This window comes from Crocodylus siamensis, chromosome 6 (genome assembly GCF_052110815.1).
Source record: "Crocodylus siamensis isolate JL-2025a chromosome 6, ASM5211081v1, whole genome shotgun sequence".
Classification (NCBI taxonomy): Eukaryota; Metazoa; Chordata; order Crocodylia; family Crocodylidae; genus Crocodylus; species Crocodylus siamensis.
The window spans coordinates 76,953,032-77,489,735 of record NC_143400.1 but is presented as its reverse complement, the minus strand read 5'-3'; the positions used below and the strand labels follow the sequence as shown (position 1 = coordinate 77,489,735).

Genomic DNA, 536,704 nt, shown 5'->3' with positions numbered 1-536,704 from the left:
GGGGTAACAAGAAATAACGACCACAAGTTGGTAGAGAGTAGGTTTAGACTAGACATCCGAAGGCACTACTTTACAGTCCTAGGATCTGGAACCAACTTCCAAGGGAAGTGGTGATGGCTCCAACCCTGGGGGTCTTTAAGAAGAGGCTTGACTTCTACCTGGCTATGGTCATTTGAGCCCGGTTTTCCCTCCTGCCCAGGGGATCGGACTAGAAGATCTACTAGGTCCCTTCCGACCCTACATCTATGAAAGGGAGTGGGGCAGGGAAGGAGGAATCTTCTGGCTGCTGGCTTCTTGCAGCAGGGGCAGGAGAGGTCTGGAGCTCACCCTTTATCCAGATCAGCAAGGAAAGCAATGGAAATTATTAATTATTTGAAAAATTATAATTTTCCATGTCTATCTAACAACTAATTATTGGCAGGTTGTCTTAAATTTAAAGTAGTCTTAGATTTGGGTAAATGCACTGCTTACATCACTTACAGTTTTCTTCTTAGGACTGTCATCTATATAAACCACATTCCTGCAAAAACCTATGTATGGAGCCACCTTCAATTCCTGAGAAAAACTATGACTCATTAACCCAATGTTTTAGACTCATTTAATCTTTGATGAGCCAAGAGAGGGGAGAATGTTTGAAAAATGAAATGGCCAAAACATGTCTTAAAAATATTCAAAAGCTGTTCAAGGCCTGTAACTCTTAATAAATTATTGCAAAGAAGAGGCAGTAAACACCAGCAAGTAACTTGTATTTCAGTAGTGTAGACAATGTTATATACAAAACAAGGAGGGGGCAAGAGGATAGGAAACAAACTAGATGTATGGACTAATACATTGTTTTATCCTATTTCTAAAATAACAGCACAACCCCCTCTTATGAATTGCTTTCTCTAAGATTAATTGAATAGGTACCAATAAACTGTAAACCAATTAAATCAGATTATAGAGTTATGGGCCTACCTACATGTTTTGTCATAGCGTAACCCACCCACAGTAGGCTAAATACGTAAAGGAGTGGCTCTTTTGTACAAAGATTATACAAAGCAATCTCTGTGCATATAGCTCTAGCATGCTAAATTAGCTAATGACATCAACAGCAATACTCCTAATCCTGCAAGAGCAGTTTTGCAAGTTGTGGGTTGGGGGCAACGCTGGTCCTCTCTACAGTAGACACACTTGTGTCAGAATTTTGCAAGCCTCTTAGAAAAAGCAACTACACACGTGTTTCATGGACATGTATTCAAGATGCAGTGAAAGGAGGTTTTTCATGTGTATTCAAATATTTCCTTGCAGTATTTCTAACAGAGTACCAGTGCAAGAAAGAAAATGAAGTGGACTAGTCCTCCCTCCTAATCCAAGATGCTGAAATACACATAGATTATCTGTATAAAAGCAAGTCAGAAGAGAATTTGTTTTTTCAGCTTGTGACCTAGATATTTTTTCTGCAATCCTAGTTATACAAAAAGACATTCTTGGGGCCCTACAAAGTTCACCAACAAAGATAAGGTTGCAGAATTAGAATTCTAAGGAAATATTAGTAATACTGTTCAGGAGTGTTTAAAATAATACCCTTAATCTAACACTGTCTCCAGAAGCATCGATGCTTGTTCTTTACCATACTGATTTAAAAATAGATTAGTGGAGAACAAAACACCATCATCAAGTAACAAGAAGCAGTGGCTTTTCCTCATGAAAGAAACATCAGCCAACATGAGAGTTTCAAGACTGTATAAGACTCCCACTGCTGTCCGTGGGAGCTCTAAGTTGAATTTAATTCTCCTGATACCAAATCCCCACTGTAAAGTGTCAGTAATGACAAGAAATGAAAACTAGGGATTAATTTCACAACATAGGTAATTAAATGTTTAAAAGGTCATAGCAGATATGATTTTCTCAGCATCCCACATCAAGGGGAAAAAAAACCCTAAAAAATTAATATGGGATTGTGGAGCTTGTGTGAATTTGATTGATTTTTCCAGAAGTCCTGCTGTCTTGGATGCCTGCAATTGTCAGCCAAGACATTAACTTAGCTGATTGTTTACAAAGTATTTTGGACATCAGCTTTATGTTATAAGAATTATTAACAGGGGAGAGAATTTATAACTAATGCCTCCACAAACGCGCAGCAGTAAATCAAGAATGCTACAGAGACGTTTATTAGGATTTCATCCCAGTATTAGTAGTCTAAAAAGTAGATAAAAGTGTTGTTTTTCAGTCTTTTGTTTCCCCTCCCATTATTCCTCCATGTCCCCCTCAAAAAAACCCAAGTTGCAAAAATTATTTGTTTTGTCCATTCAGCAGTTCAGTCCCATGGTCTTTATACAGAGAGGTCTGCCTTCAAATTGAGGAGTTTTGTTTATGTAGAGAAGGCAGGATCGGGCCCCAAACCACTCCTGTGCTACACAGGTAGTTTTCATTTACAGTTCTAATTTTTAGATAAAAAAACCCCGAAGTACTGTAACTTGAAGGAACTAGTCTCTAAATGCATGAATGTGAGAATATATGTCCCTCCATTTTAAAGAGTTAGATTTCATAGATTTCATAGACATTAGGGCTGGAAGGGATCTCGGGAGATCATCGAGTCCAGCCCCCTGCCCAAAGGGCAGGAAGTCAGCTGGGGTCATAGGATCCCAGCAAGATAAGCATCCAATTTACTCTTGAAGGTGTTCAATGTAGGTGCTTGAACCACCTCCGCTGGCAGACTGTTCCAGACCTTGGGGGCTCGGACAGTAAAGAAATTCTTCCTTATGTCCAGCCTGAAACGGTCTTGCAGGAGTTTGTGACCGTTCGACCTCGTCATCCCTTGGGGCGCTCTGGTGAACAAACGTTCCCCCAGATCCTGGTGGTCACCCCTGATAAACTTATAGGTGGCCATCAGATCACCCCTGAGCCTACGCTTTTCCAGGCTAAAGAGTCCCATGGCTCTCAGCCTGTCATCGTAAGATCTGTTTTCCTGACCTCTGATCATGCGCGTGGCTCTCCTCTGGACTCTCTCAAGCTTCTCCACATCCTTTTTGAATTGTGGAGCCCAAAACTGGATGCACTACTCCAGCTGCGGCCTCACTAAGGCCGAGTACAAGGGGAGAATGACGTCCCGGGATTTGCTCGAGAAGCATCTATGGATGCACGCCAGTATTTTGGTCGCTTTACTAGCCGCAGCATCGCATTGGAGGCTCATGTTCATCTTGTGGTCAATGATGACCCCCAAGTCTTTTTCTTCTGTAGTGCTAACCAACGTAGCACTGCCGAGCCTATAAGGGTGCTGCAGGTTTTTCCTCCCAAGGTGGAGAACCTTGCATTTTTCGGTGTTAAACACCATCAGGTTCTCGTCTGCCCATTTGCTGAGCTTGTCCAGGTCAGCCTGGATCACCCGCCTATCTTCTGGCGTGGATGCTTTGCCCCAAAGTTTGGTGTCATCGGTGAACTTGGCCAGTCCACTCCTGACTCCAATGTCCACATCGTTAATGAATATGTTGAACAGTATGGGTCCCAGGACAGAGCCTTGAGGAACCCCACTGGTCACAGGGCACCACAATGAGTGACTGCCATCGATTACAACCCTCTGGGTCCGACCACGAAGCCAATTTCCCAGCCAGCGGATCGTGGTGGAGCCAAAGCCACAACTGGGCAGTTTGGCCAAGAGGTGATCATGGGATACCAGATCAAAAGCTTTTTTGAAGTCAAGATATATGACATCAATCTCTTCTTCCTTGTCCAGGTGATAGGTCACCTGGTCATAGAAGGAAATGAGATTGGTCAAACAAGACCTACCTGCAACAAACCCATGATGGCTGTCCCTTAGGATGTTAGCCTGGGCCAGTCCCTCAAGGATGGCCTCCTTAATAAACTTTTCTAAGATCTTCCCCAGGATAGAAGTCAGGCTAATGGGCCTGTAGTTAGCCGGATCCACCCTCCTCCCTTTCTCGATGGTAGAGATTCTCTGTTTTGGATAATTTAGTTAAAATGTCATTGTTGTCATAGCAAACCCAAATTATTATATAAAAATACTGGAAGAAAAATCCACTGAAAGACTAGCTTGAAAGTGTTTTCTGGGCTCCTCCCAACACTTATTCCTTGTCTACCTTATATAGTTCTGCTGGCAGAGCCGAGTTGGCTAGGAGTGTGAAAAGATCATGCCCCACAGCTAATGTCATTCTACCAGGAAAACTGCCAGTGTGGACACAGTGCTGCTGCTGGGGAGAGCTGGAATAGTGCAGGTGTCTGAAAAGGCCCTGCCAACACAGCTGCCACAGCAAGAAGCCAAGCTGCTGTGACACTGTGGCCATAGTTAAAACCTACAGCACCCGTGTTAGGTAGCCATAAGCATCAGGAATACAGGAAGTTGCACACAAATCCATTGCGTTTCCTCTCCACATTTAAAAAACAAATCTAGAGTTGAAGTTTGACAGGAAGAAGAGGAATATATGGCAGAGATCTGAAAGAAAGTGTCATAAAGGGCCCATCTATACAGCAAGTGAGTTGAGACCCCTGATTGCCAACACAGACACAAGACTAGCCTTCCAACTGTATCCACCAGACGCTACCCTCATCTCGCACACAGTTTGCACAGCCATTTCTTTCTAATGACAGTTCTTCACATCCTCTAAGAACTGAGCCTGGGCTCATGCAGTGCTGATGGAGGACGTGAAGTGTTGTTTGCTGAACAGCTCACAGTGCTGACAACTAAATTAAAAGACCAGAAAGTTCCTCCAAGTTCTTTCCTCAAAGAAAGAAGAAAAAAGCATGATTCTCTAAAACCAGGAGGCATCAGGAGGTGCTACTTCACTGTCAGGGCAGCTAGGGTCTGGAACCAACTTCCAAGAGAAGTGGTGCAGGCTCCTACCCTGGGGGGTTTTAAGCGGAGGCTGGATGAACACCTTGCCAGAGTCATTGACCCCAGCACTCTTTCCTGCCATGGCGGGGGGTCGGACTTGATGATCTGCTCAGGTCCCTTTCCACCCTACCAACTATAGAGAGAGAACAATCCCTGCTGGGACATAAAAGCAGAACTTTAGGAAGAGAGAGGAGCGAAAGAATCAGGAACTCAAGAACAAGGAGCCCCGCTCGAGAAGAGCACAGCTGTGAAGGGATCACGGTGCTGCCAGCAGCCCATGAAGAATTCAGGAGAGAAATTCAAGCCAACCACAACTCCAGTGAACTGCAGGTGAACAGAAGCCTTCCAGTCAGACCCACTGAAAAATGAAGTCAACAGTTAGTCCCTAACATAAAACATAAAATAAAAATGCCAACTTGAAAGTAGAGAGCCAATGGCCACACAGTTTCAGCACTGGACTGGGGGTCTGCCTCTATTTCCATTTTTATGTCTTGCTCAGACTCCCTACATGACCTTACAAGTCTCTTAGGCAGGGGTGGGCAAAATGCAGCCCAGGGACCAGATACGGCCTGCCAGGCCATTCTATCCAGCCCACGGGGCCCCTAAAAAATTTAGAAAATTAATATTTATCTGCCCCTGCCTGCCTATCATGCGGCCCTCGATGGCTTGCCAAAATTCCGTAAGCGGCCCTCTGCCCAAAATAATTGCCTGCCCCTGCTCTTAGGTCTGGGAGCTCACAGGTTTTTACACATCTAACCCCCACTGAGATGGGACATAATCTGAGCCTGAGGACTAGATTTTCAGGACAACCCACACCTACTTTGGGGGCCAGAATCCTAAAAGGAGCCCAGCTCCTAACTAGGCACCCAAATACCACTAAGTGGCCAGGTTTTCTGAAGAGCTCAGCACTCCCAGCCTTAACGACTGTAACAGGATACCACAGTTGGAGCTGAGCTCTTTTGAAAACCTGTCTCCACATCTCTGTGCCTCAATCTCTTCATTTGTAGACAGAAGAGGATAATACTTCCTTTCACTCACCCCTTGGTTGCCTTGTCATCTTTTAGTCCTCATGCTCTCTACACATCAGGAATTGTGTTTTATAAAATGCATTGCACAATGGGGCTTCAAGTTCAACAGGGATCTTTAACTTGGCATTTGAAAATCATATCTATCCTAGAAAGTTTTACCAGTAAACATTTCTAGCATACATGAAGCAATGTAGCACTTCCTTTAGAGCATGCTTATATTTGGCTGTCTGGGCCTGCATCCTACCACTTCACAGCAACAGGTTCTGCCAACAACACTTGTTCCATCCTTACGTGCCCAGCGACTTCTAGACGGTATCTTCGATGCACTCTGGGATACTAGCACCCTTCTCAGAGAACTGCGGGAGTTTGCAGGCAAGTTCTCACAATTCCCTCTGTTCATCCCATGATCCGTTCTCCCTCATGCTAGTTTTCAACTCTGTCCATTGTGTTGCAGTCAGAAGACTGGATGTGTACCTGGCTGGTCAGGCTTGAAGGCTGAGGAAATTATTCTACATTTGCAGAGCTGCAACAGCACCATGAGAGCTATGCATGCAGTGCTGAAAACGAGAAAACAGAGGAGATGTGGATGATGATAATGAATGACAGTTGCAAGCCCCTGCAGGTATTCATTGACCAGCTGCAATGACTGAGCAGCAGCTTTGCTTTCAGGAAGCAAGCACCAAGCAATGGGATCAAATCTGGGACAATCAGGAGCAGATACTGAAAGCTGCATCCCTGGAACTGTGCGCTGAGCACATCAAACCAAAAGCTGCCTTGACACTGAAAGAATGGGTAGACATCACATTCTCAAAGCTTGCAATGCAGGCCTGTTACCCGGTGGATAATCAGATTGGAACTGAAATATATCTACAAGATATGCAATATCAGCCACTTGTGCAAGGCTGGCAACCACCTTACTGCATAGGACCAGGGCTCCAAAAACCAAGCAGAAGATAAAGGGGATTAAATTAAATGGATTTCCCTAACTGTGATAGAGCCCATACACCAGTACAGCTTCTTCCCACCCTTACTCCAAGTACATGAACAGGCAGGGCTTTTTTTCCATGCTGATACAAACAATGGAGATGGTTTGACACCAGCAAAGCAGAGAAGGTACATGATGCTCCCATCTTTAGAGCACAAGCTATTTGGAGAAGCTCCAGGCACTTTTTTCCCAGATTGCAATATTCACAATTGGGGGCCAGGAAGAGGGGAAGGTAGCTATAACGTGAATTGTGATTCCTGGACTTGGCCTCCTGTTTCCCTGACTCGAAGCTATACAAAAGATTTAATTCCCACCACAGCCTATTCAAAATGACTGTAGAGTTGCTTTGGCATGTTAAAGGAACGATGGAAAGGTATGAGGAGGATGGTGCTCAGTGAGTCCAGTGCTACTGTTATTGCTGCATGTTGTGTTTGTATAATATGTTGAGGGCAAGCACATATGTTACCAGTGGGAGAGATGTAGAAAGACTGCCTGCTGCAATTACCAGAGCACTTTGAGGCACCATCTGGCTGAAGGCGGCTTTAAGAGCAGTTTGCCATAACCAGCTAGCCTGCTGCTTTATTTTCTGAGTGCACAATACCCAGTTAACTTATGAATGGTTGCGAAATTTTGTGACTTAATGAGGCATTGTTAATTTGGCAAGTTTACATCTCTGCATGGTAAGACAAAGAAAATAAATCATTGTTTGCGCAAACTAGAAGCTGATGGTGTAACAAAAACCACTCTTTTATGAGCAAGTGGAAAGTACTTCTTGCTTTGAGCTGCATAATAAATCAGCTGCAGGTACTCACTGCAGTTTTCCCCTTTGTCTCCTGAGGTTGAGTGGAAGGGATATTGCAGGGCATGCTGACACACTGCCAAGTTTGGGAAAAAATTATCCCCATAATGTAATGGGAAATTGGGTACAGGCATTTGGAGGTTTTCCTCCATACGACTTCGAAATGTATATCCAGGTTTACTGTTAGAGGAACTGCATAAGGTCTTCAAGAGCTTCTTGATGTTAGGAGCCATGAAGAAAGTCTTAAAAATGCATTATGAAGTCAGTAAACTAAACTACAACTACCTGAGTTCTCATTCCTATCCCCAATGGATTCTTTCTCTGAGCTTTCCCAGGATCAGAGCCCTCCACATCTTCCACAGAGAACTTGTGGATACTGTGCAGTTCTTTCTCTGAAAGTTGTGAGACGTTCCCTGACACGGGCATTGTGGAGTGATGGCAAAGCAGGTTGTAGTGGTGGCAACACCTGGTGCTTATTGGCCTCCTTGGTCTTGCAGCAGGGCTGCTGCAGATTTTTGCCCCTTGTTCAGCTTGAGAACTAGCCCTCACCACACCCCAGCTTCTATATCCCCTTAACAGTTTCCAGACAAAGATGATTGATCTTCTAGGACATGGTGGGCAAAATGTGGCCCATGAGCCGGATGTGGCCCACCAGGCCATTCTGTCTAGCCCGCAGGGCTCCCAAAAATATTAGAAAATTAATATTTATCTGCTCCTGGCTGCCTGGCATATGGCCCTTGATGGCTTGCCAAAACTCAGTAAGCAGCCCTCCGCCCAACATAATTGCCCACCCCGTTCTAGAAGAACTCTACAGCTGGGCCTGGTCCTCACAGGCTGAGGAAATCTAGGACTTATTTTCTGGAACAGGCAGCAGCAAAAGGTTTAGCTGTAGCTTTGCATGGGACCAGGGGGCTACCAAGAAGGGCGTCACTTCCAAAAGACAGTGAGGGTTTTAAAGGAGAGGGATGGGCTTCCAATCTCAGTGGGCATCATTACACATGCACTGGAGCAGGGAATGGGGCAGTTTAATTAGAGAAGCTCTCAGGAGGCACTCTAATTAAAGTGCCCACAGCATCTCCTGTATTCAGTGTCCTGCGCACCACCATTTTGAAGCACGGAGATACTGGATATATGTAGGACCCAGGCTGCTGGAGCATGCTAATTGGCATGTGTTGGAGCAAGCACCAGGCACATGTATAGGGTGCCCCATGTTCCCTGATGTCACAGGGCACTAGGATGGGCCTGCTCCTTTAAAAGAACAAGCAGCCTGAGAGGCTGCTTACAGGTGTCAGGGGGAGCTAAGGAGGGACTCACTCGAGGGAAGAGGGCTCAGGCTGGAGCTGTTTGAGCCCAGAGCCTGCATGGGTCAAATACTCTCTCTCCAGCAACCAGGAAGCAAGGTGCTCCTGGTACGAGGGCTCCTGAAGGGGCCTGGACCTAGCTAAACAATGCTACAGGGCAGGAACAGCAGCAGGTTCCCTGGGTGGAGAAACACTGTCTTACAGGCAAGTGGCCTGCGATTTATGTTAACCCCTAGAGGGTTACCAGGGGCCCATGTGCACAGGGAAGGGGTAAGCTGGGACCAGAAGATCTGAGAACCCAGAGGAGGGGCTGCGTATGGGACTAGAGAGTTTGAGAGCCCAGAAGAGAGTCTGTGCACAGGACCAGAGGGTCCAAGGGGGCTGAGGGTATAAGCTAGGGCATGGGTTTTCAAACTTTTTTAACAGGTGTACCCCATTCTGTCTCAAAGGTTCAGCTCATGTACCCTTTTATATCTTTTTTTCTTGTTTTTTAAGGGGCAATAGCAGGGGGCAGATCGAGGCAGGAGGGAGGGAGTGGGGCTGGGGCAGGTGCTGCAAGCCAGGGAGTATGGGAAGGGGCAGCTCCCACTGCTGCACGCACCCCAGGAGGGCATGAGGGATGTGTGCCCCAGATTTTCATGTGAGGCAGGACAGGGATGGCTGCTGCTGTGGGCTGGGGCTGGGGCTGGGCCAGGCTGTGCTTGGGTTCAGTGGCGGTGCTGGGCAGGGAGCTATGGGAGAAGCTGCAGCCACTCCAGAATTCGCCACAGCCCCTCCAAACCCTCCTCCCAGCACCGCTGCTGCTTGCCCTGGCTGCAGCCTGGCCCTAGGCCCCCGCCAGGAACAACTTGATGCTGCCCCAGCCGGCCCTCACCCTGTGCATAGATCTGGGGGCACATACCCCCCCCCATGCCATCCCGGGGGTATGCGCAGTGGTGGGAGCTGCTACTCCCTCCTCCCCCCTGCATGCAGCTCAGTCCTGCGTCCTGCCCTGGCTGGGTAGCCCCTGCGCCAGCCCCACTCCCTCCCTCACCATGGGGACCTTGATCTGCCCCCATGCCCCTTCCTTGCCCCCTCACTCCTTCCCCCACAACAGACTTACCAGCTGGAACCAGTTGCTCTCCACACTGCCAGGCTGCACTCCTGGCCACCTGCATGTTGCACTGTTATCGGCCACATCAGTTCTGCATAACCCCTACAACTTTTTTAAGTACCCCCAGGGGTATGCATACCCCTGGTTGACCACCACTGGGCTAGGGTATAGCCCAAGGCTGGAAGGTATAGCCGTGGGGAGACAGGGAAAATTTGCCCCCTTAAATGGGCAGAGGGCTGCTTCTGCTGTTTGTATTTTTGTTATAGCCTAGGGGCTTATGGTTTAAGTTACTGTTTATATTGGTGGCTTAGGTTGAGACTATAAGGGGCAATTATGGATGTCTCATTAATGCCTGTGAGGCATGCAACTGCCTTGGGCTGTGCCGGGGCAAGCTCAAGGCCTAAGGTCTGTTGAGCCCAGAGAGGGACAGGGTGAAAATGAAATATAAGCCTGGTGCAACAGGGGCACAGCCACACAGTGGGAAGGAGGAGCCAGGGGCCTGATGCCAGAGTGGCACAGCCACAGTGTGGGGTGGGGGTAGGGGCCTGGCGATTGAATGCGATAGATTGAAGCTTGTGTCTCAAAGCCAGGTCCAATGCGCTGGGCCTAGGTTAGAAGGGCTAACAAAATTAAAGGGAAGGCGGCTGAGGTCTCAATAGGGGGAATGATGTTACTGTAAACACCTGCGAGGGTTGGATTGTGGTGTGCGGGAGGAATGGAGCCACACAATTTGCCCTTCAGGCTATAGGTTTCCTGCAGTGGCACTGCCAGGCTGTGAGGGCCTATTTAGCTGCTTGAGACTAGCGGGGTCCAGGAGGGACCCATGGATGAGCTGAGTGGACTCAGGTTCTCTCTAAGGCCCGCAGGCAGCCTCCCTTACTTAACTTCAGTAACAACAAGGCTTGGCAGGTGAGCAGTTACGGGAGGGCCACATTAGAGACAGCCTGGCTGGAGTCACACAGCCACCAAGCGGCTTCACAGCTGCCCCTGGGGCTCAACTCCACCACACCTGATTTCAGATATGACCAGTGTATTCAACAGCTGCACGGTTTCTGAAGAATGATTTCTACTAGTCAAGGTAATGCAGAGTGGAAGAGTGCCAGCACCGGACTTAGCTTGCAGGTGGTTCAACATACTTACAGGCTTAGCAGTGCTACACTCACTAGCACCTCAACCGAATGAGACTTGGAGGTCTTGCTTGACCACAAGATGAATATGAGCTACCAATGCAATGTTGGGGCTGGCAAAGCAAATCAAACTCTGACGTGCATCCACCAGTGCATCTCAAGCAAAACCAAGGATGTCATCCTCCCATTTTACTTGGTCCTGGTGAGACCGCAGCTGGAGTAGTGCATCCAGTTTTGGGCCCCCTACTTCAGGAGGGATGTGGAAAAGCTTGAGAGAGTCCAGGAGAGCCACTCATATGATCCAAGGCCTGGAGGGCAGGCTGTATGCAGAGAGGCTGAGGGACTTGAGACTGCTGTTCACCAGAGCTCCCCAAGGGATGACAAGGTCTAACAGCCATAACCTCCAGGAAGGCTGATTTGGACTACACATAAAAAAAAATGCCCTTTATGGTGCGAATGTCCATGGTCTGGAACAGACTCCCCCCAGAGGTGGCAAGCACCTACTCTGGACTCTTTCAAAAAAACATGTGGATGTCTTTCTCGCTGGGGTCACTTGAGCCCAGCTGACGTCCTGGCTCAATGATCTCACAAGGTCCCTTCCAGCCCCTAATGTCTACGAAATCTATTAAACTTGACCAGCAGAAGTTTATGGTTGGCAGGATTCAAAGTTAAGTTGTGGAACAAACAAGGCTCTACCGACAGAAGGCAGGCTTTACTGGTAAAACTTTACAGTCGTGCAGACTCTGTACAAATAATAGAGAAGCTCCTAGACCTCTTAGGGAAGATTCAATGTCCTCAATACACTATTGCTAAATATCCTCTATGTTATTTTTAGGAACCCTTAACACATTCCCCTATTAGGTTGGTTTAGTCCAGGCTCTTTTTTGACAGAGAAAGATGGCAAATAATTATACTTACTAGATGATAAAGTGATCCAGGACACAATGAACACTGAGTGCTCATTTCTCTCCAAAAGTAAATGACCCATATTCTTTAATCGTAGATGTTTACCAAAAAAAAAAAAATCTACTCTCTTTCTAGATAAACAGGCACAAATTACCTGGAAACGATGTGTAAGTTTTTTGCTTCTCCTTGTTTTCCTGAATGACATTAATCATGATCTACAGAGCCTGTTTGATGCATCCTTTACAAGATGTCAGCCCATGATTACTATATTTTACGGTACAGTGTAACAAGACATTTAAAAAAACACAACAAAAGAAACCTTCATGTTATCTTTTTGAAGAGTCTAAACTGTGCTAATTTTTTCAAGTAGTGTTCCACTTCTTATTTATAGATCCAAGAAAATAGGATAAAAAGCTTGACTTAAGAAGAAATCTACTGCCCCCTGCTGCAATCAAACGAAACACAATTATTTTTTTGAGTTTTTATTTAAGAGAGGTTTCAGTTTTTATTTAAGAGAGGGGAAAATCTGAGGGGAAAATTTTATCTCTGTGCGTGGGTTTTTCCCCCATTATTACAGAATATACTCTGAAAGAGGAAACAGAATTGGACTTAACTCATTTTAGGTCCACTCTGTCTTACATGAAATATAAGGAAAGTTAGAAACAAGGATGGGAAAAATATGACAAACAAATGAGTCTATAAAAATCAGTTCAATACAAAATGAACTTATGAATACTCAAATGCCTTTAATCATAATCTCATTGTTAATTGCATAACATCAATACAAGACTGTGGTAAGCCTGCTTGCGTATTTTAGCATTTTAGCCATCTATTGCTTTATCTTGACATTTAAAAAAAAGTCACATGTTAATTTGTCTCTGAATGTCCACAGCCCATAATTCTTGGGTTTGGGACAATTGCAGTATCTCTGCATGCACTTTATCCTGGAAAAAAATCTCCATTTTAGCTTAGGAAGTTCCTTTTTAGATAAGTAAACTAAGTGCCCTGACCTACTTTGATGCACTCCAGCTGTACAACTGTACTACAGACACCATTTCTGCTTATAGTGAAGTAAATGAAAGACTAAAAGAAAGGAAACTACCTTCTTATAATAAAGTTCCAATATAATGACTTTGTAAATACCTACTTTCGTTTAGTATCACGTTCAGGAAGGTCTAGACACCCCAGAATGCTTACTATACTGTTCACTACAGACAATATTACAAGAATCTATCAGATGCAAAATGGTCAGCCTAATTAAGCACATACTTCTGTTTGTATTGCTTTCTGTCTGGTGACAATAAGTATTTCAGCAAGAAATTAAAACAAGTCTAAATATATTTTAAATTTCTACTTCTTAAATGGGAAAGCATGTATATGGGTTGGGCATACACTCTGGACATGCTGCTTTTCATATTAAAGCAGACTCTAATTTTCCAGTTAATTACTTTGGCAAAAGGATAAGTTGCAAATTTTCATAAATAAAATGTACCTATTCAGCTACACTGCTGCTTTTCATGGTATTCCTCTATCCTCATAAGAACTACCATATATTGTGTCAGACCATCTAGCCCAACCTAGAGTCTCACACAGTGACGGTAGATGCAAAGTGGGGAGAGTAAAGGCTTGTTCAAAATTTTCCATACCCTGCTTTTCTTCCACTACAGCTTCCAGCATTCAGTCTCTTAGGGTGCAGCCTCTAAATAAAAACTTCTTATCTTCCATGTTCACTACCTACTAATAGACCTTTCCCTCCTTGAATTTGTCCAATCCTCTTTTGAACTAGGTTAAACTATCAGCCTCCATGTCATCTTGCACCAATGAGCTCCACATGCTAAGTGAAAAAGAACTTCCTTGTATTAATTTTAAATCTACTATCTAATAGTATTACATCATTTAATACTTTATAAAACTCTTCACGTCTCCTCTCAAATATCTCTTTTCTAAGCTGAAACATCCTAGCCTGTTTAGTCTCTAGTTGTCTGCTATACAGAAAAGTTTCTGGTAAACTATCTTGCTTTTGCATCTGCCTGGGAGCTACTGTTGAAGGATGCTGTTAGACATCATTGCACAGGAGACTCAGGATGTTAAATTTCACTCTGAGAGCTGAAAATACTAGATTTATCCTAGCCACCTCCACTGCAAAGCTTAAAAACAAATATAAAATAATATAGATGTAATAAATTAGATTAAGCAGGGGTGACCAGCTGACAGCATTAAAAATCCTGACCACTTTACTCAAAACTGTTGGAAGTCAATGAAGTTTTGACTGAGCAAAAGCAAAATTCAGAAGAAAGAAGCAGGACAAACGGAGGAAGTCATGGTGAAACGGCAGCTACCAAAACCATTTCTCTGCTATTTAATTAGACAACAGATGCACTTGCACAAGGGCCTCACAAGATATGACTGCAGGAATCCTTAAATGAGATGTCATTTGCAATTTAATCCCATATCACACCTAGCAGGACCCCTACTGGGTGGTATGAAAATCCTCCCTTCTACAAGTAGGAAGAGATGAGTAGGGGGGACAAATAGGATGATTCAGGGATGGGTGACAAAGTAAATTTCAATCTATATTATCACAGGATACCAAGTAACATGCAAGTCCTAATATCGGTAATTTGCACCCAGCAGTGATACTTAGCAAGTAAAAGATATTAATTCCCAGCCAGCCAACCAACCAGTCAAGACAAAACCTAGGGGGAAGAGGAAACAACAGGTTTCCTGCTCTTGTTCTGCAGAAAGAGGAGTAACAGGAAGGAATATTTTCTAACAGGCTTCAACCTCAGGATAGGCTGCCACCACTGTCTTTCCCAGACTGCCTTCATGGAAACTTGAAAGGATGTCTATATGCTTCATGCCTGAGGTAATTTTATATAGAAAAAAATGTTATGCCAAGCTGGGGTAGAGCTAATTCTGGACACTGAAAGCACCTACAGAGAAAGAAAGAGCAGCTTAGGGGTAAGGCCCTCACACACAGTGATCATTATTAGACTACATGCTTATTAACATGCTGCAACACTGATAACATTAATAAAATCATTGATACACAAAAGTCCCTTTCAGTATATCATCTGGAAGAAGGCAGGGCAGTGTCAGCTTATTTACAAAGGTATACATTTCTGTAGACTACAGCCTACTTTGTCAGATTATCAATTTGTGCTAAGAAGAAATGTTTTTCAAACTTAAAAAATAACTGTATGTATCAAATAATGACTACGTCTCTCTCAAATACTACATAGTGTATTTTTACTTTTGAACAGTGCTAATCAGTTTAAGAAGTGATGTTACAGCATTTGTTAACAGACTTGCTCAACCTCATAAGCTCACTCTTTCTTGCAATGGTAACATCTGATTTAATCTTCTCTGCGTGGCCATTTCAATTCATAAGATACCTTCCCTTAAAAAAATTAGGATCAAAGTTTCTCTTACCCTTTTCTTTGCCCCCAACCCTCCCCAAGGCCACCTTGTGTTTTGGCTACTAGTCATCCATCCCAAGCTGCTGTGTTTTTTATTGATTGGCTGCACATATTTTCTAGGCATCTATCAAACTTTGGTATTAAATATTTTAATGCACATTTTCAAAAAGGGGGTCAGGGGACGGGGACTAGTATTTTCCCTTTCAAATCAAAGAACGTGCACATATTAAGCCCATGCCCTCCATGAGGACTGAGATTTCAAGACTTCCTGCACCCCCCTGCTCCCCCTACATACCCCCCCACCCCAGCTAAATAATGAATTAGGGCCACTAGCAGAAGCTGGATGTGTTCAATATTTTTTGGAAATATAAGGGTTAGAAACCTTTTAAAGGACTGACAAAGTTCTCATGCAATCACAAACAGTAAGCTTTGGAGGTTTAAGAAAAATGCCAGATCTCATGAGACGTGTTAGAATTAGTGACGCTGACCACCTCTGCATGCCTCCCTCATGCAAGATGCAGATCTTGAGCTTAAAACACATCCCCTAACATACCACTATGTTGCCAATGAATTACACTCACCAGCAGGCTCAGGAGGAATGTGTTTCCTGGGACTGGCAGCTGTGTGATCCTCTACCACTTTGGTTGAGAGGTAGGGAAAAAAGAGGCAGAAGTAGGCAACTAAACAAATGCTTGTTGCCTCTTTACTCCCTATCTGGTGTGAAATGAACATCACCTGTAAGTCATGAAGGTCATCAGTCCTGCAGCTGAGACTTTTTCTGCTGCCTTGTGTTTCCAGGGGACACCAGGGAATGTGCTTGCCTTAGGAGAAGCTGCTATGGCGCTATAGCTCTCCCTCTATAGAAGTTACCACAAGTCCTTCTCAAAGACAAAGTCATACATTTCCACTGTCAAAATAACCACCAAGTCCTAAAGGGCATTTCCCAAGCTTCTTCGGCTATCCATTGATATGAGCATGATGTCTGGTGGAAAGGGGATAATTGGTATGTTTTAAGGTGATTGAGAAGTCTAATCTGTGCTCTGCAAGTTTTTTACACAGATCTGACAGGTGGTGCCTTGGAGGGGTGAGGAGGCACGGCTGTTGGCCAGGATGTTGTGTGCCTGCCTTCCTCCTCTGCCGTTTCTTGGCTTCCTGAGCAAAAAGGTTCTCTTCAAAGTGGGCTGTAGCTTGATGTATGGTGCAGTGCTATTGAGACCAGCCAGTGCTTCCCCGCTTGTAAGGTTGATGCCACCCTGCTTAAGGTGTACTTTCTGAGCACCCTTGTAGTGCTTCCTCTGTCCTCCACAGGTCCTCTTACTATCCCTGAGTTGAGAGAAGACGGCTTGCTTCAGAAGATGAGTGTCAGCCACCTGTATGCAATGGCCAGCCCAGCAGAGTTGATATTTCATGATTTTTTGCCTCAATGCTGGTTTTGTTAGCTGCAGAAAGGATGCCGGCATTGGTCTTCTTATCTAATGCAAAGGATCTTTCTGAGGCAACACTGACAGAGCCAATCCTGGCACTTGAGATGGATTCAGTATGTCACCTGCACTTCACACCTGTAAAGGAGGGTGAGGATAACCACTGCATTGTAGACCAGGATCTTAGTTTCCATCTGCCCATCTCAGCTGGCAATGACACAACGAAGCACCTTGCTGAAGGCAAGCTAAGTGCCGCCTTTTTGTCCTACAGCTCCCTGTCAGGATCTTTGACTGGTAGCAAAAACTGTCACAGATGGGGCAGGATTCGCGCCCTTCATTTTTCCATCCAGCCAAGCTAACATCACTCCTTACGTGCCCTATTCCCCAATCTTCCTGCTATAAACCTTGAATCACATTTGACTTAATTACAAGAGAGCCAGAGGTAGTTACAGCCACAGCGAAGAGTCAGAAGTGCTGTTTCTAGGGATGGCAGAATCTGCCGTGGCCCGTCTCTTGGCCCGCCCACGTGCGCTGGCGGTGTGAGAGCAGGTGCTGCCCGGCCCAGGGCGCTGAGCGCTGCCCAGCACCTCCTCCCCTGCCCACCACGTGGCTGGTACCACCATTTGGGTCTCGCTCAGGGAGGGGGGCTCTGAGGGGAGTGCAGGAGCTGCATGTCCCTTCATCCACAGGCTGGGAAGAGTTGCTTTCTCCAACAGGGCTCCTCACACTTGGCCACCTGCCAGGCTGGGCCCTGGCGCTGCCCACCCTGCCTCAGGCCAGGACCCACAGAGCCCCCTGCCAGGCCTGGCACAGTGCATCCCCCCATGGGTGGCGCTTTGGCAGTGCAGCACGAGCGCTGTGCACCCCACCGTGGTGCCATCTTTTCCTTGCCCCTGAGCTGAGGGCTCTGCCCCACTCCCAGGCCATGACTCAGAGAGGAGACCAAAGCTGGTTCCTCCTTCCCAATTCCCACTTCCCTTTTTTCTTCAGCCTTACGGACTTGGAGCCTCTTTCTGTGCCAGGTCCCTATGGGCAGGGCACTGCAGGCAGAGGAGTCCCTGTTAAACTTCAACATGTCCCTCTGCCCCCACTGGAAGAGGTGCTGTCTGCTAGCACCTGGATCTCCACTTGGCTGAGACCCGTGGGCCTGAGGCTGCTGGACGCCTTCCCCCCGTGCCACTACTGAGTGCTCAGCCTGGGCAGTAACAGCACACTTTTCTTCAGGATACCCTGCCAGTGCCTCTGTCCCCACTGGAGTGCCCAGTTGGAAGGGGCAAATGGCTTCCTTACAGGCATCTCTTAGCCTCTGGGCTGCCCACATCCAGTTCCTGTGCAGTTTTGCAGAGGTTGGAGAGCTCTGGGGAGTGATTCAGCATTGGGTAAAGCCAAGTAGATGTTCACCATGTGGGAAGTAAGGATGTTTAAAGCACCCTTCTCCCTGTTGTATCCAACCCAGTGACACTTGGGTACAACATCACAGGTTGGGATGCTGCTATGATAATTGGTTGTGATGTAAATACCCTGACAGGTGCAGGAGGAGTTGGAGCCTTTGAGGTCCTCTCAGATAGAGACTAATAAATTAGGAATCAAACGAAGCCATGCAATGGAACTGCATTTGCTAAAATTCAGGCTTTCAAAAAAAAAGCAACCGCTACTGAATTCCCCTTACAAGGGATATATTTTAAAGAAATGAATCATTTGCTGCTCTCTCTATTTTCTTCAGTTCACAAGCCTATCCTGGGCCACTTACCTGCAGGAATGGTGTTGCCCATGCAATTCCAAACTGCTCAACAGTTGCAAATCCTTATATTCCCAGGCTGCTAGTTGAAGTCTAGTTCAGCTGTCACTTTTTTGTTGTCTTCTTGTACTAAGAATTGAACAAACCACAGAGAGCAGCTGTCCCTGCAAGTCATTTCCAACAAATTAGTAGGACAGTAGGGGGAAATTTATTTTGCTGTATTTCCTAAGTAGACAAACAAGGTCCAATTTTGATCTTGCAGCATTGTTATAAGTTATAACTCCATGTACTTTTTTTTTGTTTAATTCTAATTTAGGTAGTCTTCTGGCAAACTCGGAATATCTACTATTGGAGACGGATGTAGCTCGCATAAGTCACAAAATCAGGATCTGAACTTCCCCCAGGTCTGATGCAGATCACAGGTTCAGTTGCACTTCAATACTACTCTGTAATGCAAGGCTTTCAAAAAAGCAGAAATTCTGCTACAGGAATAAATTAATTCTTTTGTAAAAATCAGATGCTGCTTAGTGAGCGATATAAGATGGTACTCTGGTGCCATAAAGCAACAGCTGAGGCTAAACATATTGGATATTACGGTGGTGAACCTTCAGAACAGAAAACTGTAAGGTTATCTTTCAATCCACAGCACTACCCAAGGCTAGAGAGCATCCATCTGTTCAGTCACAGCTTGCACAGTAGGCAAGTTTTGCTCTTTAACAAAACAACAGTATTTCTAAAGACCTGGCTTGCTGTTTTGCGGGGAATTTTGTTTCTTTGTGCTGTTTTAATCAGACAGTTTCCCTCCCTCCCATCCTTCAGTAAATTCCTTTATACTATTTGTAAAGAAATGATAAACACATTTTTCCCTCACGTCTTACAGCATAGCCCCCCTAAAAAATGTTGTACAGTATACTGCACAAGGACCCAAGTTGTGGGCAATACTATCAAAAGTTACCATGTAACATTCCACTTGCTCTCATGCTAAACCTGAACTTCTTTTCACTATATCCCTTCCTATATTTTATCCTGATGACAAGTCAAAATTAAGGGCCTGGGAGCTCTCTGACCATACAGATTATAGTGACTGCTACAGAATAGAGGCTTCTGTTCCATAGACAACTATTGATCCTTTGGATCATAGTGTACACCTAAGAGGTCTAGTCAGATGCCTGATGAATCTGTTTGTGGCTGACAAGCCCAATGTGAGAGCAACACAGATTGTTACAAGTTACACAGTTCCATATGTTGTCTGAGCTGGAGTCCAAGCTTACAGCCTGCTGCTTTCTTCTTTCTCACTTTGCTTCCATCCTCTGGATGAAAGCCACTTCATGCTACAAAATAACCACTTACTAGACATTTAAGACACAGGATGCATCCACACATAGTATTAATGTGACACAATGAACTCTGGCACAGTTCATGCTGGAGTTTACTGCTCCTGGCTGCTGCGTGTGCACATGCACCTGAGACCACAGCACTGCCAGCCTGGAGCTGCTCCCCCGCCAGTTCAACATGTTGCAGAAGGGCTGGCTGGGACGCAAGGGTAATGCAGTCCAGGGGCAAGCCAGCAGGCAGCCCCTGCACTGTAGCACCCTCATGCACCAGCCAGGCCCAATCACCATCTACATATGTCGTGGTGGAGCAAATAACTCCACCATAGGATAGTACTTGTGTCAGACAGTACTATCCTATGGCACAGTTACTTAGTTTACTTGGGCCTTATAGGGGCAAATGTGTAGACAGTAATACTTTACTGTGGACCTAATTAGTCAATTCCGCAGTAAAGCATCTTGTGCAGATGCACCCAGAATGACTGCAGTCTATAAAGATGATTGATGCTGATTCCATTAAGTATGAATCTTGACCACTGCCTCTGCTTGCACCTGCGATGTTTCTGTCCAGGCAGGACCTCTCACCATCGAGGCTTCCACCCAGGTCTGGGTTTGGCGCCGTGGGGGCTGCAGCTTGCAGGTTCCTTCCAGTGACAGCCAGGTCACGAAGTGCCTGTGGTGTGAGTGGTGCCTCCTGGTGATGTCTCTTAGGGAACATGCAAGAGAACTACATGAGGATGGGGCAAGACTCCAAAGCATCCTCCACCATGAGGCATTCATCAATTTGATGCTGGGGGAGACCTCCAGGACTGCAAAGGAAGAAATGCCAGATGCAGTGCTAGAGAAGAGAGAGGACATGGACATGCAAGAGGGTGGAAGCTGGAGGCTTGGGACTTCTGACAGCAAGCAGAGATTTCACTTCCACCTGCAGGGGGGTCTGGAGAACAGATACGCAGCTCTAGCAGCAAAGAGGGAGGAGCATGTTTCATTGGTGGAGCAAGACAGGCCAAGCCTCACCAAGATGGGAAGGATAGAGACAACCACCACCAAGAAGTGATGGGTGGCGGTGGTTGGAGACTCCCTTCTGCAGGGGACAGAGGGAGCCATCTGCCAGCATGATCTGTTGTCTGAGGAGGGCTGCTGTTTGCCTGGAGCCCAGATCTGAGATGTCATGGAGGCACTACCAAGGCTCATCTGGTCCTCTGACTATACCCCATGCTGCTCATCCATGTGGGCACCAATGATACTGCCAGGGGAGACCCTGACCATATCAAAAGTGACTGCAGGGCTCTGGGTGCAAGGGTGAGGAAATCTGGAGCTCAGGTTGTTCTTGTTGATCCTTCCAATCAAGGGAAAAGGCCTGGGCAGGAGCAAGTGCATCCTGCAGATCAAAACCTGGCTGTGCTGGTGGTGTTTCCAGCAGAGCTCTGGCTTCCTCAACTGTGGGATGTTCTTCCAAGAAGGATTGCTGGGAAGAGATGGGATCCACCTGATGAAAAGAGGGAAGAGCATCTTCGCAGATATGCTTGGTAACCTAGTGAGGAGGGCTTTAAACTAGGTTCACTGGGGGATGGAGACCAAAGCCCTGAGGTAAGCAGGGAAGAGGGGGACCTGGAGAAAAAGCAAGCAGGAGGGGGCAACAGGGGAGGTGTTCTCATACACTGAGAAATCAGGACAATCAACTAGTAACCTCAGGTGCCTGTACACAAATGCATGGAGCCTGGGAAACAAGCAGGAAGAATGGGAAGTAATTGCACAATCATGGAAAAATGACATGATTCAAATAAAAGAGACTTGGTGGGAGAGCTCACATGACTGGAGCACTGTCATGGATACGTAAACTGTTCAGGAAGGACAGGCAGAGGAGAAGAGGAGGAGGAGTTGTACTTTATGTAAAAGAGCTGTATGATTGCCCAGAGCTCCAGTATGAAGCTGGAGATAGGCCTGTTGAGAGTCTCTGGGTCAGGGTCAGAGGGGACAGCAACAAGGGTGATATCATGATGAGTGTCTGCCATAGACCACCAGAGCAGGAGGAAGTGGTGGATGAGGCTTTCTTCAAGCAGCCAGTGGAAGTTTCCTGATCACAAGCCCTGTTTCTCATGGGGGACTTGAATCAACTTGACATCTGCTGGTAGGGCAATACAGCAGTGCACAGGCAATACAGGAAGTTTTTTGAGAGTGTTGGGGAAAACTTCTTGGTGCAAGTGCTGGAGTGGCCAACTAGGTGCTGTGCTCTTCTTGACCTGCTGCTCACAAACAAGGAAGCATTGGTGGAGAATGTAGTAGTGGATGCCAGCTTGGGCAGCAGTGATGACAAGACGATTTGAGCTCAGGATCCTGAGAAAAGGCAGGCTAGAGAGCAGCAGAATAAGGACCCTGGACTTCAGAAAAACAGATTTCAACTCACTCAGGGAACTCATAGGCAGGATCCCTGGGAAGCCAGACTGAGGGGCAGAGGAGTCCAGGAGATCTGGGTGTACTTTAAAGAAGCCTTATTGAGAGTGCAGGGACAAACCATCTGAATATACAGGAAGACTAGCAAGTATGACAGAAGACTGGCATGGTTTAGCAGGGAACGCTTTAGTAAACTAAATCACAAAAAGGAAGCTTATAAGAGGCAGAAACTTGGACAAATAACTAGGGAAGAATATAACAGCATTGTTTGGGCATGCAGGGATGAAGTCAGGAAGGCCAAAGCACAATTGGTGTTGCAGCTACCAAAAGATGTGAAGGGTAATGAAGGATTTCTACAAGTATGTTGGTAGCAAGAGGAGGATCAGGGAAAGCGTGGGTCCCTTACTGAATGGTGGAGTCAACCTTGTGATGGAGGATGCAGAAAAGGCTGACATGCTCAATGCCTTTTTTGCCTCTGTCTTCACAGGCAAGATCAGCTTCCAGACAACTGCACTGGGGAGCATAGTTTGGGGTGGAGGTGAGCAGCCAACAGCAGTGAAAGGTTAGGGACTACCTAGAAAAGCTGGACATATACGAATCCATGGGGCTGGATGGGATGCACCTCAAGGTGTTGAGGGAGTTGGCTGATGTGATTGCAGAGCCATTGGCCACCATCTATGAAAACTCATAGGGATTCGGAAAGGTCCCATACGATTGGAAAGGGGCAAACATAGTGGCCATATTTAAGAAAGGGAAAAAAGAGGATCCAGGGAGCTACAGACCAGTCAGCCTCACAGTCCCTGGAAAAATCATGAAACACATCTTCAAGGAATCCATTTCTAAGCACTTGGAGGAGAAAAAGGTGATTGGGATCAGTCACCACGGATGGACTCACCAGGGACAACTCATGCCTAATCTACCCGACTGCCTTCTATGATGAGATGACTGGCTCTGTGGATGTGGGGTGACCAGTGGATGTGATGTACCTTGATTTTAGCAAGGCTTTTTATATGGTCTCCCACAATATTCTTGCAGGCAAGCTAAGGAAGTATGGGCTAGATGAATGGACCAAAAGGTGGATAGAAAACTGGCTGGAGCATTGGGATCAGAGAGTAGTAATCAATGGCTTGATGTCTAGTTGGCAGCCAGTAGCAAGTGGAGTGCCCCAGGGGTCAGTCCCGGGGCTGGTTCTGTTCAATGTCTTCATCAATTACCTGGAAGATGGCATAGAGTACACCCTCAGAAAGTTTGCAGATGACACCAAGCTGGAGGGAGTAGTAGATATACTGGCGGGTAGGGCTAGGATTCAGAGCGACCTCGACAAATTGGAAGATTGGGTCCAAAGGAATCTCATGAGTTCAACAAGGACAAGTGCAAAGTCCTGCACTTAGAACAATCCCATAGACCAGTACAAGCTGGGGGCTGACTGGCTGGGCAGCAGCTCTGCAGAAAAGGACCTGGGGGTTATGGTGGACAATGAGCTGAATATGAGCCAGCAGTGTGTCTTTGTTGCCAAGAAGGTTAATGACATACTGGGCTGCATTGGTAGGTGCGTTGCCAGTAAATCAGGGAAAGTGATTATTCCCCTCAATTCAGCACTGGTGAGGCCACATCTGGAGTCCTGTGTTCAGTTTTGGGCCTCCCACTACAGAAAGGATGTGGACAAATTGGAGAGAGCCCAGCAAAGGGCAACAAAAATGGTGAGAGGTCTGGGGGACATGATTTATGAGGAAAGATGGAGGGAACTGAGCTTATTTAGTCTAGAGAAGAGAAGAGAAGACTGAGAGGGGACCTAATAGTAGCCTTCAGCTACCTGAAGTGGGTTTCGAAAGAGGATGGAGCTAGACTGTTCTCAGTGATGGCAGATGACAGAACAAGGAAACATGGTCTTAAGTTGCAGCAAGGGAAGTTTAGGTTAGATATTAGGAATTATACTAGCAGGGTAGTATAACAGTGGGACAGGTTCCTCAGAGAGGTGGTAGAAGCTCCAACCTTGGAGGTTTTCAAAACTGGGCTGGACAAAGCTTTGGCTGGGATGATCTAGTTGGGGATGGTCCTGCATTGAGGACTAGATGACCTCTTGAGGTCCCTTCCAACTCTAACTTTCTATGATTCTGTTACCTAATTCTATAGACTTCTTTGACAAAGCTCTCATTGACATTAAAGGAAAGTGGACTGAGCCCCCAAACTCACAGAAAGGTGCCAAGTGTTTCCTTGAGTGAGCTGAGCATCCATTGACAATTTTGAAAACTGAGCATAAAAAATTAGGCCCCAAACTAGCAGACTGCAAAACTGAGCCTACTGTCTTTTATACTAGCAAAACTTAAAGGTTCTTTTCCCCCATGATTTAACAAGCAAAATCTCAAACAGTAATGCCAGGCTTGTTTTATGCTATCAGTTATATTCTATAGCACCTTTTGTCAAAAATATTTTTATTAAAGTTTATTTTACAAGATACCAAACCTCAGAAACCTGCAATATGGGAAAACTTTCCTCGTTCCCCACTTTTAGATATGTCCTGGTGCAGCTGACCCTCTTCGCTAGTTGAAACAGACTCTGCCTTTTGCCCCACATGTTGGGTCCCTGCCACTCCCGGAAGTGGCCAGGGCCCAATCCAGTGTGGCAATGCTCAGGGCACCCCTCTTCACATGGAAGAACCTCTCATTTCCCTGCTAGCAGAGGAGTTCTTAAGGAATCCAAAGGTGCTTCTTTGCTGGTGGAAGACCCAAGGTTTCCCCATCTGTACAGGTGGGTAACCAGGGAATCCCAGGCAGGTGCTTCCAGGGCTGCAGAACGAGAATTCCTCAAGGCATGCAGGAAAAGGCCCCTGAAGTCTCAGAAGTACGTGTCCAGGGAAGCTGGAGAGTCTGGGCTGCCCACACTCTCCTGCCATAAAGCAAACAGATGTCTGCCACAAAATAATGGCACAAATTCATACCACCTATGTTGTAGACACAAATTTTGGGCAGTTACAGTACAACAAGAGGCTTGGATGTCTGTTTGCTTGGACTTCGTGCTGCCATAAAAAATTTTATGGCAGCACAAAGGTGATGTCTGCTTACACCCTCAGTTACTTGACTATAGTCAAAAGAAGTCTGTGGCAAGAGTTGGGAACAGATCCAAATCCCCTGAGGTCTACAGCCTGTTTTGACTTCCCTTCTTAACACTACAGAGACAATACAACCATGGAAGAGTGACTGGGAACTTGTTCTGGCTTGTGCAATATCAGACATGTTAATTGACACCCTGCTACAAAAGTATTTTTAATTGCTGTTCATGTATCCCAGAAAGAACAGGTAGATTTTCAGATCCTAAACTGAGTTTACAGTCTGAAAATAAAAATAGTTGGATTCCCCACTTTCCTCCACCCCATCTTAGAAAATTAAACATGAAGACGATAAATATGGACCCCAGTGTGCACACAAGTCCTTTTTTCAGTAATTAAAAAAAATGTCTTAGTCTAAACAGTCTGCTGCTTTGAAAGGGCAACGTGTTACAACTTGGACAGTTCTTGCTGCTAACAACTGCATAAACACAAAATTCTATGTTCCTTCTTTAGCAAAATTACCAATTTTACAGCCAGATTATACTAATAGATACCAAACCACAAATACCTTCTCTCTAAATAGTTACCATTGCATGTTTAAAAAAAATGTAAGAACCTGTTTAAAAATCTCCTGAAAGAAAAATCTAATGCAGCCCAGTTCCTCAAGCAGCTGCTACCACTGATTAGTTCCATTGGCTTCCTTTGCTTTCAGGCACACTGCATGAGTAGATGCTACTATTGATAGTAACCACTCTTCTCTTTTGAAAGACTAGGACAAAGTTATCTTTATTACAATAGTTTTTCCAATAACAAAATGCAGTGGCTTCTGGAAAGAACACTGGAGGTCCTTTACCAAATATTAATGCTGAAAGGTAATTAAGAGTACAGACTGTATGTTATTTAAATGAAAGAAATGGTAATCCAAACTGCTAGCATATGTGGGTACTTACATTGTTTTAAGGGTAGCACCAACTTTAAAAAGAACAGCGAGAGGTAATGAAAGGAGCACCGAGGAAGATCAGAGTCAGTCAAAAAGAAATATTACCACTAGAAATAGTTTAGTGGCCATTCAACTCCACTAATAATTCTGAACAACTCGGAAAATCATACTGTTTACAAACTGTTAGAATCTCCCTGTCTCCCCTGCCATTCTTCTTTTACTTAGAATATTGATGCAAAACAGTAATCTTTATTAGAAGTCATCTATGCCTTCCTTTTACGCTCTACCTAAAAGAAGTGCTTTCGCTTGCAACATCACAGTTTGTTGCTGGTGAAAATATCTTATAAAAATCTCAGAAAATTACGATTTCAGGCACAAGTGCACCTTATCAATGGCCACATCATAAAGTGTGCATGCAGTCTCCAAGATGTATTGCACAATTGGATATACATATAACAAATTTCCTTTTTGTGACATAATTTCCTCAGCGATCAATGCTGTCACAATCAAAAAAGAGAACTGCACATAAAGAAGAAGTAGGAAGAGCAGATGACTCTGAAGCAAAGATAACTATGATTTAGGCTGCAGCACTGTCTCTAAAGATAGTTCTGTTATGGTTTGACTCCGTCTAACTAGCTAGATAACTATATTAGAAACTAGTTCAGCTAAAAGTGTTGTAAAAGGAGACAGTTTATGGGCCAGCACAGCTTGAACTGAAATGGTCTGTATAGTACCTCCCTTATGACGACTAGTAGGACATGTATAGCATTGTTCTGACTTTTCAGAGCTGCCAGGTACCTGCAGGAGCCACTACTGCTATTCCTGAATAAGCCAGGTCTCCGTACAGCTAGCTCAAGCAGGGCAGGAGCAGCTCTGGATATCCCCCCACCTCTGGATCAGCCTGAGACAACTTAGACAGTGGTAGGAGAGTGGGGACTGGAAGGAGAATTGCACTGAGCAAGGAAGGGGGTGCTGAGATCAAGAGCCAGGGCAATATTCTTACCTTATTTGGGGACTTTAAAAGAAATCCCTGGCTTTGGCTTCCACAGCATTGGCTGCCTACCCCACTGGTGAATGGGGACTGTGGGAATGGGAATGCAGCCACCCCAAAAGTGCTGCACCCCCTTTTACAAAATCCTGGATTTGCCCATGCCTGCATCTTCTGTTAGCACCTATGATGCTCATATGCTCAGCACATAAAACTACCAAGCCATTGAGCTATACAAACTTCAGCTAGTGAACCAATACATTTGTTGCATTTACAGCCTTCAACTGTCTGGGGTTAGCACTTATGCTGTCTTACTCTAGGCCAGTGGTTTTCAACTTTTTTCATTTGTGGACTCCTAAACATTTCAAATGGAGGTGCAGACCCCTTTGAATTGTAAGTGTGGGTATTCACATACTTTTGATTAATCATAGCCATCTTTTGTGGACCCCTTAGATATAGTCTGCAGACTAGGGTGGCCATCATAGACAGCAGTCTGGTTGTCCTCTGTCCTCTATTGATACAAAACTGGACGCCTTTATGTCCTCTATTTTTCTTTTGAAGAGAAAACGGATGCCTCAAACAGAAAAATAGAGGACATAAAGGTGTCAGGTTTTGTATCAATAGAGGATGGAGTAGCAGAAAAATGGAATGTCCTCTGTGATGGCCATCCTACTGCAGACCCCCAGGGGTCCACAGACCACAGGTTGAAAACTATTGCTCTAGGCCAATGGGACACTTGGCATAAGAAGGATTTGCAAGCTCAGGCACTTCCATAACTAACAGTCAATACAACTCTCCCCTGCACCTCAGATCAGTAAATCAAGATTATCCAGGTTAACTTAAAAAAAAAGGCACAGCAGGATGGTTAAGTGAATTGCCCATGGCCATGCAGGTGAATCAGTGGCAGGGCTGGGATTAGACCTCCTGAACTAATAGTTTCCATGCCCAATATGTTGTCACAAAAGCTCTGATGGTTCAGTGTTCAGAGGAGTATATCATGTTAGTTTATGAAAAGCTTATAAACCCACAGAGCAGGATCTTCATGTAAGTTTGATATTGCCATTGTTCACTGTGTTCAAACACAGTAACCTTTAGGCTTTGTGACCAATCAATATTATTCACCTCTACACCACCCATAGGCTAGGCATGGAACATTACACGCTCATAAAATACTGTTTGCTTATTATCACATTGATAAGGATTCTATAAAAAACACACAAGCTCTCATTCTCTTTTCATAGCACCAACTGTATTCTACTTTCTTCTCCTTTTTTGGTCTTCAGTTTCAGCTCATGGAGAACAAAAGACAAGCTTTCTGACAAACCTATCTTGGAAGATAGAAAAATAACATCATCTGAAGACGTACAGAATACTACACGGAGAATGGGCCTATTGAACACCAAACACTCCAGAGTAAAACAAGCTCAGATATTAATGCTGGGGCTTGATTCATCAGGGAAATCAACACTATTGTACAAGTTAAAATTGAATGATGCCTTCCTAACAATCCCAACAATTGGTTTTAATGTTGAGATGCTTGAAACTGGGAAAGATTTTGTTTTAACAGTCTGGGATATTGGAGGGCAACAGAAAATGAGGACACTTTGGTGCGATTACTTGGAGAATGCAGATGGCCTGGTGTATGTTGTAGACAGCACTGATAAACAACGCCTGGAAGAATCTAAGAGAGAATTCGAACTCATCTTAAAAAATGAATGTATAAAGAATGTGCCTGTGGTTTTGCTAGCAAACAAACAGGATCTTCCTGGAGCTTTGAATGCTGAAGAAATAACCAGGAAATTCCATGTCAAGCAGCACTGCAGTGACAGGAACTGGTATGTACAGCCCTGTTGTGCCATCACTGGTGAAGGCTTGGCAGAAGCACTCCAAAAAGTAGCAGGTTTTGCAAAACACTTCAGGAAGTCAAAAGAAGCTTTTACTCTTTTTAAGCAAGATGAAAAGCTGTGAGTGCTGATCATCTAAACCTGAGGAAAGTTAATACAAACGTTTGCTTGTTTTTTGCAGCGCTAACCCTGAAAACTTGATTCATTTTGTAGAGTATTATGGAGCATGTTTAAATAACCGTGCTGTATTTGCGTAATTCAGAGCTCATATTTGGCAGTGTTTTAACTAACAATATATTTGGGCTGTCTGTCAGATGTGTGTCTGTATTTAAACTAAGTAACAGTAAAGGGGTGCATTTTTATGCTCCTTAATTTAAGCAAGCAGAAATATAATCTTGTGTAGAATGCATAAAATGCTTAGTTTAAGTAGTTTTCATAAAATGTAAAGGAGCCAAGTTCAATGAATCATTGAACAAGCAAATTAAGGAGAAAAAATTCTTGTGGACGTGCTTTTAACATGATAATTATAAGGATATGCAAAGTAAATTTCATTAAAGAAGAATGAAGTAACTGACTACTACTTTGTAAAAATGATTAAATTACATAGAGATTTGAGAGTTATTTGTAGTAATATTCATGTATGTGTTCTCAGGATTTCCTTAATGTGGATACATTTTTGTTCTAATATTGTATGTCAATCCTGCACAGAGCTGAACCTTCAAAATTCTGGTCTTTTTTATTATTTTTTTAAAGAAACTCCAAGAGGTCCCAATCCTGCTATTATTGAAGGCACCTGAAATATTGTCATTGACTTTGGATATGATTGTGGGCCTAGGACTGGTGGAAAAATTTCCAACTGGAGATGTTGCTAAGCAAAATGTTTAGCAGGAACATTTTCAACAGAAATGACTCAAAATTAAAATGGAATACTTATTTTAAAATTTCTAATTTAATTTAGTATTTAACTTCTTGTTTAATTCAGACTTTCTTGTTTTGTTTTGACTTAAATTATATTAAATTATTTTGATGAGGTTCTTTCCAAACTGTATTGATTAAAAAATATTAAATATTTTGTTCCATAAAATATTTAATGTCTTTATTTAGGCCTAATTTGGGTCAGAAAAAAAAAATCAAGATTTTTTGCGGCGCTGAAATTTCATTTCCCTCCCAACTTTGTGCATTTCTAATACCCAGCTCAGGGAAGGTGCTAAATAGCCATAGATTTAGTCCCTAACAACAGAAGTAGAAATGCAGCTAACCTGAGACATCTGAATCAAGATCTAAACTTTCAAAAAAAGAAGTTTAGACTTTAAAAACCCTAATTATTTAAAAAAATAATTTCACATGAAATGTTTAAATGCATTTTTTATTCATTTTGTTTCTGTGGTTGACATTTAGTTCCTGCTATGTTCCAATAGAATATATACAACAACATTAAGAAAACACTGAAATAGTTACTATTGTGCTTTCCAGTAAGGAAACTTTACTGCTTCATGACTGAAAATTAAGCCCAAGTCATTGTATCAATTATCAAACCAGTTAAAATGAAAGATGCTGAATTAAAATGATCTTTCCCCATATTGAAAATTTAAGTACATAATTCTAAATCTAATAAGTTAATGTAACCTGTGACAAATTTGATGTAACCTGTTGAGGTAATCTGTTTCATCAGCAGGGAAAAGAGGGTTAATGCCATTGTCCTGGCTATCCAGTTCACCAGCTCCAAGGCTTCCTCAGGGAGAGGTGCTCCCAGAGAGGTTCTTTTTAGTTTAATTAGACTGCATCAATGTCTCTAGTTAGAAGAAATAACACTGAAATTGATTTGAAAAAAAAATTTAATTTCAAGCTTTAATGTTAAAAAAGTGCTACTCTGTCAAATAATGAGAAATCCTTTATGTGATCTTTCTACATTGTATAACAACATACTGATGGGCAGGTTGGAAAATGTTAAATGAGAGAGCTTAGGGAACACCTTATTTATAAAGGTCTACAATCCACTAGAGACAGAGTGAACTGTCCAACCCCTTATCCTCATGCTGCATCATGTAATTTGGGGTTTGAATGTGTCCTACTAAAACAGCCATTGATTCTGTAGGACAGTAGCACTCAATCTCTATAAAATATAAGAATCTGTCATAGACCTTTTCCCCCTTCCTCTCCCTCAATAGGACACTTCCAACAAACAAGCCTTTAACTTTCTCTATTGGCACCCACACCTGCTCTTCTTGCAATGGATATTTTTTTCCCTTTGGGACCTGAACAACCTCCTTCATTTTGGTCAGAAGGTGTTTAAGCAACCAGATGTTCCAGTGCTACAAGAAGCCCAGGACTTCCTTGAAGTGGCTCTAGCCACAGAAGCAGGAAAGTACTTAATTTATTCAATCTCTCCTGACGAAATAACCTTGTGAGTTTGTTGACTGAAGGATTTTGAAATACTCATTCAGTTTAACAAAGTGTTAATTATAGTCAAGCATAAGACCTGAATATAATGCACGTCGCATTAATCTACTTCTGTGAAGTAGAGATTACAGAACAGCTAATAACAAAAAGAAACAATTTTATTCTTTATTATAAGCAAAACACACTTTTTAGGAAGGTAATTCAGAATAACTATAACAGAAATTCACCTTTAAAGTAGTATGATCCTGCTTCTGCATTTCATGCACACACAAAAAATCCCTTAGCTTTCCTGGACCTAATCCTGCATCTCATTAAAACAGAAGGAGTTTTGTTATTAGGTCAGTGAAAGCAAGATCAGTCTCTATGTGAAAGGAAAGCCTTAAGCCAGTATTTCTAAAAGTGGTCCCTAATTTTAGAACCTCTGATCTCTTCTCCTGTTATAATCATTGCTTATAGTAAAGTTATGCCTGGTTTATATTTGTGCAAATTAGAGGAGACTCTTTAAGGCAGTTTAGGTGTCAAACTGAGGCAGCTGAAGTAGTGGGTCACTTTTGAAAGTCTTGGCTCAGATTGATTAATCAACCCTGCAAGTGGTCGTGGTGCCCTTACAAGTATGTTTTGTTTCATTCTCATGCGCCAGTCAGCAACTCCACAGCATGTTGAACTAGCTAAATGCATTACATGCATCTGACTGGTAAAGCCTACAGTTAGTTAACTTTTAATGGGCTGAATTGCTAGTTCATACTAAAAGTTTGTTATAGAGGAACCTGTATACAGCTGCTTGAAAAATGTTACAAATTTCATAACATTGGAAATGTCAAAGTTGTTTCTGCTTGGCAGGGATCAAAATGGATTGTTAAAATATTAAAAAGATCTTGATGCTTTTAATCAATATTTGTGAAAATGGTGGTTAAGGAAATGTTATTGTAATGGTTATGAACAATTATTTCAATAAGATGTTATATTTTTATTAGAAATGAGACCAAATTAATGACATTTTAAATATGTCAAAAAGGCAAGTGTTTCTACAAAATAACCTTTTCATGGACACTAGCTTTTTTTTTTTTAAATCATAGTGATTTATACAAAGGAGAAGTTACTAAGCTAACCTTATAAGCTAAAAGATAACCTTTCATACAGAGTCCTATAACCCAACAAACTGAGCAAACTCTCAGTGGGGTGAAAGTAGGTAATATAGCACATAAAAATTTAATGTAAAAGAAACGCTCTTGCTCATCTGCAGTCTGATTGCCCCTGAATTCTAAGGCTGGTGTGGGAGTGAGAAGAAATTAGTCCCAGTTAAACTGGAGGCCTTATTCAGCAAACAGTTGTAAAAGTGTGTGAAGATCTCAGTTGAATTGTTGAAATGAGTGACTTGAGTCAACCAGTCATTAAGATTACATATGAAGGGCTTCTGTCTTTTAAGTGAGCTTTACTTTCTTTACTAAGTACCAGTCGGGTACTTAGTAACTATCCTTGGAACTGTCAAAAGGTCAAATGTTAAGACTAAGCTGGTAATAAATATTATTTTCCACAAAATGTAGATCCTTCCTGTGAGTTGACTGGACTGCCACATAGAGTTAAGTCTACTGCAAAATGCGCTATTAAGCCCCTGATTGGAGCTTGGGAATTGTTTGAAGTCAGGTCCCATCTTGAGTAATATTTTACAGCTTAATCTTGTTGTGGAGGGTCTCAGATCTCTTGACTGCTTGGCTGAAAAATATTATCAACAGAATCCTCTCTAATGTTTCCAAACATGACAGAATGGAAATAGCATTGATTACACTTTTCAGTACAAAGTAATCTTAGGTATAATTGTACTCCTAGGCTATTTTGATATGTTTCAGGGTTTTTTGTTGCATCTAGTGGTAACTGGTGAAAGTCACAACTATGGTATAAGAACACACATACTAACTATACTCTAGTAGAACCAGCTTTGTATGATTTGTGAGGGGCACAAGATGCTAGGAGGGATTAAGTCTGAGTTTTGCTGCTCTTTCTGGTCCCATTGGGATATAGGGGAGGGCAGAGGGGATATCAAGTTGTTTCTTCACCCTCAAGTCCTGATGTCAGGGAAATGGATGGGTTAGCTGATGAATGGGACAGATCTTGAGTGGGATAAAAGATTTTCAAAAACTCTAGGCACAAAAACACCCAAAACTGTTCATAGTGCTTTCCAGGCTGACATCAGAAAAAAAGATCAGCCTTCTGCTACCACTGCTGTGAATCACAGCTTTATTACAAGCCCACAGTTTCGTATTTCTTGTATTTCCTGTCCTTACATATTGGTAAGCTCATACAACAGTGGTGAAAGCTGTAGAAATACCTATAAATATAATTTTGCTAGGTTGCTTGGTTCTGCAGTCACTGACTTGCTCATTTTTCTTTTCTTCACACAAGCTTTGATATATCTCTCCTATTCTGTTAACTCAAAGGAACTAAATAAGATTGTAGAAAAGAGAAAAAGAAGGATTGGCGATTTCTGTGAAATACCGTATCCTGTCTCCTCCTAGACTTCCCCACACAGGTGCATTCTAGGACTTTACAGTTGAGAAGAAGGCAGGATTAAAAAACTGCTTCCCAAAGCATGACCCTCTTCAAACTACAGGGTTATTGCAGTAGATCATGATGAGCTTTTAGGGTGCATGGGAAGCTGAAATCATCTCAAAATTCTTGAGAGCAGACATGAAGAATAGTTTGAAAACCACTGAAACTGCCATAGGGGAAGGATGTGGTGTACCGAAAGGTTGACTCCTTTGGTTGGCCCCAAGTAACAGGCTCCATGGCCCACCTGTTGGATTTTTCAAATAAATATTTTTATATTGCCTTTTTCAGCACTCTCCTTTGCCATGATGCCTACAAAAGCCTTGTGCCTATCATGCTGATCAATATTCTCTTAGTGTTTCCTTGCAGAACCCCCATCCATCTGCTTTTATTTATTTATTTTTGTATTGTACTTGGATTACAAACTCTGACAGAGGTCATTTTTTATATTTTGTTTTGCTTAGTGCCTGGTAGAGTAGAGTGCTGGTTGGGATTCCTAGGCACTACGATACTTCTGCTACCTACAGTAGCTGGGGTTGTGGCCCTATTTGGGCTTGCACCAAAGTATCCCGTGCCCACCTGAAAGCAGCAGGGGGCACAGCTCTGCACTACTGTCGCTGCTGCTACCAGGCAGGCAGAGGGCACCTCGCCATGGTGTCATGGCCAGCATGGCGAACCCTGCAGAACCCAGCAGTGGTTTCCCCACCCTCCCACACTGGGTCCCGTGCTCTGTGCCGTGAAGGCTCCAGGGAGAAGGCAACAGAGCAGGGAGCCCTGAGCCTGCAGTGGGCAGCCTGTAGCCTCCCCACCACAGACTCTGCTCCAGCCTGCCACCCGCAGAGGCGGGGAGCCGGGCTCTGGGCGGGCCAGGGGCCTGTGGGTGGGGAGTGAGGGGCACGTGGGGATGGGGCATGCTGAGGAAAAGTTTGGGAAGCACCGATCTAAAGTGAATCCATATAACAAGGGGCACCTGTTAAACACCCAGAACTTGCAATTTTAGATGCATAAATGTAACATACATGTTTGAAAGCAGATGTTTTGTGTGTGTGTTGTATTTGACAGGGTAAGTAACTTACCGTCTGTTTACTGCCTGTTTATTGGTTAGAGATGGACCACTAACTTGATTGTTACAGGAATTGTTAAACTAGGATTGGTGAATACTTGGAAAACTTCTTGGATCAATAGAGTCTGTACTATGAAAAAATAAGATAAACTCCCAATGACTAACTATGACTGAAAAGTAGGTGAGCTACGTGACAAAGCTGATGATGTACCTAGTTTATATTAATCTGGACCTGCTTTCGCTATTATTTGTTTGGATTCAGCTGGAATTAACTCTATAGAAGCCCATAGTGTGAACCTAGTAGGAGTCCTTGTCTAAACAAGAAAACTGTATCTATTGAACTCAAACTGCTTTTTTAAAGCAAGATAGGTAAATAACTTAAAATCCTTATGTGAATTCTTAGTTTCCAGTTGCTTTAGGCTAAATTCAAAAACCATTCTTAAACCAAAATAAATGTGGAGACGGGTTACACTGTTTTAACTAAATCCAGAGCCATCCCTGGGGGGGCAAATCGAGGTGACTGCCCCAGGCTCTGTGATTTGGGGGGCCCCGCAGAGCCAGGCCGAGTGGTGGCAGCGACTCCGTGCTGCCGCCAGCTTCATATCTGACGGCATCTACTTCTCCCCCACCGCCAAATCTGCTGCCGGCTTCCTGGTGCCCAGGGGCAGGGCCCCGCATGGGCTGATTTGTCCTGGGCCCTGCACCCTGCTCGGGTCATCTCTGACTAAATCAATTCTAAAGTCATGCAGTAGGTTAAATCAGTGTGTGCTCTCATATAGGCAGACTCTGTGTAAAGAACCCTTTATTCTGATTTTAAAAACTGAATACTAATGATTTTATTATTCCCCCTTTATACTTTCTCTGAATTCCCTGGGTCTGGCTCTATTCTTACGCAGTGCAAACAGGAAGTAACTCTATTGCCCTCATTGGGATTACAGGAATATAAAACTGGTACACTTAAGATCAGAATCATATTGCCTATTCTGTTCTTTTGCTATACCGTGTCTGGGTCTACCCAAGACAGTTGCCTAATTAGCTCCTCAGTAAAGTCTCAGCATCTATTCCTGCTACTGTATTAGGCCAAAGTAAAATAATGAATGCCACTGTAGGATAGTACTTGTCAACACCAGTACTACCCTGTGTCAGTGTTGTTTACTTCACTGGAACTAGTGCTGTAGCAATGAAGTTTGGCACCCGAGGCAAAGCCCGCAGCGGCAGCCTGCCCTCACCTTACACACAGATCTGGGGCGCGCATGCCCTGCCATGCTTGCCTGGGAGTGCACGCAGCAGCAGGAGCCTCCCTTCCCCCATCCCTGCAGCCCCCACAGACAAGCCGCTCACGGCTCTGTTCTACGCCCCATCCTGGCTAGGCAGCGCCTGTTGGCACCCCTTTGTTTCAGCACCCGGGGCAGTCTCCCTGCTTGCCCCCCCTTGGTGTGGCACTGACTGGAACACACATGTAGATGTTGACAGGGTTGGCTGGGACATAAGGGTAAACTCTGGTGTGAACTGTGAATGAATAGACATGTAGATGTGCCCAGTTAGACTTAGCTGCGGTGACTTTTACTTTGGAATATTACCTTGTATCAAGTAAATTTTTCCACAGTTTTGATTCTTGTATCTATAGTGAAATATTTGTTCTCCCAGTGCATCAGTAAGAAATTAGCCAGAAAACAAAATACACTAAGACAGTCCACTCTCAGAGAAATAAATGAAGAGAAGAACGAAAACTGTTCTTACTCCAACAAATACGGCTTGTCAGTTCATTTCATTTACCATTTAAATGCTTCAAGTTTGTACTTACAGTTGGGGTTTAATTTTTCCCCATCCTATCCCTGTCTTATTCTGTTATGAGGAAGAGTTGATGATAAAAGAATCACTGCACATTACTACATGTTCATCAGCATCTAATGTAAGTAAACAGTGCTTTGAAAGCTTGTTTTGGACACCTGTGATTTGAACACTGGACAGCTGAATGATCTGTAAGTAATCTCATAGCATTCTCAGTCCAATATAGAACCAGAAGCTGGAAGTCATGACAGCAGAGAAAGGGGCCTAGAAGAAAAAGTAACAACTATCAAAATGTGAAAGGAGTGAGAAGTAAGGCTGGTATTGCTGGAAGGAGAGAAACAGGAAGGACAGGGATCTGAATTGTTGCAGACAGAAAGCACAAGGAAGTTGTGGTTGTTGGATAAGGAAAAGCAAGAAAACAAGGAAGAACATAAGGAATGTGAACTAGCGTAGGTGGTTAAGGTATAGAAGAAGTGGAAAGAGAAGGTAACCCATGAAAGCAAAAAAACAAATGCCTTTCTTGCTGTATATTTCACTGTATATTAACACAAAAGACAAAAAATGTAACAAACTACATACACGCTTCTCAAGTTAATAATTTACAACCACACCTTTCCTAAACTTAAAACATTTACTTTTGTGTACAGGGTGGCCACTCAAGACATAGGTCAATTATTACACACTGAACAGACAAGTAATATTGGTTTATAAAAATCCATTTCGCTTCAGGCCTTATTTTATCTTATCCCCTATTTTACATTCACAGATAAGGAAGAAAATAGGAACAGTATACTAATGAACAAAATATGAGACAAGTAAAAGAAAACAAGAACAATAGGGAAGGAATAGGCGCAAGAGGAAAAGAGAGTGAGGGGGAAGAGAGGTAAAAAGTGTGGGGATTGCAAGGGATGGACCAGCCTTTATGAAACTCATGCAAAGACCTCCAGTAAAGCATCTCATATATCTGAAAACTTATCTGTAGTCAATTTTTAGGTACTTTTCAGATTTTCACTCCTGTAATATTAATCTCTTAGCAAACTTCCTTGACAGTACACCTCATCCTTTAACAGTAACAGTCTGTTTCTGCAACAGCAATTCGCGCAGGTATCTTTACATGATTATTCCCATTGAACACAATAAGGTTGCACATAAAAGGAAAGATACTTGTGCCTTTTTCCAGGATTGGGTCATAAAACAGCAACATTAGGAAGGCATATGCTGTACAAAAGAATAGCAACTAATACATTCTTCCAATAACTTCTAATAATTTTATTTCTAAATGTTCATATTAATTTAGGAATGTAGCAAGTTCTAGGCTAAATATTACTGAAAGAAAATGCAATGCTATAAAAATAATGGAATTTATAGATACACAACAAATTATATTTCTAAGTCTTTTTTTTCACCTAGCATAAGAGAAACCATGAATATAATGAAAATAAGTCTATTTGAAATGGTGAAAATCCCAGTGTAACTTTAATAATTTCATAAGAAACAACTACAGAAAGTACAGGACTGAGACATCTGGTGGCTTCTGAAAGATATTGCAGTTAATCAAAAAGAACATAGAGGCAGTAAGTTCAGAAAGGCCAAAACAACACCAGATAATTTTTATAAAAGCTGAGAGAGGTTTTAGCTATGAATACCTCACTAATTCACATGGCTTAAATTTTGCATGGCACTGGGACTGTCAAGTATAAGACATTAAAATAAACAATATTAGTTTTTCAGTCCTTTAGAGGAAGGCTAGTTTTAGATATGAAATATTTGTAAATTTGGCAGATGAGCTTTCCTAAATTCAGGACTTCTGCCTTGAAGTAAGTTCTAACATTTCCACACTTCTTTTATACCAAAATAGGAGGAACTAACTAACCCCAAATGACTCGAAGCAATTCAGTGTTAAGCAGCTCATAGTGGATAGATCACTGGACTCCAACTTGGGAAAGCTGGTTTCCTTTCTCAGTGGCTGTCTACATGAGACACTGACTGCACAGTAGCTCATTACTACTGTATAATAGCTCGTTACTACTGAGCAGTAGCATCACATGGCATGAAGCGTGACACAACACTACTGCGCAGTAGTAACGAGCTACTGTGTAGTCAGCATCACCAAAAAGCCTTTCAGGGACCCTACAGTGCAGCAACTCTGGTTACTATGCAGTCATATCGTATTTGTATATGCAAGTACTAAATGACTGTGCAGTAACAACAGCACAGTCAGCATCTCATGTAGATGTGGCCAGTGTGGCCTCTAGCCAGCTGTGGGAAAAATCATTGCCTCACTCTGTGCCTCAGTTTCTTTTTCTGTAAAATGGGGCTAGTGATAATAATAGCAATTTATTTGTTAAGCACTTTGAGATATGCTGATGAAAAACACTACATACAAGGCAAGTATTATCATTTGCACACAGTGGCACAGTGTGTTATGGAAATTTATAGTTTGCACCCCTGTTGCCTCTTTTAGGCCAGTCTCCTTCACTGAACTATATTTCCTTAATAAACCCAAACTCACATAACTGTTGAGAGATGTAGTCCTTCAAGAAGTTCAGCCATAGGAGAAAATGAGAGCCTAAATTAATATTCCCTTGATGTACTGTCACAATAGGGAAATGTAATTTAATGTTTTGTTAGCCATAATTCAAAACAATGTGTTTTGAGTTTGTTCAAAAATGTAAATATTGCAATTTAGGTTATATCAATTAAAGACCAAATATTTTATCTCCATTTTTCCAGACAAAAAAACTGCCTATGAGGGTTGGGGGGGGGGGGGCAGGAGCAGGGAATTAATTGACAGAAACTTCATTTTCCATTAGAATTATTTCAGACCAGCTCTATCTGCCTGTACTCATTTTTTATCATAAAAGATGGTGGGGAAGGATTTTTTTCCCACTGAGCTAAAGATTAAGAGTTCTAGGTTGTACTCCTAGTTCTATGAATGTTTTCTTTTATAACTTTGGTCAAGGCATATATGTCTAAATTTTCAAAAGTGTCCTTGTGACTTTTGCTTAACTTGGGACAATATAGCCAATGTTTTCATGCTAGCCATTATTTTTTCTGTCTAACCACTTTACACATAGACTGGTGACTGAAGTGCATTGGGGGGATCACAGGATAACGATAATGTGACACAGGTATAGAAATGTGACACAGGTACTGAAAAGAGAAATGTAACACTAAAATATTTTTGGTAACGTATTTCCTGTACAGCAGTGATTATCAACCAGGGTGCCATGGCAGTCTAGGGTGCCTTGAGATCCTTCAAGGGTGCTGTGGAAACCCACCCAATGTTAGCACTGCTGGGTGTGTAAGCTGATTGACACGATAAAACCAAAGATTTCAAATAGAAATCCATAGCTGTGGTCTTCCTGAGTTCCTTGCAGCAGAAACCTTCTCTATCACTTTTTCAACAGTCAAAAAAGAGTAAAAACATAGAGCATTTTCCAAAGGGTGCCCTGACTATAAAAAGTTCGAAAACAAGTGCTGTAGAAATATGGGAGCACGAATGCCACTATGAGATTTCTTCTGGAAGTGTGTTTAGTTCTGATTACTCATGTTCAAGAAAGACTGGAAGAGGTGCACAAAGGAGCTATTAGGATCACTGAAAACATTTGTCTCTTTAGCCCAGAAAAAGGAGGGCTGCAGGAGAGAAGATTGTTCTGTATAAATGCCGGGTGTGGTAAGCACCCAGAAGGGATAAAAGCTTTTGAAGTCATAGGACAAGATTTTGTTCAAAAAACTCATTATTTTCAAAATCAGGTTTCTAACTATCAGAGGAGTAGGATTGTAGAACAGCCATTCAGTAGGACCAGAGACCAACAAACAGTTTTAAGGTGGGGTCTGGTATGTTTGTGACCAAATGTTACAACATGATTGCCTCAGATGGTAAGAAACTGGACTCTAACTCTGCAGGCCCTCTCAGTTACTAATGTGTGGACACGCTTCTGGTGTAAGTTATCTCATTTTAATGGAGTTACAACATTTGAGGAGCTCTAGAATGAGTTCCACCTCTGTTTCAGGTAGGTCTACTACTTCAAACATCTGCAGCTAAGTAATTCTCTTTCTAAACATACAAATGCCATATTTGGATCTGATAAATGAGCACCTTTGAGAGTATCATTGCCACCAACAGCATGAAAGTCCAGACTTATTACTTCTAATTTAAAAAAATACAGAAAAAACCTTTTGGAAGAAAAAACAGCAATTTGTCTTCTCTGTTCAGCACAAAGCTGCAACAAAGAGCACTTGGTTTTGTTTTTTGCTTTTTCATCTTTAATCTACAACTGTCTACTCAGGTTTTGACAAACATTCTGCTTGCACCAAGATCACTCCAAGGAAAATAAAAAGTAGAAGCTGATTTTTTAAGCTCTGCATTTTCTTGTATTAGCCATTTAATGCTGCATTTTGAATGGGCACCTTGGGTACCATGGGATCTTTTGAAGGGCGCTGCACAATATTAGCACTGCTAAGTGTGGAAACCCCTACCCAATTCACAAGATTAAACTCTGAATTGTCAAATCCATGGTGTCAAAAACATTCTGACTTGTTGTGGTCTTCACAGTTCTTTGCAATAGTAGATTTGAGCCATTATTTTCTGTAGTCAAGAAATCAGTGAAAATTACGAGCTGGCATTTTTCAAAGGGTGCCTTGGGTCTAAAAAGTTTGATGCCCACTGGCCTCAGTAAAAATCACAGGCAGGAACATTTTGCCTGTATCAAAATACCCATGTAGGGGCCAGGGAAATCCGAATATTTTCTCATAGGAAGGAAGAAACAAGAATTCCAGCATAGCTGTATATCATGGCCCAGCTTAAATGTAAAAGGTAGGGGGACATAGCTAACCTTAAACTATCTTAGTGTCATGGCTCTAATTTTATCACAACAGCACCGTGCAGGCTATTGAAGCATACTGGAATTACTACATTGCAATTTGTTCTTAACACCGACCACTTTCTGTCTCCAACCTGCCCAGGCACCATGATCTCTTTTCTGCAACATTAACTTGCCCCAACAATAGCCGTGGTATTCCTCCTCCTGCTCAGAGCTGTGACAGGATGACAGAAGGTTGTTTTGCTAATCCTGTGCCAACTGGCAATCTTTCTGTTCTGGCAAAATTCCCGTAGGACTGGTTTTGCTGTCTCTAGAACCTGCATATGACAGCAAAGCAGAAGAACTTGGAAGCAGGTCTTGCTGATGTGTGTGTAGCTTATTACACAATCTACACACACACATATTGTAAAGTATCTTTAAAGCGCACATGCATTAGTTATATGACATGACAAATGGCATACTGTAATTCCTAAATCAGCAAGATTGGACTGTAATGATAAAGACAGAAGACAGTACTGTAGTTACTTTACGTTTTATCAAATTGTTTCCAAACATGGGCTTAACTCAGGGTTCTCCAAATGCTGAGTAATTGAGGGCTGCAGGAGACTTCCCCACTCCAGACTCTATGTTGCAGGGCCCCTCAACCTTCAGCTGCACTAATCAGCACCCCCATGCCACACTGTATCCTGCTCCCCACCTCCCCTCTGTTATCCCCAAGTCCCCCAGCTGTGGGTTTCCTCAGTCCTGTGGGCCATGTTGCACTGTCCCACCCCACGGGGGAAACTGGAGGCGGGGAGAGGGGACTCTGGAGACTCCAGCAGTAGCAGCAAAACAACAGCCAGGGGAATGGCCCTCAGGAGCTGAATATGGTCTGTGAGCCACCAGTTGGACAGCCCTAGCCTAACTCTTTAAAAAAGCTCTTCCACACAAAGATTAATTCAAAAGGAGAACATTTATGAAAAGTAGAAACAATTTTTCAGTAGTTTTGTTTGTTTCTCTGAAATTATTTGTGCCCAGTATTTCATAGATTTCATAGACATCAGGGCTGGAAGGGACCTCGGGAGATCATCAAGTCCAGCCCCCTGCCCAAAGGGCAGGAAGTCAGCTGGGGTCATAGGATCCCAGCAAGATAAGCATCCAATTTACTCTTGAAGGTGTTCAATGTAGGTGCTTGAACCACCTCCGCTGGCAGACTGTTCCAGACCTTGGGGGCTCGGACAGTAAAGAAATTCTTCCTTATGTCCAGCCTGAAACGGTCTTGCAGGAGTTTGTGACTGTTCGACCTCGTCATCCCATGGGGCGCTCTGGTGAACAGATGTTCCCCCAGATCCTGGTGGTCACCCCTGATAAACTTATAGGTGGCCATCAGATCACCCCTGAGCCTACGCTTTTCCAGGCTAAAGAGTCCCACGTCTCTCAGCCTATCATCGTAAGATCTGTTTTCCTGACCTCTGATCATGAGCGTGGCTCTCCTCTGGACTCTCTCAAGCTTCTCCACATCCTTTTTGAATTGTGGAGCCCAAAACTGGATGCAGTACTCCAGCTGCGGCCTCACCAAGGCCGAGTACAAGGGGAGAATGACGTCCCGGGATTTGCTCGAGAAGCATCTATGGATGCACGCCAGCATTTTGGTCGCTTTACTAGCCGCAGCATCGCATTGCAGGCTCATGTTCATCTTGTGGTCAATGGTGACCCCCAAGTCTCTTTCTTCTGTAGTGCTATCCAACGTAGCACTGCCGAGCCTATAAGGATGCTGCAGGTTTTTCCTCCCAAGGTGGAGAACCTTGCATTTTTCAGTGTTAAACACCATCAGGTTCTCATCTGCCCATTTGCTGAGCTTGTCCAGGTCAGCCTGGATCACCCGCCTATCTTCTGGCGTGGATGCTTTGCCCCAAAGTTTGGTGTCATCGGTGAACTTGGCCAGTCCACTCCTGACTCCAATGTCCACATCATTAATGAAGATGTTGAACAGTATGGGTCCAAGGACAGAGCCTTGAGGGACCCCACTGGTCACAGGGCACCACAATGAGTGACTGCCATCAATTACAACCCTCTGGGTCCGACCACGGAGCCAATTTCCCAGCCAGCGGATCGTGGTGGAGCCAAGGCCACAACTGGGCAGTTTGGCCAAGAGGTGATCATGGGATACCAGATCAAAAGCTTTTTTGAAGTCAAGATATATGACATCAATCCCTTCTCCCTGGTCCAGGTGATAGGTCACCTGGTCATAGAAGGAAATGAGATTGGTCAAACATGACCTACCCGCAACAAACCCATGCTGACTATCCCTTAAGATGTTAGCCTGGGCCAGTCCATCAAGGATGGCCTCCTTAATAAACTTTTCTAAGATCTTCCCCAGGATAGAAGTCAGGCTAATGGGCCTGTAGTTAGCTGGATCCACTCTCCTCCCTTTCTTGAAGATCGGCACCACATTGGCCTTCTTCCAGTCTTTGGGCACTACACCAGAGCGCCAGGAGTTTTCAAAGATCCGTGCCAGGGGCTGGGCTATGACGCTTACCAGCTCCTTGAGTACCCCGGGGTGCAGATTTTCAGGTCCGGCTGACTTGAAGGTATCCAGCTTCTCAAGGTGTTCCTTCACGAGGTCAGCATTTATGGAGGGTAGGGGATCCCCATCACCCGGCTCTCCCTGTCCCATAGCAGGCATGGGCGTCCCGTGTGACTGACAAAAGACTGACGCAAAGTACCTATTTAATAGGTTGGCTTTTTCCTGGGCGTCAGTTGTCAGTTGCCCCATCTGGTTTAGCAGGGGTCCAACATTGCCCTTGCTTTTCCTCCGGCTCCCCACATATCTGAAAAAGGACTTTTTGTTGTCCTTGATGCTTGAAGCTAGTTGGAGTTCAGTTGCAGCCTTGGCTTTCCTGGTTTGCTCCCTGCAGGACTGGACCAGTGCAGAATAATCCTCCTTGGAGGTGAATCCTGTCCTCCATCCTTTGTAGGCTTTCCTTTTTAGCTGCAGGAGGTCCGCTAGGTCCCTGGAGAGCCAGCGGGGCTGCTGTGCCTTCTTGCTGCCTTTCCTCCATGTTGGAATAGATTTAGCTTGTGCATTGAGGATTGCTTCCTTGAGAAGCAACCACTCTTCTCGAACTCCCATCTCCCTGGGGTCATGGTCCCTAAGGGCCTGACCGACAAGCCTCTTGAGCTTGTCAAAGTCGGCTTTTCTGAAGTCAAGGACTTCTGTGTTGCTGACTGACTTGCCAGCTTTACGGTGGATGGTGAAGGTGATCAGCTCGTGGTCACTGTCACCCAGCTTCCCATCGATCACTAGGTCGCCAATTAGGTCATCCCCCATAGCCAGTACCAGGTCGAGCAGCGCTTTGCCTCTCGTTGGCCCATAGACTTCTTGAGTCAGGTAGAGGTCATCCACGCACGAGAGAAAGCTTTGCGACCGCTCGGATTTTGCTGAGTGATCTTCCCACGAGATGTCCGGGTCATTGAAGTCACCCATGACAACCAAGGTCCTGGAGCAAGTGGCCTCAGTCAGTTCCCAGGCGAACTCCTGGTCAAGCTCAGGACTTTGAGTGGGAAGTCTGTAGTAGACTCCCACCATTGTGTCCCCTGTGCCGTATTCCCTACAAATTTTTACCCAGAGGGTCTCTAGCTGTCCATGCTGGTCGCCAACATCAGCTTGCAGGGACATGTAGCTTTCCTTCACATAGCGAGCTACACCCCCGCCCCTTTTGTCAACACGATCCCTCCTGTACAGGGTATAGCCCTCTATACCCGTGGTCCAGTCATGGGTGGAGTCCCACCAGGTCTCCGTTATCCCAATCATAATTCTTTGCACTGAGCAGGAGGACGAGCTCCTCCTGCTTGTTGCCCAGGCTCCTGGCATTAGTGTACAGGCAGACAAGTGTCCCCTTGGGGGCTCTTGCCTTGCCCACAGATTGTGCCAGGGCTGGGGCAGGGGTGGGCTCCCTTAAGTGCCTTGGTCTGCTGGCTTTGCAAGGGTTGTTCAGCGGGCCAGCAGTGGCAGTAGTCCCCCCATCCCCCAGCGGGCTTAGTTTAAAGCCCGGTGGAGCAGGTCAGCCAGCCTGGCTGAGAAGACCCTCCTCCCCAGCGGGGAGAGGTGGAGGCCATCTCTTCCCAGCAGCTCGCTGCCTCTCTCGCCGAAGAGCGGGCTGTGGTCATGGAAGCCAAAGCCTTCCCGATGACACCAGCTCCGCAGTCTTTGGTTCACTGCGTGGATCCTCCTCTCCCTTCTCAGCCCATAGCCCGAGACTGGGAGGATCGACAAAAATACCACCTGAGGTCCCAGACCCCTAAGCCCCGCTCCCAAATCCCTGTAGCACCTCATGACCTGGCTGGGGGTGCTCCAAGCCATGTCATTGGTGCCCACGTGAATAAGGAGCATGGGATAGTGGTCTGTGGGCCTGAGGAGCTCTGGGATCCTCTCCGCAATGTCTCGGATGCGGGCCCCCGGGAAGCAGCAGACTTCCCGGGCTAAGGGGTCGGCAGATTGCCCCCTCAGTGCCCCGCAGGATGGAGTCTCCCACAACAACCACCTTTCGTTTTGTCTTGGGGAGAGCGGGGGCAGTAGCTGTGGTTGTGCCTGGGTTGCCTGCGGGAGCTGGCAACTGAGCAGGCTCTGCTGGGGCTGCAAGAGGTGCGAACCTTTTCTCCCTACTACCTTTTTATGCCTCAGCTTGATCCAGCGGTGAAATCATAAGCTGATGTGCATGACACCAGCCTGTTGCCAAAGAAATACCAATAACTGCTGCACTGTGTGGCACATTCAGTACTCTTGTTTCAGTGCAGAATCAAAAGCAAGTAAATGATGTCTGGAAAAGTGCTTATTGCCTTCAGTTCCTTTTAAAACAGTGAGAGTTGAGGGTACTCAGGCTGTTAGGGTCAAGCCAAAAATTTAGAGTCAAATCCATATCTAAATCTGAACATACAGGTATTTGCCAGTGGTCAGTTGTTTCAGAATCATCTTTAATAATTAACAAAACTGGCAACTTATTTTGAAAAACCCTAAAAAAAAAAAAGTATTTTTCCAACTGTACTCTATGTTAATGTAGTTATATCCCCATTGCAGGTTAATATCTGAATTTTACTTACTGTGGACTAAAGATTTCTTTTCTAGGTAAGTTCTGCTTAGTAAAAATATTATGATAGTGTTCAAATGATGTTGTAGCCATGATGATCAAAAACGTATACAAGAAGCAAGGATTTCTTATACTAATCACCTTTACTGGACCACCTGTGTAGTTAGTATAAAATTATGAACTCTTCAATGCAAGACATTTGAAAACGACTTGATGAAAACTGTCTTCTATTTAAGTTTGTCTAACTCTATCCCAAATACGCAGTTGATTCTATAAAACATATCACTCTAAGAAATCCTTGCTTCTCATATAAAAATATTAAACATTTGAGCACTCACTTTTATAAAATATAGGGTCCTTAAGATCCTACCTCTTTTTCCTGCTCATAATAGTGTGACAAAGCACAGTTAGCATGTTTCAAAATTCTTATTCTTTCAGCCTTTTGCAACACCATTAAACGCTATATTTTAGCTCCTTTAACAAAATGTAGACTGTAACCTGAAAGTTGCAAAGTCATTGATCTGCATCAGGACATTTACATTTTTGCTGCACAGTAAATTATGAATCTTGAATGTGATGCTCTTTTATGTGCCAAACTCTTTTAATGGCCAGACAAGCCTAAATTGTAGACATTTCTGTAAGTGAATCAAATTGTGTGATCCTACATGGTTTTCTCTATATTCCTTAAAAGTAATCATAACTAATACTTATGGGAGGCTTTCATTATTTAATCATTTAATAAACAGCAATTCTGAGGACATCATCACTGTTTCATTCTAACAAAGGCAGAAGGTAAGTGACTTCACTAACAAAGATAATGATATCCAAAAAGAGGAATACAATCCAGCTCCCTGGACAGTGGTATGACCATTTAGCTTGACTGCTCAGAGAAATTAATATGAAACTCTTCTAAGACAAAGCTATGACCTATCATTCATTTTATTTGTAACCTAAGTGCTTTGGATTCAGAATACATGTTCAACATTGGTAAAATTCCACTATCTTCAGTGGAGTTACAACTATGGTGAATTTGTCCCAGGAGTTTCTTTGTGACTCTTTGTTGTGAAGATATTTAATGTGTTTCTTCAACTTCCATAGAACTCTGAAATGTGCCCATAACTGTATTCCTATTCCACCAGTTTTCAACCCCATCTAAAATAAAGTTACCTTCTACTCAATAAAGGAATTTTTCTTGGTGCTAGAACAGAGGCTACTAGTATAGGGAATATGAAAGGTGGTTGTGGCTCACCCTTATGCCCTGTTGATATCTGATTGCCAAAGGTGCCTTTTGGGGCTGTTTGCCACTGAGTATAACTTAAGGCATCACAGTTGCATCTACACAAGTCACTTACTGTGCAGTAGCTCATTACTACTGTGTTGTAGAGTCATGGGGTACAAACCATGATGTGATGCTACTGTGCAGTAATAACGAGCTACTTTGTAGCAGTAATAAGTTACTGCACAGTCAGTGTCACTTGGAAGCTGTGTGAGGACACTACTGCATGGTAATGCTGATTGCTGCATGGTCATTTAGTACTTTGTTATGCAAGTACTAAATGACTGTACAGTAACAACTGCACAGTCAGCATCTCATGTAGACGTGGCCCCTAAACTCTAATACAAGAAGAACCTGGTACAGAGTGAGCTTGGGGAAAAATAAAATTTTCCCCTTGAACCCCTTCCTCCTAATCTGTAGGCTATGCTAATTTGCACCATTTGGGCTAGGGACAGACATTACACATAAATTGGCTTAAGTGATCAGAAACTGGTTTAAACCTGTAACAGAACAGATGCTCAGTACACATAAACCAGTTTGAAAATGGCTGAAACTGGTTTGAGATAAACCTACATGTCTGGGATGTCTGTGCTGTTACAAACAGGTTCAGCCTAGCTAGGTTAGACTAACCTGCAAAGATTGAATCAATTCAGGCTCAGGCTTTTTGAATGTCTGTGCCTAGCCTTGGGGATCTGGCATGCAGCCTTATACTCCTGTGGAAAGGACCCATGAATATGGCAAAGGGCCTGTTTAGCTCCAAAAGCAGTGAAGGAAGAGAGCACACTGCATGACTATGCCAATATGGATTGGCGCTGACAGACTGAAAAAGGAAACCTACCTAGTGCTATTTTTCTTGAAGAGCGTTGGGCACAACCCGATCCCTTAAATTTAGGCATGCAAAGTGTAGGGGCATTCTCAGCCAAAATCCTTAGGGCCTCATTAAGAAAATAAGAGAAAGCCTGGTAACAAGAGTATATGAAATAAGTGATATCAATAAAACTGAGCTGGCATAGTGACATCAACAGATCTTTGACTTTATCAGCATCCTAGGTATGCGTTGAAACTATGTTCAAGAACATCTCTCAGTGTCTTGTCAAACATGCCTACAGAACTATAAATGGAAAGGTGATGAATCCCATGAGGTGGTGGATATTTTAAGATCAGTTTATCAGATATATATTTCTTTGATTTTATATAGTTAATTTCTTTGTGCAGGAAAGCTGCTGGAAAGTGATTTAGTGATTTGGGAGCACCATTCTGACTAAAGTAAAGACTGTCTTACTGACAGGGAGGCAGGGCATGTAACAAAGGTCCCTACAATGACCTAGCAGCAATAGAAGCAACAAGAGACGTGCAAACCTTTAAGGTGAAGTCAGAAATATAACTACATATATGGTTCAAGATCTGGAATCAATACAAGGAGAAATCAACAAGATGCTGCCAGTCACTGTTAGTATAACCCACATTTAGGATGAAACCCTATAGACCATGGAAAGCTAATAATACAATATAACCACAGTGGGAACTGGAGGGAAGCTGAGATGGGAGGAACTGGACACTGGAATGCTGCAGTTTTCACATAATACAGTAGTTCACTACCTAGAGCATGAAGAAGGAGATGGATGGGTGTAGTGAGGGGGTTCCTAAGCTGCAGCTGTTCTTTGGGGAGATTCCATGAATATTTATTTCTAATAATCAATGGTTAGCTGCTGGTGACTATTCAAGACATTCATTTACTAAAATTTACTTCAGTGTATGCCAGCTCCTGCCTGGTACCCCCCACAGTGCAGCAAAGTGTGCTGTGAGCAGACAGAAACAGGCATGTGATGAAGAAAGAGACTTGGCAAATGTAATTTTATTTACATATTGAAACTGGTTTTATTTAGTAGTAGAGAGCACTGGTCAAACACATTCTGGTTGTTATTCCATTGATTTCAGTTAAATTACACAAAGGATTAATTTGATCCCTTATTTTAAGGTAAGAACTTGGTACGCATAATGTTCAAAAGAAATTTGATAAATGTTAACTGTGTTTTGTCACATTATGAGTAGGAAAAATAGGATCTTAAAAAGATATAATAAAATTCTAAAATAAATATTAACATTGTTATACTTAGTTTTAAATCTCCATTTAGTATCATGTAAGAGCTGATTCATTTAAGGAATTAAAACATTTTAAAATCCATTTCTGTACATCAGATGTTTCCTCAATGCTTATCCCATTATGCTGCTGCTTTTACCAACATACAGACAATACCAGGGTGGGTGAGGTTCTGTCAAAGCTAGCAGAAGCTCAAGCAGATCATCTCTTGCTGTGGTTGTAGCTGATGCTAAATATACAGTTTTCTTATTTGCAGAATGGCTGACAACTAGCAAAAAAAAATTGAGCCACTGATTTGATTTGGCCAATGGGACAACTTCAACAATTTCCCATGAAAAATTATTGCCAGCTTTGGGTAAACAGTTTCTTAACAAAAGAGAAAAGGCTGACAAGGGTTGTCGGAAAGCAAACACCCTCTTGGTGATGAAATCCTGGAGTTTGAACCATGATCCAAGACACACATGGGAAGCTGTGCAGGTGCAAATCAAATGCAACGAGTTTTAATGAGTAGAAATTAGGGTTCCTCCTCCCATATTTAATCTAAATTTTGATCATAAATGCAAATCCAGATGAATTCCTCTGAATCCAGCTGTCAGCCTCAGGAAGAATCTTATATGTTAGGGTGACTTTTGCTGTTCATGATCTATTACTTCATTATACAGTATCTGAACGATATCATGCTGAGTTTTGCACTGACTAGCCTTGGGAATCATCATGCTTTCACTAACTCATCAGCTCAGTCCCTCTGTTTAACAGAACACCTTCATGCACTCCACTACTAACTCTTTTTGAAACAGACCATTCACACTTCCAAACCTACCAAGATATCGTGGCAGAGCAGTGTGTGTGGGGGCAAGCAGAAAAGAAAAAGTTGGACAATGAATCTTGTCCCTCTGCGACAGAACTGAAACAAATTATGTTGTTTTGCAGAGGGCCCCAAGTTTGCTTGCATTAGCTCTATCTGGCATCATCAGCAGTGCTTTAGGGTTGGGGAGTTTCTGGTAATCACACTGTCCAATTAGGGGGGGAAAAACTATTGATCTTGAAGATTTTTTTAAAGTATTATACCTTTGTTCTATCACATGCATAACTTACTGGCCAATGCCAACTTCAGCTTATGTATTACTTGACATACCAGGTTCTGTGTCCAACAAGAGTAGCTGGATTTCAAGACTTGGAAATAATATTCTAGCAGGATAAATGGACTTTAAATGGGCTGAAACTGCCTTAGCAGGCTGTTTTCTGGATAAGGTGAAGTTTCTAGCTGCTGCAGAAACTGGTATAAGGGTTTGATATTGGCCCTATTGTCTCTACATGGCCCAGAATACATGGAAGGAAATTTTGTTCTGTGTCTCTTGAGAAGCACAGCGTACAAGATACAACTTAGAGGGAGAGGGCAAGATGATGTAAAGCCACCTTTCCTCCAGCCCTTATTTTGGGTTTTTGCAGAGGTTCAAATGACAACCAGTATAAGTTAGAATTGTCTCCCCATAGCTGTCTGCAGGCTGCACCACAGCCCAAGAACTATGGACATGCTCTTTCTTTTGCTGGGCCACTTTAAGCTACTTACACATTTACTGTAAACTTAGATTCTGGAGAAAATTCTCTCCAGCCCAATTGCAACCCCTTTCTGACTCCTACACATCGTTAGAACAGCTCATTTCCTGGCACAAAGTTGCCTGGGGCTTTTTAACTTGTGTTGGCTGTAACAGCTCCTCAGCAAGAGACCTTGGATTGTCTTAGCACTCCTATAAGGAATAGGCTACAGCTATTTTAAAGGTTCCTTAAGAAACCTCTTTATTCCCTTTCTGCTGCATGAGCAATGCAAAGGGGATGGAACATAGACCAAGATCTGACTCTGTGCCTAACTTAATTTGCATTTAACACTCCAATGGGTAAGATATGCAAAAAGTGCATATCTTCATGCTACTTTATATTGCTTACACATCACCTGAAGCTAGAAGATACCATACCTGGTACAGTATATTTGTATAAAGTATGTAATTTATGTCACTGTACATTCTTCCAAAGAAAGCTAGATTAATTTTCCTTATTTGTTTTTGTTTTCTGCAAAATGATTGAAAGATCTACCACTCCTGTGATACTTTACAAAGGATTGTGGAAAAGATGTCATGAGAAGACCCAGTGGGAAGGTTTTGAGTGCTGGTAGGTTGGAGTGGAAAGACTGAGTGTAATGCTGGTTGAGAGGTAAGTACGTACCTAGAGGCAGAATACTGCAGGATTAAGGGATAGTTTTGTGGTTGATGGAGGGGCTAGATTGTGTTGTGTCCCCTTGCTTCTCAAACACCTATTACTCAGTTCTCAGGTAGCCCTAAGCTGTTACGGTCATGGAAAGATGGAACAAAGGAAGTGATCCCTAATGTGGGCAGATTAAAAATTAGAGGGGCAGAGCAGTACAAGAGAGGAGTGCGGACTAAGCACAATATATTGTTCTTTTCTGCAGACTTCTCCTAAATTTTAGAAACTTCAGAGTTCTTCTTCTTCTGCCCTCCTAACCAAAGGCCTGACTATTTGTGATTATTAATGATCACAGCCTGCAATATGCAGTTTACCATACCAGGACCCCAGCCCAATTTCAGTGCAGATTAAGGGGTTCACTTGTGCCTTTAGGACACTACACTAGGGATATATTGTAACCACACAACTCCAGAGCCGGGAGAAGGCCAGGCAAAAGGCCCCTAAGGTCATTCATATTACTGTTAAACAACAAAATTACCATTAGTTCTGTAATTTATGTGCTTTCTCTGTGAGTTATGAGACCAAACCCTTTATGACAGGTTACAGTGGTGACTTCATGCTTTATAGTGTTTTTAACAATGGATATTATTGTTAAAGTTGTAAAGCTACTCTAATTACAAACCACTCATTTCGTGTGCTGAAATTCTTTGATCTCAATCTTTTAAATACATTTATAACTCAGAAGCAGTTGAACTTCAAAAATGTGCTAACGAGGCAGAATAACTAGTTCATGGCAGTGTCCTGAGTGGTTTGTGTTGTTTTTGGTCTCTTGCTATATAGATCTTTGTTGTTTTCTGTGTTTGCATTCCCGGTACACGAGTAATAAAAAGCTGAAGCGTGCAGTAAAAAGTACCTGAATGCACTAGCCACTGCAGTTTTCCTTCTATCATGTCAGGGCGTCTGACTAATAACAGACGTGTTAAGCAAGCACCATTTGCAATAGAAAGATTAAAATACTCTGGTATTTTAAGGAGTTTCTGTTAAACTCACAACTTAATTCTTAATCATAAAAGAAAGCCTTTAAAATCCACTTGAACATGAAAACAAATGAGGGAGTTTCCTTTCAGTTACCTGACAGAACAGTTCTTTTATAGACACTATGAATCACATTAGATACTCATAAAAGTAGAAGCCACAATTAAATAAACAAATCAGGAGCTTTCCAGATTGGCAAAATTGGTAATGTTCAGCTTATAATCACCCTCAGGAAAATAAAGTGACTACATCATGGCTTTAGGAAGAGATAAATAGGTAAACACACTTTCTTTCTTTGCTAAAGTAAATTAAAATTAAAACCACTGAGAGTATCTCTTGCTTTTCAGACTAAAAATCTTTTTCATTTTTACCACATTTAAATAGAATTTTTTCTGATGTTTCTTTAAAAAAAAAAAGATCTTTTATTTAAAAGTTACACCATCTTACCATTGGTTGTTTCAGTAATGAATCAGAGTGCTCCAAGAGCATTAAGGACAGACAGATGGACTAACCCCTTTATTATACTGGAACTAGCAAATTGCCTGTAAAGAATGATGTGGGGGGGAGAGCGGAGGGGGACAGAACCTCATGTCCAGCCTTGTACCCCCCCCCCCCAGTTCTGGCCCTGCTCCAACCCCTCTCCCCACCACTCTGGGTCTGTCCCCACTCACCACTGCCACTCCAGGTCCAGCCCCTCTCCACCACCCCCCTCTCAGGCTGCTCTGGGTCCAGCCCTGCTCTACCCCCACTGCTCCTGGTCCGCCTGGCCCACATCTGCCTCCCTTCCTTCTCACTCACCGCCTCCCCCTCCCTGCTGGCTGTTCTGAGGGGTGTTGGAGCTGGGCAGCAGAAGTGTGCCACCACGGTGATTCCCCCCCTTCACCCTCAGGCAGGAAAGTATGGGGAAACTCCGCAGCTCAAGTGGCTGCAGTGTGTTCACTACTGCCACAAACTTTCCCAGCAGCAGCAGCTCAAACTTGGGGCCGCATAGCCAATTGCCACCCACCCTCTTGGTGGCACATGCGCAGTTGCCCAAAATCGTTACAGACAGACAGGCAGACAGACAGACAGACTAAGCCTTTTATTATTATTTTTATATGTGTGTGTGTGTGTGTGTGTGTGTGTGTGTGTGTGTACACACACACTCTTAGATATTATATTTTTTCACATACAGTGTGCCCCAAAATAAAATATACACCTTGTTTTTGAAAGGCAGAATGAAAAAGAAGTCTGTTTTTGTTTAGAGTTATGGCTGCACAGACCAGGGGCAGAGCTTCACTTTCAGCTGTCTCACTGTCCCTTTTCTGCTTAATTAAAAGCTAAAATGCCTAGCTGCTGCTGAAGGCTTATCTCTATGGGGCAGGCTATCATTTTCAAACAAGCTAAAGAGTCTCCATGGCTGTGAAGCTAGAGGAGAGAGACCAGGAGCTGCTAGAAGACAGCAAAATAGCATGTAGTATGTGAGCAAAAGGGGTGTATAGTATGTGAATAAATATGATGATTATTACCTACTTTTAAAAGTTGTTTTGTTTTATCTTAAGCCACCCTGAGTCTTTTTTGGGGAAAGACAGCATATAATCTCCTAATACATAAATAAAAAATGTTTACCAACTGTTAGACATTGGTTAACAAGAGATGTTACTGAGAACACATCCTTCCAGTCCTGTGTCCTCTGTGCTGTTTCTCACATGAACACAGAATCAAATTGTGTCTCTGTCCTCATTTTCAAAGGCCTCTCCCTCCCTGACAGATACATTTCAGTGAAACAATAAAACTGATAACTAAATAGAAGGCTTATGGTGCCCATGACTTTACACAAAACAAACTGAGACTTAATTATGCAAGAGAGAAATGTGGATGCTAATGCTAGCCCTGAATGATCGTCAGAACTTGCTGACTTATTTTCTTCCTTAAAGCTCTTCACACTCTCACAGAGCTACTCCTGTGACACATATTAAAACTATACATACAAATGAAGCTTTCTTCTAATGGATGGGAAAAAAGATAGATTGCCAATGTTTAATTTACATAACCAGCGAGAAGGGGGAAAGAGTACCCTGATATAAACTCTCATATACTCACATCCCCATAGCACATTCTCTTTCCTTAATAGTATAAAGAAGAAACCAAGGCAGAGCAATAGAATGAAGCATTGCACTGAAGTAGTTTGAGAAATATTCCTGTTTTCCATACTCCAGTATTTTGTTGTTCATTGTTAAAGGAAAATTATTCTTTGCCAAGTCAATATGATATTGGAAGTTGACTCATATTGAGCTACAGTAAGTTGAAGTTCCTACCTCTATAAAATTGTAGGATGATAATCTCAAGCAAGTCTGTAAGAAGTAGCAGCAGCAATTCACCAAAATCTAAAACAGCCTGAAGCTTAACACAAAACAACTGCAAAACACAAGGCAGCTGATTAATTGATATCATGAGAAAAAAAGCTGGAAATATTTTAATGTTATTTGCCTCTTTGGAGGAAGTGAACAAGGATAACTGCAACATCATAAAAAAGTGAACAAAACTGTACAGAGGCCTAAAGAAGGCATACAAATTTGTGACTAAGTCCTGTGGTAATAATAATAACAACGATGAAATCTGGTGTAAGAAAGGAAGAATGTGTCTGATTTTTTTTTTTTTTTTGTAGCTGAGATTTTAAACAATGATGCATTATTTATAATTTATCTGGAACATTTACAAAGAAGCAATTCCTATCTTGAGCAGTTTTTTCTCAAAAAGCATCAGAAGTGATAGAGTAACCTCTATCCAGCATATAAAAGGATGAAATAATTCCAGTCTTATACAATGAATGGAAAGATTAAATATAAAAAATTTCATATGCATAACCTAGCCAAATAAACCATGTAAAATGATGCTACTAGATTTTTGTGAATGAATACATTTTTGCAGCTACTGATTTTTATTTATTTATTTATTTTATATGTAGAAACTCTCCTTATAATCACAGGAAAACATGTCATACAAAACCTAAGAAGGATTATATCTCTTTTTGATTTTCTGGAAAAGTTAGTTGCTATAATTTATAAGCTCTGGGTTCTATGGAAAAACAGTATAGGATAGGCTGGGGTCTGCCTGAACAACAGATATGCTGTTGGGATCCACATTATTTATGGAAACTGAGAACGAAGTACCTGCTTGTCCATATTCAAACAGCTCAGGCCTCTGGAATTCCTATGGCACTGTGTGTAGCCAGAGTGGAGTTAGGTACTTAGGATGCTGATACGTGAGTGCAGAGGCTGCTCCAATGCACTGGAATTCAAATTACTGCACGCAATTACCACGCTCTAGCAGCCTCCTGCGTCTCGTGCATCAGTGTCCCCATGTTTAAAAATGGTGGCGGGGGCACTTGAACTATAAAGCATGTTGAATAAGCTTTAGTTCAAGTACCCCACCACCACTTTTAAGTGCAGGGATGCTGATACTGGAGACGCAGTGTCACTTTAATTGGAACGGCTCCGAGAGACACTCCAATTAGAGCGCTACCCCAATTCCCCTCCTCCCCCCACTCCTGGAGCACATGTAAAAATCCCCTTAAGTCAGGGGTGGTTAAATGTGGCCTGGGGGCTGGATGCGGTCTGCCAGGCCATTCCATCTAGTCTGCAGGGCCCCTAATATTAATTTTCTAAATTTTTTATCTGCCCCAGCTGCCTATCATGCAGCCCTCCATGGCTTGCCAAAACTCAGTAAGCGGCCCTCAGCCCAAAATAATTGCCCACCCCTGCCTTAAGTCCTGGAGAGAGGTCAGTTTTAAGATGCAACCCTGCCTTCACCATTTCCTGCTGGCTCCTTTAGGCAATTTCCCACTCAACATATTGGTTACCATTTTGCTATTAGAATGGGAGATTTATTAACAACTGTTAAGTTACTGTACAAAGTTTAGAAAGAAGAAATCTGATAATAATATAAAAGCATATTTCATTTATTTAAAAAATGTCATCTCCATCCCTTGGTGAATCTAGTTTAAAACCCTCCACACTAGGTTAGCAAGCCTGTATGCAAAGATACTCTTCCCTCTCTTTGTCAGCTGGACTCCATCTCTTCCAGCAGTCCATCTTCATGAAACACCACCCCGTGATAGAAGAAGCCAAAGCCCTGCTGGCAACGCCATTTACACAGCCATGTTTTGATCTCCAGGATGCATTTATTCCTAGCTAGGCCTTTTCCCTTGACTGGAAGAACTGATTATCATCACTTGGGCCCTTGTTGCCTTCACTGTTGTGCCCAGACCCATGTAGCCCCTAAGCCACCTTTGTGCCCAGAGCCACTTTTGATCTGCTCAAGCTGGCCCCTGACAGTATCATTATCAGTGCCTACATAAATGAGTAGACAAGAATAGTCAGAGGGCTGAATGACTAACTTCAAACTTTCTGTGCCATCTAAGATGCACACTCCTGGCAGACAGAAGACCTACCAAGTCAACAGGTCAGGCCAGCAGCTGGATGCTCTGTGCCATGTATGAGGCAGTTGCCAATCACCATGACCTATCGCTTCCTTTTGGCAGCAGTGGTCATGATCTACCCGCTCTAACAATGCATGGCTTTGGCCTCTCCTGTCAGTGGAGCAGGCTCCTTCTCAGCCTGTACCAAGACTTCATACCTGATCTCCAGCTGAACAGCTACAGGTTTAGAAAAGGAGTGCTGTCTGGTGCAGATGTGACAAGCTACCAGTTTGAATCATGCAGAGTACCTACGTCTTCTGTGTCTTTCAGAGTGGTCCCTCTTCCACAATTAGGGACGCACTTAAATTGTGGCAGAAGCTTGGAGAGTAGCAGCACCTTTACTCTCACTCTTTTTGCTGCACGCCCACTCCCCAGCCACTAAGTGGCTGAGAGGCAAAAACTGTGGCATTAATTGCCTCTTGGCCACTCTGGCTGGGGTGTGGGGGATGCTCGGCAAAAAGAGCAAGATTAAAGGCATTGCTGCGCCATGAACTTCCACTGTAATTTAGGTAGGTCCCTCTCCATAATGCTGGAGATCTCTGTACATTAAGCTGATGAAAACATCAAGCTCCTGTTTGCTGCTGAGCCTATCCACTTCCTCCTGCAGCTCTCTTAGCTGATTCCTTAGAGAACGCACCAGGAAGCACTTCTCGCACCACAAGCACTGCCTCACCTGACTGTCACTGATGACATGAAGGCCGTAGTCCCTGTGAAGTCAGAACAGAACCTGAGTAGGAGCCTCAGTGGTCAGCAGCCATGCCTGGGCAGAGCCTACACAGATATGCCGCCTGTGTCAACCCTATTTGTCAGGACCTACCAAATTCAAGGCGGACATAGAGTGCACATTCACCTTACCCCTTGCCCCTCCCACCCCCGCTTTGCTGCTGATTTGTGGAGGACCTTGCCATTCCCTCCTGATCAACAGGGAAGCTTAAATTGCAGTTTTAAACATGGTGCCGTTATTTGCCTCCCTCCCAGTCAGTAGCAGGGTTGCCTGGAGCCCCTCGGCCAACCAGTGGCAGGAGGCAAAAATGGCATCATGTTTAAAACCACATTTTTTGCCTCCCCACCAGGATCAAGCTACACATGGGGGCTTCATGCAGCGAATCCTGCAAAATTAAAGGAGCCACAGTACAACCCACTTCTGGCAGGAATTTGGTAGGTCCCTACCTAATTGGAAAACCCATCTGCTGAGTCAGCAATTACTTGGGGGACATTCTCTGTCTTCACCTGCACCAACACCAGACTTAGTTGGTACAAGATACCAGCAAGCTATAAATAAACAAAACCAGGGGCATCTATCTAGCTTCCAGACAGAAAGAGTACCTTACTTCTGCACTGGTGTAACTCCTTGCATTCTGAAGCCATCATGCTGACAGGTTGAGAAAGTTCCTCAAAATATGAGAAGCCAAACACAGGTTTCTGTATGTGATGTGATTCCTTCTCTGTCTGCATGATAACACAGTGCCGCCACTGTGCGCATGGGTTTGGTCCACAACTCCCAGTGAGCAGCTGCCTGAATTCATCTGTTAATACAAAATGTCTCAATTGTCTCCACACTTCCACTGTGGCCTGCAGGTGGTGTTTTCCCCTTGTTCCAACCTGTCTGAAACCCTTCTGTATTATTGAGTTGACTGTGGCGAGGTCATTGTTGGGTATTGTGGCACTCAGTTGTATCTTAGTACTGACTGGAACAAAGCCAGAAAACAGAAAGCTGCAACTTGTACTTGAATGAATTGTTCAGTTTGTGCTATTTCCACCCAATTTCCCCAAAGGGGCAAGCTTTTCTGATACACTGTGAAAACATGAACAATGTGGTGCAATTGGCCCAAGTCCTCCGAGTGATCACACGAGTGCCGCAGGGACGTCAAAGGCAACCCCCCCAGGCTTTGCCCCTCGTTGCAGAGCACAGCCTCTCTACGCCAATAATGAAGTTCCTTGAAGATCAGTCATGTGAGGTAGAGGGGCTATGGGCCTGTCCTCAGGGAGCAGCACTCGGGCAGCATGCACAGCAGCTGGGAGGCTGGCAGCAGCGTAACCACAGCAGCCTGGCGCTCGGGCAACTGAACTGGCCCAGACTCGTCCCGATTCCTGCAAGGAGAAGGCTGCAGCCTGTTGCAGCCATGCAGTTTCCAGAGCTGGGGCTACCTGGCCCCCAGCGAGCTGCAGCCCTGGCAGAGGAAATTCCCTGAGCAAGATAATGCCATTAAAATGGCACTTTGCAGTGGAGGTTTGCACCCTCGTTTGCTTGCAGACAGGACCCCCTATGAGAGCACACTTTGCTTTCCACTGGCCAGCTTCCAGATCTCGGCTACACGCAATTTTATGGAAACAGGAGACCTCTCCCTAACCTGCTCCTGCAGCCACACTGCTGAGGGCAGGCCAAACCTGGGGGCATCCTACCCCCAAGCCTCTGGGCTCAGGCCTGTATGTAGGTTGCCAGCCAAAGGATTTACAAGCAGCGCCAGGCAGGGGTGGAGGATGCTTGCAGGCAGCAGGGCCACATATGGTTCTCGCCCGACTCGTGGACTTGGAACTGATTTGGCCGATTTGACTTAGGACACGAAAAATTTCCTTAAAAAATAAATAAATAAATAAAAATCTAACAATAATTTTATTATTAATAAACGCTGCCGAGAGCTCTCCTACCGGGGCAAGAGCGGGCTGAGGCACTCGGGTCGCCCCGCTGCTCCCGAGCAGTCCGCTGGCGCGGCGGGACAGACCCCAGAGGAGCACGCTGCGCTACGAGAGGCTCAGCGGCCCCGGGGTCCTAGAGCCGCGGACTCCCGCCGGGAGAGCAAGCGGGGCCAGGAAACACCCCAGGCCGCGCAGCCCCTCCCCCCGCAAGGGCGTCGGCGACGCGTTCCCGCCCTCTATCTCGTCCCCTGCCATTGGCCCGCGGCCGGCGGCTCACGCAGCCAGTCAGAGTCGGTGGGCGTGACCTCGGCTGCCTGTCCCAGATCGAGGCTTCCCCTCCCTCCCCCCTCCTTGTAGCGCCGTTTCCCCTCCCCTCCCCCGCTCCGGCCCTTCGCTACCGGCACGTTGCGCCGCCTGAGCGGCCCGAGCGCGAGCGCGAGGGCAGCCGGAAGGAAGGAAGGAAGCAGCCCAGGGCGGCGGCAGCGGCAGCGGGTCGGGGGCGCAGGCGGAGAGCGCGAGCCCCGAGCGGGAGCCGACAGCGGCGCGGGGCAGGGGGCCCCGGCGGGTGCGGCGGCAGGAGGCGGAGGAGGCCGCGCGCCCCCCGCGCCGTCCCGCCATGGCCGACAGCGAGAAGCTGGACAACCAACGGCTCAAGAACTTCAAGAACAAAGGCCGCGACCTGGAGGTAACCGACCGCTGAGTCGGGCGGGGCCGGGCCGGGCTGGGCCTCGCGCGCTGTGGCGTCTTCCCTAATCCGCGCTCGGGGGAGGGGCGCGGGGCCGGGCCGAGGCCTGCGCTCCTAGCCGGGCCGCGATGGGAGTGTCCGCCGCGGCCTGCGCCGCTTCCTGCGCGGGAGGGTGGTGGCGGTGCGGGCCGCCCCCAGGGCCCTGCGGGCAGGACAGCGCAGCGCGGAGACGCCACGCCGCGCCCCGCCCCGGGGTCCCCGCCTCCGCTTCTTGTTTCTTAATTTATTAATTTTTTTTCTTTTTCTTTCGGCTGTCGCGTCCCGGCCGAGCGCAGGTTTTTGTCGCCGCGCCGGTGCTGGGGCGGCCCTCATTGTGTACGGGGCAGGGCGGGGCGCTTCGCACCGGGCCGGCCAGCCGCGGAGGAGGCCGCGTGCGCCCTGACTCAGTCACCGTCAGACAGCGGCTGTCTAGGCCCTCACGGCCCCTGCGGAGCTGCTGTTTCGGGGATTCTCGACCCTTCTGCCCTGGGGTTTCTCAGTGTGGGGGGTGGTTTTGCTTCATTGGCCTTGCTTAGGTTTGGGGGCTGCTACATCTATTGTCTTGCAGGGAACCGAGGCCCACACAACTGAGGTTTGGCACAGAAAATGTTTTATATTCTAAGCCAAGGCCTTGAACTACCAGACGCTGAAGTATTGGCACCATGTGCTGACTGGGTAGAGCTGTTTAAGAACTGGGTATCTGTGTGTTGTGTTCCTTTTAGCTTCTTGGAAGCCTCAATAGGTGGCCCCATGTGAAGTGTATTACCATAGTTTATTCACCATGTGATATGATATATGGATAATTGTACAGATCTGCTTATGGAAGTAATGGATGTGCTTGCCTTGCTATCACTGATGGAAATGAAGCCTCTCCGTCTCCTAAGAGTAACTCAGTATTCAGCAGTCTCTAGATTTGGGGGCCCCTTAGGTCAGTATGTCATTCACTTTCGCTTACCTGAAATTTTGGATTTATTGAGAGTGATTTGAGTGTAAGGTATGTATCATAGATTCACCCCAAAGCTGAGTTGCCTTTTCACTGTGTGGTGACCAGAAATTTCTAGAGGCTTCTGGTGACTGGTAAGTGCTGGGTGGAAGTGATTTAGGAAGCTTGTTCGGGAATATGCTTTGTTTCCTCAGGCCTGGGGAGAGTCCAGGGCTCCTAGTGCTTGTGGAATCAGCAGGCAGCCTGATCTCTACAAACACTGGCAGGACTCTTGGGAGAGCTAGGATGTAGTCAGTTAAAAGGATAAGAGTTTTTCTTGCCATCTTATTTTTGTTTCCAAACATATGGTCAGTTTTGCTTGTATAATTTTTTTCTCCTGTATAATAAATCCTTTTGCTGTTTTGGCTCCTCCCTGAGTGCTTGTGGAAAGAGTGATTTCTGAGTAAGTGATATGCTGGGTTAGCTCTTTTTATGGAAAGGGGGAACCTATAATGTTTTCCATGTCCCAATGGGGAGGCTACCTGGGGCTGGCTGAGATTCTCTTACTGCTGCTGTGGAGTCTAATACAATGTTAGTGGACTGTACTGGGGTAAGGAATTATCCTCGGGCAAACTCTGTCTGTTCTTTGGGGCAAGGGGCAGCACAGTGGGGAGAAATACAGAGCTGTGGGGGTTGGGGGGTAATCCCCTGCAGATAGGTTTGTGACAGTGGCTTGAGGGCCATTTATCTTGGATGTCTTTTCTATAGAGGAGTTGATTTTCCCCCCTTACAGGCAGACAGTGCTTTGGGTATGTGCTAGGTGCCTCACGTGATTGTCTTCCAGTTACATCATGAAATTACAAAAGCGCATTCATATCAAAATACTGATGCATACAGATACGAAGATGACAAAACTGAACTCAGCTTCCCGCTAACTACAAATAGAGACTAAATACCACAGGAGTAAATCTAATTTGGAAAAGTATCCATGCATGGCACATGGTGAACCCCAAGAGCAACTTGGTTTCAGGGTAAATCCATACAATGTTCAATTAATAAATGTCAATTTTAACGTTAAACACAAACAAATGGATTTCTGTTTTGTTTAGAAATCACTGAAAGTATTTACTGGGTCCAAACAGTAAGAGTTTTGTTTATTTTTACACTATTTTGATGACAATTTATTTGTACAGTTATTAGTCTTTAAAAACAATAACAATTAACAAAAAATTAAATGAAGAAAATATAAGCTAGAGTTTCTTGTATCATTACTTTTTCTGATGCCTACAGATGACATATTTTGTAGGTCTTCTGAAGCTGTATTGAGTATATGTTAATCCTGAGGTCTTTCTCTTAATTTTTTTATGGCCATTATAATTTGGATAATTAAAAAACCCAATAATGTGCTGGCACCTCATATTTCAGTTCAGTTGCTGAAACATACTTTATCTATTGAAGGGAGATGTGCCAGTTTAAGGAGCATATATTTATTGGGGAAAAAATGTTGCAAGTAGCCCCTAACATTTGATGCGCCTGAAACTTTGTAGGAAAATACTTTATTTACCTTGTTTACTTTGAACTTCATGCAGTCTTTCACTATTTTCCCTGTTTGAGGAAGTGAGGGGATATTTTAAAATAGAAAAATGTGATTGTAAAACCACTAAAATTTGAAGGGGCCTTAGTGATGCATGTAAAAACTTTCTTCTTAAAAATGATTACATTTCAGGAAGTTTGTGTTCTGTTAAGTATGGTACATTTTCCTATCTGGTATTATCTAAATAGCCTTGTACAAAATGAAAAACATTGTTTAGCTGTGAAGTCTTGTTAAAATTTAGAGACTGACATCTCTCCAGCAAATCTTGGAACATTATGCTCAGTACCTAAAATAACTACTGTGGCTGATTTTATTTTTCATACAATGGCTCAGGCTTGTGACTATTATTTTTATTTATTAACTGCTTATGCATCACACTTTTTCATTAGATCATGAGATGTTAGTGATGACTGCATTTAGTTAAGTATTACATTAGTAACTGTTGATTGTGTGTAAGCTGATTCTTAATGCAGTTGTAACATTTTGTTCTTAGAAGAAATCTATTAATCAATCCATGTAAGAATCCAGGATTAATTAGTTAGCTCTTTTTAAATGGTACCCTTTTAATAAAGTTAGGGTATGGGCACCTAGATTACCACAAGATAAAAAGGACTAGGCATGTATATTATCTGTCATATGGTCCACAACAACTGCTTGTGTGTGCACACTCTTTCTTTGTGGGAAGTGCTGGTCACTAGAATCTTAGTTTCATTTACTGCAGGGTAAGAGTGCACACAGGCAGTTAACTATAGAGGGTTTGACACAAATCTCATGAGAAATCTCTGCACTTCTTTATCTTGTGGTAGCTTCTCTGTGTCCGCGCCCTCCATTTTACCTTAATTTCTTTCCATTTACACACTTCTGTTTCTCTCTCCTCTTCCCCAATGTCTTGTATCACACTAAAATATATCATGCTCTCTGGTGGTCTCATGCTAATTGTGATATTACCTTTTACAATAGTTTCTCACAGGTAGAGAGACTACTTAAAATTAGTGTTTATGATACAGCAGCAGAAAGAATAGAGAATATAGGTTATTTGTGAAGCAGCTGTATAATGTTGCTGTTTATATTGCAGTTATGCACTGATACAGTTGTCAGTCATCACTCAGTTTGGATTGTACTGAAAAGAAAACATATGAATCTGCTCTATTTCTATTCTTTATTAGTGCTTTTCTTTTTAGAAAGGCAAGAAAGAAGGTACTTCTGTGTTTACAGCTTTTAATGTGCTGTGCTAGATAATGAAACTCTTAAACTTCTAATTCACATGCTCACTTAAGCAGATGCTGGGCTGCACATATCATACCAGTGTTTCTTGACGTATTACATAAAAATAGTTGGCATTTCTTCTCATTTTATGAAGTTTTACAAGTCTTTCATGCACCCAAGTATTGGACAGCGTATGTGTATGGACTTGTTCAAAACCTTACCATTTGCTTCTTGTACTGAAGTACTGATGAATATGCAAAAAGTAGTTTATGACAATGTTATTCAGGAAGAGCCTAAAATGATCCTTTTGCCTTTTTTGCCTTTCTGTGTTCTGTTCTACCGTCAGCCTCATCTCTCTCCAGAATCACTACACCGCCAATATGTCTGTCATCAAAATAACTACCCTAGAAAAGTTTACGGCATGTCAGAGCTATTATGTGGACACCACCTCAGATTTAACCACATGTAGCATTAATTGAGTGCTATACATAATACATTGATCTAAAGTTGACACATCTTACTGATAGTTCAGTTGGAGCTGTTCAGATTTATTTAAGTTACTATGGCTTAAACAAAACCAGACTCCACAGAGTAGCTAGCTTTGTTGTATGCTTTCTCCATGTACATGCTAACAGAAATACATGTTGGTGTTTATGAAATGTAATGGGAATGTAAATTGCAGGCAGTAAGAGCATTGGGCAAATGGGTGTGTTTGGGTATAGGAGGATGAGTTGCTCGTCCATCTACTATGGGTATGGATATAAGCCTGTTTCCTTTATATGCATATTCATGAGTCTTGAATCCAAATATTTGGGATGTATAACCCTGCTGTAAAGAACCAAACTGGTATTAAAACAGAGATGAATAAAAATAGTTCAGTGTCCTTGCTTAGGTAATTACTGGTCCGATGCCATTTTTTCCCTCTGTGAACTTGCACTTTCCAGTAGATTCTAGGAAAATTTGAAAAGCTATTGGGTTGCAAGGAGAATAGTAAGGTACATAACAGAAAGGGGTTTTTTTGACATACAGTGAAACTTGTGAGTTAATCAATGCCACATTGATTCTATAACATTCTAGTTGCTTAGTTGGTATGCAAATAGAGGAATAGTATTCAGAGGCATAAGTAGGAGTCTACTTAAATTGCAGGGATATTTACCAATTTTGTAGGTTCATGATGGCAGAAAGTTTTAATTTCATGGTCATTTTGCAGCAGCCCCGCCCCTTGGTTCTGATTGGTGAGGAGGACCAGGCAGGGAGAAGAGGGACGAGGGGGCCGCTGTGATCTTGTCTGCTGCCCTTCATGCTAGCCTGCCAGCTGGTATCTTCCCTTCCTGGCAGCAAGGACTGCTGGGAGCCAACATTTTATTTTTATTAAGATTAGTTGTTGTTTTTGTTGATTTTTATGGACAGTCCCAGATTTTATGGTTTTTGTGAAACCACAAATGAAGTAGGTCTTGAAGCATAAGTTTTCGCAAGCAGTAGCTTACTTCACTATGTGTTATGAATGGACCTGCAGGGAGAAGATGCTATGAATGAATGCTCTTTGCCAGTCCGTTCATAATATCTGACAAAGTAAGTTATTGCTTATGAAAGTTTATGCCCCTCTGAATTAGTTTATAAGGTGTCACTCTGCCCTGCCATCTGCCTGACTTCAGAGTAACATGGCTAACTGTCTCTCTCTGCTCTTAAATTTTCATGTTGCTATTCAATTCCAGGCAAGGATGGTTGCAATACAACATTGTTCTATGTACTCTGCTTTGCTTAGTTTGTATGAACTAAATTAATTATTGTGAATTTGTAGGGATTTTTACTGTTAACACTACTAATTAGGGCTGTGTATTTGACTGGTCAAACAGCACTTAGTCAATTGATCATTCAGCTGTTGTTAGATAATGTTCAAATATTTTAAACTTGAATTTCTTGAAACATTGAGGAGAGAGACTTTTACCTTTAGTAGGTCACACACTTACACTAATTACAAAAGAAATTATTTTCACTTGCGAAACAAAATAAAATTCTGACATGGTAATGAATTCTCATAATAAATGTTAAGTAAGTGTAAATTGTGAATGATATTCAAGATTGAACAATTCTTCTTTTCTAAATGGAAATAAAGTAGAGATGCATCAGTACATCAGTCCGATATTGGATGGGCACAGATATAAAGAAAATTGACTGTATTGGAAATTGGCCTGACGTGGCCAATAATTTGGCCAATAAGTGGCGCATGCATGTGTGCAGCTGCAGCACAGTACGTAGGCAGTGAAGAGCACAGCCCGGCAGCTTGGAGCGCTGCATGCAGCTGGTAATTCTGTTGTGATGGAGAGGAAGGGAAGAGGTGTTGGGGGGCAGATCAAGGCCCCTGCAGTGAGGGAGGGAGTGGGGCTGGGGCAGCAGCTGGGGCAGGTACTACCTGGATGGGTTTGAGGTGGAGCCACGAGTGGCTCATCCAGGGGTCACAGGGATGGTGGGGTGGCTCCCACTGCTGCATGCACCCTGGATCTGGATGAGGTGGGGTGTGCTGGGGCTGCGAGGGGATCTTCCCAGCAGAGAGGGCTGGGTCAGGGTGCACTCAGGGCGGGGTGGGTAGCACTGGAAGAGTGAGCCTATGATGAGTTTTTGGGTGGCTGCAGCCTTCCTGCTCCTTCCCAGTGCCACCCCAAGCTCAGTGTGGCCTGGCCCCAGCCCACAGCAGCAGCAGCTTCCCTGCCCTGCACAGTCCCAAAAATCTCTGTTGGTGCACCCCTAAAACGAAGTGCACAACTGTAAAAGACAGCAGTTATTTTTAAAACGCAGCTATGCTAAGTGGTCAAGAGAAAGGAGGTTGGGAGAGCTCAGAGAGGAACAGGTGAGGAGAATGCCTGCCTGTAAGTGTAATGTGAGTCTGTGCATGTCCTGACTCCTGCAGGACTAAAGCACAAGGAGCCCCCACTCCTGTCATTGCTAGCAGACACTATGGCCCCATCTACATGTGCAGGTAAAGGCACCATACAATGTAAAGCATGATCCACCCAATCATGCCTGCCATGCCACGTGCATGGCAGGAGGCATGATTGTGGGATCTAGCATAACATCCTATCATGCCTTTTTATGGCCAGTACATGGGGAGCCTGGGCAAATAGGGGACTCACAGTTCTGGCTATGCTTATATGCAACCAGGGCTGTGAGTCCCATGTACTGGGGGACTCGCAGTGTTGGCTGCATGTGGGCCTCAGCTGGCATGGCAAGTTGCCTATTTGCTGAGGCTTCCCCTGCACTGGCAATAAGGTGTGATGGGGTCTTGCACATGCTGGGCACAGATGGGCTGTAAGTCCCGTCAGCTCTGGGGAGCATGGTAGGCACTCAGTGGCTGGGAGCTGCTTACACATGCAACTTAAAGTTGGGTAACTATGAGCTATAAAGTTAGTATGTAGCTTTCATGTCTAACTTTGTAGCTGGTTGGACCTTTTTATGATGCGATAAGGTATTTTGCATGTATAGCTGGTCTCAGTTTAGCTGCAGAATTAACCTATTGATTGTAAAATAGCTGTAATGTGTGGAGGGGTCTATAATGCAATAAAAATGTAGGCTACCACCTACACAAGGGCTTTCTTGGCTTCATGGAAAATCTGACAATTTTTGATCATGGTCAAATAATAGGCAGTCAGTTGATCAGCTTATCAACCCTACTACTAATAAGATTACAGTAAGACTTTTTGTTCTGGTGCTTCCCTTCCTTTTTGATGGGCATACCACAGATTAGCCCTGCACCCTCCCTGAGTGCCCTCTGATCCCCTTCACTTACCTGATCATCTCTACTTTCTACTTCCTGTCCTGACTGCTGCTGCTGTTCCTTCCCCAGTTTGCTACATGCCAGTACATGGGCTGCCTGTACCGCTTGTGGTATGCATGCTACAAGTTGGCTACCCCAGTCTAGAATAAGGCTTGATATTTCCCTCATTTCTGGATTTGTGTGACCAAATGAATGTGGTTGTCTGCTTACAGGCAGTTCATTTTGCAGACTGGGAGCTGGATATCCCATCCAGTAGGCCAATACCATCATTCTTGGGTTCTTTGAAGGAGAACCTCTTAATTTGTTCAGCACCAGTGCCTGGATCATGTATATGCTAGCTGAATACAAGTAATGTGGTTTTGTGTTGCTCATATTTTCTGCCTTGGGAGATATCAGTGCAAGTACTAATTGTGATTTTCTTTGTTTACTCATAGATAAATGATTTGCCTTCCGAATACTGGTGTTCAGGGCCCAAGAGGACAGTAAAGCATTGTTTGAATGGTGTGTTTCTGGAGGACTGTGATGCCAACTTAAGAGTGCATGCAAGCTGAAAAGAGTGTAGGCAGAGGTGTGCTAGATGCCAGGGGTGGCTAGGCAGGTGAACAGTGGATCTGGAACAGTGTGTTAAGAATCATGAGGCAAATTAGTGCCTCTTGACATGTTTAACAGTTGCTTACTAAGAAGCTAGACTATACAGAATACCTCTGGAAATAAATTACATTTTTGCTTCCAAATGAAGACCAACCTTTCAGGCTCTGATCCTTTGGTGCAGCCAAGGAGCAGACAGATTGGTAGGGAATGTAAGGGATGGCTTTTATATTCTTTTGGTGTTTGGAAGCTGGTATTTTCTGAAGTTAGATTCTTTTGTGCTAAATTCTGGCAAAGATCTCTGGCTTATCTTGGCTCTTCAACAGAAGTAATATAGACAGAGAAAAAGACTGTGATATTAGGTGCATGAGTGCAGCTGCAAGCAAGAAAGGATTTGGTTGGTAGGTATTGGAGTGGTGAGCTAGGTGTGTTCAAAAGCCATAGCTTGAAAAGTGCTAAAGCAGAAGACTGTCATCTGGTAGCTTGTTAGTATCACAATTTAACAATACAGGCTAAAATGGGTCGACACCCCCTGACATGTGTGCCGAGTGTGGCACACAAGGCCATTTTGCTTGGCACAACATGGCCAGCTCCAGCTGTGGGTAGCTGCTGCCAGCAGCGGAATCCGGGCTGTTCCCAGCAGGGCTTGCAGCATCCCAGCCACCTGCTGGGAGGAGCCCGGGATTCCGGCTGGCAGCAGCTCCCCAGAGCCAGGGCCGGCTGCAGCTAGGAGGCTTCAAACAGCTGTGCCAGGCTCCAGCATCAGCTCCACGCCGGCACATGCAGGTGCACCCCTGGGCAGGCGGTGGAGAAGGGGCCTGAGGCAGCGCAGCCCCAGTCTCTCCCCTGCTCCCAGCACAGAGGTGATGAGCCGGTGCAGCTGTTTGTAGCCAGTCCGGGCTCTGGGCAGCTGCAGCAAGCAGTGGGTACAGTGCAAACAGCTGCGCTGGGCTGTACAGCTCTGGCATCGGCTCTGTGCTGGCAGCGACTGCCTGGGCCCCTCAGGGCAGACAGTGGGGTTTGCTATCCTAGCAGCCCTCAACAGTTCACCAAAACTTGGTAAGCAGCCCTCAAGCTGAAATAATTGTCCACCCCTGGGCTAGAGAAGGTCACAGTAGTGGCAGTATTATTGCTCAATGTCTAGGGGATTCCATGCAAAACTCTGTAAATGTATAGGCTGTCTAAACAGATATCACATTTATTTTGATTCATAACTGTTGAGCCTGTTCTGTTAAACTTATAACTGATTAGTTGTAATTTCAGTATTTTAACATGTTTGTGATGATCTGCACCAGTCACACGTGGATGAAAAACATATATAACTCAGTGATCAGTCAAGTTCTTATCTTTTTCTCAAATCAAATTGGTTTCAGCTGTTGTTTCTATACATTTATTTACCAGTCATTTTTGTCCTATAAAATTATAGTCTCAGATGCTCTGAATTTACAGACTTGCCACTTTGCTCTTGTTTTATTTCCCATAGGTGCTAGGCAGTTGTGATTTCCCCTCACCACCACAATTTGAATTGCATGAAAAAGAAAACGTTTTTATTTCATAGTGCTACTGAGCTTAGTTATACATGGAGATGGCTTATTTCAATTATATGTGCCTATTTACAAAATTCTAAATGTTTTTGTGACTGTTGGCCTCTTAAATTGTGCATTGCTTTAAAAAAAAATTAACCCTGAGGAATGCCATGTGTATAAGTTAGATTTTATACTACTAGATTTTCAGTTACTTTATTAACTTAAGTATAAATCCTGACATTGTTTTTAATATTTTGTTTAAAGCTTTCTAAATGTGTGTCTTATTTGCTGTTCCTGTGACTGGTACTTTTTATTGTAGGACTTAATGTACTAATGGATTGTGCCTCTAGTCCAGCTGTCCTGGGTGCTGCAGCTGTGTTACATAGGATCTTATGTTGTGGCCTTTGGTATGTTAGGAAGCTGTTACAGTTTTTTAATTTTGCTTGTGGTGACCTGTGTCCTTTACTCTGTTTTGTGTCTTGTCCCCAGGCATAAAATAGCTTTTTGTTGTTCTTCCAGCTTTTAATAAAATTACTTTCATTCTCCTGCCCCAACTAAAACATCATTTAATCCAAACATGGTTTGTTCAATAGAGTAAAATGAATGTTTGAAATGCATCAGGTATGATCTTGCTTGTTTTATTATGAGCCTTGTGTTAGGGATATAAATATTGTTTTTAAAATATTTGTTTAACCTCCTCTAATTATAGGTTAAACGATTAACCTACAACACTGCAACTGCTGGGAGCTACTCCTAGAGCCCTTTGACTGGGGGAAGGGGTGGAGGAGGCAAGCCCAGCCAGACAACACAATCTAAGTGAAGCCTGTAAAGGAGCAGTTACGCATTTAATTGATGAGTAATTAGCAAGGATCCTGGTTTTCTTTGATTTTAAATAAAATCGCAATTTCTTTAATAACCCAAGCCCAAAATCCATGATTAAAATAAAAAGCCACTATGCCTGCCTGCCTGTAAGTTGAATACAATGTTTTATTGATACATTTACAATTTTAAAGCAGTTTGGAAGCCTATCAGTGCCTCAATCACTATAATAAATTCTAAATACCTGTAAATCTTGGTATTTGGTTGTGGGATTTTATCATGGAAGATCAGAGCTCCCCCTGCCCCCTTCATTCACAGAATGCATGTCCAGGGCTCTCAGCCCTTTTACCCCAGCTGCCAGGGTTACAAGGCCAAGGACCTGGGTCTGAGCCCTTGGCCCCCTGCAATAGCACCTGAGCCCTGGCTGCTGCCCATGGGAGGTGGTGGCTGCTGCTGCAGAGTAGCAGATTCTGGCACCCAGCATGGCAGGGCAGAGTGGGGCCGGGCAGGGAAGTTTCTTGCTACTGTGAGCTCTGTGCTGCCCTAGTGAGGTGTCCCCTGCCTACCCAGCAGCCATGAGGGGCACAACCCCATGCCACTGCTGCTGCAGTTCTTGCAGTCGCAGCAAGGAGCTTCCCTGCGTGGTCCCACTCTGTCCTTTTGCGCTAGGTTCTGCCTACTGGGCTGTGGAGGCCCCAGGGGAGGGCAGCAGGGCAGGGAGACCGATCCTGCAGTGGGCAGCACGCACATAGATCTGGGGGCACTCGGGAGTGTGTGCAACAGCGGGGAGCTGGGCCCCAATCCCCTCCCTGGACAAGCTGCCTGTGGCCCTGTCCTGTTCCCCACTGGAGCCTTATGGCTGCACATTCTGGCCCTGGGACCCAGGTGCTGCCCGAGTGGACAGCAGCCCCAGCCCTGCCTAACTCCCTCCCTCCCTGTGTCAGCCTCAAACCCCCGCCCCTGCCAGACTTACCTGAGGGAGCTGCTCTCCAGGCTGCCTGGCAGCTATGTGCATGTACGTGCACGTGGTGCCTCTGGCCTGACTGCCCTTCTCCGGTTCCCCCCAACCTCTTGCAGGCTGGAACTCTGCCAGCCTGCAGATTGATCATTTTAAGGGAGAAACATGCAGATTTTTCAGGTTTTGCAACAAGCAGTCTGCCCCTTTTCTTGCGTAAAGGGGGAAATTCACTTTTTTTCCGTTTTTCCATGGGAAATGGAAAACCTGGATCCCAGGTCATTAAGCTGCTAGCCGTTTTCCTCTTAAGCTATGGGTACTAGTCTCCCTTGTCCCTCCTACATCCCTCTCCCCACCATCTGGTTCTTCCTTCCCCGCCCTCCCTTCTGCCTGTCCTGGTGCCTTCTGAGTCCTGCTGGGGCACCCACCCCAAGCTGAAGGATAAACTGTAAACTAACCTGTTATCACTGAGCATACCAGTTAAAGGATTAATCATTTAACCTTTCACATCCCTACCTTGTGTTAAGCTGGAAGGATTTCCCTTTCTAGAGGACAAAGGGGGTGGGGCGGCACTTTTATTTGCATGTTGGCAGTTAGAGGAACATTCCCTATTAAATTGTCTTTGAATGAGAAGGAGATTAGTGATACCTCTTTTCCCTCTTTCCCCCGCCCCTCCCCTTATCTCACACTTCACTTTGTCAAAGGAAGCTTGTTCTATAACAGTTGAGAGCACTTTCCATATTATGTGTCTTGTTTAAGTCTTCCAGGAAAAATTAGGTTCTTGTAAAACAAATATTCCTCTTCAGGAATACAGATTAAAATTTAATTTTGTCAAATTCAAATTTCAAGTCCTAGTCTTTAAGCTTCTTCCTGGTTATATTGCTGGTTTGCAGAAGTCTTTCTTTTAGCAATTCCTTCCCTCTGAGCTTTCTTTTATCTTTCTTGAAATTGTCAGCTTACTCTACACAAGTCTACCACCATTTCTTCATTCAAACCTCTTATTAAAATTGTGTTTTCTTTAATTTTCTCATTCTAATTTAATATTAAAACAAGATTCTTTTAACAAATTAAAATCTCATTACAGAAAAAATTGCTCTTACTGTCTTGCAGATGGAATGTATAGTGGTTGCTTTCTGAACTTGAAGTCAAGTCAGGCATCAGAGTTGAGTATTTTTAGCATCTGTAGCGGCTTCAAATTTGTCTCAACTGCTATAACTTTATAGTCATATTATTCTATTTAAGTACATTTCTGCTGTATGAAAGATACCCAAATTACTATCAAAATTACAAAGCTGGCTTCTTACATAATTCCTGTACCGTAACTGCTACAACACTCCAGTTGTAGCACAACACTCGAGACATATTTCAGATATATGAAATATGCTTTTATTTTGTTGCTTGTTAGGTTTCTTCTGTCTAAACTTTGTGCAGTAATTTAACCACAGTTATTAATATATCTGCCATTCTAATAGCAATACTAGGTTACAGCAGAACTGACTGAGAAACCTGCCACAGTAGGTAGCTTTTATATTGAATGATAGAACTTGTACAAGTGCTTCTGTGTACAAAAGCATGTATTTAGACCAGGGCATCTGAAGGATGTGCTTCAGCTGAGTGTGTTTCATTCAGGAGAGAACATTTCTAGCTGTATCTAATTAGTAGAATTAGATTATGAAGTGGGTTTGTTTGTAGAAAATCTTTTTTCATAATGACTTTATTGGTGCTTAAGCATTAAGATTATAGAGTGAAGCACTTAAATAAGAAATAGTTTTAAAGTTGCATGCACAAACTGCATGGATTCTGGCATCTGTTACATTGCCTTATTGGGACTCTTCGTCTTGGAGAAGTGAAGGCTCAGGGGTGACTTGGTGGCACTCTGTAAGTGTATACGGGGTGTGCATCAGGAACTGGGAGAACATCTATTCACCTGTGCTCCCCAAGGGAAGACCAGGTCTACTGGTCACAAACTTCTAGAAGACTGTTTTAGACTGGACATAAGGAAAAACTTCTTTACAGTCCTAGTCTCTAGAGTCTGGAATAGACTTCCCCCAGAAATGGTGCAAACACCTACTCTAGATACCTTTTAAGAAATTCTTGGATGCTTATTTTGCTGGGGTGATCTGACCCTAGCTGACATTCTGTTCCTTGGGCAGGGGGCTGGACCCAATGATCTCGCAAGGTGCCTTCCAGCCCTAATGTCTATGAAATCTATGAAACTGAATGCAGATTGGAGACTAGTGGGGAAAGCTGCATACTTATTCCTTTGAATTTGGATTGAATACTATTTTCACAATCTAGATGAGGAATAGATTCTTTAAGACGATAGTTTGATATTCTGGAGCTTGATTTGGTGTGTGCAAAGGATTATGTGACAGTTGTCTAAGATAGCAGGATCACACTGACCTAGAAGATCTCTTTTCATTTTGAGTTCTTCTGATGTGAAGTGGCAAGTGAAGAAATCTTAAGTGTTTTGCACAGTTTGTGCAGTGAGCGGAGATTCATAGAAAAGATTAAATATTACCTTACTGCCTCATTCATTGTGAAGCAGTGTGCAATAAATCAAAGTATTGGTGAGTTTTACTGTGTGATAACAAGCTGCATCGTAATCCATACACATGGGGGAAGCACTAACACTGAAATCTTAAGGTTGAGAATCAAAAAACTAAGCATACCAGTCATGAATTCAAGTGAGTTTAAGAGCAATTATCAGATGCTCTAATTATGGTTCATACAAGGAAGTTAAACTTCATTGGTGCATGTACCCATGTAGTTAATACGAAGCAGTAAACTGTGGACCAATTCAAGCTGGACTAAACTGTTCCCAGGTGCAGCATCTATATGTGTACCCGGGATAACAGTTTGAGCCAGGGCAGCAGAGTAGGCCCCTAGCTGGCCGGGCTGACCAGATGTAATTTACATCTGCGGTCAGCCTCTGTACATCCATTTCAGCGTGGTAAATGACTCTGTACTGTCCCCAACAATATTATCTTATGGCAGAGTTTTAGTTTACTAATATCAACCCACATGTAGACAGTGATGCTTTACTGTGGAGCTAATTAGTCAGCTCTGCAGTAAAGCATATGTTTAGATGTGCCTTATATGATTTGAATGCAAGCAGAGTAACTTTACTTCCATTGCATTAGTCTGCTGCAATAGTTTGTTCAGCTTTAAGGGCAAGATCCACAAGAGGCCTTCTGGTTTGTGACACTGAGTCCTGGGCACCAGGGCAAAATAAGTAGGCTGTTGATTCAGTTATATACCCTTTAAAATGCCTGGGGGGAATTAGATGCCTTTAGAATGGGTTTCAATAACCAGTATTGGTAAGCTGCCCAAGGGCTCCAGTAGGGGACAGGGGCTCAAGATCTTAAGATTGATCTTACTTACCCCCTTTATTTTAGAAACCAAACAAGGCTCCTATTTTTCTGTCAGAACGTGGCTAGAAGAGATGGTGACAATGTCACTGTTTTTCTAGGATAGCCTTGTGGTTAGAGCTTGCAAGTGGAATATAGGTGGCCAGGGTTTAATTTCTTATTCTTCAGGGGATTCAGTGTATTTCCCTCCCCCAACCCCCATCTTCCTCTACCCCAGGTGAGTGACCTGATCTGCAGACCAAGCTGTTTTGTGAAAGTGGTAGAGCTTTGCAGATCATTAGATTAATTGGGCCAGAGAGCAAGTGTGTTTGGTCTGGCAAATAATGCAGTTGAAACAATATCTGCGAAATGACTGCTCCTCACTAGTTTGTAATAATATTTGGAATAGTTTTTTTATTGTTGCCATGTTATGTGATATAAAACAACTTGCTTGTTCCCATGGTCCTGTGTTAAGTATATCATTGATTTATTTCTGTGTTGTGCCCTCCCCATTTGATTTCCCCCCCCTTTATTTTACATTGTAGACATCTGTTAGCATGTTCTTAAATAGTAGAATAAAGAGTTAATTATTTGAAGTGTTCAGTTACCCAAACTCAGGACATGTTGCCAATTTGTGTCGTGAGTGTTATGAATGAGAGCAGAGACAACAAAATAATTGTTAAATATTATTAACAATTAAAGGGAGGCCAACAATTAAAGGCAGGTTAACCTTTTCAATGATTAAAATAAGGAAAGGACCTGTACTTGGATACATGTTCATTTAATAAGCATTTCATTGACCAAAACTGGTTTATAGTAAAGGAATTAGTTCCTAATTAGTTTCCTAACTGACTTTATTTTTTTTATATAAAAAAATCCGATTTTGATGGCCTCAGTTGAAAGAAAAATGGTTTAATTAAAGTCTTAAATATAGGAAAAACCATAATGGTCACTAGGTCCAGATTTGGAACATTATTTAATTGTTCTGTCTTCAACTTTTCAGACAATGAGAAGACAACGAAATGAAGTTGTTGTGGAGTTAAGAAAGGTGAGATCAGTTAACATTGCTCCTTTGAAAAATAATTTGATGTCTCAGAATTTTGAGTTACCAATATCTGTATGATCACAGTGCATATTCTTTTGTAGATCTTTGTGAAAGATGCTGCCAATCCTTCTTTTTATAAAATTTGTGCAGACATTTGGACTCTTTCAGTGCAAAGGAAGCTTTTGAAAGGTAGATGTTACCAAGTCAGAATCTAAGAACTTCACCTAAGTTGTATTCCTGTAAACTAGTTGAAGAAGTTTTATTTCAACTAGTTATGCAAACTTCTGTGATCCAAATAATTGTCTCATTGATAATCAGCCCATATATTATTATTTTATTTGTTGCTTGGCTCAGATTAGCTTAATGAACACGTACCAATTGCCCCATCCGGTTATCTGATGTCTAAGAAATCCTTCAGCATGTGTGGTGTTGAAAAACTACTCTCTGTATTAGAGATGTCAGACATCCCATGGACTGGCTCCGACCCGAAGGGCTGCTCACAGGCTGGACCACTTGCTCTCAAAGGCTGGATTCAGCCTATGGGGTTTATTGCTGTGGTTGCCAGAGTCCCTGTGGCAGTGAAGTTAATCCCTACTGTTTGGCCTGGCTTTGAAACCTGGGGAGTTAATGTTTCTCACCTCTCCTCCCTTTTTCTGCTGCTGCTTAAATTGGTATCTTCAGTTGCTGCTGGTGACGGATATCAGTGGCAAGGGAAAAGGAGGGAGGGGGCAAGTAGCAGCAACATTAACTTTTTGGGTTCCAAATTAAAGCCAAAGCAGCACCCATATGGCCCATGAAAAACCCCAGGGTCAGGATTCAGTCTGTAGGGCCCAGTGAATTTGACCCTTGCTCTATATCCTGGACTTTGCTTAGGTTTTATGTAAACTTTGCTTCTAATAATGAAGCGATATTACCATGAGCTATCCTCAGTAAAATACAAATAATAACTGTTTTCCTTACTATGTGCAAATAAATTGGGTCAAGGCTACTAATTCTGACACTAATTCAACAATCAGTCATAGTCCAAAGCATACTGAGAGGCAAGGCTTAATTGCCATAAACCTTAACTTATCTTAGCCAGTTGAGCAGAACAAAGCCACCATGCAAAGCAGGGTTGGGTGACCTTTATAGTGACAAAAATTGTGTGTTGCCTTATCTTTTCACCTGCCAACTGCTAGAGGAGGGATCAGTGGACTAAACTGGCAGGCTTCGAACTCATTACAGGAGATTGTCAAGCACACCCAGAAGTTAGCCCTGTGGGGGAGAGAAGAATGGCAATAATTGCTAGAGTGAGCTGAGCAATCATTCTTAAAATAATTAAAATTAGTATAGGCAAGTCTAGAGCAATTGGTGTGTGATGGGAAAAAAATTGCAAAGGGTTTTTTTAATACTTCCTATGAATTTTGAAAGGAGGGACTTGACATCACAAAAAATACTTTTTATTAGTTTTTTGAAGATACAGAAACTATGGCAATAGGGTAATAGATATTTTTTTTTTTTTTTTTTTTAGTAAAGCACATTTGCTTTTATCTGGACATGTTTTATCAGATACACATTATTTCTATGTTTACTATTCTGTAAGAGATCTTTTAATTTGCCAACCTGTTATCTTCAGCACTTGCATCATAATCTTCAGGCCCTTAAGCTTCATGAGATTCTGTAGTTCCGTCATAACATATTTTGGGATACCTGGCTGAGGTCAGAGGAAGTTCCATAAAGATTTTGGTGATGGGGAGAGAAGTCTTCAATTTGTCTCACTTGAGACTTTTTACATGGTCTCACTTGCACAGTTTGGGCCAAAACAAGAAATCTTCCAGTATAACTATCCAAAGTGAGATGCATATAGAAATGAAACTGCTGAAAATGTCTGCCTTCAAAACTTTAGAGTCTTTCAGATTTAAAAAAAAATTGTCAGTGGTTACTGCTGAGACGAGCAGGAAAATTTAGAAAGTTTAGCAGCCTGAGTAAAGGAATATAGGTATCGGTATCTGTGGGTCATCATTGCGCCACTACAGTACATTCTTCATTGCTACTGGTGTGTATCAATAGATGACTATACTGTTCTTCAGAAAGGTAAAGGTAAATGTCTGTACTACTAAAATACATTCCTGTATGCTGAGTTATTAACATCCATGACTCTTACCAATGCTTTAAAAATCTTCTTAGCCATTGCAAAAATGCCGAGCTTCTAAACATAGCAAATACATTTTTTCTTTAAAGAACAAAAGAGATGAGCACTTGTTAAAGAGAAGAAATGTACCCCATGAAGATATCTGTGAAGATTCTGATATAGATGGTGATTTCAGAGTGGTAAGAATTAATCATTTGTGTTCTTTCGTGTATATAAACATATAAAAGTTAATTAGTAAAAAGCCTTTCTAACTTTTCTGTCTGTTTCTTTTTTTAAGCAAAACACATCCTTGGAGGCGATAGTACAGGTAAAAAAACCAAACAAACAACCCGAACCCTTTTTCCCTCTCCTGGTTTCCCCCCCCCCTTTTTTTTAATCTGAGCCTTTTTGATCTAGTGACAAATGTAAGATGCACAAGTTCTAAATTTACTTATTTTACTACAGAATGCTTCAAGTGACAACCAAGATGTACAGCTAAGTGCAGTGCAGGCTGCAAGGTAAGAGCACAGTTTACTCAGACCTACAATTCATGTAATGATATTCAACCAAGAAAATGAGTTTTAGCTAAAGTGCATTGGATATGTCAAATAATGATCAAGTTAACTAAATTAAGTTCCTTTCAGAAATACCTTCAAATCGTGATAGTCATAGCTAGAATTTTTTTTTATGTAAAAGCAAACAGATCTAACTTGAGACTTCAGTAAAGTTGAATTTTGTTTATATTCTTGTGAGTTTTAGGATTTCTATTAAACAAGTCCTCATTTCAGAGCAAGTTGAGTGAAGTTGGGCTATCAGTTGTGTTTGTGTATAGCTAGTGGACATAATTTAAATTCTGAAAATGGGTATAAACTTGAACTTTCCTTTTTAATGTGTCAAGTATGAAAATTCATTTACAGACTTTTTGCCCTCATTTATGTAATCAAAACTCTACCAGTATGTTCACTGACAGTAGCAGTGTTGAAAGCACTGGGCATTTCATTGTTTGTTGGACACTTAAAAATCTTTAATCACTGTGTTTTACACTAATTGAATAATAAACGTCCGCTTTTCAATAGATTTGTGGACATGCATAACTTTTGTGCTTAAGTGTTTTGAGGTAGTGAGCAACCATCATTCTGGAGAGGCTTTAAACATTACTGAAAACTATCCTTGATGAGTAACAAACAAATTTCAGCTATGTAAAACAGACTTGTCCCTGAGCAGTCTTCTTCTCGGTAACAGAATGTGCCCACTTTTGCCCAATGACAAGCTAAAGCTAAACCCTTAATTTCACACTCAGTACAGCGGAGCAAAATTACCATGTCTTGCTTGCATTAATCATGTTAGCTTTTCTTCTTTAAACTGAATTGGTTAAAAAACAATTGTTAAACCAATGTAATGTATTTGTGTTGACACAGCCTCAAAGCAGAGTTACTATTATTAAACTAAGGTGTGAAAGGTAACCAGCTTTTCTTGCCTGCTGTTCTGCCACTCTAAACATTGAACTTAGGGGTAGGTGGAGAAGTAGAGATGAAACTTGTCTCTAGTTTCCCAAAATGCATAACTAGATATGTGGCAAGGGCAGAAAATTGAATAGCGGTAGCAGAAAATAAACTGAAGTTGTCTGATTCTTGGAGCGAGAGTCTTGAGCTGTCGGTGGAAATAAGACTTGTTATAGTTCTTCAGTAAACGTAAACTGTTCTGTTCTGCTCTTGAACAGCAATGAATGCTGAAGGTTTTTTGCAGGAACTAGGGTATATTTTTAAACATATTGGGTGTCCATTTGCAACTCTCCTGAAAAGGAAGCGTTTTTGCTCACTTGGTAATCTAAATATCATCTTCTGCACTTATGTTAGAGTGGATATCCTACAGTTACTGATTTTTCCACTCTTCATAATGCTTAACTGGCCATTATTAAACTGTTGAAAGGAGATTTCATTTTGCACTGTCTCAGGCAGGGGCCCATAAAGCAATTCAGTACTTATAGCAGCAGTGGAAAACAAATCTTTAGAGGATGTGTTTGACAAACCAGTAGCTCTCTCCCTCACAAGAAAGTTTGGAGTGGGGTAGAAAATGAGGAAAGGAATCTGCTTCTAAATCTCTCCGTACTCTTTTTTCGTCACCAGTGGTTCTCTTAAAGTAGTGTCACTTAAACTGAGCCCCAATCCTCTACACACTATGTGCATAGTGAATAAGATGAACAAAAACATGACTGAAAATCCTTGTCTCCTCATGTCCCTGTGCTGCTCCATGTGAGAGGAAGATGCTTTGAAAATGGATCATTGACTTCCTTGACATTGTCATGATTCTAGCATTAGTTATAACCCTTATTCCCCTTACCAGTGATATTTTAGGTTAAATGAAGAGGTGGCTGAAGTAGTGTAACTAAGTTGCTAGCTGTGTTAATTTTCTAAAAATAAATCATATTTTGGTCTCTGGGATTCTGCTTGCAAGCTTCGTTTTTATTTTTTGTTCCTAAACAGAAAGCTTCTTTCCAGTGACCGCAATCCACCAATTGATGACTTAATAAAATCAGGAATATTACCTATTTTGGTGCACTGTCTTGAAAGAGATGACAAGTGAGTACATATTTTCTTTCAAAAATGAAAACGTTAGCTGTAAAACTAGTTTGGAAAGGCTAATCCTTTGCTAAATTATTGCTGTAAGAATTCACAAGTGTCTGCTATGATGCCGTGTTACATGCTGATGGAAAATGCATGGTTCAGTAAAACAAACTCCTTTTTTTTTTTTTTTGTAGTCCCTCTTTACAGTTTGAAGCTGCATGGGCTTTGACAAACATTGCATCTGGAACCTCAGAACAAACACAAGCCGTAGTTCAATCCAGTAAGTTAATTTGTCTTTGATAATCAGTAATGCATTTCACTTGCACACTGAGATCTACAAAAATATGAAGATCAAATAATACTTTAAAGAGCATCCGCACCCCTGTTTCTCTCAAGCATGTTCGCCAATCCACATTATAGGGTTGGTCCTTTCATGCGATAGCCAGGATGGTTGAAACTGAATTGTCAATCACAGGCACGTCGCTGAAGGACCTGCCCATGAAGTCTCCTGCCAGAAGTTCTACCTCTTCTCTGGCAAGCAGCATCAATTGAAGCGCACACCTGCTTTTGTTCTACATTTTCTCAGATTTTAAATTCAGTTGGGTTTGCAGATGGTGAGTAATCTCTTGTGGGAACTCACGCTGTTTTAGCAGAGTTAATATCTGCTGGTTTCCAGTCTTCAAACACTTTTTTTTTTTTTAACTTTCCCTTGAAGGGATTACCTACATGTGAGGGAGAAAAAGGTGCAGACTAAGTCCAGAGGATATCACCTTTTAGAATTCAATAGAAGGACCACATTTGAAGACCAGATGTGTCCTTCATGTGTTTAGGAATCTAAAGTTAGGAATGAATTGAACTTCCCCTAAGTCACTGAATAAAAGGGGAGAGTTATGCAAGTCTATACCCTAAATATTTCTTAGGTCAAAATGCTACTGGAACATCAGTTTTTGAGTAAAGCTCAATAGAACTTTTTCTAGTATTGAACTTAGTAAGGTGCTTCTGTATTTTGAGGTCTGAACCTAGGAGTACTAAAATAGTCAAGCAAGTTTTGTAACTGAATTGAACTCGAGAGTCCTATATTCTCTTCCTATTTTCTCCTACTCAACTATTTATAAAAAAAACTTCTTTTCTTTATTTAAAAATTCAGAAAAGTATACAGGTAAAACAGAATGGAATGTCATAATACTGTTACAGTAAAAGCTGTGTCATCCAGTATCCCCCGTTCCCACAAAATATGCCGGTTAGTTGAGCAGCCGTGGCTGCTGCTTCTCACGCTGCATCTGGGTCATCCATCTGCCCCTCACGGGGCCCTGTGGGACAGGAAGCCAGGTCCTGCACAGCCCCATGCAGCTTGTTATGCCCTTGGGCTGTGGGGGCTTGGCAGAGCACGCTGCTTTGACCCGAGCAGTGGGGGCTTGGAGAAACTAGAAGTGCCATGGTGGGTACTTTCTGGTTTCACTTTCTTACAAGCCAGCATGCCGGTTAGTGGAACATGCTGGCTTGTAAGATGCCAGTTAACAGAACTTTTACTGTACTAGCCAGAAGCAGTATGATCAAATTTTAAATGTGCTAAGTACAAATATAAACTGGCAACTTTTGATACGATCTAATTTCAAGAACTTAAAGGAATCTTTGAAAACTCTACATTGGAAGCTGAATTCTTAAGTGGCTGTTCGAAACAGAGTTGACTTGGGTGACAATACTGTGCCTAAAATTTAGCAATCTGGTTTGAGTGACACATTTGACTAATTTGACACAAGCATGAGTAATTTAAATTCACTATTTTGATTGGCTTATCCTGTGATAACAAGGAAAAAATGTTTCTTTTTATTGTAGTAAGTTTGCAGTCATTTGACAACAGCATCTATTTATTGCTGGATTTGGTTTTAAAAAGGATTTTTAAGTCTTACAATTTTTGAAATAACCTTTTGAGGTCCACTGTGATCTGACAAAAGAGATGCTGGGTGGGAATGGAAAGCTATTTGCATAGAAGTAGTAGATTCATTCTAAGTATCAAATGACAAAACTGAAAGGGAAAATATTGCCAGGTCAATTAAAATCATAAATCTTTAAATATTTGTATTTTTGTTACATTAAGGGTGCATTTACATGTGACGAGCAACTGTGTCGCCATAGCTATGTGCTCTCCCAGCATAGTGTGCCGCTACCACGAAGGAGCTGCTAAAAATAACCATGCGCCATGCGTATTACCAAAAGAAAGTACTAAATCACGGTGCAGTAACAACGTCACCATACCGACACATCTAGATGTGCCCTTAAAATAATATACAACTTATTTGTTAACAAAGAAAAAAAATGTGTGCTTTGCAATGGTAGTGGATTACAAAATTCACTAAGCTTTGTTCTTGTAGTTCTGACAAAGCCCAATGAAGTCAATGGAATATACATCCTGTTAACTTCAATGGAGTTGGATTGCTCTTTTAAAGAACAAGTAGCTTTTATTAGTATTTTTAACATCCCCTTCCAAACAGAGGTATAGAAATGGTATCTGCTCTGCATTAAGATATTTTTAAGCATCCTATTTTTCCCATATTAAAGCTAACTTTTCAGTGGACCAAAAACAAATATTGAATTGACGATTGTGGTATCTTCTAATGGTCTTATTAGAAACAGTGTATACAGAGATTTAACTTCATTAGAAGTTTCCCTGATTAAGCATTATGGAAATATTTATTCTTTGATAATGGCTTATAGCTATGAAAACCTTGTCTGCTTTGCTTGGTATTCATTGGAAACGCCTGGGATATTTTCCTCTGGTTACAAAGTGAGATTGTAATTCCTTTTGCTTAACATTGAATAAAACTTGCTTAGTCATAGTATACTAAAGAAATGTAACATGGGATTGGTGTTGAGAAAAATATTTAACTGTGAAACAAAGTTTTGTTAAAATTACACCTGCTTACCACACAAGCAAGTAGCTTTGAGATAAGGATTTGACATGTAGTCTTGTTTCAAATAGTTAATATGTTTTAAAGATTGGTTTACTTAAACCAGTAACTACTTGGGAGCCGGCTCCTGCCCCTAATTTTCCCCATATGGGGTAGAAGTGCAAGTGCCTTGTTCTTAATAACGACTATTTAAAGCTGCTACTTTAGGCAGTCCTTGGGTAGTCATTTATTGATGATATTTGAAACTTCAAAATCTCTTGTAATGGTAAATTTGGCCTTCCCTTTAGTTTAGGGAAATTTCAATTTCACACTGAAAGAATAGGGAAGACAAGATATAGGAAATAGCTTATGTTGCTTTGTATATCTTGAATAGTTTTTAGAGATCTTCATCAAAGATTCTGAATAAAACTTCCATTGATAACAGATGGAAAAGAATATCAAAAATATTCTTGATGATTAGTAACCTAATTTGCTTTGTGTGTGGACTTTGTCTCGGACATTTTTTGCAGAAGGTTTCTGATGGATACAGTTAAATGAATAACAAACCTCACTGCAAATTTAGAACGAAGCTACTGGAATCTTTTACAGACCTGTCTGTGAAAGAACATAAAAGAAAAGGTGTCTTAGGATGCATTGTTTATACTTTGGCATATTTTGGAAACAGGGTCAAGCCTCATTAACCAGAGAAGGTATTACCCATGGGATAAAGGAAAGCCAGTGTTTCACTTTAGAGCTAACTATATGAATGAACTCGTCTTTTTCAGAGCTAAGACTTAATAATGGAATGCTTTATTTTTCAGATGCTGTGCCACTTTTTCTGAGACTGCTGCATTCGCCCCATCAAAATGTTTGTGAGCAAGCAGTATGGGCTTTAGGCAATATCATAGGTTTGTGTCACTTAGTATAACAATTCAAAGCTGCTTTGCAAATCAAATTCTTAAACTGGTTAGGATGCTATTTATTAAGAATTGGAAGTATAATCAACCAGAAGTTGAATAGAGTGATTATTCAAATGGGGCTGGCTCACATACAGAGGGGTTTTTTTTCTCCAAAAAGTGTCTTGTATTTAATTCTTGCTTTCTCAAATTCAGTTCGTCTAGCACTCTCATCTTTCATTCCCAACAAAGTAATGTTAGACAAAAAAGATTCAAATTATGTAAACTGCACTAACTGTCTTTCGTTTTGAAGGCTGGGAAACTTTGGAGTTTCATCTGGCCAAGCCATTTTGACTTCTTTAAATCTTCCACTTTCTGTTCTTTATTTTAAGTGATACTCACATTTTATAGTGGTGTAGTCTAAATTTATGCCTGTACTGCTGGAAGATGGATCATTCTTTTAGTGCCAATATGCCTTAGAATGCATATTTTGGCATTGATTAGTTCATATCAAACTAATCTTAAAACTTCTCTAGTTTTGCTAAAATGGATTCTTACAAAATTGTGTATGGGATGACGCTATTTTCTGTCCTGTCAGGAATACAAGTTGAATACTGCAGTGAGGATAACTCTGGGTGCTTAGTTGTGTGGATGAGGGGGTAGAAAGCACCCTGTTCAAGTTTGCTGATGACACTAAGATGTGGGGGTATGTGGGTGCACTAGAAGGGTGCAATAGGCTACAAGCTGACCTTGACAGGTTGCAACGGTGGGCGGATGAGAATAGGATGGGGTTTAACACTGATAAGTGCAAGGTGTTGCACATGGGGAGGAAGAACCGGCACCACACTTACAGGTTGGGGAACTCCCCTCTTGCCAGCATGGAGACGGAAAAGGATCTTGGAGTCGTCATTGACTCCACGATGAACATGGGCCAGCAGTGTGGGGAGGCAGTCAAGAAGGCCAACCGTACCCTGTCATGCATCCACAGATGCATCTCGAGCAGGTCCAGGGAGGTGATCCTCCCCCTCTATGCGGCACTGGTCAGGCCGCGGCTGGAGTACTGCGTCCAGTTCTGGGCGCCACACTTCAAGAGGGACGTGGACGATATGGAAAGAGTCCAGAGGAGGGCCACTCGTATGATCAGGGGTCAGCAGGGCAGGCCTTATGAGGAGAGGCTACGGGACCTGAACCTGTTTAGCCTCCACAAGAGAAGGTTAAGGGGGGACCTTGTGGCCTGCTACAAACTGGTCAGGGGGGATCAGCAGGTATTGGGGGAGTCCCTGTTCCCCCGTGTGCTGCCAGGAGTGACCAGGAATAACGGTCACAAGCTGGCGGAGGGTAGGTTTAGATTAGATATTAGGAGGCGCTACTTCACAGTCAGGGCGGGTAGGGCCTGGAACCGGCTTCCAGGGGAAGTGGTGCAGGCTCCTAGCCTGGGGATTTTTAAAAGGAAGTTAGATGAGCACCTTGCCGGGGTCATCTGACCCCGGTGCTCTTTCCTGCCAAGGCAGGGGGTCGGACTAGATGATCTACCTAGGTCCCTTCCGACTCTAGCTACTATGAAACTACATAGTCATAGAGGAGTAGAGTTGGAAGGGACCTCCAGAGGTCATCTAGTCCCATCCCCCTGCCTGAGGCGCAGTCATCCCTATCCAAACAATCTCAAACAACTATCATTTAAATTCTACATAAGACTAACCCTAACCTGCCACAGGTAAAGTAAGGGAACCACAGCAACCAGTGTCTTGCTTCTATAAAATGTCAATACATGTTTGAGAGGTCTTGGGTAGGAGGCCACAGCCCCCACTACAGAGGAAGGGAAAAACCCCACAGTCCATAGCAGTCTGACGATGGGTTAAAATTCCTTCCTGACACCAAGTATGGTGACCAGTCTAACTTTGAGCTGAGGGGAGAGACCTTCTTGCCAGGCTTTGGTCCCAGCAGGAAAATTGGCACACCTCAGTCAAAGTCCCTAGCCTTAGCTGTAGACAACACCCAGAGCCTCTGAGGAAGCTTGAAAACATCCTGACAAGTTGCAGAAGAAGCCAGGGGGAGGAGGGCAGGGAGCAACCAGCAAAGCCCAGAGGTATGGGAAATACCCATGGTAGAAAATAGGCACACCTACACCTATGTCATCCCTAACCAGTGGCTATCCAGCTTATTCTTGAACATCTCCAGTGATGGAAAGTCTACAGCTTCCCTAGAGAGTCTGTTTCAGTGTTCTTGCAGTGAAGATTTTTTTATGGATATCTAATCTAAGTTTACTTTGCTGTAACTTCAAGCTATTGGTCTGTGTCCTCTCTACAACAAGAGAGAAAAAAGTGACTTCCTTCTTATGGTAGTCTTTCAAGTATTTCAAGACTGCTGTCATGACCCTTAAGCATCTTTTCTGCAAACTGAATCTTCCTAGCTCCTTCAGACTATCCTCATATGACTTGCCTGCTAAGGCCTTGATTATCCTTGTTGCTGACCTTTGGACCCTCTCTAACTTCTCCACATCCTTTTAAAAATGTGGAGCCCAAAACTGCACATGGACTCCAAATGAGGCCTAACCAATACCAAGTAGAGAGGCACTGTCACCTCCTGTCTTGCACGTAATTTTTCTATTGATTTGGCCCAAAACCATATTTACCTTTCGTGTGGCTGCATCACATGGCAGACTCATGGCAATTCTGGTATCTACCAAGACTCTCGAGTCCTTTTCCGTAGTGCTGCCATTCGGCCAGGTGTCGCCCATTTTTATTTGCTTTGGATTATTCCTTTCGAGGCTTAGCACCTTTCATGTATCTGCGTTGAACTTAATCCTGTTAGTCTAGCCCAACTTTCCAATCTGTCAGGATCCTTCTCAGTTGTGCTCACATCCTCTAATGTGTTCATAGTCCTTCCCAGTTTCATGTTCTCTGCAAACTTGCTCAAGAAGCTTTCTATTCCAGCATTGAAATTGTTGGTAAACACATTAAATAGCACTGGGCTGAGGACAGATCTCTGTGGGACTCCACTAGAAACTTCCTGCTATTCAGACATGGATCCGTTAATAATTACCCTTTGTTTGTGGCTTTTGAGCCCAGCAGCTATGTATCTAACTTGTAGAAGTTTTATCTAACCCACATTTCTCCAGTTTGTTTGAGAGAGTCATGTGGGGACATTGTCAAATGCTTGCTGAAGTCCAGGTATATTATATCTTCAGTATTTTCTTCATCCACCCAAGTAGTAACTTGGTCAAAGAAGGAGATCAGGTTTGACATGATTTGTTTTTCATAAATCTGTACTGGCTGAAGCTGGTTCTCTTCCTCCTCCAGATGCCTCCCTTAGGATATGCTCCAGTAGCTTCCCAGGTATTGAGGTGAAGCCGAACTGGTCTGTAGTTCCCTGAGTCCCCCTCCTTGCTTTTTTTTTTTTTTTTAAGGGAGGGCGGGGTGTGCATTATATAGGCCTTTTCCCAGTCCTGTGGAACCTGGCTCATCTCCCATGACTGTATGAAGAGCATTGACAAGGGCTCTGAGATCTCCTCTGCCAGTTCCTTCAGGATCTTGGGATGAAGCTCATCCGGCCTTGCTGACTTGAATACATCTAGGGACAGAGAGGAAAAAAAGAATGTTTTGTTGTGTTTAAGTAACAAACCTTTCACAGGTCACTTTTACATAAATCTCTGATCTGTACCTTTGGGGTTCCATTAATCTGTGTTGCAGTATCCCTGCCTTCCCCCCCTTTGTTATCAATTGCCACTTTTCTGTGTTTGTATTGTAGATAGCCAGTCTTTCTAGAATTCAAGTACTTACTGGGAGAGGGAATCAAAATAGAGTTATTTACTGCATCTTGAACAAGCCCCTTGACTTTCATTAGTGCTGTCCTTGTGGATGGATCCAGTGCCATGGACAGTGAACCCTCATTTTCTGAGAGGTTTACATTCACAAGACTCATAAAAAGCTGCCTGCTTTCCCAAAATACTGAACACTGGATGGGTCATTTTATACTGCTTACATTCCTTTAGCAGTGAAAAGATGTTTATGGGGGGTTTCTGTTTTGTTTTTGGTTCTTTTGAGCTATTAGTATTTTGGTTAGTAATGCTGATCAGTAGGTACTGGGAAATAATGTATTCTGACATCGTCTCTTGCTAAAGGTTACAGCAGTGTATCCAGTGGTTCAACCCCTGGAGCCACATTTACAGCACAGGTTGTACTTGTGAATAGAGAGAATAGCTCCTAGGTTGCTTTGAAAATTCAGCCCTGAATTGTTTACTTTTAACCTCAGAAAATGGTTCTGTAGAAGCCATTTTTGTAAAATAGTTTTTACCTCATAAAATCACTTGCTGTTTATACAGGTGATGGACCTCAATGTAGAGATTATGTTATTAGTCTTGGAGTTGTGAAGCCCCTGTTGTCCTTCATCAGCCCATCTATTCCTATAACATTCTTAAGAAATGTTACATGGGTCATGGTCAACTTGTGCCGTCACAAAGATCCACCTCCACCGATGGAAACCATTCAGGAGGTGAATTAAATTTATGTTTATAAATTTAAATGTATTATACTGGAACTGGTGAATGTCTTGAACATTATTTAACATTAAATGTTTTCTATCTGCCTCCCTTCCTCAGATCCTTCCAGCCCTCTGTGTTTTAATTCACCACACAGATGTAAATGTAAGTAATAAAATTTCCCATAAAGTGCTTCTTAATCAAGTATATCATTCTGGCACTTCTGGTGATTATAGCCTAAGGTCATTTTAGAAGCAGCTGATCATGGCGAGGTACCTTTTAAGAAAAGAAATGTTAAGCCTCTCGTCTTCCTTTTGCTTCCTAAGGACTTCTTTTGAGAGCATGCATTTCAAATGCCTTATGCATATATGGAAGGAAATGTTTATAATGTTATGAATACATACTGAATGTACTTTTCTTTACATAAGAAAAGCAGCTGTTTATGCAGTCCACTTATCCTTTTAATAAACGCTGTACTTGCTCAAATACAAGACAACCCTGAATATAAGAGAACCCCTCAATAATTAGATTCTATATATGGAAAGTGTATAAATTCATAGTAATTTCCAGGTATATAATCTAATTATTGGAGCTTTGCCTTGAATTTGTCCCTCCCCAAATACCGCAGCAAAAAATTTAATTCGGGTGGGGTCAAGTGACCTGTTTGCCCTTTGTTCCCACAACTTCTTCTGCAGTGCAGCTCTCTGCCTGTGCTACCCTTTGAACCTGCTGTCCCTGAGTACGTAGAAGTGAGGGGCAAATTTGAAAATGTTAACTTTGAAATAAAATGCCTGCAGTCATTTAATTCATCCAAAAAACTGGTATAAGTCTTAGTACAGGTACTCAATAAGTGCACTTTTAAGCAACACTAATACATAGCACAAACAATGCATGATATTAATCGAAATCCAAGAGGCTCACTTTTTTTCCATGGAGTTTATTGGGCTAGGCCCCAGCAGAGTCAAGTGTTTCAAGGTACACCTCCTCCTTCCCCACCCTGTGTCTGTCTGCCCCCCGCCCCAACACACAGACACAGGATCTGTGTGTTAATTAGCCCTCACTTGTGATGACTGGAACCAGGTGCTTATGTCATGAGCAGGGCACCTGGTTTTTCCCAAGAAAAAAGGCAAAATTCATGATTAAAGGCCCCCCACAGCCCTTGCTGGTACCCCACACTCCCCCAGCCCTGTTGGAGGGGGCCCCCAGCTGCCAGGGTTATGGGGCCAGGGACCCAGGTCCACAGCTCCCTGCCTGCAACAGAAGGCAGCTGCAGCAGAAGGAGCACGAAGCTGGCTCCCCTACTGCTGCCTGCTGCCAGTTTGGGCAGGGGCGGAGCCGGCTCCAGGGGGCCACATGCACTCCCAAGGAGCAAGGGAATAATAAAGTCTAAAATGCAATTGCTTTTTCAAGTGAAATATATCATGCTTCAGAGTGGTAGGAAAGCTTGTTTTGGTTACTGTTTTGTTGCTTGGATTACATCAATAAAGGACATAATTTGGGTTGGAAAAAAACTTATTCTGAGATGTGCATTAAACATTTAAGTAGTCTCTGGGCTTTTGTTTTCATTTACCAGTTTCTAAAAATAGTTTTCATGTCTGACTTGGCATGTGTTGTTTAGAGCTTCCTCTTTTGTATTGGTTTAATTCTATTTTTTTATGTTAGATATTGGTGGATACAGTCTGGGCTCTTTCCTACCTAACGGATGCTGGTAATGAACAGATCCAGATGGTGATAGATTCTGGAATAGTCCCTCATTTGGTTCCTCTTCTCAGTCACCAAGAAGTTAAAGTGCAAGTAAGTTCAGATTGTACATTCTGAAACAAAGGCTTAGTGACTTTGTGTAACTTTTGGTTTGATTATTGTTTAAATATTTAGCAACATGTCTCTGCAGGTGCTTCAGTTTCTGAAACTCTGCAAATGTCTTTTTTTTTCCCCCCCCCTACTTTTGGATAAAATATTTTTTGCTTTAAGTGTTTTCATACTTTAACTTAGAATCAGCTTTCTAGAAATATCATTGAAAATTGTTCTCCCAACTGTTTCAGATGTTCCACAGTCTTTAAATAGTGTTCTGTTTCAGACTGCTGCGCTGAGAGCCGTAGGAAACATTGTTACAGGGACTGATGAACAAACGCAAGTAGTTCTGAATTGTGAAGCACTTTCACATTTCCCAGCCCTTCTGACACATCCCAAAGAAAAAATTAATAAGGTATGTAAATACATATAGAAGCCAAACTGTTCCCTGAGTCATTTATGTTGTAAATATTTTGTCCACTTATTCTCTGATGCTTTGCATTCCACAAATTATAACCTAAACTAGTGAGTACTTATAATTCATATTTGTTATACCAAGTTCTAACCTAAAAGGCTTGATACTATCATACTTTCCTTGACTTGCTGAAATTATTTTATTAGGATTTGTATAAAAATTCAGCTTTTATCTTGTGTTGCAGGCTGTCAGTCTAACTTTTACAGACCAAAATTTCTGAGGGGTCTGCCATATTTGTATAACATGCTTTAATGATTTGTTATGTGGAGTACTTACTTTATTCTATTAAGATTGGAATACAGCTGATTTAAACTGACTCTTGGAAATGATGAAAAAGAGGTATTTGGATGTCTGTCTGAATGGCTTGTGTGATTGGGGAAACTATTCTAATTAAATTCTTAATTTATACTTTTAGTAGTGCTCTATTTGGGAGGGAGGAGTGTATGTGTGTGTAAGTGTACAAAAGCTTCAAAATGGGGGCACTGATGGATAAAGTGCTGATTTTGGAGTGCATCTGAGGCATGTTGTATTACAACATTGCCAATGATTAAAGACCAAGATAAGCTCACCAGATTAGTCTAGACATCCTAAAAATCTCTAACAGGTTCACTGATGTAAGTGATCCTGTGATCTGATCCAAGAGGTTTAGTCAAGATTATTTGACTTGATAAATTAGAATCAGGGAGTTATCTATCTTGTATTCCCAATTTGAATAAGCAGCATCAAATAAGCTGTTATACTGAGACAAATTGAAAACATTTGGTTTATATAAAGCAGCCCTAAGGGTGGATTGTAAGGTAACTAAATTATCTGGTTAAGTGTGGTGATTATGGAAGCTCTTATTTTAATGTCTTTTATGTACAGTACTGATTGTTCTGGGTGAATAATTTATCTTGTATAATCTTAGTGAGAAACACGATGGCTTTTTTTCTTTTTATTGGACCAGCTGTACAGTTGAGACCATGCTGCACAATCTTTTGGACCAAAGTGCCCTTTTCAGGTTGGGGGCTAAAATCTTAAATTTAGATGATATTTCTAAAAGCTTAATTCCTGAAACTGTCCATGCAGTTATGAAAGCTTTGTATTTTGATACTGAGAATGTTACACAAAACCTTCCATAACAAAAACCTCTACCTGGCCCAGATTTACTTTCCAGAGTGAATGAATACAATGTCCAACATAACTGCAGTGTTGGGCACTCGTCTATCTTCCTGACCCCTACTTCACTTGTCTTGAGCATTATATTCTGGAAGAATGGCACTTTTCTTACATCTATATGTTGCCTGTTCTTCTCTTGGATAAACTGTTGATGTCAGTGGAACTAGGAGTACAATAATTTCTTTTGTTCATATTTATGAATAAATATATTTTTGGAATACTTGAGAACAGAGATAAAGAGGAAACAGATTTTTCATGAGATAAAGAGCAGTGAGTATCATCTTTGAGTGCCTGCCAAAAGCAATGTAGATCTAACTTCCTTTAGAGCTCTCTCAGCCTTCAGTTGGAAATAGTGGTGGCATTAGAACATAAGGATGGCTGAATAAACTGTTGAGGTCAAATCTAAAATGACACATTGGTCACTTTAGAAATCATGCCAGTTAATCTTCAGGTTTAGTGTAATCCTCTTGTCTCTTCTAGTTTACAATAATAATTTTGTTACCCCTACTTTGTCAGTTTTCTGCTGTGTCTGGATTGTTATGATTTTCAATGCAGTTTAATAACAAAAAAACCCATTTTCAGTTGTGGATGCTAGTATGTCTTTGATTTTTAAATTGTAAGTTTAAGTCTCAAGTTAGAAATTGTTATTCAAATACTCCTCCACACTATTTAATGTCTGTACTTTTTACTTTGCAGGAAGCAGTATGGTTCCTATCTAACATCACTGCAGGAAATCAGCAGCAAGTTCAGGCAGTGATAGATGCAAACCTTGTTCCCATGATAATACATCTTCTAGATAAGGTTAGATAACACGTTCCTTTTGTACTGTTGGCCACAAGAAAAAGGAGGCATATTTTTGAAATTCCTACAGATTTTAAGTCTTTGTTTTTGTTGGTTTCCCTAGGGACGAAGTATAATAGTATATTTCCATAAATTGCTAGTTGCCACATAATCTTTTTGTTTAACGAGCGTCTAAATGTCTCTTATTGAAACTTCAAAAGGTGCCATTGATCAGGCTTTTTTTTTTCCAACTGTTTAAGTTGGTCTAATAAAAGATCAGATTCACCCAAATAACCTTGTCTGCCTATGTCCTTAGACGAACACGGCTACAACCTACACCCTTGCTTCATGCAAAACAATGGTTGTTATTGGTAAGATGTGGTAAAAAGCTCTTTGCTTCCTTGTAAAATGAAGACATGGAGGTAAGCCAGTTTTTTTAAATGTCTGAGGATCTTAACAGCCAAGAATTGGTGTAATTTGTGGTGTCAACCATTGTGTATAATCCTGGGGGTGATACCCTTCATGTGAATATAGAGCCCTTTGCTTCCCCCTCCCTCCAGCCCAGTAACCAAAAGAGATGTTTGCTGATACCATTTGCAAACTTAATTTTGTCTCCCATGTATCCACTCCCTGCAGAAGGGTCCCAAATTATTTTTTCTTTTATTGGCAGGCTACAGAATCAGTGGGTATGTCCCTTTTTAAAATCTTTACCCCTGGATCTTATGCAGAAGTAGAAAGCTATATGAGAAAGTAACAATAATTGTAGTAGTTCTGTGCCAGTAACTGCCTTTTGCTGTTAGTATGAAACTCTTCATGTGTGTCCTCACATTCCTGAGATTAGGCAGAAAAGCTAGCAGAGCAGTCCCTCTTGCCTTGTATCACCACATCCAGCTTTTTGTGGTGGAGGGAAGAGGCTTACTGCTATGGTACTGTATTTTTAATGTACTGATTTGAAATTCCTGATTGAGCATGTGTGGAGTACACTGTCAGTTTCTGTTCTGGGTTGTATTTCTCTTTAAAATATTTCTCATTTTAATACTTGCCTTCCTTCCACTGAGATGAGAGGAGGGAATAACGTCAAAGTGAATGGAGTGGGGGAAGAGCATGGGAAGTCTTGGGTCCTAGCAGAGGAGGGTGAGGAAATAGGATGCAAAATAATAATAAAACATAGTTTGAAAGTAGCTATTTTTTTCTCATGACATTTCACTAGTAGTGTATAGAAATTTTAGCACAGATTTGTTTTTTATAGTTGCTGCTGAAACCATTTTGCATCCTGAAGATGAAAGGATGCTGAGTCTATGGTATAAAGTGCTTTTGTTGGAATTTTATAAATGCTATATATACTTGAAATTTTGAAGTTCCAGTACAGTGCTCATCATTATGAGATGTTGCAGGCTGCTGATGAAGAGATAGTGGTACAGTTGGGTGGTTTGTTTGGTTTTTTTTTCTCTCTTCACATTCTTGTTCCAGAGGAGAGGAAAAACTTTTTCCTCCTCTGCAGCTGAAGACTTTCCAGGCAGGATAGTGCTCAGTGGGGGTCCTCCAGGCTGCGTAGGCAATAGAAGATGGAGCATGGGGAAGAACAAACTTTCATCCTCCTACTTTCTAGCATTTACAAGATACTTACTTTCTTTCTGCCCTTCTCCCCCATCTCCCCAGGTTTAAACTGAGTTTACTATGAAAGTGGGTTACTCATTTCCTCATTTTAAGTCCTCCTATAACAAAACAATTACTAAAATATTATATTTAAATATTATATTTAAGCAGGAGGAATATTTTAAATATGAATAAAATAATCTACAATTGATCATTATTGTCTTTTAGGGTGATTTTGGTACTCAAAAAGAAGCTGCTTGGGCTATAAGCAACTTAACAATCAGTGGAAGAAAAGATCAAGTGAGTAAATGTTTCCCTAAAACTAATGCACTTTTTCCCTTTTGGTGCTTCTGAAATTGTTCAAACACCACTTCCTTGAAATAATTTTTTTGGTGAATTAGTGAAATGATATTTATGTGGAAACTTTTTAGTTTCCATGTTGGGAGTGACCTAGACGAGTCCTGGGCAAAGGTTTTTTGTCTGAAGTGCTCCAACATGTGCATGGCTGAAGTGCTTCAGAAACAATCCTCAGAAGTAAGGAACATCTTTGAAGCACTTCTTAAGCCATCTACACTCCAGCCATGTGTGATGAGGTTGCTCAAGCTTACAGCATTTCACAGATGGAGTTCTGTTCCTGGCCGCCCTTCATCATGGATGTTGGTGGGGAATGGAGAGCAATTACCTGTTGCAGTCTCTGGCTGGAGAGCCCTGCTGCTGTATGCCATCACAGTGATTTTTTTTTTTTTTGAAGTGCTTTAGTGGTGGAGGTGGCTGGTAAAGGTGCACTGATGCATCGGTCCAATTATTGGATTGGCACAGATATAAAGAAAGTTGACTGTATTGGAAATCAAACTTTTTTGCCTAATGTGGCCAATAAATGCCCTGTGCATGCAGAGCCACAGTGCAGCATGTAGATGGTGAGGAGCACAGCCCAGCAGCTTGGAGAGCTGCATCCAGCTGGTAAGTCTGTTGTGGTAGAAGGGGAGGAGGGAGGAAAGGATTGTAGGGGGAGAAACAAATGGAGGCCCCTGCAGTGAGGGAGGTAATGGTGGATTTTAGGGTGGCTGAAGCCAGGTGCTGCCCCAGCCTGCCCCATGCAGATCTGGGGGCGTGCCCCCCCATGCCCTCCCAGGGTGCATGCAGTGGTGGGAGCTGCCCCCTGTTCCACATGGCCTCCAGATGAGCCACGGCTCTTATCTCCTGCCCCAACTGAGCAGCGCCTGCCCCTGTCCCAGTCCCACTCCCTCCCTTGCCACAGGGGCCTCAGCCTGTCCCCACTCTTGTCCCCTTCCCCACCTCTTCCACCCCGACGACTTACCAGCCAGATGCTCCTCTTCAAAGCTGCTGGGCTGCATATCAGAATTCGGATTGGTATTGGCCAATATGCTTCCTTAAAAATGGGCATTGGCTCATAAAACCTCTATCGGTGCACCCCTAGTGGCTGGGAGCTCTACAACGGTACAGTACTGAAGTGCTTCAAATACACACTTGGTGGCCTAGGAATGTCGGCGGAGAGTAACTTTGAGGGTGAAAGATGAAAGTGATGTTATAATACATTACAGTAACTTGCTTAAAAAAAAATCTGTTTCATATCTGATAGGACTCTTGAGCAGTAGGAATCTGTATTTTCTTCTAAAAGAGAACAAAAAACATGCTTTAAAATCCATGTGAGGAGGAGGAGGATTTATTCACTGCTTTGCTGACAGTCATCTTTGTGTGTGCATTCTGTAGAAATCACTGACAACAGCACATACCAATAAAGCTGGGCACCAGTTGCCAAATAGAAATAAAGTTTGGGTTTGCAAGGACACAGTGTAAACCAAGCCCACTTCAGTGGGGTCAGGCTGAGACTACTTCTGGTCTTTGGGATGACAGGGCGCCTCTATACGAGATCTTTACTGCTGTTTCCTAATTAGCTCTGCAGTAAATGTCTCTGCATATATATGTGCAGTGCTGTTAGGATGGAGCAAACTAATCAACTTTGCTGTAGGCTAGTACTTGGCTAGCAAGTAGTGTCCTGTGGCAGAGTTATTTACTCCCCAGCAGTGTGCATGTAGATGCTGATGGGGCTGGCTTTGGCATAAGGGTGTTTCAGTTCAAGGGCTGCCTGCAGGCTAGCCCCACACTGGAGCACCCTCATGCCCCAGCCAGCCCCTCTGCAGCATCTTGAGCTGGGCGGGGAACAGCCCCAGGCTGATGAGCTGACCTCTCAGGCCCCCTGCCAGCCTGGACTGTTCTGACCCAACTCAGCATGCTTCGGTTCTGGGTACAGGTTCAAACACAATGCCTGGGAGCAATACACTCCAGCATGATATGCCAGAGTTTATTGCTATGAATTAATAGTACATGTAGATGGTGCCCGCAGTGTACTAAATTATACCAGTTAGTGGGTTTTCATTGTGTAATCTGAATTTAGAATGTATTTTCAAAGCATAAAATGGATATGTGGGACTGAATTTTTATACATTTTTAAAATGCTTTAAAACATTCTTAAGGTTTAGATGTTAAGAGGCAAGGTATCAACTCTAGCTCTTACTTGTGTTCCTGAAAAGTGGTGGCTTGTGGGTTTTTTCTTTTCTATTTCTTTTTTCAGTAACTCTTCTCCTTTTTTTTTGCTCTTGCACATGGTTTAATTAAATATTTTTAATTTACATATTGCTCTCTTCTAGGTGGCATACTTAATTCAACAAAATGTAATTCCTCCTTTTTGCAACTTGCTAACAGTAAAAGATGCTCAAGTTGTACAAGTGGTGCTGGATGGACTAAGTAATATATTAAAAATGGCTGAAGATGAAGCGGAAACCATAGCCAACCTTATAGAAGAGTGTGCAGGTATGATATAAATTATTTCGCACTACAGCTTGCTGTAGCTGCAAATATAATGAACCGTGAAGCCCATTTACTACCTGTTCTGTAATAGTCATTTGTTGCGTATCTTTCTTATTATGCCAGTTTCACTTTGTACTGCTTTGAGAGAATCTCGATACAAACTTGTCTGTCTAAGGAAACCTTTATATAACCCAATACAATATGTAAGAAATCCAGTCATGAAAGTGAAGAATCCCAACTTCAAGTTATTTTGCCATAGTTTACAAAATAGTACATTGCTATGTCTGTCTTTTTCCTTAAGTTGTAAACTTAATGAGTTATTTAAAAATGTATCTGGAAATAATTTGATTAAAAGAAATTATTAATAGTGGTGCCTTGAAAATATAACTAAAAGATATAATATCTTTTAAATGTTGTGAAATAGCTGCCAATCCACTGGAATTCTCCATTTAGGAAAAGTAACTATTTTAATGTTTAAATGATCGCTACAAGTTCTCAGGGAATCACCTTTCTTGCACATTACTTGAGATGAGGGTGATGCTTTTGGAGATCAGGAGATTTTAAAAAGGACAGAGGATTTAAAATGTAAGTGAATCGTGTTTAGGAGAGGAGCATCAGAAAATTTGAGAGGTGCTTTAGTGACTGAAGAAACTCTGACCTGAGTGAGAACTTCCTACTGTACTTTCCTGGTAGCTGTGCTTTTGTCTCCTTGACTGGGAGGTACATGCTACTTATTCTACGTGACTGCATTATAGTGTAGCTGTCTTAAAGCCTGAGGCACTAATACTGTGATGATGATTACTTTATTTTCCCCGAACTCCTGAACGCTTTTTCATGGTTGGAGAATCCCAATTGAGTTGTTACACAGTTAAAAAAAAAAAAAAAAAAAAAAAAGTAAATTAAAAAATATAATAAGCATCCATGCATGGAGTTAATCAGCATTAGCTGCATGTATAGATAAGCCTAAACATGTTGCATTCTAATTCTGTTGTTAGTGTCCCCCGAACTTTTTTAACTATACAAGACTTGGCTAACATGGGGATAGTTGAATTTAATGGGTGAGGTGAGACGACAGGTGGTAGGTTAACTTAAGTGTCAGATCTAATATTTTAACCTTCTGATTGATTCCTTCTCTGAAATATTTCCTGCAGGGTTGGAAAAAATTGAACAGCTACAGAATCATGAAAATGAAGACATCTACAAACTTGCTTATGAGATCATTGATCAGTTCTTCTCTTCAGATGATGTAAGTGTATAGTAGTTTTGTCGCATTTAATTTTATTTATCAAAGTGCCTAGAGACTTTACACTGGTTAAATCTGTTTCTAGCATTTACTGTAATTATATTTGATCGATAGTGTCAGTAGGTAGATATGTGCATATTTGTTCCAGCGATATACTGTAAACTTCAGTTTTGAGGTGTTTTGAACAAATATGCTTTAAATAAAATGTCTTGCTGAAACTAATTTTTCGGTTTTTGATAGTTGGGAGACATAGGTAGACAGGAAAAATTTAAGTAAGTCATGCTTACCTCATTGCATCAGCTCTTCTAAGTTGAACGAGTTGTCATTTAGAAAGAGGGGCTTCTTTTTAAGAGAAATATTTGATACATAACTAGGATGAGAACCATTGCACCAACATTATTTAGCCTAAGTTCCTCTGGTCTTCAGAAGTAATTTTTTTTATAGCTAGCTTGTATCTAGATAGTGCCAATCTCACATTTATTAGGTTTCCAGTTGCACTGAGTAGCAAGTGGTGGTGTTATAATGCATTGAAATCCTGATCATCAATTTATAGATATCTGACAGCAAGCTTAAGGGCCTTAGCAGCTCTTCTTTCCTACATGACTATATCTCAGAATATTTTAGTCTAAATCAGTAGTTTTCAACCGGTGGTTCCACAGACTCCTGGGGATCCGTAGACATTGTCTAAGGGGTCCATGAAAGATGACTGTTATCAATCAAAAGTATGTGAATACCCACGCTTACAGTTCAAAGGGGTCTGCACCTCCATTTTATATTTTTTTAGGGATCTGCAAATGAAAAAGGTTGAAAACCAGTAATCTCAATACGTAAATGTGCTTTTTCAAAGTAATTTACTATGTTCAAAGTGCAAAGAGAAGTTTGTCCTGTCCCCCTCAAAAAAATTTAATGTGATCGCTGCCACACACTTCAACCTATCCGCCATATAGTCTGTAATTTTGTTTTAATACAAACTTGCAGTTCTTTGGGGTGCAAGGTTTATAAATACAAGGTGTTACTCGACTGTAGATTCTATGGTCAGGCTGCCACAAATGAACCAAAACGTGTCTCAATAACTATTTACACAAAGCTGTGGATTTTTTTTAAACACTAGATCCTGGTGACTGTCTGGTACAAAATGATAGACATGTCTAATTTGTCATGTTTAGCCTTTCTGTACCCATTCTAAATGCTTCTTTGTTCTGTTACAGATTGATGAAGATCCTAGCCTTGTTCCAGAGGCAATACAAGGTGGAACATTTGGTTTCAATTCATCTACCAATGTACCAGCAGAAGGGTTCCAGTTTTAGAGCGATGACTTGGAAGTTAGGTACAATGCAGCACTGAATAAAAAATGGTTTGATCCATCAATCTTGGCTCATGGGATCCGCTGCTGCATTAAATCGGGAAAGAAAATGTGAAGATTTCATTTGGAATCACAGAAAAGCCCAAATGAAGTCAAGATGGCGAGTGGGTGCGAGTGAGAATGAGTGGCAAAATGTAATGAAAAACTTCACACTGAATGCTTATTTAGATTGTTCAAAGAAAAAGGGCTACAGGTCAAAGATCTTCAGTGCCTGAGAAAGGAACAATGACTTATTAGAGCAATTGGGGGGGGAAATGCAGTACTATCATCATCAAGCATAAAAGAGAATAGGATGCCCATATAAGTCCAAGGAGAATGAGCCCAGGCCTTGCTATGAAGCACCGTGTGAATGGACAACATTGAATGAATGTCTGGACTCAATGCTGTGGAGCCAGGCTCTTGTTTCAAATCTAGGGCTCTTCAGTCATGAAGCAGACTCCTAGTCTTGGAGTGGCGTGTGTACGAGAGTATGGTTGTGATGCTGTATGTGAACGCATGCAAGCTTGATTCGCCTTCAGGGGGCTGATAATAAACCTAGTAAATCATCAAAATGAGTTCATAAGTGTTAACTTACACTGGACACAAAAACAAAGACCGGTTTAGCAGCAGACTCTAGTTTACTCCTGCAGCCTGTGTTTTTTTTTTTTTTTTTCTTTTCCCTTTTTAATTTTTCTTTTAGTTATTTTTAATTTCTTTCCTGTATGGCTTATTAGTTGTTTGTAAAGTCAGAATTTTCAGGAAGGCTTCCCTGTGCATTTGCACCAGATGAATGTTTGATGTTATGAAAAAGCTTTCCATATCATCAAAACTAATTTGTGTAGATTTTTGCATGGAGAAAAAAATCATACATTTCCCCTCAAATAGACTGTGTTGCAGTACACAAGTTGCCATAATAGTAGAAAACAGTAAAATGTGGTAATAAAATCATCATCCTTTTCATTTTCAAAGATAACATGAAGACCTTTGCATGTGGTAATCTACAAGCATAGCTCATTTTTAGATTTTGTTGAGTCCTGTAACCAGACGTTTCCGTTGTGGTAGAATACCGTGCTGTGTTTCAATGTTACTTGTTTTCAAACTTTGTTTTCTATGAAAATGATATGGAAACTTCTAAAATTTAAATTTGGTGCATATGTACTGCTGAATAAAGACCGAAGAGGTGTGAATAGATGTACAAATCAAATCATGGTTTGAACACCTTAATTAATATGCCTAATCTGTCCAATTGTTTTAGACTACTTTTTATCTTAGATGTAGGCAGCCATGAACAATCTATTTTGAGCCACTTTAGAGAGAAAACTTTGTATTTTTAAAACTTGCATAAAAGCATGCAAGTGTTTTTATAATTGGAAGAATGCCTCAGTTTTGAGGTTCTGCACACTAAATTAAAAGTGACATTACAAATTTGTACGAAAAGGAAAACTCTTTATAAGGTGGCTCATTGTAGGAAATGCTGTGCCTTCCCCTTTGAGCACAAGTGTTGCATGAACAACAGTTTGCTATAATAAAACATACCAGGTTAGCCACCATTAGCATCTATATCTACCTTGTGTTTTAAAATCGACTGGTAATTCTGAAACACTGTAGAATGAATGGATAAAGATTATTTTGTGATCATAACTCTTTGTTGGACTAGAGTATTTTTGCAGCATTCCTTGTCATCAGAAACATGGTTAAAGTTTAAAACTAGAAGCAGCAGAAAACTAGCTTGTGAAATTTATCCAAGTAGAGAGCAGGCTAGGCTGTCTTGGGGAAATAAACATTAAAACATATAACAGTGTTGTATTTGCTGTGTCTTTTGTATAAGCTTATAACTTTTTTAATAAGTATTTGGGTACACAAGCATTTGGATTGGTTGGTTTAACAAATTGTTCTTCTTAATATAATTATTGGCTCAGAGCTGAAAGCTGTATAGGATGATATATGGGACAAAGAATGACTTAAAGTAGAAAATAGAAAATTATTCATGTAAGGAGCTTGAAAATAAGAATGCCTTTCTATGATTTTATTTTCCTGTTACTTTCTAATGTAAGACATTTGGCAGTGAAATGAGAGATTTCTCTTGAAGGACTGGAATTCTAAAAAATTGTGGGATTAATAGAGTTTAACCATCAGAATTGTTATGGATGCTGTAGTTCTACTTACCAAGGATATTGGGCTACCTCAGTGGTGTTCTTAACCTTTTAGACTCAAGGCACCCTTCAGAAAATGTCAACGCTTATTTTTCTGTAACCAAAATACAAGTAAAACCTAAAAGACCAATGCTGTTGCTGTGAAGAATTCAGACCATAACAGGTTAGAACATTTTTGACACCATGGATTCCTATGGGAAATCTCTGGGTTTATCTTGGGGCTCATTTGTAACTGTTTGTATACCCAAGAGTGCTAATACTGAGCAGCATCCCACAGCACCCCTAAATGGACTTCATTGCACGTTGATTGAGAATCACTCCAATGCTGCTGCATATCTTAATTTTACACCTACCTTCACCTCTCCCAGAGCCCTTCCTCCCCCTTTTCCTTTTGCATTAATTTAAATTACTTTATGCCTTTCTTTTTAGTAACCTCTCTGCAGGTTGATTTATAGAATCTGAATCAGGCTGTTGCCTACACATACAAAAGGTTATGCCTTTCTGAATGAGTTAATCTTTTTAAGGTGCCACCCTGCCCTGGCTTTTATGCGTAATATGATACAGCAATTTGCAGTTGTTTTATTTTAACAAATTCTTGTACCTGAATAGCTTTTCAGTAGGTGCTTTCCGAAGGTACTAGGTTGAGGTTTTACTGTATTTATACGTCTAGCTACATATTCAGCTACAGAATTTTCCAGTTAATTTGGCTGTGGGTTTTTTTGCCATGGTTATTCTTCAAGAAAAGCATGCTTGCTTTTAGGAGAAACTTTTTAAAAGTACAGATATTCTTTTAAGAGTTGAGCTTATATGCAAGAGTAGACTGGCTTGAATAGCTAGGTACCCATTTTAAATTGCAAAGTTATATAGTCTGTTACCAAAGTAAACAAAATAAAATCTCCCTTTCAAGTGTTGTGCAGTCCACTGTGCTTGATGCTAGAAATCAGAACCTGTTTGACTGGCATGGTGTGTTCTTTTTTATCTCGTTTTACCTACTGTAATTTGGTCCAATTTTGTAAAACCTCTGTTTTTTATTTGGGGAAAGTTTAAAAAAAACAAAAAAACTACTAGCAAAAAAATACTTGTAGCCTGCTAAATTTCATCTAGTGGGGATTTTTTGACTGGTTGAGATTTGGTAAATGGCTAGTAAAAGCTATTTGGATTTCATCAGTGTTGTTTAGCGTATTCAGTTTTGGCTGATTGTTTCAGCCCTCCTAAGATGTCATCACCAGTGTGAAGAGTCTGAAGGCTACCAGATAGCATAATAGTGACAGGAGACAACAATGTGGGACATGGTTTGAACTTGCCCACAAAGGCATTTGTTGTGAGGCACAATGACCCTGTCAGTTTAGAAGATGGTTAACAAGGTAAAGTATAAGAAAGGGGCCTTTTATCTCTGGTAAGCACCTTGCTGATTTATTTATTGTGTTTTTCCAAGCTAAGAGGTACCTACTGGTCCATAAACAACTTTTGACCTTGCTTGCACTTTATACTGAAATCCACTCAACAGATCATCATTGGCACTCCTTTTTGTCCTGCAGTAGCAATAGAGGTTTTTAAGCGAGTTTGGCCGGGGGGCGGGGTGTGTGTGTGTGTGTGTGTGTGTGATCTCAAACATATTGCTACCATGTAATGCATTCATTCATTTATTGAATAAGCCCGAAAAAAGCATGATTTTCCACTTTACAGCCAAGGGTACTTGAGTCACAGAATAACTTGCTCTAGTATTCTGTTATGTTAGTGGCATATCTGGGAGTAGATTCAAAGTTTTGCTCCAAAACCTTTGTCCTATTTGTTGGGCTATATAGTCTGTCTGGCCTAATGTTATAGTATTTTAACTATTCAGGTAGGAATTGCCTGCAGCTAGATAATGATATTAGTTGATGCTGATCTTTTTACTTCTGAGGTTCTATATTTTAAAAAAAAAGGTAGATTTTGTTTGCTGTGCTTTTTGCAGTTTGTTTAAATTGTCTAAAACTTTTGCTCTTTACACCTTCAACACTTTGGGAATTAACATTAACAGATTGATGTCCCAAAAGGCTGAGATTGATGTACCCCCAGAGTATTCATGTGTAACTGCACACACAGGAAGCTGCTGCTTACATGCTAGGACCTTGGCATAGGAGCAGTTTTGAGGTGTTTTTTTTTGGTCATATACATTAATATTTTAAGAGTTTTACCAGGTGTACAAATTTATGTACACCCGAGTGGGAGAAATGGCATAACTTGAGCTAGTACCCACCACTTGGTAGATGCACTAGCAATGAGAAATCACATTTTTAAAAGCCTGTTGCCAAGAGACATGAATATATCCTGGTCTGAAAGGCGAGCATAAGTTCTACCTTTAAGACTGAGTTTTAGAAGTTCTTGAATAAGCTGGCATTTCCATTAAGAGGCCCTTATTCTATTAGAAAATGCCACTCATTTCTCAATAATTCCTATGATTTGCTTATTGTGCTGTTCCTTCTTATGAAGGCTAATTTGTGGTTTTTAATCATCAGCTTGTGTTTACAACAGTTTTGCTTGTTTCAGTAATATAAGTATTTCTACCATTCCAAAGTTAGAGAATAAGTTGAAAATAAAAATTAAGCAGATTATACTCATTCTCCTGATTTTTATACGTGTAGGCCTGTACTGTTGTGATTAGGTTACACTTCTGCCTACGCTGAAAGGAGATGGGTCTACCTTGTATCATGCAAGTGTATCATTTCCATTTCCATTGAGTTTAAAGAGTGATAGTGACTGGTATCTACCAACATTCATTCTTTTGTATCTTAAGCATCCCTGTAAAGGTGCAGTTAATAGAGGAGAAAGGAGTTATTTTACAGGTGTAATTAAAGTCACCTCCTGGAATTACATAAATTATTTTGGCTCTTTTGCCAGTACAAGTTTTGTCTAGAGGGGAGCTTGTACTGATACAGTATCAGTTGGGGGCAGGGGGTTGTGCTCCTAACTAGTATAACTACACCATCAAAATTTACTGTTCACTTGGTTTCAGTTGAGCTAATTTAAACCCTAATTCAGGAAAGCTTGTTGAAATGTTTTTAAATTGCATATACTCTAGCAGGGCTTAAGCATGTGTTCTGCCAAATTTAGCCTCATGAGAGCTGAGATTGGGCTCTATGGGTGCATATGATTTTTAGTCTTGGAGAAGCAAACTTGCTATCCCATAAATTTAGTGAGCTGAGATTGTTCTCTCCAGTTGTTTCACAGTTAAGTCAGGGACAAAACTCCCCTGCTTTAGATATTGGGGCTGCAGTTAAATTTGATAAAAATCCAAGCCTACTTGCTTTTTTTTTTTATGTGCCTATAAAACGTGTACTGGTGTAGTAGCAATAGATTAAGCTCCTTCCTCCCCCCAAAAGATACAGATTAAGATTACCCAGGGGAGAGAATGCATGTTGAACTGGACATGACAAAGTTGAAGATAAGTTTATTTTCTTATACTGCATGCAAAAATATCAAATTAATCTAAATGGGTCAAAGAATATCCAAGAAGAAATGTCATGGCATATACTAAACCTTTTGGCTACATAAATTTAAATGAATATTCCTTATACAGATACTGAAAATTCATATAGTAATTCTTGATTTATCTGTGATACTTTGAGATGAAAATTAACCCCCTGTATGAAATTGTGAATTTCCCAAGATTCTTTAACATGAGGTGTGTGTCTGCTGTATTCAGGTTACAAGGAAAAGCTCGTAAGAGGAAATGCATATCTGTGAGCAACCTTTATTTTGCCCACATGCATCCAAATTGTGCACCAAATGGGGTGGGAATCCTATGGTCAGTATATTGCTATGTAATTAAGAATTGTTTCTTCAGGTTACTTTGTAAGGGTTGTAACATTAAGGCCACATGAACACTTAAATTGGGCATTTTTCCTAACCTTGGAATCCTTAACTTTTTTGGAATTCAAAGTTGTTGGGTTTGTTTTTTTTTAATTTGTACTTTCCTAGCATTTTGTTCGGGGGGGGGGGAAGGAAATCAAAATTCTTATGTGCATGCCTTCCTCTAAAAATCATAAGGGCTTGAACCTCTTGTACAGTAGCGCACAGTGCTGTAATTTGAACTACTGGATTAAAACCATTGACTGTGAACACCTTACAGAGTGTAAATGGACTGCTAATCCAAAGAAATACTTGAGGGATTGGCAGTCCATATATTTTCTTACTCCACCTGGAACTGGAGGAGTTCCTCATCATGTCTGCTCCAGAGAGGGGATAATCAGCCATGTTGTAGGGTTCTCACAGGAGGAGCACCGTACAGCTGTGCCCCACAAAACTGAAGGCTTTAATAGGTACCAAGTATTCCCAGCATACTGTGCTGCTGCTTTTCAGGAATGTGTCATTTTTCACTTAAATGTTTATATTTAGTTATTGGGAGGCTAACCAATTATTTCCTAAGGAACATTTAAAAAAAAAAAAAAAAGGAAATGGCAATGTTTAGTAACTTGTAATTTAGAAAAACCTAAGCAGAATTTAATGGAACAAGTGCAAGGCATATATCTAACCTATGTCTTTTTTTGTTTTCAAAATTCTGCTGCAAACAATGGATTTGTCAAGAGTTTCTTTTAAAGAATTGCAAGAATATTGTAATGGAAGCCAACATATTTACATGGCTAGCAGCTGTTCCTATAATAAACATACTACAGTTTTATCCAAAAAGATTGCATTTTCCTTCTTTCTCCTAAAATTAAAAATGTCTTAATATTAGCCCTTATCGAAATCCTGTAAGCTACATAAACCATAGACACATTTTTCTTTATTTGTGTCGCTAAATTCCTGGCAGGAATGCTGGTCGCAAGGCTGGAAACAATTTTAATAATGCAGCTGGATCAAATAAACTTTATGAAAGGAATTTCAGTAGCAGAAAATATGTAAAGTTTACAAACTCTTACTAGTTGCCAATAAGACTTTTATGGTCAAAGCAATTCTCAGAAGACACACAGCTCTTCGAAAAAATTGCATAATTTCATTACCTGTCCTACAGTAAAGATGGATAAAAATTCAGCTTGCCTAAAGATAAATTTCAGTGTTATTTTATAATCTTTCAATTACTTAAAAGTTTCTTCTTATTTTTCAGGTGTCGTGAATAGGTACAAACACTGAATATGTGCAAGATGAGCCTTATTTTTCCTCAAGCTATAAAAATTTTGATAATTTGAGATTAGAGCTCTGCTTACATCTTTAAATTTCTGGAAAACAACATTAAGTGATTGTTTTGTGTTATTTATTTATTTATATACTTAATTTTATTTATTTGTTTATGTATTTGATTTATATGCCACCCTTCCCAGAAAAGGCCCAGGACAGCTTGCAATAAAAAAAAAAAAAAAAAAAAATCAAGATAAATGTGTAAAAATTGGTATCACAAAAGTTAATTTGCATAACTTCAACCAGTCTAGAGACACTACAAAATGTTTTTATCTGGACAGAAACTGAGCTTTCTTGTTATCTTTTATGTTTAAGTTGCCACACAGTATTCTAAATACAGCTGCTTTCCCAGCCAGGTGATCCTTGTATTGCAGGTTTTTCACACTTTCTCTGAGTTAAAATAACTCATATCCTTCCAAGCTTACAAAAATGAACAGACTTTCAAGTTATGTATATTTCTGTGTACATTTCAGTGCTTTATGATATGTAGTATTGACAAAGATTCTCCTGCTTTCTTGTCTTTTTTAAATGGAGCTTTGTATGTGATGTCATACAAATACAAGAAGCCATGTGACGTAGAAGCAAAGCACAAGACCACAGAGGTTTGAGGACTCAACTGAAGATGATGTATCAGGGTGGACAAGGTGTGGGATTTGTAAAGGAGAAAGTAAGGTTTTGTTTTCATGGAATCTAGATTAACACTCACTCAGACTATAGAATGTATTTGAGTTAAAGTGGACTTTTCTCTGTCGTGAGTCTGAGTAGAACAGAGATGAAAAATTGTATTGAACAAATGATAAATTTGTTTGAAGAATCATTAGTTTTTGTCCTGACCATCTGAATGAGCTTCATGGATGACAGCACTTGTAATTGCCAAAAAGCAGAAGCACATTGCATTGATAGTAATTTGTGTCAATAACAACTCTGAGAAACTTTCTGTATGCTGGATAAGTAGGTACCCCTGAGGAAGTATGGAATACTGAGTTTGTGATAGTCAAGCAAATGTCAATGAGGCAAGCATTTTTGTGGTATATTTTATTGGACTGTGTAGTTGGGAGAACTGTTGAACAAACATAAGAGGGTCACTTGATGCCCATAAGCTTATCCAAGAGCTCTCCCAACTATGGTAGGTCCAATGAAAGATGCTACAAAAAAACTTGCTGCCTGAGAAGGAAGACATCAGCAGCAAGGCGTAGTTCACCCTTAGCAAGCTGGCAGATGACACCAAGCTGGAAGAAGTAGTAGATATGCTGGAGGGTAGGGGGTAGCATTTAGGGAGACCTGGATAAATTGGAGGACTGAACCAAGAGATCTCATGAGGTTCAATAAGGACAAGTGCAGTCCTGCACTATAAATGAAACAGTCCCAAGCACCAGTACAGGCTGGGGACCACCTAGCTAAGCTGCAGCAGCTTTGCAGAAAAGCATCTGGGGCAGTTCAGTAGACAATAAACAATATGAGCCAACAGTGTGGTCTTGTTGCAGAGAAGGCTAACAGCAGAATGGGCTGCATTAGTAGGGGTGTGACTTACAAGGGGAGGCTGAGGGAACTGGGCTTATTTAGCATGGAGAAGAGAAAATTGAGTGGATGTATTAGCAACCTTCAGCTACCTGAAGGATGGTTCCAAAGAGGATGGAACTAGACCAAGGGTAGGCAACGTTTTTTTGGCCTGAGTACTGAAACCCCCCACAATGCCTACTTTGGAAGGTGCCAGAGTGCCGACATGCCAGAAAAACAAAATGAGGGCAGGGGGTACGTGGCAGGATGCCCTGCTTGTGGCCCTTGCCCCCCACCCAATGCCCCTGGGCCCCAGCCTGGGCTCTGTGGCTGTCAGCAGCTATCCAGAACCTGGGCCAGCTGCAAACATCTGCTGCCTCGTAGACCCAGCCCCGGGCTCCAGGGAGGCAGCACATACTGGCAATGCTCCCTCAAGCAGGGTTGGAACCTGATGGAGCAGGCAGGGGGGTGCAGAAAGCTGCCAGCTCTCCACTACCCTGTCACACTTCCCCTGTGTGTATGGGAGCAGTGTGGGCAGCAATGCAGAGAGCTGGAAGCAGGCAGCTTGCTGTACCGCACGCTGTGCCCTACAGTGCCGGGTTCCAATGTTACTTTGCAGAAGTGGTGAGGGCAGCACAGTGGGGAGCGCTGCTGGTATGTACTGCCTCCCTGGAGCTGAGGGCCAGGTCTGGGGCCAGGGCAGAGAGGCAGCGGATGTTTGCAGCTGGCCCACGTTCTGGGTAGCTGCTGGCAGCCACAGCCTGGGCTGCTTGCAGCAGGGCTTCCATGGGAGCAGCCATGGCTATCAGCAGCTACCCAGAGCCAGGGCTGGCTGCAGCCAGGAGGCTTCAAACAGCTGCTGCCACCGGCCCCAGCTGTCTCTGGGCTCTGGGAAGGCAGCAGGTGCTAACACTGTGCCTGCTGGGGCTCTAGGCTGTAGCTGGCCCTGGTTCTGGGTAGCTGCTGATAGCCACAGAGCCTGGGCTGCTCCTAGCACGGCTTGCAGCATCCCAGCTGCCTGCTGGGAGCAAGCTGGGCTCTGGGCTGGCAGCAGCTACCCAGAGCTGGAGCCAGCTGCAAACAGCTGCTGCCACCCTGGTCCCGACATGTGCCAAGGAAAATGGCCTTGTGTGCCATGCTTGGCATGCATACTAGCAGTTGCTGACCCCTGAGCTAGACCATTCTCAGTCATGGCAGATTACAGGAAAAGAAGCAGTGGTCTCAAGTTGCACCAAGGGAAGTTGAGGTTAGATACTAGGAAAAACTCTGTCACAAGGAGGGTACCCAGAAAGGTTATGGAATCTCCATCCTTGGAGGTTTTTAAGACCGAGCTGGACAAAGCTTTGACTGGGGATGGTCCTGCGTTGAGCAGGGATTGGACTAAATGACCTTCTGAGGTTCCTTCCAACCCCAACTTGATTCCATGTAAGTTTATGAGGAACAATGAATGGTCTGAAGAACTTTTCAGTGTGTAGAGAGGCTGTTGCCTTCCAATAAAAACTGCATTTCTTCTAGAATCTCAAGTTTAGCAACTAAAAAGATTGTCTCAATTGCTAGGGGGTGACCTAAGACAACACAATAGCATCAACCACTTCTAGAGTCTTTTGCAAAGGAGATCTTGTCAGTAGTTGAATCTTACAAGGGACATAAACTGCTTCCTGCAATTTTAAGACAATTGTCAGCAACCCTATAAATACGCTCTAATAATGGGCTCATGTTTCACCAAGAATGCTCAGCTTGAAATTTAAAATTGTAAAGTCAGCAAAGAATGATTCTGCTGAGTGATGCTGCAAGTTAGCCGATCCACACAGCTAGTCGATACTGCTTTCAGTTTAGGAGACAGGAGCATGTTTGAAGATACTGCTAGCAGGGACAGTAAATTTACCATATACATCCCTGCTCCTTAGGAGACCAAGATATAAATGTGCTAGGCCACATGATCCTGAGACTTAGTCGGACTGTGTAACTAACCTCTTTTTTAAAGAGGAATTATTGGGTAATGACCACTTTGCCCGTTATGATGGCTTAACTTTTCCCTTGGTTCATGAACCAAGTGGCTAATTCTTTGGGCAGTTAGCATGACACTGCTTAACTTGGATCTATGCATGAGGATAATTTGTTCACATGCACAGATCAAATGGACACTGCTAGTAAAATGTTTGTTCAGATGTGTGACTACATGTTGCAGTTCTTTGAGATGTGGAATGCAGACACCATGTCTACGACTGAAAGAAAAAATATTTATTTGTTTTTATATATTTATATAAAATGAGGCACTTCCAAGAAACCAGCCTGTCAAAACTCTTAACATTGGGAAGATGCAGGCAGCCCTATCAAGTCTGGAAATGAGACAAGTGGGAGCTTCATGATGGATCAGTCCTAAGCAGCTAGTTGAAATCTTATACATAGGATGAATCTGAACTTGACTGTAATACACTCAGGGAGAAGCTTGCCTTAGACTTTATATTTTTTCCTTCTTTTTAAGAAAGTTTTTAGATCCTTTTGTTGAAGTTCTCTCTCTGGTGAGGAAAAAATCCTGTCTGCTCCACTTCGGAAGTCTGAAGTATCTCAGAAACAATGCAGGGATTTTACTAGGAGGGCAAGGTTTCTTATTTTTGGAGGTTATTTTCCACGTAGCATGTACTATTTCAGTCTCGATGCAGTAAATTAGGTGTCCTTTTTCTGTGCTGAAATGAATCCACTGGAGGAGGATGGTCAGTCTCTTGTGGTGAGCCAGAGGGGGGCTTCCTGGGGGTCAGTCAGTCTGCCTATGAAAGAAAGACTTCCTACCATTTGTGCTTCTCTCTCTCTCTTTGAAGGAGAGACCCTTCACTATCTGGGCTTCCATTTTCCCTTGTTGAAAAAGGAAAGGCCTTTTCTATCCCAGGTTCAGTTCTGTGTTGTCTAATGGCCAGATCTTCCTTTGCCTGAGGTTCAGTTTCTCTATTTGTACAGTAAAGGGGAGACTCCTGGGCACTTAGGTTTCTGTGTTTTCCCCTATGTGTATGGGAGACTTTAATTCATAAGGACTTCAGTTTCCTCTTCTATGAAAACACGGCCTGCCTGCCTTTGGGGTTTTGTCTCTTTCTATGAAAGGGAGGTTCCCTGCCACTTGGGCTTCAGGTTCTCCTTTCCCGAGAGGGAAGGAGCCCATCCATCAGTCGGGGTTCAGCCTCAGGCTTGGTGGCGAGGCGGCTTCAGCATCACGCGGTGCGAGCGAACAGCTTCGCGCCACGGGGCAGCCTCACACTGTCTGAATGCGGCGCCTCTCGCCCTCCGGGCTCTCTCCCTCCCTGCAGTGGGGCAAGACGACCTGCGAGTCGAGCGCCTCTTCCCCGCGGGGCCTGACGAGCGGCGGCCCCCTCTGCCGGCCCGCCTGAGAGTGCACCGAAGGCACGAGGCGGGTCGAAGCGCTGCAGCTGAAGCCGGTGGCGGCGGCCGCTAGGGCGCAGGCCAGGATGCACATGAAGAAGCTGGGGCCGAAGGTGGAGGCGAGGCGAAGGGGTTGCAGCTCCTTCTCCGTCTGAAGCCTACTGCGCGTCACCTCGAAGAGGCAGGAGCACAGCGCCGCCGCGCCCAGGGCGAGCAGCGCGGCCAGGCCGTGCAGGAACGGGGCGGCGGCGCGGCTCTGCCGCAGACCCAGGAAGTCCAGCAGCAGGGCGCCGCAGCCGCTGAGGATGGCGACAAGGCAGCAGATCGCTATGGACAGCATGAGGGGCACCCCGGCCGGTCCCAGAAGAGGCGAGTCGGGAGGGGGCGCTATGGGGTTAAGGGCCCAGACCGCTCCCAGCACGAACTGCGCGTTGTCGCCACTGACCAAGACCCAGCTGGGGTAGGCCCCGGCCAGAAACATCAGCCCGACAGCCAAGGCTTGGGCCACGACCGCTGCCAGGCTGCCCGTCCGCCTGCTGCCCGCTAGGCCCCGGAGGAGGCTGCTCGGAGCCTCGGGGCCCCCCAACTCCATGGAGCCAGAGCAGGGAGGACGAAGGACAGACGGCTCCGCGCCCGCAGCTCCCTGGCAGCTGTGCCGTGTGCCGTGCTATGCCCCGCCCCCGCGCCGGGCTGAGGCCGGAGCTCCGATGGCCCGGGCGGAGGCAGTGTTAAAAAAGGGGAAGGGGGAACAACCTGCTGCTGCACGGGGCGGGACGGGCCAGGACAAGGCGCAAGGTTTGCGAGGTACTTTTCCAGCTCGGTAAATAAATCCCCTAAAAGGAGATGCGTCCGCCTGAAGGACCCTGCGGGCTTTTGTCCCTTCTTCATTTTGTTAGTAAGCTAGGGGAGGAGGGGCCGGTTTTAGCCTTTGCTCTGCCTGTAGAAACATCCCCCAAGGTACAGCCTGACCTTGCCTGATGGTTACAAGGACACAGGTTTAATTTCTTATAAGCAGCACATGCAGCTAAAAAAACTTAGTGCAGATAAAATTAAAAAGAAAGCTTTGCAGTTACCAGTTATTTGCAAAATTACCAGGTTAATACTTTTTTATTCAACATCGCTTTAAAAAAAAGATGTTTGGCAGCCTTTCACATGAAAAAAATTCCAGTTACTGAATGGTTTACAGTATTGTTCACATCCAGGTCTCTGGTTTCAGTTGTCATAATCCAAATCGGGTTAGTAGTAATCAAATTTACTTTAAATCCACTTCGGATTGACTGACAAGAAGTCATTATGATCTGATGGTGGATCAGTGCTCTGTGTAGGAATGAGTTTGATTTTAGTTCAGTTCCTGTTAGCTGGGCATCTGTGCAAGGTCTGCTGCTATAATTAGCCTGAACTGGCAATCTGAACAGACTAATGACTGAACAGGTTTGGAGGAGGTTCATCAACTCTTATTCACAAAGGTAAATCCACTCAGAGATAGTTGTCACACAGCTCCAACTATTATGTAAAAATGATTTTATTATGAGAGCCTCTGTGAGCATTACATTCACAGGAAGAAAAATATCTTTTGCTTTTGAGTAAAATTCATATTTCTGTGTCAGCAAAACTGCAGGTTTAATTCAGTGAAACACGAGAGAGAAAGATGTTATGCTTATAGAAGACTTTTTAAAATATTAGTTTTGTATTATCCAAGGCAGATGTGTAAGTATTTTGGAATGATGAGACTCTTAATATTAATTTGCCATTGCACTGTAAGTAATATGATTTGCTGACTTTTTCAAGGCTGCCATAATATTAGTGTCTAAGAATGTTTGAATTTTTATTCCCGTGACTTGACAAATGATAAACCAACATAATCCTGTCTATGTGGAAAATGTACACAACACTGGGCTTTAGGCCTTAGAATGCCTTTAGGCTTATCAGTGTAACAGATGGTAGATCACAGTGCCAGCCACGAAATCCCTCAATGCATCCACTTTCTAATACTTGGAAACTCTGTTTTTCCCACCTGCTATCCTGGAGTGGAGATGTTCTGGATCTTCCATTTTAATTCCACAGCCTTCAAGTCCCACATTGCAGTCAGAGCCTTTTTGGTCCTGGACTGAACTCTCTTCAAATCCTTGTTCATGGATTCATAGACATTAGGGCTGGAAAGGACCTCGTAAGATCAAGTCCAGCCCCTTTACCAAAGGGTAGGAAGTCAGCTATGGTCAAAGGATCCCAGCAAAGTAAGCATCCAAGAAGATACTTTTTTTGTTCCTTAAAAGTGTCCAGAGTAGGTGCTTGCACCACCTCTGTGGGGAGTCTGTTCCAGGCCTTGGGAGCTCGCATAGTTTTTCCTTATGTCCAGCCTGAAACGGTCTTGCAGGAGTTTGTGACCATTGGACCTTGTCATCCCCTTGGGTGCTCTGGTGAACAGGTGTTCCCCCAGATCCTGATGCACACCCCTGAGGTACTTACAGGCTGCCACCAAGTCCACCCTGAGCCAGCGCTTTTCCAGGCTGAAGAGTCCCATAGCTCGCAACCTCTCTTCATAAGGCCTGCTCTCTTGCCCTCCGTTCATGTGTGTGGCTCTCCTCTGGACTCTTTCAAGCTTCTGCATGTCCTTCCTGAATTGTGGAGCCCGGAATTGGATGCAGTACCACAGCTGCAGCTTCTCCAATGCCGAGTACAGTGGGAGGATAACATCCTGGGTCTTGCTCGTGATGCACTGGTAGATGCAAGTCAGAATTTTGTTTGCTTTGCCAGCTGTGATATTGCATTGGTAGCTCATGTTCATCTTGTGGTCAAGTGTGACCCCCATATCTCTTTCAGTTGTGGTGCTAGTGACTGTAGCATTGCCAAGTCTATAAGCACGATGTGGGTTTTTTTCCTCTGGGGTGGAGCACCTTGCATTTCTCTATTGATCAGCAGCCTATCCTCAAGTGTGGATACTCTTCCCCAAAGTTTGGTGTTGTCAGCAAACTTGGCCAGTCCACTTCTGACACCAAAGTCCAGATGGTTTATAAGGACATTAAAGAGTACAGGTCTGAGATCAGAGCCCTTGGAGGGCACCACTGGTCACCGAGTGCCATTTTGATTCGGTTCCATCAACTACCACTCTTTGGGTCTGACCTCGGAGCCAGTTCCCCAGCCATTGGACTGTAGTGTAGTCGAGGCCACAGTTGCCCAATTTTTCCACAAGGATATTGTGGAATACCAGGTCAAAGACTTTCTTAAATTCCAAATATATGATATCAGCCTCTTCCCTTTTGTCCAGATGATACGTCACCTGGTCACAGAAGGAAATGAGATTGGTCAGGCAAGACCTACCTGCAACAAATCCATGCAGGCTGTCCCTCAGGATGCAACCTTCTGTTAGCCTCTCAAGAATGATTTCTTTGATCATTTTTTGATAATTTCTCTGATGCTTTGTTGACCCTCCCTCATTTAATGAAAAAAATTTCAACTATGTGGCATTTGTGAAAATGCTGAATGCTTCCAGTTGATTTTTTTTGCTTTTTAGTTCCTAAAGATTAGTAACTGGTGTTAAGTCTGATCTTGCTTCCATTTCCAGATAAAAGCAGGTGGCAAAAAATCTTTACTTTTGTCTTCACTACTGAGATTAATTTTACCCTTAACGCAAATGAAAATCCATAGAGAGCATTTTCCTATAAGACAGTTTGGGGAAACAAAATCCAAATAGACCAGCTGTATATTAGTTCCATTTTGTTTTGCCTTGTGTTTCTTTATTGACTGAACAGCAAATCAGGGTTTAGTAACTAACTGTAGTGGCATCAGCCGACTTGTTCACCAGTTTCCTCCCCCTGGGCATAAGTAAGTTACTTCATCATTGTGAAAATATACTAGATAGCTTGCTTGTATGTTAAAGTCCTACTGTGCCTTGTTTAAATTTACAGGTTTAATCCTACTTGTTTGATAAGGTCACTGGTGGTTGCCTTGATACTCTTCAGGTGGAGCCCTGATTTTATGTGATAAATACGAATAGCTGCAGTGTATGAAGCTGTGGGCCATTTCCTATGTTACTTTAAAGGCTCTTAAGTGTATTTTATCAGGGCTCCTTTAATTTCTCATAAATTGTAATTTTAATTTTACTCCAGCAAGTCATCAGTTTGTACAAGACTAGTATTAGAAAACTGCAAAATCACTAGCAGTTGGACATGCATGTAACTTTGTGAATATTCAATAGATTCCTTGAATTTAGGATCTACGGTGCACCTCTGCCAGTGTTAGTAGCGATAGAAACACAAGAATAGGTTGGCCAGAGATTCTACTACCCGGTCATCTTACTCTGGCCAGTATCCTGCTGTTCCTCCTGCTGTAACAGCAGGGGTGCGACTACTACTTCAAAAGAGATGAGAGGATGCGCGCTCTCTTCTTTTTCATGTGCACCGTGACTTAACTATGAGAGAAGTTTGAGGGAAAAGCCTTGAAGCCGTTGTTGTGCTCCGCTTCCAGCGGACCCTGGAGGCCACCCTCGGCGTTCAGGGAGGGGAGCACGGGGTGTCTCCATTCGCTTCAGCCGACCCAAGGTTTCGCCTTTTGTGTCGGAGGAAGAAAATGCGCTTCCGCGCGCGGTGACGAGGCCAGCAGGACCGTTGGTGGCCACGAGCCGAGGTTCGAAAGTGGCAGTTGGCGCCGTCCGTTTACTTTCGAACTGCGCGTTCCGCCGCGGTTGGATGCAGCGGCGCATGCGCGCAGGGCTCCGCGGCCTCTGCCTCTCCGCCGCCGGACGCAGAGGGTTGCTGTAGGCGGCGGGAGACTAACGAGTCAGCGCGGGCCGGTGAGTGCCCGGCTCCGGGGGCGGCGTGGCAAGGCAAAGGGATACCTGCGGGGAAGGGGCACCGGTATTAAGTGGGGTGTGGGCCCCGCATCCACGGACTGTCACCGGTGCCGCGCAGGCGGCTTGTCCCGCGCTGCCCTGGAATAATGGCTGCCCGGGGCGGGGGCACGGCCAAGAGCTGGTATCATCTCGGGGCGTCTGAGTCTCCCGAGTCGGAGACGATGCGGACCCGCTGGTGGGTGCGGAGGGCCACGGGCGTGATCACAGACCGGATCCAGCCGACTGGTGGGCGCCCGCCTCGGAGCCAGAGTCATTTGGCGGGCTGGATCCAGCTGGTGGGCCACATTTTGCCTGCCCCTCCACCAGCTTAATTAGGTTTCACTGATTATGAGCATATATTTATGTAAGGGGAGGGTCACCCCTTGCACGAGGAAGGAAGTGGGGGAAAAAACAACCCCTGTCCTTGTCAGTGTGACCCGGAGGTGGCAGAAATCCCTTCTTGACCCCAAATCTGGTTGCTAGATTAGAGTCTGAATAAGTAAGCGAGTCCTTCCAGCCAAGCACCTGAATGCTTTTGAAAGGCTGATGGGAGCACCAGCGCACCTTGGCAAAATTGGCTGTTGACTTCTAGGTGTGGTGAAAAGGGAAAGACCCCTGCTGCCCCCCAAAACAGAAGCCACATATTGCATGTGGGAGGGGCATGCTTAATTCCTCCTTGTCCATGAAGGTGATGAGCAGAAGCCCTGAAACTGTTGCCAGCACGGATCCTGATTAAAAAGTCACAAATTCTCTCTTTAAAAAACCCAAAATCTGTGCTAAAAATTTAGCCCCCCACCATCCTGCTAGGGGCCCTCACTCCCCCACAACAGCCCCCCAGCCTCCCACAGGCAGGCACACGCAGACAGATCCACATGCACCCCAGTAGGTAGGTGTGGGGGAGGATGGGGCAGGGGTGAAAGGAAGGGGTTGGGGAGAGGCATATTGAAAATGGGGGAGGAGAGGAATATCTCTGTGCCTGCTGGGTGAGGGTAGCAGTGCCCCTCTGTGGGCCACACACACTGCCCAGCCAGGGAGGGAGGAAGCTCGCATGCGGCATCCCCACACACACCACCACCTCTGCGGGGGAAGTGGCTGGGGGGCTGAGGGAGTGAGGATGTGTTGGGAGAAAACATGGAGTGCCTGCTGGCTGGTGGGCAGTTCCAGTGCAGGTTTTCCCAGAACCTTCCTCTCCCTCAGCCCAGGTAGGTGAACATGCAGGGGAGATGGGAACAAAATGTGCCCCGGGGTGCAACAACAGAGGGGTGAGGGGCACTGCCGGCCCCACATGACACACCGAAGTGCCCCCTCTCCCCCCCCATCTTGGCTCACTGTGCCCACTCCCAGGAGCAAGGCAAGAGGGGGAGTGAGTGCAGCGGTCCCCCTTTGCGGGCCACACGTGTACTGCCTGGCTTGGGGGAGAATGCACAGACTACCACCACTGCACAGCCACCCACCACACCTTGCACCTGTTGCCCGCAGCTGGAAAGCCACACAGGATATGGTGATGTGGTGGTGGCTGCCATGTGTGAGCCCTGCTTCTCCCTCTAGCCAGGCAGGCATGTGCATCTTGCAGAGGGTCACTGCTGTCCTGGCCCCCCGACCCTGCTCTGGGCAACTGCTGTGGTGGCGGCGGTACAGTGGTGCTGGCACACGGTGGCTACCACCATGCTGCTGCTGGTGGCCAGCACTGCACTGCCCCTGGCCGCTGCCCCCACATGGCATTTTTGGTTGCACACTGTGGTGCCTGCCAGCACCACTGCATCACCGCTGCCATGCCCTGCATCACTTGCCCAGAGCAGGGGTGAGGGCAGTAGTGCCCCACTGTGGGCCTTGCTTGCCTGCTTGGCTGGGTGGGGCTCACACAGCAGCTACCAGCACACCTCTGTGCAGCTTTCTGGCTGTGGGAAGTGGCGCAAGGTGCAGCAGTGGCAGGTGCCCTGTGTGAGCTCCCCCTCCCCCAGACTGTGTGGCCCACAGAGGGGCACTGCTGCCATCGCTCCCCTGGCCCTGCCTCTGGGAGCAGGCACAGAATGAGCTGAGGGGGGGGTCTGGCAGTGCCCCTCACACCTCTGCCACTGTGCCCTGAGATGTGCTCTGTTACCCCCCTCAAATCTCCTTGTCTGCCCAGGCTGAGATAGGGGAAGGTGTTAGGGAAAGCCCCACCAGGAGTGCCTATTAGCCAGCAGGCGTTCCATTTCTTCCCCCAACACATCCTCACTTCTTCAACCCCCAAGCCCCACTCACCTCCAGGAATGAAGAAGAGTGATCCTGATGCAGCCTCTGGTAAGTGAGAATGTCGGGTCCTGCCCTTTCCCCCTCCCCCTCTGGGCAGGGTTGGGGGTTTCCTGCCCCTTTTGCAAACAGCTCTTGCAGGCTGGAACTCAGCTAGCTTTCAGAGTTCTTTACAAAAGGGAGAAATCCACATTTTCCGATTAAACCAGGAGTTCTGTGTTTTTTTCCATTTTTGTGTGGGAAATGGAAAACCTGGATCTTTGCTCATCAAACACCTTTCTCCTGGAGATGGAGTCTTTTCACCCCATCATGGGGATACCAAGTACTTTAATCCACATGTGATATTAGGGATATAAATACTGATTAAAAAAAAATCTGCTTAACCTGCTAAATGATTAATTGGTATGGCAACCCCCTTCCTGGCCCATGTGAAGCTGTTCTGGGCCAGCCTGTAGGGCACCCCTGCCCAGCCTGGCACCAGTGAGGTGCTTTCAGCCCCCAAGCTTAGTGGCTTCCCAGGGGCTGCATCTCAGTGAGCTGGGATGCCAGGTGGGTCCCCTGGGCTTGGATGCAGAGGAGGCAGGTGACTGGGGTGTTTCATGGGGATGAACCACAGGCGTGGAAGAGCTACCCTGCTCCATTTTGCTTCCATCTTTCCCCTGCCAGTCCCTGCAGGTCTGGCTGTGAGGTGTGTGCAGGTGCTGCTAACAGCAGCTGCAGTTGCAGCAACAGAAGGTGCCACATCCAGATGAGGATGGGTGCTGTGGCACTGGGCTCCAATATGTGGCTCTGCAATGCAAAATCAGATCAGTGGGGTGCTGTGCCTCAGGCTGGCGCTTGTCCCATCCCACCACAGCGGAGGGGCATCACCTGCCTGTGGGAAGCTGGGGGCCAAAGCATTGACTAGCCCTGTCAGACAGGCCTGTTTGTTACACTTTAAAATCATGTGGCCCCAATCCACCAAGTTTTTTATTAGCCTCTTTCAGGCAGGGAAGCTACAGGAAAATGGGACAACAGATCCCTTGGGACAAATAATACAAAAAAGAGGAATGGGAGTTGCTGGTTCAAATGAGTGCCAAGAGAGGACACTGGGCAGAACACAATGGACAGTGCCTACTGGCTCTCAAACAAATCCAGGGAGCCAGTGGTCACCCTGCCAGACAGGCAGCACAGCCTAGGAAGTGATGGGTGGCTGTAGCAAGCAAGGGGCTTAATGGCAGCTGCAGTGGGCAGGTAATGCTGAGGGGGAGCAGGCAACAAGCCTCCTGCCCTGCAAGTGGATGGGGGGGAGAGCCTGCTAAGTGACTCGGGGCTAGGAGTCCAACCACGCCACGGGGGAAAAGGTCTCAGCCCTGCTCCCCTCACAAGAACGACAAACAGCAGCAACTTTTATATGTAACTTTATTTACGTAAAACTGTTGTTATTAAAACATTTTGCCTTCCAAAAATGCAAAAAAAAAAAAAAGCTAATTAGAAAAAAATGACATCTCAAGCAACAACAAAAACAAAAATCTGCATGGCAACTCTGTTGATGATTCTTATTGAGAAAAATTAACACCTTGACATACTCTGCTGTCAACTTTTAGTGCAACGTATTTATAATAAGCGCAGCTGTAGCAAAGACTCATTCTGCAGGCACAGAGGATCCTGGAATGCATGGGTAACTCTTAGCCAATTTAGCAAGCCTTGGGAAGTGCTATCCATTGACTTTTCCACCACTCCAATGAATTGGACACCAATGAAAGCAGGGCTCCGTGAAGTAATTCTTCAGTTCATTTTCCACTTCATTCTCATAAGTTTATCAGGCCAGCAGCTTGGAGAGCAGTGTCCAAGGGCTCCATGGTGAGGGAAGGGCTGGGGCAGGGGCAGGTGCTGCAGAGCCAGGGTTAGGCAGGGTTCAGGACAGAGATACAGGTGGCTTGTCCAGGTGCTGTGGGTGCAGGAGGAGTAGCTCCTGGCCTCTGTGCACGCCCCCAGATCTGTGCATGGGATGAGGACAGGCTGACTTTGGGGCAGGGGATGGCCTGGGCTCTTCCCGGTAGGGGCAGCTGGGTCTGGGCTGTGCATAGGGCAGGTGGTGGCAGTGCTGGGATGGTGGAAGCTATGGTGGGGGAGGGGAGGGGAGTGCCTGCAGCCATGCCCCTCTCCCAGTGCCACTGCTGCCTGCCTTACACTCAACCCTGGTCCAGCTCCCCCTCTCAGCCAGGAAGAGCCTGGCACCACCCTTGGCCCCAGCCTGCAGCAGGCAGCCTGCTCTTGCTGTGAGCATAACAGAATTAGTTGAATAGTGGCTGTATCTTTAATTCTGGAATGGATTTTTTTTTAATTACAAAACTTTTTTAGACCAGGGACACTCACCCCCAGCCACCTGGTCAGTTGGCCTGCAGAGCTGTCATCCGGCCTGCTGGTCTCCCAGTAGGTCTGATAATTTGTTGGCAGGGGAGCAGTGTCAGCATTAATTTCTGCTCCCCCACTGCCAAAATTCTTGACTGGGTGGGCTGGATAGTATGGCTATAGGACTGATCCGGGCATGCGGGGCTAGGCTGAGGATCTGAGTGCATGAGGCTGAGGTGGTATGGGGCCCAATGTAGATGTGCAGGGCTTGTTCTCATGTGCCAACCCCATAAAGGATCTGGCCTGTGGACCAGCCCTAGGCTAGTCATCTGGCCCATGCACCACTGTTTTAGACAGTTTTGATATGCTTAAATGGAATAAATTATTTTTATTTTTATTTTTTTTAAAGGAGCAGTTTGTGCTCTAAGTTATTGTACAAATTGAACACAACAAACTGGAAATTAATTTTGAAACCTGGTTATGATTGTATACAGCAGCTTCTCTTAATTTTTTTAATGTACTATGTTGCTAATTCAATATTAAGTTAAAAACAATTATTCCACTGTTGTATTTTGTTAGGAAAGCTTTCCTAACGTGTTGTTATTAAAAGAAGTCCATTATTTCCAGTAGAATTTGTGAACTACTCACAGCTTCACAACTGAGCCATTCTCACAACAGAAATGCAGTGAAAATTCACCCCTTCATTTTTTTTACATATCTTTTTCAAGCTATGAGGTCTTATTTTGTTCGGTTTCCAGTCCAATTTGAGTATCTGAAAAAAAAAACTAATTTCCACTCCAAATGTAAGTAGCTTGTTTGTTTCCTGTTGACTCCCTTCCAGGAAACCTTACTTGTTTTCCTTTCTTCCCTTTTTTTAGGACATGTTTTTCTCTGACTCTTCTCCTGCTCCTAACCCTTTTTACTTCAACCCACATGAGTTTCTGTTGATACTGCTTTTTCTGCGCAACATCTTCTGTGTACTTCTGGTGCCTGGTTTGTTTCCTCTGTGCTTGTCAAGGAAATACTCTGTGCAGGAATACCACAGACGATGCCCTCGACTGCTGTAGCATGGGACCCCACTGTGCAGTAGATTAAAACTTGTAAAATACCTGAGCCAAATGCCAGAAGCAACACTTAGAATAGTGCATTGAAATGTATAGATGTATTTATGACAAAGATGGACAAATTTGCTATGGCTTTTTATTGGCATTTTCCTTCAGAGAGCTCTGAGAGCAGTAAATTGGATTTGGGGATTATATGCATAATCTTAGCTGGCCAGTGTTGCTTAAGAGATTCTGTAGATAAAATATGTAGTTCACACTTTAGTGTTGCTCTCTGAGGCAGTGTACTCTGAAAATGGGAGTTACTCCTGAGTAGTAATTCCCTTTTGAGTTTTTGTAACTTTTATAAGCAGCTGCCATCACATTTTTAACCGTCTCAGTTACCTGGGAAACAAACCAAGGTGTTTCTGTGGTAATGACATTTTGTGATTCTATCTGCCTGGTAGCTGTGCAGTTCTTGGGTTATGAAACACTCTTGAATTGTATGGAGGCCTGTAAGTTGGTCGTGTTTTCTACTTTATTCAGAGCTTCAAGCTTTGAATGACTTAAAGAATACTAGCTTATTTCCGGAAGGTAAATTTTGTTTAGTTGCAGTGTGTATTCTTTTTCATAGTTTGAGATAATCATATAAAGAGTACCCATGAAAATATTCTTATGAATTAATTCATATTATTTTTAAGCAATTAATTTAAAGCTGCAAAGTGATATACTTTGTCAACAGAAGAGAAGTCAATCTTGACTTAGACATAAGGAGAGAGTAGGCCACAGTTAATATTTAAAAATAAATAGCTTTCCCTTGACAGTTAATGGTTGTTATTTATATATTCATATCTATATAGCTGCAAGAGTATAGTTGAAATGATCATCTTCTTTTGAACATCTTTAATTTGTTTTTCTCTTTTAATTCAGAGTTATACTTTTTGACCTGCTGAAATTCAATAATGTAGATATTAAGAATTGTTAACTTGGTGTCTAAGTAGAAGTAGAAGTAAAAAAAAAAAAAATCCGTTTCCTTGAAATATTTTTTTCCCAAATGCCCATTAATTTGATTTTTAATTTAATCATTTCATGTGTCTAATGTGAGAATGAACTGAGTTCTCAAGAAATAACACAAAGGGATTCCTCACCCAGTTTTGCTTAGGGTCTTAATCCCAACCTGTGATGTTCCTGATGTCGTAACAAAACACATTACTCTGAATCAACAGTACTCTATAAATCTGAGTGCCAGCAGGCACAACCCACTGTTGCTCTTTCTGAAAATCAGCAAATTTCCTAAATAAATTATTCAGTTCAGAGAAATGCCTCATTGTCTTTAATAAGAATAATTATTAAATAGTTTAAATTTATGTACAGTGGTAAATGTTCAGACACAAATTATTGCTTTTTGTAAGTAGAGCAGTCTTCCCCCTCTGCTTCCCAACTCGTTTAACCTCGAGGATGGAAAAATTTCTGTATACAAAGCTTCAAGTAATGAATAAAATGTAAGTGCTAGTATCTCAGTCATGACTGATATCAGTTAACTGATTGTGTATTTACAATAATCACTAATATAAAACTGAGAAGGATCATTTGATTTGCATAATTGATTTTCTTCAGAAGTTAAATCATCCAGCAGGAGGATTTAATTTAAATAATTTGTCCAATTTTTTTTTCTGCATGTCTTATTTAGTTTTTTACTGATGTAGTTTTTTTTTTTCTTGGTTAGTAAAAACAAAAATTGTTAAGTGGGAAGATACCCCATCTATTTTATAATTATAATGTAACATGCATATTCTGATTCTTAATTTTTATATTTTTATTATATTAGCAAATAATGATGCCTTTTTATTGGGTTATTTTTAGGTGATTTGTATTAAGTGCTGTCTGAATTAAAATAAAATAAATAATATATGCAAAATAACATTTTTAATTTATTAGCTAAATAAAATTTTCTTATTAACTGGGTGCATGTATCTTTTTTCTTACCAAAATATATTTTTCTTTAAGAATATGTTATTAGTTGACTGAGTGATGCTTCTAATTAACGTAAATACATTTTATACATCAATACCTATTTTAATTCATTGTTTTGAAGTAGAAGAAAACCAGTTTTTCTTGCTTTTCAAATCCTGATCATTATCTCAGCTTTGGATGAACAAGTCTTTAAACTTAACTGAATACATTGAAATTAAGATAATGTTTTTCTTGGTATCTGAAGACTAGGCTAACACAGGCAAAACCTGGCTTGGGAATATATAGAACTCCCCTTTCAGGTGTTATACCACTGAAGAGCACAGCAATTAGACTTTCTTTAAAAATTTAGCAGCAAACATACTACTATTTTTTTATTTTAATTTGTTTATTTTAATGTTATTGAATCCATATATAATCTATAAGCCTTAACGTAGGGTGTTAGGACTTCAAATTTACTTTTGAATATTTTTCTTTTTAAAAAGAAATATATTTATTTTAAAATCCATGAATAAGCCTTTTCTTTTTAAATATATTTTTATCCACCCTGAGGTAATCGGTCATGATGATACAAAAACAATGCAGCTGGACTTCTAGTCTTTCAGGGCTCCTATACACATGCTCTGATGTGCTGTATGTAATTACAGTACATTGGAGCAGACTTGATTAATCTGAAATGGGATTAATGGGGTCTGCTGGAGTGCGGTAATTACTGCGTTCTTACAGACTTCAGGTTCACATAGATCAGTGTCCCTGCAGTGAAAAATGGCAGATCTTCTTTGTGGGCTGGATCTGGCCCACAGACTGTAGACTGCCAACCCCTGATATAGGCTAGTCGTTAACAACTTCTATTGCCTCAAAGTTCCCCTTTATTACCATTTTTAATGTAGTTACATCCTACTTCAAAATGTATTACAGTGCATTTTTGACTAAAGGCAAAATTATTTTTCTGCTGGCCATAACAAGAAAAATAACAGAGCAAGACAAATAACAGAGCAGTTCTCCTGGCCACAATGGGTCAGATGCTGTAGATTCCTATATTAAATTTCTTCAATACAAACACGTGTTTAAGTGTTTGCAGGTGTAACTGTGCTAATGCATAGATAGCATCCGTAAAAGAATCTCACAACTCCCTGGTTGAGAATCAGTGATAGAGGGTGTTCTGATTCAGATTAGAGTTTAGGATGGATTGTTGAAAGGGTCAAGAAATGCATGTCACAAAAATATTCTGTGGTAATATTAACTTCCTAAGTAAAACAATTGTATAAAGAAGCAGAATAACTTGGTAGTCAGCAATAACACTGGATGTCCTATTCTTTGAGATTCAGCCAGTGTGATTTCATTAGCATTGGCTGAAATCTAAAAGTTAAATGTTTCAATGGTCTTTTTTTTCCTGCTATTACTTGAGCTTTTTAAGTTCAGGGGTATCAAACGTATGACCTGTGGGCCAGTTTCAGCCTGTGGAGCCCTACAATCTGGCCAGTGGTGCTGCCAATAGCTTAGATGCTCCCTGTGTGCTGTGTGAAGAGCATGCACTGGCTCCAGCTCTATGTGCAGCACCTGCCAGACCTGCAATGTGCTGGGCCAATCCAGGCTGCACACCACGTGCCATGTGCTCTATGGGCCCAACCTGGGCTGGATGAGTTTGATACCCCTGCTGTAGTTGAATGTGTGGACATGCTTAATCAAATATTTAAAATAATCCAATCAAAACTTTAAAAGTTGTAGTCAAACAGTGATGTCTTTTTTTTTTTTTAACACAGGGAATTATGTTTCAGGAGATTCCTAAATAGGAATCAGTCTTCCCCATTTCAGTCAGGGTGTTTGTAGACAAAAGAACCCAAATAAAGTGCTTTACTTCAAATTTGGTGTGTTCCTGCACGAAGCCCCCAGGCATGTCCAGAAGAGGCAGTGTGTTACTTCAACACAAATTGCTCAACATCTGTAAAGATCAGGCACTTTGGTGGGGCTTTTTTAGCACTTCTATCTAATAGCTGATTGCTGCTGCATCTGGTAAAGCACATTTTTTTTAACGTCTGCAAGCAGCCTCAGTCACTAAATAAAGGAAGTGCAATCACTGATAAACGGAGAGCTATTGCATGATGTGTTTTGCAGTAACTTGTAGATTTTTTTCAATTATGTTTTATTAGCATCCACAAATTATACTCATAGGAGTGTTTAGTTTCAAACTGTGGACCATCTCTCTATTATTCACCATTATTCAACTTCCCTGTGTTAACTGTAATGATTGATTACACAAAAAAATAACATTAGGGAAGTACATGTGTAATTGCTTTAATATTCTGTCTTTTTTTAAAAGTTAATCCTAAATTTATACTGCTTGATTCTCTTTTTTTCTTGGTTGAATTCACAGGCAGTGCCAATTCACAAGGGGGTTTTTATGTTTCCTGTCCTTTCTTATATTAAATGTAATGTTTAGTAGAGGCAGCTATGAAGTTTGCTTCTTGTTTGTAGTGTAAAAGCTGGAAACGGAGAGAGTGATCTGTAGTCACTTAAATACAGCCCACAGTTTCTATAGTATATTAGAAAACCTATGTAAGCTACCAGGCTCCCATACACTTTGTAGAAATTGCCTGGAAAGTGTTCTTTAGCTGTCAGCACTCTTTTTTTTCTTTTACAGCTAATTCACTAGTTTAAAAAAATCAGTTGATTACATATATAGTTAAATTCTATAAATTGACTAAATTGTATTTTTTTCTGTTATAGGAAATGCATAATTTTGAGGAGGAATTAACATGTTCCATTTGCTATAGTATATTTGAAGACCCACGTGTGCTACCATGCTCCCACACATTTTGTAGAAATTGCCTAGAAAGTGTTCTTCAGTTGTCAAGTAACTTCTCCATATGGAGACCACTGAGGCTTCCACTGAAGTGTCCAAGTTGTAGAAGTATTGTTGAAATTCCTCCTTCTGGTACTGAATCGTTACCTATCAACTTTGCATTGAAGGCTATCATTGAAAAGTATCAGCAAGAAGACCATCCAGATGTTGCTACATGTAGCGAACATTATAGACAGCCATTAAATGTTTATTGTCTTTTAGATAGAAAATTAGTGTGTGGCCATTGTCTTACGATAGGTAAACATCATGGTCATCCCATAGATGACCTTCAGAGTGCCTATATGAAAGAAATAGAGACTCCTGGGAAACTCCTTGAACAATTAACTGATAAACATTGGAGTGATGTGTGTTTGCTAATTGAAAAGTTAGAAGAACAGAAATCTTGGTGTGAAAATATAGTTCAAGATGATAAGAAAGCTGTAGTGCAGTATTTTAAGAAACTTAATGAGACATTGGAACATAAAAAGCAAGCTTTGCTAGCCGCTTTGGATGAAGTTAATACTTGTATTATTGAAGAATATGAACCGCTCATTGAAAAGATGAAAGGAATAAGAGAAGAACAGCTTGATTTAATGTCACTGAACACATCTATTAAAGAAGAGTCATCTCCGCTTGTTTTTCTTGAGAAGATTGATAATGTGCGCCAACGTGTAAAAGCTTTGAAACAAAAGCAACTACCAGATACCAAGCCTTTTGAGATTTATCCACGAGTGGGACAGCTGTTGAAGGATGTATGGTGCAAAACTGAAATTGGTCAGATTAACAAGATCCTCACTCCAAAAATAAAACTTGCTTTGAAAGGAAAGGTATGCAAGAAAAACAATGAGAAGGAAAGAGGACAATCTAAGGAATTCCTGCAGTCAGTAAACCCTCTGGTAGTGATGCTAATATCTATAGTAGTAATAATTATGGTTTCATTTAGCAAACCTTTATTGTCAGTTGTTGTAAGTGATGCTACTTCATTTGGTATTTCAGAAGTGTTGCAGTTTGTTTATCAGGATTTAGATCAGATTTTGCAGACATTAATAGAAATACTGTCCCATACATCTCATTTACTGACAGAATTTATAGGAAGAATTACTTCTTTCTGAATTTCAAATCTTAGTTTAATAATTGGAATAACTGTAGGAATATTCATTGTAAATGAACTCTTTCACAAGATTTTTCCATTCAGTTTGTATCTAAAAGCTACTGAAACATTCATCCCTTTAAAAAAAAAAATGACCCTAGGTTAATTTGTAAAAAAATAAGTGCAGTTTAATCAGGTTATTTTTGTTTTCAGAAGGGATATCTATTACCAACCCCCATTTAACAAGGGTATAAATTCATGTACTAAAGAATTAATAATGGACTCTTTTTTTAAATCTCTATTTTGGATAAAGCTGAGATGAGTAAATGGAAGTGCCAGTCACTGACCCCAGCATAATGAAATCTTGTATTACGTACTTCATTGCTTTTTACATACAGGGTTGATTGGGCCTACTATTTGTTCATTATCACATATGAAATGACTAGGGTTTCATCTAGGTTATTAGTGAATCATGTTACTTTGTGTTTTCTTTTATACATAAATACAGATACAAAGTCATGGGGACATCCTTTCAATTGGAGATAAATGTGTTGCTCTAGAACTTTTTGGATGATATGTTTTGAAGATACTTGGCAAGAGTATAGTCCTGAAAGATGTTGAGTGTGTGTGACATTATGTTCTATTCAGCAGATATTTGCTGCCTTATGAGTTTGGGCCACTTCTTGCTAAATGTTGAGTGGACCCACAGTAGCCATTGGGAAACCCCCGTTCAAATTAATGGGGACAGAATTTCAATTCTAGAAAGAACAACATGAAATAAAAATACAGTGTAAATAGTTTCTTAAATTACAAGAATAATTGAGATCTAATCTAATTCAGTCTGAAATAAGTGTTTATATTCCTACTATATAATCAGATTAATTTAAACCAAGGCATATTCCATTAGTTAAGATGCTAGGAACTCCATATTCACACTTAATAAAGTCAGCAGCAATTCTCCCTGTAGAAACAGGATTTTGCCCTTAGTTGTTTTTTTTTTAAACAGGAAGATTAATTCATTAACAGTGAAAAAATTCCCTGTAGCCACCAGTCCATAGATTGTTGTTGTAAGGCTGCCTAAACACATCTGAGTTCCAAGTGATAATTGATGCCTTGTAAAAATTTCATAGTTTTTTCATAATATGCCAATAGGTAGCCTTTAATGACAATTGTAACTGATTTTTTTTGTAAAACAATCACACGTGGTGTATTATGGCATTGTTTCCAAACTATTGCATATTTTAAAATAATGTAAACACAATTATTAAACTCTGAGAAACTACTGTTTTCCTCATGACGTTGTAAAAACTCACTGTGAACAGGCAGAAGGCTTCTTTTTCCTCCTTCCTCCTCTCCCCCGCATCTCCGCCAAATGAAAGCTTGTTTTTGCAAGATGCCAAGAGCCTTGAACTTGCATTGACTCCAGTGACAGTTTGTGGGCAGTCAGATCAAGCTATGAATTTAACATATTAACGAATTAAGTAACTTAAGACTTAAAATTTTGGGGCCAGTAATCATCACGACCAAGCAAGATTGGATTATTTTCAGTAATTAATGCACTGAAAACAAGACACCGTACTAGGATAACTTAAGGTGACAGCTCTTGTATATGCCATATAACCAAGGGTCTTTATCCCAAATAATTAATTTTAGCACTCAGTATAAAAAAATCACTATGGCATAGGTCAGCCCAAAATGTAAGGTTTAAAAAATAAATTTCCCAGTGTCAACTTTTTTTTTAAAGAAATACTGTTAGTAGGTCTTTATTCAGAGCTGATGATTCCCTGTTAGACTTTGTAACCTGAACAAAACAATAGTCTGTTAGGAGAAAATTAATTATTTTAATTGACAAAGCTGAATCAAATGGAAGGAGGAAGTAGCCAGCATAAAAGGAGTCCAGACCAGTTATCTGTGGTTCTAACAGGTTACATTTAAATTAAGGATAGCACCAGGTAGATGCTTTGTGGGCAAGTTGGTATGGTTTTCTTTAGACCACTGCCTATTAAGCGCACAGTTTGTATTCAAAGTAGAAAAGTTCCTATAATCTCTCTATATGTTAGAGTTTATATAGATAACTTCCCTTGACATTAACCACCAGATTTTTTAAAGAGATATTTAAGCTCTTACTGGAATTTTCAGAAACTTCTGAGTGCTTAATTCATTAAAACCAATGGGAGTTAGGCAGGTATGACCTTTTGCTTTTGAAAATCCTACTGTACTGCTATCTGCATTATTAAATACCTAAATACTTTTAAAATTTGATACTTAACTGCATGTCTGTTGGAGTCTTTTTAGAACATCATTCCTCTTAGAATGTCTTATGTTAGTTTTCTGGCTTTTTAAAAGATCTTTTATAAAAATTTATAATGTAGTTTTATATTACAAATATCCTGAATTTGTACTATTTCACGTACTTAGTATTTTAATAAATCTGTATCTAAATAAAAATACATTCTTATGGGAGAGGGATTCTCCATGTCTCACTACTATTTATAACTCATAAATATCTGGCTGGAATGATGCAGTGAAGTCTAACATAAGAGTGTGTGTCTCATTGAAACAAGTACTTTTGAATTGAGGATTGCACAGTGTATCCATCATTCCTTAAACTTCTGTATTCTTTGTATGCACCCACTTATTTTGCTTAGAAGATGTTTAATGCATTTATAACTGAGAGAAGAAATGTTGAAGATGCTCTCTGGAGTCTTGTCATACTCCAGTTGTTTCTGTTGGCTTATATTTTAAGAAGTCTAACTTTTACTGTTTTACTTGGTCTTTCTAGATTTAGTAGTGCAGAATTGGTATAACTTCTAAAAATCTTGAGGAAAAGTATTCAGAAAAATAAGATTAATGCTTTTTCAATAACGGTATGTCTATTCTGTTGTGTACTCAAGTCCTGACTTAGATGTATATTTGCCTGTCTATCCTCTAGCATCCATACAGCAGAACCTCACACAACCCATACCTATGTATCTGTGTCTATGGTGGTATTTCAGTCTCATTGATTGGGCTCCAAGTTTTTTATGTGGCTTGTTCCTGCCTGGATTTTTAGCACCTAAATAGTTTAGCTGTTCTAGGAATATAGCTAATATTGTAGGAACATTTGTCTGTCCCCAGCTGAGCATAAGTGAGTTTTAGACTAGTGAAATGTTTAGCTCTGCTTATTCCTTGCTTCTGTCCTTCCCAGCCAGTGCCAGAGCTAGGATTTAGTGCAGGTAGATGAGCCATTGTTGTTGTGACAGAACTTTTATTACAGCAAGATAGATATTATATTTTTCAGGTGGTGGAAAGCATTTCAGGAGCTGTTTCTAATCCATGGAAGACAGAAGGACTTGAAAAGGGAGCCTGTGCCAGAGTAAGAATACTTCTCTGTTGCTGCCCCAGTGGATTGCTCATATGCAGCTGAAGGACAAGTAGGTGAGCAGTGGAATCACATTGTCATGAAGATCTGAGGTGATCAACAGTAACTCCAGAACTTCTACCCATTAAAGCATATCTTTAAGGAGCTATGCAAGGAGACTGTCCCTGCCACTCTAGCACTTGGACATTTTTAAATTATGGCGGCTGCACCACTCCAGAAGCAGTGTTATCATGTGAAAGCTATCTATCTCAGGTACAGGTGTTTGCTAGTGACCAGTCAGATATTTCCAATTCAAATTTTACAACTCTCAAGTTTTCCAGTGGCTGTGTGATGGGAGTAGCATGGAGGTGAAACTGTGTGCACCTATGGTGAAGTGGCACTGGGGACTGTTTTCTTATGACCATTAGGGGACCACGGGCTAAAATACAGTATTTTCTCACAAGCCACATGCCTCCGAATAAGACACGCGCTTTGGCAGAATGAGTAAAATAAAACTTGTTCAAGAGTCATGGCCAAAAGTTGATCTGTAGAGCGAGGGAGAGAACATAATTTTCAGCTCATTCCCCTCTTAGTCCTGCTTAGGCAAATGCTAGAGCTAACCCTCTCGCAGTTGCTAAATCGGCAGCAGCTCTTGGCTGCTGAGCCAAAAACTACTTCCAATTTGAAAGTGGCTATCAGAGGGTTAACCCTAGCTCTGGCTGAACAGTGGGCTCTGCCTCTGCTGCTTGTTGTCTGGGAAAGAAGGAAGATGAAGGTAAGTCTTTGCATGCTTCTATTCCAGCATAGAAAATTAGCTTCCCCGTTTAAGACATGCACCCCAATTTCAGAGGGCTAATTTGGTGGGGGATGTGTGTGTGGTTTGTGAGTAAGTACTGTAATGCCCAATCCTGATTCTCATTCCCTTGACCATTGTCAAGACAAGTGGCAAAGTCTCCTGTTTTGTTCATCCTTTTGCTTTTTTCTTACTCCAGGTGCTTACAAATCGCTGTTATATCTGATAGCAAATTGTCTCCAAGTCTCCATTGTTTCTTCTGTGCTGATTGAAGATCTCCCCAAGTGTCCTGTGTTCTGACTTTGGAATAGCTGAGTTGGAAAGATTTTCCAAGAAAAGAGCATTCTTTCTCCCCCTGATCCCTCAGTACAGAAGGAAAAAAAAAATCCTTGCTTTGTTCCATGCCAGCAGGGGGTCAGATATATACAGCCTGTGGAGTCCCTTTTACTATGCCTGGACCATCCCTGCATGCAGTGCCTGGGCACCCATGGCACACACTGCATGTAATTCCAGGCTACACCACATGCAGTGCCTTGCACAGGAAGGGAGGTACTACCTCTGCTGGATCAGGAGTAGTGGGGAGGGGGCCCCGTGGGCCTGATTCAGCCTGTGGACTAGTTCCATGCCACTCATTTAGCCTGCAGGGCCAGGTGAGTTTGATACCCCTACCATAAGACAATCACATACCAACTTATTACGGTTTTCTTTTTCCTTACACTGGCCTGGCCTGCCCTATTCAGAGCTTATCTAGAAATGGAACAGACCTTAGTAAGAATCTCATATTTAATTCTCTTGAAATGTTTGGGGGATTGGGATTGGGGTTGGGGAGGGTTGTTTCAGATAGTTGGATCAGTTACCAGTTTCGATTTTAACAGGTTGAAGAAGCATATTATTCCATGATTCCCAGAGTGGAAGAAACACCAATTTTTTTCAGGCTGTTGGTGGAATTGCATTTATATACCCAGATTTCTAAATCATCTAGTGAGCAAATAACATTTTAAGGAAGGGAGAGGGCTGGGAGAATTGTTGGGGTACTTGGTTGAAAAGCTGTCCTACCCAGAAATCTCATTTGGAGAATTTTTCATGTACCTGATACAGCCCTTAGGACTTGCAGTGCAGTCTGGGAAACTGCTTTAATATCCGTAACAGTATATAATTCATTCTGTTTGCCTGGCAAATTATTTAATCTGCCATTCTATATCATTTAATTTGTCTGGAAGTTACAAAGAGAGAAGTATATGCAGTATATTATTTGCTAAGCCTGTTAAAATATTTTGAACTGAAAAGTTAATATACAGTAATCATTGTCTGTGCATTTAACCCGCACTGCCACCCCCACTTTGAATCGGTATTGCATAAGATGAATGGAGCTGGGAAATGGTAGGGTTAGTTTCGGCTAAGGATAGAAGCCATTTCTCATTGAGTTCCTTCCTAACCGTGGAACTGTCTAGAGACGAGCACACATGCATAGTTTTTTAACTGCTTCCATGACACCAAGCGGGTAGATTTTACTTATACATTTTACCATGTGTTCCCTACTGACCAACATGCATATAAAATATAGATGACAGGTTTGGGGGTGGGTGCTTGAGCACCAGCACATTGTAAACAGCAGCCTTCAGTATACAATTACTGTAAAAGTAAGGTCCTACCAAATTCACAGCAGAAGTGGGCTGTGCTGTGGCTCCTTTAATCTTGTAGGTTCCCCCATGTGCCCCTCTACCACTGATTGGTGAAAGGACCACACTTGCAGCTCATTTCTGATTGGCAGGGAGGTGAAAACTGCTGTTTTAAATAGGATGCCATTTTTGCCTCCTTCCACTGATTGGCTGAGGGACCCTGGTGGCTCTGATGCTTGTTGCTGACCACTGGGGAGGCAAAAACCACTCCATGTTCAAAAACATGGCTTTCACTTTCCTGCCAATCAACGGGGGGGGGGTGGGGAGGGGCACAAGGGGGAACATGAAAGGTGGTACGGAATAGAGCTGTGCAAAATTTCAGCAGCTGTTTCATTTCGGAGGTGTTTTGGCCCATTTTGGTGACCGAAATGCCAAATCTGAAATGAACTGGAAGGCTCTGAAACAAAACTATCCAAAATATTTCTGAAATGTTTTGGAGACGCCCCTGGGAATAGTATGGCACAGCCCTCCTTTAAAAGTGCCAAGAAGCTGGGGCTGGGTGGGGGATGGGGCCGGGCAGGGCAGCCATCAGGGATTCTCCTGCGGCTCCCCCTGCTGAAGCAGAGGCTGGCACGGCCAGAGGGGCCCCATCCCCTGCCTGGCCCCAGCCTCCAGACACTTTAAAAACAACAACAACAAAGCCCTGCATTCACCAGCTGCAGCAGTGGCAATTGGGGCCTCTGAGGGCTTGTGGCAGAGCCCCCACATGCAGTGGGGAACAGCAGAAGTTGCCCCCCTCCTCTGCTTGGCATCCTCAAAGCAGCTGTCGCATCGCGTGGGTGCAGCACAGCACCACACGCTCTGGCAGCTGGAGCCCAACACCGCTCAGCCCCAGCTCCCAGACAGCGTGCAGGGCCCTGCTGCACCCGCACAATGCAACAGCTGCTGTGCAGGTGTCAAGTGGCGGGGGGGGGGGAAGGGTGATCCCTACTGCCCCAAGCTGAAGGGGGGGTCTCTGCCACGAGTGCCCAGAGGCTCCAATCGCCACTGCTTTTAAAAAAAACCAAAATGCACTCACTGGCTGCAGCAGTAGTAGTTGGGGCCTCTGAGCACTCATGGCAGAACCAGTGGGGGCAGCAGGGATTGCCCCCCACGTGGCAGGTGCAGCACAGCTTGGCAGAGCACTGTGTGCTGTCTGGGAGCTGGGGCTGCTGGGGCTGAGTGGTGCCAGGGCCCACCTACAAAACTCCTGCACTCACTGGCTACAGCAGTGGTGATTGGGACCTCTGAGGGCTCATGGCAGAGCCCCCCATGCAGTGGGGGGCAGCAGGGATTGCTATTCCCTGTCTGGCACCCATGTGGCAGCTGTCACATTGCACAGGTGCAGCATGGCTCAGCAGGGAACCACACACTGTCCAGGAGCTGGGGAGCTCCAGTAGTTAGCTGGAGCCTGGCATTGCTCAGCCCCAGCTCCCAAACAGTGCACGGTGCCCTGCTGAGCCATGCTGCACCTGCGCAATACAACAGCTGCCATGTGGGGGTGGGGGGGGCAGTTCCCACTACCCCCACTGTGCGGGTGGGGGGGAGTGGGCACTGCCACGAGTCCTCAGAAGTCCCAATCACCACTACGGCTGGGGCTGGGCAGGGCTGCCATAAGGGGGCTTCTCCCGTGGCTCCCCCTGCCAGGGCAGAGGCAGGCACAGCCAGGTAGAGCCACCCAGCTGATCCCAATCTCTGAATCAGTGCTGAAACTCTGAAACAGATTCAGCCGAATCGAAACAGAGCAGTGATTCAAAATGAATCGCTGTCCTCCAAAATGGCCAAATCCAAAACGAAACATAGCCATTTTGCACAGCCCTGGTATGGACTCTGCTTCATGCTAAAGGATGGGGCTGCACATGTATCTTAATAGCTCTGCTTGCAACTATGCCTCCCCTGATTCTTTGTGGGATAAAAGTAAATACTGTAAATTTGGCCCAAGGTTTTTGGAAATCTTAGGTTTTAACTTCCATTGGTCACAAAGCCAGTGAAGGCCAAAGGGACAGCCCCATTTCATGTTTGTACAGCAGAGATGCCTTTGTGTGATCTTGCTCATTGGCAATGTGGAGTGGGTACATGTGCACCCTTTGCAAAAAGGTACCGCCAGCACTGTCAGTGGCGCCTGCGGGCGGTCACCGCTTGCCACCCCGCCTCTCTGCCGACACTGCCAATGGTGTCTGTGGACAGTCTGCAATTGCTGTTGCCAACCACTATTCGTGGCGCCTCGTGGCTGGTCACTGCTCACCGCCACCTCCCCCCTGCCTCACTGCCAACACTGCTGGCGGTGTTTGCGTGCAGTCCGATTGCTGCTGCTGATGCTACCAGTGGTGTCTGTGGGTGGTTGCTGTGTGCTGGGGCTGCCTGTGGGAGCTCCCCGCTTGCCACTGCTGACAGTGCTGCCACTGCCGGCGGGATCTTGCTGTACCCCCCAAGGGCATGTGGCATTTGTGATCTTGCTGAATGCAGAATGCTGTTAAGTTCTGGCGATGTACAGGGGATTGCATTGCTGAATCTGCAGATTCCTCATTACCCTTGCCTGCATGAATATCCACCTGGGTGAGGTGACTTGTGCTAGAGCCATAGAAAAGACCATGGTGGCCAAAGATCTCACAAAGCACATGGTAGAATTCTATGGTATGCTCTCTGAAAACATTTATGGTCTATTGAAAGGAGAGAGCCCCCTCAATATGAATGATGGTGATTTGCATTGGCACCATCTCCAGACTGTCTAATACTAATTCTGGGTGTGGGGAAAAAAGTGCAGAGTGGTTGGAGATGGTAGTGCTGCAGACAGAGTAAAACCGAACTGATCTATGCAAACCTGAGCTGAGGAAACTGTCTGTGGAGTGGTCACGTATGGCCCAGATGCAACCGTTTTATCTGATCTCTGGAGCCAGGGAGCTTCTGTGATAATGGTGGGGAGAAGAGGTGGCACTGCAGGGGAGGAGCAGTGGTTGTGGCATTGCCATCTCCTGGCCTGCCTGATAATGTCTTCGAGCGTGGAAAAGCAAGCACCAATTGTGATACGGGAGTTGGAAACTCAACAGCTATTGGCTGGTGACGAGTTAGTTATGGGAAATTTACTGATGAATCTGCAGTATGACGCTTGTGCAGTCATCAGAGGATGGTTTTTTTCATGTCTCTTGAGGCTTTTGTACTCAGAGTCATACACAGGGCACCTCAACTCCAGAAAATAACCATTCAGCTACTGATTTAAGCAGCTAAAACAATGGTTGATTATTTTATATATATATATGTGTGTGTGTATATATATGTGTGTGTATATGTATATGTATAGATGCTGAATGTTTGGTTGGATGCATCCAATCATTACGTTTTCAGGATATTGCTGATCTGCTGTATGCTGTGCAGAATCTGAGGGACTACGAATGGCCAAAGGAATCTGAGCAGCTCTCTCAGTGGATCGAGTGACTGTAGTCAGCATTCCCTGATGACAACCTGAAGAAACTCATGCAGAAGAGCTTGGTCATATACTTGAAACAATCAGGCAAGTGTATGAGGCAGGTAGGGAGTATTTCATGAATGTATGCAGGGAGTAGTGCCACAACTCATTGAACAAATAAAGTGATTGTTTTATTTAAACAAATGCAGACAAGTGCCAAACGAGACAACGAAGTGGTAGGAACAGCAAATGGTGCTATGGGGAAAATATGTATGTGCAGCAATGGGTGTGTTAACAGGTCAGGAGTCAGGAGATGTGAACTATGCAGTGTGTAGTCCCTAACGTTCAGTGGTACTGAGGCTCTGAGTCAGGGAAAAAGAAACCTTGCTCCATGATGCACCATCTGAGACCCAGAAGGCTGAAGTGCCACAGAATCAGGCCTGCACAGCAGTTAGAGCTTCGCACTTGCTCTTAAGTCAGCACTCCATTTCTCTGAAGGAGTAAGAGCAGACTGGAGCACTGCTACCAATATGCTGCTTGCTTTGCAAGGTTGCCTTCAGGGAAACAGCACACTCAGTTGCTTCCCCTCTTGTTCAAGGGGCAGTTAGTGAAACCCAGAGTCCGGAGTGACAAGTTTCTTGCTCAAAATGTTGCCTCAAAATTCTTTCTTAGGCCTCACCTGGACAGTTAGAATAATCGATAACAGAACTAAAAGTAGTGTTTGCTTACATGTAAGCGGTCATTAACGACAACCAATGTAAAGGTAAATCCAAACCAACAATTGTATAAATGGGTAGTGCTATCAAAGGATGAGTTTCAAAAAGCTGAAAGTAATTGAATCAAATGAGTGGTGAGACTAACAGAAAAATCCCCATGGTAATTGGTAAACTTAAAAAATTGGATTTTTTGTATTTATTCATATTTTGTATTTAATCATATTTTTAATTTTTTGTTGAGATGCTTTTTTTAAAAAGCCCTACATATAGTTTTAATTTAAGATATGTTAAAGCTCAAAAATATCATCATCGAACAGGAATTATAACTGTTAATTATATATTATTTGAGACCATATAGTTATATACGCTTTTTAGAAAAGTTTTATGAGTCACAACAGGCCAAGGACTATATTATCTTACAGGGTTCTCAGAGGTTCCTCTATAGAATAGTAAAGATTAAAGAAAACCACTCTACCCAGTGGGATTCAGTGCTCAGTCTAGAACAGCAGTACCCGACCCCAGGTCGCGACCCAAATGAGGGTCAGTGGGGCAATGCCGGCGGCGCCACGGAGAAAAGAGGAGCCACGCTGCATGCTGGGAGCAACCTCACCCCTGCACCACTGCTGCACTCCACTCCCAGCAGTGGGGGTGTGGACAAAAAAGGTTGGGAACCACTGGTCTAGAAGATCCATTAAGCATCTCTGTAGTGCTTAGTTTGTTTCAGTTCTCAAACTGGATTTGTGTCTCCAGATTCTGGCCACCCTTACTGTAAAAAATGTCTTCCTAATTATAACCTAAATCTAGTCTCCACTAGTTTGTACCCATTATTCCTAGTTACTGGTAAACAGTGCATCCCCGATTCCCTGCTGTCCTCCCCTGATAAACTTATAGGCGGCTACAAGGTCACTCCTCAACCGTCTTTTGTAAAGGCTGAAGAGATCCAGATCTCTCAACCTCCCTTCATAGGGTCTTTCGCAGAGACAACTAATGATACGAGATGTGGTGGGATAGCTTGCATGACTGGAGCATGGTCATGGATGGATACAAACTGTTCAGGAAGGACAGGCAGAGGAGAAGAGGAAAAGGAGTTGCACTTTATGTAAAAGAGCTGTATGATTGCCCAGAGCTCCAGTATGAAGCTGGAGATAGGCCTGTTGAGAGTCTCTGGGTCAGGGTCAGAGGGGACAGCAACAAGGGTGATATCATGATGAGTGTCTGCCATAGACCAGGGAAGTGGTGGATGAGGCTTTCTTCAAGCAGCCAGTGGAAGTTTCCAGATCACAGGCCCTCGTTCTCATGGGGAACTTAATTCACCCTGACATCTGCTGGGAAGGCAATACAGCAGTGCGCAGGCAATCCAGGAAGTTTTGGGGAGTGTTGGGGGCAACTTCCTGGTGCAAGTGCTGGAGTGGCCAACTAGGGCTCATGCTCCTTTCGACCTGCTGCTCACAAACAGGGAAGAATTGCTGGGGGACGTAGTAGTGGATGGCACCTTGGGCAGCAGTGACGAGATGAGAGTACAGGATCCTGAGGAAAGGAAGCAGAGAACAGCAGAGTAAGGACCCTGAACTTCAGAAAAGCAGACTTTGACTCGGGGAACTCATGGGCAGGATCCCCTGGGAAGCCAGACAGAATGGGAGAGGAGTCCAGGAGAGTATGGATTTGTTTAAAGAATGTGTACTGAGAGTGCAGGAACAAACCATCCCAAAGTACAAGAAAACTAGCAAGTATAGCAAAATAATGGCATGGCTTAGCAGGGAACTCTTTAGTAAACTAAATCACAAAAAGGAAGCTTATAAAGGTGGAAACTTGGACAAATAACTAGGGAAGAATATAAGAGCATTGCTCGGGCATGCAGGGATAAAGCCAGGAAGGGCAAAACATAATTGGAGTTGCAGCTGGCAAGGGATGTGAAGGGGAACAAGAAGAGTTTCTAGAAGTATGTCAGTAGCAAGAGGAGGATCAGGGAAAGTGGGGGCCCTTACTGAATGGGGGAGGCAACCTTGTGATGGTGAAGAAAGGGCTGAAATGCTCAATGCTTATTTTTGCTTTGGTCTTCACAGGCAAGGTCAGCTCCCATACTGCACCGGGCAGAACAGTTTGGGGAGGAGATGAGCAGCCAACAGCGGTGAAAGAACAGGTGAGGGACTATCTAGAAAAGCTGGGCATGTAGTAGATCATGGAGTAGATCCTCATGGAATCCATTTTTAAGCACTTAGAAGAGAAAAAGGGCATTAGGAACAGTCAGCATGGATTCACCAGGGGCAAGTCATGCCTGACCAAACTGACTGCCTTCTATAGCAGTTTCATAGTTTCTAGGGTCGGAAGGGACCTGAGCAGATCATCGAGTCGGACCCCCTGCCATGGCAGGCAAGAGTCCTGGGGATACTGGACATCCAGCCCCTCTTAAACACCCCCCAGGGTAGGAGCCAGGACCACTTCTCTTGGAAGTTGGTTCCAGATCCTAGCCACCCTAACCATGAAGTGGTGCCTCCTGATATCTAGCCTGAATCTACCTTCTGCTTGTGACCGTTATTCCTGGTCACTCCCTGGTACAGGGACTTCCCCAATGCCTGCTGCCCCCCGATCATGCGAGTGGCCCTCCTCTGGACCCTCTCCATATCGTCCACACCCCTCTTGAAGTGCGGCACCCAGAACTGGATGCAGTACTCCAGCTGCGGCCTAACCAGTGCTGCATAGAGGGGGAGTATCACCTCCTTGGACCTGCTTGAGATGCATCTGTGCTATGGTTGGCCTTCCTGACTGCATCCCCACACTGCCTGCCCATGTTCATCTTGGCATCAATGATGACTCCAAGATCCTTTTCTGCCTCTGCACTGACGAGAAGGAAGTTCCCCAGCCTGTAGGTATGGTTGTTCCTGCCCAGGTGCATCACTTTGCACTTGTCAATGTTGAATCCCATCCTATTCTCAACCACCCACCCCTGTAACCTGTCTAGGTCTGATTGCAGCCTATTCCTCCCTTCTAGCATGCCCACATCCCCCCACATCTTAGCGTCATCAGCAAATTTGAACAGGGTGCTTTTTACCCCCTCGTCCAAGTCACTGATGAAGACGTTGAACAGTGCAGGCCCAACGACTAAGCCCTGGGGGACCCCGCTGCCCACATCCCTCCAGGTCGAAAATGACCCATCTACCACCACTGTCTGGGTGCAGCCCTCCAGCCAGTTGGCGACCCATTTGACTGTGTGGGTGTCGACACCACAGCCCCCCAGTTTCTTAATGAGAATGGGGTGAGAGACCGTGTCGAAGGCCTTCCAAAAGTCCAGAAAGACAACATCCACTGCTACCCCTGCGTCTAAGGATTTGGTGATCTGGTCGTAGAAGGCCACCAGGTTGGTCTGACAGGACCTGCCACTGATGAACCTTGTTGGTTGTCCCTAAGCATAATCTCCCCTGCTGGCCCTTCATGGATATGTGCCAGAATAATTCTCTCAAAAAGCTTGCCCAGGATCGAGGTAAGACTAACTGTCCTATAGTTTCCCGGGTCCTCCTTCCTCCCCTTTTTGAAGATTGGGACCACGTTGGCCCTCTTCCAGTCCTCTCGCACCACACCAGAGCACCACAAGTGCTCGTAAAGCCATTCCAGGGGTTCCGCAATGACCTCAGCCAGTTCCCTCAGTACTCGAAGGTGATCGTCCGGACCAGCTGATTTGAATACATCCAGTCCCTCCAGAAGTTGCCTAACTAGTTTCTCAGTTACCCTTGGCCTAGGTGCGCCTCCCCTGGGGTCTAAAGGGGCTTGGGGGGGCGGTGGCTGTTCCGGTCCCTGCTCAGGAAAATGGAGGCAAAGAAATTGTTGAATGTTAGCCCTGTTGTCTGGTGTGATGACCAAATTTCCTAGCATGTCCTGCAGGGGTTCGTTACCCAGAACCTTCTTGTTGCCCCCTATGTATTTAAAAAAGGACTTCTTGTCCTTGATTGAGGAGGCTAGTCCCAGTTCCATCTCTGCCTTGGTCTTCCTGACTGCCCCCCTGCATCCCTGAGCAACCGCGGTATAATCCCCCCCGGTGATGGCCCCTCCCTTACATTGGGTGTATGCCTCCCTTTTAGCTAGGAGACATTCCTGAATGCTTTTGGTGAGCCATGGGGGCTTTTGCGCCCTCCTGCTCCCTTTGATCCGTGTTGGGATTACCTCCCTTTCAGCTTGGAGGATCATCTCCTTAAGGAGCGACCACTCTTCTTGGACACCTGGCTCCCCTCCCCACCGGGACCTCAGTGCTTCCCTGACTATTCTTAGCTCATTGAAGTCCACCCTTCTGAAATCTAGGGCTGCTGCCTTGCTCAGGCCTTTGCCACCTTACGCTGGATAGTGAATTCCAGCAGGCGATGATTGCTGTTGCCCAGGTGGTCGAGCACCCGCAGCCCCCTCACCAGGTTGTCACCCATGGCCAGCACCAGGTCCAACAAGGCATCTTCCCTGGTGGGGCTGTGCACCAGGTACCAGGTTAGATGGTACCTCAGGATGGAGTCGCCTATGACGATCACTCGATGTTTTTTCCTCCTGGACTGCTTAGTTCCTTCGTCCTGCTCAGATTGTGGAGAGTGTAGAGTTGCCTTCTGTCCAGTTGCCTCCTCTCCTTCCTTCTCCTCCAGTGTTGCCAGGGCCTCGTACCTGTTCTCCAGCTGGACTGGGGGAACTGGTACTGCCATGTTACGAGCAGCCCTGGTTCTGGAGGTGACCGTCTGCCACTCTGCAGTGGAGCGCACTTCCCAAGGTGCTTCTTCCTTGGGTGTGTGGCCCTGCAGGGAAAGGAAATAGCTGTCAATTTCTTCCTCTGCCTCCCTGATTCCCCTCAGCCTGCTAACCTCCTCCTGGAGTTCCTTCACCTGCACCTCCAGAGCCTTAAGGCAGGCGCCTGCAGAATAGGTGTGGGGGTCCCCAATCCCTTCCCCCCCAGGCCTTGCTGGGCAAGTCCTGCAGGCCAGGGGGTGGGGGGATGCCAGCCCCCCCACGGGCTCTGTCTGGGTGGAGGCCTCGGACAAGCCCCAGGAAGGCTGTGCCCCCCCCAGCAGGGGCCCTGGCAACACTCAGTGTTGACACCATCTTAGGAATTGCTGCTTGTTTCTGGCTCCCTCCTGGCCCTTCCTGCTTGCCTGACAGAAATGCCAGTGTGCTTTTACAGAGCGTGCCTGTTTGCACACTCAGTTTGCACGGCACGGTGTGGCTCCCTACTGGCTCAGTTAAGAGGGATCTGGAGGGGGGCTTCTCCTCCGGATCCGGCTCAGCTGCGTCCGGTCCCTCTGCCCCACTTACCATAGGGGGATCAGCTGCTGCTGCCCCCACTGCTGCTGTGTCCACCTCCGCTTCTGGTCAGGTAAGGGGGCACACATGTGTGCGGGACACACGTATGCCTGGATCCCTCCTCTTCTCCCTGCTCCTGGCTCCCGAGTGCCTTCAACTTTCAAATGCCACAAGGAAGAAGCACAGTGATTGGCACAGGTGACTTCCTTTTGAGGGGGACGAAGGGAGCAAGCTGCTGCCCCAACTCCCTGGCCTCTAAGGTCTGTTGCCTTCCAGGGGCCTGTATCCAGGATGTAACTGAGACAATCCCAAAACTTTTCCAGTCTTCCAATCGCTACCCCATGCTCATCCATGTGGGCACAAATGACACGGTTTGGAGCAATACGAGCCAGGTCATGAGTGACTGCAGGGCTCTGGGGATGGGGCTCGAGCTTGGGGGCGCAGGTAGTTTTTTTCCTCAGTCCTCCTGGTTACAGGTCACAGGCACAGGAGGGAGAGACAAACTGACAAAGTCAATAGAAGACTCTGGCACTGGTGCTATCATGAAGGCTGTGGCTTTTTTGACCATAGTCTGCACTTCCGAGGTGGAGGCACTGACCCTACTGGGAAGGGATGGCCTCCACCTCACTCCAGTGGGGAAGGAGCTCTTCTTGGCCAGAATGGCTTACCTACTCCACCAGGCTTTAAACGAAGCTCAATAGGGGATGGGTGGACAACCACCAATGCAAACCCACCAAGCAACTGCAGAACTACTAAATCATCCAGCACAGGAGACGCAATCAAACCCCCAACAGAACTTACTCCTACCCCAGCCCAGGGATGAGGTTCTTCCAAGATGGCTGGGAAGCCTAGGATCTCCAATGGCAGGCTCGTATGGCTTACTGTGTAAGACTGATCACATAGGTGGCTCTTCTTTGGACTCTCTCAAGCTTGTCCACATCCCTGTTAAAATGTGGTGCCCAGAACTGGATGCAACATTCCAGCTGTGGGCTCACCAGTGCTGAGCAGGGCAGAAGAATCATCTTGGCTTTGCTGGAGTTGCATGCTAGAGTATTATTTGCCCATCTGGCTACAGCTGCTGGCTCATTTATACCGTGGTCTGTTATTACTCCAAGGTCCCTTTCTGTCATGGTGCTAGTCAGTTTGGTGCCACAAGCCTGTAAGTGTGTTGGGGGGTTGCTCGTCCTGATATGGAACACTTTACATTTCTCAACACTGAACTTCATCAGGTTCCAATCCACCCAGCTTGCTAGCCTGTCTAGGTCCACCTATATCCAATCTTCAAGCATGACCACACTCCCCCATATTTGGTGTTGTCTGTGAACTTGGCCAGGGAGCTCTTCACCCCCACAGCCAAATCATTAAGGAAGATGTTGAAAAGTACTGGACCAAGCACTGACCCCTGAGGGACACCTCTGTCCACTTCTCACCAGGACAACACAGAGCCATTCAATATTACTGTCTGGGTTCTATCCTGCAGCCAGTTTTTCACCCACCTAACCGTCTTGGAGTTAAGCCCACAATCCTCCAATTTTCTCTTGTGGACATTTTGGGATACTAGAGCAAAGGCCTTTTGGAAGTCTAGGTATACAATGTCAACCTGCTCTCTCATGTCCAGGTGGTAAGTCACCTGGTCATAGAAGATGAGGTTGGTCAGGCAAGACCTACCTGCAACAAAGCCATGCTGGCTGTCATTCAAAACCTTACCGTCTGCAAGTTTATCGCAAACAGACTCCTTAACTTTTCTGGGATGCTCCCTAGGATGGAAGTTTGGCCTGTAGTTATCCAGGTCCTCCCTCCTGCCATTATTGTGGATGGGCACAACACTGGCCTGCTTCCAGTTGTCAGGGACTTCTCCAGAGTGCCAAGAGTTGTGGAAGAGTTTTGCCAGGGGTCCTGCAATGACTTTGGCCAACTCTTTCAGCACTTGGATGAAGATCCTCCGGTCCTGCTGACTTGTATACATCTAATTTTATTAACTGGTCATACACCAATTCTATGGCAATAGTAGGAAGGCGATTATTCCTACTGTGCTCATCCTCTACTCTACCTGGCGTGGTTTTCCCCTTGGTCCAGTGACAGACCGAGGCAAAGTAATCATTGAGGAGTTCAGCTTTCTCCTAGGTACTGGTAACTAGCTCTCCTGAGTTGTTGAGCCATAGCCCCACACTCCATCATGGGAGGTTTTTAAAATCCAGCTAGACAAGGCTTTGGTTGAGATAATCTAATTGGGAATGGGCCTGCTTTGGGCAGGGGGATGAACTAGATAACCTCTTGAGGCCCTTTTCAACCTTAGAATCACAGAAAGTTAAGTGCTTCTTTTCGGGAGGAAGCTGCTTTGAAGATGATGAATGGAACATGTCTGAACATGCAGGATCTTCATTTCTTATTTCATACGTCCTTCTTAAGGACTAATCTCCCTGTCTATATCTTTTGGGTAGACTTCTGTACTACTTAGTCTCATAAAAATGCCTGAGTGAAAAATATAGTTGTTACTTCATGGAATTATTGTACTTTTAATGCAGCTGTGGTATAAAATAATGGCTGAAACTGGTTGATCTTCCTTTTACAGTTTCACTTTTAAAGCATCTTTAAGTGCATGAGCTATAGTGCAGCAACTGCATTGACTTCTTTTGTTCAGGGCCCCCAAATTTTGCTTTAATACAAGTATATATTTAAATATGCACATTCTTTTCTTTCCCACTTAGTAATGGCACCTGTATACATTACAGTTCCATCAGGAAGGCTTATAATCACCTCTGCATGAAATATTTAAAAAGGGAAAAACTTTAGATTAATGTTTATTTTTAGTAAAAGACAAAAAGACGATTCAAAAACTATAAACAGAACCTAAAACACTGATATGAAGCCCACTGAATGGAATTTTAAAGTGGAACTAAATATACTTTGGGGACCAGTTCTGTTGTGCTTAAGTTTATACAGATCTAAGTATCCATTAAAAAATTAAGTGTAGTAGACTGTTGATCAAAAATAGATCATGCAAATAGATTATGCAAATTTTGGCTTTTGTTCAAATACTGAAATATCTATATCTGTCTAAAGCTTTGTAGATATCCATTTACAAAAAATTACAAAACATACATTTTTTTCTATACAAAACAGGCAAAACAACAATTATACAATGAAAATATTCATTAGAAAGATTTCAGTTTCTTTTGGATAGGAAATGTTGCATTCAGCAGCATCCAACAGCACCAAGTTCAGCAAGTCCTTTAGATGCAATCACTTTTGGGTTTGTTGCAACACTTTTTGTTGTGTTGTATGTTTTATAAATTCCAATTAATCTATCTGCAATCTCGAACATATTATTTCGCAGAGAGATGATGATAAATTGTGCATTTTTTGTTTGCTCCTGAAATGGAAAACATTTGCGTTATTTTACATTATTTTAAGGTCCATACTCTTTTGTAGTGATATTATAGGAAATAAGTCTTATATTTACAACTGTACTTTAGAAAAGGATAACCTTCTAATAATTACAACTATTTAGCAATTTTTCAAGTGCTGACTGGCCAAAATTTCTATGGAGCTTGACAAAATTTGGACCTTGCAGGAAAGTAATCCCAATTCCATATGTACTTAAATACACTGGTCTTCTTTTGCCCATGTGAATAATTCCATTGAAGTTACTCTCATTTCCTCTTTCTTCTGATTCCATAAAGCTTATTTATCACTGAGGATAGCTGTACTGACTAGCAAGGCGGCAAGATGCCAAACTATCAGTTAGAACGGGTCAAACAGTGGTTCTCAACCTTCTTAGGACTTGTCTCACCTCTCAGAAAAATGTCAGCTCTTAGTTTTCATGCATTTTTTTTACTACAAAAAATGATAAAGCAATTCTATCATTGCACAGATCTCAACACAACAGTTCAGAATGTTTTTTAATGTTGTGGATTCCTATTTGAAATCTCTGGCTACGTCCATATGGAGTAGGGGCATGCAGTCGCCGCAGGGAAAGAAGCAGTGGTACAAATTTGTCCCACCTTTTTGCCCCAACACACACCCCTGCACGTGGGGTTAGTGCGCAGAAAAACTCTCTGGGTCAGGTAGGGGAGACTGACTCTAGCACCTGGGTTGGCCCTAGCAGCCTTACCTGGGGTCTTGGGGCTCCAGCAGCAGTGATCTGAGCATGCAGAACCTAGCTGGCAGCTGGAGCACAGCTTTGGCCAGCCAGGCTCTGGCTTTAGGCTGCACATGCTGCTGCCATGTGTGCTGCCCCACTTTTTCTGGTGCAGTTTTTTTTGACACTAGAATCTCCCTGTGTCAAAAAACCCAGCATGCTGCTAATTAGCAGTGTGGCAAATGCCTGCGTGCACATGCAATTTGCAGCACTGCAGACGGGTCTGTGGTGCCACAAACAGTACATGTGTGCTTGTCTGGATGTGCCCTCTGGGTTTATCTTGTGAATCATGTTGGTACACCTAACAGTGCTAACACTGCATGGCACCTTTGCAAAGGTCTCCAGGTACCCTGGTTGGGAATCAGAGAATTGTATTTTCCTAGATAGGAGGGAAGTGGGGTGGAACAAGGGGTCTTCTGCTATTACAGAATAAATATGCAGTGCAAGGTGAATGACAATGAATAGAACTTAAGGTTATATATATTTTGCTACATCTGAAGAGTTAAAATATAGTTAGTGGTAGAATAGCAGGTTCTACCAGGAGTCCAGGAGACATGGGCCATGAACCTGATATAGCTATCTATGCAGGGTTGGTCCAGCTGGGGCCTGGTACAGCTGCGTGGGGCTTTGAAATTTGGTGGTGGGGAGCAATAACAGTGTTTGCAGACCTGCAGGAAGACCCACAGACCAGTTTGCAGGGTGCTATGGGTCAGATATGGTTGAGCCATGCTGCACTGGATGAACCACTACGAGTGACAGCTGGTAGTCCATGAAAACGCAGTGAGTGGTGCATGCTGATTGCACAAAAATGGAGAATTTAATAAAGTTAATCACAGAGGATATGGAGTTTGATTTGGTATGAAGTATTAGTGAAGTTGCTAAATTTTAATAATAATAAAACTAATTCAGCAAAAAGCTCTGTTATCCAGCATCCCCCGGGAATGGGGAATGCTGGTTAATCAAATGTGCACTGTGTGGTGCACTCCCTGGCATCAGTGTGCCAGGGGACAGGGAGGGGGGGGCCCCACGTAGGCTTTTTTGCACCAGGCTATGGGCCAAAGAATTGTAGAACTTGGCTCTCAGTGGCCAAACTGGAAGTGGGACTTCCAGTTTCGCTTTTGCCACATCCCTCAGATGCTGGTTAGTGGAGCTTTCCAGCTGATAAAGTGCTGGATAACACCTTTTGCTGTAATAATAAATGAAAACAAGTTTCCCTGTCTCATCCAATTTTCTACACAGATTAGGACTAACTTTTCAACTTCAGTGGAAATTAATTTTGTTACACAAAACAAAGCAGCATGCTGACATGCATGTTGGATGTAACCACAATTCCATGGTGGGATCCCTTTACTTTTAATCAAGCTGTGTGTGATCTTTTAATTAACTTTAAAAATATAATTATAGTGGAATTATCCATTTCTTATCCATGTGTTCACTATCTTGGTTTTAAAGCTCTTCCAGTATGTTTGTTAAATTTCAGAGAACCACATTTTCCGCTTCTGAATTATAACTAGAATAATTAATTATATGTGTTTTTTTGTTATAAATCTTTAAGTGTGATTGATTATCTTGATTAATAAGAATTTAAGATAAAGCCTCAGAAAAGGTAGTTGCAAGAAATCAGATTAAAAAAAGAAATCAAAGGGTGAATCTAGGGCATTCCTTGTAGTTTAAAAGGGAAGCTCAGATTAATGTAACAAAATGAAAACATGAATATTTTCTCTTCATCCTTAAAATAGTGGAATGACACAGTGGAACTCTTTTCTTTCTTTCCTGCCCATGGCAGGGGGTCAGACTTGATGATCTGCTCAGGCCCCTTCCGACTCTACCAACTATGAAACTCCAGACTCCATGACAGCATCCTGTTAGTCTAAGAGGCCAGGATTGGTGGAAGACTAACTGCACGTATGGAATTTTTGGTAAGTGAACGTCTAAAAATTGCACAGGAAACTTAAGATCTTCCTTAAGACCTTTCTTAAGAATCTAGCAAACCCAAACCCTTTAAGTTAGAAGTTGTATTTCTCCAAAGGGCTCAGCATTCAACAGCTCAAGAACAGGGGACACTAAAAAGAGAACCCCCTTTTCAACATCTGTCTTATTTAATTAGTGCTAAATAGAACTCTCAGAGTTTGCAAATTCTGAAAATTTTCATAAATACTTGCTTGAGCCTACACTGAAAATCTGTTAAATTTGGTACCGTAACCATAACTGTAAGAGATCAATTCTGGGAGATAAGTTATTTTGCTAACTGCTGTTATCTAGTTCTACTAGAGAAGTACTTACATATATGTAAAATGCTACAATGGACACATTTTTGAAGTCGAGGGCTGCATCTATTTCATCCATGAAATAAAGTGGAGTTGGCTTGTAGTGATGGAGAGCAAAAACCAAGGCCAGGGAACTAAGGGTTTTCTCTCCTCCTGATAAGTTAAATATCTTCTTCCAACTCTTCTTTGGTGGTCGAACACTGAAAAAGATGGGAGAATTTGTAACTTCTGAATTTACTCTAATCAATAGTTATTAAAATGAAAATATTTTATTAGTTAATGTGTAAAATCTCCATGCCTCAAGAGATCATATTCAAATTATTGTAAGATAGATCCCCCGATACGAATCTCAATCTTTACAATTTTTATATGAATGCATTGTAATAATATAAGATGGTTATACAGCTACAGTCATTTGTGCCCCACAGAACAGAATCCATAGCATTACCCTTGTGTTGTTCAACACCAGGGTTGCATCCACAACACATTTAGACTAGTGCATATCAGCCTTTTACATCAGCATAACCAAGGAGTGGACAAAAGACGTGCAGCTATACACTAATGCAACTTACTTGCATGTGGTGCAGAATTATACTGGGAGAAATGGGAGTAAAACCCATGTGTAAAGGCTGTGTGCTTGGGCCTGTTCCAAGGTAGTCATTTGTTATAGGCATATAGGGTGTTGCCTGCTCCCCACCACAGGAAGGGGATGGCAAACAGCTACCTTTGAATAACTGGTTGTCCATCTGCTTTGTATAAAAGTAATGTAAATTACCCTGGTGTAAATGTATTGTATGTCCAGCAGTCCCCAGCCTCACACAATGCGGTGGACTGACTTACGGAAGGAAAAGATGTTATGAAGTTAGTCACTTTGTTCCCTTTATCCTGCAAATGGTGGAAAATCAGACAGGTTGTTTATGGTCTGAATTTTCATCTCTCGTGGTGCTAACCCAATGTATTTTTACAATTTTTTTCTTGACCAAACATCTCTCCAAGCAAGTGTAAGCCTATTCATTTAGTTACAGTAAAATTCAACATTAGTTCAATTTTAATTTTGAAACAGTGCAGTAAAATACCTCTCTTGCTATTCATACCATTACTAGCTAGAAAGAAAAGATCACCTGGTTCAAAAGAGATTTTCATTAATTTTTAAACATATAAATTATTATTAAGAAAGAATACCATGATTATAAATGACTTTTGCATGACCAAATGTTTGACCAACCTAAAAACAATTCCTTCTGAGAAAGGATCCAAACTGTCTACAAGCTCTAGTTCAGCATCTCCTCCTAAAGTAAGCATCTGGTAATTCTCCTTTAGTTTATTTGTTATTATATTAAATCCAGCCATAAACTCATTAAGTCTTTGTTTTCTAAGCTCTTCATAAGCTTGTCTGAAGTTGTCTCTCTCATTGGTAATTTCATCCAGCTCTGCCACGCGTTTCAAGTACAGTTCTTCCTAGAGAGAAAATAAAACCCATAAATAAAGTGGTCTGTAAAATTCAGTAGTTCTCAACCTTCTTACACTTGAGGCCCCCTTCCAAAACTTTTCAAAATGTAACAGCATCTCGGTAAAAAAAGCTAATATACATAAACTTTTTATAGACGTGTACACAAATTAAATGTTAAATGATTAGATGATTATAGTCATTCACCCCACTGCTACCAATACTGCACTTTTCATTTCAGCTCTGATGTACCTCCTGAAAACAGAGGTTCACAGAGCAGTTTCATGCCCCGCCCCCCGGTAGTTGCAGTAGAACTGCCCTGTATGCCCATCTTGGCTTTTTGACAGGAGGATCAAATCCTGGAAGTGGTAAATGATGCAAGCTTGTGTAAATATAGCAGTACATCCCAGCATGTCAGGTAGGGCTAGGGTAGGTAGAAACATAGGGAAGAGAGTACTATGGCAGGGGACATGTAATGAGGGAATACCAGGATAGATGCAAGTGTCAGACTACTCTTTGGTTGATCCAAATCAGCAGCGCTTCTATACATGCACTTTTTGCTTTCAAGTAGCAGAATGTGAGTTACAAGCTCAACAGATGCTGTTGGCCAAAAATGATGATGTCTATGCTGCAGAGGGGCTGGCTGGGCACAAGGGCGCTTCAGTGTGGGGCAAGCTGGCAGGTAGAGCACCCTCGTGCCCTAGCGGGCCCCATCAGTGTCTACACGTGCATTGCTGTGCACTAAAAAATTCTGCTGCAGGATAATACTTGTATTGACAAGTACTAACCCAAGGCAGAGTTTATTCGGTTACTGTGCCCTAGTAGGGGTGCACATATACACACTGAGATGTTTACTGTGGAGCTAATTAGGCAGCTTCGTAGTAAATGTTTTGTATAGACGTACCCTTTGACAGATTAAGGAACAGAAAATGAAGTCAAGCTGCTACAAGGTGAATGAAAACAATGTAAAAAGCCTTACCTTCTCATTATATTCTGCAATGGCACCAAGATTTGGTTTCATCTCATGACACTGGGCCTCTAAAAGGGCTATTTGATTAATTATAATATCTGGATCTTTAATTGCTTCAAGCTCCTCTTGATTTAGAACAGGAAGTTCTTCAACTGGTTCTGCTTGTACATGGTGCAGTGATATTTTTGATATCTAAAAATCAATTTGTACAGTTACCCAACATGCTTATATTTGCCACCACTAGTTATCAAATGAACCCTGAAAAGTAGCTTTTACTACCAAATTTTACATTAATTAAAAAATATAATCAAGTCCTTCACTCAGTATGCATTCATAGTCACCCAATTTTAAATAAAAATCTGCCCCACCTCAATCTTAAGGCCTGGTCCCAGTTCAGTTTACCTTCTTATGGAAAACATCTGAAAAAGCAGGCAGGCTTGTGCTTTGTCCACCACCCTTCCAACATGTGATGAAAGCTAGAAGACTACATATGTTGCTCTTAAATTCTTCTCAAAACATTCATACAGAATTCTGAGACAGTGTCTTTGGGCCTCATGGGTAGCCATAATGAGTAAATGTGCACTCCCTTGGTGTTGATCAGATCATTCAGCATTTGGGCAACTATCTTTAGGGCTGCGTGCTTTCAGTAACCGAGGGCATAAGAACTTATTGTGCTTCAACTCATAAGGAGTGTTTGTATATCCACTAGAGGTGTGCAAAACAGGCTGCATTTGATTCCAATTCAGCCTGAACTGGGAAGTGATTAAAATCGTTGATTTGGATCACTGTCCCCGATTTTGATTTGGCTGAATCCAAATCTGAAGATTTGATGCTGATTTGGAGAATCAACAATCCAGCCATGGACACAGCTTTAAATGTTTTTTTACATACCGTGAGGTACCAGGTATGGTTTGTGTGGCCGCCCCCCCCGCACTCCTGTGGGACACTCCATCCGCCCCAGCATCTCAGTATTCAAGAGCCACCTTCAGGTATGTAGAAAAAACATTTAAGGCTGTGTTTATGTCTGAATCGTCAAATCTTTCCAAATTGATTCAGAGAGACTAAAGGGTCTTCTGATTTGATTTGGAGATTCAGCCACCGAATCTGGCTAAATCTCTACCGAATGAAATCAGGGACCGAAGCTTCGCACAGCCCTAATGTCCACCCTTATCTGGACAAAGCGAAAGATATATTAGAGAACTTATTTCATTGAGGGGTCAGCTGCTCCACCTAAACTCTCATTATGGGCTAAGAGTAGGGGCAGAAACTGTTACTGCATGGATGCTGATGCATAAACCCCTGCCTGCTGCTAATTGCAGGTTTACACACCCTGGAAATTGCTGAACTGAAAGGACAGGAAAACATGTAAATGTGAGTAGACTGACTTTCCACTCGCTCTCATCCATAGCCCTGTGACTGGCGTTGAGTGAGATGATGCAAGCCACAGCTTCATAACACAACAATCTGCAAGCGCACAAACTATAATGGATTGGAGTACCTATCCTATATTTTAGTCATTAACAAATTATTTTAAACCAAACATTTCTTACCTCCTTTTGCCAATATTTTATCTTTGATTGATGCTCAGCAACATGACTGTCTATTTGTTCAATTTTAAGCCTTATACTAAGGGCCTCTTTCTGAAGAACATGTTCATCCTCTTGAATTGACTTCATTGTGTGAAGTAGATTACGATGCTGCTCCTGAACCTCTGGTAATGACTCCTAAGCAGAGACACCAAAATATTTAAAAAGTTGAAATTCAAACTTGTTTGGGAAAAGCTTGCACTTATAGTACTGCAATTAAAAATATATATAGTTTCTAGAGTTACAAATGAATGCCATTTAAGATGAATATACAACAAAGAATCATTTTTGCTTAGTGTTTGTATTTAACTTTCTGAATCTAAATGATAGCACTCCATACAATTTACAACTATGTTAGAAATCTTTGTTTCTATTAGCAGAGCTGAGTTATATACATGCTGCACAGGTATGCTTTGGAATAAAGGCAGGTGCAAGGAAGGCTTCCAAGAACCTTCACACATCAGGCTGCCTGGTACTTCTTCCGTGATCCTTGACTATTGTCCAGCTAAGGTAGGGTTGCAGTAGGATGCTCACTAAGGTCTAACACTACATGACTTCCCTCTTCTTTCTGGAAGAGTCAAGATGACAAGACAGAAGCAGCATTACTCTTGGATATGAAAAAAAGAACAAATCCCAAATCTTTTTTAAAAGGGCCAAATCTGAAGCTTAAAAATTCTCAAAGTTATCTTTTTTATGGAACACTTACAAAAGTCTAGCAAAACCAGAGGGTTTGCAAGGCTTCTAAGATGTCAAATGTTAACAAAATACTATTAAAGCTTAGGAAAGGCTGCTTGTCACAAAATGCTTTTAAGGGTATAGTTTCTTATAATTTTATAAGCAGAGCTCATGAATAACTCTTACAAACTCTGTTCTCTCCAAAGAGGTACACAGATATTACACATACTTCAGCTTGTTTGCAGTCGTTCATAACTTCAGTAGCTTTTTCTTCCAGTGTCGTCAGCATTTTTGTTAGATCATCTATTTCCTTCTCATTATCTCCAATTTCCTTCTCAGTGCAAAGAACAGACTCCTCAGATTTTTTCAGATTTCTGAATAAGTAGGTATTCAAGATATTTGTATATTCATGTAAGTACAACATGGATCTAGAAGAGCATAACTGGTCTTTTTTGCAAAGAAAATAAGCTATAATCTGATAATCAACAAATAAGTAATACAATCCCTTACTTAGGGATCTACTTAAAGCACATGGAGGCAAAGTAAAAATCATGGCCTGCTTGCAGCACTCCCCAATTAGCCCAGGCATCCCCGCCCTTTGTTGCCAATTGGCTAAGGGCTGCCCCTCATGTGGCTCAACCCCTTCACTGATTGGCTGAGAGGGGCGGGACCACCCAAAAAGCATTTGGTCAATCCCACTATTGGTCAATCAGCGGTGGAAGGAGGCGGCTGCCATCTTGGCTGCTTCCATTCGTGCCAGCAGCTACCGTCCTGGGAGGCTGGGCATCTGCAGCAGCTGGCTCCCACTGGGAAGACAGCTTTTGTTTTTGGCAAGTTTCTTCCCCCCGGCAATTCCATAGAATATTGTGAGGAATGCCAGTTTTCATGGTGACTGTGGAAACTTAAATTTAAAAATTAAACCCATCTGCAATGCAACTATGTTTTTGCATTCTACTTAATCATAAATTTATGCATCAGAATCTTAATTTAAGTTGAAAACCAGAAATTTGATTCTAAATGATACTAAAATGGTTGATATGTAGCCACTGGTAGCTTGCTTTAATGCCTACATTTTCTCAAGTGTCATATAAGCCTATTTATGAGTTAAGGCAATAATTTTTAATCTTATCTACCATAATAAATTTCATATTGTAAAACAGAAGCTGTATAAGCCCACCCCAGGTCATATCTAGTCATAAATAAAGGTGATGAAAAATGGTAATAAATTTGATAAATTATTAGTAAAGATATATGTCAATACAATGATCATGATCAAAACACTAATTACAATCTTAGATTCTTAAATTGGAGCACATAAATGTTTACTATACCTGTCTGCAGTCTTGATTGCCACCTGGGCTTTAGTAACAGCAGAAGTATACTTATCTATTTCCTTATTTATCTTATCAAGTTTGTCTTGCTGAGCTTTAAGTTTATGATTATTGATTTCAATTATGAGATTATGTAATCTTTTAACTTCACTTTCTACTTTACCAGCCTTTCCAGCAACACATTCATAATCTGTCAAAAAAAAGTTTGAGTGAAAGAAATGATCAGACAAAATAGCTACTTCTTAATTACAGTCTCCAAGCAAAATTTAATCATAGGACTTCTGAATGCTAAGAACATAAGTAGGTACCATACTGTCTGACCAATGATCCATCTAGCTCAGTATCCCATCTCCACACAGGAGTGTATGATTTAAAGGAAGTACACTGAAATGAGTATATCTAGAATGATTTATCCCCTGTTCATTTCCTCTCTGGCATGATGACGATCTTTTGGGTTAAGTGATTTTTCGGGAACTTAAAACAGCATGGAATAGGTACTTAATTAAAAAAGCCCAGGTGTCAAACCCTATTTTTAGGTCAACAAGCTTTTAAAAATGTTAACCTACTTCTACAAACTTTTAACTATTACTTTTAGAATTAGTAGTTAACTTTTGAAAGTGATAATTAGAACTCTCTTTTTCTAAAGGAAAAAAAAAAAAGTTACTTTTGTAAGAGACCAGAGACAAGTTTTACATCTACATTAGATCAAACAAATTAACTTGGGCTGCTGACAGAAGTTCAGTTAAAGGCCTGATAAGGTAATATGCCTGATCCCAACAACAGCACCTCCTGCCATGCCATATGTATGTGCACAGTAGGAAGTGCAACTGTCAGACTTGGGCTCAAATCCTAAGCATGCCTTATTGCCAGTACAGGGAGTCAGGGTGCCAGTGAGTTGATGGGCACTTCCAGTCCTGGGAATACACTGAAACCCTTCAAGACTGATTAGCTGACTTGCACTCCCAGCCCTGGTAACAAACTGAACATGAGAGCAGTGGTGTAAGGCACAATGGGAACCAGCCATAAAGTTACCATGCATTTTGTGCAATAACGTTATGGTTTATTCCCTGTTATCGCACCAGTAATTGCATGAGCGTGTGGCTGGATTGCTTCTTAAGATGTGATTAACTATGTAATCACATTTTCAGTATAATGTCTGCCAGGCGCTTTAGAGATGGTCACTCTCTAAAAACAATCCCTTTAGAAATCCCTAAAGCAGGAACAGACTTCTTGAAGCAGCAAACTGCCTAGAACTCTTTTAATGAAGTTTTTTCCCTCTGCCCACAAGGGTTCATAATAATGAGGTAGCACTGTGTTTCAACCTATAAATTTTGGTTTAACATTGACATTATTATTTTTCATTATGTTCTTAGAGTAAACAGGGCTATACTAGAACACATGGGATTGATACAGTACCAATAGTAAAGAATGTAATAAATATTTTTTCCAATTTAGGTTTAAATAGATATTCTGACTCTTGACATTGCTTACTTTGCAGAAAGCTCTTGTTTGAATTGCTGCAGTGTGTAGTGTCAACTGCAAAGTGTCACGCAACAAGCAAACTAGAGTAGTGCTAAACCAAAATCGATACTCCAACAAAAGTGTCTCTGTCCCATTAATAAACCCCAGAATTATTAATAAATATAAATGAAAACAAAAAGTGTTGGTTAAGCAAAATTACATTTCCTTAGGACCCCCTTTGCAGTAAAGTCATTAAGATGACTCATCCAATACAGATTTATTAATATTCAAAAAGCAAGTTTTAGCCTAAATGAAAGATGAACCTGGACTACTGACAATAATGAGAAAAGGACCATCTAAAAACATATCCCCTTGGAATATAAGGCGGCCCTTCATTAGAAAAAAATATATACCCAAACTGATCAAGCTGTAATACCCCAATTCGTGATTGATAATGAATGTCACCGTAAGTTTCATCTCTAACCAAATATCCCTAATCCAAAAGAGCAAAAATGCCGCCCAACCCCAAAACCACTATCACATACCTTTTTTGAAGGCATTAAGATCTTTTTCCAGGTCGTTCTGTTTGTTTTTGTCAGGAGCAGCAGCAATTACATTATCCTCAAGTTCCTTAAGTTGGTCTTTTAAGAGAACTTCTTGTTCTGATAAACTCTACAGAACAGAAGATTCTGTTAGGATACTAAACTTCTCATATTATGAAGTGTAAGGGGCTATTACACTTAAGAGTATGTTGGGGAAGCAAATTTCTACCATTCCCATGGAGAGGCCATGCAGCTCAGTAATAAAGTAAAGTAATACATTTGCTTACCTGTATGCTGGCTGTATACTTTTCTAAAGTGCTTCTCATTTCTTGAACACTTTGACGCAACTTTCTTATAGCATCTTCAAGCTCTACTTTCTCTTCCTGGTAGCACACAGCTTTTTTTGAATCATTTTGCAGCTGCAATTCCATTTTATTCACCTACACAAACATTAGATTTAAATATCAGTTCATATCGCACCATACTTTTAAATCACACTTTACAACAGAACAAGGCTTGTTTCATACTCCAAAACAGCTAATAATTTCTGAAACAAAAAAGGACCTGAAGAGACACTTACAATATCAATTCAAGGAAGAAAGAACAAGATAAGTTGCATTTACTTTAAAGTAAAGAGGTTTAAGTGGATTTAATTAAATCTGATAAATAGATGATCTTAGTCCCACTTTATTCTGGTTTATCCTAAGTTTGATCAGGAACAGATTTAAACTAAGTCAAAGAAAGCAATCAATCATGCAGAGGTATAACTGAAAAAAAAATAATGCAAATAAAACAATGCATTTTAAGTAGAAGCTTTTTAACCTAAGGACTTTTTTTTCTAACTAAAGAAATAGGAAATGTAGAGACAAAGGCAAAAGTTTGAGGAAGAGACAGCATAATAAAATGGAATCAATAAAGGAAAATGATGATAAAGGATTCTGAAAAAGTAGGTATAGAGGTTTGGTTGCAAGATGCACATAGATAACATTTCTACCACAACGTTTATGGTAAAAATGTAGTTAGAGATTTTGTGAATATGTGTTTCAATCCCAACCTCTATCCTTGTTTTCTGCTATTTAGGATTCCAAACTATTAAGAGATCTGAGGAACAGTTGAAACTGCTCTGCCTTTACAACCTTTGCTGTGAAGGCTCTCAGCACAAGGACAAAATGGCATATGCCAAAAGAGGAAGCCACATAGACTCAAAAGAATTGAAGTTAGTATATGTTTCTCTCTTTTTTTCTTGAACATCAACATAGGTCTTCATGTGACTGATAAACAGTGTCTTGTCTGAAAGAGAATCCTGGCTGCCCCTAAATAATTATTTACCATTTTGGTATTTGATATGGTAGCAGATCAAGGACACAAGATTTAGTACAAGGGAGTTAACTCCACTTAGCTACCTAACAAAATTCAAATGAAGGTCCACACTATACTCTAGTAGTAGACTCAGCTTTAATATTTAGAGTTATAATAAGACTGATATACACTGGAAAATGTATTTTGATATTCCCTGGGAGGAAAACCTTGAAACCAAGATGCACCAGGGACAGCAATAAAAGGGTAATAACCTGAAAGGATTCATTTAACAACATAACAGAACTCTTGAAATCCCTGAAGCGGTGTGAAATTTTTTTCCTAGGAGGAATGAGGTTTTCAAATAAAACATAAATTTGGATCTTTCAAACAAGTCTGACAACTTTGGGAATTAACTTGGGATGAGGTCTTAACATCATCTCATTTGTCAACTGTTGTGTAAGGAGTGAGTTTGTAGTAGTTATGGTGATGCAAGGCTGTCAAGAACAAAACGGTGAAGTACATTCAAGGAAGCAGGGTCCTATAAGGTATGAAAGTACACTATGAGATGCTACATTACAGGGTGGGTATTTGTGCTAATGTGTTAGTATAGGCACATCTTAAAAACCTCACTATCATGGGGTGATGAACTGAATGCAACTGCAGTGACATACATCATTCTTGGTAAATTGGACTTCAATGCAATTGAATGAAAATAGATTGTAGTTTTTTGTAGATTTTTAAAGGGGCCTCCAGTAGGTCAAACTATTTTGAGTGGCCCAAATAAAAGTCTTTCATTTAGAGGAGTAAATTTTCTTTAGGAAAAACTTTCTACTTTGTACTAGGATCCCTTGTACTTATAAGGAGTCTTTCAGGGTAGCACTCCACCAGTCATCATTTACACTGTCACATTTTATGACTGGAAGAAGTTTGGCTGAAGTACCTGACCTCCTGGTTCTAATATCAAACATGGTACTGTCTGGGAAACATATGAGAGCCTTAATAACCAGTAAGATTTGTTGGAAAGAATTGGCTCAATTAATATGGGGCTATAAAGATTAGAATATCTGTATTCTGCTTTGATTCTGCATATTACTTTTGGAATTAAGGGTCCATCGCAAGTGCATATATATGAGAACTTTATTCTATCATATGGAAAAGGAATCTTGCAGTTTCCCAGGCTGGTGCCTCTCTTGGAACAAAAGTTTTATTTTATAATGGTTACATGTTGATAATGAGATTTCTCAATGGTGAAATATTAGTTTGATGGATGCCTTCAGATATCATTCCTGGTTGGCAATGGACTGTCTATTCAGGAAGTATGTTAGACTACTAATGATTTGTGAAAGTAAGGATCTTAGGCTAAGAAACTTGACAGGATAAAGTTAAGGAGCCATAGGGAAAGAGGTTTTCTAAGTAGACATGTCAGAGAATTCAAGAACCTTGCAAAAATAGGATGATGCTTGAAGAACCTGAGGGTAAAGAAACGAAGCGTGTCCATTAAAAGGGGAGATGGGGTGTGCTAAAAGTAACTATTATGTCTACATGATCCTGAAGCAATAGAAGAGAACTAAATCATGCTAACTTTGATCCTGGATGAAGCAATTTTGCTAAACTTCTATTTGTGTTCTTAGTTTGAGATAGAAAATTGTTATGTCTGTCTACACCCTGAGTCTCCTGTGAGTGATTGAGATCTACATTAATAGTACCAAGGCTTTGCTGGAGTAACTTTTATGTTCTGTGATTTATCTCCATGTAAGTTTCCAAAGTTCAGGGGTGAGAGGCATGGGTTGTATGTATACACATGCACCCAGATGAAGATAATGGGCCAACCTAAAGAAAAAGGGCTAGATCTGCAGGCTACAGTGTACAGAACTCTCAGTTCTAGACTCTCTATTTCTAAATGAGTTAGCTTGTGGAGTCAAGCGAAGCACAGTCCCAGTAGCTATATTTGAGTATGGATGAAGGGAATGAAACAGGAGGTTGAGCAGACAGACTGGAGAATACTGGAGAACCTGGGCTATGATAGCAAATGCTCACAAGCGTCTCCAAGGCCTATCCATGATTCTATTTCTTTTCTCCCCCTGCTTAAACTAAAATCTAGCTTGCACTGGCAACAACTGAAGCTTGGAGGAGGAATTCCTTTTATCTGTTCAAGTGTTTCAATTCTAGGAATTGACACATTTATTTTAGACTACCCCTGTCTGGTCAGGAAGACATGTTAAGTGCTGAAAAATAGCAAGAACGATCTAAAATTGAAATGAAAGGGATTTTCATTTTTAAGAAAATGCCAGTTATTTTACTTCAAGAAAAACATTGTACACGTGTTTTAAAGAGTAGAGCCAAATTTTTCCATCCACCAAAAAAATCTTGTAGGGACTTTTAAAAAAAATTTTGTAAAGTTCCCATCTTGGCTGCTCAGCTGACAGCTCTGCTCAGCAACAGTTCAATATTTTCAGTCCTTTCCTTGTTTTAGTTCTTTCCTTTAGTCAGCTCTTTATATATCCAGTATGGAGACAACATTCTGGGTCTAAGAAATATCAACCTATTCTAAGGCAGAGGATGTTACACATACAAATGTACATTAAAATCATTACAACCCATATTAGTTGTGTAAGAACAGAATAAAAGATAAGAAAATGCTTTATAAATGTTAGTGTACACTACAGAGCAATCAGTGCAATTTGAAATATTTCAGTATCAGCTCTATCTATTGAACTCAGTGTTTTCCAGAGGTTGTATGTTACCAGAGATGTTACTTACCAATGTTGATTTGCTTCTGCATAGTGTTTACATATGAACCATCAAAATCAGAAAAAATAAATATAGTAAATAAATTTCACAAGAAATACTATTTCTACTTATATTAGAACTAACCTCCTCTTCTGAAATTTCAACCATGACTGAGGATCCCATTCTCCCCTTCAGTACTTTACCTCCACCACCAGTCATTGTTCCTAAAATGAAATGGGTAAAGATATTAGAATGATAAATTGATTTGATACCCCCTTAAAAAAATCACGAACAAATACTTTTAGTTTTAAATTTTTAAATACCTGACTGTTCTATGATTTGTCCTTGCAAAGTTACTACTCTCCATCTTTTATTTTTTTGAAATGCTACTCTGGTGGCCTGTTCCAAGTTGTTGGCTACTAAAGTGTTACGTAATGCAAAATAAAAGGCTGGAAGAATCTTCTCATCTTTTACTTCTACTAAGTCAAATAGACGAGGAATATTTTCAGGAGTCTGGATTTTACTCATATGTTGTGTCCATTCCGACATCTATATGGAAAATAAAAATTTACAGTACATTAAAACACTAATTTTTCAGTTTAAAATAAATAAGATGCCTTTGAATGTATTTTTCCAGTAGTTTTCTGGCATTATACAGCTGCTGCAATGATCCTGACAGTGCAAATGGGCAATAACTGATATTAAAGGAGTGCTCTTATTTTCAGAATAAAAATGTCCAAGAAATAACTACATAAGTACTAATATTTGGGTTAAACTATGAACAAATTCAGCGTCAAGTTATTTGTATAAGTAAACAAAAATATTTATTGTTTCATAGTTTCATAGTAGCTAGAGTCGGAAGGGACCTAGGTAGATCATCTAGTCCGACCCCCTGCCTTAGCAGGAAAGAGCACCGGGGTCAGATGACCCCGGCAAGGTGCTCATCTAACTTCCTTTTAAAAATCCCCAGGCTAGGAGCCTGCACCACTTCCCCTGGAAGCCGGTTCCAGGCCCTAGCCACCCTGACTGTGAAGTAGCGCCTCCTAATATCTAATCTAAACTTACCCTCCGCCAGTTTGTGACCGTTATTCCTGGTCACTCCTGGCAGCGCACGGGGGAACAGGGACTCCCCCAATACCTGCTGATCCCCCCTGACCAGTTTGTAGCAGGCCACAAGGTCCCCCCTTAACCTTCTCTTGTGGAGGCTAAACAGGTTCAGGTCCCGTAGCCTCTCCTCATAAGGCCTGCCCTGCTGACCCCTGATCATACGAGTGGCCCTCCTCTGAACTCTTTCCATATCGTCCACGTCCCTCTTGAAGTGTGGCGCCCAGAACTGGACGCAGTACTCCAGCTGCGGCCTGACCAGTGCCGCATAGAGGGGGAGGATCACCTCCCTGGACCTGCTCGAGATGCATCTGTGGATGCATGACAGGGTACGGTTGGCCTTCTTGACTGCCTCCCCACACTGCCGGCCCATGTTCATCGTGGAGTCAATGACGACTCCAAGATCCTTTTCCGTCTCCGTGCTGGCAAGAGGGGAGTTCCCCAACCTGTAAGTGTGGTGCCGGTTCTTCCTCCCCATGTGCAACACCTTGCACTTATCAGTGTTAAACCCCATCCTATTCCCATCTGCCCATCACACTACATCACAGTGAAGATTTTTTTCCAGATAGAAGTCACTAAGGAGGGTAAATTTTGTGAAACAGATTCTCTATGCTGTTGAAAGTCCTAAAGCTCTGATATCCAATAGAAAAAAAAAATCTAGCTTTACTCAACCTGTGGGTTATGATGGTGGTATTAAGTACATTCTGTAACACAAGAAGAGTCAGTAGTATGACTTATCTCTAGAATACTAATACTTACTTTGTCCAAGGCTATAAATGTAGCAACTCCAATCCCTTGCCTTTTCAAGAAATTCACGCATTCCTGAGCTGTATCTATTGTATCAACAACAATGTAGTCTAAGGCACCACAAGATGATGAGATAGAAATATCATACTTCTCATCAATAGCTCCCAAGTCTCCCTAGTAATTGACAAAGGATAAAAACATTTTGATCAGCATGGTAATTGACAATGACATATTACCATCTTTTTGTTTTAATAAAAAAGACAAAAGAAATTTATTAATGCAACCCAACATTCATAAATGTCTGGATGAGTGGTAACTGAATGATTCTTGCATTAAAAGCAATAAATATTATCAAATTAAAATACCTACACAAATTCACTTTACCATGCTACATTTCAATTTCTCTATCTATAAAATGAAGCTTTATGATACAGGCCCTTCTTTGTAAAGCACAATAAAATTTACAAATAAAAAGATCTATAACATCTTTATATTATTAAATCGGCTCTATCATTCATTCTCTGTGGCCTTGAAAATTATTTCACTCACAGTTACTTAACCTCTGCCCCACCTTTCCCATTTCTGAAATGTACATAAATGTTTTTTATTTGGGGGAAGGAGTTGTGAGAATTCTCTCTCTATAGTAGTTTAAATATAGCATTATACATGTGCTAATAGTAAATTTGTTACCCAACTTTTTACCCTGCATTTGACTACTGTGAAATGGTATATTCAACTCCAGTTACCAGGTATGTTTCCAGTTTTAGCCCATTTTTTGCAGTACTCTCTATTTTGGTTTGAAGGGTTGCACTAGTGGTCCTGCCCACTAATTTCAGTCCTGCCTTTTAGATGATACCCTTTTGGAACTGTCCAACTTCTCTGAGAAAAGTGTTCAGTCAAATTTTGTTTTATAATCACCAACATAGTAGTATACAGTTACAATGTACTATTTGAGCACTGTTTCCCTTCCCCCAATTCTGTAATACCAGTCTGAGCGGCTAGTTTTCATAATTCTGAACCTTTATCACTCAGAAAACTGTTCTTAGCAAAGCTCTGTGTTCTATAACGCAAGTAGGGCCTGGTTTAAATCACAATTTTGCATTTTTTGTGGGAAAAAAAATAAATAAAAAAAATCACAAAATTAAGCGATTTTCATGAAAAATGTTGATTTGCAACAATGCCACAATATGGACTTTTGCTGGGAATTCCTCAGCAAGCAGCCATATCATGGCATTTTGCTGCAACAAGATGGCTGCTACAGGCTGGGGAAAGCATTCCCCAGGCAGCAGCAAAAGCCTAGCAGCCCAGAGTGGGGAAAACTGGGACTGGGGTGGGGGGTGTGAGTGAGGCAAGAACACATGCACACAGGAGCAAACAGCCCTGGCACTACCCAGTGCCAGGGTCATATGGCATGGCAGCTTCCAGGCACCCCCAACCCCTAGTTTTCCTGCCTGGGGGAGCAAACAGTGCATCCCCTACCAATCCCCAAGCTCTCTCCTCCCCCTGTCCCTTTTGCAATCTCTTCCCTGTGAGCTTTTCAGCAGTGATCAGAGGCCTAAGGAACAAGACCTCTGCCGCTGCAATTAAACCTGTCCCTAAGCCTGTCCCTCAGGCACTTAGGGGATGTGGAGGACGCGCCATGATCTGGATGGAAAACAAGGGTCCCCTGCCACCATCAGGCCACGATATCAGCGAGCTGGACCAGTAATTTAAGTCAGACCTCTAGACGCAAGTATCCTTTGCCTACTGAACCAGCTATAGCATCGCCCTTTGTTTTGATAGGTAGATAAGACAGAGATGCTTAATAGAAAATAGTAGAGGTGCACTGATACATCAGTCATATATTGGATCAGCACTGATAACAGGAAAATTAACAGTATTGGCAGTCAGCTTTTTTTGGCTGATAATGTCACCAATAAATGCTGTATGCACATGGCCAGGAATGCAGCCTGGAAGCTTAAGAGAACAGTGTCTTGCCAGTAGTAAGTTTATGGGGGAGGAAGGAGTGGGGGGAGGGAAGGGGCATGGGGGGGGCAAGATTGAGGCCCCAACAGAGAGGAAGGGAGTGGGGCTGAGGCAGGGGCTGCTCAGCCAGGGTGATGAATGAATGTGACGCCGGGGCTGGGAGCAGAGACAGAGCTGCGCGGGGGTGGGTGGGGGGTGTAGACATGGACACAGGATGGACGGACAAACAGGCAGCAGCTCCCTGCTGCTGCACCTACCTCCGAGGGAGGCATGGGGGGCACATACCCACCCAGATTTATGGTAGGGCGAGGACAGGCTGCCCACTGTGGGCTTCGGACCAGAGGTTATGCCAGCCTCTTCCTCTTTGGGGCAGGGAAGGGTTGGGAGTAGGGCAGGCCAGATGTGCAGGGCAGGTGGTGGCAGTGCTGGGAGGTGTGGCTACAGGGAATTTTAGGATGGCTATAGCCCCCCAAACTCCCCCAGTGCTGCCCCTGCTCGAGCACCAGGGTTCCCAAGGGAAAGGTAGCAGAGTGGAGTGCTCCAAGCAAGGTCAGTGCTAGGGACAGGCTATAGCCACCCCAAAATTCCCTGTAGCCCCAATGTAGCCACCCCTTCCAGCACTGTTACCATCCTCCTGGCACAGCTGAGTCTACCCCGTCCCTGCCTGCTCCAAGCACAGCCCATCCAGCCCCCTTGCTGGGAAGAGGCTGACACAGCCCCTAGCTCCAAGCCCACATTGGGCAGCCTGCCTCCATCCTGCACACAAATCTGGGGGAACATGCCCCTATGCCTCCCCTAGAGGAGTGCAGAGCAGTCGGGAGCATCCCCGCCCTGTACCAACTGCCTGCAGCTCTGTCCCACTCCCGGCCCCGGGGTCGCATTTATTGCCCTGGCTATGAAGCACCTGCTCCTGGCTCCACTCCCTCACTTACCATGGGGCTTTGATCTGCCCCCCAATGCTCCTTCCCCTCCAGAGACTTACTATCAGGAGGCTGGTGTCCAAGCTGCCGGGCTGCATTCCTGTAAATTGGCTATTGGATCGGCATCAGCCAATATGGCTGACTAACAACTGGCTATCGATATTGGGCAAGAAAATCTTTATCAGTACACACCTAGAAAACAGGCACAAAAACAGTTACTATGTAGTAGTCTTCTAGATCACACTACATTTAAAGAGAGATGTGATGCTCAACACACTGCATTTTAACAGTTTCCAGGTGTTTCTACCTAAGATATAGATATTACATGAGATTATCTGGGTCAAATCTGTTATTTTTTTCTTGTGATGTGAGAAAAGACCAGCAGCACACTCACCTAGGCATTCCTCCAACACGGAAGAGTCATGATGGCCAGAGGTAACCAAGACACTGACTGTACAGTGTTTACTGCACGGTTGTGATGCTGACTGCACAGTAGCCCAAGACCACTGCTCAGTAGTGTCTGATCATGTTTTCTGCCATGTGATGGTACTGTGCAGTAGTCATGGGCAACTGAGGTCAGCCTCTTGTGTAGGTGTGGCCACTGACTACGCTCACTGAATCTCAACAAGCCCCAATTTAAATCCTGTTAAGGCAGCAAGGGGATGTGACGAGGCTACAGTGATTCTAGCAATTCTAGGCTTATATATGTTCCCCAAGACAGCTTTTCTCAACCTGTGGGTCCAGACCCACAAGTGGGTTGCAACAATATATGAAAGGACCATGAACAAACTTTAAAACTGGGTTTTCCTTTAAAAGGAGGAAAATGTGGGAAACCACAGCTTTTCCCTTGTAGGCTGGCAGAGTTCCTGCCTGTAAGGGGCTGGTTGAGACCCCCAGTGCCCTGCACACTGGAGGGCTGGGGCCTGGGTGCTGTGAGTAGCAGGTCAGCAGTGAGGGTTATTGGGTGGGGAATGGCCATTGATATTTACAAGTGGGTCCTGGTACAAAAAAGTTTGAGAACCACTGACAACTGGCTTTGGGCAAAGCAGCCCATAAATTGTTTTAATTTATGCTGGGCAAGTGCATATTGGTCCAGAAGCATCAACTAGTTGTAAACAGTTTCCTGACAGTTCCTCAGCCACCTGTCCTGAGTGGATTTTGGCACAAGAACAAACTGTGGCAATTCTAGATAAGTGTTTCTCAACCTGTGGGCTGCGACCCAAAAGTGGGTCACAAGAAAGTATGAAAGGGTCAAGAACAAACTTCAAAAATGGATTCTCCTTTAAAAGGAGAAAAACATGGAAAACCCGTGGCTTTTCCCTTGCAGCCTGTCAGAGTTCCAGCCTTCAAGGGGATGCTTGGGGGGTCCCCACGCTCCATACACTGGGGGGCACTGGGTTGAGATTGGCCAATGTTTAAAAACAGGTCCTGATACAAAAAAGGTTCAGACCCACTTGACTCGATGACCTCCTGAGGTCTCTTCCAATCTTAATTTTCTGTGATTTGAAATTCTTAAAATTTACCAATCTCCCATATATTCCAGGAATTTTTCCAGATTTCTTCTGCTGAAGTAGAGCATCAAGGACTCTTCCTCTACTGCGACTGACTGCCAAAGAACTTTTTGCTTCTTCTACTTTTTGACGTTGAACCCGAACAAGATTTTTAATGTCCAACTCCTGTCTTCCAAGTTGTTCAAGCTTACATTCTTTCTAACGATGTAAACAAAGTCAACAAAAATATTTATTTCATAGTGTGAGAGGCAACGTATTATTTGAAGTCTAGATATTCTTAAGACAATGACTTATCAAAATGAAGTGAAAAACAAGCAAACAAACTTCTTTTGTGAGCTTTATACTTCGATATATCATAATACAGGAACCTAAGCATTTAGAATATTTTTTAAGTTGTCTAAGGGAGATGGACAACCAGGTCCTTAGAGAATGACAGCCTTATTCAGAAAAAAAAGAAAAATAATATGTAATATATGGAATTAAAAGTTGTAAAAATATTTGTATTATAACTTTCTCATTTTTAACTGTACAGTCCTTAAATTAATTCCCTTGCATAGATATTCCTATTACTTAATCTTAGCATTTTTTCAATTTCACCTACTTGCATAGTATTATACATCAATATACAGCTGTCCAATGTTGGGGCACCTACGGGCCACATTTATGGCTACAGCTGAAAAGTCTGATGATGGTGTCAGCAGAGGCAGAGAAAGTAAGACATTTTGGTTTCATCTGAGTTGCCAAGTCACTCATAGCTATGAAATGTGTCAGCACTAGTGGAAAGTTAAGATCTCTCTCTGCACTCTGCAGAGGCATTTTCCAGTACAGAAGATGTTGGTGATGTCCCTGAAGATGATTTAAGCACCCTCATACATCAAGAGATCAGTGGAGTCTGAGAGTGGGATCAGAGATCGATGCCACAGACTTGCTTCAGGTATGAATTTGGAACCTGGCCTCTTGCTCCTTTCTGACCCAGAAAGTAAGAGATTTACAAAGGGAGCATTTCCTAGTAATTAAAACTTGCAGGCAATATAGGAACTTGACATGCCCATCTGTCATGGGTCTGAGGTTTTCACAAATTGGTCATAGCTTTAAATACCAGAGGCTTGAGGAAAGTCATGATGATGGACAACAAAGAAAACCAAAAGGAAAAGATGTTAGGCAAACTCAGGTCTTGTCAGTCAGGATGCTGACTGATGCATCTTCTATGATGAGGCCCAGTCACACTAAGTAAAGTGAGAGAATACCCCAGAACTGTATGATGATAATCATCATCATCATCATAAAACTATATTCAAATATCAAGGGTAAAACATAAAATTTGAAACCCTTTGCCTTTAGCTTCAAGAATTTCAGGTCAGAGTAGATCATGGCTGACAATTAGCACAATACTAGCCAAGCAATCGAGTGGAACGCTCAAGTGAAGGCAGAGGTGTGAAGCTACCAAATTGAACAGGTGATTAAATGGGTATGTGGAATAGAGATCTACCAATTAGGGATGGACCTACTCTTGTTTTTCAGAGTAGAACTACACTTCATGTGCAGTATGACTACATTAAAGGAACAAAAAAAAGCTCCTGAATGAATGGTGAAACATGAAATATTAAAAAACTTATGGTCTAACCTCCTTTAACTCCAGTTCAGTTTGAGGTAATTTTGTGTCAAGCTCTTTGATAGTAGATATCCTTTGTTTTAGAGTTCCGGAAGTAGTCATTAGCACCTCTTTTGCTTTATTTAACTGAGAGACAGCAGTATTGTGGCGACTGAGGTAGATATCCAGTTCTGACTGAGCTACATCCATCTTTGAACGGGCTTCATTCACAGTTTTACTGAATTCCATAAGTTCTTTTTCTTTGAACTATAGAAATGGGTAAAATATTACACTCAAAATAATTACAATAATACACTCTTGGGATGACTGAACATGCAAATGTATTTTAAATATATTTGAATTAGCAGACAGAGGAAGAAGAGCAGGGGTGATATTCTCATCTCCCAGATAGGAAGAGATACCATAGCAAAGTAAAGATGTGGTATGTTTCAATTAAATAAGGCAATTTGAGCATATGGATTTAGAAACAACCTTGTCATTTACTCAACTGGCAAAAAGAAGCTAGAAGCTCTTCCAGAACTAAGCAGAATTGAAGGAGCTGGATATGCAGGATCCAAAAAACAAGAATGTATCAATATTACAAAGCAAAGTCAGCTTCACACAGATTGTTTTAAGGAATGACAAGTTTTAAACAAAAATGACTACAGTAAATATCTTGTGTTTTGTATAAATTAGGAGTAAAAAAACTGAACAAAATCATCCAAAAAAATCTTAAAATATTTTCTGTGGGAAAATGTAGGTTTATTGATGTCTAAAATTTGTGGCAATGTATGAATTTTAAGGCTTTTGCTGATGGTAGAAAGTAAGGCAGTATCCATTGCTATAACACTTTTTTCTTTCTTCCTTTTTTTATTTTTAGTTTTAATATATAGGGGTGCACTGATACATTAGTCCCATATCTCGATTTGCACCAATATAAAGAAAATTTTCAGTATCGGCAATCAGCTTTTTTGGGCTGATATAGCTGATAATGTTGCTGAAAAATGCTGCATGCAGCAGCAGCACAGCATACAGGCGGCCAGAAGCGCAGCCCAGCAGTGTGGAGAGCAGCTGGGTCCAGCTGGTAAGTCTGTCATAACAGAAGTTGGGGGGGAGAGGGGGGGAAGCGTGGCATGCAGATTGAAGCCCCGGTAGTGAGGGAGTGAGCAGAACTGGGGCAGGCAGTACCAGCTGGGATGGGGTGTAGGATGGAGCCACAAGTGGCTTGTCCAGGAGGTGGGAGGCAGCAGCCCCTGCTGCTACACACACCCTGGGAGAGCATGGGGGGCTGTGTGCCCCCAGATCTGCGCACAGGGAGAGTACAGGCTGCTGCTGTGGGCTGGGCTCTTCCCGGCGGGGGCAGAGGAGTTGGGCTGGGCTGGGCTGTGTTTAGGGCAGGCAGTGGCAGCACCGGGAGAAAGAGCTATTGGGTGGGGGAACTACCATGAATTTTGGGGTGGCTGCAGCCTGCCCAGTGCCACTGCCTGAACTTCCCCCCAGGAAGAACCCAGTGCCATCCTCGCCCCAGCCTGCTCACACATAGATCCAGGGGCACATGCCCCCCATGCCCTCCCAGAAAGGTCCCCCCACCCCCAGAAGAGCCACTTGCAGCTCTGTCCTGGCTGTGCAACCCAACTCCCTCCCCCACCACAGGGACCTTGGTCTGCTCCTCCTCCCACAAACAACCTTTCCCTTCCCCTTTGCTCCCTTCCCTGCAATAGACTTACCAGCCAGGCGCTGCTCTCCAAGCTTCCCAGCTGCATATCAGCATTCAGATTGGTATTGGCTAATATAGCTCATTAAAAATTGGCCATTGGTATCAGCCCAAACACTCTATTGGTGCACCCCTAAGTTTTTAGCTTATGCATCTGAAATATTACATTTAAATGTATATAACAGGTAACAAAATTCAATATTATAGAAAAGATTCAGTGATTCTGAACTGAAAATGTAACTTTTTGTTCCAATTTGAAATTAAAACAAATTCTAGGGGGGGGAGGGGGGGGACCAAACCCGGCTTTCCCACACTGAAAATTCCAATTTCCAATCAGCCCTATACTTTAAATTACTCAATTCTAACTATTTAACAGAATTTCCCCAAAATACTCGTCACTTTTATGTCTAGATAAGTTAGTTCTAAAACATTAAATCAAATGCTAGGAACATAAATATTCCAAACCTCTTTTTCTTCCTGAAGACCTTGTGTTTCCAATTTAAGGCTATCCATAACTTCTTTTAATTTTTCCTCCTCTCTTTCCTTGTCCTTTTCAAGAACTTCTTTCTTAGATGTTGCTTCTCTGATTTCTGTCTTACTGTTGGCAGGAACATTTCTTAATTCCTCAACCTATGAAGGAAGAAAATTATCTTTTCCATTATCTGATAAAATATAATTTCTTGTCTTTGTTTTGTTGCTGTATGCTACATTAATAAGGGAAAACTGAAGAAATGTGAAAGTCCAAGCCATGATATGCTGAGCCAGTCTAACATTCAGCTGCATAGAACTGCAAAAAATTTCCTTGCTTCAGAAGGGAAGTACATATAGGAAGTATTCTAAGGAGAAGTTTTATTTACCAGCATTATTTAACTGAGCGCAAGAGATTCATTCCATCTAGTATACTGCTATTTTGTAAAGATCACTTGTTTAGAGTTTAGACTGTTTGGCACAGCATTTCCTACAAGTAGCCTCACTCAGTTCCTGTCCGACAGGTCTAGCATTTTCCAAAACTGGGAATTCTGAATCGGAGCAATCAAATTAGACACATTCCCTGTCTCTTATCTGTCCCTTCTTGGGTTTAAGCCACAGTTTTAGACTGGTTATCTACTGGGGCAGCAGCACAGAGATATGCTGGGGTTGGTGAGCTGGAAGCTGTGCCTGTACTGCTGCTCTGCTCACCCTACCACTCCAGCTGGTGGGAAGTCACATCAGGCTGGATGTATGCAAGAAGTAGGTACAGGAAGAAAGACGACCAGACCAATATGTCGTTTAATAAAGATAATGCTAAATCCAGGCTTGCAGTGTTATAGGATGGCTATTTACACTGTAGTAACCAGGTTAAGGATGATTTAGTAGCGTGGAGTGTACTTCACGTACATATGAGATGTATGCCTCATTTGAGATGGGAGTCTCAACGGCAGTGTTGACATGTAATATAAAGGGTGAGTCTCTATACTGGAATTTACCATATTCCTTGAAAATTGTTACCCTATTATAGGGGTGTCAAACTCATGCTTGGTTCCCCTCCAATTCAGATCCCATTTTGATGAGGACTACGAAAAGTGTTGATGGAGGGCAGATATGGTCAATATGGATCCCATATCTCAATGAATCAGTTACTATTGAGTAAGCCTCAATTAAAAACTTGTACTATAGGAAACTGTAGACAGCACCCTATTCAGGCATTGAGAACAAATGATTTCAAGGCTGACTTACTACTTGTTTGAAGGATTACCCAGTTTGGCATTGAATCTGGCTGCCATGTGAAAGGCATAATGTTTAACAAAGCTGGTTGTTCCACACTGCTATCTTATGGGGTGTGTCTACATGTGCAATTAATGCTCAGGACGGCTACTGCACAGTAAAATAAGATGCAGTAAACTATGTCCAGAAACACATCTACAAGTGAGCCCTGTCAGGCACAGGTTTGTGCCCAATGGAAGCAGCCTGGTCTAGGGCTGCTCCTACCCTGTTCTGTTCACCTGCACCTGCTAGGGGGAACTCCAGGATCCCCCAGGTGCCAGCCCAAGGGCTGGCAGGAAGCATGGGGGCCAGTTCTGATGTGCACCAGTCCAGGAAAGCTGTGCTGGCTGCAGGGGCAGCTGTCTCCCATGCCCATGGAGACAGGTCCTGATGTGGATGGGTCTGGGAGAGCTGTCTTGGCTGCCCAGGACTGTTGTATCCCAGCCATGTGCAGAACAGGTCACAACCTGCTCTCCACATGGGTGGGATGCAGCAGTTCTGGCTGCTGCCCCAGCCCTGATCTCCAGTACCAGAGCTGTTTCCTGACAGCTCTCCAAGTTATGATCTCCACCTGGTGGGGAGACAACTGCCCCTGCAGATGGCACAGATCCTCCTGAATGAGGGTTTAGCCAGGCAGTAGCGAGCCTCCCTGCTGCCTGGGCTGACCAGAGTAAATTGTACCAGGTTAACATCTACACATGCACTACTGCACAGTAGCTAATGCACTGTTAGGCTAGTACCTGTATTAGCTGGTACTAGCCAACAACACATTAGCCTAATTTGCTGTGCAGCAAATCGTGTACACATGTTGACAGTGACAATTTACTACTCATTAGATTAATCTAATGTGCAGTAAAGCATCTTGTGTAGACACGCCCAAGAAGTGCTATATTGGGTCAGGCTAACGATTCATCTAGCCCAGTATCCATCTCCAACAGTGGCAGAAGCAGATGCGAGAGGGAGAACATTTAACTGGATAGATCTAGAATGATCTATCCTCTATCCATTACTCTCCCTGGCATGCACCATTATTGGTTTAGAAGTGCCAGAAGAAACATCTCTAAACCATTCTATTCAACACCTATTAATAGATTTATCATCCATGAACTTGTCTAGTCTCTTTTTTGAATCTAGCTATGCTATTTGCTTCTACCACCTCCTGTGGCAATACATTTCTGAAGTTAACTACACGTTGCATAAAAATGTACTTTCCTCTTTTAATGTTAAACTCGTCTCCTGATTTTAGTGGTTGCCTCCTAGTTCTAGTATTTTGGGACTTAGTGAACTGTTCACTTTGTTTATACCCTTTGTGATTCTACAAACCTGTATCATATCCCCCCATAGCCTTCTACCTTACTCTGAAGCAAGATGAAGATGCTGCCTATGACCTGCCAGAATCCAGTGTGCCCCTTGATATACTGATGGAGAGGTTCACAACCTGATTGCAGGAGGAAATAATGGGCACGATCCACTTAGATTCTCTGTATTGAGATGGTTTGGCCTTTCAGTGTGCCAGATATGACTACAGAAAGGTGAGAAGAAAGTCTAAAGCCTATTATTGTTAAAGTAATAGAGAAAGGCTCCTGAAACATTTAAAGCACATGGTTTCTTTTCTCCCAGTATTGGACATGATTGTGGGAAGATGATCAACATGTTAAACTGATGCAGGTGCAACTCCAGGACCATATTAGAGATGTAGGGTGTGGATGGTAAGTGAAGTCTGGCAAAAAGGCATTATGTCTACATTGCAATGTGGCCTAATATACCCCAAACCAGTACACATTGTTATCCTTGGATTTACTCATATTAACTTTAATATATCACCGATCATAGATTGTTCACAGAGAGTTCTAGATGGGAGACTAAAAAAAAGTATATTATATAGTATATATAGAGCTGCTGCTGTCTCCTGAGATTTGCCTCTGGTCAGTTTTCTAGTTACAAAATAGTCATGAATAGCTGCTCTCCTAAAGTGTACTACCACTAAAGGTAGGAAGATTTTGTGAAAAAGTTTTTCATGCCCTAGACAGTTTAAATATTAGAACTGTATACTGGTAACTGTTGGCTTATGCTGTGAATGAGGGCCCTGCTGTAGGTTTGATGGATAGCTATATGGAATTACGCCTCTTAAAAACTAAAAGCCACAAATTGGTCTTGAATGTGAAGGAATGGGATAATTGAGAAAAGTGAACTGAAATGCCATGCTTGTTCAATTCCATTAAAATTTAGGAGAGAATAAAATGCTGTTTCTTTAATATAGGAAAATACTGAAATACTGGAATGAGGAGCATTTTCTGATGATTTCTGGCAGCACCTCTTCAATGACTTCTCAACAAAATGAAAATTGAGGGCATCTACTGTGTCCCAGTTCCGGTTGTAAACCCAGGAACACTGGATTTTAAAAGGAAGAAGGGACAGAGGGTGGCCTGTGGAATGCTCATAATAACACATCTTAAAGAACTCCAGTTAGTAAAAAAAAATGTAAGTAATTTCACGATCTTTGAGCAATACTCCATATGTACATTTTATTTCTGGTGACTCCTATCAGTATATTTTTGGATGACCAAAGGAAATAGGTTAAATGTTACAGCAGTTTAGTTCCACTTACTGTGGTATAGACAAAATACTTCGTTCAACATGACTTGGTAAACTGGGATTATTTAAAAGCCAAGTATAATTGTTTAGTCTACCTATATCCTGAGATGGATACATTTCTTAGCAGAGCTGCCAGTGTAGTTTAACCTTTGTCAGAATGCTCTAATGACTGTAAGCAAGCGCATCTCATCACTCATGCACTCAGAAATCTACTTGGAAAGCCCTGGTATGAAAATTGTCCTTCCCTTATTTTCTGTACTATAGCCTAAGGTCCATGTCTTTTTTCAAAAAATTGCTGGGGCAACTCTTAAATTAAGGAGGTGCCTTTTTCCTGGGCATGGTATAGCTCAAACAGGGGAATCAGATTCTTTACAAGTGGGCCCTTGAAGAAATTTAAGGCATTGGGGTAGGTTATCTGATTGGTGCATGTTGTGCCAAAACTGATGCCAAGTACACCTGGTCTGAACTTAAGAACAGGTCATACAATGCACATCTCGTGGACTGCCCTGAGCACTAGTTAACTGATGTGCATGTGTAGGCCTGGTAGGCCACCTTTATGAATTCTGTCCCAGTAACGAGGTATCTATCACTTTGCTTCTGGATGATAAAAGACATATCAGAGGACATCTTACTGTAGATAGTGGCAGAATGTTTCCATCACTCAAAGGATTGGAGTATTAGTGAGTACATGAGCAAGAGCACACGGACATCTTTTTTAGCATTTAAAATAATCAAATACCCTTTCAAGCAACCCTTGTGTTATAAAGCAGCTAAAGTTCTTCTGCAAGTGATCTTCAAAATGTAGAAATTCCTATTTAGAATAAATTACATACTTAAAACATATAGTAAGTTTCAAGTGACAAATACCTTTTCTTTATCCTTTTGAAGTTGCCTCTGAAGTTTTTTAGCTTTACTTTTGGCATGTTTTAATTTTTCCCTCACTTGAACATCTTGCAAATCCAACTGAGTGAATTTCTCTTTGTTTTCCTCTATAAACTTTGTGATTTTATTGAGCTTTCTAAAACAGTAAAAAAAGAAGGTAAGTTGGTCAATTCTGTTATTAAGATAACCATTTATAGGAAAACTTGTTTTAAACAAAGTGTACTGCTATAATGCCTTGAATTTAAAGTGCTGCTATTCAGTTTGGTTTTTTTTTATATATAAAAAAACCAGACAGCTTTTACTAATCCTCTGTGGGAACACAATGATCAAACAACAGGAACAGTTTCTTTTTCTGCACATTAAACAAATTCAGCAGCAGAGCTGTCCATAACAGATTTTTCTCCTCACCTTTTATTTTTTCCTGCTGAAATACAAGAATAGCAAACCAGGTTCACTGATGACCATTTAGCCTAATGCCCTAATCTAGTGGTGCTCAACTTTTTGGCCCCATGGAGCTGATGAGCAGGAGAAGGCCAGTCTGCAGACTGAATTGAGCCCCATGTGCCAGTACTGAGCCCTGGGGCCTGGCCCTACTGCCTCCCACCACAGCATGCTGAGATTGTTGGGTCTCGGGCCTGGCACCACCCTGCCCAGCCCTATCCACTAGGACTGGGTGCCCAATCCAGCATGCAGCGTCTGGGGCACTCCATGGGCTTGGAAATCTGGCAGTGGGGGGGAGTGATAGTACTGCTTTTCCACTGCTGGATTTCCAGACCCATGAAGAGCCCAGTAAGCCAGATAACACAGCACTGTGGGCCAGAAGTTGAGCACTCCTGCTCTAATCAGATTTAAAAAAAACCTCAGCTTTGGCTGCCCAACCAATTTATTATGTGGTCAGATCATTTTTTCCTTTTCTTTTAAAACTGGATATAGGAACATCATAATGAACCCCCCAAAATGTTGAACAGTTCATATATAGATAATTTATGCCTGTCTGAACATAAAAACAAATGCCAAACTACTGGCTAGTTACACTGGACAAACAGTTGACTGCTACGGCAAAAGATTCGGAGTTCCAAAACCTTTTCTTATGTGGTGGGAATGGCCAGGTAGAGATGGGAAAGGGGATTTTGTCAACTATGAATATTACCTAGTGATGAAAATATCTTCCTAAAATATGTTCTAAGTCTTGATGTTAAGAGTTAAGCAGTGGAAGCAACAACATTTAACACTGCTGCCACTCATCCCTCCAACAGATTTTCAGCTCTATGGGTCCTATCTTTGAAACCTCTGCCCTAGTAGCAAAATGGAAAAAAGACAAAGTATATTCTGTTTCTTAATTGATTTTTTCCCCCTGATTTAATATCTAGGGTTAGAAGTTTATTCTGGTATTTTCTGTTAGCCAAACCACCCATTTGAATGCAGACTCCCCATTTTTACTTGTTTGCTGATATAACAAAGTGGAACTGTTATTCAGTCTGAGGCACTAGTCTTCAGGTGGCTTTGGAGGATTAAGAGAAATGCATATGGCTATAGAATGTCTGTTGCACTTCTTTTCCTACACAGAAAAAAGTTTCATTGTACTGACAGTCTTCCACAACACGTTCTTCTTTCTGAATATATCAACATTTGCTGAACACATGAGGCTGACAAAGAGCTCGCATCATATCACTCTGACTTTGCTAGCATAAAACTAACAGATTTGAATTCTTAGAGTAGAATTACACTTATTCATATAATCTGTTCTAAGGAACACAATCAGATCTGAAATATGGAAACGCAAAGGGAAAAATTTGATACTGCCCATTTGAGCTGCATTCAAACTAGAGAGATAAAGCCATTGCCAACAGGGGTGTGCACAAAACGGGCTGTATTCAATTCAGATTCAGCCTGAAATCAGGGAGTGATTTGATTCATTGATTCAGATCACTGTCCTAATTCAATTCAGCTGAATCCAAATCAGAAGATTCAACGCTAATTTGGAGAACCAGCAATTTGCCATAGACAGAGCTTGAAGTGTTTTTTCTACATACCTCGAAGTACCAAGCGCAGATTGTGAATGCTGAGATGCTGGGGAGGATGGAGCATCCCATGGGAGTAGGGGGGCACGTGCTGAGCAGTGAACCCGGAAATAGACCAGAAGTACTAGAAGTACTTCCAGACTCCCCCAGACCCAGGAGACACAGTTGCCGAGCCAGGGGGAGTACAGGGGGGTGCAAGTGGACCTGGAAGTGCTTCTGGTCTACTTCTGGGTCTGCTGCTGAGTGCACTGAGGGCCTCTCCCGCACTCACACAGGACGCTCCATCCGCCCCACCACTGCAGCATTCACAAGCTGCCTGCTACCTTGAGGTATGTAGAAAAAACATTTAAAGGTATGTCTAGGTCTGAATGATTGAATCTTTCCGAATCAAGTCGGAGGGTTCCAATTCAATTAAGAGAGATTACAGGGTCTCCTGATTTGATTCGGATTTGGAGATTCGACCACTGTATTGGGCTGAATCTCTGCCTAATTGAATCAGTGACCAAAGCTTCACACAGCCCTAATTGCCAATGCAACATTAGGGAATTTGTTCATATAATGTTCTCGTGAACCTAAGATAATGAACATGTCTCTCCTGCAGAAGAAAACAAAATCTGGAGGGAAAATTTCTTCATGACCCCAAAACTGGTAATTTGTCTGACTTCTACTGCATGAGCAAGAACCTCCAACCAGGCAGACAGGTTCCTATATACTGGTAAGACCATGACTGCATTCCACACAAACGCTTCTCTAGCTGTGACTAGTGCCTAATGCTAAACAGGAAGGTGAACCCTGAGAAATGCTAAAATGTGCAATGGGTGCATGAGGAATTATCCCTACAGGTGACCAGCAGAATCCCTAAATTTTGGGTTTACCAGACACTTTCTACATAGATAGTGGAGTTTTCTTTCAATCCCATCATGATCATAATACAATAATTATGTATCATGTGCAGTGATCACTGCTTCAGCAGCTGTTGCTTACCCTTTTGTGAACCTGTCATGCTCATCTTGAAGCAATCCAGGTTCCTTGCCCCACTACCATACTTTTTAGTAAGACTATTTCAAAATATCACACTTCTGTTAGAAATCTTCCAACTGCAAGTCCAGAAAGTTGTTTGTGACTAGTGCATCCATTTGATCTTGCATTGATGTTGTGCTTTAATTTAAACACTTCTCCCTAATATTCACTCCACAAATATACTTATAAATAGTAATTAAATCCCCTTTTCAACCTTAGTTTGGCTAGATTAAATAAATCAAACTTTTAAGATTACCTCTCATTCTCTGTTTCCCTAAAATATACTACAGTATAACCTCATGAATCTAGCAAGCTCAGGATCAACCACCGGCCGGAAATCTGAAAACTCCAGATTTTTGAAGCCAGAGTGGCGGCTGGTTCCAGAGCAGCAGCTGCATGTGCAGCGGTGATGTGGGTGGTAGATGGCAGCAGCAACTGCTGCGTGCAAGCTTCTCCCTCTGCTGCTCCAGGACTAGCTGCCGCTACTCACCAATCTAGTATAGTTTTAAAAAGTGCCAGATTTTTGAGAATTCCATATATTTGATATCTAGATTTATGAGGTTATACTCTAGTAGAAAGACAGAAGAAATGCATGGATATAACTTTACAGTTGTGATAAAATTATAGTAGAAATATGGAATTTAGTCTAAGATTAAGGAAACAGCTCCATATTAGTTATTTTATGCACGGGTCCAAGAACATTAAAAAAGCATAAAGTATAATGACAAACAGAAAAAAAATATGATTCATCTTAAAGGTCTGCATAAAACTGAAGAAAAGATCTGTGAAATAGAAAAGAACCCCAATGCTACAACTAATGGTCAATAATGCTCCAAGGAGTTTGGTAGCTAGGACCAACAGGACTCTCTATTCCTGACAAATCTTTGGAGTAAGAAAGTAAGAAGAAAAAATCTATGCCTTTTAAGCCAAAATCATAAAAAGCAATAAAAAAAACCATTGTCTAAAGAAATGCATTTTTTCATACTGTTAATTTACAGAAGTACTGTGCTATACAGGAAAACATAACTACATTGTTCCAGGACCAGGGTAGGAACCAGATTGTGACCTGTTGCGTATTGGGAGAATGGAGGTCACTGGGGAAAGAGGCCTACTCTTGGGGAAAACACAGCCTAATAGCAGCAGCTTTGCCTCCTTGCATAGGATGGAAATATTGAAATTCACTGTGGAAATTATGGAGGCTAAAAAGGCATGCCACAAAGTTGGCCTTATGAAGGAGCACTTAATGCTTTTCCAGTCCCTAAGAGAATGCCACATACTAATTTTTTCCATATAATTCCCATTAAACGTAACTGGACATATGAAAGCAGAGCAGGAGTGTTTATGACTTGTGTTGTTATTTGAGGGTGGAGAACAAAACACAATATGTACGTTAAAACAAAAACAACTCAGCAGCACTAAGCTTTATATTCACAAAAATGCAGATTGTGCTATTGTAACTTAAGATAATGGTAACACTTACTTTTCTATATCTTTTAAGGCTTTAGTCTTATCTTTCATTTCATCAGCAAGTTTACTACTCTTCTCATTAACATCTTTAGTCTCTTCATGAATTTTTTGCTTTTGTGTTTCCATTTCATTTATCCGCTTCTGTAGATCATAGCTACAAGAAAGTGTTTTACATAATTGAGGATTACAAAGAAGCCACCTTTATGTCAAATTCATAAGATTTTCTTTTTTAAAAATGATTTGGGAAGTTAAAAAAAACAAAAAACAAAAAAACAACAACAAAACACCACCTTACAGCAAATCTTACAACAAAACCTCAGTGCAAAGATCTAGTCTTAATGCTGATCATCAGGGATCTGGGCTTTCTATTTCCCACAGAAAAAACCATGGATTTCCCAATTTTATCAGGGAAAAAACAGATTTTCCCTTTTAGCAGAGATACCTGCTGATTTCCCACTTTTGCAAAGAGCTCTGCAGGAGGGTAGACTGCCAGCATGCAAGAGCTGATTGCAAAAAGGTTGGGGGAAACCCCCAATCCTGCCCAGAGGGAGAGGGAGGAGGGCAGGGGCTGAGGCTCTCAGTCACCCAAGGCTTGGCTCAGGCTCACTGTTCTTCCTGGAGCCTGTGGGATAAGTGGGGCTTCCAGGGGGCTGGGGGATATGCCAGTAGGGCAGGGTGTTGGTGAGTGGCTGGGGGCTGAGGGAATGGGGAAGTACTGGGGGAACCCTACATGGAGTGCCTGCCTGAGTGGCAGTGCATGGACTCAGAGCAGTGCGATATTGGCCCTTCAGGGAAGCCACACATGGAGGCATGGAGCCTGCTCTGGCCGATACTGTGCCACTCTGGGTCCACATGCCGCCAGGCAGGCACTCCATGTGCGGCTTTCCCAAACACCTCCCTACTCCCTCAGGTCCCAGCCACCTTCCCGTGGGAGTGCATGGACTGGGAGCAGTGCACTATTGCCAGGCTGGGCTTGTCTGGGGGGCGGGGCTAGCTCCCAGCTGCAGCATGCACTCCCAGGGGCATGGGGACTCGTGGCCTCCAGATGTGTGGGGGACAGGGGCAGGGCAGGTACAAGCTGCAGGCTTATGCTCCCCGCCCTGCTGAACTCCTTCAGGGCCTCCACAGCACAGCATGTGCTATCTGGCATGGCAGTGCACAGTAGGGACACACAAAAAAGCCACCTGCCACTCAGAGCTTTGCGCTGCTGGCTGGGCAGGCATTCCTGCAGAAAGCTGACCAGGGGATGAGTGGGGAGGAGTTGGGGAAAGCTGCAGATGGAGTGCCTTCCCAGCTGGCAATACATGGACACAGAGCGGCATGGTATCAACCCAAGCAGGCTCTGTGCCTCCATATGCCACTTCCCTGAAGAGCCAATACAGTACCGCTCCGAATCCATGGACTACTGACTGGGCAGGCACTCCATGCTGGGTTTTCCGCAACACCTCCCCCTTCTATCAGGCCTTGGCCAGCTTACTGCAGGAGTGCCTGCCTCCCCCAAGGTGCATGGACCCTTCAAGGAAGCCACACACAGCATACATCCACCCTGCCCCCACCCCCTCCACAGATTTGTGGGGAACAAGTCCTTCCTGCCACCTGGGAGTGTGCACTGCTGCCAGGGGCCAGCCCCACCCCTGCCTGAGCCTACAGTAGGCAGGCAGCAGTGGGGGAGCCAGTTCCATGTTCCTGCTGCAGCAGCTGCTGCCTTGTGTTGGGGGCAGGGAGCTGCAGACCAAGGTCCCTGGTCCCATAGCCCTGGCAGCCAGGGGGCACGGGCTGGAGGGAGGTGTGCTTGTGTGTGCGTGTGGGGGGGGGGGCCGCTAATTTTAATAATGGATTTGAGGTGGGGTTTTTTAAACCAGAGAATTTGCTATTTTTTAAAATCAGGAAAAGCCAGGATCCCTGCTGATCACTGTTTACAAAGCCTGTCAAATTCAAATGAAAGAAATCCACAGATTTCACAGTTCAGAAGTGACACTCTTAGATAATTTTAAAAGTTATCAAGCTTATATAAAAAAAATATCAATTTTCCCTTTATATCTGTCAGCTTATTTTAATATAAGAAAAGTAAAAGTTAAAAAAGCAGGAAGTACCTGGCACTATTAAAAATGTTACTGCACTAATATTAACCATTTAAAATAAAGAATATTTTTAAATTTAATAGAACAAATTTTTTTAGAACAAACAGGAACAAAGATCTCAGTATATTACTGAGAGCATTCCTTTCCAACTGTCATCGATTAATGCAAAGTGACTGCTTCAGGAGACTCAAGCAAAGTGTTTACAATTATAAATATGGAAGCAAAGAGGTAAGTAATAATATGAATTGCAGAAACCACTGTTCAAAGCTGAGCAAGGAACTGTTACTTACATGTAGTACTGACAAATGTGATTCTTTTCCTTAAACATTTTGTTTTCCAAAGTAAGAAATTCAATGGCTTTGTTTCGCTCTCCTTCTAAGCCATCCTTTTCTTTCTCTACCATTTTAACTCTATTTAACTAGAAAAGATAAATATGTAATTTAAATTGTCTTACCTAATAGCAATTTTGGAAAACTAATGAATGCAATGAGAAAAACATAAACACACTTCATATGGCAGTTTAGGGTTTGTTTGGTTTTTTTTATAAGGAAAAAAACCTGCCACAGACTTCTCAGGAATTAGGATTAAGAAATTTTTCAGGAAGGGATCTAGTCTATTATTCCAGGCCTTGGGGGGGGGGGTGAAGAGAGACAGAGAGAGAGCCAACACAGTCTGTATAGAATTATTATAACCAGGCAGCTGACTGAAAATAAATTCATGGCAGCCATTACTGGATTTCTGTCTTAGGTTGGACAGACCACATGGGGCTTTGGCCCCAAATAACCTGGAACAAGTTCCCCTCAGGGGTCCTCCTAAATAGGCTGCGTTACCTTGAAAAAGGTTTTAAATAGCATCCATTTCAATCTACCTCTCCCTTACATGTCTGTCATTGTTAGAGGATAACAGCACCTCACTATTGCAGAACAAAAATTATAGAAAAGTTTCTTAGCTGTAAGGCAAAACAGTTGAATGGAATACTTTGAGGGAATATAAAGTGAAATAAATCAACTTTGCATTTAGACATGAATGTAGCTCAGTTTTGTAGGGTATTTTTTCCTCTGATGAATGCAGGTTCTCCAATCCACTCTAGATCCCAATTCCTGCTCATGTTTCATATTCCATACTCAATCCTCTTCATGTGCTTCATTGTTCCAGTATGGTGCTTCTTTTCCAAATTCCATAACAAAATGCCCCTGGGACCTCCTGCTTCTATATCTGGGATCTACCACCTGCTTTGCAATATGGGAAATGCAGGGAAGAAGAACCTGAAACTGATTTGCGGCCTCCATGCTGAAAAGCCCATTTCCTATTCTGCACTCAAAAAGTATTATCCAGTGTATGTTGATGCTGATCAGTGACATATGCAGCAAGTAAAATATTTCCATTTTAAGTTCAAGCAAGATATTCAAATCTTTGCCATTTGAAAGCCAACTTCAGTGTTAAGAGAACTACAGATGTCATTTGCCCATATATAAATAGTATGCACTGATGGGCTTACCTTAGTAAAACTCACAATGTATATAGCTAATCAAATATTCTTTTCTTACTCCACTGACATCCTCCTCACTAAAAATTCTTCTTGCCTGTAGAAGTTTGTAGGGGATTTTTTTTTCAAAGACATTTTCATGTAAAAATTAGGGGTTTTTTTGCCAAAATTACAAAATTTGAAGTCTGACCACCTTCTGCTTCCTGATGAATTGAACAGTATATCTAAAAAGGTACAGGATGCAGACTGAATCTCAGTTACAAGGCTACTGTTTTCCTGTCAAAATGAAAGCACCATCAGTGCAAATACTGTACATTGGTATCAGCCCAGTAATGAGTCAATTATTCAAAAGCTTAAGAACGTTACCTCTGTTGGAAACAGTCGGTGAGCATCAAAACAACGTTGTCATGTGTTCATAGAATCACAGACAATTCAGGTTGGAAGGGACCTTAGGAGGTCATCCAGTCCAACCCCCATCTCAAATCAGGATCATTCCCAACTATAACATCCCAGCCAAGGCTTTGTGTAGCTGGGTCTTAAAAATCTTCAGGGATAGAGATTCCACAACCTGTCTGGGTAACCTGTTCCAGTGTTTTACTACCCTCCTAGTGAGAAAGTTTTTCCTAATATATAACCTAAACTTCCCTTAAAGCAACTTGAGATCATTACTCCTTGTTCTATCATCTGCCACCACTAGATTCATCCTCTTTGGAACTGCCCTTCAGGTGACTGAAGGCTGCTATTAAATCTCCTCCCAGTCTTTTCTGCCGACTAAATAAGCCGTTCGTTCAGCCTCTCCTCATAACTCATGTCTCCCAGCCCTCTCACAAGATTGGCCACAGGTGGACCTCTCCCAGTCGGCAGGATCAGCCGAAGAGGACCCCCCTCTCCTGTTCGGCTCAACTGATCACAAGGGGGGCACATCCCGCCCCGAGTAAGGCAGCACCAGTCACCCATGACAGAGACAAAATTCAGGTTGTGAGTGACAAAGCAAAGATGGGAGATAAGTGCTCTTCTACCTTGTTCTACTGGGGCAAGGTACAGGGAATACAGTCTAATTCCCTTGTAGTAGAAGCTGGAGAAAGAGGTAGTTACAAGCAGGTCCCAAAAAAACATTTAAGCATGTGGCCACAACAAATTTCTCAGCAAAATGCTCAATTCTGTGGCATTGTGAAAAGATGCTAAATTTCACGACCACAGAAGTGAAGAATTTAGAGGGCTTTGATTAAAAAGGCGACATATACCTCTTACCTGATTTTTCAGACTTAAATCAATAAATACCTGGTTCATGTTCTGCTCATACTTTCAAGATCTTTGCGTGAACAAGGGCAAGAAACAGATTTGTTCTAAAAAACGGAAAGGTATGAAAAGAAGACTGATTTTCCAGAAACCTGATCATAATCCCAGACTGGGATCCCTGTGGAAATTAATACTGTAAAAAAATGTTTCACGTGCAGCTAGCTACACGTCAAAGTTGCTACTGAACTTTTATCTAGGCATTGGTAAATCTACAAGTGTGACAAAGGAATTAACTGGTCTGTCTTGTCCCACATGTATTGATGTCCTGCCCAGCATGATGGTTGAAAGGGACCTTGGGGTGGATCGATGGATTAACATGAGCTGCCAGTGCAACACTGTAGTCAGGGCTAATAGCATACTGGGATGCATTAGCCAATGTGTCACAAGCAGGGCCTAAGGAAGTGATACTTCCTCTCTACTCAGCATTAATGAAACCCCAGCTGGAGTACTGTGTCCAGTTCTGGGTGTCATGCTTCAAAAAAAAGAAGTGAAGAATTTTAAAAGGGTCCAGAGAATGGGCACAAGAATGATTAAGGGCCTGGAGATCAAGCCTTATGAGGAAAGACTACAGGATCTGGAACTGTTCAGCCTGGGGAAGATTGAGGGGGGACTTGGTGACCATCTATAAATATGTAAGGGGAGAATATCAGGAGCTGGGAGAAACTGTTCACTAGGGTGCCCTCAGGAAGGACAAGTACTATTGGTCATAAAACTGTTAGAGGATGGTTTCAGGTTGGATGCAAGGAAGAATTTCTTTATGTTAAGTGTGTCCAGAATCTGGAATAGACTTCCCAAGGAGGTAGTACAGTCCCCAACCTTGAAAGTCTTCAAGAGGAAACTGGACATCAAATGATCCCAGCACAGTGCATCTCAACAGTATTCCTGCCCAGAGCAGGAAGGCTGGACTTGATCTTTCAAGGTCCCTTCCAGCTCTTAATTTCTATGATGATTGTATGTCACTAGCTTTCCCAATAGTTTCTGTTAAAATGCTGCACAACACAGAGTACAGCTTTGTAGGCAAAGGGCTTTGAAAATAGAGATGTGCTATCTGAAGTTTACTTAGAAGGTTCCAGGAAGGTGGGATAGCAGTACATCATGATCAAGTTTTAAATGCTCCAAAAAGATTCCAAGGCATAAATATGAACATATTTCCCTCGTCTGCAGATAGAAAATTATCTATTGGGACCAACTGTGCTGCCTAGTTATGAAGTACTTGCCAAGCACTGTTGAGTAATCCAAAATGCTGGTAACTTAAGAGGTAGTATCAGAAGCTTTTTATTTTCAAACTATTTATAAAGCCAGACAAAAGGAAAATTAGATAATAGGTGTCAGTTTAAAAGATCTTTCTTTAGTTTCAGGTAATTTCTTCAGTACCAGACCAACTTACAAATCTCTCTTAAAAGATGCCTTAAAGGCACTTTTGAAAATGAAATTCCTGGCATAGTCAAAAGATATCTTAATGTTTTCAAGTATTTTTCCAAATTAAGAGTTCCATCTCTTAATAATTGTTTTTCTTTGACTTGTATACAACAAACAAACAAAAAACTTTCCAAGACTCACCTTTTCCCCTCTCTGTTCATTTAATGTCTCAACCCTGTGACACAAAACTTGAATAGGCTCTTTCAACCGTCCTGATCCTATTAGATCTTCTAAATATTCGAGCATACCTTCATCGTGTTCAGTCTGGCCTTTTGGTTTCATCATTGCAATCTGTTCAACTTCTCCCTTTAAAAAAAATAAGAAAAAAGAGTGATCTAGATTTGACTAGTCTTATTTTCTTTCACTATTAAATTTACTAAATTTCCATAAAGCAATTGTATGCAAATAAAATAATGATCTTAAAGGCTCCAAACAAACCATGGAAAAATAAAAAATTATATTTCTATATTTCCAAACAGAAATTTAATAATCCAAAACAGCTAGTTACAACATTGAAATATCTAGCAGGAAGTTGTGACCAAATGAAATGAATGTGGTGCCTGATACAATCTACATCTGCCTTCCAAAGCTCATAGTCCGAATTAAAGTTCACTTCAGCACTATACAGATTCGCTACCATTTCTCCCCAGTCTACAAGAAAAAAAAAAAAAAAAAAAAGTAAAACCTGCACTCCAAGACATATGCCAAGTTCCCTTTTTGTTTGTTTGTTTGGTTTTTTAGTAAGCTTAATCATAAGTGAAATCCTATTAAAAATGTTAGTTTATGCAAAATCTCTCACAACCGCCTTCTTGATCATTTGGACTTATCTATTATCCAACTAGAACTTCACTGCAAATCTTGGGACCAAAAGTCCCATGAACCCCCCTCCTTCCCCATTGGAAGTCCCTCCCCTCTCCCCCAGAAGTACTCCTTGGAAGAGGGGGTGGTTGCAGAACCAACCCCCCCATCATACACTAAAAATCAAACATTTACTATAACATTTTAATTTTATTTCAAGAAATATTTTTGTCCTCATTTTTGTGTGTGCATGTGTGTGTGTGTGGTGTATATAAAGACAATTGCATAATAGCTCAAAATAACATCTTACTTGTGTGTGTGTGTGTGTGTGTGTGTGTGTGTGTGTGTGTGCGCGCGCGCACCCACGCACGTACACGCATGCATGCGTGCTATTTCTCCTGGAAGTGAAACAAACGTCTGATTGAAAAGAGTTCCTCTCAGTAGGTGAAGGACAGCATGAGAAAAAAGCATAAAAGGTGCTCATGGGAAAATGCTAAGATAGAGGGTGGCCCATAGACTGATCAGAGAAAAAGCTTCCATTTAAACACTGAAGAGGGTGATAAGAGGCTGATAACAGATTAAGAATACCCTTGAAACTGAAGAAGAATAAACTTGCTTGATGTGACGAGAACCAGCACAAGAAAAAAAGTCACAGAAATGTATTAAGAACAATGTTTACAGAAAGCTGCTTCATGGATACAAGCAGGCAAGTCCACATTTGCCAGTCAGTGAATAGTGATGTTGTAGTAACAGAAATGAGATGACAGCCTGGACAAAAGTTAATCCCTAGGAATGGGTAAGAAAAATCTTGTCTAGATGAGAGGTCCAAGCTACTGAGCAGTGGCTCCCAATCTTTTTAGAATTGAGAAACCTCTTGCTAGAGTCAAGGCACACCTCAGAAAAAAGCCAGCTTTAGCTATCATTCCTTTCACTACAGAAAAATAAAGCAATTTTTCTGTTCCAAAGAACTCAAAGACTACAACAGGTCAGAATGTTTTTGACACCATGGATTCCTATTTGAAATCTCCAGGTTTATCTTCTAAATCAGTGGTTCTTGAACATTTTTGTACCAGGACCCATTAATAAACATCAATGGCCAGTCCTGACCCAGTACCGCTGACTCCTGACCTGTTGTGCTTTTCTCCCAGGCCCCAGCAGCCCCTTGCAGGCTGGAAATCTGGAGGCCTTCAAGGGAAAAGCCACTTTTGGGTTGTGACCCATAGGTTGAGAAATACTGTTCTAAATCATGTGTAGGTGTTTGCACATCTAACAGTGCTAATACTGTATAGCACTGCACAGCACCCTTGTTGAAGATAAATGTACCATCAAGTTATGGGGGTAAGTTTAGATACACTAAGCTTCATTTGACAGCTAAACCTCCATGAAGAGATGAAAGAGACCTAGGCCAACATTTTGATATAAATACAATAGAGCTCTGGAATAAAGAGAGCCAAGAGTTACTCAAATAGAAAGCATAGTTTAATTTGTTTAGAGATGAATACAAATATATATGGGATCCTATGACCCCCAGCTGACTTCCTGCCCTTTGGGCGGGGGGTTGGACTCAATGATCTTCTGAGGTCCCTTCCAGCCCTAATGTCTCTGAAATCTATAAAATGAAGAGATGAAAGAGCAGTAAACAGAGACCTGTGGAATCGTGACAGAAAGCTGAAGGGGTGAGGAAGAGGATACTTTAAGAGAGAAAATGAACAACTGACTAATGAAGACAAGAATAGCCACAGGAAAAAAGATAAGATTTTAATAAAAGGGCAAATGTCAGTGTTAAAAGTGGCTGACAAGCATGACCAAACTAGAGTACCAGTCCTAAATTTATGCTAGAAAGAGGTTGTTCGGCACCATGGTAAGAGAGGTTTCATTACCACTTATTTAGTATGACACCTAGTGGCCCTACATATTCCTCTCTATAAAACATATTCAACCCCAGTACAAATGAGCAGGAGAGAAAGAAAATATTTAAGTCAAACCTTTATCTTGTATAATTTTACATATCTTGGTATACTTGTTTCATTGTCTGCATATCCTGTCACATTAAAGTAAAATACAGTAGGCAACTTTCTTACCTGAAACCTATAAAAACTGAGCACACATGAACTGCACATTCTTTTTTTGATCAAATATTGCAAAAATATCTTCTGTATTTTCTTCCAACTATTAATGTCTATGTACATTTATTTAGGAAAGGATACATAATTTCTTTTCTGTAATTTCTTAATCATGTGTTCTTATTCCTTAGTCATTATGAATATCAAAACAAATATAGTTATTTTCTGATAATTACAGTTGAACTGGGAATCCTCCTTGAGCTGACAACTACCCTTAGAGTAGAATTACAATGTTTGCAATCTTGTCTCCCTTAGCTTCTATAAATCTGATCATTTTTGGTTCTCAGCTCTCTAATTATTCTTCAAGTTGATTTTCTTCATCCTCCCCTCTCAACTTTCTGTGGGAGTTTTTACAAGTGTTTCTTTGGTCCTCTCTACACTCCTCACAACGTTGGTTTATTTATACCCAAGAAAAGATGCAATTACTTGGATTAAAATAAGACTTCCCTATAGCTTTGAGTGACACCATGTAGAAAATTGTCTTTAACTCTCTCTCTCACTGAAGACATTATACAGGCATTATGTACTGTAGAATCTCAAGATGGGCATTCCAAAGTTTGATTATGTACTTCCACATTTTCAACTCTGGCTAGATGCAAGGCATACAACTAGCCTGATTTTCAAGAGGTGGAAGAAATCTTCTCCTCAGAGGCTGTATGAAGTGTTATTTTAAATTAGAATATTATTATTAGTTTAATTTTTGTAATGCTATGCCAGGTTTCTAAAGCGGGAAAGCCTACTGTAGAGTCTTGAACATTTTCTTTTCATACGTTGTTAAAACAAACAAAACAACAGAAAAACCTAACAAATTGCTATTATAATTTTACTCCCTTTTGCCCTTGCTCAAATAGTCCTCAATACAGAAAGAAACTCAACACATTTAGGACTTTTAAAGTAAAACATCCAATTGTTTATAAATTAGTTATTTTAACATCTAATGGGTCAACCTCAAAAATGACAGAGGAGATCTGCATTTTATAGACTAACTAAATTAGAGATATATATATAAGCATAAGCTTTTATGAGCTGGAGCTAACTTCATTACATGCCTTTCACAGCATCTGATAAAGGTATACTGTGAAAAAAACGTACCTAGGGACACTAATAGATTAGGTAAGGATGTTTTCTAAAATTAGTTTACTTTGTATTAAATAATACTTGATATGGTAAAATGTAACTATGGTGTGACCTTCCAAGAACTACTTAGAGCAGCTAATAAACCACATGCTTGATCTAGTCTATATCTTTAAAGATTATTTGGACACAGGACTAGCTAAAGTAAAACTAAGGAGGCAGCCCAGACAGAGGAAGGAAAGAAAGACAGGCTTGAACACATTTGATATAGTTCTTAAGTATGTCCTCTCTACTCCCACCCCTTTAAGTTAGTTACACTTTTTTCTTTCTTTCTTTTTTTAACGTGCCGGGTTATATTATTAAAAGGTTTCTTTCAGTAATCTGATCAGTTATTTGTTGAAAGTAACTAACTGAAAAATTTAAGTTGACAGTATTTTCTAACACCTACAGATTTAAAGTAAGTTAGGACCCATTTTTAAATTTCAAAATTATCCAACAAGAAACTGTTTCAGCAGTTTACCATACATAAACATATGTATGCACCTTTTATTAGGGGAATGAATATATAAGGAAGAGAATACAGTACACATACTATTCTGTTACAGTGATAACTTGGTATAAAGAAATATAAACCACATAACTATGTGCATTCATATATGGAATAATAATAATAATTTTGCAACTTAAAAAATGTCCTTGAATATTCCATAATTTTGCTCCAGAGATCAGAGAGTTTTTTTTCAAAAGTATGAAGTATCAAGCTATTCTGCTTGTGAGGATAATGATCAAAGTTGAAGTATACATAAAACTTATGAGAGGACATAAGAAAACAAATCTGTAAAACAGTCCACAGAAGAAAAAGTATATCCTTTGACCACTTGGAAAGTCTGCATGTAATAGTTAAAGCTTCTGCATACACCTTAGAATTCTATATACATTCAAATATTCAATAGATAGATCTATCAATCTTTGTCATGCTGCACTCTGCTTTGCATGTACAAATATGTGCTCTCTCTTGTTTCTATTTATCTTGGACTCAAATTTCTAAAATATGCCAATATAAGGGTAACAATGGAAGATCTTTTGCATTAGTGCTCCATCATCAAAATGTAACCCCTGTAAGGAACAGGTTAATTCCTACACAGACGCCACCAGTATTTTTGGAAAACTATAAGACAATGAAATCACCTGGTAAAGGCTGTGATCAGCTGCTGGGGCTGATTAGGTCATCTGACAGAGTATGCTGGAAGGTTATAAACAGGCAGGAGCTATTTCACACTGGAGGTCATTTCTACCACCTCAAAATGTAGGGCCCCTGCAAGACCCTCTGGGCAATCTGGGGGTTGCGCCAGAGGAGAAAGCAGACCTCTTTAACCAATTCTTCACCTCTGTTTTCTTGGGCAGGGATCAGGACTTCTCCACCATGATGCAAGACGGACTCAAGGGGAACGTCTCCAGACCTCAGGTTGGGTAGGACAGGGTTAGAGAGCTTCTGGAGGGGCTAGACCTGTTCAAATTAGCGGGTCCAGATGCTCTCCACCCCAGGGTGTTGGAGCTAGCAGGGGTTATTGCAGGGCCCTTGGCATGGCTTTACGAGCACTCATGGTGCTCCGGTCAGGTGCAAGATGATTGGAAGGTAGCCAACGTGGTCCCCATCTTTAAAAAAGGGAGGAGGGAGGACCTGGGCAACTACAGGCCCATCAGTCTTACCTCAATCCTAGGGAAACTCTTTGAGAAGATCATCATGAAGCACATCTGCGATAGACCAGCTTCAGAAATGATGCTCAAGGGCAACCAGCATGGTTTCATTAGAGGCAGGTCATGTCAGACCAACCTGATTGCCTTTTATGAACAGGTCACAAAAGCCTTGGATGTAGGTGTTGCTGTGGATGTAGTCTTCCTCGACTTCAGCAAGGCCTCTGACACGGTCTCCCAGCCCATCCTCATTAAGAAATTGGGTGACTGTGGCATTGATGCCTACACAGTCAGATGGATTGCAGATTGGCTGAAGGGTTGCACTCAGAGGGTGGTGGTGGATGGGTCATATTTGACCTGGGGAGAAGTGGGCAGCGGAGTCCCCCAGGGCTCAGTCCTTAGGCCCGTGCTGTTAAATCTTTTTATCAGCAATTTGGATGACGGGGTGAAAAGCAACCTGTTTAAATTCGCTGATGATACCAAAATTTGGGGTGAGGTGAGCACGCTAGTAGGGAGGGAAAGACTGCAGCAAGACTTGGATAGGTTACAGGGGTGGGCTAGCAAAAACAGGATGTGCTTCAACACTGACAAGTACAGGGTGCTGCACTTGGGCAGTAGTAACCAGCAGCACAGTTATAAGATGGGAAACTCCCTTCTTGAGAGCACGGAGGCAGAAAGGGATCTTGGAGTCATTACTGACTCCACAAGGAACATGGGCCAACAATGCGAGGTCACAGTTAGCAGGGCTAACCGGACATTGTTGTGCATCCACAGGCGCATCTCAAGTAGGGCCAAGGAGGTGATCCTCCCCCTCTATGCCACACTGGTCAGGCCACAGCTGGAGTACTGTGTCCAGTTCTGTGCACCCCGCTTCAGGAGGGATGTGGACAACATTGAGAGGGTCCAGAGGAGGGCCACCCGCATGATCTGGGGACTACAGGGCAGACCCTACAATGAGAGACTGCAGGACCTGAGCCTGTTCAGCCTTCACAAGAGAAGGCTGAGGGGGGACCTGGTGACCGTCTATAAACTCACTAGGGGGGGACCAGAAGGGTTTGGGAGGACCTTGTTTTCCCTAGGGCCCCCTGGAATAACAAGGAATAACAGCCACAAGTTGTTGGAGAGTAGGTTTAGATTAGACATCCATAAGAACTACTTCACAGTTAGGGCAGCTAGGATCTGAAACCAACTTCCAAGGGAAGTGGTGCTGGCTCCTACCCTGGGGGTCTTTAAGAGGAGGTTTGATGCCTACCTGGCTGGGATCATTTGAGCCCAGTTTTTTCTCCTGCCCTGGTAGGGGGTCAGACTTGAAGATCTACAAGGTCCCTTCCAACCCTACTTCTATGATTCTATGAAATTAAGGATATGCAGGAACCTGATGAGGCACGATAGTTGGGCTTTCCTGAACGAAGATGGAATCCCAAGACAAAGGTGAGCCACAGTGCAATGTACAGAAATTACTGTTGTTTGATAATTGGCACTGGAAAGACAGGTAGGTCAGGCAAGACCTCAGAAACTAACTGGTTCAGAGAGGCACAAGCTTTTTAAGGCAACAATGAAATGTCAGCATCTAATGAGGTAGGTTGCTGCCTACAAAAGCTCATGCCTCTCAATTAGCAGGTCTCTAAGGTGCCACCCTGCCTCCCTTTCACCTTTTAATTGTAAGTATATATTCACTGAAAATGTTTTGAAATCATGAGTTTTCAGACCAGTTCTAATCCAAGAACTTTACAAAGAAGTGGTCTCCTACAAATGGTATTAGCACTTTGAAGCATTATAGTAGCATCTTCAGCCGTAGCTGAAATAAAAAAATAGCCATATCCACGTACCTAAAAGTAACTGATTCCCTCCCCTCTATATCCTTTGAAGAGCAAGCTTTAACCTAGACTAGAAAATTTTATAGCTAGTGCGTATGTAACATTTGGACAGCCCTTTTCTTCCCTTGTTCAATCCCTCCCCTTTTAGCAGACTTACAGTAGTTATTGCACTTCATTTGCATTGTAATTAATCACATGGTTCAGCGCTTCTAGTTACCACCTGCAGAAGCTGGGAAAAAATCCCCCAACAGCTAGCATACTAGCGGCCTATGGTAGTGCTCAGCATATGCCACTAGTATTATTTCACTGCTAATATCACTGAGGAAGTGCTCATGTGCTTGGCTTGAGCAGTTATCTTGCCCATAAGCACTGGGTTAAAATGATTTCCAGATAGGGAGTCAGGAAGAATTTCTACTCCACTGAAAAACAAAACAAAACAGTTCTTAAAACAAACAAACAAACAAAAAAACCCCACACAACAAAAAACCAAAACCTCAGAAACAGCCTTTTTACCAGATATAATTCATTCCTAGGATTATCTGGGCACATGTCATTTCACTTCCTGTAATTGCAGGGGCCCAAGACACTGGTAGCAATTCGCCTCTCATATTCTCCCTTTGTTAAACTGTAGTTTTTGAGAATTTTATTCTTTTCCACTTGGCTTATTAGAGAATGTTGAGGGAAGATTATTTTGCAGTTATGAGGAGAAACATGGCAAGCAGTTGTTCCTGTCCATCCTTCATAGTGCAATAACCTCCATTACAGTCTCTAGAAACACATAGCATTGGACTAAATGACCCAAATGGTCTCTCTCACTCCCATGTTCCCTAAGGATACAGGTTTCCCTCACTTTATACGGGTTCTGTATGTGCGAATTCATTCTTATGCAGTGACCCTTCTTATATCAAAAATTCATTACATGCAAGGTAAATTCACTCTTATGCAAAATCGGTGTGGTGGAAGCCTGGTCAGCTGCTTCTGTGGGAGCATGCAGTTGTGGCAGTGACATGCACCAAAATATACCAACACGCACCAAAATCCACCTGTGTGGATCTGTGCTCCTCACTTGTCTGTGACTTGTTTCTGTAATTGTCATCCCCATTATGTGCTCTGTGCTTGTGTGTACTGTCTGCTGTTGGTGAGCACCAGAATTGTCTTGTAAAAATGGTTGAACTGGGTCTTAGAACGTATCACTATTAGTGAATTTGAGTTGTGCGCCATTTTCCAGAAATTCACGTACAGCATAAAGTGAGGGAGACCTGTATTAAAGGGTAATTTTATGAAATTGTGGGAATGTCAGTCACATACCCTGGCATTTCACACAATATAATTCAAATGATCTTTGTAGATCTCTTCTCTTGGAGTTTTTGCAGGAGGAGGTGGAACAGTAGTAGGTACATTTCATTGTCTTGGTGAAAATATCCAATATGTAGATATGGCATCTAGTTAGAAAAGTATATACTTGATCTGCAGATACATTAATGTTCTTGAGAATTAAGGTTCCTTGGATCATGCCAGAGATCATACTCAAGTCTCTAATCTCCAAGTAGAAATTCCTGTTGGGAGTATCCTTGATCTGTATAGCATAGATTCTTAGAAACATAGCTGTTGTGTTAACTGGAATGGAGTATATGCTGGAGAAAGGTGAGAGAGAGCAGGTTCCAAAAAATTACTGCCATGAAAGTCCTAGTCTGATTGGAGACAAAACTTTGGCTGAATAAAATTGAAGATTTAAGATCAAATCAGGATATTTTTTGAGGCAGAGCTCCAAATTCCTGACAGGATATTCCACAGAAAGTGTTGTCTAAAAGGAAACTGAGAGAAAACTATAAAAATGAATCACTGCCCTGAAAAGAGCTTGGTATGCATCTAATTCATTTCAGATAATTTTCCCTCTACATTTTCTAGGAAAAAGACAACTGGACAGTGCCACTGGTAAGGGAAGCAGAAGAAAAGAACTTATTCTACAAATCCTCCTTAGGTAAGTCTAAGAGACACCTAAATTTGTCAAAATGCTTTATATGCAATGATTTTAGATTTTTTGCCTGTCTCACTGGAAGGTTAGATAGGAACACCAGATTGAATGACCCCTTACAAGATGTAGCACTCAACACATGAACCTGTTAAGTCTAGATTCCTCTTGTACTATATCTGCAAAGACTTTCTTTGACTATGGGGTAGCCAATTAAGGGATGCTGAAAAGGGCCCATGCTGGATGCTAAGTCTTGTGTTTAGCTAGATAAAAAGTTACCTTTAGGTAGTAATGGAGCAGCCCAGGTTCCAGATTGAGTATTCCTCAAAAACACAAATTTACCTCTTAATTAAAGAAAGTAAAAAACCATTCTTGTTCACATAGCCTTCAATCTGCTTTGCTTGGGTTGAAAAAAAGTCTGATGGGTCTAAAAATAATTCTAGATATAAATACAATTTTAATAGTACATGGGTAAATAGAATGGAATTCCCTGCCTGCAACTTTCAGTATCTTTAAACCACTTCAAAAAAGTGTGTGGGGGGTGCATTAAAATACTCTGGATCACTGATGAACTGTTGTACGATACAAAAATACCTCAAGATTCAGAGACAATTTATATTATTTTCTCTAGACTAGCAGTTTTAGTGGACTACTTGAATAATAACCTAGTACACTTACGGATTCCCACAAAAAGCTGGTAGATCGCGTATTTGCTCTTATCTGTGGAAGCTGCTAGGTGTTTTACAAACATTTACATTGCAAATAAGAACATCGACAGCTTACTAGTCCATGTAGTAAGTTGCTGTAACACTACAAAAATGCTGAATGTTGCAAAGTATGAGGAAATCTGGTACGCTGTACTCTACATTTAAAAGGTTTAGTAGAATTCTTACTTTTAAAATCAACCACTCTGCCTCTCCCTTCCTCCACCTTTCAGCTTATTACTATCTTGACAAGATGCTTGACTCAAGCTTCCTTACTCTTTGCTATGAGAGTTAGATCTTATGGTCAAAGATGGCTATGTTCCATAAAGATCACCCATGAATGAATAATATCCAGAAGGCACCATCTTTATGTACTCGGTGCGACTTATGAGCTTGCCTGGGTACACGGGATTTAGTTCAAGGTATCCTCTCTCTCAAATACAGCCATAAAAATTTCAGTCTTTTAGCTCTAGCTAGCTTACTCAGCAGGTTCTGGGTACACGTGAAGAATTAAAGGAAGTGAGAGCAGAGATGTAGGTAGTATACAAGGCTTTGAAATGAAAGAAGAAATGAGAGTTTAATCTAGAAAGAAACAGGAAGCGGGCCTCTGGGACAACACACAGGAAATGTCTGAATAGACATCCAGAGCTTGGAAGGATTATTACTTTAGCTGCATTATTTTTGGAGAAAGTGAAGTAGGCCAGTCCAGATAAAACCAAAGCAGAGTATTTTCTGTCGTAGGGATAGTGATAATTGCAATTGATTTGGACCATCCCAAGTACACATATATGGCTTTGTACCATTTCCAAAAACAAGCTGTATTTTGCACGAAACACGGAGGAACCTCAAGGAACAAATTACACTAGTGGCTCCTAATTCACGTAGGCTGCAACTGGAAAAGTATGGGTACAATCCTAAACCATTTGAGGACTAGCTATGGAAGAAGCTTTGTTCCCAGAAACATTTCAACGGTTTATGATCTTGCTTACTGTTTAAACTTGAGCCGTAAGTCTGTTCCTAGCTCAAGTTAGCTTTCTCCCTAGCTCTGGCAGAGCCCTAAGTCTGTAAGCTTAGAGAGTATAAGGGGCTCCTTTACTTTCTGACAACTGCCAACCCATCAGCTTCTTACAGACTCCCAAATACCCTGACCAAATTTTGGTAGAAAAAGTGGGGATTCTCTACAAACCATGAACCACTGGTAGAAAGTTAAAGTCTCTTTAGCGATTTAGAATAATATATGTGAAATGTGTATTTGCCTATAGCAAACTAGGAGCAGTCTACAGAAAACTGTAATACTGAATACATCTAAATTTGAGTTGTTAGCAAAGGTTTGCTAAATAAATTGAAAGTATTTTAAATAAAAGAAGCATGAAGGTAGAGGCTAAGAATACTGGTTTACTTAAGTCTTCCTCTATCAAGAGTTTGCAGCACACTGACTGTATGAGGTCAAATATTTTCTGTAAATTGAATGCATGATCACTTATGTACATATTCCTTCCAAACCAGTTCCTCTGCAAGTCTACTGGAGTGTTCTTTATGCAAGTAAGAGGCACATAAATTCCTGTTTCAATACGAAGTGTGCAGAAGTAGTACATTAGTGATCATGAACCAGGGAAGCAGTAGATCTGACATACCTCACAAGGAAAAAAGAAAATCTACTGTATGTGGGGTGGGGTTGCATAACTGTAGATAACTGGGTTAGAGTAGTTGTTATCAAGGGCTCACTATAAATCTAGTAATAAGTGGGATTTCCTTTAGTAGTTTGTTCTGGGTTCAGTACTGTTCAGTATTTTAATTTCACTCTCTAAATCATTAATGAAGTGCACACTTAGTTGGGTGGTGGGACAAGTAATGAATAAAATGGAAACGAGTCAAGTATGACCAAATTCAGTAAGAACAAAGATAGAATATACCACTTAGGAATTAAATACACATACCAAATAAGCAATCACTGACCAGGCTTCAGTACTGCTGAAAAACATTGAGGGTTACAGTCAATCACAAGCTGAACGAGCCAATGAAATACTGTGATGTATTAAATGTTGAATGCAAATCACTTGAGGCACCGTACAGCATGAAGATGTGGATAAACTGGACAAAGCCCAAAGGACAGCAACAAAAATTAGAAGACTATAAGACACGACTTCCAAAAGGTTGAGTGTGTAGAAAAAGACGATAAAATAAAATAAGAAATCCCACTTTTTTTTAATTATTGAAAGTTGTGAAGGTTAGAGAGCCATGATTTAGACAGGGGTGACTGTCTGGAGCAAAGAGTTGATCTCGATCAGTGGTTTTCAAACTTCTTTGTACTAGGACCCATTTGTAACCATTGATGCCCAGTCCTGACCCAGTAAATAGTTTAAGTAGAAAACAGCCACCTGGCCCTGCTGGCACCCCTTACTTACAACCAACAGTCCATCCTTCCCCCTCCCGCCCTGCTGGTGCCACTCACTCCCAATCTGCTGCCCCTGCCCCAGGCAGCAAATAGGGCTGTGCAAAATTTTGGCAGCCATTTCGTTTGGGAGGTGTTTTGGGCTATTTCAGCGCATAGAACACTCAATCCAAATTGAACCAGAAGGCTCTGAGACTGATCCAAAACGACTTGGAAGGCTCCAAAAACTAAGAGGAGGAAGGGGAAAGAGGGGGGAAAAAGACTGCTCTGATACTGATGTCTAGTTCCCAGTTCAATTCCCCAGGTCTTTGATCATTTTCCCAGCTCTTCCCGGTGGATGCAGGCCCCCAGATCTGTGCATGGGGTTTCAGCAAGCTGGGGCCAGTGACAGCTGCTTGGCACAGCCCACGCCAAGTGCCAGGAAGACTGCAGTACTGCCACTGGCCCCAGCCTGCAGCGGCAGCCTGCTGAAGCCCCACGTGCAGATCTGAGGGCCTGGGGAAAGCAATCAGAAAGCTGGGAGAATCAAACTAGGAGCTACGGGAACGTTCAGATCTCTGGGGAATCAAATCCCCAGTCCCCCATTTGGTTCCCCAGCTCCCTGATTGCTTCCTCCAGCTCTTCCCCAGGGGGCATGGCCCCCAAATATGGGATAACAGCAGACTGCCGCTGCCAGCTGGTGATGGTGGCAGCTCTGGGCTATTTTTCCAGTCAACAGCAGCAGCAGCCTGCTGAAACCCTGTACGCAGATCCAGGGGGCCACACCTCCCAGGAAAAGCTGGGGAAGTGATCAGAGCTGGGAGTTGAACTGGGAACTCCAGCTGACAGGTAGATCTGCCCCAACTCCCAGACAGCACACAGTGCCCTGCCAAGCCGCACTGCATCCACACAATGGGGCAGGTGCCAGGTGGGGAGCGGAGGGGGAGATTTCTGCTGTTCCATGCTGCAGGGGGCCTCTGCCACAAGTGCCCAGAGGCCCCACTAGTGCAGCTGGTGAGTGTGGGGGCTTTTTGTTTTGTTTTTTAAAGCTCTGCATTAACTGGCTGCAAAGCATGTGGATGACAGCAAGCTGCTGCTGCTGGCTAGGGCAGCCTGCTGTCATCCCACATGCAGATCTGGGGGCCATGCCCCCTAGGAGGGCTGCAGGGTGGTGCCAGACTCCTCCCGGTGGGCATGGGCCCCCGATCTGTGTGCGGGATGACCACGTGCTGCCAATGCCAGCAAGTGATACTAGTTTTAACAGTTTGAGGTGCAGTTTCACAAAACTCCCTGCACCCATCTTTGAAACATGGCAGGCTTCATAGCATCAGAAGGGGGTACCATCCCTGCAATTTTCATCCAAATCAGGCAAGAAATGACAAAGTTAAAAGCATTTTGGCGATTCCCCATTATAGCCATGGCCAAAACACTGAAGAAACACCAAAACAGCTTTGGCCAAATCAAAACAGGACGGTGATTTGAAATACCGAAACAAATCACTGTTCCTCCCAATCAGAAACCAAAACAAAACATAGCCACTTCGCACTGCCCTAGCAGTGAGGCTTGTTGCTGCTGCTTCTGGGACCCTCCCCCATCAGCAGCACAAGGAGTAATGGACAGCTCTACCACATGGCCCAGACACCACCCTGACCTCCTTTCCAGGGTAGAGCCATGGCCTGAGGGAGCAGCAGTGGTGGCCAAGCCATGACAGCAAGGTAGAACCACAGCCCACCACACAAGTGGCTGGCAGTGGGAGCAGGCAAGGGCAGTGCCATACCCTGCCCTTCCATTACTCCTCACACCGCTGGTGGCACAATTGTTGCTGGGACCCCTGTACCAAGTATCACTACCCCGCTCTGCCCTCCCACATTGGGTCCTGGCTGCTGGACCACAGAGGTGGCTCCTGCCTGTGCCAGTCTGCAGCCGTATGCCTGCTGTGAGCACAAATACCTGGGAAGACATGTGCCCCACCATACCATCCTAACATGTTGCCTGTGCGCCCCCCCACCCCGGCTTTCCTCCATAGAGCTGCTCTCCATGCTACCCGGCTGCTATATCCATGTGTGCGTGTGCGCATGCACATGCAGGTGGCTCCCCCTGCCTGATTGCCTTCCTTCCACTTCACCCAGCCTCAAGCAGCCCCCTACAGGTTGGAACTCTGCCAGGGGAAACCTGCAATGTCCCACTTTTTCCTCTTTCCAAGGAGAATCTATTTTTAAAAAGTTTGTTCACAACCTTTTCATATTCTTGTGACCCACTTTTGGGTTGACTCGCAGGTTCAGATCTAGACGATACTTTGGGTCTCTTCTACCCTGCTTCCCCCCCCCACCCCCCATGTCTTCATTCATATTGACCTTAGCTTTAATTTAGCTTTTTCTCCCCATGTTTTCTGTATTCCTTAGTTGGTTAAAATTAAGCAGTTTTTAAAACCTGTAATTGTATATTTCCCAAGGATTCAAAGTGGTCTTACCCAGGTAAAATTTCTCCCTTCAAACAAAAGTACACAATTAAGGCTAAGAAAAATCCAGACATGAAGTTTAAAATGTATGCAAATGAGCAATTAAGTTATCTAAACCAGTACCACTCTGCCATGAAATGCTGTTGCAAAGAAATACAGTGAAATTTTGCCAGTCAGTTGTTGGGATAACTCACTACCATCATCTTATTAGTTGGTGCACTGAATCCCTAAAGTCCTACTGATTGGCACACAACGCACTTTGGACAGTCATCCATCAAAATGTAATTAGTCATTTCCAAATGTACACGTGTGTACACACACACACACTTGCCTACATACTAAATCACAATGGAATTTGTTCCTGATAATTAGTCAGCTTGAAAGGCATCTTCCACAGCACCTCTCAAGCCACCTGATACTTGCAAAACTGATGCTCTTCAGGCAGAAGACATGGCAACAAAGCATAGGTGATCAAAATTTGGATACCAGGTACACAACAAAAGCAACTATTTTACACCAAAATAATTGAACTCATATATCAATGCTTGGATTTTTTTAATTTTTTTTTTAGGGGTGTGCATATAACTTTTTTTTTAAACCGTAAAATGTTAAAAATGATCATCTCCATCACATTTTATGGTGAGTTCTCATTCTAACTGACAATGCGTTTTTTTTTTTTTTTTAATTCCTTTACGAAGGAAGTCTGACATACAAAGGGAAGTACCTACCCCTGTGCAAAGACTGAGGTTTTCATTGCTCTGGTAAGGCAAAAAATGTCTTTTTTCTTGCTTAGTCAAAAAAATAGTTGACTTTCAATGCTTACCTTATTATTTTTTAAATCTAGTGGGTTAGACTACAGGTAGAATACAGTGGCCTGTATACAAGTAAAGTCCCTACAATGTGCATCTATCTCCCTGTAGAATATCAAGCATAGCTACCGAGCCAAAGTTAGGATTACAAGTGACATGAATCTTGATAGCTCAAGGGATGAATTCATATAGACACTTTTTAGCCACTAAAAGATGCATTACTGCTTAAATGTGTTATTTCATGCACTTAGTCTAAAGATTAGATTTCCAATATTCAGAACAGAGATATGTAAATTTCATCAATTTTTCAAAGTGTTTATATCACACAGATAGGCAGAATCAGATTAATATCTAAGCTATTATAATTTCTGAGAAACATTAAAATCTTAAATTAGTGCTACATACAGAATTTAGATTTGCAGCTAAAAAATGAAACAAAGTCTTTAGTTTTTTTCTAACAGCACTTTTCTAGGACATTCTCAAGGCTATGAAATTCTCCATTCCTGCATCCAATACTAGCCATCTGCAGAACTGTTACACTGGATGATGGCTCATATAACTTATTTCTTACATTAGCACAAGTGGATTGGGACTGCAACTTCATCTGACACAGGTCAATGCATGTAGCCATCCTTGGTGCTTTATACCCATTTGGTTCCTTCTGCACTCAGTCCTACCCAAATTGTAACTTCCACTCACCTTGTCATCTTACTCCCCACTTCTAGTTTTCACTCCCAGTTGAGAGAGAAAAAAAAATTGTCAGATCTTCAGAAACAGAACTTGAATTTTAAGTAAGGATATAACAGAAAAGAATGGTAGAATTAAATACAATTCATTCTAGATGTGTAAATACAGGACATGTTTGTTTTCTTTTGTTTTGTTTAAACCAAATGAAGTTTTAATAGCAGCCAAAGTTGACCTTTATTGTCCTACTGCTCAGCTTAAAAAACATGTTCAATTCAGTTTCTCTCTCTTATCAGGAACCCTAATTCTACACAGTTTTCAGATACTGCCTATGCACATAAACAGCAAATGCTATCATACACCCTTCCACACACTGTAAAAGATTCTCAATATAACCTTTCATTGCTCTCAAGTTTAAACATTGACCACTCTTGGTGCTTTTTTCAGCCCCACCTTGTTGAAACCTCTGCTTGACCCCTTTTGTAGTCAAACCTTATTTTCTAGCCCACAATTTCACCCCATGCTTAATGGGAAAAATTTAATTGCTAACATAATCTTTATTCTTACCTCTAGGTATTGGAAGGGGAAGAGCGGGTAGCAAGAGTGTGTTAGTTATAAGGGAAAATTAAATATACATCATAGCTGTCCACAGACAAGAACAATTAACATACATAACTGAACATGAAATAATTACAGAACATCTCTACATTGATGCACTTAAGAAGAAAATAGTAGTCAGGTTGTTATTTATACATTTGTCTAATTTTACAAGCTCTCAAAAACATCCTGTTCAGCTCCCTGTTAGATCTGTATTCAAAGAATTAAATTCATGTAACTTGGTTCATTTGTCTACATTGCATTCCAAACAATGTCTGCATGCAAAATATTCCAAAATAATTTAAGCGATAAAATCTGAAAAGTTTCAAGAAAACTCTTCTGATGACACTGAATACTGATGCTGAAAATATAAAGAATTCACTTTAAAATTATACACACTAAAATTTTTAAATTTGGCAATGCACAACTGATGTGTGTGAAACTTCACAAGTCAGAGGGTTTTCATTTCACACAGTTTTTTGAAAAGTGTTATCTGTCTTGGAAGTCTAGTGTAAGAAACCTCCTCTAATGGTATTAGATTTTCAGAAGAAAGCTGGAGAAGATGATCCCTAGTTTTTTCCAGGTTCCCCTCCATAAGGAAAGAAAGCAAATCCCTTTAGTACAGCATTGCATTATGTGGCTATATTAGTTCTGTACTGGAGCTAGCACATGCAGAACTCAGGGGTTTTTGATATAGCACCACCTTATTTCATATAGGCATAAACTGGAAGTTGCTTTTGTACTCAAGATGTTACTTATAATCATTTTTATATGCATAAGAAACAAAACTGATTAATTACATTTCTTTACTGACTTTTTAAAAATTAGTTGTATACAATGTTCAAACTAGCCCTAAAAATTGGGGGGAAAAAACCTGCTTGTTAAATATGAACTGCTTCCTATTCATCACCCTCCAAATCTATTAAAATTATTTCACTTGTTATCTTACCACAGGAATCAAAATCCAAATATAGTTCAACTTGTCCTGGCAACACAAAATCTTGAATATCCATAAGACAAAAATATCTTTTGACACAGCACTGCCTTATTCCACATAGGCATAAGCTGTAAGTTGCTTCTGCACTTACTTGATGTTGTTACTTGTAAACATTTTTGTATTAAAAAAAAAAAAAACCAAAAAAAACCCCAAAAAACCTGTGGAACTGAGGAACTACATTTCCTTACTGCTATAGGCTAAAGCTTAGTACATTCATAATGCTGTCAAATCAGGTTAAGAAAACAATATGGTGACTTAAAAAAAAAAAAAAAAAAAAAAGGATTTCATGAAAGTATTTTTAATTCCAAAGACTAGGTTGGCAATCTCCTAAGTAATCAGAATAAGACAGCACATAACCTTCAACTTACCTGAAAGAAAGGTTTAAAGGATAGTCAGTTCCTAACCTGACTTCTCAAAATTCTAGAGTCTGCTAAAATGCTTCTAATTTCTTACGAAAGTGAACTGGAAATATGGGATTAATGCATTACAATTTCTGTTATCCTATGATATGGTAAACTTGCTCTATGAACTGGATGGGTGGATTTCCCCCTCCATCCTTTAGAAGGAAAGTTAGTTACATAACCTTGACCTTCTTGGGAACAAACAGCAGAATCAGTCTCAGCAGGTGTTAAGATTTAACATTTTCTGGTGACATTCAAGAGGATCTGTCTGTCCTACATACCCCTGGGAAATCTATGCTCTTTACATTTTTTCCCTAGAAGAGCTTTTCATTTACCATATATTCCCTCAGTTAAACCCAACAACTTTCTACCTGAAGTGAAGGGAGAAAGCGTCCCCTCTGAACTCAGCGCTACTACTATCTGGGGGAGTCAATGTGAAGCCACAGACTCATCTCCTCTATCAGTGTAGCATGTTAGTCAGAGCACTCAGGCACTTAACTCTATTTTTGCTGTACATAGCATTTTTTAGTTCTATAGTAGGGCAAAAATTGTATGTTTCTGTGCAAGCACAAAAATGATAAGTTACATTTTTCTACTAGTTTTGACTGGCCAATTAAAAAGACAACTGTCCAAGTACATGATTCCAAATAGCTAAAAGTTTGTAATTTAGTGTTACTATAAACATGAAATGTGATTTACAATTTAAGATCAAGTGATATTTTTCCCCAATTAAATGTTGCTGGTTTTCAGTTGCAACTAACTGGTTTGAACAAAAGCAACTCTAAACTTTTGGAAGTTGAAGATGAGTCCACTTTTAAGCCGAATAATTTTATAAGAAAAACTTTAACAAAGTGGCACTGCATATTCTGTTTTTAAAACAAACTATTGTATGTTGCAATGCCATATCTCCCCTTACTCATCTGCTTAGTTATCAGCAACACCCATCAGACCCAAAGGAGGAATGGGAGAAGAGGAAAAAAAAAAGGGGCAGAAACTAGTAGAGGTACTCCCTTTCATTTCATCAGATTAAAATGAAGGGATTTATACTCCTCTTAAAGTTTTATTTGTAAATCCAATGAAATACTACCATAGGCAAAACTTTCATTATTAGTTTTGCTTAGGAATTTTTTGGGGCAGGGAACATATTAGAAGAGGGAAAAGCTACCCATGTTAAAAATAACTGCTTGACAGGATTCCCTCTCAGATATTTCTTGACCCTCAATCATATAGCTGAAGTCTTTGTTCAATGTAGTATTAGTAGATTTAGACATTCAAGTTTTCAAAAGAAAAATCACTCGCATACAAAATAAAAACTCAACCAATTTACCTAGTATAGTTTTTGGTGGAAGGGAACAGAAAGCTTCTCTAACAAGAGTAACAGACCTAATGTATAATCAGTACTCAAAACATAAGTTCCCCAAAATCCAGTTAAACACTAAGCCATATGATTTCAGAACAGACCGCTGACCCACTAGTTAACAGTATTATATTTTATATTAGGTCATTATTTCTAAGCTTGTCTTAAGCAAGTATGCAAGATGGCTTAAATACTCTCCATACCACTTTCTTAAATTAAATGTTTCTTTAATATTAAATTCAGTCTACAGTGCTGTTTACACACACTAAAACCTCCAATGGTATTTCTGAGCTGGGAAGCCCAGGATGCTTCCCTTCTTTGGGCATCTCAAATGGTATATACAGACATCAGGCTCTATAACTTTGAACCTGAAAGTAGAGATAAAGGATATGAAAATAACAAATTGTATGAAAGATGAAAAATGCTGTGCCGTACATTCAGTTATTTAAGAACTGTGTAAAGTTGATTATGAACCAGGTTTGGTTTTTTCCAAAGAATACATATTTAAGAGCTTCATTTTCTGAAGTTATCAAACAAATGTAAATAATTGTGTACTTGATGTAAGGGTGAGTTGCCTCATTTTGTACATAGTAGTTAATTTCAATACATACATACTACTGAAGTAAATGTTCAGAAATTGAAACTATACAAGATTCATCTAATCATGTAAAAATATTTACATTAACTTAGTATTGATGCATTTTATCTAAAAGATAAACGAGCTGCTGAATCTCTGCCACGCTTAAGCAGCACAATAATATTGGGGTTTGCTTTAATACACCAATATTTACGTGCTGCTAGGGCGGAACAAGTATGGCAAATCTTCTGTTCATCCAGGTGACAGGAACACAACCTATTAATAAAACTTGGCAGAAGAATTATCTTCAACTGTGTCTTTTCCTTAAATTCCTAAAGCAGCAAATAATGATTAGCATCTTTACAAGATCATGCAAACCATGATGTGCTGCTAGAGTAATTTAAGGTCTCAAATGAAAGACTCAGGTAACCTAAATAAATTTATTATATGGACTTAAAACATTGCCAAGTAAATATAGTCACAAACTTACCTGTAAAATTAAAAATCTATTATGGTCCAGGTCAATTCCATGACTTCGAAGTAGAATACCAACATCTTTGAATGTTTTTTTCTTCCCACTGATTTGGTAGACAGAAGAATTATCTCTGTAGGCAGTTCTAGATACATAGAAATTGCTGTTAGGAATGACTTCATAATCATCCCCTTCCTGTTTTGAGGAAAAACAAAACCAGAAAAAACAAAATTGTTACTACTGAGTCACCGCTTTACTTCAGTTTCCACCATTAAATAGTTTTACCATCCCATTCAGGTTTTCAGAAGTCAATTGCACCCTAGGTCCCAGTTCTGTTGAAACCTATAGCAAAAATACTAGGGTGTAGACACCTCACAAAACATGCAAAAGTCTGCCTTGCAAAAACAGCTTTAAAAATCTTCATAGAACCACTCTAACTTGTTTAAATGAGTAAACCCTTTTTTTTTATGCCTGTGCCACCTCTTACATATGTTAGTATAAAAAAGACCTAATTTAATCTCAGTTTAGCATCAAAGGAAAGATTCTATCATTCAAATCAAAGAGGAAAAAGCTAATTTCAAATAAAAAAAAGCTACTCCTTTCTTTATTTTTCAGATGAAGCAGCCCCGAATGACTTAACCTCTGTGAATCCATGCTCTTATAGTGCAAGAAGAGATTTTTTAAAAGTTAATTGCCTCTAAATACATTTTTTATTTAAGAGAAATGGACCATAAACACAGTAAACCCAAATGTCATGACCAGATAGAAAAAAAAATCCACTTAAGTTCACCTGAAATGGTAACTAAAACAAAATTGATACCAATTATTTATAAAAGTTTTAAAGAAACATGCATCAATTTTAAGAATTGGGAAAGTGGTTTACCACTTTCCCAGGCTAACTCTCAAGGGCACAGTCAACTTTGCTATCAAAGTACATTCAGAAATTATATCACTCCATAAACTTAGTTAGCTTCTAGGTACCAATACAAATTCAAATGAAAACCACAATAAATCTTGTACCTGGAACTGGCAGTCTACTATAAATGTAAGTAAAAGTTTTATTTGTGTTATATTGAAATTTAATTTGGACAAATAGTGCTTGAATAAGAAAACTTGATTTTCTTCTTAACTAACCTATCTATCAAATATACATTTTGGTATTCTAATAACTAAAAATATTTTAACTTTCAAAAAGCTTTTTAGTATTTATGGCAAGAGATAGGTACACTTCCTACTTCTGTTTCTTCAACTCTGTGCACACCATAACCCCAAACTTAAAATTTCTTGGACACTCTTACTGATATTTGAGTTGAGTTTTGTTGGAAAAAAAAAATACACTAAAAATATAAAAATGTTTTTATTTAAATAAAGTCAAATTTTCTCTAATGCTCTATGTTCCCAATAAGTCAAAATTATACAAAAGCCTACAGCTAGGTAACTGAAGTGGAAAAATCAAATAAATGTTTTGAATTCTGTAGTTGTTTCAGCCAAACTGAAAAATCATTCAACACTCAGCCCTAAATATTTCTGAAATTATTCAGACTTTTGAACAAGAAAGTATCAGCTTAAAATTTAAGATATGCACTAAAATATGAGAACACCACAAAAGTTTTCAATTTTACTTTTAAGCTACTCTAAGATGAAGTAGAAAAATAGTAGTGATGGGTATAAATTGTTTAGTAGTTACAATCCAGAAGACTCATGCTGTTGGTTCTTAGGACTTGCAAAAAAACCTTATCTATGGAGTTGCTAAGAATTTTAAAAATATATAGCTATTTGAAAGAGAATGAGTGCAAATTTCTAATATTATTTCAAAGTAGAACAAGTCTTTTATATTTCTAAATATATTAAAAATTAATTTCACCTACTTTGTGAATCAAAAGATACAAATATATAAAAATTATCTGCTTTATGCTGCATAATTTAGCTAATTAATTTAATAGGAGAAAAGGGGGTTACTTCATAAGGATAAAACCAATCGTATCCTAACCTAGTTCCAAATTTAAACACAAAAATGCTAAAAATTCTAAAATAATTAAATTATTTTAGAATTTTCATTCTGTTCATTTTTATATATAGCCTCAGTATTTTTAAGCAGAATACATACCTTGTCAATGATCTTTTGAAAGTGTACTTCCACAGTACAACTCTGGATGTCCTTGTATTCGTCAGAATTGTGGATCAGCACAGAGAGCTTTTTGGATCTGATTTTTTGTGCCCGATATCCAAATACAAAAAGCATTGAATCAATTACATTGGATTTTCCACTGCCATTTGGCCCAATAATACATGAGAAGCGCTGCATGTTATAGTAGGGAGGGGAAAAAAAAAAAAAAACAACAATATTCAAACCTTAGAACAGTTCCTGGCCAATGTACTTCATCTATTCTGTTTGTGGATAGCTTAAAATGCTGTTATTTCTAGTGCAGGAAATTGCAGGCTATTGGGAAGCTTAGTTTTTTACTGCCAAGGGTAAAAAAAAATACAACCTATTTAAACACACCTCCAGTGAGCTCAGATTTCTGAATTTTATGCTGTAAACTCAGAAAGCTCTCTCATATCAAATAAGCATGGTTTATAAAGAAACTAGTTCATAATGTATTGACATGTCCTAATGTGGTTAATTTTTAGTGTTCTTGTGTTTGTGATTTAACCCTCCAAAGGGAGTTAAAAAAATAAAATTAAGCAAAGAAAAATTGCTTTATTATTTTAATTTAATTCACACAGTATCAGAAAGTTACAGTTTGACTCTAAACTGTCCATTTTCTCTTTTTTACACTAAAATAAATTAGACTGGTTTTAAATGATATTACTCTAACTCTCCTACTTTAAATGTTTAAGTCAAATACTTATTTTGGGATAAATGTGTTTAAAGTACTGTAAGTACTAGACACACGAGATCTTACCTTCATTTAAGAAATACAAAAAAAAAAAAAGAAAAAGAAAAAGAAAAAAAAAGAAAAATACCTTATGAAAAGGTCCCAGAATTTGCTCCCCAGCATAGGATTTGAAGTTCTGGTTTACAATATGAGTTATCATGAGGCGAGGAGCTCCAGCTTCATTGGTCATTGCTGGTGGTGGGGGAGGAGAGATGCTACTCAAAATTTCTTCTAAACTTCGATTACCAAGTTCCTCATTTAAGGCTGCTAAAATACATACAAAATAGAAGAAAAAAATAGAAGTGATGAGCTCTTGATGACTAGAAAGCCCTTAAAAATATCTAATTTAAGTACTAAAGCAAAAAAACTTGTTTCTACCCAAACTGGAATCTACCCTTTGACTTTTTTTAATACTTAAAGTGAAGTAGACTTTAAGCATCCCACTTCACAAGGGCTATTTTATTTTGTCTTTTATGAAGTAGATACCCAAGATACCCCATCAGTTCACTTGTGAGTTCACATTCATTATGTAATTCTTATTTCCACATGCTTCAGAAGACAGTGTGCAATTACAACAGCTATGACTATTGCATTAAATCTACAAATCCAAACAAATAGGTTAATTCCATCTAATTAATAACTGAATAGCAATATTTCAGACATGCTCACAACTCGCTTTAAAAAGAAGATTTGGGGACTGCTACACAACGCTCTGGAAGCTGTAATGACAGCACAAGTACTCTTCAAAGACAGGAAGTTTGTTACGAAAAAACAAACTGGCCCCTGGATTTCAATTAGTTATAGCAAAGCAGATTTTCAACTGTTTCAAACAACTCTTCCTTAAGTGGATACCAGTTTGGCACAGCTGTCTGCATATTAAAAGCATTTAATATTTTATTTTAGCAGCAACACATCTATGCCTACATAAAGGCTATGACTAGTCTTTCTACAGTTGTTTTCAGCACAAAATCTATTCCAGTAAACTTTTATATAAAGTACTCATGAAGAATTAAGTCACAGACTAATTATGTATTCAATCCCCAGAAAACCCATATTACTATCCAAATAAAAAGTTAACGCTATTCTACTACAATCCAAACAACAAGATAACTCAAAAACAGGCATAGCCTACCAACAACATTTTACCTTAACTAGAACAGTGATGAAACACTTAACTCTTTCAAAGCCATATAAAAATCAGATTTAAATTCAACTTGACAAAGAAAGAGTTTATATAATATCACTTCTTAGAAAAAGAAAAGCAAGTTTAACTTACAATAGTTCAGTTCAACTTATTGCTCAAAGCACACCAAGTATGCATGCATGGCACAACAGAATAACAATACAGACTTACCTTGCTGAGACCGTTTACCGAGCTGTGCATCATCTCTTCCCATTTCCATGTCACTGGTGGATTCTTCGACGGGCTCTTTTCCTTTTTGACAAGCTGCTGTAGAGGTTTTGGTTCTCTTCCTTGGCATGATTGCTGTTGGCTGTTCCCCTCTGATTCCAAGCAATCAAAACTAGTGCAGGGATCTCTCTCCTTTGCTAACACAAACAAGAAAAAAACCCCATGACTCAAGAGCTGGGCGTATCACCCCCTTTAGGATTATACCCACATGTATGCCCAAACACCAAAAAAAAAATCAAATTCATGATTGAATAGTCAAAATACAACTCAATTTAAAATAGAAACTAAAGCCCAGGCTTATAATGACCGTATTTCAAAGGCCCTCAAAATGAGACTTACTCCCTCACAGCTACACAGTAGGGAAGATTGGCTATTGAAACTCTGTAAAAGCCACATTTTGTGCCATCGTTGATGCATAACAGCCAAGTTCAGATAGAGAGTAACTATGATGCTACTGGCAAAATTGTGCTACTCGAGTAATAAAACCAAATGAACATCCCATATGGCTATATACTCAGACAAACGTGTATATACAGAATCCTGACATTTTAAGAACATCTTCAACAAATATTGTACTTTTAGTTCATTATCTAACAATTTTCAAGGAGATTTCCATCATTTATAAAAGCTTTAGTCCAAAGTAGATTAGACTGATAAAACACTGCCCACGAGAAGTAGAAAAGTTCCCACTATAGTCACTTTTTTTTTTTTTTTAAATAGAAAGGGCCAAAAAAGCTAGTTAAGCACAAGAATGATGTAAATGGGTGGGGGGGAATCCCCAAAAGCACAAACCAAAGGAGGGGCGGGGGGGGGGGGGGGAAGAGACCATTGCTTGGCACTTCAAGCTGCTGCCAAAAAAAGTAGGAACAGAAAGCAACTGATCAGAGAGGAGCTGAGAAGCAAGAAGACTGAAGAAGTGAAATATTCTCCCCAAAGAATCTAAATTGCTCCATCGCAGCAAGTGGTGAAGTTAGCTTGGAGAAAAACAGACATGAGAAAGTTTACTTCGCACAAGATAAAAAAAACTGACGTGGTTAGAAAGTCATCTTACAATTGGTGCCAATCATTTGACGTTTTCAGACCTACCCCCAACCCGTACTCTCATGAGAGCCCTTCATTTGGGACAATGGGGGAGGGGAAGTAAAAGAGAATTCGTTTTAAGACAATTTGAGTCCATGCCCCTGTTATGAAATGTTCCACAAGAGCTGTATCAGATATGTACAGCTTCTGAAGGATCCAGAGGATCCCCTCCCCCCCAATTTATTCGTTTCTACTTGAGTGGGGCGCGAGAGACTACTTGCGCTTAAAAATGAAAAGAAGAAAAAAAAGAAACGAGTTAAGTCACCAAAAAAAAAGTTCCAACAAAAACAACACCGCTACTTATCCTCGTTTTCCACGTTGGACTCTCGCTCCTATCTCGTTCTCAAATCACCTTGCCAAGCACGAACCACTTACCAGACAGACTCCCCGATCCCCTCAACGCGTTTCAATCCAACCTCTCGACCCTCTCCAACAGCCAAATAAAAGGCGCTTGTTAAAAGCATCGTTCGCGGATCCGCTGCGAAGCGCGACTCCCGCCGCGCCGGCGAGGGGGGCAGAGAGCCGGGCTCAGGCTTCCTCCCCCGCTCGGGAGCCGCCCCGGGGCCCCGGGCACCTTAACCGACGGCAGCGACGGGCACCTCGGCGGGAACCCGTCTCCCCGCGACCCGCGCAACTTCGGCCCGGGCGCTGCGGTTTGGTCGCGGAGGTACCGTGACATCGCGGCGCCGAAATACGCCGCTGCCCTGCTCTGCCCTCCTCTCCCGGAGACTGGTCCCCACAGGTCCATAAGGATACCACGGGGAGCCCACGCTCGCTACGCCCGTCTGTGCCCCCCGGATCAGCGCGGTTGGAGGACGGGGTGGGGGTCGCCCAACCGTGCGCGCGGCGCGGCGGGGGAGGCCCGGGCGGGGCGGCGGCCGGGGGGGTGGGGGGAGAGGAGAAGTCAAACCCACCTCCCTCTCCGCACTCGCCAGGGCCCCCCGCAGCCGCTCTCTCCCGCCGGCGGGCTCCTAGCTCCGCTCGCAGCGCGCGGAGTCCCCGGCGCCACCTGCCCCGGAGCGGTTCGAGAGACCCCCGAGCCCGCGGCGGGGCGAACCGAGCCGCTCCCACATCAGCGAGCAGGGTCGGTACCTGCGGGCGTGGCAGGCGACGGCAGCGCGGCTCCGTGCAGCAGCGGCGTTGGAGGTCCCGGCGGCCGCCTGCAGCTTGGCGGCTTCCACACTCGAAAATGGCGCCCAAACTGCAAACTCGAACCGAAATTCGTTAGAAAGGCGCGGGGCATGCTGGGTAGGCGCGGGGCCGGCCCCTCGCGCGTTTGAAAGAACAGCAGGAGACACCCTGGCTCGCGCCGCCGCCATCTTGTTTTCCGTTACTGTGTGGAGCGGGGCGGGATGCGTTAGCGGCTCCGCGCGTTTCCCTGCTGCCGCTCCCAGAAAACCCGGGGCAGGCGGCTGAGGGCGCCGCCAGGGCTGCGGGGAGCGTCCCGGGCCTGACTCGGCTCAGCCGTGGGCGAGGCTCGGGCGTTTGGTAGTGGGCGGGGGCCAAATTGCCGTTTGTTTGGGGGGGGGGGAGGGAGGGAATGTGAAAAAAAATACATATTTAACCGAAAAGCCGGCTTTTTAAAATATTAATTAATAGGGGCCGGTGACGTCATCGAGCGGTTGTCACCTGGTTTGGGAGGGTCCGTTAGGAGGTGGGGGAGGGAAGTCTCGCGTGGGGACGGGGCAGGCGGGGAAGTCTCGCGGGAAGTCACCATAGAGACGGACAGCTTCGCCTCTCGGTAACGGCGGAGGGCAGCGGCGCGGGCAGGGACAGCCCTCGGGGTCATTGTTCCGCCCGCCCGGGGTTGGCAGGAAACTACTGTCCCACGCGTTTCGTCCCCCGTCCGGTTCCGGGGCTGCTGCGCTGCCCTGGCCAGGTAACGGGGGCCGGGCGGGGGCGCAGCCGCGCATTTGCTGGGGGCAGAGCGGGGTCGTGCTTACTGCCTTGCCTGGGGGCTCCCTGTGGCCATCTGCCCCTAGTCACACCCCGGCCGCAGCTGCCCGCGGGCACGGCAGAGCTGCTGAAGGCAGGATGGGGTGCTTGATGGGGGAGGCAGAGGTGCGAGGGCACTGCTGTGATGGGGTAGGTGTAGAGCCTGGCAAAGAAGGTGGAGGCCGAGAGGGAGTGGGAAGGACTCTTGTTTTCCCAGCTGTGACATTGGTATATCTAGGAGTCCTGGTGCCAGAAGTTAACACAGCAGCATGTTGGCATCTCAGCACTATTCCTAATGCCTGGAGCTTGGGCTTCCCATGCAGAAAGGACCCCTGCCCACCATTCGCATTGTTCCCTTTCGCTTCCCGGCAGTCTCATTCGGTGCCCTGTTACCCTTGTTGCATCTCCCCCTTGTATCCCCCAGTCACATTCACAAACTGTTCTCCAGCACACAGCAGGCAAGTGGGATGCTTTTCAAGACAAGGAAAGGAAGTAGGGAAGCTGGAGGCATAATATAGGAGAAATGCAACTTGAGCAGAAGCAGGGTAGGAAGAAGCAGAGAGAGCTGAGAGCATCCTGGCTGGATCAGCTGGGTCTTAATTTAGTCCCCATTTTGCTCCATTCGGACACTACGGATCAGGGGTGGGCAATTATTTTGGGTGGAAAAAGGCTGAGTTTTGACAAGCCATCACGGGCCACGTGCCAGGGGCAGATAAATATTAATTTTCTAAATTTTTTTAGGGGCCCTGCAGTCTGCATCTGGCCTGGCCTGCATTTTGCCCACCCCTGCTATAGATGATCACTATAGTAAACACATCTACTCAGGGCATCAGGCAGCATGCAGAAATGGGTATTGAGATGAATAATTCCTTGAGCCATATTTTATGTACCTCTTGGTCACAATAGGTGCAATTAGACCAATAAGGAACAGTCACAAAAGTGACTCTAGGGCTCGGTGCAAGGGTGAAGGGGGCAGGGGTTTAGGTGGTGGTCTCAATCCTTCCAGTCAAGCAGTAGGGCTCAGGCAGGAGCAATCCTACTGATCAGTGCATGGCTGTGCAGATGGTGTCATCAGCGAGCTTTGGCTTCTTCAGCCCTGGGATGTTGTTTCAAGAAGGATTGCTAGGAAGAGATGGGATACACCTGCCAAAGAGGGGAAAGAGTATCTTTGCAGACAGGCTAGCTAAACTAGTAAGGAGGGCTTTAAACTCGGTTTGCCAGGGGATGGAGACCAAACCTCTGAGCTAAGTGGGGAAGCAGGTGACCTGGAGGAAGCACAAGCAGGAGGCAGCAGTGGGGGAGGCCTTATTCTTCCTGAGAAAGTAGGGCAATTGACTAGTTATCTCAGATGTCTGTACGTGAATGCATGGAGCCTGAGAAACAAGCAGGACAAATCAGAAGTCCTCCCACAGTCATGGGACTATGACATTATTGGAATAGCAGACTTGCTGGGGTAGTGCACATGACTGGAGCACTGTCATGGATGGGTATAAACTAGGGGTGCACCAATTTTGGGGAATTTTGGGGGCTGATACTGATAGCCCATATTTAAGGAGGCATATTGGCCAATACTGATCCGGTATCTGATACAGCTGCCTTCTGGTGATAAGTCCAGTGTGGTGGAAGGGGTGATGGGGGGAGCAGATGGAATGGGGCAGGGGCAGGCACTGCCCACCCAAGGCCTGGGGGCTGTGGGGGGGAGGTAGGGCATGAGATGGAGGTGCAGCTCCTGGGTGGGGGCAGCTCCCACCACTGCTTGCACTCCAGGAGGATGGGGGTGTGTGCCCCCAGCTATGCACGGCACAGGGCTGGCTGCAGCTACAGGGTGGAACGAGAGCTGGTGCTGCGCAGGGCTTTTCTTGCCTGAGGCTGGGTTTGGAGCGGGCTCTGGTAGTGCTGGGAGGAGGCTGCACCCACCCCAAATTTCACGGCAGCTCTGCTCCCAGCCCTGCGCTGCCAACTGGTGCAGCCCTGACTCAACACTCCACCTCCACCCAAGCTCCAGGAAAAGACACAGTTGTGCTAGGCAGCAGTGTGGGGCTGGGAGCAGAGTTGCAGTGAAATTTGGGGTGGCTGCAGCCTCCTCCCAGTGCTGCTGGAGCCCACTCCAAGCCCAGCCCCTGGCAAGAAAAACCCCATGCAGCACTGGCTCTGACTCCACCCCGCAGCTGCAGCTCGCCCTGTGCAACGCAGATCTGGGGGCACACATCCCCCCTGCCCTCCTGGGGTGCAAGCAGCAGTGGGAGCCATTCCCACCCCATAAGCTGTGCCTCTGTTCAGTGCCCCCACCCAGGCTGGGCAGTGCCTGCCCCTGCCCCCTCCCTCACTGCGGGGGGTGTTGATCAGCCCCGTCCTATGCCTCTTCCTTTCCTACAGCATGGGCATTTATCAACCAAATTATCACCTCATAGGGCCGTTATCCAATATAGACATTTTTCTTTGTATTGGTACCGATCTGATACTGGACCAATGTATTGGTACGCCTCTAGTATAAACTGTTCAGGAAGGCCAGTTGCCGGCAAATAGGAGGAGAAGTTGCACCTTATGTGAAAGAGCTGTATGATTGCTGGACGATCCAGCTGTACAAAACTGGAGAGAGGCTTTTTGAAAGTCTCTTGGTTAGGATCAGAGGGGATGTCATGGGTGTGTGCTTTAGACTAGGGTTTTTCAACTCCTGGGTCAGGATCCAAAAGTGTGTCATAAGAAAATATGAAAGGACCACAAACAAACTTTAAAAATGGATTCTCCTTTAAAAGGAGAAAAAGGTGGAAAACCAACCTGCCAGGGCCTGTTTGGTCTTGGGGGAAGCAAGGGGGGTACAATCAGGCAGAGGGATGCCACATATATGTGCGTAAGCACACATGCATGTGGCAGCCAAGCAGCATGGAGAGCAGCTCCTGCAGTTCCCTGTGGGTAAGTCTGGGACGGAGGGAGAAGGGGATAGATAACACACTGAAGGAGGTGAAGGGGGGCATAGGCAACATGCTAGGGAGGATTGGTGTGGGGGGTCATTTGCCTCCCTCCATATTTGTGTGCCCATAGCAGGCACAGGGCTGCAGCTTGACCAGGTAGGAACTGCCTTTGGCCTAGTGGCAGGACCTGGCACTGGAGGGCAAAACGAGGTGGCAAGACTCGTTGCTACCACCAGACCCCCCACACCAGCTGTGCCACCAGCAGTGTGAAGAATAATGTAGGGGCTGTGCTGCCCTCTCCTCCTGCCAGTAGCTGCTTGTGCGCTGGACTGTGGCTGTACCCCACCATCAAGACTTGGCTACCACTGCTGCTCCTCACAGGCCGGAGCTCTACCCCAGAGGAGAGGTGGGGTGGGAGGCAGCATGGGCAGCCTGAGGGGAGTGGTGCCAGCGGCAAGGCCACAGCATGGGGTAGAGCTACAGCTCTGCTGTGTGAGCAGCTGGCAGCAGGAGGAGGAGAGGGCAGCATGCCCATCACTTCTTCCCCTCCCCCCATGTGCATTACTCCTTATACTGCTGACGGCAGGGCTGGCACGGGGGTCCTGGTGGCAGCAGCAGCAGAAATGAGTCTCTCAGCCCTGCTCAGCTCTCTGCCATGTGGCTGCAGAAGCAGCTCCTGCCCATGCTTGTGTGGCCAGGCTGCAATCCTGTACCTGCTGTGGGCGCACAAATCTAGGAGGGTACATACCCCACACACCCCTTATCCTGGTACAAAAAAGTTTGAAAATCACTGCTATAGACCGCCAGGCCAGGAGGATGAGGTAGATGAGGCCACCTTCAGACTGCTAGCAGAGTTTCCCTACCAGACTAGCAAGTTTCTCTGTCATAGGCTCTGGTTCTGGTGGGGGACTTCAGTCATCCTGACATCTCCTGGGAGGGCAATCCAGGAAGTTTTTGGAGAGTGTTGGGGACAACTCCCTGGTACAAATGTTGGAGAGGCCAATCAAGAACCGTGCTCTTGATCTGGTGCTCACAAACAAGGAAAAATTGGTGGAGAATGTAGAAGCAGATGTCAACTTGGCAGCAGCAACTATGAAAGATGATTGAGTTCATTATCCTGAGGACAGGAAGGAGGGAGTATGGACCCTGGACTTCAGAAAAGCAGACTTGGATTCACTGAGGGTACTGATGGGCAGATCCCCTGGGAAGACGGCCTGAGGGGGGAAATTTGGTTGCATTTTAAAGAAACCTTACTAAGGGCACAGGAACAAACAATCTCGATGTACAGGAAGACTGTCACCATAGCAAATATGGCAGAAGACCAGCTTGGTTTAGCAGGGAACTCTTCAATGAGCTAAAATATGAAAAAAGCTTACAAGAAGTGGAAACTTGAACAAACAACTAGGGAGGAGTATAAAGTATTGCTCAGATATACAGGAATGAAATCAAGAAGGCCAAAGCACAGTTGGAGTTGCAGGTAGCAAGGATGAGAAGGGTAATGAGAAGGTTTTCTACAAGTATGTCAGCAACAAGAGGAAGATCAGGGAAAGCATGGGTCCCTTACTGAATGGGAGAGGGGGGCAACTTAGTGACAGATGATGTGGGAAAGGCTAAAGTACTCTACTTTTTTTCTCATCTGAGACTTCACAGGCAAAGTTAGCTCCCAGACTACTGCACCAGGCAGGAGAGTTTGGGGCAGAAATGATCAGCAACAGTGGCAAAAGAAAGTTAAGGATTATTTAGAAAAGTTGCACATGTACAAGCCCATGGGGCTGGAGGCAATGCACCTGAGGGTGCTTGAGGGACTTGGGCTGATGTGATTGCAAAGTCGCTGGCCATCACCTTTGAAAACTTTTGGCAGTTAGGAGAGGTCATATATAGTGCATGTCTTTAAGGGAAGAAGGAGGGTCCAGAGAATTACAGACCAGGTAGAAAAAAATTACAGACCTTAGTCCCTGGAAAAATTGTGGTGCCGATCCTCAAGGAATCCATTTCTAAGCACTTGGAAGAGTGCTTAGAATCCAGTCAGCATGGATTCACCAAGGGCAAATCATGCCTGACCAGTCTGACTGCCCTGTATGATGAGATCGGCTCTGTGGATGTGGGGAGAGCAATATATGTGCTTGACTTTAGCAAGGCTTTTGATACTGTCTCTACCAGCATTCCTGCAAGCAAGCTAAGAATGTATAGGCTAGATGAATGTACTGTAAGGTGGATAGAAAACGGGCTGGGGCATCCAGCTCAAAGAGTAGTAACCAATGGCTTGATGTCTAGTTGGTAGCTGGTATCAAGTGGAGTGCCCCAAGAGTTGGTCCTTGGGCCAGTTTTGTTCATTGTCTTCATCAGCGACTTGGAGGATGGTTTAGAGTGCACCCTCAAAAGTTTGCAGATGACACCAAGCTGTGGGGGAGGGAGGGAGGTGACAGGAGTAGTAGATATGCTGGAGGGTAGGACAAGGATTCCCAGAGAACTAGACAAACTGGAAGACTGGACCAAAAGACATCTTGTGACAAGCACAAAGACTGCATTTAGGATGAAACAATCCCACACTGGTACAGGCTGAGGACTGACTAGTTAAGCAGAAATTCTGCAAAGAAGGACCTGGGGGTTACAGTGGTCAGTAAGCAGTACTTCTTAAGTGGCCCTCCATCCCAGTTAATTGTCCACACCTGCACTAGGCCATTCTCAGTGGTGGCAGATGACAAAACAAGCAGCAATGGTAACAAGTTGCAACACGGGAAGTTTAGGTTGGATATTAAGAAAATCCATTGTCGTTTTTAGTGGAGACAGATTAAGAGTCGGTATATTTGGAATAAGTCCAAGGGCATAATGAGGAGTTTGTACTATACTGGCCATGTTTTACTGATTGTATGGGTGCAGTGTACTCTATGAATATTGGATAAGTGCATAATTTGCTTAGCTGCCTAACCATGCCAGTTTTGCATATTGTTTATTGTCTCATGGGTTAAGCATAGATCATGTAGATATACACCATTTTCAGTCCTGCTATCTACTTTTCTATGCTGTTTTACTTTGGTATTAAAAGTCTTCAAAATAGTGGGAGCTAGCAGCATTAAAACTGACTAAATCCAGTCATTTTGCTAAGCTTTTAATAGCAGCTGTGAACCTCTCCAGGTCAGTCATTTTCAAGGCTAGCAACCCTGAAATTATTAGGAGCCTTGAAAATGACCAGACCTGACAGAGCCATAAGCAGTGCTCATTAAGTATGTGGCCCTGACAGGTCTGTGGTATTAGCAATCCTGAACCTGACTCCTTCCAATCATTTTCAAGGCTTCTAATAGTCACTCTTAGGGCTGCTGACAGCACTGTGAACATAATGAGTATTGTTTACATTAAGTTCAGATAAGTGCATACTCCAGGTAAGTGCATAGCCTTTTTTCAATCTGGAGGCCATGCACTTAAATGGAGTGTACTCTATTTCAGTCTTGAGTGTTTTCAATCAATCATATCATCATTTTAAACTCTTATTTAGAACCAGAGATGTGGATTTTCCAGAAAATGTTGAATTGAAAAATTTCAGTGCCCTAAATAGAGTGTGATCTGATTTAGCATGTTTATTTTTGATATTATATTTATATTTAGTAAACTTATATTTAGTAAACAAAACTAAAAAAAGTACTCCCCATGTTAATTTTATGTCCCAATAGCCACAAGTATTTGAACTGAAATGTTTGATTAGGAAAACAGTTAAATACAGCACACAATGTAGTTTAAATTTTATAGTCAAACAAATTCAAGCCTTTATGTGGAAAGAAATTACTTTTATTGGAATACTTGTAAAAGTGTAAAGACAATATACATTAGCATGTACTTCCCTTACATTGTTTGTTTAAATTTAAGGAAAAAACAAAGGCACTGAAAAATGTTGACACACTAATTTTAGCACACCCAAAGAACTGTGCATGATATGCCGTGTTTGTCCACTCATCTACTTCAGTAGAGTTTAACTCTCTTCCTCTGAGGTAACTGTGGCACCTCCAGTTTCACTGTCACTATCTGGAGGATCATCTGCACTACTGATTAGTCCCATTGCAGAATCCAACTGAGGCAAATCTGATTCAAAACTACTAGAACCTCATTCTCTTTCACTAAAGGATGGTTTTACCAATGAGTCTATGGGCACAGGCAACTTACCATCACACTGCATCTTCTTCACTAATTGTGCTTCTGACTGATTCTCCAGAAGCAAGAGATTTTGAGAAATAGAAACAAGCTTAGTGGTGCATTCATTTGATTTTGATTTGACCCACACAGCCAATTAGGTGAATTCATAACTTGATTTTTGGTTTGCATTATTATGAGAGTGTATTTACCCTCCTGTTAACAAATGAATGAAACATCTATGTACTCTCTCACACGCTTCCTAGGGATAATCACCTGAAAAGCATTAATTACAACTTTGAAACTACCAAGCTTGCCTAATACTGTATTTGCATCCACTTATTGTTACTAATGAATTTTATGAAACAATGAATTTTTAGAAATGTGAAATTTCCCATGGAAAAATAAAGCATTGCCCCACATCTCTGGTTAGAACTACATATTTTAAATGTCTTTCTTCTTAAAACTGCTGATATTATCTTAGAATTTAAAACAATATATTAATTAAATACATCTATAATTTATCTTTTAACTTTTTATCTTTTGCTACCAAGGCATTGGGAGCAGAGAGGAGAAGATGAAAAAGTTACAATAATCAAGTGTCTAATAAAACTTGAAATAAAAAAATTAAGAATTAAAAACAAAAAAAAACAATTGAAGGATAGGTCAGAAAAATAATATTTGAAGCGTAGGGAGATACAGTTGTGGTGTATCCAAATAATTGTGAAAAACTGTTAAATTTGAGGGGTAGTTTTAATAAAGTACAAGTATATCAATTCTGTCTCTTTTAAAAAATATTTCATAATAGTTCATATTTTTTTCTTATGCAAGATGAGGAAAAACAATCCACAGCCCCGTTCAGTATAAACATGTATTCTGTTTTGGAATTAAGAACCTGGATGATTGCTCTGTAATTGGTTAGTGGATAGATCACACTTGGAATATGTTTACAGTGATAGCCATGCAAGGTAGTAAACAAAAATAATATTGTTGTCTAAACATCTTTTATTGATATGGAGCTCAAGGTATTTTAGATACCACAGCAGTGTCCCTCCATGCTTTTAGGATGGAAACAGGAGAAGGCAGTCATGTTCCAAATTTGGGAGAGTTTAGATATTTAAAAATCAAATTGTTTTTACTGTTTTAAGGTGGAGTCGGGGGAACTTAGTACTAGGACAGCATGCTAAGGGGGTTGAAAATTAATGCATGGCAGCATTTGTATTTCTTTAGGACCTGGAGGAAACCTTGCATAGTAACTCAGTGGCATATTGTTTCTATGTTGAAGGAATTCCAGAAGGTTAGAGGCCATGTGTGTTGTATAATGGTATATTCTCCCCTCAATGGGAGCACATCCATTAATTAACATTAATGGGAGTTATGTACATCAAGGGGCTTCTCCTAAGTCCATTATCACTGCAGAGTTCTTTATAAAAACTTCCTGTTTCATTGTGATATTATTCTCTGAAGCTGCTGTTTGCTGTTTTCTTTATCATGACAAAATAGTTAGTTTTTTAAAACTGTTCTCCTTAATTGTATACGAAGAACAGTGTGCTGCTTTTGGTCAAGGCATGGCTATTTTTTTCTTTATGTATAATTATAATACAATAATGTAAAGACAGTATATTTCTGATTTGACACACTCTAGTTGCTCCAGTGTGCAGAAGAATATAAAAAAGATTGCAAAGGCAGACATTCAATTTAGGAAATGCCTGGATTAATGTTGTCCATGTAACCTTAATTTTGGACCAATGGATGTATGCATAATGAGGTAGTTAAAGACTGTATCATGGCTAAGTAAGGAAGTCAGAAAGCCAAGGATGACTCAATTCAGTCTTTGCAAGTTAGTCTAAACTGTGTCAATTGAATTGATAAGCAAGTGAACAGCTACTCGCTTTTGATTCCATAAATGCAGCCACATACATGTCTGCAGTGGCTCAGGCCAGAAGCAGGGGGGTTGGTAGAGCACACCTACCTCACTGCTCAGCTTGAGCCGACAGCTTGGGCCAAGGCTAGCCTGCCCACCCTGCAAGGTGGGGTTTGTAGGGGAGGTACAAAGCATCCTGGGAAGCTGGGCAACTGTGAGTTAACTTGAATCTGGAGGGGATCTGGGACAGAGGTTCAATAAACTGATTTAACCTAAATCATTTAAGTCTGACACTACATCCATCCAGGTTTATCTTAATCTGGTTTCAGCCATTTTTAAAGCGATTTATGTGCACTGAACTTCTGTTGTGTTACGGATTTGAACCAGTTTCTGATCACCAGAATACTGTATAATGTATACTGGGTTTATGTGTAATTTCTGTCCCTATCTTATGTGCTATTTTTTCTGATTGAACCCTTGTCTCTTTCCATACATAGGGTGATGGTATGCAGGATATGGATCAAGTTGAGTAACAGTGAGCTATTTGTAGGGTCCCTGCCTCATTTGTTGCAAAGGTTAGAAGGTATGTAGTAAAGATCAGATTCAAGATTAGGTGAATTTACATGCCTGCCATCAGGGTGGTCTCCTGCTGCCAGATGTCAAGTTCCAAGGATCTTAACTTCCAGAGTCTGTGATCAGAATTGTTTTGGTTTGGTTTTTTTAACATGGACAATATATATATTTTCCTAATTGCATTGTAAGCTGTTCCAGCTAAAACTTTATTAAAAAGAAAAAAAATTCTGAGGCAGAACCTGGGAAATTTCATCCAAAGCTGTTAAAACTTGGCAAAGTTTTAATCCAGTGAAAACTAGGCCTTTTACAGAAGATGTTGGACAACCCTAACCACCTGAGGCTCTGCTTCATAAGTTGTACTAATTATCTGAGAATTGCCTACTGGCAACAAACAAAGACTACTAAAAAAACCCCTGCTGAAATGATTTTTTTTATAGTTATTTTAGCTTTCCCACAGAGTATTAGACAAATACATTTGTACATAGATGGCACTGATTCCAGACATCTTTCATTGCCTTTCCATTCTTATTTAGTTAACAGCTTCACATACATTTTGCATTTATACCTAATTAAAGTTTGTGTCTGTGTATGTGTGATTGTATTGCTGGTCTTGTTTGGAGAATATATAGAATGTTAAATGTTTTAAATAATATTATTTTAGGTGTTGGTTCTATTTTTATGTTAGTTATTTAATGATATTTGTTTTTGTAGGTGTAACCTATCCGTTGAAGAAACCTACTTTTTTTTTTTTGCTTGTTACTTCATCTGGACTATTTAAGCAGGAAGCTTTTAAAGAATGAGGTTGAAGACATCACTCTCAAAGGAACCAAAACATATCCTTTGTCTCAGAGCAAAACATTAGAACCATGTAATAACTTTGCATAACTTTATTAGTTCTGTATTATACATGCTGAAGTAAGGCATTTTAAGTGTTTGTACCGGCACTATGAATTAATTTGTACACATTATACAGATGTAAGAACTTACTCTTTCCTGCTGGCCCAATTATTCAAGAATCTGAATATCTCAAGCTGGGTGATAGGCATACCTCATTTTCAGTGATTCTATTTAGAATGTAGGCTGTTTATTACTTTGGAAAAAAGCACCATCATTTTTCAGGAAAGTGGTTTCTTTTATCCCCCTTCTCCCCTTTTAGAGTTTCTGTTTACTTTTGGAAAGAGATCCTCTTCCCCCTTCCAGCAGCTAGTAAGTGTGCTACTATCCACTTGTCTGCAGTAAGCCTAATAAACTACCACTGTTGGGTAGTTACCGGGTATGGGCGCTTGCTCTTACATCCAGTTGACATTCACCAGTCCTCTCCAGGGGTACTGCAACCCCTGGTCAGTTTGGTTGGGGCTCTTATTCTCTCTGTCCTCCCGCCTGCCATAACTTTGATGTTTTTATTTTTTGACGTTATTAACGAAAGGGAGGAGTGGTGACTACCCTGCCTCCAGTACAAGTCACTGTTGGTTCCCTCCCCAAGCTCCGTGTCAATAAAAAAAAAAAAATGGAGGGAACAACAAAACAACCAGAGAAAAAAGGTTCTTTTCTTTTTTTCTTTCTTTTTTTTTTTTTTAAGATGCACTCTCCACTTTTTTTATGGAATTTCCTCTCTAGGGACTGAGTCCTGGACAACCCCTTGGCTTAATTTGTCACCTTCTCCTTGCTGGTTGCAGCTGTGCCCAGCTTAATTGGCAGCCCCCGGCCAATAAGAAGTCAATATAAACAAACAAAAAAAAGAGGAAAGATGTGGGAGAGCGTTGCCTTCTTCCCTCTCTCTCTCTACCAGGTGGTAGCTTCCTTCCTTCCCTGACGCCTGACCCGTGATGCCACTGGCGAATGGGGTTTTGTTTTTTCTTTACAGTCTCTCTCTCCTTTTTTTTTTTTTTCCTTTTTATCGTGGCCCTGCCTGGCTTAATTGTCGGCCTGCAGTCATCAATCAGCACTTTGGAAAACAAACAAGTAAGTGGCTTGGGAGCATCCGCCTCTTTTATCTCACTCTCTTTTCTCTTCTTTTCCTTCTTGTGCTCCTTCCTTTCTTCTTTCACTCTTTTAGCGTGGGGTTCTCCAAGCTGCTGAGACCCAATCAGGCTCTTACCCTGCTGCCGGGGATGTCAGTGTCGGGTTGAGCCTTCCCAGCCTCCATCCTGTCTGTGGTCTTCCATCTTCCCTTTCCCCAGTGTCCTGGTTCTGCCTACAGCCCCTAGATATTGCCCCAGCCACGGATCCCCACCAATCCACCTCACCTGCAGAGGTGATGAAGCTGAGCTGGGGTGAACTGGAAGCTCCTACCGTAGCGTGGAGGTTCTATTCTGGTTGAGCCCATTTCCGTGGCCGAGGGAACACCCCAGGTGAATATCCTTCAGTCTTTCACACCACCACCAAAAGTATATGCTTCACTAATACTTATTAGTGTATTCTTATTAGGGTATTCTTCACTGTCTTCTTAAAGGGGAATGTCATTAGTTCCCATGACACTATTAATAAACCAAGAAGTACTTGTTTGGATTATGCTTTTATGTTTCAACACTGAGGTTCTTCTGTAGGTGGAGCCTAACATTTAATTTGTTTAATAGGTATGTATTTTAATACTGTGTTTATTTTAAAAATGGCATAAACTTTTATTTTATTTTATTTTATTTTATTTTATTTTATTTTTTGTTGTTTTAAGTTGATTTTTGACACGTCTCTTTCTAATGTGAAAAGCAACATAAAGATCTTATGTGAAGAAAAACACCTTCAACATATGCAAATGACAGTTCCTTAAAAATTTAAGGGTTTTTTGTTAACTTTTTTTTGTAGCAATCCTTAATTTTTCACTGTTTAAGCAAGATGTATATTCTAAGATTACTTTCAATAACCAAACAGCTTATTAGAATTCAGACTTCCTTAATTCAGTTACACATAAAGAATTGGTTAGTTGTGTGGGCTGGACAACAGCTGATGAACTGTATTCATGCAGCGATGATCATCAGATTATGAAATGGAACTTGTTAACTAGTGAGACAACCCCAGTAGCGAAGCTTCCTGATATCTACCCTATAGATTTTCATTGGTTTCCCAGAAGTGTAGGTGGAAAGAAGCAAACCCATGCAGAGAACTTTGTACTCACAAGTTCAGATGGTAAGTTGTCTTTAAAACGTATCTTATAAATTCCCAGTGCATTATGTATAAGTTATTTCCATTAAATGTGAAATGATTTCCTATCAATGTAATTATAGATGAACTACAGTTATTTTTAGACAATAAATATATAATTGTACTATAGCTCCTTTTTTTCTTTCTCTGTGCCATGTGCTTGATCCTTTGCTTTATTTGTCTTGCTTGCTTTGTTGACTTTGTTTTGGTGGGGTGAGGGAGGCATGGGGCTTCGGGGATGGAAAAAGAAGGCAGAATGCAGGAGTGGTATTGGACTGTACTCTTTCAGAATAATTTTCCTCTTTATTCTGTTCTTACACACCTTTTGTTTGAAGTCCACTTTTTCCTTTTAAGAAAGAGACTTTTCCCAAAACTCCTATTACTTTATCAAGGACACACTACATAGCAACAACCATCCCTTCAAATGAGAGCCTGGGTAGAGGTTCCTCCAGAACCCATTAGTACTACTCCTTAAGAGGTTTTGTTTATGCCAGAGACTTACTGATTTATGCAAACTTTGGTGTGAAACTTTTATGTTGTATACCACAGGTAAAATAATTATAAAAAAAAATATCAGACATATGCATCAACAAACTGCTTAAGAAACAAGTGTCTGTTAAACTGCCTCAACACAAGGTGGTAGCCATGTGCCTTAAACACTGTACCTCAAAGATAACTGTATATTGTACCTTAAACTGTTAATCCCTTTCCTTCTGTCAGTAGTGAAGGATTTTGTATCCACAATCACTAATGGTTTACTTCATGGGGGAGAGATCTTTTTCATTGTCTTCAGACTTGTTACCGCTTCCTTCATTCTGCTTTTAAATAACAGTCTGTAGTTGAGTGACATTTGCAATTGTGAATTTTCTTCAACTGTCAGTAGCTCTTCCTCCCCCACCAGGTTCTTGATGCCATTTTTAGTTTTATTTTTTTGGTTCACATATTTTAGGGGGTGAAATTTCCTCTTGGAATTTCTCTAAGGAGAAATGTGTCAAAACTTCAATTCCTTCTTTTTCTATAAATTCATGACTTTTTTGCCTGTTATATATCCAGGTTGGTTATATTAGTTCCAAAGCCCATATCCAGTCAGATTTGGAAAAAGTCTTTGTCTTCTGCACAGATATTTTGGTGGACAGTTGTTGACCAGTTGTTCACCCTGGAGTTTTAGTTCATTTTTTTGACTATCCTGAATCAGACCACTGAACACTTTGTAAATAAAAAGTTGGAGCCTCAATTTGAATCTGGTCAGTAAAGAGCTCATATAAAGCCAAGGACAGATTTTATGCTTTACCGGTAGCCTACATGGTGAAGGAAGTGTCTTGCAGTGTTTCATAGTAGTTATTTTTTTAAGACCTAATGCAGGGTCGGAAAATTATTTTGGGTGCAGGGCTGCTTAACGAGGTTTGGTGAACTTTTGAGGGCTGCATGGGTAGCCCAACCCCTTGACAGTTGTGGGCCTGCCTCTGCCCCCCTATGACCATCTTGGGACCAGAAGTTCCACCCCCAAACCCCTGACCTTTGCCGCAGGAAATACCTCCCATTGCCCCCAGAAATACTGCTTGGCAGGGGGGGTTGGGTTTGCCATTGTAGAACCAGAAAAAAACCAAATCATATGCTAAAAGTCAAACACTTACCATAACATATTTTAATTTTATTACAAAAAATATTTTTGTCATGATTTGTGTTTGCATACTATATATAGAGGTGATTGCATAAGAATTTATTTTTGAGTTATTAAGTCTTGTATATTGTGTAGGGGGTATGGTTGGGGCATGGGTTTGTGAGGGGTTGTGGCTGCATGTGTTGGGTATAGGTTATGTTGGGGGGTTGTGTATATGTTGCGGGTTGTAGGGGCAGGATGTGGGTATGTGGTGCTTGTGAGATGTGAGGGAGGATGGGGGTGTGTGGGGACCCACCCCAACACTCCTCCTTGGCTCAGCAGCAGGCAGGGGTGCTTGTGTCTGGCACTGTTGCCCAGCAGTGCACAGCTGCAGCCAGTGCTGCACATTGCAGCAAGGAGCGCAACCCCCATTGGGCCATCTCTTATTGCTGGTGGTCCCCGCTGCCCGCAAACAATCACCACACTTGCTCAGCATGGAAAGGAAGCCACATGCGCTGGAGCTGGCTGCTTTTCTCACTCCCTGTCCCCAAAACACTTTACTAACAAGCATAATTTCCCTCTCCCTTGGATTAATCTATCTGTTATCCATACGCACTGGTCCACCTTGGTGGTAATGATAGGAAGATAGAATGATCATGTTGGCACTTGAGTTCAGTCTACATTACCACTTTTCTTAGTGATGACTTGTAGGGATGGAAAAAAAGTGATCTTTATGGGACTCCAAAGTAGGAGTCTGGTGATTAAAAGTGCATTTACTTAAAAAGGGTGATATGGGGAGTTCCTCCAGAAAAAAATACAAACCAAGTATAGTTTGTTTTTTTTATTTTTGCTGGATCTTGCATCTAACAATATTATGTTAGGATTGACCATATCAAATTCTGTAGAACGCTTCCAGGATGATACTGATAATGGGTCATGGAATCATAGAGGAGTAGGGGTAGAAAGCACCTCCATAGGTCATTTAGTCCAGTCCCCTGCCTGAGGCAGGACTATCCTTATCCAGACCATCTACACAAATCCACATCCTAAACTCTTAATCAAACTAGTCAATCCTGACACAACACAAGACTTAACGCACTAACTTGCCACAGGTGTAAAGCAGGGGAACCATGGCAGCCAACATCCTGACTCTGTAAAAGGTGGTGAATACACGCTCAAGAGATCCCAGGTAGAGTGCTGTGCCTCCTGCTTTACAGGAAGGCAAAAACTCCCACAGTCCATACCAATCTGGGGCAGAATTCCTTCCTGACTGCAAATATGGTGATTGACCTGAAGACTGAACTGAGGGGAGGAGCAAGACCCTCTAGCCATGAACTGCTGGCTTTAAGTCCCAGCAGCAGCACTGGCACACCCTAGTCAAAATCCCTAGCCTTGGCTGCAGCCAACACCCAATGCCTTTAAGGGTTTTGTTACTCATTACACTTTAAACTTCTCAAATGTTGACCAGTGTGAGTGTTGAAGGTTTAGAGCAGTCACATGTTCAGGCTAAAAGCCTTTTCTAACTCCTTTTCTGACTGTCCCTGTCCTGGATAGCTGAGACTTGCCACTAGAGGGCTGCCAAGCAGGGGTCCAACCAGGAGCTCTAGCTGTGAGTTGCCACTAGAGGGCTGGTGAACCAGGACAGGCTTCTACCTGGTGAGGGTGGGTTGGGGAAATGGATTGGTGGGGTGGGAGCATGAGACTAGAAGGCGAGAGGTTGTGAAATGGGAGGTGGAGAGGCAGGGGGAATGGAGGCTGAAGGTTGGGTGGCTTAATGAAGGAAGTCAGCCTTGGAAGCCACCGAAGGATAAAAGAAAAAGGGGAAAAAATTAATTTGCGAAGAAAGAGTAAGTAAATTAAAGACAATCTCATATTTTAATAAATTGGGATTGGGTAGCCCCAGCTCACAGGAACCCTGATCTGACTCCATACCTTGCTCCCTCTTCCACAACCCCTAGCCCTCCGTCCCAGACCAGTCTGTATCTCTGTCAGAGGCTTAGCCAGTTCACATCCCTGGCACCAGGAGGCAGAGTTAGCTTGATGCCAGTACTACCTGCTGCACAATAGAGTTTAGGGAGTAGAAAGTTTGTCCGCACAGAACAGGGTGGGGGGGAAGGGACACGGCATGCTGGGATGCTGGCAGACTAAAACTTGGGCGGCTTTTCTCTGGGGAGTGGCCACATATGTGTGAAACTTGAGCTGGATAACACGAATCAGAGAGAAATCTTCCCTGCAGTGGTGTAACTTTTAAGATACCTTAAGGTTGCTTAAAAATATATTAAACATCTTAGTGTATGGACAATCCACGAGTTAAGAGGTCTCTAAGTTGCCTAAATTTAATATGTAACACAGCTCTTAGGAAGGCTTTAAAAAAACCACCAAGATAAGTAGCAGCATGAGCAGGTGGAAGTGGGGGTGGAATTTCCTTTCAGCCCCATGTGGCAACTTACTGACAACTTGTAACAGAAGAACATCTATTGGGACCATTAACATTAATTTCCAAAGCATGTTCTGCTCTGAATTGTCCAGAATTGTGATCTAGTATACGGATCGACAACATTTTTGCAGTGTGGGAAGCTGCTTTATTAGAGCTTAGCTCAAAGCACTCACTATTTCCAGCTCAGTTTGCAACAGCCAGAACTGAAGTCATTGCTCCCCACTGTGTTGTAGCCACCACCGCTGAAGTCTCATGTTGGCAAAATGCCACATAATATGGCTCTGCAGTCCATAGGTTGCTGACCCCTTGTTTAGGATTTTGGCTTTGGTTAAATGAATTGCTTAACTGGACTGTGGATAGTTTCTCTGTGAGCTTGGGCAATTTCTGGCTATATCTGTTGTGTCCGGCGTGATTTTCTTCAGTGGTGGATGGGCACAATGTACATTTGAAGGAAGGGAAAAAGCCTTCCCTGAACAAGGCATTGGATGTTACAGTGAGGATTTATGCCAATTGCACACAACTTTTTCACTAACTAGGAAGAGTTTGCATTGGATTTGTAGGTAAAAACTCATCCATCTGGGGTATTCAGTACTTCTTGAGAAGTGAATGGATTATAATTATGGAATGAAGGCTGGCTCTGCTGACTAGTGTATGAGGGATGAGTCCATGTAACTCAAGAAGCCTTCCCAAATACTTGTATATTTTCAGCCAGCTAGGATGCTGGGTTCTCCTGTGGGCTGCATGCAGTCAGATTTAATTAAGTGTGTTATTACCCAGAAAAAGTTATTTTGGGTGGGAATGAAAACTTCTCTGGAGGCTGAGTATAAAATTCTCTTTGCACAGACTTGGAGAAATTCTTTGTTTTGGCCTATCTGTTATGTCCTTTATTTTCTATCATGGACACTTGAATTCCCATCCCCTTTTTGCATGTGGCTCAGGTCACAAAACCAATGTAATCTGAAAGCATTAGCCTCAATTACTGATCAGCTAGTTATTTGAAGGCCAACATATTTATTGTCATGAGGAAAAAAAACCTGTTGAGAGCCTATCAGATTCTTGATATGTGGATAAAGGGCAGTTGTCTCTTGGCATATATGGGGATTCTAATGGGATCCAAGAGTCACTAGCTCTCAACTCCTTATACTGAAGAATCAGAGATCCCTTTTCCTTTATGCTGTTCAAACTTGTGGAGGCCAACACTGATGAGGTAGCTGAGGAAATATGGGGCCTTTTTATGTTTCTAGAGGTCTTGAATCATTTTGCTACTTTCCTGACACTGAATTTGCTTGCCTCATCTTTGCGACAGTTTCATGCATTCTACATTAGGTTCAACAAAATTAGACTTGATGTGCTGTGATCAGTGGCTGATGATGAAGCAGACCCTTTTTGGGTCACTGCATCCTTGCCCTTTGATTCTCTACTTCCAGTCTGAGGTATAGTGACAGATGGAAACTTCTGAAACATCTACTGGATTTAGAACAGTCTGAAGGTTTGGATAAAATCCAGACACTCTGTATAGCCAGAGAGATTGGAGGGAGGGGGGTGAGAATAATAAGTTAATGACTTTCACATCCACTTTTTTGGTGCTTATGTTGACTTGGAACTTCTCAGAATTTGCTAGGAATCCAGCCCAAACTGTCCTTTTAGCAAAGAGACCAACAAGAGCCCTAGAAGAGAAACTAATTCTTTGTAGCTTGGTCAGGATGGATAGAAGTTGTCTGATTTAAGCTAAACTTACTGTTTATTAAAATTATTTAAATAAATGAATAAGCAGCACATGATTACTGTTGATATTTTGAACTGGTGGAAATCGTTGGCTAAACTGGAAGCAGAATTTGTTGAAATAGCAACTTTACATCAAAGACTCTTCTGCAGGTTCTGAGAGAATTTCTTCATTTCATTTTATTCAAGCAATTATTTAAAATTGAGATGTGAAAAACAGGTAATTTGCTTTCCTCTTCCAATCTAGGGATACTACGTGTAAGAAAAGGAGGTCTGGTAGATCTAAAAGCTTGAACAACATGGTGATCAGAAATAATTAGTTCATATCACTCCGTGGATAATACTTTATTTGATCAATTGTTTAATTGAACTTTTTCTTATGTCTCTAGCACGTCTCATGCATGTCTCCTGCATGTTTGCAGTGGCTTTATTTAACCAACAACAATTGTAAAATGCTGGTTTTGTGCATTTTCAATTGAATTCCAATTTCCATTCAACCAGACCCTGACACACATTCACAAATAAACCGTTCCCATCGTGTAATAAATAAGAAATGCACCAATCACCATTTTCTGATTTTATAATAAAAATAAAAAAATATGAATAAATGTATATTGAACTGTACAGATTACTTAAACAATTCATAGTCTTAGTTTGTTTTGCGTGTCTAAAGGAGAGGTTACCAAATTTAAACATACAATTTGAATCTATTAGGAAAATGCATACAATACAAAGCAAGATTAAAATCTATTATTCATATTAATTTGTTGCCTCTTCTTTTAATTGTGATTTTAAATCAGTCCATCCTGGTTCATGGTCATGACTTCCCGGTTCCTTGAAGTTTTTCCATTTGTAGTAAATAAAATATGGCTATATTAGTCCATAGCTTCTTACAAAAATATGGATTTGCTTTAATTAATATCTTACTTTTCAAATACTAGACTGATTGACAGCGCAAGAACAAGTACCTGCTCTTCCTTTCTACAATATACTTCAATCTTTGTGTTGCAGATATTCATAATTTAAGTCTATACATGGCACAAATAAGGACAGTATTTTGGCCCCAAGAAGCGTAGTTTAAAAGGCCAAGATCAGCTATGAAAAAACTATGGCCGTGGTGATAGTTTTTTACAGGGTATTTTCTTTCCCTTTCTGTATGCAGATGGAATAATGGTTGCATTAGTATTGATTAGCCTTCTTTAAGTAGGCGTTTTCTTTCTGCTTGATGGACTGAATTTAACTGACTTCAGATCTTGTTGGTGCTAGCCACAAGTGTTTTATGTGCTTTTTTTAAAGATGCTAGCATGGTTAGGGTTGAGCGTTCTGTTATACTGTTCTTGTTAGGATGTAAGAAACTGGCAATAGTAGCCAAGATCCCTGTATGGCAGTGTACTTTCTAAACAATAGAGCAGGGTAGAAGTTTGCTAAAATGTACCTGACATTGAGTTAAATGATGTGATAAGAAACAGATGCTGTATGTGGAGTAGTATAGACTGTGTGATCTAGATGTACAACATCCTAGGATTAGAGGAAAGATGATGTAGTATATTAGATGTAGATCTTTTGATTGGAGGCTGCTTGCAAACAGTTTAAAAAAAGCAAAACAAAACAAAGCCAAACCATGCTTTACCAGAAGAAGCAGTGTATTACTTTGACTGGGCTCTGCAGCATCTGTATAGATCGGGTACTTCAGTGGGGCATTTGGAGTCTTTTAGTCAAAGCTGATTCAATCTACTATTACATAAAAGCACCGAAAAAGCCCCACTAACGTACCTGATCTATACAGATGTCAGGCAAGCCAGGTTGAAGTAACATGCTGCCTCTGCACCATTTTTGGTTTTTTGTTTGCTTTTTTTTTAAATGTCTGGAAGCAGCCTAAAAGGCTACCTGGTATTTTTCTTACCAAGAGATTTAAAATGGATGTAAATTTGAGGAAACTGGGATTTTTTTTTTCTAGCCATCTTGTTTTTTTGTGGAGTCTCCTAAACAGAGACATTTATCAGAACCATTGTGGATATGGCTACATGTCTTGAACACTAGCATTCTCTTTATTTCATTATGGGTGCACAGTATTAGGAACCAATGTGTGTAGACTTCTGTTACTCTGCTCCCATCTCATGGTTTTTAATTTGTTTACCTCTTCTCTCCTACACAGTTCTAAATTTATTTATCATGTAAAGAGTGAAAACTAAAAACAGAAAGTGGGATTAAGGAAAGTGAAGGCCTTAGATTTTTTTAAGGTAAATTGGAACAAGACACTCATCCTAGAATAGGTATTCTAGAATTACCACTTGCGTAAGTTTGGGTGATTGTCTCATTAGTGTTAGCATAAAACAAATCAGATCTGAGCTCTACTGACTGATTTGTCATTACATTTTAAAGGCCCTACAAACACTACAGCATATCAGCTAATCTACCAGATCTGATTGAAAGGGGCAAACTTGGATACAGAAAGCAAAAATGACAGATCAGTGAAATGATAACCTCCTAAGTGTGTAAATTAATATCACATCCATGTGTACTTGGCCTACTAGCTAAGAATAAATATTAGATGGACGAACTAACACAGTGACAGCCATTTTAACCAGAAATTAGTTCACAATAGCTGGAAGACTTTATTTTTCTCCTGTAAACAGATCAATACCTTTTCCCTTCTTTCATATTGGTAGCTTTCTGCCTGACTGATAGTGATTGGAACTGGGAAAGTGGGCTTAAAGTATTGATGACTAAATAGGTATGAAGGTACTTCTGAGGGAAACATTTTGTGACTTGTCGTCACAGAGAAGTTTGTAATTCCATTTTTGTTATGAAATTGGTATATTGTATTTCAATATTATTATTTGTGGAACTACCTTTTCTTAGTAATTTTCTTTGTGATAAATTCCTATAACTTCTGGTCTCCTGATGAGCTGTATTGTTTAATAAAGGGAGCTGGTTTTGGAAGAGTCTTGTGTGCGCGAATATTCCTTGTATTGTCAGTGTTTGTGTACATTAGTTTCATTCTGGAAATACTGATTGTAAGTCTCCAAACTTGATAACTTATTGTTGATACAATATGCCTTATATTATTGGCAATTCTGCAGATTTTCTGTACATTCTCAACAACCAGTTTTATTTCATTGATGAGAATTCCTGTCAGCTTGTCAAGCCCAGTGAAAGCTGAATTTTATGTTTTTATGGGGCCAAAACTATTCCTTGAAGAATTGCAGAAGGTGTAAATGTAGCTTTTGGGGTATCTTTTCAGCTCTCATTTTAAAATATTTTCTGCTTCCATTGATTTTGCTATTTTTCCTTAAAAAAATTAAGAAAAAGAAAATTTTGGAAAATTTGTTCACAGATCAGGTATTCATTTCTTGTTCTTTTTCACCCTGTTTGTTGTGTTCATTATTTTAACATCAGGTCAAAATTCGAGATTCTACTGTATGTTAGCTAATGGACAAAACAGACCCATTTGTGTTATATATTCTTAAATAGGCTGCTAATCTCATGCTTGAAAACCTTCCAGAACAGCGAAGTAACTTTAAGCTTGAGGATGGTTTCTGGTTTCTGTACATCTTAAAGCAAAAGGAGAAAAGCAGTATGTTATAGATCTGAAGCTTAATATTAGGCTGCTATTGAGTCACTTCCATCTATTGCAAGTCATATTATGAATAAAGCATATGCCTGAAACACTTCCTTTACTGGCTGGTGAGATTCGGGTAATTTTTGTTCCTTCCTCCATAGATATCCAAATTAATATTGCATAGGCTTTTATCCCACTTTTTAAAAATCAGAAACCCTAAAAGGTCCTTTTAAAGGGACTTTGACTAATATTCTTCCTAAGACAAGGAAGAACATAGTAAAATAAAAATCTGTCTTGAGCATGTTAAATCTCGTGCATGTTAAACATTGAAATATCCTGTCTTAATTTTAAAGTCTCCAGGAATGGAAAATATACTGTAATTCTTTTAAAGTTGTTCTAGTAGTTAATTAGTATCACTGTTAAAAATCTGTGTTTATTTCTGTTCTGAATTCTCTAGACTGTAGATATTGGATATTACTTGGTCTGCAAGATTAGTGAGCTTTCTGTTATCAGATTTTTCGTCCTTGTGTAGGTATTTGGATTGTAACCACATCACCCCTTTAACCTTCTCTTTGATAAGTAAGTCGTATCAAATTGTTTGGCTATTTAACGATGAAGCATGTTTTCTGATCTTCATTCCAGTGGTTCTCAGCCTTTTTAGAGTTAGGGTACCTCTCCAAAGTTTTCTAGAATTTGGCAGCATCCTCAGTTGAAAACCACTGTTGTATTGGTTCAGCGTACCCCTGTGATTCCCCATCAGGGTGCTGCTGCACACTGCATTAGGGTTATCTGATAAACCTAAAGTGGGTGGAAGCAGAGGTATAACTAGTGAATTTTGTGTCCTGGACAAGACTTCTCTGTGCCCTGGAAGAAGGAGGGTGGTGTTACCTGCCCTGGGTGTCGCTGCACTCAGCTCCACCAACCAGGCAGTGCAAAGGACTGCTCCTACTCGGCCTAGCTTCTCCTCATAGGCACTGTAAAGGGCTAGTACAGCCCAGCCTCTCTCCTCTGGCCGGGCAGTGCAAAGGGCTGTGACTGAAGTGCACAGTCATTCCTAGTCCAACCCCACGTGTTTCTTCTGAAAATGGGTGCAGGCTCACTTCCTGTTTCTGGGAGGAATGTCTGGGGTCAGACTGGGAAGGGCTGCAGGAAGACTATAGGCTCCAGCTGCTTCTTGATCTGCCTTTGCAGGAAGTGAGCAGAACACTTCCACCTGGCTGCATTGGGACCTGCATTACAGCACCCCCTTTTCTGTATCCTTCTGCATTTTATCAACATAATTCTTAAATTTTCAATACCGGAGCTAGACACTGTTGTCCTGGCTGCTTTTGCCAGAGTCAAATACAGAGGCTATCTTTCTATTCCTTGTTGGTATTTTCTAGTTTGTACATCCAGTTTATTCATTATCCCTTTTGGCTACAGAATTGTACTAACAGCTTGTATGCTGCTGATTATCTTGCCTAACTCCCAAGGCTTCTTCAGAGTCATGGTTTCCCAAGAAGTTGTCTTGACCATCTCAGGATAGGCATGGTAGAGAATAACCTACACTTTTTGGGTTTTGACTTGTGACCTTACGTTATGACCATAGCAAATCTGTCTGCACCAATGATGTGAGGCTCCTGCCACATGTGACTGTTCCCTTCTTTGTGTATAACATGTCTTGAAGCTCATATTGAAACTGTCCACATTGTACTTACTCATTTCATATACACAACAATAAGATTTATCCCAGTTTACCTTGTAGAGCTCTTCTACGTGTCATTTTGTAGACTACTGGCTATTCCTTTCAGACTTGTCTCTAAAGCAGTAGAAAGAGAGAGGGATGAAGGAGAGCTGGCAGTTAAGAAGGGGCAATTATGGTATTGCTCTTGGCAGGTTTATGTTGCCCAAGTAAGTTCTAACCTAGCCTCATTCTTAAAAATTGCTGAAATGCTTTGGTCGTTTTCTAAGAAAAAGTCTGCATAAGACAGATACACAGCATGGAAAGAAAATATTCACCAGTGAACAATTTAAAATTTAGTGAAGTTATAAACATCAGTGTCGTAATGATTTTGGAAAGGTTAGGCAACCTTAATAGACTGTGCTACCTGCTCTGCCTATAACAAAATTGTTTTTCTTAGGTTAAATTACATCTGCTTGGATTTCACTATCTAAATCACAAGAATCTATCTTTTGGCTATATTATGAAAATATGTCAATTTGTGTCTTAGTGATTGATAGTATATCTTTTGTTTCCTTTACAGTTTCCTCTAGTAAATCCAACCTTTGTCTCAAGAAATATGAATTGTTTATATAGTGTCATAGTTAACTTCTGTTTAGAGTCTTTGGTTTTCAGTAGATTATGTGATTTTTTTTTTTTAAAGCATTATAGTAGTTTGCTGTGAATCTTTTTTCTTTTCCTTAATGGAATTTATAAGGTATGACCTTTCACTGACATTTGTCCCACTTAATAATGGTGCTGAAATGCTGCAGGGCTTCCATTGTAGTCAAACCATTTAAAATTCAGATTTTTTTGGTGGGGGGGGTTGCCTTCTGTATGGAAGGATGAGGAGAACTGCAACTTATTGCAAGTAAAGAATTAATTAAGGAGGAATGATTAAATGCATCAGTTTATAGCTTTGCTGACAGTAGAGGCAAACACCAATTCCACGAGTTACATTCCAGGTTACGGTGGGGAATGTACATATGTTGCATTCCAATTTGGGGTGCTTCAGGCTATGGACAGAATACAGCCCCCAGACAGAGGACGCTACAAAATGTTGCTTGGTCCTGAAGCTCCGTTCCTTCTCTCCCTTCTCCAGCCTTCCACAGATTTTTAGGCAGAGATGACCTTGCCATTGAGTAAGGAGGTGAACTAGATGCCCTTCTGAGGTCCCTTCCAGTTCAACTTTTCTATGATTTTATGATTATGGTAAAAAAAGAAGAGTTTGGATCTTATCTTTTAAAATTCTAAAAATAAAATAATATTAAAACAATGCAACTTCTATCACATATTTTTGTTTATCTATAGGCATGTGTTCCTATATATAAAGTAAGCATTTACCAGCCTAACTTTGCTCTCTCTAATCATTATATAGTATTGTATTCTGTATCTCTCCTTCCATAACTGTGATTAGCCGTCAACATACTCGCACATCATGGAGTAGTACTTTATAATTTGTTGAGACAGTTAGAAGCAAACAGTTTAGTTTTCAACATTGGTTATGTTGATTCAGATTAAGGCTCCTTGTACTTGCTTATAAAAATGTTGTTCCAAAAGCATTTCTTGCAATACATACTAGGTGCCTGTATCTCAGTTATGAAACAGCTTCTGGAAGCTGTGGATCCTGGGAGATTTTGAAAGACTTTATGTAATATTTCGGGAGATCCAGAAAATTGTGAGTAGAGGTCAAAATCCTATAATCCCATAGGAGAATCCATGATTTCCACAGTGTTAAGTGTGAATGCAAAAACAAATTTAATTTGACAGAAGAGCTGTTTTGCAGACAAACTATACCATGCATCTAAATCTTTTACAGATTTACGTTTCTTGTATAGATAGTCCTTAAGGGCTATATCTTTTCTCTGAATATTTGGAACCAACTCCCATTGTATTTAGGGTTGCCTATGTACACTAATGTTGAAATTTGATTATTGGTTTGATTACTGGTTTATCATGAAGTTGTGTTTATGGACCTAATTACTTAATTCCATGCCTGTTTGAATTTTGTAATGTTTCTGTATTACATTTTAACAAACTCTTCTGAGATTAATCCCTGGAGTTCCAGACTCTTCCCCACTACCTTGCTGTGTGTACACCTGGGGCTGTGACTGAATCTTGCCCCTGGGAGACTACTCTTCCCCCCTGACAAGTGTTGGTCTCATCTGCTGCTGACCAGACCTTACAGTTTAATAAAGGAGAGTCCTGTCAGCTTGAAAGTTCCCTTGGGTTTGCGAAACAAAATACATCCCAGTCTCTGTGGATTTGGTATACCTATTGATGTCAGCTGGTTTGAAATGCCTTGTTTCCTTTATCATGAAATAAGCAATGAGGTGTAACGCTTAACAGATTTATAACATAAAAACTCATAACTCCCCTTCCTCCCCCAAAATGGTAGCTTTAGGAACAGATATGCAAAAAAAATAAAACCGATGCCACGCACTGCTCTCTCTAACTTGTAGCAGCCTCTTAATAAGTTCCACTGATGTTTTTAGCAGTCCAACTCCTACTGCTATACTTAGAAGAAAATCTCCAGCCTGGTGTCGGTGCCCTCAGCCTTCTATTGAGATTCTAGTGTGTTTGTACTTGACATCTGCTGTTCTGAAGTCTTTGCCCTTCTCCCAGATACATGCATTTATATTTAAGGAAGATAGAGGGATTAATCATTGTATGAGATTCCCTCCCCCTTGATACCTTGGACACTAAAGCTGCTTACAGATGTTAAAAACAAACAAACAAAGCATGCTTTACTGGAAGAAGCAGCACATTTGTTTGACTTGGCTCTGCTGCATCTGTATAGATTGCGTTCTTCAGCGTGACTTTTTGACACTTACCTAAAGCTGATTCAATCAGTTATTAGAAAAAGCACCCAAAAAGCCCCACTAAAATGCCCAGTCTATACAGATGTCAGGCGAGCCAGGTTCAACTAATGCTATATCTCTTCTGGGCATGTGCTGGGCTTGGTGCAGGAGCACGCTGAGTTCAAAGTAAAACGTCATTTTTTTTTTTTAATGGCTATAAGCAGCATATCTATATCTATATATATAAATGAGTTATATATACCCAGCATAAATATATGCTGTTTTTTATTTTTTCCCCCTATCACTACTCAGACGCACTGAACCCATTTTCAATATTCAAGAGTATTTAATATAGTCCAGTGGTTTTCAACCCTTTTGCATTTCTGGATCACTAAAAAATTTCGCATGGAGGTGCAGGCCCCTTTGGAAATTTCAAATGGAGGTGTGGGCCCCTTTGAATTGTAAGTGTGGGTATTCGCATACTTAGAGCCGATCCTAGGGGTGTGCAGGGCCTGAGGCATATCAGCCTGTGCAGGCCCAGAGGGGATGGGGGGGTGAGTGGGTAAAGCAATGGGCCGGGGTGGGTGGCAAGTACGAGTACAGAGCTTGTGTCGCAGAGTGTTGGCACAGGGCAGTTGCCCTGATTCGCCCGCCTCAAGGGACAGCTCTTCACGTACTTCTGATTGATCATAGTTGTCTTTTGAGGGCCCCTTAAACAGTCTGCAGACAACAGGTTTAAAACCACTGGTATTCTACATAGTAGCACACCACTTAATAGCTATCCTAAACACAAACTCTGATTGATCCTATTACTTTTTAAATTTTAACAGACAAAAATTATATTATTGGGGTGTTTTAAGGTCTATACATATGAATCAATCTTCCTTTCTCTAGCCTGAGATTCTTAAACAGCTGAGGAGGTTGTGCAGCTAGGGATGCTTGCACAAAAACTCATCTTTTAATTAAGCTAGTAGTCAAGTTACTAGCATGTGATTTTACACTGAGCAGTTACAAAGGAAAAAGCTTGAATCCAAAGTAAAAACAAAGGTGTTAAATAGCTTTTTTATCTTTGTTCACTAAGATCTCTCCCTCTGTTCTGCTTTAATGACTATGGTGTGCATGCAATCAGGCTTTCTCCAGCAATGCAAAACTATGTCTTAAGTAGCACATTCCACCTTTCACTGAGCTAGATATATTTCAGCATAAGACGACCCCATTACCTGGAGCCTCTGCTTCACATCAGAAAAGCTTTTTTCCCTTCTTTGAAAAGACAAGCATGTAACTGGGATAAAAGCCAACTTCAGAATCTTTAAAAGTAATATTTGCACAGTCCTGGGAATTAGCTTCTCAGCCAGTTTCTTCAGTAGTGACCTCAGATACAGAGATAAGGTGGTGTGTTCAGGAAATAAATCAGTCTCTAAAAGATTTAGTAGTCATTTCTTTAAATAATAATAATAAAAAATCTGTTGTTGAATGGTCAGTTTCTAGTTTTTTTTTTTAAAAAAAAGCTTGTTTCAAACTGTTCTGTACTGGACTGTATTTCACTAACTGCAATTATATCCATGTATTTCCATCTGTAGCAGTCTCTTATATGTTATTCAGACAGATTTTCCCTGAATTTAAAAGTTATTTAATATCATAGTGCTTAGGGTCGGAAGGGACCTAAATAGATCATCAGGTCCGACCCCCTTCCCCTGGCAGGAATGGGTGCCGGGGTCATATCACCCCAGCCAAATATCTGTCCAGCCTCCTCTTGAAGACCCCCAACATAGGAGAGAGTACCACCTCACTTGGGAGCCCATTCCAGAGCCTGGCAGCCCTAACTGTGAAGTGATGTCTCCTGATGTCCAGCCTGAACCTTCTCTCTAAAACTTAAATGTTTATGGCTACTGGCTGTGGCAATTGTGTTCGGTATTAGACTTAATAAAATCAGTACTACATATTACTTAGCTTTTATATTAATTTTGATAATTTGATTATGTAACATTCAGGTTTTAGTCTCATCCCTTACTAACAGTAAATCTGTATAAAATAGTTTAGATGAGATGCATTAAATAGGTTTTTGTGCAATTGTGTTGCAAAACTCCAACTTACGTTTAGTTAAAGAAAAAAGTTACATGATTAGCATCCAAGTGAAGACCTACATTTCACAACTGGCTCATTCCTACCCAAATGAATTCAGCTGCCTTGAAATGAAGTTAGTAGTTTAAAATAAAATCTCTATTTTTTCTGTAACAAAAAAACTTTAATACATTAATATTGGCTGGAAACATATGGAGTCAGGATTGGTGGTGAAATATGGATCATTTAACCTCTGCTGTATATCGCTAGTGGAGCTCTTTGGTAGATTGACATCATACATCACCTTACTTGTTTTGAACATTAAAATATATCCTCCATAGTATCAAAATCCAGAATTTCATTCACTTTGTTTTGAAATATTTCTTAGACAGAATGAATAGCAAAGGCAAATGAATGAATTTATCTTGTTTCCGGGGTCTGAAATATGGCTGGAAATGATCTTTCAATGTCCACTTTTGCTGTTATCCAGGATATTTAAAAACCTGGGCTTCAGTTAGTTTACTTATTATGTACTTGATACAGCTCCCATTCAAGGCAATGGAAAAACTAGTTTAAGGTCCTACATCATCAGAATTAGGTGTCTGATTATGCTGTTTTGACTGCAGGGTTCAGGGTTCACTAAAGTAGACAAAGTTATAACTCTTCTGTTCATTATTTTTTTTATAGTGGAGTTTATCTTCATATGATTATCTCCATTAAGAATTGTTGCTAATATTTTACCTCAAAATCTTTTCAACTAGTTAATCTGTCTGTTTTATGAGTATTTATTATAGGATCTTAATTACGATATTTACTTGAATCCAAGACAAAGTTTCTTTTCTCCGTTTAACATGGATTTGAATACAAGGCAGTGGGGGTAGGTGTCTGCTGTGGTTCCCATTCTGGCCCAGAATCAGAGCTGGAGTCAGAGATGCATGCCTATGTGCTGCCCTGCCCCCATTTACTGCTGTCTCTCCCACCCCACCCCACCCCAGTCTCTGTTCCATAGCCTCTGCTTCCTCACCTCTTCTCCTACTTCTGCCACATATCCTGACCCCTGCTTCAGGCTGACTCTGGCGCCATTCCAGCCTAGGGCATGGAGCACATGGCAGGCAAAAAGAGGGAAGGTGCCAGGGCATCCAGGCAGGGAGAGCAAGTGGTGTGGGAGACAGATGGTAGGGGGCAAGGTGTGGTGGGGTAGGGGTCAGCCACTTGACTCCCTTGTATTTCCTGCCCCTGTGCCACTGATTGCCCATGGGAGGGATGAATATAAGATGACTCTCCAATATTTAGATTCTACACACAGAGAATAATAACACGCTTATAAATGTTCCATGTCTAGAATCTAATTATTGCAGGGTCATCTTTAATTTAGTGTCATCTTGGATTCACGTAAATACAATAGTATCTACTTTTAATCTTGCATTCCTCAGGAAACTTCCTAATACACTATTGTATTCTTTCAGGCATTTAGATTAGACAGTATTAAATTATACTCAGCTTGAGCAAATCAAATGCCAGCAGTGCTTCTCTACTTCAAGTAAGGTATTTCAAATATTTTGCATCTTTTCGGTGATTAGGGGATGTGTTAGGTAGCTTTTGTACATCCAGTGGCTCATTTTCATGACCATACAATTTCTGGATATTGTGCTTAAGAGGTTTATTTCCTGGGTATTACAGTAATTTGTTCAATAATGTTTAAATTACGATCTGTTCAGTTTACGATCTGTTCTCTGTAGTAATGTTGTGTACAAATGCTTGCTTTAGCTGCCCTGCTGAAGATTAAAGTATTGCTATATTGTAGCTGCTTATCTCTTCCATGTGGGTAGGAGAGGATGTGTTGTACATTTTTGCATAATTCCCTTTAATATTTTGATCATATTGGTCATTTAGGTGGTCATTAATCTAGGTTCTTTATTCTTTTGCTTTCCACAGATTCTTTTTTAATGTTGTGGCTTTGAATCCTGCCTAATATGTGTCATATGCAAAAACAAAAGTATAACAAAACTGCGATTCGGTGTTCTTTTTGCTAGCTTTATCTGCTTTTATCTGCTAAAACAATTTTTTCAGCTCCCTGAGCTATCTCTTTTGGTTAATTAATGTTAATTTTTTATCCTTTCATGATCCATTCCAAAGAACAGTTCTTACCCAGAAATTTTTAACTGTTTTACAAACTATTCTGCAGGCTATGTTATATCTGCTAGTACTTCAGAGAAAATTGGGTGCTAAGGTGACACACATTGAACCTTTTGCAGTATACCCTTGGCACTCATTTTTATTATGAATGTAATCTCGTGAATCCAGATGAGTAGATATAGCATCAGTGGCATAACTAAAGTACAGACAGAAGTGTAGCTCCACGCTGTAACTGAGAGTGCTTTGCAGGAAGTGTTCTGAGTTACAATATCCCCCCTGACCAAACAAATTCACTGTTGGTTCCAGGGGGGAAGGGAAACCTAGTTGCTGACAATGAGCCTGCAGTCAGTTACTCCTAGCAATGATCTCTCCTGTTTCTCAGCCTGCACTATTTTCAGAATGGGAGAGGGGAATGGACCAGAGGGAGCTCATTCTGGGGGATACCCAGCCAGTGCTGGAGGGTGGGGGTTCCAGTAAACCTCCCTCACCCTCCAGCAGTGGCTGAAAAGCCCCAGACTGAACTCCCTCCACTCCCTCTCCCCCATTGCATTCTGAAAACAGTTTGTGGCTGGCAGGTAGCACAGAGAGAAGTTACAGAAAATGCTTTGTTTTGAAACATCTTCATCTGAGCCCTCATGTAATGAGGGTTCAGATTTTTACCTGAACAGCCATTTTTGAAACAATCTACAGCTCTGCACTTGTTTGTCATGGCTATAGATTGCTTTCTGTGGCCAGATTGGATGAAAATTGTTAATTCTGTCTGGGCCCTAGGTGGGAGGAGCATAGGGGAAACTGCTCTGGGTACCAACTTGAGGGGTCGTGGAGGGGGACATGGAGCAAGATGAAGCTGCTGCTGCTGGCAGTCTCACGTTCACAATTGTCAATGCAGTGAAAACTAGAATTTGCCACTTCTGCTTTGACCCAGGTGCCTGGACACTCATGTCCCTACACTGTACTGACTGTCTGCTGTACAGCATCTGTGGTGTTTCAGGGCCTTTGAAAGTCAGTCGTGTTAATTTTACTCCTCTCAAAGATTCATAATCACCATATAGTGCAAAAGTAATGTTGTAGAAGTCACGGTTCAGGAATTATAGTTTCATGGATGTTAGGGTCGGAAGGAACCTATTAGATCATTGAATCCGATCCCCTGCCCTGGGTAGGAATGAGTGCTGGGGTCAAATGACCTGAGCCAGGTGTCTGTCCAATCTCCTGTTAAACACCTCCAAGGAAGAGGACAGCACCACCTCCCTTGGAAGCTTATTCCATATTTTGATAACTCTCACTGTAAAGAATTTTTTCCTGATGTCCAATCTGAATTTGCTCTGTTCCAGCTTGTGGCCATTATTTCTAGTTACCCTGACAGGTGCCTTGGTAAACATTGTATCTCCTATTTCTTACTGTCCCCCCTCCCTCCCCTCCAGTGAGTTTGTAGGCAGCCACGAGATCACCTCTCAGCCTCCTCTTGGGGAGGCTGAAGAAGTTCAGGTCTCCCAGTCGGTCCACATAGGGTTTTTTCTGTAGGCCTTTAACCAGACAAGTTGCCCTCCTCTGGACCCTCTCAAAGGCCATCCACATCCCTCCCAAAGTGTGGCACCCAAAACTGGGCACAGCACTCCAGCAGCGGCCTAACCAATGCCACATAGAGGGAAAGTATCACCTCCTTAGACCTATTTGTGATGCACCTACTTATGCAAGAAAGGGTGCGGTTATCTTTACTTATTACCTCATCGCACTGCTGACTCGTGTTCATTTTGGAGTCAACTATGACTCCGAGATCCCTTTCCACAGTTGTGCTACTTAGAGTGGCATCTCCCAGGCTGTAGGAGTGTTGATGATTCTTCCTCCCCACGTGCAACACACGACACTTGTCCTTGTTAAACTGCATCCTAGTCTGTTCAGCCCATTTCCTCAGCCTGTCCAAATCAGCCTGGATTCGCTCCCTGCCATCTAGTTCATGTACCTCCCCCCGTAGTTTGATGTCGTCAGCAAACTTGGACAGGGTGCTTTCTATTCCTTCGTCCAAGTCACTAATGAAGATATTGAATAGTACCAGTCCCAGGACAGAGCCTTGGGAGACTCCGCTGCCCACATTTCTCCAGGTAGAAATTGACCCATCCATGACCACTCTCTGGATGCATCCCATAAGCCAATTTTCTAATTATATGAGAGGCATGGATTTCTTAAGGTGATATCTTTTATTGGACCGACTTCATAGTTGAGATACAATTAGATAGGGTTGACCTGATGATAATTTTTTGGCATTTGAAAGCATGTCTAACTCTATCTCAGTTATGCAATTGGTCCAATAAAAGATATCACTCTAAGAAACCCTTGCCTCTTATAGAGTGCAAGCCATTTAAGACACCTGTAGGTTACCCACAAAGCCATTTGCCAAATCCTTTTGTTTTCTGTACCAAAGGCACCTCTTCAAATGAACTAAGTGTGCCTGCTATTTCATTTTGGAATGCTGTGTACTCAGCATGTGTTTCTATTAGCTCCTAATTAAAGCTGGTTAAATTGTAATTCAGAGTCCTGGCAGAAGCAGTTATGCAAACCTTCTTCTGCTGGTAGATATATTTCACTTCTGTAGAGGAGAACAGTTTTTCTGCCATCACTCAACTGCCTTGCTGGACTTCCTGAATTAGCCGACCTGGTTGCTAAATAAGCCCACCATCTGCAGCTTAGGTGGTATGCTTACAGATGTTAAAAAAACAAAACAAAACAAACCAAACCAAAAAACAACAACCCCTAACACACTTTACCAGAAGCAGCAGCATGTTAGTTCAGTTAGGCTCAGTAGTGTCTGTATAGATCAGGTGCTTCAGTGGGGCTTCTTGGTGCTTTTATTTAAAGGCAATTCAATCAGCTATAAGATAAAAGTGCCAAAAAGCCCCATTAAAGCACCTGATATATGCAGAGGTTGGGAGAGCTGGGTCCAACCAACATGGTACCTCTTCTGGACATGCACTGGGCTCAGCACGGGAGTATACCGAGTTTAAAGTGCCGTTTCTGTTTTGTTTTTCACGTCTGTAAGCAGCTATTTTGAGTAGCTGAATTTCAGAAGATGCCACAGTACTAACCAGTTTGTCCTTTTTTATGCAATTTCTCTATAATTAGGGTTTCTGATTAAATGTAGGGCCAGGTCTTATTCCACCTATTGGACATAAGTATAGTCCTATTTCACTCTACTCAGATCACTGAAAACTTAACATGCATACTTTATAACATACCCTGAAGACACACTCTTATGACCTTAAGACTAAGTCACAAAAAGAAATGGCAGGGAAGGGAGGATTATTTCCCATGTTTTAACAGCTTTTCAGATCTAAGCTCAATAGAATTGCACTTAAGTGCCAGGTAAGTAAATAGGACGTGGTGCATAGTAATTTGGAACCTGTGTGCTTATAACCAGTAGAGAATGACTAAATTATTTCTCAAGTACAGCTGAAGGGAAGGAGAGTTGGAAAGAACAGATGTAACCTGATATGCTTTGCAACTAAAAAATGCATCACCAGTGACAATAAGTATTTCTTTAAGCACTTATTTCTTATGTTCTCAGTTAAACAAAACAAGATGCTTATTTATATGGGTGGAGGGCAGTAATGCAGTTGCATCCCTCTGAATCTTGCTCTACCCAGACTTTAAAACCAACTGCCATGGAGGGATGGCAGCATTTCTGTTCGGGCAGTGCTGAGAGAGTCAATTAACTTCATGGCTCATTATCATCTCCTTGATTCCTGCTAATCTGCTGTACTCTACAGGTGTTAACAACTTTTAGTGATCCTTTGATGTTCCACCATTCAAACTATCCTTTATTCTGCAGTTTTGCTATCTGTTAGCCCGTCCTGGTAATGTCTCCTTTATTCCACAGCCTTGCAAACTGTTTTCAGCTCTAGGTAAAAACTTTAACTCTGGTGTGGTAATATTAATTCAGTTGCAGAAAAGATCCCTTCTCAGTCTTCTCTTGTGGATGCTAAATAGATTCAGGCCCTTTAGTCTATCTTTGTAGGGCCTGGCCTGCTGCCCCCTGACCATGCGAGTGGCCGTCTGGACCCTCTCAAGATTAGCCACATCCCTCTTGAAGTGCGGCGCTCAGAACTGGACGCAGTACTCCAACTGTGGCCTGACCAGCGCCTCATAGAGGGGAAGGATCACCTCCCTGGACCTGCTTGTGATGCATCCGTAGATGCATGACAAGGTGCAGTTAGCCTTACTGACCACTTCCTCTCATTGGCAGCTCATGTTCATCCTGGAGTCAACAGTGGCTGATCCCTTTCAGCCACTGTGTTGTTGAGAAGGGTGTTCCCTAGCCTATCAGTATATTGTAGGTTTCTTCTCCCTAGATGCAGCACCTTGCACTTGTCTGTGTTGAATTCCATCCAATTCTCATCTCCCCACATCTGTAACCTGTCTAGTTCTAGTTGGATTCTGTCCCTCCCCTCCAGTGTGCCCACTTCTCCCCACATCTTTGTGTCATCAGCAAATTTGGACAGCGTGCTTTCCACACCCACCTCCAAGTCATTGATAAAGATGTTGAATAGCACAGGACCGAGCCCTGGGGAACTCCACTGCCCACATCCCTCCAGGTCGAAAACAAACCGTCCACCACCACTCTCTGGGTGTGACCATCAAACCAATTTGCCACCCGACTGTGTTGTGGTTTTTTAACTTTATATATAATCTAGAAAATTTGTTCACATTCCAACAGTTAAATCTGGTTTTGCTTTATTCTTAAACTGAATAATATAGTGCTAGTCCCCTAGCATATTAGTAAAGTTTCTAGCTTCTCTTTAACTGGAGAAAAATGTGTGTTGTGTTATATGTTATCATCAGGGATCCTGGTTTTCTGTGATTAAAAATTGTAAATTCTCCGATTAAAAATAGCAGATTCTCTGATTAAAACCCCAAAATCCATGATAAAAATTAAAGGCCCTCCCACAGCCCTCCCAGCACTGCTGGCACCCTGCACTTCTCCCCACAGCCTCAACAGTCCTGGTACCCTTCACAACAGCCTCCCAGACCCACAGAGACAGACAGGAAGGCACAGATATGCACACACCCCAGCAGGTAAATGTGTATGGGGGGAATGGACAGGGCAGGGTGGGAGAAAGGGAAGGTGCCGGGCGGGGAGTAGATCAAGAAGTAGGGGAGCATGCCCCTGTGCCTACTCCCTGGAGCAGGGCCAGGGGGTGAGGCCAGAGGTGCCCTTCTGCAGGGGGCTTTGCAGGCAAGGGATGTGGGGTGCGCATGTCACCCAGGTGGTTGCCCAGGGGAGGGGGAGGCTCGCATGTGCCTAGCTGCACAGCTCTGTGGCTGGCTCTGCAGCGGTGGCAAGGGATGATGGCTGGGGGGGCCAGGGGAACCCATATGCGGCAGCCACTGCTGCTTGCCTGTGGGGCTGTGCCAGCGAAGATGGACACTACATACAAAACCTTCCCACGCCACCGCAGAGCCATGCCTGGAGCTGTGCAGCTGACCGCAGGGCGACAGCAGCAGCGTGGTGGCGGGCAGGCAGCCGTCCCCACCACCATCTTGTGCCGTGCTGCTGGTGCCCCATACTCCCCCTCCCCCCCCCCCCCAGCCTCAACAGCCCTCCTGATGCCCCTAACAACAGTTCCTCAGACCTACAAATACAGACACGCAGGCACAGACATGCAAACACAGAGGTACACACAGACACTGACACCCACCCAAGCAAGTAAGTGTGCTTGGGGGGAAGGGGTGGGGCAGGGTGGGAAAAAGGGAAGGTGCTGTGGGGGTAGATTGAGAAGTGGGGGAGTGTGCCCCTGTGCCCACTCCCAGGAGCAGGGCCAGGGGGTGAGGACAGGGGTGCCACTCTGCAGGCAGCACACACTCCGGACAACCTGACAGGAGGTTCGCATGCAGAGGCTGCCACTGCAACTCTGCCACTTCACCCTGCACCACCATCCCACAGCCACCCACATGGCTTTGTGGGCAAGTGGCACAGGGCATGGCAGTGGCAGTGCAGTAGCAACCACCATGTGTGGGCCACATATGTGCCACCCAACTGCGGGGTGGAAAGCGGGGCTTGTATGCAGCAGCCACCACCGCTGCTGCTTACCTGTGGAGCCATGCCAGCGGTGACAGCTGCTGCGTACAAAACCTCCCTGCGCTGCTGCTGCCGCCGTGGAGCCATGCCCGGAGCTGTGCAGCCAGCTCTGTGGCAGTGTGGTGGCAGCCGTGGCCACTGTGCAGCATGGGTTGGTGGTGGGATGGCTGCATGCTGCCTGTCTGCTACCACACTGCCGCTGCCACCCTGCAGCCAGCTGCACAACTCCGGGCATGGCTCTGCAGCAGCGCGGAGAGGTTTTGTATGCAGCGGCAGTCTCTGCTGGCATAGCCCCACAGGTAAGTGGCAGCGGCTGCCACATGCGAGTCCTCCCCACCCCCCCAGCCACTATCCGTCACCGCTGCTGCAGAGCCAGCCACAGAGCTGTTGCAGCTGGCCGCATGCGAACCTCCCTCTCCCTCTTCCATGGCAGTCGGCCAGGCGGCATGCGTGCCCCCACCTCATTTGCCCTCAAAGCCCCCTGCAGAGTGGCACCCCTGCCCTCACCCCCCAACCCTGCACCTGGCTGCTGAGCCAGCTGGGACTGGCAGCACTCCCTGCTCCTCCAGCCCCCAGCCCTGCCCCACAGCCCCTAAGCCCCACTTACCTCTAGGATCCAGGGGCAAAAGACAAGTCTGAGCCTGAGCCCAGCCTTGACTGACTCAGAGGCTCAGTCCCCACCCTTCCCCCTCTCCCTTCCCCTCTGGGAATTAGGGGATAGGGCTGGGGATTTCCTGTCCTTTCTACAATCAGCTCTTTGCAAAAGTGGAGAATCTGTAGATTTCTCTGCCAGAAAGGGAAATCCATGTTTTCTCCAATAAAAACAGGGAATCTCTGGTTTTCTCCGTTTTTCTGTGGGAAACGGCAAACCTGGATCTCTGGTTATCATGTGCCACACCATCTGCACCCACCATCTGCACCCACCCATGCCTAAATAGGATTAGACCATCTAATGTCTTCCATTAATGGTAAATTCTTAATTAAATGGTCAATATGCTGAAATCAATTATTTTATATAAATTAGTAGAACATAAAAGGGTGAAATACTTCTCTTACGTGATCTTATCTGGTTGCCTGAGAGTGTGTAGTGGCAATAAACTTCCTTTTAGCCATTTAAAGCAGTGGTTCTAAACCTTGTTAAACTCAAGGCATCCCTTGGACTCAACCTACACTTCAGAAACTATCAGCTTTTAGCTTTCACTTGATTTTTGACTGTGTAAAAATAATAAAGCAGTTCTTTTATGAAGACCTTGGAGAAACTGTAACAGATCAGAATGCTTCTGACACTCATAGATTCATAGATGCTAGGGTCGCAAGGGACCTCAACAGATCACGACCACAGCAGGAGTCCTGACTCTCAGATGAATTGGAGAAAGTAATTTTTAAAAAGCTAACCAGTTCTCCCCCCTTTCTGTTAGCATATTATATTTGCAAATAAGACAAATGTTCAGAGATGTAACAAGGCACCTGGGCTTCTGGGGCAGTGGGATGCATGGGGCAATAGTGCTTTCCATCTTCCTCTGTGCAGCTGGTGCAGCTGCAGCAGCAGCTTCTATTTTTCTTCCTTTCCTTCCCCTCCAAGTTGGCTATCCCAGTTGTCCCACCCCAGTTAACCTACTGAGCTTGTGAGACTTGGCAAACTTTATTCACAATAGAGAAATAATGCAAGGCCTAAGGAGGCAACATGAAGCTTTGTAGGAAATTAAACTACATTTTGTCTAGATAAGTAAAAATCAATACATTTGGGGAAAAAAGTTATCTGAAACAGATTTAATGGTAGGGAGATACTGGGAGAATCAATAAAGCCAACCCATTGCCACGTTAGATGTGATCTTAAATTGTGGTAAAGTGACAAAAGGGAGTGATATGGCTCAGGAAGGTACTGCGAGGCATCTTTACATGTGCTCTGGAGTGGTGGGGGCACTTTAATTAGAGCAGGTCTTGGGAGTCACTCTAATTAAAGCGCCTGCAATATCTTGTGTATTCAGTATCCTGCACTTTGAAATAGTATCAGGGACACTTTTAAAGCTTATTCAACGAGCTTTAGTTAAAGCATCCCTGCCACCGTTTTAAAGCATGGGGATGCTGATTCATGTGTTGCCAAGGTTGCTGGAGCATGCTAATTAGATTAATTGAGTCTGCTCTGATGGATTCTAATTAGAACACATCAGAGCAGGTGTCAGGAACATGTATAGGTATCCATTAATTCTCTGTCCTGAGTGCTTTTGAGAACAAAACTACAGTATTGTGTTAAATCCAGTTGAGTTCAGTATTAGAAAGATGTTGATTTAAAATGGAAGTCATGTGACAAAAAAATGGTTACTGGCCTGTAGAGAATAATTAAAAAGGAAAGTTATTCAGCTGATGAGTAAAGGGGATATTACAGTATTATACAAATATTCATGGTGTGTGAGCACCAAAGAGGAAGTGTAATTCTCCCCCTTCCCCCAATTTGGAATTGAGGGAGGTTGCGGTTCCAGCCTCCTATTAACCTCAAATAATTATTCTTATCCATAAGAGAGCATAAATAAGATCCCTGTAGCCTCTGCTTCTTATGTGACATTAAGGGTAATTACATGTTTCCCCAGCAGTGGGGACAAGCAGTGTTTTGCCTGTAATAGCAGCCTTGAAATTGACAGACCCTAGTCTGTTTCAGAGTTGCTAATAGCACAGAAGTGACAGCAATTGAGATGGGCTAAAAGAATTAACTGTACCCTGCATGTCTGATTAAAATGTTCTGATGGCCAGATGAGCATACCATGTTCAGTGTGGACTATATAATTCTTCTTATGTTTCTATGATATGAACATGTTAAGCACTGTATTTAAATAGTGTTTCTGTTTTAATTGTATAGTTTCAACAACTGTTAAAGCCATAATGCTACAGTAATGAGCACCATTTAAAACAGAAGAGCTAATGCTATAACTTTAACTTTGTTTAGGCAAGTTTCATTTGATTTCAAAAATGGGAAGAGTGGAAAAAAGCATAGAGGCTCATTGTGGAGCTGTACTTGCAGGAAGATGGAATTATGAAGGAACAGCATTAGTTACAGGTAAGAGTTTGTCTTAAAAGTGTCCTGCATGGCTCCCCCCCCCCACAAAAGGGGGGTAATAAAAAGCTCTTTCAAAAGAAAGCATGCTTTCTAGATGAGGTTGACGTTGTTAGTAGCTTGAAACTAAGGAAAAGTACAACATTTATGCAAAAGATTTTTAAACTATAAAAGTTATAAAATGTAAAGGTACCTTCTACTGAATGATAGAATTTGTGAGGAAAAAATATCATTAGGGTTTTCTTGACATTTATTTAGAAGCTGGGGGCATGCATTCCATAAGTTTTATGGCAGTTGTTACCAATTTGAATCATCATTGTTGGCAGTCCCTTGATACTAGGATGAGTGTCTTCCAGTAGATAGGGAAGTCATTGGTGAGTCCAGAGGTGAATGAAGTGGCCAATCCAAGATTTGCACATTCAACTTCAGATATGGCATACAGTTCCAGAAGGAAGGGGTGGATCCCGGTTATGTCAGGTCACAGCTCTTTCCCTTTGTTCTCTTGCTTATTTGCCTCCATTTGCTCAAAATGGTCTCTGCTTTGCCATGCTTCATTACACTGCTGCGGACAATTCAGTGCTTTAGCCTCTCAGTTATTGATGTTAATATTGTGTGTCTTCAGATTGGCCTTTGAGTGTCATTGAATGTCTTCTTTTGCCCACCTCTAAAATGGTGACCAGTGGCAAGCTAATAGTATAGGATGGAGTGGACAGTTATTTCGGGCGGAGGGCCACTTACAAAGATTTGGCAAGCTGTCAAGGACTGCATGGGTAGTCCTGCCCCTTTGCAGGTGCCCTGCCGCCTTGTTGCCATCTTGGGACCGGGAGTCCCGCCCCATAACTCCCAACCTTTGCCACCAGAAGTCCTTCCCCTTGACTCCGGAAGTACTCCTTTCAGCAACAGGTTTTACCATCTCAGAAAAATACCAAATTATATTCTAAAAATCAAACATCTGCAACATTCATTAATTCATGCATTGATGGTGGAGCTGTCTTTTAAGCATGTCATCACATCCTTGAACCGCAGAGTGATGGCTTCTTGTGTGCTTGGCCCATAGGTAGCTTTGGGTGAGCTGAAGAAATTTATGCATGTCTTGGCTGTTAGTAAACTTTCAGATCTCTTCTGCTTTATCCTCCCATCACTTGTTCTTTCACTCTCAGATTTTCTTCTGGGCCTTAGCTTTAAGACTGCAATAAGGAACTTGCTTCTGTTTGGACTTGATGTCATTTTTATCAAGCTTTGAAGAGTCTCCTTTTTCTCTCAGTGAGGGCTTGAATTCCCTTATTCTCATCAAGCCAGTCCTGATGTTCTTTGTGGAGAAGCCTGGATATTCTTTGCGTACCTCATGCATGCCTTTCTTGATGCTCTCATAGTAATTAGTGGTGTTAGGATCACTAGGAAGGTCAGAGCATTTCTCACTAGGGCACTGCTAGAGTTGATTGCTTTTAGCAAGGTCTTTCAAGAACTCACTATTGAGCCTCTTCCACGTTTGCTGCTTTTGTCTGTGTCATTTTGGGATGATAGGAATAGACATGATGGAACATATGAAACGATACAATCATAGAATCAGTGCCCAGAAGGGACCTGGAAGATGATCAAGTTCGGTCCCCCGCCATAGGCAGGAGGTTGAGTTCAAACTAGCTCAACAAGGTGCTTATCCAGCCTCCTCTTGAACATCTCCAAGGATGGCAACCATGCCACCTCTGCTGGGGGTGTGTTCCAAGTTCTAGTTACCCTTACAGAGAAGAAGTTCTTCCTTATGTCCAGTCTAAATCTTCCCTTTGTTAGGTCATGGCCATTTTCCTTGTCCTCCCTAGGGACACCTTCCTGAAGAGTTGCTCCCCCAGATCTTGGTGCTCCCTTGCTAGCAAATCACCTCTGAGCCTTCACTTACTCAGACTGAACAAGCGTAGTCCCCAGAGTCTCACCTCATAGGGCCTATCTTCCAGGCCCCTGCTCATGCAGATGGCCCTTGTCTGCACCCTCTCGAGCTTATCCACATCCTTTTTGAAGTACAGTGCCCAAAACTGGGCACAGTACTCCAGCTGCAGCCTCACCAACGCTGAGTAGAGAGGGAGAAACACCTCTCTGGATCTGTTGGCAACATATCAGCTGATGTACCCCAGAGTTCTATTCGCCCTGCTAGTGACTTCATCGTATTGTTGGCTCATATTCATCTTCTGGTTGATTGTGACCCCCAGGTCCCATTCAGATGCTGTACCAGCCAGTGGGCTACTACCTATCCTATAGTTATGGTGAAGGTTCTTTCTACCCAGATGAAGGACCTGGCACCTTTTCATCTGGGTAGGAACAACGTTCACCATAACTATAGGGTAGGCAATAACTCACTGGCTGGCATAGCATCTGTCCAGCAGTTGATATGTCCAGCAGTTGATATGCTGGTCATAGCTTTGGTGATATGGAAGTCCTGATGGTCCTGGGTGAGCACTATAACGTCAATCCATTGCCAGTGTTTGGAGTGGGTGTGTATCAGTGATGTCTTCCATTTGTTAGGTTGGCAAAATAAGGAGTTTGTGATAATGAGATCACATTCTGAACATTTGCTCAGGAGAACAATTCCATTTGAATTGACTTTCCCCACCTCTTCCTTCCCAAGTGTTTTTTTTCCAAAGCTCAGAGTCCCTGCCCACTCTAGCATCAGAATTACTGTGAAGAATTATCTTGTTTGGGGAAAGATGACAGGACTTAAGTGAGTTTAAATTAGAAGGGTCATGGCATATGTACTGATGGCTGTTATCTCTTAGTCAGTTGAACGTAAAGGATCATGAGATGCTCATTGATGCCAACTGGATATTCTGGCATCTGAGTAACAATCTTGGTCTTGATAGCAAAACCAGTGCTTTAGATGTCTCTGTTTTTTGGGGGTTTTCCTTTCCAAAAACTGTATAATCACCACTCTGTTCTGTAGAGCTTCCGATCTCCTGTCCATTTTGTCCCACAAAGTACAGCAATGTCAATATCAAATAACGCAAATTCTCTGGCCAAAAAAACTGTCCTTTGCTCATCGATCGCTATTAGGGTTGTCCATCAGGGTGCAGGTATTTCAGGTTGCAAACTTTATTACTTGTTTTGAACCACAGATAGTGTGATCCCACTTAATGCAGACAGGCTATGTTTTGGAAACTTTTTCTGTCCCTCTCTGATACAGGGTGAGCAGAGTGGATCCTGCATAGGCCTTCTCAGTCATGCTTGCAGCTGCCAAATTATACACCAGTCTCAGTTCCAAGTACAAAATAATTATCATACAATCATTGCCTCTACATAGGTCCATGACTAAGGGCTTCTAGTAATCACTAGCGTTTGTCCCCATCACCATAGGACTTGGTATTGAAGGAAAATGACTGTCCATGTCTTTTTTTAACACGGGGAAGCCATTATGCATCAGCAACCACACAGTATTTCAAGGGAAGGAAACTTTAATTCAATCACAAAGAAAATCTAGACAACCAGAGATTTATATTCTGCATCCTTCATCTGCCTCTGCAGTCACTGTGAAGTATTCTTTATTCGTCCACCTGCTCTGTTGTTGACAACTTTTATTTTTATTTTTGCATTAGTGTTAGTCTGGAAATCTCATTCTCAACCTTGCCAGCATGGGTCACCCTACCAGGAATACAAAAATGCAGGCAGCATTGCTTTCAATGTCATTGGTAGCACCCAAGCCTCTCTACTACATCAAGATTGGTCCTTGGGCCCTGGGATGTATTGACAGGAATGTTGCATGCAAATCTTGGGAAGTGATTCTTTCACTCTGCTCGTTACTGATGATGTCTCACCTAGACTATCCACTTTTAGGTCCTGCACTTCAAGAAAAATGTGGACAAACTAAAAGGAGTCCAGTAGAGAACAGCAAAAATGCTTAGAGGTTTGGGAAATGTGGTTTTTCAGGCTGGAGAAGAGAGATTGGGAGGATGAATTTAATAACAGCCTTCAGAAGTTTATAAAGACGATATTTACCATCCCTTAAAAGACAATGGCTTCATTTATTCCTGGTTCCAAGATCATTTCTGATATTGTGGTTAATTAGAAGAAAAGACAATATCAACTAAAGATTACTCCAGCTATTCTGATTGGTCTTATGTCAATCGCATGATTTACACTTCAGCATTTCAAATTATAATCTTGTGCTCGCATATTATAATTTCTAAACTATAATAAAATTATGGCTTTTTGATGACCTACCATAAGAAGAGGGGAAGATGTTTAAAACTCCAAATTTAGAAGGACATTTCATGGTTAAGATAATCTTAACAGGCAATTATAGATGATGGCTAGGAAATGGTATTCAGAGGTTTGCTTTTGGGAATTGTCTTATAGGTAATATATATATATATATATATGTATTAGAACAATAGGCCAGGGCAGCAGCAAGGTTTAATTGATTTCTAAAGGCCTGGTCACATAGTCCTCACAGCCTTTAAGGCAGACAGGGTGTCTAACACAAGAAGGCCAATGGATCTACACATAACCTGGGAAGTTGTGGGCATATGCCACACTGTTCCATAACATGAGATAAGGTGGTACCAGCTCGCAGGGCCCAAGAGTGGGGGGTCTGAGAGTTCTAGTTTTGGGGGAGCAGACCAAATTAGGAAAAGACCCAGAAAGCCCGAATTAAAATGTGCCCATGGGATGGGTTTGTGAAACAAAGGAATATGCTGACAGGATAGAACGTGGGCAGTATGATGACCACAGAAAGACTAACCAGTAATGCCCACAGGTGAAGAGTCATAAGGAAAGTAAAAGAACACAAAAGCAGAGACTTCATAGCAACAAAGGGGTCCCCCATCCCTGAAAAGGCTTCCCTGACAAAGCGTCCCTGAGAGGGGTCCCCAAGGCCACATGGTCACAGAGGGGTCCCTTAGAGGGGAACCTGGGGCACCATGGACAGAGGGCATACCAGCACCCTGTCTCATCCACCCCACTAGGGGTGATGGTCCTCGACCTCTGTCTTCCAGGCTGCTGACATCTGACATTCAAGAGAGAACCTCACATCCTGGCCGGTTGTATCTTGACTCTGATGCCAGCCCTAGGATTGGTAGCTATAGAATTGCTTGTATTTTTCTTTTCTGTTATCACGGTATCAATAAATATACCTATTATGAAATGGAAAGGTCGTGGTCAATCTGAGGGTTTTGGATCCCCCCAGAACAAGGCATCTGGGTCATAGATCCAGTGCCAGCAATTGACTGCACTGGGACCAGGGACTCTGACTCTGACACAGGGACCGGGACCAGGACCAGGTCCAGTGCCAGCATTTGGTGCCTGGAACCCTGGAACTGGAACTTGAGGGCAATAACCTGACTGATCAGGGAATTTGTTGATACAGAGTGACCTTTTCTAGGGGTGTTAGCTAGGACTTGTAGTAAGGTAAAGCTGTATGGTAGTTTTAACTAGGGTTGTAAGGTAAGTAATCATGTTTGTGTTGAAGTTTTGTGCCTGAGTTTGGTTTTGTTGTATTGCTGGCCTATTGCTGGCTTGATAGGAAGTTAGGAGAGAGCAGAGAAAAGTGATCTCTCTGCCAGAGAACTGCGTGAATGAACAGGGAAAACGTCCTTGGGAGCAGTTACAGTCCTCTGTGAGTGGTTACAGGAGAGTGTTGTTTTGCAGAAATTGTTTATGCATACATTGGTTTGTTGTGTGACTTGCAATTAGTTGCAGAGGATTTGTGCATTGGTATTAAATTCTCCCTCCAGGAATAGTGTGGAGATCCTAGGTGGGAAAGTGTTAACAATTGTTAGAAGACAGCTGGATCATTCATCAGAAGCCGTCTTCCTCTTAGCTTATGGCATGGCTTCCTGATGAATATCAAAAGCAAAGAGATCATGTTCTTTACACATCTGAAGAACATTTTGATAAATAGGACAGATTCCACTAGATAAATTTCTACCCCTAAGTGGAAGAAAGGTACACTGTGATGTAAAAACAACAGTTACATAGAATTGACACACACAAAGCTATTACAGTAGGATGTGGATATTCACAGGGTTAGGGTTCCTTATCTTCCTGCAAAGATGAGGGTTTATGAAATACCTGGGGATATTCAGAGCCACAGCACATAGCTGAGTGGGAGTGCTGCAGTGCTTCAGCTATGTGCTGTGGCTTCTATTTCAAAGGGCACACTTTTTCCAATCAGCTGCACAAAAGTACTGATGATCAGAGAAGCGGTACCCTTTGAAGTAAAAGCCTCAGTAAACAGCTGAGTGGTGCAGCTTGATAATTGTATACAATTAAGCAGCCTGCTGTAAATTAAGAAGGTTTGGGGACTGTTAACCATTGTGAAACATCTAGAAACAAAACAATCTATTTTTTGCCGTTTTTTATGATATGTACTCCCTCATGAGAACTCTGTAGTTTTGAGAAATTATTTGTTAAAGTACATCTCACAACCACCCTTGCATATCACCCTCCTGTAGAAAACTATACACCTTTTTTCCCATCTTATGTCCAGACCACTGAGTGGCCTAATATAGGACCCTCAGCCCCAACACACACAAACATACCAAGGACCTTTATGTACAGTTGGAGCATTATTTGAAAACTTTAACGCGTGTATTCGTTTTTACATTTATTCCATGAGAATTCTAGTAGCAGGTGAACTGGAGGATGCAGGCATTCATGGGAGGGCATCCAAATAGAGCATCTCAGAGTTACTATCCCAGTTCCTAGCATCCAGTTGCTTTTAAAATAGAACAAATCACTGACTGCTATTTTTTGAGTATAATTCTAATTGGAGAGAGTTGAAGTTACACAATATGATGTTCACATGGTCTGAACTTTTTACTTTCAAAGGACTAAGACATAAACGTTTTCCTGAGACTGTTTCTTTTGTTTCCGAGAAGGATAACAGCTTAACCAGGTTCATTTCAAACATCATCAAAATGGGTTTCAGTGTTCATTAGATTTTTTTAATGTATTTATTTATCACAATAAAATGGTAGCTTAGACCCTCTGGATGATGTTGAAGCCTGTTTCACTAGGGCATAAGCAACCTCTTCTGCTTCCCTGTAAAGCCAAGCCATTGTAGATGTGCAGAAAAAGCTGTTTAATCAGTACTGTTCCTTGGTAGAAGCATCCAACATGGATGTTGCTTTTGACAGAGCAGTGTTTCCATTTATTTTTAAATGTATTCTGAACATCCTTATATCCAATCACTGCAAGCCATCAAGACTATAGGAGGAGGTTAGGTCATTCAATAATATACATATAAAAGCTCTAGAAGAAATAAAAGTTGTTCACCAGTAGAAAAAGTGGAGTTCTTTGAGATGTGTTTTCCACATACATATTTTATGATTAGGGCTCTGAGAAAATCACAGTTTTGCAGACTGCACAGATGCTGTGAAATTTGCCCGACACTTTTAAAGGTTGTGAGCATAGTCAGTGGAAGGTTGGGGCTAACGGGTCTTATCCCCCCTCCAGATGCGAGGCAGCACAGTGGGACGCAGGGCAGCCTGAGCTCAGGCTCCAGCCATCTGCACATAGATCCCAGCCCACAGTGGCAGCCCGCCTCCACCCTGCACACTGATCAGGGGGGCATGTGGCCCATTGACCTCTCCCAAGGTGCACACAGTGGTGGGAGCCCCCCGCACCCCTGGACAAGCTACCCAGGCTCTGAGCGTCCCACGATCCGCTCCAGGGCCCTGTTCACCTCAGTCCTTGCCCCTGCCTCTGCACTACTCTCTCCTTCACTGTGAGGGCCTTGATCTGCCCCCCTCACGCCCCTTACCTGATTTACCTGCTGTGGTGGGCAGTGCTTCACATGCTGTCTGGTTGCAGTCGTGGCTGCTTGCAGGCTCTGTGTCTGTTTGTGCATGCTTCTCCCTCTGCTCCCTAGCAGCCCAGCTGCAGCTGCCTGAAACCTGTGCCCAGGATGCCCTGCAGCCCACTGCGCTGCCCTGCCTTTGGGAGAGGAGGGCAGGGACTAAGCCCCATTAGCTCCAGCCTTCCAGCACCTATGGCAGTGTGCCTGCCTGCCACACGTGCATGGGTGAAGTATTGTTTTTCAGAAATATTTACAGAACATTTGGCCAAGGCATTTGCCAAGATCAGTAGTAGATCCATGAATAGTCCGTGCAAAATTATACTTTACCCACGCACGTGCCATGGATTTTCAACAAGAAATCCACAGTTTTCTCAGGGCCTTGTTTATGATCCAGCCTCCTTTTCTGCTACTCTGGAAACCTATTACCTATCTAGATTATTCATTGGTGAAGGAACAGAGTGGCAATTGAATTGGCACTGCCCTTTATATCTTCAGTGTTGGAGCAAAAGCATTGCAAGAGTAAATGAATGTTCCCAGTGAACACTTCTGGTCAAGAGACTCCTATCTTGAGTGCACAAAGTGTATGAGCATAAAAAGTTTCACATTTTGGAAAACTACAGTAGTGTCAGGTAATAGTAAATATTAGCTGGGACCGATGTTTTCCGTTTGCTGCAGAAAGATGCAGGCTTTCTCATTTGAAGGAGAAAATCAGAGGAAACTGCAGGTTTCCCCTTGCAGGCTGGCAGCCTTTCCAGCCTGCTAGGATGTGTGTGTGTAGGGGATGTGTGCTAGCTCTGGGGAAAGATGTCTGGGTGCTGGGGCTGCAACTGGGCAGGGGAGGTGGGGTGGAGGCACCTGCCCTTCTAGCAGGGTGAGAGGGCCCTTCAGGGGTGCCAGGGAGCTGCATGGTTAGGCAAGCAGCACTCGGGCTGGTGCCTGTGCTTGCAGGGATGCGGCGGCTGGGAGGTGCTGTCTGGGGTGGGGAATGTGGCCAAGACCACTTGGTGCAGCACAGGAGCTCCAGCCCAAGGTGGGGGGGTGCCACAGGCCTCCCCTCCTCCCTCCAGCTCATGCTGCAGCCAGACTTGCTTTGCTGCTGCCCGCATATCCTAAGGGATAGCCAGCACGGGTTTGTTGCAGGTAGGTCTTGTTTGACCAATCTCATTTCCTTCTATGACCAGGTGACCTATCACCTGGACGAGGGAGAAGAGATTGATGTCATATATCTTGACTTCAAAAAAGCTTTTGATCTGGTATCCCATGATCACCTCTTGGCCAAACTGGCCAGTTGTGGCCTTGGGTCCACCACGATCCGCTGGCTGGGAAATTGGCTCAGTGGTCGGACCCAGAGGGTTGTGATTGATGGCAGTCACTCATCGTGGTGCCCTGTGACCAGTGGGGTCCCTCAAGGCTCTGTCCTTGGACCCATACTGTTCAACATCTTCATTAACAATGTGGACATTGGAGTCAGGAGTGGACTGGCCAAGTTCGCCGATGACACCAAACTTTGGGGCAAAGCATCCACACCAGAAGATAGGCGGGTGATCCAGGCTGACCTGGACAAGCTCAGCAAATGGGCAGATGAGAACTTGATGGTGTTTAACACCGAAAAATGCAGGGTTCTCCACCTTGGGAGGAAAAACCTGCAGCATCCTTATAGGCTCGGCAGTGCTACGTTGGATAGCACTACAGAAGAAAGAGACTTGGGGGTCATCATTGACCACAAGATGAACGTGAGCCTGCAATGCGATGCTGCGGCTAGCAAAGCGACCAAAACACTGGCTTGCATCCATAGATGCTTCTCGAGCAAATCCCGGGACGTCATTCTCCCCTTGTACTCGGCCTTGGTGAGGCCGCAGCCGGAGTACTGCATCCAGTTTTGGGCTCCACAATTCAAAAAGGATGTGGAGAAGCTTGAGAGAGTCCAGAGGAGAGCCACGCGCATGATTAGAGGTCAGGAAAACAGATCTTACGATGATAGGCTGAGAGACATGGGACTCTTTAGCCTGGAAAAGCGTAGGCTCAGGGGTGATCTGATGGCCACCTATAAGTTTATCAGGGGTGACCACCAGGATCTGGGGGAACGTTTGTTCACCAGAGAGCCCCAAGGGATGACTAGATCGAATGGTCACAAACTCCTGCAAGACCGTTTCAGGCTGGACATAAGGAAGAATTTCTTTACTGTCCGAGCCCCCAAGGTCTGGAACAGTCTGCCATCGGAGGTGGTTCAAGCACCTACATTGAACACCTTCAAGAGTAAATTGGATGCTTATCTTGCTGGGATCCTATGACCCCAGCTGACTTCCTGCCCTTTGGGCAGGGGACTGGACTCAATGATCTCCGGAGGTCCCTTCCAGCCCTGATGTCTGTGAAATCTGTGAAATATGTCGGAGCCACTGCTGCTGCCATGCTTCAGCCTGGGTGGGATGCAGGCAGCTGACGGCCCCCTCCGGCAGGGCTGGGGGTGGGGGGGGAAGGGACCTGCAGGTCTGGAGTAAGGGGCACAGACACAGCTAGGAGGTCTGTGGTTTGGGAGGGAGGGAAATTGGGGGAGGGGCTGTGGGTGTAAAGTCCTTGACACCAGTAGAGCCAAGGGGCTGCAGCTTAGGAATGAGGGGCACCAACATGGCCTGGAGGGCAAGGGATTGTGGGTTGGGAGTGAGGGGCACTGATGGGGGCTGCAGTTTGGGAGTGAGGAGCACTGGGGAGGAGATAGGGCGTTGGGAGTAAGGGGCACCAGCGTAGCCTGGGGAGGCGGGGGACTGTGGGTTGGAAGTAAAGGACACTGGCAGGGTTGGAGGAGGCTGTGGCTTGGAAGTGAGGGGCAATGGTACGGGCAGGGCAAGAGCTATCAGGGTTACTCAGTGCCACAAAGCAGCAGCAGGAGGACAGCTGCAGTTGGACCCATGTCCTGGTGAGTGAAGGTGGCAGGAAGAGCTCTGATTTATCATGATTAAAAAAAAAAGATCAAATGCCAAAATATATTGGTATTCAGAATTGATTTTATTATAGTGATTGAAGCACTGGTAGGCTTCCAAATTAAAATTGTAAATCTATCAATAAACATTATGTTAAATTGATAACCATGTATGCTGGCATTTCATTTTAATTGTAGAAAAAGATGGAGTTTGAGTGGTTTAAATCAGAGAATTTAGGTGGGGGGGGTTTATCAGAGAATTTGCTATTTTTAAACAGGGAAAACTAGGATCCCTGTATATTAGTAAGTATTTTACTAAAGTTTAACTATGTTTCCATATAAAAACTATTTGAAATTGCTTAACTTAGGTATTGAAGTATTTCAGACGTTGGTCTTTGTTCAGATAGAATCTCTTATTTTAGACAGTTTGAACAAGTCCAATTTAGGTGTTGTATACAACGTTGCTTTTAAAAAAAAACTCTCCCTGACCCCCAGTCTACTCCCCAAAAACAAAAACCATTTTTTGCAAGAAAAAAGTTCTTGACACATCTAGTCTGCTATACATAGAAAAGTGACATTTGGCAGGTCAATAGCCTTTGGCACAGGGGAGAAGTAACTTTAGGTTTCTGTTGAATATTTTTCATTAATGAGACTTTGTGAATAACAGTATTCTATAAATCTTTAATGTAATGGCATGTTTAAAACAGGAAGGTAAGCTGCACTGCACATGCATGTATATGTGGAGCTTCAGTCTTTCTGCTTCAACATTTTTAGTAATGTGTAATTCAGCTCTGAACACCAAGCCTTCATTGTTGCCAAAATACATACCTTCCTACTTTATCATTAAATTTCACCTTAATTTCTACTTTTACCATTTAAATCTATCAGGTGGCAAGCATCTAGTTTTAATATCTAAGACCGTTTCCTGTTTTCTTTGAACCAACAGCTGACAGGCTTTGTGGATCAGGGGAAAGCAGTAGATGTGATGTACAGTAGACTTTAGCAAGGCTTTTGACACTGTCTGCCATGACAATAGCATTAACAAGCTAAAGAGATATAGGCTAGGCAAAAGTACTGTAAGATGGATATATAACTGGTTGGATCATTGTAGTCAACAAGTAGTCATCAATAGCACAGCGTTTAGTTGGGTGAAGTTATCAAGTGAGACTCGCAAAGTGTCTGTCATGGGTCCGGTATTTTTTCAGATCTTCTTTAATGATTTAGACGATAGCATCGAGTGCACATTTAGCAAATTTCTGATGACCCCAAGTAGGGACACTTTGGAGGATCCAGAATGAATAACTGGAGAAATGATCAGTAACAAATCAGATGAGATTCAACAGGGACAAGTGCAAAGTCCTGTACTTGGGGTGGAATAGCTGCATGCACAAGTACAGTGGGAAGTGAATGGCTAGGTCGGGGCAGGCATTTATTTTGGGTGGAGGGCTGCTTAATGAGTTTTGGTGAGCTATTGAGGGCTGCAGGGGTAGCCCCGCCCCATGACAGGTGCCCCACTCCTTGTTTGCCATCTTGGGACCAGAAGTCCAGCCCCCTGACCTTTGGCCCTGGAGATCCATCCCTTTGCCCCCAGGAAATATTCCTTTTGGGAGGGAAGGTTTGCCATCTTGGAACCAGAAAAAAAATCATATACTAAAAGTCAGATACCTATTATAACATATTTAAATTTTATTACAAAAAGTATTTTGTCATGATTTGTGTTTGTATAGTGTATATAGAAATGATTGCATAATAACTCAAAAATAAAGTCTTGCTTTTGTATATTGTGTGTTGGGTGTGGGCAGGTCTGCCAGCAGCTGGAGCAGTGGCAGCAGCCGCCCCACCTGGAAGCTGCATCTTGGCTGAGCCAGGCACTTTTGTCCACAAGGGTGGGTGTGAGGCATGTGGGGTGGGTGCCTGTGGGCTGCATGAAATTGCCTGGTGGGCCAGGTGTGGCCCATGGGCCATATTTTGCCCACCTCTAGGGTAAGCTGTAGTACTGCAGAGAAGAACCTGGCAGTATGAGCCAACAGTGTGCTCTCGTTGCAAGAAAAAGCCATCAGTGTACCCTGTGTTGTGTTAACAGTAATGTCACTCGCAAATCAGGAGAAGTGATTATTTTATTTAGTACTAAATGAGGCGTCACTGGAGTACCATGTCCAGTTTTGTGGCCCATACTTCAAGAGGGATATGGGCAGTTTGGAAGGAGTCTAGTACAGGGCAGCAAACATGATTTAGGGGCTTTGGAGGCAAGGAAAAGGAAAGACCGAGGGAGGATTTGATAACAGTCTTCAGATAACTTGAAGGAAGATCAGTTTTTCTCTGTGATTGTAGGGGAGAAGACTAGGAGCAATGGCTTTAAACTGCAGCAGAGGAAGTCTAGGCTGGGAATTAAAAGGAACTTTCTCATTGCAAAGGGTGGTCAAGCACTGGAACAGACTACCTAAAGAAACTAGAATCCATCCTTGGAAGTTTCAAGAGCAGGTTAGACACTTGGCTGGAATGGTTTAGACAGGGGTAATCCTGTTTTGACTAGGGGCCCGGACTAGATGACCTTGTGAGGTCCCTTCCAGCCCTAGTTTCCTGTGATTATGTGAACAATAGTTTGATGTTACCAGATGTGAATAGATCTCAGATTAATTGAAAGTTGTGGGTAATGAACTTTCTGTTTCTTGAAATAGCATCAGGCAAGAATACCATAAAGTGTGTGCATGTGGAGTGTGGAGGAATAGCTCTGATATTAGTAAAAGAAAAAGTTTAATTTTTTTTTTCTTGAGATGTATGTTTGCTTTATTGTAAAATGCTATGTAGCAAGATGGGAATGTCAAGGAACTCAGTGTTTTAAATAAAAATACTTTAAAGCTAACTAAGTTTTAAACTGCTATATATTTTAAATTTGTAATTTGCATGGTATGTTTTTGTTGTTTATAGTGGGTGAAGATGGACAAATAAAAATCTGGTCTAAAAGTGGAATGCTGAGATCCACATTAGTACAGCAAGGTAAGTTTAGTTTCAGTAAACAACACTCAAAACTTTTAAATTTGACCATATTTGTATGATACAAGTACTTTCCCCTAATTTGACAGTAATCGTTTGATTGAAGATATCACTTCCATTAAACTCAAAAGGAATTTTCTTGTTGATTCAGTGGGAGCTAGATCAAATTGTATTTTGTGAAAGGCAAGGCTTCTCTGAAAACCTCTTCACATGAAGACTTTTGGCTTCAGGTTGGCTACTGCTGACTGTAGGTTTGTATATGGAACCTTTTGCCAAATGTATCAGCTACAAAAGTTGTCAGTTGAAAATGTATCATTTCAGTGATTGAAGTTCATGCAGTTTATCTTCAAAAATTAGTCATTGTAAAAATAAAAGTGTTGTAATATTTTAAATATTAAATGACAGTATAGGTATCAGTAGAAGTATATACAGGTACTGTACCAGTTGAAAAGCAATCTAAAATTACAGTTTATAAAGGCCCCTTTTTATAATGGAATTATTTGCATCTAGTATCTTTTAGTTAAGTTGCCTCTTATTTGTGTGTCGTACATCTTAAAAAATGATGTTTTTTCTGCTCTTAATGCACAGTCTGCCCTGCTGTGGTCTAAAGCTCTATTACTTAGGGTACATGCAGAGGTTACACTCCTAGATGGACCTAACTAGGGTTAGGTCAATCTAAATCCTGTTATGTATAGACATTCATGAATGTTAGATTGGGAAAAAAATGGCCAGCCCAATCTTACCTAGTAAAGAGGTGAACTAAGTTTGACTGGGAACATATTAGCCCAATCTAACAAATGTATGCACATATTTGGAACACCGCCTTGGGGCTGGTCAAGCACAGCTGTTTGGCCTAGCCTCAGTGCTTCATTCTTGCTAAACCCCTTCCCCCGCACTCCAACCTTGACTGGGCTTATTTTAGGTGCCAGACTCCCCTGGATGGACAACAGTGCATCAGACTGACCACTCCCCTGATCCTCCCTCCTCCCACCCCCACACACCCCAACTTACTTAGATTGGGTTTCTGGTATGGCTCTTGGTACCAGCAATGTGTGCACAAGCTGGACCCAATCTACGACTGAATGGTTTAAAGTAAGCCATGGGATCATAGATCAGAAACCGTGAACGTGTGCATGTATCCTTAGCATTTAGCACCTTCCAAGCGATACTTCTTTTTAGTGTATAAACCTTTGTGCCAAAATATTGGCACCAAAACATAATTAAATTTGGTGTCACTTAAAATAGTTTACTAAAATTTTATATTCAGTACTCATATTTTTGTGTCTTTAAAAAAGAAAATAAAAATTGAAACAGTATTGTAAATGTGGGTTGAATTCAGAAAGTTAGGGTTCTAGTAATGTTATACATCCTTATAGTGCACAGCGACATGTTGGAAGGAAATGAATGGTATTAGCAGCCAAGTGGAAAAAAACAGACTTCATAGATCATTTGGCATTCTGGGGAGCAGGTTAACTCCAGTGGAAAATTCACTGTGGTATTTTAATCAAGCTTTCTCTTTAGTAAACCAAGTTATGCTTATTAGAAAGTCAAATAGGAGACAAAGAACGTCTATATGGTGCAAATATGATTTTTGCAGTTTAAGCTAAATAATTTATACCAGTTATATTGTAGTTTACAAGATAATGCTGCTGAAAATGCCTTAGAACTACAACATAAATCTTTTAACAAGATGATAAACAAAACCTTGTACTGTACCTACTTCCCTTTCTGGTGCTTTTGGTTTGATGTCTTTCATGAGCAGAACATTTACTTCTAAAAAGGTGTTTAGTACTTTGCTTTGATTGTATACTCATTCACAGATCTCAGAACTTTCCAGACAGAAGTGATTAAACTTTACAAAATCTTTATGAAGTAGTCAAGATTTGCCACACTTAACAGGGTCAGTGAAATGAGACATACAGAAGGAGAGATCGAGGCCCAATGAGATTATGCTGTGAGCCAGTTTTAGGTCTGAAAATAGAATTCAGAAGTTCTGACTACCAGCTTAGCTGTGCTAATCATTACAGTGTGTGACCAAATTGTGCACAGCTGACCTTAAGAAAAAAGATATCTTTTGGTTGAATACCATTTATCAAAACAGAACTGAATTATATAAGTAAGTTCAGCCCTCACATAAGTAGAGCAGCTCTTTAAATCTCTTATCAGTCTTTAAGGCCTCCTATACACATTACAGGTATTGGGCAATTAACTGGTTAATTGCATAATTACCTTGAGACCAGCTACACAGGCAAAGTAGCTATCACACAATAAAAAGCTTCAACCAGCTATAAAGTTAGACCTTGAAAATGTGTTGTAACTTTATAGGTGGTTGCTAGCAAGCTTTAATTTCTATGCATAGCAAGGTCTCCTTTGCAGCTATGAGCCAGTCAGCTGACAGGCCTCCCAGGATCCCAAACCCTGAGGATCATGGCTGCCGTGATTCTGCAAGGCTCAGGGTGGGTGTGAACTGAGTAACTCTGTGTCCAGGTTGCATGGGAGGCAGTGCCAGGAGCCAGAGCCATGTGAAGTTGTGGGGTCTCTAGGTCCAGGCTACGCATAGCCCCTGTGGCTGGAAGTGACCTCAACAAAGGAAGCTTCCTCGTGGGTGCCTGCTTCTTGCAGATGCAGGGGGAGTCCAGGATTAGGCTCCTTTTAGACCAGCAATAAGGTGCAGTTGGTTCTAATGTGTGATCTTACAACTGTTCCTCCTGTCACGTATATGTGGTATGGATCATGTATTGGATCCAGTCGCACCTTTTGCTGCATATGTAGAGGGGGCCTAATATAGCATATTACAAAAAGTGTTATGATCTAATCTGGGCTTTGGGATTCATTATTCTTACAATTACAAGTCCAATATTGATATAAAACAAACAAACAAAAATCCTAATACTCCCCCATTTCCTATGTTGTCTCTAGTAAATAAGTATGATATGGTAAACATAAAAAAATAAGACTTTTTATGTCTTTTTTTTTTACTTTTAAAAAAGAAAGAGCTACTAAGATTAGTTCCATTTTTAACTGTTATATTTGTTATTTTACACGAATAAAATTTCTCAATAAGAAACATGTTTGTCTGTCCTGTAATCATGCTGATATTTAAACTCTTTAACTTCAGGCCAATCAGATAAATATGTTAAAAATAAATACGAGGAAAAATATGAAGCAACAACTGTGATTTTTAGATCAGCAGCTTGTGGTGATCATATTTTTCTGACAAAACATCATCTGGCAAAGTTATCCTTCTATTTTTCTTCAACTATTAATCAAATTGGTTTTCTAACTGATCTGTTTATGGTGCTTTAAATGGGTTAAAGCTCTCTCTATTGGTCACGACACATTCAGTATATGAAGACTGAAAGTGAAAATACCTGTCTCAATTTTCCATTCAGAAACCAGAGGTGTTTTGGCACAGAGGGAGAGAAGGAAATAGACCTCTGAACACATCAACCATTTCCAGAAGTTGCTATATCTTTTATATAAGGGTGCACCAATAAAGATTTTCTTGGCTAATAGCAGATTATTCACCAGGCATATCAGTCAATAGCAAGCTGATAATTGATTTACAGGAATGCAGCGGGGCAGTGTGGAGGGGAAGGGGGATGCAGGGGACAGATTGGGGCACTCATGGTGAATGGGGAAGGGGCTGGGGCTGGGAGTTGAATGGGACCTGGGGCCAGGGCGGGGACTGGGATGGAACCACAGGCTCAGGGGATCAGTGTCCCAGCACTTAAAAATGGCAGTGGTGGTCAAATGAGCTTTAGTTCAAGCACTACCGCCACCATTTTTAAGCGCCAAGACACTTTTTTAACAGGAGCCAGGTGGGACAAGGATGGAGACAGGATGCCTGCTATGAGCTCAGGTCTCTTTGCCTGGTTGCCTTTGCCCTGGGAGCCACGCGGTCTGCACGCCCCCTGCCCATCCAGCAGCTAGGGGCAGCTTGCCACTGCCACTGGACAGGCAGGGGACGCACAGCTAGCGTGCAACTCCTGGGGCAAAGGCAGCAGGGCAAAGAGCCCCAAGTCCACAGTGGGCAGCCCGCCTCTGCCCTCACCCCACTTGGCTCTGCTCCAGTTCAAAGTGTCCTGGCACTTTAAAATGGTGGCAGCAGTGCTTGAACTAAAGCTCATTCAATGAGCTTTAGTTCAAGTGCCCCACTGCCATTTTTAAGCGCTAGGATGCTGATCCCCTGGAAGAGCCACCCGTGGCTCCATCCTGCATCCCTGGGGTCCCATTCACTGCCCTGCCCTGACCCCTGCCCCTGCCCCTACCCCTCTCCCTCCCTCACTGTGGGGGTCTTGATCTACCCTCCCCCCACACTCCTTTCCTTCCAAAGATGTATCTGCAAGGCACGATGCTCTCCATGCTGCCTGGTACATGTGTGCAGCTGTGCACATGCATGCAGTATATGGAGGCCCCAGCCAGAAGGCATAGCCAAAAAAAGCTGATAATGTTAATTTTCCATTTATTGGTGCCAATCCAATATGGCACTGATATATTTGTACACCTCTACTTTTTATATGCTTTGGCCATGCTTATGTATACTGAAAACTAGAGAAGTTTGTGTACTGACCACATTTTCAAGGGGTATATATTTAAATTCACTGCCATGTGTAGACAGATACATTTACAAATGTTTTGCAATTCTGGTAATGAACCATAAAATATTTCAGTGACTGAACACTAAAATTTGAGCATATTTACGGAGAAGCTATTTGGAGCTGGATGTTTAGGATTTCAACATCTGACTTGGTGATGAAATTTTAAGTATGCAGGCATCATGCTTAGGTCTGGAATATTTTGCTGGAGTATTTTTATATTCTTGGCTTATCAAGCCATTGCCATGTTCATGTTGTGGGAAATATTTTTGTTTACATGTCTGATCTGCTGGTGTCACATCAGGAACATAGGAGTGCTTCATTGTTACTGATTCAGTAAAGACATAGAAGAGGCTTTTTTCGGAGGCTGTTGTAGAGCAGTTAGAAAATAGATGACTAAATGTAGCCTCGCTCAATGGAGTGAATAGGACTTCTGGATACGTAGTCCAATAAAGCCAAATATGAGAGAAGGCAGTTTTTAAAATGTGGGTCAAACTGTCAAATTGAGAAACAAAACAACACAAAAAGGAGAAAGTTTGAAATGTAGCAAACATGCAGTACCTCTTTTTTCCCCATCTTGTCAAAAGATTGCTTTAACTTTCCTTTAAGGACTGACTATTTCAGACTTGTGTTGAGAAATTTTAAATATCGAAAAGGATAGTGCACATTGAGAGTAGTCTGGGACATGTAAAATTCATATATATATTGTTGATATATAAATTTCCCAGTTAAAAATTAGACCTCATCACTTTCCAAAAAAAGGGAGAGAACTCATTTATTTATTTATTTATGAGTACAACTATTTTCTTTTGTTTATCATCTCTTCAGAATAAAATACATTTTCAGAGCAACTCTTGTCTTCCAGTAGAAACTTTTGTCTTAGAGCAGTGGTTTTCAACCTGTTCATGGACTAATGGGGGTCTGCAGGTTGTGTCTAAGGGGTCTGTGAAAGATGTCTATGATCAATCCAAACTATAAATATCCACACTTAACCATTCAAAGGAGTCCGCACCTCCATTCAAAATTTTTTAGGGGTCCACAAATAAAAAAATGCGAAAAACAACTGCTTTAGAGTATGGACATATGTACTTTTGAACCCCTTTTGAAAAGGACATGTTTCAAATTGAGAAGCTGGGAATCATAGAAGTAGGGTCAGAAGGGACCTTGTAGATCTTCAAGTCTGACCCCTGCCTGGGCAGGAGAAAAACCTGGGCTAAAATGACTCCAGCCAGGTAGGCATCAAGCCTCCTCTTAAAGACCCCCAGGGTAGGAGCCAGCACCACTTCCCCTGGAAGTTGATTCCAGATCCTAGCTGCCCTAACTGTGAAGTAGTTTTTATAAATGTGCATGTGTTCATACTCTTAATATTCTACTTTCCCGTATTAAAATTTCGCAAACTCATTCTTGTCAACCAGCTATGATAAGCTAAATTCATTATTTGTGGTAGTGGGGAAGAACTCTGAGCTTTGAAACTGAAGTCACAGAAAATGAAAGTAATTCCACATCAACTCACACAATAACTCTCTTCTACAGAGGCAGGGGAGCAGGAGTGCATGGGGTGGCTGGATTCCTCTTGAATTTAGGGATTATTTGGTAGGGGAATTTGTTTGTTATAAGTTGTTATTTTAATATGTTATTGTTTTTATGAATTACTAGCCAATTGCTCATCAAGAACGACATGGGAGGGTAGGTGGGGATGGAGTGCTGCCACCCAACTCCCTGCATTGCCGCCACCGCACTGCTGCCACTCTGCCTCTGGCCCCGTGCAGTTCCCCACCCCATGTACCACCCCATGCAAGGCTGCTCTGTCTCTGCCACCTGCAGGGAATGGCAGGGGGATGAGGCCAGTGACGCTGGCCTCATCCCCCTGCTTGGGCTACTCTGTCGCCGCTGCCTGCAGGGAGTGGGGGTGGGGGGACAAGGCCAGCAGCACTGGCTTCCACCCCGCTGCCCCCGTCCCTGCCATTATGGCAGCACATCACCACAGCCTCCTGTCCAGAACACTGTTGGTGTTTCAGACAACCAATCAGTGTGTGAATAAAGCATTACGGACAGACACTGACAGACAGACAAAGGCTTTTATAATATTAGAATTTTCTTATACATGTTATTGAAAGTCTTTCTCAGCCTTTTGGGGAAAGCATATAAATCTAATAAATAAATGTTATTTTTCTTCTGCTGCAGAACCTACCAGTGGTGCTATATTTACCTAAAACTAAAATCCAAGACAACTTGGAATTTAAGATTACCACCTCCCTCCTCTCGCAATAATTAAATTATATATATGGAAAATTTAGAAATGATTATGATTTTCCATGTACAGAATGTAATTAATGGAAGGTTGTTTAAAATTTGTGCCCATCACTGCTATGCTGGGGAAAGCAGTGGTGAGGAGCCAGACCTGTGCCCCTTGCTCCCCTGTATCTTGTTCCTTCATGCCTGTCCCCCCTGCTGCCTACCTTCTGTCATACACACTCCTGCCAAATACCCATCTGCTGCCTGCCTCCCACTGTCCATCCTTCCCCCACCATCCTTGTCCACCCTACAGCCTGCTTCCCCCACCTTGTTCTCCCCTGTAGTCAGCATAGCCAGGGAGAAGATGGCAGCTCCCAGTAGAGCTGCGTTGGAGTTGGAGGTATTGGAATGAGGCAGAAGATAAGTGGGGGGGGGGAGGGGAGAGGGCAGCTGGGGGAGAGGGAAGTGGCCGGGCGTGGGGGGTGGCTGCAGGAAGGAGCTGAGGGAGGGAAGTCTAGGGTATAGGGTAGGCACAGACATGGAGGGGGGAATGGACAAGTGCAGGTTTTCCTGCCATCACTCATTCCATGGTCTTCCCTGACCTCCCCCCAGCACTGTTCCATCTCCCCCATTAAATAAGCTATTTCAGCATGCAACAGGTATTGGTTCAGCTCTGGCTTCAGCCGCAAGCCCAGGGCTAAAGCTTGAGTTGAGCTTCTCCCTGCCCCAGACTAGTACTTAAAACCAAGATGCGGCTTTTTACCCACCATGCTAGTTGTGGGGGGGGACCTTGTGTTGGATTTCAGTAAATACAGTATTTTATCTTAAACGCCACCAACATAATGGTGTGTGCATTTATTTGTCATTATATTATAATTAGTGTATGGTACCAATCACTGTATTAGGGTTGCAAAATAGTTTCTGTTTCAGCCTCTGGTTTTCAGATGCTCAGAACTATGTGAAACATTTACTTTTTACACTGAAGTGTTTTAGGCATAGTCTATTCCTCAAAACAAACAATGTTGATAGAGTTGAAGAGAAACAGGTCTGTTGTTTTTAAATGATATGACAATTTAAAACAAATATGCTTCTCAGTATAAAAATATTCTTGCAATATTTTTATCAGAGCTTCTGCAAATATAGTAATTTGGCCATGAAGAGAAAGACGAGTTTATTGTATAACATTGAATTGAAAACTGATACATTTTATTACTTCATAAGTCTAAAATATTTAAAATCCTAGTATGTTTATCTCTCTTATTTTTGTGTATATTAGATAAAAATATGCCATCCTGAGCAGTACATCCTGATTATATATATATATATTAGAAATCAGAACTTACACATCATTATGGGTCCTCCTATCTTTTGAACCTGTTAATAGGAGTAAGCAGTCCCTTTTCCCTCAAAAATCTCCTTTCATCTTTCCTAGTAATCTTCATGCTCAAAAACAAAGGAAAAGAGGTGGGCCTTGCAGGGGTGTCCAGAAATTCAGTAGTCTCAGGTGGAGACCAAGTTCTAAACATTAATTGAGTTGCAAGTCGTTAATGATTATCATCATGTTGTTGAAATTGTGCCTTGCTTGGTTTTTAACCCCCACTATGCTGCAACTTTAGTGTTCCTCCAAGTAAATGCCACAATATATTAATTGTTTACCAATTTTTTGTACTTGGGCATACTCACTTCCCAGCTACAGCCCACGATGCTGGGGACTGGATCCTTTTAGCCAGGGTTTGGGGGCTGACAGGTTTGTGGAAGATAATTTGTAACAGCTACTGTTACCTTCTCCAGGCCCCAGTGAAGAAGGCAAGGAAAGGATGCAGCTTGGTGAGGGACCAAAGGATCTAGGGTGCTGTTCTTAAAGACAGAGGTGGTATTCTTGGAGTGGAAGGAAGCAGAGAGGAAAAGAGAAACTACTGAAATGGGCCATAGCTCTTAATGTGCCTTTAAACTATTTTTGGAAAAAGCTTAATTTAGATTAGACAAAAATAAAAATATACTTTGCATACAACATTATTATATTGTTTTCCAGAAGTTTAATAAATTTTCAAAGTGTAATTTTAAAATGAAGATCTCACTCAGAGAACAGAATGCAGACAACTCATTCTTTTAACCTAGATTTTTAGGGGTTTAAAAGCCTTCCCCCCAGCACGCCACAAACCACTATATTTCTATCAATTAAATGTTCTCAAAAAGGAGATGCACACAAATTCAATGTTTGTGTAATTTAATGACAGGGCTATGTTTTGTCCTTGAGTATATGCAAATTAGGTACATGTGAAATATAAGGCAGAAGACAAAAGTTTAATATTCAACAGCAGTTAAGTTTTTAATATACTCTGATATGTTCTTATATAACAAAAAAATCAGCTCTCTTGCACTTTTAAACTCTTAAAGTTCCCAGCTCAGCAGGATACTTTAACCACATACCTAATTTAATGCATGTGAGTAGTCCCACTGAAGTCAAACTGCTCATATGCTTAAATACTTAAGATGAACTGAGTCCATACAGATCTATTTTTTGAGCTTGGCTTTGTATACCAACCTTTGAACTGTAGTTTAGCCTTTGGTTATTATTATTTTTAATTTCTTTAAAACCACATGCTTTAAATGTGCTGGTGTGAAAAGATAAAAGTATAAATTACTTTTCTTAAAGTATTTAATATTTACTTCTAAAATTACTAAAATAGTGCTGTTTTATATTTTAATTTCTTTGAGAGATATTCAGTTAAAATACCCAACTAGATTTTGTTTTTCAGACTCTGTACACTGAGATCATGTGACCTTTTGACATTTTTTAAGAAACCACATGCACCTGGGGTTGGGTTAAATGTCAGACCCTTATCTCTTTCTAAAACAAATTATCTAAATTCTTTCAACCTGTTGAAGGCATTTTTAACCACAGGAGAAGAGGCAAAAATGTATTTCAATTGTTTTAAGGAAGTTCATAGCTCAAATATAATGTGTTTTTCACATTTACGAACTAAAATGTAACATAAGCCAACAAACTATACCCTTTGACATTTATTTTTTTTATAAACCATTTTGAAATATGCACCATTCACTAGTTCTCAGTGACATGAAAAAAATACCATATGGCAGTTTTTTGTGTTTAATTGTATATGTTCAAGTTATACTATTTAGTTCACCAAACTCACAAAGCAAAAGCTAAATTCTGCTCTAACAAGACGTGCTTGTTCAACTTCCATTGGCTTCATCGAGAGGTGCTGGTGTATACAAGGACAGAACTGGGCCTTATTGAAGATTGTATTATGATTGCTTTTAATTTCAATTTGTATTTTTGATATAGCACTGAGAGTCTTAGGCCTCCTCTACACATGCAGGTAAAGGTGCAATGGGATCTAATGCGCGATCCATACAGTTGTCTCTCTTGCCATACCACATGTGCATGGCAGGAGGCATGATTGTGGGATTGTGCATTAGAGCCTATTATGCCTAATTGCTGGTGCAGAGGAAGCCTGATCCCACTAGCTCCTGTGGCTGGGAGCCCCCTCAATTGAGGGACTCCCCACTGTGGGGGGTGTCCCATGTACACCTGAGGCTAGGAGATTGAAGCTGCTGTGATTGCCAGCCTCAGGATGTATGAAACTCCTAAGGCTGAGAGATCCCATGTGTCATGATCTCCTAGCCTTGAGGATGCATGAAACCCTTGGGGCTGGTAGATGGCAGCTGTTGTGATCTCTCAGCCTCAAGTGTGTGAAACCCCCAAGTCTGGGAGACCGCATCAGCTGTGATCTCCCAGCTCCAAGGGTTCTGTGCACACCTGAGGCTGGGAGATTTCAGGTGTGCCTTACTGCTGTCAGGGCCCAGCTGGGTCCCAGTACTGGGAGGCATGCTACAGGGACCCAGCATCTGCAGCTGCAGGAATCTTGTTTCTCCTGGGACCCAGAGTTGGCAGCTGCTGGGGCTCCCAGCCCCAGGGGAGACTTTGCTACACGTGCAAATAAAAACATGATACAACCAGCTGTAAAATTAGTACATGTTTTCAAGGTCTAACTTTATAGCTGGTTGGAGCTTTTTATAGCGTGATTGATACTTTGCACACGTAACTGGTTTCAAGGTAGTTATGTGGTTAACTAGTTAATTGCATAATACCTTTCACATGTAAGCTCCTTCAATTTTCAGTTTACAGGATCAGATCCCCATAAACTATTACAAATAGACTGAGAACTGTTCCTACTGACTTGACTGGAAACAAAACTGACTCTGTGTTAGTCAAAACTTTTAAGTAATAAACATATATTCAGTTTGTGTTTTTGCCTTTTAGCTTGTTTTATTAAGAAATGGTAGAATTGCCATTGCTTAAATCATTTTGATCCATTTCTTTGATCCCTTTCGAGATGTTAAACTTTAAATGTTTATTAAATGTTTGTCATTAAAATATCATTTATTTCTTACATTTGATCACTATCTCCTAGAAACTAAACGAAAAAAGTATGCTAGGGGAATAGGATATTCTGGGTGTTGTTTGAGGCACTTCTTATGGTGATTTCTTTAATTAGGACTACTTGTAATTTTTAGTGGTTTTCTTGCACATCATACATGCTAGCATTTTTGCTAGAACAGTGTTTCCCCAAATTTTTGTTCATGGACCCATACTGAGGGCTGTGTAACAATAATTTTATAGTGTAGTGCTTTTGTATTCAAGAGACATACCTTATACATGTGAAATTATAATAAGGAGGATTACAGGGTAGTTGGTAAGGTTTGTCAGTCGATACTGAATCAGCCAGTGCCTACAAATTCCAGGTGGCCATCAGATGAGAAAGATACTGATATACCTGTTATTTCAGGCAATGCTGAGATACCCTTTGTGTGACATTGCTTGGATTGCAAAGTGCATTTGCACTTCTTAATACAGCTTTGTAAAGATGACGTCTTCCTTAAGAGATGTGCTCCTGGTGCGTGCACAAAACTCAGCTTATTCTTTTAGAGACAAATAAATAAATATTTACTGTGTTTTACCCCTGCTAGCGTTGCATAACCAATATAACTAAAAAAAAACCCAGATTCTGTTCCGTCTTGCACAGCATCCACATGATTATCTGGTAAATTACCTGTGGAAAAGTGATAGTGCTGCATGAGTGTCAGTGAGGGAGGATATTAGGTCTCATCAGAACCCTTATTATTCTAGATGATACACACAAAGAAAACAACTTAGCTTTACTGACAGATCTCAGGCTGGGTTTATGGGGCTAGAAGTTGGGGGGTTATAGTCTCTATTGTGAGCTGAGTGTGCTGGATCTTTAAAGTAGTAGACATGGAATCACACCACTTTTTTTACAACTTTTTTTTAGTTGCATTCTATAAAATGGCTATTGTAATTACAAGTGCTGTAGCTTATATTTTTAGATAGCTATAATTACCACTAAATCCTCTAACTAGAATATTCACTACATGTCTAAGAACAATTACAGTGAAAATACAATGTAGTTGATATATCTAGATTCCAATAATACATGTATTAAGAAAAGCATGGAGAGATGATAATGAGTAAATCAGTCATGTAGTTTACCTTTCTGGTCATTTGAATTAGTGGTAATTACATACTGAAAAGCAAAATTGCAGTTTGATTATGTTACAATTACAGTGTATATACAGTTTAATTATAGTGCATATTATTGTAACGTGTAACTCACTCTTCAAACCAGAACTGCACTTAAGGCTGCAAATTCCATCTCCTTTCTGAGAGACAACCACAGAATTAGCTGAGCTGTCACAGCGCTACTGGACTAAGTGGATCTGAGTTAACAAAGTATATATTGAGGAGATGGGAAAGGAGAAGATTTGATTTATAAATTCTGCATATTCCTTGTATAAATCCCTTGGATTTCTCTGTTGTACAGCCCTATTATTTGAACAATACACTGAGCTCAAGATTTTACCCTTTTGGTTTGTTGATGAGGAACATTTTTGAATTTCTGCTTTATAAACTGAATAAGGCAATGATCTAGGGTATGTTTCTTTCCATTAAAGCACAATATAATTTTTTTTAATCTTAAAGATAACCCAAAGTGGCAACTGTTCATTTTTTTGGGGGGGTGGTACTGGTAATTTTACTGTATAATTTGAGGTATGCAGCTATTTGGAAGAAATGTCTCTATAGATTTTACTTTCATCCTTCCTTCAGATTTTGACCTCTTTAACTGAGTGACCTAATTATCGATTGCTAATGTGTAACAGTTAATGTGTCAAAAGAGTTTGTGACCATTGCTTGTAACTGAAAAATTGTATAGCAATGGAAAGCGTTCTTACTTAATATGGAACTATATGAATAACAGTTCTTCTGTTTTCAGTCTCTAGTTCAATACCATATGGGGCTCTGATCCCCAAAACAGTACTGATAATAGTGCTTATTACTTAGAGCAGTTCCACTAAAGCCTGCAAGACTTCTCATGGTAGTAAGTATTATGACTGATAATGTTGAACAGGCCCTGAATTTTCGGAAGTTTGAGATCCTGCATATACATTTCTGATATTTCTTTTAATCAGAAAACGTGTTCAATCTTCTCTACAAAACTGTGTATATGATTTAAACAACATGGACGAGGCACTTGAAATAAGATAAAAGATAAAGCATATCTTTTAGCATATCTTAATGTTAATTGGCCGGATGACTTGACTTATGTGACTTTCGAAGTGACATTTATATTCTCTGTTTCTAATGTGTGTGAAAGTAACAAATTTTATATTTCATGATTAAGCAACCTTTATACTACCAAACTGACTCAGACCCAAGATGGGCAGGAGTAGGGAAGTGAAGCTTCATCTTAAATTCAGATACCGGCCCATGGCATGCAATGGCTCAGCTCTGGCTTTGGCCCTGGGGAAAAGTCAGATGGAGCCACCGCCTGCCTCATCCTAGGGTGGCTCATGCAACTGGGAAGGAGGCTTGTGTTAGGGCAATCATGGGGGAAACTGCAGTGGAGGGGAGTCATGAGGGAGAACTCCAGTGTGTAGTTTATGGGGAGCATGAGGGAGACTGTGCAGCCCCCAACCCCAGCTGTTGTTTTCAGCTTCAGCTGTAGCCCCCTCCCAGCTTGGACCTGGCTGCTTCTGCCTGGCTAGACTGGGCCAGGGCAGGGCTGGGGCCACTGATACCAACTGTCCCAAAGCCAGAGGTACTGCAGAAGGTAAATGGTGGGGGGTGCAGGTGATGAGAGGAGCACAGGGTGGGAGGGCCAGGTGACAGGGGGGTGGGCACTGCGGTGGACCAGGCAGCAGAGGTGCTGGCACAGGCACAGGCAAGGGTAAGGGGGATGTGTGGTATGGGGTAGGGGGCAAGTGGACATTTCTTCCTTCTCCCCTTCTTTTACCACAGTGAGTCTCTTTTCCTGCCACTTTGTCACCAGCACATTTAACTGAAATTTGCCTGTGCTAGTGCAGCTGCCTTTCCTTAACAATACTATATGCTTGGATCTCTTGGCTTCCCTTCACAACCAAGTTCCCACTAAGTACAGAAGGAAATGAGTTAACTGTGCTCCTGCTGTTAAACCATGGAAATTGTTGTAACTAGTCAGCCATTACAAACAGGTTAAACATTTGGTTTAAATATAACATTCCTTATGATTGCTAAACCAGCAGTAAAGTAGAATAAAAACTAGTTTGCTTTGAATTCCCATACTTCAGTGTCACTACTGATGTCATTTTTTAGCCTGAATTGCTGCCAATAGGAGAATAAGAAGTGCCCAATTTAACTAATATGTGTTCTCTGGCAGTGTGAATTATTTCATAGTAAATTACCATATTTATAAATAAAAAATTAAGTAAAATATCTCAAAATATGTCATTCTGCCATTCCAAGAAAAATAAAATCCTTGTCTTTCTACAGGTAAGTGTATGAAATAGAGAAGTATATGGGATTACATTTTCAGAGCTTAAATATTTGGAAGGGGAACTGATTTCATAGATTTCATAGACATCAGGGCTGGAAGGGACCTTGGGAGATCATCAAGTCCAGCCCCCTGCCCAAAGGGCAGGAAGTCAGCTGGGGTCGTAGGATCCCAGCAAGATAAGCATCCAATTTACTCTTGAAGGTGTTCAATGTAGGTGCTTGAACCACCTCCGAGGCAGGCTGTTCCAGACCTTGGGGGCTCGGACAGTAAAGAAATTCTTCCTTATGTCCAGCCTGAAATGGTCTTGCAGGAGTTTATGACCGTTCGACCTAGTCATCCCTTGGGGCGCTCTGGTGAACAAACGTTCCCCCAGATCCTGGTGGTCACCCCTGATAAACTTATAGGTGGCCATCAGATCACCCCTGAGCCTACGCTTTTCCAAGCTAAAAAGCCCCATGGCTCTCGGCCTGTCGTTGTAAGGTCTGTTTTCCTGACCTCTGATCATGCATGTGGCTCTTCTCTGGACTCTCTCAAGCTTCTCCACATCCTTTTTGAATTGTGGAGCCCAAAACTGGATGCAGTACTCCGGCTGCGGCCTCACCAAAGCCGAGTACAAGGGGAGAATGGCGTCCCGGGATTTGCTCGAGAAGCATCTATGGATGCAAGCCAGTGTTTTGGTCGCTTTGCTAGCCGCAGCATCGCATTGCAGGCTCACGTTCATCTTGTGGTCAATGATGACCCCCAAGTCTCTTTCTTCTGTAGTGCTATCCAACGTAGCACTGCCGAGCCTATAAGGATGCTGCAGGTTTTTCCTCCCAAGGTGGAGAACCTTGCATTTTTCGGTGTTAAACACCATCAAGTTCTCGTCTGCCCATTTGCTGAGCTTGTCCAGGTCAGCCTGGATCACCTGCCTGTCTTCTGGCGTGGATGCTTTGTCCCAAAGTTTGATGTCATCAGCGAACTTGGCCAGTCCACTCCTGACTCCAATGTCCACATCGTTAATGAAGATGTTGAACAGTATGGGTCCAAGGACAGAGCCTTGAGGGACCCCACTGGTCACAGGGCACCACGATGAATGACTGCCATCAATTACAACCCTCTGGGTCCGACCACAGAGCCAATTTCCCAGCCAGCGGATTGTGGTGGAGCCAAGGCCACAACTGGCCAGTTTGGCCAAGAGGTGATCATGGGATACCAGACCAAAAGCTTTTTTCAAGTCAACATGTATGACATCAATCTCTTCTCCCTCGTCCAGGTGATAGGTCACCTGGTCATAGAATGAAATGAGATTGTTCAAACAAGACCTACCTGCAACAAACCCGTGCTGGCTATCCCTTAGGATGTTAGCCTGGGCCAGTCCATCAAGGTGTGTCCTGGTTGAAGGTAATTCTTTGTAGAGAGAAAGAGAGAAATGAAGGGGCTGCTTGATGTTAGGAAGTTAAAGAGGAAGATGTTAAATATTATTAGTAAGTTTTTAATGTTTTTAACATTTTTCAAAAACAGTATAATTGCTTACCCGCTGAAATACCACCTTTTGAAAGACAATGCATGAATGACTGTTGGAAACCGGAGTTAAGGTTCTACGTCATTTAGATTATTTGAAATTTTTCTCTTTTATTTTTTTTCCTACCCATTTTCATTAAGACTTTTCCAGTTTTACAATACCAGTCATAGTAGAAATGACAAGACTGCTAGTATAAGCATGTTATCCTGAGCAGTGGTTCCCAACCTTTTTTGTATCGTGACCCATTTGTAAACATTGGCCAGTCCTGACCCAGTAAATAATTTAAGTAGAAAACAGCCCCCTGGCCCTGCGGATGCCCCTCACCCCTGCCCCAACTCCCCAGTATGTCGGGCAGGAGGTGTGGGGTATAGGGGACCCCAAGCAGCCCCTTGCAGGCTGGAACTGTTCTAGTCTGCAAGGGAAAACCTACAGTTTCCTTCCTCCTTTGAAGGAAAATCCATTTTTAAGGTTTGTTTGCAACCCTTTCTTATATCCTTGTGACCCACTTTGGGTCACAGCCCAGGGGATGAGAAGCACTGATCTAGAGAGGCCTGTTTCTCTTTGCAAGGAATGCAGAAGGAATATAGTACACAGAAGGAATATGCAGTGCTGAGGCATATTTAAGGACCTAGAGAGATATTAGAGTCAAACATGATGTCAAGCTTGAGTGACAGACATCATGGTGATGTTTTGATTGAGAAAGGAAGGGGCAGGGAAGGTTTGGTGAGGAAGATTTCAGACCTCTGTGATAGCCATGTTAAGCTGAGATGATGATAAACACCCCCAAAAATGTCAGACACAGACTGACTTATTTGTTTGGAGAGAAAGAGGTCTGGAATAAGCTGCCTGTGGTCCATGTAGAGCTGGGAGTCAAATTTGTGTTTGCAGGTGAGGTTACCGGAGGTAGAATGTAAAGGAAGGACAGAAGTGGACCCAGGACAGAGCCTTGTAGAAACCTCACAGAAAAGGTGAGGCAAAATGGGTAGGTTCCTGTGCACGGGTGGTTGGAGAGGTTGGAAGAGACTCTGGAGAGGACAGAACTACAGAAGCTTCAGGGAGAGCGTCATTGCTGGTGCTGAAACATATTGACAAGTCCTGGGGAGTAAGAATGAAATCATAGTTCTGAGCTTTTGCTAAGAAGTAGTCAGTGGAGATTGTGTCAAGAGCTGTTTGAATGCCATTGGGTGGGTGCTAGCTTGGGCTGAGTTTGTGCTGGAATTGTAGGAGAGGAATTCTGGAGCGCATTTGCAGAGATTAGGCAATGATTATAGAGGCAAATGATGTCAATAGTTTTTTCTAAGATGGGGAAAAATAAAATCATGTTTGTATTGTGAGGAGACAGAGCCAGAGGCAAATGAAGTTAGACAGAGTGAGGGTGGATTAGAGTGGATGTGAGGTAAGTCAAGAGATGAGTTGGGATGTGGTCAGTGAGGCCAGTGAAGGTTAGAGGAGGAGACCAGATGAGAAACTTCTGTAACTGTGGGGGAGGGAGAGAGGGGGAACTGAATGCCAGCCAAGGGGAGGATAAAAGCCACATTTAATTTATCAGTTTTCTCGTGGAAGAAATTCTGTCATTTTGTTCAGAGAGAGAGAAGTAGATAGAGGGGAAGGCTTGAAGAGGGCATCACATGGCAAAAAGGCAACTGGGATTGAGGGTGCGAGACTCAAATTGAAGATAGAGCTGGTTAGCTAAAACATGACAGATTTGAATGAGGTGAGAAGGAATTAGTAGTAAAGTGGTGAAACCTGCTGATGGGATTTCTGCCAAGTATGTTCTGTAGTACAATGTCATGAGCAGATGAAGCAGATGTTGCGGGGGAGCTGGAAGCTGGCAGAACAGTCCTTGTGATGGAGGAGAGGAGGCTAGAAAATCAAAGGTGAACGGAAGTGAAGCATGGAAAGAATCAAAACATTTCACTAGAAGAAAGAGAGAAGGTTGTGAATCTGGTGGCTTCTACCATCAGTGAATTCATATAATTGATAATAATCCAGTGGTGGTATCATGCAGGGTATCAAATCATAGTATATACATGAAGGCATATGTCTTGGCAATGTCTTAGTTAATTTAGAGCAGTATCTACTTTACTATTAACTTCAATTTGTCAAGATTTCGCTCCCAGTGCTTTTATTCCTATATATGGAGGGAGTCAGGAGAAATCAGAGGATAAGTCTGTCCTTTATCTGTTGTGCTTTCAGAGAAACATGCTTTCAAATATATGCTGCCCATGCATTTCCACTTCTGCTTACATATGCCAAATATGGAACTGTAATGGTGAAGTTGTTCTGGGGGAGTCGTCTTTGGCTGCATTCAAGCGCACCAGTGGCAAAGGTCTTAAGAGTGCCCTGAGAGCTTCACCACCACGTTTCTGGGTTTGGCGCATTGGAGCAGTGTTCAAGAGCTTTTTTCCTTGAGAGCATTGTTTGTGGTATAGACATAGTCTGTGTGGAATCTGTAAACTCCATCAAGTCCACAAAACTTTTCCTTAATGTGCAGCGTCACTGTTCTTCTGGTTGTGTGCAGTGTAGTATGAGCCAGTACACAGGACCAGAGCTGTGCTTAGGTTAGTGTAGAAGACAAGCGGATGGCCCCCTGATGGAATTTTCTCCCTTCCACATCAACCACGGAGCAGTCATTCATAATCTCTTCCCATGGTGACAACCTACCTTATGGGAAGCACAGTTCCCACGTGAGCAGCTGGCTCCCACATGAGCTGCTAGTTAGAAGGATAAAGTGGAGAGATGATGCTATTTCCTGAGGTCCTTGTTTGTTTCTTAAGGTCTTATTAAGAGTCAGCCTGCCAGGTTCACCTTCACTTCTGCAGTCACCATAGTAGAATTGCCAAAAGAGTAGGTATATTTAGCAAATCGAATTGTGCTGTTTTATATCAAAACTGATCTAAATTTTTTTAAACGATGAAATATATACTAAAGCAGTGCTAAATAGGTCCACATTTTCTTTCTTCAGTATATTAAAATTCTAGAAGTCTGATTTATCTTTTGCTTAATTACCAGTTTTAAATGACCTATAACAATTTCTGTGTATGTGTATTAGGTAAATTCTATTAGGTAAATTCTTTTTCTCCCTTTCTACAGGAACACCAGTTTACTCAGTAGCATGGAGTCCTGATTCAGGAAAGGTTCTCTATACTTCAGGAAAGCAGCTGATCATTAAACCTCTTCAGCCAAATGCTAAAGTTTTACAGGTATCATAAATATTAAATTATACATATAAAGTGAAATTTTGCTAGGAAAATACAATTCACATATAAACTGCCACACAGTTTGGCACAAACAGAAATGAAATTAGGGTTACAAATGGTTAAACAACAATTATATCTATACTGTTTACTACTTACTGTTTACCATTTAGTGACCTCTGGCAGGAACAGCCTTGGCGGTGGCCTATTTTCATCATGCTTCTGGTGCTGTATGGGCCAAAGGCTGCTGGCTGGGAGCCTTGGGCAGGAAGCAGCAGGCACAACTGAACCATTAGAGAATGCTACCCAGCTGCAGATCCATGACTACCACTCACCTCCGTGGGCAGGGGCTGGGGCTATGGATGGAGCCAGAGCTGCAGACCTCTCCTGTGCTCAGATCCCACCAGCACAGGGTGATGCCTGGCTCCCCACAAGGGTCAGGCAGGGCCTTCCTGCCACAGTAGTAGCCTCATGGTGGGTCTGCCTGGCCTCCCTGCAGTGACAGGGCCTAGGGAGGGTAACACACTCCCTGTGCTACTGCAGCACTGCCCCTCAGGAACATACTGATGGGAACCTACGGCAAGGATAGGTTAGTGCAACCTCTCTGAATAAGATTTAGTGCCCACTGTGTTTGGTCCCCCTCAGTGCCAACTTTTTTCAAGTCATAGTGAATCACTACATTGAATACATTTTACCTTCTTCATTCCCAAAGCTGATGTGCACCTTCCTTTCCCATTTCCAATGATTCTTGTTTCTTTACCAGCTTTAAATGTCTGGCAAGCATCACCAAATAGGACCCCTAACAGTTCACTCAAAATCCCTCAGTTACCCCCTCTCTCAACCTGTCGCATATGCTTAGCATGGCCCTACAATCTGTGAGGTGAAGCCAGACCAGGCTGCCCTGCACTTCATCTGCATTTAAATTTTGTGAGTATCCCAAGACAAAAGCAGTTAGTTTTGCAATGAGCTCCCTGTAGGCTGGCAGAGTTCCAGCCTGCTGGTAGCTGGGATGGAGCAGAAGGAAGGCAGAAAGACAGGGGGCACCACATGCATAGACATGCACGGGGACCCAGGCAGCCTGCAGAGCAGCTCCAGCAGGTAAGTGCAGGGCAAAAGGAGGGTTGAGGCTCCAGTATGGAGGGAGCTGGTCAGGGCTGGGGCTGCTGCCCAGCTGGGTGGGGTTTGGGGCCTGGGGCCACAATGCACTGCTGCAGGGCCCCAGCCAGGAGCAGGACAGGGCCATGGGGGGTGGCCAGTACTCCACTGCCCTGCACATTCCTGTGGGGCACAGGTTGTGGGCTCAGGTCACACCCTAATTCCTTCCCGCAGGACCACCAGGGCTGGGAGGCGTGACCCGGCGTGGCTGGGGACAGCAGGGCCATGTGGAGACTCCTCACTGGTGTGAGCTGCACCCTTGCTGCCCTGGTGACATGCCTCCAGCACCTGCTGCTGCTTTGGGAGGTGCGTCAGTGGGGCAGCAGGGGAATGAGAAGCAGCGAGGAGGTTTTCTGCACGGCTCCTCTGCTCCCTGCTGCGCTGGGTCACGGGGTGGGGATGGGGAGCAGGGCAACAGGGAACAGTGGGGGTTGGAGAGCCTGATAAGGATCTCCCAGGCCCTCGTGTCCCTGATTGTAATAGGGAGATGAGGATCTCTGAGCCCTTGCTCCCCAGCTGGGAGCTCCCTGCTGCTGGGTCAGGAGGACATAGTTCCCATCTAGGCTTCAGTGGCAGAGCCCACCTTGGCAGCAGACAGCTCCTCGAGGCAATATCCCATCCCCTGCTGCCCAGCTGACCAGGAGCACTTTTGCTCCCAGTCAGTCATCTACACAAGTGCTACTGCACAGTAACTAAGCACAAGTAAATTTGCTACTTGCATTTGCAGATAGCAGATTTACTCACAATTAGAGCAGTTTATTGGGCAGTAAGCATGTGCATATGTGAGCAGGAGTAAGTGTTGGAGGGGAAGGAGCCTACTTGATCTCCCCCAGATTTATTTTCCCTACTGTAGCAGTGGGAAAGTCACAAATTCAAGGCAAACCTCTGATAAAGAGATTTTTTGACCTGGAAAATTCTAACTAAAATGTATAATATTTCCATATATAGAATCTAATTATTAGTGTGTCATCTTATGTAAGTAAATATAATATTCTTGTGGGAGAGTGGAGATTTCAGTGGACTGACTGACTGACTGGCTTGCTTGCTTTCTTTGAAATATGGACCATTTCTACTAGTTGAGCCATCAGAAACAAAAATGGAACTTCATATTATTCTGAGTCCCATATAGCATTTGGCACTATTTCCTAAAGATTCAAAAATACTGCATAATTCTAGAGGTCTTAAACATGTTACTTTTTTTTCCCCTCCTAATGCCTTACAGTTGGATTTATTGAAGTGGGGGAGTCTTGACTTTCTGAAAGTACAGAGATACAAAAATAATCCCAATATTATGTTAAAACTTTCTGGAACATTTCTAACTTTTTTTTGCAACGTGATATTTGGTACAAATAGTGGTACAATGTGGTATAAACATTTTATTGACAGTGAGTTCAAGCAATTTTTTTTTTAGAGTATTTGTGAGGAATGCTCAGCTCCTAAATGAATGCTGGTAGAATATTTTACTGACTCTGCAGCTTCTTTTCTTTTTATGATATATAGAGAGTTCATATTTGGGGAGAGAAAACAGGATAAACTTTATTTTGTCATTTAAAAAAGTGAGGGGGGAAGAGGTTTGAAGATGCTCAGACATTTTGAGCATTGTGAGTAGTTTCAGTGGAGATGCATTAATAAGCTAAATTCTGGTGAGGTTCAAAGATGCTTGGATAACCCCTCTGGAGATGTGGTGTGAGAGAGAGATTATTAGAAATTTTGAAAGCGAATGTTGATAATATATTTGGGCTTAATATGAAAAGACAAGATTAATATGCAGTTTTATGACCAAACTGTCATAAAAACTAGGATTTTTTTGTTAAAAAATTTGTTCAGTGTTCATTATATTAACTGGAAAAATGGGTTCTTGGTGATCATGTCTGTAGGTATTGTCTTGTTAGTATTATGGCAACACCAAAAGCTCCCACTCAACACTGAAGTCAGATATACACACTGTTCAGTAGATCTGTCTAATTGCCTGCACATACACTCAATAACAGGAGCCCTCTGTGGTTCAGTGGTAGAATCGTTGTCTACCACACAAGAGACCTGGGTTCAGTTCCCAGCTATGGAGGCATTAAGCATTTGGATTCAGTCTGGTCCATGGATTCTGTCTTGATTCTCTAATGTGAGGCTGAAAGGTCTGGGCAGCTTCCATTCCTCCAAAAATTCCTCCTTAGTCATATGCATCAAAGGCCTGGGTGGCCCTCATGTACATACAATGATCCAGGAGGATCAGTGGGTTGCCACATCCAGTAGCCTTACAGCTACTGAACATTTTTTCTCCAAACAAAGTGTGATATTCCGTAGCACAGCATTTATTTGAGGATCATGTTAAAAGATGCTTCACTGGTAAGTTATTATCAAATTGTCTTGTAATTCCTTTCAGAAGAGACAGCATCTACTGTGTTTATTCGGTACTAAGCACAAATGGAACACAGTCCATATTGGGACCTATGAATGGTTCTGAAATATAAGTAGTAAGAACTAAAAATAATATTAAAAGCAATTTCCCAATTTAAGTCTACTTATTTTTTTCTCTCAGTGGAAAGCCCATGATGGAGTTATTTTAAAAGTTGATTGGAATTCAGTCAATGATCTTATCCTGTCTGCTGGTGAAGACTGTAAATACAAGGTGTGTATTGATTAAATTATGTAAACACCTTTAAATAGCAGTTGCTGAACAGTGTAAGACACTACTGGCTTTCTCCAGTCTTCACAAGACTTTCCAAGCTTAAAACTAATTAGGTATAAAAATGGTGAAAATATTTAAAGAATAAGCCCGAAAAAGAATAGGTAAGATTTTAGACAAAAAATCCTTACTGAACTAAACAAAGGAAAATGGAACATGCAGAAACTAAAGGAAGAATTAAGACTAAGAACTTGAGAAAAATTCCTAGTTAATAGGGAAACACCATTTATCCTATTTTAGCTAAATGAAAGTAATTTGCTTTGGAGTTGTTTACAAGGCATTCTGCTGTATGTTACCGATAGAGGACATGTATTGTGTTTTATCCCTTAATTATGAATTTATTTTAATTTAATTTTGATAATTAGGATAACAATTATTTTTGTAATATACTCACCAAATAGGAGAAGATGGAGAATAATGTATTAAAATAGTTTAGAAATATGATTGTCACTCATCAGAGCATTTGTTGCTGTTAAAATCTTGAAAGATGATATTCAGAAGAAAGGCTCATCCTGTACTCCAAATATAACTTTAATGGGCCTTTTTTTGCAGAGTATACAGGGTTTGGCTCCTGTTCTAGATGTTTAAAAAACAGTTAAATTAATTTGCTGTCTGGTCTACCTAATGGCTAAAATGGACCAAATAGTTCTGCAGCTTTTGAAATGCGATAAAATTGGAAAATGATACCTCTAAAATAATAATGGCATGTCCAGAATAAATTCAGACAGTAATTTATATTTTCTTTCTAAGGTATGGGATAGTTATGGTCGTCTACTGTACAGTTCACAGCCTCATGAGTATCCTATAACTTCTGTTGCCTGGGCTCTGGATGGAGAATTATTTGCTGTAGGATCTTTCCATACTTTACGTCTATGTGATAAAACTGGGGTAAGTAGCAATTCTGACAGAACAGGTAGGATGTTATGCAAATTTATTAATGATATGTTAAATGCTCCTAGGAATATACATACACAGACACACATTTTAATTGGTTCAGAATAGTTCTGGCTTTTGGTATCTTTTCACTGAATGCCTGTGGCTAAGATTTGTCATCTTGGTCTTTTTGTTGTGTTTGTTTTAATGGTGTTTTATGAACACTTTAGAGCAGTGGTTCCCAAACTCTAACAGACTGAGTACCACCAGTTTGAAAGGACAGAGCCTTAAGTACCACCAGCAATTTTTTCATATGCATATGTAACAGACTATATATTAAAACAACATCAAAACATTTAGTAATTATAAAAAATTGTTTTATCAGTTATGGTAGCCATATAAGACAATTGAAAATTGCAAAAAAAGACGGTGTAAACCAGGGGCAGGCAACATTTTTGGCCGGAGTACTGAAAAAACGGCAATGTGTACCCTGTAAGGTGCTGGAGTGCAGGCACACCAGAAAAACAAAACTGGGGCAGAGGGTACACAGCCAGAAGCACCTGTATTAATATAATTAATAATCCCCGGGTCAGGGGGTCGGACCTGATGATCTGTTTCGGTCCCTTCTAACCCTAAGCACTATGATAATCATAAATGGTGCTTCTTTTTAATTTTTTTAACAGTAAATACCAGGTTTTCTAAAAATTCTAAACCTGGTGACAATAAATAAAACTTCATTTATTTATTGAAGTTTTGTTCTTACCTTTGTTCTTATGTATTCTTTGTTCTTCTACCTTTGTTCTTAAGTATTCTTTTTTGTTAAGCATGTTGTGATGAGAGGAGGGGGAAGAGAGAGAAGAAGAGAGGGGGGGAAGACCAAGAAGTAGAGAAAAGAGAGAGGAAGAGTGGGGGGAGGCATTGAAAGCAGGCTGGCCCAGCCGGGCCCTTGGGAAGGTGGCAGCCAGTGGAGAGAGGGGGCCGGGCAGGCAGTGGGGGCCCCAGGGCTCTGCAGACTCTTGCTGCAGCAGGGGTGCTCAGTGGCACCAGCGTTGGGGCCCAGCTTGGGTCACACAGCTCCACGGGCATGGGGCACAGCCACCCTGCCCACAGGGGAATGCTGCCTGGCCTGGCGGGACTCCAGGCTCCGGGGGCCTCCTGGCTCTGCCTGTGTGTGCTGGGTGCAGCACAAGCAGGGTGGAGGCCCCTGGGCCGGAGCAGGAACTCCCTGCGTGGCATGCTATGTGTCTGCCACCACCAAGCGAGCAGTGGCACTTGGCCAGTATGCAGTATCATGACATTCTGCACAGGTCCATAGGCAGTGGGGGGAAGGGGCTGTGCACACTCTGGGGCAGACATGGTGGGCATGTGTCCCCCGGACCCAGGTGGCTGCAGGCTGCATACTGCATGCTGGGCTCTGCACTGTGCTGCTGCCACCACTGCCTGCGGACCTGTGTGGGATGCCATGTGCATGCCACGCACTAGCTGAGTGTCTCTGCCTGCCCAGCAGTGGCAGGCATGTGGTGCCCTGCGGAGGCCCAGAGGCAGTGCCATGTGATGTAGAGCCCAGCGTGCAGTCTGCCTCCCTCCACACATGGATGCAAGGGGGCACATCCCCCCCCGCCATGCCTGCCCTGGGGTGCACACATTGGGGGGAGCCCCTCACATCACTGGAAAGGCCCAGGCCACCTTTGTGGCAGCCCTGCCTTGGGGATAGGGTGAGCTGGCCTGAGGGGAGAAAACCCCTAGGGAGCAATGGGCTGTTGGTGTTCCCTGTGAAGCCACACGGGACACCATGCTGCCAGGCAGACAGAGGATGCAGTGCAGCCAGTGTGCAGCAGGCACATGGCATTGCATGAAGCTCCCAGGCCAGAAGCAGCTTGGTGCAGAGCTTAGCATGCAGTGGCAGCCCACTTCTGTGCCATGCATAGATCCCACTACCTGCCCTGGGGCCCTATTCACCCCAGCCCTTGCCCCCCCTACCTCCTTCATCATGGGGTCCTTGATCTGCCCCTCCCCCAACACACTGGGTGCTGTGTTCCTGGCTGTATGCAGCAGGCTGCTGCTAGGCTCTGGGTGTGTGCAACCCCTCCCCTCCAGCCTTCTGCATACCACTTCCAGGTCGTCTGCGTACCACTGATAGTACGCATACCACAGTTTGGGAATCACTGCTTTATTTTTATGTAGGATAAACTTCCTTGGTTACATTTTGTCCTTCATGATTCCACCTCATCTCTGATTATTACATCCTAATTATTTTGCTTGTGAACTATATTTTGTGGATGCCTTACAACAGGAGGACCAACCTGCAGCACATGTGCCACACATGGCATGGGCACCCCATGTGTGGCACACGGCAGAACCAAGAAGGAACAGGGAACTACAGCAAAGCAGCAGATAGGGCAGGGGAAAGGTATCAAAGTAGCACTTGGAAAGCATGAGGCTTAATTTGTAGCTGCCAAAAAATTGGTCCCCACTGGTTTCCAAGTTTGGTGTGCAAAATCTCCTTACAATTTAGAAGAGGCTTCCCCCCACCCTTCTTCAAGAGTAGTAACCCCAAAGGAGTTTCACTCTTGCATTTCACTTTTCTGTAGCTATTTAGAAGCACAACTTCCCTAGCTAAAAGTGGTCTTTCCTTTTCTGTGAGGCAATGATATCAGTAGCACGTCGTGTAAGGTTCTCTCACCCAGACATCTGTGCATTTGTCTATTACCACTACAGTCATCCTTTAGAACTTTTTCATCATTGCATCTCAGTTGTGGGGAGAGATTGAGGTCTGTGAGGAAGATGCCATGGTCTCTTCTTGGACTCTCAGCTTTTCATTCCAGCTATATGTTGTTGCCCTAGTTTTTTCAGCTAGTCCAGTTAAAACTATATTTAATAGAGTTTCATGTGCATTTTTTAGTATTCTAAACCAGGTAGCTCTAGAACACTGACTGACCTGATTGCCTTTGTGGATTTCCTGTGCTTCCGCAGCCTTTGGTTTAGATATTATCAGTATGTCACATCAAGCCTCAGCAACACAGGGCTATTATTGTCCCCCCCCACCCCCACCCCCCAGTGCTCTTTTCTAGTTTTATTTTGCCATTTTTCACTTAATTTAGTATTACAAAGCTTGTGCTTTGGGACATGGCTTTGTTCACAATGCACAAAGTGCACACTGCTAGTGTTCAAAACATTCATCCAATGCATTAACACTTTCCAGTTTTGATTTGAGATATATTTTTTGGCTCATTAATTTAGTAGACACCTGACATTTCGAGCATATTTTTTCACATATTTCTTTATTTCAAGAAGCCATTCTTTGCTTTAATCCTGAAAGTCATCACACTTGACCAACCAGTTTTTTCATAGGTTCAGCTCACCACTGTTCAATAGATTCAGCTCACCACTGTTCTGGGCTAGTGGACTGCTGTGTGTTGAATCATTGTTCTTTAAAATATAACTTGTTCTCAGTTTCTTGATGCACCAAGATGATCTACTAAATTTCATCCTCACTGAAACATTTAGAAGAATACTGGCCACAGGAAGCACAAGAAGAGAACCGGTGACTTTTGAGATCTTTGCTGTACACCTGCTTCACAACAGACAGCTTCAAATCTCTCTCTCCATGGTTTCTTTTCTGCATTAGAGCCACTTTTAGAAAACCTAGCTGGCAGTGTATGTATTCACCAGACTATTCTAATCTTTCAAGTTTGAAACTGAGGTTGCCTTGCCATTTTCTGCTGCCTGTTTCTGTGTTTCATTATCTTTTTGTTATGAGAAATCCCTTGAGCTACTTATCCTTCATGAGCAAGAATCTGGTGATGATTATCTTTAAGGAAAAGAAAATTATCCACCTGTAATTTTGCCTTTTTGATGACATTTGACATTCTCTTTCTGTCTTAGTTTTCCTCAGAGTCTTACATGGTTACTTGGTATAGATTTCTTTTCACTTTGTTTTTGTTTTATGGTGTTAATTTTTAATCTATTTTTAATGTATTATTTTGAAATACTTCTAGGGAGTTGCTGGCTGGTTCTAAATTCTGAGTTACTTGGTGGAGCTGTCAAAGTGTTTGCAGGGAGGCAAGTTAGCAGACAGGCCCATGTATTATTGCCTCAAAGATAAAAAATATTAAACTAAGGGACTCATGCCTGTCTTTTTTAGTTGCAGTATCCAAAATTGAGACTCCTGCAATAGGATTTCTTCAAAGAGGCTTATTTCTAAGTGAGAAAGTATCCCTCTTTTCTTAGGAGTATTTTGCTGGTCTCAGATTTTTTACAAAGTGCAATAGTTTATAAGGAAATCGTAATAGACTAAGCACTGTGAAATTAAAAAACCTGTTTGCAATATATGTAATTTAACAGTTTTTATTATACAACCTGTTGTTTAAGGAAGGCATATCCTAATATGCAGTGTACTTACTTACATAGAAGCCCTTGCTTTGACACACATGATTTAATTGTATTAGAATAAAATATTTATTTAGGAGTAAGTATGATACACTAATTCAGTGTTTAATATATTTTATATATGCTAATGTTTATATACACATGTACAAATATATAAAATATTTTTTCTGAAGTCCTTGTGTAATTGACATACTGCATTAATAAAACGTATGTGTTTCTATTTCTGCTTTTTACAGAACTTTTATTTTATTTATTATTATAATTGAAAGGTACATTGTTTAAAAAATAGAAAGGTGGAATTGAGTGGTAGGCCTGTTGAAAGAGGGATGTGTTCTCTCCCTCTCCTCCTCCCTGCACGCCAAGTATGCAGATCCTAACAATTACTGTGTCTGTGAGAATCAGTGTGTCAGGCCTAATCTCAGAGGATTCATTCAGTTTATTAGATTATAAAAAGTGAGAATTTCATTTTATAGGTTTTCATTTAATAATATGCAAAAATAAATGTAAAAGCATTGGATTTTTTTTGGCTATGATACATAACTTTTCTAAATCGTCGTAGCAGATGACAACATGTGGGCATTGTCAGCATTTTAATGCATTAGTTTTGTTTTACAAAAGATTAACTCTTTACCTGTTTTACTGTACCACTCTTAAGAAGGAAAGACCTTTACAGTAGCTAATGCCAGATGCTATCTACTGTTGAACAGTCAGCTACAATAATTTATTAGGTTAGCCTCAGAAGTCTTGGTTCTTCATGAAAGTTTTTTCCTTGACATTAAATGTAAATAGTTGCTAAAGACTTAGTCATGTTAGTACTGTGGGAGAAGGGAGAATGATTCACATGCCACCAGTGTGATAGCATTTGAAGAGAACCAGACCTGGCTTTACTGGTCAACACAGACATTTTTATTGTGTCTGATGTAATGGAGCTGTATCAGTAAATTGCTCCCGAAGGAACCATCAGGCAGTACGCATATCATTAACCCTTCTGCAGCATGCGTGTTTAGTTATGAGACCTAAATTAAATTATGTTAGGTTGTAATTTTTCTTCATATCATTTTCTCTTCCTTTTTGCCTGCTTCTTTGTTTTGTCAGTTTTATGTATAAAGCACAAACCAAAATAAACTAGCAAAAGGAAGAGTAAATTACTGGTAATTTTCTCACTTAAAAACATTTGTTTTGCTTGCATCTTGTAACTGAAAGTTTATATGGTCACCATATAACATTCTCCTGGTATGTATTACCTGAGAGCACTCCTATGAGTTGCAGGCACAAATATTAAAAAGTAAATGCATTATGTTAATGAATTAAACTTAATTTTTTCTTCTGTTTCTTTCAACTTTTAATAATCTGCTTCCATAAATAGAGAACAGTGCTTAAAATGTTCATTTATGCCTAGTGATTGACATCCTGGAACTTTAAGCATTTTCTTTAACATTACTGATCGCAGTACCATATTCAAAGTAATGTAGAAACAGAAATCAGAAGATTGAGGTCCGCTAGTGTTTTTCCACAAATGAAGTCCCAGGAGATTGATCACACCTATAAGGTCAAAGATGATGATGATGATTGATCAATGCTTTAGAGCAGTGGTTTTCAACCTTTTTTGTACCAGGACCCATTTGTAAATATTAGTGGCCAGCCCCTACCCAGTGCCCCTCACTCCTGACCCACTGCCCCCAGGCTCTAGTCCCCTAGTGTGTGGGGCATGGGGAGCCCCAAGCAGCCCCTTGCAGGCTGGATTTTTGACAGCCTGCAAGGGAAAAAACACAGTTTTTTCTCTTTCTTTAACAAAGAATCCATTTTTAAAATTTATTCACGACCCTTTCATATATTCTTGGGACCTATGTTTGGGTTGAGACCCACAGGTTGAGAAATGCTGCTTTAGAAAATGAAAGAAGTGACATTTACACAAGTTTTTAAAATGAAGTACTGAATTCAGATAAATTTATATTGTTATGATAATCACCAAATGCTAGCTAGATTGGATAACAGCAGGGACAATCCACAGGGAGTGCGGTGGTGCAGCCCCAGCCCCATTTCTGACCACATGGCAGGAGCAGCAGCTGAGACTTTAAGTCCCTGAAGAAAGTACAGATCCTTCCCCTCTCCCCCTGCCCCATGTTCTTCCTTTACCTGCTCAGAGGCACATCCCTCAAATCTGGGGCCCTGTCATTCCCCCTCCCCTATTTTCCACTGCTGCTATGTCCCTGCTGTCTGGGGGAAAGGGGAGCTCCTGTCCTGCAACAGGCAGTTTGCATGGGGGTTAGGTTCAGCACAGGACCATGGCATAGGCAGTGGCCATGGCAGTGGACAGATGGGTTCCCCCTCCCTGCCTGGTTCCCTGGGTGTTCCCTGCCAGCCTGGGAGCAGGTGTGAGGAGAAGAAGAAACCCACCTCCTGCTGCTGCTGCTGCTGCACTGGGCTCAGTCCAGCTCCTGGGCAGCCCAGCTGGAACAGGAGAGGAGCTTCTGTCACCCTTGGGCCAGCAGGGACAAATGGCAGTGGCAGGTGGGACAGAGAAGGGAAAGGAGGGAAGGGGACATGCCTCTGAAGAAGAAGAGAAATGGGAGAGAATTCTTACCTGCTTTGGGACCTTAAGAAGCCCCCAATTCTTGTTTCTGTGGCACAGTCTACCGTCCTAGTGAGATGAGGAAGAGGCTGGGAGTGAGGGATGCAACAACCCCTGCAGCACTGGTGGCTGCTCTTGATACCCCCACTTTGTAACATCCTGAATCTGCTTCTGAACAAGAGATTTCATTTTTTTAAACACTTTGTGCAAGTATCATTAGTTTGTTCTAATAGGTAGTTGGCTGGTCTATATCTAAACTTTGCCATTTGACCATGTTTTTATGGTCTTAATTTAATTACTATATTCAACGAGGTTGTCAGCATGTTTTATAATGAAAGCAGTTATTTATGCATCAGTGTATAGGTTCATTTTTTTAAATGGTTGTGTACATCAAAAAGAGTTACCCTTTATTGTAGAAGTAATTGAGGCCATTTTATTTAAGTCATACTATATATATTTGACTAAGTCTATTATACGTAATGTAATTTCTTTCTATAAGTCTTTGGCTGGTTGGCTACAGTTCTGATTATTATAATTTTATAGATGCCTTTTGAATATCTAGTAAATGCTTGAAAATATTGTTCCATAGCAACATTTTTTAACTTTTTAATAGTATAGCATCCTTAGTGCTACAAATAAGATTGTATTGTCAGGATTTTTAGTATGGAACCATATAGTGAGAAAAGTGTAGCGCTATCATAATTTACTTTGTTCAAGTTTTAAGTCTTGAGAAAATGTGTAGGTCTAATAAAAATGGTAAATAAAGGTGTTAGTTGTGAATAAATCTTGTATTTTGGAGAAGTACTACAACTCTGTATTTATCCTCTGCTTCCAGTGCCAGCCGCCCAGCTCAGCCCTGGCACTTTCCTGTGCACGGGTGGAGGTGAGGCATTGAGCCAGGACTGCACAAGGCGGCTGGCAGCAGCAGTGGTGGGAGTGTAGTGGCAGCAAAATTTGGGGTGGATGCAGCATCCTTCCAGTGCTACCAGTGCCCGATCCAAGCCCAGCCCCCTCCAAGAACAGCCCCGCGCAGCCTCGGGTGCAGCTTGCCCTGCCCTCATAGATCCCTCCCCTGTGCCCTCCCAGCATGCAAGAAGTGGTGGGAGCTGTCCTCCATGAGCCATGGCTCTGGTACCCCCCGCCTGGGCAGCACCTGCCTCTGCCCCTGCCCCTGCCCCTTCCCTCACCACAGGAGGCATTGATCTGCTCCCCCCATGCCCCTTCCCTTCTCCTTCCTCTTCCACCACATCAGACTTATCAACTGGAGGCAGCTCTCCATGATGCCAGTTGTGCTCCTTGCTGCCTGAGTGCTTCATTGCAGCTGCGTGCAGCACAGGAATTTATTGGCCAAATTATCAGCCCCATCGGGCTGATTTCTGATTATAGTTTTATAGTGGTACCGATCCAATATCAGACCAATGTATCAGTGCACCTCTATGGCCGATAATTAGATTCTATACGTGGAAAATTATTTAAAAATGATAATTTTCCATGTATTGAATCTAATTAGTGGAAGGTTGTCTTAAAATTTGCCCCCCCTGCCACTACTGTGGTATGGAAAGCAGCAGTGATGGGCTAGACCCCAACCCCTTGCTCCCCTACTTCTTGTCCCCCATGTCTCTGTCTGTCCCGCCCATATGCCTGCCCACTGCCATGCTCCCTCTGCCACATGTCCCCCGGCCTCTCCATGCCAGTATCTGCCCGCATCCCACCCCCCTGTCCCTTGCCTCTGTGTCTGTGCCAGCTTCCTCCCTGCACCTTGCCTTCCCCATTTCTATACCAGCCCCCATTCCCATACCTACCTCCCACTCCCTTCCTACTTCTCCCCCTTACCTTTTCCTGCAGTTCTTGTCCTCCAGGGTAGTCTGCAGTGACAGCTTACTTTTTCTTACGCTGCTGGGGTGGGGGCATCATCTTGGATTTGAGTAAATACAGTACTCAGGTCTTAGTGGCAAGCATCATAGTTTTTGCTTCTCAGTAGTAATATAGCAGCTAAGATGTTATTAGAAAAGACCAGGGATCTGAGTTTTCCGCTTCCCATGGAAAAAAGTGGATTTTCACTTTTAAGCAAGGAAATATGGATTTTTAATTTTAATGGAGAAATTGTAGATTTTCCGCTTCTGCAAGGAGTTGTCTGCAGGCTGGCAGAGTTCCAGCCTGCAAGGGGCTGGGGGGAGCCGAGAGAAGGGCGGTCAGGAAGGGGACGCCATGTGCATGCGCGTGCTCACATGTGTACATGGCCTCCAGGCAGCCTGGAGAACAGCACCTGCAGGTAAGTCTGGCATGGGGGGGAGTGGAAATTAAGTCCTCCATAGGGAAGGAGGGAGAGAGTTGGGCAGGGCTGGGCTGCTGCCCAGCTGGCTGGTGCATGGACCTTGGGGCCTGGGGCTGGAATGCACGGTCTCAGGGTCTGGGTGGAGAATGGGACAGAGCCACAGATGGCTTGTCCAGTGGTGGGGAGTAGGTCTGGCTCTCTGCCTCTGTGCATACTCCTGGGGGTGGGGGAGGGGGGGCATTTGCCCCTCCCCCCCGCAAAATCTGTGCATGGGGCAGGAGCCGGCTGCCACTGTGGACTCGGAGCTCCCCACCCTGCTGATCTCTCCCCAGGGCTTCTGTAGCTCAGCTGTCAGGACCCAGCAGGATAGAGCAGGGATGGGGAGGGAAGCTTCTTGCTGCTGTAAGCCCCATGCTGCTCTGGTGAGGCACCCCCTGCTCACCCAGCAGCAGCAGGGGTGGCAACACAGAGTTGTGCCTCCTGCTGCTGCCGGATGGGCAGGAAGCACCTCGCCATGGCAGTGTGGGGTTCCCAGTGGTGGCAACAAACTTCCCTGCCCAGCTCCACTCTGCCCTGCTGTGCTGGGTCCTGCCCGCTGGACTGTCAAGTCCCCAGGGGAGGGCATCAGGATGGGGAGCCCACAGCAGGCAGCCCACACTTGTTCTCTGCATGGACTCTGCTCTGGCTGTGCTGCTTGTAGGGGAGGGGGGAGTCAGGCTCCACTCTCTGCTCCTCTGTGTCAACCACTGCCTACCACAGGAGGCAGCTAGGGCTTGGGTGCTGGTGCGACAGGCAGGGGCTGCAGACCTGGGTCCCTGGCCCCATAGCCTTGGCAGCTGGGGGCCCCCTCTGGCAGGACTGGAGGGCGGGGACTGTGGGTGGGGAGTATGGGGCACCAGCAGGGCCGGGGGGGCTGTGGGTGGGGTGTGAGGGGCCTGGACCTACATCCTGGGGAGTTAAGGGGCAGGGGGAGCTCTGATTTTTCATGATTAAAAAACCAAAAATCAAATACCAAAATGTATAGGTACCTAGAAATTATTTTATTGTAGTGACTGAGGCACTGATAGGCTTCCAAATTGCTTTAAAGTTGTAAATATATCAATAAAACATTGTGTTCAATTGATCTGTATAAAAATGGTGTTTAATTTTCATTGTGGATTTGGGGGTTTTAATTGGAGAATCTGCCTTTTTTTTAAGTTGGAGAATTTGCGATTTTTAACAGAGAAAACCAGCGAGAAAATGCAGTGAGATTCTAATGTAATGTTTGGAAGGCAGCTAATTCACATGGGTCAGTACTCACTATGCAGAACCATAGTAGTGTCTTATGCTGTAAGATTAAGCATAGTTCTGGGAAATTTAGTCTTAGATCTTATCAGGTTCTAACATTTATAATATTTCCCTGGATTCTTGGGATCCAGGGAAAGCAAGTATTAACTCATGTTCTCTTACATATACTAAGACTGTATCTCAAGGTAAATGGCACCACCTTGAAAAAGGGGTTGGGCTAGATGACCTCTTGCAGCCCTATTTTTCCATTCTTTGATCCCAAGTTAGGACAATTCACATTAGTTGCAGGAGCTGAGAGCTGTTGGACATTTGGGAAGGCAGAGGGCTCTCCATTTAGTTATTCTTCCTTTATTCAATGTCAAAGGCAGGTAAAGTGTTATTTAATCTCTTCAAAGCATTTCCTTACCCAGCCTATGCATGTTCTCTCTTTAAGTTGTATATTATCTTTCAGTTTCCAGGTCCAGGTTGAAAGGACCCCAGATATAGATATGCATGCACCAGTATTATAAAGTTTAGTTTAATGTAGTAATTTTATACCCAATTTAAAAAAAAAATTCCTATGAGATAATTGCATATGCGTCCTCTTGTGAAAGCACATACTTGTGCATTTTTAAGTGTTTCATCATACCCATTCCAGGCACTTACTCGATTTGATCACTTTAGATCAACTGATGTATAATCCTTATTGCACGAATGGATTTGGCTTTGATTCCTTCTAGAAATGAATTGGCACTTTCTGAAGTGGAGTTCCTAGACAGTTTGAGCTGAAATGTCAATTCATCACTCAGCAGTAGTAAGAACTTTGTGCCAACCTTAATATACATTAAAACTATAGTATGTTTCCAGATGTCTCTTTGACTCCTTGTAGGTGGCATTTCAATGTAACTTTTTTAGTCTCTTCCACACTAATTCTTTTATTCAAAGAAACTTTTGCATCGTTTTTATATTGAAAAACAAATTTTGAATAGAAGCTTATTTCCTCTGTGCCTGATAAGTTCCCAGCACTTGAGAATCTGCTTCATCATTGTCCTAAAGGCCGTGTTCTGCAGCATTTAGCTGCTGGTGCAGTTCCATTAAATTCATAATGAACCAAGAGCTGAGCCTGTCCATTACTAGCTGAATCTAATGTAAAATCCTCAATGAGACATTAGAAAACAGTGGATGATATAGGAGCAAGTGCAATATGGCAGCTCCAAAAAATGCTTGATGAAACAATTATTGTATTTAAAGTTCCCCATTTCCATGACAACTTTTTCCAAAGGTGTTTTACTTTTTGCTGTAGACCTGATATTTCACCAATTAAAATGATTTGATGGTAATTATAATGGCAGTTTCCCCAGCTCTTAACATCTTTAAAAATTTTATAAAAGACTAGATAAAATAAGTCTTTGTCAAATTTCTCATTTTAATGATGCCATAAACGTTATTTCCTCAGGACTTATTATCTGTACTTCAGTCAATTTATCTGTAACGTCATTCTGTAATATTTAAATAAATTAATTATACAATGTACTATTGATAAATGACTTAAGTCCAGAATACAGTTAATTTGTGTGCAAGTGGCATGAAAAATGTACACAGTCTATAATACTTCTAAGTAGCTAAGAGAACAATTATTTTAGCAAGCAAATATTAATAGAGCCTCAGGGAATGCGTAGAATACCAAGTTTCTGAGATACTGAGCATCTGCTGGTTGGCTGAGTACCTTCATTTCTCATTCATCTCAGGAGGTTTGAAGGTGCTGAGAATATTCTGAAGATCTTGCAAAGACCATCTTTTTAACGCCTTAGAGAATCGTAGGCTGGGGTGGCCAACCTGTGGCACACATGCTACAAGTAGAACAGGTAATTTTTCTGTACAGCATGTGGCAGATTGGGAAGGGGGCAGGTTGCATAGTAATAGATAGGCAGGAAGCAAAACAGCAGAGCAGCAGATCAATCAGGGAGTACAGTGTAGGAAGCAGAAAGCACAGAGGCAGTTTGGGCAGGGAGCACAAGACAGAGAGTAGAAGGCAGAGCAGCAGATTGGTCAGGAGAAGAGGATTGGTTGCGGCACTTGAGATCTCACAAGGGATCTCTCAGCCGCTGCAAGGTCTGTCCTGCACTGGCAACACCTCCTCCATGTGTGGGGGAAGTGGCATGGGAATGAGCTGCTTACTACAGGCCCACATGCAGAGGACACATTGCCAGGGCAGCATGGAGCTCGCAGCAACAAGGAGATCCCTGCATTGTTCCACTGTTCCTTGCAGTGCTGGGTCGTGCCTGCTGGGCTGTGGAGGCCCTAGGATGGGCAGCAGGGAGGAAACCTGAAGTGGGCAGCGTGCACCCACCCTGTGCACAGATCTGGGAGACACAGGTCCCTCCTGCCCTAGTGATAGATCCTCCACTTGCAGGGCTGGAGTGAGCAGCACAACCTCACATCACTTTCCCTGGTGCACCTGCATGTGGAGGACGTGTTGCCAGAGCAGCATGGAGCTCACAGTGGCGAGGAGATCCCACCGTGGCTCTGCTGTTCCCTGCAGCACTGGGTCATGCCTGTGGGCTGCAGAGGCCCCAGGGAAGGGCAGCAGACTGGGAGTCTAAGCCCGCAGCAGGCAGCCTACCCCTGCACAAATCTGGGGGGCATGGGTCCTCCCTGCCCCCCTGGGAGTGTGCTCAGCAGTGGGGAGCCAGCCCCACCCCCTACCTGAGCCTGCAACAGGCAGAGTGGGGGAGAGGGGAGCAGGACTCTGTGCTCTGCTCTGCTACAGTCTCCTGCCAGGGACAGGGGGCTGTGGACCCAGGTGCTTGGCCCTGCAGCTGTGGCACTTGGGAGGCCCCCTATCTGGCTTGGGGGGGTGGCAGGGGGCTGTGGGTGGAGGGTGAGGGGCACCAGCTGGGCCAGGGGGCTGAGGGGTACGAAAAGGGGCATGAGCAAGGCTATGGGGGGTCTTTTATTTTATTCATGGATTTGAAGGGGGGTTTCAGAGAATCCGCAATTTTTTATCAGGGAAAACCAGGATCCCTGGTGATTACCAGGGATCCTGGTTTTCTCTGGTTAAAAAAAAAAATCACAAATTCTCTGATTTAAAAAAAAATGCAAAATCCACAATAAAAATAAAATGCCAGGTATCAACTGAACATGATGTTTTATTGGTATATTTACAATTTTAAAGCAATTTGGAAGCCTACCTGTGCCTCAGTCACCATAATAAAATAAATGTAAATACCTATACATTTTGGTATTTGATTTCGAGTTTATCATCATGGAAAATCAGAGTTCCCCCTGCTCCCTTAGCTCACAGAATGCAAGTCCAAGCACCTCACTCCCCACCACAGCCCCCCTAACACTGCTGGTGCTCCTCACCCCTGCCCTCCCACAACCCTCTGGCCTTGCTGGTGCCCCCCGCCCACCCAGCCCTGCTGGTGCTCCTCGCCTCCTGCCCACAGCCCCCTGCCAGCCCCCCAGCTCTGCCGGTGGGAGCCTCCAGCTGCCAGGGCTACAGGGCCAGGGACCTGGGTCTGGAGCAGTGCCTAAGCCCCAGCTGCTGCTTGTGGGAGGTGGTGGCTGCTGCAGTGGAATGGAATGCAGAGCCTGGCTCCCTCTCCTTCACAGGTAGCACAGCCAGAGCAGAGCCCATGTGGGGACAGGAGTGAGCTGCCTGTCATGGGCTTGGGTGGGGGGTGTGGATCCCTGCCACTGTGCTCACTTCCAGTGGGGACAGGAACCCATGCCCCCAAATCTGCTCGCAGGGCAGGGGGGCAGGCTGTCTGCTTGCAGGTTCATGCTTCAAACCCTACTGCCCTCCCCTGGGGCCTCCACAGCCCAGTGGGAGGGACTCGACGTGACAGGGCAGAGTGGGGCCAGGTGGGGAAGCTTCTTGCTGCTGTGAGCCCCTCACTGCCCTGGAGCAGGAAGGGGCACAATCCCATGCTGCTGCCCCTGCTGCTGCTGGGTGAGCAGGGGACATGTTACTAGTGCAGCACAGACCTTGCAGCAACAAGGAGCTTCCCTACCTGGCTCCCCTCTGCCCTGCTCTGTGGCTGCACATTCCAGCTGGGCAGCAGCCCCAGGCCCAGCTCTGCCCAACTCACTCTCTCCCTCCCTAAGGTAGCTTCAATCCCCTCTTCCACCCCTGCCCCCCGGATTTACCTGCAGAAGCTGCTCTCCAGGCTGCCTGGCAGCCATGTGCATATACATGTGCATGGCACCCTCTGCATGACTGCCTTCCTCCCACTCTCTCCAGCCCCTTGCAGGCTGGAACTCTGCCAGCCTGCAGAGCTCTTTGCAAAAGGGCACAATCTGTGTCTTCTCCATTAAAATGAGACATACATGTTTTTCTTGGGTTAAGGGGAAAATCCATATTTTCCTCCATTTTCCCATGGGAATCAGAAAACCTGGATCCCAGGTGATCGCTATTTATTATGGCATTTTGCATATACAAAGGAGTACATACTGTACATCTATATTCTAATGGTCTGAATAATATAGCAATGACAAAATGCTGATACTGAGTTAAGTTAGAACACAGAATTAAAGCTGGGGTATTTCAAAATTGCAGTAGAAAGTTTTCAATATAATATTAACACAAGATGTTTAATTTATATTTGAAACAAACATACTTATTTTAAATGCATCATCCACATGATTTAAAAATACTTGTAGAAGTGGGATTTTGGCTGTGGACTCTAAAAATGAGTTGTATCCTTTGGAGCAGGGGCAAGCAATTATTTTGGGTAGAGGGCCGCTTACTGAGTTTTGGAAAGTCATTGAGGGCCATATAACAAGCAGGCAGCCAGGGGAAAATAAATATTAATTTTTAAATTTTTTAGGGGCCCCATGGGTTGGATATAATGGCCTGGCGGGCTGCATCTAGCCTGCAAACTGCATTTTGCCCACCCCTGCTCTGGAGGCAGGGTTCATACTAATTAGTACAGATGTCACTCCTTATCACCTCAAGGAATAATTATTCAGTCTCTCTGTCCCCTTTTATAGCCACACCCAAGTCTCACAGTTCTTACCTGTCTACAGGCATACCTCGGAGATATTGCGGGTTCGGTTCCAGACCACTGCAATAAAGTGAATATCGCAATAAAGCGAGTCACACGAATTTTTTGCTTTCCCAGTGCATATAAAAGTTACGTTTACACTATACTATAGTCTATTAAGTGTGCAATAGCATTATGTCTAAAAAAACAATGTACATACCTTAATTAAAAAATACTTTATTGCTAAACAATGCTAACCATCATCTGAGCCTTCAGCGAGTCGTAATCTTTTTGCTGGTGGAGGGTCTTGCCTCGATGTTGATGGCTGCTGACTGATCAGGGTGGTGGTTGCTGAAGGTTGGGGTGGCTGTGGCAATTTCTTAAAATAAGACAACAATGAAGTTTGCCACATCGATTGACCCTTCCTTTCATGAAAGATTTCTCTGTAGCATGCAATGCTATTTGATAGCATTTTACCCACAGTAGAACTTCTTTCAAAAGATCACAGATCACCATAACAAATATAATAATAATGAAAAAGTTTGAAATATTGCGAGAATTACCAAAATGTGACACAGAGACACGAAGTGAGCAAATGCTGTTGGAAAAATGGCACTGATGGAAAAATGCCGCCGATAGACTTGCTCAACGCAGGGTTGCCACAAACCTTCAATTTGTAAAAAAACGCAATATCTGTGAAGCGCAATAAAGCAAAGCGCAATAAAATGAGGTATGCCTGTATTCATTTTTCATGCCTTTGTGGTCTACAGGTCCTTGACCTGGTTCTCACCCCTCACAGGCTACTGTACTATAGTTTTAATGCATTTTATCCCAGTTCTCACTTCTCACAGGCTATGGGTCCCTGACCCCAGACCCAGTCTGGTTCTCTCCCAGCTTAAGTCTGATTTACCATGCTCCTTCTGGGCTACAGGCCCTCTGGCCCTAACTGGCTATGGAACTACTCAGCCTTGGCCCCCATTCCTCAGGCCCTGGCCCCACTCCCAGGCCAGTTGAGACCTCCACCACCACAGTCTCAAACCCTAAACCCGCCATCACCCCTAGTCTCAAACCAGCATTTCCCCAGCCAAGGCTGTTTTACCCCAAACAATTGGGATGCTTTATTAGAGGCTTCCCCTGCCTCCAGCTCAGGAGCTCTTCCCTCCATGACTCCCCAGGGGCTAGACTCAGGGTTCAAATTATGAGGGTGCTCAGGAGGGCTGAGCCTACCTATAAGAGACTAGAGCCCCCTCTAGGATTTCAAAATCATAACTGGGGGGCAGGGGGCTCTGATATTATTAGGGCATCATGATGGGCAGTCCAGTATTTTTTTGCAGGACCGTCCCTCTCCCCCCCCCAAGAGTCAAAATGTAATTTGAACCCTGGCTAGGCTGCCTGCTCAGCTCAAGCCCTGAAACTATATTCTGCAAGCCCAGCCCCTTTTGGTTCATGTGGCTCCCTTGATTGGTCTCACCTGCAGCCTGCCTCTCCTGCAGCCTGCCTTCCCTTGAAGTGGCAGGAGCACCAAGCTCTTTGCTACAATAATTAGATTTTAGACATGGAAAATTCATAAATTTGTTATAATTGTCCATGTCTAGAATTTAATTATTGTAGGATCATCAAATTGATGATGATATTCCCCGCTGCAGCAGAGGGGTGCAGTGGGAGGTGCAGCATTTCAGAGTCCCGTGCCTGCAGCCCCACATGCAGGCCTGCTGGCATTGGCATTGAGGCAGTATTCTAGTGGGGGGGGGGGGCAAGTGGGGTCACTGTCCTGGTCGACAAAGCGAAGGGGCATCAATAGACACTGCCCAGCCAGGGCAGGGTGTGGGATGGGGCTGCAAGTGGCTCGTATAGGGGGGTGCAGGGATAGGAAAAGGGCAGCTCCCACTGCTACGTGCACTCCCAGGCAAGCATGGGGGAGCATGTGCCACCCGGATCTGTGTGTGGGGCAAGGGCAGGCTGCCACTCACTGTGTGCTTTGTCCCGGGTGCCAAGTTTCCTTGCCATGGTACTGCATTGAGGTATTACAAAAAGGAAATGCACTCCCAGTAGGGTTTGAGATCCCTGAGCTCTGGCTGAAGCAATGGGAACACAGCCCCAGGATCATAATGGTCAAAGCCCACCTCCTTACCTCTCCTGCCTTTGCAACCAGAACCCCAGCTTCAAAAGGTAGCAGACCCACAGCCTGACAGCTGAGGGTCTGGGAGGGAGGGTGGTGGTCAGCCCTGACCTGTTCCCTCCTTTCTGTTGCTGGTCTCCAGACAGACGGTGGAGCTTGCAAAGCACACTGGTATGCATGTTCTGGGGCCCTCCTGCTGGATGCCTTTCCACCGTGCAGTCTGTCTGTAGATCAGGCAGCCAGCTTGTTAATGCTTGTACACTCTTCAAACAATAGGGTTTTCAGTTGCTTAAAGAAGTGGTATCCAACCTTTTTGCCTTTTAGGCTGCTCGGCCCAATTCAGCATGGGGCAGGTGTAGCAGGGACCAAATTCCACTGCATAGGTGGGGATACCTGAAGGTTTGGGGGGAGGGTTGTTCTGGGCCATATCCAGTTGTGCAGAGCTTGGTAATTTGACAGTGGGGGAAGGGTGGCAGTATTAATTGCCACCACCACCCCATTGCCAAATTTCCTAACCCAGTGGGGAGCCCTGTGGGCCACATGCTATGGCTATGCAGGCCAGATTTGGTGTGGGGGTTGAGCACCCCTGGCTTAAATTAAACTTATAGAATCATAGAAGTAGGGTCAGATGGGACCTTGTAGATCTTCAAGTCTGACCCCTTGCTTGGGCAGGAGAAGAACTGCGCTCAAATGACTCCAGCCAGGTAGGCATCAAGCCTCCTCTTAAAGACCCCCAGGGTAGGAGCCAGCACCATTTCCCTTGGAAGTTGGTTCCTGATCCTAACTGCCATGACTGTGAAGTAGTTCCTACAGATGTCTAATCTAAACCTACTGTCCAACAACTTGTGGCCATTATTCCTTGTTATGCCAGGGGGCGCTAGGGGAAACAAGGTCTCTCCCAAACCCTTCTGGTCCCCCCTAGTGAGTTTATAGATCGTCAGCAGGTACCCCCTCAGCCTTCTCTTATGAAGGCTGAACAGGTTCAGGTCCCGCAGTCTCTCATTGTAGGGTCTGCCCTGTAGTCCCCAGATCACGCGGGTGGCCCTCCTCTGGACCCTCTCCATGTTGTCCACATCCCTCCTGAAGTGGGGCGCACAGAACTGGACACAGTACTCCAGCTGCAGCCTGACCAGTGTCGCGTGGAGGGGGAGGATCACCTCCTTGGTCCTCCTTGAGATGCACCTGTGTATGCATGACAAGGTTTGGTTAGCCCTGCCAACCGTGACCTCGCATTGTCGGCCCATGTTCCTCTTGGAGTCAGTAATGACTCCAAGATCCCTTTTTGCCTCCGTGCTCTCAAGAAGGGAGTTTCCCATCTTATAACTGTGCTGCTGGTTACTACTGCCCAAGTGCAGCATCCTGCACTTGTCAGTATTGAAACACAACTTGTTTTTGTTAGCCTACCCTTGCAACCTATCCAGGTCTTGCTGCAGTCTTTCCCTCCCTACTAGCGTACCCTCCCTAGCAGACTAGCAGTCTTTCCCTCCCTACTTCCCTCCCTCACCCCAAATTTTGGTATCATCAGTGAATTTAAACAGGTTGCTTTTCCCTGTCGTCCAAATTGCTGATAAATTGAATAGCGCAGGCCCAAGGACCGAGCTCTGGGGGACTCCGCTGCCCACTTCTCCCCAGGTCGAATATGACCCATCCACCACCACCCTCTGAGTGCAACCCTTCAGCCAATCTGCAATCCATCTGACTGTGTAGGCATCAATGCCACAGTCACCCAATTTCTTAATGAGGATGGGGTAGGAGACGGTGTCAAAGGCCTTGCTGAAGTCCAGAAAGACTACGGCCACGGTGACACCTGCATCCAATACTTTTGTGACCTGTTCATAAAAGGCAATCAGGTTAGTCTGACATGACCTGCCCCTAATGAAACTGTGCTGGTTGCCCTTGAGCATCATTCCTAAAGTTGTCCCATCACAGATGTTCTCCTTGATGATCTTCTCAAAGTGTTTCCCTAGGATTGAGGTAAGACTGATGGGCCTATAGTTGCCCAGGTCCTCCCTCCTCCCTTTTTTAAAGAAGGGGACCACGTTGACTATCTTCCAATCATCTGGCACCTGGCCCAAGCACCACGAATGCTTGTAAAGCCGTGCCAGGGGCCCTGCAATAACCCCTGCTAGCTCCCTCAACACTCTGGGGTGGAGACTCACTGTTTTGAACATGTCCAGCCCCTCCAGAAGCTCCCTAACCCTGTCCTACCCAACCTGAGGTCTGGAAGCGTTCCCCTTGAGTCCATCTTGCATCACGTTGGGGAAGTCCCAGTCCCTGCACAAGAAAAGTTAACTTTCACCCGTTCATTTGAACACTTGAATGTAACCTCTGGGACAGACAAACCAAGAAACACATGTCAGGAAGCCCACTAGACCAAACTTTGATGCAGTGCTCTAACAAGTTTTCTCTATGAACCTATTCAGTTGTCATATATGAAAGTCAGAAAGGAGTTAAGGACTGTGCTCACTAAGATGACCAGAGCATCTTATAAAGAGGTCTTTCTATTGGGGCAGAAGAGGAGGATATGGATTTTTCCTAAGGAATCCCAATAAGCTTCCATAGCTGCAGAGCATAAGCAGTTCATGGCATATCTTCAAGCCAGCAGCCGTATGCTTCTGAACTGAATTCTTGAGCTTGGAAATGTAGTTAGTGCTGACACACTCTGCTCACTCTTTAACATGTAGGCCTTGAAAGGGCTTTAGAACAGTAGGTGAACTTACTTAGTATGCTGCAAATCATACGCACAATAAAAGAGGTGAATATTGAATTTCATCCCTAACTTTGAATCTCCTTGCTATTGAACATTTAAGTTCAACAGTTACCATTCCTTGGATGTAGTTTTTGTGATTTGATTTCATATAAATCATATGATAACTTTGAGTATGTGAAGAACTTGACATTTCTTGGGTTTTATGCATACTGCAAAAGAAATTAGCGTGTGAAATGTGTTAAAAACATTAGGTAAGCCTTTTCCAACTATTTCCCCTTCAGTAGAGGTTCATGGATCCAAAAGCCATTAGAATTTAATGTCTACTTTTAACATTAGTCAGATGGTTTTTTGTACCAGTTTGGTTCTCCAGAAGGCTTTAAAATATTGTTTAATAAATCCTCTTTTTAAACATTGACTAAGAATTTATTTTAATTGTTTAAATGCCATTTAAAATTCATATAGATCTACCTGGAAGGGCTGCAGTCTCCTTCTAGTCACAATTAAGATCTGTTACGGTATTTCTCTAGAATAGTTGTACAATCTGTGGCTACAGGACGATTTCAACGCTGCCCACCTTGTATCCAGTTTGAGATGTTATGTACAAACTGTTTCTGAGATAGAAGATGTGAAAAACGGGTATCAATCATGGTCTAAAAATTCGTCTTATTTTTTGGCCACTTTTTGTCTCAGACTCAGCCTATTCCGGAAACTTCAAATGAGACTTATTTGAAATATGTTGGTAAAATCTAATTTGAGATATGTACGGCTTGTTTTGAAGTTTCTACCAGGTTCTGATAAACTTTTACAAGACACCAGGACTGGTGGAGACCTAAATTTTTAGGTAGCCTTGTATAAATGTATGAAGAAAATAAAAATAAAAAAGCTCTGAATTAGAAGGATTTTTTTAAGAGGAGATTCAGAAGAGGAGAAAGGAAATAAATTGGCTTAGACTATAAATTTAATTAATATATGCCAGAAGTAAATACAAAGAAGCAGTTTGTCTCCGTTTTAATGAGTTTGAGCAGTACACAAATTCCACAGCTACTCCTTTCTTTTTCTCTGTTAACAAACAAACTAATGCAAATTTATTTTGTAAGTAAGTTAATATAATGTATTTAAAGGGAACAAGGCAACTTTGCTTTTAGCAACTCTTCCTCTTCTTACTCCATAACGGAGCCTAATGGTATTTATAAATTTATTTCTGGAAATGTTAATGAACTTAAGGTACAGACAGAAGTGACAATTTTTGCCCAGTCTGGCCATAGAAAGCAGTTTATAGCTGTGACCAAACACAAGTGCATGGCTGCAGGTCACTTAAAAAATGGCCAATCATGCAAAGATCTGACTCCTCATTGCATGAGGGGTCAGATGAAGATGTTTCAAAATAGAGCATCTTCTGTAACTTGTGTCTCCGCTGCCTCCCAGCCTGTTGCTGTTTTCAGAATGGGAGGGGGGAAAGGAAGTGGAGGGAGTTTGATCTGGTGTTTTTTCAGCCCCTGCTGGTGGGTGTATTGGAGCCACCTCCAAGGTGGGGGGGCTGTAATTCTTCTACTCCACCCTCCAGCACGGGCTGGGGACCCCCTAGAACAGTGGTTCTCAACCTTTATTTATACCAGGACCCATTTGTAAACATTGATGGCCAGTCCTGACCCAGTGCCTTTCACCGTGTGTGGGGCAGGTGGAAGGTGTATAGGACCTTGTGGGCGGGGGGTGGTTCAAGCAGCCCCTTGCAAGCTGAAACCCTGCAAGGGAAAAGCCACAGTATCCCATGTTTTTCTCCTTTAAGGGAGAATCCATTTTTAAAGTTTGTTCATGCCCCTTTCATATATTCTTGCAAACCCACTTTTGGGTTGCGATCCATAGGTTGAGAAACACTACCCTAGAACAAGCTCCTTCTGCTCCCTTACCAACTTCCCATTCTGAAAACAGCACAGACTGGGAGAGAGGAGGGGCCATTGCTAAGGGGAAGTGGCTGCAGACTCACAGCCAGCAGCTGGATTCCTCTTCCCCCCTGGAACCAACAATAAACTTCTGTTTGGTCCAGGGGATTGTTGTAACTCAGAACGCTTCTTGCATGGCATTCTGAGTTACAGTGGGGAGCTGCATTTCTGTCTGTGCCTTTAAAAACCTAGTAGTGCAAAATTGTACTGCATTTAGCATGTAGACGTTGTATGTCTATAAGTAGCTCATCTCTTCAGAGAAGAGACACATAAACTGAAATGAGTTGGATTCAAGACATGCATTTTACATTGTGTAAATATAAAATGGAAGAAAAATAGGTATTCTAATCCGAAACAATGTAGCAATTGCAAGTAGTACAGACTGTATCTGATAGACAGCAGTTAAATAATTAAGTGAATAAGAAACTATATGTGTGCATGGTTTCTTTTGTGTGTGTGTGTGTGTGTGTATAAACCTAAATAGTAAATGTTTTATTGAGAAAGTCAGTTTTCATATGCTAGAATTTAATTCATGCTTGCAGAATATAATAAGATTATAAAGTTGATATTGACAGCATTACTGACTGTTCCTGTAGAGGCTGAAAATTAGGAAAGCATTGGATGTTAACCGATACCTTATTATAGAACATAAAGATGGCAGCACAAATTGAAGCACATATAAAACTGAATGATGTAGTGCAGGGGTGTCCAACCTTTTTGAATGTGGGGCAGGATCACAAACTCTTTATCATCCAATGGGCCAGCAAGCCATATTCAAAGACCTCACAGGAAGTGGTATCACATCAGGAAGTGATGTCACATGACCTTTGACACCAATGAAGTTGCAGGAAGTGACAATGAAATGGGTCTGGAAATGTGGTTTAAAATCCAAAATAAAAACAATATAAAAGCAAGAATGAAATAATACCAAACACTTAACTAAAATAAACACTTTTGCTTCTACTCACTTCTCAATGAATGAAAGAAGCATAATGCAAGTCAACAGATCAAATGTGGAAAAGATATCAGCCAGAGTGGAAACTAATTAAAGCAACAAAATATGGGCATTTTTGAGAATAATCTTCAAGAAGATTTACTTTTATTGAATTAATAACTAGTTATGACTACAGTTTACATAAGAAAACCCTGGTTTTAAATGTTGACCATAATTTAAATAGCAACATCAGAAGGACTTGTTAGCATCATCCAGTCTTAAAATCGATTGCCCTTTTCTACACAGAGATTGATGGCAACATGAAACTTGACCGCTAGGGAAGCCCATGCAAAGATATGTGCTCCTTTCACACTTCCCTACTCATTCCTACACGTTCCCAACACCCCCTCTTCCCCCCCCACATGCATGCTCCCTACACCCTTCCCCACATGCACCCCCTTTTCATCCCTACACCCACTCCTAGCCCCCCCACATCACTGTGAACCCCCACACACGTACTCCTTGTTGACCCTTTCACCCCAACGTTGCCCTCACATATGGACGCCTGCACCCGCACCCAACACATATACAGGCAACATTTGCCCACCAAAGTGTCAAGGGACCTGCATGCAGCCTCTCTCTCTCATAAGATTCCAGTGATTCAATTGCTGGCAGCCTGCTTTGGAGCAAAGCGCATCTAGTGTAGTCCTCACGGTGCACCAGACCAGCAGCTCCCGCCTTCAAGAGCAAGTTGGATGCTTATCTTGCTGGGATCCTATGACCCCAGCTGACTTCCTGCCCTCTGGGTGGGGGGCTGGACTCAGTGACCTTCCGAGGTCCCTTCCAGCCCTGATGTCTATGAAATCTATGAAATAAGGGCTGGGGCATTAGGATCCCAAGTTGTAGCTGGACATAGGGCGCCTCTGGGCGGGGCTCCTCCTGCCTCCTGCCCAGCCTGGCTCCAGCAACCATGTGCCCCGCAGCCCCGGCCCAGCCCCGAGGCGCCCCCACCTCCACGCGGGAATTTACCCGTGCCTCGGTTCACCACGCACGCAGGCAGGGCACGGGCCACCCTGCAGCTCCCTTGGCCGCGCGGCAGGGGCAAGGGGCAGAGCCAGAGAAGTCCAGGCACTCTCCGCAGCTTGTTCAGTCAGGCACGGCTGGGGCAGCCCCACACCGTGCAGCCCTCAGGGCAGTGCCGGCGGGACCCGGCTCACGTGATGAGCCCGGCCGGATGGGGGTAAGCAGCTCCCCTCCCCTCGCTGCCAGCTGGCGCCCACAGGCTGGCCCTGTCCACCTCGCCTCACTGCTGTCCCGCCGCCGCCGCCGCCGCCGCCGCCACTGTGGAGTGCGGAGCAGGTGCCTCGGGCCAGATAAAATGGCTTGGCGGGCCGCATGGCATCCTGCAGGCCATATGTTAGATAAGCCTGACATAGTGTATACTAAATGAATGATACACATAATTCTAGTGGTACTTCCTTGTGGAAGCAAGGCGGTAATACAGAGGAGATACCTTGATGTACCTGTAGTTCATAACCTTAAGAAAATGGTATGGACAGACTTACTTTTTTTTAAAACAAGAAATGCATTTATTGAAAAAAATTTCAGACGAACACAGGACACCAAAGTAATATAGGGCACTTACAGGAACAAGTTAATATGCTCTGAATGGAAAGGGAGAGTGGTAAATAAAAGTAGCTAGAGCTTTTTGTGAAAAGGTCAGCAAGACTGATAAAGTATTAGTTTCTCCTTAGAAAGCAAGTACAAAACATTTTTCAAAATAAAGATTGAATATTACCCATTTTCTTACTAGCAGAGGAGATACTATTAGATTAGAATGCCCAATAACTGAAATGGACAATGAAAGAATTATGGAAAGTTGGAGACTGGGAAATGCCCAATAAAAGATAACTTTTAAAAATTGTTTAAAACTTTTGGGCAAGAGTCTATTCCTCTAGAACTGTCATGAATGTCTTGCTTTCATTTTATGCAATTATTTAAGTAGCCCCATTGAGTCTGGTAAGACTACTTGCCCACCAATAGAAATAGTGAGTTCACAATCAGGCACTGACTAGATAGAGTATTTGCTGTAAGTGTAGAAAAAAGTGGTCTCCTAGCATGTCTAAATTACCATCATGCTAACATAGAGATGGTAAGCCGTTCCTTTAAACTTCAAACCTGGTAGAGTAAGTTGTAATACACAAAAATGGCACATGTAGGACATCTGTTTACTTTCCTTGTTTTTTCCTTCCATTTGCATTTCCTGCTTAAATGCATCTCTTTATCCCTTTTGTTTGTTCCCCTGGTTTAGTTCCCTGTTTGGCCTCTCAAAGGCTGTGGAATGTGGTAGGGGTAGCTTCTGTTGTCTTCAGGCTAAATGTAGCAGCAGCAGTACTCAGAACATCAGAAAAGTGGCTCTGAAGGGTTCCAGGCATGTTCAGAGTTACTTAGTCTTTGGTAAATAGTCCCTTTGAAGCTGCTCTCCCAGCATATCTGCCTAACTATTATAGCAGCTGCTTTGGAAGGGCAGTATAATGATTTTGGTTTCATCAGATCATTTCTGTGCTCTCTAAGTGACAAATCACTTAAATTATCAACGAACATTAAGAGCTTCCTGCTATTCCAATGATTTTTGGACTTGTATTAAAAAAAACTGATTAATGTGCTTTAAGAGAATATAGATAACATAAACTAGTAGAAGAAGATGAAAGAATGTCAGCCTCATAAAACCTTTGAAGGTTTTCCAGTCACTTTCCATTGGAACATATTCTTTGGGAAGTCATCCAAATGGACATTCCCACCTGAGAAAACTCCTATTAGCAGGAAGGTGCGTAATAAAAAATAATGGCATTTTGTCTTCTGTTTGAATTGCTAGCACCTTAAGAAAAATGGTTTCATTATTTGTTTTTAATGGATAACAAAACTTTGAAATACATTTTTTAGGCTTTGCCCATGTCACTTTAGGCTCTTTAAGCTAAACTAGTCTTACTCACTTTTTAGATTTGAAGATCTGCAAGGTGCTTTCAAAGTTAGTGATTCAATATTGTATAAAAGTATTGCGTGCCATTACAGTGAGTAGAAATAATATAGGACACACTATGCATCTGGATGTTTTATCTTTGAAAAGAGCTTTGATACCATTTGTCCTTACCACTGGTATTCATTTACAAATACTGTTGCAACATTTTCAAAAGCAAGTCTTGTCTTTTCTTGATAAAATTCCAGTGTAAGTGTACTTTCTAACTAAACCTTTCTTGTAGTTTTCTTTCTGATAAGATATTAATTTTTGTTCTAAGATATTGTGAAAAGTTGTAGTGTCCTGTTCCGCTATATTCCACCTTATATGTTTGGTTATATTTCGATCGATAGTTACTTGAGTACGTAAATTATGTCTGAAATCAGTTTACCAAACAGCGTGGTTTGGTACCTCTGACTGTAAGCCATTATAAAGCTTCCAGCCCTTATATTTTGTATTTTTAACTTTAAAGTTTAGGTTTTTATTGGATCTGGACTGTGTAAAGCAAAGGTGTCAAAGGTACAGCTTATGGGCTGGATCCAGCCCATGGAACTCCATGATTTGGCCCCCTGTGCTATCCTTGGGTCTTAGTTTGCCCACACACCAATGGATCAGCCATATGTACAGGGCCAGAAACGCACACTTCATGCAGCACCCACCCTAGTTCATCTGAGACTGTGCTGCATGCAAGTCCCACCCTGGGACCCACACTGTACATGGCACCTGGTTCAGGATGCATGCTGTGCTTGGCAAAGTCCCAAACCAGCCTGGGAGAAAAGGAGGTGGCAAGGGGCCACAGGCTTTGGTGGGAATGATGTGTGGTGCAGGTCCCAGAATGAGTACTGTGGGCTCTGGATCCGGTGGGGGTGGGAGTGGGCAGGGAGGTCCATGGGTCCAATCATAATTTGTTTAGTGTGGTATTTGTTGAATGTAGCAGACAAAAGCACATATAAAAATGTCTTTAAGATATGTCTTCTTTTTTTTTTAGTGGTCATATGCTTTGGAGAAACCAAATACTGGCAGCATATTTAATATTGCTTGGTCTATTGATGGTACTCAAATAGCTGGAGCTTGTGGAAATGGACATGTGATTTTTGCTCATGTTGTAGAACAACGCTGGGAGTGGAAGAACTTTGAAATAACATTAACTAAAAGAAGAACCATGGAGGTAATGGTAATTTTAGCTAAGCTGTTTGCATTAAATTTCAGGGCTTTTTTTAACAAGATTCAGAATTATAACTCTTTGGACATAGAAAATAGTGAGTGTACAATTTTGTCTCATGAAAATGGTAAAATTATTTTTAATTTATGCATTTTGATTTATAAAATGATCAGAATAACCGAGTGATATAATTAATGGTCAATTATATAGTAGGTCTGATCTGGATGTAATATAGGTCTATAAGACAACGTTTCCCAGCACAGCCAGTTAGCTTCATGAACCTCACAGAAATGAACTCAACTGTAGTTGTAGGTTGCAGTGTAAAAGTAAAGGAGTCTTAGGGGAGATAGGAACACAGTTAATGAGTCTGTGAACACCATTAATGCAATGGCCAAAAATACAGAATCATAAACCTCGCTTACATTAGCAATAATGTTACAGTAAGTCTCAACAAAGGCATTTGGACTGCTATAGAATGATGACTATAAATGATTGTGTAGATAGAGTTTAAATAGTTTCATTATCTTGTCTACATTAGTGGATTGCTACTTGTGATCTATACTAGCTTGGGCTTTTTATAGTATAGAATACAAATTTTTCAACTATAGCTTTGACAAGGATAGACGGTTCATTCTTTCGGATTTCTAGTTGATGTCTGAGCCTAATCAAGAAGAGTTGCAGTGTCTTTGGCTGCTTTGCGCACCCTATTATAGCTACAAGTTCAAATCTTCCAAAGCTAGAGAGATTTGTTAGCTACTGAAGCAGCTATTCCTGCTAGTATGTAATATAATTAGATTTGACTATGGCCAGGTACAAATGGTCTGTGTCTACCAGGAAAATCACAGTTCTCCCAGTAGAAACCCAGAGTGTGCAGACATTCAGTCTTTTTCTCCAAGAACAAAAATGGCCTCCTTGGAGACATGCTTTGTCTTGGTTTAACTCCTTGTGGGGACCAGTTATCCTGGTCTTGAGAAAGTGTGGGGAAGTTTCTCTACATTGTCCCATAGATTGGGAGGAGAGCAGCAGCCACTGCTCCCTGCTTCTTCTCCAAACCAGGCAGTTTTGGGAAGAGAAGGGGTTTGGCCAGCTCCTGCTGACTTCTGCTTCCCACTCTTACAGCCAGCTGAGTGCTGGGGTGGTAATTTAAAAGCCAGCAGCCAGAATGGGGCTCTAGGAATATCACCCTAACCCAGCTCCTGGCTCCTGCTGGCTCCCTCTTGCTGCCCTGCTGCTCGGTTGCTGGCTTTTAAATTGCTGCCCTGCTGCTCAGGTAGGCTACAAGGGGGGGAACCAGGCTAAAGAAAAGCCTCTGCATGCCTATTTCCTGGTCCTTCCAGCTTTTAAATCTCTGTCCCTGCCATTCAGCTGAGTGGCTGTGGGGCAAGAGGAAGCAGGAGGGGCTGGGAACCAGGCATGCGGAGGGTTCCCAACACTACCCCCCTCCTGCCAGTCAGCTAATTGGTATGATGGGGGAGGCATTCTCCCAAGGCAGGAATTGCTGCCTCCTGCTCTCTGTGGCAGCTGCTGCTTTTCAGCAGCTTCCAACCACCACTTGTGTGGAAAGGGGGCAGGTTGTCAATTGTTGGGCTCCCTTAAGAGCAAGGGTGGCCCAGGAAACAGCCCCTGGCTGGAGATCTTACCTGTGAAGCCTTTCAGTCATGAGTCTGAAGAATGTCTATATAGTTCAGCTTTCTAATGGAAGAACTTTCTTATGTTAGAAATAAATGTCTGTATGCAGCCAATCTCTTATGAGGATTCAAGGAAAGGATAGATAAACAACTGAGTGCCTGAAGTTAGGCTGCTAATGCCAAGGTGTAAGTAAAAGACAAAAAGATCCTGAAACTGGACTCTTAAATCCACATTTTTATTTTTCTCTCCAATATGCAAGTTTTGAACATTCAGCAATTCAAAGTGAGCTGCTGAACACTCAGCACTGCAAGAAAAAAGCATAAAGGCTCCTATAGATGTGCAGAGAGCCTGCTTCAATGCACTGGAAATTCAGCACAGAAATTGATGAGGTCTAACAACATTCTGCATCACATCTATCAGTGTCCTTGTGCTTCCCTGTGCTGAAAACATGGCAGAAGGGTGCTTCAAAATAAAACATGTTTGATGAGCTTTAGGTCAAAACACCCTGCCAACCACTTTTTCAGTGCAGGGACACTTATACATGTGACACGCAGAATCTTAATTAGCACGGCTCGCTAATTAAAGTGCCTGGTACTGTGTCCCAGGCCACATGTAAAAATGCCCTATATATTGTTTCTAGAGCTTAAATTTAGGATCCTGCTTCTAAAATCCTGGCTTAAATCCACATGTACCATATTTATTTGAATATAAGAGTAATAAATCAGCATAGAGGAAAAAAAGCCTCGTTTTACATTCACGTAGAAGGAAATCACATTAAATATATTGTCTGTCATTAAACTGTTGCCAAAAGCAGCCTGTACTAGGTAATAGTATAAACCAACTACAGAGTTGATTAAATACGGCCAACACTGAGCATGACCATAAAATACCTGGCCTGTATTGGGCAAACATGCTGGTTTGTTTGGGGTTTTTTGCCAGAAAAAAATATCTATATCTATCTAGGTAGATAGATAGATAGGTATACCTTTACCTCCAAGACTCTGCCAAGCAGCCCTGTGGTTCACTTGGCAGATCATAGTACACTTTAACGGTTAAAAAAACAATCCAAAATATGCATTATACAGTTTATACCATGTATCCTCACACCCATCTCCATACCTGTATCTTCATGCACTGCTCTTCTCATGCTGATAGGAACCTATCATACAGATAGGTTAGTGTATCCTATCTGAATGAGATGTATGGTAGTGTCCATAGTTCCCCTCGGCACTGACTCTTTTTTTCAAGTCATAGTGAGCCAGTGCACTGCATACATTTCAACTTCCTCTTCACTCCCACTGCTGAACTGTTCCTTTCTTTCTCATTTCTAATGATTCCTGTTTCCAATGTCTAGCAAACATCACCCCAAACAGTTCACCCAGAATCCCTCTGTTGCTCCCTCTCTAAGTCTGTTGCATATGATCAGTGTGCCCCTGCCCTCCATGTGGCAGAGCTAGAACAGGTTTCCCTGTTCTTCATCTTCATATAAATTTTAGAAGGATCTCAGGACTCATGACAAGAACTCATGATTCCAGTCATGAGTGGAGGGCTAGTTAGGATGTGGCTTCTTTATGGGGTGGTATGTGAAATGTACACACATACTAAGGAATGTTGAGCTGTGGGGTCACCATGACTTAAAATGCTGCTGACTTTTCTGGGGCCCAGCCCAATAAACGATATGTTAAATTGTGAGCCTTATGGGTTCAGACTAATATCTTGCATAGTTTCTCAGCCTCTTGTGGGCTAAAATCAAGTGAGCTACTTTGACCTGGAACACAAAAAATTTTCCAAAAAAAAAAAAGTTGGCCTTTTGACTCGGATCAACTGGGAGCATCCAAATTCCAAGATCTCTGGGGTTAGCCCTGCATGTAGGATGCCTGCCATTGGATTTGGGAGTATCTGAAGTCCCAGGGTGAGAGACTGAGATGGAGGATGCTTGCTGGTTATAAAGCCATACATGGTGTTTAGAACAATTGAGTTCTGCCTGCTCAATCAATATGGTTTTTGAAACGACTGAGTTCTGTTCAGTTGATGTGATTTGGATCTGATTTGGCTGATTTGACTTGGAATACAAAATATATTAGAAAAGAAGAAGTTGGTATTATATACAAGTAGGTATAAAAGAGTTGCTTAAAAGTGTGTTCTGTGCTAAAACTTGCAACAGCTTCAAATCAGGTAAAATGCATCAATTCTGGATTAAGTCTATGGGTAATATATGTAGATTATTATAGATATGTTTATTTCAAGGTCATTGTTTTCAAATTTGTTTCTCACTTTCATGTTGCTCAGGGAGAACAGGATCTGAAAATAAAAAGGGAGAAGGGGATGCAAAGGGAAGATGTTGGGGCTTATCTGACCCCCTCAAATTTATTTTGCTTGCTGTAGCTGTGGAAGGGGGAACAAATTCAAAGCAAACCTTATAATTTTATAGTTTCATAGTTTCTAGGGTCAGAAGGGACCTTAGTAGATCATCTAGTCCAACCCCCTGCCATGACAGGAAAGAGTACTGGGGTCAAATGACCCCAGCAAGGTGTACATCTAACCTCCTCTTAAAGACCCCCAGGGTAGGAGCCAGCACCACTTCTCTTGGAAGTTGGTTCCAGATCCTAGCCACCCTGACCGTGAAGTAGCGCCTCCTGATATCTAGCCTAAATCTACCCTCTGCCAGCTTGTGACTGTTAGTCCTGGTCGCTCCTGGCGGTGCTCGGGGGAACAGGGACTTTCCCAGTGCCTGCTGGTCCCCTCTGACTAGTTTATAACAGGCCACAAGATCCCCCCTCAGCCTTCTCTTGTGGAGGTTGAACAGATTCAGGTCCCGTAGCTTCTCCTCATAGGATCTGCTCTGCTGTCCCCTGATCATGCGAGTGACCCTCCTCATGAGGAGGACCACAATACCTTCAATACCTAGATTCTATACCTGGAAAATTATAAGGGTGTAGGTTGTAGCCGTGTTGGTCTAAGGACATAGGCAGACAAGGTTCTTTGGGTGAATCTGAATATCTTTTAATAGACCAACTTAAATAGGCGGGGGGAAAATTTAGCAAGCTTTTGTATTTAAATACCCTTTGTCAGACTCACGAAATCTCTGCAGTTGGTGTATGCTCTTCCTGGATGGAATGAATCTATCTATTCAGATATCAGATTTACCCAAAGAACCTTGTCTGGAAAACAAATTTATAAATTTTCTGTATATATAATCTAATTATTGGGGGGGTCATTTTATGGGCAGGGTTGTCTTATTTTTGAGTAAATATGGTAGATATTTAGACGTCTGTGAAATCATGTAGAAATTTGAATGTTTAGTACTAACTTGTCCTCTGTGTTCCGAGACACTGACTCATAACATCCTACTCAGTAAACAGTGGGATAGTATAGAATTTCCATTCTTACAAATTTTCCCAGTTACACAGTGGAGTGCAGGCCAGCATTTTCAATCTTGAAGTTAGCTTCCTAAATTCTTGATTAAGCATCTAAATATCTTTTGGTCTGAACTTTTTAATGTAGAATATGTAATTTGGAAAACTTGTAACAGAAATTCTATATTATCCCTGTCTTTACTGGGTACAATATTATGAGTCACTGTCTGGGAACACAGAAGACAAATTAGCAGGTAAAAATTCATAATCCTGCATTCATTCCCAGACATCGACTCGTAACAGATGTACTCTGTCTTGTACTCTGCAAAAAGCTAAGAAATATAACCAACTGTAATCTATGGTTAGAATTTATCTTCATTTACTCTTGTAAATTTAAATAAGAAAAATACTTCTATATGAAATCTCTGGGCACCCTATCAGTCTTTTCATAGTTTAATAGTTTCTAGGGTCAGAAGGGACCTGAGCAGATCATCTAGTCTGACCACCCCCCGCCATGGCAGGAAAGAGTACTGGGGTCAAACGACCCCAGCAAGTTGTACATCTAGCCTCCTCTTAAACACCCCCAGGGTAGGAGCCAGCACCATTTCGCTTGGAAGTTGATTCCAGATCCTAGCCGCCCTGACCATGAAGTAGTGCCTCCTGATGTCTAGCCTAAATCTACTTTCTGCCAGCTTGTGACCGTTATTCCTGGTCACTCCTGGCGGTGCTCAGGGGAACAGTGACTTCCCCAATGCCTGCCGGTCCCCCCTGGCTAGTTTGTAAAAGGCCACTAGATCCCCCCTCAGCCTTCTCTTGTGGAGGCTGAACAGGTTCAGGTTGCATAGCCTCTCCTCATAGGGTCTGCTCTGCTGTCCCCTGATCATGCGAGTGGCCCTCCTCTGGACCCTCTCCATGTTGTCCACATCCCTCTTGAAGTGCGGCGCCCAGAACTGGACACAGTACTCCAGCTGCGGCCTGACCAGTGCTGCATAGAGGGGGAGTATCACCTCCTTGGACCTGCTCGAGATGCATATGTAGATGCATGACAAGGTGCAGTTGGCCTTCCTGACTGCATCGCCACACTGATGGCCCATGTTCATCTTGGAGTCAATGATGACTCCAAGATCCTTTTCTGCCTCTGTACTGACAAGAATGGAGTTCCCCAACCTGTAGGTATGGTGCCGGTTGTTCCTCCCCAGGTGCATCACTTTGCACTTGTCAGTGTTGAATCCTATCCTATTCTTATTCGCCCACCCCTGTAACCTGTCTAGGTCTGATTGCAGCCTATTCCTCCCTTCTAGCGTGTCCACATCCCCCCCACATCTTAGTGTCATCAGCAAAAATGACATTGTACAGTATGACAGTGTTAAGACCACTGAAATACATTTCTTTACAAACTATTTATGAGTGCCCTCTTAAGTTTGGTAGTTACTGCATTAAGCCCTTATTTTGTAGCTGATTGAAGAACTGTCAAAGTCCAAAATTAGCAGTAGCACAGTATCTAAAATACCTGGGATGAAGTATCACTGTCCTCAGTAAATTCATTATTTTCTATGTGAATCTTTAACCCAAAACATGACATTCTCTCAATTTCCTTAGGTTTTCCTCACATCCAAACTTCCTTAGCTTCTTAGCAGGCCTATGATTAGTTGACCAGGACTTACACTGATGAGTTGTAAGTCCTACTCACTTTCATCTCTAGGAGAAAATATTTGAATCATGCTATAACTCTCTTATTGCTTTTTAATTCAGGATATTGTAGGCTTTTACCAAAAGATAACACACTGTTTGTACTAAATGAGATACTCAATCCTGACAGGCTGGAATCCATAATGAAAATAAATACATTCCAGATGCTTCTGATGATGATTCAAGCAGCCCGTTGTGGAAAATTATGGACTAATCTGCCCACAGGACAAGTTTCTTCCTATTTCTATTAATATTTTGAAAAATAAGCTTACATTCCCTATTTAAAGATTTTTGTATTATCTGATATAACTATTATAATTTTATCTTGTCTTGGATCTTACTAAACTTTCATCCAAACATCTTATCTTTTCTTGAATCTTACTAAACTTTTGGCCTCTGCCTTGTGGTAATGAGTTTCATGGACTAACTGTGCACTGTATTAAAAAAAATCTACCAAATGTATCGCCTTTCAGTTTCACTAAATAGCAACTTTTTCTAATTATCGGTAGGGCAATACAACTGGGCTATTGTTGAGATTTGATTGATACTTCTGAATTAATGTTCTGTCTTCAGCTGATTATAACTTTGCCAAACCGTAACCATTTGGGTTGCAGTTTTCCAATATATATATATATTGGGGTTAGGGGGTGGAATGTTCACCAAATACTTAAGCCATTTCTGAGAACTAAGGCAAATTACGTTGTTTTGTTCATATTAGAAATTCTGGTGATTGTTTCTTTAAGATGCTCTAGTCTCTCTGCACTTTGGCAGGGAAATGTCCTTGCCACATGTGTTTTGCCATATTTTAAGCTTGTTCTTTCTTGTTAATCACACGAGATGAATACGAATTTAACAGGTCTCGCACATTGCATCCTTACATGAGGGTCATAGAAAACTTCTTAAAGAAAATTTCACCAGATTTTTTTTATTATGGAAAATAAATGTATTCTTCCATTTTTGGAATGGCTGAATCTTGTGGTGGTAATCTTTCCCAGAAAATAGAAATTACCCCGAGGAAGACACCCATCATGGAAAATTTCAGCCCAAATGGTTAATGTTTGGCAAAGTTGTAAGTAGGTGAAAACAGTGTTATAATGCAAAATTTTGTGCCGAGCTTTATCTTCTTATCTGTAATATTGTGCATACATAAATAATACATTCTAACAGCATTTCAGCTGACTTTTTTCTTTTATTGAGATAGGTTGACCAAAACTATTTGTAGTGTTCCAGATGAGGGTATCATTTTAATTTGATAATCACATCTTCTAGGAAGACAGATATGCATTTTTTATAAACCAAGTATTTTAATATACAAAACAAATTAGCAAGTAAAAATTCATATTTAATATAATCTTTTTCTTTGAAAAACTATGTTGGTGTATTTAATTTAAGTTCAGAGGAGCTTTTATGTAACCATTCTTGTTTATTTTCCTATAAAACAGCTCATTCTTACATAATTATATTTTACTGCTAATGGCAGAAGAATAACAACCATTACATATAAAAATTAGTATAATGTTTAGTTTGTTTTTCTTTCAATAATTTTCATTTCATGTTACCATAAACTTCTCTTTGTTAGGTACGTAATGTTATTAATGATGCAATGGATTTACTAGAATTTCGTGACAGAGTCATCAAGGCCTCTCTGAACTATGGACATTTAGTTGTTTCAACGTCTCTTCAGTGTTACGTGTTTTCGTAAGTAATTTGAATTTGCGAAGTATCAACTGATCCTTCTAGAAATTTTAAGAATGCTGGAGTTTGATTTAAAACAGGGATGGCCAGCCTGTGGCATGTATGATGCAGATGGCACAGGCACCTTTTGTGTGTGGTATGGAGCAGATCAAGGATGAGACAGGCAGCACAGCAGCATATAGAGTACTTGCAACTGTTAACAAAAAAAACAGTGCCTTAATTTAAACTTGGCAAGTTCCTACTCTGAGTCCTGCACGTGCCCAGAAGAGGAAGTGCGTTACTTCAACCCGGCTTGCCCGATGTATGTAAAGATCAGGCACTTTAGTGGGGCTTTTTTGGTGCTTTTATCTAATAGCTGATTGAATCAGCTTTAGCTAAAACTGCCAAAAAGCCCTGCTGAAACCCCTGGTCTTTACAGATACTGCAGAGCTGGATTGAAGTAACGCACTGTTTCTTCCAGTAAAGCACATTTCTGGAGGGTTTTTGTGTTTTGGTTTTTTTAACATCTGCAAGCAGCCAGAGGGCAAAGCAGTTTGTCATATCTAAATTCGGAGTGGCCAGTTTAATTTTTTTGGCTATATGACTTGCTTGTATTGGTTACTGTTATGGTGACCACTCCTTTTGCTGCATAGACATAACTTCTTCTAGGGAGCCATCACTTCTGCTTTGCAGAATAGCCAGTAGATTCTCAAAGAATAAGATTTATTGAGCCATATATTGCCCTTTATAAGTAATCATGTCATGCCTACAATATATTTTACTAGTCAGGGATTTTGGAATCCGGAGCTTAGCCTTAGATGTTGCTTCCGTGCTCAGCAACATGATTACTGTTGAACCAACAGTCCAGAAATAAAGCATAAGCTACGGGATAGAAAAGGGTTCTGTCCTACCCACAGACCATCAGAGAGGAATTAGCCCATACTGTAATAAGTGCTATAAAGTTAAGTTGTTACTACTTAGACAAGTTACTAGATATGCTATAGTGCAGGGGTCAGCAAACACCAGCATGCATGCCACACACAAAGGCATTCTGCTTGGTACATGTGCCTTGGGGCAGATGGTGAGAAAAGACCTGGGGCTGCACTGCCACAACAAGGATCAGGTTCCTTGCAGCTCCCCTACCATCTACCTAGAGGCACGTGTACACCCACTGCCAGACAAGCTGGGCTGAGGCTCTGCAAACCCCAGTGGAGCTGCTTGCAGCCCCCCACCCCTTTCTCCCCCAGGCCTGCTGCGAGCAGCCCAGTTTCTGTGGCGGGCAGCAGGGGCTTCTCTGGAGCTCAGGCCAGCTGTGGCAGGCAGCTGGGAAGCTGCAATCAGCTGCATTGCGGTCTGTGGAGCTCTGGCTCAGCTTATTGCTGGTGGCAGGTGCATGTACACCTGGGGCAGATGGTGAGGGAGCAATGAGGAGTCTAATCCTTGTGGGAGCACAGCCCAGACCCCTTCTCTGCCATTTGTCTTGCAGCACATGTGCATCCACTACCAGCAACAATTTGGGTGGGGGCCCTGAGGACCCTGGTGTAGCTGCTTTCACCTCCCAGCCTCCTCAGGTGGCTTGGGCTCTGGGATGGCTCTTGCTGCTCATCACAGAGCATGAGCTGCTCACAGCAGGGATGCTTGTCTGCAGAGTCCCAGTCCAGCTCATTGCCAATGGGTACATGCGTGCCTTGGGGTAAAGTGGGGAAGAGGCCTGGGCTGTGCTGCCACAACAAAGATTGGGCCCCTTGCAGCTCTCCACCATCCGTCCCTGGCATGCCAATATCTTCCAAGCAGAGGTTGCAGGCATTTTTGGCACTGTCCAAAAACTTTGCTGACATTAAATACGTGCAAAAAATGTAACACTAGTGAGTTGTGTGAAGTTATCAAAGGCATAAGTGGTAGTTATGTGCTTATCTGTCAAGATTGATTTTTATACTTTTGACAATATATCCTTATAGATATTTTCTGACAGTATGTCTAAATGTATGATTTATGGGGAGGCTGCTGCCTGGGAGTGTGTCTTGGCTCTTATGCTGTAACTGTTATTCATGCATGATTCAATAGCAATACAAGTTAGCTAAATAACCCTAACTTTGACCATTAATGTAGCAGGATTAAACTTGAAGCAGTTTTGCTGAACGGATATTGCTACAGAATAATGAAGATGTAACAGTTGTATCATAACAGCTTGTATTGGTATCCTTTAATTAATGCTACAATTGTTAAATCTATCTGTATCAGTTCTGGCCGGCCTTTTGGCCCTGAGGCCCAAATAAATGTAGTATTGGTCCACAGGCTGGCCCCAACTCTGGATCAGGCCCTGCACCCACTGGATCCAGCCCCTTGTGCCCGAATCTAGCCGCATGCTGGCCAGTTCCCATAAACTGAGATTGGGGCCTGCCCAGGAGGGATCCAGCCCTGCTATCTAATGCTCAAGGCCATGTTACCCAGCACACACAGCTTCTTACTTGTCAGAATTTTGGCATCAGGGGAGCTCTAATGAACACTACCATCGCTCCCTGCTGCCAGATTCTCAGACTAGTGCACAGCTCCATGGACCAGATAACAAAGCTCTGCAGGTTCGATCTGGTCTGTGGCCCTAGTCTGTACCAGTGATTCTCAACCAGGGTGCAGCAGCACTGGGGTACCTTGAGATCCTTTCAGGGGTGTTGCAAAGTGCCACAATATTATACAATACTAGCACTTTATACAATACTAGCACTTTTAGGTGTGCAAATATAATTCACAAGATAGGCCGAGAGATTTCAAATTTCCATGATGTTAAAAGCATTCTGACCTGTTGTGGGTTTTGAGTTCTTTGCAGGAGAAGAATTGCTCTATTTATTTTCTATAGTCAAAAATCAAGTGAAAACTAATAACTGACATTTTCCAAAGGGTGCCTGGAGTCTTAGAAGGTTGAGAACCTCTGGTTGAAAAATCCTTTCTGTACTTACAAACATGTATTTTCTTTGTTATGCAGTTGGGTGTTTTAATGAATGCTAATTTTATTACTCTTGTAGTACAAAGAACTGGAATACTCCACTGATCTTTGACCTCAAAGAAGGAACAGTTAGTTTAATTCTACAGGCAGAAAGGTAGTTTATTTTTATAATGTTCAATATATTTAATATCAATTGTTTGTTAAAATGTATGTCCGTAAACAAACATAATTTGTGTGCGTGTGTGTGTGTGTGTGTGTGTGCGTGTCTTTAAAAACTGATAAAACATTAAATAATGATAAGTAGTGTAGCAGGATTACATCATGTAAAAAAACAGGCCTTTTTCCTATGTAATATCTGATAAGCTTGCAGTACTAAGTGTCTTCAAACCTTACATCTGTGCTATATCATTATGCTAGTCTTCTGTTTACAATAAAAAGTAAATCTTCAGCTATATTTCACTGCCATCTGTTTTTGATTTTTTATATTGCTTTTTTTTAAGTGCAACACATTTTATAGAAGTAATCTTCACTAAAAGTTGGCCCTCCACTTACTAACATTGTCAACTATGCTGAATAAAAAATATGCCATTTTATCTTTTGCCTTATTTTCATGTTCAATAAGAAGCTGCTTTTTCCAATTTTAAATGTTTATGCGAACGTCCTATTTGAAAACGATTCACCAGAGACCAGTTTTTGTTTGTAGCTCTGCAATATTGTTTAGTGGACAAAGTACAGGATTAGGGATCAAGAATTCCTGAAGTCTAATTTTAGTCTTGACTCTGCTTTGCTGTTTTCTTGGATAGGTAACTTAAACTCAGGTTTTGAAAAGTATGCAGTAGTTACAAGGGTGTTAGTTGTAGCTGTGTTGGTCTAAGGACATAGGCAGACAAGGTTTTTTGGGTAAATGTGGTATCTTTTATTAGACCAATTAAATAGTTGGGAAAATTTTTCTTGCAAGTTTGCAGGCACGAACATCCTTCTTCAGGTATAAAGAGATTCTGCTGGTGTTTTGTGTTCTCCTGGGTGGAATAGAAGGCAATATGCAAAATGGAGCTCTGTGAAAATGCAACTGTGTGGCAGTGAGGATCAGAGATGATGGGAGACAGTAGGTCTTGAGACAGGAAGGTGTGGGGGGAAATAGGGGGAATGTCAACCTGACGATAGAATGTAGCTAGTAAAATGTAGAGAGGTTACATGCAGTTATCAGATGGCAGGCAGGTATAATGTGCCATAACATCTATCAAAATTATCAAAAACAAAAATACCCAGTTACCGGTGGGTACACACACCTCACAAGACAACCACGCTGTCTCCAGTCTCTCAGTTCTAATCCTCAAAGGGAATTTACAGAGCACCTTTTGTAAATAAACCTGCAAACTTCACTTTATAAATCTACTGCATACAAAAAATCATGTACTACATATAGACATTAGATTTATGGCACATTATAACCTGTCTGCCATCTGATAATCCCAGGTAACCTGATCCTTGCTGCCACGCATTTGCATTTTAACAGACCTGCATTTTGCATATTGCTTTCTATTCCACCCAGAACACAAAACACCAGCAGAGACTTCCTATGCCTGAAGAACGGTGTTTGTGCCCGCAAGCTTGCAAAGAACAATTTTCCAACTATTTAGTTGGTCTAATAAAAGATACCACATTCACCTTGCCTGTCCATGCTTTTAATTGTTGAATGACCGACTTTCAACACCTTTGACATCATTTTCAGAGCAGCTGCACTTTTATAACTCCATACATATTCAGTGAGTAGCCAGTATTTTTGAGGCTCTCATCCTTTGTTTAAAGTTATGTACTCAAAATTAGAAGCCACTTTTGAAAATTTGGGAGGAATTCAATCCAATGGCCTTTTAGCTTTCTATTTATGAATTCATGTATCTATATAGTATGGATAACACCATCTACCTAGCAGTAATTTTTATTTGGTATTTTATTATTAATACTAGCCCACAAATAGGAATATGGAAAGAAGCCATTCCTCTTTTGGGAGAAGGCATTTTAATAAATTGAGGTTAGACTCAATTAAAAAGGAACGTTTTCTAAATATCTGCATTCCATCTACCTTTCATGACAGTTCAGTCATGATGAAGAAATAGATACAGTGAGGTATAAAGAAGGCAGTTGCAACTTCTGAAGTGGTTTCTAATCTGTACATCCAGTAAGCTCACTGTGAGACTCCCAAGCTTCTATGTGCTGTTTTGTGTACAGGACTAAAGGTTTTAGCATCTTGAAACTACCTGTAAATGCATGCTTTATCTTCATGATGTGCAATTTAGGAGTATTAATTTATAGCAGATCCTTACTTAAAGAATCACAATAATAGATGTACCATAGCTTTATACTTATATTTGAAAAAAAAATGCTGCCATTAAAATTGAATTAGTCAGTATAGAATTCTGTTTTAGAATATTGAATTCCAAATGTAAAATTTATAAATATCTTAGTTTTCACACAACAGCAATTGTAGTATTTTGGAAAATTGTCTTACAGTTACTGAAAATTTTACCAGCTTTCCATGAAAACAGGTAACTTATGATCATTGTTTGCTTGTTTTATAGGCATTTTCTTCTAATAGATGGTGGAGGGATCTATATATATTCCTATGATGGACGATTAATTTCATCTCCAAAATTTCCAGGAATGAGGACAGACATACTAAATGCGCAGAGTGTATCTCTGAGTAATGATACTCTAGTAATAAGAGACAAAGCTGATGAAAAAGGTATGTTTACAGTTCTAATTGTTTCTATATGACTATCAAATTTACCTGAAAAGTTGTTGAAAAGCTAATAACTGGCTTTGCATTTGGTATCTTTCATTTGAGCTTAATGCAGATATATGTTAAAAATGAACAAATAACTATTTTCCACATAAATTTTAAAGTAACCTTTTAAAAATATTACTGATTTTGTAATATTTGCTAACATGAGATCATTTCTTTATGGAGACCTCGTGAGGGGGCTGCGGGTGCTCAACCACCTGGGTGACAGCGATCATCGCCTGCTGGAATTCACCATCCAGCGCAAGGTGGCAAAGGCAAGCAGTAAGGCAGTGGCCCTAGATTTTAAGAGGGCAAACTTCAACGAGCTGACGAGGATAGTTGGAGAAGTGCTGAGGTCCTGGAGGGGAGGGGAGCCAGGTGTCCAAAGAGACTGGTCGCTCCTTAAGGAGATGATCCTCCAAGCCCAAAGGAAGGTAATCCCAACGAGGATCAAAGGGTGCAGGAGAGCACACAAGCCTCCATGGCTCATCAAAGCATCCGGGAATGTCTCCTTGCTAAAAAGGAGGCATACACCCAATGGAAAGAAGGGGTCATCACCAGGGAGGACTATTCTGCAGTTGCTTAGGGATGTAGGGGGGTAGTTAGGAAGGCCAAGGCAGAGATGGAACTGGGGCTAGCTTCCCAGATTAAGGACAATAAGAAGTCCTTTTTTAAATACATAGGGGGCAAAAAGAAGGTCCCGGGTAATGTGGGGCCCTTGCAGGATGCATTGGGAAATTTGGTTGTCACACCAGATGGCAAAGGTAACATGTTTAACGATTTCTTTGCCTCCGTCTTCTTAAGTAGGGACCAGAACAGCCACCTCCCTGCTGGGCCCCCCTCGGGCCCCGGGGGAGGCACACATGGGCCACGAGTTAGTGAGGATTTAGTTAGGGAGCTTCTGGAGGGGTTGGACGTATTCAAGTCAGCCGGTCCGGATGATCACCATCCTAGAGTTCTAAAGGAACTGGCCGAGGTCATTGCAAGCCCCCTGGCACGGCTTTACGAGCACTCGTGGTGCTCTGGAGTGGTGCTGGAGGACTGGAAGAGGGCCAACATGGTCCCCATCTTCAAAAAAGGGAGGAAGGAGGACCCGGGAAACTATAGGCCAGTTAGTCATACCTCGATCCTAGGCAAGCTGTTCAAGAAAATTATGCTGGCACACATCCAGGGTAAAAAGCACCCTGTTCAAATTTGCTGATGACACTAAGATGTGGGTGGACATGGGCACACTGGAAGGATGCAACAGGCTACAATCAGACCTAGACAGGTTACAAGGGTGGGCGGATGAGAATAGGATGGGTTTCAACACAGACAAGTCCAAGGTGATACACCTCGGGAGGAACAACCGGCACCATACCTACAGGTTAGGGAACTCCCCTCTTGTCAGCACAGAGGCAGAAAAGGATCTTGGGGTCATCATTGACTCCAAGATGAACATGGGCCGGCAGTGTGGGGAGGCAGTTAGGAAGGCCCAACCGCACCTTGTCATGCATCCACAGATGCATCTCGAGCAGGTCCAAAGAGGATCCTCCCCCTCTATGCAGCACTGCTCAGGCCACAGCTGGAGTACTGCGTCCAGTTCTGGGCACCGCACTTCAAGAGGGATGTCAACAGCAAGGAGAGGGTCCAGAGGAGGGCCACTCGTATGATCAGGGGACAACAGGGCAGGCCCTATGAGGAGAGGCTACGCGACCTGAACCTGTTCAGCCTCCACAAGAGAAGGCTGAGGGGGGATCTTGTGGCCTGTTATAAACTAGTCAGGGGGGATCAGCAGGCATTGGGGGAGTCACTGTTCCCCTGAGCACCGCCAGGAGTGACCAGGAATAATGGTCACAAGCTGGCAGAGGGTAGGTTTAGGTTAGATATCAGGAGGCGCTACTTCACGGTCAGGGCGGCTAGGATCTGGAACAAGCTTCCAAGAGAAGTGGTGCAGGCTCCTACCCTGGGGGTGTTTAAGAGGAGGTTAGATGAACATCTTGGTGGGGTCGTTTGACCCCAGTACTCTTTCCTGCCATGGCAGGGGGTCAGACTAGATGATCTGCTCAGGTCCCTTCCAACCCTAGAAACTATGAAACTATGAGAAAATAAACCTTTTTTTTCCCAGATTGCTTTCTCGTTTATATAATATCTTAAAAAAGAGGTCATTTACAGTTAAAATTTGAATGATATGTCCTAAAATATTACTTGGTTTACTGTAGAAATACCTGTGCAGTTCCTATTTGTCCAACCTACTAATTGAACTCAGGAGCTGAAGTACTTTAATTGTGTTTGACTGTAAGGCCCCCTCTAAACGTGTAGGTAAAGATACAACTGGATCTAATGCATAATCCACACAGTTGTGCCTCTTGCCATACTACACGTGCATGGCAGGAGGCACAATTGTGGAATTGGGCTCCCACTGCCCTGGCAAGAAGCAGGCTCCCATGGCTGGGAGACCTCGCTGCATGTGACATGCAGCCAGGGTATGGAGATGCGAGGCTTTCAGACCTGGCTGCAAGTGAGGCAGAGCCTGGGCTGGAGGCGCCATCAGTTGCAGGGCTTTTGGTCCCAGCTGCAAGTGGGGTGCAGCCAGGGCCAAGAGCCCTGTCAGTTGAAGGACTGAGGGCCCTGCGTAGACTTGGGGTTTCACATACCCCCCCAAGCCTTAGGGATCATGGCAGCCATAATCCTTAGGACTTGGGGATTAAATGCTGGGCAAGATGCAACCCTGCAGCTTGGAGCCTTATCAACTGACGGGCAAATTAAATCTTGATAGCAACCAGCTATGAAGTTAGTACACATTTTCAAGGTTTAACTGTACTGCTGTTGGAGCTTTTTTTGGTGTGATTGCTACTTTGCACACAGGGGTGACATGTAGGGGGTGCATACAAGTGCACGTGCACCCCCTGAGCATGGCAGTGCACCCCTTGCAAAAAGTGGCGCCTGCAGGTGGACACTGCTGGCTGCCATCGACACTGCCGGCAGTGCCTGCAGATGGTTGCCACCCCCTGGTTGGCACTCGCCACTCCCCTCCCCCCACCACTGATAGTGCCGGTGACATCTGTGGGAACTCCAGCTTACTGCTGCTGCACTCCTGCTGGCGCAGCTGTGCCACCCCAGCCACTGAGGGCATGTGCAGTTCATGTTTGCACATGTAGCTGGTAACCAGTTAATTGCTCAATACCTGTAACGTGTAGAGGGGGTCCAGCGTTCAGCTGTTCTCTTTTTTTTTTTTTGGTTTACACTTTTTCAGCATTTTTAGCTTTCTATCCAGTTTTTGTGGACACTTTTCTGGCTTCATTATGTTCTCTTTCAGTGCAGTATTTTTTTTTTAAATTGAATGTGGAAAATCCCCTTTACAATTCTGGCTTTAATATCTAATACTTTATCACAAAATATTTTACTATTTCCATGTGAGCAAGCAAAAATCAGGCAGCTCTTTGCATTTAAAGAGATTTCAAGGATATCTTATTAGACTGCTTCATTCTTCTTTTAAAACCTCCAACTTTTGAAAGGACCGATGGTAGTTGTCTGTGCAACTATTGCATTTTTATGAATCTACTTGACAAGGATTTGGGAATTCTCGTACATAGGGTCAAGTCCTTTTCTATGAATATGCCTACATTATATATTGCGGTGCAGTATAGATATAGCCAAGCTTTTCCAAAAAGCAAAGCCAGGCAGTTGCTTTTAAATGTTTTAGTGTTGACTTTTATTGCTAATATTTATTTGGCTGCCTGTCAAACTTTATTTAGGGTTCTGAATGGATTTTTTCCCACATAGCAAACTTGGCAACATTCTCTGTGGGCTTTTCTACCTTTCATGCACCATCTCTGGCATCCATTTTGGGGGATTAATTTTATATTGCCAGTGCAGTTGTTGAAGTAAAAAGGGATCAATGTAAGTTCCCTGAAATCCAAAGGTTGCCTAGGCATGGAGCCAGACCATGGCGTTGTCCAGAGAAGAGGGAAGTCTTCGTTTCTCATACTGTATATTGCACCCTCATCTCAATTCTCCTACCTTCTGCATGAAGGAGGGGGATGGTCTGAGATCCTGATTTCCTGTGTGGGTTCCTTTGCAAGCCTGATAGTACAGAGAGGTCATAATCCTCATTCTTGTCCTTGGGTTTATAAAGCCAAAAGCCATCGAGACACAGTTGGAACCCACTTCGGAAAAACCCTGCTGCATAGTTGGGAGTCGGTCCTGTTGGTTAAATGTTTTAATGAAGTCTTCATATATGATCATATTATCCTGCATGTGTCTCATTGTTTCAGTATGTATATCAACATAGATTTTTAAAATTTTTAAAAAGGAGTCATAGTTAATAGAGCATAAGTTTACAGTTTACATCCGGAACATCAAACATTAAGGATACATTGTCCACATGCTTTTATATCTTGTTATTGGTTCTGGTCAGAATTAAATTAGATTATCCCTACAATTGGAAAAGTGTCTTTTTTTCACAACACTATTGCCAAATGGAGGTGAGCAATGGAAATGTGCGCATAGAAGTCATTAAGCAGTCAAAATGAACTGTCCAAAAAGGCGTATGTTTTCCAATTATTATGCTTAGAAATCTTACTGAAAACAATCTCAGTTGATATTAGCATAACCTGTATAAGCAGTCCCTTCCTCCACACTTGATGAATTTTATTTTCAAGAGTGGTATCAGACTGTCTTTCATTAAAGATCACCTAAAATAGCTGTGTAAAAATTTAAAATTAATTTTTATCAGTAAAACTCACATATTTCACTATAAATTATTCAGACCAAAGCAGTTGCTCACAATAAATTATATATGGGTAAATGAAAAACACATTTGACTTCTGATACAATATTTTCATCATGCTATTATGCTACACATATACACAAACTTTATTTTATTGTTGTACTGTCAGTTTCAGTAAAGCAGGGATAAATGTGATATCTAATATTTTAAAATACATTGCATATTAGTAAATGAAATGTCCATACATTTAATACTTTATGTATGCACATACTTGCATATTATCTTAAGATCACAACTGCAAACTCTCCTATTACGTCTTGTTTCTTCATGTACCTTGATAAAGAAAAGGGGGAGAAGAGTAAGATCCATATTCCTTTCCTGACTAGGCCTACTTTGCAGGCCTTATCAGCCAGCTGTGGGTTGTGCTACTAAGTCCCAAGTTGCCAGTCAGCTCCAGAGAGAATTCTCTTAGCAAGAGCTCCAATGAAGGCAATGGAAAATAAGTTTTTACAGAAAAAGGTTGGAACTAGACTTACAGGTAGCCAGGAAAAAGAAAGACGCAACAAATTAGGCAGTAGGAGTTGTTGCTGGTTGTTGTAGGATTCAGCGGACAGGCTACAGGATGCTGACATCTGCTTCATTGGACCTTTCTCGTTTTTGTTACAAGCACAGAAAAAAACAAAGCTGGTTCATTACAGTGGCAGTCCTTCCTTGCACTTAGGAGGGAGAAGTCTCTTCTCAGATGTAGTCCTTTGTGACGTTTCCAGCGTTTTCTCCAGGAAAAAGGAATATCTTTGTACCTTTGTTAACTCTAAAAGGAGCAGGGAGTAGGGAGGGAGTGGCAGCTGTGATTCTCTTTCTCCCATATATTTTCAGGTGAGAGAAAACTTGAGTTTGAATCCTGGTTCACTGTAGGATTTAATCATTTAAATTTAAATGATTGTAAAGAGTTATTGGAAAACTCCTGATACTAATGAAACTTTTTCTGAACCACTTAAAGATTGCAAAAATACATTGCTTTTTATTCCAGGCATGACATTAATGTCATATAGAGAACTATGTTAAAATATGAGCAAAATACCACCCAAGAATTACTTGTGTTCTTTGCATGTTTAACCAGCTGCAACATAATAACACTCATATACAACTTTTTCTTCTCTGCAAGCACAACTGGCAACCTCAGAACACCTGTTCTCTCAACCTTTTTTTTCCTTTGCCAGCGCAACCATTGACCTCAAACCAACATCCTGTATCCTACTGAAAGAAACCCACAATAATGTATTAATACATTAACAGCGCCATCCTTTGGAATTATATATACATCACAGGGCTTAGGTGACAACATATGTATAAGGGTAAAGTTCAAATGAACTGGGATGTCATCAAACCTCTAAGAAGTGCCTCCTGTTGTTCACAATCTGAATTTGTGCAATCATGTAGTTTTATAGTAAATGCTCTTAATAATAAAATGTTACTACTCTTGAAGGGTTTGTTTATTTGTACATTCCACTGTGGGTATGAATGCACTTTCAGCAGCCTGTTTACCGTACAGCACTCTGGTGCCTTGCACCTCTGTATCTTTAACGCCAGAGGGAAAAATGTAATCCATGGTTTGTGTTCTTATTCTCATCCATTGGATTGAGACAGAACTTCTTTGGCCTGTTTCAGACAACATGCTTGACATACAGCCATATTCAAAACCTATCTTTTCTTCATCTTTTCTTCCTTTCTTGCCCTGGGACCCTTTTTAGCATGTTTTTCCTGACTTTTCTGTTGTTGTTATTGCTTTTTTAAAATCTGTTCTCTGTCAGTTTTTCAGCAACACCTGAGATCCCTTGGCCTTTACTATTTTTAGCTTCCCTTTCTGAGAAAAGCTTCATTTTTTTCCCTTCTGTTTTACCAAACCTCTCAGTTGACAGGTCTCCCAGGTCACCTGTTTTCACCAGGTTTCTGGAGGGACATGACTGTGAACAGACACATGCTAAATACATTTGCTGTTTAGGGAGTCTTTTATCCCTGAGAAATCTGCTATCTACAAGTCATTCATTTCCTGATTCAGGAAGGACTGTGAAGCTAGATTTTAGGTTTATCTCCTGGGTAAATCTATAGGGTTAGACATCAACCCTGGAGTGCAGAGGTTGGAGGGGCAGACTCTAGGGGTAAGAGCTGCCCCTCAGAAAGATCCCCTTTTTCTTCAGCATCAGGAACATCCTAAATGATCATAGGCTCAGAGGTGTCTCCAGAACAAGATCCTTGTCCCAGCATTCTTTGAGTATGTGTTCTTCACCTTTTCCTTGCCCTTCCAGTTCTGAAACTTTGCGGGCTGTGTAGATCCTGTTATTAAATTCCCAGTACCAATGCTTCATTTTGAACAATCTACTTTTTCAGTGCTTAGGAAGTATCAGGCAGTCCTTTGACATCTAACTGTCACACATCCAGTGCACTCACATTGACTTCCAATCTGGTATCAAATGGTTTTGGCACTGACACTGATTCTTCCCCAAGCCACCACAGATGCAGCTGATGCCACATCTTGGTCAGTGGTTGTAATGAGGTGGACAGCCTAGCTCCAGGGATCTGGGAAAAAGCAGACCAGTCAAGTAGATGTTCCCTCCAAAGGACCAGAACTTCTTAGCTTCAAGAAGGAAAAGGCCCTGCATACAGTTCTCCCTCTTTTCACTCTGGAGGTTGGCTGGCCCGTTTCCAGTAATCTTAGACATGATCACAGGTGGTCGTACCATATTTGATCAGCCACTGAAGATTTCCATATCCTCACAAGGCCTCTTTTCTGGTCATTCTGGATTAACTACCAGAGCTGAAGCATAATGGGATGTCAGCTGCCATCTAAGCTCACCACCCAACTGTGGAAAGTCAGTCTGTCTTTTCCAACCCCGTGTTATTTTAAAGTTCTTTAAGGTTATGGCCTAAGTATTCCTTCCCATGCAAGGTCCAATTTCTCCTAGTCCTAACTGCTCTAACTAGGCCATCGTTCAAAACAATGGCCATCTACTTGCTATTACATCGTGCTGTCACTTTGGCAAGAAGGGTAAGTAAAGTCCAGGTACTGATGGTACATCCTTCGTATGCAGTAGCCTACCCTGACAAGGTCTCCCTGTGGATTTGCCCCGAGTTTTTACACAAAATTCTCAGTTTCACATTGTTAGCAGCCTGACTCACTGGTTGTCTTACTAAAACTTTACTCTTAAAGAACTGTGGCATCTGTACATAGGCTTGATGTAAGAACTTCTTGTACTTTAATCTGCTGAGGACTAAGCCTTTCGGGAACTCTGAAGGCTATGTGTTCCCATAACCACAAGATCAAAACACATAGAGTTTTCTGTCCAAAGACTTTTTAAATGGATCTTGAACTCCATGAAATTGGGCTGAGTTCATTAAGTTTGATTCATTGATTAGAATTTGCTGTACCAGAACCTAACCTACTTCTTTGGTCTCCCTTCAGGATGTACCTATTCTAGATATTTGGAATTTGCAAGTGGCTACTTGGCTCCATAGATGCACATGGCACCAGGCATTACACCATCCTGAAGACTTTTAGAACATGTGCTGTTTGGCAAAGCAGTTCATATAGGACCTTAGGTTCTGCTTCTGGTTGAACAGGGTACTGCTTTGGAGATACCCAGAATGAAGGACTCGAGAAAGAAAGTTACATACCAGTTTGTGTACCAGGATATGTTGCCTGTATGCACACTCTGCATCCCATGTTTTGTTCTCTCTTGCTTTGCATGCCTGGCACTCTGGGATGCTGTAGTTGATAGAAAGTTGAAGAACAGGAAGTGTGCATTGATGTTTGTGCTTGTAGCATACAGTACAGCATACAACTCTGAGCTCAAGTGCTTGGGGTGCATGTACACCCACACTGAAACAGGTATGTGGGCAACACACTGTGAAGAACTAAGTTGTTTGTAAGTACCTTCTCTTTCTCACCAGCTTTGAGTATCCCAGTCTCTCTCCTTCTCAATTTATATAAGTTGGTGCCTAATTTTTCTGCCTTCAGAAATTATTTTGCAAAGCCATACACATACACACACAGTATACAGGCATTCAGAGATATTATATAATATAAAACAACATCACATTTATGAAATATTTTAAGCAATATATAATTATAGAAATTTGGTAGGTAGAAGGTTTCTGGATCACAAAACAGCTGAAACTTTCCTTCATAAGAATGGCTGCACCAGTGATCCGTGAGAGCTTCAATATAGCCATAGACATTATAAAAGAGAATTTCAGCTTAGGCCACTAACAGGCATCAAGTTTCTGCTAGGAGAATCTGTTTTTCCCAATAGAAACTACATGCGTACAAGTGTTCATTAGTTTTTCAGGGGAAAGAAACATGTCCCCTTTGGGGGAGAGATTTTCCAGATGTCATCCTGGAAGACGTCCTTTGCGAGAGAAACTCTTGCAAGAATTAACACTTGCTTACTCCCCGGTATAGTTTTTTTAAAGCTATTTATAACCCTTTTACTTGTGATGATTACCTGAAGAAATAAATGGATGAATTTTTAGCAGGGGTGAGAAGAGACTGAGAAACTCAATGGGATTTTTTTGCTAAGGAGGTTTTACAAAGTTCATGTATTCTGATCAAAGCAGAATATTTTTGAGAAGCAACTTGTTAAAATTTCATCATCAATTGGATGACTGATCTAGTATATCCTCTAACTTGGATAAAACTGATGTGGAAGAGGAGAGGACTAGGACTACCAAAATATCAGAGAGTCACCGTCTTGCACATGGTCTTCTGCACATAAGGTTCTTGGTTAGAGAATTCTCAGCACTAGTTTTTCTAAACTACATTCTAAGTGTCCAGTCGACAGCCTTGTCAAAACTATATTACTAAATCTTATTTTTTATAGATTATTATAATCAACACTAGTACTAGGTCCTTCAGGTAAGTGTAGCGCCCCATCAAGGGGACTGTTTTGTACTAAGATTTATTCAGGTAACCTCAGGTAACATTAATTTTTTGTGTTGCAGGCTCCATACCCACATAACTGAATCAATTCAATAGGAGGTAAAAAGAAGGTGCCAAATAATGTGGGGCCTCTGCAGGACATGCTTGGTAATCTGGTGGTAGCACCAGATGACAAAGCTAACCTCTTTAACAGATTCTTTGCTTCCATTTTTCTGAGCAGGGACAGGGACATTCCCCCCCACTGGGATCCCAGATGGACCCAGGGGAGGCGAAGCCAGGCCCAGGGTCAGTGAGGACCTCGTCAGGGAACTTCTGGAGGGACTGGATGTGTTCAAATGAGCAGGTCCTGATGATTCCACCCCAGAGTGCTTAGGGACTGGCAGAGGTCAGTGCAGGACCCCTGGCACTTCTACGACCAGGTCACAAAAGCCTTGGACACAGGTGTTGCGGTGGACGTAGTCTTCCTGGACTTTAGGAAGGCCTTCGACACAGTCTCTCACCCCATCCTCATTAAAAAATTAGGCATCTGTAGTGTTGACGCCTACACAGTCAGATGGGTCGCAAATTGGCTGGAGGGCCGCACCCAGAGAGTGGTGGTGGACAGGTCATTTTTGACATGGAGGGATGTGGGCAGTGGGGTTCCCCAGGGCTCGGTCCTTGGGCCTGCTCTGTTCAACATCTTCATCAGCAATTTGGAAGAGGAGGTGAAAAGGACCTTGTTCAAGTTCGCAGCTGACACTAAGATGTGGGGAGAGGTGAGCATGCTAGAAGAGAAGGAAAGGCTACAACTAGATCTCGATAGGTTACAGAGGTGGGCAGGTGAGAACAGGATAGGTTTCAATACGGACAAGTGCAAGGTGCTGCACCTGGGGAGGAAGAACCAGCAGCATACCTACAGGCTGGGGAACTCCCTTCTCGGCAGTGCAGAGGCAGAGAAGGATCTTGGAGTCGCTACTGATTCCAAGATGAACATGGGCCGCCAATGTGGGGACACAGTCAGGAAGGCTAACTGCACCTTGTTGTGCATCCACAGATGCATCACAAGCAGGTCCAAGGAGGTGATCCTCCCCATCTATGCGACATTGGTCAGGCTGCAGTTGGAGTACTGCGTCCAGTTCTGGGCACCGCACTTCAGGAGAGGTGTAGACAGCATCAGGAGGGTCCAGAGGAAGGCCACTCGCATGATTAGGGGGCAGCAGGGCAGGCCCTACAAGGAGAGGCTACGGGACCTGAACCTGTTCAGCCTCCACAAAAGAAGGCTGAGAGGGGATCTGGTGGCTGCCTATAAACTTGCTAATGGGGACCACCAGGCAATAGGAGAGTCCCTATTCCCCCTGAGCTCTACCGGGGATAACAAGGAACAATGGCCATAAGTTGACTGAGAGTAGATTCAGGCTAGATATCAGGAGGCACTACTTTACTGTCAGGGTGGCTAGGATCTGGAACCAACTTCCAAGGGAAGTGGTGCTTGCCCCTACCCTGGGGGTCTTCAAATGGAGGCTAGACAGCCACCTAGCTGGAGTCATTTGACCCCAGCATCCTTTCCTGCCTATGGTGGCGGGGCGGACTAGATGATCTGCTGAGGTCCCTACCAACTATGAAACTATGAAATTAGGGGTCACGATAATTTTTATATATGACACTGATGAACTGTGGCAGAAATGTTAAATTTGAATGTTCCCCCTGAATCAGAGATATATAAGGGATGAGTATCATATTTCAACATTGTGGCTAAGATAATAACTGATTAGGAAGACCAATGATGACTATGAAGCTAATAGAATAATCAAATCTTGGTGTTCAGATTGTGATGTTTCATATACTTAGCAGCACAAGTGAACACCAGTACCAAATTTTAAGATAATAGTTCTGTGGGAAAAGCATCAATATTATAATAGATACAGTGGACATCTTGGACATCCAGTATAGAGCTTGAAGATAATCTTGAATTGTTGTACTGCAACAAGTATGAAATGTTAATATTTTCACACTAAACCTTTATCTTTTAAGTTATCTACCTGTTTGAAGCATTGACTGGGAAGCCATTGGGTGATGGAAAGCCTCTTACCCACAAGGTACTTTACCTACTGTATTTACTTTAAAATTACATCTTTATATCAGTAATCTAGATTAAAGAAAGTATTAAGGTAGTAGGATACTCCATGTGGAACATTGGGACAAGCCTGACTTTTACATTACAGCATAAATTAGTCTTTGTACACTGTGTTGACATATACAGTCATGGAATGTGGATTGTCAACCTTGGCTTTATATAAATTGTTCTTACTTATCATAGTATCTCTCACATACCTGAAAAGATCAAAGCAAGAGGCTTGAGAGTTTCGGGAGATTTGCAGGCTGGCATTTGTTACAATAAAACTCATTACCTGAAATCCTTCAAGCTCACTCACAAGCCACTTCATTAGCAAGTGCCACTTTAACACTGAGGTGCCTTGCTGTCAGAAGGGAGAAATGAAGGAATGGCATTTGACTGTAGGCTCAATCCTGTCCTTAGTCTTGCCTTCAGGAATGGTTGAATGAGGAGAGACTTAACATTCTTCTGTCTCTCAGTGGTACAAGAAAGGGCTTTCGACAATTGGCATATGCTAATCAAATCAGGCAGCTTCTGTGGGAGGCACAGGCATTCAAGCTTGTCCTCTTTTTGGCTGCTGCTTGTATTTATGCTCTTTAAAACTATAAATAGACTCACCAAGTGCTAGTACTTTTGCAATATATGGTGGCTATAGTATACTATTTAAAACTTGTTAGAGAATAGCATTTCTGTCAGTAGAACAAGTAGGAGTGGGCCAGCAGGGTCCCAGCCCTGGGAACGGATTTAGAGGGGACACCAGAGCCCATGCCACTTCAGCAGTTGGTGTGTTTGGGGGATCTTGCACTGCAGCAACAGCAGTTTATATTGGCACAGTTCATAAACTCTTGGGCGAGAAGGTAAGTTCTTGGTACCACCCTACACCTTGCTGCCCAGGTTGCCAAAATTCCTAGGTATGCCTCTCTTTTTGTAATGTTTCTCTTTTATAAAATAATTGTGGCACTAAGAAATACAAGAATATTTAAAAACCCTATTTTTATTAGTAATGAATGTTAATTTTTTTAGTAAATCATCTATTTCTCCTAGATTAATGCACAGAATAAATAAACAAGTATTTTCTACTTCATTTTAGACAGAGATTGTGGAAATTGCCCTGGACCAGAAGGGGCTTACAAATGAAAGAAAAATTGCTTTTATTGATAAAAACAGAGATCTTTATATTACTTCAGTGAAGAGATTTGGAAAAGAACAGAAAATTATCAAAATTGGTAAGAACCAAGCCAAAATCCCATTAGCCTGCATTTTGGCAACAAAATTCATTTTTATTTTCAGCAAATGTAATGAAATCGCTGTTTCTTTGATCAGTTTAAAATTGGATCTAACAAAACATAGGGGAACAGCCTACTGGAAACAATTCTGCTATGGTTCCATGGGAAAGATGAAAGGAAAAATATTGTTTCCATCTCTAACTTTTTTTACATTCAGTTACACTGAATGAGTAGGTACTTTTTATGCTGATTATCAATCAAAGAATTAAATGTTGCCTTTTAAACTGTAAGCAATATATTTGAGTGAACATCCCAGAATGGATTATGGGAAGGTTCCCCTAGAACTATTGGTTCATGCAGTCTGACTGCAGATTAGGATAGCATTTTGTTGCAAAGGTTTTCCTCACAATTTCAGGCATTAAAACTTTTTTTTTTAATGTGATTGCTTGCCTCTACAGTTTATTCAGCAGCAGTCAAAAAACAATTATTGTTCCCAGAGTTGTGCCTATTGCTGGTAATAAGGGTTGACAGACAAAGCATTTAAAAAATGTAAAAAAATGCTAAGCTGTTATATATTTTCCTATTAGAATGGGACTATAAATGTCAGAAAAAAGTGTAATAGAGAAAATAAATATACGTAAGTTCATAAGAATATATTCTAGCTCATGGGCAAGGATGAAATCTATATAAAAGGGCCTGTTAATGACTCTTAAGAGTTACTTCTATGCAAAGCTGTATTTCAAGAACTTTTACATTTTTGACCATTTAATATATTTTTGAAATGCATAATATTCTTTTTATTTTTAAATTAAGGAACAATGGTCCATACTTTGGCTTGGAATGACGCATCTAATATACTTTGTGGACTTCAAGATACTCGTTTTACAGTCTGGTACTATCCCAATACAGTTTATGTAGACAAAGATCTTTTGCCAAAAACACTGTGTGAAAAAGATGCAAGGTAACATAGATTTTTAATCAGAATAATGTGACTATATACTTTAAATTCTGTTCTGAATTTTTCACTGAAATTGTTTCTGAAATGCAATATTAATTAGCCTGCTTGAAACCAGACCACACTGTTCCTACTTTCAAAATTCTTATCTTGTTTCACCTTAGGCATTATCCATTCAGGGCATACTATAAAGCTTTCAGAATGCATCAGTGGCCATGGACAGACATTATATTTGTAGTGCTATATATGCCCTTGTTGCACTACAAAACTGCAGGTGCACAGTCATGCGTCCTACCTGTAGTTCTGCAAAATTCGCATAAGCACTACAGAAATGTTTCAGTTTTAATAGGAGCTTCTCTGTAGAACCACATTTTGCAACACCCGATGTCTTGGAGGTACAGTTACAAGTAGCACTACACAGAGGGCACAGACAGAGGTGCAACTCCCTGCTGGAACTGCGAATGCTTTTCAGGAAGTGTTGTGAGTTACAGTGATCCCCTGGACCAAACAGAACTTCACTCTTGGTGCCAGGGAGAGGAGTATCTAGCTGCTGGCTGTGAGCCCGCAGCCAGTTTCCCTTAGCAATGGCCCTTCCTCTCTCCTGGCCTGTCCCTGTTTTCAGAACGGGAGTGGGGAAAAGGGATCAGAGGGAGCTTGTTCTAGGGGTTCCCCAGCTAGCGTTGGAGGGTGGGGTGGGTGAAATGAAGCTTCCCCCCCCCCCCCCCCCGCTTGGCAGCAGAAGGTGGGGACTCCAATACACGCTGAAAAATACCGCAGGCCTAACTCCCTCGGCTTCCTTACCCCATCCTATTCTGAAAACAGCAACAGGCTGGGGGCAGGACAGATACAAGTTACAGAAGATGCTATGTTTTTTAATGTTTTCATTTGACCCTCATAACGAGGGTTCAGATATTTATTCAATCGGCCATTTTGGGAAGAAACACCCGCAGCATGCTTATAAGCTCGGTAGTGCTACGCTTGCTAGCACCACAGGTGAAAAGGACTTGGGAGTCATGGTTGACCACAAGATGAATATGAGCCACCAATGTGATGTTGCAGCTGGCAAAGAGAGCAAAACTCTGGCTTGCATCCATAGGTGTTTCTCCAGCAAATCCCAGGATATCATCCTCCTGCTGTACTCAGCCTTGGTGAGGCCACAGCTGGAGTACTGTGTTCAATTCTGGGCTCCACAATTTAAAAAGGATGTGGAGAAGCTAGAGAGAGTCCAGAGGACAGCTGTGTACATGATCAGAGGGCAGGACAATAGCCCTTATGATGAGAGGCTGAGAGCTATGGGACTCTTCAGCCTGGAAAAGTGCAGGCTCAGGGAGGACCTGGTGGCAACCTATAAGTATATAAGGGGTGTGCATCAGGATCTGAGTGAACACCTGTTCACGAGAGCACCCCATGGGATGACAAGGTCAAACAGTCACAAACTTCTCCAAGACTGTTTCAGGCTGGACATAAGGACGAACTTCTTCACGGTCTGAGCCCCCAAGACCTGGAACAGACTGCCACCAGAGGTGGTGCAAGCACCTACTCTGGATTCCTTCAAGAGTCAATTGGATGTTTATCTTGCTGGGATCCTGTGTCCCCAGCTGACTTCCTGTCCCTAGGACAGGGGGCTGGACTCGATGATCTTCCGAGGTCCCGTCCAGCCTTAATGTCTGTGAAATCTATGACATTTTTTAAGCAGTCTGCAGCCGTGCACTTGTGTTTGGTCATGACTATAGACAGCTTTCTGTGGCCTGATCAGGCAAAAATGGTCACTTCTGTGTTCACCCAAACGGTTTCTTGCTCTGCCAGCATCCCTCATTGTTCTGCTTCCCTGTCCTCCAAAAGTACAGAGGGAAAATTGGCTCCATTATAGCCTGCCAGAGAGCAGAGCTGGAGCCCAGCACAGTCTGGGGTTTGCAGCTCAGTTGGCACAGCAGTTCCCTGTCCCTGTGGGAAGAGGGCAGGCTATCAGTGAATGGGCTCTGGAAATGTTTTACAAGGTTCTTAAGATGTTTTACAATGAGATTAAACCTTGCCACACCCTAACGAGGTACAGAAGTGGGATATTTATTAAAATATGCCATCTACCATAAATGATTTGTCCAAAGATATAGTGAATGTCTATCCTGCAGTGACAGCATGTCCTGAGTGGGCCATTCCATGTATACCACTGCTATCTGCTGGCACACCCATATGCCAACTTCAGAAATATGCCAGAGAAATTCTTCAGGGAACCATCACAGGTACAACACTGCTACAGTTCAGGTAAAAGGGAGGGAACAGCAAAGCAAAGGACCCGGTGGTAGGTGGGTTCTATTTTTTGTCCTGATATGCTACGAGTAAGTCTACACTGCAGTGGTAATGTATCCATGCCAGGCTAGCGCTGAACATGCCTCAGCCACCTGGTCATGCCACCTGGTGTGCCACCTGGTATGCCTCTTCCAAACCTGGAAATACACTGGTGAAGGTGTGCTGAACTAATGGTTTGAGATAAACCACAGAGGTGTTTCATGAAGCATCTTCTCTGGCATATTTCTGAAGTTGGAGTATGTGACTAAAATCACGTACCCAAAAGTTTCTGTAATGGCTTTTCCCTTAGAATTATTTCAGTTTAGTTTTCAACTAACCCTTGGTTTTTCAAAGCTATTCCACAGCTCTTGTTGAATAAGAACTGAAAATATTGCAACCACTCCCATTGCCAGTTATTGCTGTGAATACTCTGACACGCCAGAATATCTAGAAGTTTGGTACCGTGTTTTGTATGTTCAGAGCTTAGAAGCTCCAAGCACTAGTCTATACTAACTCTAGTCATCGCTGTGTTCCCATACATACTCAGATGCTTCAAGTCATTGTTATTTCTTTATTAGGGCTGCCAGGATTAAAAATATAAATACATAATGCACAATTGTTTTAGCAACTACAGTGAAAGCTAAACTGACATTTTTTCACTTACCCTCTGAAGCAACTCAATTGAAACGCAATACAATAAGAGTCTTGCTGTCCTAATAGTAGGACAAGACCTCTGACCTCGTACTGCAGTTACTGGAAGCATGAGGGGTATATTTCCCAATTCTTAGCCTTCCTGTTCCACACTACTAGCTGCTCAGTCTTTTCTCCATAGTCATCAAGCTGCATTTTCTTGTATGCTTCTCTTGCTTTGACTCAGCCTCCAGCTCTTCCATGAATCTAGGGTAATGCAGTGTTAGGTTCATTGCAATATATTATATTTTGCAGACTATATATTTAATGATTAACTAATTTAAATAGTAACAAATGCTTTTTGTTCACCCAGGGGATCTTCAACATAAATACAAAACCTTGAGTCTTAATCACATTTCTTGCATTTTATCTGAAAATTGTTTTGAAAAACATAGTTAATGGATATATTAAAAATTCTGAATTGTAACTAGAACTATCAAAGATTTTATCTGAAGAAATTTGTGGTCACCTTAGTATAACATTGGGTTATTATTGTTCTAGTGCAGCATAATGGTATTTTCTGCAACCTGGGAGATGATATGATGTCTACCAGTATAATAATAAACATAATACTCTTATAGTCCTGTCTTTGGCATATAATTACACTCATGCTCTGAAAAGTACACCTAACTTCATAATTTAATTTAGCAGAGCCAAGAGAATTTTACCTGTATCTGTATATATATGAGCACTACTTGTATGTGTAAGTCCAGCTTATGCACAGATATCCAATTGGTATTTGCACTTTTAGTCAATGATTGCATGTGATAGGTTGCATAATCAATTTTGATTGCTGGTCACTCTCTTTAAAAATCTGACCCTGTTTTCATTTTTAAACTCTACTACATATACTTTAGCAGTTGAATGTTAATGTTTCCATTTAGATCAAAAATAAAAGAAGTTTACAATATAATAATTATTAACTAGTTTTAAAACTACCAGTTGCTTTAAATTGTTATTTTTTAGCATGAAGGATTATAAAATATACTTTATCTACATTTTTTTCAACAGTGAATTTAGCAAAAATCCCCAGATTGTACGTTTTGTGGGAAATCAAGTAACAATTAGAAGAGCTGATGGCTCACTTATTCATCTCAGTGTATCACCTTATCCAGCTATTCTTCATGAATATATTAGCAGTTCAAAATGGGCAGATGCAGTCAGATTGTGTCGATTTGTTAAGGTAATTCTTAATAATATGTGGTACAATTACAATTGTTTGTTTTTCATTTACATTTTAAGGATTGTTTTATGGGACTGGTAATTATATAAAAAATGCTATAAATTAGTATCTTTCTTCAAGTAGTTTGTTTACTGCATAGTTTTTCCTTTTTATTTTAGAGATGATATTGAAAAAACTTATAAAGTCATGTATTTTACTCAGCTGTTCACTTACTACAGCTATTCAGCATGGGAAAGTTACTAATGAACATAATTCTTTTCAGAACTGAACTTTACACAGTTGATATTATAAAAATGTTTTGTGACCCCATACAGTTGCCTAATATTGTAGAGTAGCATATCTTTTTTACATTTCTTTTCTTTCATTTTCTTTTTCATCACTTTCTGCTAATTTAGACAACAACAATGGATGAGGTGAGTTTGGTAGTGTTGTGTGTGTACATGTACAAAAGAATATATATTATCATGATTTAAAACTGATACTGTGTCTTAAAACTACAGTGAAGCCTGGTTAATTAATCACTGGGATAACTTGTCACTATGTGTCAGTGCCCTGAATCCCTGCTAGAATCCAGTTGACCTGTGTACAAAACACTTTGCTTAAATCATTATTCATCAAGCAGTTTGTAAGTCAGTTTGTGGGTCAGTCTGCCAGTCCCTCGTTGAAGGGGAGCCTTTGCTCTTTCTTTAATAACGAGTAGCTAACCTACATATATTTAGTGTAAGTAGCGAAAACTCAGGAGTTAGAGCAATACTTAAGCCCTGTGCTTAACTAGAGTTCTGAGCGAGGGGGAGTTTGCTAGGGGGTTTGCCTGGAAACTCTCTCTCATCTTCCTTCACTGTAAGCTTGGTAAGAGGAAGCAGGGAAAAGGGAACCTTTTGGAACTAAGAAACAGAAAACAGGCTGGCTTACGGGGGAGCTTGCTTGAAAAGAGGAACAGGAAGAGAGAGGCAATGGTTTAAGAGACCTAGAGAAATGGCTGGAGGATGTTGCAATGCCAAAGCCATTGCCACTGCCAGCTTTTCCTTTGCTTACATCCATGGGCGACTGGTGCCTCCCGAGTCTGAGGGGGCACCAGATCACTGATGAGGGGTCCCCCAGAGGCCGATCACCAAGTGCGAAAGCACCAGTGGCAAAACCAGAAGTGCACTTCTGCCGGCACTTCTGGTTTTGCGGCTGGCGTTTCCAGGAGGTGCACGGCAATCTCAGGGGTTGCACGTGCACCCACATGCACCCCCTACACATTGCCAATGCTAGGTTCCTGTCCAGGAAGTGCTGCTCACTGTTGAGGCTTCTGCCCAGGTCCTGGTTTGGTGCTGTGGTGACTATGGCTTGCAGGTTCCTCCCAGTGATAGCCATGTAGGGGAGTGCCTGTGATGTTAGTGGTATCTCCTAGTAGTGTTCTTCAGGGATCAGGCAAGAGAATTACAGGAGGAGGTGGCAAGGCTCTGAAGCATCCTCTGCCATGAAAATGTCATTGATTCAGCGCTAAAGGAAACCTCCAAAACTGTGGAGGAAGAACTGCCAGAGGCAGTGCTAGAGAAGGAAGAAGACATGGACTTCCAGGAAGATGGAAGTTGGAAGCTTGTGACCTCTGGCAGCAAGCAGAAATCTTCATCTCCAGCTGTAACAGGTTGCTTAGAGAACAAGTATGGAGCCATAGCAGCACAGGAGGAGGAGCATGTTCTGTTGGTGGAGGCAGCCAGACCAGGCATCCCCAAGGTTGGGAAGATCAAGACCACTGCCACCAAAAGAAAATGATGAGTGATGGTGGTAGTTGGAGACTCCCTTCTGTTGGGGGATGGAGGCATCCATTTGTTGGCCTGACCTGTTGTCTCTGGAGTTCTACTGCTTGCCAAGAGCCCGGATCCAAAATGTCACAGAAGGATTACCAAGAAGAATTGCCTTGTATGATGATCGGTTTTGTGAATGCTGAGAGAGCAGTGGACACAATATACTTTGACTTTAGCAAGGCTTTTGATACAGTCTCCCACAACATTCTTGTAAGAAAGTTAAGGAAGTTAAGGAAGTATGGATTAAATGAATGGATTGTAAAATGAATAGAAATGCGGTTGGATTGTAGGTCTCAGAAGATGGCAGCTGACAGCTGGTATCAAGTGAAGTGCCCCAGGGGTCAGTCTTGGGGTCTGTCTTGTTCTGTAACTTCAGCAACAACCTGGAAGATGAGATGGAGTGCACCCTCAGCAAGTTTTCAGATGACACCAAACTATGGGGAATAGTGGTAGAGGGTAGGGCTACCATTCAGAGAGGATTGGACCAAAAAAAAAAAATCTCATGAGGTTCAATAAGGAGAAGTGCAAAGTCCTGCACTTAGTCCTGCACAATCACATACACAAGTACAGCAGCCTGGGGACTAACTGGCTAGGCAGCAGCTCTGCAGAGAAGGACCTGGGGTTACAGTGGATGATAAGGTGAATATGAGTCAACGGTTTGCCTTTGTTGCAAAGAAGGCTAACGATATATTGGAATGCATTAGTAGGAGCATTGCCAGCAAATTAAGGGAACTGATTATTCCTCTCTATTCAGCACTGTTGAGGCCAGATCTGGAGTACTGTGTCCAGTTCTGGACCCCTCACTACAGAGAGGATGTAGACAAATTGGAAAGAGTCCAGTGGAGGGCAACAAAAATGGTTAGGGGGCTGAGGCACATGACTTATGAGGAGAGGCTGAGGAACCTGAGCTTGTTTAGTCTAGAGAAGAGAAGATTGAGAGGGGATTTTATAGCAGCGTTCAGCTACATGAAAGGTGGTTACAAAAAGATGGAGATATACCAATGGTCTTCAACCTGTGGTCCACAGAATCCCAGGGGGTCTGCAGACTGTCTAAGGGCTCCACAAAAGATGAATGTAATCAATAAAAAGTATGTGTATACCCACACTTACAATTCAGAGGGTCCATACCTCCATTCAAAATATTTTAGAGTTCCACAAATGACAAAAGTTTGAGAACCATTTAGTGGTGGCAGATGACAGAACAAGGAGCAATGGTCTCAAGTTGCAGCAAGGAACATTTAAGCTAGATATGGGGAAAAACTTTCTCATTGTGAAGGTAGTAAAGCACTGGTACAGGTTACCCAGAGAGGTTGTGGCATCTCCATCCTTGGAGGTTTTTTAGACCCAGCTAGACCAAAGCCTTGGCTGGGATGATATTTTTGGGGATGGTCCTGCTTTGAGCAGAGGGTTGGAGTAGATGACCTCCTGAGGGTCCTTCCAACACTAACTTTCTATGATATACTTTAAAGCATAAGTAATCATTTCCAAATATGTACATGTACTAAATTGCAATGGAATTTATTCCTGATAAGTAGTTGGTTTATAGTTAGTTACTTGTTCTCTGTGATACTTGCTAAGCAAACCCTCTGATGTTCTACAGCTTTTCTTAGCTCACCAGACATAGCCAATCTACTGTTACATTTTGTAGAATTCTATTTTGGCAATTGGTATATGTAAAGTTGTAAAGCAAAAAGCTTTGACTGATTATTTTATTTCATTGTAACCATGTAATTCTTGCATAGTGAGCCCTTGGAATTTTATGGTGAGGAATGGTACAGTGTCTGTTTATCTCTGTAATCATACAGTTTGCGTATGCAAGCCAGAATATGTAGAACTTATACTTGGATTTTTTGTATATCTAGTTTTCAGCATTATAAAAGTCAAATCATACTATTGTTACCTATGACTTAGTATAGTATGCAAGATACATCTATGAAAAGTTGAAAATCATAGAATTGTAGAAAAATGGAGCTGGAAGGGACATCACAAAGTCATTTAGTCCAGCCCTCTACTGAAGGCAGGATCATTGTTGATTAAAGCCATCTCAGCCAATTTTCTGTCTCACATCCTCTTGACTAATTTCCAGTGATAGAGATTCCACAACTTCTCTAGCTAGATTTTTCCAGTGCTTGGCCACCCTCACAGTCAGAAAATTCTTCCTAATCTCTAACCTGAATTTTCTCTAGGCCATTATTCTTGGTTCTGTCTTCTATTCCCACAAAAAAAAGCCCATCTCCATTCTCACTGTAATAGAACCTCTGAAGTATTTGAAGACTGTTTTCAAATCCCCACTCATTCTTTTCTTCTTCAAGTTAAATAACCATATTTTTTCCAGCCTTTCCTCATAAGTCTTGCATCCCAAGCCCATAATAATTTGTGCCGCTCTGTGCTGGATACAAACTGTCCACAGCCTTCTTGAAATGTAGGACCCAAAACTGGACACAGGATTCCTAAGTGAGGTTTCACCAGTGCCAAATAAGGTGGAAGAGTCATTTCCCTTGATTTCCAAGTAACATTTATGTTAATACAACCCAGTATACTTTTGACCTTTTTTCTGGCAAGAAGAGCACACTCTTGACTCATATTCAACTTATAGAATACTGTAACCCCCTGGTCCTTCTCTGCAGTACTACAGCCTAGCCAGTCATTCCCCAGTCCATATTTGAGCATACAACTATTCTGTTCCAAGTGCAGGACTTTGTTCTTGGCTAACTGCAAAATAGCTAACTACACAACATTGGTCACTTATGGATAATCAGTCATCATTACCTATCCATTTGGAGTGATGAATTAATCAGATTTTCCTGTGTTTCTGTAGTACAGTAAAAGCTCCATAAACCGGCACCTTACAAGCCGGCATGTTCTGTTAACCAGCATGCCAGCTTGTAAGGTAAAGGGCACTGCAGGCTGCACGGGGCTCACCTCCCTGTCCCTCAGGGCCCAAAGGGAGGGGTGGCAATGCTGCGGGAGGGGCAGGAGAAGCAGCGGCCTGAACAGGCAAAGATGCCTGTTTGGGCCACTCACTGAGCGGCTTGGGTGCCAGATAACAAAGCTTTTACTGTATTTGGATAAATAAATAGGCCAATAAATGTTAGATATAGATAGATATCTATATATAGATAGATATAGAGGGTTAGATATCTATATATATATCTATATATATAGATATATATATATAAATTTTTTAAAACTTTAAGTCACCATTTGCTTTGGTATTTATACTGAGGTTTTTTTCCAATATTTGATGGTTATAATTTTAAATGCAGTGCTTAATTAAATGACTGTGTAATTTCAGTGCACCCCTTCTTACATCTGCCGTTCTCTTGAAATTTTTTAAAATCAGTCTAAATCATGAGCATATATAAGCCATTTATTATAAGTGGTAAATTTTAAAATATTCTTTCCCTATATATTTACATTTTCTAAAATCTCTTTTCATGTAATTATAGTTTCTTAATCATATAGGCTTTTGATAGTCATAATTTCTTGCAGCTGTTTACTGTCTTTGCACTGTACATGTCCAGTGAGTTTAGGTGTGGTTAAGCATTAGGACTGATTAAAAGAGAAATTGTTTAAAAGCTTCAGAGCTTTTTTCATCCCCTTTCTGTCTGTCTTTTCTTACCTTCCTGCTCCCTTTCATCATCTTTCCTTACCTGCTCCTGCCTGCCTACAAACCTGTCAGGAATAATACAGTTTTATTTACATTGCATTTCAAAAGTTGATCGGAGGCATAAGTTTGAGCATTTTCTGAGTGAAGAGACATTTAGGGCAGTCTTGCCGGGGAAATTCCAAGAAAGAGAGAAATTCTGATACAAGCACAGACAGACATTTAAATTTGTTCTTGTTTAAGTTAATAATAAAGAAATGATTTAGGAACAATGTAAGGCCCAAGTCTTGCAGGTAGGAGGATTAGCTTTATGCACCCTAGTGAACTCAGCATGACTCATTTATATAGTTACATGCCAAAGTATCAGTGATCTAAAGAGAGTAGTTTGGATATACCTAGCATATGTGTTTACCGTATTTTAAGTAGGTAGGATTTTCATATTGCTTATAAGGGCCTGTCCACACTATGGTAAACAATGCATTTTAAAATTGTGTTAACAAATCTATTTTAATTAAGATTTAAAACAACTGCAACTTCTTCTTGGGTATTTCTGTTTCTTTTAAATATGAGATATAACAACAAGAGTTGAGAGATTTTCATATTTGTTATTTACAGAGACATAGGCATACAATTATGCAAAACTATGCTCCGTAGTTGGCTGTAAATCAGTATAAGCTCACTACAGCATAGAAATTTTTGTATTGGTTAGTAACTGAGAAATAATGTAATGATTATACTAGTGAGATATCCAGAACTAGTGTGTAGGGAACTGAGAAAACTTTCACAGTTATGTACCCATGCATAATTTTCACCAGGTGAACAAACATCCTCCCTGAACTCTTTGAGAGAACTGTGTTTCATTATAATATAGAATTTAAGAAATTTTAGGGCTTTTATTTTGTTTTAATTTTAGGATCAAACAATGTGGGCATGTTTAGCTGCAATGGCAGTTGCTAACAAGGACATGACAACAGCAGAAATAGCCTATGCAGCAATTGGTGAGGTAAGTAGTTGGGGTTTAACTATTCTTAGCTAACTGATTGCAGTGCAGATTTAGTTAGTTTATTTCATTAAACTGTCACACTTCTTTGTAACAGATTGACAAAGTTCAGTACATCAATTCAATCAAAGATCTTCCATCAAAAGAATCAAGGATGGCTCATATACTGATGTTCAGTGGAAATATACAAGATGCTGAAACCTTGCTTCTACAAGCTGGTCTTATTTATCAAGCTATTCAAGTCAACATTAATCTTTACAACTGGAATAGGTAGTATTTCTCTCAACATACTGCTGCTGTTAGTGTTAATAATCTTACTGAGGTGACATTTTAAATATTTAAAAAATTAATATTTTTTCTCTATAGTTGCCAAGATCTTGAATTAAATCATATATCAATTGTTCAGTAAAGAAATACATTATTATAACATTAGATTTCTTGTTTTTAAAGTAAGTATTATTTCTGTAGTTAAGGGACTATGCCAGTGTTTCTGCCCCTTCATACTGTAACTATCTACAGTACCCTCAGAGACGCTTTTGAAAGGCATTTTAACGTTTTCATAAATAGAGAGGGAAAAAATGAGTCATCAGCAAAAATTTATGATTTATGTGGGTCTCCAAAAATTAAAGATGTTTTGAAATATCTTGCTTAAAGCAGGTATATGGCTTCACTAGCTGGTATTATGTCATTGGGAGAGAAAATATGAGTTAAGAATTTTTGTTCTTAAAAAATCAAACAATTTCTCATGTTTGCTCAAGGGTGTAAATCTCATCGCAGGAGTGTTTGAGGTTTACATGTTCAGCAAACCCTTTAAAAACTGGTGCTGCTATCAAAAGACAAAGAGTCTCTAGAGGGTTTTGTTCTCATTCTAATTGTCTCATGGTGAGAACAAAAAGCCCACAGGAGTAGGGAAAGTTTCCAACTTCTCCTGTCACCACAAAAAGCTCCTGCTTCTAGCTGAGGGTGTATGGGGAAGACTGTGTGCAGCCTGCCCACCCATTTGGTTGCTTGTAGTCTTCCTGCCCACTGCTGCCACTTACCTTCAGCTCTTGCTTCAGCCTCTACCTGCCTGGAGCTGGATCTGGAGCTGTGCCCACTGCAGAAGTAAGTGGCAGGGGGTCAGGGTGTGAGAGGGGCAAGCATTGCAGGCAGACAGGCAACAGGGAGTCAGGAATAGGCATGGGGAGCCAAGGGGTGGGGGAGAAGGGAGTAGGACATGTGGCAGGGATAAGTGGTGAAGGAGCAGGCACAAGCATGGAGCTGGACCCAGGCAGGTAGGAAAAGGGCAGGCAGAGGTCTGGCTGCTTTTCCTACCATAGCAGTGGAGGGTGGGGGTTATGAATGTAAGGTGATCCTCTAATAATAATATTCTATGCATGGAAACTCATAATAAATTTATAATTTTCCATGTATAGAATCTAATTATTGGAGGGCCATCTTAAATTTGAAGTCATCTGGAATTTGGGTAAATAAGATACATAACAGAAGGTAGAACAAGGGACTTTTAAATCACTTTTCAATCTGAATTTGTAAATGTACTTTCTAGGAAAAAATAAGCAATTGTAGTATGTTGGTAAGTTGGTATGTTCAGAATTTCATTTGCATATCTTATAGTAATTTAGAAAATATTATCACAATGAATATAGTATAAATATTCATAAGTATTCTATCCCACTCAACTAATCAGATTTTTTTTATCTGGCAAGCACATTATCAGTCTGATATTGGTAGTGTTGCCAAAAATATCTCACCTGGACAAATGTTTGAACTACCCATTTCTAAGCTTTTACAATTATTTTTATATCACTTAGAAATTATGCCCAGATTTATGATTTATTGTTGCAGTTGCTGAGCCTTCCCATCTTCATATCTTTAAAAGTGCTGACTTGTATATGCTATGAATATGTATGGTGATACTATTCAAGAGCCAAGAGATTCTTTTTTATTCACAGCAATAATTAATTAATTAATTATTGACTCTTATAGAGATTTTTTTTTTCATTTTCTGTTTTTAATAAAGTTTCCTGTTGTCATGTGTCCATAATAGGCTTAGAAAATGTACAGAAATAAAATGTTAGTTGTCATAATGAGCAACATAAAATACACTGTCCATTTCAGAGAAGTTGGCTACTTTCCACCACCTTTTATTAATACTAATGCAAAAATGCTTGGCACTTTGCATCAGCAAGATCTGTCTATCACTGTAAATCATATATTTTTAGAAAGCCAGAGAGAATATAGCTATGCCTGTGTGTTGATACGATATGACAAGCCCATTTTTGTTTGATTTTAGGGCACTAGAACTAGCGGTAAAACACAAGACACATGTTGATACAGTTCTGGCTTATCGACAGAAGTTCCTGGAAGATTTTGGTAAAAAAGAAACTAATAAACAATTTTTACAGTATGCTGAAGGTGTAAGTATTCTCTGGGGAATTTATCCTACATTTTCAGAAGGTCAGCTTACTTTTTGTAGTCATAAAATTGTGCACATAAGAAAAAGTGTGTACACATTTATGTCTTTCAATTCAGTGTAGAGCCAAATCTTTGTTGTTACACATTGATGTATCTGACTTTGGGTATAGATTAATAGTTTAATTCATAACTGGTAACATTTGTGGACAATATTTAGTAGAGGACCTAAAATGTGTGCGTGCAAATTTTGAAACTTGCAGGGACTGTGCAAATGCAGGAATGAACAGGGAGTTGGTCCTGAGTTTGGTGATTATTGTACAGATATTAACAGTGATTAATCTCTAAGGGTATCCAGACAAAAAAATAACAACCAGTCTTGAATTGTTACATTCTATATGATAAATACATTACTAAAATAGATTTCATAGGTATACAATTTTATAGAATCCCTATAATTCCTATTCAGAATTATGGTAGATCAGGTTAGTTGAAAACAAAGATATTAACCTCAGTTGGTTGGTTGATTAGCATTTTGTATGTTCTTAAAGGCTAAGAAGGAACGATTTTGATCATGTGCTAGAAGCAGGCATCTTCATGTATCTTCAGCATATTTTTACATCTGGGATGTACCAATGGTACAAACTGTAATAGTGGGACCTTTTAATAGCAGTGTTCTTTGGACTGTGTTCCTGACCCCTCCTGCCACTTCCTGACTGCTCCCGAATGTCCTGAGTGTGAAGTTATAAATGGGGTTCAGATCACCTGACCACTTCAGTTCCTTCCAACTACTGTGTCCAATGGATCGCATATCAGGTCCAGGCTCTTGACTCCAGGTCCTTCGTTTGGATAGTGCCATTTTATTAGTGTGCTTAGCTTTCTATGGTAATTAGCTTTTGGCATTTAAGGGTGATGTATTAATTTAAAAAATAAGCAAGCAAGCAAGTAAGTGTAAGATACCTAGCTGGCTGGGAGGTTCACCTCTCTTCAAGATAATTCAGTCTGTTGTACTTCCACTTCAAGAAGGCAGAAAGAGCAATAGAACAGATTCCACACACTACTGCTGCAAGAGGTTCTAGCAGTCAAGGCCTCCTAATCCAGTACATCTTGTGGATGAGTGCGCATAGACCTGGGGGGAAGAGAGAAGAGACCACTGAAACAGATGGCTTTAAGTTCCAAGCACTAAGAAACCTCTTATAACTAAACATGATTCTGAACTTTTGAATCTATTGAGAATCAAGCCCACCATGATAGTCATAAACTCTGTGAGGAGAAGTTAACACCCCCAGACTTAGTTCTGAGAAGCTTAGGAAGTTCCAAGCAAAAATCTAATTTGCACATTTTGTGCCAAAACCTGTTCAGTTACCATAATGTATTGGCATACTAAAAATAATGTCTTTAGACAAAGATGGCTGTATTTGCAAAATTCATACCTAGAGGAACAGCTTGTTGCACGGCTAGAAAAGGTCAGTCTTACTACCCAAGAAAAGATTCCTTTTGTAGGGGCAGTTTGGCTTGCAGAATGGTACAGCTTTTCTGTCAGAAAGCCACTGCCAGGTCCCATATCAAAGAGTGATATTCTTTCTCAGATTAATGGACCTTATCAGCAGGTTGTGCCCACACTCCTGCTCTGACTTAAAACAAGAGGTTCCTGGCTAGAGGGTCTTGCCCCTCTGCTCAGGGCCAGATTGATCGCCGTATTTGGGGTCAGGAAATAATTTTACCCCATGGTGAAATCAGTACGGACTGTGGTGGTTTTTGCCTTCCTTTGTAGTGGGGGTGTGTGGTCCTCTTCCTTGGATCTCCTGAGTGTGTTTTAACGACCTCTGCATCAGCAGGACATTGGCTGCTGTGGTCCCCCTGCTTTACATGTGGCAGGTTCAGGTGTTATATCTTGTAGTTGTGTCAGGGCTGATTGTGTAGTTTGCCTGATAGTTTAGGTAATGATTTGTATAGGATGTTTTGGATAAGGATGATCCTTCCTCAGGTGGGGGGTTAGGCTAGATGACCTATGGAGATCCCTTTCAGCCTTACTTCTCTGATTCTGCAACCTCAGTTTTTTATGTACTATCTTGTGCTCTGATGCATTCCTAGTCATATTGATGATATCTTTCAGGCACCCATTCCACTTAGAATAATCTGCAGGATTGCAATGTAGAGCTCCATAGAGGTGTTTATAAAACTAGTTCTTGGACTGTATCTACGTCTGAGGTTTAATTTGGCTAAGTAATACTTTGGTCCTTTTTTTCTTGAAGGGAAGTATTGTTTATTAAAATACCCCAAGAGTTGGAATATGCAGAAGACACTTGTAAGTAGTGTTCTTTAAGATGTACTTTGTGTATTCATGCTTGCTGCTCACCTTCCTATGTTCCTAAGAGTTCTAATTATAATCTCAGACTTGCAGGCAGAAGTGGTGGGAACTGTAGCTGAACTTCACCCTCAAAATATTCAGGAATAGAGAAAAGAGGGTCAGGGAGCAGGTCAGGAATAGAGAAAAGAGGTTAGGGAGCATATCAAACGTTCTACTGACGCATTCCAGGAGTGTAAATATACATAGTACATAGATTTCATAAATTTCTAGGTTCAGGAGGGACCTATTATATCATCGAGTCTGACCCCCTGCTCTGGGTAGCAAAGAGCATTGAGGTCAAATAACTCCAGCCAGATGCTTGTCTAATCTCCTTTTGAACACCTCCAAGGTAGGAGAAAGCACCACCTCCCTTGGAAGTCTATTCCATACTTTGGCAATCCTTACCATAAAGAATTTTTTCCGGATGTCCAATCTAAATCTACTCTCTTTCAGTTTATGGTCATTGTTTCTAGTAACCCCGAAGGGGGATCCTGGTAAACAGAGTACCCCCTATTCCCTGCTGACCCCACCCCGATGAGTTTGTAGACAGCAACAAAATCACCTCTCAGCCTTCTCTTGCGGAGACTGAAGAGATTCAGGTCCCTCAATCTGTCATCATAGGATCTTACCCACAGGCCTTCAACCATACGAGTAGCCCTCCACCGAACCCTTTCATATCCATATCCCTCTTGAAGTGTGGCACCCAAAACTGGACTCAGTACTCCAGTTGCAGCCTCACCAATGCCGCATAGAGGGGAAGTATCACCTCCCTAGACCTGTTCGTGATGCACCTACTGATGCAAGACAGCGTGCAGTTAGCCTTACTACCTTGTCACTCTGTTCATTTTTGCATCGACTATGACTCCAAGATCCCTTTCCACTGCTGTGCTACTTAGAATGGTATTTTCTATAGGTCTATAGGTTTCTACAGTCTATAGGTGTACTGGTGATTCTTTCTCCCCAGGTGTAGCACTTTGCACTTATCTTTGTTAAATTCCATCCTATTCTAATCCACCCACTTGCCCAGTCTGTCCAAATCCACCTGAATTTGCTCCCTACCCTCTAGTGTGTTTACTCTACAACATAGTTTGGTGTCATCTGTGAATTTGGACAGGGTGCTTTCTACACCCTCATCCAAATTACTGATGAAGATATTGAACAGTACTGGTCCAAGGACAGGGCCTTGGGGGACACCACTGCCCATGTCTCTCCAGTTAGAAACCGACCCATCCACCACCACTCTCTGTCTGCGTCCCATAAGCCAGTTTTCCACCCACCTGACTGTGAAAAAATCCATGTCACAGCTACTTAGTTTACTTGTAAGAATTGGGTGTGACACTGTCGAAAGCCTTTTTTAAAATCCAAATAAATAACATCTACCTCTACTCCTGCATCTGAGCACTTTGTGACCTAGTCATAAAAAGAGACCAGGTTAGTCAGGCAAGATCTGCCTGCTAATAACCCATGCTGGGTGCCCCTTAACATATTATTACCTGCTGGCCCCCCACAAATATGATCCTTAATGATTTTTTCTAAGGTCTTGCCAAGAATAAGGTGAGGTTAACTGGCCCATAGTTACCACGGTCCTCCTTCCTCCCCTTCTTCAAAATAGTGACCACATTTTCCCTTTTCCAGTCTTCTAGGACCTGTCCTGAGTTCCATGAATGCTCAAATAGTTGCACCAGTGGTTTCGCTATGACACTGGCCAATTCCTTTAGTACCCTTGGGTGAAGATCATCAGGGCCTGCCAACTTAAATACTTCCAACCCCTCCAAGTGCCCCTTCACCAAGTCAGCACTGACTCTTGGTGGATTGGTATCTTTCTCAAGCCAGACTAAAGTCTGGTTGGGAGGTGTGTTTGTATCCATAACCAGGAACACAGATGCAAAGAAACTGTTTAAGAGCTCAGCTTTGTCCATCCTATCTGTTACAAATTGCCCTAGTCCATCCTGTAGTGGCCCTATGTTACCCTGCACCTTCTTCCTGCTCCCTACGCACTTAAAGAAGGACTTTTTGTTACCCTTAATCTTTGTTGCCAGCCTAAGTTCTGTTTCTGCTTTGGCCTTCCTCACTGTTTCCCTGCAAGCATGAGCCAAGCACATATACTCCTCCTTGGTGGCTGTCTGCTGCTTCCATCACCTGTAAGCCTCTCTTTTCCCCTGTAGGCTCTCCTGGATTTCCATGCTCCGCCAAGAGGGTTTCTTGGCTCTTTTGCCTCCCTTTATATGTACTGGGTTGGTAGCCCTCTGTGCCCGCAGGAGCAGTCCCTTGAGGAACTCTCACCCTTCCTGGACTCCCATGTCACCCGATGTTATTACCCCTCAGTCCTACTCTAACTAATCTCCTGAGCTTGTTGAAGTTGGCCTTCCAGAAGTTCTGGCACTTCTGCCCTACTAGTTATCTTTCCCACCTTACGACGCATAGTGAATCCTATCAACAGGTGGTCGCTATCTCCTAGGTTACCTTGTACTTGCAGATCTCTCACCAAGTCTTCCCCTGTGGCCAGGACCAAGTCAAGTAAGGTATATCCCCTAGTGGGACTGCATACCTCCTGTGTTAGGTGCAGGTCCTTACATCTCTAAGACCTCCAGTTACAGCTGAATAACCTTTATTTTAGGTTCTGCTGGGGTTCAAGCCCAGAAGAGTAACCATGAAAAGTTGTTGAGCAACCAAAAAAAATGTCATGTGCACTGCAAGATTTGAATGTGAATCATATCTATAGACCAAAACGTTACGTGCGACTGTATGTACCACACTGCATGTATTGGATGCACAGTGGTAATATTAATCAGGAGTACATAACAGTTGGGCTGCTGAATTATGAATACAGTGAGAAACACAAGTGGCCAGTATTGGAATACCACTACCAAAATTCATTACGCTGATTTGATTTAGAGGTATTCATTTTTTGAAATAGGAGTATTGAGGGTGCAGTCCATTGTGGGCCAGCATTATGACTACTAGGCATCAGTTAGTATTACTTTTATCATAATGGCATTCTGATGTTCCAGTCATGTGCGACAATATAAAAATATAGATAATTTGAAAAAAATTACCTGTGTCAAGTGGTGTGAAACTGAATGGCTCTAGGAGGGTTGAGAATAAGTAGGTTGTTTATTTTTTTGGCTATGTAGCTGAGTTAAGTTGAAGTAAGATTGCCATTGAATTAGGGGCAATTTGTTTGTAATACTTCTTGGGTAACTTATCCTCATAATCAGTCTAAAATATGTTTTGATTTCTGCATCGTTTCCTTCTTCTGCCTGGGACTGGGAGCAGTGCAGTAGGGCAAGGGAAGTGCCTTGAATTAGCTGCATAGACTGGGTTGTCAGGAAAGCAGTAGAATAAGCAATTGCACTGCACTTTTAATCTTATAATGGTTCTTCATAACACCTTGTCACTCCCAATTCACAGGTCTTCTCCATCCCTCCAAGCAGACTATTGCAAGAAAGGATTTTCTCTGATACTTAGCTCAGCCTGCATCTCCCTCTTTCTTACATGTGAGGACGGGCATTTCATGCTTGAAAGCTTGTCCAGTAGCTCTCCCAGCTATACAGTTGGTCCTATAGAAGATATCATAAAAAGTCCTTGTGTCTCAGACATTTCCAGGACTGTCATGACTAGAACACTCCAACACTGATTTTTTCTCTAAATGTGACAGTCACCAGTGTGCATGAGTTCAGCTATTAATGCATATCAATCCTGGCCTGAAATAAGAAATCTGCTAGCAGAAAAAACAAAAGAATGAGATAAGATGCTGGTTTGGACAATGTAGCTGTATTACAGTCAAAAATGAACAGCATGCCAACAGTGTTTGACTATGAGAATGAGACATACCTACCTGGGAGCCAATCTGAATCCTTTTCATCTGTCTAGCATTCATAGTTTCACTGAAACAGGGTACTGTCACATATGATGTTTTTCAGCAGGTGGAAAAGTGCCAAGCCATAGCTGAAACATTTGTCAATACAAAAAACAAGTATCAAGTGGCAATCTTATTTTTCCATCAAATGACTAATGTAGATACCATCAATTTGCTTGATGGACTATTGGTATAGGAGAGGGAAGTTGCTTAATGTACCATTAATGAATGGTTCAATTCTGAGTGATGTGACAAATAGATTTCATTTGTTTTTAAGTTGGAAGAAGGCCAGTGGGCTCATCTAAATTTGTTTCCTTGTATCAGTATTTTCTTCCTACATATGATATTTGTTGTTGCAAAGTTTCAACTCTGTTTAATGTCAAAAATGGGAACCTGAGAGATCATACTCTTTATCAGAACATGTGGCATAGGCCCCTCCAGGTAATCTACACACATAGCTTCCATTAGTATTAACTGTAGCTATTTGTGTGCATCAAGAGGGGGCTTATGTAAAGAGTGAGCAAATTGTTTTGTAACTTGTACCTTAAAACACTCATGTTCTTCATTAGTAGACTTCTAATAAAATGTGAATGTGAAAATTAGTAGACTTCTAATAACATGCAGCTACTGTCTTTCCTATTCTTACAGCTGGAAGTTGATTGGGATAAAATCAAGGCCAAAATAGAGATGGAAATTGCTAAAGAGAGAGAACGAGCAGCAAGCACTCCACCGGTCAGGACCAGCGTGACTGTTCAGCACTAAGTGCCATACTGATCACATTAGTTAGTTGTTTTATCAGACATTAGTTACATCTGTGTATTAAAAAGTATAAGTAAGAATTAACATTATCCACAGAGTGAGAGAAGGAATTGGCAGTTTTGCTTTTGGACAATGTGCAGAATTTCTCACCGATGTGTTGTCAGTGCCCCTCCTGCTTCCCTTATCCACTGAAATCTGTGGAACTGTGTGAGCAAGGAAAGAGAATGGGGCTGGTCCTTGTCTTAATCTTTCAGCTTTTCATAGCTTTGGAGTAACCGTATTTAGTCTTTGGATACCTGGAGTTATACCGTGATGTATATGTTTAAGCTCCTAAATAAGCTTGTCTGATTTGCCAGCAGCTGCAGGGCTCAGGTACTTGCCCAGCTATGTGAAAAATGCAAGGCTATATTTGTAAACCAAAAAAAAGGAATATTTCATTTGCAGTTAAATGTATTAAACCATGAGAAGACTGTCCCAGTGTTGAAGTATTTTCAGATAATACATATAATTTATTATTTCAAATTAGTTGCTTGCAATTATATATTATGTTGTTGGGTAGCTTTTGGGAAAAAGATTATCATGGAAAAATCATCTCACATTTAATATAGCATGGAAGGTCTTCTAAATTTTAACAAAATATGTGTTTTCTGAAAATACCGAATATGCAATTAGCCATAGTGTTCAGAGCTTCATTTTGAAGTAGAATATCCTATCTATTTAGCTGAAGAATAACAGTTCATGTTTGTATGCTGTCCAGCTCACTTGGTTAAAATTTTAGTGGTGTTACACATATGCTATTTCATCAAAGTATACTCTTCTTTTTTTCCTGTTACATGCATATACCGTGGTTTGTCTGCATGATTCCTTTGCAATATTGGGATGTTAATGGATTACTGGTAGCTGAAAGACGTTAAAGTAATTATATATAATATTTATCTTTCAGATGTTAACACTAAAATGTTTTTATACATTCTGTGAATTTTTATCTGATTTAAATATTTTGTTTTGTAAATCATTATGTGGCAGGTATAAATCTTCCATATATTTCATATATTTCTTAATAAAAAATCAAATAAAGTACTTTATACAATTACCTGGTGTATTTTATTGATTTTCTCAGACTACTAATTAAAGCAGATAAATTCTATCTAGCACCTGCAACCCCTTTAAAGGCCCATTTCTTTAGTATGCTGAGCATGTCCTGCAAGCTGAACACCCTTCTCTTCCATTGACATATGAGAAGCACTTACTACTTGCAGGGCTGAGACCAAAATATCACTAATAGCCAATGTTTAATGTTAAGTTTATGGACCTTGGCACCACTTCATAATGCTATGTAAGTAAATTCTGAAGGCCAATCTAGTGGAAATGCAAGATTTGAGATCTGAACCCAAGCTTGCTCTCTTGTTCTTGAGCCAGCTGGGGCTAAGAGTACTGCAGAGACAGCAAATTCACCTGGCTTCCTGAAAATGCACAATGGAATTATTACCACAAGGAGGTTTTTTTTAAAATAAACTTTGTACTTGCAAAAGTTGCTAGTGATCAACTGCACTGAAGACTGTTACCTGTTTTATCCTCAGAACAAAGTACAGGCCATACAGCCGCAGAGCAAGCTGGCTCACTAATAAATGTCAAGATCAAGTGAAAATTATTTCAGTTATTCCTAATTGTATCTTAAATATTTTCATAGAACATTGCTTATTGTTTAGTTTAGTTGGATACTTGTGGCCAAATTCCAATTACTGTCTCCTTAGGTGCCCTGTAGTAAGTTGTTCCAATTCTGTTTTTTGATTTAGTTAGTGTTACTCTTAGAATCAAGTTTTCAGAGAGACTTGATGTTTATGAATCCAGAGTTTATTTTCTGTGAATATTCTTCAATATTAGTTAGCTTTGTAATCCTTTTCTTCGCCAAACTCAACTACTAGAATATTTACAGACAATAAACAAGCACAAATACTGTAAAAATAAATTAGTTTAAAAAACTAACATATAGTAAGGTAATCTTTCTGCAGTGTTTATCTAGTGCTACCCATATATATATAGTATGCGTCAGCCTTTGGTGGGCATCAAGCTTTGGGTGATTGAAAGGTGAAATCCTCTTTATTAATAGTCCACAGATCCATCCAGTCTTACTGCTACAAACAATATGGCAGAATTAATTTATGGGACTGCCAGATCCTCATCAGGGTTTTAGATACTCCAAAAGGTAATTTGAGCAAATTCTTTTGTTTTTACAATCCTGTTAAATTATTTTTTAGGTTTTTTGTGTACAGCAAACTGATTCTTGGACAGAATCCAGTCCTTGAACCGATTTATCTAGAGGAGTTTGGGGTGGGGAGGTTCCACATTGCAACTGCAGTTCTAGACTTTTGCCTTCTCTGCTTTGAGATGCTTTGTATTAATACAGTACACAATAGCTTTTGACTTTAGACGTCTGAGGTTTTCAGACAGTCTATATTGTACTTGTCCTTAATTATTTGCAGGTACTGTAGTACACTATATTACACTTGTCCTTAACTATTTGCAGAATAAAGAGATTTGCATATTACCAAGTACTATGGTAGGACCAGTACAACTTTCCTCCTGTTATTCCTGTCAAGTTACCTCCTGCTCCAACTTGTTTGTATTATGTAACTTCCACAATCAGAGTTAAGACAACAGAAAATTAACTAGTGATGCAGGAAGACCCTACACTAGATGATCAAGTACCCAGTATCTGCCTGCTAGGTAACTACTGTATTTTCATGGCTGCACTTATCAAAATTTCCTCCTGTTGTCTGAGAAGTAGAAGTGAGTACAACTGAACTATAACTGTTCTAGTCAGTGTTGTGATTGATTAGCCTTTCAGATATAAATACAATTTTGGTGTAGTAGTATAAGCATCTTAGTAGTCCATGTACCCTTAGCACTTATCAATATCAATCCCCATTATAGTTAGTTTATTTTGCATATAAAGAACTTGGTTAGATTGTAAAACTGTAAGATATACAGTGTCACGCTAAGTGAGAGAGAAGCTGATCAGTGCAATATTTAAAGGCCAGGAGTCAGTAATGAATATAATGAGAAAGTCTCATAGCAATGTCAGTTTAGTTCAAACATCCACAAATTATATTTAATTGCCATTGCACATGATCTTGTAAACCTCATCTGAAAAAGTTACTTATTGAAAATTGGTACTTTAGGGTTTGGAGGTTGGGGGGTTTCTTGGTGGGGTTCAGTCTCCTGATGTAAAAATTAACAACTGAAATAATCTGTCAATGTAATGTTAGCACCCTATACTATAATGTTGGAGCCCTGGATGCTCTGTTGACATCAGTAAGATGCCCCACGCATCAGGAAAGTACAAGGATATTACATTGTAGTAAGGGATGGAATATTGTATGCACTACTACCGTTATCTCTAGTTGTTCAAGGGAGGTCACAGCATTGCATGTCAGGAAAGTAGGAGTCTGAACACAACTTAGGAGCCAGGAACTCCAGAATTTGACTGGGAATTCCCTTATGACTTTGCATAAATCAAGAGGGCTTCCTGTCTCAGTTTCTCCTCTGAAAATTAGAACAATCTGTATTTGCTTACTTTGCAGAGTTGTTCTGCAGATTAATTATCTAGTATTCATAATACACTTTAGTAAGGAAGTGTTAGTAAGTACTAATTATTGTGAGTTTTATAATACCTGGCTTTTCATCCATAACTCTCAAAAGAGTTTTATAAAGAAACAATATTGTTATTCCTACTTTATAGTTGAGACAAAAGGTGAACTTACTTGCTTGACATCACCCAGTAGACCATGGACAGGCAGGAAATAGAAGCCAGGCCACTTTGGTCCCAGTACAGTGTCTTGTTCACTATTTTTTTTAAGCCCACTGGACACCAAAACACTTTATATAAGCCACTGGAATACCAGGGACTAGATTTTCAAAATGCTACTTGCCATTTTCCCACTGGCAAAACAGTGGGAATAGCTTCCCAGGATCTGTCTGAGTTACTCCAGGGTTTCATCCAAATCTACAGGGGCTAGAGTGGTGCAGGCACTAAGCTGCATGGTTGACAGCTCAGAGGTCTCAAGTTTGAGGTCACAGCAGAAGTGCTCACAGCGCAGCTCTATCAGATTCCAATGAATCTGCAAATTTTGCTAAATGCCTTGTGACAAAGACACAAAAATGAAAAGGTCCAAATCTATCAACTTTCATTTCTGAGCTAAATTTCAGCACTGAACAAAACAAAAAAATGTTCTGGAATTTCCTTTGAGACTCTCAGTCTTTGCTATTTTTTCATAAAAGTATGTAGATTATAACAAATTGTGAAGGGAAATATTGGTGGTAGAAAGAAAACTGATAAGAGAGAACCTATTCACATATAAAATTATCACACATCAGTATTTCTGATTCCAAAAGAAGCGAAGTGAGAAGCAAAAAGCTGTGTTCCACTGATATATCTTCAGGAATTTCAAGCACCACGTAGCTGTTACATAGACTATATTATTTTTAAAAAAACAAAATTACTGCATCATGTTGGAATAAGGCCAGCCTTCCATACTTCTTGAAGCATACCTGGCAAATCTGCCTGAAAAGTAATATAATCCAAACACACTTGCTTTGGAATGCTATACTGAAATGAGATATGGGTTTATCGATAATATTTTTCAAACAATTAATTGGGCACTTTCTTCATTTATACATAAATGTATTTTTCTGTCAAAATATGTTCTCTCCTGTAGGAAGAGCTGCAAGGTGGGATGTGCTGCAAATGTTTGCCCATCACAATAATGCTAGGGCCCCACCTTACTGTTGGTGAAACTGGATGGTGGAGTTTTGGGCTGCTTGTCTGAATTAAAAGTGTTCACAAGTGTTTGGCCCTGTAATAAAAGAGATACTTTTGCTTTTGTGGAGCTAACATACCACAAGATCAAGACGTTAAACCACAGACATGGATTTCATGTTACTTTACCCTTCATGTAATTCCTTTAATTTAGAAGCTTAGTGGTGTGGTTCTTGATGGTTGCACATGCCAGTGAGAATTGAGTCCTGTACCCCACAACCTTCCAAGGTCGAGTGTTGAACAAGAGAACAGTCGCCTGGAGGTATAAGATGCGATTTTGAATTTCTTCTGGCTGAAAATGGCATTGTATCCAGATCCTCTGAGTCCTGAGAGAATGCTCTAACCACTGGGTTATTACATAAAAGGTGATAGTGACAATGGCCTGTTTTTAAATTGAAAGAGGAGATTGTGAGGGACTCAATCCTGTTAGTATGTGTTACTATTGCTTCAAGCACACCCACTGAATGGGGTGTAAACTCACTGATGTTCTAGTTCCCAATCAGCTCTGGTGGAAAACTTTGCTTTCTTTGTGGACTTACATGGTGCTCAGGCCTTCTGTAGCACCTCTACAAAGGTGCTACCCATATCAAAAAAATGGATGCCCAATATTGGATTATAAAAGTGAAAAGGGAGATGAAAAACAACAGTGCAAATGGATACCATCATCCTGGATAGAAAGGAAATACACAGAGAGGCAATGTTTTCTTCACTTAAACATGAAATTACAAGCCAGACAGACTCAAGGAAGCTTCCAAGTGGAAAACTGCAGGAGTAAACTGTAGTCTGCATGTGTACAATGGAGTGGCTCAACAATTCCAGGATTTGCTGAGGGAGGATCTTGCAGAGCTGCCTGCAGTTAGCAAACTGTTGGTTGAGGTAGCAGGTAAATGATATGAGCTGCATATAGACAAATTTCAAGAGAGTTCTGATAAGGGACATTATCTTCCTTTGGATGCCTACCTCTTTCCATAAAGAGGATAGATTAATTGCTGAAGGGATGGGAGACACTTGCAAGTATTTCCATTGGTCTTGTGGGAAATTAAAAATAACAAGATCTGCTTGATCATCTGACATTTTGCCATCTTCTTTCCTAGTATGGCTGCTTCCATCCCAGACATGAAGGATGGGGGAAGTACTGAAAGTAACAGAAAAAAGCAAAGGTCCCTTGAAAGGATAAATAGAAGATACTTCAGCAAACCAGAGTGACAGCAAAGTGGGCCATAATATGGCTACTGAGAGGTAAGAGGATCAAACCTTATGGAGTATAACATAAATACAATGTATTTTAACTAAAAGCTTGGGTTTGCCAGAAATCACGATAATAGGCTCTATCAAATGCTCAGAGTCTCGTCATAAACTTGTTATAATCAATACAACAGACTCTTCATAACCTCCAAAACTAGACTACAGTTATTTACTGGCTTGATGGGAAAGCAAGCATACTATGACAAGTTAAGCAATAACTTTAAATCCTAGTTTAAACGTATGACATTAAAATCTTTGTAAACTATGTCATGTGTAGATGAAATGGGGACCATAAATTGAAGCGATGGATTGTAAAACACACCATTTCAACTTAGGGCCAATTAAACCTCCGTCTCATGAGCACACTCCGCTGACTTACCTCCCTCTCTGGTGGGGAGGGGAGGGTGAGCTGCCAGCGGGCGTAGCGGTCCCTGTGCTGCTGAGGGGTGGGGAGGGAGCTGCTGGTGCTTCCCTCTGTGGCAGTGGCGGCCCCACGCAGGCAGCACCTGCCCACAAGCACCCAGCTCGGGCGATCCCAGTGGGCACTGCAGCTGTGGAGCGAAGCACCGGGCTGCTGCGCAGCTCAGGCAGGCTTGGTGGGCAGAGATCAGGTTCACCGCTTTTCTTTGGCAGAACCTGCTTTCCCAGGATACTGCCAGGCTGCCTGCCAAAGCCACAGAGCTGCATGGAGCCCAATGCTTCACTTCACCACTGTTGTGGCAGCAAACTAAAACTCCTCAAGGGAGTTTTAATTTCCTGCACCCCAAGTCATTTAAGGCGCGTTATGCTGTTGAATTTCCTACAGTGGCTGGAATTATTGTGCAATAGGCCGCCAAGGTGTGCAAACACCGACACCATTAAAGTAGTGCAAAAGCATTTAGCCCACTTTAAAGTGTCATGGACACATGCCCCTCGTTTCATCTACACACGGCCTTATGCCTTAACTAAACACTTGTAACCTGCCGTTGTGGTTCAGTGGTAGAATCCCTGTCTGCCCTGTGGGAGACCTAGGTTCAATTCCTGAACTACAGCCATCAAGGCACTGAATGTCTGGACTCAGTCTGACCTTTGGATACTGTCTCAATGGTTTAAAGTGGGAATGGAAGTTCTGGGCAGCCTTCACACCTCCATACTCTTGTCTAGGTGTACACGTCAAAGGTCCAGGTGACCTCTCACACATACACCATGATCCAGAAGGAACAACAGTTGCCTACTATTTCTAGATATTCCTATGTTATTTCTGACTATATCTAACAAGAGAAGTTTAGCATGGTATTAATTGCTAATACTAGAAATTATTGTAATCTCAAAGGGTCAGATTCTGATGCATCATATTCAGCATGAATAGTCCCATTGAAGCCAATGCTACTAAGCTGGAGTTGAGTTCAGAATTTCTCTGAGAAAGAGATAAACATCTATATATGGGCGTGCAAGTATATCTTATGCTACTGATTCATACTTTACTTTGTTGCATGATCTCATCCCTATTTTTACTTTTCTAAAGGCTTATCTAATGCTTGTGCATTATGGAAGGATAAATTAATATTTACTTTAACTTTGTAAAAAACTGTAAAAGATTTGTGATCTTTCACACAACAAAATTATCTGTTTGTAAATGCTATTTGCCTGTCATAATTAATATTAAATAGGAACTGAAATGCATAGTAGGTGAGTATTTTGTGTGTGTGCAGGGAGAACGAGAGAGGGCCAAATAGGAGTAATGCACATGCCAAAAATAGTAATAGATCTTTACGTCACCAATTAAAGTAAATGTGATATTGTAAAAGAGGCCTGAACATTTTTAACACATAGTTTCCAGAGGTCGTTGCAGAGAGAGCTGCAAATAAAGGAACTATACCACTGAGTTACCTTCTTTCATGGAGCACTGTAAGCCAACACTTTCTAAGAAGATCTTAATAATGTTAGCATTTCAGTGAAAAATATCTGGCAAGGAGGACGTAACAAACAATATCTAGCTGTTTACAATATTGAATTCCCAGGATATGGAAAAAATTCTTGAGACAGCTGAAGGATGAACTTGCAGATGAGAACGAAACCATTTTCTTAAGTTGCAATTCATAGATGGAATAACAGTGACTAATTTGCACTTACAGAAGTTTTTTCACCTGAGAGTCTCAAAACTCATTGCAGACTTTAGTTAATAACTTTCACAGATTTGCCTTTCTTAGATAGGCAGCGTTACAGCTATTTTTTAGATTGGCAGATTGAGACCCAAAGAAGTTTAAAGGCTAAGTGTTCTATTCCACCCTTTATGCCTAAGGGGCACATCTAGATGAGCACACACATGTGGTTTGTGGTGCTACCCAGCAAACTGCATGTGCCCCACATGCAGGTGTTTGCCATGCTGCTAATTTGCAGCGCGGTGGGGTTTTTTGACACCAGGAAGTCCTCCTCACTGCTTTGTTGCAACTTCATCTCAAGGATCAAATGATGGGAAGTTACGCAAGAAGATGCATTAATGGATTTTCATGGACTTGAATTAGGGTGGAATAGAATTGCATTTACGTGCCTAAGTCCATTTAGACTCCAATAGAGTCTGGCCCTAAGTGTCCAGATTCACAGTAGTAGGACTGATGGCAGGAATATGGACTTTATAAATGTTCTGGGGTGCAGGTGAAGTGGGTTTTATTCACACTTTTCTAGTGCAAAATAAAGAAAGAGTGCCTGTGTTTCAGCCACAATGATCTGTCTGCAGCATATGGTATAATACAGATGGATTTATTATACTTTATGTATCTGAAAATGTAAGTAACTTGTACTCTACCACCTTTATAGTTTGTCAGCTACTATTGAAACAAGTGGTTATTTGTTAGTGAATACTACCGTAGGGAAAACTAAAATATACAGATTTTGCTTTATGTCATTATTAGTAACAGGGATAATACTTGTGCTCATATAGCTTATTTCAACTTTGAATCCCTGCTAACATGTCTACTTGTCTAACAGTCTGTCCTTAGACTATGAATATAGTAACTGTTCCTCTTGAACATTTAGAAAATGCCCAGCTCATTATGGATGCTACCATAAATAAAATATCAAGGTATTTTACAAAAACATGAATTATGCCTACTTGGATCTTAATCGGTTTAATGAATTATATGGTGTGATTGCCTGCAGTGGCCAAGCTGGCATTAATGACTAGGCCTGTCCAAAGATTTGGTAGCTATTCAATGCAGAAGACATTCGGCCCAATTCGGGGACCAAATCTCTGAATCCCAATTGGGAGACTAATTAAAAGTTCTGAATTGATTTGAAGCATCTGAATTGATTCAGAAAAGCTTTGGAAAAGATTCAGCTGCTTTGGAGATTTGGCCATAAACTAAACAGGCAGCTGACAAGTCTGTTGGGGTTGGGGTGAGGGGAAGGAAAGGACATGGGGGAGGGAGGGATTGGGATGGGGGCTGGGACAAGCTGCCCAGTTGGGGCAGCAGGGTGTGTTACATGGGGGCAGGGGGGCACAGGATGCAGGCATGGTAGCGCTGGGAGTGGGGGCTCTGCCCTGCTGCCACTTGCCCAGCTGGGGCCGGGGGGTGGGATGCAGGTTTTTTGTTTTAAATAAAGCTCTGCACTCACCAGCTGCAGCAGCAGAAATTGGGGCTTCTGGGTCCTTGTGGCAGAGCCCCCCCCACCCAGTGCAGTGCAGTGGGATGCAGCAGGGATCACCCCCCCCGTTTTGGCACCTGTGTGGCAGCTGCTCCATGGTGCAGGTGCAGCATGACTTGGCAAGACACCGCATGCTGTCTGGGAGCTAGGCCAGCTCCAGCAGCCAGCCAGAGCCCAGCAGTGCTCAGCCACAGCAGCCCCAGCTCCTAGGCAGCATATGGCACCCTGCCAAGCTGTGCTGCACCCGTGTCATGGGGCAGCTGCCACACAGGGCAATCCCCACTGACCCCCACTGCATGGGGAGGCTCTGCCAGAAGCCCTCAGAGGCCCCAGTGGCTGCTGCCAGAGCCAGTGAGTGCAGGCCTTTTTTTTTTTTTAAAGGGCTGGGAAGCTGAGCCAGGTGGGGGGCTGGGGCTGGGCAGGGCAGCCATAGGGGCTCCCCCGCTGGGGAAGAGGCAGCCACAGAAGAAGTTTTTAAAGAAGTATGCACTAAGGGTCAGAACTAATTAAACAATTCTGAGGTAACTTGGTGGGTCAGTCATACAACCCAGAGCAGAATGCAGGCCTTTGTGTTACCATATGTTCTTATCAAGGAAAATTAACATACTAAGCTTAATGTCTAAACAGAGACACAGCTAAAGAAACCCAGAGGATGGTCATAACTTTTTTTCCCCCCTTTTTTGTTTTGAATAAACTGGTTCTTGGAGATGGTGCTGCATTCATGGGGATAATGTTTCTTGCCCCATATCTCACACTTTTAATCTTTAATTACTAGAGAACATAAAAAGGCGCACCAAGTTCTTAGAGTGATTGTCCATATGTCATTCGACACCTCTGTGTATGCACCCCAAATGCTGCAGACAGGAATGTCAAGTTCAGCACTATGTATAGGTAACTGTGGTGCAGGTTGGGGCCCCCTCGCTCATCCATAAAAAAGTGTAGAAGAACAGGGTGGTACTAACCACCACTCTTTCTTCTAATCTCAACCTTGGCTGAGACAAGAATGATTAGCAGTGTCCTTTCTTAAAATTAGCTGTACGTTTTGATATATGTCTAAATTATGGGGTTTTTCTCTTGCATATAGCTATCAGTAGTGTAGCTTTTTGTATAGAGTAGATAGAGTAGTTTTTAACTTGAGTTTCTTGAATTATTACCCAGCATTGAGTTTTCCATTTTCATAGCTGAACAGAAATCACGCAGTTTCAAATGCTGTCCTTTTGTCAAACAGTCATTCCTTTGAATGATGATCACATACAATGTTTATTTTGTTTAGGCAAAGGACATATTTTGTGTAAATTTTTAATATGAGGGTCATTCTCACAGTGAGCGTAAAGGTCTAAAGCAGTGTTTCTCAACCTTTTTAGGCTCAAGGCACCCTGTATTTGACTTATGGCACCTCACCATAATTTTTGTGAATTGAATGGCTCCCCATTTAAAAAACTGATTTATTACAGTGCTTACCTCCTTGCAGTGAGCCTGGGCTGTGGGGTGAGGCACTATGCAGGCCAAGGACAGACCTAAGTTTGCACTTAACACCCTCCTTTCCCACTTAATTATCTCTTCACTTCTCTCCTCACGCCTTGCAAAATCTTTCAAAAGATCTCATGACACCCAAGGTGTTGAGAATAACTGAGACAACTACAGTTTCAGTGCCCCAAAAGTCAGTCCCTCCTGACCCCTCAGCAGACTTTGTCAAAATTGTGATGTCGGGGTAGGACATATCACTTCAGGAAACAAAATTAGTGATGACAGCCTCAGTGGGCACATCTACACAAGATGCTTAATGCGCAGTAGCCTAATAACACTGCAGTAGCGTGCCAGGCAAAAAATGTGCTAATATGCTACTGCACAGTAGTATTTAGGCTACTGCACAGTAAGCATCACAAAAAAACCCATGTGCTGGCACTACTGCACAGCAACTGTAGTTATTGTGCATTTCATTGGTACTTCATTAAGCAAGTACTAAACTAAATGCACAGTAACTACTGTGCAATAATGAACATGTAAAAGCACCCAGTGATTCTTGAAAGAGAAAGGAATGCATTAAATCCTGCCAGAGACTGGATGTAAAGGGTAATTCAAAGCCTATCACCTGTGCTGAGTTCATAGCATCACCACTGAAAATATCAGTATTCTCACCAGTGCAATCAGTCTTAGCCAGTGGTCACCAGCTCAGGGATCCCGATCGACAGGTAGATCCCAGAGCCTCTTTGAGTCGATCCTGGGCTGAGGGGACAGCTAAGTGCATGTGCACACCCGCCTGCCCCCCCCCGCCAGCTCCAGTAGGTAAATCTGTAGGGAAGGGAAGGGAAGGGAAGGGGTTCAGATTGAGGCCCACGTGGTGAGCAACTGTCTCTGTGGCCCAGGTCCAGCCCAGCTGGACAGTGGGAGGATTGGAGCCCAGGGGACTCCTCCAAGGGCGCAGGGTGGCTCCCTCTCCATCTTTGTGGGGGCAGAGGCAGCAGAGGCAGCTGCTAGGGGTGTGCGAAACAATCCATAGTCAATTCAGATTCGGCCAAATTGGGGCAGTGATTCGATTTGTTGATTCATATTACTGTCTCTGATTCGATTCAGCCAAATCCAAATCTGAAGATTCGATGCTGATTTGGAGAATCAGCGATTTGGCCATAGACACAGCTTTAAATGTTTTTTCTACATACCTCAAGGTACAAGGCATGGTTTATGAATGCTGCAGTGCTGGGGTGGATGGAGCACTCCACAGGAGTGCGGGGAGACTCCCCGCTTGCTCAGCAGTGAACCCAGAAGTGAACCGGCACTTCTGGGTCTGCCGGGGAGCACACAGAAGGGGGGCCTGCAGCCCCCTGGCTCAGCAGTTGGCCACAGGGGGACCCCAGGTGCCCCCCCAGACTCAGGAGGCACTAGTTGCTTAGCCGAAATGCTTCTGGTCTACTTCCGGGTCTACTGCTGAGCATGCTGGAGACTCCTCTTGTGCTCCTGTGGGACACTCCATCCACCCCAGCATCGAAGTGTTAACGAGCCATTCGGTACCTTGAGGTATGCAGAAAAAACATTTAAAGCTGGGCCTATATCTGAATCTCAAGGGCCCATTCCTTCCCCCCCAACTGTGCTCTGGGCGCTGCGGGCAACCTGCAGCAGCAGCAGCCTCCTCCCAGAGTACAGGTGGGAGGGGACATGGGCTCCTGGGGCCTCCGAAGCACAGGTAGGAGGGGGTATGGGCCCCTAGGGTCTCCAGATTACAGGTGGGAGGGCACCTTCAGAAGCTAATAGGATATTCCATCTCAATTTTTGGTCCATTTTTTCAAAGGCCCTTATATTAGAACCCAGACTTAGTACACGACGCATATGGAACATTAAAGCATGGTATCTTATTGCTAGGCCTGATACCCAATTTGCAAATGGCCTGTACTCCTAGCCAATTTTCTGGGGTCCTCAATATTACAAAAGGCCATTATCAGCTACACAATCCAGAGGAAGGTCCCTTTCACCAGTTGAGCCTACCAGGTGTTCGTGTGTAAACTCACAGTGTGCTTTCATGAAAATTGATGCCTTTATGATCAATATGCAAAAATCAAGTATTCAAATAACATGGTAAATAAGTAACTCAGGATATCCCTACTATTACCACTTTTTCCATACTTAAGTGATCCCTCTCCTGAGATGATGCTACATCAGGAAGTTTAATACATGTTGTTCCTGGAAACAGGAGGTTCCTCCTCTAATATACGAGAAAGGGTTTCATAGTAATTTGTTTCTTATTCTAAAAAGGAAGTAAGGCTCGAAAGGTTCAGGAACCTAGTGGAGAAGCCCCCCAGGAGAGACCCGCCACAGCGATATGGCAGATGATCACCTCCAGAGCCAGAGCTACTCATGCTACCACAGTGTCAGCTCCCCAGGTACAGCTGGGAAACAGGTATGAGGCCCTGGCAGCTGTGGAGGAGGAGGTAGGAGAGGATGCCTCCAGAAGAGCTGATGCTACTCCATGCACGGCACAGACTGAGCAATGCCAGAACACCAAGAGGAAGAGATGCCGGGTCCTCATCATTGGCAATTACATTCTGAGAGGAACAGAGGGGCCTGTCTGTCACTCTGATCCCATCGTTTATTGCCTGCCTGGAGCTCGGATCCGGGACATCACGGAGATGATCCCAGACTTCATCCAACCCTCTGATCAATACCCCATGGTCCTCATTCACATGGGAATGAATGATGCAGCCAGGAGCAGCCCAGACCGTGTCATGAGAGACTACAAGGATCTGGGGGCCAAGCTCAAGGAGACAGGGGCACAGGTGGTTTTCTCTTCTATTCTTCCAGTGAACAGATGCAGGCAGCGCCACAAGGCATGTGTTGGTGAGGTCAACTGGCGGCTTCAGAGCTGGTGTTACTGGACAGGCCTTGGGTTCTTGGACCATGTTCCACATTTCTGCACAGAGGACACAGAGGTGGGATGGGCTTCATCTCTCCCCAAAAGGTAAGTGTGTTTTTTCTTCCAGGCTGGCTGATCTTGTACAGTAAGCTTTAAACTAGGTTTGCCACGGGGTGGGAATGCAGAGGAGCATGAGGACACTTCACCGTCAAGCCAGGTGACACGCACAGGTAGTACCCAGGTAAGTGACAGGAGCTAGGGCAGGCTTAGGGACAAGGGGGTGGCACATGCACCCACAGGAGGCCTCAAATGCCTTTACACAAATGTTCAAAGCAGGAATAAGCAGGAGGAACTCGCCCTCCTACTAGATAGCAAAAACCCAGACCTAGAGGGGCTCATGATGACTGTTAGGATTCTACCCACAAGTGGGCACTGGACATCGAGGGCTACAAGCTGTACAGGCACACAGAGCAGGGAAAAAAGTGGGGGGTGGGGGGCTGTAGCACTCTACATCAAAGAGCAATACATATCCTTGATGATCAGGATGGGGTCAGAGTAAACAAGGGGCTATCACCAAGGAGGATTAAACCTCTGTTACTTGTGACTGCAGGGAGGCTGGTAGGAAGGCCAAGGCAGAGATGGAGCTAAGGCGAGCGACCAGAATTAGGGATAACAAAAAGTCCTTTTTCAAATACATAGGGAGTAAGAAGAATGCACTGGGTAATGTGGGGTCCCTAGAGGATAGGCTTGACAATCTGGTGATTGCAGCAAATGAAAAAGCTGACCTCTCTAACGAATTCTTTGCCTCCATATTTCTGAACAGGGACCTGGACATTTCCCCCATAAGGATTACAGACAGACCCACGGGAGGCACCACCATACCTAAGGTCAGGGATGCCTAGTTGGGGAACTTTTGGAGGGGCTGGACGTGTTTAAATCAGCAGGTCCAGAAGCTCTTCACCTGAGGGTAGGGGTCATAGCGGCTCATAGCTTTATGAGTGCTTGTGGGGCACTGGCCAGGTACCAGAGGATTGAAAAAGGGCCAGTGTGGTCCCCATTTACAAGAAGGGGAGAAAGGAGGACCCGGGTAACTATAGGCCAATTAGTCTCACCTCAGTCCTTGGGAAGACCTTTGAGAAAATTATCAAGGAACACATCTGCAAGGGCCCAGCAGGGGGAGGTAATGCTCAGAGGCAACCAAGATGGGTTCATTGCTGGCAGATCCTGCCTGACTAAACTGGTTTTCTTTTATGATCAGGTCACAAAGTCCCTGAACGAGGGTATCATGGTGGATGTTGTCTTGCTGGACTTTAAGAAGGCCTTTGACACTGTTTCTCACCCCGTTCTCATAAAAAAAAAATTAGTCAAATGTGGCATTGGTGGCAAATTGGCTAGATGGTCACACCCAGAGAGTGGTGGTGGATGGGTCATTTTCGACCTGGAGGGATGTGGGCAGTGGAGTCCCCCTGGGCTCGATCCTGGGGCCTGTACTGTTCAACATCTTTATCAGTGATCTGGATGTGGGTGTGATGTTCGCTGATGATACCAAGATGTGGGGCAAGGTGGGCATACTGGAGGGGAGGAACAGAATCCAGCTAGATCTCAGCAGGTTACAGGCGTGTGAGGATAAGAACAGGATGGAATTCAACACAAACAAGTGCAAGGTGTTTGTGCTGGAGAGCACCCTTCTTATCAACACAGTGACTGAAAGGGATCTTGGAGTTATTGTTGACTCCAGAATGAACACGAGCTGCCAATGCGAGGAAGTGGTCAGTAAGGCTAACCGCATCTCGTCATGCATCTACAGATGCATCACAAGCAGGTCCAGGGAGGTGATCCTTTCCCTCTGCGGCGTTGGTCAGGCCACAGTTGGAGAACTGTGTCCAGTTCCGGGCACTGCGCTTCAAGAAGGATGTGGCTAGCATCGAGAGGGTCCAGAGGAGAGCCACTGGTCAAGGGGCAGTGGGTCAGGCCCTACGAAGAGAGGCTAAAGGGTCTGAATCTTTTCAGCCTCCACAAGAGAAGTCTGAGAGGGGACCTGGTGGCCGTTTACAAACTCACCAGAGGGGACCAGCAGAAATTGGATGAGGCTCTGTTCCCCTGGGCACCACGGGGGGTTACTAAGAATAATGGCCACAAATTGTTAGACAGAAGGTTCAGGCTGGACATCAGGAGATATTACTTCACAGTTAGGGCTACCAGGCTCTGGCATGGACTCCCAAGGGAGGTGGTGCTCTCTCCTTTGGGTGTCTTCAAGAGGAGGCTGGATAGATATTTGATTGGGGTGTTATGACTCCAGCACTCGTTCCTGCCTGCGGCAGTGGGTTGGACCTGATGACCTGTTTAGGTTCCTTCTGACCCTAAGCACTATGACACTATCATCTACTTGTAATGCCCCCTCTGCTGCCTATACTAGACAGATGGGGAGATCCCTATGTGTAAGAATGAATGAAAACTGATTTGATATCAGCTCTAGAAAGACACAAAAATCAGTGGCAGACACTTTAACCCCCTGGGACATTCCATTGCTGTTCTTAGGCAGCAAAACTTCAAAAACCAACTTGAATGGGATATTGAAGAACAAGAAATCCTTCACAGACTAGATTGTGTTCTGTATGTTTTAAACAGGTATTACAGATTCTTATCCTATTATCTGGATTAGCTTTTGTGACCCCTTTTGTTTCTATGGGTTTATTACTTGTTTTCCTCTCCCAAGACTGACCCCCTTCCATCTCTCCCTCCCTCCCTTTCTGCCTTTTGTATTCAAATCACCCTCTCCATTTTATACACCGCCCTGTGCATGTCATTTCACAACATTTGATGAGCTGAGCTTGGACTCACAAAAGCTTATATTATATATCTGATTTAGTTAGTCTATAAAGTACAAATCTACTCTGCTTTTTTATACTTTCATCATTCCTCTACTGAATTTCATCTTTGCTATTTATAGGATTGGCTAAAGTTAGTTTATACCCTAGTAAAACATCAGATACATATGAAAATGAAGACTCCACTGCATATGCTGTCACATCTCTGCTCAAAGTTAAGTGTTTCCAGCCAAGCTCTGTGGACTAAGAAAGAAACTCATCTACATGCAATAAAAATCATGGAGCTCGGAGCAATATACTTGTATGTGTGGCCTTCTTTCATCTAATACAAGAAAAAAACAATAAAAGTGATAGTAAACAACATCAGCAGAAAGATTTTTATATAAATGCAAAGCAATCTATGGTAGGAATAATACATGAGTCTTCAAACTATTTTCAGAGAGGTTCTTCCAGGATTGATGAATACTCTAGCACAATGGCAATGCCTCAGCACTGTGGGCTGCCATGAGACCCTTTTTATGGGTGCTGGGGGTAAAATATTAGCACTGTTAGGTGTGCAAGCAGCTTCACTGTTGCAGAGCACTCAGGTGCCCTGCGCCTGAGAACAGAGGAACAGCTCGGGAGAGGCCCTAGTGGCAAGAAGGGGGAGGCTCAGCTGCCAGTCACCAGGGCAGCCAAAGTCACAGGTGCTGGTTGCTAGGGTAACCAGTGGGGCCAGCTGACAGGAAGGGGCAGGGCCTGGCCCATATAAGCCCAGGCAGGAGGCCAGGAGGGCAGTTCCCCTCTGGCGACTAAGGGAGGAGGAGCTCGGCTAGTACAAACAGAGGGGAGAACTCTGACTGGGTGAGCATCCTCTGGTCGCTGCTGGGGTTGGAGCGTTTTCCTGGTAGGGATTGAATGCTGTTTGGCCGGATGGTCTAGCTTTTTATGTTATAGCCCAGGGGCTTTGGGTTTTTGTGTTTACGGTTTTAATCGGAGGAACAGGTGAGGCTATTAGGGGTTGGAGGAGGCCTCATAGGAGCTCCACAGTAGCATGGGGACCCTGGTGCCAGAGAAGGCACAGCGTTTGGGGTGCATTGACCCCAGCTCCAGAGCAAGGGGGGCAGTGAGGAGCTCCAGAGCAAGGGGGGCAGTGAGGAGCCCCAGAGCAAAGGGGGTGGCAGCAAGAAGCCCCCAAGGAGATAAAGGGAGGGCCAAGCCACAACAGGGTCCAGGTCAAAAACTAAGTCAGTGCCATCTGTGAGGCTTGGGCTGCAGTGTAGGGGTGGAAAAGGAGCCGCAGATAGCGCCACCTGGTACCGGGATGCATAAAGTGGGCAGCCTCCTGCTAATTACATCAGTCAATTAATCAATTAAGATCAAGGTGTGGCAGGTGAGTAAGCAGGCAGTTAGCCCATAAAAGGAGGGTGGAGCCACCAATAGAAAGGCTCCAGTAGAGATACTCCTGTCACAATGGTGCATTGGCCGAGAAGACTTTATATGGCAGCATGCATCATAAGACGCTGGTTCGCCCATGTAAAGAAGAGAGCCCTTGGGCCCATCGGAGGAAGGAACAAGCATTGGATCAATTACATTGAACAGTGCAAGGCCTACTGGACTAAGCCAAAAGGCAACAGACCCTGTTATCCGCCGTGATTGAAAGCACCTGACCCCCGCCGATGATGCAGGTAGGACTGTGTGGCTATGGAGCCCGAGTCGATCCCAAGGCAGGAGATGAGCCCCCGCACTGTTGACAGAAGTAGTAGTAGAGGGGGAAAGAGTCATAGCTATACTGGACTTGGGCTCACAGCAGACGGTGGTCAGGAGCGATGTACTACCAACAAGAGAGAGGGAAAGAGGGAACCACATGAGGACGCAGTGCTGGTGCAGGGATGCCCTCGTTTTTGACAGGGTGAGGGTCACTCTATGAATAGGCAACAAGACCTGCTGGATGCTAGTGGGGGTCTCAGAACATTTACCCTACTCAGTAGTACTGGACTGCGACTGGCTCGAGTTGCTAGAAGAGATAGTTAGTGTGAGGCGCAAGGAGACCACGGAGGGTTTCATGGGTGAAACTGAACAGAGGAAGCTGAACAAAGGGTGGATGTTGCCCATTTGTGGGAAGACGAGCATTTTCAGCTAGAACAGAATCAAGAGATGGATTTCCTGTTGGCACTACAGGAACACCTCGCTTGAAGAAACAACAAGGTATTGGGATTGGAACTGATGAGGGCAACCCCAAGGTTCAAGGTAAGAAATGGCCTCCTATACCGGATTGAGCAAGGGAAACCAGAAGGAGGGGAGGTCGCTCAGCTGTTGGTCCTGTGGCGATACCAACGGGCCTTATTGAAAGTGGCTCATGAGCTCTCCATGGGTGGGCATTTGGGCCAGGACAAAACAGAGGCACGCATCTGGGCAAGGTTTTTTGGCCAGGACTGGTGCGGGAAGTCACACGATATTGTGCTTCATGTCCCGTCTGCCAGAAAGTGAACCCAAGGCTGCCCCCAAAGGCTCCTTTTATTCCAATACCTCTGGTAAAGGTCCCCTTTGAGAGTGTAGCGGTGGACATCATGGGGCCACTTCCCTGCAGTAGCACGGGGAACCAATATATACTAGTGCTATTAGACTATGTGACTAGGTACCCGGAAGCAGTACTGATGTGGACAGTGTCTGCACCGAACGTGGTGAATGAGCTGTTAAAGATATTCTCCCAAGTAGGACTTCCTAAGGAAATACTGACTGATCAAGGAATGAACTTTACATCTTGTGTGTTTGAAGCAGTGAGTAAAACCTTGGGGATCAAACATCTGAAGACAGCCGTATATCATCCCCAAATGGATGGGCTTATGAAACGTTTTAATCAGACACTGAACTAAATGTTGAAAAAGTTCATGGTTGAGAGCCCGCAGAATTGGGAGAAAATGATACCACCTTTGTTTGCAGTAAGAGAAGCACCCCAGGCCTCGACTGGGTTCTCACTGTTTGAGTTGTTGTATGGCTGGCAACCAAGAGGAATTCTGGACCTAATTAAGGAGGGTTGGGAGGAACAGCAGAATAGAGACCAGAACGTCCTTCAATACATGATCCAACTGCGGAAACACCTTGAAGCGGCCCGGAACATGCTCGTGGGAAATCTTCGAGAAGCCCAGCAATGACAAGCGCAGCATTACAACTGAGGCGCCCAGGAAAGGAGATTCCATGTGGGGGACAGCGTGTTGGTTTTGCTGCCAGACAGCGAGAGCAAGTTACTTGCTCGGTGGCAGGGGCCCTACGAGGTCATATGCTAAATGCGGCCTGTGGATTATGAAGTGTACCAGACCGATAAGAAGAAAAAGAGGCAAGTAGACCATGTCAATATGTTGAAGAGGTGGGAAGACTGGGAGTGTATGTATTTAGCCCCTCATCCTGAAGAGTTGGAATTGGGACCTACGTTAACAGAGGGAAGTTGGCTGGGGGACGTAGAACTGGCCGGGCGACTGTCGGAAGTCCAGAGAAGACAGGCTGCCAAGTTGGTCAAGGAGTATGAAGACGTGTTCCAGGGAACCCCTGGAGAAGCCCGGGGCGTGGTGCACCAGATAAAAACTCTTCCGGGCCTGGTAGTACGTGAGAATTGGGAGACGGATCCCCCAGTGACTCCAAGACCTGATAAGAGCAGAGATTACAACGATGCTGGAGAAGGGTATTATCTGCAAATCTCACAGCGACTGGCAGAGCCCCATCATTTTGCCTGATGGAAAAATCCGCCTCTGTGTTGACTACTGGAAGGTAAATGTAGTGGCTAAGTTTGACGCCTATCCGATGCCACGAGTAGATGAACTGGTGGAGAGCATCGGGCAAACTAACTACATCTCCACATTAGACTTGACCAAAGGCTACTGGCAGGTCCCAGTGGCCCTCAAAGATCAGGAAAAAACAGCGTTCACCACTCCGTGGGGTCTTTTTCAATTTCGACAAATGTCATTTGGATTGCACAGAGCTGTGGGCACATTCCAGCGATTAATGGACAGAGTTTTGGCTCCCCATGGGGGTTACGCCATGGCATACATTGATATACACAGAGGGCTGGGCTGAGCAGCTCACCGCACTGAGGGCAGTACTGTGAGATTTAAGAAGGGCTGGGCTGACAGCCAACCCAAAGAAATGTATGGTAGGGAAAAAGGAAATGCAATACCTGGGGTTCCTAGTAGGAAGCGGGAAAGTGAGACCTTTGTTGAGCAAAGTGGAGGAGTGCAGAAATATCAAGCACCCCGTACTAAAAAGAAAGGGAGGGCTTTCCTGGGACTGGCCGGTTATTATAGAAAGTTTATATCCCGCTTTGTGGATGTAGTGGTACATTACATTGACAAACATGATAAAAGCGGGGCTCTAACCAAAGTGAAATGGACATCAGAAGTGGAAGAGGCATTCCGAGCTGTGAAGGACGTGCTGTGCCTACAACCGCTCTTGTATACTCCGGATTTCAGTAAACCTTTCCTGGTGCAGACCGATGTGTCAGATGTGGCTATCGGAGCTGTGTTGGTACAGAAAGAAAGAGAAGAAGAACACCCTATAGCATACGTAAGTAGAAAATTACACCCCCCAGAACAAAGTTATGCCACAGTGGAGAAAGAGTGTCTGGTGATAAAGTGGGATATTGAGACACTGCAATATTATTTGTTAGGGCGGCGGTTCACCTTGGTTACCGACCACGCGCCCCTGCACTGGCTGCAGAGCATAAAGAAGGATAATATAAGGCTGATGAGATGGGCCCTTAGTCTGCAGCAGTATTGTTTTGAGGTAAAACACCACCCTGGAACCAAAAACGGAAATGCTGACTTCCTCTCGAGACAATATGAGGAAGAAGTGGGGCCAAGTAGAACAGGAGAATACCGGATAAGGAAGAAAAACAGAGGGGTGACAGGAAGGCAGACCCCCAACAACTGCAGTGATGTACCAGCCGCCCCCATCAGAGAGGTATGCCATGGCCAGAACCTGGGAAAGAGCTGAGAGGAGTGCACCAGATGGATGGAGCACCAGGGGAGAATGAGCACTCAGCTCAGTGAGTCGGGAGTTAAGGGGGGGAGGTGTGTCGCAGAGCACTCAGGTGCGCTGCGCCTGAGAGCAGAGGAACAGCTCGGGAGAGGCCCTAGTGGCAAGAAGGGGGAGGCTCAGCTGCCAGTCACCAGGGCAGCCAAAGTCACAGGTGCTGGTTGCTAGGGCAACCAGTGGGGCCAGCTGACAGGAAGGGGCAGGGCCTGGCCCATATAAGCCCAGGCAGGAGGCCAGGAGGGCAGTTCCCCTCTGGCGACTAAGGGAGGAGGAGCTCGGCTAGTACAAACAGAGGGGAGAACTCTGACTGGGTGAGCATCCTCTGGTCGCTGCTGGGGTTGGAGCATTTTCCTGGTAGGGATTGAATGCTGTTTGGCCAGATGGTCTAGTTTTTTATGTTATAGCCCAGGGGCTTTGGGTTTTTGTGTTTACAGTTTTAATCGGAGGACCGGGTGAGGCTATTAGGGGTTGGAGGAGGCCTCATAGGAGCTCCACAGTAGCGTGGGGACCCTGGTGCCAGAGAAGGCACAGCGTTTGGGGTGCATTGACCCCAGCCCCAGAGCAAGGGGGGCAGTGAGGAGCCCCAGAGCAAGGGGGGTGGCAGTGAGAAGCCCCCAAGGAGATAAAGGAGAGGGCCAAGCCACAACAGGGTCCAGGTCAAAAACTACATCAGTGCCATCTGCGAGGCTTGGGCTGCGGTGTAGGGGTGGAAAAGGAGCCACAGATAGCACCACCTGGCACCAGGGCGCATAAAGTGGGCAGCCTCCTGCTAATTACATCAGTCAATTAATCAATTAAGGTCAAGGTGTGGCAGGTGAGTAAGCAGGCAGTTAGCCCATAACAGAAGGGCGGAGCCACCAATAGAAAGGCTCCAGTAGAGATACTCCTGTCACATTCACATAAACCCAGAGATTTCAAGTAGCAAGCCATAGTGTGAAAACATTCTGACCTGTTGTGGTTTTTCCAAGTTTTTTGCAATAGAAAAATTGCTCTTTTTTCTGTAGTAAAAAAAATAACTGAAAGCTAAGAGCTGGCATTTTCCAATGGGTGCCTTGAGTCTCTAGTGGATCACTTGGGCAGATGCTTATCTGCTCCCGAATTTTCAATGAACATTTTAATTGTTCATCAGCTATTCCAAGGATTTACCCCACTATAGAGGTAAATGAGAAATCCAAAATCTTTTGCTTGAGTGGAGTCAGCAGTTGGGGTCTGTACCAAATGTTTTTCTAATCCTGTGGTTAGGAAAGCTAATGTATATATAACCATTAATTTCCTTGATACCAAGAATTTTAAGAAAGATCAAATATAATTAGGCAATGATCATAATTGCTTTCTCCTTGGCTCAAATATTTTGTTCCTATATCTTTTATCTCTTGAAATTCCAAATTCCATTATCTCTAATCTATTTAATTTCTCAATATAGAAGGAACACACTTCACCCAGCTTTATGCTCCCAGAAAAGTGTGGTGTGGATGATCTCTATCTGAATATTCATGATGAAAACTTGCTCCAGAGAGCAATAAAAATATTTTACTTAATGGAAGAAAAGATTCTGTTAAAAGCTACTACACACAAGGTCATGTAGAAGAAAATTATGGCCTATGCCCACAAGCATTATGTATCAGCACTTTTAACAAATGATCCTTTTATTTTAGACTCTCTATTTTCATTTAAACTCTTTGGTCTTTCTATAGGCTTCAGAATGGCTTTTCTGGATGCTGTGTCTGTTTTTCATCTACATGCTGAGAATAACATAATGTTTTCACACCTTGAAGTGTCAATATTTTTAAAGGGATTATTACAGATGTTTCCTCTGATCAGAGAATTTCCTTCTTTGTAAGATTTAAACACAGAAGTAGCAAGTCTCCTGAGTCCTCCATTTGCAGCATTAGCCAAATGCCAGCTACAACACCTTTCTGAGAGAGACTCATTTCTAGTCACTATCCCATTGATATGTTGAATGCTGGGAATTTTAATGGCAGATGCACCATATACACACATTTTCATAGAGGCAATGCCTCTTTTCTGACTTGTCGTCAATTCATTCCAAAAGTTATGGTATCAGAATTAAATAATTAGACAGTTAATTTACCCACTTTCTTTCCTTGCTTCTCACCATTTTCTTACCTAAGCCTTATATTAGTATAGATATGGCAAAGGCATTGTCTATTTAATTGATATAAAATATTTGGAATATCAGCTAACGTATTCATAACTTATGCCCAAGGAATAGAAAGAAAAGCTCTTTCTTCCCAAGAATATCCAATTAGATATTCTTTGGAGAACAAATTGCCAAGCTATCACTCCCAGGCCTCAAGCTATCATGGCACTTTCATTTAGGATCCAGTCACCTTTAGGACCTTTATGAATCATTGTGCTATAGAAAAGGCAGCAAGAGCTTATATTTGCTTTTGCAAGGTGGTTCTTTAATCCCAACTCTCATAAGACTGTGATATCTCACCTCCTTGAGACCACTGCTTGGGAGTCCCTAGAAGTAGAATACTTGCAGACTACCACTCAAAGCAAAGGAGTTTTCCAAGTTACAGTATCCAGCGTTCTTCAAAATGTGTTGCCTATATGTTCCATCTTCCTAATATACAGGTCCACTTCCTGGATTTTGTTTGCTGAAGAAAATTAGAGGTATTTGGTCAGATCCTCCATTTTAATGTTCTCAGGATGGCAGACGTGAGAGCAGCTAGGGTACAGGTATGGATCAGTGGGCATGGCTGATCAAAACATTCTGATCTGTAGGAATGTAGAAACATGCAGGAATGGAACGAACATGGACAACACATCTCAGAGAACTCCAGTTAGTTTAAGTAATGTTTTTACAGGAGTGGAGTGCAGGATTGAAACTTAAGTGTTTGCATATTACTGAGAACCACTAAGCTAGTTGCTTCCAGTCTAACCTGTGTGATTTGGTGCCAGCTATCAGTGCTATGCAGTTTCTGGACATTTAACAAGTAGGTTGTTACTAGCATGGAGACCTGGACACTGAGACTAGACATTGTAACAATAAGATGCCTGGAGAGTCAGATGGCGCTGAGATACAGATGTGGAAACTAAGGTTTTGTAGACAATGGTTCTACTTGTGAATAAAGGATTCAGGACCAACTGTACTGTCTAAAACCTAGCTAATCTGGCCAATTGCCAGAAGGAATCCTGGAAGGAATGGTAGGCCAGTTGATTAGGCAGTTATTCTAATGGAAATTTACAGTAGCGTAGCATGGGTCTCCAGGGCCCAGGGGCCAATGCTTCCATTTGCACCCCCTTGTCTGCAGCCGATCACTGAGTGGGGGAGGGAGGGTTCTCCTGGTAGCTGATTGCCAAGCCTGGAAGCTCCAGGCTGGCACCCAGAGGCGTGGCCCCTTCCTGACCCCTGTCACTATGCTACTGGAAATTTATATCGACATTTTTAAATTTAAGAAAGTAAACTGTAGCTGTATATTTCCTTTTCATTTTTAACTTCTGTTTTTTAGAATGACTACTAAGATCAGGAAGGACATACTCTGTAGGACCAAAGTAATTATCTCTGCTACTGGTATATTTTAATGGCAGGAAATGGATTTGTGAAACAGTTATGGAAGCCATTTCAGTTTTTACCTGTGTACTATTTCTTTCTCTTAGAACATTAATAGCATTTGAGATGCTATAGATCTTCATCGAGGATTCTGTTGTGATATCTGTTTGTTGTATTTTCTTAAAAAGTATATACCTCTTACTAAATGGTCTTATGTCACAGAGACATTAATTAGCATGAGGAAAACAGGAGTTGGTGGCTGATGTAGAACAATGTACTGTAACAGCTAACCTCACACAGGTCTGATATCTGTGACATGACATCATCAGAATGTACTCCTTCCTCCTGGAGCCGTCTGAAACATCTGCAGTCAAACATACAGATGTCTGATCAGTTTCTTTGGTCATCTATAGACTCGCTGGGTGCGTCTACACATGCATATGATCTGGGATCAGTTTACTCATGAGTAAACTATTGGAGACTAAATGCTTCTGGACAGGCATCTACACATGCAAGAAAGTGGGAGCAGATTTGCTCCTAATGGCATCAAACTGATTCTGCTTCCTGGAACCCTGCAATGGGCCCCTGCCACCACCAGGGAGCGCTCTAGCTCCCCCTTCCCCTGCTAGCCCAGGGGTTGGCAGGGAGCACCAGGGCTGGGATATTACACCCTTTCCCCAGGGGCTGCCTGGAGCTCCTGACCACAGCTCTCCAGTGAGGGGCAAAGGACTTGGAAAGCTGCAGGAGAAGGGCAGGTCCCAGGCCCCTGCCCTGATCCACCGGTGGGGCAGCTAGCAGCTACCTCACTGCTAGCAGCTCCACCAGCAAATCACCCGATTGGGGCATGGGGCTGGGGCCTGCCTCTGATCAGAACAGTTCCCAGTCCCTGTGGAGTGGAAGCTGGGGAGCTTGTTCCCTGCTCAACTCCATGAGTGCAGAGCTGGGTGTGGAATAGGCTCCCCAGCCCCTGCCACCAGGGAACTCCCAGCACCAGCTCTACAACCGTGGTGCTGGGAGATAAGGATCTCCATGGTCACAGGGCTCAGGGTGGGCGATCCTTATCTCCCAATGCCAACTCTGTGGTTGCAAGGCTGGCATTGGAAAATAAAGGTCTCCCAGACCGTGATCATGATGGTGAAGTAGGAGCTGAGAGATAAGTATCTTCCAGCCCCCACTACCCAACTGTGATCTTGGAGCAGGGAGCCTGGAGCTCCCTACTGCCATGGCAGGGGGACATAGTCCTGGCCCAGGCTCTGGTGGCAGAGCCCACCCCAGTAGTAGGCAGCTTCTAAGGATAGGGAGCAATCTCCTACCACCTGGTGGCCAGTCAGGCATCTATATGAGTGCTACTGTGCTGTTATTAATGAAAGGTACATTTGCTATTTGTATTTGCAGATAGTAAATTTATTTGTGATTAGCGAGGTTTACTGTGCAGTAAACATGTGTACGTGTAGATGCATATGCCTACTGCACCGTAAACTATACTCCTGCGCAGTAAAGCATCTCATATAGATGTGCCCACTGACCTCCCTACTTACTGGAATACTGTCATTCTTGTATTGAGGGACTGCTGCTGATGCCACTGACAATGAACATTTAACCACAACTGTAAACAATAAGTGATACCTGAGAAATTAGAAAAGCTGTGTAGGTGAGGGTGACATCAGAAAGTATTTTCCCACAATGATCTCAAAAACAATTAAAGATATTCACTAAATCAAAGCTAAATTAGATGGAAAAGACCTATTAGACAGAAACCTGGGGTCTAATTCTGTCATCCTCAAACTTCTGTAACAAGAACAAGTTAGATCCAACCTCTATGGATCTGTTCCCATTGAGGTCAATAGCAAAACTCACTGATTTCAGCCCTTCCTCCAATGGACAGTCCCTCTGAAATACTCCACTCCTTGAATAGGAATGGAAGAAATGAGCCTTTGAAATATTCAGATTTACCTAGATGGTATGGTGGTTTGTGGATTAATCAGGTCTGGTTTGGAGAATTGAGTCAGCTAGTTACAATTATATTGTAAATTAAAACAGGAAAAGCCTAGATTTAAATGCAATGACATGTATAAATAAAAGGTAAGGGTTAAAAGCATTTAGGAAGGACTGAATTTAAATAATAAAACATAAAAGAAAAAAATATATACTAGAACTAACAACTTATCAAACTTCAGAGCATTATGGCTCTTACGCTACCAGATATCCACGTTTCACATTGTGCTCTGTGCAGAGTCCTGGTGAAGTCAACAAGACCACAGTGCATGGAAGAAGATGTGGCCTGGAGGATCAGGGGATTTTGAATATGCTATATTCCATTCTGCTCTTTGCCTAGTGTTTGTCTCTCCAGATGGGAAGCCTTTTGGGAACCAAGAGTAAATACTTGAGTTGTTCCCTTTCTTTGTGTTTATACAATACCTAGGCTGCAAACAAATATCACATGTATTCCAAGATAAGCCATTTTATCCTGGGACAAAGTACAGTTGTACAGATGACTGTCTGTTGTCCTGGGATAAATCCTAATAAAGTTCCCTGGATAAGAGGTAGTAACAGTTTATCCTGGGTTATTGTGAAGTACAACAGTACAGTTGTCTTGGAATTGTATCACTGAATCAATAGCAGAAAAGTGGCACTGTATTTAGTCACTCACTAAACCCTGATTAGAAGAGTGATATGTGTACATGCCAATCCTGCAATGTTTTTGTTCCAGGACAAACAGGCATAATTGATTCAGGGGCAAATGTAACATCTATTCTGAACCCTAGTGTAACATGACACCCCCCCCCACCTCTGCTTCTTGAGCACGCTCACAATTAAGATCACGATCATAATTTCTTAAACCAGGGGCTTTCAACCTTTTAAATCAGTGTATCCCTGGAGGCCGGATGTTAAGGGTGGGGACAGGAGGGGTGTGTGCGGCCGGACATGGAGCAGTGGTGGGTGCTGCATGAGAGCTTCCCCTGCCCCTGTGTCTATCCAGGTAGGTGGCACCTGCGCAGCAGTGCGGGATGGTACACATACCCGCAGCTGACAACCCCTGATGTAAACCAGCTGTGTATTTTATAAAATATCGAGACAAATCTGAAGAGCATTCAAGCCTTTATCCTTCAATTGACACAGTTGATCTGCAGGTTCAGGCTCAACATGTTGACTATAATATCCATAAAAGAGGATGCAGAAGGTAATGAAGGTCAGTGGTGTAAACTTTTGTGAATGTAGCTCACAAACACACAGGACTACATTCTGCTTGTTCAGCACAACAAAGTCGGTGCAGTATTAAGTCCTGTTTAAGAAGTACATAGGATATATTAGGCTGTCCTTTTGCATAATAATGAATTTCATTACATCATTATCCACTTGAATGGGAAGCAAAATTTGGCCCATAAAGCTCTTCAGATTTCAGTTGCCTTGTTACACTTTGGAATAGTCACTAAAAAATCTAACAGCTCTTTGAAACAAACTGAATTTCTGACACATGGATGGTGACAAATGCTCAGAACAGGAAAAAAAGCATCTTGATGAAATAATGACAAGTTACTTAAACCTTTGTATTTCATAATAGACATTTCAGAAAGTAAACGTTGAGAATATGAACTTTATTTTTGTAAAAATTAAAGATATCACTAATAACATTTATTTATTAGCTGCAAAATTAACTGGCATCTCATGTTTCCATAAAATACATTTTTGTGTTGAACAGGTGTAACTGAGTTTTATTACTTATATTTTTATGTAGCTAGAGGAATATATGGACAAATGGCTATAAAGCCATACGTAAATTTTAAGGTTCCAGGAATTTATTTTTTCAGAAGATGGTAAAATTAACTGGCTAACCATTTCACTTATGATGTCCTCTCACACCTGTCATGAAATATGGTGTGATAATATGTGCTGCACATTAATATTTTACTTCTTAAAACCTGAAGAAATTACTGTTTAGATCGTTTATTTCCAGTAATGTATATTTTCAGTGATTCAGTGCAGTCAAGAGCTGACAAATGGTATGAAGTTCAAAGCATACATATAAATTAGTTAGTTTTTAACATAGGTGCATTCACCTACCTGTTAGATGTTTATAGCTGCATGAGTGCTTTATATGAAAAAATAATGGCTTGCTATCATCAAAGAAATACCAAGCTAATCACTTTCTTTGCACAGTCCTGGACTGATTAGCCAATATGGAAGTATAAACAATATTATGTTTGATTTCTTGTGTATTTATTTTAAAAGACTGCAGGAAATCTTTTATTTTAAACAGTGAAATAGACACAGCAGTTGGGACTTTGCAATCTACTGATTAGAAATACTGGTATTTCTAATCTCTTTTCTAAATGAGCATACCTTTTTTCTTGGAGATTAAGATGATATCCAGCTAAAAAGACTGTATACCAAACCTAAAGGATTATATTATCTATAATCTACATGCACTATCAGTGCTCTTTGACACCTCTCTAAATCCTTTCTTCAAGATGGACAGATATTCTCTGTATTTGTTTACATGGAGATTACGGGCCTGATCCTGAGAGGTGCTGAGAGCTTTCAATTTTGAGTTATTTCAGTAGCTACTGGGGACACTCAGCAGGCAGACGGAACTAATCCTGTGGCAAAAAGCAGTAATTGATCACTAGTTTAAGACAGAATTAGACACATGGAGATGAATTCAACAGTGCCATAACTTAGGCAAGCATTGTAATTTAGGCAAGCGGTTTTTGTTCCCTGATCTCTTTGACCATGGTTGCAATACTGTAACTGTAAAGTAAACAGGGTGTAATCAGGAGACAAATTTTTAGAAAGGAAAGTTGACCGTATTCTTAGCAAATGTAATGCTGTGAAAAGCTCCCCCCAAAATCACTGAAAGCTGAAGTCCCTTAGCCACAGAGAAAATGGGTATAGTACAAACAAGTCCATTTAAACGTCACTGTTAATATGCTTCAGACTTAAACCTAGGTGATCACAAGTACGGTGAGGCATTGGCTCAGTCTTCAATGTCTGGTCTATCCTTAGCCTTTCTACAGGGAGTATCATTAAATGTGCCAATTAGTGTCAAATGCAATAATGACTTTTTACTGAGAGGTGAGGCTTTTTTGTGATATATTTTATTGGACTAAAGTAACTGTGCAGTTGGAAGAGCTCTTGGAAAAGCTTTCAGGCATCAAGTGCCCTTCCTCAGGTCACTAAGGACTTCTATTCATTAGGAATGGGAGTAAACCTTCATTTCATTTCATGGAGACAGCATTGATCACCAACTGGTATGGAATTGTAACTGCTGTCAGTCTGCTTTAGATCCGAATTACAATTTACAGGTGGATTCTAACTTTTCCATTTTTATTTCCTTTTTCTTTTCCATCTCTGTCTACATATTTTGGTATAGAAAATCTAGATGAGGAGAAAATATTGCAAAATATGGTGTATTAAGTGCTGCTGAGTATTTTTCCCTGTTAATTTTTCATTTAAATCTGAAATAGATACAAACGACATATTGATGGTTCTTTATTTTTTTTAACAAGGTCAAATCAGTTCCAAATTCAATTGGACAAAGCCTAACAGTCAAGTTCCAAAATTTCACTGAGCAAAACTGAATCGCCAAGGCTGTGTGGCTCTGTCATTGGGCAATAGCATTCCCTTTAAGCTGCACGGTGTGCGCAGCTGCACAGGTGTGCCTAGCAGTGTGCCATGAATGTGGCTGCACACACTGCACAGCTTAAAGGGAATGCTGCTGGGCAAGTATCCTCCTTCCCAGAGCCATTGGTCTCAGGCTTCGGATACTCCCCAAATTCGGGCAGGCATCCTACATACAAGCCCCAGCCCTGAAGGTCTTGAGGTTCAGAAGCCCGCGGCCTTTCTTGATCTTAGCCAGAAGGCTGAGTTGCTTCCACAAGAAAAACTGTGCCTCTTCCAAGACTTCTTTTTCAGCTGATCAGGCTTTTAAATGACTGTGAAAAGAAGGTAGCAAGATTGTACAAATCTGGGGCAGGCACTCCTCTCTCAGGCTAAAAGCAAAGACTAGTTTATCTAAGGTCTGATTGTCCCAGGTTTGACTCCTGGGGGGCAGTCTTTTGTCATGCATCTCAAATGGCAGTTAACTGGAATTAGCTCCAGTTGTCCCAGAAAAAGTGCTATCTCACTACATCACAAACACTGGTGCAAAAGTTGGAGAGGCCAACTAGGGGTCATGGTCTTCTTGACCTGCTGGTCACAAACAGAGAAGAATTGGCGGGGAATGTAGAAGTAGATGACAACTTGGATAGCAGCGACCATGAAATGATATGAATTCAGGATCCTGAGGAAAAGAAGAAAGGAGAGCAGCAGAGTAAGGACCCTGGGCTTCAGAAAAGCAGATTTCAGACTCACTCAGGGAACTAATGGGCAGGATCCCTGGGAGGCCAATCTGAGGGGAAAAGACAACCAGCTCTCCTGGACTCATTTAAAAAAAAACAAAAAACCCCCACTGAGGGTATAGGAACAAGCCATCCAGCGCACAGGAAGACTAGCAAGTGTGGCAGAAGACCAGTTTGGCTTAGCAGGGAATTCTTCAGTTGCCTAAAACATGAAAAGTAAGCTTACAAGAAGTGGAAACTTGGCTAAACAACTAGGGAGGAGTATAAGACTATTGCTTGGGCATAAAGGGATGAAATCAGGAAGGCCAAAGCGCAATTGGGAGTTGCAGGTAGTGAGGGATGTGAAGGGTAACAAGAAGGGTTTCTACAAGTATGTCAGGGACAAGAGGAAGGTCAGGGAAAGTGTGTATCCCTGACTGAATGGGAGAGGCAGCTAGGTGACAGATGATGTGGAAAAGGCTGAAGTACTTAATGTCTTTTTCACGTCAGTCTTCACAGGCAAGGCCAGCTCCCAGATTACTGCACCTGGCCCCAGAGTTTAGGGTGGAGGTGAGCAGCTGTGGTGAAAGAACAGATTGGGGACTAGTTAGAAAAGCTTAGATGTATGTAAATCCATGGAGCTGGATGCAATGCACCCAAGGGTGCTGAGGAAGTTGGTCAGTGTGACTGCAGAGTCACTGGCCATTATCTTTGAAAACTCATAGTGATTGGGAAAGGTCCCAGATGTTTGAAAAAGGGCAAATATAGTGCCCATCTTTAAGGATGAAAAGGAGGAGGATTTGGGGTACTACAGAGAAGTCAGCAGAAATCCATTTCTAAGTATTTGGAGGAGAAAGTGGTAATTAATTAAGAACAGTCAACATGGATTCACCAAGGGCAAGATATGCCCTGGCCAACCTGATCGCCTTCTATGATAAAACGACTGGCTCTGTGGAGGCATGGAGAGCCGTGGACGTGATATACCTTGACTTCAGCAAAGCTTTTGATACAACTCCCACAACATTCTCGCAAGCAAGCGAAGGAAGTATGGAGTGGATAAATGGACTGTAAGGTGGATAGAAAACTAGATGGATTATCAAGGTCAGAGGGTACTAATCAATGGCTCAGCGTCTAGTTGGCATCTGGTATCAAGTGGAATGCACCAGAGGTTGGGCCCGGGGCTGGTTTTGTTCAATATCTTCACCAATAACCTGAAATATGGAATGCAGTGCACCCTCAGCAAGTTTACAGATGACACCTAGCTGGGGGGGAGAGGAGAAGGGGCAGGGGGAGTAGTGGATATTCTGGAGAGTGTGGCAAGGATTCAGAAAGACTTTGACAAACTGGAGATTGGAGGACTGGACCAAAAGAAATCTCATGAGGTTCAATAAAGATAAGTGCAAAGTCCTGCACTTAGGACAGAACAATTCCATGCAGTGGTTCAGGCTAGAGACTGAATGGCTAAGTAACAGCTCTGCAGAAAAGGCCCTGGGAGTTACAATGGACAAGAAGCTAAATATGAGCCAAAAGTGTGCCCTTGTTGCAAAAAAAGAAAAAAACTAATGCCAGCCTTCAACTACCTGAAGGGAGGTTCCAAAGAACTAGACTGTTCTCAGTGGTGGCAGATGACAGAGCATGAAGCAATGGTCCCAAGTTGCAGCAAGGGAAGTTTAGGTTAGATATTAGGAAAAACTTTCTCATTATGAGGGTAGTAAAGCACTGTAACTTTACCCAGAGAGGTTGTGGAATCTCCATTCTTAGAGGTTTTTAAGATCCAGCTGAACAAAACCTTGGCTGGGATGATCTAGTTGGAGATGGTCCTGCTTTGAGCAGGGGGTGGACTAGATGACCTCCTGAGGTTCCATCTCTGTTTTCTGCTTTCTGCCCTTTGCTCCCTGCCCACTCTGCTTCTTTTTTCTGCTTCCTGCCCTATCTACTGTTGTGTTGCCCCCTCCCTGATTTGCTGTGTGCCACACACACAACCTGCTCATGCCACTTATGTGCAGCAGGTTGGCTACCCCTGTTTAAAACATAGGCCCTAATTCTGCTTGCCTTACTCACGTGAATAATTCTTTAAGCAAGAAGTCCATGGGCTCCAAGCGGGTTACCTGAGTAGGGAAAGCAAACAGGATTTGGTTTCAGATTTCCCAGTAACTGAGTGTGATTAATAATACGAAAATTCAAGAGAAATCATATTGTAAGCACCACAAAAACCAAAATAAAAAAATAAATAAAATCTGTAAACAAAAGTTTTCACTCTAAGATATGTTATAGGAATTTAGGATGCTCTTTTAGAGGTTGTGGAGGATTTTAGAGGTTGTGTTAGTTGCATTTAAAGCCTGAAAAGAGAAATTGTTTAATACACTAAATTATATGTTATTGTGACTAGAGTATAACACATCCTTTTTTAAAAATACAAATGATCAAGAACAGCTTTTCCATCCTAATAAGTTGTTCTTTTTTAAACTGGATCCTTTCTTATAGTTTCATAGTTTCTAGGGTCAGAAGAGACCTGAGCAGATTATCAAGTCCGACCCCCTGCCATGACAGGAAAGAGTACTGGGGTCAAACGACCCCAGCAAGGTGTTCATCTAACTTCCTCTTAAAGACCCCCAGGGTAGGAGCCAGCAACACTTCTCTTGGAAGTTGGTTCCAGACCCTAGCCGCCCTGACAGTGAAGTAGCGCCTCCTGATATCTAACCTAAACCTATCCTCTGCCAGCTTGTGACCATTATTCCTGGTCACTCCTGGCGGTGCTCAGGGGAACAGTGACTCCCCCAATGCCTGCTGATCCCCCCTGACTAGTTTATAACAGGCCACAAGATCCCCCCTCAGCCTTCTCTTGTGGAGGCTGAACAGGTTCAGGTCCCATAGTCTCTCCTCATAGGGCGTGCCCTGCTGACCCCTGATCATGCAAGTGGCCCTCCTCTGGACCCTCTCCATGTTGTCCACATCCCTCTTGAAGTGCGGCACCCAGAACTGGACGCAGTACTCCAACTGCGGCCTGACCAGTGCCGCATAGAGGGGGAGGATCACCTCTTTGGACCTGCTCGAGATGCATCTGTGGATGCATGACAAGGTGCGGTTGGCCTTCCTGACTGCCTCCCCACACTGCCGGCCCATGTTCATCTTGGAGTCAATGATGACTCCAAGATCCTTTTCCACCTCCGTGCTGACAAGAGGGGAGTTCCCCAACCTGTAGGTATGGTGCCGGTTTTTCCTCCCCAGGTGCATCACCTTGCACTTGTCTGTGTTGAAACCCATCCTATTCTCATCCACCCACCCTTGTAACCTGTCTAGGTCTGATTGTATCCTGTTGCACACTTCCAGTGTGCCCTCATCCCCCCCACATCTTAGTGTAATCAGCAAATCTGAACAGGGTGCTTTTTACCCTCTCGTCCAAATCACTGATGAAGATGTTGAACAGTGCAGGCCCGAGGACCGAGCCCTGCGGAACCCCACTGCCCACGTCCTTCCAGGTTGAGAAGGACCCATCCACCACCACCCTCTGGGTGCGGCCCACCAGCCAGTTGGCAACCCATCTGACTGTGTGGGTGTCTACACCACAGTCCCCCAGTTTCTTGATGAAAACGGGGTGAGAGACTGTGTCAAAAGCCTTCCGGAAGTCCAGAAAGACTATGTTCACTGCTACCCCTGCGTCTAATGATTTGGTGATCTGATCGTAAAAGGCCACCAGGTTGGTCTGACAGGACCTGCCACTGATGAACCCATGTTGGTTGCCCCTAAGCATGCAGCCCCCTGCTGGCCCCTCCTGGATGTGTGCCAGAATAATTTTCTTGAACAGCTTGCCTAGGATCGAGGTAAGACTGACTGGCCTATAGTTTCCTGGGTCCTCCTTCCTCCCTTTTTTGAAGATGGGAACCACATTGGCCCTCTTCCAGTCCTCCGGCACCACTCCAGAGCACCATGAATGCTCATAAAGCCGTGCCAGGGGTCCTGCAATGACCTTGGCCAATTCCTTTAGAACTCTAGGGTGGAGATCATCTGGACCGGCAGACTTGAATATGTCCAGCCCCTCCAGAAGCTCCCTAACTAAATCTTCACTAACCCGTGGCCCAGATGTGCCTCCCCCGGGGCCCGAGGGGGGCCCAGCAGGGAGGTGCCTGTTCAGGTCCCTACTTAGGAAGACGGAGGCAAAGAAATCATTAAACATGTTAGCTTTGTCGTCTGGTGTGATGACCAGATTTCTCGACGCGTCCTGCAAGGGCCCCACATTACCCGGGACCTTCTTTTTACCCACTATGTATTTAAAAAAGGACTTCTTATTGTCCTTAATCTGGGAAGCTAGTCCTAGTTCCATCTCTGCCTTGGCCTTCCTAACTACCCCCCTACATCCCCAAGTAACTACTGAATAGTCCTCCCTGGTGATGACCCCTTCTTTCCATTGGGTGTATGCCTCCTTTTTAGCAAGAAGACATTCCAGGATGCTTTGGTGAGCCATGGAGGCTTGTGTGCTCTCCTGCTCCCTTTGATCCTTGTTGGGATTACCTTCCTTTGGGCTTGGAGGATCTTCTCCTTAAGGAGCGACCACTCCCCTCCGGGACCTCAGTGCTTCTCCAACTATCCTCCTTAGCTCATTGAAGTCTGCCCTCCTAAAATCTAGGGCCGCTGCCTTACTGCATGCCTTTGCCACCTTGCACTGGATAGTGAATTCCAGCAGGCGATGATCGCTGTCACCCAGGTGGTTGAGCACCCGCAGCCCCCTCACCAGGTCATCACCTGTGGCCAGCACTAAGTCCAACAAGGCGTCTCCCCTGGTGGGGCTGTGCACCTCCTGGGTTAGATGGAGGTCCTGCACTCTGTCTAAAAACCTACGTGAGTGTTCAGACCTGGCTGACTGCTCTTCCCAGATGTCCGGGAAGTTCAGGTCCCCCATGACTACCACATCCTTAGCCTTCACTACCTCTGTGAGCTGACCCAAGAATTCCTGGTCAAGCTCTTCTCCCTGGTTGGGAGGTCTGTAGTAGACTCCCACCGTTAAGTCTCTTTCCCCTCGACTGCCTTGTACTCTAACCCAAAGCACTTCAGAGTGCCCCGCCCCTGACTCCTTGCTAATTGACGAGGATGTGTATTCCTCCTTAATATAGAGTGCTACGCCTCCACCTCTCTTTCCTATCCTGTCCCTCCTGTACAGCCTATAGTCCTTAACATTCACCACCCAGTCATGCGTTGAGTCCCACCACGTTTCCGTGATCCCCACTATGTCCGGGCTGGTGTCAGCCAGCAGGAGGGTGAGTTCCTCCTGCTTGTTGCCCATACTACGAGCGTTTGTGTAGAGGCATTTGAGGCCTCCTGTGGATGTGTGTACTGACCCCCTAGTCCCAGCGTTGCCCTGGCCCCTATCGCTTACCTGTTTATTCGCTTCGCTCATTGGTCTGGGCTAGGCTGTAGTTGTGGGTGCTTATGTAGGTGTAGTTGTGGGTACTTATGTAGTTGTGGGTGCTTATGTGGGTGCTTATGATTTTCTAAAAATGTAATTACATATTTCTGGCTGTCATTCCCAAAGACTGCCTTTATAATTCTGATACATTAAATAAATTGAACTGAATCAGCACAAACCTTTTGATGAAGACCTGAAGGGCAGGTCAGATAGATCTGAGCCAAATGGATCTAACTGTGCCTCTTAGAATACAGATTCAATTCTGTTCCCGCTGAAAAGAACTGGAGTTTGACTATTGATTTCCCTTGAATCAGATAATTAGTCATTTCTTTCTTTATATATATATATATGTGTGTGTGTGTGTATGTTTTATGTATGTATATATGGAGGGGCTAGGGTGGAGAGAAGGCTGTACTCAACAAAACTCCCACTGGCTTCTCATTAATTGTAGCAAACAAATCCTAGTTTTACCTTCTTTGAAAAATATCAGTAATAGCCCAATACTTGTGTACTTTGAGAGTGCATCAGGAATACATGACTTAGCCCAAGTATTGAGATAGTTTGTAATCAGGAATTTTGTCTCAGTAACAGTGAAATTATTTACTCTGTAAGATTTTCAATATTTTGGCTTTATAAGTAGTGAAAGCTCTGGAAGGATCAATCTTTCCTCAAAAACCTTGCCCTCACTTTAATTTTACACTAAAACATAAACGCTACAGTAAAATGTATATTTTTCATTAATAACCTCTGAATATTCTCCACTTCTGAAAACTACCTCTAGGTAATGGCTCATAAAATAAATGAAATTCCACTTTAAGATGAAAAAAATGGAAACAAGGATGCATTCTTCAACATTTTTATAAATGCCTATAATCCTTTCTTATGATTAACTCTGATGAACATAATGCCAGTAACTTCACATGAGTAATGAGTCCAAAGTAAGAAACATTTTAAAGGTAACCACCTTTCTCTTTTTGTTTATAAGGGTTTTGAGAATTTCCTGGCAAAAGCACATTCATTTAAAAAGGACTAATCATGAACTTTGTTGAAGTTGGTAAGATCTTTGCTTATAGACATGGGGGGAAAAAACCCAGCATTTTACTTCCAGCTCGGTGTGCCTCTGTACAGTGCATGCTCAGAAGAGGAATCACATCAGTTTGATCCGGCTCCCCAGCATCTGTATAACTCTCGTTTCTCAGTGAGTCAACTGATAAAACTGTCAAAAAGTCCCACTGAAGCGTGCAAGCTATACAGACACTGGGGAGCTGGGTTAAATTGATTCCTCTTCCGGGAAAGTGCTGTTTATTTTTTTCACATCTGTCAGTGCCCTTTGGGCTTAAGCCCTTTCTGAAGAACTTTATTTTCTTCTTCTTTTCTTTTACATTCTTTGTAAACTTAACTCTTCTTAGGATCTGTCCTACCCATCTAAAAACAATCTGCTCCCTGTCCCTTGATTTCAGTCAGAGTAGCATCAGGCCTTTAGTGAAGTATTAGGATCTTGTTCTTAGTTGCAGGAACTTGTGATATATTCCTTTTTTAGCACTGTCAGATATGTAATACTTAAAACTATCGCAAATCATTCTAATAAACACTTGAAAGAAAAATGGTTTTTGAATTATATCCCTGAAGTGTTCAAACCAGGTTTCTTTCTTCTGTTTGAAATCCTGTGCTCAGTTAAAGCTTTTAAGACAATCCATGTTTCTAAGACTGTTCTGTGTTTTTTAAGAGCTTGTTCTACAAGTTCCTGATTCTGAGAGGGAATTAAGGCCAGCACTAGTCCTTAAAGCTGTGTTTGGAAGTGCCAGACACTTTGTTCCAGATAATTAATATATGTAGTTTATATATCAGTAGGGACCAACCTTTTTGGCAAGTATGCCACAAATTAGCCCTGCAGAGTCCAATCCCCTTCCCATGGTGGATCTGCTGCTCTGCTTTCTTCTTTCTATCTTATCCGCTGCTGTCCTGCCTGTCTCCTCCCTGATCTCCTGTGTCACACAGAGGGGCTGCCTGTGCCACTCCTGGTACATATGTCAGAGGCTGGCCACCTCTGTTGCATATTTCAACTCCCCCTTTAAAGAATTTGTTGCAAAAGCAGTTTCGTGTGAAAACCCCTGGCAGAAGAAATGTCTTTCCCAGTGGCTGACCTTTCATGGCATTTATCTTCACTCATGTGGGGTGCTGGAGTAGCTTGACTTTTCCTCCTTCCTCCACTCATGGAGATAAAAGTCGTGAAATTATAAATGATACAGATACTGAAATACCCACTCCCTCCTTTAAGGCAGGTTGTAGAATGATATAGCCAATGCTTTATTATGTTCATGCATTTGGGATTTTTGATTATTGGAAAACGGTTGATGATATCATTGGCTAGTGATTGAGCCGCATCAAATTCAAGTCTAAAGACATTTTGCCACTGATTTCAGTGGGGCCAGGGTCTTCAGTGAAGAGAATTTTGTAACATGTTTTGAAGAGCATTTCTCTAGTCCGTGTAGTCGGAGTCTGGGAAATGAAGAAAGATTGCACACAACTGCTAGAGGACACTAAAAGAATGGATCCAATGCCACATTTCTCGTTCTCAGAATTATCATTGCCATCCATCAGAGTTCTGCAAGCACTATCAAGCCCAAAGCTATATTGCTATTTGTGCATATCCCGTGAGTGACATCATGCTTTTGGGAATCTGAACCATCTATAATGCACATGCACATATTATGACGGTGTGTAAAATGATAACACATCAATACTGAAGCAGTAAAGGTTGGGTTAAAACCAAAATCTGTGTTAAGAACAAAACCTAGTATTTTCCTCTACATGTGCAATTAGTATGTTATTGAAACACTTGTGATGTCTCAGACTTCCTTTTCTCATCTGTACATTTTATCTTATTCTACTCTTTTTCTTCAAATTGCATTTGACCATGACCCGATTTTCTGTCTTCACTAAAGGATCAACTGGAAAGAGGAAACCTGGCTGAAAAAATTAATTCAAACTCAGCAAACACTCTCTATTAATGACAAACAGATTTCATTAACTTAATTTTGTTGACAGTTTCAAGAAGGTAAGTCACCTTCTGGCAGCCATCCACTGCCAAGAAATGCCCTCGCCATTGGCATTATTGCTTAATTATAAACTCTAAAGCTAAAAGAAAAAAGCAGATAAATAATTACCTTTTATGAGGTAAGGGTGGAACTGCAACCTATTAGCCATATGGTGTTCTTTCTGCATTACTGATCTTTTCCTTGCAGGTGAGGACCTGTACAGTAATCACCTGGACTGTGGTCTGACTGTTGGGTAAGGTTTACAATGCATGAAATAGGCATCTTGGATTGTAAAATCCTCCAGGCAAGGCCCATGTCTTTCTAGGTGTTTGTACAACAGCACTTAATATAACGGGAGCCCCAGTCCCAAACTGGCCCAGTGGAGGCCTGCAGATTATGAACTCTGAATGGTAACAGCAATTGGTGGAAGCGGGAAGGGGGCCACTGGCATTCGCTTCTGTGGGGTTGACTGTTCAGGGGGCTGCTTTTCTATCCCCCTTCTGAACTGCACAGTCATCCCAGGCTCCTGCCTACCTCTGGCCTTTCTGCAGACCCTGGGCCGGCCCTGGCGAGCGGGGAGCTGAGAGTCTTGCAGGATTGGCAAAAATGTCTCAGCGGGTTAGGAGCTCTCCTCTCTCGCTCTGTCCTCAGGCCTGAAGGAGAACCTGTGCCCTGCTCACACAGGAAATCTCAGCTTGCGCCTTTCGGGCTTCAGTCTGTGAGGAGGAGGGTTGGGGGGAGAGGCACACACGTTGTTCCTAGTCAGCTGAGGGGCAGAGAGGGCGATGTTGGTGAAGCCGCAGGCCTGGGCCCCTCCGGTCCCCTGGAGAGACACGGCGGGGAGGGAAAGGCCGGGAGGAGGCCGGGGGCTGCTCGGCAGCTTCTGGGCCTCCTCAGCCCCCGCTGCCCGGAGCTGAAGCCGCGGGGGCAGGGGGGCCGCTGCCTCAGCTGCAGCTGCGGGCGGCTCTGCCCCCTGCCCGCTCGGGCTCCGCGGCCGTGGCCAGGCTGGACACGGGCAGCACGACGTCCTTGGGGCTGTGCTGCTGCAGCCGCATGGACTCCTCGTAGGTGGGCAAGTACTTCACCTCCTCGTAGCTGGGCAGCTGCAGGAAGACGGGCGAGAGCGCGGGCAGGCGCGGCGCGTCCCGCTCGCCGGGGAAGCGGCCGCTGCCGCCGCTGCTGCTGTCCAGCAGCGAGTCCTGCGAGGTGGCGGCCGTGGCGGTGAGCGGCGAGCCGGGCGAGCCCCGCGGCGGCGGCTGCGCGGGGCGCTGCGGGCGGCTGTAGCGGCGCGGGCTGGGGCAGATGATGCGCTGCAGAAAGTAGCCGATGGCGAAGAGCACGAGCAGGATGAGCAGCCCCGAGAGCTTCCGCACGAACCAGCCCACGTTGTCCAGGAAGGTGTGAAAGGGCAGCTTGCAGCACTTGATCTCCGTGTAGGTGACATTGCCGTAGTCGCAGCAGCTCTCCCGCTCGCCGCACCGCAGCTCCCCGCAGCTCCAGCTGCCCTGGCACGGCTGCCACAGCACGGCCGCCCCCAGCGCCAGCAGCCCCTCGGGGACCGGCACCCGCTGCCGCATCCTCCCCGCTCCGGGGCCCTACGGCGCCCCCCGGCAGCCTCCCATGGCCGGGGCGGGGGCGGGGGCGGGGGCCGGCCGGCGGCGCGGCGGCAGCGGGTGCGGGAGCGGGAGCGGGAGCGCCGGGCACGTCCGGGCGGCTCTGCCCGGCAGGAGCGCGGGCATGGTGCGCGAAGGGTTAAGAGCTGGGCTGGGCTCGCATGGCCGCTTCGCAGCGCTTTAATCTTTATTAATATAGCTGTCGGCCCCCCTCCCCGGCAGCCCGACAGCGCTGCCTCGCGGGCTCCTCCGCTTAAGTGATTGGATTTCCCCGTCACCGGTATTTAAATTTACTTGCTGCTGGGATCCGCCGCCCCGCGCCCCGCTTGGGTTTCTGATTAAAAATTGATGGGAGCCATTTAGCCGATGTTAATGGGCTTAATGCAGCTCCCCTTCCATTAGGGACTTCGCTGGCGGGGCTGCTCCCGCCTCCCGCCTCGCCTTGGGGCCCGGGCCGGCCCTCCTTCCAGGGGGCTTCCCGCCCCTCGCCCTCGGGTATTTATAGCCAGATCAATGCACCCTGCCAGGAATTTGTCAGATCTCAAACATGGACCCGACAGGAAATTGGAAGGAGCATGAGATTCCCGCCGGCCCTGGAGCTCAAGTGCAGAAAAGAGTTTGGCTTGTCCTTTTCTGTTTTCTTTTCTTTTCTTTTCTTTCCAGACTCAGATTAGCGCCAGTGTCCAGTAAGTGTCAGTGCCCATTGCTGCCACGGGCATCGCTGCTAAGGGAAGCAGGAGTGATGTGGTAGCTGTGATGGTAGCTGTGATGGTCCCAAAATGAATGATAGCCCTGCTCTCCGGGCTTGTCTACACTAGAAAACCTCCTGGTGTCAACAACACCAACACAACCACACAGCACTGGCAAAACCACCTCTGTCTTAATTCCATGCTAGACCTAGGGTAGACCATGGCCAGCTGGCCAAATGTTTAACATGAATACCCCTGTCTACTCTGATTGCTTCATGTTATGCTACATGTGATCCAACAAGACAACAGTTTCTAGGGGAGTTGAATCCAAATTGGGAGAGGAAAACCCAGGCTGAACAAACCCCACAGCCCCCAAACAAAGCGGGGTGGCATTGGCATATAAGTGCTCTAGTTGCCCCAACCCCTGGGCTTAATTGGAGCTTTCACCTGTTACTACATCCTCCTCCTGGACTTTCCACCAGTCTAAGCAAAATGGAATACAACACTGGGCCCCAGTGCAGCTCCGAGCCACAGCCAGGATGGCACTCAAAGCAGAAATAGAGGCCAATTTACAGGACAGAAGTGGCAGCCCATCCCGAGCCAGTGAGCGGTGCTGGCTGCTGTTGTGGGGAGCCACGTGTTTGACTCTTCCTTTTTTTAAAGTAAAGGATTAGTCCAAAGTAGTACCCTATTTCCAGCTTAGGGTCTGCTTCTGCATCCAGGGATGTCACTGGCAACCCCTTCCTTGGAGAAGGACTAGACAGCCAAGAAGAGAAGAAAAATGTTCTTTTCAGTTGAAGGGTGAGAGTTGTCCAGATGTGATGTAACTGAGGAGAAATGAGAGAGGAGGAGAGATAATGTTTATTTGATGCCTATGTGTATAAGAAGCTCAAAAAAAAAAGGAATGTCAGAAATATAATTAACAGTAAATTAGCCAATAATTAAACATACTTTTCAAATGTATTTTTGTATAGTACAACCTCATTATAATGAACCCCCATGGGACCAGGAGAAAACTTAATTAAAAGAGGGTATCTGCTATAATAGGGTCAGTCAATTTGCTGTATCATAATGAAAAAAATTGGTTCCTGCTCTGCTATGCTGTTGGGACTGTTCTAATGGTGGGGGAAGGGGAAAAGGCTAGCAGAGGAAGGAGGCTGCTTTAAGCAGGGCTTGTTATAATAAGGCTGTCCTGAATGTATAGTTTAATGATATTTAAAATAAAAAATTGCGCTCCTTAAAACACTCATGGCTATACGTTGCCCCCTTTCCCCTCAGTCAAATTTATTCTGTATATTGTTACTTGGTGTCAAACATTGTCTGCAACATTTTGAACTATAAGTTTCATATCTGCATCTCTCCTTGAGAGTGCACTGCCATTCATCTGTAGCATATTTAGGCATGCCTTAGCCTTTGCCTGATCCTGAACTCCTTGTTTGGGCAAAACTCTCTTTGATGTTTGTCGAAGTTTTGCCTGAATACTAAGGAGTTGAGGATTGGGTTCTAAGTCAGATAGGAATGGAATGGCTGCTATCTGCAAGATAAGCTGCTGTTTCTAGCAGCTTGCTGGGGGAGTTTTGAGTGTGGTTCTGCATAGATGAAAAGGATGGAAGGATGGGAAAACATTGTGTATGCTTCTAGATAAATTATGGCATTCTGATAGAATATCAGGTCCCTTTGCACATGTATAACTAGAAATAAAAGTAGCATTTCATCCTCTATCATTGAAATAAAGTAGAATTCATTTTTAATTCTTTCCTGCCATTTAACCTTGCACAGTATGGAGGTACTACTGCTCAGACCTTTTGCTGAAGCCTGTGAATTTTTTTGTTGTTGAATTCAGTCCCTGCAGGGTTGGGGCCCTGATTCCAGAAAATTTCCCTGTTTGGTTAAGCAATTAAGATTGCTTTTAACTTTAAAGCAGAGCAAGCTTAGCCTGAATTTATAAATAGGCCTAAGCTAATTTTTCTTTTGGTACTGGTGGACATGAACTTTTGCTTAAGGGCTCTTCTGAACTAGGGCATAAGTCTTACATTATATTCTCTGATGTATTTTTGTGGTACATTCACCTTCTCTTCCTTGTAGTTGCATTTTAAATTTTAAAGTACTTTGGAAATCCACTGTAAGTAAAGATCCGTGGCTGACTGTTGTCTGGGTCAGATCATGTCTCTAATAGTGGCTGATGCTAGTAGTCAAGGAGAAGTAAAATAAAAAAAAATCCATAATGCTCTTTCCCAGTTCATTAAATGGGCACATGAATTTTTCTTGGTCTAAGCTGGTTATCAATTTATCCCCTGGAGCATGAGAAGTGAAAGTTCTTGTAATTTTTCTTTTTGTTATAGTAATTGTGCATATGTTGAAAGATGTGGGGCTGACCTGTAATAATTCATGAATACTGCATGAGGCCTGGTTGTCAGGATAGTTACTGTCTGACTTTATTGGAACGTTTACAAAATGCACTCTCTGTTTTTTTTTACTAGCAGAGGTCTTGAGAAGCAGCAACGTAAGCAATGCAATGGCTCCATGTGAGCAACCTCCAGTTGAAACACTTTGGGGGTCATTAAGAAATAATCCCTGAGCTACTAAATTGTGAAGGTGCCAGCTAAATTATGATCTTATTTTGCTGGTCCTGAATGTTTAAAGATCAAAAGATTTTAAACAGTTAAAGAGAGACTGTTTGCAAACAGGAGGAGACTTCTCAGGGACCTGTTTCAAAGGTGTCAAGGGGCCAAACGGACTGGAACAGAGGCAGAATCTGCTGAAAGGTCTAAAGCAGAGTTTTTGACTCAAGATACTGCTACTTAGATTCAAATACTCCTCAGAAAATACTAGTTCTTAGTTTTCACTATTTTTGACTACAGGAAAATAATAGAGCTATTCTTCTGTGGCAAAGAACTCAAAAAGACCACGACAGGTCAGAATATTTGTGACACATCAACTCCTATTTGAAATCTCTGGTTTTATCTTGTGTATCTGCTTGTATAATCAGCAGTGTTAATGTTGCGTGGGACCCTGCAGCACCGCTGTAAGGTTGTCAGAGCACCGCAGGGTATTGCAGCACCCTAGTTGAGAATCACTGGTCTGAAACAATTGAACCTGCCTAAATATTGACAGGATGCTAAGCCTTTAAGTAAGACAGAGAAAAGTGTAGACTGTTTTTATTGCTTTAAAAACTTTTTCTTTACATTAACTTTTGTTCCTACTGCCAAAATTGCTTTTGAGTCAGCTATTTGGTCATCTGTACTAACCCAAAGGTCAGTTTTTCAGCTGCTGAGCCCAGACAGACATGCTGGGTATGCATGATTGGACCACACGATTCTGTAGCCTGAGACCTGGCTTAGAGTGGGAGAATCATGGAATCCCACCCTAAAAAATGTAAGGGCACAAGGTCTAACACCCATTAGGAGTGTACTTAGAAAACTGAAAAAGGTCCAAAATGTGCCTGTAATTATGACTTATGCTATCCTTATTCATGGGTGTTTAACTCTCTAAAAATCTTGCCAAACTATTAGTCCGAAAATTCTTATGGCTCTGAGGTTCAAAGGTTAATTCTACATTGTGTAAATTGAAGGCACAGACAGAAATTACATTTGTTACATGATCGGCCTCTTGAAAGCACTCTATAGCAGCACCTAAACAGACGTGCACTGCTGCAGAGTACTCTGATCATGCAACAAATTAACCCTTATTATATAAGTGTTCAAATGAATGTGCTCCAAAGCGGAATGCCTTCATTAACTTCTGTCTACTCCCGTGGCTGGGCTGAAGAAGCCTAGCCCTGCCCCCAGTGCTGTCTTAGGACAGGAGGGGAGAAGGCAGGGGAGGGAAGTCCACTCTGGGGCTTGCCCAGCTGTAGTCGTGTGGTGGGGGAGGAAGGGGGGCGTGGAACCGGAGCTAGGGAAAGGGGCTGCAGACCCGCAGCTCCGTCACTGGTTTGGCTCCAAATTGGAGCTCGATCCCCCAACAGGTAATGTTTGTTGGGTTGTGAGGGTTGGTCTAACTCACGGTGCTTTCTGTGAAGTGTCATGTGTTAGACAGGGGAGCTGCACTTAGGTCTGTACCTTGAAGCACTTACTTTCATCTGTTCTTACACTGTGCTTTTTAATGGCCTGGGTCCCATGAGCCAAAGGCAAAAGAATCTTGCCACTCACTCCAAATCACATAAACCTTCCCTTTGTAATTTCTCATTATATACAAACTCCTTCCTATCCATATCTCTGATCATTTTTGTTGCTGATTTTGGCTAACAAATTAACTTACAGATGCTCTTATAAGGCATATGCCACCACTGGTAGAAGAACAGCACAGCATTTGTCATCGTGTTTTCAAGGAATAGTGTTTTCAAAGCAGCTCATGTTTGTAGTAATGGCTAGGGAGAGGTGGAGAGAGGGAAAATAAAGTGGGTAGGAAACAGAGACATTGGAGCAAGACAGAAGTAAACAGATGGCAAGCAAAAAAATTAAAGTACAGTAGGAAAATAATGACACAACTATAGAAATTACAAAACTGAACAAATACAAAAAGTGAAAATAATTGAAAAAAAGAGAAAAAGAAACCTGGAAGAATGCAGCTCCGGTTTGGGTCATAAATACAGGTAGGATGAGAGCTCCAAATGGAGACTGGAAGAGGTGGGGAGAGAGCCCTTTTACAGAGCCCTCTTGTTCACTCAGAGAAACTCTCCTTTGAATAGATCCCATGTTCTCTTCCATCACTGAATAATCAGTAAACTTCTTGCTAATCATGACAGTAAGATTTTGGCAGCTCTGAGAGACTATCTAAAAATCAAAACAAAACGAAACAACCACCTGCCTTTTCTTATGATCTCCCACACCAACTAATTTTACCTGAGAAGGTACGATTTTACCTTTCTTTACTCATGCATTGGTCCAAGAATCACTTCCATGGCACTATTATCGTTCCTTTAATCTTATTAAGTGCCAGTATTCACTTCAAGGCAATTTATGTTCTATAACTCCTTATCTCCTGTTACAGCATCTCTAAATGCAGCCAGCCAGCAATCTAAGCTATGTAATTTCACAGTGAATTTAGGTATTGTAGGCTTCTTTCTTGCCCTTAGTAAAGTAACTTTTTTCCTCTGGTTTGAAGGGTTATAGAACCCCTTCCACTACAGAAAAGGTGCTAGACAGCTATACAAAATTGAAATATCTATTACTGTGTCAATAATGTGTATTTTCCCTTTGGAGTACATTAGTATAGCTGACTGCATTGTAACTTTTTTACTATGCATACTCTAGCTGGTCTGAATGTTCAGAAATCCTCCTATGAGTTTCCCTTTGATATCTTTGCAGGTATGCCAGATGAGGTATGTTATAAGTGACATACCTGATGTACAGGGCCAAATTTATCCTGGGTGCAAATTACTAGTTATACTGAAGCAGCATTTCTTGCACACAATTATTTTCAACTTGTAATTTCAAGTATTGCACTGATTGGATCTGATGCCCTAAAGAGTATATGAAACAGGAAGCAATCAAAAGACATATGCTGATGATACAAGAGGAAGACTGGTACTTTTAAAGCAAGCAGATGGGAGTGCTCATCATGTTTGGGTCTTCTGAAATGGACAAAGCAGTTTGGCTGTCCTCTGCAAATTAAGTCACCAGCCATGCAATTTTGAGTGTGTAGATGGAGTACTGGGCTCATGAAGCCTCGCTAAAACAGCCTGAAAAAAAAGGACTCCAGGCGAGCAGAGCAATCTTCTCATTGCAGGATTGTGACTTAACATTTTATTGCTTTATTTGGATATACAATCCAACAGTAAAAGCTGACCCCCTTTTGCATTGTTTGCTGATTGCTATCAGTCCAATTGCAAAACTCCTCAGGCAACTGGTTTAATGAAGCGTGTTCTATTCTGGTCATGGAAAAAGTTACTAATACGAAACACGGCAAAAAATGACCAGTACTTTTCTGCTTGGCTTCCTTTTTTTTAAATTGTGCCAAATCTGATATAAAGGCAGCTAAACCACCTACATTGTTGTCATTTGTATTCTGTTGGTTTCCTTTGTTTGTCCTGTTTACTTGACCTGCAGTGATTTCATTGCTGATTTTCTGTAACCAATACTCCTGTTGTCATCTCTGTATTTGGATAATCACATACCTATCAGATCTAGTTCACTTTCTTTGACTTTCAGGAAGAAAAAGTATAAGAAAACATGCTCAGTAGCAATATGCCATTGTGCATTGTTGTGCAGTATGACTATAAATATAACTGAAAGGCTCTAAGAGAAGATGGGAATAGGATGCTGAATGGTGCTTTGATTTCTGACTGAGCTGCTACAATATCTGTGTATTCTTCTTCACAATCTCACATTTTTGATACACTTCTCTTTAAAAAATTGAAAGAACACTTATTGCTGCTGGAAGGTGCTAGATCAAGAACTTTACAGAATGACATGCTTTATTCATAGACCAGAAACAGGTAGTACATATAAATGGTAGCAAAAGCTTCTGTCTACATGCCTCAGTCCTGGTCTTCATGAATGTCTCTGTGTGGCAAGATTAGATCAACACTCCATATCCATCCATGCCTCAGTCTCAGCCTCAGTACCGAAGCCAAATGGCAGTGTTTGTGATAGACTTTCGTTTACTACATACCAGACCAACATGATCAATTAATTTCACAAGGAGATCTGAACGGCCTTCAACTGACAAGGGCTTTTGTCCACCCCTGATCTTGAGCAGGTTTAAACTGATAGCCTGGAGATAGAAGGCTATTTTTCCCATTAACAGTTGTCTGAGCCATCCACTCCAATAAGCAGAGTTATTTATATACTGGGTGTAGATATAATCTTTGGCTGACTACACAGTTCTTGTGTCATTGTATTAAGTTATCAAAATTTATCCAGCTTCATTCATACTGCTCCTTGTCATCAGCAGAATGTAGACGTTTAGACTGAGGTACTTCCAAGAGATAGGGGCATCTGGAGTTTCTGAGTTAATTTAATAACTCTGGTCATGACTGCATTGTCTGCATTATTACATCAATTCATGAACTGATTTTAATTGATCTCATTTGAACATACTGCATTAGGTATTGTGTGATGAAGTGTGCAAGATTCCTGTTTGCCAAGACTTCCTTTGAAGTCATGCCTCTTCTTGGTCTTCAGTTGTCAGGAATGGATGGCCAGTCCCTGGGACTGAAATCAGTACATACAACATGTATGAAGGTAATGAAGTTAAGGGTCAATGCTGTTTCTTTTATATAACCTGTGCACACATATTCATTACTGGCTGGGAGTGAGAAATGCGTCCATATTTTATCTGACATTGAGATATGAATATGTAGTTATCTACGTCCCAGCCATATCTGTAGTGTACTTTTACAAATTAATTTCTACCTTAAATTATGTATACAGCAGTATGACTCACATTGTGTCTAAAAAGAGCCTTGGCAAAAACAGCATAACACCCATTCTGACATTTATTAGTTAATGTTTGTATTTCATTCTGGCTGAGACTTCTTTGAACAAAGTTGGTCATTAATGCTGGAAAATATTAACGAATCTGTCCATTTAAAGGCAGAAGCCCTGAAAAAGTAGAAAGCAAATCCCATGAAATTGTCTGGTAATAAGAAACCCGTTTACACTCCATTACTGGTAATTCAAAATAATCATTTATAATCAGCAATGCATTTTGAGAACAACGTCCCACTGTGTGTAACTACTGAAAGCAGTGAAGTGAAAAGCTAATTGTTTTTCAGTGATGCCACTGTTCCATTAGATTTATGATTTATCTTACTGTGTTGGCACAGGGCTTGGTAAGAGTTAAGTTCTGAAGGTTTTACGTTGTCTTGTATTAGAGGTCTTCTGTGAATGTGGGATCTTGAGTGACTCTTCCACAGTGGTTCTAACAGAAGGGTTGAAGAGAGCTGCTTGGCCATATGCGGCTATAACTTTTGCTCCTAAGTCTTATTCAGAGAAGTTAAAATATTTTTACCTAATATTTTACCCCTTCCTAATATTACCTTTCCATCTGAGCGATAGCTGTATTTGCCATAGGGATGTTTGCAAACAGAGAGGAGGTCCACTTAAACATGAGTGAGAGGGAGGTACCCAAGAGACACTCTCTTTGTTTGGATACTTGAAAACCTCTATCCCTGAGGATTAACTAAAATCCACTTAGTTGTAGGCAACAGGAGAGGAGGACACAAGGAACTTTCCCCTTTACTCAGGAGTCAATTACAATATCAGTCCATCTGCTTCCAGGGTACAAGAATTAAGGGAAAGTAACCTAGACATTAGGACTACAAACCCATTTGGGAGAGGGAATGGGCAAGTTAGGATTATGGCATCTTTTTCCTTCTTTAGTGGTTAGCAGAGCTGACCCCAGTGTGAGGACAAGGAGCACAGTGTGCCCTATAAAAAAGGGGTATGGCAGACGGCTCCACATGTACAGTCCCCAGTGTTCCCCCAGGCATGTCTGCCTCAAGCACAAGCCTCTAAGAGCTGCTCCCATCACCTCACCAGCTCAGGCTGCAGATTTAAGCTATAGGGAGTATAGATGAATTATGAACAACTGAAAAAAATAAATCTTAGCAGACCAATGTGCTAACTGTGATACAATTCCATAAAACAAATGGGGTTATGGGACCAGTGCTACAAACCCTTGCTCATTGGAAATCATGCACACTTCTACCAGGACTGAACTTGGATTAATTTAAAGGAGGACACTAGAAAAAAACTCCTTCTAATTATTATTTTCCATTACGCTAGCACCTAAAAGCCTCAGCCTGTATGGGGTCTTGTACTAAGAGTTGTATGGGCACATCTTCTATTACTGCCTACAAACTCCTGGTAAGACTCGACATTTATGTTATCAGAAATTACTTTTTACTTTATTTAAAATGGGCTCAGTCCTGCTGTTATTCATGTCAATGTGATTTTAGCTGTTTAAATCAATGGAAACAGCCTAGTCCCAACTGTATACATGTGCATCTTATTTACAATGAGAATTTATTATGTATACTGTTGAAAGAGATGTCTGATTTTTATTTCTACTCACAGCACTCAGTACTGGATGGAACATAAGTCTGTACTCACATTTTATATTACTGACATGAGACCTGAGAAGTTTAGTATCATATATTTTGTCTAACTCTAAGAGACCAAAAACTAGAAAGTGATCCAAAGAAGGGACCAGAAGGAGGGAATGTTACATTTATAACTGCTAGTGGACAAAAAAAGTGTTGAGTGCTTCTCTATGAGTATGTGCTTAGATTATGAAACACTGTATATTTGAGAGATATGTACGTTCAGTTATAATTACAGCATTTCAAAAATACAGCTAGCAAATTGTGTATAGTTATTAATTTAAAACTGTGCTCATTATGTTACTAATAATATCAAGCACTTAACATTATTAATGTACGGGTAAATGGTGACTCTGTAATCCTCATATTACCTCTGTATAGAAGCAGGTAAGTAATTCTACATGTGTTCCAAATGGCAAAGCCAAAGAAGAGATGAGTGACCTGGGACCAGAGAGCAAGTTTGTAAAAGAGCCAGGATTAGGACTCAGGAGTGTCTGGCTCTCAGCCCTTTGCTCAATCAACTAAACCACAGTATCCTCATCAGCTATGTATCTTGTTTACATGAGGGCTCCAAGGAGAAAGCTTTTACTGCAGACTTGCCATGGTAATGGTGTAATTTTTTAAATACAAAATACAATGAAGAGTAAACATCAATGCGCCTTGCTAAATCTATCTATCCAGTAATAAAATATAATATTTTAACAACATTTCTGATAAACTACATCTCCATAATCACAATGCTATAAAATATTAACCTGTGTTAATAGGTCATTAAAACTAACATTTTGACAGGCTCTCCAGAGTGTGCCAAGTATACTGCATGCTGTGTTTACAATTACAGTATTTTAAAACATGGTCTTTAGGAATAGTTGTGGATCAAGCCCTGATATTTAAAAGTAGGAATACATGGGTTGCAATAAACAGGAAAATGTGATGAGACTAGCAAATCTGAAAAAGGACCAGCAGAAAATTTTAAACTACTGACGTTTGTTCTGATGCACTGAAGTAATGCAGAATTCCTCAGTTTAAGTGTGCTGGGAGGAATCCTTAAAAAAAAGACTAAAAACCAAGCACTATTTCTACCTTTAATAAAATCCGAGACTAATTACCTGAAGATTTAAGATAGTAACCCCCCTGCCCTTTATTGGTACAATAATCCCCCTTATAGAGCACTATTGGTAAATGTAAGCTGAAAGACGAATATCCACTCACTTCTGTAGCTTGGCCTGTGAGCCCCAGTCATGATTTCCAGCCTTCTTCTATCCAGATTGTTTTAACATTGCCGTGGCCTGCTTACTTCCATTTATGCTGTGCCTCTTAGAGCTTATACATAGTGCTATGAGTAGAAGGGTATATCTCAGGTCCCCTAAAACTGGAGCCTTTCTAAGAACTGGTGGAACAGCTTATTTTTCTTCATTAGACCAAAAGTTAATGCAGCCCACTATCACGTGCAGCTTTGTTAGCCCAACATGCTGCTCAGTTAAGCATGCTTGTATTAACATGAACCAACCATGGATTCATTGCAGGAGTAGCTCTCAATAACGGTGCAAGTGCTTATGTCGTGGCATGACATCCTGTACAGCATCTCTGGAAGGCCTTTTGGGAGGTTTAGAGACAGGTAAGGCAAGAGTATGTGGAGAGGGGTGAAGAAGCACTTCGAGTCAGCACAGCTCAATTAGACCACTTACCTTTAACTTGGAATCCAGCTAAACAGATTTGGAAATCGATTTGGAGTCATACCTGGCACATTTGGACAACGTGACGTGTGCAATGATTGCCACCCTATGTCTAAACATACAGTGCACTTCTGGAGCATGAGAACTGTAATACTGTTATGAATTTTTTTTTATGTACAGGTTATTGGCATGAAAGATTATGACAGCCCCACACCCACCGAATGGTGGTGGGGAGGGGTATATCCTGCCACCTTGCATTTCACATGGACCTAATTGCTTGCCATGACTACTTGTTGTTGTTGTTGGTGTTACAAATGTACCTCTGGAGGTGGTGCTCAGGGATGACTCCCTTGGCCCATCTTCTGTGGAGCTCCTTCTCCCTTAAACCCCACTCCTTTCTGCGTGGGCTTTGTGATGGGTTTTGGCAGCACCCTGATACAGCCATGGTTTCCTTCTCAGCAGCGAGGGCTGGTGAAAGAGGCACCACAAGATACTCACTGCTATTTGTTTGGCTTGCAGAAAATAACAACACAAAAGAAGAAGGTGCTCACTGCACTCCCCACTTGGGTCTGAATTGACTTCCCAGTGAGCTGGTTTTCTACAAGGGGTCTTTCCCATCCAGTGACTGGGCCTAGTATGCCACAGTCCTGTGGCATTGTGTGCGATGCTCATATGGGACCCAGTATCCCACCAGTCCCCTGCTTTTAGTCCGGTGTCCCATTGGCATGCTTTGAGTACACTGTCGCCCCAGCGGGTGTGCGGGTTCTGTCATACTCCCTGTCAGGGTCCACCCCAATCCAGCACCTGCCGTGCAGCCCTCTCCTAGTCCCACCTGACCTGTGAGTTCCCAGGTGATTCTCTGTCGATGGTGTACGGTGGGCCTGCCTCCGTGCTGAGTCCCTCATCAGTGGGGTTGGAAAAGCTGGCAATTCCTTCTGTCCCCTGGGCTCTGGGAGTGAGGGAGCCTTCAGATGTTTACCCAGGGCTTTCACACCTGGGGAGTGTGGCTAGCATTTAGCTGGCCACTGGGGATGTGTCAGGGTCTTTCCTGGCTGCTCCTTCTGCACTGTGCAGTTGTGGCGCTTTCCTAGGCTTGCCAGCCAGCAGGGGAAGTGCTGAGCATCTTCCAGTGGTGGAGCAAACATCCAAATCCATTCCCAGTGCTCAGATGTATCCCACCTTTGCTCTGGCTGCCAGGCCCATTTTGAGCCCCTGGTCTCCGGGTCAACTAGCAGCTCTTTCTCTGGCCACATGGTGCCGATCATTTTAATTATGGCTCAGCCACCCGGGCTCTGGTGCGACGGTAGGCTGGGTGGGGGCCTGTAACAAGGATGTATATAAAATAGTAACTGGCTTTCAGAGAATGGGGTTTCCCTACTCTGCTGAGGCCATGGCTGGTACCAGTATGCCATAATTTGCTCTCCAGGAGGAGCCAGTGAAAATGTTAATGGCAGGGTGTTATACTCCCTCATTCTGCAAGGCTTGGTGGACCACAGGACTAGACTCATGAGCACTAATGTGGCAACATTCTGGAGTCAGGATTTTGAGGTTATCAATGTTTACATTATTGGACAGGCTGATAATTTATTTCCTCCCAGACATGGTCATGAAAGTCGTGTGGGTGCCTACCATTATTCTGGGCATTTTGTCTATCCTTTTTTTGCTATAGCTTACAAAGCCATACCCAGGCAACATGGGGCACTCAATTGCAGAACATTCAGTTACCCTCTAGGAGTGGCAGGATGGTAGTAGGTGTGCATTTGAAATGCTGGAGGCAAGAGTAGTCTGTCCAAAATTGTTTGGATAACAGTGTTCCAAATGTATATAAAATTATTCAAGAGAAGAAGGCACATGAGGAGAATACAGATAGGAGAAGTGCTAGTGAGATCTTGAATTCCCCTGTCCTGTTTTTCTCTTTTGCTTTTTCTTGCATATGTGGTGGGGTAGAATGCAAGTAAGGAGTGAGAGGGGATTGTTGTGCCCCAGCCAGAGATGACTATAGCAGGGTGCGGAGCCCAGGGCAAATCAGCCTGTGCGGGGCCCAGATGTGATGGCGGCAGCGGAGTGATGAGCAGTTGGATGTGAAGCCGGTCCGGCTCTGCAGGGCCCCCCAAAGCACGGGGCCTGGGGCAGTTGCTCAATTTGCCCCCTACAAGGGATGGCCCTGGCCCCAGCAGTTGCAGAAACAGTTCAAGTCCCATAGAATGACTGTGGGTTGTGCCTCCTTCATTGTCTACAGTTCATGGAGAAGCAAGAACTTGGTCATGGTACCACATTAAGAACAAAGAGTGACCGCTGCATGGAGATAGATGCGTGCCCTTGTGCTGTACAGTATTCTGTGCAGGGACTTGGCTTTGCACAGTTTTGACCCTTGGGTGGCACATTATGCCATTATCTCAGTCTGTCTGTGTCCAGTTCCATTTTCTGCAGCAAATTTAGCACAGAATCTTGAATCTCTAAATGCACCCGTGAGTGCTCTTTCCTGTTCACACCACTGTGAACGGGTGCCCTCATAGTTCTCAACACTGCGTCTTCTTCTCCATAGTTTTTTGCCTCAGAACCTCTGCTCCCAGTCACGTTCCTGACCTTATTTGCACTATAGTTCCTAGGATTCTGTACAATTCTTTCCTTTTGGGCCTCTCTGCCATGGTCTTACATGAAAGTGAGACACTAGGCATGTCATAGTTTCATAGTTTCATAGTTTCATAGTAGCTAGAGTCGGAAGGGACCTAGGTAGATCATCTAGTCCGACCCCCTGCCTTGGCAGGAAAGAGCACCGGGGTCAGATGACCCCGGCAAGGTGCTCATCTAACTTCCTTTTAAAAATCCCCAGGGTAGGAGCCTGCACCACTTCCCCTGGAAGCTGGTTCCAGGCCCTAGCCGCCCTGACTGTGAAGTAGCGCCTCCTAATATCTAATCTAAACCTACCCTCCGCCAGCTTGTGACCGTTATTCCTGGTCACTCCTGGCAGCACACGGGGGAACAGGGACTCCCCCAATACCTGCTGATCCCCCCTGACCAGTTTGTAGCAGGCCACAAGGTCCCCCCTTAACCTTCTCTTGTGGAGGCTAAACAGGTTCAGGTCCCGTAGCCTCTCCTCATAAGGCCTGCCCTGCTGACCCCTGATCATACGAGTGGCCCTCCTCTGGACTCTTTCCATATCGTCCACGTCCCTCTTGAAGTGTGGCGCCCAGAACTGGACGCAGTACTCCAGCCGCGGCCTGACCAGTGCCGCATAGAGGGGGAGGATCACCTCCCTGGACCTGCTCGAGATGCATCTGTGGATGCATGACAGGGTACGGTTGGCCTTCTTGACTGCCTCCCCACACTGCTGGCCCATGTTCATCATGGAGTCAATGACGACTCCAAGATCCTTTTCCATCTCCGTGCTGGCAAGAGGGGAGTTCCCCAACCTGTAAGTGTGGTGCCGGTTCTTCCTCCCCATGTGCAACACCTTGCACTTATCAGTGTTAAACCCCATCCTATTCTCATCCGCCCACCGTTGCAACCTGTCAAGGTCAGCTTGTAGCCTATTGCACCCTTCTAGTGCACCCACATCCCCCCACATCTTAGTGTCATCAGCAAACTTGAACAGGGTGCTTTCTACTCCCTCATCCAAGTCACTGATGAAGATGTTGAACAGTGCGGGCCCGAGGACCGAGCCCTGTGGAACCCCACTGCCCACGTCCTTCCAGGTCGAGAAGAACCCATCCACTACCACCCTCTGGGTGCGGCCCTCCAACCAGTTGGCGACCCATTTGACTGTGTGGGCATTGACACCACAGTCTCCCAGCTTTTTGATGAGGACAGGGTGAGAGACAGTGTCAAAAGCCTTCCGGAAGTCCAGAAAGACTACATCCACAGCAACCCCTGCGTCTAATGATTTGGTGACCTGATCGTAAAAGGCCACTAGGTTGGTCTGACAAGACCTGCCACTGATGAACCCGTGTTGGTTGCCCCTGAGCATGCATTCCCCCGCAAGGCCCTCCTGGACGTGTGCCAGGATAATTTTTTCAAAGAGCTTACCCGGGATTGAGGTAAGACTAACTGGCCTGTAATTTCCCGGGTCCTCTTTTTTTCCCTTTTTGAAGATAGGGACCACATTGGCCCTCTTCCAGTCCTCCGGCACCTCACCAGAGCACCACGAGTGCTCATAGAGCCGCGCCAGAGGTCCTGCAATGACCTCGGCCAGTTCCTGTAGAACCCTAGGGTGAAGATCGTCCGGACCAGCGGACTTGAACACGTCCAGCCTCTCCAGAAGTACCCTAACTAACTCCTCGCTAACCCCTGGCCCAGGCGTGTCTCTCCCGGGGCCCGAGGGGGGCCCAGCAGGGAGGTGGCTGAACTGGTCCCTACTTAGGGACCAGTTGCAAAAAAGTACTATTGCAAAGTACTTGCAATAGGTTATGCAGGTCATCCCTTCAGAGGTTGTTTTTTTTTTAAATTTTAGAATTGAATGCTCCCCAGGTTACATTACAAAACAATCTCCTGCAGTTTTTATTCTGCCCATTTTTAGATGAACTGTCCAAAGGAAGCAGGTGACAACCTACCAAGGCAACCACAGATCATCTCCTGGTAAATTGTTTTCTGGGGGTTTCTTTTGTTTAATTTAAAAGGTGTTTAACTTCTAGTGAGTACCAGTTTGCCTGTTAGTGGTGCATTGTGGGGGCATGGATGGTTTGAAGGGCCTGGGCACAAGCCTAGCAATGGACTGGAAAGGCCTGGGCCAGCCTAGCAAGGCTTGCCCTGCAACCTAATTTAACTGACTGGGTAGGATTGCTGCTGCGTGCAAAATTTGTAAGTATCATCTCCCAGGGCAGGGGATATATCAGGAAGAACATTCATAAGTTGCTTAAGTAACCACCACTTGAAAGATGCCTATGAGCTGGCTCCTCTGTCCATCTCCTCCCCTTCCCACCTATTGCAGGGCAGCAGGAAGAAGCAGTGCTTGGACTTGCCTTTGAGGACTTCTGTGAATTAATCTAGGAGAAACTGAGATCAGCCAATGGGAACTCTGCTACAAAAACTTGGCCACTGCTTGCCCCTGCCCCTAGAAACGTAGGGACTATACAGGCATACCTTGGAGATATTGAGGGTTCGGTTCCAGACCACTGCAATAAAGCGAATATTGCAATAAAGCGAGTCACTTGAATTTTTTGGTTTCCCAGTGGATATAAAAGTTATCTTTACACTATACTGTAGTCTATTAAGTGTGCAATAGCATTATGTCTGAAAAAACAATGTACATACCTTAATTTAAAAATACTTTATTGCTAAAAAATGCAAAGTGAGCAAATGCTGTTGGAAAAATGGCACCGATAGACTTGCTCGACGCAGGGTTGCCACAAACCTTCAATTTGTAAAAAACACAATATCTGCGAAGCTCAATAAAGCAAAGCGCAATAAAACAAGGTATGCCTGTACTGACTTTTGGTGACATTCCAGTTTAGCAAATTTGGCCAACAAAAGTGGTCAAGGAAGTTCAGGTCTTCCTTAATTTATTCACTGACCAAGACATCCTTCCTACTTTATGCCAAAAGTCCCTTCAAAACAATAATAAAGTTTGTGGACAGCACTTAGTGAACTGAGGTCCTGGCTTCTTGGCATCTTGCTCTGCAGGTTCACTGCAGAGAATTCTCCCAGGACATCCAGAAGAACACCGTCTTGAAGAGATTGTTCTGGGTTCGCCACAGGTCAAAGCCTCTAACTGTGTAGGGGCTTTGCACAGTTGTCACATCCTCAGACTACTTTGTTGAGAGTCTTTTCTTCCTCTTGCCCTCTAAAGTAAAGTTCTTCCTTAAAACAGCGGAGCCCTGTGAAGTGTCAGGTTCTGTGTTTTGGGGCACTGAGTTCCTTGTCCAGCTCCATCCATCAGAAGCATGAAGCACAGCTTAGCTAGACTTGAGTTTGCATTCTTTGCCTTCTTTTAGAACACTGTTCTGTATAGTCTTGGCACTGAATCCCAGTCTGGTAGCTGCTCAGCTTGGCAAGCTGCTGCAAAATCAAATTGTAGTAGTATTCTGACCACTTTGCCTGAAATTGTGGGGCTTACTGTACTCCTTCCAGATGCTGATCAGTATTTGATTGTGCTCTTCTGGCTGGCTAGCTGTGCATCAGGAGTACATGGCTGGACTGGCAGCATTAACTGGCAGTCTTGATCCAGTGTAAGAATTGCAACAAGCTTTGGATTTTTCAAAACATAACTTTTAAGCTTCTTCAGCCCCTGTTCTGTGCCACTGTTCCAGTAAATGAACTATGGACCACAAGTCAGCTAATATAAAAATGGGGCCTTATATGTCAGGAGATTAATGACTAGGGATGCCAGGAAAGAAGTTCGATAAAATGATTTAACTTAAATCAGTTAAGTCTGGTACTTCTTCTGTCCAGGTTTACCTTAAACTGGTTTCAGCCATTCTGAAAGTGTTTTATGTACACTGAACTTCTCTTGCATTGAACTGGTTTCTGATCACTTATACTGGTTTAGGTGTAACTTCTGTCCCTAGCCTGTGTCTGTCAAGCACTCAGTCCTGTAAGCTGTTTCTCATGTGCCTAGTCCTAGAGAAGAAGTTACTAGGTAAGCATTACTGGGGTGAGTAGATTTTTGCAGGGTTGAGTCCTTATTATATAAAACTTGGTTGTCATTCTCATATATCATTGCATCTTGTTGGTTGTTTTAAGCACCTTCCTGCAGCTCTTCTTGATTTTGAATGCAAACCAGGTCTCTTCTTTCAATTAAAATGCGGTTTAAAAAATAATGGAGAAATCAGCACACATTTCAGTTTAAAGACAATAGGTTTGACTTTTCACATAAAAATACTTGTCCATTATTTTACTCATTCTTTTATTCAATATCAACCTGAACCCTCCAGATAGTCCTTTACTTGGATAGAAATGAGAAGATTATTGATAATTACAAGATCAGGCCTTTTTCGTTCAGTTGGAAGGTATGTCATACAGTAACTATGCCAACAGTAAATAGCAAAACATGAAAACAGTGCAAACATTTGGAAGTTCACCAGTAAAGACCTATGTAGCATGTTAGTAGTGGCTGCCTGAAAAATTTATCTTACTAACAACTGATGATTCTGCTTGAAATGTGATGTCAGAGTTGCTGACTCACTGTTTCAGGTACCATGTTACACTAAGGCAGAGTTCTCAAATTTTTTAGACTCAAAGCACTGCTCGTTAGCCTCAAGGCACTCCTCAGAAAATGCTAGTTCTTAGCTTTCACTCATTTTTTTTGGCTATTGGAAAATATTAGAACAATTCCTATGCTGTAAAATGCTCAGAAAGACCACAGCAGGTCAGAATATTTTTTACACTGTTGATTCCTATGTTAAGTGTCTGGGTTTATCTTATGAATCATGAGTTTGAACACTTAACACTGCAAATACTACGTGGCACATTGCAGCATGCTTAAAAGTATCACAAGGTACCCCAGGGTGCTGTTGCATCCTGGTTGAGGATCCCTGCATTGAAGAGTAATGGCTTCTCAGAGAGGACCTCATGGCTAGATACAGACATTACACTATTACTACTATAAGTGATCAGAAACTATATGGGTATATGGTCTATACCCATCACAAAACAGAAGTTTGGCACACAAAACTGGTTTATACCTGTAACAGAACAGAAATTCAGCAGAAATAGACTGGTTTGAATACGGCTGAATCTGGTCTCAAATTTGCTCCCCGCGCCCCCATGAAGGAGCAAATGTGTGTTCTGTTGCTTACAGAAAGTTACATAATGTAAGTTGATTTTACCTTGGGCTTTTTGAATGTCTGTACCTAGCTCAGAAGACCAAACAGTTCCTCGGAGATGAATCTTTGAGCCAAACCTAGGGAGAATTGTTGGCCTGGATTCTGGATTCTATTTGTGAATAAAGGCAAGACCCAACACCCACAGCAACTTGTATGGATTGAGTTAAAGCTGGGGGAAGCCACCTCTTTGCAAACCACAAAAATAAGAGTTTGCGAGTTGACCTTGGGTTTTGCTTACACACACATCAAAACCAACTGGGAAAACATCAAGTTGAAATCCTGCAATTTACTATGCAGAGATCAGTTAAACAGGCCAAACTAAAACTAGTTAATTACATTTGAAATAAAGCCCAAATTCAACAGTTTTAACCTTCATAAATAATGATCTATAACTCTGAAAGCTTTTTTCAAATCAATATACATGGCTATCAAAGCATGACAAGCATCCTCATGCTTTGAAACAATATCAATACATTCTGAAAGCTTTATTCTGTTTAGATCAAAACCCAATTGCCTATCTACAGGAGATCATGACTGTTTAAATATTGGATTATGATATACATATGTATCACTCTTGTAAGTATTTTTGACAGGTAAAATAATACAACTGTAATAGAGCAAACATTTATTTATATCAGCAGCAATGTCACTCTTACAGAGGCAGTCCAAGAAACTTTCTACATAGTCGCTACTTTTCCTGTTGATAATGCAAGAAAAATGAGATCAGAGATTGAATGGGACATAATTGTAGAAGTCAGTAACAAGAGGTCTATCATTCAGACTGCAAAGTTTCCCTTATGTACTATTAATTCCATTTATGTTATGCATCTTCAAATAAAAAAATAAAAAAAATTAATTGCTTGCATGAAATAGTGCTTAGGATTGTGACTCCCTCAGATCTCACAAGCTAAAGAGGGTTGGTCTGTGTCAATCCCTGAATGGAAATTATCCCACAGGTAGTTGCTGCGTGAGATCATGGGAAGTGTCACTCTCTATTACATCAGTTTAGAATCATTTTTAAGTGTGGCTGGAAGTGCTGTATGTGAGATCCAGCACAGAGCTGACCACTGAATACCCACTGCACTGTTTGCAACAGTGGAGATGTTACACCCCAACATCATGACCTAATTCCATCCCAGGTAATTATTTTCTACTTATTCCCTTTCACTCTTGGCATTTCAGTTGTGATATATCTGGGATATTCCTAGACTTACACCGTTGCTTCATACTATTAAACAGGTATTGTTTTTCACTCCACCCTCCAGGAATTCCTTGAGAAAGGCAGGTTTTTAGAATAAGGACCTAATCCTGCAAAAATGTACTCACCCCAATAACACTTACCTAGTAACTTCTACAAGGAAGCCCTTTAAATATGGGGAAGTGTCTTAATGAAAAATAAAAGAGAACCCAATAGAATCCAAGCATTAATGTAGCTTGCCATTTTGAGTTGTAAAGCAACATTAAGGTTTGTCTAGACCAGGATTCTCAGTGGGGCTACTCAGCCCGGCCGAATCCTTGAGAATTGTTTCCTTACAATTCTTTAGGGTAGACATTGTCTTAGTGGTGACAGGGGCGGGAGGTATAACAAGGCAGCTGGATTCTTAGCTAAGGGTGGAGGTCTACTGAGCTGTGCTGACTCACTGTGTGTGGTACATTTTCTGAATCCACCCGCGGTAGAAGGGAAGGTGGGAGTGCCTTCTGGGAAGAGAAATCCAAGGCTGAGTAGTCCTAAGGGAAGAAGCCTAGGAACAGCCAAAGCTGGGGGCAAAGTATGGGTTGGAGGTTGTTGTTCCTTTCATGCTCATTTCTTAATAAAGCCAAACTCTAGGAAGGGGGGCGTTTTGAAACTATACAACATGTGCTGGGTGTTTTGGAAGAAAATAAGAATACCACCTCCTCACAGATGGGAATGCAGTACACTGTTTGCACATTGCTAGTCTATGCTAAAAGCATCCTATTATTCTGCTTTTTTCCCTGTCCTCCTTTCTCTCCTCTGCCTGTTTGTTTGTTTCATCCCCTGGTTATCCTTGCCTTTTCTAGTAAACTGGCATTTGCTCTAAGGTCATATCAGACCTAACATAATGGGGCCTTGACCAGATTGACTCTTTTAGGTGTTATTGAGCATTGAAAATAATACATGAATGCATGCTGTCGTCCCTCTGGCTATCAAGCAGTTAAGTCAGATTGTTGATCTTCAGTGACCTAGCAATCTGAGAATCAACTTAAGTATTTGTCATGTGGAAAAGGAAGCACTTATGCCCATCTTTTTCTTCATGAGAGTGCTGTTTCTAACAGGAACCAGCCCATCCTTAATTATCAAATAGAGCCAACAAGCCAAATTACATTGCCACTGGTACCATTTCCCAGCAAAAGGCTGAACTAATGTAAAGTTTGGCTTGTACACAATGCATTTGTATTCATTTAGAACTGCATGCAGATATGAGTAAAAGAGTAATATTCCTCTCCCTGTAGCCAGCCAAAATTAAGGTGAAGCTTCTATCTAGCAGGTCATGCAGCATTGGACTAAGCTGCTGCTGACCCTAAAACTCTGTTTTCTTTCCCACAGTGCCCAAGGAACGATGTATCACCCTCATGTTCTGCCTGCTGTTCAGATACTTCTCCAAGTTCTTTAAGTTTTTTGGTGTCTGGAGAGTAAAAAACCAAGGCTTAGCATTAAATGTATGCAATCATACTCTACCTGAAGCAAAGCATCCAGGCTTCCTCGTCAGTACATCAGTCCCCTGTAAATCCTCACTTCTTATGTTATAGCTTCCAAGTTCATCTCCAGAATTTGACCAAGTCAGGTGGAGGATTAGCATAATTCCAGGTGCTACTTAGGAGGCCTCAACCAGAATCCAGTTCCTCTAGAACAATAAAGCTATTAATTTGGGCCATTTACATGAGTAGAGAGAGCAAGATCTGATTCAATACTACTAGAAACCTGCCATGAATTGAGAAACTGTCACAGTGAAGAAACATCACCCTCTATTTGATTTGCACTATAAATGGGATGCTTTGGAATACAGTAGACTTCCCTCCAGTAATGGATTGTAGACCTGAAACTAATGTGGAAGGAGTGCAGGTTTAATCCAGGGTCTCCTTTGAGTAAATGGGAAGTGTTGTTTCGTATGTGATGTGCCTATTGACAAATGATCCCACCCTGAGTTTATAGAATTACGCTTTTTCTGTACTCTTAGAAATACACTGCAATCAAGCAGAGATATTCTTAGTGGAGAGCTATTATAATTCGATGGTATACCAAACATTCTCAAAGTAGCTCAGCATGAATAAATTATTATTAGGTACTGCACTTTAGCCTTCTCCCACTATGAAATCTACTGTTTTTACAATTTGTGTGAAACCAACTTTGTGGCTGCTGAAAGTCTGTTATAAATGCTGAAACCATGGTGAGTGTTTTATGGGAATGTACTTTAGAAGTTCAGTTTCTTTAGTTCTATAGGTGATGCACAATTATTGATTTGGAAAATGAATACTAAAAAAATACATTGATTCTTTTGAAGTAAGCAAATCATTAAATACTTGACTTTCAGATCTTTAAAATGGTTCCAAAGGAGTTGACTTGGCAGAAAACACTGAGTGTATTTTATATTGCTCTTAATTTTCCCTCCTGCCAGTGGAATTAGTATAACTGAGCTTATTCTCACAGGAGAACATAACTAAAAACACTTTGAGTATTATAGTGCTTCATGTCTGCCTGTGCTTTTCTTTGATACGCTTTTTCAAATACTTCTAATTAATAAAAAATTAGCTGATGGTTTCCTTTCCTTGCCAACCTCATTCACAGCAAGTACTATCTCATACCTGGAATAGTCCCACAACTTTATTGGGATTCATGATGGAGTAAGGTATAATTGTATATGATAATGTATATAATATTTGTACTGTGTAAAAGACAGTACTGTAAGCTTTAATGGCACTCTGGTAATTAGCAGAAATACACTGCATAATGTTTGAGATTCTTCATAGTAATTATTGAACAAATTGTCTATGTGCTGAAATCCATTTTGGAAGCATACACTTAACTTTGAAATGCAATGTTTTATATTACCATGCCATTTTAATATGTTCTATTGTCAAATCTCTAAAGGAGAGCTTACAACCATATGGACAATGGCAGTAGGATTTTAGTATAGCAGGAATTCCTATGCTTCTTTGATGTGTCCTATATTCCTATTGTACCAACATGCAGAATTCACGAGATAGCACAAGAGTCTTGACTCCATTTCTTCTATGCTTCTTTTTTTTCTTCTTCATCTTCCCATGCCCTTGTCATTAACTATATGTTTTTCCAGAATCATGCACAAGCAATGGCTCTTCCCATTGCTGCAGCAAGGTGCTCCTTCAGACAGATCTCACCAAGGAGCCTTCAAATGAGTAGGTGCTCCATTGTCCACACTTCATTGCACTCACATATATTTGTCATTAGAGTAACCCCATTTGATCATGTTTGTTTTTGATCTTCCAGTTTGTGTTTGCAGGCTATTCAGGTATTGCCCTGTTGGCCAGTCTGTATCAGCCCCCCTAAGAAGGTCCTTCTGGGGGTTCCAGGTCCATTTCAGAGCATCTGATTGCACGTAATCTTTCCTTCCATAATCTCAGTCGCACCCTGTCAGCTGTTATGTCCAAGGGTGCAACACTGGTCACAAAACGGTTTCACTCTTTAAGCTGTTTAGTTACTTCACTGTGACCATAGAGTGGATGCCTGGGATCTTCCATCTGCCATGAACTTTGTTTTTGGCTCACTACCTTTCTTCTCATATCAGGTGGTGCAATGGCAGCCAGTAAGTACAAGATATCCTTTGGTGTGGCTTTAGACATCCTGTTATTTAATGACAGCTGTTGTTTAGAAGTGGGTCTAGTTTCTTGGCATGAACTGATCATTCCTATATTGGATATGCATACAATGCTTGAATATACAGTGATCATGTAATCACAACTATATATTTTTAATAGAACACTTTGTCATATTATATGTTCATTGGTAGCTTGTTCTACTTACCTAATTTTAAGATTCCGCTCCTTTTGTAATAAAACAAAAGACTATGTAATTGGATTTGGAGCATTGTACATTGTTTTAAAAGCCTAGATTATGCGAATTAAAAGCAAGAACTTGAAAGTCTCTATTTTTTACTTTTCAAGCACATCTTTAAGTCTCAAAAGATTTGAGAAACAAGAAGATGACTCTGCATATGTTAAAGAAGGCATTACCTCACAGTGCAAAAATCCCTACTGCCAGCAAATATTTTCTTGTAGACTACTAAAGAAAAAAGAGGGAGAGACTCAAATACTCATGCATGATTGTGATTCCTTCCCAGACTAGGTCATTTCTGCTGCTTAACAAGTTTGGATGTTCTCCAGAAGCAAAATGTATTTTTTCCAAATAAATTAAAAGTGGAAATATTGCAAGAAAATTCTATCAATAGCAAGTGTGTTGTCAATGTTCTCAGTTTCCAAGAGATTGCCAGGTTGTAGTTCACATATTCCATGTTTAGCTTCTTCTTTCTTCAGAGTTTAATCATTACGAAGATTTAATAATAGTAATTTGGAATAATAAAGTGCAGTTGGGATCTGATCTGAGGCCCACTGAAGACTCCCACTGATTTCCATTAATTTTGGAGCAGACCCTTAATGTTAAAAATAATAAAAATATCTGCTATGTACTGTCATCTAACAGGGAAGATTACCTAAGTGGCATTTCTCAGAAGCTAAAAATGATTCCAGGGTTTATAGACCTGATTCAGTTTAATAGTAAGTCCCTGGAATTAGGGCTTGAATGCCTAAAATATTATTAGTGTTCTATATTAGCAATTAGAAATATAAATGCTAAAAAGCATCATACTGTAGCAACAAGTAAAAGTCAATAAGTAAATTGTTATAGTTGGAAAGATCACTGCAGTGGTCTGCAGTAATGAAAAAACTATTTTATTACTGGGGCAAAATTTTTCCAAACCACAGTCTTAGTTAGTCATGCACTTTCTCAAGAGGCAGTAATGATATAGTCATGAATTTCTAAGAGATGATTTCATTTCACTGTTATTTACAACTTAACCCAAAAGCTCACCCTCTTCCTATTATTTGTGGTTAAATATAGAAACAGATTCTTTCCCATTCCTTTTGCTCTAAGAGTGGAGTTTTTTTGTTGTTTTTTTGTTGTTTTTTTTTTGCCACCCACACAAAGTGCATGAGTCAGAAGCCATAAGAATGCGTGGTTTCCATCTGGCCAGGCCACTTTTTGGCAGCCGTGTTGACTTTGCTGATTGTATTCACACTTCTCAAGGTCACCTCAAACATCAGGAGGTGAAATAATGTCTGTCTGCAACAAAATTGCTTTTATGCCAGAATCTCTGAAAGTAATAGTAAAAACCCAAACTGGAGGTACAGTCCTCTGTGTCTGTAATAAAGAAAGGTATCAGCACATGCACGGGAAGGTGAAGAGCTGGGGCAAATTCACTTTGGCTGTGCCTGCGATATTTCAGTTTTAGTTTGCCTCAAATATTGTAATAAATAAGCTTCACCAGCGTGATGAATCTTAAAAAAATGAATTCCATGCTGGACCCTTTCACAGATCCCCCACCTTGCCAAGTGGACATGAGTTTCACCAGGCATATGAGGGCAATATATTGATTCACAAGAAGTTCTGTACACTGTCTCTGAGCCTGCAAAGGCAGGGAAACTAGCTGAGGTTACTGCTTGAGATTATAAATGGCACTTGATGCTTTTGCAGTGATTAACTCAGCTATGGAATGATGAGTTTCCCGTCTGGGATAATGGATATGGATATGTCTGTAATAAAACACAAGGCACAATTGCTAAGCAGAAGTTCTTTGGTGCCTGTGAGGCCCGTGTACTTGGACAGGGCGCCTCCTGTATGTAGGCTGTCTATGTGCCATGTGGAAAGAAGCTGTGTCGTCCCCATGTCAGTGTGTCCTTTCCCACTTCTCTGGCCCCTTCAGAACCAGAGATCCAGGCAATGGCCTGAGGGGAGGCAGTCGGGTGGGCCTGGGGAGAAGTAGGCAACTGGAGGGCTGGCTGAAAGTAGATGCACCCATCCCATGAAAGTCAGGGAGGGGATGTGATATACCCAGAGACCATCTTACATCTCTCCATTTCCCTACAAAGAGGGATTCAACTTCTGAGAGAGGAGTCATGGAAAGAACTGTTGGGGAGTAGGAGGTGTAACTCAGAAACAGCTAAAAGACATAAAGTTTCTTCTTAGAAAGCCCTGGCTTTTGTTTTACTCACATGGATCAACAAAGCTTGGAGGCCATGTATACAGCCTCCTCTAAGTATAAGTTAAAATTTAGCCCCCACCGTGGAGGGACTGAGAAGCAAACTGCAAAGATAACTTCAGAAGATTTTCTTCCATTTTAATTTATCCTTTGGTCATCATGGAAAGATTAGCTACAGAGTCATCATTACCAGCTCTAGTACAATTGACTTTATACATGACTACTAGTAGCTGTCAAAAATGTGACAGTTCTTGGATCATGTAAACCAGCAATGTCAAAGCTCCAGCCCATGATGCTGTATTACCCAGAGCACAGAGCACAGTCCTGCATACTGCATGCAGTGCACAGAACTTGTCTAGCACAGGTTGCACATCTGCACATGGCACAAGGCCAGCCTGGGGCATGTGCTGCATGTGGCATCCACACTGGACTAGCCCTGCATGTTGGATCTAGGTCCAGTCTGGTTTGGGCCCACAGACAGGCTGCTCTTGCCAGATCCAGCTTGCAGAACCAATCTGGCACAAGTCCTGCATGCAGTGTATGCCCCTGTCTGGCCTCATGCACAATATGCCATGTGCCATGTCTGGGGCCATGCTGGGGATGGTGTATGCTGTAAGCAATATGCATGGCTGGTCCAGGGCATGTACTGCATGTAGCGCCTACATTGGACCAGCCCTGTGGACTGGATCTGGCATGCAGGGTCAGTCTGTGGGACCTATCTAGCCCACAGACTGACCCCACATGTCCCGTCAATCCCATGGGGCCAGATGGATTTGATACCCTTGGCATAGACCATAGTCAGATTCTGCCCTCACAGCTGAAGGCAATGAGGTTGCACAGTTGCCCAGGGAACAGAGAATCTTTGAGTGCACATTTTTAAGGGGCATGACAAAAGTGCAGAGTGATTTGAACATCAGCAGGTAACAACAGGATCTTGAGCTACGTTCTTTGTATAGTGTATGACTGGAGGGCCCTGATTATAGTAAGGGGCCCTTCACAGTCAACAGATATTCAATCATTTTTGACGGATACTGTAAGCATGTATGTAAACTTATTGCAACTATGAAGCCCAAAGAGGTGAAATCATGTCTCCCACTCTTTGCATACATCCTGCATTGGAGCTGGGAGACACAGGTGAAACTACATTATAGCCTAGCCCTGTCTTCTCACTAGCATGTCCTGTTTTCAGCATTTTTTGTGGGTTCCATATGGCTCTGTCTTTGGTTCGCTTTTCTTCTCCTTCTACGCTTATCTCTGAGTAATCTCATTCAAAAAACCCCATTTCTAGGTTGACAGCTCACAGATGTACCTCTGAACCCCAGACAGTCTCACCAAATTAAAATCTTGGACATTTCTTTGACATATTCTTCAGGATATCAAGCTATCAGTTGAAGCTCAACATGGCTTCCCTTTCAAGCTCTACTTCTCACAGTCTTTCTTCATGGAAAACAGTACCATCCTGACTGTAGCCTCTCTGCATTTTTGACTCAGACTTTTCTTGAGGTCCTCACATCCAGGCTAGGTCTAAATCTTCCTGTATAACTTCCATGAGATATAGCCCAGTCTTTCCTATCCATCCTGTCCATAAAGCTAGGTTTTCTTCCTGCTGTTACTCAGTTTTTCCAGCTTCTTTGAAAGTTTGGCCCAACAGTTTAATTCTTCCCCTGGTCATATCTATCCAGAAAGCTACTGCTGCTGTGAACATAATTTTCCTAGCTTGTCTTTTGACTATGTCAGCCTGTTCTGTGCAGCTCTCCACTAGTTAGCCCTTTACATATCCGATGTAAGATGTCTTCAATTTCAAGGTCTCTCATGACCTATCTTATCATCTCTCCTATACTACCTAGGCATCAACACCCATCTCTCATAAGCCTACAATACCTGCCTCCATCTGTCACTCAATACATTTTCAGACAAGCATCTTTCCGCTTTTTCCATTTTGCTCTTCGCACTTAGGGGAACTCCCTGTGGACAGTGGGAAAGCTATTTCGTTAATCTCCTTCAAATCCCTCCTTAAAAATTCTCCATTGCTATTTTAGCTTCAAGAACATTGACGAGGGTTAGGTTGCTGTGCTGAGACCCCAGCCTGTCATGTTGATCTATCTTATTACATCATTTCCTACTCTATTTATATCCATCTACTTTCTCCTGTGTTAGTAAACTTGTCGGTAAAAGCACCTTTTTGTTCTATTTGTGCAGTGACCAGCATAGTGGAATGATTGTTAGCATTCTTCATTACCAGTATGCTTGTAGGGTTTATTATTTTTGTGTAGGTTTGTGTAAAGATCAGTTGTGTTTAGAAATACTGTGCAAAGCCAGTCTGTGTATGTTATTTTTCATTGTTATTTTTGCATTTCATTTCTACTAGATTGCCTTCTGAAGTCAGCATCCAATATCACATGGATGGGAATCTCTTTAACATCAACAAGTTATGTTCCAAATACAAGACAACCAATACCTTCATTAGTGATCTTTACTATGCTGATAATTGTGTAGTGTGTGCTCACTCAATGGAAGAGCTTCAGCTCGCTCTTGATTGCTTCTGTGAAACATATTAAATGTTTGGACTTACTGTTAACTTTACAGAAACCAAGATACTTTATCAGCCAACCAGCTTGTCCTCTACACATTACCTTTAAAGCATAGGCGACACGTGCCTCCTGAGGCCGGGGGGGCACAGTGACTGCCTTCAGGGGGTGACACAAACGTTGGTGGAGAGTCTGGTGGAGAGTCTGGAAGGTTAGCACTAGCAGTTGGGCTATGTGGCCCTGTTTCAAGGGAAGGATAAGAGACAGAGAGTCTGTGGCCAAGAAACAGGTTAGTGATGCCAAAGGAATAAACAGTGCAGCAGCCCACTTGAGTAAAATGAAGCTTAAGAGCACAGAGACGCAGTGGACTGGGAGCCAGCACAGCATTTTTTTGGGAGAGATCTACCAGGACTGTGACCGTGTGGAATGGGACCAGTGTTCTGCTAATACCTCCAGCCTATGTAATGAAACATCCTAATGTCCAAGCCTGTCCATATGTATTTCATTGTTTTTTGTGTGAGGGCTAAGAGCATTTCCCTATATGTTTATCAAATGAAAATCCACTAAAATCTCACAGATACAGATATACTTCAGCTTGACTTTCTTTTTCAGGTTCATTTCATAACCAGGAAACACTTAGTTGTTGTTGCTCAATAATTGTAAACTGTGTATATATTTCCATAATCATTTCTTAATAACTGTGCTAAGTCTGTAACTTTGCTCTGTTACTAATCACTGTGCTCTGATTTACTCAGAGCACAGTGATTATACTCAGAAGGTTAGCATTCTTTCATTATTTGATATCAATAGTGATTGTGGGGGCCTGGTCCTATTTAGGACCGGATCCATTGCTTTCCAACTGTTTTGAGCAACAGAAATTCTGCCTTAGGCCATGATCCAGCAAAACACTTAAGTGTGTGCTTAACTTTAAGCATAATAACAACCCCACCAAAGACAATGGACCTACCCTCCTACTTAAAGATAAGCAAGTATTTAAGTGCTTTCCTGGATTGGGATATGCATGTATCTGAGTGCTTTCCTGTTTTATATGAAGCAGAAAAACTTCCAAATTTCTATTAAAAAAAAAGAAAAGAAAAAAAGGGAAAATATTTTAAGAAGGTAGTGAATCATTTCCATGTTTTTTTCTACTTCCTCTCATCCTACGGTTTTCTCTATCGGATCAGGGAGCTGTGATCCTTGCAGCTGCTGTCATTCACAACTATCCTTCAAAGCTCAGGGTAAACAAAATTAGATTGCTTTTACTTTGTGTGGGAGCAGGAGCCCTGTGGGCCTGTAGGAAAGAAAGAGGGTGAGGTGGGAAGGAGGTGAGACAAAGAGATGAGATGAGGAAAAAGGAAGGGACAAAGGGTTTTGAAATTTCTATTTTAACTTCAGAGTTTAGTTGCCATAAATAACCTTGGCCCCTGGCCTTGGAGTTTATTCAGCTCAAGACACAGTTATTACCTCATAAACAGGAAGCACTCTCTAGTTATCCTTATAATAACAAACATCTTGTTTTGTTTTATTGCTTAATCACCTCAACTGGTCAAAACAAATTGTATTACATTGTCTGGCTTTAATTAAGTACTCCCAGGATTAGTCACACACCTGTACAAATACATTCACCTAGGCCAAGCAGATCTGATGTCATAAGCAGCCTCCTTTCCTTCCTTCAGCTTAATGCCAGTAACTGCTAGAGGAAAACAGCAGGGATAACATTAGGCACCAACAGAAATGACATTTGTCATGTGATCAGCCTGTCAAAACAATTCTAAAGTTGGGCCTAAGCAGGAGAGCTTGGATGCAGAGCCCTCTGATTGCATGACAATTTAACCCTCATTGTACGAGGGTTCAAATGAAGCTGCTCCTTAATTTCTGTCTGCTCTGGCTGCAACACAGCAAGCTGCAGCTGCTGTCTCTGCATGGGAGGGGGAGAAGGCAGGGGAGGGAGGTCTCTTCTGGGGTTTTCTCTGTCTTGCTGGAGTAGGAGGGCCTGTGGATTTGAATTCCTCACCTTAGGGGGCTCCAATCTACTCATCCCCCACAACTCCAGTGGACTGAGAAAAACCCAGAAGGGACCTCTCTCCCTTGCCTTCTCCCCTCTCCCATCCAGAGATAGCAGCAGAGCTGGAAATGAGTGGGGGGCAGAGCCAGGGAAGATGCAGCCACTCTCCCTGGATTGGCTGCAAATTGGAGCCATCTTCAACCCTCCCAATCCAGCAGCTAACATCTGTTAGATAAGAACGATCAGTCTAACTCATTCTGTGAATTGCCATGAGTTAGACCAGTGTTTCCCAACCTTTTCCAGCTCAAGGCATGCGTACATTAATACATTTTTTCTGCAGCACACCTGTTAAGGCATTCCCCATCCTCATACTTATTGCAGCTCATTGCACGGCAAAATTTCATGGCACACCTGTTAATGTCTGACAACACACTTTTGTGCCGCAGCATACCAGTTGGGAAACACTGAGTTAGACCCAGGAGCTGCACTTTTGTCTGCAGTTGGAGTTGTGGTTTACTATTTTTGCCATCTTCCCAGAAGACACTTAGGTACACTTATGTGAGTGGTCTTTGTTGGATTTATTTTAAGAAAACCATTAGATGGTAAGCATGAGTGTAAAAGGGCAAATATTCAGCATGGTGCCTAGATAAATAGGTTAGAGGTAAACTGTAGATTGACATAAATGGTTTGCTACTCTTCATTACAACTCTATCATATTTTACAGTGAGCCATGGTAGTTATGAATGTTGTAGACTTCTAAATTAATCCAAATTTTCTGTTGCAGTATATCAGCCACACCTTATTATATTTATATATTATTGGATTTATGTTTATCAAATGTTGTTATATTTTATTTCAGTAAAATCTTGCATGATAGTTTGGATTTTCTTGTGGGGGGGAGAAGAAAAAACCCATTGAAACCATAATTAGTAGGGCTCTTCAAAGCTTCAGTCCCTTATTCAATTCAGCGGAGATTCAGCCCAGTTTGATGCCCAAATCTCCCAATCTGAATCTAATTAGAGGATCCTTTACTCTCTCTGAATTGATTTCATAGTTTCATAGTTGGTAGGGTCAGAAGGGACCTGAGCAGATCATCAAGTCTGACCCCCTGCCATGGCAGGAAAGAGTACTGGGGGCATCCAGCCTCCTCTTAAAGACCGTCAGGGTAGGATCCAGCACCACTTTGCTTGGAAGTTGGTTCCAGATTCTAGCTGCCCTGACCGTGAAGTAGCACCTCCTGATGTATAATCTGAATTTACCCTCTGCCAGCTTGTGACCATTATTTCTAGTCACTCCTGGTAGTGCTCAGTGGAGCAGGGACTCCCCCAGTGCCTGCTCGTCGCCTCTGACTAGTTTGTAACAGGCTACCAGATCCCCCCTCAGCCTTCTCTTGTGGAGGCTGAACAGGTTCAGGTCCCGTAGCCTCTCCTCATAGGGCCTGCCCTGCTTCCCCCTGATCATGTGAGTGGCCCTCCTCTGGACCCTCTCCATGTTGTTGACATCCCTCTTGAAGTGTGGTGCCCAGAACCGGACGCACTACTCCAACCACGGCCTGACCACTGCCGCATAGAGGGTGAGGATCATCTCCTTGGACCTGCTCGAGATGCATCTGTGGATGCATGACAAGGTGCAGTTGGCCTTCCTGATCGTGTCCCCACACTGTTGACCTATGTTCATTTTGGCATCAATGATGACTCCAAGATCCTTTTCTGCCTCTGCACTGACAAGAAGGGAGTTCCCCAACCTGTAGGTATGGTGCCGGTTGTTCCTCCCGAGGTGCATCACCTTGCACTTGTCAGTGTTGAAACCCATCCTATTCTCATCCGCCCACCCCTGTAACCTATCTAGTTCTGATTGCAGCCTATTCCTCCTGCCTAGTGTGCCCACATCCCCCCACATCTTAGTGTCGTCTGCAAATTTGAACAGGGTGCTTTTTACCCCCTCGTCCAAGTCGCTGATGAAGATGGTGAACAGTGCAGGTCCAAGGACCGAGCCCTGGGAGACCCCACTGCCCACATCACTCCAAGTGGAAAATAACCCATCCACTACCACTCTCTGGGTGCGGCCCTTCAGCCGAATCGATTTGGAACCCTCCAAATCAATTTGGAGAGATTCAGAAAGATTCAGCGATTTGGACATAGACACAGCTTTAAATGTTTTTTCTACATACCTCTAGGTACCAGGCGGCTTGTGAATGCTGTGATGCTGGGGTACATGGAGCATCACACAGGAGCGCAGGGGGCTCCCCAATGCACTCGGCAGCAGACCCGGAAGTGGACCAGAAGCACTTCCAGTCTACTTCCGGGTCCATTGGGGAGCACACTGGGGGCCCCCCCCATACCTCCCTGGCTCAGCAACTGGTGCCTCCTGGGTGTGGCATGGTCCCCCGGGGCACCCATGTGGCCAATCGCCAAGCTGGTGGGGTGCAGGGGCTCCCCCAGCACGTTCCCCTGTGGACTTGAAAGTAGACCAGAAGTACTTCTGGTCCACTTCTGGGTTCACCGCTGAGCATGTGGACAGCCCTCCTGCACTCCTGTGGGATGCTCCATCCACCCCAGCATCGCAGTGTTCACAAGCTACACTGGTATCTTGAGGTATGTAGAAAAAACTTTTAAAGCTGTGTTTGTGTCTGAATTGCTGATTCTCCTAATAAGCATTGAATTTTCAGATTTGGATTCAGCCAAATTGAATCAGGGGCAGTGATCTGAATCAACTAATCGAATCACTGTCCCCGATTTGGGTTGAATCCGAATCAAATAGGGCCTGCTTCTCATAACTCTAATAATTAGTTGTGCACAGAGATCTGGATCACTCTTCTCTGTCCTTAGCTTTTTCTTTTGAACTCTGCAATAGTCAGCTGAGCACATAGGAAGGGAAGGTGCAGACGAGGGTATATGACTACAAAATTCTCTTAAAGTCTGAAGAAAACATGAGTGTGAATGCACAGTGTGTTGGAACATTGTTTGATGCATCTAGAAGTCAGATATTGACTGCAAAGCAGCTCCTTTGAAAGGGCTGACAGCATCCTCCATTTTTATTTGTCAAAGGTTTCAGGTTCCACAAAGTGTATAAGAAGGTACCCTGTACTCAGGAGCCTGAAGTGTAAGCACCTGAGTCAGTGAGGTGGCAGGTGCTCCTCAAGATATGTGATGATGGTTTCACATTGGAGTGGTCAAACCTTGATATCCTCTTATTTTCAGGAAGATTCCTTGGATGATAAGAGAGTGCATGGGAATATGAATTGACATGAGTGATCATGAAACAAGTAACTGTAAGAGGAAAATTTTGGAAAATTTTGTTTTAACAGACTTTGGTCCAGATTTTCTTCTTTAGATTTGAATGCAAAGTCCTATTTAAACATGGACTGAGAAGTCTCCATATGCTGATCTCCCTATCACAGACCATGTGGAAACATGACCACAAAGTAAAGGATATTGATACGGTCTCCCACAGCATTCTCACAGGCAAGGTAAGGATATAATGGGCTGGATGAGTGGACTATAAGGTGGATAGAAAACTGCCTGGATCGTTGGACTCAGAGGGTAGCAATCAATGGTTCGATGTCTAGTTGGCAGCCGCTATCAAGTGGAGTGCCTCAGGGGTCGGTCTTGGGGCTGGTTTTGTTCAGTATCTTCATCAGCGACCTGGAAGGTGGCATAAAGTGCACCCTCAGCAAGTTTGCAGATGACACCAAGCTAGTAGTAGATATGTTGGAGGGTAGGGCTAGGATTCAGAGTGACCTTGACAAATTGGAGGATTGGGCCAAAAGGAATCTCATGAGGTTCGACAAGGACAAGTACAAAGTGCTTCACTTAGGACAGAACAATCCCATGCACCGGTACAGGCTGGGGGCTGACTGGCTGGGGAGCAGCTCTGCAGAAAAGGACCTAGGGGTTACAGTGGACAATAAGCTGAATATGAGCCAGCAGTATGCCCTTGTTACCAAGAAGGCTAATGGCATACTGGGCTATATCCGTAGGAGTGTTGCCAGCAGAACTAGGGAAGTGATTATTCCCCTCTATTCAGCACTAGTGAGGCCGCATCTGGAGTACTGTGTTTTGGAATAGTTTTGGGTCCCCCACTTCAGAAAAGATGTAGACAAACTGGAGAGTCAAGCGGAAGGCAATGAAAATGGTGAGGGGGCTGGGGCTCGTGACTTATGAGGAGAGGCTGAAGGAACTGGGCTTATTTTGTCTGCAGAAAAGAAGACTGAGAGGAGATCTAATAGCAGCCTTCAGCTACCTGAAGGGGAGTTCGAAAGAGGATGGAGCTAGACTGTTCTCAGTGGTGGCAGATGACAGAACAAGAAGCAACGGTGTCAAGTTGCAGCAAGGGAAGTTTAGGTTAGATATTAGGAAAAACTTTCTCACTAGGAAGGTAGTAACACACTGAAACAGGATACCCAGACAGGTTCTTGAATCTTCATCCGTGGAGTTTTTTAAGACCTGGCTAGACAAAACCTTAGCTGGGATAATTTAATTTGGGGATGGTTCTGCTTTGAGCAGGGGGTTGGACTAGATAATCTTCTGAGGTCCCTTCCAACCTTCATTTTCTATGATTCTGTGATCTGAGCTGGGGAGAGGCTGGAAATGGGGTTAGGCAAGAGGCCTGCGGCAGTTCAAAATGAGATTGGGGAACAGGGAAATGTACCTCGTCCTTTTCTCCCCATACTACCACTACTGTTACTACTACTATGAGAGATGTAAAATACGTTATATGATTACTAATACTAGTAATTATTATTACTATTACTAATACTAGGAGTGAGGTGGGAATTGCGTGATGCGTTTTGTTGAACTTCCCTACTGAGTTCTGGGGCCTCTGGCCAATAGGAAGAATCTCATTGATCTTGGTGAAACAAAATTACTGGCTAATCCTTTAGACACTTACACAGAAATAAGTTAGGACTAAAATAGGCAAAACAAAGTAAATTCGGTCAGAAACATTCATGAATTACCTTCATATATTATAGATATTTCGGCCAAGTTGACAAAGGTGCCTAATTATGTAGATAGTTAGGTGCCCAACATGCTTAAGCACTTCTCATACCATTTTAAATTTGAATTACAATGGATAAATAATTTTAAAATATTCCTGCCTTAAGGTATCTTTGACAACTAGATTAAATGATTTTAATTACAAAAATAAATTAGTAGGATATGATGGAAGCAGACTAGTAGGGGGAGGTCTGATTGTTTCCAAAAAGACATTTTTATGGTTTTTGAACTTTTCTTTTCATTTGAATTTTGGACCTTTGAACTCTGAAACCCAGGAACTACTGAAATCCTTTCCTCTGAGTATGGTGTAACCGAGCTTTCTCCAAGTTCTCAACCCAGAGCTAAAGGCAAAATATATAAGTTAGTCAGAGAAGTGGACTCCGTAGGAGGCATGATTGATGCTCTGCAGTCAAGAGACATTACACCTGGAGGTTCAAAATGAACCTTGGCTCACATTTATGTATGTGGGAGCTTTCTGGAAGCAAAGAAAATGAAAAACACAAACTCATCAGCCACTAATAAACATTGCTCCTTTCGGAGAAACCTCAGGAATTGTAAACAGTTTTATGTAGGGGGACAGTTTGAAAAGGCAGTTGTTAACTTTTTCTTTCCCATGACACCCCCATGGTTTTCCCATGGTCTTTCACATGATCATCAGGATCCTTCCTCAATGAGTCTGAATATTCTTTCAAATGATCAAGAGACTTATCTATAGTGTCAGGAGTATGTTTTAGAACTCTTATTTAATACCTTTGTTAGCTGCATTAGCACCCGCATCACTCATCCCCTATAGGCACAAAATTAGACAGTATTGTATCTGGTGTAGACAGTTTTTGGCTGCTACAATTAATGCAGGGGTTCACAATCTCACCTGACAAATAGTTAGACTAACTGACTATGTAGAGCTTCCATATAATTTTTCTACTGTATATTGCATTTTCATACACACTGAAGCATTCTAAAAAGAAGTCTTGTACAGGTGCCTATGCGTGAGTGCAGAGGCTGCTCTGACTCACTGTAATTACCATGCATTTGGAGCAGACTCGATTAATTAATTACCAAGCTTGAGTATGGTAATTACCATGCTCCAGCCAGCCTCCGTGTCTCATGTATCAGCGTGCCTGCACTTCAGCGTTCCTGCAGGCAGGGGCGCTTTATCTAAAGATCATCAAGCAAGCTTTAGATAAAGCGCCCCCACCACCATTTTGAAGTGCCCCCTCAAGCACGTGTAGAGGCCTGTAGTACCTAAAATTCACACTAGCTCATACAAGACTCCTGCAGTTTGTATGTCTAATTATCTTCAGAGTGGCCTCTTTCTCCTGACATCCAAGATAAGGATATTAAGTGCTTTATGGATGAGTATACAGTGTGGGGTAAATATGTAACGACAACTGGGCATATCAGAGTGAGATGGGCATATCAGAAATAGCAACAGTGGCTAGTTGTGGTAATCATGTCTCTTCTTACTCACTAAAAGAGGCTGGCTGCTTGTCATCATTCCTTTATATTATGAGAATATCAGAACTTTGCAAAGTATTTCTTTTCAGTTAAAGCTTTAAAGGTTTCTGGTCAAAGTTAGGCATCAGGAAAATCTAGTACTGCACCATGGTGACATCCAGGAGCATAAGTAAGGATGGGAGAGTAGGGCGCCCGCCTCGAGCACTGACTTAGAGGGGGCAGAACGGAGTGCAGAAACAGCTTCTGATGCCTCTGGTGATAAAAAGTGGAAATATTTTTGGACTATATTTTTCTGTCTTAACTTATACTGGGTGCTATCTTACTTCATTTGTGAACTAATTGCAATCAGTGGAATAGACTGTAAAGTATATGGCAAACAAACAAGCAATTAACAAAAGAGTAACCTTCCCGTCCAGTTTAGTGTCCCAGACTCTCCAAAGTTCACTGCCTAGGCAAAGACCGTTTGTAGCAGAGCAGCAGCAGACTGCGCCCTCCCCACTCTGTGCGTTGACCGCTCTACACAGCACGCCTAACTGGTGAAAAGGTGTTCACTGTCCATCTGGTGGTAACAACTTTGGTCCACCCTGGACCCATCTACACGAGACATTTACTGCGTAGCTGCCTAATTAGTTCTGCAGTAAAGTCTCAGCATCTACACCTGCATGCAACTAGGCTACAGCAATATGCGTCACGTTAATTTCACTCATAGATATAAATTAATCACATAGATTAATTTCACTGTGATATAAATTGATGACGTAGAGGGGGAAGGCTGGTTATCCTTTTACGAAGGGAGGGAGAAGAGAGAGAGGCATAAGATCTACATTATACATAAACTTCAGGCACCGGTATAGCTACCAGCCTCAGATCCTGGGTACTCAGATACTTTGAATGGAAGCACATCAGGAAACAGAGAGGAGAGTACAGAGGTGATGAGGCCTGCTTATGGTTAGGGGAAAAAGCCTAGTGGGGAGCACAAATGGAAACAGCAGAAAGGAGTTAGAAATGCAGATTGTATTAAATTAAATTTCTGTCAAGACATCCCAAATGTGGGTGTTGGAAAAAACATGCAATTTAAGAGTATATTTAGTTTTTAAAAAATGATCATGCCCCTTTCCCTTACACATACACACACACTTGCCTTCTTTCACTTATCTTTTATTTTCAGTTTTTCCACGTTTGGTCAGGTGATCTGGGCCTCTGCTATCACTCCTGCCGCTTCCTGGTGCCTGAATTGGCTGGTCTCAAGGCAACATTTCCTGTTTGTGACTGGTTACTGTTAAAGTTTCTGGCAGGGCTAGTTTTTTTTTCTCTTTCTTTTCCTTTGTATCTAGCAATTCCCTTTGGTTTTCTTCCTGTTTTTTTCCCTCACTTATGTTTTCAGTTTCCTCTATCCCTTTTGCCATCTCTTTGGTTATTATTTTACTGTACTGCTTCAGTTTCCCAAATTTCATATAGAGGCTGACACCGTTTGCAGTGGATAGTTCTTCCCCTCTGGGATGGCCTGCTAACTTTTTTCTGAAGAAAAAAAAAAAGAACAAAAAATAAACTTTGTATGCAGCTGATTTCATTTGTTAATGAACAGTGAGAGATAAACGTTTGCTCATCTGCTGGGAAACAGCTCTGCGACCCAAGATCACACCAGTAGTTCAAATTTCAGGTGGCATTTTTGGTCTGTATCTGGAGTGACTCAGCACGTTTTGGGTTACACAGCCAATTCTAAAGGGATGAAGATTTTATCTTGTATTTTTTATTGAACTAGCTGAAAGCATTAAGGGGTAACATCAAATACTGAATAGTCTGTGTTTGTATGTGAAATTCATTTGGAGAACCTACTGTAAAAATCAATTAATAGAAACTTACACAGAATAGATGTTTATATACAAATATACTAGATCACTATTTTAAGGGACAGTTCTTTTTTGTTCAGAGCCAATTTAACTAAAGGACATGTGTGTAGACCAATGATTCTCAGCCAGCAACGTAGGCTGCTCTGAGATAAATTCAAAGGTACAGTGGGGTGCCACACAATGTTAATACTGTTAGGTTAACCAACATGATTCACAAGGTAAACCCAGAGGTTTCACATAAAAATCCAAAGTTGTAGTTTTTCTGAGTTCTTTGCAATAGAAAAGCTGCTCTATTATTTTGTTTGTAGGCAAAAAAGAGTGAAAACTAAGAGGTAGCATTTTCCAAGGGGTGCCTCAAGTCTAAAAAGGTGACTTTGGGGCCCTTTTTGAAATGTTCATTTTCAAATATAGATTAAAAGGGTCCATTAATATTTGTAAGGTCTGATTAAACCATTCTAATAAGATCAGTATAAAAGAAAACAGAACATTTATTTTAGCCAGGATGGTATCAGCCATCGCTAAAAAATAAAATAAAAATCTACACTACTACAAAAATCTCTTTATTTCCTCACAAATGAATGTAACTTGTAAATAATTTATAATGTATCCACAAAGTAGTGTTTCACTTTGTTGATGTGCAGCTACTTGGCAAAAATCTAAGCAAAAACCTATGGACTTAGTACTCAACTCTTAATAGAAAACTACACCTGATCTAGGCAGGCAAGGTTCTTTAGGTAAATCCGATATCTGGGAACAGTCTGGGACGTTACACCTGCACCTCCAGAAATGTAATATATCTCATCCAGTGCACTAAATGGCCTGATGGACAATATGTTGGAGAAACCAAACAACAACTGCATACCAGAATGAAGGCACACTGAAAATCTATCTGGCTTGTTATGCAGGGCACTGCAATATTAGAAGATCAGGATGGTGGAAATCATATGCTCATAAAGCAGGCATTCAGGGGTATTGGTCGTAGCTGTGTTGGTCTGATACAGGCAGTCAAGATTATTTGGGTAAATCCAATATCTTTTATTAGACCAACTAAAATAGTTGGAAAAATTCTTCTTTGCAAGCTTTCAGGCACAAACACTGTTTTTCAGCCTGAGGAAGTATCTGCAGTTTTTGTGTGCTCTTCCTAACTAAAAGATATCAGATTTACCCAAAGAATCTTGTCTGCCTGTATCGGACCAACACAGCTACAACCAATGCTCCTGAATGCCTGCTTTATGAGCATAGGATTTCCACTGTCCTGATGTTCTAATCTCACAGTGCCATGCATAACAAGTCAAGGACCCAGATGACACTTATAATACTAATTAAAGGAATAGTAATATTCCTTCAACAAACTCTCAGAGCAGATACTGACATTATGGGCTGCCAAAATATGGAATGGGCTTCCAAGGGAGGTGGTGCTTTCCCCTACCCTGGAGACGTTCGGGGGGAGATTAGACAGGCATCTGGCTGGGGTTACCTAACCCCAGTGCTCTTTCCTGCCTGGAGCAGGGGGTCGGCCCAGATGATCTACCAGGTCCCTTCCAACTCTAGAAATCTATGAAATCTATTACCGACTGAGTTGAAGAGTAAAAGGCCGGGCAGGGTGGCAAAGGACAGAGCATGTGGAAGTCAGGCAGAATTCCTCAGGAGTAATGAGCTATCGCCATCTGCTGGGTATGCTTAAATATTGAATAATTGCTGTCCAGCAGAGTTACTATTTTTATGTAACATGAAACATAACAAGAGCCCTTAATAGTTTCCAGTCAAAACACAGAACAAAGTACAGGTGGGGAAACAACCTGTACCTTGCTTTACCTTTTACTTCTGTTGGCACCTTAGCTAAAAGCTGCCTACCTTGCTTGTCTGATCATCAGTGCTCTCACTTTAGGCTTTCTTTACTTAGGAAGGATAAGTAAATGTTAACAGTGTGTTTCCCTTTGGTAGCATTGCTTAAGTTGCTTCTTTTGTGCTATTCTGGTGTTTCTCTCTGCTGCTTAACAAATATTAGGGTTAGAATGGATAGGAATGATAGTTGAGTCTGACTAGCAGGACAACATAGGTCATTGTGATTCAGCCAATAATTTCTGCATCTGGCCCCTAACTTCCAGCCTTAGTTTAAACATGCCATGAGGTGGAGGATCCCCAACATCAGTAGAGAGATTGGATTAATTACCCCTACTGTCAAAATGTACAACCTGTTTCCAGTCTGAACTTTACTAGCCTCAATTTACAGTTGTTGAAATCACTTCTGTACTTGACTGCTGGATTAGAAGCTTCTGTTTTCAAAGGTTTACCCCAACCTTTTGGAGAATATGCAGCCATTATGCACAGTATAAGAGAATTTGATCTCTTAGTGCTGGCCAATGTTTTTATGGCTTCTACATGATATGCCTTGATCAAGTCACTTTTTAACCTCTTATATAAGCTAAATTGATTGAACTTCAGTGTCTCACAGAAAGCAAGTTTTCTAGATCTTGAATCATTTATGGAGCCATTTCTGAACCCTTTCCAATTTGTCAGCCAAGCACAGTATTCTTGCTCTGCTCTCACAAATGTTGCAAGCGGAGGTGAGACAACCACCAGTGTTCTACTGATATTCCCCTCCTTATACTTAAAAGGTTCACAAAATCCCTGTTTAATGTCCCATTGGAGATCCTATTTAGTTGGTTCTCTACCATAAACCCTATCAAACCTCCTGGCAAGCCAAATCTGCACGGCAAGAGACTCTATTTTTGAATCAGGGATCAAATCCGTCCTTTCTACTTGCCAGTGGAGGGGGAGTTCTGGATCATGATCTTGGATTCCCCCCTGGACTAGCAAATTGAAAGCTAGGTGCCTGCAGCCTGGCATGACCTGGTGCGGTCCAGAGGCTGGGGCCCCAGCCTTGGGGCAGCCTTTGGACATGCCATACCAGCAATTGAAGGTGCCATATAAACCAGTCATAAAAATGTTTTATGTTATATGTGAAACATTTGTATGTCTGGTCTGCTGTTTTATGGCACCTTAAATTGGGTGTAAAAATAGCACCCTTGTAATTTACATCATGATTAACACATTAATTATAGCATAAATGTAATGTATAGAGGGGTCCTTAGTTATCCAGCATCTAATACACTGAATATACCTGCACTGGCTTGTGTAAAAAAAGGAAATGTTTACCAAATATGATGTTTTAAAAGATAGAGACCCTTAAGCACAAACTTTGCAACATAACCTGAAAGCCAACTATTTAAACTGCAAACTGTTTAAAGGCAAACTATGTAAAAGGGACATGGAGTCCATGGTGGTTACAGATTGCAGGATGAAGTACCCCATCTTAATGGAAGCAGACCTTTTGGATCAGAATGGAGCACTGCTGGGCTATTGAGGACCTGATCTTGTGGACGATGGAAGCAGCCTGCTTTTTTGTGTCCAAATGAAGGGTAGGAAATTGAAGGGAAGCAAAGGGAAAGGAAGGGAAGTGCTCTGCATTTAGATTCCTGTCAAGTTGCCAACATGGCTCTCAGTTTCCATATCTGGACCTTTGGATTCTTTTGGAGGTTTTAGGATGTATTGTATCAAACAGCTGGTCTACAGATTCTGTATATGAAGGAAGCTGGTCATACAAAAAGATTTTGTGAAATGAGAAGTCAGTGCTGAGTACCTTATGTGGAACAACTGATTTTCTAAGCTATGCTGACCATATTTTTAAAACCAACATTAAAGAGTAAATCCTGCAAAGCTCTTCCTTGGAGATGTGGCTCTAAACTTTCCAGTACTGTGGCTGTGGTCATTTTCTAAGATCTACTGAGCAACTCAGTTCCCACTGAGCACTCTGTTATGGATGCTCATAGTCTCTCTGGATTGGGTCCTTTTTTTCAAAATGCCCAATTCCTATGCAAAGAGAGAGCAGAATATGTACATAATAAAGCAAGCCAAAAAGTAGCTTGCAAAATAAATAAACAAACAAAAAATAAATAAAACGGGTTAGGGGAGGAGAGAAAAGAAAAAATAATGTGGAGCCCCCAAAATGGATGAGAAAAGAAACAAAAGATGTACAAGTGTATCTGAGGTGTATGTGCATGCTGCTGGCCTCTGAGAAAAAGCATTACTGTTATGATAAAAAATACATTGTTTCCAATAAGAAAAAAATACTGTTTCATCTCAGCCACTGAGTACTTGGGGCTGAGGAGCCTGTAGCATGGAGAACTCCCATAAATGGAAAGGGTATTTGTTATGCACAGTGCCTTGCAGGAACCAGTTTGTGATTGAACAAATGAAACGTAAATCACCCCTCTAGCCATGTACGGTAGGACAGAGGCACATCCTTTTTCTTGTTTTTGTTACATCTTTTGTTTCCTGGCAATTGCTCCCAGTTTTTTTTAGCATATCCTGTGGCACACTGGCTTTCTAGTGCACACCTATCTCTATAAACAAATCTTGTCAGCTGCTTTGTTTGACCTTGCCACTGTCTACAAAGCTTCCCCCTAATGCACTCAGCATTTTTTGCTGTTCTTTGATATTCTCGAAGGGAGAATAGATCACAGCTTTCCTGAAAATCTGCATTGCTCAGCAAAAAGGACCAAGAAACACTTGAAGAAAAAGAAAAGAGGATGAAAGGTTCAAAGCCAAGTTGGGATGAAAAAAAAGAGAAGAAGAAGTTAGGGAACTGAAAATAAAAAGAAGCTGGTGGACAGGAAATAACAGGAGCCGCCCCACCCTGCAACACTTTCTAGGCCCTGCTCGCCCAGCTGAGGTGCAGGGCTGGGAACTGCCCTGACCAGGACAGTGCTCAGCTCCTGCTTTGTGGTCACAGATCTGCTCCTGGTCAGCTGGCAGGGTGGGGGAAGGGGCTGGAGAGCTTGCTCCCTGCTCAACACGACTGTGGAGCTGAGTGGGGAACAGACTCCCCAGCACCTACCATCCCCTGTTAGACCACTGAGACAAAATCCAAAGGCCGGACTGAGTTCAGGCATTCAGTGCCTCCATGTTTGTAGCTTCTGCCAGAGAACAACAGATAACAACTGCTGCTGACGGCCTAATATCTCAGTAAGGATGCATTTCAGTCAGGGTGATGTCCCTTAGCCTTTCTCCAACCAAAGAGTATCCACAAAACAGCAGAGGCTAAGATTTTGAGGTGCCCTATGCTCACCTTATTCTGGAAGTTGCAACATTGTGGTATTTTATAGGAGCTACCTCACAAAAAATAGCCCCACCACATTGGAGCCAGGCCGTCCAGTCAGGTGAAGTTTATGGTCATACCCAGGACCAATGTAAACACAACTTAAATGCTGAAAAGTAAAATATTACATTGTTACTGTGTAAAGTGCCTTAGTGGAATCCTGGAGACTACTACAGCCGATTTTCCATGATTGTCAATTTGAATATTAAAACAAATTTGAATCAATTTTCTTTATATCTATTTCCTGTTTATTTTCTGTATATTCTAGTCAGTAGATTTAGTGGTTAAAGCAGGGGTGGCAAAACATGGCCCAATGGGCTGGATCTAGTCCACCAACTGATTGGATCCAGCCTATGGTTGGGTGCCCTTGAAGCGAATGGATCTAGCCCACAGGTGGGCAGCGACTCTGGCAGCCACATGATGCCAGGCAGCCAGAGCTGCTTCTGGTGTGCCAGGCATGCTCTCTCTCTCTGGGCTGGGGCTACCACCATTGCGGAAGTAGAAGCACGAGCCTGCTCACAGCTATAGCCTGCTGGAAGTCACGATGGTCTGGGTACTCTACCACCCCGGTGGCATTTTGGCACTAATATAATCCCTAAAAGATGAGGGTTCTACTTAGAACCGTTAGTAGTGTACATGTGGACACTTCTGTCCAGGGACAATTGTAAACCAATTCACAATCGGTGCCAGTCTTGGAACAGTTCAAGTGTTTTGTCTGTCTGCACCCTAAGCTTCACTTTTATCAGGGAAAGAAGAGGTCTGCAAACATACCAGGACAAAGAATAGTAAGTGTAACTGGCATAGCTCCCTTGACATCAGTGGAACTACTGTAATCTGCATCAGCTGAGAATCTGGCCCAAGGGCCACTAACTTTCACCATATTTTACATCCTGTATATTTTGTGGTCTATCTTCAGAAACATATAGGATCAAGGCCATAAACAGAAGTTAATCAAACTATTCACGTAACAAATATAGGAATAGAAATTATTACATCTTTACTAATTGGAAGCTGATATTCAGAATTCGCTAGCATGGTAACGTGTGACTTGCATGTTTTTGAAGTTTTCAAATTTACTTTTCAAAATGTTGGATTCAACACTTTCAAGAAACGTTTGGATGATTATCTTGCTGGGGTTATCTGACCTCAGCTGACTTCCTACCCTTTGGGCAGGGGGCTGGACCCGATGATCTCACGAGGTCCCTTCCAGCCTTAATGTCTATGAAATCTATGATTGCATCTCTTTCAGTGATGTCCCAATGTTGGAGAGGCCTGTTGGAAAACGGAGAGCCTATCTCACAAAAGGAAAAGAAATAAACTTGACTTGTTTATCTTAGCAAAACAAACACTGAGAGGGGTATGATTGTTCTTTATAAACAGATCAGGGATAGAGACGAGCTGTTTAGACTAAAGGACAATACTGGCACAATAACAAATGGGTATAAACTGCTTATGAATAGTTTTAGGCTGGAAATTAGAAGAAGGTTTATAACAATCAGCAGACTAAGGTTTTGGAATAGCCTTCCGATCCAAGTACAGGAAGCAAAAAATCCAATTAGCACTAAGGTAAACCCTGGTAACTTTATGAATGAGATTATATAACATGATTGACTGTGATAACAGAGGTTGGATTTGATGACCCTGAAAATTCCATCCCAGTCCTATATCATCATCCTCATTCACAGCTTATATGAGGACTAAGCAACATTTCTGCATCTGTTGCTCCTTTAAGGTCCAAGGGGTGGGCAGTTATTTGCATTGGAGGGCCATTTAATGAGTTTTATTGAGCTGTTGAGGGTCACATGCACACATACACATATGTAGACACACAGACACATGCATGCAGATACATGAGCTCTCTGCAGCTTTCCCTGTACCCCCTCCCCTTCTCTGAGTCCCTAGCACAAGGCCAGGTCAGGCAGGACCCGCGCTAGCTGCACTCACGTATCCCAAGACAGCACACGAGAACACAGTATGGCACCTGCCCAGCCCAGCTGCATGCTGGGGACTCGGGGCAGGGATGCAGGGAGAAGGGGGTCTAGAGCTGTGGGTTATCCAGGGTGGTCTGTGTTGGTGCCATGCTGTGTTCTCCCCTTTTCCCTGCACCCTCTCCCCTGCCCCAAGTTCCTGGCACGTGTGCAGGCCAGTGTCATGGGGGTTGGGTTGGGGGACATGGTAGGCCAGGTCCAGGGAGCTGAGTGGTTGCCTGGCCACTGGAGCTGCTGCTGCTACTGCAACCGGCTACAACACAGGGAAGGGAGAAGGGTGAGAGGTGCTGAAAGTCAGGGTAGATACAATTCTCCTTCAGAGGAGCATCCACAGGCTGGCTAGAATCATTTGGCAGGCTGGAATTGGCCCATGGGCTGTATTTTGCCCACCCCGGTCTAACCGTTCATTGAGTTTCACCTTTCAAACCTTACTCACCTTTGACACAGTGTTGATCATTGTAATATAGTTATAATTATATATAGTTATAATCTGTTGAGATAATTAAAGGTATTTCTTCTTCTTTCATATGGCATCAGATATCAACTTCCAAATCTATGAGTGACTCTTGTATTATCACTCAATATATAGACTCCACCTGCCCTATCTGGGCATTTGTAAAGACTGCATCTTTTGATTAAGGGCTGTGCTGTTTGTCAGGCACTGCATTCACACAAGGGGCTGTCCATGATGTTCATCTTGTGAAATGTTGTTTTGAAGCATCTGTATCTAGATCTGTTTGTTCAGCTTGACCCATGCTTCCCTGTCAAGGTTGTGCCTAATGAGGGACTTGTTTGGTGTTGGTATAAGATGCTGCAGGACAAGGGTGGGTAAAATATGGCTCACAGGCTGCATCTGGCCCACCAGGCATTTTCAACCACCTCCCGGCACCCACCAACAAATGGTACCCCACCCAGGCTGGATCTGCCATTTTGTCCACCCCTGGTCTAATGGAAATCCTAGATAGGTTGAGGTGTGCTCATGGGGAATGATGTTGTTGGTTACTCTGATACTTAGCATGCTCTTGGCTCAATGATTGTCCGGGTGGAAGAGTACTGATACTGATTTATTGATACTCACCTTTAAGTACCACTTGTGGAAATAGTCAGCAAGGTGGTCCATGCCAGTACTCAGTACCTTTTCCAGTTCTGTCATGTCTATTCCCGGGGCTGCTATGGTGACATTGTCAGTATACATGTATTGTTCAAATGTTGTGTGCTGGAAGTCTGAGATATATATTGAAAAGTACTGGTGCCAGCACTGACCCTTGGGGGACTCCGTTCTTCAGAGTTTGTACTCTGCTTTTTCCTCCTTGGCTGATAGTGCATTTGAATGATCTGCTGGAGACCATGTTAATGATGAAAGTGCATAGCTTGTGGTCAGGTGTCATACAGTACACTTTATATTTGAGGCCTTGGGCCTATATAGTGTTATAGGCAGCTGTATGGACAATAAAGACTACACCTGTCTTCTGCCTTATTTCAAATCCATTTTTTTTCCAGTTCCAGTGCAGGTATATTTTACCTGGATCTGACATAGTATTAGCTGAATTCCTATTTAGAAAGAGCTAGAATTCACAATGAGAAACTCTTCTTTGAATAGAGGTCAAGAACGAAAAGCTTCAGACAAATCATGGATCAAAGAAATCCATGATATCAGTGGGCATTATTGCCACTTCTACAGAGCCTTTAACCTGGCTGCTCCACAAAAACACCCAGGCCATATTATTAAAAACAATGATGTGATCTCAGCTGTAATAGTGTGTATCCAGTGCCAGTCACCTCAGCCTGGAAAGGGTTTGGAGTAGGGTGATAAGACTAATCAATGTCATGGAATAATTCTCATGTGAAGAGAGACTGAGAAGACTGGGATTGTTTATTTCAGAAAGGAAACAAATAAGAAGGAGCATAGTAAATATTTAAAATATTGACTGGTCAAATTCTAGTACAAATAGCGTCTCCCTGTCTTCCGGTATAAGAACACGGGAAATTCAATGAAATTAAGGAAAATTCAAAACAATATTAGACTGGTCCTAACTGCCACATGAAGTTGTTTAGGCTAAGAATTAATCAAAATTCAGGAGGAGTTGGTCATGTATATTTAGATTAAGAATATCCAGTCATGACAGTTAATAACATCATCATTTTCAAAGGTTTCCTAAACTGGATGATTCAGAGCTTACAGCACTTTCTACAGGGGACTAGCACGAGACCTAATGGGGCAGACAAATGATCCTACGTTTGCCTAATGTAGGGTTTTTACAACTTCCTCTGAGTTTGACACTGGATGGGATCAGAGATAGGATAAAGACTAGATGGACATTGGTCTAAGCCTTTATGGCAGTTCTTGTGTTCCATGGAAATCAGTGGGTGTCTGATGCTGAGGATTGCCCACAAGAAACTTGACCCTGGATTAGAAGTTTTTACAATTGATTGACTATGGGCCTAATTCAGCACAGCATCCGAGTGGGATTATTCACATGCTGAAAGCAAACTCAGTCAGAGCCTGTGGGAACAGTTACCTTTATTTTCAGTTGCACAGAAGTGATACATCACTCAAAAAAAAGCAGCAGTCTTTTGAGAGAAAGCATTACAAAAATACTGCAATATTATGTAGCAATGGCCCCCAACCACTGCAGAGACACCCTTGTAAACTGGAATATGGGATGGTTAGTTAATAGCATTTGTTTGCTTTGCAATTTTTAATTCCTGAAATTAGAAAATGCTAACACTACCCTCTAGTTCTAGGATAAAATAAATCTTCCATGATTCTCATTTAGCCTGAGGTGTTTATGTGAAATAGCCACTGAAAGTTATCAAATACATCACTGAACGTTACTGCATTTATGTAACTCCTTTTGTATTCTCACTTCTTTTTCTCTCCTGCTCTTCCTTTTTTGCTTTTTAAAAATATTTACTTTCCATTGGATCTTGTTACCCTTTGTTTTCACTAGCAGGAAATTGATATGCAAACTAATATCTTTGTTTCTCTCTTTTAGACTAGGGATTAAGTCCTTCCTGTTCTCCTTAGTGTATTGTTTTACACTGAGCTTCCTGGTACAAATGATTGTGGGTAGGGTGGTTAAATGTAGGGGATTGCCGTTGGCAATTTCATAGTCCATGTCATTTAAAAAAACCCAAATCCTTCAGTGTTACTTTGACAACTCGTCTTTCTTAATAGAGGGCATTTGATGGGATCCATTAATATGTGTGGGGGGTTTACCCACCATTTGGGAATTTTGTAGATTTAGTTGTAGTCCGGTCATTGTGTTGTGTTCCAGAGGAGTTTCTTATTATTGACAGGGCATGCACATTTTCTGGTTATATAGATACTTCTTTGAAGATATTTTTATTCTGCTTCTTGCAAATGTAGTAAATGACACAGGTAAGTAGTAGGATGAAACATCTCCACCAGAGCATTAGCAATCTAGGTTTATGACAAGATTCAATGAATGAATGGGGCTGAGCAGACAAATTGGCAGGAAAAGGAGTATGATTTCTGTATATTTCTCCCATCATATTGAACAGGACAGGATTTCAAGGCTTATGAGCCACTCACTTGGCAAAGCCGTTGGAACAGGGCTCACTCCAACCCCGCCTGTCTCTTATTACTTATCTTTGTGTTCTGGCCAAATGTCTAAAGAGTGTACACAGTAAGCAGCAGAGACTGGCTCTGAAAGAAACAGCAAAATGGTATCTAATCTTTACTGAAGATGATGTATGTGTAATATAAGCAGGCTGTAGGTTGTAGACAGCTAATTCACTGCAGCGTTAAGTAGCTACAGAACAAGGATTTGTGACCAGCTTTTCAAGGTCTGAATTTGGCCCAGAAATGTCAACAAGTAGGATGGCCAGTGGTTACCATTTATGGGTTAAAGTCAGTAGGAGAAGAAGAGGTGGTCTTATGATTCATGCCCAGACCAATGAATCCAGAGACATGGCTTCTATTTCTAGCTCTGGCTGAGACACTGGGTGTGTTTACATGTTCATTAATGTGCCGTAATTATGGCGCATTAAGTTTAGTAGCTGTAATGATAGGTACTAACTTAACGTGCTGTAATTGGTGCTACTCCACATTAACACAATCAAACAGTCTTTTTGTGACATTAATGTGCAGTAGACTAAATCTACTCTGAATTAGTGCATTAACATGCGTTTTGCCCACCGTGCTAAATGCACAGTACAATTAGTCTACTGCATTTGAAGAGTCTTATGTAGATATGCCCATTGTGTTGGTGATTTTAGGTAAGCCTCAGTCTCTCAGTCTGTGCACCAGAGTTATGAGGTATTCTAATCAATGAATATGCATATACAAAATACACAGGGAGCCTAGGTAGGCAGGTGTTAAATAGCTGTAATAAACTTAACTGCTCACTCTAGCGGTTGCCTTTTATCGCACTCTAGGTGTTTGGCAGCTTTCCAATACAATACAGCATGTCTAGGAGAGGGAGATAAATTTGTACATAAGAATGTATTTATTTTCCTCTGGAATCATAAGTAAGGATGGGTCCAGAGGGCTGAGTCTGCTGGGTGTGAGTCTGCTGCAGACTCATTCAGTTTGCTCACGTTGGGGGACAGGTCACCAGCTGGGGAGATTCTGGGCAGAGGACAGTTAGCATTGGGTTGCACAGACTCATTTTCAGAGTCTCTAGAAAGAATGTGACATGAAGGCTATTAGTGGAGGAAGGTTTGGGACCTACTTGGTGTTGGAACCTAGGCAGCCTTAGCAGCTGAAGTATCTGACACCTTTGCCTGAGTTATGATGACTAGACTCTACTGGACACTCTTGGGAAACAGAGATTTGTGCCACAGCATTATAGGACCCACAGAAGACTTTACATGTACATTTTACAGGACTTTTTGTTACTTTAAGGCAGGGGTTCTTGATGTTTTCACTCAAGGCATCCCTCATTAGACCCACGGCACCCCTTTGAAATTCCAGCACTTAGCTTTCACTCATTTTTTGATTATAGAAAAATACTAGAGTAATTCTTCCATTTCAAAAACCCAGAAAGACCACAGCGGATCAGAACATGTTAACACTATGGATTCCTATTTGAAATCTCTGTGTTTATCTTGTGAATCATGTTTGCACACCTACCGGTAGTAGCATTGCACGATATTCTGCACCACCTCTGAAAGGATCTCAGGGCACTGTAGGGTACTGTAGCACTCTTGTTGAGAATCATTGCTTTGAGGGCAGAATACAAAGGTTATCAATGATGGTGTTTATTGTGTATAACAGGTGCAGGGTTGGCTGCACCTTTGTCACTTCCCTCACCAAGTGCATACTCTTCAGGTATCAGGGCTCCTGCCTTCACCTCTCCTGTGGTAGAATTCCACTCTTAGACCAGATCTTGGACGACAGTACCCTGGGCGCAGTAGACTAATTCTACTGCACATTAGTGCTGTGGGCAACACCTATGCTAATGCGCTAATGGCAGCAGAATCAGTCTGCTGTGCAATAGAATCACCTAAATTGTGTGTGCTAGCACTACTGCTCAGTAGTGCTGGTTATTGCACATTTGGTTAGTACCTGTTATTTTAGTTTAGGTACTAAACTAAATGCGCAGTAACCACTGCATGTTAATGCACATGTAGACATGTCTCCTGAGTATTAGCCATGCACACCAAACAGATCTAAGTAGGTCAAGTAGATCCCTTCCTTTTGGGATACTATGACCAGTGGTGAACAGAGTTACCAGACATCCTTCTTAGATCAAATATTGTTGAGAATAAACGGTAAGAATAAAAAAAAATAGAAAAGAAATAGGATTTTAAAACCACAAACAAACTCTATACATATTTATCTTGCCTAAAGGCTTATCATTCTCCTGCTAGAAACCTAGGAAAGCCTAACATCTGTACAGATCCACAGCTGGTCTCTGTGAATGCCAGCCTAAACAGCTGCTTGACCTCTCATCTGATAGGCCCAAATTCAACTTTTCTTTAGGCAGATTGTCCCAGGGAGCCAAATAATAAACGGGACTTACTGGCAGAACTGGACAACGAGCACATGACGCTGACGGAAAGACCCACGCGGCGTACCCGTACCCTTTTTGTATGGGTATGCTCAGCCGGTGATGTCATTGAGAGCCGCCAGCCAGCGAAGTTAAAAGCGGCAGCTGCGGCTGTGGAAGGGGCGGATAGCCCCACGGGAGAGCGGATTCCGCCTTCACCTGCGAGAGGAGTGGATAGCCCCTGGGGAGAACAGCCACCAGCTCTGCCGGTGAGAAAGGTGGCGACCGGGATGACTGAGGAGGTGGAAGAGATGCAGAAGGGGCAAAGACAAACAGTGTGGCGGGAGGCTGCTCAGGACGAGGAAGGAGCAGGAAGCGTGGCCGTGGAGGGCACGCCAAAGCACAAGAGGGACGGCAACATGGGCCACGGGGGAAGTCCCAGAGCGATGCTGCATAGGCTCAGCCTCACAAAGGGGGAGAAACCCTTGGAGAACCGTGCCGCCAGGCGGGTGTCGCCCCCAGGTCCCGGTGCAGTGAGCTGAGGGAGGCACCAGGGAGGCTGGGGCCAAGCATGGCTCAAAAGGACCAGTGAGGTTTAGATAGAAGGCTTAGCAGAGCGAGGGGCTGAGTAGTGTGATTTAAGGTGTTTTGTTGCAGGGGATATCCCCGGTTGGGGAGGGAGAGCTGAGGTAGCATCCCTATAGAAAGGGAGGTCTAGGGTAATTTGGTGAGGCCAGAACCTGTGCAGAGACCCTATCCAGGGTCAAACAAGGAGAAGGCCAGAGGGACCGTGGGCCAAGCTTATTGACGAGCACCATGACAGGGGTAGGCCAGGTGGGAAATATTACTCTATGGCTGAGGACCTGGACCCGTAGAAGAAGAATGCATTAAAGGTGGCGTGAGGCCGGGGTACAGGGGTGGCGGAGCCCCATGATGTGACCACTGAGGGATCCTGGGCTATGGAGTGTACCACGAACCAACCTTGACACTGAAAAACATCAAGTCGTGGGAGGAGAGAACAAGGCCGGGGACTGGGGCGAGAGAGAACTGCTTCGATCCCAAAGTGATCCCGAGAGGGGAGTGTCATCTACCTGCAGAATTAGAATCACCCGAGGGTAGGGAATTGAAACCCGGTGGTCACACAGATAATTAGCACTCATATGGCTAACTTTAGCTGTAGATCCTGTTCCCCCCTGTTTAACTTGCCTTCCCCTTCTGAGCATGCTGTAAAGGGTTAATCTCTTTTGATATGCTGCAGTTCTGCTCCACCAGGAAAGGCGCATAGACTCTGTGTAACTCCTCTCCAAAGATGATTCATGATGGGGCAGTGAGACCCTATTTTCTTTTAGCTTAATAGCTCAGTGGTTAGGGCACTTGCCTAGGGTCTGGAGTCCCATATTCTTGGCCCCACTCAACCAGAAGGGAAGTGTGGGCCAGGTGGTTGAACCTACCACTCATGTCTCAACAAAGCGCTCAAACCAGCCTGTGGGCATATTCCAGTCCTCCTGTTGAAGCTGCCCTACTGAACGGTCAACAGGGGAAAGGATATAGGAGACAGAGGTAGAACAAGTCACAGGGGGCCTGACTCTGTGGTTGAGTAAGAAGGACACTGTCTTGGGAAGAAGGATGCCTTGTATTTTGCTTCCAATAGAATCTCTCTATTTTGCAGTTACTAACTACTGGGTAAGATCAATAAACAGCAGTGAAATAGCTCCAATGGAAGCAGGAGCAAGATAGAACTCAAGGTATGAGTTGACAACGTTTTCTTCTTCTATTGTTTTACAACTTACATGGAATTACACAGAAGTAGATCCAAAGGGGGAGCAGGAGCAGCAACCAGGGCTGTAAGGGTCACTTCACCCCCACTCCCAGCCTCCTCTCCCCACTTCCCTCTGCCAGGGTCAGCAGACTGCAGCACAGAAGAAGCAACTGAAGGCTTTTTTAAGTCCTCAAAACAAGTAAGAACTCTTCCTCCCCTATTTTCCTTCCCTGCTCAGAGGCACCTCATCTGCCCTCTCCACCTTTCCCCTCCTCCATCTGCCACTGCTGCTGTCACTGTCACTGTCTCCAGAGCTGCTCCAACCAGGCTGCATCAGGGCTGGACTCATGCCTGGACAGTGGCAGTGCAGTGGGTGGGCAGGTTTCCTGCACCCATTACTTCATCAGTTGCCTTGTCACAGTCTCAGTAGCTGGGGTGGGGACCCCTGTTACAATGGCAAGTACCACATACAAGACTAATATTAGCTATGTAACTGGCATTTTGAGCTCCTTAGACAGATTCTAGTTTTCAGGGCACAGTCCATGGGGAGGCCCAGCAGATTGCATAATCAAGCCTGCAAACTGGCCCTGTGCCTAGTTCTAAGAGGCGAAACTGCAGGGTTGTTAGCCTACTAGTGAGATGCAAGCTGCAGGGGCAAACCACAGCCTGTAGAGCTGCTGTAAATATTGGGATAGAAAAGTAGCAGCATCTGGGCCCCGTTGTAAGGGGAGAGGGTGTTGGGTGACTGTAAGAAGAAGGAGTTGAGGCATTGTGAGCCTGGCTGCTTGGCTAGAGAGCAGGGTCTGACCCAGGCTGTGGTAGCTGAAGGAGGTCCTTGAGAGAGCAAGTTTCAGGAAGAAGTGGCTATACTTGCACGTTTGCTTGTATTTGTGCTGGGGGACTTGGGAGTGGCAAAGGGGAGGAAAGGAAGGTGCCAGGGAGGCATTCTGCATGTTGAGTTGTGGGCATAGGGGCCCAAGAGCCCAGAGAAGTGTGAGGAAGGATGTGGCCTGTGTAGGGGCTGTTACTGTGCCCAGAGAAAGAAACAGAGATCTCAGCAGGAGTCCTGCAAGGGCCAGGGGGATGAGATGGAGCTGGAGGATGAGATTAAGACCAGAGTAGGCAGAGCAGGATTAATTTGGTTGCTGGGGGCTCCAGGACTGCCCTCTGAGGTGAATCCTGTCTCAGTCGTCTAAAGGTGGAGTTGAATTTGTCTCTCAGGTTCTTTTTAGCCAATCATAATTCTTTTGGTCTGCTGGCTCTGGATTAGTGAAACAAACTCTGTAACTTGGCTAGAGTTCAGATACACATTCATCACAGTTAAGAGCTTTAAGTGATGTCCCTTAACGTCTCTGAAGCTGTTATTAGGAGATAGCTTATCTTGAACTGCTGTTTTACTTCCTGCTTGTTTTGGGTTTTTTTAACCAATAGGCCACCATTACAATAACATATTCATACTGTAATCATCCCAATAATCATGTTATATACATGTCTATAAATTTCTATAAGAAGGGTGTTTGGGCACAAAAGTTTGCAATTAAGGATTTTTTTTGCAGAAATCTAGTTGGTCTAATAAAAGATATCAGCTCTACCATGAGTCCTGATTCCTTTATAAATTACTACAGAGCAGTCCTCTGTCACATGGCTGTACAGTTTTACCCAAGCATCACTACCACATTTGTGAAATGCCTGAGAGATATTTACACACCCATGACAGAATATATAGTATGTATACAGTTATTTTACTCAGAGGGCCCTATAAAAGTAAGACTTATACTAAATTTTAAAAAAAATGTTATCTTTTGACCATAACATTTTATTGGTTATCTTAAAGTCATGGCAATAAAATAAATAATAAGCTGTTTATAGCACTCTGGCAAGGTTTTATTTTAATATATTACTAGAGCTTTAGTAGGCATGGAGTGGAGAAAATGTTCTCATCAGCTATAACATCCTATTAATACTGGATAACTCCTTCATTGCTGTTTAGCTCCTGAGCCTCATTCAAGAAATGACAAATGACTTCTGACACTCTACCTTTTAGCCTCTGTTCTGAATTGTTGATTAATTTATTAGATTTGTTATTGCATAAAAGATCATAATTCCCAATGAGGTAAGCTCATGTGCCTTTCTGGTACCTTAGCTATTATAACTTTTTAGCTTGACATTTTATTTTAGAAACATGAATTAACTAATTAAGCAACAGGTTCTGACAGGGTTAGATTACTCAAGTTTGTGTAGTGTCTTGCTTTGGACATCATCCTGTTAAGTTTAGTGGTCCAATCTATGTCACAAAGTACAACTCAGTGGGTGCTTCGACATGAGACGCTAACTGCACAGTGGTCTAATAACACTGTGCAGTAGCTTGCCAGGTGCAAATTACTGTGCATTGATTTAGTACTTAGTTAACCAAGTACTAAACTTAATGTGTAGTAATTATGGTGCATTAATGAACATGCAGACTTGCCCAGTTTGAATAAAGGTTTTGAAATAGATTTCATAGCTCTTTAGGGTCGGAAGTAACCTCAGTACATCCCCAAGGTAGGGAAGAGCACCACCTCCCTTGGAAGCCTGTTCCAGATTCTGGCAACCCTTACCATAAAGAAGTTCTTCCTAATGTCTAATCTTAATCTGCTCTCTGTCAGTCTGTGGCAAACAGAGTATATCCTATTCCTTGCTGCCCCCCACTGACGAATTTGTAGCCGGCCGCAAGATCACCTCTTAGCCTTCTCTTAAAAGGCTGAAGAGACCCAGGTCCCTCGATCTCTCCTTATAGGACCTTACCTGAAGGCCCCTAAGCATATGAACGGCCCTCCTCTGGACTCTCTCAAGGTTATCCACATCCTTCTTGAAGTGAGGTGCCCCAAACTGGACGCAGTACTCCAGCTGTGACCTTACCAATGCCACATAGAGGGGAAGTATCACCTCCTTAGACCTGTTTGTGTTACTGCATCATAGAGCTCAGTTACCTTTACTGATCACTTCATCACGTTGTCAACCCATGTCCATCTTTGAGTCAATTACGACTCCGCGATCCCTTTCTGCTGCTGTGCTGCTATGAAATCTAACATTAATTTTGATCACTAGAGTACTTTTTGGTTCTTTCTCTCCACCTGCCTTCACTCTTATTCTTTTTTCCTCAGCTTGTCAGCTTCCATCTTTTTAGTTTTAGTTCCATTTTTTTAGTTTCCCCTTTTCCTTGGCTCTATCCTTTATGCCCTTTTACTGAGTTGTGCTTTTCTTTTCCTTATTTATATTCTTCATTCTTTCTCCCTTCTTTCTCATCTTGCTTATCCATCCATCTGTCTTGTTCTTCAGCCACTCTTGCTCCATTCTTTCTGCCCCATATCTTCAGTCTTTCTTTCTTTCTTTAAGCCAGTTTGGTTTTTGTTCCTCGCATGACATCCACCCATTAAGTCATTGCTATACTCCCATATTCACCTTTTACTAGCTGAATTATTTACCTGTTGATCACTCATTTATGTCTCTATATGATCCTAAATGTATTTTGGGGCATTTCATTAACATAAGGGTCCCCACATGCTAAACCAGAGTATTTTTATACAATTATCAAAGTTTCCTTTAGGATGTCGCTACCTTATCATATATTTGCATAGGTCACCAGGTACAAATCCATTTTGAAGGTAATGTTGCAAGTTGACACCTATCTTGCTGGGGTCCTCTGATCCCAGCTGTCTTTCCAGCCTAAGTGCAGGGGGGCTAGACCCGATGATCTGTAAGGTCCCTTCCAGCCCCTAACAACTATGAAACTATAAAAACAAAACAGAAATGTCTCTTTTTAGGTTAATGAATTATACCAGTCTTCTTACCAACTGTTATGCACTTTGGCTTGTCTTCATATAATTTTTAGATTGCTGTGGGGAAAGAAGGAAAACCGGATCCCACTATCAGCATATAATATTCAAATATTAACCTGCAGCAAACTCCGCATGCCAAGTAATTCAAATACCACATCAGGTAAAAGGAATAAAATTGCCCCTACAACAATAGGATTAGAATATTCTGCAACAGAAACTGAAGTCCAATAAAAATGTGTTGATTTAAATAAGAAGACAAAGGCTAGATTCCTGCTGGAGAGTAGCCAAGACAATGGTCCCATCTCTATTGAAAGCAGATGCTACATCTCCCACTGGACCACCAAAAACCTTTCATTTTGCTTTCTCCAATACCCTACACTACAGAATTAAACTGAGACCTCAGGGAGATATGTACAGATATTTCAACTATGTTGTAAATAAGGGGTGGGCAATTATTTTGGGCAGAGGGCTGCTTACTGAGTTTTGGCAAGCCATCAAGGGCCACATGACAGGCAGCCCAGGGCAGATTAATATTAATTTTCTAAATTTTTAGGGGCCCCGTGGGCCGGATAGAATGGCCTTGTGGACCGCATCGGGCCCCCGGGCTGCATTTTTCCCACCCCTGTTATAAACATATGCATACATGTATAATTCTTTTAGCTGACAAAAGCCCCTGTGCTGAGGTCTGGCCAGACCTGGTGAGGTGGGTAAGGCTGAGGTGCTGAAGCCCATGGAGTTAGCCCCAAGCACGTCAGTTGGCTCTCAGTGGTCAAGCAGCAGATGGCAGAGAGGTTTGGAACAGAAGGGCACGCTGGAAGGTGTGGAAATACCCCAAGAGTCTCTCAAAGGTGCTCCTGGCTGTATCTGGGGTCAAGGTGTGTATGTGTATCTCTCCCTCTCTCATACACCTACATAGCCTGTTATGTTAATGTAAATCCAGAGAACGATTGGCTTCAGCATGCCATAATGTATCTTTAAGTTCAGAAAGCTTTCTGTATCAGAAGAAGTTGGAATCCTTGTGGAGCAAAATACCTGCCTAACAGACATACGGAAAAATGCTCTAAAGGCTAAATGATTTTGCATTTATTCTTTTTTACAGCAGTAACATATAACAAATTCTAGCTCACCCAATTTATGTCTGGACCACAGTTCATTAGTCATTAATACAGTGGAAGCTTTTCAAATGATTTTAGTGAATTTGAGATAAAGTCACATAGCTAATTCCACAGCATTATCCTTAGTGCTTTGCTGTTTTACTTTTAACACCTTAAATGCTACACTTCTTACATTATACAGAGAGAGACAAATTCTGCGCTCAGTTACTGAAAGTAAATCTGAAGTAACTCTACTGACTTAAGTGGAACTAAATTGGGTATAAGTTATGTCTCATAACATTTATTTTTGTATGATGGTATATTGCAAGTCTGAAGTCCTTTTCTATTATTTAAAAGGACATCTGATATTTTTTGGAATATTTAAAATAAATTTTTAATATACTATTGTTATTATGTCAACTATTTGAAAGCTGGAAGTGAAAAATCAATAACCTTGTTGTTTCCATCACAAGAGCACACTGGCTTGTTATTCTTCTCATGGGCTTCTGGCATTGGTTTTAAAAGAGAAATAATGTAGATTTACTCCAAAAAGTACAGCATGCAGACATCCTGTGTCTTATTCATAGATTGATAAATTCATAGATGTTAGGGTCAGAAGGGTCCTCAGTAGATTGTTGAGTCCGATCCCCTGCCCTGGGCAGGAAAGAGCACTGGGGTCAGGCAACCCCAGCTAGGTGCTTGTCCAATCTCCTCTTGAAGACCCCCAGGGTAGGGGGGGTCCCTTGGAAGCCCATTCCAGATTCTGGCAACCCTTACTGTGAAGAAGTTATTTATAATGTCCAACCTAAATCTGCTCTCCATCGATTTGTGGCCATTGTTCCTAGTTACTCCAGGGGGTGCCAGAGTAAACATAGAGTCTCCTGTTCCCTGCTGCCCTCCCCTGATGAATTTATAGGCAGCCACAAGATCACCTCTCAGCCTTGTCTTGTGAAGGCTGAAGAGATCTAGGTCCCTCAGTCTCTCCTCATAGGGCCTTGCCTACAGGCCCCTGCCCATACGAGGGGCCCTCCTCTGAACCCTCTCATGGTTCCCCGTATCCCTCTTGAAGCATGGTGCCCAAAACTGGACGCAGTACTCCAGCTGTGGCCTGACCAGTGCCGCACAGAGGGGAAGCATCACCTCCCTGGACCTGTTCATCATGCATCTGCTAATGAATGATAAAGTGTGGTCAGACTTGTTGATCACTTCGTCACATTGATGACTCATGTTCATCTTGGAGTCAACTATGATTCCAAGATCCCTTTCTGCTGCTGTGCTGGTCATCCTCCAGTTGGTGGTTCTTTTTGCCCAGGCGCAGCACTTTGCACTTGTCTTTGTTGAACTGCATCCTATTTTGTTCTGCCCATTTTTCCAACCTGTCCAGATCCACCTCGATCTGTTCCCTACCCTCTAGTGTATTAATTTTGCCCCATAATTTGGTATCATCTGTGAACTTGGACAGGGTGCTCTGCATGCCCTCGTCCAAGTCACTCATGAAAACACTGAATAGCACCAGTCCAACCACTGAGCCTTGAGGGACTCCACTGCCCACATCTTTCCAGGTTGATATCGAACCGTCCACCACCACTCTCTGGGTATGACCCCTAAGCTAATTTGCCACCCACCTGATTGTGTAATCATCTACATCGCAGCCTGTCAGTTTATTTACGAGCACAGAAGGAGATACCATATCAAAGGCCTTCTTAAAGTCTAGGTAGATGACATCTATCTCAACTCCTGCATCTAAGCATTTTGTGACCTAGTCATAAAAAGAAACAAGGTTAGTCAGGCAGGATTTACCTGCAATGAATCCATGCTGATTTCCTTTCAGCATTATTTCCCCTGCTGGGCTCCCATAAATGTGATCCTTAATGATTTTTTCCAGAGTTTTCCCAAGGACAGAGGTGAGACTAACTGGCCTGTAGTTTTCCGGTTCTTCCCTCCTCCTCTTCTTGAAAATAGGCACCACACTGGCCCTTTTCCAGTCCTCTGGGACCTGACCGGAGCACCATGAGTGCTCGAATAGCCATGCCAGGAGCTCTGCTATGACACTGGCCAATTTCTTCAGCACCTTTGGATGAAGTTCATCTGGGCCCGCTGATTTGAACACATCCAGCCCCTCCAAGTGTCCCTTCACTAAGTCTGCGCTAACAGTTGGTGGGCTAGTGTCCCTCCTGTGTCTATCTATGATCCAGTTGGGAGATTTGTCTTGGTCTATGTCTTGGTCTGTGTCTTATGATGCTATTGTTTTTTGTTATTTGATTCCCCCTTTTAGCCCTATCTTCTGTAGTCAAGTAATTACATGAGATTTTTCATTTTTTGTGATAAAGGTGCTGGGTTTTTTTCTTCTCATTTTAGTTTCTAGCCCTTGTAATTAAAGAAAAACTTGCAAATGGAAGCCCTGGAAGCTCCCAAATGGGGCAAATGAAAAGCACCCACATTTTATTATTTCTAAACCAATATAGCTCTTTTTTTTTGTATACACAGAGTTGAAAGTACTCAGGATGACATGTATTTTTACATTACCCTTGACAAGTGAGGTCAGGTGATGAGCTCACTAATCTTTAGGGTCTCTCTGAGAACATAGAATCATAGGGCTGGAAGGGACCCCAAAGGATCATCGGGTCCAGTCCCCTGCACGAGCAGGAAAGACATCTGGGGTCAGATGACCCCAGCCAGGTAACTGTCCAGTCTTCTCTTGAAGACCTCTAGGGTAAATGATTGCACCACCTTCGTGGGGAGTTTGTTCCATAGTGTGGACACCCTAATTGTAAAGAAGTTTTTCCTAATGTTCAGGATGAAACTGTCTTCCAGGAGTGTGTGACTGTTGTTTCTAGTTTTCCCCCAGGCGCCCTTGTGAATAGTTGTTCACTGAGCCTCTGATATAACAGTAAGCCGCAATCAGGTCCCCTCTCAGCCTTCTTTTCTTTAGGCTGAAGAGTCTGAGATCTCATATGGCTTGCCTTGCAAGTCTCTGATCATACGGGTAGCCCTTCTCTGGACCCTCTGGACATAAAACAAGAACAAATATTTTACTTAGCTTATTGAATAAACACTATTGTCCAAAACAGTTCACAGTAGAACTCTATCCACTCCCAGCCCGTCCTCGCCGACTTGCTTGAGGCAGGGGGTAGCTGGTATACCTGTCTACTTTGCAAGCACATCTGGGTGCCAGGTGTGAGGATGCTGCTCAGAAGTTTAACGGGGAAATGTTATTTTCCCTTACTTCCCTGCATATAGGTTAAGCTAGTATAGTCCTTGGGAATGAAATTTGATGATGGAACAAATTAGATAAAGAGCAAATTTAGGCTGGATATTCAGACTGTCTTCTTGATCCTTTAGATTTTTCTGTTTCCTAAGGGACATTGAAAACTAGCCTGGAAAAAGCACCAGAAATGTTCTGTTGGGACCAATCCTTCATTGGCTAGAAGAGGGATAGACTATATTGCTTAGAAGGACATTTGCTTCTCCATCTTTTCCATGGAAAGAGATGCAAAGAGGGAACCGAATGCCTTTCTGGGTATAATCCTAGCCCAAAATCCAGTTCTTTATTTGGGTCCAGATATTTAGCGGAGTGTCTGGAGGGTGATAACAGCTGGCAACGTGGTGCAGCTAACCCACGTTTTGGACCAGGGAAGTCTCTGGTCAGAGTTGTCCAGGAGTGTCCGCCGGTGGCACAGAGACACATTCTGGGGTGGCCCAAGAAGGATTTCTGGGTCGAATCCCAGCCCAAAATCCAGGTCCTTATTCTAGTGCATACAGGTAGCACAGGGGCTGGGGTGCTGCCCATCAGCAGCCTGGCACAGCTGAACTGTGCTTTGGGCCAGGCAAGTCTCCAGTCACAGATGTCCAGGACAGTCCCCCGGTGGCACAGAGGTATTCTGATGGGTGGCCCGAGCAGAATTTCTAGCTATAATTCCAGCCTGAAAGCCAGTTCCTTATTCAAGCTGTTATACTTAGTATAGTGGGCATGGGGGCTGTTAGTTGGCAGCCTTGCATGGCCAAACCGTGCTTTGGGCCAGGCGGGACTGTAGTCAGGGGTCTTTGGAAAAGTCCCCCAATGGCATTGCCATGAAATTTGGGGTGGCTGAAGAAGTATTTTGCCCCACAACGCCATCCTAATCTGACCTTTGTTTACGGCTCTGTACTTAATGTGAGATATTATTTTACATATTAATTAGTACTTATCCATAGCTAATGACCTTCTGTCTCTTTAGGATGTGTAATTCATTAATAAATTTTAATTGGGTCTAGATTATCTTTGAAAAAGGAACTGGGAACCGGGAATAACAATAGCAAACTCTGAATAAGGAACTGGGAATAAGAAACCGACCTCATTGGGTTTCCTTCCATTTTTAATCTAGCAAACGATAGGTGCTGCAGTCTTGAGAAACACGTCGCAGCCTGTATTATTAATTTATAGTAACTGGACTCCATGTCAGACTTTGCCAAGGTATGCAGTAGGTGCAGCTTTCAATACCTGCCAGTAGTTTCCCTTCTGCTAAAAGGACTGAGCACCTAAATGGCAACAAACAAACAAGCAAAAAAGGGAGCTAAAACCGGTGCGGCTTGGAAGGAAGCGGCGCTGCCGACAGGGCAGCTCCATCCAAAGCGCTCTTGTTACCAGAGCCTCGGCTGGCTCCTAGCGGGACCTGCGCTCCTCGATAACTTCCCGCTCCCAGTGGGGCGCGCGGCCGTGGGGGAGCGGGCACCCGGCACGTCCGAGGGAGCCCAGGCCGCGGGGGGCGGCTCGGCTCCTCCAAGGCATTCAGCCGCCCACTGAACTCGTGTCTTGCTTGTCCCTCGGGCCCCGACCTACACAATGGGGCTGGGGCTGGGGATGGAGAGCGCTTCAAGCGATGCCGGGGCGGCGCCCACGCAGCCCAGGTGCCACCTGCTCGGCTCCCGCAGGCTTTGCGCGTGGCTGAGCTGCGCCCGGGGGTGTTGCCGGGGAGCGCAGAGCCCGAGCTGGCCGCGACGCGACGCGACGCGCCGCCCCGCGAGCATCCGCCCGCCCGCCGCCGCCAGCCCGCCCCGCGCCAGCGATGAGCAGCCCGCAGCGCCCGGGGCCGCTGCAGCCCAGGTGAGCCGGGCCGGGCCGGGGCGCGCGGGGACCGCGGAAAAGGCGCCATGGCCGGGCTGGGCGGGGAGGCGCTTTGTCCCGGCCCCGACGCCGCGCAGGTGCCCGGGGCCTAAATGGCTGCAAACAGAAAGGCGCGGGAGCCGCCGGGGGAGGGCGGCAGGGCCCCCGCCCCGCAGCTCGGGAGGGGACCGGGGGAGACGAGCCGGGCGCAGTGATGGGGCCACCGCCCCCCCAGCACAAACACAAACACAAACACGCGCCATGCACGCGCACGCGCACGCGCACGCGCGCCTCGCCGGTGCCAGCGCGGGCTGAGGCGCCGGCCTGGGCTGCAGGGCGCGCCTGAGCAGCGCGGGCAGCGGTGGGCCCAAGCCCCTGGGCTGCGCCGCGTGGTCTGGCTCCTCCAGCTCAAGGGGCAGGCAGGCGGATGGGCGCCTTCACTTGCTCCGGTGCCGCACGGGGGAGGGAGGGGACAGGCCACTGTCAGGTGTGGCGTTTATCCCACAGATGTGGCTTTAGATGGGCATCTCTCTGCCCCAGGTGCTGCAGCACGCGGGGGCACCTCGACCTCCTTTCCAGGGTGCCTGGGGGTGCCACACCATGTTACTGTGTTGAGTCGCAAGATAAACCCAGAGATGTCCAGATGTCCTCTGTGGCCTGCTGGAGTTGGTGGCAGAAGGCTCGCTCTGCTGCGTTCTTATAGTCAAAAATGAGTGAATGCGAAGTTTCCTTGAGCAGTGCCTTGAGTTAACCAGGTTGAGAAGCACTGCACTTGAGCCGCGTGACAGGGAGCATGTTGGTTAGGGGGTGTCCCTGCCATGGTGGCAGAGGCGGTCCAGAGCACACCCTGCCCTCCCACTTCTGCCGAAACGCTCCAACCCCCAAGTGCACCAGCAAAGAGGCTCTGGGTTGTCTCCTGTAGCCATTTTTGAGACTTTGGCCTCTGGCACTCTTGAGAGCAGTTGCTAGGGATCACCCTGGAGCAACTTCACTGGCAGGAACAGGCTGGTGGCAGCTTAGTTTTATGTCCCTGGTAACTCAGGACTTCACCTGTAGGATGGAGATGATCATTTCTCCCCTCACAGGCATGTTGTGAGGATAGATTTATTATTATGGGAGATGCTTAAATCAGTGATACTGCTTTTTAATTGAATTTGTTTTTGTATTCCAAGCCAAATCAGACAAATCAATTCCAAATCCATGAGTCATTCAAGAACTGTATGTGGCCCTGCTACCAGCAAGCATCCTCCACCCCTACCTGGGACTTCAAATGCTTCCAAATCCTTCAGCAGGCATCCTACATGCAAGCCCAAACCCAGAGGCTAGGGTTTTGGATGCCCCAGAGTTTTGCTTGCCCTCAGCCATATGGCCAAGCAAGCTAGGGAGAAGTCTCCCTTTCCATAAAGTGGGCATGTAGCCATGATCTTCCCATGATCTGGAAGTGAAAGTGGGATACTGTGCCTTACCTTGGTCAAGGTACTACCCCCTGCCAAACAAGTGCTTAAATCAGTGATTCCTAGCCAGGGTGGCAGGGAACACTGGGGTGCCTTGAGATCCTTTCAAGCGGGGTGCCACCACGATGTTAGCACTGTTATGTTTACAAACATGATTCACAAGATTAGCCCAGAAATGTCATTTAGAAACCCATAGGTATGGTCTTTCTGAGTTCTTTACAATAGAAAAAGTCCTCCATTATTTTTCTGTAGGTATAAAAAGAGTGGAAGCCTAATGGATATCCACAGGATATCCTAAAGCCTAAAATGGTTGAGAACCACTGACTTAAGATACTAAAATAGTGGGTACCATAAAAAATGCAAAAAATCATATGAACACATTTAAATAGAAGATTAGTTTAGATTTAGGTGGGGAGGGTAAACATAGGAGTAAAGTGTATTTTACAGAAATTCAAACCTTTTTCTCCTGAGATACATTACACAAACTATTTGCAGAAATAAATGGAGTTTCTGACCCAAAATGTTTACATTTCATTGTCTTTTTTTTGTGATCTTGCAGAAAAAAATGTTCAAAAACCATTTATATATATATGTGCATATACATATTTCTCCTCAAAATGTTAGTAAGGCTAAAATTGTATAACATTTGTACATTTCTAAAGAATATTACACATTTTCTCTTTAAAACTGTGGCAGGTTGTTAATGTATAGATTTCTTCAATTTACTTATTTATATTTTAATGTATAAAAATGTATTTAATTTTAGGGTAGTAGGTGTACATATAAAAGCTGTGACAATAAACAACTCATAACAAATGTCATACTGAAAGGGTTCTTTCCCCTGAAGGTGGTGAATAACCTCCATCAGATCATGCCTGTTTCCTGGTGTAAGAATAAGTAAGTGGATGAGTCTTGCAAATATTGTGATTTATTTTTATGATCCAGTATATCAACTTAAACTAATAACAATTTTACTTAAAAAAGAATGACCATCCTCAGTTCTTCTGTTGTTTACATCTAGCAACTGCTAATCAAAAAAGCCACTGTACAAGGAGCAAAATGATCTTTCAGTTAGGGTTTTTTTAATATTATTTTCGAGGGCTTTCTTCCTTAAGAGTTAAATGTCATGGCCTGCTGTAGTGGCCAGGATTTGGTATTGTATCTAGTTTATTTTACAAAACTTCAGAATAAGAGTTTGTAATAGTATCAACTTCAACAACTTAAAGGCATAAATATATGATTTGTCTGCAAAGCTGTTACACTTATTTAAAACTGTATGCAAAACAGTTTCAGTTTCTATTTTAGTAGCCAAAAGAGCAGAATAATCCTCTGGTTTATTTATTGAAGACGATAAAATACATGGGGTGGGACCACAAGAAATATAGCTGAAAACCTTTTTCTCCCAAATAGCAAATGGCTAATCTTGGGGTAACTGCTCATTATCTTGAGCTCTTTAGACGTTTCTGTTCTGGGGATTTTTTCAAATGGGTACCTTACTCTTCACTTTAAAAAGGAACACAGGAAAAAATGGGAACCTTGTAATAAATTTCAGAACCTACTTAGAGAAAACAGTGATTAGAGTCTAAAAATGAATGTCAGACTTGATGCAGGGCCAGACATGGGCATGGGTGAACCGGGCAACTTCTGGGGCCTGGACAGAAAGGGGGCCTGAAAATGGTAATTTTTAAAATTATTATTATTATCTTATTCATTACCAAGATGCCAGCTCTCATTTCTGATTGGCCGATATCAGCGTCCAGATTAAGCCTTCAAAGTTAAATGTCTGTTGTGTCCCTTTGGCGTAGTAAAGGTTTGTGGAAACATCTGCAAGCCCACTTTACTGTTCTCCTTCAGATCCTTTTTTAAAAATATCTCCTTTGTCACAATGCCTGCAAAATCTTGATAGCAGGTAGATTGCTAAGTTGACATCATTCCATGTCGTATTGACTAATATTGCATCATATTAAGACTGGAAAGTGTTTGGGCATGGATCATCTTTTTGTTTTATGTTTGTACAACACGGAGGTTTCTGGAGTCCTGGTCCATGATTATGGTTCCTAGGCATTCCAGCAGTACAAATAAATGAGAAGAAAGCCCTGCCTTAGTTGAAGGTAACAAGTCTAGGGCTTCTCAGTACATACAGCTCAATTGCTATCACTTATAGGTAAGAGCATAGGGAAATGACTGTTATATATTGTACTCAGATGGTAAAGGGCTTATAGATCAAAACCAATAACCAAAATGAGTTGGGAGCCAGTAACATATCTGGTATATTTAGGTAATTTGTTCTGAACATGAAATGCCTCTGAGTAAACCAGCAGTTGTATTCCAAAATATCAGGTGGAGCCAGAGGTAAGGTGCATTGCGATAATCCAGTATCAAGAAGACAAAAACCTGGAAGAAAGTGAATAGGGGCAAATCAACTGGCAATATTACCATTTTCTTGCCAAGTGAAATTGGTAGAGGGGGAAAAAAACTGCAATAGAATCTCAGCTACTGCTGCAGTCTGCATGTCGAAACCACCCAGGGTAAAACAGAATTGCCGGAGTGAAACTAAATCACTGTCAGAGGGACAGATTAAATTAATTGTTCTGTTTTATGCCATAAAGGGTTGTGGTCCAGTGCCAGCTGGACCCAGGAGAATCAAGTTATGGACAGGACATGAGGACAGGATAAGAAGTATTTGTCTTAAATTACAGCAACAGAAATTTAGGCTGAATATTGGGAAGACCTTTCTAACTGCGAGGGTAGTTAAGTAATGGAACAGGTTCCCTAGAGAGGTTGTAGAATCATTCTCCTTGGAAGTTTTTAGCAGTAGGTTATAAAAGCACTTGATTCATATAGTTTAAAAAGGGAAGATTCAGCCCTGAGCAGTGGATTAGATTATTTCTTCAGGTCTTCTCCAGACCTATTTTTCTATGATTCTGTTTGATTTTGTTTCATAGTTGCATAGTTTCTAGGGTCAGAAGGGACCTGAGCAGATCATCTAGTCCGACGCCCTGCCATGGCAGGAAAGAATACTGGGGTCAAATGACCCCAGCAAGATGTTCATCCAGCCTCCTATTAAACACCCCCAGGGTAGGAGGAGCCAGCACCACTTCTCTTGGAAGTTGGTTCCAGACCCTAGCTGTCCTGACTGTGAAGTAGCGCCTCCTGATAGCTAACCTAAACCTACCCTCTGCCAGCTTATGACCGTTATTCTTGGTCACTCCTGGCGGTGCTCAGGGAAACAGTGACTCCCCCAATGCCTGCTGATCCCCCCGACTAGTTTATAACAGGCCACAAGATCCCCCCTCAGCCTTCTCTTGTGGAAGCTGAACAGGTTCAGGTCCTGTAGCCTCTCCTCATAGGGCCTGCCCTGTTGTCCCCTGATCATGCGAGTGGCCCTCCTCTGGACCCTCTCCATGCTGTCCACATCCCTCTTGAAGTGTGGCACCCAGAACTGGATGCAATACTCCAGCTGTGGCCTGACCAGTGCTGCATAGAGGGGGAGAATCACCTCCTTGGACCTGCTCGAGATGCATCTGTGGATGTATGACAAGGTGCGGTTGGCCTTCCTGACTGTCTCCCCACACTGCCGGCCCATGTTCATCTTGGAGTCAGTGATGACCCCAAGATCCTTTTCCGCCTCCGTGCTGACAAGAGGGGAGTTCCCTAACCTGTAGGTATGGTGCCGGTTGTTCCTCCCGAGGTGCATCACCTTGCACTTGTCTGTGTTGAAACCCATCCTATTCTCATCTGCCCGCCCTTGTAACCTGTCTAGGTCTGATTGTAGCCTGTTGCATCCTTCCAATGTGCCCACGTCCCCCCACATCTTAGTGTCATCAGCAAATTTGAACAGAGTACTTTTTACCCCCTCATCCAAATTGCTGATGAAGATGTTGAACAGTGCGGGCCCAAGGACCGAGCCCTGTGGAACCCCACTGCCCACGTCCTTCCAGGTTGAGAAGGACCCATCCACTACCACCCTCTGGGTGCAGCCCACCAGCCATTTGGCGACCCATTTGACCGTGTGGATGCCTACACCACAGCCCCCCAGTTTCTTAATGAGAACGGGGTGAGAGACAGTGTCAAAAGCCTTCCGGAAGTCCAGGAAGATTATATCCACTGCTACCCCTGCATCTAATGATCTGGTGATCTGATCGTAAAAGGCCACCATGTTGGTCTGACAGGACCTGCCACTGATGAACCCATGTTGGTTGCCCCTAAGCATGTAGGCTAATGGGGCTAATGCCCCTAAGCTATTGTTGTAAAATAGGTCTGCATATCAACTGCATGTTATGGAGAATAGCAGCCTAAGTTAGCTCACTTTGTCAGCAATGTGTTAGGGTATTAGATTAGGAGCTGTGATGTTATGGACATAATGAAACTCCACAGAAGAAAGTGTTCTAGGCTGATGAATATTTCCTGATAAAAAGTCCTGTCAAAGTAAAAAGAGCTGAGCTAACTAAAGACAAATCCACCTAACTAAGCCAGGTTCAGCAAATGCATCAACTGTTCTTTACCAGGAGTATCAAAATCATCTGAGAGATCTAGAAGAGTCATCTTTGGCTGCCTGATCCTTGGGCATTACTAGAAGGTGATTGTGCTAGTTTCATTGGTACACAGTCTCTGTGCTGTACCCAACATAAAAAACAGACTGAAAAAGGTTAAGGAAATCTAAGGACATCAGTAGGATTATGTTCTCACTCCTTTATTCTTCTATCCCTTTGCTTTCTCCCCAAAGTCTTCTTTCCTTTCATAGCTATTTTCCTTATACATTTATGGTGCCGTACTATAATTTTTTACTGCTACTACAGTTTTAGGAAATATGTTAATCTCCCCAAAAGTAAAATTGACAATCTGAATGACATATTCTCTTCTTTCCATTGCTCCAGGCTTTTTCAGTCTATAGAAGTAGCACTCTTTTGGTGCTTTTGGTTGAGGGCTTTGACTTATTTTTTGTGTCAGTAAAATAACAGTCTCAACTAAGAATCAGAATGCAGCATTACGTGTAAGGTCACTACTGCAGTGCAGAAATACTCAGCAAAGATCTAGTACCTGGAAAAGAGCATTCAATTTCATGGACAACCACTACAACAAAACCAAACATCCCTGGCAACAGTAAGCGGGGAAGGAGGAAAGTCTGTGGTTTAGATTGTCCCTTGCTTTCCTAAGAGATCAATATCCATTATGATATTGATTATATCTGAGAGGACGTGCTTTTTTCTTTAATAAGTTCACCGCAGATAAGAATTATCTTTACTTGTTGTTGTCTTAAAACAGTTTGTTCATAATTTTAGTTTCTTATATTCTGAAAAGAACAGAGAAAATTGGACGTGTGTGGATTACAAAGGCATATATATATATATTATATAAGAAGCATATTTTGAACAATAAGTTTTCTATCTATGAAGAATTGGAAGTCCTTGCTGCACAGTCATGGAACTATGATGTGACTGGAATAACAGAGACTTGGTGGGAGCTCACATGACTGGAGCACTGTCATGGATGGATACAAACAGTTCAGGAAGGACAGGCAGGGGAGAAGAGGAAAAGGAGTTGCACTTTATGTAAGAGCTGTATGATTGCTCAGAGCTCCAGTTTGAAGCTGGAGATAGGCCCATTGAGAGTCTCTGGGTCAGGGTCAGGGTTAGAGGGGAGAACAACTGGGGTGATGCCATGGTGGGGGTCTGCTATAGACCACCAGACCAGGAAGAAGTGGTAGATGAGGCTTTCTTCATACAGCTAGTGGAGGTTTCCTGGTCACAGATCCTGGTTCTCATGGGGGACTTCAGTCACCCTGACATCTGCTGGGAAGGCAATACAGCCATGTGTAGGCAATTCAGGAAAGTGTTGGGGACATCTTCCTGGTGCAAGTGCTGGAGCAGCCAACTAGGCGCTATGCTCTTCTTGACTTGCTACTTACAAACAGGGACGAATTCCTGGGGAATGTAGTAGTGGACGGCAGCTTGGGCAGCAGTGACGACAAGATGATTGAGTTGTGGATCTTGAGGAAAGGAAGGATGGAGAGCTGCAGAGTAAGGACCCTGGACTTCAGAAAAGCAGACTTTGACTCACTCAGGGAACTCATGGGCAGGATCCCCTGGGAAGCCAGACTGAAGGGGAGAAGAGTCCAGGAGAGCTGGCTGTACTTTAAAGAAGCCTTACTGAGGGTGCAGGAACAAACCATCCTGATGTGCAGGAAGTCTAGCACATACGGCAGAAGACTGGTTTGGCATAGCAGGAAACTCGTCAGTAAACTAAATCACAAAAAGGAAGCTTATAAGAAGTGGAAATGTGGACAAATAACTAGGGAAGAGTATAAGAGCATTGCTTGGGCATGCTGGGATGAAGTCAGGAAGGCCAAAGCTCAATATGTTGGTAGCAAGAGTAGGATCAGGGAAAGTGTGGGTCCCTTACTGAATGGGGAAGGCAACCTTGTGACAGAGGATGCAGAAAAGACTGAAGTGCCTTTTTTACCTCAGTCATCACAGGCAAGGTCAGCTCCCAGACTAATGCACCAGGCAGCACAGTTTGGGGAGGAGGTGAGCAGCCCTTAGTCATGAAAGAACAGGTTAGGGACTACCTAGAAAAGCTGGACACGTACAAGTCCATGGGGCTGGATGGGATGCACCTGAGGGTGCCGAGGGAGTTTGCTGATGTGATTGCAGAGCCATCGGCCATCATCTTTTTAAACTTATGATGATCAGGAGAAGTCCTAGATGATTGGAAAAGGGCAAACATAGTGCCCATATTTAAGAAAGGGAAAAAGGAGGATCCAAGGAACTACAGACCAGTCAGCCTTACCTCAGTCCCTGGAAAAATCATGGAGCAGGTCCTCAAGGAATCCATTTCTAAGCACTTGGAGAAAAGAAGGTGATGAGGAACGATCAGCATGGATTCACAAGGGGCAAGTCATGCCTGACCAACCTGATTGTCTTCTATGATGAGGTGACTGGCGCTGTAGATGTGGTGTACCTTGACATTAGCAATAGCAAGGTTTTTCATTCAGTCTCCCACAACATTCTTTCAGGCAAACTAAGGAAGTATGGGCTGGATGAATGGATTGTAAAGTGGATAGAAAACTTGCTGGAGGATCGGGCTAAGACAGTAGTAACCAATGGCTTGATGTCTAGTTGGCAGCCAGTATCAAGTGGAGTGCCCCAGGGGTCAGTCTTGGGGCTGGTTTTGTTTAATGTCTTCAACAACCTGGAAGATGGCATAGAGTGCGCCCCCAACAAGTTTTCAGATGACGCCAAGCTGGAGGGAGTATTAGATATGCTGCAGGGTAGGGCTAGGATTCAGAGTGACCTCGACAAATTGGAGGATTGGACCAAAAAGAATCTCATGAGGTTCAACAAGGACAAGTACAAAGTGCTGCACTTAGGACAGAACAATCCCATGCACCGGTACAGGTTGGGGGCTGACTGGCTGGGGAGCAGCTCTGCAGAAAAGGACCTAGGGGTTACAGTGGACTAAGCTGAATATGAGCCAGCAGTATGCCCTTGTTGCCAAGAAGGCTAATGGCATACTGGGCTGCATTGGTAGGTGTGTTGCCAGTAGGTCAAGGGAAGTGATTTCCCCCCTCCATTCAGCAGTGGTGTACTGTGTTCAGTTTTGGGTCCCCTACGACAGAAAGGATGTGGACAAACACTGGAACAGATAACCTAGAAGGATGGTGGAAGCTCCATCCTTGGAGGTTTTCACTTTCAGTGACTCCTGATATGGTAAATTTCAAAGCTGTCAAACACTTCTCTTCCACACTTTAAAAATTAAAAGTTTAATTTTTAAAATTTGAAACACTTGTTAGATGAATTGCAATTAAAATTACCGGTGGATCTCAGGGCTCAGACCAGCCACTCAAAGCAGCCTTCAAAAGACATTTGATTGATGACTCAATATCAGGGGTTGGTAACTAGGTTTCATAGATTTCATAGACATTAGGGCTGGAAGGGACCTCGGGAGATCATCGAGTCCAGCCCCCTGCCCAAAGGGCAGGAAGTCAGGTGGGGTCATAGGATCCCAGCAAGATAAGCATCCAATTTACTCTTGAAGGTGTTCAATGTAGGCGCTTGAACCACCTCCGCTGGCAGACTGTTCCAGACCTTGGGGGCTCGGACAGTAAAGAAATTCTTCCTCATGTCCAGCCTGAAACGGTCTTGCAGGAGTTTGTGACCATTCGACCTCGTCATCCCATGGGGTGCTCTGGTGAACAGATGTTCCCCCAGATCCTGGTGGTCACCCCTGATAAACTTATAGGTGGCCATCAGATCACCCCTGAGACTGCGCTTTTCCAGGCTAAAGAGTCCCATGGCTCTCAGCCTGTCATCGTAAGATCTGTTTTCCTGACCTCTGATCATGCGCGTGGCTCTCCTCTGGACTCTCTCAAGCTTCTCCACATCCTTTTTGAATTGTGGAGCCCAAAACTGGGCGCAGTACTCCAGCTGCGGCCTCACTAAGGCTGAGTACAAGGGGAGAATGACGTCCCGGGATTTGCTCGAGAAGCATCTATGGATGCACGCCAGTATTTTGGTCGCTTTACTAGCCGCAGCATCGCATTGGAGGCTCATGTTCATCTTGTGGTCAATGATGACCCCCAAGTCTTTTTCTTCTGTAGTGCTAACCCACGTAGCACTGCCGAGCCTATAAGGATGCTGCAGGTTTTTCCTCCCAAGGTGGAGAACCTTGCATTTATCGGTGTTAAACACCATGAGGTTCTCGTCTGCCCATTTGCTGAGCTTGTCCAGGTCAGCCTGGATCACCCGCCTATCTTCTGGCGTGGATGCTTTGCCCCAAAGTTTGGTGTCATCGGCGAACTTGGCCAGTCCACTCCTGACTCCAATGTCCACATCGTTAATGAAGATGTTGAACAGTATGGGTCCAAGGACAGAGCCTTGAGGGACCCCATTGGTCACAGGGCACCACGATGAGTGACTGCCATCAATCACAACCCTCTGGGTCTGACCACGAAGCCAATTTCCCAGCCAGCCGATCGTGGTGGAGCCAAAGCCACAACTGGGCAGTTTGGCCAAGAGGTGATCATGGGATACCAGATCAAAAGCTTTTTTGAAGTCAAGATATATGACATCAATCTCTTCTCCCTCGTCCAGGTGATAGGTCACCTGGTCATAGAAGGAAATGAGATTGGTCAAACAAGACCTACCCGCAACAAACCCGTGCTGGCTGTCCCTTAGAATGTTAGCCTGGGCCAGTCCCTCAAGGATGGCCTCCTTAATAAACTTTTCTAAGATCTTCCCCAGGATAGAAGTCAGGCTAATGGGCCTGTAGTTAGCCAGATCCACTCTCCTCCCTTTCTTGAAGATTGGCACCACATTGGCCTTCTTCCAGTCTTCGGGTACTACACCAGAGCGCCAGGAGTTTTCAAAGATCCGCGCCAGGGGCTGGGCTATGACGCTCGCCAGCTCCTTGAGTACCCTGGGGTGCAGGTTGTCAGGGCCAGCTGACTTGAAGGTATCCAGCTTCTCAAGGTGTTCCTTCACGAGGTCAGCATTGATGGAGGGTAGGGGATCCCCCTCACCCAGATTTCCCTGTCCCATAGCAGGCATGGGCGTCCCGTGGGACTGATGAAAGACTGACACAAAGTACCTATTTAATAGGTTGGCTTTTTCCTGGGCGTCAGTTGTCAGTTGCCCCATCTGGTTTAGCAGGGGTCCAACATTGCCCTTGCTTTTCCTCCGGCTCCCCACATATCTGAAAAAGGACTTTTTGTTGTCCTTGATGCCTGAAGCTAGTTGGAGTTCAGTTGCAGCCTTGGCTTTCCTGGTTTGCTCCCTGCAGGACCGGACCAGAGCGGAGTAATCCTCCTTGGAGGTGAATCCCGTCCTCCATCCTTTGTAGGCTTTCCTTTTTAGCCACTGTAGGTCCGCTAGGTCTCTGGAGAGCCAGCGGGGCTGCTGTGCCTTCTTGCTGCCTTTCCTCCGTGTTGGAATAGATTTAGCTTGTGCACTGAGGATCGCTTCCTTGAGAAGCAACCACTCTTCTTGAACTCCCAACTCCCTGGGGTCATGGTCCCTGAGGGCCTGACTGACTAGCCTCTTGAGCTTGTCAAAGTCGGCTTTTCTGAAGTCAAGGACTTCTGTGTTGCTGACTGACTTGCCAGCTTTACGGCGGATGGTGAAGGTGATCAGCTCGTGGTCGCTGTCACCCAACTTCCCATCAATCACTAGGTCGCCGATTAGGTCGTCCCCCATAGCCAGTACCAGATCAAGCAGCGCTTTGCCTCTCATTGGCCCATAGACTTCTTGAGTCAGGTAGAGGTCATCCACGCATGAGAGAAAGCTTTGCGCCTGCTCAGATTTAGCTGAGTGATCTTCCCACGAGATGTCCGGGTAATTGAAGTCACCCATGACAACCAAGGTCCTGGAGCAAGTGGCCTCAGTCAGTTCCTGGGCGAACTCCTGGTCAAGCTCGGGACTTTGAGTGGGAGGTCTGTAGTAGACTCCCACCGTTGTGTCCCCTGTGCCGAATTCCCCACGAATTTTTACCCAGAGGGTCTCTAGCTGTCCATGCCGGTCGCCAACATCAGCTTGCAGGGACATGTAGCTTTCCTTCACATAGAGAGCTACACCCCCGCCCCTTTTGTCAACACGATCCCTCCTGTACAGGGTATAGCCCTCTATCCCCGTGGTCCAGTCATGGGTGGAGTCCCACCAGGTCTCCGTTATCCCAATGACATCATATTTCTTTGCACTGAGCAGGAGGACGAGCTCGTCCTGCTTGTTGCCCAGGCTCCTGGCATTAGTGTACAGGCAGGCAAGTGTGCCCTTGGGGGCTCTTGCCTTGCCCACAGATTGTGCCAGGGCTGGGGCAGGGGTGGGCTCCCTTAAGTGCTCCTTTAAGTGCCTTGGTCTGCTGGCTTTGCAAGGGCCGTTCAGCGGGCCAGCAGGGGCAGTAGTCCCCCCATCCCCCAGCGGGCTTAGTTTAAAGCCCGGTGGAGCAGGTCAGCCAGCCTGGCTGAGAAGAGCCTCCTCCCCAGGGGAGAGAGGTGGAGGCCATCTCTTCCCAGCAGCTCGCTGCCTCTCTCTCCAAAGAGCGGGCTGTGGTCATGGAAGCCAAAGCCTTCCCGATGACACCAGCGCCGCAGTCTTTGGTTCACCGTATGGATCCTCCTCTTCCTCCTCAGCCCATAGCCCGAGACTGGGAGGATCGACGAAAACACCACCTGAGCTCCCAGACCCCTAAGCCGCGCTCCCAACTCCCTGTAGCGCCTCATGACCTGGCTGGGGGTGCTCCGAGCCGTGTCATTGGTGCCCACATGAATCAGGAGCATGGGGTAGTGGTCTGTAGGCTGGAGGAGCTGCGGGATCCTCTCCGCAATGTCTCAGATGCGGGCCCCCGGGAAGCAGCAGAATTCCCGGGCGAAGGGGTCGGGGCGGCAGATTGCCCCCTCAGTGCCCCGCAGGATGGAGTCTCCCACAACAAACACCTTACGCTTTGTCTTGGGGAGAGTGGGGCCAGTAGCTGCGGTCGAGCCTGGGTTACCTGCGGGAGCTGGCAACTGCGTGGGCTCTGCTGGGGCTGCAAGAGGTGCGAACCTGTTGCTAAGCTCCGGCGGGGCAGGGGCCTTGGTGCGGCGGGCCTTGGGGCCCTTGACCACCTTGGTCCATGCCCCGACTGGGCAGAGCGGGAGGTCCCAGAGTCCTCCTTAGTCGCGGAGGGAGACGAAGCTCTCCCCTGCGGCTCCCGGGGGAGAAGGGCCTGGCAGTAGGAGTCTATCTCCTGCTCACAGTCCCTGATGGCACGCAGTCTCTGGACTGTGGCCTGGAGCTCCTCCAGCTGGCGCGCCAGAGACCCCAGTAGGGAGCAGACCCCGCAAGGGGAGGTGGCCATGCTCCCGGGCCCCAGAGCCTGAAAAAGGGACAGGCAGCCCCCGCAGCCAAGAGCCAGGGGCTCCGTCTGCATGGAGCGCGGAACCATGGGCTCCGTCTGGGCGGCCGTCTCTGAGGCGCCCAGTGGGGGGGCCGCAGAGCCCGAGGGGACCCTCGGGGTGCGGCGCGTGCCCATCCATGTCATGCCTCTGGTAGGCTGGCTACGGCTGGGGCTGACTACTCTGGGGGGGTCGCAGGCAGGGTCTTGTGCCCTCCCACGCCCTCCCCTGCACGAACTCCACGCTAACTCAAGTGCCTGTTTACGCAGCCTGTTCGCCCGGCTCCGGTCGCGGGGCTCCCTGGGGGGCTGGGCCAAGTAGGGGCCTGGGCGGGGGCTTGACCAGCGCATTGACCAGCGGCACCAGGCAGCGGCCTCCTCCCAGCAAGCGAGGAGTTAACCCCTTCCCACCACGAGCCCGCTTACCTCCAGCTGTGCTGGGGGTCAGCAGGGGGTTCGGCGGCTGCTGATGGGGTGTCTGGGGGGCTTTGGGGGAGTGGGGGCGCAGCGGGCTTCACCCGCGCGTCTCTCACCGCTCCAGAGCCTCCCTGAGTGTGGTTTTTTGTTTTTTTTTTTTTATTGTGGTTTCTAGGTTTGTGGACTGGATCCAGCATGCAGGGCCACTAGATCTAGCTTGTGGGGCTGGAGGTATTTGGTTCTGCCTGCGTCCATGCTGCGACTAGGCAGCAAGAAACTGTGTTAGGGTTGGACAGTTGGAAGCTGTATCCATATGTCCACCACTTCTCCATACTATCCAACCCCATTCCCTGGCTGCAATGCCAGGAGCAGCTTCCAGCTGGTGGGGATCTGGACTAGAGCTGGGCTGCTTCCAGCTGCACCTGCACTGCCGCCTGGGTGCAGGGAGAAATGGTGGCAGTGGGGATGTGGCCTCTAGCATCTGTACTTTTTTGTTTTGATTTTTGTGTTGAAGATAGCGCAAATGTTGGTTTTAGTAATGTGTAAACAAAAATCACTCAATTGTTATTTTATCTTTTAGTGGAGATGACACTTGCTTATCAGAAGAAAAAGGTACAGTAACTTTTCAAAATATATGGTAGTTTCAAGTAGATTTGTTACCAGAATAACCTTTCTGTTGAAATCGAATCTTACTCCTTATTAACACTTATTTTTACATTTATTTTGTAATTTAGTAGTTTTGTAAGTAGGAATTTGTAGGATTATTCTCCTCATTCTGATATTTTTCTTGCTATTCGTATTTTTCAGTTATCTCCTTTATCTTAATTTATATAAAATATAAATATGTCAAGTCAAGAGGAAAGCTACTTTTGCAATATGATTCAGTATAATGACTGACTAGCCTCAGTTTATCACATTTAAAACATGGAACATTTATATAGTGTCACATCCTGCAATCAGTAAATTTAAATAAACAGAGGCAGAATCTGACCTATTGTGGATTTATAATTTCTGTTATAGTAAACATGTGAAAACCATAACTCAGATTTTTTAAAAAAAATCACTATTACACGAGAAAATAAAATTATGACCAAGAGAACTTGAAATTCTGATAAATACAGTAAATACAGGCTTTTTCTAATGGTTGCCCTAATACATTTAAAATATTTGCTGTAATTGACCTGAAAATAAACAGATTTCCCATCATACATCTTCATTTACTGTACAGGTGCTAAGGGGAAGAATAAATAATGAATCAATGATTCTGCTATCATGGCATCTATCGTTTTGCTATGAGGGAAGAGTGAATGACTTCCTTCAGCATGATTCTAAGTGATTGTGCATCAGCCTTTCAGTGCACTTGCTGCCTGTGGCAGTGGTAAGAGTTACCCTCCTTCCATCTTGGAAGTCTAATATCTCTCTCTTGCACTTGAACTGTAGCTTTTAAAACTGAGAGCAGCAGTCTTGATACCAGTAACAAATTCTGAATATTCTTGTAGCAGGATATTGTGCTTCCTTAATCCACAGCACGGGCAATTCTTAAAGGATGCATTAAATACTGAAGAAGTTTTTAAAAAGGAAAGTTAAATTAGCATGGTGGTCATAAATTGTAAAGGTAAATTGTAGTCAAGGCAGTAGCCAAGTTCTTTTCCCTGAAGAGGACTCAGAGGGCATGGCCATATACAGGAGTTAGATTTCTACCAGGAGTGTCACCATCTCCTGATAGGAACTACAGAGTACAAGTATTCACTCAATTTATGCTGTGATAAATATGTCCTTTCTAGGAGAAAGATCTTCCCAGTTTCGACCTGGAAAATATGTCTTGTGAAAGAAACTCTCCCAAGAAAGAGAGAGTACTTTTTCACTTGTATCCTCCCTCCTGGTCTAGTGCGGGCCCTTCCTCTGCCCTGCATGTTCCCTGGGGATCCCCGGTCTGGGGAGCAGGTAGGGAGCTTAAGTGGACTGTTCTGTGGGCAGAGTAGAGCAGCTGCCCCTTGCCTCTCACCCACTTCCTAAACTGGGGTCCTCAGTAGGATCATCACAGAAAATCCCTAGTCACATTCACTCTCTCAAGCACTTGCACTTGCCAAGCTTAGAAATGAGGTAGTGAAGCCATGTTTAGGGCATTCCCTGCTGCTGCTCAAGCATATCAATGAGAGTTCAAGAGCAATAGTGGGAGGTTTCCTTAGAGCAGCCTCACTGCTTCATTTATAGGTTTTCTGTATGTGAGCGGGAGCACCTCAAGAGTGGCCCTCCCTGGGAGTGCAGGGGACAAGGCATAGCATACCCAGATGGTAGAGCTGTATGTTGCAAAGCAGAGAGACACTGTGTGTGTTAGCTTTGAATCAGTGTAACTGCATGAGCCCAGGCACAGCACTGTGCTAGCGGCTGAAAGTCACAAAGTATCTAATGTCACAAGTGACATAAAAATATCATAGGATGAAAGCAAACACATTTTTCACACTAGAAATTGGCATACTTTTGAGACAATGTTGCTAGTGTTGCAATATTTGTACAAAACCCAAGTACATGTTTTGTTGTGTCTTGATATTGCTCTACAGACCTGAGCAATACAGGAAGAGTTCAATATGTTGGCACACCGTATGTGGCTTGTCCCCTCAACAGAAATAATAATGGCAAGGGGAGCTGTCACAAAAGCCTCCAGGAGTAGGGAAAATTGTGGGGGGAGGGGGAATCCCAACATGGGTGGAAGGCTGTAACAGAAGAAACATAGAGTCCCTGCTGGGGATGATAAGAATAGTAATAAGGGGAAAGGGGTCATGTGGAAACCTGGCATGAGATGGGCAGCATAGCCTATAGTAGGCCTTAAACTATTTCATGATAGGATAGTATAGAATTATTTGTGTCTGGCTGGCTAAGGCAAAGGAAATAGATGGATGAGATAATGTCATGCGGAATGTGTGAAACCATTTTAGGGAACTCAAAAATGGGGAATAAACTGGGGTAGAGGCTGCAAGACTGCTTTGAGTACTTTTGGTTGTTTGGTGATAGACGAGGTTAATCTTAGACAAAGTAAAGTTTATATAGGCAAGAAGAATAGCCCTACTACAGAGTAGTAGCTATTAGGAATGCTTTTGTATTATTTTACCTTATTTAATAAATTTCTTAAATATTTTAGATAAGAAATAGATTGTAAAACTGGGCTCACTTCAGAACTTTGCTCTACAGTTCTGAACTACCGTTCTTGCTGAATTGCATACCTGCAATTGTACATGGTTAGTGCTATTTAATTTGAAACCTAGGTAAGAAGGTCCTTAAGAGGCTTGCCACCTGTTAGAGGCTTCTTAAGATTAAGGATTTAGAAATTTTAAGATGTAATTGCTTTCAAATATTGATAAGATTGTTATCCCTTTAGATAAATGTGTGTTTTAAATTTTGATCATTTGTTTGATATGCTTTAGCTGTACTGTTTAGTCCTTTATGTATTTGCTGTATTTTAATATTGAATTTGCTATTAAAATGTAGGTATTCTTATGTTGTGACTATTTAATTTTGGCCTGGCTCTTCAAACCTTTCTTGGTTCTCAAAATCCATCTGAGGGTCAACAACTGGTTGCGGGAATCTCTGAGCTAGGAGGGGTGGGAGCATGGTGCACAGGGAATTTGTGGAGGTGAGTATAGTGATGAAAATAATCTCTGCTGTGCACTATGAGCTCAGCCTGAGGAAATAATAGCATATGTGACTCCCTGGGTGCATCTATATGTGATGCTACATCCCTGTAGCAACACGCTACGGTGATGTCATGTCAATGGGTATCTACACATGACCAGAAGTTACTTCACCATAGCGGTGCACTCCCTTATTATAGCATGCCGCTGTGGCAAAGTAGCTGCTAAAAATAACCATGTCCTACACCTATGGCGCAGTATAGGTGGTTGCTCTGCCATGCTTTAGTACTTCCAAACTACTAAAGTATGGCACAGTAACGTTGCTGTAGGGCAAGGTGTAAACACGCTCCCTGTGAGTAATAATTTGTAGGCCTAGGTTCCAGGAGCTTTGACTGCATGGTTTGAAAACTTCATTTTTTTGTGTGCAGCTTACATGTTTAATCCCCAACTGCCTTTTCCCCTCTAAATTAGAAAGTTACAATGATAAGGAGGAGGACTCTGCTCAAGAGTGTAAATCAGGTAAGTGGCAATGTGTTATTTTTATCCAAGTTTAGAGACTAGTCAGCTGGATGGTCTGTATTATGACTCTCTCTTCCTTTCAGGTGGGGGAATAGCTACATTCTGGTTGTCACCAGACATAGTACAGGTTCTCTGGTGTTCTTAACAGTGTAAGGTCAATCGTGTTGCCAAAGTTTTATGTAAAAAAGGAGTTTCATACACTTGAAAGAGTAAATTTATGAGATTATCATTTTTAAGCCAAATCCTTAAATTATGTTTATTTTGTAGTAATGCTTTCTCTTCAAATTTCACATTTTTAGAAGTAAGTTGAGAAAATGTTTTGCAGCTCCCTGACTGTCAAATACCACATCCTGGCTGGACTGAGCAGTTATGCTGTGGGGGAGGGGTGTGTGTGTGTGTGTGTGTGTGTGTGTGTGTGTGTAAGCTATTGAACAGTCTGATATCCTTCTAGGCAGCCATAATTTAGCTGGTTGAACTGGGGCTCTCAGGAGCCATGGTGTGGTCTTGAAGGTGGGCAGGGCCCAGGATACTCAGTGATGAAGTAACCAGTGTGTTACAGTCTTGTTATAAATTACCAAGCAGCCAGTACAGAATCTGGACCACCGCTGTCATTTACTTCTCTTATAATACCCCAGTTATAGCATATCCAAAAATCAATGGGGGGTGGTATTTAGAGACCTTTGGTTCATGCTGTATGTGAGCTGCTTGTGAGCACTCTCATTTTCTTTTTCTGTCATGTATTTAACATAACTGTTTTACATAATATACTTAAATACCTACATTTATGTTTTGCTTATCTGTGAAGTTATGTTATTTAATTATTTCTGTGGCTAATGGAATATAATTTTGTTAAGGAGATGACAGTTCTGAAAGTAACTCTGAAAATAGCTCTGAAAGTGAGTCAGGTGAGTATTATGTTGCAGCATATCTATATTCTCTGACTCCTTTAAATTTGTAGATTTAGATTCAGTTAAAATCCTTAAAATAACACCAGCTTATGTGACTAATTTAAAACCAGTTACATAACATTGTTAATATAATGGTTAGATACTAAAAAGCTGAATAATATTTATATGAACAGAATATTAATATGGTCATTCATGAATGAAAATCTAAGCAGAGGAATGATAGAAAAACAGCTAATATTTTATTCTAGATGCAGCAGTTTGAAAATTTCTTTTTTTGGATCAAAACAGTAATCCAAGCACCAGGAGGTTATTAATATATTTGAAAATTGGTAGCAAAAGTGACAAAACACAACAAAGAATTAAAGGATGGTGTGTGCTGTTGCAAAAAGCATGCTTTTTTTCAAATGTGTGTGTCATATCAAATTAGTCTATTAATAGCTCATACAAGTTGTTAGTATAGTTTGTATCTAAATAATTGGAAAATTATTTTTTTTCTGCAGATAATGAACAGTCTGATACAAGACAATCAGGTGAGTGTACTTTCCTATTCCCATAAAAAGACAAGTTCCATATAAGTAATATACAGAAGGCAGTGGGATGCAATAGCAAGCAAATGATGGAGTGCTGATAAAATGTGTAACATCACCTAGTTTTAAAGCATTTCTTCCTATAAACATATATAGAAAATGGGTAGGGGGTGGGAAAGAGAGAGACAGAGAGAGAGACTGTGTGTATTTACAGATGAATAAAAAAAAAAAATTGTTAATACAAAGTTAAGGTTACCATTCAACCAGAAGTTGGGAAATGTTCAGACTAGGAAGTCTGTGCTTTAACTATGCTCCCTTGCACATAGATTTCCAAATAGCTATGGGAAAAGTATCATTGTAACATTAGTGATGAGAGTTTCGTCAGGAATGGATGCAAGTCTTTACTCAGGTATCCAGGCTGTTGCTGTATCGGTATAGAGGAAAAGGCAATCAGGGCTTGTGGTAGAGGTGATATCTTTTATTAGACCAACAAGATTTTTTCAAAACAAATTATTTAGGTGCAAGCTTTTGGGCTCAAACAACATTCAACAGGCATCAGAGAAAAGATTGAAAAGTTTTCCTGGGTAGAAATGAAAGGTCATATTTTTTTAGGATTTCACAGAGGAGTCAACAGATAGAAAACTTCTCTGGGCAGGCAGTTCTTAGCTGGTAAGGAGTCTCTCAGCTCTTGTGAGACTCTATGATGATGCAGATTACCTTAGATAAAGGCAGGAGCAGTATCTCAGGTTTCAGGTGGTCAGAGTTGCTTCCTCCTTGGGAAATTATGAAGATTTCATTAAAAAAAAGAGGCTAAAATGTAATATCTTCCATGTGTCAGGTATCTAGGTTGTAGCCGTATTGGTTTAGAGGAAAAGGCAATCGGGGCTCATGGTAGAGGTGATTATCTTTTATTAGACCAACACAATTTTTGCAAAAATAATAAAACCCAGTATACTGTTGGATTTCTTTTGCAACAGGAGTGTGTTGTTGGTTTCTATTCAGCTTATGTTCCACTATAGTTCCCAGGTCCTTCTCTGCAGTACTGCAGCCTAGCCAGTCATTTGCCAGTCTGATTTGTGCATGCAGTACTCTACACCAAGTGTAGGACTCTGCATTTGTCCTTGTTGCATCTCACCTGATTGATTACAGACCATTTTTCCAGTCTGTCCATTCTGGATCCTAGCCCTGCCCTCCAGAGTGTCTGCAACTCTAACCAGCTTGATGTTGTCCAGAAGTTTTCTAAGCTTGCACTCAGTGCCATTGTCCAAATCATTAATGCTGATGCTAAACAATATTGGATATAGGACAGACCTCTGGGGAACCTGATTTGATACCTGCTCCCAACTAGGCATTGAGCTATTGATGACCACTTGTTGAGCACAACGATCCAACCAGTTAGGTATCCACTTTTCAGTACTTGCATCTAGTCTATATTTCCTTATCTTGGGAGAGGCAAGAATTTTTTACAGTGATATCTTTTATTGGACCAACTATGGTTGCATAATTTTTGGACCATTCTGGCTACAACATCACACTTACAGTACAGTGTCATGACAGACTGTGAAAAACTTTGCTAAAGTCCAGGTATATCGCATCTGCTACTCTCCCCACATCCACAGAGCCTGACAACTTATCATAGAAGGAAATCAGTTTGATAGTGCATTACTTTGAAATACCAGTAGATAAAGCAGTTGAAAAAGATCAAAATTCATGAAGGCAGGCTGGAATGTCTAGAGTTGACTGGAGAGCTACTGAAAAGGTCAACTATGAAACCTTAGTTTCATGCACAAACTTTGAAAACAGCCCTTTTAGGTTGAAAGTAGTTCATTATACATGTTGTATGAACGATACGTTTCATAAAAGCAATTTTTTTGGGTAGATGAAGTCCTGGAAAAGGGAGAATTACTGCCATCTGGTACTGAATCAGGTATGAATAGCTGTCTTTGAAATTGTTTATCTGATTATTTTAATTATCCTTCATTTCAAAGAAATGATTTTTTCCTCTCTCTTCATAGAAGTTAATAGCCAATCTTGCTGTGAGCATTGCAAAACTGAACATGTATGTATTTAAAAATCACATTCGTTTTTTCTGTTAGATATTTTGTAAATGCTAATACCAGTATTTTAAAATTGTGATTATTTACTTTCTTGTACTTAATATATTTTTACAGATTCAGAAGGAACAAGTGACTCCCAGAAGATTTTCTGGAGAACAATTTTGGTAAATATGTTTAATGTGATAAATATATGTTTATATGATTTAGGTCAAACTTCTTTTTTTAACTGAATTACATAAAAGATTAAGAGCCTTATATGTCCTGCTCAGTAATATGCTTGTAATAATGATAGAAGATGTACCAAGATTCATTTAAAAATAAGCAGTATATAGCTACCATTATTAATGGTATATGACCTTCATGTACAATGCACCTAAGCACATTCTTGGCTTTAAACTTGGAAAATAATTAAAGTTAAGTAAGTGCTTAAGTACTTTGTTAGATGGGGCCTCTATAAAGTGTCTGTTGTGCTTTGTGAGAGCAGATGTCATTCCTTTTGATCATCTGCACTTGACTAGAAGTTAATTTTGTTTCCAACTAAATGTCAGCCTTACCGCATTTATTATGTTTATCATCTCGGGATTGCGTTGCTGTAATGCACTTTATGGCAGAATTAGATCTCGGTATCACTTGCACATTCTAAAGTCTAATTCAGCTCCAGTCTGAAGTCAGTAGACGTTAGATCAAGCCCCTACTGCAGAAAGCAGCTCTCTGCTTTACTTTAGTGGAGGTTTATGTGAATTGCATATTATGTTTGCGTTCCATAGTCTGCATTGGTTTGGCTACTCTCCAGGTGCACTCATTTTGCTAGCAAGCTTTAAAAAGCCTCTGAGTTTTGGTCTAAAGTAATAAGTGCTAGACAAAAAGTTATTTGTATGATATTTTCTATGCTTGTTTGTTTGTTAATAGAGATTGTCATTGGGGGAGAAAAATCTCAAAAGCAAAAATCCTTCTTGAGGATAAATTATCTCACCTTTTAAAACACAACATTATGCAATGTTTAATATGCAGGGAAAACTAAACTACTTTTGCCACATTTGTGCCATGCAGGTTGAAGCTAGAAGCAGAGGGAAGTTACCAGTGTGCATTTACAAGCTTGATTTTTGAAGTCAGCAAGCCCACTGAAATCAAGTATACCATATTGTCCTGGAGCAAATATGCTGATTATATTAAAAAACCATGGATTGTTGGTGGGCCCCTCTTTAATGTCACTTGTGACTCAGCCTCTGCTCTTACTTCAATTCAGTTCCCACATTCCCTCTGCCTACATGGTAAGTACTATACATTGGATTTAATGAGTGTACATGTCTACTGCTGTTTTTTAGGGCTCAGGACAGCAGTTATACATAAACCAGTTTAAGTGATCAGAAATTTTTTTAAACCTGTAACAGAACATAAGTTCAATGCACATAAACCAGTTTCAAAATGGTTGAAACTGGTTTAAGATAAGCTTGGTTGAATGTACTATTAGACTTAACTGAATTGGGTTGAATCAGTTTATGCAACGTCAGTCCCAGACCCCTTCCTGGTTTAAGTTAAACCAGAGCCTTCCAGCATCCCAGATGCTTTGTAGCCCTGGGTGGGGCTGTCTTCTCTGCTCCCAAGAGCAGGGCTGGCCCCTCCCCTCTGCTCTCTGGCCTGAGCAGAGATGGGGGCATTGCCAGAAACATCACCCCTGATGCAAATGGGGTAGGGAGGGGGTTTATTCCCCACTCCCCCTACTACTGGGGGGCTCCTGCCTCTGTCAGCCATTTACCTACTTCCCACTCCAGTGGCAAGGGAGGGAGCATGGCTAGAGCCCCCCTCCCTCCCTGCCCTGAGTGGTGCTGTGTGGTCCTGTGTGGTGCAGCAGGAGCTGTAGCTACAGGTGAGGTGAGAAAAACACCCCTGTCAGGCCCGACTGCTTCTGCCCTGGGTGTGGAGCTCTGTCTGAAGGCCCTGGACACCTTCGACCCAGATGCCTTGGAAGGTGGAAGGTGTCCAGGTGAAAGGCATCCAGGGGCTACAGGCGGAGCTCCATGTGCGGGGCAGAAGCCATGGGGCTGAAGCTTCCTCCCCTCCCCGCCCAGAGTGGCATGGCTGTGGCAGCAGCAGCAGCAGCAGCTGGAGGTGACGGGGGCAGCCTGTGGCTGGCTGTGTGCCTGCAGCCCTGGGGACTGCACAGCACAGGGGACACAGTGGCAGCTGCTGGACTCGGAGCTCGCCAGCACCTCTGAGCTAGCCCGGGAAGCCCACTGCCCAGCCAGCGTCTACCTGTGCTGCTGTGCTGGGCTTTCACACAGCCCCAGTGGGCTGGGAAGAGCCCTTTCCTCACCAGCTGGCCCTGCAGGGCCCTTCCCAGCTGGCTTGGGTGTAGGGAGCTGGAAGCAGTCTAGCCATGCAGCCCCTGTGGCCCCAGGCCGGGCTGACCCTCTACCCCGGGCCTCAGTAACAACCTGAGGCCAGCTGGGCTTGGCCCAACAGCTTCTGCTGCAGCCGCAGCCGCAGCCCCAGCTGCAGCCCCAGCCCCAGCCCCAGCCTGGGGCGGATATCAGGGCCATGCTGGTGACTCTGGCCAGGCCCCTGCCACACAAGGAGGAGAAGGTGGGAAGCTGGGCAGACCCTGACTGGGGTCCTGTGCCCTTGGGAGAGAGGGGGTCTAATCCTCACCTCCTGCCCCTCGTTGCCTGAGGCACTGTGCTGCCAGTTTTTGGCCCCGGGGACAAGCCTGGCAAAAGCTGCTTCCCCCCTTCTCCTCCAGGTACAGCCTGGCTGAGGTCCCTACAGGCCAGGGTGGAGGTTTAAACCCTTCCACAATCATACTTAATCCTTGCAGGGGCCTGGTCCCAGGTCATCTTTCCTCCAGTCTTGCAGCTGCTGCAAAGGGAAGGGAGGGCTGCTCTAGCGCCCTCAGCTTCTAGCTTGAGTCATTGTAGGTGTGTGCCTGCATTTCTAGAATTAAAAATAAATATCTGTGCACTTGTAAATCAGTTCAATCTTTGCAGATTAGACTAACCTTTAAAGATTGAATCAGTTCAGGGTCTGGCTTTTTGAATGTCTGTTCCTAGCCTACAAAAAATGTTAATATTTCGGTATCTCTTGGCAGACCATGGATCTAACATGACATTCAACGTTCTACATATCAAAAGTACTGGTCCAGCAATTGAACCCTCTGTTGATCATTCATCAACACATATCAAATGGCATGTGAGTTCTCTGTCTCCAGTGGGACCAGTCATTCAAACACAAGAGCCAGTTTATTATCATGGAGCAGTAATTTTATACAAAGTTGTTGATAATCATCCATCCTTGTCATTTCGTGTGTACATAGCTACTAATAATGAGTCATTTATAAAGGTAAGTTCCACTTTTTAAAAACAGCATAAGGCCCATATCAACATATGATTGTTAAAAGCATATTTTCATGTAGTTCAGGCCTACAATTTGGCAATTATCGAAGTTACTATATGACCAAGAAGTTGTAGCCAAAGAGAAACTGTTCTTTGATCAGGAGTTTTGCATTTAAGGCTTGAAAAGTCTCTGGAGATTCCATGCACAGAGGGCCAGAATGATTCAGCTGCCTTTTTAGCTCATACTCTATCACTAATACCTTGCAGTGGAAAATGGTATTAGAAGCCATTTTGCCACCAGAGTGATTGGAATACAGGATTTATGCCCTCTCTTTTTGCATGACCTCTCTCCTATCATTTATGTTGACACATGTAGGCAGACCCTTGCATTCATTATTTCAAGCTGCAAGTGACAAGTAATATAATTGAATTGCTTCTTTTTGTGTTAGGCTTGCACTTTGACCCTCCCCACATCAGACAGGAAATTGCAGAATGATGTTTGAAGTTTGCAGAGAAACAACCAGCTGGCAGGACTTTCTCTGCAACAGTCAGCTTTGTAATGCTATATGGTAGGGAGGTGCCAATAGCTCTTTGCTTTATTCAGTATTTGACCATGCAACCCCACAGTATGAAATATGAGTGAACATTCAGGCAATTAGTACCCAGTTCTACCCCTATTACGCAGGAAAAAAAGATTTTTCTTCTTCAATGAGTTGAAAGCACTTCAGAGGGCTGGTTCTGACAAAATGTGAGGTGTAAAAATGGTTTGGGGGTGAGGGGTGCTTTGCTCAGGAATGCTTATGGGGTGAGGGGTCCTTTACTCCTTTGTAGGAATGCAGCGGAATATATATATTTTTTATAAAGTTTAAGTTGAGGAACGGTACTTGTCCATAAATAAATATCAGTAATGGGCAGAAATGAAAGTTGAAAACCACGCTGAAAAAGCCTTATGGTCAGTCGGTATTTGCATAGTAGAAAGTTGTTTGCATACAAAAGCTGTCAGTTCTGCACCATATGAAGACTCCATTAGTGTGTGATTGGACACACATGCTGGTTCAGCTGTGAACTAGAATATATTCCATGAACTATAAATACTTAAGTCAACCATTTGTGTTTCCAAGGAAAAACACCACAATCTGTTTATCAAACTGAAGACAGAGAAAACCACAAAGACTAGAGGCACAGTAGTAACTTGTTTATGAGTTTTTAAAATCTGTTGACCAAGATAAGTAACAAGTAAACTGTGTTTTTAATTTTAGGACATCTCAAAAGCAATAAGACATTCTGATAAAAAATTCATTAAAATTGACAAGCCCCCTGTTTGTCAAAAATTACTACAAAATGGAAAGAGATATAGACTAATTAGTGAACCAGAAGCTGACATAATCCCTGAGGTATGTTCTTTTCAAATGCGTAATTGGATTGTCAGTGTATGTGTCACAGCTTACTTGCAAACATTTTCTGAAAAATAGAGATTTTATCATTTGCACTCCTGCTAAGATCAGGGCAAATAGAAGCATAAAAGAGTTTTGATACATTCCTTTATTTTCATCATAGACAGTCTAAGCCTAACTGATCTTGGAAGTGCCTCAATTTAGGCATCAGCTCACTTAAAATTTAGGTGGCTGGCCTAGGAGGGTGATCCAGATCAAACAGTTAAATACACAAGTTTCCCCGTTCACTGTAGAGCCCAGGTGGCTCCCAAGTTCAGGAAAGCCTACAGTTACCACTAGGAGCTGCTAGTCATAGGGTTGTGTTTGAACCAGTGTTGGTAGATTTGAAAAATGGAAATAATCATATTGAACTTGAAAATTTACTTGTAAAATATTTAAGATTATGAATGTGTATGGGATTTACATGATCATATTACTGCACATAGCAAATATTATTATTTTACTTACTGTCTCCACTTAGAAATCAGATTTCACTTTGAAGTCACTGCCATCAGCTGTAATGGTCCTTTGGATGTAGATTGGCTGGGATTATTCTTTGAGGTTCTGAGGACCCAGCATCCGCACCACTATGTGTTTGCCTGTAGAAGCATAACCATGTGTGTAACGTGCCTCTGAGCAGATCCATACTTGGGAGAGGTGGCACAAAGGCAATTTAAGTTTGTGTGTAGATGAAAAGTTGATCAACTGTGAAAAATTTATTTCAGTATACAAGTACTGTTTAGATATTCTAGAATCAGTATACATTTTGACCACTTTTGCAATGATCTGTTGTACACTGTACAAGGGTTGGATTTATTGTACAGATATGTATTATTGTACCTATGGAGACACCAGTCTGAACTCATACTCCTCAGAACTAAGACTTAGAGTTGCCAGGGAGGCATTTGTTTCATCTTGGGATCCTGAGAGGAGTTCCCTACCTGAACGAGAATGCCTGACCGATGGCAGTGTTGAGTTCAGAGTAAAGGACTGCGCCCTACTTCCACACGAATGTGAGTGATAGTGATATTGTTCAGCTTTTGCCCAGTAGCCAACAGGCAAGAGCTCTTGACCAGGAATTGAGACCTGGATTCTAGGCCTGTCTTACCCTGAAAAGGTTCAAACCCATATCTCCTACTTCCAAGAAGAGTTTACTAGCCACTGGGCTAGATTGAGAGGGGCCAAGGGTGCTAGATTCATGGGGCTAGAAGGGCAGTAAACAAGAAGCAATGGACATGGGTAGCCTTCTGAGGAGAGCAGTCCCTTGCGAGGTTGGGTCCTGGACTCTGGCCTCTGCAGCCAGGACAATTTCTGCTTTTTACTCAGTGACTGCATGAACAGTTGCAGCAGCAAGCAGCAGTTATTGAGGACATAGTCTTGGAAGGGGCATTCCTTAGTATGAAGCCCTGCTGCTAGGCCTCAGCATTTTGCATTAGATGGTCTATAGTCTTTTTTTATAAGGTATTTTGATATGGAGTGTTTGTACAAAATTCACTAAGAGGTTTTTCTAAAGCTGAATTACATTCTTTTAGGAAATGCAGTTTGTTGATGGCTCTCTCTTAAAATTAAAAAGTTATATTGAAGTCTATTTGGAGCAGCCTGTGGAATTTACGTTATCTTTGGTTGAACTTGAGTCTGAAGTAATTGTATGGAAAGCGAAACTAAGAGAATGTAAGTATTATATGTTGCAGCTATGGTTTGTTTCTGCTGAAAACTTACATAATTTTTACCAAGTTCTGCCTCACATGTACTTCTGTTATTTTCACTCAAAGCTGCCAGGTCTGGAGCTGAAAGTGTCAATACACCATAAAATAGATCATCATTGTTTCTCTGGATAGAAGAAGGAAAAAAATGGAATGCATATTACATAAGATGTACATTTGATATGTAATTCAAAATAATATCCCAGTATTTCTTAGCTTTTATTATTTTAGTTGAACCAAATGTTACAGCAGAAGTTCTAATATGATAGTGAAACAACATTAAAATGGGGGATATTTGTATGGAAAAACTTATTTTCAATTTGGTAAAATTAGTTACATTATAAAATAGAAGGCTTGATATTTTTTCTACAAGAGTATTGCTACAAGAGTATTGCATGTATTTATCTAAAGCATCAGTAGGTCCAGGGCAGTGAGTACTCTGGCTAGTGAGTGATACAAAATGAAAAAAAAAGTATTTTGCTGAACAAATGTTTATTTATACTGCAGTCATAAATGTTACATACACTTCCAGACAATCAAAACTAACATAGGTAAATGGTTGCTTATGAACCAGTTGTTGATGGCCCAGGAGCTCCCTTTCATTCCCACATGCCTAAAAAATGCTCAACAATCCTTTAAACATAGATAATTATGTAACAAAATTGTGCAACCTTGTGAATCTATGTCCAGTGATAAGAAAAACAGTAAAGTTGGAGGTAGACAACAGATTTTCAAAAGCTAACAGTGCCTTTGGCAGACTCTACAAGTGGGCCTGAAATAGTCACAGCCTACAGGCACAGACCAAAGTCAAGGTGTACAGAGCTGTTGTTATTTCCACCCTACTGTATGGTGCTCAAAGATGTGGGGTGGAAAATTTTCCCGTGCTTTATTTTTCCATTGGAAATTTTCCATTTCTAAAAATTAATAGTTTCATAAAATTCATTAGTAATGATGAATGGATGCCAATACAATATTAGGCAAGCTTGGAAGTTTCAAAGTTGTAATTAAGAGAGTGACAGAGTTCAAACTATTGTATTCAAGGGACTGGTCAAGCAGAGTCACTGGCTTTGCTGTCAGATGGATGGACTGATATACAAGGAGTCCTTTACTGAACATTATGTTAGCAACAGCTGAACCAATATTCCTGAAAGCAATTGCTACCAAATCTTCTCGTCATACAGGTGAATACATAGCCAAATTATTGAGTGAAGAGACTGAAAGTGCACGTCCCTCCAGGGTACAAGCCCTTGTAACTGATAATGTGAGTAACATGAAAGCTGCATGGCAAATATTAAAAGCAACGTAGCCTCAATTACTAGTATTTGGCTGTCTTGCTCGTGCGTTGAATCTTCTGGCAAAGGACATAGTAAGTGTGAATATAATGAAGACAATATTGGTAAACTGCAAGGTGATCATGAAGGTATTCAGCAATCGTCATGTTGCTAATCAGACTTTGAAGAAATTACAGAAAGAGGCAGGGGAAGGAAAGTGCACTTTTATTGCCAGGAGAAACTAGATGGGGCTCAGCTACGAAGTGTTTACATAGCTTGCTGTGCACAAAGGACTGTTTGCAGTGTGCTTCAATAGACAACACAGTATCCCAGATTATTCCCATGAACTTTTGGAAGCCGATTCTCGACAATGATGCGTTCTGGGTACGAGTTCAAGGCACTTTCAATTTGCTACTTCCAGTTTCACTGGCCATTAAGAAACTTGAAGGAGATACACCAAGCCTTTCAAATATTTCAGAGATATTCAGACAACTGAATGAAAATCTAACTGAGCTTTTGCCTTCTTCACCTCTATACAAAAAAGAAGCAGTAAAACAAATATTTATTAAGAGATTTGAGTTTTGCTCTCATCCAGTTCATCTGGCAGCAAACCTTTTGGATCCTCAACACAGAGGACAACATGTATCAGACGATGAATTATCTACTGTTCTTAATACAATTATGCAAGTAGCTAAGAATGTCCCCGGTATTGACGAACTACCTATGATGGCATACATTGCCAAGTACTGTGCAAAAGAAAAACTTTGGAGAAAAGACATCATTTAGTGGGCAGCAGAGAATATGTCTCCTCTCACATGGGGGGAGGGATACTGTAACACCCGACTGTTGTCCCGGATTGCTCTAAGTATCCTAGGCATTCCACCAATTTTTTTCCTAATAAAATATTTCAGTTCAAATACTTGTGGCTATTCAGACTGTAACAGGGGGCTCTTGGGGCTGGTCTGCCATTTTTCCAATTCAAAATTTTCCAGAAAACCCACACCACCGATGGTTCTGAGTCATGGATCTTGTGTTGCCGCCACATACACCTTGAGCGCTTTCCTCAGTGCTGCTTCCGCACCATTTTCAAGATCTGCCAGCATCAATATGGAGGTGCTACAAAGAGCCAACACTACCGATATTGAGGTGATTGGATGGATGACAACTGCTGTTGATGTGCCAACTGCCAAAGTGATGTGCAGGGAACTGATGATGGGGAAACATGACGGAGGGGCCCCATGCAAGCGCTTCAGGGACACTCTGAAGAGGTCCTTTTCTGCCTGTGGTATTGACCACAAACTGTGGGAAACAGGCTGCAGATTACGATGCCTGGTGGCTCCAAATCAAAAAGGCAATACTGTTCTTTAAAGGTCAGTGCAGAGCCAGCATCAAGGAGAAGAGGAGTGGAGAAAAGGTACACCCTCATCTAGCAGCAATCAGCCATACATGTGTAAGCATTGCAGCAGTATTTGCCTCCTTGCAATTGTACTGTTTAGTCACCAGTAAGCCTACAAATGGTGGGGGCAGTTACCTTCCTAACACCCTTATTTGTGAAGAACTGCCAAGAAGAAAGTTGTGTTTTGTCATTTTTTTCCAAAAAGGTTTCTTTCTTGTTCATATGGAACTAGCTAAGTCTTTTAACAAGTTGCTACAAAAATTGACAGTGGTATGCATCAACTTTGGTAATGAAATGAATATAGGATAGAGAAAGTATTAGAATTGGGTACTAAGTTTAAAAGAAGATTTAGGTGTCTGTCACCAAATGTTCTGTACTTGCCACACATTACATTAAAATAATACTGTAAGGAAACCTTATTCACAAATTATATTTGTTTCTGATGGCCAGATTTAGCCAAAGACTGGATTCAAAGCCTAGTAAAATCTGTAGTAGTCTTTCCATTTACTTCCATGATCAAGTCAGCAAACACTGTAAAAAATGAAGGAATTCCACATTGCAGAGTATATGCTATGATAATTTATTTTGTTTTGCTTCTAATTATTAAGAATAATGCATCATGAACATGCTGTAGACTATTGGGTAAAAGTAACAAAATTATCTGATTGCAGTAGCCTGCTGTTAAATCTTTGCTGAGTAGTGGGAAGAGGTTAATGTAAGAAAGATTAATTGTATGTGTAGATTAGCAGTGAGAATTACTTTAATTTTCTCTGGAAAACATATATGTTTTAACAGGTGACTGGATAAAACACAACCAGAACAACAATGAGCAGAAAAGAAAGCCAATCTGTAAGTAATTTCAAAGAAAAGTGTTTACAGCATATCTATGTTTATATTATTCAAATATGTTCCTATAGTACAGGAGAAGAATTAAAATCAGTTATCATATACTCCTTAGGTAGAAGACGGAGATCAAGTATCAGTTTGTCTGATGAAGAGTTGTGTAATAAAAGGCTAAAGGGCATTCCAGGTACAATTTTTATAAGGTTTAAATAGTTGTTTATGGTAATTTTTAAATCCTATTTAATCAGCTTTTGAAATGACTTATCAATTTGACCATAGAATTTCTGGGGACAGATTGCTGCATTTTTTTGTACGGAACTCACCAAGCTACCTAATTTATATGCACAACCGCTTGCTTGTGTATGTGTGCAGATGTATCTGCAAAGAAAGTGAATCAATTTAGAGAAAGAGCTTGAAAATGCAGATCATAATTTTTAGCTAAACTGGTCACATCTAGACATAATCAAGACAGAATATCTGATTCTGAAAATGTTTTGCTGTAGGGTTAATGGGGTTTTTTTTAAGAAGATCTCCCCAGTTATAATAGGAGCTGGAATTTCCAAAAGTTTAAATCCTGGATGGGCCTCAAATATAATGACTGATTAGTGGCTCTAAAGGCTGTGACCCAACATTCCTAAAAGACATCTCCTCCCTTACTTTCTATCCTGATTCCTAAGGTAAGCCGAGAGAAACCACACATGGGAGGTTGCTTTTGGCAGTCACTCCTTAGCTTTGGAACTTTCTTCTCTTGAGGCCACTTGCAGCCTGAGTTTGGACATCTTTTGAAAGTGATGTAAGACTTTTTATTTGGGCAGGCTTTTAATGAGAGGGTTATGTTCTGGGACATTGTTTGGGGAATCTGTTTTATTATTTACTTTTTTAGTTTAATATTTTATCTATTTTTATGACTTGTCTGGTTTTAATTTTAAGCAGCCCTGAGCGGTTTGGGAGGGAGAAGGCAGCATGTACATCTAATAAACGAATACATTTTCAAACATGTTCATTGCCCTGCAACTGCCATTGAGAAGTCAGAAGGACTCAAGTATAATGCTTATATGCTTTGCTGAGCCAGGGCTGCAATTTAAGAGGCCTCAATATTCAATATACATAGTACATTTAATATTGCACTGCAGGGGAAGCTCCTGATACAGAGATTCCTAAATGTCTCTTAACTATGATTTCCTTCTAAAGACATTATCAAAATTTCTACCTTACTGACTTTCCCACTAGTTGCCCTGAAAAATTATAGACAAGATAGGGTTTAGAACAAAAAATCATATAGGATCACAATTGATATTTTCATGGTTGAACCTTTGGTTCCAAGTTAAAAGCTTTGCTTATAAAAGTTTCAACTCATGCCTGTACATGTAGGCTGCTTGCAGATGTTTAAAAAAACCCCAAACAATTTGCTTTACCAGAAGCAGCAGCATGTTACTTCAACCCAGCTCCACAGTGTCTATGTAGATCAGGTGTTTCAGTGAGGCTTTTTGGTGCTTTTTAGCTAAAGCTGATTCAATCAGCTATTAGATAAAAGCACCAAAAAAGCCCCACTGAAGCACCCGATCTGTATAGTCATAAGGTGAGCCAGGTCCAGCTAACCTATTGCCTCTTCTTGGCATGCATAGGGCTTGGCACAGGAGGGTGCCAAGTTTAAAGCACCAGGTTTTTTTTTCAATGTCTGCAAGCAGCCTAGGTTTTCACCTCTCTTGAAAATGCTTGAATTCTGTCCATTGAAAGGATGCTTCTTTTGTGCCCACCAATTATTTACATGGCTTTTTGAGTTAAGAAAACAATTTTTAAAAGCTTCAATAAAATTATATTTAGGAAGTGCTTCAGGCTTATAATGCAGAAAGAACCAAGTTTTACCTTCATGTCAGGAAAAAAGGCTGCAATTATTTCTATGGCTGCCTATAGCCACTAGAGGGAGCCATTTAATTGATTTATGCTTATTTCTATGTAAGAGGATCATATTTAAAAGGGAAATATGATTAGTTCATTGAGGTTCTTGTTCAGGTTCTAGTTCAAGACAGCTCTTTTTGTACAGGTTGTGTCTTCTTAACTGAATTAATTAATAGGAGAGAGTAAAAAACAAACAAACAACCAAACAGTAGCATATTCTAAAAAAGACAGTTTTGCTAGGGACCTGATATTTTTTTAGGTGACTGACAGAAGAAAGCGGGAGGCAGTTTAATGCGTGTACAGTTCTGCATAACAGCATATGTAGATGGTTTATATTCAAGCAGGTTTTTTTTTCTGTTAGGCAAGTGGCTGTTTACAATGAGAAAAGCTTTTTGTGGGCTTAGGCATGAAATTTTAAAACATTTTGCTGAGCTAAAGGGTCTTGCACTAGCTTCCCATATCTCCTGGCTCTTACCTTGCATCTGTTTTTGCTCCTTCACTGCAGTTTTCATTAATCAGCATGATAGCAGCACCACTACATGAAGTGATGATGCAGTTTCAACTAACTTGTTAATATAATCACTTCCATTGTATGTCTCTTCTTAAAGTACACTGAAATAATAGAATCATTTGATTATAAATCCTATGAAAAAGTAATAGGAGAGCTGATTTGTTTTATATGTTTTTAGATGAAACTAAAGCTAAAAGTACATTAACTGATCAGCAGCTGATGACTATTGCAAAGAAGATGGGTAAAGACTGGAAAGAAATTGCCATTGGATGCCTTAATTTAGAAATGAAAGATATTGATCAGATTCAGGAAAAAGAGGAAGAAGTTAACATTTATAAATTCAGGATGCTGAACAAATGGAGAGAAATTGAACAGAATAATGGAACTGCACAAAATTTGTATGACAGTCTCCGGGATCATGTGTCATATGAAGTACAACAAGTACTAAAAGGTACACATCAGGTTCTCTTTATGCTTCATTATGTAATTATGTTTCAGACATTCTCATGGATTCAGTATCAGAGAATTTCTTTAACAAACACCGGGTGAATTTACAGTATATAAGTTAGAACAGTCTTTTCTCTAAATTAATAATAAGCATTTTTCATTCTACTTTATAATTGTGATTCTTCATACTTGCTTTTCTAAAGCTGATATAAAGAAATATATAAACACCAGTATTTGTTAGGGACTAATACTTAAAATATTGGTACAGTTTCCCGTCTGTCGAAAGTATCCAAGACTGTTATACTCAAGCACATTCTTGTTTCTTATTATGGTGCTCAGTACAAAAATGTCTGTACATTTGTTTCAGTATATTTTAGTAATGTTAAAGGTATATCCTTATTTTAGAAAATTAAGGTCTTGATAATGTGAGCCCGATAACATATATTTGGTCAGGTGCAGACATTACACTTTTATTGGTATAAGTGATCAGAAACCGGTCTATACTCAATTAACAGAACAGAAGTTTGGCACACAGACTGGTTTAAAAATGGCAGAACCTGGTCTAAGATTCCTGCCCCCTGCCCAAAAAGGCAAATGTGTGTTCTCTTTGCTACTCATCTATACTATGCCACTTATAAAAAAACCGCGTTAACTTAGATCAATTCCACCTTGACCTTTTTGAATGTCTGTAGCTAGCCTTCATGTATAGATGTAACCTTTTTATTTCAGTGGAACTACTCATAACTATAGAAATCAGTAACAAGTATTTAGAGGACTGGGACTGTCCTCCAAACTGTTTCAGGAAAATACTGTCTGAAGAGGAAACATTAACATTCTGAGAATACATACTAGGTCTTTCTTCTCTTCAACTTTACAAAACTAGTTGGCATCCAAACTGAGAGCATTTGCTAATGTCCTCATATATTTGTTTTAGATAAATGCATATTTTTGATACATCATTTTATTGTTTTGTAAAAAATACATATATTAAATTATTTAACATGTTTGCAGTGGCATTTAAAGGTCAAACAATACATATAATGTATTCATTTCCTCAGGTTTTTTAGAGCACGTATGAGTTCATGGCGAAACAGCAAAAAGGGAACTCAGCAACATTCATCTGAATACTGGTTAACTTTTTAGACTGTTTAAATGGGATTTTATTGTGGACAATACAGTTTGCAGTTCAGGAGGTCACTTATGAAGATACAGGCCGTAAGCAATCTGTGGAAAAATTTTAACAAAATACAATTTTGGGAAAGGACTGTGAGTGGAATTTGTATTAATGTAATGAATGTAACATATTCAGGAAGAATTTTCAGTGTGATTGATACCAGTTATATTAACAGTCTATAGTGAAGACTTGCAGTAGCAATTGTAATGTAGTTGAAACTTGAAACGTCCATGAACTTCATGCCGTCGTTGACCTAGCATTTCAAAGTGCGGAGCACTACTCAGGAATTTGAAGTAATCTTAACTCCCATGAAACACTGCTTGCCCTTTACCAATTTGGCTATCTTCAAATATTTTTATCTAATTCCATGGGGTTTAATCCATAACTATTAGAAAGATCTTGGAGACCTGGTTACAATTATACCACCACATAAAATAATTCTGGTTCTCCAGTGGGAGCCAGAAGTCCTTACTGCTGGGAGGGGAGGGTACTGGCTGGTGGAGCAGCACGAAGAGCAGCAGACAAGATGGGGGTCTCCTCACATCCTTCCTCCCCCTACTGAGGCCTCTCTACCAATTAGTGCCAAGGGGTGGGGTCTCTGTGAAATACCCGTGAAAACGGCTCTGTGCACTGCAAGCAGGCCACGAAAAACCCTTTGTCTCCCTGTGATTTAAGTAGAACCGTACTTATAATGGCAGGATTGATTTTCCTGTCCATGCGCATGGCACATCAACCCTACAAGTAAACTTATGTCCATGATTGTCATGTATGTGCACCACTCTCTTAGGATGGGATTATGTTTATTCAAAAAAGGTAGATTAGTTTCAGAGTAGCACAAAGTAGCACTAAAGGCAGCTTTGATTTTTCTCTGTGAGTGTCATGTTGGCTTCATGTGGCTATAACTGATTGCATGTTTCTAATTAGATGATTTTCTGTGTTGTACACTTTCTGTTGTTTTATACTTAGTTTAGAATTAAATACAGATTTTTATACTGTTTTTAACCTAAACTTGATGATGACAAAAGCACAAGCTAAAAATAGAAAAGTTAGTGATGTCTCAGAAAAGCAGGTGCCTATCACTGACTGCAGATAGGAAACACATTTTTAAGGTTTTTAAAGGTTTTAAAATATTATTTTGTATTAGACAGAACTAGTACCTTTGTTCATGAGTGTCTAGTGAACACGCTAGGGATGTCTCTCTTTTACTCTACATGTTTACTAAAAAAATGTCTTTTTTAAACAAGAATTAAAACTTGGAAATGCTTAAACTTGCTTGTTTGATTTTTTGAAGTATTAATATTGTATTCCTCAATCCAAATATTTACTTAAAAGATATCACGTACCATTTTTTTGTTATCATTGTTTTCGTAGCCCTCTACTGGTTGAAGGTTAGATGTATACTAGGTAGTATATTAGGCTTTTTCTACTTAGGAGTCTTTGTAATCTTAAAACTTCAGTTCTCAAACTTTTGCAAAAGTTGTGTGTCTCTGTGTCTACCTAATATCAGTCCTTCTAACAATGGATCACTCTCACCGCTTTTTTTGTGTTAACTATATTATATTATTCAGTGCCTTGGCTCAGTCTCTTCAGAACATTCTGTAAAATCCTGTAGATAGCCTCCTGGGATTCCAGACATAACTGTGAAATAACTAATGATGTGGCACCTGCCCAAAATATATACTTACCCAAGTAAATAATAGAACAGTAGGAATCTAATCAGGAGACTGAATAGTCATATACCGTATTTCCCTAATCCAAGACAATTTCAAATTTAAGATGACTCCCTCACTAATTAGATTCTAGGCATGGAAAATTGTAAATCTGTTATAACTTTCCTGTATAGACTCCAATTATTGGAGGATCTTATTAAATTCACCCCTCACATTTTTGCGGCAAGGGGGCTAGCAGTGGAAAAAGCAGCAGCAGGTGTGTAAGCAGCCTGACCCCCGCCTCTTGCCCCCTGTCAGTTGCCTGCCCTTGGTGCTCCCCCTGCCCAGCCCCTGCTGCCTGTCTGCCCAGCCACTTGTGTCCCTAGCCACTGCTTACCTTATGCAGTGGCTCTGATTCCAACCTGGGTCATGGACTATCTGGTGGCTTCAGCACTGGGTAGGCAGTGGTGGCAGCTCCAGCCCTGACCCCAGGGTTGGAACTGAAGCAGGAGCTGAAGCCAGAGCAGCTCCTCTGCCACCACATGGTCTCCCCTGTGCTTCCCCCAAGCTGCACACTGTGCTATTTTCCCTGTGATCCTTTCCCTGCACTGCACAATCTCACCTGCCTTTCTGTGCCCCTCTTCTTCCCCCACAGCTGCCTGCCCCAGACTGGTATATGAATCCAAGACAAGGCCCCCACCCCCCCACGTCCAATAGGGGAAAACAACTCGTCTTGGGTTTGAGTTAACATGGTAGTACAGATAGATTTTAGGGGCACACGTTTTATTGATTCTATCTGCAGGTGGGAACTAGAAAACAAGCCATGTTATACATGAATGGAGTGCAGCAACCATGGCAGTGCTCCTTCCCCTCAATTTGCTACAGGCCTAAGAATCCACTTTTTGGGAGGAGGTAGATTGTGACTACTAGAGCAGCTCTGGGCTGGCTGGGACATTAGAGGTATTTTTCTTCTCCCTCCCAGATATCTGTGCTGAGGGCAAGAAGGTAACAGCAGTATTATGTTTCTATGGCTCCTGTTCCAAGAGGGAGTTCCCCTCCATGGGGAACTCCAGGGGTTTTGTCAGTTGAAGAAGGATCTTCAGTGCCAGGTCCCAGAATGGTATATGCCATTCTCTGGTAGTTTTCTTAGTATCTGTTTAGAAATGTAAAAGCCCATATGGCAGTGGTTGCCAACCTTAGGGTCGGGACCTTATTTTGGATTGCAACAGTAAAAAATGGGGTCACGCACTCCCAGGGAGGGAGGCATGGGGGGCATGTGCCCTCAAGACTTGTGCATGGGGTCGGGGTGGATGCGGGCTGTGGGCTCGAGTTTCCTCACCCTCCTGCCCTCTGCCCCAAGGTCTCCGTGGCCCAGCAGGTAGGACATGGCGCAGGAGGTTCGGGAGGCTCCGTGCCACTGCTGGGAACTCCATACCAGCTGCACTGCTATGGTGAGGTTCCCCTGCCTGCCTGGCAGCAACAGGGGACACAACTATCTTCAGTAGCTTTTAGCATGGGTACAGGGCTCTGTCTGAGTATATGTTGTTGGAAGATTTGGGCCTAAACTATGAGAAATAAAAAATAAGGGTATCCTCTTTCCTGATAGTCACTTGAGGGACATAAGGGCAGAAACTAAGGTCCAACTAGGAAGTATTGGAGGGAAAAAAAATCTGTTTCAAGAGTGCTTTAAGATATAGTCAAATTTTTCCCAGTTGCTAATTAAATAATAATACCTTGATTAATGAATCCTCTGAGAACAAAGCTCCTTTATAACAAAGTCAGCCTTTTTTTGCAAAAAAATTGGAATTTTTTCGAGGCAAACACAGATATCTCATTTTACCAGAAACCCATGGATTTTGCAATTTTGCAATGAGCCCCTGCAGGGAGCTGGGAAGGAGCGGGAAGAAGGCAGAGAGACAGGGAGCACCATATGCTTGGATAGGCGTGTGGCCCCAAGCTGCCTGTAGAGCAGCTCCAGCAGGTATGTGGGGGAGAGAGGGGGATTGAGGGCCCTGTAGGAAGGGACCTGGGTAGGGCTGGGGCTGCTGCCCAGCTGGGTGGTGCTTGGGGCTTGGGGCCTGGGGCTGCAATGCGTGGCTGCAGGGCCCCAGTGGGGATCAGGGCTGGGCCATGGGTGGCTCATCGAGAGGAGGGGGAGGGCCAGTTCACTGCTGCCATGCGTACTCTCAGGAGAAAAGGGAGACCTATGCTCCCCCCAGATCTGTATGCGGGGCAGGCAGAGGCTGCATGCTTGGGCTTTCACCCTGCTTCCCTCCCCCAGGACCTCCACAGCCCAGCAGGTATGACCTGGCACAGCAGGGAGCACTGGAGCTGCACAGGGATCTTGCTGCTGTGAGCTCCGCGCTGCCCTGGCAATGCGCCCCCCCATGTGCTACTGCTTTGAGGGGCACAACCGTGCTGCTGCTCTCATGGCAGCCTCACACACAGGGGGCATGTTGCCAGAGCAGCATGGAGCTCGCAGTGGCGAGGAGACCCCTGCACAGCCCCACTCCTCCCTGCTGTGCCAGGTCATGCCTGCCAGGCTGCGGAGGCCCCAGGGCAGGGAAGCAGGGCAGGAGCCTGAGCCCAGAGGCTGAGCCTGCCCCACGTTCAAATCTGGAGGGCACAAGTCCTCCCTGCCCACTGGGAGTGTGTGTGGTGGCAGGGAACCACCCCACCTGAACCCGCAGGGCAAGTGGGGGGCAAGGGGCTGCAGACCTGGGTCCATAGCCCTGGCAGCTGGCTATCTTTGTGAGTATTTAATGATATTTTCCTACTGTACTCCCCCTCTCTGAAGTCCTAGAACGCATCCCTATGCCTCCTATGTTATTTCTACCTCTGGTAACGAAGTGACGACATGGAACACATCTGCTTTGGTAACCAAGGTATTACTAAATTTATTTTGAACGTCTGAATCTTTTCTAATGTTACAATACTGGAATATTTGGGCTAGTTTAGGTAGCACTGGCACAATGCTAATATGAGGATAAGAAAAGAGACCACCTTAACTGTATAAACAAGAGAAACTGATGGTAACAGACATTTCTTTTTCAGTTGTTAAAAGTATCATTATGTAAGGAATGTTACATTGAGCGTTCTAAGGTTTTCTAACAGACTGGATAAATTTCCTCCATAATCACAAAATAATGATATAAAAAGTGGGAAATGTGTATTGAATTTAAGGTATAATTTCAGGTTATAAGAAGGTTTCCAATTATTATCTTAACTATCAAGCTGTCAGGGAAAGTGTAATGATATACAATATAAACTTTCTCCCATTTTAAACTAAATCATATTGTGATCTTCATACGAACAATTTACAGTGGTACCAACAATAAATCTTGTAGCCAACACCGCTTCAGGAATTGTAGTAGTGGCAGCACCAAGTCATTAGTATAATTGTACTGAGGGATTTCTCTTCATGCTATGCTGGAAAGCTGAGGTTTGTTCCTGAGTCATGAAAGTTAGTGGAGGATCCCTGTGTGGGATGGGACCGTGAGCAGGGATGGGGCAGCAATGTTCAGAAGTGAGGTGAGTGTGTGAGGCTGGACTCACGAGGTGGGATTATGGGGTGGCCCCTTCCCTGTGCCGGGGGTGTGTGTGTGTGCATATGTGGGGGGGGGAGGGAGCAGGGTGGCCTAGGTGGTAGGTCCTGGGAGCTGGCTGGGGGTGAGGTGAGGGAGGAGGGTGCAGGGGACATATGCAGTAGAGCTTGCCCAGGCGGTGTGGTCTGCAGTGCTCTGCATGGTGCCAAGCCAGGGCAGGCTGTGCTGCACTCCAGCTCATGCCCACCGACCCAGCCTGCGCCCACCAACCCAGCACGCACAGCTTACCAGCAGTGCTGCTCCCAGTGGGGCTGCTGCTCAGCTCCCCTTGCCTCTAACAGTGGCTCCTTGTGCTGCACTGCTCTAGGCTGGGAGGTAGCTTCAGCTGGGTGGCTCCTGCCCCAATCCATGAGGCTCTGGTTCCAGCTCCGGGCTGCCTTCCACCCACTCTGGTCCCCTGGCCCAGGTGGCAGAGTGGGTGGGAGGCAGCTGGGAGCTTCAGTCTTGTGGCTCCTACTTTTCCGATATGCTCAATAGTAACTCCTGAGTATTTGACAGCTCAGTCCTCTGTACAGCCCTGAGCATGCCATAACCTTGAAGCTGGAGGCACTCAGCAAAAATTTCTGCAGTTCCCTGAGTTGAGATCAAGAAAGACTATGTTGCTTGTACTGTGAATTCTTTGTTCCAGCTTGTCTTCAGACAGTGGGGAGTTGGCAGCAGTCTAATTCAAATGCAGAGGAGACAAATATTAGCTTTTTTAGAAAGGCTCCTTTTACATGTTATAGGTATTGCACAATTAACTGGTTAATTGTGTAATTGCCTTAAGACCAGCTACAAGTGCAAAGTAGCTATCACACAGTTAGCTCTAGCCAGCTATAAAAAGTTAGACATTGAAAATGTGTACTAATTTTATTTTTATACAGGGCTTCCAGCTGAAGGGGTGCACCAGGCCAAACGTGAAACCCCGAGCCTTGGGAATCATGGGTACTGTGTTCTCCAATATCTGGGGTGTGTGGTTCCAGCCTCACATGCAGCCAGTGTGGAGAATCCCAAAATCAACAGGGTTTTTGGTCCCAACTGTGCTTCACACACAGGTGGGACTGAGAGATCCACAGTTGATGGGACTCTCAGCCCCAACTGTGGGTGGCCCCTGCAGTTGGGAGCCTCTTTATCAAAGGGGGCTCCCAGCCATGGGAACCTGCTTCTTGCCAGTTTAGGGGGAGTCCAGGATTCAACCCCCCCTACACCAACAATAAGGCACAATAGTATCTAATGCATGATCCCACAATCGTGTGTCTTGCCTTACACATGTGGCATAGCTAGAGGCATGTTGGAGTAGATCATGAATTAGACCAAAGTCACGCCTTTAGATGCACATGTAGAAGGGGCCGAGAGAGATCAATTGCTTGTTACTTTTGAACTGTCAGATCAAATTTAGCTCATAATTTAGGTCACTTGTGAGTCTCTATTAAAATCAGGTGTCTTTTATACCCACAGGCTTTAGTGAAGTTGCAAACTGTGGGAATTTGTATGTTAAATCACATTTACCAGAACTGCTGTATTATGCAAGCACAACTTTTAAAGTGCAACAAGTTATAAATCCAAGAAAGGCAATCTATCACTGAAGAGTGTACACTTCTAGCTGCCTTTCCTTACTGCTTGGGGAAGATTAGTTGATTACTAGCCTGTTAACAGCATGCTGAATTAACACTGAATTCATTACTCTATTAAAGTAACTTATTAAATGATTTGGAAGCTGTTCAGACAAGCTAAATGGACTTTACTAGTATAGCACTAATACTTTAGCACTTTGGCAGATAGAAGTATAAGGCTATAGAAAGCATACATTTCTTAGGAGGCTTCTTCCCATAGTTTCTTATTGGGGTTATGAAGCAGAATAGTGTCAAATCCAAATTCTGTTTCTAAATGTCTGAGGACCTAATTTTATAGTGGAACTAGGCCATAGGCTAGAAACTGTGGAAAGCCTATAGCCCTATTCTTAGGCCTTTTGAAAATCAGTCTAAACCTGTTTCTCTGTGGTCCTTGGAAAGTGACAAGATATAATGCTTAAATAATGTGGCCCTAGCAAGAGAAGTTTGCCTGAGCTCTGCTATACACTTGTTAGCTGAAGCTTCTGAAGCTGAGCAGTGTCCTTCCATGCCTGACATACTTAATGCATTTTACACTAACAAAGGTTTAGACAGCTCATTTGCTTTTTCATCTCATTCTTTTGTAATGAAAGCAAAAATAAAAATAGAAGCTCCTGGGAACACCTGCATAAGGTCTTAGCATAACGATGCAATTTCAGTATAGCAACACTTAACATTTAGTCAGTTGTGTAACCTTACATAACTTATCAACATGCAGCAAACTACAGTTACAGGAGTCATACAGTTTGGATACAGTGTCCCTTTTGATTATTTTTTCTTTCTGTGAAATAAAACCAACCGGAACTGATTATACAAAATAAAATTTTATTAGATAATAAATACAATAAATAAGTCAGGAATATTATAACAAATAAGTTAGGTAAAACATAAATAGTATATTTCAATGTGTACAATAATTTAATGAAAAACACCACTGAATAAATAAAATATTCAATATAAATAAGTTATACTTGAGTGTTTGGTAGTTTGAGAATATTTTGGTAAAATATAGCTTATTTTATAAGAATGCAGGAATTTAGAATCTCAGCTTGGAAGGTACAGATAGCAATTTGCTCAAGAAGACTTGTTTCATAAGACACTTTGTAACATACATGCTTATTCCCTGAAGAGCTTTTGTAGCTATGTTATTATACTTTTAAATGCAGGTTCCAATCCTGCAAGTCCTGCATGTCTACAAATTACACTGACTTCAAACATAGAGGTCTGGCAGTGAATGGAACTTAGCATAGTCGTTCCCCTCCCCCCCACTTAAAAAAGAAGCTTTAGTTAAATGTAAATAGAGAAAGTGCATCTAGCTCTCAGTGCTTATGAGTTTTCCGGAGAATTCAAGTAGTTCATCATTCTGTTTATGGTCATAGCGCGAATAAGGAAAGCCTGGAGAACACTGCATAGCCTCAATCTGTCGTTAAAAGAAGGAGATCCTGTGTTGGGAGCTGGTTGTGGCACACTCGCACTGTTGATATTCAAAGCCTAAAAAAAAACCAAAAAAGCCAAAGGGGGGGGCAGGGGAACAGGTAGATTAGACAATTTAACCATAACTAGATTAAAGTCTACATCTGTTTTCAAACATTTTAGCTTAAATCAAAAGGTAATGAACATTTCATTTTAAATTGTATACCAGTAAAACAAACAAACATCAGTATTCAATAATAATTATTAAATAAGTAACATGCTGTACAGACACACTGATGCCAAAAGTTTCTTTTCAGTCTAGAAATAAATCTCATAAAAGATAGCATATGGAAATACAGGAAGAGTTGATTAGTGTTAATTGGAAAGTATATATTAATATAAAGCCTATTATTTTAAAATACAAACATGACTGCTATCACCTATTAGCATGTGTTCACAACCGTGTTACAACTATTGCCCATTTCTTGTCAATATATTTTACTGTTCAGTCTTTCCAACTGGATCTTAATTTCAGATATCAGAAATATAAGTCACTTTTACTCTAAATCTAGCTTTTCTCATGCTGGCAAAAAATACAATCATTTTATGTAGATAAGGGGTACCTAGTGAAAAAGTCAAATATTTTAAAATGATATGTTCACACTACTGACAGCTAGAATATTCTTTCAATAAGGCAGTATACAGTATCAACCCCCTACTTCAACATTTCTACAGTCTTGAGGAAACCCCCCCATAAACAATCTTTTAAAATTATCAGATTTCAGAACAGCTCATTATTTGGCTAAGTACAGAATGGAATACCTAGAAAAAAACTTCATTCAAGATGGAAATAATATCAAGTAATCATTTCAGTAATTGGTAGGGAGACAGACCTGCAGCATTTGGTCAATAGCATCCAGTATCTTTTGATTACTGAAACTCCTAAACTCTCCCTTGTATAGCTTCAGGTCTTCAGAGATCCCTTTCAGGCATTTAGTCTGCAGAAGACACAGGGATTAGGAAATATGAAGAGTGCTGTCTGACACTTTATAAAGTAAACAAGAGGAAAATAAATTGTTCCTCTGAGAGACTGGAAATTTACCTCATCAAAATCAGCTTTTTCCAGTACTTGACAATTTCCAGTCTGAAAAGCAAAGATGTCAGACATGACATTTATTAAGTGATGATGGTGTATCTATATGATAAACTGCATGGTTTCATAGAATGATAATAAAACTTAAATTTGTATTTATTGAAATACCTCTGAAGCCTCTGATATACAAGCTTTTATTGTGTTGAGTTGATTCTTAGTGATATCTTCAAGGTCAACCTCTTCAAGGGTACATTCAAATCCTAGCGTGCCAAGACCCTGCGTAAACAAGAAGGATCACCAAGTCAATTATTGCACAGGATGTACCGAATAGCAGGGGGTCACTGGTAACTGTTGCTGCATTTAAGTCCTTCTATCAGTTCTACTCAGTCATTAAAGGGGAACAAATATCCAAGCCGTAAAACCAAAGTTAAAGAGATTTTTGCCTTCATGCTCAATGGGAACAAGTTGCAGCTTCGAACAGATTTGTATTTGTGGGCATCACATAGGAGCATATTGCCTTCATGTTATAAATTAAAGAGGATGAATGTTTGCCTTCAGAATATTGTTCTACACATTTACAATTTAAAACATTATGAACTTTGTGAAAAAACAAATGACCTACTATTGTATAAAAATCCAAAACAAATCACTACACAGACAGAAAGATACATGGTTTTAATACACTAAGAAGAGGTGGTGTATGGGGAATGCTTGGAACCAATCCCTGCCTTGGACTCTCCATCCAGGGGGATCCAGGATTTGGTAAAGGGGGATACAAAAACAACCACCTATGCTATAGGGGTGTCTGCACCCCTGCTCCCAGGCTCCTTTCCCCCAAGCCAGATAGACTGCTGCAGAAGCCTCCAGGGACTACTTAAAGTTCCCAAAGCAGGTAAGCATCTCTGCCTTCCTCTGTGCTCAGAGACATACCCTTTTCCTCCTCCTCTGTTCCCTCTCCTCCTCCAGTAGTGGTTGCTCTCCCTGCTGTCTGGGGTACACGGGAAGCTTCACAGCTGCTCCTGCCTGCGGCAGCATGGCTACACAGGATCTGGGCTCAGCTGAGAGCAGAGCAATGGGGAGGGCAGGAGCATGGTTCCCCCAGGAACAGGCAGGGGAAGTCCCCAACACTTACTGCCCTAGGTGAGTCCCCAGGAGTGGGCAGGAGCAGCTCTGAGGATTCCCCTGCTCTCAGGACAGGAGGGAAAACAGCTATGGCAGGTGGGGGGACAGAGGAGGAGAAGGGGACATGCCTCTGAGTATGGAGGAGAAGGGGAGGGATTCTCCTTCTCTTTGGGGACTTTCTAAAAGTCCCCAGAGGCTCCAGCACCATGGACCAGTCCATAAGGAGGGGAGGGTGCAGCCATGCCAGGGCACCCCTCAGATTCAGGGCACCTACTCATGCTGCCATAGCCATCGCCTCTGAAGCACCTCACTGATGGAAGGAGACTGGCTGAGCCCCACCTTGGGGAAGGTGTAGTTAGTAGCCTTTTTCTGTTAACCAAACACAAGGCAACAAAACAACTATTTGGGGGGAAAAAAAGAGAAGAACAAGCCATAGGTTAGTACAAAGCAAAGCAAAACCCTGGGATAGGGAAGTTAAGGAGCTATTAGAGCCAGCCGGAAACACTGAAAGCAAACACGGTTAAAGCACGAAGGAAAAAAGGACCCAGGAAGCGAGTTTGTGAGGCAGCAGGTCCTGGCTCTGGACCGCACACCTCCGGCCACATTCGCCTGCCCCTTCTGCCAGTCAGGTGTCCGGCCTCGTGAGGCAACACTTCTCCGCCCCCCTTTTCTTATGGCCCAGAGCATCCCAGCACCAGGGGGCGCCTGGGGACAGGGAAAGGCGCAGGGAGCCCTTCTGGGCCCGCTCCCGCGCACTCACCTGCAGCTGCGCCAGGGACTCGTTGGCGGCGGCCAGGAGCGCGGCGGAGGCGCGGAGGCAGGCGGGCAGGCGGCGCTCCGCGCCCGGCAGCGGCGAGCCGCGCGCCCAGCCCGCCAGGCCGAGGCACAGCAGCGCCAGCAGCCAGGCGACTGCGGGGACACGGGGCGCGGAGGGCGGCCGCATGAAGGAGCCGGCGCTGGTCCTCATGCCGGGGCTGGATGCTGCCGGAGCCGGGACGCGGCCGCTCTTGTAGGCGCCGCCAGGACTTCCCCGCTCTCATCCCGGTGCCCGCCGCAGGGAATCCCCGCCCGCCCCGCGCCCTGCAGGACCCGGGAGGGGGGGCGGAGACACGCAGAGGCTCACGGCGTCACGTCACGGGGATGCAGCGCCCGCGCAGACCGGGGCAAGACCCTTCTCGGCAGGGGGCCGTCCACACGGTCGTTAATGCGCCGTAGGCACGGGAGTCAGGACCCGCGGGAGGGGCGATCTCCTTAGTTACTAGATTGTTGCAAATAAATAAATAAAAATTCTTTAATTGCAAGCGTTGGGGCAATACAAGAGATCACCTCTACCACGAGTCCTGATTTCTTTTGCCTCTAGACCAGGGGTGCCCAACGTTACCTGCCTAAGGGCACATTTGGATTTAGAAGAAAAAGCAGCGGGCGCCGATATGACAGCATTTTTTACTGGAATCATGATTTTTGCTGATTGTGAAAATGCACGCGGGCACCTGAATAAACCTCGGGAGGTGCCATGGTGCCCGCGGATACCACGTTGGGAACCACTGCTCTAGCCCAATACGGCTACAACCCGGATACCTTAGATACTGCACGTTTAGTTTCGTACTTCCTTAATAAAGCACTCACTACGTGCATAGTTACTGTGCAGCAGTGCCGGCGCACGGTTATTTAGTGATGCCGACTGTGCATTGGCTTAATAACACTGCGCGGTAGGCTGTTAGCACAGTTTTTGTCATGACATGCTACTGCTGATGCGCAGTAAGCATCTTGTGTAGACACAACCAGAGTCTCTAGCAGGTGAATCAGGGTTTATTGAAGACAGGGGGCAGGGCTGTCCTGTTTGCTCCAGCCCCAAACAGCCAAGTAACAAACAGAAGACAGAGGAAACTTTATTTGAACTCCCTATATAATCTTGCTCCTTCCTTGCTACCTGCTGAAGGTAAGTAATGGTGAAAAACTTCTGGTCACCTTGAGTCCCCATGACAGCTAGAGTAGTATTTATTTGCAGAGAGACTTAAAAAATAAATCATTAAAGAGCTCTTGTCTGTTTTGCAGTTTGGACCACTGCCAGAGCTCTGTTATCTGGAAAAAAATGGTCTATGGACAAAGCTGCTTGCATTTGGGGGTCGGTGCTGCAGTGAAATGATGCAGGTGTCATTAGATGCTTGGTATGAGGCTGTCATGAGCATCTAAGGAGAGATAAATAGTAAGTGCACTTCCATAGGTTGGAGGCATCTTCCATGCGCAGTGGGGATTCCCCAGACCAACTCCTGTTTCTTGAATTGCCACTGTATTGCTGTGTAGACTTGGCAAACCATTTGATCTCTCTTTATCTCACTCAGTTTACTAATCTGTAAAATGCCTCCCTATTTCCTGGTGGTACTTTGAGTCTTAAATCATTAGTTTCCAAGCACTGTGAAAGCCTGAGAATTGCACTCTCATTGCATTATCACACAATACAGCCTTCAGTAATGACTACTTTATTAGGGGTTAAAAAAAACCTCCAACAAACTAGAAACAAGCAAGGACCTGATTCTTCTCCCCTTAGCTTTAGGTGGAATACCATCAGCCCCTAAATCTGAAGTGTGCAGAAAATAAAGGATGGCATTTCTTCTAAAGTTTGACTGTGCCATGAAGTGCACCTTATTTCTTTTGCTAGCAAAAGGCAAAAGTAAATTTGTTTAATAGCAAATAGATAATAACAAATCCAGGGCTGGGGAAGGGAAATACTCATAAGGTATGAACAGCATATTATTTAAATATATATTTTGATCTTGGCCCTCACTTCAGCTGTTTATTTCCAGAACCTGAATCCTTGCCACAACAAGGTATAGTGTTAAAAAAGGTTTAAGTAAATGTAATGTATGTAAATGAAAGACTGATTTCAGGTTATCAGTCTAACAATAGATTTTATGATTGAATCTCTTGTGATCTGGGATTAGCTTCTGATTAAAAAGGGTTGCAGCGGGCAGCAAAGAGACTTCTTAGAGCCCTTTAAAGAATTATGCCTACTGCTGCTGATTTACTTAGATGTCTATCAATTAAAGTGCTTGGGGCATTAAAAAGTATTTAGAGCTCCAATCTATATCCTTGCTGAGAATATCTTTGCTTAGAAGAATCCAGGTTAATGCCTAAAATCCTATTTAGCATAATATCCTGAGAAATTGTTTATTCTAATGCCTTTAAAGTCAACTAGAAGAGAATCCTGCAAGCTGGAGTCAGACTCCCAAAGGCAGATGTCTGTTATACCTCTCAGTGGTTCAACAGGTGTGCTGAGTAGCATTATTCATAATGGTTATGAACATTTTAGCACATTATGCCTCTTCAGAGGCACTCATTTTACTTTGCCCTTGCTTTGACTGTGTTTGTTATTGCACTTTTGCTCCTCATAGTTAACAAAATATTTTTGTTCAGTAGGTTTCTTTTTTTTCTCTTTGTCCATCTGCTAGGGTCCAGGCTCCTGCTAACCCTTATTGGGTTATTGCTTACTTGACAGTAATAGAGGATTTCTCGCTCCCTGGTTGCCATAGACCTGGACCCTGTGCCAACGTCACATAAGGCAATCTTGACAGAGAAGGTCAGTCGTACACAGCTTGTCTTTATTGCCTTGCACAGTCATTCACATGCCTCTCTGCACATGGAGGCTGTAAAAGGCTAGACAATTAGAATGGTAACGCTTTCATAAATGGCTACACAAGTTGTAAAAAAGTTGAAAGGGAGCCACTAATTACATACACTCCTGACTAGCAGTTATGTGGGGAGAACCTCTTTTTTTAGCTACCAGCTATGGGAGTGATGTCAGTGGAGAGACTGCTCTTTGCCTGCAGATTAGGAGCCGGAGAGGACTAGAATCCATTCTCCAAGTAGTTCTCTTTGCAAACCAATTTACTTGAAGAACAGAGTAGGGCTGGGGTGAACTTCCTGCAGCCAGTGGAGATAAATGCTGAAAACTCATGGCTGCTTTTTCAAACCAAACAAAAGAAAAAACAAAGCAGTTTTTTTCAGTGTGTTAAATGATAAGTCAAAAGCAGATATCACAATGAATTATTACACAGTAAACTTCTGGGAACCAGTGGCTTGAGTTTCTGAACTAACATTCACATTCTTGTTTGCCTTGTACCAACCCACAGTTTGTGGCTGCAGCTAATTCTAAGTTTTCATATAAAAAATGTAAGGAGTAAATATGCCTACATAAACTGCACAGATATCATTTTATTTTTCCTTTATTTATTTATCAAAAACTGTCACAAGTTACCGTGATGGGCTGTTATGGAATGATGCAAAAGCATACCTGGAAGCTATCTTGGTAGCTTGTACGGTCACATAATATCATAATACGAGATTATTGTGTATACATAGTCTGCAAATATGCTATGTGTGTCAGAAGTATAGCATTATCTCTTCTTGGTATTGGAGAGTCTTTGGTCCATTCCTATTTTCAGTGAAGTCAGTGGGAGTTTTGTGATTATCTTCAAGGGAATGGGATGAATCAAGACTGTTACACTTTTTATATTGAATTTCCAGATCCATATGCTTTCTTAATTGACATCTCCTTTCCCATAATGTGTTTGTGGTATGTTTAGAGACTTACTTTGGTAGCATACCAATACTGTATAATTTTCCAGTTATACTCTGTGTTTTCCACATCTTGGCTAGTCATTGAGGTTGTGGGCTGTAGTTCTAATTTAGTGTAGGAGACTTTTTTTTTCACATGGAAGTGAAACAGCCTTTGGAAATGTGTGCGTGTGTGTGTGCATGTGTTCTTGAAAAGGCATTCATGAGACTTTCCAGGTTTCTCTGCTGGTGATATTAAGCTATATTATTGTCTTCAGCAATAATATATGAGGTTTCTACTGTGGCAGAGAATTGGGACAGTAAGTGCTTGCCTTTGACAACTTTTTGCCTCAGTTTTTTTATAAGACAGTACCCAACAAAAATATTTCACTTGACTGAAAAGGATAATAGTTTCTGCAAATAGAATCTGTGTCTATAATGTCAGTAGAACTTTGCCCAGAATGCTTGTGTCTTTATTGTTCCATAGAGATTCATCTATGGAGGCAGCCCTGTATGCATACTCCCCCCTCCTTATTGAAAGGAGATACTTGTTTCTTCTTAGCAGCCCCAGGTCCATGTGGGGAGGGGTAATGACCAGTGGTAGGGAGTATGCATCGTAACTCTTCACCTGCCTAGCAAAACTAAGAGTGGAACTAGACTACAGATTTGACAGAGGGAATCTTACTGCAGAGAGCACCAGAACAGTCACCAACTGCATGAGCTCTGTCAGTACGACTTCTTTGGAGCCAGGCTGAAAGGGAGCAGGTAAGGAGCTACTAGAGACTGAGCATCAACACAAAGGCATAGATCCCCAGGATGAATAGTACTGACCTCCTACTAATCCCGTCATCTGCACAAATGCCACAGGATGTGTGGCATTTGTGAAAAACATCTCAAGACATGTTTTCCTCTGTAGCTTTCTCTGTGGGACTGTAAGGTCCTTGGGGTATGCCTACAGTGCAACTGGGAGGTGAGATTGTAGCATATGTAGGCATATTCAAGTTAATCTAGCTAGCTCAGATACTAAGAGCAGTGAGAAGCTATGACAACTGGGTTCTGTGTACCCAAGGTTAACAGGATGTCTGTGGCAGAGCTGGAAATAGAATCCTGATCTCCTGCATCCCAGTCCACTGCTTTAACCATAGGAGCATTTTTTTTCTCAAAGTATTATTATAAACAATAGTATAAGATTCAGTACTTGAGTTCCGAGGGCAATTAAATGTGATTTTTATTTGGGAGAAAAGGACTGACAAAATATTGTGCTGATTGCAACTGGACTTAGTAAAGTCTAGAAAAGAAACCCAGATTATATCATTGTCCTTGACAGTTATCCTTGTGCTGATTATTATGCACATTTTCATCATGCTTACTAGAATGTCTTATACCTGTGCAAAAGCCTTCTGAAGTGATGCTTGTACTAGGGGGAACTGAAGGCCATGACTTCCATGTGATTGCATATTACAACATTTTCTCAAACAACAGCAATGACATGATATAATCCTATTGTTAATTCTAGTGCTGAGTGAGCAGCTAAAGCTATTCTGTCTGCCAGCAAAGGAGTTTTATGTCTAGTCTTTACATGGCTAGTCTCCCCAGGACAACAGGCAACATGAATCAAAAGCTTGAGATGCTGCTGTGTAGCTGTGGCATTTGTGTTACTTATGCGGTATATACTATGGCTGCTTGCAGATGTGGGGGGAAAAAAGCAACGCTTTACTTTAAACTTGGCATAAGCGCAATGCATGCCCAGAAGAGGCAGTGACTTAGTTGCACCTGGATTTCCCAATATCTGTAGGGATGATGCGCTTTAGTGAGGATTTTTTGGTGCTTTTATCTAATACCTGATTGAATCAGATTAAGCTAATAGCACCAAAAAGCTCTGCTGAAGTGCCCAGTCTATACAGACTCTGTGGAGCCGGGTCAAAGTAACATCCTCCTGCTTCTGGTAGAGCGCATTTTTCCCCGTGTCAGTGTACTATATTACCCTTAAATTTACAAGGGATCTTTACTTGTTGGGCATTTAATCCCTAAATAGAAATCACGTTGTCATTAAGGTGGCTGTTTACGTCTTTTCTGTGGTCCAGTGTGTAATATAATGTAATATTTTACAACCTCTGTTTTTGGTAAAAGTAAGTATTTTTCTTATTTTCTCCAAACACTCTTGAGAGGACATTTCTTCTAGTTCATTAATAGTTATAAACATACCTTTAATCCCAGAGAATGACATAACTGAAGAAAATGGCATTTATGCGGCTTGACAGGGCTGTGATATAGGTACTGTTATTAATCTGTCTTTCAGATGATACATGAAACTGAAGTCCTGACTACTTGTGGTTGTTAAAGATCCCTGGGCACTTTTCATAAACATATGGGTATTAATTCCAGAGATGTGTCAAAATTCTGGTTTCAGTAATTACATTCTGCTTATTCAAATTCCCCCTGCAGTCTAAATCCCTCATATAGTTTCACTTAGATATGATGCTGCTGAAAAGAGCTGTAGCACTAGTACTTTTGCCAGTTTGGCTAGGTACAGGTGTTTGGGGAGGCTAAGGGGAGGGTAGATTACATTAAAAAATGGCCACCCAATCTCACTTAGTTTGCCCAATTGCAGACCTTACACTGAGCTCCCTAGTTAAGTCAATCTAGATGTAAGCTGTACAGTTCAGGAAGGTTAAATCGGTTTAAAAATGGCTGACCCGATCTCATTTAAACCTACCTCAGGGGTAGTCTAACTTAGATGGCTAGAGTGATCTAACTGAACTTCTGAACTTCCTATTGCATCCCTAGGGCTGGGAAAGGCCAGATGCTGGCCCCAGCCCTGGGGCTGTGCTTTTCCTAACTCTCCTTCCACTTACAACTGGACTATTTGTAGCTCCCTAGCCCCTTGCCCCACCCCCAATTTAACCCTCCCTCCCCCATTGGACCAGTCAGCCCCTGCTGAGCCTGTCAAACTTCCTATCTTTTAAGCTACTCCTAGTGCTGGTTTTACTGGTGTTCAAAGGTTCTGGGAGCTGAGGAAATAAGTCGGGGGGGCAGGATCTGTGTATGGGGGGGTGGTTCACTGCAGGGGTGACCATCTGGAGGTGGGGGAGGTTGAGGAGCTAAAAATTGCCTCTGAACCTTGTGGGGAGAGAGCTCCTCACCTCACCAAACCTTCTTTGCTGCTTCCCCTGCCCCAGCTTGGTTCAGTCAGGCTCCTGGGACCAGTGAATGCTGGTAAAACTGGGCTTGGGATTGGTTTGCAGGATTGGGGGAAGTTTGATGGCATTGGGGAGAGCTGGGGGAGTCCAGGGGGTTGGTGGGATTAGAGAGCCTCTTCAATCTTGCCAGCCTCCCTCCTGCCTTGATTCCCTCAAGCATTCTCATGGACCCCACCAGCCCCCTCATCCCACCAAACCCACACATACCCCGCTACCCTTTCCAGTCCCTGCACAGATCCCACTAGCCCCCTGGTCCCCACAATCCTATCACAGACCTCACTAGCCCTTCTGATCCTGCCAAGGCCCCAGTGAACCCTGCTAGCCCCTCAAACCTGCCAAACCCTCCTAGACCCTACCAATTGCTCTGGGGACTCTGGTAGCCCCCCCGCCAATACTTTCAACCTCCCCCCCACCCGTGGAACCTACTAGACCCTGATGCCCCCCAAGCCTCCCTAGTAGCTCCCCCATCCCGATTTATCTTAGATTGGGTGGCCATTTTTAACTTGGTCTGACCTCCCTCTAACTTCCCCAAATGCCTGTATGTACCCCTCACACCAGTGCAAAATCTGTGCAAATGAATTATTTTTCATCCTGCCTTAATTTGTGCTCTCGTGTTATTCTACTTTAATTTGCTTTCATAATCACAGAATTGCCTGAATAACTTTCAAGGCTAAAAAATACCTGTGTGGGGTCTTTACTAGTTTGTAAAGAAATTTGAGATCATTCAGAATATACAAGTTATTATTTAACAATTCTTGGGTATGGTTCTCTTTTGGTTGAAGAAATTTGCAATGTAGAATAATAATGTGCTGGAAGTTTTTCATACGTATGTCATCCAAATGAACATTTGCGTGTATATATGTATACAAGCACAATGCACTTACATACAATGATGCGATTAACAGTTAGCAATGCAAAATACCCGATGTGGAGCCTAAACATTCTAAAAAGAGCTAAGAATAATATTTTACATTTACTTTACTGTTCAAACATTCTAGGCAATAGTTCCACCATTTTAAACAAAGGCAGACATTTATTCTATTTCGCCCTTTCTTCCTCTTGCATTTAGCTACCATCATTTCATGAGGTCTAATATTAGGGCAGAGGAACCAGAAGTAAGTTTCGTGAATTGTAGTCCAGTGCCAGTGACTTGTCTTGTGACCTTGGATCCTTAACCTCTTTGTGATACAATTTGTAAAACAGACTAATTACATATCCCTTGATTGTCCTGTGTGCTTGCTTAATGAATGAGTGCAAGCATTTTCCGACGTGCATTAATATGGTCATTTTATTAGAATAGCTACCAAAGGGATATATGGACTGTGCTGCAAAGAAGTTATAATTAGGGGTCTATCCAACTCAAGGAGGTGGCTGGCTAATTTCATGGGGAGATCACAGGGCTGACCACTATTTTCTCAGGCTGATCGTGGTGGGGCTCTCCATGCCTCTGATTGGCTGAGGGGCCCTGTAGTCTGCCATACATCCCCACTCCTTGCCACTGACTGGCTGAGAGGGCTGTCTGTCATGCAGCCCTGACCATCACCTCCAACTGGGGCCACACAACAGGCAGCCCTTGCAATCAGTCAGCAGCAAGGGCTTGGGGGCAGTAGCCATCTTGGGTTTCCCTTCATGCTGGCAGCCCCCTTCACCCCCTGTGGGATGCACAGCCAGGCCACAGTACCATAAGGACTGCTGGCTTCCTCGAGGGAGTCAACATTTTATTTTCAGTAAGTTTTTTTCTGTGGATTTTGCAGGCGTTGCCTGATTTTGCGATTTCTACAAAATCCACAGAATTGCTATTTCAGTAGGTCCCTAGTTATAATCTCAAAATCACATATTTAATGTAGCATGTTACATGTCTCAATCACAAGTAGTCATTTCAACATGCAAAAGAATCAGTATTTTAGAAGGCTGAATACATACTTAAATATATACGATTTTATTACGACATGAGATGCATTCATTGTACATGTAGCACAAAAATGTAGATTTGGGTGCTTTGTTTCAGACACAAGCTGATCATAAAGAATATTAAGTCAAGGGAAAAATAAGAATTATTTTTAGGGCTAACTATCAAACTATAACAATCCAGCAATCAAGAGAGACAGGGTGTTCTTGTTTACACAGATGTCAACCAAACAGTACTTTGTAACATTGAAAAGAAAGAAAAATAATAATAAAGGAAACCAAATAGAAGCAACCAAAAAAAGAAAAAAAGCCTGAAGCCATAGTTTAATTTTGAGGACTAATTTGTGAATGCTGAGAAATAACAGGTTTTTGCCCACAGGTTTCTAAAAAAGTTAAACAGTTCCTGGAAATGTATGATGACATACTATCAGTCTGATGCTCAGGTAATTTTTTCTTGGTTTGGGACTGCTTGTCGGGTTATAAAAAGGAGTTTGACTTTTTTTTCTTTTTTTTTTTACTTTTTAATGCTGTGCCTTAATGTCAGCTAAATGAGCATCTTGTTTCTGGAGTTTTGCCATGCAGGGAAAACAGCCGATGTGACCTACAATTCTCTTCTTTCTCTTTGTGGGGTGCGTTCTTTCCATGTGAGATCCATATGGATTCTCACAATGTCTAGACGACACATGAACAGCAAGCAACACGAGTGTTCCACCCAAATTTCTGTATTTAACAATGTAGGAATTAAGGCCCAGATATTTAGGTATCTAATTCTCACTCATATCACGGGGATTAGGTGCCTGCACATTTTGGTGATTCTGGGCCTAAGTTTTTTATTCTCTAGAGGAGACATTTTCTGGCAGGGTGGCTAGAATGGCCCAGCAGAGGCAGGCAGGTATTGCGACTCAGCCACTGCTGCTTCTTTCTGCTGCTCAACTCTCTTCTACTTCAGCCTGTGCTGCCTGGCTGGCACGGGCAGAACTCCCCCTCTGCCACAGCCCCAGCTGGCTGACTCCCTGGTGATGTAGGAGAGCCCTTTTGTCCCCTGCTGAATGCCACTGAAGCCATGGATATGAAGGCCAGATCTAAAGGTTCTGTGGACTAGACCTGGCCTGTGGGTTGTCACCCCCTGCTCTAGAATAAAACATGAAAAGCAAAATATAGGGCCCAACTGAAACTGTCATGATGCAGCTCCTTCTTTTCCTTAACGCAATTTGAATAGGTTAGTTACCAGCTGTAACAGTGTCATTAGCAGAGTTGTCATTTACAAACTTCCATTGTAAATGGCGGTTTAATTTAGTGTTAGGCTGGACGTCTCAGTGGATAGAAGTTGGACAAGGAGGCAGATTCCCAGCTGGTGTCAAATCGTGTCATTCTACTGTCATCAGTGGAACTCCATCAGTTTAAACTAGTTGAAGATCTCAACTAAGGAGCCTTGCTTCTAAATTACTGGACCGAATCCAATTCAGTTAATAATTGACTTACAGTTAGTATTGTCTCATGGTGTGATATGTGTTGCTAGTTTCAGCCTAGTCTCCGAGAAAGTTGCATCTCAAGAACCAGCAATGTGTTTGGAAAACATTTTGGTATCTTTAAGCATAGGCTTGTGCTAAGTCCCATTGATTTCAAAATTGCACACGTTTAAATGACCTTTCTAAATAGCGATGCTTTCCTGAATTGGGGCTTTAGTGAAGTCCTTGGTACTTTGGGGGTTGGAGTCTTATCTTTATCCTTCCACTGTCACACTTTATAGGTCTTCATCAACCACTATGGCTCCTTTACAAAGATGCTTCTGTGAAGGTTCAGTGAACCAGGTTTCTGATGGGACTTTTCCTTCTGTTCTTCAATGCTACGCTGCAAGATAATATCCACATCTCAGATATTAATTATGGCTGGGGCCTTTACCCTTTCCAGGCTTGGCTGACAGCCTGATATCTTTCCTTTGTGATTATAATGCAGCCCAACACAGTGGAAAGGCAATTTAAAGAAAAATTAAACAATGCCATTATAAACCACAGATTTAAAGTTTAAATTTGTATGTAAGAGAATGAGTTTTATTAGGAAATTGAGGGAGTTGATCATGGCCACAGGGTGTCTTGCTGCTCAAAAAAAAAGAAGGGGGAGATTTGGTTTGAACAGTTGCTGTTATAAGCCAGTGTATCAAAATAAGCTCCTGTAACAGCAACCCTGAAAATGAGTCATGGGGGAGTTTGGTATTGAATAAATCTGCTGTACAGTACTCAATTTTTTTTCCACCTGCAATTTTGGCAGAAAAGGCGAATCTGCATCAGACAGATCAAAAAAGACTACAATGAAAAATAAAGCATAGCCAGGGGTATATGTTTCAAAGATAAGGGTTGGTTATTTATTTTTGGAGCTGTCTCTATTCCTGCTTTTCATTTTCTTTTTCTTGTATTGGCTTCTTTGAATAGGTTCATTTCTAGTGGTCCCAGATAGAAAATATATGTCCCAGATGTTTTTCTTTTGCAGTATGTGCCTTATTTATTGTAGGTTTTATGTAAAAATTCTTGATACAATTAATTTAAAAAATAATATTACTGTTTACACCTGATCATATTTACACCTGATCATAATTTATGTGCAATGTGCTACAGAAAAAAACTCACACCTTTACAGAGTAAAATATACCAGATCCTACCACTTTCATTCACATATGTATGGATTTTGTTATATGAATATAGGTATAGTTTCATACTTTCTGGGGTCGGAAGGGACCTGAACAGATCATCAAGTCCGACCCCCTGCCCTGGGCAGGAATGAGTGCTGGGATCATAATACCCCAGCCAGATGCAGCCTGACCAGTGTCGCAAAGAGGCGCTGTAGATGCATGACAAGGTGTGGATGGCCTTACTGACTGCTTCCTCACATTGGTGGCTCATGTCCATCCTGGAATTAACAACGACTCCAAGATCCCTTTCCACCACTGTGCTGTTGAGAAGGGTGTTCCCCAGCCTATCAGTATATTGCAGGTTCCTTCTGCCTAGATGCCGCACCTTGCACTTGATTGTTTGAATTCCATCCTATTCTCATCTGCCTACATCTGTAACCTGTCTAGATCTAGTTTGATTCTGTCCCTCCCCTCCAATGTGCCCACTTCTTCCCACATCTTTGTGTCATCAGCGAATTTGGACAGTGTGCTTTCCACACCCACCTCCAAGTCACTGATAAAGACGTTGAATAGCACAGGCCCGAGGACTGAGCCCTGGGGAACTCCACTGCCCACATCCCTCCAAGTCGAAAGCAACCCGTCCACCACCACTCTCTGGGTGTGACCATCGAACCAAGTTGCCACCTATTTGACTGTGTAGGCATTAATGCCGCAGTTGCCTGGGTTTTTTTTTATGAGAATGGGGTAAGAAACAGTGTCAAAGGCCTTTTTGAAGTCCAGGTAGATGACATCCACCTCAGTGCCTGCATCCAAGGACTTTATGACCTGGTCGTAGAAGGAAACAAGGTTAGTCAGGCAGGATCTGCCTGCAATGAGCCTATGTTGGTTGTCTCTGAGCATTACCTCCCCTGCTGGGTCCTGACAGATGTGTCCCTTGATAATTTTCTCAAAGGTCTTCACAAGGACCAAGGTGAGACTAACTAGTCTATAGTTACCTGGGTACTCCTTTCTCCTCTTCTTGTAAATGGGGACCACGCTGGCCCTTTTCCAGTCCTCTGGGACCTGGCCAGAGCACCATGAGTGCTCATACAGCCGTGCCAGGAGCCCTGCTATGACACTGGCCAATTCCCTCAGTACCTTCGGATGAAGAGCATCCGGACCTGCTGATTTAAACACATCCAGCCCCTCCAAAAGTTGCCTAACTAGATTGTCCCTGACCCTAGGCATGGCGTCATGTCCCCTGAGCCTGTCTGTGTGGGGGAGTTGTTCCAGTCCCTGCTCAGAAATATAGAGGCAAAGAGGTATTATATAGAAGTCCATGGGTCTTGCTCAAAATGTTATTTAAATATAGTAGTTGCATAAAGTGATTTGATGGAAATTGAGGGAACATCCTTTTCCTGCTTTCATTGAAATCAGGGCATAACTCTCTGTGGTCCAAACAGGTGTGTAACTTGCTTTTCTTAAAATATCATTGAATAATGGGAAACTCCTTCAAAGAGCAACATTATTCATGTGCAAGATCAGGTTTGGGGTCTTTGGTGAGAGGACTAATCGACAGAATGACTATTACTGTCCTTTCACTTTCACTGTTCCCTTTGCAGCAGTTTCTCCTTCAACCTGTGGCTGTATCTTTTTCATTTTCTGTTATTAATCTGTTCTCAGGGTAACTTTTCTACAATGTCTGACATTTTTTCTAGAGATGCGCCCATACATTGGTTTTATATTGGATATAAAGAAAATTGACTATATTGGAAATTGGCCTGATGTTGCCAATAATTTGGCCAGTAAATGTTCATGTGTGCACATAGCTGCAGTGCAGCATGTAGGCATTGAGGACCACAGCCCGGCAGCTCTGAGAGTCACATGCAGCTGGTAAGTATGTTGTGGTGGAAGGGGAGGAGGGAGGGAAGGTGCGTGGAGGGGACAGACCAACGCTCCCCATGGTGAGGGAGGAGTGGTCCTGGGGCTGGGGCTTGGGCACAGGATGCAGTGGCCACTCATCTGGGAGGCATGGGGGGGCATGTGCCCCCTGATCTGTGTGGGGTGGGCAAGGTGGACTGCAGCTGCAGGCTGGGGCCAGGGCTGATCCAGGCTCTTCCCAGTGGGGGATGGGCCAAGCTTTGCTTGGGGTGAGCAGCGGCACCTGTGTGGAGGCTATGGCAAAATTTGGGGTGGCTGCAGCCCCTCCTGTAGTCCTGCTCCCAGTGCCGCCGCCATCTGCCTTGAGCACAGCCCGGCCCAGCCTGCAGCTGCATCCGCCCCATGTGGATCTGGGGGCCCACAGACCCCCCACACTGTGTCCTCCCAGAGTATGCGCAGCAATGGAAGCCTCCCTGTATGCCCAGGACGAGCTGCAGCTCCATCTCACGCCCCCAATGCCTCTCCCAGCCCCAGTCCCACTTCTTTCTTACCATAGGGGCCTTGATCTGCCCCCTATGCCCCTTCCCTCCCTCCTCCCTGTCCACCACAACAGACTTACCAGCTGGATGCAGCTGTATCGGAAATTGGATCGGTTTTGGTCAATATGTTTCTTTAAAAATCGGCTATCAGTATTGGCCCCCAAAATCTCTATTGGTGCACCCCTAATCGTCTCCATTCCCTTCTTCTCTCTTTCCTTGTGTGTATGCTATATACTGCCTTTCAGAATGTATAGATCTTTTTTGTGATGTCACATGCAGCAAACATAAC

The 536,704-nt window shown here is 42.8% G+C and overlaps 8 protein-coding genes, 1 long non-coding RNA gene and 1 other non-coding gene across 30 annotated transcripts in view; 7 read left to right on the top strand and 3 right to left on the bottom strand.

Annotated features, from left to right (window-relative positions):
- Positions 1–28,255: 28,255 nt before the first annotated feature.
- ARL14 (ARF like GTPase 14) lies at positions 28,256–29,674 on the top strand. Its single transcript, XM_090051990.1, has one exon. The coding sequence runs from the start codon at positions 28,731–28,733 to the stop codon at positions 29,313–29,315; it is 585 nt and encodes a 194-aa protein (XP_089908116.1). The 5' UTR covers positions 28,256–28,730; the 3' UTR covers positions 29,316–29,674.
- Positions 29,675–60,967: 31,293 nt separating this feature from the next.
- Positions 60,968–103,044, top strand: KPNA4 (karyopherin subunit alpha 4). 2 transcript variants are annotated; one of them, XM_090056031.1, is made up of 17 exons: positions 60,968–61,273; positions 77,048–77,092; positions 79,310–79,399; positions 79,498–79,527; positions 79,665–79,717; positions 81,683–81,778; positions 81,958–82,043; positions 85,473–85,559; positions 89,869–90,038; positions 90,145–90,189; positions 91,687–91,818; positions 92,102–92,230; positions 94,145–94,249; positions 96,053–96,124; positions 98,494–98,656; positions 99,805–99,899; positions 101,105–103,044. In XM_090056031.1, exons 1-17 carry the CDS (start codon positions 61,205–61,207, stop codon positions 101,201–101,203), a joined length of 1,566 nt encoding a protein of 521 aa, XP_089912157.1. In that variant the 5' UTR covers positions 60,968–61,204; the 3' UTR covers positions 101,204–103,044. The 2 variants fall into 2 exon arrangements, with proteins under 2 accessions (XP_089912157.1, XP_089912158.1); XM_090056032.1 differs by lacking the exon at positions 60,968–61,273 and adding an exon at positions 61,439–63,265.
- LOC149863042 (small Cajal body-specific RNA 7) lies at positions 92,611–92,930 on the top strand. The gene has a single exon (XR_016443395.1).
- Positions 103,045–112,314: 9,270 nt separating the features above from the next.
- On the top strand, positions 112,315–132,217 carry TRIM59 (tripartite motif containing 59). Of its 4 annotated transcripts, none has more exons than XM_090052759.1 (2): positions 112,315–113,786; positions 128,550–132,217. In XM_090052759.1, exon 2 carries the CDS (start codon positions 128,553–128,555, stop codon positions 129,774–129,776), a length of 1,224 nt encoding a protein of 407 aa, XP_089908885.1. In that variant the 5' UTR covers positions 112,315–113,786; positions 128,550–128,552; the 3' UTR covers positions 129,777–132,217. The 4 variants fall into 4 exon arrangements, with proteins under 4 accessions (XP_089908885.1, XP_089908884.1, XP_089908887.1 ...); XM_090052758.1 differs by lacking the exon at positions 112,315–113,786 and adding an exon at positions 113,793–114,221; XM_090052761.1 differs by lacking the exon at positions 112,315–113,786 and adding an exon at positions 117,966–118,206.
- Positions 132,218–147,714: 15,497 nt separating this feature from the next.
- Positions 147,715–216,462, bottom strand: SMC4 (structural maintenance of chromosomes 4). 6 transcript variants are annotated; one of them, XM_090051142.1, is made up of 24 exons: positions 216,312–216,462; positions 214,083–214,276; positions 212,817–212,995; positions 211,957–212,148; positions 209,868–210,044; positions 189,085–189,249; positions 185,030–185,157; positions 182,672–182,812; positions 178,136–178,286; positions 173,396–173,560; positions 171,250–171,483; positions 169,638–169,823; positions 165,242–165,403; positions 163,702–163,927; positions 163,523–163,602; positions 159,637–159,789; positions 159,353–159,479; positions 157,347–157,536; positions 156,245–156,389; positions 155,305–155,478; positions 153,764–153,946; positions 152,563–152,795; positions 151,354–151,537; positions 147,715–148,302 (listed from the first exon to the last, which is right to left on the bottom strand). In XM_090051142.1, the coding sequence occupies exons 2-24, from the start codon at positions 214,207–214,209 to the stop codon at positions 148,126–148,128; spliced, it is 3,879 nt and encodes a 1,292-aa protein (XP_089907268.1). In that variant the 5' UTR covers positions 214,210–214,276; positions 216,312–216,462; the 3' UTR covers positions 147,715–148,125. The 6 variants fall into 6 exon arrangements, with proteins under 6 accessions (XP_089907268.1, XP_089907272.1, XP_089907270.1 ...); XM_090051146.1 differs by having other exon boundaries at positions 212,817–212,992; XM_090051144.1 differs by having other exon boundaries at positions 214,083–214,271; positions 216,312–216,408.
- Positions 216,463–216,896: 434 nt separating this feature from the next.
- IFT80 (intraflagellar transport 80) lies at positions 216,897–371,086 on the top strand. Its single transcript, XM_090050581.1, has 21 exons — positions 216,897–217,098; positions 226,550–226,635; positions 227,337–227,461; positions 229,533–229,748; positions 256,793–256,903; positions 270,526–270,594; positions 289,878–289,987; positions 293,673–293,762; positions 294,570–294,707; positions 321,890–322,069; positions 330,317–330,435; positions 333,432–333,506; positions 335,932–336,095; positions 347,792–347,856; positions 348,964–349,099; positions 349,913–350,060; positions 354,042–354,213; positions 360,527–360,616; positions 360,711–360,883; positions 362,907–363,030; positions 369,883–371,086. The coding sequence occupies exons 3-21, from the start codon at positions 227,422–227,424 to the stop codon at positions 369,994–369,996; spliced, it is 2,334 nt and encodes a 777-aa protein (XP_089906707.1). The 5' UTR covers positions 216,897–217,098; positions 226,550–226,635; positions 227,337–227,421; the 3' UTR covers positions 369,997–371,086.
- C6H3orf80 (chromosome 6 C3orf80 homolog) lies at positions 352,925–412,028 on the bottom strand. 6 transcript variants are annotated; one of them, XM_090050583.1, is made up of 6 exons: positions 410,267–412,028; positions 403,760–403,806; positions 365,385–369,323; positions 363,986–364,154; positions 361,654–361,709; positions 352,925–353,237 (listed from the first exon to the last, which is right to left on the bottom strand). In XM_090050583.1, the coding sequence occupies exon 1, from the start codon at positions 411,712–411,714 to the stop codon at positions 411,082–411,084; it is 633 nt and encodes a 210-aa protein (XP_089906709.1). In that variant the 5' UTR covers positions 411,715–412,028; the 3' UTR covers positions 352,925–353,237; positions 361,654–361,709; positions 363,986–364,154; positions 365,385–369,323; positions 403,760–403,806; positions 410,267–411,081. The 6 variants fall into 6 exon arrangements, with proteins under 6 accessions (XP_089906709.1, XP_089906713.1, XP_089906708.1 ...); XM_090050587.1 differs by lacking the exon at positions 361,654–361,709 and having other exon boundaries at positions 410,267–410,383; positions 410,672–412,028; XM_090050582.1 differs by lacking the exon at positions 361,654–361,709.
- Positions 412,029–475,373: 63,345 nt separating this feature from the next.
- Positions 475,374–512,525, top strand: LOC149863036 (uncharacterized). 7 transcript variants are annotated; one of them, XM_090053118.1, is made up of 17 exons: positions 475,374–475,872; positions 478,174–478,223; positions 490,192–490,223; positions 493,712–493,759; positions 494,614–494,664; positions 495,168–495,197; positions 497,074–497,121; positions 497,213–497,253; positions 497,366–497,415; positions 498,302–498,522; positions 500,337–500,587; positions 501,840–501,974; positions 503,546–503,684; positions 507,179–507,232; positions 507,342–507,413; positions 509,815–510,087; positions 511,142–512,525. In XM_090053118.1, the coding sequence occupies exons 1-17, from the start codon at positions 475,612–475,614 to the stop codon at positions 511,159–511,161; spliced, it is 1,776 nt and encodes a 591-aa protein (XP_089909244.1). In that variant the 5' UTR covers positions 475,374–475,611; the 3' UTR covers positions 511,162–512,525. The 7 variants fall into 7 exon arrangements, with proteins under 7 accessions (XP_089909244.1, XP_089909243.1, XP_089909247.1 ...); XM_090053117.1 differs by having other exon boundaries at positions 475,375–475,872; positions 494,617–494,664; positions 497,210–497,253; XM_090053116.1 differs by having other exon boundaries at positions 475,376–475,872; positions 497,210–497,253.
- A 6,438-nt stretch (positions 512,526–518,963) lies between these two features.
- On the bottom strand, positions 518,964–522,816 carry IL12A (interleukin 12A). The gene is made up of 5 exons (XM_090052221.1): positions 522,489–522,816; positions 520,775–520,882; positions 520,616–520,657; positions 520,407–520,511; positions 518,964–519,591 (listed from the first exon to the last, which is right to left on the bottom strand). Exons 1-5 carry the CDS (start codon positions 522,693–522,695, stop codon positions 519,427–519,429), a joined length of 627 nt encoding a protein of 208 aa, XP_089908347.1. The 5' UTR covers positions 522,696–522,816; the 3' UTR covers positions 518,964–519,426.
- Positions 522,817–523,476: 660 nt separating this feature from the next.
- The window catches only part of LOC149863034 (uncharacterized), a 90,412-nt gene continuing 77,184 nt past the window's right edge, over positions 523,477–536,704 (top strand). The window contains exons 1-3 of the long non-coding RNA XR_016442996.1: positions 523,477–523,667; positions 523,784–523,934; positions 525,178–525,305. This is a non-coding gene — a long non-coding RNA (uncharacterized LOC149863034). The remainder of the gene's footprint in view (positions 523,668–523,783; positions 523,935–525,177; positions 525,306–536,704) is intronic.

Excerpts from the sequence above, each read along its gene's own strand:
- KPNA4 (XM_090056031.1), top strand. The coding sequence starts at position 61,205 with ATGGCCGACAGCGAGAAGCTGGACAACCAACGGCTCAAGAACTTCAAG. Across the intron at positions 77,093-79,309 it reads TTGTTGTGGAGTTAAGAAAG|AACAAAAGAGATGAGCACTT; the intron begins GTGAGATCAGTT and ends TTTTCTTTAAAG. Across the intron at positions 94,250-96,052 it reads TAATACATCTTCTAGATAAG|GGTGATTTTGGTACTCAAAA; the intron begins GTTAGATAACAC and ends ATTGTCTTTTAG.
- LOC149863036 (XM_090053116.1), top strand. The coding sequence starts at position 475,612 with ATGGGGCTGGGGCTGGGGATGGAGAGCGCTTCAAGCGATGCCGGGGCG. Across the intron at positions 478,224-490,191 it reads GTTTCCTGGTGTAAGAATAA|TGGAGATGACACTTGCTTAT; the intron begins GTAAGTGGATGA and ends TTTATCTTTTAG. Across the intron at positions 494,665-495,167 it reads TAGCTCTGAAAGTGAGTCAG|ATAATGAACAGTCTGATACA; the intron begins GTGAGTATTATG and ends TTTTTTCTGCAG.
- IFT80 (XM_090050581.1), top strand. The coding sequence starts at position 227,422 with ATGAGGTTGAAGACATCACTCTCAAAGGAACCAAAACATA. Across the intron at positions 289,988-293,672 it reads CAAATGCTAAAGTTTTACAG|TGGAAAGCCCATGATGGAGT; the intron begins GTATCATAAATA and ends TTTTTCTCTCAG. Across the intron at positions 363,031-369,882 it reads TTTTACAGTATGCTGAAGGT|CTGGAAGTTGATTGGGATAA; the intron begins GTAAGTATTCTC and ends CTATTCTTACAG.
- SMC4 (XM_090051142.1), bottom strand. The coding sequence starts at position 214,209 with ATGCCAAGGAAGAGAACCAAAACCTCTACAGCAGCTTGTCAAAAAGGA. Across the intron at positions 173,561-178,135 it reads TTCAAAAGGATAAAGAAAAG|GTTGAGGAATTAAGAAATGT; the intron begins GTATTTGTCACT and ends CTTCCTTCATAG. Across the intron at positions 151,538-152,562 it reads TCAGAAGGAATTGTTTTTAG|TGTTCGACCACCAAAGAAGA; the intron begins GTTGGTCAAACA and ends CATCTTTTTCAG.
- C6H3orf80 (XM_090050583.1), bottom strand. The coding sequence starts at position 411,714 with ATGCGGCAGCGGGTGCCGGTCCCCGAGGGGCTGCTGGCGCTGGGGGCG.
- ARL14 (XM_090051990.1), top strand. The coding sequence starts at position 28,731 with ATGGGCCTATTGAACACCAAACACTCCAGAGTAAAACAAGCTCAGATA.
- IL12A (XM_090052221.1), bottom strand. The coding sequence starts at position 522,695 with ATGAGGACCAGCGCCGGCTCCTTCATGCGGCCGCCCTCCGCGCCCCGT. Across the intron at positions 520,883-522,488 it reads AGTCCCTGGCGCAGCTGCAG|GGTCTTGGCACGCTAGGATT; the intron begins GTGAGTGCGCGG and ends TTGTTTACGCAG. Across the intron at positions 519,592-520,406 it reads CTATTGACCAAATGCTGCAG|GCTTTGAATATCAACAGTGC; the intron begins GTCTGTCTCCCT and ends GTTTTTTTTTAG.